Below are 491,420 nucleotides of genomic sequence, written 5' to 3'. Positions count from 1 at the left end.
GAATATCTGCCGAGACTAGGAATAGGGACCAGAGCATCCTCTGAAGTTGGGCATTCCTGTGACCCAGGGACCGCTGGGCAATAAACCCCTTATCTGTAACTTTCACATCTCCCTGTTTGCACTAGGACAGGAGAAATAAAACTAAGAGGTAGGAAGCAAATTGCTTAGGTGCTTGGGTTGCAAGTGAAAGAACGAAGGGTGAGATCTCAGTTTCTTTGCATCCAAGACCAAGCTGAGAATTCAAATGATCTTGAAGCCTACTTGTGTCTGCTTTAATAAAAAGTCATTATTTCAAGCCCTTAATGAGTCTGGAATGTGTGGGTGGGAGTGGAGGTTATCTAGGAAAGGAAGAAGTAAAGTCTAGAGCCTGCCCACAGGGAGATCTGAGACACGCTGCCTGCAGACTGGGTGAGACCAACTCAAAAATCTGAAATGCGGGGAACCAGGATGTCAGGCAGGAGGTGCCCCATCCTGAGGGTCATGAGGCCGTGGGAAGGTTCGCAGAGAAGACTGGCTGTGAGTTGGATGGGGTCAAAGAGTCCTGAGGAGCAGGGACAGTGCAGGTCTTGAGTAAAAGCGCAGAGCAAAGTCCGTTGGGCTCAGTGAGCGGCTCTAAGGGTCATTGACCACTGAGTCCCGAGTGCCCCTTCCAGGCTAGCTCAGTGCTTTTGGTGGTGCTTAATAAATGCTTGTCAGATGAATGGCCAGGGTGGGAGAGTGACTGGGAGTTTAGAGAAGGTCTTCAGTGCTGTTTAACAAAGAAGAGAAAAACTTACATTAGGAAAACCTACTTTAAAAAAAAAAGAAAGAAAACCTACTTTGGACCCACCAAGGTTACATGACTTTTCTGCACTGTTAAACTTCACTGTAATAGAATGAGAAGGAAAAAACTGCTTTGTGTCAGGCGGTGTCTGTGTTCTGCTGTGCTAAGATGCTTCAGTTGTGTCCAACTCTGTGCGACTGTAGCCCCCCAGGCTGCTCTGTCCATGGGATTCTCCAGGCAAGAACACTGCCTTCTCCAGGGAATCTTCCCCACCCAGGGATCAAACCTGCGTCTTCTGCAGCTCCTGCATTGCAGGTGGATCCTTCACTGCTTGACCCACCAGGGGAGCTTCCCATTTCTATAGTATTCCATTTAATTCTCACTGTCCTCCTATGAGGGAATAATTATTCTGGCAATTATTTTTTTTGTCTTTCCTATGGCTTTTTTACATCCACATGAATCCGCCATGGGTGCACATGTGCCTGCCACCCTGAACCCCCTCCCACCTCCCTCCCCATCCCATCCCTCAGGGTAACCCCAGTGCACCAGCCCCGAGCACCCTGTCTCATGCATCGAACCTGGACTGACGATCTATTTCACATATGGTAATATACATGTTTCAATGCTGTTCTCTCAAATCATCCCACCCTCGCCTCCTCCCACAGAGTGCAAAAGTCTGTGCTTTACATCTGTGTCTCTTTTGCTACCTTGAATATACGGTCATCATTACCATCTTTCTAAATTCCATATATATGCGTTAATGTACTATATTGGTGCTTTTCTTTCTGACTTACTTCACTCTGTATAATAGGCTCCAGTTTCATCCACCTCTTTAGAACTGATTGAAATGCATTCTTTTTAATAGCTGAGTAATATTCCGTGGTGTATATGTACCACAGCTTCCTTATCCATTCGTCTGGCGGTGGGCATCTAGGCTGCTTCCATGTCCTGGCTATTATAAACAGTGCTGTGATGAACACTGGGCTGCACGTGTCTCTTTCAGTTCTGGTTTCCTCGGTGTGTATGTCTGGCCATTTTTTAAGAGAGGAAATGGAGAATCAAAGACGGAAACGACTAAGGACATGGAGCTCCTAACTGGCCTGGCGTATGTTCAACCCCTCCTGCCGACTCGTAACCTATGTCTCTCCAAGCACCAGGCTGCCTCTTGGCGCCTTTTTCTGGGAGTGGGGAAGAGCCACTGCAGTTTCCACCATCACGTGTGCATCACACATTCATATGCCATTCACACGCACAAGGAAGTAGGGGTGGAAATGAGGGAAAGGGTTACTGAACTCATGTTCTCAGTAGGATCCCAGTTCTGAGCCCTTCCCCAGGCCCCAGGCTGAAAGATGGGCAGGCCACTGGAGAACCCTTCACACCCCAGGAGGGAGGTGGGGGACCCTCCTGGTTCATCACTGCCCTCAGTGATGCTGGTCGTCTTGACCCACTCGGTGCTCAGCTGGCTCACAGGCAAGTGACTAAGTCTCAAATGACTGGTCGGCAAGCAGGACAGAGCCACCATCTGATGCGTGACAAAAGCCAGGAGTGAGGCCGCGATCAGGGCTGATGCCCCCAGGAAATGAGAGAGCTTGGGAACCAGCCCCCGGCAGGGCCTTTCTCAGCCCTGCCCTTCTCTTCCTCTTTCCATCACCGCTCAATCCCTCTTCTTTTGAGAATAGGACATGGGCCAATTGAAAATTATGTATTTTTTTCTGATTAAAGTCCTCTCTATTTTTTTTTTCTGAATAAGTTATCCATTGCTCATTACAGTAAATTTGGAAAATACCAAAATGAGCAAGGAAGAGAATGAAAACCACCAGTAAATTCTACCCAAAAGAGAACCACTAGCAACATTTCGATGCAGTTACTTGAACCTGTCTGTGGCTCTGAGCTCAGCTCCAGCCTTGGCCATGCCAGCCCTGGGTGGGTGGAATGGACTCGAAAGTGACAGGAAGTAGTGAAATTAGTGGGGGAGGGACAGGAGCTTTGCAGGCTGTGGAGAGGGGGAAAGGAGTAAAGTAAAAAGAAAGTGATGGCAGATTACTCCCTCCCTTTAGACACCTCACAGAGGAAAAAAAAGTGGGAGTTGGGGAAGAATGTTTAAGAGTGTCTGTTACCGTGTTCGTGAGAGAGAGAGTTGTTGATGACGCTGTTTAGTAATAAAGTCATGTCCGACTCTTCTGCGATGCTAAGGGTCATAGCCCGCCAGGTCCTCTGTCCGTGGGATTTCCCAGGCAGGAATACTGGAGTGAGTTGCCATTTCCTTCTCCAGAGAATCTTCCCAATTCAGGAATCGAACCCCTATCTCCTGCGTCTCCTGCACTGGCAGGCGGATTCTTTACCACTGAGCCATTCAGGGATGCCCAGGAGATATGGTGGTTATTATACAAGGTACAGTGTGGACATTCACTCTGGCCCTGGAAGTCCATGGGGGGTGGAGTCACATTCTAGACACTAAGGAGCCAGAGAGAGAACAGAGAGGGAAACTGTAAAAGCTGCCAAATAGTTTATTTCATTTAAATCTTGACAGCATCCCTGTGGGCTGGCATTATCACTTTCCACAGAAAAGGGAGGCTTCCACATGGCTCAGGTGCAAGAATTGACTGCAAGAATCTTCTTGCAGGGCAACAGATACAGGAAGTGCGCGTTTGCACCCTGGGTCAGGAAGGTCCCCTGGAGGAGGAAACGGCAACCCACTCCGGTGTTCTTGCCTGGAGAATCCCACGGACAGGGGAGCCTGGTGGGCTGCCGTCCACGAGGTGGCAAAGAGTCGGACATGGCTGAGCACAAGAGATCACAGAAAAGGGAACTGAGTCTCCAACGGGTCATTTCAGGTCACACAGCTTGGAAGCAACAGAACCTCAGGCGCAAGCCATGATCTTTGCAGTCTCTCAAGAGTTTCCACGGGCACCCAAACAAACCCCCCAAAGGCAGGAGCTGCAGACTGGATGTGTACGCAGGGCTGCATGAGTAACTGTTCCCATAATGGCATCGAGACCGCCAGTCCCCGCCTCTAAGCCGTGCTGACTCAGCTCTTTTTCCCTCCTAATTTGTCATCACTCACTGGGGGACATGTGGGAATGTGTGTGATGGGTTAGGACATGCGATCTGCCTGACCCAGAAAGAAAACTTGAGTCTGAAAGAACTCCTGGTTCTTTGGCTGGCTTGCTCCCATCCTGCAAACTGCTTTCCCTCTCTGCTGAAGGACTGTAGAGTTTGTATGGAAATATTGTTTAAGTTAAAATATTTTAAACAGTAGGAGCAGGAAGTAGGTTAAGACTCTGAGAGTATTCTCTAATGTTCAGGGTCTAGGGGGCTGTGGGTGGAAGACAAGCGTTGTTAGAGGTCTCTAAGCCCAGAAGAAGCCAGTCTAAAACATCCCCACCCCTCTTTGACAATATCCTTCCCTGAAGGGGGTGACTTGGAAGGCTGGACATCCTAGTATATAAAGGGCAAGTCCAGAGTCTGAAACTGGAGGTGAGAAAAACAGAGGGTGTAACCAAGTTAGGACTGGCCTAGACACTGCTCTTGATCTAGAGAAATGTGGGGAAGATAGTGTTAGCCTCTGGCCTGTTTTCTCCTTGGAGACCTGAGGGAGTCAGGAGAGAGGGAAGTTTCCCTGGCTAAATGGGCTGGATTTCTCGCCAAGCCGTTACCTTGGAAACCTCTGTTTTTAAGAGGACGCCCCCTCCCCTTCCACACACACACTCCTGTAGTTAGTCATGAATTCCTAGAAGCCAGATGGGGAACGATTTGCCAGGATGGTGCACAGCTGGATCTGGTTAGTAACTGGGAAGTGGGAGGGGCCTGGGGATGGCTCAGGCCTGGCGGTGTGTTCTGTTCCCAGGATGCCCCCAATTCCTCAACCTCCATCACAAACACTTTTTGGCATTCCCTCCTGCTGCTTCTTGAACAGCCCCATAGACACTAGCTTGAACTGCTTCATTTGATAGGATGTCAGACCCAGTTCTTCAGTTCCTGTCAAACATTGGGGAGATCAAGATCTTCTCCCCTTCTCCAATTCACAGACAGGTATTATCCCATGGGGCTCCCCTGGAGATGCTGGAGGCTTCTGCTGGCCCGGCTGGTGGTTCCACTACCCAGCACAAAGCTGAAGGGATGCATGAAGGCATAAATTCTAGCATCTGGAATAGGAGGGGAGGAGAAGAATGAGTTTAAGTGTTCTTTCAGCATCGGGAATGACAGAAACTATTTTTGCTCCTCCTGGGAACATCAGCCTTTTTCTTAATAAACAGCAGCCTTTTTAACAAAACTCAATTTTTTTTTTTTGAGTTTTGAGTTTTTCCAAATGAAGCGGGATGTCGGGGAGCACTTTAACCTCCTGTTCTCACTCCATGACCCCAGGAAACAGATCTGTCTTCTTGTCTGGGGACGGTCATGGGCCTAGAAATTCCCTGTTTGGCCCCGTTTGGTGTTGGCAAAGTGTTCGAAAGGGGGTTAGCCGTGGAAGGAGATCAGCTTCCCCTTTTGAAGAGGGTAGTAACTAGATGAGCGAGGGAGAGCTTGGAAAAGACCCAAGTTTCTGTTTTCCGCCAGGTCAGCAACTCTGAGGAGAGGGCTATTGCAGTGGGAAGGCTGTGCTTGACCTCAGGGTGGGGCTGTGTAGGAAGCGCCTTCTCCTCTGCATCCCCTTTTCTGCCCCTTGCTTATGGATAGTGGGTGTTCACCACCGTAGTTTTATGCATTTTTATTTATTAGCTGAGGCATGTGGGATCTAGTTCCCTGACTAGGAACCGAACCTCGGGCCCCTGCACCAGAGTCTCAGCCACTGGACCGCCAGGGCGCCTTTTAGCGCATTCAGTAATCTGACAACGGCCCCCACGCGACACTGTGCAAGCGTATCCTGCGCAGAGAGAGGAAGAAAGAGCTAGAGGGTTTTAAAGTGACAGAGACACAATTCCCATCTGAGTTGGAGCTGCCAGCCGCTTTGGCATAGTGAGCACTGCCCCTCAGCTGTGGAAGGAGTTTTGGAAAAGGGAAATAGGGGGGGAGAAATAGCAGAGGAAGAAGACCACTGACCCTAAGGAAGACTGTATTCTCCGATTTTTTTTATCTGGAAGCGGTTACTAAGTATGTGTGCTGGCTGGTTGCCCATTCTTCTAAGACCTTAGTGTGTGTGGATGTGTTACTAGAAGAGCGTACTGTAAAAGAAAACTGAAATGTGACCTAATTATCTGCCTGCTTGCAAGAAGGAAGCCAGATATTGATGGGATAGAAGCACGCCGAGAGGAAAGAGTAGAGAGAGCTTTGAGAACCAGAAAGAGCACAGGCCGCAAAGCGTGGCTGGAAGCGGCCCAGCGTGGCCGTGGTGATCGGTTAGGGTGAGTGATCGGTTAGGGTGATCGGGTGATCGGTGAGCTCAGCAGGACCTGGCTGGCAGGTGTGACCCCTCTGCTGCGAGGCTGCAGAGCAGCGGCCAGAGGAGTGGGCGAGAGAAGCAGGGGAAGAGGGCAGTGGGGTCAGGGAGCGAGAGCGCAAAGCCAGACCCAGCGCGATGACGTTTATGTTATTGACAGCAAATGGAAAGCGGCTTCTCTGACTGGACAAATGCAGCAAATGACATTCACCTCTCATACATTACTTTGCTTACCGACTCTATCAGTGCTTTTCAAACTTTTCTGCCAAAATTCCCTAGCTAGAGCGTGAAAGTAAATGTGCAGAGGATAGAAGTGTATGTAGGTAACTGGTGTTTCCCTCCTCAGGGCGTTTGTCCGTCTCACAACGATTTCTCCTTCTCTGTCCCCCTTCCACGGGGTCAGATGGGTGGCTTCCAGCAGCTGTGTTTATGCTAGGTAAAACTAAATATAGAATTATACGTTGATAGTTTTTTTTTTGGGGGGGGGTAACTTAAAACTGTCTTCTAATCTCCAAAGTTTCTCGTGAGAAATCCATGGTAATTCAAATCACTGATCCCTGTATGGTAACATGTCATTCTTCTCAAACCACTTTCAAGATTGGCTCAGTTTTTTGGTTTTTAACAGTGTGACTGTGATGTGCTTAAATGTGGTGTGTTGAGCTTTGTTAATTAATTAACTTTCTTAATTTTTACTTAATTTTATCTATTTTTATTGAGGTATAGATGATTTATAGTGTCATATATTTCATGTGTATAACATAATGATTCACAATTTTTAAAGCTTAAACTCTTTATAGTTATTATTAGATATTGGTTATATCTCTGTGCTATGCTATATATCCTTATAACTTCTTTATTTATTTTTTTTATAACTTCTTTATTTTATATAAGGTAATTTGTGCCTCTTAATCCCCATCCCTATCTTGTCCCCTTCTTCCCTCTCTCCTCTTGTAACCACTCGTTTGTTCGCTATATCTGTGAGTCTGTTTCTTCTTTGCTATATTCATTGGTTTTGCTTTTTTTAGATTCCATATGTAAGCGATATCATACAGTATTTCTTTCTTGGTCTGGTTTATTTCACTTAGTATAATACCCTCCAAGTCCACCTACATTGTTGCGAATGGCAAATTTTTTTTTTTAAGGCTGAGTAGTATTCAATTGTGTGTGTATCTCATATCTTCTTTATCTGTTCATCTGTTAGTCAACCCTTAAGTTGCTTCCACATCTTGTATATTTACCATAGTACTGCTATGAACGTTGGGGTGCATATATTTTTTTGGATATTATACTCAAGAGTGAAATTGCTGGCTCATATGATAGTTTTATTTTTAGTTTTTGTGGAATCTCCATGATGTTTTTCCACATTGGCTGTACCAGTTTACATTTCCTATAACAGTTGTGGAGCACCTTTGATCTGAAAATTTATGACTTTCACCAAATTTGGAAAGTGTTCAAACATTATTTCTCCACAGAGTTTTTTATCCCATTCTCTCCTCTCCTTCTGTGACTCCAATTACATATATGTATATTAGATTTCTGATATTATAAGTTTCCGAAGTTCTGTTCACATTTTTTAACCTTTTCTTTTTCTCTATAGTCTTCAGACTGAATCATTTCTACTAATTTATCTTCAAGTTCACCAACTTTTTCCTATCTCTAAATTGCCGTTAAGTTCATTCAATACTTTTAAATTTTCAGATACTCTATTTTTCAGTTCTAGAACTTTCATTTGGCTCTTTTTTATAGTTTCTAGCCTTTTAAAAAAAAAAAAGAATTAAGCTACAGTGGTGATCATTTTGTAACATATAGAACCATGGAATAACTATTTTGTGCAACTGGAACTAACATAGTGCTGTAGGTCAATTATACTTCCACTTAAAAAAAAAGAAGTAGGGGATTTCCCTGGTGGTCTAATGGTTAGAATTCCAGGTTTTCACTGCCACAGCCTGGGTTCAGTCTCTGGTCTGGGAACTAACATCCTGTAAGCTGCATAGTGTGGGGGGGAAAGAATTAAGCTAAAAACATTAACAGGCAGTGGATCGTAATAGAGTTGGCGAAGGCATCCATTTAAGAAATAACATAGTTCCAAGTCTAGACAAAAGAAGGAAGGAAAATGCAGAAGGAAAGAAAGGAAGGAAGGAGCAAGAGAAAAGAAAAATCGGGCCAATTAAGAGGAGTTCTGTTAGTCATGCAGGCATCAAAAAGCAGTCCCAGAAGCAAGCTTTGGCAATGGCCGTCCAAGCACTGTGTTGAGAAAGTGAATCTTGGCAGTGGATTTGAGCATTCAGGCTGTCTGCGAGGCTCTTCCTGCTGTGACAGTGAGTGTATCACACGGTGCAGTCTGCCTTCAGTGTTTCTACTAGTATAATTTATTTTCAGATCTCAATTTCCAGCCTGAATCCCTGGAACCTAGGAGTATTACCTTACATGGCAAAAACAAAAAGTGAGGGAGGGCTTGGCAGATGTGCTTAAGGATTTTGAGATGAGGCTATTATTTTGGATCATCTGAGTGAGCACTAAATGTAACCAAAGGATCCCTCACAAAACAGAGAGAAAGGCAAGTTTCACATGCAAAGAGGAGAAGACAGTGTGAAGATGGAGACCGAGACTGGAGTGACGCTGTCACAAGCTAAGGAGTGCTGGCGCCCAGCAGCACCTGGAAAAGGCCGCAGCAGGTTCTCCCTCCCAGCCCTGGGGGGAGCACTGCTTTGGCGCGCCTTGATTTTGATCCAGCGATGCTGATCTTGGACTTCAGGGATCCAGAACTGTGACAGAATAAGTTGCTGCTGTTTTTAGTCACCACGTCTGCGGTCATTTGTTGCAGCAGTCATGGGAAACATGCAGGTTCACCAAGTGACCTTCTGAATATGATTTGTTGGACCAAACTGGGAGCGATGTTGGTGGGACGGGCTGACTGTGCTGACTTAAACCTTCTGTTTCTCGTGGCAGATGGAATAGGTGTGAACTGGTGAATTGACACTGTAGTTTATATGTTCTGGATTTTGCATGTAAGCTTGACTAATATGAGTCTGACCCCAAGATTTCTTCTCTGCACTGACAAAACCAGATGTTTGAACTTGAAGGATATTTGTAAGATCCTGGCCAGGGGGAAACGTACCAAGAGAATTAACACCATCTTGTGGAGGCCTTTGGGAGTCATGTATCTGGTCTCTCCTGGTTATTCCATGATCTGACAGTCATTTCTCTACTTTAAGACTTCATTAATAACAAATTTAACATGGGACAGACAGTTTAGAAAGCCTTCATATTCATTCTCTCATTTAATTCTCATAACAATATTACAGTCTAGGCGCTGCCAACGGAAGGCAGGCGCCCTGTGCCGTGGAGGTGAAGGTCAAGTGCCGGAGCAGCGAGGTCCCTTGGCTCTGGGAGGCCAGCCACGAGAACTGCAGCATCTCCCTCGTGGCCTTCAGCGGCAGCTGCCTGGACTTGCTGAGTGATGCCTGCTGCTGCAGGGCCAGCGCGCCTACTGCGTCCGCGGGCATCGCACCCCCAAGACGCTCGAAGCACAGCAGATACAGCCGGGCCCTGCGCGCCTAGAGCAGGAAGCCCCCGGAATGAGGCTAGTGCTGCCCACAGCCCCTCTTCGCTCTGAAGCGGCGCCCCCCGCGGGCGCTCTGGGTGGCCCGGTCCCCGCTGGCCGGCACCCTTTGGGCTGTGACAGGGACCAGAGATGCGCTTGTTCTGGTGGTGTTTTATGATTGATTTTGGTTGCACTGGATCTTTGTTGCTGCGGCCAGCTTTCTCTACTTGCTGTGGTCTGGGGTGAGGGGGCCCTCCTCTCTAGTTGCGGTGCTCTGGCTACTCACTGAGGTGGCTTCTCTTGTAAAACACGGGCTCTAGAGTGCTTGGGCTTCAGTAGTTGCGGCTCCCAGACTCTAGAGGGAGGGCTCAATAGATGCGGCACACAGCCTAATTGCTTTGTGGCGTGTGGAAGCTTCTCAGACCAGGGATCAAACATGTGCCAGCTGATCACTAGCCAGGGTGCCACCAGGGAAGTCCGACATTTGTTTTTTTCCATTGCAGAACTGACACTTTTATCTAATAGGTAAAACTCATTAAACCACCTGAGGCTGGCCAAAAAAAAAAAGATCTGATTTTTATAGTGGAGGAAAGTAAAATTGAGATTAGCTAAGAGTTTTGCCCTTGGCAAGTGGAACTGAGATTTGAACCCAGGTCTTCTGACTCTGAATGCTAGCGGCTAGGGTTTTTAGTTCAACAGACATCTGTATTATGTTTCATTATATACTAGGTAACAAGATCCAGGAATTCAGATATGAATATGACTAACCTTATTTCTACTGCCATAAGGAGCTCCAAATCTAGTAGGAACAAATATGTACAAAATGCAAAAATGTTTATACCACAGGCAGAAATAAGTGGAGCGGAAAACTCTGTACCTTACATTGTGCATTAGGAACTATAATTCACTGAGTTTGTGTTTGTATTTGAGCGTTTTAGCATATTATTATCTGGGACATTATTGCTAGATAAAATATTGTTTTTTAACAATCCAGTTAAAACAAGCTTGCCATCCAAGAAGAGGAACTCTAAGCAGAGGATTGGCATTAAACAAAAACACACTTGTAATTAATCCTATGTCTGCCTATGTTAATTGCTTGATGGAGATATAAGTAGTTTACATAGTGCTGTTCTTCCCAACAATCTCCTTTGTTTATAAATCCTACCTTAAATAAGCCATTCAAATATCATTGACCTTAGAAATAACCTGAATTCAGGATGACCCAGTCCTTTCTCTAGATCAATTTTGGTGTCTAGGTCAGACTAGCTCCTGCTAAGGGGCTAATCCGAGTCACGCAGATTGTTAATCAAGGGACTTCCTGGTAGTCCTATGGCTGAGGCTCCACGTTCCCAATGCAGAGGGCCTAAGTTCAATCTCAGGCCAGGGAACTAGATCCCACATGCTGCAACTAAGAATTTGCATGCCACAACGAAAGATCTCACATGCCACAATGAAGATTGAAGGCCCTGTGTGCAACCACCAAGACCCGATGCATCCAAATAAATAAAAACATTTTTTTTAAGAAAAGATTGCTAATCAAGTAGTGTGGAAATAGTCAATATCCCTGATTTAGGTAGTGCCTGATAAGGTAGTCAGTCCCACATATGCTCAGCAGGAGAGGCAAATCAGATTCATATTAATGAATAACTTTAATACATGGCCTATGTGATAAGCACCAGGAGAGACATGTAAGGGGCTAAAGAATCTGGAGAAGGAAAGAGTCATATTCAGTTGGAAGATTCTCAGAACAGTTCACAGATGAATAGCTTTTCAGCTGATCTCTGAAGGATGGATAAAACATTTAAAAATAAACTTCATTTCTTTAGTATATTAAAATGCATATTTATTGTAATAAATTTAAAACAGAAAAAGTACATAAAAGAAAAATTTCCATTTATAATCCCAGTATCCAGAAATAACTACCACTAACATTTTACAGTATTTCCTCTTAGTCTTTCCATGTAATTCAGTATTCTTCTTAAAAAGAACTTACTTCTTTTTTTAAATGTCTCTATGGCACTTTATTGTCCATCATAGTATGTTTCATCAATGGCTTGCTTTAGGATATTAAAATTGTTTTCTTGGGAATTACCTGATGATCCAGTGGTTAGAACTTCATGCTCACTACTAGGGTCCAGGTTCAATCCCTGATCAAGGAACTAAGATCCTGCAACTCGGGTACCACTGCCAAAAAATAAATAAATAAATTGCATTTGCTTTTGTTTTATTTTGTCTCATTTTGTTTCTGTAAAAATACTCTTAACAAAACATTCTTGTGATTAAATCTTTACATACTTCCTTGTATTTTCCTTAGGATACTGTCTTGCAAGGATAATGGCTTTGTAAAAAAAAAAAAAATCACCTTTTGTAAGCCTCTCATTAACATTTTTTAAATTTGTGATAAAATATACATATTTTAAACATTTTTAAAGTAAAACTGCAGTGGCATTAAGTACATTCACAACATTGTGTAACTATCACCACTGTCTATTTCCAGAACTATATTATCTCAAGTAAAAACTCTCTACCCACTGAAGCAATAATTCCCCATTCCACTTCTCCCAGCCCTTATTAACCTCTACTCTACCTATCATCTCTATGAACTTGCCTATTCTAGGTGCCTCATTTAAGTGGAATTATACAATGTTTGTCCTTTTCGTGTCTGACTTCTTTCACTTGCATGTTTCCAAGGTTCAATCATCTGTAGCATGTAGCAGAATTTTACTCATTTTATGGCTAACATTGTATTATATGTATATACCACATTTTCTTTATTCATTCATCTGCTGATGGAAACTTGGGTTTTTCCTGATGTGGGGCTAAAGGCCTCTAATCTTTTTGATAAATTGTCCCTACAAGAAGGCTTTGACAATGTACACTACCAGAAGTATATATGCACCCATTTCTCTGATACTTATGAACACTATACTCTGTTTTATTAGCAAAATAGTAGTAAAATACATCCTATTGTTGTCTTACTTTTCATCCTGATAAAGACACATTACATTTGGAAAAACAAAGATAGCAGTGCAAGACAGAAAACAATGTCTTTAACAAATGACATCTTTGAAGTAAAAAAAAAATGCAAACTATAATTCTATAATGAGGGAAAATTTAATTTTTTATTTCTGACATGGAAAAGTAATCTGACAGATTAGCTCTCTCACCATTCAATTAAAAGAACTAGAAAACTACAGAATAGATGAAATGACTGTTTTCAGATATTGGACAAAGGCAACACAAGATCACAGTCCCTGAGAGAAGAGGAAAGAAAACAAATTATGTTAACCTTCAATTCGCCCAACTATCTGACGAGAGACATTCTCCAAACAACATTACAGGGACAGCAAACCCAAGCAGAGTGCAGCGGTTTTGCTCAGATGAAGGGACAGAGATTAGATTTCGGTAAGACTGAGGAGTATGATCTTGTGGAAGAGCATGCTAGAGAGAAGTTCAGTTCAGTCGCTCAGTCGTGTCCGACCCTATGACCCCATGAATCGCAGCACACCAGGCCTCCCTGTCCATCACCAACTCCTGGAGTTTACCCAAACCTAGGCCCATCGAGCTGGTGATGCCATCCAGCCATCTCATCCTCTGTCATCCCCTTCTCCTCCTGCCCCCAATCCCTCCCAGCATCAGGGTCTTTTCCAATGAGTCAGCTCTTCGCATGAGGTGGCCAAAGTATTGGAGTTTCAGCTTCAGCATCAGTCCTTCCAATGAGCACCCAGGACTGATCTCCTTTAGGGTGGACTGGTTGGATCTCCTTGCTGTCCAAGGGACTCTCAAGAGTCTTCTCCAACACCACAGTTCAAAAGCATCAATTCTTCTGCGCTCAGCTTTCTTCACAGTCCAACTCTCACATCCGTACATGACCACTGCAAAAACCATAGCCTTGACCAGATGGCAAAGGCTTTGTTGGCAAAGTAATGTCTCTGCTTTTTAATATGCTGTCTAGGTTGGTCATAACTTTCCTTCCAAGGAGTAAGCATCTTTTAATTTCATGGCTGCAATTGCCATCTGCAGTGATTTTGGAGCCACCAAAAATAAAGTCTGACAGTTTCCACTGTTTCCCCATCTATTTGCCATGAAGTGATGGGACCAGATGCCATGATCTAGAAGAGAGCTATGCAAAAAAGGAGCTCCAGGAATTTTCATAGTGGTACTGCGAGTCTTTGACTAATAAATAGACTGCCCATCCATGAAAGTGCAAGGGAAGATCACATGAAACTGGCCAAAAGTCAATTACCAGGTAAAAAACAACTGCTGAAAAATTACAAAGTGAAAAATTACTGACACCTACATAGGGATGGGAAAATTTGGGTTCCAGCCAGTCAGACTGAACAGATCTTGTTGAATACTCAGAGCATTCAGTAGAGATATCAAAAAAGCTATGCCTTAGAAGTAGGACTCTATAAACCTAAAACTACTCTAGACCTATCCTAACATAGATTAAATACACGCCTCAAAAGTATCAAGCTGATAATCAGGTAAATTGGCTGCCTGCCAAAACAAAGTCCAATATTCTTTAAAAGAGAGAAATAAAATCCAGAAACTCAACAGTGTAACATTTACAATGTCTAGCATCTGAAAAAATTACTAGACTTGCTTCTTCTAGCCACCAAATAAATTAATTAAATTAAAAAAGAAAGTGTGATCTATAGTCAACAGAAAAATCAGACAATAAAAACAGAGTATTGTTTGGCTAAGTCCCTTTGCTGTTCCCCTGAAACTATCACAACATTGCTTGCTAATTAGCTATACCACATACAAAACTAAAAGTTTTTAAATAAAGAAAGAAAAATAGACCCCAAAATGACAGCATTTATGAAATTAATGGGTAAGAATTTTTCACTATCTATTATAAGTTCAAGAAAAAAGAAAACCAAAAATAAAGTGAGGAAAGAAATAGAGATGACAAAAAAAAAAAAAAGAAATAGAGACTACAAAAAAGAAATGGAAAAAATACTGTTATGGCTAAGAGCAAATTAAACAATGCAATTAAAAATCAGTGATCTTGAAGGCAAAGAAAAAACTGTCTAAAGTTAAGCAGAGAAAGAAAACAAAGCTGGCAGGGGGATAAATAGAGCCTCAGTTACCCATTGGACAATATCAAGTATTCTACCATATATATGATTTGGAGAAACATAAAAGAATATTTGAAGAAATAATGGCAAAAAAAAAATTCACCACATTTATTGAAGAAAATATCAACACACCCAGATCCAAAAAGTTTGATGAACTACAAGCAGTATAAACACAAAGAAAATGATACCAACGCATAGTATTGACAAAATTGCTGAAAACCAATGATGAACCAGAGATCAAATTGCCAACATCTACTGGATCATAGAAAAAACAAGAGAATTCCAGAAAATATCAACTTCTGTTTTATTGATCACACCAAAGCCTTTGACTATGTAGATCACCACAAACTGGAAAATTCTTCAAGAGATGGAAATACCAGACCACCTGACTTACCTCCTGAGAAATCTGTATGCAGGTCAAGAAGCAACAGTTAAAACTGGCCAGGGAACAACAGATTTGTTCCAAATTGGGAAAGGAATGCATCAAGGCTGTATATTGTCACCCTGCTTATTTAACTTATATGCAGAGTACATCATGCAAAATGCCAGGCTAGATGAAGCACAAGCTGGAATCAAGATTGCCAGGAGAAATATCAATAATCTCAGATATGCAAATGATACCACTCTTATGGCAAAAAGTGAAGAAGGACTAAAGAGCCTCTTGATGAAAGTGAAAGAGGAGAGTGAAAAAACTGGCTTAAAACTCAGCATTCAAAAAGCAAAGATCATGGCATCTGGTCCCATCACTCCATGGCAAATAGATGGGGAAACAATGGAAACAGCGACAGACTTTATTTTTGGGGGGGCTCCAAAATCACCACAGATGGTGAGTGCAGCCATGAAATTAAAAGACGCTTACTCCTTGGAAGAAAAGTTATGACTAACCTAGACAGCATATTAAAATGCAGAGACAGTACTTTGCCAACAAAGGTCCATCTCGTCAAGGCTATGGTTTTTTCAGTAGTCATGTATGGATGTGAGAGTTGGACTATAAAGAAAGCTGAGCACTGAAGAATAGATGCTTTTGAACTGTGGTGTTGGAGAAGACTCTTGTGAGTCCCTTGGATCCAAGGAGATCCAACCAGTCCATCCAGAGGAGATCAGCTCTGAGTGTTCATTGGAAGGACTGATGCTGAAGCTGAAATTCCAATACTTTGGCCACCTGATGCAAAGAACTGAGTCATTGGAAAAGACCCTGATCCTGGGAAAGATTGAAGGCAGGAGAAGAGGACGACAGAGGATGAGATGGCTGGATGGCATCACCGACTCGATGGACATGAGTTTGAGTAAACTCCGGAAGTTGGTGATGGACAGGGAAATCTGGCACGCTTCAGTCTGTGGGGTCTCAAAGAGTCGGACATGACTGAGTGACTGAACTGAACTGAACTGAATGATAAAAATGACATCTGAACAAAAGCCAGAGGAAAAGATCATTATATATATGGAAGCAAATATAAGAATATCCATTAACTCTGAATCGAAACAATGCAAGACAGAAAACAGTGGAACAATGCCTTTAAAGTACTAAGTGAAAAAGGTGTCAATCTAGAATTCTATACCCAGTGGAAATATCCACCAAAAAATAAAGACAAAAGATAATTTTAACACAAATGCAAGTTGGAAAAAAAAAGTATCACTTACATACAAGAAACGTTAAAGGAAGTTCTTAAAGTTGAAGAAAGAAGACACCAAGTGGAAACAGATCTATACAACAGAATTAAAGGCATGGAAATAGCAAACATATGGACAGATCCAAAAGGCATTTTAAAAATTGTTTAGAGTTCCCTGGAGGACTACAGTTTATGACTCAATGCTTTCATTGCTGTGGCCCACGTTTAGTCCTTGGTTGAGGAAATAAGATCCTGCAAGCCACACAGCATGCCAAAAAAAGAACTGTTTAAAAATAAACTCTTTAAGACAAAAATAGTAATAATGTACAATGGGCTATAATATATGTAGAAGTAAAATATATGACAACAATAGTAAAAAGAATGGGAGAAGGAAAAATGGAAATACACTTTTGTAAATTTTTCCATTACATGTGAACTCATATAATATTATTTGAACATAGACTACAATAAGTTAAAGATATATATGGTAAACTCTAGAGTAACTACTGAAAAAATTTTAAATATTTAATTAATAATAGATAAAATGAAATACTAAAAATACTCAATCTAAGGTCAGCAGGAAAATAAAGGTGCAAAAATAGATACAACAAGTACCGTGGTTGGGAAACTTAAACCTAGCCATATCAACTGGAATTGTCTGTTTATGGACTTTGCCCATTTTTCTACTGGAGAGGTTGTCTTTTTGCATTGATCTGCAAGAGCTTTTTGTGTAACAAAATATAAATCCTTTGTTATATATGTTTTCTGCCTTTAATGTTATGCTCACAAAATCTTTCCCTGCCCAAAATAGATAACATTTTGACAAGGCAGATGAGAATAGTATAAACTTAAATAAATGTGGACTCAGAAAACTAAAAATAGACTTATAATATGATCCAGCAATCCCACTCCTGGACATATAATTCAAAAAGACACGTGCAACCTTATGTTCATAGAGACATCATTCACAATAACCAGAATATGGACGGAACCTACGTCTATCACCATCTGAATGGATGAAGAATATGTGGTACTGGAGGATTTCCTTGATGGTCAGTGGTTAAAAATTCACCTGCCAATGCCGGGACACAGGTTCAACCCCAGGACTAGGAAGATCCCACGTACCTCGGGGCAATGAAACCCAGGCATCACAGCTACTGCAGCCAAAACGCCCCAGAGCCCACGCTCCAGAGCAGGGGAAGCCAGGGCACAGCAGCCAGAGAAACCCGCCTACAGCAGTGAACACCCAGCATGGCAGGAAAAAGGTACAAACTACAAGAATATATTGTGAAGCACAGGGGATATAGCCCGTAATTTATTATAACTACAAATGGAGCATGACATTTTAAAATTGTGAAGCACTATGTTGTACACCTGGAACTAATATAATGTTATAAATCAACTATGCCTTGATAAAATGAAAAAAGTTTAAAAAATTATAATAAATAAATAAAATGAAAAAAGTTATTGCTCACAATTCTAGAAGCTGGAAATCTGAGATCAGGAAGCCAGCATGATCAAGTAAGTTTCCTTTCCCAAGTCTCAGATTTCTTGTTTCCTCACATAGTGAAAAGGGCTTGGGAGTTTTGTGGAGTCTCTTATATAAGAACGTTAGTCCCGTTCGTGATTGTCTGGGTCATGAAGATCTTTTTTCGTATAGTTCTTCTGTGTAGCCTTGCCACCTCTTCTTAATATCTTCTGCTTCTGTTAGGTTCATACCATTTCTGTCCTTTATTGTGCCCATCTTTGCATGATATGCCCCCTTGGTATCTCTAATTTTCTTGAAGAGATCTCTAGTCTTTCCCATTCTATCGTTTTCCTCTATTTCTTTGCACTGATCACTGAGGAAGGCTTTCTTATCTCTCCTTGCTATTCTTTGCAACTCTGCATTCAAATGGGTATACCTTTCTTTCCTTTTCTCCTTTGCTTTTCACTTCTCTTCTTTTCACAGCTATTTGTAAGACCTCTTCAGACAGCTATTTTGCTTTTTTACATTTCTATTTTTGGGGATGGCCTTGATCCCTGCCTCCTATACAATCTCATGAACCTCCTATATTTCTACATAATTCTTCAGGCACTCTGTCTATCAGATCTAATCCCTTGAATCGATTTCTCACTTCCACTGTAAGGGATTTGATTTAGGTCGTACCGGAATGGTCTAGTGGTTTTCCCCACTTTCTTCAATTTCAGTCTGAATTTGAAAATAAGGAATTCATGATCTGAGCCACAGTCAGCTCCCTATCTTGTTTTTACTGGGTGTAAGAGCTTCTCCATCTTTGGCTGCAAAGAATATAATCAATCTGATTTCGGTGTTGACCATCTGATGATGCCCATGTGTGGAGTCTTCTCTTGTGTTTGTTGGAAGAGGGTGTTTGCTATGACCAGTGAGTTCTCTTGGCAAAACTCTATTAGCCTTTGCCCTGCTTCATTCCCTCCTCCAAGGCCAAGTCTGCCTGTTACTCCAGGTGTTTCCTGACTTCCTACCTTTGCATTCCAGTCCCCTAGAATGAAAAGGACATCTTTTTTGGGTGTTACTTCTAGAAGGTCTTATAGGTCTTCATAAAACAGTTCAACTTCAGCTTCCTCAGCATTACTGGTCGGGGCACAGACTTGGATTACTGTGTTATTGAATGGTTTGCCTTGGAAATGAACAGAGACCATTCTGTTGTTTTTGAAATTGCATCCAAGTACTGCATTTCAGACTCTTTTGTTGACTATGACGGCTACTCCATTTCTTCTAAGGGATTCCTGCCCATAGTAGTAGATATAATGGTCATCTGAGTTAAATTCACCCATTCCAGTGCATTTTAGTTCACTGATTCCTAAAATGTCGGCGTTCACTCTTGCCATCTCCTGTTTGACCACGTCCAATTTGCCTTGATTCATGGACCTAACGTTCCAGGTTCCTATGCGATATTGCTCTTTACAGCATCAGACTTTACTTCTATCACAGTCACATCCACAACTGGGTGTTGTTTTTGCTTTGGCTCCATCTCTTCATTCTTTCTGGAGTTATTTCTCCACTGATCTCCGGTAGCACATTGAGCATCTACCAACCTGGGAACTTCATCTTTCAGTGTCCTTTTTGCTTTAGGAAAAAAAATAGGCCTTAAAAAAAGTTAGTGGATGTGATGGAATTCCAGTTGAGCTATTTCAAACCCTAAAAGATGATGCTGTGAAAGTGCTGTACTCAATATGCCAGCAAATCTGGAAATCTCAGCAGTGGCCACAGGACTGGAAAAGGTCAGTTTTCATTCCAATCCCAAAGAAAGGCAATGCCAGAGAATGCTCAAACTACCGCACAGTTACACCCGTCTCACACGCTAGTAAAGTAATGCTCAAAATTCTGCAAGTGAGGCTTCAACAGTACATGAACCATGAACTTCCAGATATTCAAACTGGTTTTAGAAAAGGCAGAAGAACCAGAGATCAAATTGCCAACATCCACTGGATCATCAAAAAAGCAAGACAGTTCCAGAAAAACATCTACTTCTGCTTTATTGACTATGCCAAAGCCTTTGACTGTGTGAATCACAACAAACTGTGGAAAATTCTTAAAGAGATGGTAATACCAGACCACCTGACCTGCCTCTTGAGAAATCTGTATGCAGGTCAGGAAGCAACAGTTAGAACTGGACATGGAACAACAGACTGGTTCCAAATTGGGAAAGACGTGTGTCAAGGCTGTATATTGTCACCTTGTTTATTTAACTTATATGCAGAGTACATCATGAGAAACGCTGGGCTGGAAGAAGCACAAGCTGGAATCAAGATTGCCGGGAGAAATACCAATAACCTCAGATATGCAGATGACACCACCTTTATGGCAGAAAGTGAAGAAGGACTAAAGAGCCTCTTAATGAAAGTGAAAGAGGAGAGTAAAAAATTTGGCTAAAAACTTAACATTCAGAAAACTAAGATCATGGCATATGGTTCCATCACTTCATGGCAAATAGATGGAGAAACAGTGGAAACAGTGACAGACTTTATTTTGGGGGGCTCCATAATCACTGCAGATGGTAACTGTAGCCATGAAATTAAAAGATGCTTGCTCCTTGGAAGAAAAGTTATGACCAACCTAGATAGCATATTAAAAAGCAGAGACATTACTTTGCTAACAAAGGTCCGTCTAGTCAAGGCTATGGTTTTTCCAGTAGTCATGTATAGATGTAAGAGTTGGACTATAAAGAAAGCTGAGTGCTGAAAAATCGATGCTTTTGAACTGTGGTGTTGGAGAAGACTCTTGAGAGTCCCTTGGACTGCAAAGAGATCCAACCAGTCCATCCTAAAGGAAATCAGTCCTGAATATTCATTGGAAAGGCTGATGCTGAAGCTGAAACCCCAATACTTTGGCCACCTCATGGGAAGAGCTGACTCATTTGAACAGACTCTGATGTTGGGAAAGATTGAGGGCAGGAGGAGAAGGGGACGACAGAGGATGAGATGGCTGGATGGCATCACTGACTCAATGTACATGAGTTTGAGTAAACTCTAGGAGTTGGTGATGGACAGGGAGGCCTGGTGTGCTGCAGTCCATGCGGTCGCAAAGAGTTGGACACAACTGAGCTACTGAACTGAACTGAACTAGCCCCATTCATGAGAACTCCACCCTCATAACCTAATCACCTCCCAAAGGTCTCACCTCCTAATACCCTTTGGGGGTTAGGATTTCAACATATGAATTTGGGGTGATATGAACATTCGGACCATAGCCACTGTTTTGATTATTTGATGAAGGAGCTTGGTCTCCATTAGGTAGATAAACGGGAAATGACCAAAGATTGTTGTCTGATGAAATGATACCATCAGTGTTAGGCTTAGGGGAAGTAAATCTTTTTGAAGAACAAAGTGTGTGGAACTGATTGGGGAAGTGGGTGGTAGAGAGATCTAAGTTGGAGATTAGTTAGTGTGTTTTTGCAGTAGCTCAGACAAGTAGTGACTAAGATACCTAGATAAGGATAAAAATTATATGACTGTTGTAAAAACCAATAGCCTCAGGCTACTTTCAGTGTTTGGAGATACTGGACAGGCCTATCTTATAGATGGTTTGGTTAGAGAAAGAGTAGGAATTATTAACACAGAGGTAATTATTGAAATCACAGGAGTAAATTAAGTCACCAGTACAGCAGAACTTTGTGGATTTCTAGAATGTTGGAGGGCTCCTATTCATCCTTCCAGACTTAGCCTAAGTATCTTCTCTGAGGAACCTTCCCTAATTACCACCGTCCTGTCTTCACCCGTACAGTTGACTTAGGAATACCTTCTTGGCTTCCACAGCAATCTGTGTGTGACCCTAACATAGTATAGTTCGAACTTTGTTATTGTTGAGTGTCTGCCTGTTTTTCTTGAGGTTCTAGAAAGGAGGTACCAAAACTTATCCAGCTTTGGATTCTCCTCTCCTACAGAAGTCTTTTCGAAAATGTCTGCTGAGTGTAACCAAATACCATGTCTTGCTGCTTTCCCAAGGAAGCAACATCTCTCTCCCCACCTCTCAGTCAATTCTTTTATTAATACCCCCCACCCAGCCAATTATCTGTTTGGGGGTATAATCTCCATCCCTTCCACTGCAGTTCAGCATCTTCTTTCAACTCCAGGGGAGACTGAAAAGCTTTACTGTTTCTTTTGAGAGAAGGCATTGCTGCTGCTACTAAGTCGCTTCAGTCGTGTCCGACTCTGTGCAACCCCATAGATGGCAGCCCACCAGGCTCCTCCATCCATGGGATTCTCCAGGCAAGGATACTGGAGTAGGTTCCCATTGCCTTCTCCTGAGAGAGGGCATTACTGATCGAAAAAATCTATCCTCCCCATCCCAGCTTCTCTATCTTCCTCAATTTGTAGCACGAAGTGAGAGTTGGGGAGGGAAGGGAGATCTATATACCCCCATCCTGGAGTGCATGGAGCCCAAAGAGAAAAGACTTTCTAGCTGAGTAAAGGTATCTGTTAACTTCAAAACAAGCTGGAGTCTAGGGACATGATAACTTGCAAACACTGGCTCCCCACAATACCACCTAGTGGACAGTAAGAAACTAAGACATGGATTCTGAGCCTGTGAGGATACAAGACCAACCCTAAAATAATTCACTTCTGGATCCCGAGAAGAGAATCTTTGTTATTCACATATTAGGACAGAGGATTCATCTGCAAGGAGGGAAAAAAGTGCTAAACAAATAGTAATATAGTTTCAGCATTAAAAAGAAAGCCAGGAGGCTTCCCGGGTGGCCCAGTGGTAAAGAATCCGCCTGCTAATGCAGGGGACATAGGTTTGATCCCTGGTGTGGGAAGGTCCTACATGCCTCAGAGCAGCTAAGCCCTTGAGCGTGTGCCCTGAGCCAGGAGCTGCAACTAATGCGTCCAAGCGCCTCGGTCACGGAAGCCCAAGCGCCTAGAGCCCTTGCTCTTTCACACGAAAAACCAGAAGGAAAGTGTGTGATGCCTGAGCCCCTCAGCATTAATTTTATTAGTGATTTTAAAATTTATTTCCTTGCAAACCAATGTAAGGAAAGTATCTTACATTCTAACCCAATGCTCAGATGAAACAAAATTATCATGAGATATATTTACTCTTGTTAGGCGTCAGTCTCTGCTCTTTTCTATTATGTTCTATTTAAGAAAAAATACTGGCCACAAGTTTCTAAATTGATTTCATAACCCACTTACTTATGTACAAATTTAGAAAAACACAAACTTATGTACAAATTTTCATCCTATATCAAGTGATTAACACTGATTTTATATAAGGAAATGTGCTCTGGCAAAGCTGAAAGCAAATTTACCACATACTTTTCATGCTGCCAAGCGTTTGTACTTACTTGCTCTCCCCTACCTTTCTTGAGATGCTAGTCATGATCTTCTTTAAGATCTAACTCCACCATTTAGCCTCCCCATCCTCCACAGTCAGAATAGCTTCTTTCTTAGCTCTCCCTCAACTCGTTACTGATACCTCTACCACTGCACATTAGATTTGACTAGTACTTAGTGATTTACATGACTGGTGCAAAAGTAGTTGCAGTTTCAGGCCATGAGTTTTAAATCATTATAGCTAGGCTCAAACACATCTTTATTAATCAAAATAGGAATCATTACAATCAACACATTTTTGTCAATGAAAAATAAGTTTTTTATTCCTGTACTGTCAAAATCTACGCTTTGAGATTCGATGAACTCTTGAAAAGCATTTTCTGCATGTTGCTGGTTGTGGAAACAATTTCCCTGCAAAAAATTATGGAGATGCGTGAAGAAATGGTAGTTGGTTGGTGAGAGGTCAGATGAATATAATGGATGAGGTGAATCTTCATAACCCAATTTGTTCAAATTTTGAAGCACTGGTTGTGTGACGTGCAGTCGGGCATTGTTTTGGAGAAGAACTGGGCCTTTTCTGTTGACTGGTGCCAGCTGTAGACTCGTAGTTACCAGTGCATTTCACCAATTTGCTAAGCATGCTTCTCAGGTATAATGGTTTCACCAGGATTCAGAAAGCTGTAGTGGATCAGACCAGCCGCAGACCACCAAAGAGTGACCATGACCTTTTTTTGGTGCAAGTTGAGCTTTGAGAAGTGCTCTGGAGCTTCTTCTCAATCCAACCACCGAGCTAGTTGTCCCCGGTTGTTGTATAAAATCCTCTTTTTGCTGCATGTCATAATCCAACTGCGAAATGCTTAGCTGCTGTTATGTAGAATAAGAGAAGACAACACTTACTTGTGGTCACTCATGGGGCACCCACTTATCGAGCTTTTCCGACTTGCTCTCCAACTTGCTTCAAATGCCAGATGACCTCAGAATGGTCCACGTTGCATTCTTTGGCAACTTCTCATGTAGTTGTAAGAAGATCACCTTCGATGATCCTTTCATTTGGTCGTTGTCAACTTCTGATGGCCAGCCACTGCACTCCTCATCTTTGAGGCTCTCGTCTCCTTTGCAAAACTTGTTGAACCACCACTGCGCTATACGTTCGTTAGCAGTTCCTGGGTCAAACGTGTTGTTGGTGTTGTGAGTTATCTTGCTTCTTTATAACCCATTTTGAACTAGAAAATTGCTCGAATTTGCTTTTTGTCTAATATCATTTCTATAGTCTAAAATATATATAAAATAAACAAGTAATAAGTCATTAGCAAAAAAAACATAAAGTGAGAAATGCACATTAGCATGATTATAACATAACCACATTTATTTAAGAATGTATTCCAATATCAAACAGTAAAGTTCAACAATGCAAAAACCACAATTACATTTGCACCAACGTTAATACACTGTGCTCATAACTGCCTCTCTCTAAACTAGCCCAATGATTAAGATCCAACAAATAATCAAAATAAACTTTAACCAAACCAAAGATCCAGGATATTTAAAGGTTTACTGTGAGAAATCCTGTTGCAAAGCAAATAGCCTCTCCCTATAATAGTTTTGAGAACATAGGGACTTTCCGGGTTGCCGAGTGGTTAGGAGTCCAGGCCCTCACTGTCACGGCCTGGGTTCAACCCCTGCTCAGGCAACTGAGATTTCACAAGCCACGTGGCATGGCCAAAATAAAATTCTTAAAGTATAGATTCCTCTATAACCTATGAATTTACAAATCATCAAACACCTACTTATAAGTTAATTAAATCTTATTTAAAATCTTCATAATTGTGGGGGCCTTGGCTCAGAGGTTAAAGTGTCTGCTTGCAATGCGGGAGACCCGGGTTTGATCCCTGGGTCGGAAAGATCCGCTGGAGAAAGAAATGGCAACCCACTCCAGTATTGTTGCCTGGGAAATCCCACAGATGGAGGAGCCTGGTGGCCTACAGTCCACAGGGTCGCAAAGGGTCGGACACGACTGAGCGACTTCACTTTCACTTTACAAGGGGACTTGGGCTTTGGTCTCACACTGAGGTGGCCAGTCAAGTTCTCATTAACCTCTCAGATGTGCAAGGCACAAATTTTCCCTCATCTTCTGTTTCTCCACAAGGCTTGTGGCTTCATTCGTTCAGCCAAATATTTGAGAATTCACTACATTAGGCATTGGGATGCAATGATAATAAACACAAGCCTAATGCTCCAGGAGCGCATGATCTAATGAGGAGGAGGACAGCTAACAAGAAAATAAGTGTGACAGCACAATGTAATAAATGGCATTATAAACGCTAAGGGTGGAGTGTTAAGGAAGGGAATTAAGACACCTAGAGGGCTTCCCTGGTGGTCCGGTGATTAAGACTCTGGGTTTCCACTGCATGGGGTATGGGCTTGGTTCCTGGTCAGGGAACTAAGATCCTGGATGCAAAAAAAAAAAAAAAGATCCCTAAATTAATATTTGAGGGTAACGGAAGTCTTGCCAGGCAAGATAACATTTAGGCAGAGATCCAGAGGTTAAGAAAGAATTGATTAAAGAGAAGGGATCAGCGAGAGTATTCTTGGCAGAGGAGCTACCAGGGACAAAGGACTACGCTCAGAGAGAATACGGCTCATCCGATGGACTGAAAGCAGTTCAGCGAATTGAAGCCGTTTGACCGGGGTTAAGGAATGGCAAGAAATAAGGCCGGATTGAGTGGGACCTTAACAGTTAAGCTAAGAACTTTTGAACTCTTCAGATAGTTCATTAAGGCTGACTTCCCTTCTATTCTGGTAGTTGGCTAGAAAGATTGGGCTAAGTGAATGTATGGAAATCAGAGGATATGTGAAAATTAAGTGACAGCTTAATTTCGGCTGTAAATTCCTCTTCTTATTTGCCCCACAATGCCATCTTGGGGTGGCATCTAACAAGGTAAAATTTCAAAAGAGCTGTCCTGGGACTTCCCTGGTGTTCCAGCAGTTAGGACTTGCTGCTTTCACTGCCGCAGCCCAGGCTCAATCCCTGATTGACGATTTTCAGAAATAAACAGTAAGGGAGATACTGGGGCCCCACTGCTAGGCAGCACAATGATGGTAATATATGCAAATTAATATCAAATAAATTTGTTCTAAGTTCCATTTTATTATAACACTAATTTCTGTCCACTGAAGTCTGACAAGCATGTACCTAAGTCAGTGTTGCTAATTCGGTGATACATGAAATTTTGCCACCGCTCCGTGGTGGCGGCCGAGTCGGGCTGGTCTGAGGCGGCCGTGGGCGCTGCCCGGGAGGCCTGTTTGGTGATACATGTAATTTTTACAAAGCAAAAGAGAACACCGCTCTGAACACTTAGCTTCCTGTGCCCAAATGCAGAGGATAAAACAACTCCTCGAAGCTGAAAAGAAAAGAGACAAAGCAAGAGATGTTGGCTACTTGAGTTTATTCTGCTCTTTTTAAAAAAAGGAAAAAAAAAAAAGGGGTGAGGGATGGAAGGGGAGATAACCCATAAACACTGTGAACAGGAACCAAGACTCCAAGACTTGGGCGTGCTCCCCCAGTCCTCAACCTCAGTTCTCCAACAGACTCCCACCCACCCAATTTTCTTTTAAACAAGACACCCAAATCAGCAGCAAAGGTACCTGGGATAGTCACTGAGATCGTGAACACTGGGGATAGGGGAGAGAGAGAGAGAAGTCCAAAAAAACAGGAGTTAGGGACAAAAGGGAAGGAATGAGGGAGAGGCTAGGCTCTGGAGGACGGAGTCGGGCCATGAGAAGTGGAAGTGAGCCAGTCCGGGGACACCCCTGCCGGCTGCTGCTGCCCACGCTCCCCAGGACCCCAGAGAGCCCCATGGTTTATTCTGCGGTCCATCCCCTAACCCCGAGGGCCTCACAGGCCCAGCTCCAAGTCCTCGAGCTCCTCCTCCAACGCCCTCCTCCTCGCTAGCTTCTCCAGCTGCTCTTTGCTGGGCTGGCTGATCTCTCCAGCCTGGATCCGCTGCTGCAGCTCTTCTACCTGCCGAAGCTTCTTCTTTAGGTTCTTTATCTTCTTGGCCTTCTCAGTGGTGGCAGCTGAGTCGGGCGGGTCTGCGGCGGCCGTGGGCGCTGCCCGGGAGGCCTGTGGGGCACTGGGGACCTGGGCTGTCTCTCCCAGGGACACCTTCTCGAGAGTCCGGCTCAAGGCCTCCGCCTCCCCTTTCTCTTGCTGCTGCCGCCTCTTCTCCTTCCGCTTCAGGTTGCGTTTGGCGGCCTTGGAGAGGGCGGGCTCACCGCCCTCAGGCCTGGATGCGGTGACTTGGGCAGTGGCCTCTGGGCTCAGGCCGGGGGGCAATTCTGGTTTACTCTTGAAAAACTTCACGTACTTGTTCTCATACCTGCGGGGAACAGAGTCAAAGAATCACTGGCTTTTCGGGGCCTTCCCCAACCTCACAATTTGCATCACCTTTTCATTTTCCTGCTGCCTTCCTCTCCCTCCAGGCCCTCCCCGACTTTCCTCAGCTCTGCAGATTGGAGGGTCCCTAGGTTTTGGGGGCTCCTGCAATGCAGGAGACTCAGGATGATCCCTTGGAGAAGGGAATGGCAATCCACTCCAGTCTTCTTGCCTGGGAAATCCTATGGACAGAGGAGCCTGGCGGGCTACAGTCCATGGGGTCACAAAGAGTCAGACCAAGTGACTAACACACATGTAGGTCCTAAAGCTCTGGGTCTCTGAATGCTATTTACAGATTCTGCTGATCAGAGGCCCTAGAAACTGGACTAGTCAGTCACTTGGTTACTCATCCCTCACTCACCCCTGAATCCCAGCCCCCTCCTTCCACTTCTTAGGATCTTGGGGCCAGGAAATTCACATGTTCTCTCTTGCTGTATGGGGCCCATTAAATACCCCTGCCTCATGCCTAGCCACTCACACTGGGACCTCCTCCTGGGGCACATAGCCTTCTTTCACCCTCCGCTGCTTTCGCCAGGTCCCGTCAGGTCGCTGTGTTGAAGCGATGTACTTGCCTGAAATGGGAGAATTAAGTTGGACAGTTACTCTTAATTTTCAAATAGCTCCCAAGATGAAAGAATGCATGAGTGCACAGTTTTCCCCAGTCCCTTCCCCCTAATGCACCCATTAAGGCCTTCTTTTCTCATATCAACCTTTACTCTCTATTTACTGAGTGCCTATACCCTGTATAACACACCATTCCTGCCCTCAGGGAGTTTCTATCTTTATAATCTAGTTGGCAAGACAGGGCAGACACAGAGGAAGTTTAAAAAAACACAAGCAACAGGAGGACATCAAAAGACAGTACATGAATAAGAAGCCACAAGAGGCAAAAACAAGAATCCTAAGAGGGAGAAATAACCAGAGATGTTATAGAAAAGAAGTTTTACTATGGTGGATGGTTAAAAACATTGGTCAACTTTCAGGAATCCATACTGTAGATATAAAAGGACCAGCACACAAGGCTATATGCAAAGGATGCTCACATTATAATAATCTTGCTATATTATTTAAATTAGCAAAAAGCTGAAAGCAACTTGAATGGCCATCAACAGATGAGTGGCCAAATAGATGTAGGTCATTGCAGGATATAACACCATGCTATTAAAAAAAAAAAGTTAGATACAAATGAACTGACCTTGAATGGTATCTATGATATACTAAGTGAAAATGCAAGCTGCAGGCTAATATGTAGAGATCCTCAAACTTTTTTGTTTCAGAATCTCCCATACACTCTTATTTTGTAATACTATACATTTCATGATGACTTTTTTTTTAAATCATAGCCATTAATGTTATCAGAAAACTCTTTACTGTGAAGCTGTTTTGCTCACAGTGGCAGATACAAGTTTTCCAAAATTCTAATTTCCACTTGATGGCTTGAATTTTATCACTGGCAATAAGCACTGTCAGTTGATTTCCATGAAACGACAGGCTCACTTCTTTCATTTACAGGAAAATGCCGATCAGATGCTCAGGTCTGAACTATAGTCTGTCAGTCTTTCTTTCAAGCAGAACAGAGTTCCATGAAAAGGCGGCTGGTTTAGCTCGCAAGCCGGACCGATGCGCCAGTGCTGTTCCCTGAGACATCATGTCCCTTCAGTGGGCAGCAGGGCTTCGAGTCTCCTCCCCGTTCAGCTCAGAGAACAGCAACGAGAGGGGTAATTTTCAGTTACGGGTGAATAAGTTCTGGGGCTATCAGGTACAGCATGGTGACTACAGACAGCGAAACTGAGTTACATACTGGAAAGTGGCTGTGAAGAGTTTCCATGCTCTCGCCATAAATCAGTGAAATGGTAATTACGAGAGGTAATGGTAATGACGTGTCCCACTGTTAGCTGACCTTATTGTGGCAAACCTTTCACAACGTATGTAGTGAATCAAATCACGGCACTGCACACCTGTAACACTGTACATAATGTTTTATGTCATACCTCAGTCATGCTGGAAAAATAATAAACAAAAAGATGTGCACTTAAGGGCCAGCCAGGGTTTAATCAAATTAATAATTTTAAACTTTTGAAATAAAAAAAGACTTCTGGCCATGCCTCTGGGCATGCGGGACCTTAGTTTCCTGACCAGTGAGCAAACCCGTGCCCGCTACAGTGGGAGCGTGGAGCTTTGACCACTGCACCGCCAGGCAAGCCCAAAATTAACAATTTTTATTGCATCAGAAGGACATTCTTAAGTGAAACTGGCGTTATCTATTACGAGCATGTGGCGGTGAAGGACACAGTGACCAGCGCAGTGTTGGTCCCGCCACCTTGATCAGTGCTAGGGGTCACAGCTTTGCCCACCATGCCTTCTGTGCCCCCAACCCAGTCAAAGAGGCAAATAGCATCTTAGTATATTATCAAAATAGCTGTGCTTGTAGACCAGTGGGAAGGGTCTTAGGGAATCTCCAAGGCTGCTGGACAACATTTTGAGAAGTGCTGGTGTAGAGGAGGCTCCCACTCCTGCTGGGGCAAGGACAGGCACTCAGAGGCCCGGAGGGTCTGTGCATAGGGACAGGGGGAGGTGTGCAGGACACACGCCAAGGCTGCCAAGACTTCAATGCCGGTGACCGCAGGAGGGATAACCGGGGACAAGAGGTGGTAGAAACCATTAACCTTTAACAACCTAAGTTTTAAAAGCACGTATTTATATCTTGTGTTACACGTGGTTTTTTTTTTAACTATAACTTCTGTTTTAAAAAGGGGAAGCAAGAAAGTAAAAATGATTAAAAAAATAAAAAGTCAAGTCTAGAGCCTCCCACATGGATTACACGTTATCTGTGTTCATAATGCAAATATCATTAATAAACTAAAACCAAAAAATGTGAAAGAAAAATGGGTAAGACTTCACAGGTAGGGGGGATGGAGAAAGAACAAACATGAGCCAAGAAAGGCTTGGACTGTGGGGATGCAAAGAACAGAAAACAGAGGCATACAGGAGAACTAGACAGTTCCTGCTGGGGAATACAAAACTACATTGAAAATTAAAAATAGGGCCATATCTCAGAAAGTCTTAAAAACAAGGTCAAGGGATTTGGAGTTTATCGGTGAATAAAAGAGGGACACTGAGCACATTGCTTGCGTAGCTCCAATAGTTCAGAGACAAAAATAAAAACTCCATAATGAGAAAACAGAGGGTCCACAGAGAGAGGATAGAGATTAGAGCTGGGCTTTGGAGAAAGAACCAAACTAAAGCAAATGAAAATGGAATGAGAATGGATTCTAAACAGAATTCTATTCTAAACCAAATTTCCAACATGGCAGTGTACAGGGCCTGGGCAGGAGATGGTGACTAGACCAGCCTGGCTGAATCAGGCCTGATGTAAAGTAAATGAGAGAATGTTCAGACTTCAAAGTGCTAGTTAAGGAGTTTAATATCTGGCACATGGCATGCATTCACTAAATAGCTGTCAAATGAAAGAATCTTTTATCCAATGCAGAGTTTTAGGGCAATTAATCTGGCATGATGAAAAGATGAATTGTTAAGGGAAAACATTGGAAACTGGGGAAATCAGTTAGGAAAAAAAGACCGCAGTAATCCTGGCATGAGAAGAACTGGCTGAAAAAGGAAAGGAAGAGAACGATGCCAGATGTATTATCAAAGACACACCAGCACTCGGCAATTCACTGACGGGGGAGGGGCAAAGAGCTCTAAAGTCAAAGACACACTCTGCTTCATAATCCCAGTCCTGGAAATTTAGCATGAGGAAACAGTTCCAACTGGAGAAAACAAAGGAAAAAGACAGCAATCATGAAGTCATGGCAGTGTTTATAAATAGCAAAAAGTTAAAAACAAACCACATCCAGTTATGTACGAATGGTTTACAATACAGCCAGTAAAAAATGGTAATTTTAATCATTAATATGATGTAATGGAATGTAAAACATATATATACTGTGATTTCTAATATTAAATGTTAGATGCATAAATTACAAAAAGAATGTGCAATATGAAAAGCTATGTTTGGTGACTGGATCATGAATAACTTTTCCTTTGAAAAATTCCCATTAATGTTGTTATATTGTGGGTTTTTAAAAATCTCATTTTGGGTTTCAGATCTAAATGGCTTAAAGAATGAGTACACAAAGGAGGGTGAAATTATTTTTGACAGGTGACTTACAAAGATTTTATGTAGGACAAAGCAACTCTGTGATCTTGGGAAGACAAGCAGGATTTAGACAGGTAGGGGTAGGGGTGTGGTTATGAGGAAAGAGAAGAAAGGGAGGTATTTCAGGCTTATAGGACAACATAAACAAAGGGACAAGTTATTCTAGTCGTCCACCTACCTAAGTTTCTCCCTGGATTCCTGTTTCCCTCAGGGTATTTGGATGGACATGAGACCACACACAAAAGCCTTGATCCTGGTCGAGCCAGTCTCCAGCCTCTAAGCCACTCCCTGCTCTGGCCACTGAAATAGCCACAAATCTCCCCCGTGCCTTTATTCTCTATGCTCTTCCTTTGGCTTGGAACAGACTTTTCTTTATTCTTAATGACTACTGGTCTTTAAATTTTTCTGGGCTCCAAAATCACTGCAGATGGTGACTGCAGCCATGAAATTAGGAGATGCTTACTCCTTGGAAGGAAAGTTATGACCAACCTAGACAGAGTATTAAAAAGCAGAGACATCACTTTGTCAACAAAGGTCCATCTAGTCAAAGCTATGGTTTTTACAGTGGTCATGTATGGATGTAAGAGTTGGACTATAAAGAAAGCTGAGTGCCAAAAAACTGATGCTTTTGAACTGTGGTGTTGGAGAAGACTCTTGAGAGTCCCTTGGACTGCAAGGAGATTCAACCAGTCCATCGTAAAGGAGATTAGTCCTGGGTGTTCATTGGAAGGACTGATGCTGAAGCTGAAACTCCAATACTTTGGCCGCCTCATGCGAAGAGTTGACTCATTGGAAAAGACCCTGATGCTGGGAGGGATTGGGGGCAGGAGAAGGGGACAACAGAGGATGAGATGGCTGGATGGTATCACCAACTCGATGGGCATGGGTTTGGGTAAACTCCGGGAGTTGGTGATGGACAGGGAGGCCTTGGTGTGTTGCGGTTCATGGGGTCGCGAAGAGTCTGACAGGACTGAGCACTGAACTGAACTGGTCTTTAAAGGTCAAGTTCAAGTATAAACTCCTCAGTGAAGTCTTTCCTGACCTTTCCATCCCAAACCCATTTAGAAGTTGCCCTTTGTGCACCCACAGCACCTGTTTTGGCCTTTTATCAGGATCTAATGTTTAACATGATTGTTTGCTTGCTTGAGAGCAGAAACTTTGACTTTGATCTTTGAAGCACAGGGCCTGAACCATGGAAGACTGTAATCAGTTCAAATTTAAATCAATTCAAATGAATAAATAAATCTAAATATCATATTAGGGAACAGTAAGAATCCAGCATATTTTGGGCAAAAAACACATGTAATGGGAAGAGACTAGAAGTCAGTCAGTCAGAATATGAAAGATATCCACCTCCTCTTGAGCTTGAACTCCAGCTTCCTAATGTGAGAGAACAATGCAGGCCATTACGGGAGTGGAGATGATCTGCTCAAAGCAGTGCTTTAAGAAGATTACCCTGAAAATGTGTAACATAAACTAAAGGCAGAGGGGGAAAAAAACAACAGTTGCAATGTGAGAAGACTTGATTTCAATGGTCTGTATGGATGTTGAAAAGAAAATGAAAGAGAAATTTATTATAAAGAGTAAGACAGGATCTGAAGACTGCCAACCTTTGAATGAGAGGAAATCATTTCACTACAGTGGATTTAATCTGGTGCTTTTCACGTTTTCTCATATTTTTCACAACATATCTGTGGGTACACAGGCACACAGTAATAACATTCTTCACACGTGGATTTTAAATGTTTATTGGGTACCTGCTGTTGTGGCAGGCACTGTAACAGGAGCTAGGGATACAACAATGAATAAAAAAAGCAAGCAAGGGTCTTGCCTTCTTGGAGCATTCATTCTAATGAAAAAGAAAGGTAAGAACACAAACTAACTGCAATATCACTCTTGAATGTGGGCAATTTGGAGGAGAATATAAACTACTGATATACAGAAAATCCAAAGGTGAAGAGTTTTGTGAATGACTAATTTGACTCTAGAAAGACAGTGTTTTTACATGGAATTAAGGAGAGACAGCTAGAAACATACATTTAAGTAAACTGCATAGAGATTACAGTTGAAGGCTTAAGACTAGTAGAGATGGGAAAAAAAAAAAGACTAGTAGAGATGGAATGTGAGAAAAGATAAGAGACAGAAACTTCTTGAACAGCCGCCCTAACTGGAAACCCTTGGAGATACAAACAGCCCATTATCACAACGGAGCACCTATTTTATGTTATCTTTGGTTTCACTCTCTGGCCTTGATGGTATCCAAGTGAAGTGAAGTGTCCAACTCTTTGCGACTCCATGGACTACACAGCCATGGAATTCTTTAGCCCAGAATACTGGAGTGGGTAGTCTTCCCCTTCTCCAGGGGATCTTTCAAAGGTAAAGTCAAAAAGGAACGAGAGATTTACAGATTCCTAAACCTAAAAATAAAAACCATGGGCAGAATTATCAAGATTCTTAGGTAGCATCTTTTCTTTTTTTTTAAGTATTTATTTACTTTTATTTATTTAATTTGGCTTCGTGGGTCTTGGTTGTGGTATGTGGACCTAGTTCCCTTAGGAGGGATCACACTCAGACCCCCTGCAGCGGAAGTGCAGCGTCTTGACCACTGGACTGCAACAGGGCCCCCAGGAGGCATCTGAGAACCAAAAACAGAGGGTAGAGACTGCTTCCCTCAGAACCCTGTACACTTTATCTCCTCACATCTCCTATTTTGTAATCCTCAGTCTGTTTCCTTAAATTGAAAAGGGCCTAGTTTTCGGGGTGGCAGGAAGACAGTGAAGATACGACACAGGCTTCAAAGAACTCCAAGGGGTGACATGGAAGTGACCGTTAAAGGTGAAGCCCTGGTGCCTGCTTCAAAGTTAAGATCAGGGTTACAGATCTGAGCCTGAGGATGACCTGGGGGCCACCAGTTTTAAGATTCAGGTGTGGTTCCTAACACAGAATATTAAAAGAGAAGACCTAGTTTGGAGGAGTGACTCCAGAAAAACAGCCCTGATTATTTCCCTCAAGAAAGAAAAGGTGTCGGCGGCACCAGGAAGTAATCCCAGGAAAGAAAGACTGGGACAGGACTCTTGCATGCAGACCGAGGGTCTGAGGTCAGGCCAGGTGGTTAACAGTATTAAATACTGCAAAGGGATTAAGGAAAAGCAGAACTGAGAAGAAAAAGGTTATTGATTCTGGCAATTTGGAAATCCCTAATTATGTTAAAGAATACAACTTCAGAAAAGCAAAGTGGTCAGAAGTCAGACTACAAATTAATTAAATGCAGTAAACAGTTATTGAAAGCCTCCTATGAGAAAAATCCTCTACTAAATGCTATGGAAATTATCAAGATCAGTAAATTGGCCCCTGCTTTCAAGAAATTTACAGTTTATGTTAAGGAGAAGGGTGGACAAGTTAGGTAACAAAGAATAAGATAAAAATATAAATGTCTTGGGACTTCCCTGGAGGTCTGGTGGTTAAGACTCCACTCTCCCAAGCAGGGGTCATGGATCTGATCTCTGGTTGGGGAACTAAGATCCCATATGCTGCATGGTTCTGCCAAAAATATATAGATATAGATACATGTGAATGTTTTAGGCATCCCTGAGAGACACTGATACATACTAATAGGAGACTTCAAGGGAATAAATAAGTACACCCTATTTGATGGGGGAAGGTGACACAAAATTAGGAAAAACTCAGGGACTTGACCTCAAAGACTATGTAATAGCAGTTAATAGTAACAACAGTAAATCAGTGGCTGATATTTGTGTAGGCAGAGAAAGAAAGGGCATTCTCAGAACAACAAGCGAAACTGTGGCAGTGTAGGAACTTCTCCGGCGGTCCAGGGGCCGATCCTCTGCACTCCCGGCGCAGAGGACAGTCTGGTCCCTGCTCAGGGAAACAGATCCCACATGCCACACCTAAGCGTTTGAAAGCCGCAACCAAGACCCAGTGCAGTCAAATAAACAAACGTGAGTAAATAAATAAGAGAACCTTTCAAAAGCAACACAATTTTTTCAAGTATTTTTTATTTATCTGACAGAGCTGGATCTCAGCTGTGGCATGTGGGATCCAGTTCACTAACCAGGGATCAAACACAGGGCCCCTCCATTGGGAACTTGGACTCTTAGCCATTGGACAGCCAAGGAAGACCCAAAAGCAACATAATTTAAAAAAAAAAAAAAATGATGGCAGTGTAAAACTCACAGTATGTTGAGAGCAATTAGGAAAGAACATTAGTAAGTGGCCACAATACACCAGGAATTGTACATATACTACTGCACTGATTCTACACACTAAGTAGATTATCATCATCTACAGCTGAGGAAACAAAGTCTTCAAGAGATCCAAGATATGATTAAGATCACAAAGGCAGCATGTATTAACATGTGCAATCTGAACTCAGTTCTGAACTCAGCTTACTGATCTGCAGCTTACCTACCAGCACACCTGCTATTTCCCCTGCTTTAGACTATACTGCTCAGTTTCACTGGAGGATTTAAGCAGAGAGATAGTATGTGATGGGCTTTCCTTGTGGCTCAGCTGGTAAAGAATCCACCTGCAATGCGGGAGACCTGGGTTCGATCCCTGGGTTGGGAAGATCCCCTGGAGAAGGGAAAGGCTACCCACTCCAGTATTCGGGTGTGGAGAATTCCATGGATAGTCCATGGGGTCACAAACAGTCAGACACAACTGAGTGACTTTCACAAGAATAGTATGTGATGATACTGTATTGAAAAGTGGTTTGTGCTCATACTAGAGGAGTATCTTTAATGTAAGAGCAAATAGGCTGTATGTTAATTTGATAGCCAATTCCAAAAAGATAATAGCAGCTACCCTTTATTGAGTGTTTGCTTCATGCCCATTAATATAAACATTCAGTATTTATATTAATTTGCCCAAAGTTACAATGTCAGGAAACTGCAGAATTCGAATCCAAGCTGTGGGTTCTGAAGGCTGTGCTTTTTACACTACTATTGTGTTGTAAGTGAAAAAGAATACCAGAAAGTTCAACCTCACTAGTAATCAAAGGAAATAAAAATTAAAACAATAAAATATTATTTTAACCTATCAAAGCAGTAGAATTTTTTTTTAGCAGTAGAATTTTTAAAGATGAGAATTCCAATGTAGTCAAAGAAGTTCTGAAACCAGTATTTTCACATATTGTCAATGGTAAAATCCTTTAGAAAGCAATCTAAGCAAGAGAATAAAGTAGTCCTAACATTTAGCAGCATTTCCATAAAATATCGTTATATATAACACTACTTTTCTAAGATATTAACAAGGGTTACCTCCCAAAATTTGTTAAGTTTGAGAAATTATGGGTTAAACACAGGGAAAAAATTTTTTTTGTTCTTATCAACAAAGACTTAAACACACTATGTTCTTATTCATGTGAATATTCTGATGGGAATATGGTTTACAGTGTTTCCCAAATTTATTTGACCACAGGAACCTTATTTTTATTTTAGCCTTTTATTTTATGGCACATCTCATAGGACTACTAAGTGTTCTGAGAGTTACATCCTGGAAAGCATAGCCATTCAGTATGATCCAAATTATGTTAAACAGAGAATGCTTTAAATGTGCATAGAAAGAAAAACTAAAAGGAAACATTAATTGTAGTCATCTTGGAATTGCCAAACATGCATGTGACTTATACTTAACACTAGTTATGAAAATATTTTCCAAGTTTTCTATAATCAATATGAATTCTATAATTAATTAAAAATAAATAAAAGTTTGTACCCTCTAATCCAGTAAGTCTATCTCTGAGAAATCTATCCTAAGAAAAAATCCTAAACGCAGACAAAAACATTCATCGACTTATTGTAAGAAAAATTCTATAAACAATCTGCAAGTCCAGTAACAGAAAAAAGGTTAAGAGAAGGTGCATGCTCAAACAATAAAACACTCTGCCAGTATTTTGAAAGATGTTTACAAATGTTTTAATAGCAAGATGTTTTTAAACATGTTTTAATAGCAAGGAAAAATATTTCTGTCATGAGGTTAAATGAAAAGGTAACACATAAAAACATAAATACCGTATGATTAAAAAATGTTCTTAAAGTGCACAGAAAAATAAAGATCAGAAGGGTATATGCAAATTTAACAGTTGACAAATTATACTGAACAAACATTACATAATTAAACTGCACTTGAGCAGTAATCTGGTAACCGTGTGTCAAATGGGGGGAGAGAGAGAGAGAGAGAGAGAGAGAGAGAGAGGCAGAACAACTACTTAGGAGGTCATGGCAATATCTGCAGGATAAAGAAAACTAGAATTCTATCAGGCAGTTAGATTGACCCAAGTACTCTGCTTGACACTTTGCACATGTAATTTCTTCTAAACCAGATCTTCACATAACTAACAATTACAGAACCGCTCCTCAGGTCTGTCCGCGTGCTTCCTTAGGACCTAAGTGCTTTCTTAGGAATTCCCTGGTGGCTCAGACGGTATAAAGCATCTGCTTACAATGTGGGAGACCCGGGTTTGATCCCTGAGTCAGGAAGATCCCCCGGAGAAGGAAATGGCAACCTGCTCCAGTACTCTTGCCTGGAAAATCCCGTGGACAGAAGAGCCTGGTAGGCTACAGTCCATAGGGTCACAAAGAGTCAGACTTGACTGAGCGACTTCACTTTCTTTCTTTCTTTTCTATGTGCTAGACATGTACGTTATTTCATTTAAATGTTAATTAATTCTCACAATAATCCTATAATGTAGGAGTTACTATTCCTATTTCACTGATAAGAAAACTAAGTCTTGGATTCCCTAGGTTTAAAATTCCCAGGCCATATAGTTAACAAATATTGAAGATGGAATAATGGTAATGGCAGCAGGAGGAGAAAAATGATACTTTGATTGGGGGATGGGATTGAAAGACAATGTGAAAATAACACCCCAGTTACATTTGTTGATAATAACAAAAACATCTAGTGCTCTGATCTTGGTTTCCTACATCATTCTTTAAAAAGAACAAGGGTTCCTTGAAGAAATAGATGATTTTAGGTCTGGGACAGGAAATATACAAGATGAGCCTGGAGCACCTTCTAGTGCCAAAAAAGAAGCACTAAAAAAACAAACAAACAAACCCAAAACAACAAAAACCTACACTGATGAGGGTATGTCAAAGGGACACAGGGCCAACTAAAAGAGCTCTCAATGTTCAAAGCTGGAACATCTGAACAGTAAAATAAGTAAAATAACCCAAAGTCCATATTGATAACAAATAAATTCAGTTCAGTTCAGTCACTCAGTTGTGTCTGACTCTTTGCAACCCCATGGACTGCAACACGCCAGGCTTTCCTGTCCATCAATAAATTACTGAATAAATATATGGTGAAGAAAAGAAAAATCTCCTGTGCAGATGAATTCCAAACAACGTGTATAAGTATTACATCCTTAAGGAAGGGAGTGTAACTCTTTAGGTGTGGGCTGTGGATAGTGACTTTCTTCTGAAGAGTACAGAACAGAAAGGAGAAGGGACAAAAGTGATTTCACAGCAGAGAAATCTTACAAGTACCACCTCAGCGGGAGACCACAGTAACTATCAAGAGTAAAAAGAATCTATGTGATACTATGTAACTTCAATATGATATGATGAAAATGTCACTTTACTTCTATGGTCCTTCCCTAAAAAGCACTTAATCCCGGTCTAATCATGAGAAAAACATCAAATTCCTACAGAGGGAATCCTACAAAAATACCTGATCAATATGCCTCAAAATTGTCAAGGTCATCAAAAACAAGGAAAGTCTGAGAATTTCTCAGAGCTGAAGGTGACATGAGAACTAAATCTAATAAGGGATCCTGGAACAGATTTTAAAAAAAAGGCAAAAACTGAGAAAATCTTAGTAATGTATGGGCCTTAGTTTATAATGTTTCCCTGGTAGCTCAGATGGTAAAGAATCTGCCTGCAATGCAGGAGACCCCAGTTTGATTGCTGGGTTGGGAAGATCCCCTGGAGAAGGGATAGGCTCCCCACTCCAGTATTCTTGGGCTTCCCTGGTGGCTCAGCTGATGGAAGAATCCGCCTGCAATGAAGGAAACCTGGGTTCGATCCGTGGGTTGGAATACTGGTTCATTAACTGCAATAATGATCTCATACTAATGTATGATGTTAATAACGGGAAACTGAGTTTAAGGTATATAGGAATTGTATCATTTTCTCAATTTTTCTATAAATCTAAACCTGCTCTAAAAATAGTCTATTTAAAATTTAAAAAGGGAGAAAGAAAGAGAGAAATGATGTAATGAGTACATCTTAGGTCGCCTAGAACAATGGTGCCTTTAGCAGAAATAAGAAAGGAAAAGCTGATAATGATTGGTCAGACTGGATTTAAGGTGTGACAGTATATCCAGGAATAAAAGCTACTCACCGAACAATTAGAAAAGGGAACTGACAACCCAGGAGAGAAGCTGGTGCTAGAAAGAAGCCACTGCAAAGACTTAAGGAACAGGGTATGTCCTGGCAGGCCAGTGGTTAGGAGATTCATTCGGCACTTTCACTGCTGTGACCTGGGTTCAATCCCTGGTCAGGGAACTAAGGTTCTGAAAGCCATGAGGCCAAAAAAGAAAAAAAAGTTAAGGAACAAGTAAGCAGTAAGGAAATGGAAATAGTATGTGTGAACCTGATATTCAAATCAGGCTATGAACAGGAAGGAAACAGAAATAACAGACCTTAACTTCTCAATGAGATAGAAAGTGAGGCCATTTGCCACAAGGAGAAGGGAAAGTCACAGAGAGCTGAGAAAGGTAGGGGAAAAAGCCACGTTAGGATGTAAGCATATGGAGAAAGAAGAACTGGATGCAACTTCCCTGGTGATTCAGCCGCTAAGACTCTGTGTTCCTAAGGCAGAAGAAGGCCCAGGTTTGATCCCTGGTCAGGAAACTAGAACCCACATGCTGACACTAAGAGTCTGCATGCCACAACTAAAGACTCGGAGCAGCCAAATAAATTAAAAAAAAATTTTTTTAATAAAAGAATTGGAGAAAATCCATGACCTTGGCAGAAGTTAACTTTTTATATTATACCGAATGTGCTACAGTCCATGCCTTTTCTCTAGCCATGCGCTGTGGCCTAGAAGCAGAAGCCAAGAAAAAATTTGATGGGTATGATTCAAGAGAACAGAAGTGCTTGCTTAGTACAGAAGATCAAAATGAATGAAGAAAGCAATGAGGACAGTGACTGGTCACAGAGGCCCAGCAGGGCAGCATCACAAGTAGTCACAACGGAGACTTCCCCGGTGGCGCAGTGGATAGAGTCCATCTGCCAGTGCGAGGGACAGCAGTTGGATCCCCGGTCCAGGAAAACCGCACGTGATGGCCAGCAACCAAGCGCACGCGCCCCGACTACGGAGCCCAGCGCTGCCAGCTGGGGCGCCTGTGCGCAGAGCCTGTGGTCCACCACAAAGAGAAGCCCGAGCACCGAAGAGGAGCCCCTGCTCCCAGCGAGAGAAGGCCATGCGCAGCAAGAGACCCAGCTCAACCAAAAGTCAGTTAACTTTTCAAAAACTAAAAAAAAAAAAAAAGAAACAGTAGTCATAAAGGTGCTGGTAGACTCAATGAAATGAAATGGAAAAGAGGTCAAGGACCAGAGGAACTAAAGAGCGAAAAAAGCTGACTCTATGGGTTTGTGGAAGTGAAAAAGGTGACTGGGTAAGGAAGCTAAAACAAGCGATGGGGAGCTCTGTCGCCGGTGGTGGTCTGTGAGGAAGGACATGTAGTAGGTCCAGACTGCAGTGGTTCTGAGCCGTAGCTGGCTTGAAAATTCAAAGGAAAACCAATCATCTCACGTTGAGGAATTATAAAAGTATTGCAGGGACTTCCATGTTGGTCTAGGGGTTAAAAGCCCGCATTGCAATGCAGAGGACACAGGTTCAATCCCTGGTAGGAGAACTAAGTCTGCGTGACCCAACGGAAGATTTCACATGACACAACAAAAACCCCCCTGTGTGGATACAGCCAAATAAATAATAAATGTGTATCCTTAAGTGTCCCACAGATGCTGAGTGGAGACACTGAGAAACAGAATTAAACGATATGATACGTCTCGTCCTTGTGGGCAGCGGACATTGGCCCTGAAGTTTTAGAGAAAATGCCGCAATTACATGGCAACATCTTCCAGAATCACAGGGACAGTGGGAGATCATGACCTGGAAACAGCAAGGGAAAGCAGAAAAGCAGTGTGACTCCTTCTCTTCTACACAGTCCCATGAGGACAGAAGACACCTCTTGGGAGGGTAAGGTGAGATGTCATATCTGAATTTTCATTAAATCAGTTTAAAGAAAAGTTAATAAGTAGAAATGTACTGCACAATGAGTAATATTTTCAAAGCACACATCAAAAGAGGCAAATTGAAGAAGTACCTACTATGTAGAGAGCAAGAGAAGTTGTACCACTTTGAAAGGTGATGTTGCAGAGAAGTAGCAGAGACTTGGGTTGTCACTAGATACCATATTAGAGGTGGGTTGAGAAGTAACATGGAAAACAAGAAAAGCAAGAGGCATAAAAGGTATATTTTAAAACAGACTGCATGTACCAAAGTACACACACACACTCACTTCTATAGAACACAAATACACAGTGAGGACTACAAAAAGCAGTAACTCCTTGCCTTGCACAGCGTTTTATAAATCGCTTTCACATATACTATCTTATTCGACTGTCATTGAATAGAGGCGCACATTTTTCATGAAGATGAGGAGATGAGGACGGGGCACAGAAAAAAATGAAACTCTTGATTCCCAGTTTTCAACGTATCAACCTCACATACATAGCAGACACTTCAGCATCTCAATCAGCCAGGTTGGAACATCTCTGACCAGAAGAAACAGTGGGTTCTATAAACTTGTCAGAGGACTTCAGAGGCCACAAGACACCTTCTGGTTTACCTTCTACCACCTCAGATCCCTCAACTCTTATCACCATCACCAGAGAAGGTACCGAAGGGTGACGGGTGGTGTCATCAAGGAGAGAACTCCAGCTGAAAGTTGTATTAGGTTCCTCTTCCCCTCACACCTCTGGACCTCAGTGACCCAACAATTAAGACGAGGAAGATTGGAAAAAGAACTATGTAGCAATGAGGAGGTCTCCAACAGATACATCTTCGATAAACAGGATTTAAACGGGGCTCCGGCAGGGGAGAAAGCAGGTACAGCGAGAGATGGGGGAGGGGAGGGGGGATCAGGAATTGGAGGGAGTTGAGAGTGCAGGCGCCCCCAAGGCTGAGAACCCAAAAGAGATATGGGAGCTCCAACTGCTGGAGAAGAGCTAAGGGCCCGTCAGGGTCCTGGATCAAGGGCCAGCGCTGAAGGACCCCAGGGCTTGGGCGACCGGAAGCGGAGACCCCCAAACAAGAGACCAGAAGGGGGCGCAGGTGACAGCCCGCAGGAGAGAATGAATGGGGAAGGCGGTCCGGAGGGCGGGGCAAAGGAGGGGCCCCGGGATGGGCGGGGCACAGACCCCTTTCTAAGTCCGAACCCCTGCCCCGAGAGCCCGGGGAGAAGCGGCTCCGCGACTCCCGCACTCACCGCCGGTCTCGTCAGTTACATAGGGAGTCGCCATCTTGAAAACGCAAACCACTTCCGGCGTGAGCGGGCTGGGGTCCCGCCCCCCTCCCCACCGGAAGTGGAGTCCAGATCGTAACAAGCCACCATTTTAGTCTTAAAGGGAGAGTACACCATTTGGTGGACAGAAGTGAAGGAGGCGGAAAGAAGCTGAAGACTAAAATAAAATAAGAGCCGTAGCCTCTTTTACTGCCGTTGATGCCAGTATTGAGCGCCTGCTGCGTATATAGCAGTTCTCTGAGCGCCGAGAGGAGTTCCGAGGCACAGCCCCTACCCTTGCAGGCAGTCTTCGTCTGTGTAGGACCTGCGGGAGGAAAGGGGGCAAGGCCCACCTGCCTCCAGAAGGCGGGGGAGGGGGAAGGCTAGTAAACGAGGAAAAGGCGGATATTCAGGGCCTGGCCTGCGCCCAGGTTCCAGAGCCGCCTGGGGATACGGGGCGGGGAGGCCAGCTCCGGGAACGCACCGGGGCGCACCAGTGTTGGGGGCGAACGCAAGAGCCCAGCTGACCCTCTCTTAGAAGGTGGGGAGGTAGAAATCGCGCGCCGATTGCCCTTGGCCGCTCAGCTCAACCCTCCCGAGAGAGACGCGCGAGAGGGACGTGCAAGGCCGAGGGCGCTGCCTGTCGGTCATTTGTCCCCGCAGCTGCAGGGCTGCCGGCGACTTCTACGGCTGAGAAGGCGGGGCGGGCGGCCCGGACCTGGCCCTGCCCCTGGGGCGGCCCCAGGGGCTCGGGCGGCGAAGTGACGACGGTCCAACTTCGCTCAGGCCTTCGACCCGGGAGCCGCCTCGGGCTCGCCCCGGGGTCAGAGGGTGAGGTGAAGGCTGCTGGGCGGACCCAATTAGTAGTCTAATTAACCTCGGCCACGTCTCAGTGCTCTGGGGATCCAACTCCGGGCAAAACGCCAATAATCTGAGCCGTTCGGTCGCTGCCTTTGCAGCCCTGCCCGGCCCCGAGTCTGCCTTTTCTTTAGGAACCCAAATGTTCTCCCGCCCCCGCTGTTCTCGGCAGCTCGTGTTGCTTCTGGGCTAAGTCCTGCTAAACTCGTTTCCCCCGCAGCTTGGGAGGGGCCGGCTACAGGCTCCCCTCCTCTGCTCAGGTGTCTGCCCTGCCCTCCCCCACCCGCCGTGTTGTTTTTTCCTCATCAACAGTTTTATCTTCCTCCAGATACCCACCTGGGCCTAGGTTAATGTCCAACAGAAAAAGTGACCACCTCCAACACTAGGCTGCATGTCCCACTTGGAAAAACAAAAAACCCAGCTGAGAGCAATGGATGACTAGGAATTTACTAAAGCTTTGAAGTGAAGCTTCAGAACTTTTATGGGGTCACATCTTGCCTTCTCTCCCATACTCCACCTTCCTGACTTCCACCAGAGGCCCAGCCCAGAAAATCTCAAAAAGACTCGTGTAAAAACTGATATGCATTCAACACATAGTCATTGCAAGTGTTCCAACACTGCCGTCCTTAACCCTTGCTCTTCTTTCACCGACCGTGCTTCAGCCCTGCGGGATCTCCTTTCCATAACCCTGTTACTAATGATTAAAGGTAAGAGTGAGATGAAGTCTCTTAAAAACTAGAGGAATGCATTGTTCCTGCAAAACTAGAGGAATGCATTGTTCCTGCCTGTACTGTCTGAGGAGTCCTTTCTGCAAGAATCAGTCCTAAGGTGGCTCCAGTTGACCACCCAACCCTAGGCCCCCCACTGTGCCCTCAGACATCCTGTCTCAGCTCTGGGACTGACAGGAAGTGAAACTCAATTGTCTGCGTAGCAGACCTGCCTGGGACCCAGCCCTGAACCCCGGATGTGCCACCTCCCCCGCCCCCCAGGAGGAAGAAGAGAACGGAGAGGCTGGGGAGAACTCGGCTGTTGTTTTTTCCTTTCCCTTTGTTCGTTGCGGTTTCTTTCTTTCTGATTTTTATGATGTGGTTGATTAAAGAAATGAGCACCTGGAGCTGTAGGCATCAGAAGCCTCCTCCTTAGATCTTTCTTGGCCTTTCTTCCTCTCACCCCCACCAGTAAGTTACTGGGGTATGATGGAGCACAGATCTTGAAGACAACTCAAGCCCAGAGTATAAGTGATTCCGTCTTGTTCCTTATTAGAGGCGTCATCTCAAGTCCCACTTTGAAGTCTCCAAAAAATGTCTTAAAAGGAGGATCTTTAACTTCGTGTAGGAACGTAGCTGAGCATGACTGAAAAACAGACGTGCATAGGGTGCTAGCACTACCAATGTTAACTGCCAGGAAGGCTGGGCTCCTTGAGGATTAGCATCATGCCAGGATTCCTAGGTGCGGGGCACAGGGGCATAGAACTGATTGGAAGAGGGGCTGGGGGGCTGTTCTTACATCACTCAGGATGGCTAACCCATGCTCTTTGGGGCAGTCCCTAAGCTGGGCTATCGATGTCTTTGGCTGTCCTGCAAAACAAAGTACCGGACCTGATGTATAATAATCCTTCAAAGTGCTTACGATTCCATGACTAAGGAGATCATGTAGGAAGGAGAGACGAAGGATAGGGAGTGGCAGGGTTCTTGTCTTTTTAAGGTTAGAGGGGAGACAGGAGCAGAGAGACAGGCCGTCTCCACTCCCTACCTCAGATCTCCAGTTCAGATGCAACAATAATACTCCAAACCCTATTACTCAGCAGCTATATTTCTGACAAAAATGGAGGGTTCTCTTCCAAGTCTCAAAAGTCAAGAGCTGCTTAGATCCCTGTTTCCACTAGAGGGCCTCATGTATTCATTCCTTCTCCTCTCCAACCCCCACCAAAAATATGTGTATATTACACGTGTGTATATGTGTACTTACACGCGCAACACACACACAACACCCAAATACACCCTTCCAATCAGAGCTCCCCCCTCCCCACTCTCTACTACCAGGTGTAAAAGTGAAGATTCCAGGAACTCAAGCCTTTGTCACTGTGTCCTACTTCAATGAAGGGTAGGAGGGGGTTAGACGGGGGTTGGGGCGGGGCCAGGGAGCTGGATGCCTGGGTCCTCAGTTCCTACCAGAGAGTCCCTAGGCCTCTGTCGTTCTCCCCTGCTCTACCAGCCTCACCACCATCCATGCTGCCCCAAGAGCCTTAACTCGGAGCAGATTCCAGACAGGAGAAGCTGAAAAGATCTTTCACCCCGACTTTTGACCAGGGCCTCCACACCACCTGCCAAGGCCAGCAGGTAAAGTGAGGGGGTTAGGGCACCAAGAAAGGGTGGACACAGGGAAATGCTCTTTGCACCTGAACCTTGACCCCAGAATGAAGGGAGGAATGTGGTCTTGAGAGGAGTTGTTCTCAGCCTGGGGAAAACAAATCTGAGACAGCTGGGGTTTGGGTTTAACAGAGGCGAGAAAACTGGAGGCCAAGGTGGGCAGGTTATCTCAAACGGGGTCGGGCAGCGTGGAGCCCGCGGTGGCAGGGAAGAGTGGGCAGAGGGTGTGCAGTTTGGCACTCTGGCCTTGCTGCTGGGCATCTCCCGAGTATAAATTCAACCCATGGTGGACGGAAAGGACTTGGGAAGGGAGGCCCCCTGCGGCAGCATTTAGGAGAGGTGGCTGGGTGGGCAACTGCCAGCCTGCCTTATCCGCGGGCTCCCCTCCCCTTCCTCTGCCTTCGCCTCCCCGGGTTGGGGCTCGGGGAGAGGGTGTAAGTCACTGCACAGACAGAACTGCTGCCGGGGCGGGAAGACGAGCAGCGCTGGAATGTGGAGAAAGTGGCACAGACCAGAGCCCTGGGGATCGGGGGGTCGGGGGAGGAGGAAGGCGGGTCTGGTGAACTACAAGTTCCCCGAGCTGGGGGCGCCGGGCGCCGGCTGGCGGGCGGGCGGGCCGGCCGGGCTGGGGGGCGGGCAGCTGTGTCGTCAGGAGCGGGGCGGCCCCGCGGCGGCCGCGCCTGCCTGGCCCGTCCCCTCCAGCCCCGCTCGGGCTCCTGCTCCCGCGCCGGCGCTCCAGCTCCGACCGCGCGCCCTCCGCATGCAAGGTAGAGACCCCGCGAGCCCCGCGCCGCCTCCCACCCTCCCGCACTCGAGCGGCTCGGGGCGGAGGCCGCGGGAGGGGACGCCCCACGGGCTGGGGTAGGGCTGCTGGGCCGAGAAGGAGGAAGCGTGACAGCTGGAGTGGGTAGCTAGAAAGCTTTGCGCCAGGAGCCGGGGCAGCATGAGGGTTGGCCCAGAACCCCATAGGCAGCATTTTCCCCATGCCTTCCCCTCCATCTCTCCGGTCCCTGATCACTCGGACGGATGCTGAAGCTGGCTCCTAGGGACCCGAGTCGGAGGAAAGTCCGCTTTGGAACCTCCGCAGCGCTGCACGGGTGGAGAAGGGTACTTGGCCTCCTGGTGCCCAGCTCCCCACCTCTCTCCTTTCTACACCTGTCAGCGGGAAGTTTCTGAAACTACCCGGGTCTGAATCCCACTTTTCACCTTTAAATTGGGAAAATGAGGTTTACGGAGGAAGGCATGCAAATATTACCGGGCATCTTCCCAACCTCCTAACCACATGAACCCACATCCCCCAACCATGCCAACATTGTAACTTCCTCCTGTACTACACAGCGACACTCCCCCCGCCCCACAGAAATAGCACCCCATTAATCAGACAACACTACCGTCTGCGATGTTTGTGGAAGCTTAACAAATTTTAAGGCTTCAAGCCAAATGATTCCCTCTCAGGGGCCACTGATAGCAAGGATGGGCAGGAAAGAAGCGACCCTCCCTTAATCCTCACTAAGAGGAGGAGGATGCAAGCTCTGGAATGGCTAAGGGATTCAGAAGTTCAGGTCATCTGTTCTGGGCAGTCAAAGAGGGGTGCCTGCCCCTTGGGGTTTCTTCCTGAGTATTCTGGGGACATAGCTGCTTCTTGGGTAGTGGTAAACCTACATGACTTGGAATGTGAGCCGTGAGTGTTGAAGTGAAAAAGAAACTTTAAATGTTAGCACAGGCTTTGGAAATCATATTTATCTCTCGGTTACCAGCAATTTTGATACTTAATGTTTAAAATAAGATCTAGAAGAAGACCAGAGACACTAAGATTTAATGGAATGGACTAAGGACGGAATGTCAAGAGTCTGGGTGTGACCTTGAGAGAGTGTTCTCTCTCTGGGCCGCAGTTTTCTCCTCTGTAAGATAAGAGAGTTGGTGCCTCCCCGCTCAGAGGATGTTCTAGGATTCTCTGCCTCCATGTCAACTTCTTACTTTCTCACCCCAAGTTAGTAGGGGCAGGCAGGGAAACCAGAGAAGGGAAGGGAAGGGTGAGTCACAAATAGCTGGCAGGCGGGCAGCAGACCCCACCCTCCCAGCGCTAGCATTCGCCTGGACTAGCCCAGGTTATAGCTTCAGGGTTGGGATGGAGCAGGACAAAACTGGACTTGTTTCAGATTTTTAAGGCCCTGGACACCTGAAAAAAATCCCAGGAGGCTTTATGTCCAAGGTCTCAGCCCAGAGGTGTCGTTGGACCCTGATCATCTAGCTTCTATAGCCACCTCCTCACCCTCCCAGAGCAAAGTGCAGGATCTTGATATTACACGTCTGTGCCTGAGACACAGACAAGTGGGAAGCGGTACACCCAGGCTTCACTGCCGCCGGGGGTCCCTTGGAATTTATGCCATCCTGGGTCCAAGGCATCATTTTTCCTAATCTTCAAATATGTTTCTCTAGGTAATACCCTTGTATAATAACAACAAACTAGTGTTTATTGAGTTCTTTCTCTGTGCCATGCAGTTTGCTAAGTATATTGCATGTTTTACCTTATTTAATCTCCACGTGGTGACTGATTTCTCCAGGTAACCATTTTACGGATAAGAAAACAGGTTCAGGGAGATGAAATAACTCATTCAAGAGCCAGAATTCTAATCCATGTCTATCTAATTAAAAAATCCATTCTCTTAACTTCTACTATATACTACATTTAAGACCTGGAGGGTTTGAAAAGACAGGCAAGAGAGGAGTATTGTGCCTTTCCTGTTGGCCCCTTGCTTGCTCACTCAGTCATTTTCTCTCTCAGATTCCATTTCCTAGAACCTTGGAGCCATCTAAGAATCCCCAGGGGTAATCAGAGGCTAATTAAGCCATACAGGCCCCATTAACCATAAGACAATTATGTATTCATTAGATCTGTTGGCAGGAGAAGTTAGATGATAGTCATTGAAAGGACCAGATGGGTGGAGTGCTTTCTTCAGAATATTAGTGCCTCAGTACCTGCTTCTAAGTGTTCCCAGAGAGTGTCCAGAATAGGAATGCTATATGTGGAGATATGTGGCAGAGATGTCCCAGAGGCAGAGGCTGCAGAGAAGGTTCTTCCATCATCAGAAAAGAAATTTTAGTGGGCCCTAACCGCCTCCTTAAGCCTGCCCCAACAACCCTAAATAAGTGGGCAGAAGTGAGACAGAAGGTTAGGGCCTTGGGTTGAGTACCACAGTAAGTGGCTTTTAAGCATCATTCACCATTTAACAAATAATTATTTAGCACCTACTATATGTGCTCCAGGCTTCCCAGTGGCTCAGTGGTAAAGAATCCGCTTGCAATGCAGGAGACCTGGGTTTGATCCCTGGATTGGGAAGATCCCCTGGAGGAGGAAATGGCAACCCACTCCAGTATTTTTGCCTGGGAGATCCATGGACAGGGGAGCCTGGAGGGCTACAGTTCATAGGGTTGCAGTCAGACACGACCACCACCACCATATGTGCTCCACGTTTTCTCATATCCCCTCACTGTCCAGATGGATACTCTAGCATCCCATTCATCATCTTTGGATTAATAGTCCCCAAATATGACTCCCCAACTCGATACAACCATCTGTACAACTGTCACGGAACACCTAAAACACGATGGGCATTAGGTACTGAGGACAGACTGGTGAACCAGTCTGATACGCTCCTGCCCTGTGAAACTTGCATTCTGGTAGGAGAGGACAAACAGTAAGCAAAGAAGCAAATACATTGGCAAGATAATGTCCAGTCGCGGTAAGTTCTGTGAAGGGAACAAGGGGAAGGTGCTGTGTAAAGGAGGGGGCCTACCTTAGGACAGAATGATCTGGAAAGGCCTCTTGGAGGAGCTGACATTTCAGCTTAGGCAAGAAGTCATCTCTGCCAAGAGCAGGGAAGGGTGTTCCAGGCAGACAGAACAGTAAGTCTCATGGCCCTGAGCAGGGAAGAACTTCAAGTGCTTGAGGAACAGAAAGGAGGGCAGTGAGACCAGAGAGCAGTGAGTGAGGCGGGGGTGTGTGTGGGGAGAAGTGGGGGGCAAGGGGGGACGCACGCACACAGTTCTTGGGTTGGAGCCTTGAGGCCTCCACTTGTCACCTGCCATGGGAAGTCCCAACCTCTTTGAGCTCCAGTTTTTTTCATCTATAGAATGGCTATACCAATGATTTCTTATAGAGTTTGATTTTACTTCTTAATACAGTAGTAACTACCATTCCTTGTAGACCTTCTATATATGCCAGGTTATACTAGGTACTTTTCATACATTCTTTTTTTCTTTTCTTTTCTCATACATTGTTTGACTTAATCCTCGCAACTATGAAAGTAGACATCATTCTCCCCATTTTATAGATATAACTTGCCCAAGTCACACGATGGTATCAGAGCTGAGAATGGAATCCCCATATGACTAACCCCAGTTCTGTCTGACTCCAAAGAGGTGTGTACTATGCTAATGTAATTTATTATTGTAACTACTGTTACTGAATGCTCAAGGCAAGTTGCCCCCTGCAGCTTGGCCCCTGGGCCAGCAGTGGTCACCATGATCCACGTGTTGATGGCTCCTCCTTGGTTCCTGAGGCCCACAGCTGAATGCTGGGGCTCCCCAAACACTGCCTACCTAGCAGGGTGGAAACAAAGCTCCCTCACTCCGCACAACCGTCCTGGAGCTGATGCTCAGCGCCTTCTTCCCCTCCCTCCTCCCGCTTGTCTCCTGCCTGGGGCCCGCCCTTCCCCAGTGGAGCTCCGCAGGACGCAGGCAGACAGGCGGGGCTGGGGCTGGGGGCCCGGCGAGAGCTGGTTCTGTGTCGCGCGCGTCCGAAGCGCTAGAGGTCGTTGCGGGGCGTGGGTGGCTCCGGGAGTGGTGGCCGAGCGGGGCCGGGGACCAGGGCTGGAGGCGGAGCGAGATGGGGTCGTGGCCCGGGAGGCGTGCGGCCATCTCGGTGAGAACGACCGCAGGGCCGGGGCTGCGGGATCCACCCTGAGCTCAGGGCCGGGGAACTGAGATTGCGGAGACTGGGGGTGGAGGGAGAAAAGGTAGAAAAGCGGCTGAAGGCCACCCCCACCGGGACACCAGCCTGGGCGAGCGGGGCGGGGGCGGGGGAGTGAGGGTGGTCAAGAGGTGAATCTAGACAGACTAGGGGAGAAATCAGAGAGCTGGAGGAGCCAGAAACGCTGGCGACGGAGGCAAGGATGAGTCAGAGAAACACACAGAACAGTGTCCGGGAGTGGAGGCAGGAGGGGAGCGGAGGGCAAGGAAGGCCCTGGAGAGGCTCTCAGCAGGAACAGGAGCGGAGGCAGGAGTGGAGCATGAGTGCACCAGACGGAAGCGGGGAGGCGCGGAGAGTTGGTCAGTCCTGCCGCATGCTCTTGTCCTCTTCTTCCAGAACTACCCTTGGAAGCAAAGTTCCAAGCCCCGCAAGTACCACAACCAAGCTGCCTTTGTGTTCATCCTTAAAAAAAGAAAGATGGCCAAGGAGAGGGGCCTCATAAGCCCCAGTGATTTTGCCCAGCTGCAGAAATACATGGAGTGTGAGTCTTTCCTCTCATCACTCAGTCCTGGAGCCCTTACCCTTAGACAGTCCCTCCTCCTCGCTCCCCCCAGCTCCCCCCCTTTTCCCTAGTGGCCTTGAGAGTGGATGCTCTTGAGATACGCCTGACTGGGAGAAGGCGGGGAGGCAAATGGGGAGACACCTGGGGTCTTAGCCTTCTACCCACCTTCTCTGAATCTTAACTGCCTGCTTCAGATCTCAGAGAAGAGAAGTAACGAGGGCAACCACTCTGGAGGATCTGAAAGGTTTTTCTCTCTGTATTTCTCTTTTGTTCTTGAAATTTCTTTTTCGTCTCACTGGAGTCTCCTTTCCTGTTGGAGGTCTGGAGGGTGACTGGCAGAGGGCAGGGAAATCTGAACCAGAATCTTCCCTCTCTTCACTCCCTAGACTCCACCAAAAAGGTCAGTGATGTCCTGAAGCTCTTTGAGGATGGTGAAATGGCTGAATATCTCCAAGGAGATGTAAGTGGCCATTGGGAAATCGTCTCCTTCACCAACTCCTCCCACCTTGTTTTTGCTACTCGATTGGGATGCCCAACTTCCAAGGATGATTCTGGCCGAACCCTTGCTATCCCCTCTCCAGATTCTGCCAGCACCCATGGTTACTGCAGCTGCTGCTTTAGGACAAAACAAGAGATTCTGTGAACTCAAGATTTAGCCCAATACAGCACACGCCTGCCTTGGATGCTTCTCAACTCTGCATTTATTGTCATGTCCCCCCCACTCCCAAAGCAGTCCCCAGCTCCCATCCCGAAGATCTCCCTGGGGTAATGCTTGCTCTCATCATAGGCCATTGGATACGAGGGGTTCCAGCAATTCCTGAAAATCTACCTGGAAGTGGATAATGTCCCAGATCACCTAAGCCAGGCACTGTTTCAGTCCTTCCAGACTGGCCACTACATAGAAGACACTGTAAGAGAAGGTATGGTCCCATGTAGGTAGGACTGGGCTGAAGAAAAGTCAAATTATGTGGGAGTTTTGGGAGTGAGAGTTGAATTGAGTCACATCTTGGGGGCAAGGTGGTGGGAGGAGGAGGTAGGGGGTAGCCAGGCTGGTCTAGGAGCCAGAGGGAGAAAGGTGAAAGGTGAAAGCAGAGTTGGAACAAACAAAGGAAGGGAGAAGAGCCAGATGGAGGGAGCCCCAGCCTCAGATCTGCTGCATTTTTTGTGACCAGATGTGGTGTGTCTCAGTGATGTCTCCTGCTACTTTTCTCTTCTGGAGGGTGGCCGGCCGGAAGACAAGCTAGAGTGTGAGTTGCCATTCTGGACTGGGAGAGGGGGGGAAAGGTGAAGGGAAAGAGGGTATTCCCTAGCCAGACAAAGGTGGGGTCAGAGAATGGGCCCCATTTCCTTTGTTTCCCCAGACTCCTCACACTTAATGCCATCCACCAGAGTCACCCTAGTTCCCACGTCTTGTATATTTTCATGCGGGTGACTTAGGATGTTCTTGGGATTTGGGAGGTGTGTACTGTTTCCCCTCGCTTTTTGTCCCCGTCTTAGTCCCAGTCCCAAGTCCTGGGTTCTTCATCCAGTCTCTCCTATCTCTTTGTTTCCCCTGTGTTCGGTTATGAATTCTTTGGATCTCCCTCACAAACTGACCCCGGCCCCTAAAACCCCCCACAGTCACCTTCAAGCTATATGACACGGACCGAAACGGGATCCTGGACAGCTCAGTGAGTTGGGGGCCTGTGTGCTGGGCAGGGGAGTGTGTGTCCGTCTGTCTGCGCCCTCCCGCCCCAGCTCTTCCAGGACCTCGAGAAGAAGAGGAAGCTAGAGGGAGGAAATGAGTCTTCCAGGACTAAATCTGGGAGTAGATCCCAAGCTCGTGGGGCTTCCCTGATGGCTCAGCGGTAAAGAATCTGCCTGCCAGTCCAGGAGACTCAAGTCCGATCCCTGGGTCACAAAGATCTCCTGGAGAAGGAAATGGCAACCCACTCCAGTATTCTTACGTAGAGAATTCCATGGATGGAGAAGCCTTGTGGGCTCCAGTCCATGGGGTCGCAAAGAGTCGGGCATGACTTAGCAACTAAACAACCACAACCCACGCTCTTGACCCCTAAAAGCGGATGCTGGAGACATGATCTGGGGACTCCCTTGCAAACATAAACACATGGGCACTCATTTACTTGACAGAGGCACTTGAGGATGCGGGGGTCTGCGGGTGGAGCCTCGGTCTCTAGAGGAGAGTTTGGACAGTGGTAGTGAGGCGGGATATGGCTGTGGCTCTTACCCTCTTGGCCCCCAGGAAGTGGACAGAATCATCATACAGATGATGCGAATGGCGGAATACCTGGATTGGGATGTGTCTGAGCTGAGGCCGGTAAGGCAGCTCTTCCCGCATGTCCCTTCTTACACCTCCTCCTTCGTCAGTCCTTGACTTGTCCTCCCGCATTTCTGACAAGGCAGCTTGGCTGCCCTCGACTAGGATGGCTAGGCTGAGCATGCTAGGGGGCGGCAGAAGTGGGGGGCTGCTCACCCCACAAGCCTGCCTCCCTGCCTTCTCTGCTCAGATTCTTCAGCAGATGATGAAAGAGATTGACTATGACGGCAGCGGCGCTGTCTCCCTGGCTGAGTGGCTGCGGGCCGGGGCCACCACCGTGCCGCTGCTCGTGCTGCTGGGCCTGGAGATGGTGAGCAGGGGAGGCCTGTGAGGCTGGGAGACAGTCGGCTCGGGCTGTGCTGCCGGAGTCGGCTCTCAGGGCTCGGCCGCCCCGCGCCTGCTCTTCCCTCCCAGACCCTGAAGGACGACGGGCAGCACATGTGGAGGCCCAAGCGGTTCCCGCGGCCGGTCTACTGCAACCTCTGCGAGTCGAGCATCGGCCTAGGCAAACAGGGGCTGAGCTGCAACCGTGAGTGAGCGGCGCGGAGCGCGGGCGCAGGGGGCAGCCGGCTCCGGGGACCTGGGTCTGAGTCCCGGGCTCTGCCAGTGCCTGGGTGTGTGGCCCTGGGAAAGCCACATGGCATGTGTTTTTGCCAGCTTTTGATTTAGTATTGGGATCCAGCCGATTAACCATGCTCTGGTAGATTCAGGTGGACAGCGGAGGGACTCAGCGAGACAGACGTGTATCCATGCTTCCCCCAAGCCCGTCCCATGCGGGCTGCCACATGACCCTGAGCAGAGCTCCCTGAGCCATAGTGGGCCCTTGCTGGTTATCCACTTTGAACATAGCCGTGTATACATGACCTTCCCACACTCTCCAACTCTCCCTTCCCCCCAGCAACCGCAAGTTCGTTTTCAGCCTGTGAGTTTCTTTCTGCTTTGTAAGTTCATTTGTATCATTTCTTTTTAGATTCCACACATAAGGAATGTCATGCAGTATTTCTCCTCTGTCTGACTTATTTCACTCAGTGTGATGCTCTCTACATCCATGGTGCTGCAAATGGCGTTATTTCATTGTTTTTAATGACTGAGTGATATTCCATTGTATATACGTACCACATCTTTATAGATGGACATTTAAGTTGCGTCCAGGTCTAGCCCATAACATCTTTAAGTCTTAGTTTCTTCGACTGAAAGTGAGGTAATATGAGCATTAAATAAGTTGATGCCAGAAAAGAACCTCATTCAGTTCATGTACCTCCTATTAAGTCTGCAATAAAAAGTAGCTGTTATTTTTGGTGGTGTTTTATCTGGGCGTCCTTTTCCATCATCCAGCTCAGTTTCTGACACGTGAGTGGAGTGGGGGTGAGCGTTTGGTACAGTTGCTCTTTTAGGGGGAAGAGTGAGCGAAAGGCCCAGGTCTTGGGGGCGAGTCCCCGTCCCAGTCCGCCCCGAAGTTTAACTCTGCGCCGCACGCTGACGGCAGGGGCGAGGCGGCGGCCGCGGTGGGCGCCCGGGCGAGGGCAGGCCGGGCCGCCGCTGGGGCTGAGCTCTCCCCTCCGGCGCAGTCTGCAGGTACGTGGTTCACGACCGCTGCGCCATGAAGGCCCTGCCCTGCGAGGTCAGCACGTACGCCAAGTCCCGGAGGGACATTGGGGTGAGTGGCCCCGCGCGCCCGGTCCTGGCCCGGCGCCGCCCGGACCTTCCCGAGGCCCCTCCCGAGGACCTCCCCGAGGCCCTGCCGCGGACCCTCCCGGACACGAGGCTGCCTTTCTCCCCCAGGTGCAGTCACACGTGTGGGTGCGCGGCGGCTGCGAGTCCGGCCGCTGCGACCGCTGCCAGAAGAAGATCCGGATCTACCACAGCCTGGCGGGCCTGCACTGCGTGTGGTGCCACCTAGAGGTCAGCCCTCCGCCCCGCCGCCCGCCGCCCGCCCGCGGCCCTCCGCCCCGCCGCCCCGCCGCCCCGCCGCCCGCCCGCGGCCCTCCGCCCCGCCGCCCGCCGCCTCCACGTCCCGCAGCCGCGGCGGTGACAGGCGGTGGGGTCCCTTCACCGCTCCGTGCCTGCCTGCTCTTTCAGATCCACGATGACTGCCTGCCAGCCTTGGGCCAGGAGTGTGACTGTGGGCTGCTCCGGGACCACATCCTGCCTCCGTCTTCCATCTACCCCAGCGTCCTGGTGAGGCTCTTGGGCCGCGCTTGGGAGGGGAGCAGGAGCGCCTCCCCACGCTAAACACGCACACACACAGTGTCGCTTAGAGCAGAGAGCCTGTATCTCTAGGATTCAAGTCAGACTCTCATCTGTTTATGCAGTCGCACAATCCAGTATTCCTTCCCTCTGCCTCCTTCCCTTCCTAGGCCTCTGGACAGGAGCGTAAAACTAGCAAAATAAGCCAGAAGACTGTGGATGATTTAAGTTTGAGCACTTCTGAGGCTCTGCGGGTACAGGGCCGAGAGGGCTTCGTGGTGGGGACTTCATGGGAGGAAACCTGGGTGTTGGAGCCTGCTGCCTGGGAGTGGAGGGGAAAGCCTCCTGGGGGAAGTCAGCCCGCTGCCCCTGTCTCCAGGGTCCATCTTCACTGACAAAATCCTGCTTTCCTTATCCTTGTTTTCTTCCCTCAATGCAGATTGATCCCGTTTCTAACACCCACCCACTTCTGGTCTTTGTGAACCCCAAGAGTGGCGGGAAGCAAGGCGAGAGGTGAGAAGAGACAGAATAGCCTTTGTGAAATCGGGGGGAAGACCAGCAGAGGTTGGGAATCTGTGTGTATGGAGGGGACATGCCTCAAGGACATTCAGAGTGGGGAGTGTAGGGACCTCCTTGGAGGCCCAGTGCTTAAGACTCTGAGCGTCCACTGCGGGGGCAGGGATCCCATCAATTGTTGGGGAACTAAGGTTCTGCACGCCACGCCAAAAAAGAGTGGCGTACAGAATGCCCATCCCCTCCACGAGTTTTCCTCTTTCCCCACACAGGGTGCTTTGGAAATTCCAGTATCTGCTGAACCCTCGACAGGTGTTCAACCTCCTAAAGGATGGTCCTGAGCCAGGGTAAGGATAGATTGGGGGCTGTATCACAGGCTTGTGTGTGTCTGCCTGTCTGTGGACGTTGGAAGAGAGCAGGAGAGAGTGCATGTTGGGAGGGAAGGGCCAGGGGAGCCCAGAAAACCAGACTGCACAACGCTGCTTGTGCTGGGCGTCCCCGACCCTGAATTCCCTGGCTCACCTTGGTCTGCATCTCAACGGAAGGAGATGTCTGTTTCTCTTCACTGAGGAGTGGCTACAAGCTTGTACTTTTTCTCTGGCCTTAATAGACACAAGTCCCTTGACAAAGGAAAGGGCCTTGTAAGGAATGAAGACAATGAGTGTTTACTTGCCTGTCCCAAGAGTTGGGTAGCCTGGGTCCTGGTGTCCTTCCTCATTTTCCCTTTCACCTTCTGTCTCAGACTCAGATTCTTCAGAGACGTTCCTGATTACAGGATTTTGGTGTGCGGCGGAGATGGCACAGTAGGCTGGATTCTAGAGTCCATTGGTCAGTGAAGGGAGAGGCTGCAGGCGGGGCTCAGGGGCAGCAGCCCTCCAGAGCTAACTCTCCATCCGTCTCCCACCTGCCTCCCCAGACAAAGCCAACTTGCCTTTTGTGCCTCCTGTTGCTGTGTTGCCCCTGGGCACTGGAAATGATCTGGCTCGTTGCCTAAGGTGGGGAGGAGGTAAGTGGTTAGAAACTGTCTGGTAGCTCAGCTAGTAAAGCGTCTGCCTGCAACGCAGGAGACCCCGGTTCCGTTCCTGGGAAGATCCCCTGGAGAAGGGATAGGCTGCCCCCTGCAGTAATCGTTGGCTTCCCTCGTGTCTCAGACAGTAAAGAATCCACCTGCCATGCGGGAGACTTGGGTTCCATCCCTGGGTTGGGAAGATCCCCTGGAGGAGGGTCTGGCAACCCGCTCCGGTATTCTTGCCTGGGGAATCCCCATGGACAGAGGAGCCTGGCGGGCTACAGACCACGGGGTCACAGAGTCGGACATGCCTGAGCAGCTAAGCACAGGGGTGAGGGAGCTGGGTAGGAAGGGGAAGGCACATAGAGAAGGCATTTGGGGGCCTTCCCCGCTGGCCCAGTGGTTCAGACTCCAGGTTCCCACCGCACAGGGTGCAGGCTCAATCCCTGGGTAGAAAGCTAAGACCCCGCATGCCGTGCGGAGCAGCCAAGACTTTTATCTTTTTTTTAATTTAAAATAAGCATTTAGGCATCTGGTGAAGAAAAAGTGTTGGTGGAGAAGAGAGGCACAGGTAGATGGGTCCTAAAGTAGATCGTCTCAAAGGAAGAGGGCTCTGGAAGAAGCCAAGGGCCTGAAGGGCCAAGGGTGACAGTCTGAACTTAGAAGAGTCAAGGGTGACCGTCCTCTTCCCTATCACCTTGAAAATACTCTTTTGTTTCTCCCAGGTCTTAGAGCTCCGAATCAAAGGAAATGTGAGGATAAGAAAGAGCTATGTGTAAGGGCTGTGTATAAGAGCTCAGCCAGATTCTGAGTGATGGAGCTAGTGGGGAACTTGGCTGTGGCGCATTGGTTTATTCAGCCAATTACAATTGGCCCTTGAACAGCATGATCTTGAGCTGTGCTGATCCACTTACTGAGGATATTTTCTGGTAGTAGGTGTTACAGGATTGCACAGTCCATGGTTGGTTGTATCCACAGATGCAGAGGAACAGTGGATTTGGAGGGCTGACTATGTTATACTCGGATTAACCCCTATGGTATTCAAAGGTCAACTATAATCAGAAATCATTCATTCAATACCCTAATTATCTGTGTAACCAAATAGAATCTTAAATTCTATTATGCTTACTGGGGTATGACCACAGGCTTACTGATAATTGTCCACTGTTAACTATGTAGGCCTAAGGCATATGAATCATGGGTTCAAGACATACGAATCATGGGTTAACTTTGATTGTATCTTTCTTTTCCTTTGTTCTGACTAGTTTAAAAGAATTTGGGGAGGTGGGTTTGAGCATGTACACTTAGGGTATGTAAGGTTTTCACAAAAACTGGTCGGGGTCCTTGGCTAAGAGGAGACTCTGCCTTGGGCCCGTCGGTGTAATAAACTACATTCCATTCTCAAAAAAAGAAAAAAAAAAGAAATCATTCATTCATTCATCATAGTTTTTTCCCCAAGTCTATTGCAACATTCCCTTAAAGGCTCTCCCATTTCTACTGTTTTCCTATCCCTTCAAAGAGAAGGTTTGAGGGGTGGTATTGATAGATAAAGAGGTCAGTGTGGGGAAAGGTTGAAACTGTCTTGGAATGAGGAAGTTGTCTTGGAGTTGAGGCCTTTGGATTGAGAGTCCAGCTTTGAGATCTCACAGGAGATTATGGAATGGGAGCTTGCTCAGGAGAGAGAAAGGTATTCCAGGTGAAACAAGTTGTGTAAGACCAGCAGAGCTGCCAGACAAGGTGGTGGTGCACTTTGGAAAGTGTGAGTCGTCCATTGTGACTGGCGCGCAGCGGGCTGTGGGAAGAGGAGGCCTGACCCAAGCAGGGTCAGGTAACGGAGGATCATGAGTGCTGGGGACTGTCTGACTTCATCCTGCCATGACTGAAGGCTGGCAGCCCAGACATGGTTCGTCCGTTTCACACTAGCATGTTTGCCTTGCAAAGTTGTACATTTTTTTGACCTTGGCTGTATCCAAAAGTGGGTCACGTAGTCTTCAATTCACCATAATCCTCTCAGCTCCCTGCCACTCATACACTCTACCTTTCTAGCCTCTGAGGCATTAGATCGTGCCATCCCGGAACCACGGGGAGCTCTGGAACTCAGGAACTCATGAAAGATATATATATATAGGTATATAGAGATATATATATTACTTTCTATCAGTTCAGTTCAGCCGCTCAGTCGTGTCTGACTCTTTGGGACCCCATGGACTGCAGCACACCAGGCTTTGCTGTCCACCACCAACTTCCGAAGTTTGCTCAGACTCATGTCCATCGAGTCGGTGATGCCATCCAACCATCTCATCCTCTGTCGTCCCCTTCTCCTCACAGTAGTATGTAATATTACTTCGTATATAATAGAATTTTTTTTGGCTGCATGGTTTTCGTTGCTTTTGCTAGGGCTTTCTCTAGTCTCAGCGAGCAGGGCCACTCTTCATCGTGGTTGCAGAGCCCAGGCCCTGGGCGCACCGGCTTCAGCGCTTGTGGCTCACAGACCCAGTGGTTGGAGCACACGGCTCAGTAGTTGTGGCACGTGGGCTTAGCTGCTCTGCGGCATGGGGCATCTTTCTGGACCAGGGTTCAAACCCGTGTCTCCTGAATTGGCAGGAGAATTCTTATCCGCTGTGCCACCAGGGAAGTCCAAAATTACTCTTCATATAAAATATTATTCCAGAAAGTAGAAATATCTCTGTATATAGTAATTTGAACCTTGTATGTAAACATATGACCATTTTTGGAGGGGTATTCTTAAATTCTCAACATCTGACTTTGTTTCTTTTTTCATTACAGTGACTGTTTTTCCAAACATTTATTTATTTTACTTGGCTGCATTGAGTCCTTTTTCCTTTTTCTGGCTGCTGTGGGTCTTCGTTGCTGCTTGGGCTTTTCTTTAGTTGCAGCAAAAGCAGGGGTCACTCTCTAGTTGTGTAAGTGCACAGGCTTCTCATTGCAGGGCTTCTCTTGTGGAGCAGGGGCTCTAGGTGCCGGCTCAGTAGTTGCGGCATGGCACACAGGCTTACCTGCCCTGAGGTGTAAGAATCTTCCCAAACCCGTGTTCCCTGCATTGGAACGCAGATTCTTAACCATCGAACCACCAGGGAAATTCCTGACTTTGGTTTCATTGCAATATTAGACTCTTTGAAATCATGAACTTTGAATCTTCACTCTTTTTTTCCTAAAGAACCATACAATTATTTTATTTATTAGTTATTTATTTGGCTGCACCCAATCTTAGTTGTGGCATGCAGGATCTTTAGTTGCAGCATGCGAACCCTTCGCTGTGGCGCGGGATCTAGTTGCCTGACCAGGGATTGAACCCGGGCCTCTGGCATTGAGAGCTCAGAGTCTTAGCCCTGGGACCACCAGGGATGTCCTCTCACTTTGTGCTTTACAAATGAGATTCTCATAGCAGTTTCTGCTAATTCCATCTGAACCGTGAAAATAGTTATTTGAATACAGCACTGATGAAAATTTGTGTTGATATTGAAAAAAATCCTAAGATTCGAAGAGGGATTGATGAAAGGAATACTGCGATGGGAGCTCTATGGAGGATGGATTGGAGGCAGGAAGCAATACCTCAATTGCAGTAGTCTAGTTGATTCCTCAGTGGGTAAAGAATGTGCCTGCAATGCAGGAGACACAGGAGATGCAGGTTGGGTCCTTGGGTTGGGGAGAGCCCCTGGAGGAGGAAGTAACAACCCACTCCAAAGTTCTTGCCTGAAAAATGACATGGACAGAGGAGCCTGGGGAGCTGCAGTGCTTGGGGCCGCGCAGAGTCGGGCCCTGAGCACAACACACAGGCAGGAGGAGAGAACACAGAAGCAAAGGCAGCGTGACCGGTGGGGTCATGAGGCAGAAGCCACGGGCCTTGGGAGCTAACAGGCGGTGGAGGATGAGGTGAAGACACGTCTAAGACATTCTCTAGGTTTGTGAACTGAGCAGATGGGGGTACTATTTATTAAGACAGGGAATTTAGAAGGAGACCAGTTTAAGGAAGAAAGATAGATTCTGTTTTGGGTATATTGAATTTAGCTATCAGTGGAGCCCCCAGATGGAGATGTGTGGTGGGTAGTTAGAACTTGACTTTAGGAATTTGGGAGAGAGGTCAGGGCTAAAGATATGTGTTTGAGAGACATCTGCTCCAAAGAGATAATTGATGTCCTCCGAGGAGATGAGTTACCCAGGGAGAGAGATAAGAAGAGACGGTAGATAAGGACAGCCAGGTCCTGGTAAACATTCTATTTAAAGGTTGAGCAGAAGAAGATGAATTATTAAAGGAGTCTGTATTAGTGCCCTGTTGCTGCCGTAAAAATCACCATGGTGCCTTAAATCAACACAGATTTATTGTCTTAACAGTTCTGGAGGCCACAAATCCAAAATCATTTCCACTGAGCTAAAATCTTGGCAGGGGTGAAAACATGCTCAGAGACTTAAGAACAAATTTACGGCAATCGGGGGGAAGAGTTGGGGGAAGGGATAGACAGGGAGTTTAAAATCAACATGTACACACTGCTGTGTCTAAAATGGATAACCAGCAGTGACCTTCCGAATAGCACAGGGAACTGACTGCTCACTGTTACGTGGTAGCCTGGATGGAAGGAGAGTGGGGGAGAATGGATACATGTATGTATATGGCTGAATCTATCACAGCATTCTTAATTTGCTATACTCCAATATAATACAGGGCTGTATTTTTTTCTAGAGGCTCTAGGGGAGAATCCCTTGCCTTGCCTTTTCCAGTTACTAGAGGCTGCCTGCATTCTCTGGCTCATGGCCCACCTTCCATCCAGCAGTGTTATCATTCCAAGCTCTGCTTCTTGTCCTATCTCCTTCCATGACTTCTCTCTTGTAGCCATCTTTCACTTACAATGAGCCCTGTGATTACACAGGGCCCAGCCAGATAATCCAGGATGATCTCCTCACCTTAGAGTCCTTAGTTTAATCTTGTCTGCAAAGTCTCTCTTGCCATTTACTCACCAATTTTGTAGATTAGGTTGTGGACGTCCCTGAAGGGCCACTGTTTTGCTTACCACAGAGACTAAGAAAAAACAGAACAGGTCCTCTGTAATTTGGTGGTATTTTAGAGGCTAAGTGAGGAGTTTCATGAATTAAAATGAGAACTGAAGATATACTGTGGGTTTTGGCAGGAATCACTGGCAGTCTTTGCCAGAAGAGTTTCACAGGGTGGTATTGAGAAAGGCAAATTATAGTGGGTTGAACCATTGATGAAATGTGAGGAAGTGAAGATATTTTTTTAATCGTCTCTTTTCCTGATTACAAAAATAATACATGCACGTGGTAAAAAAAAAAATAATAATAATGATAATTCAGGACTTACCTAGTCTTCCACTGCAAGAGGCACAGGTTCAATCCCTCATTAGGGAAGTTCCATGTCCTGGCACAGAGTGGCCAAAAAAAAAAAATCAAACATCTCAGATACACTTGCCAAGAAAATGAAGTTCCCTGGAATCTACTCCCTGAAGTTTTGGAGTCTGTTCTTCCATGTTTTTCTTTCTAGACACATACTAATATGTATTTAGGCAATAAGATCATTGTATTGATGTTTTTCTTTTATATTTTAAATAAATGGTTCATCTTAGTTATCACATTTCAATATGGTCAGGTTTGCCTCACTTTTTTTTTTTACTACTGAGCAGCATTCCATTGTGTGAATATGCCATAATTTATTTAAGTAGCCTCCCCCTTTCTTTTTGGCCGTACCATGAGGCTTGCAGGATTATAGTTCCCCAACCAGAGACTGAACTTGAGCCTTGGCAGTAAAAGTATCGAGTTCTAACCACTGAACCGCCAGGGAGCTTCGTAACTAGTCTCATGTTGATAGACATCTGGGTAGCATTCAATTTTTTAATCACATACCATGCTACAATCTATCTCTGTACACAGCTGTGAGAATTTCTCTAGGAGAGATTTCTAAAAGTGGAATTGCTGGCTCAAAGAATATAAACATTTTACTCGTTATTTTATCTTTTAAAAATTACACAAATATTGCATCAGTACATTTTCACTGTGAAAGGTTTTACAAAATAAAATATGTGAGTCTTCACATAAAAGTTTCCACTTCCCTACCCGCTCACCAAATCCCACGTTCCTCCCCAGGGATAACCACTCTTCCCTATTTGCACTGTGTGTGTGTGTGTTTACACACACTCTGTGTGTTACACAAACACGCAGAGCTTTAAACAAAGAGGTGGGATCGCACACTGCCCTGGTGCTTCTTTTTTCTTTGAATATGTCTTGGAGAACTTTCCAAGTTATTTCTTAGAGATTTGATTCAGATTATAATAGCTGCACATTATTTCATGGCATGGATTTGGCATAATTTATATAGCTTTCCCCTCATAATGGATATTTAGATTGTTTTTTGTTTTTCTTTTTTTTGCTGTTTTAGAGAGTGAGGACCTCAGCAAAAATCCTTGTGCCTCCATCTCTGTATATTTGTGTTTCTGGAGGAAAATTCCTAAACATGGAATTGCTGTGTCAGAGAATATGTTTTGATAACATTTCGATAAAAGTTGCCAAATGGTTTTCCAAAAATGAAATACCAATTTATGCTCCAACTAACAGCAGAGGAGAGTGCCAGTTTATTCATAATCCCATTAACACTTGGTTTTCTCATCCTCTTTATAATTTGTCAATCTGATAGGCAACAAAAAGTTAACTACTTTACAGTTTTAATTTACAATTCTTTTAGTTATTAGTAATACTAAGCATCTGTAATAGGCATACTGGCCGTGCATGTTTTTTCTTCTGTGATTGGCTTGAGTTGTTTGCCCATTTTTCTATTGACTTTTTGAATATAGTGTTTTATGAGTACTTTTCAAATGTTGGATAAGTTAGTCTGTTATATGTGCTACAGGTACTTTTTCCCAGGTTGTCTTTTTTTAAAGCTGTGTGTTTATTTAATGATACAGAAGCTGTATGTTTGGGCCTTTTTTTCTTTTGGTCAGGACTATTTCTGTTTATTTTATGGCAATTTTGAAAATTCCAAATATATTTGCTTTACTTTTGTTTGATTTCAGAAATTTTAAATTTAATTTTAATGTGATTGTATTTATTGGTCTTCTTATTTGGCTCTAAGTTTTGTACTATGTTTTTTAAATTTTTTATTTTATAAAATAAAAGTTATATTTTTATAAAAATATGTATGAAATAAAAACTTTTATGTATTTTATGGCCTACAACTGATTAAGAATGTTGTGATAGTTTCATATGGACAGCAAGGGGACTCAGCCACACATACACACGTAGCCATTCTCCCCCGCCCATCTAGGCTGCACTATGCTTTAGAAAGGCTTTTTCCACTCAAAGATGATAAAACATTCACTCATGTTTTCTGCTAGCACAAATTTTGCTTACATTTAAATTGTTTGACCCATGTTGAATTTATTTAAGTATCAGGTCTTGTTACTTCTACATCCAGCACCATTTACTGAATAATCTTTCTTTTCCCATTTCTTTGAAATGTCATCATACACTGAATTCCCACATGTACTCGAGTCTATTTCTGGGGCGCTCTGTTCTTTACTATTGAGCTTTTTATTCTATTCACTGTGCCAGTATCAGCCTGTTCTGATACTGTTGCTTTATGCTGTGTTCTGTCTGGGAGAAGAGAAGGCATCAGAGAAAGATCATTCCCACCCATCACTCATCTTCTCAGCACTTTTCTCTTTCCTGGCGATTGTCTTTACTCGTCCAGATGAACTCTGGCGTTGTTGTTAGGTGTGCACACGCAGTGACACTGTCGCCCTCCACGGCAGTGACCGTGTGCAGAAAAGGGTCAGCACGTGTCTGGCCTTGAGACTGGGTCACGGAAGCCGTGGCTGAGCTCCCTGCCCTTGTCTGCTGCGGGCCGGCAGGGTCTGCAGCACAGGAGCACAGTATCCCTGGGAATTTGTGGAGCTGGGAGCTTAGAGGAGGTCCCTCCTCTGGGACCCAGGGCTTAGTGCTAACCTGTTTTCTCCCCCATCCTTAGGGTATGAGGGACAGAATCTGGGGAAGATCCTCAAGGATTTAGAGACGAGTAAGGTGGTACATATGGATCGATGGTCTGTGGAGGTGATACCCCAACAAACTGAAGAGAAGAGTGACCCAGTCCCCTTTCAAATCATCAATAACTACTTCTCCATCGGTGTGGTCAGTGGAGTGGGGCATGGGCAGGGGAGGGAGCGGGGGGAGTGGGGGTCAAGCTGGGAAAAGCTCGCAGAGGGCAGAAAAGGGACGTGGAGGGGAAGGGAGCCACGGCACGGAGATGAGGAGCTGGGGGCTCGTGGTGTGAACTGCAAGAAGAGAAGGCGGGGCGTATCACTCCCAAACTGGGGAGTGAGAGAGAGAGGGCTCTGTGCTGAGGAAGGAGGCAGCCTCTGATCTCACTTGCCCTGGACCCCCAGGATGCCTCTATTGCTCACCGATTCCACCTCATGCGGGAGAAGTATCCTGAGAAGTTCAACAGCAGGTGAGGGAAGGGAGAGTGCGGGCACGCGCAGTGCCAGGGACCAGCTTGGCCACGCGTGACTCCGTGCCTCGATGGGCGGTGACGCCCCTAGGAAGCCCCTTGACCGAGCTTCCCTGCTCCCACTGGGACCGCGGCTGGGGGGTTGATGGCCTTCCCTGTCACTGAATCACCTCTGCCAGCACTGTAACTTGTCCTGTCCCTCCTGGGCCTGGCGTTGGGGCCAACACAGAATGAAGAACAAGCTGTGGTACTTCGAGTTTGCCACTTCTGAATCCATCTTCTCAACGTGCAAGAAGCTGGAGGAATCTCTGACCGTTGAGGTGGGTGTGTTGAGAGCTCACCCCACATCCCTTTCGGCTTCTTGTGTCTCTTTAATAATCTCGCCCTCCACAGGAGCCGCCAGGAACTCCCATATTTGAACCTGTACTCTGACCTCTCAGTTCTCTAACCCTGATTTCCCAAGTTCTCAGGAAACACCAGTCCCTCACTGTCTGCACCCCTCGCGGACCTCCACCTCCTAGCCTTCCCTGTGTGTTACCCGGTGGAGGGAGCGGGCACGGCCGTGGTGATGCCGTGAGGCAAGGCTGTGTGCTCTCCCCGGCTCAGATCTGCGGGAAACCCCTGGACCTGAGCAGCCTGTCCCTAGAAGGCATCGCAGTGCTGAACATCCCAAGCACGCACGGTGGTTCCAACCTCTGGGGCGACACCAAGAGGCCGCACGGCGACGTCCACGGGATCAACCAGGCCTTGGGTGCTGCCGCCAAAGTCATCACCGACCCCGACATCCTGAAGACCTGCGTGCCGGGTAAGGGGAGCCGCCTTGGGAGCTGAGTCGGGGGTGGCTGGGGGTACTAAGGGCAAGGTGTGGCTCTGGTGGCACACTGCTTCCACAAAACCTGTCTCCCTACTTCCCGCCCCGCAGACCTAAGTGACAAGCGGCTGGAAGTAGTGGGGCTGGAGGGTGCAATTGAGATAGGCCAGATCTATACCAAGCTCAAGAATGCTGGACATCGGCTGGCCAAGTGCTCTGAGATCACCTTCCAGTAAGAAAAACTCCAGCTGGGGGCTCTGAGGGAAGGAGTGGGGCCAGGAAGGCAGCCAGGTTATGGGAACGCTAGGGAGGGCCTGTCCCAGATCTTCCTTGCTGACAGAGGGGCCCAGAGCCAACCAGGGAACAGAGTTGTGGTACTCAGCTGGCAAAGAAGTCGCCACCAATTTGTCTTGACCTTACACAGCACCACAAAAACCCTCCCCATGCAAATTGACGGAGAACCCTGGATGCAGACACCTTGTACAGTGAGTATTGCCTACGCCTGCCAGAAACTGAAGCCCCGGGCTCTGTGGGTCCTCAATCTCCCTTCCATGGATTCTTCACTTCCTTCTGAGGCCTCAAGTTCTCCATGCGCCTTCCTCCTAAATCCTGATTTCTCAGTCCCTGGCCTTCCAACTGTGGCCCCTCTAGGACCCTGGACAGATTTCCCCCCAAGTCTCTGCTGCTCTAGCCCCCAGGCACCAGGTCCTGCCTCTGAATGCCGCTCCTTCCCTTCCAGATCAAGATCACTCACAGGAACCAGATGCCCATGCTCGTGGGCCCACCGCCTCGCTCCTCCAATTTCTTTGGGTTCTTGTGCTGATGGGGACATCTCAGCCTCCAGCCAGCTGTGCAGCTCCTTGTCCCCGGACTGTCCCACCCAGGCTCTGTGAATTGCTGCCACACCCTCCTGCCAGCTCAGGGGGCGCTCCTCCACCCTCACAGTATTTATTATCCCGCACCTCGCCCCCTACCCCCCATACACACACGCACACACACACGCACACACGCGCACACGCACACAGACACACACACAAATAATACATTGAAAGTGCCTCATCTGAATAAAATGAACTTTTTTCCTCACTGGGATATCTGTTAAGTAAGTGGTACACCTCCTTCCTTTATCCCTCCCCTCCTTAAGTGACAAAGATTCTTCCAGAAACAAGGAAATAACAGCATCAGGTTCTGAGTCTTTATTTCAGGCAGTGGTAGTCTCTGAGGAAGACCAGAGAAAAGACAGGCCTCGCTCTCCACCTGGGTAAATGATGTCACGTAAGAGCTCTCAGACCTGCTGCCGGCTGAGGAGGGGTCTGCTCTCACCAACGGGGCAGGAGCGGAAGACCCAGGGCAGACGCAGCCACGGGGTTCCACCGTGCGGCAGCTGGGGAAGGGGGACTGCTGAGCCTTGCTTCGTAAGTCTGCGCCTGATACGGGGAGAAAGCAGGGATAGTGGTCAGCGGTGGTCGATGGCAGCCTCTTTGTGCTTCTCCAAGAGAAAGGCTAAACCATAACCCAGGTTGACTTGGCCTTGATCCTGGCTGCCTCCTCTTCTCACCAACAGGGTTTATCCTCTCTTATGTTTCTGGTAAGCTCTGACCGTTTCCCTCTCACCTACACGCTTCTCTGCTTTGAGGGCCTCAGGGGATTTGCCTTTCTGGCAGGTGGAGAACGCAGTGCACCAGCCTCCTCCACTGTTGATGTTGTCGTAACAACAGCCATTAAGGTCGTCGTTTATTGCACTTTTGTTTCAGAACCAGGTGATTTACTCACATTGTCTGGAGCCCTGACAGCCCCACAGGACGGGTATTAGGTTCCCTACTTTGCAGAGGCTCAGAAGGGTTAACCGACTTCCCCAGGATCCCACCAGCAAGACTGCAGCCTAGACCTGTTGAACTTCCAAGTCTGGGCTCTTTCCCGGACTCTACACTTTCCCAAAGGGGTTGGTGGTCTCTTCCCTGAGGAAGAGTGGCGGTGGTGGTAAGGGGTGAGGGAGCGGGAGCGGGATGGCGGGGATCTCACCTGTATATCAGAGATGCGAGCAGCAAAGCCGTCAGCACCAGCAAGACGCCCACGAACAGAGGAGCCTGCCTGAGGCCTGCTTCTTGACCTACGGGTGGAATCCCGGATACGGCTACATTCAGTGTCTGCTTCCTCTAGTAGTGACCCCTACCATCTCCCCGTGTCTTCATCCTACCTCTTGTCCAACTACCTACCAGGCATGACAAGCTGGGTGCTGACCATCGCCAGGCTGTTGGCGTCAGCCAGAGACACATTGAGGCAGTAGGTCCCTGAGCCGCCCTCCAGCACCTGGTGCAGAACCAGCTGGCAGGCTGGGCTGGGGGCCACGGGCTGGCACAGCCGCTGGGCCGGCGGCTGACACCCTGGCGACGAGATGTCCATGCAGGCTTCCTTGGGCAGCCTGGAAGAGATGCCAGCTTACGTCCGGGGATCTGGGAAGGGGCATAGACCCCAGAGAACAGGGCAGCAGTCACCCCAGGAGTTCTCAGGGCAACCGTGGGACACTCACCCGCCTTGGCAAGACACAGTCAGCTCAAATGCGTCTCCGCTGGATGACACAGCCTGTAGGATCTCAGCACTCTCAATACCCTCTGCAAAGTTGCAAGATTTTAAGTCAGACTCCGGTACTTATCCTCCTCCCCCAAGGCCCATGGACAGGAAGGTCCCATTCTCCTGCCTTCATATGAAACCCCTGGGGTTTGGGTATTCTCCTTGTCCAGGTGAGTAACTCCTTCCCAGGTGTGCTCCCACCGGGCAACCCTAAGCAGCGCACGCCCCCTCCACCAGCTCGCGGACAATGTAGGCTAGACTCACGGACAATATCCAGGGTGAGGGAAGAGGAGCCATAGCGATACAGAACACAGTCCAGCGGGGCCTGGCGCCTCGCCAGCACTAAGGTGGCGGTGTCATCCGGCAGGGGGCGCAGGGGGCCTGGCACGAGAGGATTACAGAGGCAAAGTCAAGAAACAGACGACTAACCTGAAAACAGGCCCAACAGGCACTTTCCCAGGTAGAGTCAGAGCTACTGGATCCAGGCTTAGAATCAGACAAGAGCTGGGAACTCTCCTTTTTTTAGATAAAGAAACAGGCCCAAGAGAAGTGACTGCCCCAGAGTCACAGTTAGGGTTAGAGTTGGCGTTTTAGAAATCCCAGATGTTAATCACAGCCTGCACTGTGCCAGGTCCTGGGTCAGACATCTGACACGTGCTAGTCATTAGAGGGTCGCTGTCTCCCCCCCTTTTAGTGTTCCTACCACAATTCCAGGTAAACCTACTTTGGGCTGGGAATCCAGGGCTGGGAAATGGTGTCAGAAATGAGAAAGATCTCTGTGCATTTACACTTAACCAGAAAATGAGGTATAAGTACTATCTAATGATCACATGTTGGACTTCCCTGGTGGCTCAGACGGTAAAGCGTCTGTCTACAATGCGGGAGACCCAGGTTTGATCCCTGGGTCGGGAAGATCCTCTGGAGAAGGAAATGGCAACCCACTCCAGTACTCTTGCCTGGAAAATCCCACGGACGGAGGAGCCTGGTGGGCTGCAGTCCATGGGGCCGCTACAAGTCGGACACAACTGAGCAACTTCACTTTCAATGATCACATGGGGCTTTCTAGGTGGCTCAGGGGTAAAGAATCCACCTGCCAATGCGGGTTTGATCCCTGGGCAGGGAAAATCCCCTGGAGAAGGGAATGGCCTGGAGAATTCCATGGACAGAGGAGCCTGGTGGCCATAGTCCATGAGGTCGCAAAGAGTCAGAGATGACAGCACCACCGTCACAGACGGCTCCCTGAACTTCTCTTCAGGGAACAACTCTTCTCAGGGATGGAGAGGCAATAAGCTCTCTCCCCATGGGCTAGGAGGAGACCCTGGTTTCCTGAACTCTGGATCTGTTCTGTGCCATTAAGAGGGACTTAGGGGGTTTTAAAACCAGGGAAGACCCTGAGGGGACTCCACTGCTGAGCTAAGGATTGGGTAACATCTGGGTCCTGAGTAATTCTTTCAGGTCTTCAGAGCAGTGCCAAATGCCCCACCTCCATGAACTCATTCATGGTGGCCCCCTTACCTGCAATTCCTTCTCTAGGCATGAATGGGCTGGTATTTGAACCCGTAGGCTCAGGAGTGGACACCTCTCCAGCTGTGGTCTCCGCCAGCTCTGGGGCTGTTCCCTGTGTAACCCTGGCTCCAGAGGGCTCTGTAGTTGACACTTCAGGTGCCGTAACTGAAGCCTCTCCAGTTGGCATCTCTGCTGGTGTGGTACCTAAGACTTGGGAGGTTGCCACCTGCTCAGGTGTGGTACCTACACTCTCTGTGGTTGGTACCTGCCCAGCTGTGGTGCCAGGGGCCTCTGCAGTTGGCACCTGCCCAGCTGTGGTGCCAGGGGCCTCTGCAGTAGGCACCTGCCCAGCTGTGGTGCCAGGGGCCTCTGCAGTTGGCACCTGCCCATCTGTGGTGCCCGGGACTGGAGAGGAGCCACAGGCGAGAGGAACGGCAGCCTGGAGCACCACCTGCGCAGTGACTGGGCCAGACTCTAGGTAGGTGTGAGTGACCACGAGTGCCCGAGAGATCAGGGTCCCTGTGCTGTCACCAAAGTCCCAGGTGTAGGAAAGGTCAGCCCCAGCCAGATAGCCACTGGGATCATGGAGCTGGAGGGCAAAGGTCAGAGGCTGCTTTCTCAGGAAGCGCTTGTTCCTTCCATCCAAGGCCTGCAGCTGAGACACACTCACGGAGAAGGGCACCTGGTCTGGGATTGGAGTCAGAGAAAGTGAGAACCCTAAGTTCTTCATTCTTTCAGCTGCTTCTTTCACAGCCATAGTTTTCAACCAACCCAAGCTGCCTGGCCCTTCATGGGCTCCAAGCCCCACATCCCTCTGCCCACACCTTCCTGGTTCTGCCCCTGCAAGGTTACACACCATTTCCTCTTTCCCCTTTCCTGTCCAGCCCAGCCTCCCCACCTTCTCCTGCCCTGCAGCTGGCCTTGTCCCCTCCTCAGCCCTTACCAGTGACGGTGAAGGCTGAGCTGGAGCGAGCGAGGGGCACGTAGCTCTGGGGCCCCCGGCGGTGGTAGACGGTCACTTCCATGTCATGTGTGCCCGGCACTGCCTTGTCCGTCCCGATGCTCAGTCCAGACACTGGGCCCCCCAGAACTTGCCAGTATTGGTCTGAGGTTTTGGGAAAGAAGAGTAGGGAAGTGAGTTACTGGTCAAAGGGGACTGGGGCAGGGTTAGAGACAGGGAACCAGAGAAGGAAGGTCAGGAGATGTATCAAGGATGGTTATTTCAGAGAGTGTTTGTAAGCCTGCATATGTTGGGCAGGAAAGGAGTCCTTATGAGAGGGTCCATGGGATGGGACTATAATTGGAGCAGGGCTCCCAGAAAGAAGTATAATAGAATTGACTAGGTGCTGTGGAAGAGGAAGGACTTCTTGGGGTCCTTCACTCCATGGGGGAAGTGAAGATTAGGGAAACTCACAGAATTAGGGATGGGACCAAAAGAAAGGGGATTAGGTAGGAAGAACTGAATTCAAGTGTGAATGACAGGCCAGAGAAGGGAGACTCTTACCCCAGGTCTTCCAGACATAAACAAAGCATCTTTTCTGAGATAGAGGGCCAGAAGGGCAGGCATCCCCATCGGGGAAGATGCAGGTATCATCAGGTTCTTGGGGATATACCAGCTGTCCTCCCCACACCTGGCTCCCTGAAAAGAAGATACCAAGTCTCCCTCAATCCCTGGCCTTCCTTACTGTACACCAAAACCTTTAACATGACTCCCAGAGAGGGGCTCCGGGAATACTGCCTAGCTACCAGTATACATTCTCCTCGGTATAACCTATTTGGAGTGGTAGAGGGGACAATGGGAACTATACTGAAAGATCCCTATGTGTATACCTAAGGGGCTTCCCAGGGGCCTCAGTGGTAAAGAACACACCTGCCGCTGCGGGAGACACAGGATTCAATCCCCGTGTTGAAAGATGCCCTGGAGGAAGAAACGGCAACCTGCTCCAGTATTCTTGTCTGGGCAATCCCATGGGCAGAGGAGCTTTCGCAGGCTACAGTCCATGGGGTCGCAAAGAGTCAGATACGGCTGAGCCACTGAGCACACACATGCATGTTCTTACCTGGACACAGATTGCTAGGCCATGTAGCAACATGTCTAGGATGATGTGCTCTAACTAGTGGACTAAAAGTAAAACTAACGGCATCAACTAATACTGAGTTGGGAAGATCCCCTGGAGGAGGGCATGGCAACCCACTCCAGTATTCTTGCCTGGAGAGTCCACATGGACGGAGGAGGCTGTGGGCTGCAGTCCATGGGGTCGCAGAGCGTCTAAACTAAGCAACTGAGCACGGCACAGGGCAGGCATTCTGCTAAATTCTTTACATATTATCACACTGGCATCCTTACAGCAACCTTTTAAAGTGCTATCACCCCCATTCTATAGATAAGGGAATGGAAGCACAAATCAATTCAGTGACTTGCCCAGGGTCACATACTGATAACCAGTTTAAATCCAAGTCTATCCAACTTCTGTGTCCACTGCGTCTTCTGTGCCCCATTTGGGGAACTATAATTTTTTTTCTTTTTGCTTTATCTGTGTTTTCTAAGTTTTCTGCGGTGAATATGTGTTACATATATAATTTGTAAAAAAAAAAAAAAAAAAGAAGAAGAAGAAGAGGACGGGGAGGCAGATTTGTTGAGCTCTTTCGGGATACCAGGGATTCTGGACCTTGGGAAGGAGGCCTGGAGCTCAGAGGCACTCACCATTGACGACGGTGTTGTTGGCCCAGATGACCCGCCCATCCGGCAGCACCTTTTGGCTTTTAGGAAAGAGCAGGGCAATAGAGAAGGAGGCATTTGCCCCAATCAACGTAGGCCCATCATTGCTGACCTTCAGGGATACACGGCCACCTAGAAAGGGCACCTGCGTTAGCTGGAACTCCTTGGCTTCTCCTCCCTGTATGCCTTTTCCTTTCCTATCTTCCCAACTACATTCGACCCCGTTCCCCTCCCCTCCCCATTTCCATCACGTCCTCCCTGGAGACTGCCAAGTTCCTACCTCGCCAGCAGTCAGGCCCCGGACTTTCTGTCCACTCCGGGTACAGCTGTCTGTTCCATGCTTTCACTCTGAGCTGCCTTGAGACACCGGGCCAGTCCCTGTCTCTGGGTCCTAAAAAGGAAGATACACTGTGAGGGCCCTCAAATCATTACTCACTCCCTTCTCAGAGGACAACACTGTCTGTGACACATCATTCACTCTCACATTTAAAGTGCATTTAAAACCATATTTATTTAGCTGTGCTAGGACTTAGTGGCAGCACGAGGGAGCTTCGATCAGCTGTGGCGTGTGGACTCAGGTAGTTGTGCCGTGCACACTCCGAGTTGTGACCTGTGGGATCTAGTTCCCTGAGCTGAGCGTGAACCCTGGTCCCCTGCACTGGGAGCACAGAGCCTTCGCTACTTGAATGACAACAAGGGGAGGCCCTTAAAGTGCATTTTAATCTACTGAATACCCACCACGTACCAGGCACTGGGTTAGGTGCAAAGAACTTAAGAAATGAAAAAGAAATGGTTCTGAAGGGGTTCAGGTTAAAGTATATGAAATAGACATATACATAAATTGCTATAATTCAAGGCATTGCTTAAGATGAACCATAATAGACATGCACAGTGTATAACAAAATGAGATTTAAACAGGTAAATTGCACTCTGGTGGACTGGAGAAGGCTCAGTAAATAGTTGGCCTGGGGCATAAAGCATTCTAGGCAGAAGGCCCAGCATGAGCAGATACAGGGAATTATAGAAGCACGTGGCATGACAGGAGACCACTAGCAACGTGGCCGATGTGCATCGTGAGAGATGAGGCCGGGAAAATGGAGTGGGAGCTTTAAGTGCCAGGCAAAGGAGTTTGGACTTGATCCTGCAGGCGAGGGCACCTCAGATGATTTTGTTTGTTGTATTGAGATATGTCATGTGCCATAAAATTTACCCTTCAAAAGCTTTTTGAATATGATCAGATTGGTGTTTTAGAAGGATCACTTTGGCAAGCAGTGAGGAGGATGGACTAGAGGCAGGTAGAAATTGGGAGCGAGGACAAACAAAATTATTATAACTGACTAAGAAAGAGGTCTGAAAAAAAGTGATGTGATGGCTCTGCATGTGCCTCCCCCAGGTCCAACAACTATCAACATTTTGTCACATTTGCTTTATCTATCCTTTATTTTTATTGTTTGTTTGTTGGCTGAAGCATTCAAAAGCAAATCCCAGACATCATGCTATTTTAAAAACCTACAAATTCAGTAGGTTTCTGAAAAAAAAAAAAAAAAGAATATTTTCTTAAATAAACACAGTGTTAGTTCACACTAGACAAAATTACCAAATTCAGTCCATGCAAAATTTCATGAAATATATAAAAATATCTTCTTGGGAGGAGGGATCGGGATGGGGAACACATGTAAATCCATGGCTGATTCATGTCAATGTATGGCAAAAACCACTACAATATTGTAAAGTAATTAGCCTCCAATGAATAAAAATAAATGGGAAAAAAATGTCTTCTTATGATTTAAAAAATCCGGATCCAGAAAGTAAGCACAATATTTTAAGAGCCTTGGGTGGACACATATGAACAGAATATTTCCAGAATACAATAACGAACATAGTGAAAGAAAAAGACTTGAAACGACACCATGAATGAGGGAAGTCAGATCAAGGAGAAGTTCCAAGAAGTCTGTGAGACGAGGCATCTAGAGAAAGAGGGCACTGGGGCACAGTGTAGATACTTCTGCACATCACAGTCTATCCTCACTCTGCCTCTAAAATGTACCAGAAACCGGGCTGATGCTCCTGGGGCAGGATCTGAAGATCTCACCACAAGAACAAGAGAATCATAAGATGCCCCATTCTTTCTCCACTCCCAATGCTCCCTCAGAGCAGCACGGGACATTCCAGACCCTCTCACCACCCCCACCCCCACCCCTTGGTCCTGTCACGAGGCCCCAATCCCCCAGAGCCCTTTCATGTGATGCTCAGCTGAGACCCCTCTGCCTGTCTCTTCCAGCCCCAGAACAAAAGCCTGGGTTGTGTTCACCCATGCCCATCCCAAAGAGGGGATGAGGTGCCTTCTATCCAGTGCCACATTCTCTTTCTCCTCACCTTAAATACCCTATCCCAAGTGCCTGGGACAATGCCTAAATGAGTTTCCACTCATTTTACTAACTAGGCACCCACGTTCCAGCTCACTATTCAGAGCATCTCAAAATTAGGGCCACAGGGACATACTGTTCTCTCACCCTTCCAGGTAGATGGGATTGTTTTCAGGTTCAGTCCCAAGTGCCTGAACACACATGCACCCAAATCTTCATGTGGGGAGGGAGCTCAGTTGCCCATGTCCTCACCAAATCAAATGGTTGGGAGACACCTGAAGCGCTGCTGATATCTTCCGTCTTAGGGAGAGAAAAACCAGAGCAGGCGTGCAAATCCAAATTCACACTTGTTCATGTCCACACATCCCACACTCACCTTCTGTGGCCCCTACAGCCAGGAGAACACCCATCAGAGCCACATGGAGAAGATATTTTCTCAGCACCAGATCCATCCTGTTCTTCCTTCCAGCAACCAAAGACTCTGGGGTGTTGGACAAACCCCTGTATAAGAAGAGGGTGCTCATTTGCATAGCCCTTCCTCCCCTCCCTCCAGGCAAATCCTGGGAGGAGCAGAATGACCTGAGAAAGGCAGAACCGAGGAGGGATCCTGGTCCCCGGACATCCTGCTGCTCATTGACAGTTTCTGGCTTTCCAGGGTGTCTCATGTTAAAGCACTCCATCTCCCCTCGGGGGAAAAAATGACTGAAGGGCAGCTACAAAACGTAACACGTACCGGACACGCACAGTTCATCATTGGAGAGTGGATCAATCTATTGTGAGTCAAACCAGGAACCTCTCAAAATAACTGTAGAAGCAGTGACCCTGGATCCGAAAACAGACAGTATTGGGGTAGGCTGAGAGAAGCGGGACAACGACTCTTTGGAGCCCCAGGAAACGCTTACAGTGAGATTTCCAGTTGCCTGCTTTCAGAGGAGGTTCCAGGGCGAGGTGGAATTTAATCTTAGGTCAATACATATTTTCCTAGGGGTAGTGAAAACGGCGAATTAGAGATCAGGAAATCCCTATAGACTCAGGACACAAGGAGGAAACGCGACCCCAAATCAGATACTTGGGAAAAGGTGTTGAGCCTCCCCACCCAGAAAAAATTTATCATTAACACTCCTCGGAACCAAAGTTGCTCGGGGTGGGGTCGTTCGCGCGAGGGACGCAGGGCTGGCACCGCCCCCTCTGACGTGGACCAATAGGAAGGCCTGAGGGAGGAGCCAGGGAAACGCGGGAAGGAGAGGCGGGGCTTCTGGTGGCGGCAGGGAACTGGAGGGGGGAGGCGGCAATATTGTTTCAAGTTGGACAAATTGACAAGAGCGAGGGATACTCTGCGTTCCATCCCGACCTCGGGTCGCGGTGCCGGGCCGTGTTTCCCTCCTCGGCCCCCGGGAGCTGGGTGCCGTTTTCTGCAGGGTTCCCAGGCCCCCGCTCCAGGGCCGGGCTGACCCGGCTCGCTAGCGCTTCATGGAGAACTTCCAAAAAGTGGAAAAGATCGGAGAGGGAACGTACGGAGTTGTGTACAAAGCCAAAAACAAGTTGACGGGAGAAGTGGTGGCGCTTAAAAAAATCCGCCTGGACACGTGAGTGGCCTCTGTACCCGGGACTCCCGACTCGGGAACTCCCTGAGTGCCCCCCGCCCCCACCGCCACAGGCGGGTAGCCTCCCCGGGACCGGAAGGTGGCTGGGAGGGAAGCCTTTTGAAGAGGAGAGGTGGGTTGAAGGACGAGTAGAGGGTTTCCCGGCGGAGACTACAGGGTAGTGTCGAATCCGTGGGAAATTTCCTCCCCAAAGGCGGGCGATGTCCCCAAATGTACAGTCAGAAAGAGTCAGGAAGAGGAAGGAGCCTTTTGAGATGGGATCCAGGACTCCCGGACGAGGAGATGGGTTTTGTGATAAGCGGTAAAGAGTACCCTTATACACGACTAGACGAGCCCTCAGTGCCCCAACCCCACCCGCATCTTAGAATGCTCTTTTTCAAAAGAACGGCAGTTGAACCTCACTGGCACCTCTAGAGAGGCTGGGTGCTGTTACTCCCCTCCGACACACACTTTTATCCCCCTTTTAACTTCACCTTCACCAAGAGGCTTTGCTAACCTAACCATGGGCAAAGAAGAAATGATGATCCTAATGTGTCTAAAAGGCCACTCCTGTCCATCCATGAATTAACCCCTGAAGCACCCTTTCTCTCATTTTCTTAGGGGATGCTGGGATGGTGGGGGCCGGGGACGGGGTGGGGGGGATGACTGTACTGAGGGAAGAGGAATATTTGTAACCACATTCCCACCTCTGATTTCCCAACTTCTGCAAGTGAGACAGAGGGTGTACCCAGTACTGCCATACGAGAGATCTCTCTGCTTAAGGAGCTTAATCACCCTAATATTGTCAAGTAAGTATGTATCTGGGAGGTGGGAGGTGCTCTGACAGTAAAGGAGGATGTCTTCTGTTTGTGTTGTCTCGGCCTTTCTCTCCCTCACGTGTATTCCTGGACCTCCCCCTTCTCTAGGCTGCTGGATGTCATTCACACAGAAAACAAACTCTACCTGGTTTTTGAGTTTCTGCACCAGGATCTCAAGAAATTCATGGATGCCTCCACGCTCACTGGCATCCCTCTTCCGCTCATAAAGGTACGCCTTCTCATCAACTCCTCCCCAACATGGGCATGTCTTGGGGGGAATGAAGGCAGGCCTGGCTTCCTTCCCAGCCCTCACCCCCCTACACACACACACACACACACACACACACACACACACACACACAACCTTTTCTTGTGGCTCTTTCACCCCCCTACACACACACACACACACACACACACACACACACACACACACACACACAACCTTTTCTTGTGGCTCTTTCACTGCTCATTATGCTTTTAACCCTAGGGCTGGGCAGGGGAATCAAAGAAGTTGAAACTCTAGTGAGTCAACTGAGCAGCTCAGGTGGAAGGTTCTTGAGATGAAACTCAGATAAGTGGGACTGGAGGGACTTGGTAGACGCCTCCAGAAAACCCTTCCACCTGTTTGGTGGGAGAAATAGCCAGTGAGTCTCCGTCATCCGTTTTTCCTGGTTCCTTACTCCAGAAGCTACTTTCGATCAACCAACAAACATTTATCCAACACACATTTATTAAACACCTTCAATGTGTAGGACCCACAATATGGAACATAAATGCAAAACTGAATGAGACCTGATCTTATCCTCACTGGTTGACAGTCCAATTGGAGAAATAGCTTGTAAACATATAATTACAATTTAACTAGTAAAGGCTTTAGTAGGACTTTGGAGTTACAGAGGAGACCCTAATCTGCTCACAGTGGTAGAAAAACACAGTTTTTCTCTCCCCTTGTCAGAGCTACTTGTTTCAGCTGCTCCAGGGCCTAGCTTTCTGCCACTCTCATCGGGTCCTGCACCGAGACCTTAAACCTCAGAATCTGCTTATCAACGCCGATGGGTCCATCAAGCTAGCAGACTTTGGACTCGCCAGAGCTTTTGGAGTCCCTGTTCGTACTTACACCCACGAGGTGAGTCCTCCTCTGCGTGTCTTCTCTGAACTTCCTGGGAGGTGTTAACAAGGACATTCACAGAGTTTTTAGTAACGGTCTGGCCAGCAGTTTCTCACTAGATGGAAAGTATCTCTGACACCCCAAGAGGTCTTAGAGTATGCACAGAATTCATATATTGATACATACCGAGCCAGGGGACAGGTGGATGGCATGAAATGTAAAATTATGACCGCTTGCCTCAAGTCTTCCAAGAAGGTTGCAAATTGGGGGTTCAGAATATATGTTCCCCAGAACCATGGATTAGGCTAACTCTGGCCTAACAAGTTGTACCCAGTTATTTTACTTAGGGGCAATGAGAGGGGAGGGGAGGATGGCGGGATAGAAGCTGCTTGTTAAGAAACTGAGTTAGCAGAATAGTGTTTAGGAACCGACGTGTGGGTATCTTCATGTCCTATATGCTCTTGTCCTCAGGTGGTGACTCTGTGGTACCGAGCACCGGAAATCCTTCTGGGCTGCAAATACTACTCCACAGCAGTGGACATATGGAGCCTCGGGTGCATCTTTGCTGAGATGGTATGGAGGCATGCCCATGGTCTACCCAGCCCACTCCTTCCCACATTTAAGAACAACAGAACTGTTTCTTGGCCCAGACCCATGGTCCTTCTCTTATCACAGGGCTCTTCCTCTAGAGTAGCACAAAGGGGGTGGTAGAGAAAGGAGACGGCTGTCATCCCTGTTGTCAACCACAATGTTAGGACAGCCTCAGACAGCCTAGCATCCAGTATACAAATCTTATCTCCAAACTGAGCTAAATCATTTCTGCAACTGCGCTAGCTTTAGCCTACATATATTTGGGAAAATAATTTCCATTTAACATCTCCTTCATTTGCCTGTAGACCTTATTTTAGGGCATCAGGAAGTGGTGAGGCCAGCTGTATTCACCTTATCCACATCTTTTATTTAAACTGCAGACATGTCCTCCCTCAACCTCTGGCTTTTCAGATTGAAGGATCCCTGAGGCCCAGCCTTATAAGGGAGCTCTCATTCCCTTTAATACAACAGTGGAGTGAGCTGAGTTTTCAAATCAAATCAGCAGTATGTTTTACGGTCCCTTATCTGGGTTGTAACGGGGGCATGGAGACCATTAGCCCACATATATAACATGCATTTATCCCCCAGTGCAATACTTTACAATTGCCCATATACGTCTCTCAAGCACCTAGTGTGTACCCAGCACCATGCTAGGTGCTGTGGGGAACACAGAAGAAATGGAAGACACAGTCCCTGCCCGCTGTGCTCCTATCTAGAAGTGGCCGCATCACAAGGAGGGGGTGGCCGCAGTGTCTACCCCATACCCCGTGAGTGGCTTGACATCCCTTTGCTACATGTCAGTGGCACCCCAGACATTCACCCGCTCCCAGCCCCACCCAGCCTTGGGGATCTGCAAAACCATGGTTGGGGGAAGGAAGGAGGGGGCGAGGAGGCAGATGAAGGGACTTCATTGTCTCAGGCTCTGTGTGACTGAGCCCACGAAAGAGCTGGGGAGGGAGTCATGGGGCCCTGCTGACCTTCCACTGCCCGTGGGAAGCGCCGTTATCCATCGGGCAGCTCTGATTGACGCCAGTGTCGGTCCTGGCCTTTCCCCTTTCCCCATCTTCAGGTGACCCGCCGGGCCCTATTCCCCGGAGATTCTGAGATCGACCAACTCTTCCGGATCTTTCGGACCCTGGGAACCCCAGATGAGGTGGTTTGGCCAGGAGTTACTTCTATGCCGGATTATAAGCCGAGTTTCCCCAAGTGGGCCAGGCAGGATTTTAGCAAAGTGGTGCCTCCCCTGGATGAAGATGGACGGAGCTTGTTATCGGTGAGGCTCGGGAGTGGGCATCCATTTCCTCTTGTTCCCTCCCCCGGGGCAGTGTTTTTCTAGCTTGAAGGAAGAATGAGGCCCTGGACTCCTGGTCTCAGCATTTCCCTTGTCTCTGCTTCCCTCTTGTTGGTTCACCCATTAGATGTAGGGAGGAGGAAAGGGGAACTGGGGGTGAAAGGAATCTGTTTCCCAGTTTCTCGACACCTGCTGCCCATCTAGTCCGTTACCACATTACTGAAGTCAGCATGCATCTCTCCCTCCAGCAAATGCTGCACTACGACCCTAACAAGCGGATTTCAGCCAAGGCAGCTCTGGCTCATCCTTTCTTCCAAGATGTGACCAAGCCAGTACCTCACCTTCGACTCTGATCGCCTTCTCAAGCCCCTACCCCCAGTATCACCCTCTTCTCCAGTGCGAGTGTAATCTGGCTTGGCCCAGGCTCTTAGCTCACTGATCTTGTCTGGTTGCCTTAGCACTCACCTGCGCCTCTTAGCCAGTCCACTCTGGAATGATGGGGTGGAGGGAAGAAATAGGTGGAATTGAAAGGACTCTTCAGTATTAGATGCACTTAAGTCAGCCTCCACTCCCCTCTCTCCCTCCTCTTAGTCGTTGCTTAAGAGGGCTGATATTTTTTTAAAAGACAAAAAAAAAAAAAAAGACTTTCTCCTCCGTCCACATAGGTTTGCCATCCCAGTCTCTGAAAGCCCCACTATTATTATTTTCTGTATCTGGGATGATTAAAGACCCCAAGCCTCCAGAGCCACTGTGTAAGGCCAACTGATAGCATTGGGGGCTAAGTTGGAACCTTTGAAAACCAAGCAAAACAAAAACATGGAGGGGCCTGTTTTAAAGAATTAGGTTTAAAAAAAATAGATCCGACTGGTTTCTACCCTAGTTTTAGTGTTTCATCTCACCTAACATCTGGGAGACTCAGGACTCCCAGTCTCAGCCTCCTAGTCTCTGCGGTCCCAGTGGGGCTGCAGCAGAAACCATGGCTCCTAGGCTTCTTGCCTGTCCCTCCTATGGGCAAGGTGTGTCTAGGAGGCTCTGGGACAGGGACTGTGCTTCACCTTGGCCTTATGAGGCAAGTGAAAGGTGTTTGAATTTTTCTCTTCTTTTTAAGATTCTTAAGGTGCTAGGTCCCATCTTCCTCTGAAGGCCACCCCGTAAGAGTAAAAGAGACATCATTTTGAGAATTCTGACACTTAGGGCTGTGACTGAGTGGGGATATTGGGGAAAAAATATTTCTTTAAAAGAAGGATGAACAATTATATTTATATTTCAGGTTATAGTAGTTTTTTAAGTGGGAATGGGTGGGGATTGTTGCCATGTGCACCTTGGGGTTTGTAATGCAAATATGTTGTGTGTTTTTTTTAAAGCTTTTTTTTCATGATTTTGTCTCTCTTCTCCCCCTCTTGTCCTTGAGTGTTCTTGCTGTTAACATTATTTGTAATTTAGTTTGTAACTGATTAAAAAGTTCCTAGTTTTACAGTTCATCTCTTTCCCCTTTTGTGTATTTACTGAAAGAATGGTGTGAGAGAATATGGATGTGTGTATGTGATAATAGATTTCAGACCCCTCTTAATCTGTTTGACCATGGCTAACCACCCCACTCCATTTCGACCTCTGATGCAATGTGATACTGTGCGGGTGGGCGAAGCGGGAATTAATGCCCCCTTTTTACGGCTGGGGAAAGTGAAGCTTACGTATTTCCTACTTCACTTTCCCCTAAACCTGCGCGTCTCACCACCCTACCCACCACCCATATCACACACACATACATGCAAGGTCCAGTTCGAGATCTGCAATGTCTGTCAGCGCTCAGGAGCAGGACGACGTTGGAAGTGGGCTCCAAGGGGATTCGCACTGACGCTGCGTTTCCCAATAATGCATATCACAAACAGAGTGTTTCAAATATACTTACTCACATTTACATATGATTCTGAATATATCAACCGTCTGTATGAAAATTATTGTAAAGGAGCTAAAGCCTCCCCAAACCACCAGTTCTTGGACCTGCCACTGTCTCAGCTCACCAGAAAACATCTCAGACTGCCCGAGGGCCAGCCCCGAAATTCCTGTGCTCCGGGGCCCCAGCTAAAAGGAGGAAGCACCGACGTGAAGGCTACTTAAATTCCCAGGCTCCGGGTCCTTAGGAGAGGTATTTCCCTTCACGCCCGCGAGTTTGTCATCGAAGGCGGGGCGCTGGAGGCAGCCCCAGTCAAACCCCGGGGAGGGGCGAAGGTCAGTAGCGGCGTTCCTGAGGCCTCTTTCAACCCCGCCTTGCCTGCCATTCAAGTCCCAACTTTTCGCAGTACTGGTTGAAGTTTCACTTTGACCCGCCTCCGTCGCTCACCTGATTAGATGTTTATGAGTTAAAAGGCGGGGTCATGAGGGCATCGCAACTTTATTGGTTAAAATATACGCCTATCAACGGGGTACCGCCCCCTATCTTTAGGAGCTCGCCCTTTAGTGGCTCCTCACCTCGTCCATCTTCAAGGTTTCCCTCACCGTATTGGTCTGGGGTCTCGCCCATCCAGCCCTTGGCCCGTACTCGTTGGGGACAGCGTCGAAAGAGACCCGCCTTTCTCCAGAGGATTGGCGCATTAGCACGCAGAGAGCCCACCCTCGATGGTAGGCGGGTAGTCGTGCGATTGGCTGGGGCCCCGCCCCAGGGCGAGGAGGAGGAGGAGGAGGGGCAGGAGGGTTTGGTTGAGCTGCAGCTGTTTGTCTGTTCGACACAGGCTTGGGCCCGACGGGGGAGACGGAGCCCCAGGTACCGGGCTGATGGAGCCCGCAAGGGCAGGGGCGGAGGCGCCCCGGATAGGAACGCGGCCCGGCCTGCGTGCAGAGGCGGGTCTGGGCCTCCGCGAGGGGTTAGAATGGCGCACCGGAGAGGGGAGAAGGGGACCAGGCCCCGGCAGGCCTAATGGGGGCGCTGAGGAGGGGGCCGGGCGGGCTGGGAGCCCGAAGTTGGTGAGTCGGGGAGGCGGCCGGGAGGCGTTGGCGGCTGGGCTGGGGGCCGGCGCGGGAGGCCCGGGGCTCGCGTGCGGGCAGGGGCAGGCCTCATTGAGCGGCGCCGGAGAGGGAGGAGCTGGGGGAAAGGGCCTGGGCGGCGGGTGAGGTAAGTCCATTCGCCGGGAGGTGGGGAGGGGTCAGACCCGACGCCCAGGCCCCGAGGGGAACCGGGGCGGGACTCTCGAGAGGTCTCTTTGGAGAAGGGTGAGGGAAGGGCCTTAACTGGGTAGGAGGCACTCTCTTCAGGCAAAGTGACTGTTATAAAATAACTAGGCTGCCCCAGAGTTGAGCCGAGAGGCATTTGGGCCCAGTGTGGGAGATCTGACACAAGCGAAGAAAGCTCTCCTCACCGGGAAGACTCAGGTAGCCGGACTAGTGGAAGCAGGGCCACGAGTCAGTGGTGGGAGCTTCTGGGGATGCTGGGGGGTGGGCTGGGGGCCTTGTGGAAGCAGGGCCACGAGTCAGTGGTGGGAGCTTCTGGGAATGCTGGGGGGTGGGCTGGGGGCCTTGTGGAAGCAGGGCCACGAGTCAGTGGTGGGAGCTTCTGGGAATGCTGGGGGGTGGGCTGGGGGCCTTGTGGAAGCAGGGCCACGAGTCAGTGGTGGGAGCTTCTGGGAATGCTGGGGGGTGGCTGGGGGCCTTGGGCTTCGCCACTACTCGCGCTTTTGCTCTCATCGGTGTGGCGATGTGGCAAGTTGAAGTTTTCTGGCACTCTCTGGGTAGACAATGAAGACAAATTGGTTTTCGTTTTTGTTTTTTTTCTGTGACTGTGGGCAGTTCCCAACTCAGCCCCTTCTCTCTCCCTTGCCCTCAAGCTGTTTAGGCTGCAGTCTCGGTGTTTCTTCTTACCTCCTGTTTCATGTCCTGTGAAAAAGCTAAGAAGTTGGATTTGGGGGATGTTTGTTCGTTACTTTCCTGCTTAATAATGTGGTCTATATTGGAGACCATATCTCTCACCTGGAAGTGGGGAATCAGTGATTCATTTTCTGCCCTATAAATGGGCTTAGGTATCCCCAGCCATCCAAGATCTTCTGACCATAGTTGGTGAAACTTTTGTGGTACTCAGACTTGGGTATTTCCCAGGCAGGTAGTGATTATGTGGAATCAAGACTGGAAATATGAGGTGATATCACAGAGGAAGGGATTTGGGGAAGAGAGGAATTCCATTCCAGAAGGTTGGCATCACCCGTTCTTTATCTACTTCTTCAGGAGCTGGGGTTTCTGAGCTATTAGAAAGCTGGGTCAAACAGAGGCACTCGGGGAAGGAGGTGACTAGAGAAAAGGAAGATGGATTTCTAAGACCCAGAGGTCCCTTTCTCCCATATATTTTTAACAGTCTACTGACCTCCTTAGTTCCCCCCATAGATTGGAGCTTATTGGATTTTCCCTTATTATACTTCCTCCTTTTCCCGTTTTATACCACTGTATTTTATAACTATTTTCTTTTTAATTAGAAAAGTGGTATGTACATGTTAAAATATTCAGGTTTTACACAACTGTAAAAAGTGTAAAACCTCCCACATACACCCCTCTCATTTCATCCAGGAAGGTCAGAGATAAGAGACAGCAGATCAAACTAATCTTACTTCACTCTGGGGGATGTGCCACCAAAGGCAATTCTGTTTTCATGTTCCCACCATGGTCTGGCTTCTCCTTCTTTACAGTTTTCCCTTCTGGGATGATACTCTGTTATTTATTGTGCTCCTTTCACAGTTCATTCTGTCTTGCTTTTTATGAAATTTAGACAAGCAGAGAGCTATACTCTGGGTTATCCCTTCACATCCTTACACAAACATACACACCCCACTTGTGCACTGCTGGGTATCCTAAGGAAATGCCCAAATAGATGGCCAAAACATCTTTCTCTTTTATGGGCAGGAAAGAAACGTTAAAGTGAATCATTTTGTTTGGAAAAATTATTGGCATCTTTGCTAAAGTGAGGAATTTGAGATTTCTGTCTTGTGGTTCATGGTCTCTGCATGTTCAAATTATGTGACTCTCCCTTCATTATCCCCAAAGAAGATGGTGGTTCTTCTTAAAGGGCCTTTGTGTCTGTCTTTCTATAGTGATATGAGAAGCTTCCAAATTTTCTGGCTTTGAAATTGGTTTTCCTCTAAACCTCAACACAGCTGGGACATTTTTTTACACCACCTTACGAATTGAATTTGTCCTTGCTGGCTTTAGAAGCCTGTGATGTGCCCAGCCTTTGTGCAGTGCCCTTGGAAACCTTGATTGTTGTCCCTCCAGAAGCTTTTGTCTTCTCTTCTACAAAGCCAGTCCTAGAGAAGATTGTGTAGATGTGTATGTGTTTTAAATCCTCAGTAGGCTTTGTCATTTCCTGCATCCTGATGGTATCCTGTCCCTTCCTTTTTTTTTTTTTTGTCCTTTTCTTCTATACATCTCTTCTTATCTTATCTGCCTTCCCCTTAATCAATGCCTATTTTCAAGAAAAATGATCTAAAATTGCTCCATATTAAGGTGTAAATAACGAATAATCACTTAAAGTATTAATCCTTCCGAGAGTTTTTGCTGTTAAAGAGGGAGTTAAAGAATGGAAATTGTCAGTATAGAATTTCAAACATAGATCTGGAGTTACAAAAATATATTTGGAGAAGAGGAGTTTCCCATTGCCCTTGAAGTCATACCTCATCCCTTCTAACTCTTTTTGCCCAGGAGCAAGGATTGCTCTTTTACAGTTTGCTTATTTGTGCTCACTGATATGAATTTGACTTATGAGGGGACATAGGTATGAGAAGCAAGTGCCTGCTCCCTAATCCTTCAGCATTTCAGATTGGTAACCTGAGTGTGAGACAGTGCATTTAAATTAAGGAAATGCAACAGCCTGGTTGGAGGAGGGATACCTTAGAATCCTGCACCATACACTCCCGCTTCCCTTAGCCACTGACTGAGCAGTCCCTGAGCTGGGTGAGGAGCCTCCCAGGTGAGCAGTGTGCGCGGAGTCTAGGTCGGGTTGTAGTTTCTCTTGAGGGGCAGTGGGTACCTTTTCAGAGGTGTGATTTTTTTTTCCTTTTTTAAACTTGTGTTTCTTAAGTTTAGGGATTAATGGAGATATTGAACCAAAGTTTTTTTTTTTTAACACTTAACATTAACTGAAGATTCAGAAAACTTTTTTTTTTAACCACAGTTGCCTCAGTGTTACCGTGGGAGGGCTGCATGTTTGGTGTGATTAGGCCATCTGAGGCATAGTAACGGGCGACAGGAAAAGCAGTTAGCCCATGTGAGTTGCAACAGTACCTTGTGGGCTGGGTGCCAAGAGGGCCTTCTATCCAGGGGAGATGACAAGCAGGCGAGAGAGCGATTTGGCCTATTAAAAACATTCCCAAATGGAAGTAAGATTCTATCCAGATGGTACAGAAGGGGAGGACTAGATAGAGGAAGCAAGCAGGATTGCTTTGACATTAATGAACACCTACTAGGGACCCCAACATTGTGCTTTGCTCTGGAGATTGAAAATGACATAAAAAATAGTCACACTTTTTGAGAAGTTCTTAGTTTAGCAGAGCAGACAGACATAATTAAATAATGTAGTAAATGTTGTGATAAGAATGCAGTCATCTTTATTTTTTGACCATGCCACATGGCTTGTGGGATCTTAGTTCCCCGACCAGAGATTGAACCTGGGCCCAGGCAGTGAATGCCCTGAATCCTAACCACAGGACCACCAGGGAATTCCCAAGAATGTAGTCTTAATACTGTGGGACTCCAGAGGAAGCAATGGTGAATTCTCTTGGGTTGAGAGGGTAATTACGCAATTTCACAGAGAATGTGACATTTGAGTTTGTCCTTAAAAGATACAATAGGAGTTTGCTAGGCAGACAAAGTGGAGAAAGGCATTCCAGTCTTTCCTAGGTCAATATGAGGGACTTTGCAGTACCATGCTGATAAGAGATTAAGTGTGCTTTTTGGCTTTTGGGGGAATATAAGGGAGAAGATTGGAGAAGGAACTGGCAACGCGCTGCAGTATTTTTGCCTGGTAAATCCCATGAACAGAGAAACCTGGTAGGCTACACAAAGTCAGACACAACTGGAGCAACTGAACAGCAAGGGAGAGGGTAAGGGGAAGTGGAAAACTCTCTTTTAAGCCCGTGACTCATTGGTTAACACTGGATCAGCACAGTGAGCCAAGCAGTGTAATTCAGTTTAAGATTTTGGTAACTTGGGGTCTAAACAAAGTTGGAGAGTTGAAGACACTTACTAGCTTCTGTGCTGTCTTCCCTGTTCATTAAACCTCACATTAATCCCCGGGCCCATTGATTATGCAGAAATCACCACCCTAGTGCCCGCCACTGACTTGCTCCTGTCTCAGCTGTCCTGGCAGGGATCAGTCAAGACCTTTTAGAGAAGCATGGTAATAAGTGATTCCTTCTATCAGAAGGATATGGGACTAGATTCTAGTTCCCAGGGAAGGCCTGGGGCTTCCTAACCTGTTTTCAGTCCCAAAGGAAGTACTTATCCAAACTGTATAGAGGCAGAAACTATCCAGTCTAAGCTCTTGTTCCTGTCCTGGTACTTTCTTTGAATTTCAGTTCAGAGTTCAGCATCTCCTGCTTCCGTAAGTGTATAGTGATATTATAGGAGCAAGAGTGCCTACTAGGAGTACATGCCAGAAGGGTATTTGCTACTAATCTGTTCTGTGATAGCTGGCTGTATGGGCAGGTTGGTTGATTTTATTTGCCTCACTTTCCTCGCTGTAAAGTACAGACTGGACTAGATGACCTCTAAACTGCCTCTAATCTGCAAAACTGAATTTATAGGGCTAACATGAGGGGAGCTCGACTCCAGTGGCTCTTTACCTGAAACTCAGTCTCTGTTGATAGATGACAGACGTCTGGAGGCATCCATTACATGTAGTTGGGTTTCCCTGGCGGCTCAAACAGTAAAGAATCTACCTACAATACGGGAGACCCAGGTTCAATCACTGGGTTGGGAAGATCCCCTGGAAAAGGAAATGGCAACCTACTCCAGTATTCTTGCCTGGAGAATTCCATGCACACGGACAAAGGAGCCTGGCAGGCTACAGTCCATGGGGTCACAAAGAGTCAGACACTACTGAGTGACTAACACACACATCATACGTAGTTGACATAGGAACTCAAAGCCACCAAGTGGGAAAGGATCTGAGGAATGGAGTCCTGCCCTACCAGGGATCAGCAGGCTAAGCAACCTTTCCCTTTGTGTTTGATTTTTTTTTTTTTTTGCCACCCTGTTTGTGGGATCTTGGTTCCCCAACCAGGGATCGAACTCTTGCCCCCCTGCAGTGAAAGCTCTGAGTGTTAACCACTAGACCACCAGGGAAGTCCCTTAGAAAGCTTTCCTATTCATATTTTCCTCTGCTGCTGGGAGAGCTACCTACACTAAAGAACTTGCCCCTGATTCTCCACCTCCCCCTTCCCAAGTGGACTCTGATGACAGAGTCAAGCCTTAATCCTCCTTAGTCATTTGATAAGCCATTCTTGTGGAGCTGGAATTCTGAGGAAAGTTAAGTCATTCTCATCTGAACTGAAAGGGCTGAAGGGAAGGAAAATCTCCTCCTCCCTTTCTTGCCTCAGGTTTGAAGGTAATCATCATCACACCACCTGACTGGTTGGCTGTGGTTTGTTTTTTGCCTTCAGATGGATCGTTTGCACACTGTCGATTGTCAGCCAAAAAAATCATCACCCGAATAGGGGAGAAATCAATTGAATCTTACGTGTATTATTCCATTTCTGTACCCCTGATCTTTCGAGAGTCTAGCTGTTGCATAGGAAACATGATACTCTTACTAACAAGCTAGGAGTAAAGATGAAGGCCCAAAGATGGGCAGCCGGTCAGTTACGGTGAACAGAGAAGATAGGACATAGTCTTGAGCTGAAACACTGGAGTGGGAGATAGTCTTTCCCAAGCTAGTAGTTACTAATCTCTGACAGTTGAAGTAAGTTTGCTCATTGACACTGGCTTGACTTACCATCTGTCGGGGTTAGTGACCAAGGGCTTTTCAACCGAGTGTCTGTGACTCTTTCCTACCTTTTTTTTCCTGGCCACGCCATGCAACTTCCAGGTCCCTGACCAGGGATTGAACCCAGGCCACGGCAGTGAAATCATGGAGTCCTAGCCACTGGACCGCCAGGGAATTCCCAACTGTTTCCTATCTTCAGTTCAGCTCAGTTCAGTCGCTCAGTCGTGTCCGACTCTTTGCGACCTCATGAATCGAAGCACACCAGACCTCCCTGTCCATCACAAACTCCCGAAATTCACTCAGACTCATGCTCATCGAGTCGGTGATGCTATTCAGCCATCTCATCCTCTGTCATCCCCTTCTCCGCCTGCCCCCAGTCCCTCCCAGCGTCAGGGTCTTTTCCAATGAGTCAACTCTTCCATCAGGGGGCCAAAGTATTGGAGTTTCAGCTTCAGCATCAGTCCTTCCAGTGAACACCCAGGACTGATCTCCTTTAGGATGGACTGGTTGGATCTTCTTGCAGTCCAAGGGACTCTCAAGAGTCTTCTCCAACACCACAATTCAAAAGCATCAATTTTTCGGCGCTCAGCTTTCTTCACCGTCCAACTCTCACATCCATACATGACCACTGCAAAAACCATAGCCTTGACCAGACGGACATTTGTTGGCAAAGTAATGTCTCTGCTTTTTAATATGTTATCTAGGTTGGTCATAACTTTCCTTCCAAGGAGTAAGCGTCTTTTAATTTCATGGCTGCAGTCACCATCTGGAGTGATTTTGGAGCCTCAGAAAATAAAATCTGACACTGTTTCCACTGTCTCCCCATCTATTTCCCATGAGGTGATGGGACCAGATGCCATGATCTTAGTTTTCTGAATGTTGAGCTTTAAGCTAACTTTTTCATTCTCCTCTTTCACTTTCATCACACTTCTCCAACTCCTGCTGTTTTCCCAGGCCCAGAAAGATGTGTCTGCTATTGAGAATTCAGTTCACTCTAATTTAGTGTTCTGCCCCTTGCATCACATGCTTTAAAATGTGAGGGAGTAAGTCAAATAATCTAGTCACTTTTCCTGTTGTTTCTTAAGAGTATAGTATATGTGTATCAACCTAAAGGAAACTTGATCAGCTTATCATCTGTAGGTTTTTTTTTTCTCCCTGTCATGTCATCTGTTTTCAAGTGTAGAGTTATAATGGCCTATCCTCTTAACTTATGGAACAATGTATATGAAGTATTACATAAATATATTTTTAAAAATAATCCTCACAGATGCTGAGAAACTGTATAAGAGAAACATATTTCTTAAATGTACCCAGTACTTTGAATTCAAATTCTGCCTTTTACTATTTTCCCCTATTATCCTTCCTACTCCACCCCCAGATCCTCATAGATAAGGAAGCTGAAGCTCAGAAAGGTAAAAGGAGTGAGTGGCCTAGGATCACAGTGGGTTAACTGACAAAGCAGAGGATAAGGCTTTATTCTAAGGCTTGCCTGATTGCAGAGCCCTTAGCACTGTGCAGGACTGCCTCTGTCGACTCTAGCATTCCATTTTCATAGTTGTTCCATAACTTTCGTAGCAGAACTGGAAAACCTCTAACCCCTGGAGAGCTATATATTTGGCCCTCATCTTAATTTCACCTGGAAGTGCTTTTGTAGGCCAGCCAGAGACTAGACTTCCTACTAACCCATCTTTCAGTGGCAGGCCTCTCCAAAGCAGTGTTTGTTAAAAACTTTTAATCATGGCTCAAAAAAAAAAGTTCTTTTACATCAAAATTCAGTGTGTGTACATACAACCACAAATGAAGCATTTTCACAAAATGATTCTCATGCTTATTATTTGCATGCCACATGGTAATTTTTTTCTTCTTTTTTTAATATACTGATCATGATCCACCAAGCGATTTCAAGATCACTACTGCCTCACAGCATAAAAACACTGCTCTAAAGGTTTGAGGATGAAAAGAGTTAAAAGAACTGTGACTAGTAGTTAAGAAACTAATTAATACTGATTCTTGCAGTACTGGTTCCCAGAATTTTGGATTTAACAGACAAATGAAATTTAAGGGTTTCTATTTTTCTACATAAGTATATTTAGAAAGTTTACTACTGACTAGCAACACCATTATTTATTTTTTAAAGAAAGCATTTTTTTAAAAAGTTATGTAGGAAACTTTAAATATATATATATATATATATATTTCCTGTTAATAAAAGAAAGATTTATGTAGAATGAAATCTGAGTTCTTTACATACCATTTTCCTTAGTCTCATTCTCCCTAGAGGGAAGTAACCACTGTTAACAGATGAGCATGTATCTTTCCATACCTTTTTCTTTGTAGAATTTTGCTTTGTTTATAGAAATAGAATCAGCCGGGTGTTTTGCTTTTTTTAAAATTGAACTATAGGTCTTAGAGGCTTATCCATGCAATAAATACATATTTACGTTTGAGAGAAAATTGATACTAAGAAGTTAGAAATTGTGTTATAAAGGATACTCAAATTGAATAAATTTAGCTTTGTGAAAAACTTGCTCTGTCATTTTTATTGTAATCATTTCATCATAAAGCAGTGAAAAGTTCATCACAGAGCGGCACATGTATATCTGAATTCTTAGGGCTCATTGACGTAGGGGCTGCAAAATACCCAGTAGGATCGGAGTGATTTTATACAGTCCTCTGTCTTAATCTAGCCTATGCTGAGACTTTTCTGGGCTTTCTTGTTTCTGTCTCATTTCTCTGTACTTCCTCTTACACTTTTTTTTTTCTTTGTTTTCCTCTACCTCCTTCATATAATGGCTGCTCTTTAGGATTATATTGATAACAACTAATATTGAGATGTCCTTTAATATATTAAATTTATTATTTCTGTGAATCAGGGCCAGTAAATAATACCTGTCTTACTATTTATTAGCTCTGTATTAAACACATCTTTCACTTAATCCTTAGGGCTATTCTATGAGATAGGTATTTTTTCCATTTTATAATGGTAGAAGGCTCAGAAAGAAATTTTCTTGATGTCATGAAATTAATAATGATTAGTAGCTTAATAATGATTAGTAGCTTAATATTGATAATAGTACCTTTTGTCAAATGTTTGTGTTCTTTATATGTATTATTGCATTTAGTCCTCACAACACCTTTTGAAGTAGGTGCTCATAGATTGTTACCCCATTTTACAGATGAGGAAACAAATGCACAGGTAGATTTAGTAACTTGTCCAAAAGTTCATAGCTTGTAAGCAGAACTAGAATGAATCCAATGAATTGGACTCCACAGCTTTTGTTACTCTATGCTTCTTTCTGTATGGCTTTTCTGTCCTTTCCATCTTTACTAATATTGCAGATATTTTTAACCCTGATTTGATCCCAAAGCAATTATTTTTTCACTATATATGTCACAGAATATGATCTTTATGGAGTCACTAGTGTCAGTCTTGGAGAAGGGAAACATCAATTTGAACCAGCAAAGTACAATCCAAGCAGTGCTTAATTTTGGGGTGAGGTGGTTTTGCATGTTCTGATCACGCTAATGCTTTTTTGAGTCTCATAGTTCTTTTCCCCTCAGAGTCAGGATGATGAAATATATTCAGTTTTGGATGATTGGACAAAGTCCCAGCCTCTGTCTGTATCCTCTTCCACCAGCTTTCCTAGCCACTTAGAAGGTAGAGAAGGTGGTTCAGTTATATTCTTTCATCAAGTATTTATTGCTTGAAGACTTACCCCTGCGCCACCTTCTGGAGATTGCTGCCTGTGTTTAGAAGGTGCACCTTCTTCCTCTGGGCCTGACTTGGAGGCCTACAGCTGTTAGGCCTTTTTCATGTGGAGCGTAGTCTTATCCCTAGGCACCAAGAAGAGAGCCGCACGTTGAGAGTAAATCAAGCCTACTGACTCAGACTTGATAGATTTTCAGACTCAGAGGGGTGGTAGAAGCAAAGGGAAAAAGTTAACACTGAAGGTAGTCTGTTTCTCTGTTACCTCTGAGCAGAAATGAGAAAGGATAGATTTTGGTAATTGGATCCTGGTTTGATTTTCAGAGATGTCAGTTTCAGAAGTGGTGATGCATGAAGGACACAGAACCAGAGGCTGTCCCGTAGCTCCTCAGAGGGATGACTGCTAGCTATACCCCTAGAGTGAATTTCTCATTTTGAAGGCTAGAAAGAAGAGGGGGTAATGAAAGGACAGCACCTGGACGCCACGGAGATGGTGGGGGTCTGGGGTGCTTTCGGGGGGACCTGGGTGTTCTTTAGGCCAGCTAAAAGTTGGTCGATTTGCTGTTCTTTGAAGAGCTGGTGGGGAATGACTGGGAGATTAAAGACGACTCTCACATGGTTTTCACTCTCTCCATTGCAGCGCACTCTACTCTAAATGCTGTTCTTGTTTTCTTGATCCCCACTCTTAACCACTGAGTGCCAGGTGCCTGGGACCCTCTCAGTGGTGTGAGCTTTTAATGGTGGGTGATTATAAGACTGAAGTCCTTATGGGAGCAAAGAAATGAAGAGATTCTGTCCTTTCTCTTAAAGATGATTGCCGTTGCCTTGGCCCTGTGTTTAATTTCACCTGCCTCTTCTCTTGCAGAACTGCTGAAGCCTGGACGCCCCCTCCCCTCCCCCTCCCCCCTCTGCCGCCTTGTGGCATCCCCCTCCCTCCACCCTTTCCCGCTCTGATAACCTAGCCATGACTAGCAGAAGCACAGCCAGGCCCAACGGGCAGCCCCAGGCCAGCAAAATATGCCAGTTCAAACTGGTGCTGCTGGGCGAGTCTGCGGTGGGGAAGTCCAGCCTGGTGCTGCGCTTTGTCAAAGGGCAGTTCCACGAGTACCAGGAGAGTACCATTGGAGGTGAGCGCTTCAGGGAGAGGGAGAGGTCCTGCTGGGAAGGGCCCCTGGAGGGAGGGGGGCCCGAGCCTGCTGCCGGCCTCTTAGCCCCCAGAAAGGGACATCTCTTACGAAACATGCCCCAAAACAGGTGTCTGTTCATCCTCTTCCTAGAAGAAAGTTAGGAAGGCTGGCCTTTGAGCACCAAAAAAAACACTTTTTAAAAAAAAAAAAATCTCAGACTGTTTTCCTCTTCCTGCTCTCATCTTAATGCCGATGAAGTTCAGTTGAGGGTCGTCTTAAGCATGGTTGATTTGGGGCAGTGGCTTATAATCAAAGGTGTACATCTGAAACTCCTGGGGAGCATGCTGGGCCGTTCCTCAGGTTGGCTGATTAGTTTTGGAAGGAGGGTGAGATTGGTGGCAGTGTAGACGTGTATGTTTGGAAAAGCTCCTTAGATGACCTCTGATGCACACATCTGATAAAGCAGAGGTTAGAGCTAAATACAAAAGGTAGAGAGATACGCCTTTCCTACCTTGGCTATCTTCGCTCTGCCACTATCCCGAAATAGGGTGCTAATTCAATATGAGAACTCCCCATATTTCTCCTGCCCCACTTTTATTACTTACCTTGGAAATACATTCTTAGACCAGCAGAAGTGATACAAAAAAGTAACAGCCAAATAATATAGTGGTGGGACCTCACATCAGGCTTTAAAATCTTCTAATCAGTTCTTGATGTGACTTTTATCTGAAGCTTATTGTCTCTCATTATCTCAATCTATTTTGGTTAGAAGAGTGTTGACTCTGGTATTAAAGCTGGTTCTTTCTAGCCCTTAGAGTTTACTATGGCACCCCCATTCCTTAGCTGGAAAGACTTCTGGCAGGAAGGATTTAGCCAAGAGCAGGCTTAATTCTGGGGCCAGGACCTGAGGACAATGCTAGACCTTTTCAGGGTGTAAGAAGGAGGATGCTGAACCTTTCCTGTAGCTGAACGGCCTGGGTAGTGATTGGTCTCAGACTGACGTGGAGATATTTTGAAGGAGGTTCGGATGTTCCAGTGCATTCTCCCACTTACACCAGCTTCTCCTCTGTTCTCTCATTCATAGCGGCCTTCCTCACCCAGTCTGTTTGTCTAGATGACACGACAGTCAAGTTTGAGATCTGGGACACAGCTGGGCAGGAGCGATACCATAGCTTGGCCCCCATGTACTACAGAGGTGCCCAAGCTGCTATTGTGGTTTATGACATTACTAATCAGGTAAGTGGGCTGAGGAGATTGTCTTGCTTTTATTTATAGGAATTAAATTAGGTGGGGGAGAGAATACCGGTTCTTGAAATAGCAAAATAAGAATACAAATTATGCTTCCAAGTATTAAGAAGACAGAGGTAATGACTTGCCAGAAACAGATGGTTTCGGTGAGTAACGGCTGCTTAGAAGAGGTGAGTTTTGAGATTGGACTTTGAAGGTGATAGCCCTAGATTGGCAGTCATTCCAGCCTACCCATTCTCATCCTTGTGTTTTCCCAGGAAACCTTCGCCCGAGCGAAGACATGGGTAAAAGAACTACAGCGACAGGCCAGCCCTAGCATCGTTATTGCCCTGGCAGGGAACAAAGCTGACCTGGCCAACAAGCGCATGGTGGAGTATGAAGTAAGATGGCCACCAAGTCCTTCTCTGACACACTGCCTCTATGCTTAGGACCTCTTTTTCCCAAACCTGCCCTCTCTGAAAACCTCATCTGAGGACATTCATCATCTCATTTCCCAGTTCTGCACCAAGTTAAATACAGCAGCACTGTGACCCTAATGCCAGCCAGGAGATTTTAGAGGAGTCAGAAGAGAAGTCCAGAGCAGAGGGGTAGGGGAGTGCCAGTACCAGCTGTGGGGTGCCAGTGTGAGAGGAGGAGGAGGGAGCGATTGAACGTGAGGTAAGGGACTCAAGTGTCAGAACCCAGAAGCCCGTAACCAACTTACCTTCTCCCCTGTAATTAAGTTTCCTGACATCTGTTTGTTGGATTAAGTGGTGGAGACCATGGGTTACCCCTTGAGGGAGTCATCACCAAATTATGGGTCCAGGGCCAGCTGGCTCAGAGGGGAGGGGACCTAGGGTGGTGCCTAGCTCCAGTGCTACGTGGGAGTGGAAAGGCAGTACTTGTCCCTGCCCTGCAGTCTGAGCACCAGTACACCTCACCCCTTGCAGGAGGCCCAGGCGTATGCAGATGACAACAGCTTATTGTTCATGGAGACTTCAGCCAAGACAGCTATGAACGTGAACGATCTCTTCCTGGCAATAGGTAAGGCCAGAGCAGCCCGAGGTCTTCCTGTCGTTTTCCCCTTGCCTCTAGGCAAGATCACTAACCCAGGTCATAAGGATAAATGGGAGAGTGTCCCTTTATGAAAACTTGGGGTGTGGAAACACCGTAACTCTCCATCGTGACCTCCATCCTTTGGTTGCAGCTCCAGCCCCCTCGTCTTCAGTCTTGTTTGCAATGAACCCTCCCCTCGTCAGAGCATTCCTTTAGTCTCTCACGTTTCCCCTTTCCCCTGTCTTTTCTGGGGAGATGAGTAAAATCCACCATACTCTGTTCCCTTCTGTTTTTATCTCTAGCTAAGAAGTTGCCAAAGAGTGAACCCCAGAATCTGGGGGGCGCGGCAGGCCGGAGCCGGGGTGTGGATCTTCACGAGCAGTCCCAGCAGAACAGGAGCCAGTGTTGTAGCAACTGAGGGGTGGCAGCAAGCACGGAGCTAGCAGGCGAGCTAAGAGATAACCTCCATCCCCTCCGCACACGGCCCCTCGGTAGCAGCGCAGCCAGCCCTGGTCCCCAGGGCTGCCTCCTGACGGCTCCGTCACGGCACTTTTTAACGCTTCAGCAGCAGCTCCAGGCCGCTGTTGCCACTGGCCTCCTGCCCCTACTCTGGGGCTTGGGGGTCAGATCCCCCAGGACTTACCTTCCAAAACAAACTTTCTTCACTTTGTATTATAGGTGCAAGACAGTGACCTACTCATCTTTCCTCCTCCTGCCCATTTTTTTAGAAAACTTGGTTTTTTTTTTTTGTCTCCTGCCCCTTCCTCTTCTGCTTTTGGTCAGTCTCTGTTCTTGATCTCCTTTTCCTCCTCTCCCCAGGATGGAGAAGGTGGTGAACCCAGGAACTGAGGAAGGTTTCCAGTTCAGTCACATTAAGGGCCTTGGGGGAAAGTAAGGCTCAGAGCAGGGGGTGGTAAGGAAACATTGCCTTTTTGTTTTTGTTTGGTTGGAGTTCCTCATATCTGAAAGCACTGCCGTCCATGAGTTGGCCTTGTGGACGGTTTTTCTAGGTAGAGGTGGGAATGGGACGGCCCGCTCCCGGGCACCAGGTTGGAGTCTTGCTATTGGCTGACTGCAGAAGTGGAAGGGGTGGAGAGGCAGTGTCACCTGTGGCTCGTGAACTCTTCCAAGGCCTATTTTCCCCTCACCCAGCTTCTTAGGTAGCTTCTCCCCCATAATGGGGGAGATTCTGGACCCCCGAGTCCTCCAAAGAATCTTCACTGGTTGCCTGCCTCTTTGGCTCTGCTGTGATCTAAATGGAGGAGGGACCAGTTTCTGATACCCATCCTCTGACTTAGGCATTTTTTCCTCTCTGGCCTTCAGATGGCCCCAGCCCCAGCCACCATATCCCCCTGCAGTTTGCACTTTAATTGATGGTAGTTCAGTTGTGATACTTGTTTAGTGGGCGGTTTGGTTGACATACTTGCCCTCTTTTTAGTTAAGTGGAATCCAGTGTGTATGTGAGACTTGAGGCGGGGCTGCAGAGAACAGTACCGGTGGCAGCGAGTCAAGCCCAGTCTCCACTGCTTGCTGCCTCTAGCTCTCATTCTCACTGCACCTGTATTCTTGCCAGCCTGACTCTTTGGTAGAGGTTTACCTTTCCTGGGAAATTAACTGAGCCACTGCAGAGCAGTCTCAGGATAGCATAGGCCACTCGCTGTAGGAGAGCAAAGGAGAGTCCGGCCAGAGGGAGGAGTTTTCTGCTTTCCCAGGGTTCCCATTCAATTTGATCTACCCATTACTATGTCTTTTCTACTTCCCTGTAAATAGGTATGATCTTTATTCCCACTGTGCAGTCTGTTCTGCCCCCCTACCTCCCATCAGGCCTGATTTCTTTTCTCCTTTGTTAGCATCTTCAGTTGGCCATGCTGACCGCCCCAAACCCATCCCCCATGCAACCAGTGGTTTGCTCCACACACCACTAGGGCGTTGTGCCACAGAGGCCTGCCTGTGGCCGCTCATATCACAGCGCCTGTCCCTGTGGACAGGGAATGGCTGGCACTCAAGGTCCCTCATGACTGTCTCACCACCAGAGGACATTGGTCCTTTCTAAATCTCCAGCCTCTCTCCACGCCCCTCATCAGGTATTTTAAGATGTCTTTGGGAAGCCATCAAGGCAAGAGAGAACTCTAAATTCCTTCTTGTTCTAGCTCAGAATTTTGGGGAAATTGGGGGAAATGAGATAGGAGAGGCCATAGTGAGCTAGGATTGGAACCGTTCTGCCTTTTGGGCTTATAGACTGCTTTCTGTTCCAGAGCAGCTGAGAAATCCATGACGCTGAGATTCTGAAGGACTGAGCTTAGGTTCTTCCACTTATGCCTCAATTCCCTTCCTTTCCCAGGGGCAGCCTTAGTTCCCACGGCCCTGAAACTCATATTCTCCGCCTCTTTTCCCAGCACCCAATAGCCCCCTAAAGCACCCAGTGCATTCTTACAAGTGGAAGAACTAGGATGGCTCTCATAAGTTTCTTAGAAATGAAGTTCTTTGTGCAGTTTTCCCCATGGAGCAGGAGTGAAGATGTTTCATTGCCTTGGGGCTGGGAAACCATTTCTCCAGGCTGCTTCTCCCCTCCACTGTCCCACTTAGGAACAGGATTGGCCTTAACTTATGGGCCTGTCTGCTGCCTTCCTTCTACTTTCTAGCAGCTCTTCTGTTTTTCTTTGAGCTCTGGTGGGCTTGGGGAATCTTAGTTTTTATTTCCCAGCTCTTCATTTTTTTCTTCTGATCAGTTTTTTTTTTAAGGCGGGGTATCTTTTCTTTTTTTTTTTTTTTTTGCCTCTAAGAAAGCATTTGCCTTTTTTCCCTTTTCTTCCTCTCCCAACATAACAATCGTGGTAACAGAATGCGACTGCTGATTTACCGATGTATTTAATGTAAGTAAAAAAGGAGAAAAAAAGGTGTATTGGAGTGTTGCTTCTTCTCTTCTCTTTTTTTTTTTTTTTGCTATTTCTGTGATACAAGAAATTTGCAGGGGCAACCCAATAATGTTTTACTGAACCAGAAACACACCTTCCTTTGCATCTTGGTGCGTGCATGTGTGCGTGCGTACGTACAGGCTAAGTTGCTTGGTCGTGTCCAACTCTCTGTGACCCTGTGGACTGTAGCCCACCAGGCTCCTCTGTTCATGGGATTCTGCAGGCAAGAATACTGGAGTGGGTTGCTATGCCCTCCTCCAGGGGATCTTTACCACCCAGGGACTGAACCCATGTCTGTTATGTCTCCTGCATTGCAGGCAGTTCTTTACTGCTAAGCCACCAGGGAAGCCCTGCATCTTGGTTAACTCCTTATTACTCATCTTTCCTTGATTGGTGAGATAATTCAATTTGTAAAATAGCCCCTTTACTGCTGTTTAATCACTTCTGTTCCCAAGCCACTAGAGCCTCATCAGATCTGTCCCTAGCTTAGCACAGACTGTATATGTGGAAGGGGGTGGGCATCTGTGGACCTGTGGGCAGACAGCTGAGGCTGAAGGGAGAGGTGGTGGTTGTGAGTGCTTCTGAGTGTTGTGCAAAAATTTTTGTGCGCCTCTCAAAGGGGTCTGTGACCTGAGACCATGACCTAAAGAAAGTTTTATAAATCACTGAATTAACATTGTTGATTTATCATGTGATTTCTACCCCAATAGGAAAACTTCAACAGGAAATTCTTCTCCTTTTCTACTGTATTCTTGAAGCTCTGACCCTCACAGTCTAAGTGGAAGTGGTCGGGGAGAATGATAGAAAAGATTAGGTGTGGTTGCAGGAGGAATTTTAAATTCCAAAGAATCTGAAGGACAGGAAAGACACCCTGGAATTCAGTCCCACCTCTGACAGTTTATTAGCTATGGCCTTAGTCAAGTTACTTAGCTGTTCTCTGCCTCAGTTTCCTCTGTAAAATGAAAGTTTTTGAGATTTAAAGGGTCAATTCTATAAAGCCTGTGTGTGGCTCTATGTAGGGTGACAGTTACAAGGCAGAAATCTCATCCCATGGCTTCAGATAATCCTTAACTGATACCTCTGTATCCTTGGACTGAGCTTGTTTTTTAAGACTGGCAGGATAGGTTGGGCATCAGACCTGTCTGATGATTAAATTGTACAGTAAAATTGGGAATCTTTTTTCCAAAAACCTTAGAGCCAAAATTACCTTTTCACTGTCAGTTCCCCTTTCTTTATATTGCTTAGTATTCCACACTACCCCTGCACCCCCACACGACTTATTCATTTCTAGTAAAAGCTCTTCTAAGTTCAATTTTGGAAAGAAGAAAGGGAGGGAGGGGAAATGATCTTCCAAAGTTAAAAGTGAAAGCGTTGGCCTCTCAGTCGACTTTTAAACTCAGCCTTCTCACCTCTAGAGGGCAGTGTTGGGTACGTTTGCCCAGGTCCACAGCTCGCCAAAGACGAGCTTTCCCTAGCCAAATGATGAAAGGGTGATAGCAAACAATTTAATTCGTGTCCTTTATTCTGATATTATGAGCAACTATAATCTTCCAACTTTTGGGTGTTAAAATGTCATTAAATAACGACCTTTTAAAATAAATTGACAACTAAGCAAAATATAAAAGATGGTTGGTTATTCAGTGTTATTTCTACAATTTGAGGAGAAATTGTTAGACCAAGGAATCTCGAAGTCTTTGAGCCACTCTTTAGACTCCATTTCTGCTCTCATTCCTGAAAATAAAAGACTTGCGCTTTTGATCTTGTTTTCTCTCAACGACAAGCAGGGCCGTGGTAGTTGCGACAGAGGAGGAGGCGGAGCTCACCTCCGGGAGAAAGCCGGCTGGAGGCCGAGGCCTCTGGTGGTCGCTCCTCGGCGGGGCGGGCGGGCGGGAGCGCCTCCCAGCCAACCCGTGGGAGTCCGCATCGCCTCACGCTGCTCCGAACATCCTGAGGGTCCCACTCCTCGTCAGGCGCGGGCGGACGGAGAAACGGCGCGTCCTCTCCGCAAGCCGGGGTGGCGCCCGGCCTGCCTCGGCCGCCGGGAGGCGGGCACAGCCGCCCGCCAATGGCCGGGGGCGAGCCGAGGGGCGAGGGTGGTCCCGCACTCTGCCCGCGTCACGGCGCAGGCCCCGCCCCGCCGCCGACAGCCGCCGGGCACGGAGGAGGTAAAGCGGCCCCCAGCGCACGTCGAGCCGGGTAAGGAGGCTGCGGCCAGGCAAGGGGAGAGGAGGGGGCAAGGCCAATAACCTGAGCGGGGGCGGGGCGGGCGCCTGGCGCCCGGGGTGCTCCGAGTCCCAGGCTCAGCAAAACTGCTGGTACCCGCCTCCACCTCCGCAGCCGGGTGCTCCTGGGGCCGTGGGCTATTGCTGCAAAACACTCGGGCCAGCTGTTAGGCAGTGACGTGGAGCCAGCTGCTTGTGCCCCGGTGAAATACCCATATTCTGCCCAAAGTGACCCTGGGGAGTGACTGGTCACCACCCGCACTTCTGTTCCATACCAGAAGACTGCTTCTCCCAAGGCTGGAACCTTGGGCTGATCGAGTTCCAGTATAAGGCAGCTCGACCTCGTCGCTCCAGCAGGGTGGGCTGCTGGCACCGACGGGGAGTGAGAGGGAGCGTGAGGGTCCCAAGGCCCGGGAATACAATGCAGCCTCTCTGCTCCTACTCCTAGCTTTCTTGCATCTCAGGCAATTCTGACTCTTCTCGCCCCACCCCACTCGCCACGTTGGCCCTCCCGAGATCAGTGATCTGCTCAGTGCTGTAAAGAAGGAAAGTGCTGCTAGCCAGAGCAGAAAAATCACCTTCCTTCTCTAGCCGGTTCCCTGACGCCCAGGCCATTAACTACTCGGTCTGCTGAGCTCACTGAAATGGCATAGACAAGGTAGGGGTGTGGACCCCAGGTTGGGATCCAGTTCCCAGCTGGGTTCAATTTTTATTGTTTTAGGGTGGGCGGAGGGAGAGGAGGGAAAGTCCTTCAATGGCAATGTTATTACTTGTTTGCGCATCACAGCAACTCTGCTAGGTAGATCTCATTTCATGGATGAGGACACAAGTTCAGAGAGGCCTGGTATCTTGCCCAGGAACAGGGCTGCTTAATGGCGGGACTGGTTTTTATAAACGCAAAGCAGTTTGACGCCACAGTCTGAGCTTCCTTTACCTCATTAGGTGGCCACTGTATTTTTACTTTTTTGTCTCCTTTTGGGTGAGCACACCCCTCGGTTGTGCTCTGCTAGCTTCAGAAAGAATAAACTGGCAAGCTGCTGGACAGTAAACTTTGGGCTCCCATTGCTCTCTGCAGTGCAGGGTCCAGGGTGGAGGGTGTAGCACCGGTGATTCTCGGGGGACTCCCTCCCACCCCCTGTTCCTTTCCATCCTGTCAGCATATTCTGTCTCTGAACTCCTCCAGGTTTTCTCTAAGGTCCCGCTGGGATCCCTACTCCCATTCTATGGCCTCGTTACCCCAGAAAAATTGTCCCCATCTGCCCAGAGAGCTCCTAGCTGGTCTCCTCTGTGTCATCCGCCTACCCACTGCCTCGAGCTGCCCTAATCTCATCACCTCCCAGCACTCCTATCTTGATCCTGGGATCTGCCTCCTCTCCTAGGTCTCCATAATGCTGCTGCTGAGCAGAGCTGTGGCCCCAGGGCTCCGACAGGCCTGCAGGTAGGCCATCCAGTTCCTCGCCCATGTCTCCTTCCCCCTGTGCTTTTAGGGCACTTAGCTTAACTGCCAGGTGAGATGGCTGAGACTGGGCCTGGGAGGAGAGGGAAGGCCACATCCCCCTTGTCCCACCCATCCCTGAGAAACCCAAGTCCCAGCTGAACGAACCGATGGCTAACCTGGGAGAGGTACACCCCAGGCCTTCCCCCGCCCTTTCTTAGGATCAGAAGTGTGCTACTAAGGAGACTTCTCTCTCTTCCAGACTCAAGTCAACCCCGGCAAGGCTCTGCATTCGGGCCTGCTGTACAGATGATTCATTTCAGCCCCAGCGCTCCAGCTTCACCTTCTCTGGTGGTAACTCCAGCCCCAGGCGATGGAGAGTCGCAGGGACGCTGCTAGGCCTCGGGGCAGTGTTGGCCTGTCATGACCGGCAGTGCAGGGTAAGTAGGGAAGAACGGGGCTTCACTGTCAGAACCAAGGGGCCCGAGTGAGTTTCCCAGGCAACCCAGGCTTTACCATAGAGCCCATGATTACACAGTCTTCATGGTCTTCATGCCAGCACAGATGGAATCTTCTACCTTCCCAGCGGCCATAACTTTGTGGGTTGGATCAGAGTGTTAGTCAGTCAGTCATGTCTGACTCTTCTCGACCCCATGGACCTCATCAGGCTCGTCTGTCCATGGAATTCCCCAGGACAGAAAACTGGAGTGGGTTGCCATGCCTTTTTCCAGGGGATATTCCTGACCTGTTGATCAAACCCTGGTCTCTCGAATTGTGGGCAGGTTGTTAACCGTCTAAGCCACCAGGGAAGCAGAGGGTCAGAGTGAGGTGGAGTGATTTCTTCCTAACATTCTGCTCCCTTTTGCCTCAGGCTTCTCAAGAGTCACCACGCAGATATACGAGGGAGGAAGTGAAATCCCACAGCAGCCTTGAGACTGGGGTCTGGGTGACTTTAGGCTGTGAGGTCTTTGATATCACAGAATTTGTGGACATACATCCAGGGGGGGCGTCAAAGCTGATGCTAGCAGCCGGGGGTCCTTTAGAGCCCTTCTGGGCCCTCTATGCTGTTCACAACCAGCCCCACGTGCGAGAGATACTAGCTGAGTACAAGATTGGGGAGCTGAGCCCTGATGACAAAGCACCCTCCGTCCTGAAGACCTCTGATCCTTATGCGGACGATCCCACACGTCACTCAGCTCTGAAGGTCAACACCCAGCGCCCCTTTAATGCGGAGCCGCCCCCCGAGCTGCTGACAGAAAACTACATCACACCCAACCCTATCTTCTTCACCCGGAATCATTTGCCTGTACCTAACGTGGACCCAGACACCTATCGCCTGAATGTAGCAGGGCCACCAGGGGGTCAGTCGCTGTGCCTGTCCCTGGATGACTTGTACCAGTTCCCTAAGCACGAGGTCACCGTCACTCTGCAGTGTGCTGGCAACCGGCGCTCCGAGATGACTCAGTTCAAAGAAGTAAGAGGTCTGGAGTGGAGTTTAGGGGCCATTAGCACTGCGCGCTGGGCTGGGGCACGGCTTTGTGATGTGTTAGCCCAGGCTGGTCACCAGCTCTGTGAAACTGAGGCCCATGTCTGCTTTGAGGGCCTGGATTCAGACCCCACAGGGACTCCCTATGGAGCATCCATTCCTCTGGCTCGGGCCATGGACCCTGAAGCTGAGGTCCTGCTGGCATATGAGATGAATGGGCAGCCTCTGCCTCGTGACCACGGCTTTCCTGTGCGAGTGGTGGTTCCCGGTGTGGTGGGTGCCCGCCATGTCAAATGGCTGGGCAGAGTGAGTGTGGAGCCAGAAGAGAGTTTCAGCCACTGGCAGCGGCGGGATTACAAAGGCTTTTCTCCGTCTGTGGACTGGGACACTGTAGACTTTGACTCGGCTCCATCGATCCAAGAACTTCCAGTCCAGTCAGCCATCACACAGCCCAAAGAAGGGGAGACGATAGAGGCAGGGGAGGTGACTGTCAGAGGCTACGCATGGAGTGGAGGAGGGAGAGCTGTGGTCAGGGTGGATGTGTCTCTGGATGGGGGCCTAACCTGGCAAGTGGCTGAGCTGGAAGGAGAGGAGCAGCGTGCCCGAAAGGCCTGGGCCTGGCGGCTATGGCACCTGCAAGCCCCTCTGCCAGCTGGGAAAAAGGAACTGAACATTGTTTGTAAGGCTGTAGATGACAGCTACAATGTGCAGCCAGACACGGTGGCCCCAATCTGGAACCTGCGAGGGGTGCTCAACAACGCCTGGCACCGCGTCCATGTCCATGTCGCCCCATGAGAAGGTGAAACAGAGCCACATTCTGAGCCCCTTTCCATACCCATTCTTTGGCCTCGCTACCGCAAAAAATCTTTTCCCTCCACCTCCTTTCCATGTCTTGGATCACAGCCCTGACTATGCATTCTGAAGCCACACACAAATACATTCCTCACACATATCCACCCAGGCACTCACCCCTCCGTGGATACTATGTTATAGTCACAGGCCACTGACCCTGTGCCAGAAGGTAAGAGCTATTGGAGCAAAGGGCTGGAAGCAGGAAAAGTAATTCTGGAAATAAGCACTATTTTCTCTATCTACCCTATCTCCATTTCTAATGACTGTCACCACTGAATCCTTACTTTGCCTTTGCCCTTGAGATTCTTCAAAGAATGTGCGTATATGTAACTTTTCACCGCCTCTAGGTTGCCAAGGGCTGTGAAGAGCGCAACACAACCCTCTCCCTTTATAGTTCCACTTTTCTAAATACATCAATAAAATATCTGTTTAAGACTACCACTCTGAAAAATTTTAAAAAGATGATTTGGGGAACTTCTTGAGGCTGGGGAGTGAGCAAATTGCAGGGAGGGAAATGCACTGGTACTGGGATATCTCTTGAGAACCCAAAACGAAAGGTGAAAGGAAGTCAAGAAGTGGGGTTTCCTTCTCTTAAGGCTGTCGGTATCTGCAGGGCTACTTAGGTGAATGACCTCAAGATACCCCTCTAAGGGGAAATTTTTTTAAATTTGGCATCCTTAAGTCCCTCTCCTACACAGTTCCAACACCCTTGCAGGAAAGGCAAAGAATGCTAAGGAGGTTGACGTCAATATTGTCGTAGAAGGGGCAGAGGCAAAACTTGGCACTAGAGGCAGGCGTGCCAGGGCAACTAGAGCGCCCGACGTGGGCTTATTTGCAAAGTATGCAGATGAAGGGTCAGTCCTTGAGTTTTCCTTTGCCTGAGACCGCGCCTTTAGGACTTGAATCTTTTCGGCGCTCGGCTACTCTCCCCTAGCTCTCCTTCCCTTGTCTCCCCAGCTTGGAGGCGCTCGGTGTTCGGCCACACCGCCTGTCGCCTGGTAGTGGGACCGGAAGTTGTTCGGGGGAGGGGGACAGTCGTACTGGGGGGGTCTATGGGGGGGGGCCTGTCCCTCCTCAGGTGAAGCCGCCGATGGAGATGGAGCCGCCGCCGCCGCTGAGCGCCCGGGTCCCGCCTCCGGCCCGGTTGTGGCCTGCTCAGTGACCCCACTCCCCCCGCACTGGGCCGTCTGGGCCAGAGTGGGGGAGCCCCGCTGCCCCGCCTCCCTCTCTCCCAATTCCGTCCCCTCTCCCTCACCCCCCCAGCCTGCGCGCGCGCGGAGCTGCCTCAGGTGAGTGAGGGGCGGGGTTTGGGCGAAGCGCGAGAGGCGGGGCCTCGGCCGCCGGGGGCGGGGCCTGAGGGGCCTGGGCGTGAAGGGAGGGGGACACGTGGGAGGGGGCCTGGCGGGGAGAGGGTCGCTGGGTGGGCTGAGGCCCAGGGGAGGAAGCTGGCGGTGGGGGGGCAGGGGTTGGCGCGAGGCCATAAGATTGACAGGGACGTAGCGGGGACCTAGGCGGCCTAAAAGGCGGGAGATGGGTCACGGCAGAGAACCGAAGACAGGCAAGAGCTGGCGTGCGCGAGGCTCCTTCGTTGGGTACGACTGGGGTAGAAGGGAAGGATAGGGTGCAGAAAGAATTAGACCGGGTACTTGGGCAAAGAAGCAAGAGACTGCGGGTGGCGAGGGGGAGACGTCGGTCAGGAAGGTTAGCGAGAGAGACATAGGCCTAAGGGGGAAGACTGGGAGGCAACGAGCAGAGTGGGAGAAACAAGTGTTGAAGAAGCTTAGGGTGGAGCAAGAAGCGCTGTGTGCGGCACTGTGCAGGCTGAGAAGTCCAGGGAACCTGAGAAGCAAGGCTGCGAAGGTAGAGATTCATTGCACAGGAGCCTTAAGACAGAGATGTAACAGGCAGAAGTCCTGGGGCAGACAACCGGCGGGAAAAACAGACTTGGGAAGCAAGTCTAAACTAAAACAGCTTTCCCTGTACCTCCTCACACAGCCCCATCCCAGTTATTTTCTCCCCCCAGTTTGCTAGAGTTGTAGAATCTCATTGTTTGATTTCTGTGCTTTTTTTAAAAAAAAAAAAACTATGAGTGGCCCTGTCTAGTGTCAATGTTTAATGGGAACATGGGACTTTAGATAGGAGATATTTAGGAAATATGGTACCCCATTTCCCCCTCCAAGATCATGAATTTACTGACTCTTCTTCCAGGAAGATTTGATATGTCACCACCCACAGTGTGTCAATGCTGAACAACTTATTTCACCTCAGTCCCTTCTCTTATAAAGCAAAATTGTCTACTGTCGTGACTTAAACACCTCCATTTACATGTTTGAGAGCTCCAGCTATGCCCCAGTCTCCCCAGTATGACCCCTCAAAGCATCAGTGGTGAGCTTGGTATGGTTGTGACTTACGGGTCAACTCTAGGCCTTCCAATATCATGACCAAACAGAAGACTGTTGAGGTCTGGCTATTTCCCCTTACTGCTACTTGTTCACTTTGCGTGTGTGAAGGTACATGTTCATATCCTTGGGGGGAAAGAAAGTGAAAGTCCCTCAGTTTTGTCTGACTCTTTGCTACCCCATGGATTGTAGCCTGCCAGATTCTTCTGTCCATGGGATTTTCCAGGCAGTAATACTGCAGTGGGTTGCCCTTTCCCTCTCCAAAACTGTCTACTGTCGTGACTTAAACACCCCCACTTACATGTTTGAGAGCTCCAACTTACCCCAGCCTCTCCAGTCTGAGCCCTCAGAGCATCAGTGGTGAGCTTGGTGTGGTTGTGACTTGCTCACAGGTCAAGTCTAGGCCTTCCAATATCATGACCAAACAGAAAACTATTGAGGCCTGACTGTTTCCCCTTACTGCTACTTTTCCTGGGGGGAAAAAAAGTCCCTCAGTCTTGTCTAGCTCTGTGGCTACATGGACTGCAGCCTGCCAGGCTTCTCTGTCCCTGGGATTCTCCAGGCAGGAATACTGGAGTGTGGAGCCATTCCCTTCTCCAGGGGATCTTCCTGACCCAGGGATTGAACCTGGGTCTCCTGCATTGCAGGCAGATTCTTTACTGTCTGAGCCACTTTAGGAAGCATTAAAAACAGGTGTCTGACTACCTAGAATATTTCCACTTAAGATCACTCAAATTCTGAGGACAAGACCAGATAAAAGTCCAAATCAGACACTCTGGGTGTGGCATCTTATTTGATAGGGTATGTGAAATGCCCAGCCAGGAATTCCTCATCTCCTCATGGGTCTGCCAGTAGGTCAGTGAATCTTTCTTTGCGGTATGCGGTATGCGGTATTCAGCCTTCCCCACTTACAGCCTAATTCAGAGAATCCAGACAGCTCCCCGGATCACAAGAACAGTCAAATGAATGGCCCCTGAGATAAAAATAAAGTCTTTATAAAAGAAGATAGCCTTACCATTGGGAATCAGGAGAGGTCTCACTGGAACTTCTGGGGTGGGCCCCAGGATGGTGGGAGAGGCCCTCAATTTGGCAGCTTCAGAATTATATCTAGTTCTACTCAACAAATGTTGATTTCTCAAGCACAAAACATAATGACTTTGTTGCCCACTGAGTGGATATATGTGTAAGAGATTCACTTTGCTGTATACCCAAAACTAACGCAACGTTGTAAATCAACTAAATCTCCATGAAAATTAAAATCATCATCATCATCATCATCATCACTGGGGAGGGACCTCCCGGGTGGTCCAGTGGCTATGACTCAATGCTCCCAAGGGGGCCTGGGTTTGACCCCTGGTCAGAGAACTATATCCCACATTCTGCAAGGAAGATCAAAGATCCCACATACTACAACTAAGACCTGGTGCAGCCAAAGAAATAAGTATTTTAAAAATAATAATGATCCCTGGGCTCCACTTCAGATCCTAAGTGAGACCAAATAAAAAAATTCCCCTTCTCCCTACTACAACCAAAAGGATGGCATGGAGACAGCCCTCTCTCCACTTCCACCTGCTTTTCCCAGCAACATCCTCTCACTACCTTTCTACCCATGAAGCCACATGTAATGTGGTTTAAATTCCAATTTTGGAGTATCACTGGGTCAAACAGGATTCTTTGGAGGATTTGAATTTACTTGTGATGTCCACCTTATTTCAGACTTCCAGAGCCAGTACGGAGAGAAAACTTGACTTTCTGATATTTTCGTCACCAGTAGAGCTGTGGGTATGTTTTTGTGGAGATGGGGATAGTAGTTGAAGCCTGACCTTGAAAGTCAGACCTTGGACTGGCCTCACTTGCTGTTTGTCAGGAAGTGTGGTGGGAAATCTTCTGTCTAGAGGGGAATACCTGTTCCTGCCCATCCTGTTCAAATGCAACGTTACGTTGCTAAGAGAAAGCCAGGGCCATGGAGGGCTCTTTTTAGGGTGCCAGTTACATTCGAAAGAACAAGGAAGAAAATCTTTGTCTCAGGTTACAATGACCAACCTTTCCTCCCTCCTCATAGAGATATTTCCTTTTGAATTGGGAGACTGGCTGTTTCTAGGTGCTTTGTATTCAGCTCACTGAACTGAATTTACAGTACATATATGCCTACCTCCATCACTGAATGATGTCTGTGTTGCTATAAAGTCAGTTTCCTTTTGAGATCTTTGAACTAAGCCTATCTTGTGTCGCCAATTTCTCTCACCTTATACCTCCTCCCCCTCTGGTGTGTCTCCAATCTGCACTGCCTAATTTGACCCATTTCCTCTAAGGAGAGGCCTGGCAGGCCAGGCAGGGGAGGAGGTTCTTGGGGGACCGGGAATGGGAAGGTGGAGACAGATATGCTGCCTGGAGATTTGAGCAAACAGTGAAGTACATCTGATGTGCTCCCGGCTCTCAGAATACCAGAATCAGGAGCAGCAGAATCTCAATTCCATCTCACCCCCAGGGCTCCCAACTTGGCATTTAGACCAGTTGGAGGCAGCTAAAGACTGATTTTGCCCAAGATGTGTCATAGAGCACCTGTTGAGAACAATTAAGAAGCATAAGAGCTCAGTTTACTTCCAGGAACCAAGTTCAACTCAGAAAACAACTCCTTCAGACCCTTCTGGAAATTGTTTTAAGACCATTTGGACAGGTGTCCAAAAATGAGATGCACTTCCTGAGCCAGTACTCACTGAGCCAGTACTATGCTTCCACTGCTCTGCCCGCCTAGTGCCTTTCTAGCTCGGGGTTCATACAAACACACAATCCCATGAGGGTGTTTCTCCCAGTAGAGCCTGCTCAACTGGCTTTTCCATTTAAGTAACAGACCCCACTCCCATGGGGATCACAGAAAAGGAAACGATGTAAGAACCAGGGAAATTGATACTAGAACCAGGGAAAAGCAAGAAAATCCAAGGGCATTGAGTACCCTGACTGAAGAAAGGAAGTAAGGTGGTTTAATGGAAAGAGCACACCTCAGAGAGACAGGAAAAGGGTTCCTTTCCTTGTTCCAGCTTCACTGCGAGCAGAGACAAGTCACTTAGCTGCTCTGAGCCTCAGTTTCTCCAAGCAGAAAATGAGGGAAAATCTGCTCACTCTCGCTTCTCCTGCATTGGGTGTGTGTGTGTGTGTGTGAAATAACCTGTGGCATCTTGAGCTTTACAAAATCCCAAAGGGCAATTATGTAGCTAATGATTTGGAAATGAAAGGGATCCCACAAGTACCAGTACGGGAGGGCCCTCCCTCATATTTGTACCTCTAACCACCGAAGTTCTAGGCTAATTCCAGAGAGTTCACTAACCACTGTGGACCTGGGCTCTTCTCATCATTGCCCCTAAGGGACCCTTCAAGGAACCATTTATTATTGGCATGGTCTAACGGTCTCTTCCCAAAGTTCAGTCCATACCAGGGAGGATGTCAAGAAAAGAGGAGTTGGAAATAAACCTAGAGAATTTTTTTTTCCCCACATTCAGGCTTCCTAGGTGAGATTAGAAATCTTCTAATGAAATCTAGGGAGAACTGCTTTGTGAAGTGAAGCAAAGCCCCATGTCTCAGGCTTTCTCATGAGACTTTTCAGAGCATGATATCTCTCAGCACTAGACAAGAACGACGAGGGGTGTGGTGGTAGTGAGACAAGATAATAGATACTTTCCTGATGTGTGCACTCCAGAACCCCCACCCTCACCTCAATCAATATAGTAGTACACTCAAACGATATTTTCACCCGTTTGCTTCAGTGCGATCCTTCCAAGAGACCCAAGAATCCTGACAGCAGCTCAGGCTGTTCTGTCGCCCCACTCTGTTGTTGTTCGGTCGCTAAGTTGTGTGTGACTCTTTGCAGCCCCATGGACTCTAGCATGCCCTCTGTCTTCCGCTGTCTCCCAGAGTTTGTTCAATTCATGTCCATTGAGTCAGTGATGGTATCTGACTGTCTCATCCTCTGATGCCCCCTTCTCCTTTTGCCCTCAGTCTTTCCCAGCATCAGGGTCTTTTCCAGTGAGTTGGTTCTTTGCATCAAGTGGCCAAGGTATTAGAGCTTCAGCATCAGTCCTTTCAATGAATATTCAGGGTTGATTTCCTTTAGGATTGACTGGTTTGACCTCTTTGCAGTCCAGGGAACTCTTTTAAGAGTCTTCACCAGCACCACAATACAAAAGCATCAACTCTTTGGTGCTCAGCCTTATTTATGGTTCAAGTCTCAAATCCGTACATGACTCCTAAAAAAAAACGATAACTTTGACTATATAGACCTTTGTCGGCAAAATGATATCACATTTAATACCCTGTCCAGGTTGGTCACAGCTTTCCTTCCAAGGAGCAAGTGTCTTTTAATTTCATGGCTGCAGTCACTGTCCACAGTGATTTTAGAGCCCAAGAAAATAAAATCTGTCACTGCTTCCACTGTTTCTCTTTCTATTTGCCATGAAGTCTGGGACCGGATGCCATGATCTTAGTTTTGTGAATGTTGAGTTTTAAGCCAGTTTTTTCACTCTCCTCTTTCACCTTCACCAAGAGGCTCTTTAGTTCCTCTTCACTTTGTGCCATTAGAGTGATATATCTGCATATCTGATATCCAGATATGATATTTCTCCCGGCAATCTTGATTCCAGCTTCTGAGTCATCCAGCCTGGCATTTTGCATGATGTACTCTGCATAGAAGTTAAATAAACAGGGTGACAATATACAGCCTTGATGTACTCCTTCCCCAATTTTGAACTAGTCAGTTGTTCCATGTAAGGTTCTAACTTTTGCTTCTTGACTCACTTACAGGTTTCTCAGGAGATAGTAAGGTGGTCTGGTACTCCTGTCTCTTTAAGAATTTTCCACAGTCTGCTGTGATCCACACAGTCAAAGGCTTTAGGGTAGTCAGTGAAGCAGAAGTAGATGTTTTTCTGGAATTCCCTTGCTTTCTCCATGATCCAACAAATGTTGGCAACTTGATCTCTGATTCCTCTGCCTTTTCTAAACCCAGGTTGTTCACTTGGATGTTCTTGGTTCATGTACTGCTGAAGCCCAGCTTGAAGGATTTTGAGCATAACCTTGCTAGCATGTGAAAAGAGCACAATTGTGCGGTAGTTTGAACATTCTTTGGCATTGTCCTTCTTTGGGATTAGAATGAAAACTGGCCTTTTGCAGTCCTGTTGCCCCTACTGAGTTTTCCAAATTTGCTGAGTGCAGCACTTTGACAGCATCATCTTTAGGATTTTAAATGGCTCAGCTGGAATGCTGTCACCTCCACTAGCACTTTGTTCATAGTAATGCTTTCTAAGGCCCACTTGACTTCATACTCCAGGATGTTTGCCTTTAGGTGAGTTACCACACCACCGTGGTTATCCAGTTCATTAAGACCTTTTTTTGGTACAGTTTTGTGTATTCTTCCCACCTCTTCTTAATCTCTTCTTCTGTTAGGTCCTTCCCGTTTCTGTCCTTTATCATGCCTGTCCTTGCATGAAATATTCCCTTGATATCTCACATTTTCTTGGAGAGATCTCTAGTCTTTCCCATTCTATTGTTTTCCTCTATTTCTTTTCATTTCATTTAGAAAGGCCTTCTAACTTCTCTTTGCCCCACTCTCACTCGCCAGAATCTGCCCCTGGGGTATTTATTTTTCATTAGATGACTGGTGAAAGCAATTTTAAATGTAAGTCATGAAAGTCACTCAGTCGTGTCCAACTCTTTATGACCCCATGGACTGTATGGTCCATGGAATTCTCAAGGCCAGAATACTGGAGTGGGTAGCCTTTCTCTTCTCCAGGGGATCTTCCCAACCCAGGGATCAAACCCAGGTCTCCAGCATTGCAGGCAGATTCTTTACCAGCTGAACCACCAGGGAAGCCCTATTCAGCCAATGCTACTACTATATTTACTTATTTAATAAACTTTAAGTTCCATTCTTCTAGACTGTTGCTAGTATTCTCAAAGACTTTTCTCAAAATTTTGCATTTTTGGTTTTCACTTTTTGGGAAATATAAGGATGAATTCCACTGCTCTGAACATCTTCTATTGTTCTAGATAGGAGATGGATGTATGCAAATTTCTACCAAATAGGGATTTTTTTTTTTTTCTCCTCCCACAGGCTCCTAAGGAGATAATTCATTGCAACAAATTATCACTTTTAATTGTCCTCGCTTCTGGATTGTTTAATACTCTACTGCCAATTACTGTTTGCCTTCCCTCAAATAGACTAACCTGCATTTTAAATTCAGGTCCCCCCTCAACTCCCCTCAAAAAAAAAATAAAGGTAGCAAAGTAATTAACAAAAAGTAAGAAGAAACGACTCAAGGATTTAATGTGACTCTTACAGCTTCTGTACGGGACTCCTCCCTGAACCTGAGGTGGGCCCCTCTCCTCCATCTTCTACTTTCCTGTCCCCCTCCCTCCCCCCACCCAAACATGTTTCCCCTGAAGGATTGAATCTAAACTTCTTAGATTACTACTCCTCTCTTAACAAGGTGTAGCGACTCCGTGGGTTTGTTTCTTTGCCTGGTGAGCACTGAGCTGTCCTACACCATCAGCGTCACTCAACAAGAGAGGGTCTGCTCTCCAAACAACACAATCAGGGACCAGTTTGGAATGAGGCAGCATTTCCACCTGAAAGACTGGGGAAGCCTGCAGAAGTTGGGGATTGGAGGAGACCCTGGGGTTTGGAAGTCTGGGTACATCGTCTTTGTCATCAGGACTAAGTCTGAGGTTTTGCTGTGTTAGAATAGGGTCAGAGCACACTTAAGTGACCCTTTAGGGTTCTTGCTGACGCCAGGATGTTAGAGAGAAAAACTGCTCCCTTTCCAGATCTGGCTTCTAATAGCGGTTTTCTCTTCCAGCAGAGTCTAAGATGGACATAGAAGACTGCAATGGCCGCTCCTATATGTCTGGTAGGTCCTCTCGCGCTTTCTCGTTGTCAGGGGCTGGGAGCGCGCCCTCCTGTGGAGCAGAGTGGAGAGCCTTCGATGACCTCCCAGTGCGCCGCGGTCTTGGAACTCTCACTTTTGGTAGCACTAGATAGAGTGCCCTTATTTTGGTAATTTTACATTCCCTAAGAAGTGATCCTCTTCCCAGACTTCTTGGAGGATAGGAGCAGGGGGAGGAAATAAGAGGGGTACTGTGAGTGGAGGCTACTAGAGAGAAGAGATTTGGAACAAAGCAGTGGAAGCAAGATCTGGTTCCTTCTGTGCCAAGGTCACCAACCAAACATGACACCCAGGGTTTCAAAGGCCTGCAGGGGCCAGGTAGGATGTAACAGAGTGAACTGGGCTCAGATAATCGGCAGAAGAGCGTGATGGGGACAGTCACGGACTGGAGAGCACATGTCCTTCCTCAAGGAGCAGCGGCTCTGCAGGGTCCACCGAATGTGTATCCAGTGTGGCCAAAGCTTCCAGTTTTTCAAAAGAAATCAGGATTTTATATGAAATGTCTCCTTTTAAAATAATAACTTTGTATTTTAAGAAATGTTCCATGGGGCAAGCCAAATTTGTCTACAGTCTGAATTCAGCCAGTGGGCCAAGAGCTTACACATTTGAAGTAGAGAGAGAGGGAGGCCAATTCTCCCCCTATCTTTTCCATGATCATAAAGCTTTTTATACCTGCCACATCTTCTTATGAGGCAGAAGAGATCCTGGCTTGTAGTATGGATGGCTTTTAGGGATATGAAAGTAATCATGATCCTCTTAGTTTCACAAGATGAAAAGCAATGAGGAACCTCAGTTGGCTCTCTCTCCATGGGTGTAGAAAATGGCCTAAGCCAGAATCTGTCTCTGGGATGGGAAGGAACCATTTTTTGAACCATTAAAATTTTAGGGCACGAAATGATTGTAAGAAATAACAGAAGCCAGAATTGGGTTTTGACACAACACGTATCCCCATCAGTAATCCAAGCAGCGTTGTAGTAATGACCTATAGTTTATTTTTTTACCTTAAAATGGGACCAATGGAGGAATTATGGGCATGCAGTAAGGGAGATAGCAAGATGGGCCAGACACACATATGAGAGTTACTGGCAGCACCCACGTAATGTCAAGGTAGGAAGTTGACTCTGACCCTTTTCTCGTTTAAGGAGGGAAGGAGTTGGAATTGGTACAGGCATTTGATACCTGCTACGTGCTGGACAGAGTAACAGGGATCAAGTGGACTGATTCAGTTGAAAGAAACTTTATTGGGACTGAAATCATGTCTCTTCTGAGGAGCCAACCAATCCTCCTGTGTTGTGCTCAGTTGGGTCTATTCAGAAAACCACGACTGAGCAACGCCCGTTCTCAGGACCCTGCCTTGGAGCTGAGGACTCTCAGAGAAAAACTAGTCCCTCCCCTGAGGCAGGCAAGTGAGAAACTGGGAAGCTGGCTGAGGAAATAGCCCATGGAGCACTTTTCAGCCTAGCTCTGGAGAACGTTGGCTACTAGAGGAAAACTGAATGTATTGGCATCACTGTGCTATGAAGCCAAGTTTCCTGGCTTTCAGCAGGTTGGCAGTTCCTAGATGAGAAGAGTCCTCAGCAAAGGATTGTTTTTGAATGAAAGTGGAGGCCAGGAACCACTCACCTGTGTTTTGAGAATTCTAGATGTCAGCAGCTACCATAGAGAGGGACGGGACTGGGGGAGGGGGGCCGGGAGTCAAGGAAGGGCTAACATGAGCTCTGAAAAGCAGGCATGGCTGAGACGGTCCATGTGAGGGTCTCCTGAGAGCTGCCCCCGCACCCCTGCCCCGCGCTGAGCCACCTCTCCTGGACTGATGGGGAGGCAGAGGGCAAGGCCGCAGTGTGCACCCCTCCTAAAGCACGTGGTGGAGGGTCTCCGCCACTCTTCCGCCTCTACACCTGGGGACTTTCCCTTGCCTGGCCAACTGATGAAGGGGGAATCTCTCCTGTTCTTCAAAACGGTTCCCCCCCCCCCCACCCCCGCACAGAACCGATTACAGAAAGCCCAGCTCTTCCTTCCCTATCTCTTTCTTTGGAAAGATCATTACCTGGGGTGGGGGGGGGGGATGGGGGGGGGAGGGAAGAAAGGAGGAGTCCATTCCTTTACCACACAGATGCTCTCCCCGCCCCCACTCTCTATCTTTCTAGGGAAACTGAGTTGCTCAAACCCAGCTCATGCAATTAATTGACTGAGCAGGGCTTGTTCGAAGTTTTCTGGGACTGTGAAATGTTTAAGGGAACCTTGGCAGAAAGGGGTCCAGAGATAGGCAGCCCAAAGTTTCCCAGCCCCTCCCACCCCCTAATTCTTGGAATCAGAAAATCTAGTCTTCCAAAGTAGGTCAGCACGGCCGTGAGCAGCTCCTCTGGAAGGGAAGGGAGCGGAGGCCTTGTCTTGATGGAGGGCGGATTCATCCAGGGCTGTCGGCAGCGGCTGGGGCCCCAGGGGCACAGGAGGGGAGGGGAGGTGGGATGACCGGACCAGCACTTTGCCTGGGATCTGAAAGGGCTCCGGGCCACAGAGCTACACTAGCCCCGAGATCAGACTTTGCAGGGCCCTCTGGCTGCTGGGAAGGGGGAGGCTGTCAGTCCCGCCCCCCGCCCCCCAATCTGGAGAGCGACCTCCCTCCTGGAGGAGGAAGAAAAGGAGGGAAGACAAGGGCCTGAGTTCGGTGGGGGAGGGGCTTTCTGCCGATCTGGAGCCTTGAAGCTGCCCCTTGTCCCGGGCCCCATGACCTCTGAGGCCTTGGCTTCCCCAGCTGGCAAAGGATTGGGCCTTCCCTGGGGCCCCCCCTCCCCCCCCACCCCGCGGGCCCATCCATCTCCCTCTCTCTCTGGCGCACACTCTTGTGTCTCTCAGGCGTCTGTCGTGCAGTTCCTCTTTGTCTGCTGGGCACAGGGCAAAGGCATCTGCCCCCCTGGCTGTGCGCCCCCCACCCCAGGCCCTCACCGTCTAGAGAAAGGGATGCTGTAGCCTAGCGACCCCCACCAGAGGCGCAGAGACAGTCTCTGCAGCCCCCTCCCCAGGCGCATCCAAGCCTGTGCTGCTTGCGCGCTCCCTCCCTCTCTCTCCCCCCACCTCTCGCTCCCCCTCTCTCCCCCTCTCTCTCTCACACACACTCACACACACACACTCACACTCACACACTCACTCACACACACACACACACACACACACACACACACACACCCTGGGCTGAGTTCTTCTCGCTGGCTGCAGCCGTGGGCCTCTGCTCACCGAGCCGCTGCCGCTGCCTGCGAAATGACGGCGGTTCCCCTCACTTCCAGGAATCCACGCTTCCTGGAAGGTGAGTGGCTGGGCTCACCCCTGCCTGCCACCGAGACGCAGACATGCACACACCACCCGCACTCGCTCGCCGTTTCCAAGGCGGCGGCCGCGCTCGCACCCCGGGGTCTCACCGGCAAGGGAAGGATAATGTAAGTTCAGGCAGAAGGCGGCTAGTGGAGGGGGGCGGGGAGGGGGGGCTGCTGCTGGGGCTGAGGAGCCAGTTCAGTACCAACTCCCCGAGCCCGCGGAGCGGGAGCGGGCTGGGGGCTGTGCGTGGAGCGGGGGAGGGGGCGTTCCTCCTCACACTTGCGGAGGATGGGGAAGGGTGTTTGGTGTTGCTAAGCAAAGGCTGCGACTTGGTCAGTGCGAGCTCGTGGTGACATCTTGATTAGGCCTTGGGGACAGATGTAGAGCTGCCTGGGGTGAAATGCCGAGACAGGCTGGGGTGGGAATGGGTCATAAAAGAACCGAGGTAAAGAGGGGTCCCCTGGCAGCAGATGCCTCCGCTTGGAACTGAGATGCAAGGGGCCTCAGCCTCCTCCCCACAATAGAGCTGGGGATGGGCGTCTTTCTCTGCTCCTGTCCCCACTCTTCCCTGCCAGCAGGCTAGCATCCCGCCCCCTGGAGCCCGTGGTCAAGAAGGCAAAGCAGTTAAGACGAGGTCCCTTCAGAGAAGCGTGGAGGCTCCGGGACCCCACAGCTGGCTCCTCCCTCGAGGGGGCCACTGTTTGGAGGGATGGAGAAAGGGCAGGAGGACCCGAGGGCTGGGCCCCCTTCACTGGGAAACACATCTAGCTGGTGGGACCCCGCTCCAGCTCCTTCCTCGCCTTCCTGCTTTTATGCCCTTTACCGGCCTCCTGCTTCCTCTGATGTGAACCTCATGATTTGGCTTTGCCCGCCGGGGGGTTTGGATTCAGCCAACGTAGGATGACTTGGACCAAGAAAATTTCTCTGAGACCTAAGGGCAACCCTAATTCTTGGCTTTGATAGTCTGGGATTTCTCGGGAGTCCCAGGCGTTTGAAATTCCCTCACTGGGTTTTCTGGGGCCGAGAGAGGAACTGCTGAACTTCCTAAATCGGACTCTTGTTCTCTTCGCCATCCAGCTGAAACTTAAAATCCCTGGAGCCCCCGAAGACTTTCTAACCCCTGAAATGGATTTATTTTAGGTATTAGTCCCATAAAAGTCAACCTGAGCCTGCTTTGCCTCTTACCTTTATCCCAGGGAGGGCAATGGCATCAAAGAGCCTCTTGAACCATAGGTGCGACCCTGGAAGTACCTGTTCCTGCTGCACTCAGGCCTTAAGAGGGAGAGTCAGAGAGAATGTTGTCCCCTTTCTGTCCCTAAGTATCCCTGTAAGGATGTTTTCCCCATGTATCAAGCCCCAGGCCCCAAGACGCAGCCTCAGCCCAGTAGGCTGGGACCAGCGATGGATTTCCAGCAACCTCACTCATCCTTTTAGGGTTGAGGACTTAGTGCCAGCCCCAGAGCCTGTTCTCCCCCAGGACCGACATCCAGTGATTGGGGACGAGCCAGCGCTTTTACCCCTTGCAACCTGAGCAAGCCCTACTCAGTTAAGAGGACATATTTTAAAACTGGGTCTGAGTCTACAGGTCTCAACCCACAGCTCTGAGATGCTCACTTGGTGATATGTGTGTGGTGTTGATAGGGGGCAATATTATTTTTTTTTAGATAACCACGGCTCACCTAAAGAGCCGCAGCCGGGGAACCTCGGTGTCAAGCCCTAAGGCTTCTTCGATAGGTGGTGAATAAATGTCCTCAGGCTTTGATGGGCTAGAGTGGGGGAAATGGGGCTTTTAGTAGAGGCGGTGAATGGGAAATGGCCCCAAAGTCCTGAGTGGTTGTTTTCTTCCCACTGACCGAAGCTGGAGAGGGATCCCTCAGGAGGGTGTGCTCCGGATTTCTTGCCTCAGGCCCAGGACTCCAACCATTTTATAATGGAATCTTTATTTTGTGAAAGTAAGTATGTGCATAGCTGGGAAACTGGGTAAAGTGCTAACAGGTGGACTTTAGGGGTGAATTTTAGGCTCGCTCTCTCTCTCTCTCTCTCTCTCTGTCTTCCATATTTAGACCTGTGTGCACACATCTATGCATGTTCATGTTAGCAGATAATGTAGACGGCTAGCCCAGTGTGTATCCCCGTAGGTATGTTCTCTTTATGTGTATCTACCTATGTGATATATGTCCGTGTCTGTGTTTATCTACATGTGTTTTATTTCACATGTATATTTGTGCAGAAGATTGTGGGAGGAGGGGTTTTTTTAAAGACTTGATTCATGTCTTCAGGTATGTTATCTGATTTTTGAAAACATACGTGACACTCTTAGAAAGCATTTTTACAAAAACTATTTGTCAACAAGTTAAAATGCATATATATTGAGAATACACTGATTATTTCACTGTCAAGGGAATGTCAAGTAGTAACTATGTGATTGGAATACTATCAGATGGAGGGTTTCTGGAATAGCTACATGTTGCTGATTTTAGAGTGAAATGGACCCAGCTCTCCGCTTCTGAAACAGTGACTCCAGTTAGCTCTACACAGGTGAGGGTTAAGGACGCCAGTAATTCCTACTTGTGATCTGACCCAGGTCCCATCGCTGCCAGCTCTGTGAACTTGGGCAAGAAACAGAGCTGTTTCTGTGCCTCAGTTTCCTCATATGTACGATTAAGATCATACCGGCCCTTCCTTTGCAGGGTTGTTGTGAAGATTCAATGAGATAATTCTTTTAAAGTGCATAGAATGATGCCTGGCATGTAGTAAGCACTCAATTAATGTTAGCTGCTATCATTATGATTACTATTATTATCATTAGATTCAGGGGCAATTCCAGCCACCCTTCCTGCAGATCCTGAATCCGGTGTTGGGGGCTCCAGAGAGTAACAGTAGGGAAGAACGTCTGTCCTGAACCGCCTCCCTCGCAAGGCCCCCATTTTCCTCTCCACCCCGGCCCGCCCAGCCCCAGCCCTGCTTCCTGTGGACGTCAGGCAGTGAAGCTCTTCCCCTCAGGCCTAGATGAAGGTAGGGTGGGCAAGGAGCAGCCACGGAGCTCACGGAAGTCAGCGCCGGGCACCCAGGCTGGCGAGGGCACGAGGTATGGTGCCCCACACACAACGGGGCCTCGTACGTGGCTGCGAGATAAATGTTTGTGAAATGTCACTGAACTTTGAAGAGATCAGGCGTAGACGGAAAATGGCTCGAACTGTAGCTTCACCTTCCTTCTTGTTCTCTCCTCCAAGGTAGCGGGGACTCATCTCTGGAGAAGGAATTCCTCGGGGCCCCAGTGGGGCCCTCGGTGAGCACCCCCAACAGCCAGCACTCCTCTCCCAGCCGCTCACTCAGTGGTAAGTGCAGCCTCCAGCCTCCCAGGCCCTGGGTGCCCAGTGTGTCTGGCCCTCAATTCACCTTCCATGGCAGCCATTTCCCGCTCGCTGCCTCCCTCTGATTTCCGCCCAGAGGACCTAGCAGCACTCAGGAGCTCCATGTCTCGGGTTTCCGTGACTTCTGAGAGGAGGGTGAACCATCACTGCCTAGTGACTAGGGTGGAACTGAAAGAGGCATGGGTGGGATTAAGGTGAGGGCTCCAAAGAGAAACTCTGGAACTGAGCAGATGGAAGTGGCCATGGGCTGGAGTTAGATAGGAAATAGAGATGAGAAGGATCCCCTCCTCACCCCCGCCGGTCTCCTGCCAGACAGGGTCCCCATGACTGCCCCTCCTCGCTGGCCCTGGATCTGTGACATTCTCTAAATGGTTGGAATAGCCAGGAATGTAGGTCAGAGCCAGAGCCAAAGCTTTCTCCTCAATGGCTCCTCCCTCCTGCAGTCCCCTCTCCAGATTTTCACGAAGGGGAGTAGAGGTGTCCGGCCCTCTGGGGTGGGGGGATAACGTGAGCTGTGTCTGTCTTCCAGTTTTGCTCCTTTCAGCCCGCCGTCTCCGTCTTCCTAGGACCGTTTTACCACCACTGTGACTCCCTGGCTTCCTGCCCGGGGCCAAGCCAGACATCTTCCTTAATGACAAGAGAGGGAGGAAAAGGCTCCCCTTAGTCCCCCACTCTCCCCAGGAACTGAAGACACCCCATGTACCCCAACTTTTTCCTCTGGACACCTGTGTGCCTTGTGGGTGGGAGAGGAGGACAGAGGTGTCTCAGGTCCCGGCCGGACCCCCTAGCACCACCCAGGATACTTAGGAGATTGGCTTCTCCTAAGCCTGAATGTCTCAGGGCTTGGAGACAGCCTTTGGGGCTTAAGGAGGTGTCGCTGGCCCACGGGCAGGCTGCCTCCGTGGTCTGTCTCTGTCCTAAACACGCGCCCACCCTCCAGCCAACTCCATCAAGGTGGAGATGTACAGCGATGAGGAGTCGAGCAGGCTGCTGGGGCCGGACGAGCGTCTCCTGGAGAAGGATGACAGTGTGATCGTGGAGGACTCCTTGTCGGAGCCACTGGGCTACTGCGATGGAAGCGGGCCGGAGCCCCACTCCCCCGGCGGCATCCGCCTGCCCAACGGCAAGCTCAAGTGTGACGTCTGCGGCATGGTCTGCATTGGACCCAACGTGCTCATGGTGCACAAGCGCAGCCACACGGGTGAGTCCGCGGGCGGCCGGGCCCAGGCCACGCGGGGTCGTCTCGGGAAGGGGAGGTCTCTCCCAGCACTGCTTCTAGCTGCTCAAAAAAGGTGGGGCGTGCAATCCGGACTCCATCAACACCTGTACTTCCTGGCACTTTCCTCAACTGTAGTTATAAGGCAAGCTGGTATTTGTCTCAGGAGGTGATGGAGGAGAAGAAGTGTTGCCTCAAGAAGTGTCCGATAGGGGACTTCTGTGCTAGGGAGTCTAGCAGTTAAGTCTCCAGACTTCCACTTCAGGGGGCCACAGGTTCGATCCCTAATCAGGGAACTAGATCCCACATGCCATAACTCAGAGATGCCACAACTCAAGCTCCTACACATTATGACGAAGAGCGAAGATCCGAGTGCTGAAAGTAAGACTGGGCACAGCCAGATAAATTCCTTTTTTTTTTTTACAGAAAGAAGAAGGATCCTATAGTCCAATAGGGTATTGTTTGGGCTCTTGTGTCTTACGGGTTTTTTGACTGTGCCAGTTGGCATGTGGGGACTCCGCGCACAGCCAGATCCCCACATGCCCAGCAGGGATCAAGCCTGTGCCCCCTACTGTGGAGGCGCTGAGCCTTAACCACCGGGCTGCCAGGGGAAGTCCCTGTCTCATGAGTCTTTAAATAAAGGAAAATAGAAGCCTCGTTACAGCCATCTTGGGCTCCAGGCTCCTGGGGCAGAGCAGGCCCTGCGGCGCTCAGTTCTTGCAACAGTCTTGGGCCCGGCGTTCTAGGCCCGGGGCCCTGGCCCTGCCTCACACCTCTAGTCCCAGCCTCGGGTGAGCCTGTGCCCGAGGAGCCCTTTGCGTGTGTGCCGCGGCCCGGCCTCGCACACGTGTTCTCAGCACCTTCCTTCCCCGGGTGAGGTGGAGTGGAGCGCGGGGCGCGGGGCTCAGCCTTCACAGCTCCTCACCCTCTCTGCTGTGACCTCCTCTCCCCTCCAGGGGAGAGGGTAGAGTGGAGCGTGGGGCGCGGGGCTCAGCCTTCGCAGCTCCTCACCCTCGCTCGGCTGTGGCCTCTTCTTCCCCCAGGGGAGAGGCCCTTCCACTGCAACCAGTGCGGCGCCTCCTTCACCCAGAAGGGCAACCTGCTCCGCCACATCAAGCTGCACTCCGGGGAGAAGCCCTTCAAGTGCCCCTTCTGCAACTACGCCTGCCGCCGGCGCGACGCGCTCACTGGCCACCTCCGCACACACTCGGGTAGGGGATGTCCAGAACACCCAGTAAATGAGCTCAGCCTCTTCTCTAGTCTTGGAGGGTTACAGTGTCTGCCACTGAGGGGGGCAGAGCACTCCCAGAGCAGAGCTGCAGGCCCCAGGGCACGTGGGGCTCTTCAATGGGATATTGTGCATCTGCCATGCCCTGCGACCTGGAACAAGAGGAGCAGGGGTGGTGTTCCTGGCCGTCAATAGCCACCCTCCCTAACTTGGCTTTTACATGCATGCTGATGCCACAACCATCCGGGGCCCGTCACTCTCCCTTCTGAGCACCAGGGACACCCCTCCTTCCACTCTCATGCGCCTCAGCCCCACACCTGTCCCCATCTTTACTAGCCCGCACAAACACCAGAGGTCTCTGGCAACCTCTGTCTGTCCTCCTCTGGACTTCCAGCTGGTTCCTGTAAATTTCCACAGGCCTCTCAAACTGGAAGAAAGGAAGCCTAGGAAAAGAGTATCCCATTTCTGTTTCCCATCTCACAAGGTCATCACCTTCCTAGAGGCAAGAGCAAATCCAGAGGGTGCCTGGAGGCCAGTGTTGGGAACACTGCCAGGGACCCGGACTAAGCAGGTTTCCTAGCCTCAGCCGAGACGGGTTGAGTCAACACCTTTCTGGATCAACTGGACAGGCAGCACTGTTGCAGCCTCTCACTAAGTCTTAAGCGTTCGCCTCGGACTTGGGAAAGGCCAGGAGCGGAGCTGGCAGGGGGCAGGGAGCTCAAGGTTGGGAAAGGAAAGGAAGAAGGGCAGAGGGGAGACAGTAGGGTCTGTCCTTGGAAACGTTCCTTCTTCTTTCTCTTTTCTTGAACTCTCCTGGGCCAGGATTTAAAGGGCCAGAGCAGTCACCTCACCACCCTCTCGTTCCACATTTCCCCAGCCACCTACCTTGTTCTAGATTCTCTCACTTTGGAACTGGGACCTCTTTCTATGTATGTGGAGAACCAGGGAGAAAGATCACTACTGATTCAGGGATTATAATCTACAAATATTTTACATGTGTCTCCTCCCTCATGTGATCCTCATAACAATTCCAAGGTAGATATTTTCACAGAGCTATTCTACAGCCTTGCTGGAATCCAATTAATGGCAGGTGTGAGTGGCAGGTGCGAACAAGTCAGACTCCTTTTCTGAGGAAAAGGGTGGCTCCCCCTGCTGGTTTGGAACAAGGATGGCTTGGCCCCTAGAATTCTTACCAACCACAGCGAGGCCAGCTGGGAGGACACTGGATGTTGTTGTGTAGGACATTTTAGGGACACAGGTGGACAGAGATACACTGTTGGGTCTCATCTCTGTGAGATGTTTTCTATCACAGCCCACACTCTAGGAGAGAAGAGGGAGTTCCCCTCCCAGAGGTTAGACCATGTCCCCAAGAGTCCTGGGTGGCCGAGGACCACGGCATTCATCTTACCCCCCAACCGCTCGGGTTTACAGAGCAAGAGCAGAAAGGCAGTAGGTGACTTAGTCCAGGCCCAAGTTAGGCGTGTATGAGTAGGGGCAGGGGCCGGTGGTGATTACTAGCCTCCTGAAGCTGCCTTCTCCCGTCTCCCTGCTCAGTACTGGCCACATACTTTCACAAATATCCTCTCTCAAGTTGTTTTCAGAGGAAGTGTTGATCTCAGTTTTCCTAACCTTTTTTTCATCTCTGGAAACAAAATCTTTATAACCTCTTCTTTGTTTAAAAAAAAAAAAAAACGAAGACCCCCATAATTGGTGTTCGCTCCCTTTGCTTTCCTCTAGTTATTTTATTTATTTTTCTCTTCTCAGAATTTCTCTATCAGTGATGGTTTTTCTGGGGTTCTCTTGGTATATCTCAGTGTAGCGAAAAAGAAAACTGAGCAATTAAAACCAGGCCGGGGATGGAGGTAAAAGTACAAGCAAAGGTCAGTGAACATGCCCCTCCCCACCCTGGCAGAGCTGAGGGCTCTCATTTCTGCCACCCCAGCCCACCAGTTTCCCCCAAACTGAAGCAGATAGTTCGTAAGCAAAAAAATCCCCTTGTCTGATAAACAGCCCTTACACCCGCCTGCCACATGGAAAGGTTAAACCACAGTCTGGGCCCCAGACTCTGAGATCCTGGGGTGGGGCCAGCCTGCCTGCCAGGGATGATCCCCTGCGAAGTCCCCGGGTCCTTCCTTCCTTTGAACAGCAACATGGCCATCTTGAGTCACGAAGCCGCGTGCCCTCTCTCCTCCCACCCCGGTGCGTCGTCTCTTCTTCAGGGTTCCACCGTCTGTCCTCGCTGGCCACTGAAGCTGGGGAAAGAGAGATGAGCCAGAGAACTCAGCTGAGCCACGTCCCTTCCTCCTCCCTCCCGGGCGTGCCCGCTCCCTGGGTGGCCCTCTGACGCCCCCTCTCCCCTCTCCTCTGCAGTCTCCTCCCCCACGGTGGGCAAGCCCTACAAGTGCAACTACTGCGGCCGGAGCTACAAACAGCAGAGCACCCTGGAGGAGCACAAGGAGCGGTGTCACAACTACCTGCAGAGTCTCAGCACTGAAGCCCAAGCTCTGGCTGGCCAGTCAGGTGAGGCCGCAGGCGGGGCCGTCAGGGCGCAGGGCGGGGCCACTCCAGCCCCTGCCAGTCAGGTGAGGGAGCAGGGCGGGGCCACCCCAGCGCCCGCCAGTCAGGTGAGGCCGCAGGCGGGGCCGTCAGGGCGCAGGGCGGGGCCACCCCAGCCCCTGCCAGTCAGGTGAGGGAGCAGGGCGGGGCCACGCCAGGCCCTGCCAGTCAGGTGAGGCCGCAGGCGGGGCCGTCAGGGCGCAGGGCGGGGCCACTCCAGCCCCTGCCAGTCAGGTGAGGGAGCAGGGCGGGGCCACCCCAGCGCCCGCCAGTCAGGTGAGGCCGCAGGCGGGGCCGTCAGGGCGCAGGGCGGGGCCACCCCAGCCCCTGCCAGTCAGGTGAGGGAGCAGGGCGGGGCCACCCCAGCGCCCGCCAGTCAGGTGAGGGAGCAGGGCGGGGCCACGCCAGGCCCTGCCAGTCAGGTGAGGCCGCAGGCGGGGCCGTCAGGGCGCAGGGCGGGGCCACCCCAGCCCCTGCCAGTCAGGTGAGGGAGCAGGGCGGGGCCACCCCAGCCCCTGCCAGTCAGGTGAGGGAGCAGGGCGGGGCCACCCCAGCCCCTGCCAGTCAGGTGAGGCCGCAGGCGGGGCCGTCAGGGCGCAGGGCGGGGCCACCCCAGCCCCTGCCAGTCAGGTGAGGGAGCAGGGCGGGGCCACGCCAGGCCCTGCCAGTCAGGTGAGGCCGCAGGCGGGGCCGTCAGGGGGCAGGGCGGGGCCACGCCAGTCCCTGCCAGTCAGGTGAGGGAGCAGGGCGGGGCCACCCCAGCGCCCGCCAGTCAGGTGAGGCCGCAGGCAGGGCCGTCAGGGCGCAGGGCGGGGCCACCCCAGCCCCTGCCAGTCAGGTGAGGGAGCAGGGCGGGGCCACGCCAGGCCCTGCCAGTCAGGTGAGGCCGCAGGCGGGGCCGTCAGGGGGCAGGGCGGGGCCACGCCAGGCCCTGCCAGTCAGGTGAGGCCGCAGGCGGGGCCGTCAGGGGGCAGGGCGGGGCCACGCCAGGCCCTGCCAGTCAGGTGAGGCCGCAGGCGGGGCCGTCAGGGGGCAGGGCGGGGCCACGCCAGGCCCTGCCAGTCAGGTGAGGCCGCAGGCGGGACCGTCAGGGGGCAGGGCGGGGCCACGCCAGGCCCTGCCAGTCAGGTGAAGGAGCAGGGCGGGGCCGTCAGGGGGCGGGACAGGGCCACCCTAGCCCCTGCCCTCACAAAGGGGTGGATCTGGAACAGATGAATGTGCCGGGCCCCGTGGTGGGTGCTGCAGGCAGATCCAGAGGTAGGGAGGATTTCGTCTGTGTTGTCAGAGAGAGATAGGGCACACAAGCAGATACGCAGTCAAGGGTCAGAAGCATGTAACTGTTCGCACATCACCGGAAATGTGCCGTAGTGAGCTCTAGATGGGGTGCAGTAAGCAGAGTGCCATTTCCCAGGCATCCGCTCTGACCTTCCTCAGCTACCGACCTGCTGCTTTTCTCCAGGCAGGGGCAGCTGGGCCCCGGCTTCCCCCGCTCAGCTGCTCCTGCCTGTCGCGCCCACCCCACCCCACCCCTGCCCCCTCCCACCAGGCGACGAGATACGGGACCTGGAGATGGTGCCAGACTCCATGCTGCACTCATCCTCTGAGAGGCCAACTTTCATTGACCGTTTGGCCAACAGCCTCACCAAACGCAAGCGTTCCACCCCCCAGAAGTTTGTAGGTAAGAGTCCAGTTGGAGAGGAGCCATCAGCTGGAAGCCCCCACTTGTCTAAATCTGAGCACTGGTGGCTGTCAGACCAGCTGGGTCTGGAGATTCGCTTGGGGTGGAAGAGAGCAGCCTGGTGGGCTCTTAGTGTTCAGAATGGATCCCCAGAATGGGCGGGGGGCAGTGAAGAGGGAGAACATCCCTCACGAGGAGGAAGAGGAGGCAGAGTTGAGGGCTCTCAGGTTGGTTGCAAGAGGAGAGGGTTGGGGGTTAGGCTTTTCCAGTTTCTGAAAATAGTAAGGGCTTCTGTTTATGGGGGCTGAGAGAAGGGCCCTTTGAGTCAGAGAGAAAAGGGCCATTGGCTCTCTTTATGGAGAGCAATGAAGGAAGTAAGTTTTCAAGACCAGTGGGCTGGGACCAAGTCCTTCCCTAAGATTATAGCCCAGGGTTGGGGAGCAGCCCCACAGAGGACCTGACCTTGTGGGAGGTAAATAAGGGGTGGTGGGTAATGTTACACCCATCCCCAGGGAAAGAAAACAAAAAAGGAATCCTAGGGGAGCTTGGACTTATCCCGAGTCAGCCGTCCTGAGACCCTTGTCTCCATAGGTGAGAAGCAGATGCGCTTCAGCCTCTCCGACCTGCCCTACGATGTGAACGCGGGCGGCTATGAGAAGGACGTGGAGCTGGCGGCGCACCACGGCCTGGAGCCTGGCTTCGGGGGGCCTCTGGCCTTCGTGGGGGCCGAACATCTGCGTCCCCTCCGCCTGCCGCCCACCAACTGCATCTCAGAACTCACGCCTGTCATCAGCTCTGTCTACACTCAGATGCAGCCCCTCCCTGGTCGACTGGAGCTTCCGGGGTCCCGGGAAGCAGGTGAGGGGCCCGAGGATCTAGCTGACGGAGGTCCCCTCCTCTACCGGGCCCGAGGCCCCCTGACTGACCCCGGGGCCTCCCCCAGCAACGGCTGCCAGGACTCCACAGACACAGAGAGCAACCACGAGGACCGGGTGGGGGGGGTGGTGTCACTGCCTCAGGGCCCCCCACCCCAGCCTCCCCCCAGCATGGTGGCGGGCCGGCCCAGCCCCGCCTACGCCAAAGAGGACCCCAAGCCACAGGAGGCGCTGCTGCGGGGCCCCGCAGGCCCCGCCAAGGAGGTGCTCCGCGTGGTGGGTGAGAGCGGCGAGCCGGTGAGGGCCTTCAAGTGCGAGCACTGCCGCGTGCTCTTCCTGGACCACGTCATGTTCACCATCCACATGGGCTGCCACGGCTTCCGAGACCCCTTCGAGTGCAACATCTGCGGCCACCACAGCCAGGACCGGTACGAGTTCTCCTCCCACATCGTCCGGGGGGAGCACAAGGTGGGCTAGCGGCCTCCCCGCCTCGGCGCCCCCGCGCCCTGCCTGCAGGAGGCCTGCCCGTCCCCACCCCGGCCTAGGAGCTGGGCGCTGTGGCCCCCACACCGGCTCCCTGGCTGCACCCCCGACCCTGACCCGTCCCCGCCTGTGCTCCTCCTCCCCCGACTGACCTCAGCGTTGTGATGAAACAGGTCTTTTGCGTACCTTTCTCCTTTTTCTCTTCTCCTTTCATCCCACCATACTCACTGAGTTATTTATTAATATAATTTGTTGAGTTTTCTTTTGCTTCTTTTTTTTTAACTTATATCACTTGCCACACCCCCACCCTCCTCCCCACAGCCCCCTCCACGTCAGGCCTGATTTTCCTCTTTGCGCTTTCTCCAGCAGCCCCAGGAGTGAGAAGCTCCCCTTAGTGCTGAGAGGCCTCGGGCTTCCTGATTTAGGTCCTCACCTTTTACCGTACCCCATGCTTCCGTTTCAATGCCAACCGCGCTCTATACCCACCTTAGCTCTGTGGCATTACCTCTGCCCTCCGGGACCCTGCAGCCTGGGACTCGTGGCCTCTCGTGGCCTCTGACCTTAGGCAGCTTGCACAGCTCCTGATCAAATGAAGAAACCCCTCCTTGGGAAGTAGGAGAGGCTGAAGGAGTCCTCCCCAGGCACCCTGGGACTGAGGGTCCTCTTGACATCCCACTAGAAATTGGAGTTCCCCAAAGCCCACATCCGGGATCTGCCTCTCCAGTGTGATCCACCTCTCCTCAAACAGCCCCCAGCACTGCTCTACTCTCTTCACACTGCCCGTCCACTCAGTGGTGGTTTTTCTCTCCTTGGAATGCCCCAGCTTTATACTCTCAGGGGCCAAGGCTAGGTCAGCAATCCTCTGTCTCTGACACGTGTGGAGCCACAGGTGCCTAACTGGGAACCAGGGAAGGGAATGGGTCAAAATTCCTCTCTTTCTCTCCCACCTCTCAAACTTCCTCACTCTAGCGACCTACTTGGGCTCTCAGGGGCATCTCTGGCCCCTGTCCTATGAGAAACTGGTGGGTTGCTGCCTGATAACAAGGGGGCATCCTCAGCCCCCCAGTCATGCTGCCTTCTCCCCCCTAGCAGGATTCACCCTCTCATCCCCAGACTCCTGGGCCCTGTTCTTAGGATCAGTGGCAGGGAGAAAAGGATGTCTTTTCTCTCTCCTAACTCTCAGTATAACCAAAAATTCTCCCCAGGATGAGCAAGGGCAGACGCCCCTCTCCCCATCCCAGTCTTGTGCCAGCGAGAATGGGATGGACACAGCTGAATGGGAGAGCCATCCTTTACTACCCCCCTACACTCAGCTCCCAGATGTAGGGCAGGAGGGGGCATGCTCCTGGCTGCTGCAGAGACTCCTGGCTGTTTGGGTAACCTAGACAGTGAGACGGGGGCAGGAGGGGATCGCTCCACCGCCGAGTGGGGGTCTCTTTCCACAAGAGCTCCCTGCCCAAGGCCACAGCCATCCCATTCTCTGCTTCCCTGAGATTCAAACCAAAGCCTGTTTTTCTATATTTAAAAGTTAAAAAGTAAAAACCAAACAGAACACCTCACAAGTTGTAACACTTGGTCCTTCTCTCTCTCTCTCTCCCCCCCATTTTCTCTTCCTTCCATTTTTCTTTCCACAAGTCCTCTCCTTATTGGCTCTTTTGCCTCCTACTTTTCTCACTCCCTATCAGGGATAATTCAGGGGGCTGGTAAAGGGTTGGTTAAGGAACAGACCCTGGGATTGGGGCTCGTAAGGGCTCTCAGAGAGTCTGCCTTATCCTGTTACGGGAAGGGAGACCCTGAACAGTCTGTGGTCTCCCCAAGAGAACCAGATTGTCAGGGAGGGACACTGTGGGTAGACTGTGTCTCCTTGACAATGTAGCAATAAACAGATGCTGCCAAGGGCAGGGGGGCGGGGGGCCACGTGGGAGGAGCGTGGTCTCTGGAGAAGGGGAGAGTCTTCTTGAGAGCACCCCCAGGGAACTAGCTCCTTGTTTCAGAAGGTCAGCAGACTTGAGATTCTTCTCTGGGGTTCTCCTCAACCCTCCTGGTTATCGAGCCCCTTCCCATGAGCCCTGCCTTCACCGCCTCTTCTGCGTCTGCTGTGTGTTTGGTGACACCTCACAAGACTAGTCCCTTCTGGGGTATCGGAGCCTCAGGGTGCCCCGTCCCCTCCCCGTCAGTTCTGGCACCTGTAACCTCCTGGAACATGAAGGACTGTGCTCTGAGGCCATGCTCTGAGCCCGTGAGAGCAGAGACTGGAAGGGCGAGCCCAGGTGCTACGGAGGGGAGAGAAGGGCGCTCTGTCTCTCCAGACCATCACTGCACTTTAACCAGGGTCTTAGGTACAAAATCCTGCTTTCCAGAGCCTGCCAGCTCTGGAACCTCAAACATCCTCATGCTCTCTCCTAGCTCCTTTTGCATAAAAAAAGAAGAAAAAAAAGTAAGAAAAAGAAAAAACACACATTGAAACCCACATGGAGAAAAGAGGTGTTTTCCTTTTATATTGATATTTAAAATCAACACCACACAAAAACATTTCTAAATAGACACTTTTCCAGACCTTTGTTTTTTCGTGTCAGTGTCCAAGCTGCAGATGTGATTTTGTAATACTTCTGGCAGCTTCTTTCCTTGTGTACATAATATATATATATAATATATATTTTTGATCAGATGTTATGAGAACAAAAAGAAAAAATAAAACACAGCAGTAAGTGCAATACCGCCTCCCCTCCCTCTGCCAGGGTTTCATTTGTGGCCTCTCCTGGGTGTCTCCTTGGGTCTTACCCCTTCACCACCTCCTCTTCCTCTGGGCCCCCTCCTTGCCTTTTTTTTTTTTTTTTAAAGAGTTTTTCTCCTTTCTCAAGAGGAGTTAAACTAGCTTTTGAGACTTATTGCAAAGCATTTTCTATATGTAATATATTGTAAGTAAATATTTGTGTAACGGAGATATACTACTGTAAGTTTTGTACTGTACTGGCTGAAGGTCTGTTATAAATAAACATGAGTAATTTAACACCCCTGGTTGTTTTTGCAGACTTCCTTTGCCTTACTTTTCTGCTGGGAGGGAGGGGGACATCCTTGCAGCATATTATACTGACTACTAAATGTTTTGAGGCTCAGAATCTGCCTGCAATGTGGGAGACCTGGGTTGGGAAGATCTCCTGGAGAAGGGAAACGCTACACACTCCAGTATTCTGGCCTGGAGAATTCCATGGGCTGTAGAGTCCATGGGGTCACAAAGAGTCGGACACAACTGAGCGTTCACTTTCACTTTGAAACGTTTTTGAAGATGAACAAGTCTTAAGACTGAGACAAAACCAAACAAGAATGCTCAAGATGTTACTACAGAACAGAAGAATTTTCAAACTAGAATGGGAAGTGGAGGAGATTTTCCCACCAGGAGTGCCTTCAGGATAGGAGAGAAAGCCCAACCTGCCTATGCATACAAGGCAGAGATTCATCAAACATTTGTTGAGTACCTACTACATGTAAGACATACTATACACCGAGGGAGATACAAGACACATAACATGAATAGTTATGTAGGATACTGATATGATGATAGTAAGTCTACCAGTTCTTGAGCGTTCCATAAATGCCAAGCACTGTGCCAAGTATTCATTTAACTTAGGGAAATGAGTAGGTAGAGACAACCTATAAAATCATTACTAGTGAAGAATTAAAAACCAAGAGAGAATAAATAACTTGTCTAAGACTTATCAGTAAGTGACAGAACCCGTATTTGAACCCAAGGACATGGTGTCTTATTCCAAAATCTGTGTTTTTCCCTTAATGCCCAGAAAACCAGCCAGTAAAACTTAGGCTATGAAAATCCAAAGAAAAACCAACATATGAACATTAACTTTACTCTTAAATATTAACTATTTTCTGTCCCCATCACTGAAGGTTTTTTCAGTCCTATCTACCTCATTCCATACAATATTTTCTGCTTTCTGTTTTCCATGAGACTATGTTGAAGTGAAAACTGGAGACGCTTCCATCTAGAGTCTATCATTTTCTATATCCCATTGAAACTAGCAAATTGAAACTAGAAAAAGACCACAAACATATTTGTTTTGAAGCCAAAACAAAAGTTGGGAAATAAATTTTAACTAATTACATGGCTTACAAATTAGCAGAAACCATGATGGGCTGTTAGTTAGATGGACAGTGAATCTGGTGTGTTTAGACTCCTGAATGACAAAGGAAGGGTCCATCTCCATCTGTACTATCTTGGATCTGAATGCTGGGAGGTCACATTGACATCAACGTTTATCCAATTTTGGAGACAACTGTGTGGTTCTAGAAGATCTTGCAGGTCTTCAAAGAACTGTTCAACTTCAGCTTCTTCAGCATTACTGGTTGGGGCATAGAATTGGATTACTCTAATATTGAATGGTTTGCCTTGGAAATGAACAGAGATAATTCTATCATATTTGAGACTGCATCCAAGTACTGCATTTTGGACTCCTGTTGACTATGATGGCTACTCCATTTCTTTTAAGGGATTCTTGTCCACACTAGTAGATATAATGGTCATCTGAGTTAAATTCACCCATTCCAGTACATGTTAGTTCACTGATTCCTCAAATGTTGATGTTCAATCTTGCCATCTCCTGTTTGGCCACTTCCAATTTGCCTTGATTCATGGTCCTAACATTCCAGTTTCCTATGCAATATTGCTCTTTACAGCATCGGACTTTACTTCCATCACCAGTCACATCCACAACTGGTTATTGTTTTTGCTTTGGCTCCATCTCTTCATTCTTTCTGGAGTTATTTCTCCACTGATCTCCAGTAGCATATTGGGCACCTACCAACCTGGGGAGTTCATCTTTCAGTGTCCTATCTTTTTATCTGTTCATACTGTTCATGGGGTTTTCAAGGCAAGAATACTGAAGTGGTTTGCCATTCCCTTTTCCAGTGGACCACATTTTGTCAGACCTACAAGACCTTCTAGAACTAACACCCAAAAAGATGTCCATTTCATTATAGGGGACTGGAATGCAAAAGTAGGAAGTCAAGAAATACCTGGAGTAACAGGCAAATTTGGCCTTGGAGTACAGAATGAAGCAGGGCAAAGGCTAATAGGGTTTTGCCAAGACAACGCACTGGTCATAGCAAACACCCTCTTCCAACAACACAAGAGAAGATTCTACACATGGACATCACCAGATAGTCAATACCAAAATCAGATTGATTATATTCTTTGCAGCCAAAGATGGAGAAGCTCTATACAGTCAGCAAAAACAAGAGCTGACTGTGGCTCAGATCATGAACTCCTTATTGCCAAACTCAGACTGAAATTGAAGAAAGTAGGGAAAACCACTAGACCATTCAGGTATGACCTAAATCAAATCCATTACAATTATACAGTGGAAGTGAGAAATAGATTCAGGGGATTAGATCAGATAGACAGAGTGCCTGAAGAACTACGGACAGAGGTTCGTGACATTGTACCCCAAGAAAAAGAAATGCAAAAAGGCAAAATGGCTGTCTGAGGAGGCTTTACAAATAGCTGTGAGAAGAAGAGAAGTGAAAAGCAAAGGAGAAAAGGAAAGATATATTCATGTGAATGCAGAGTCCCAAAGAATAGCAAGGAGACATAAGAAAGCCTTCCTCAGTGATCAATGCAAAGAAATAGAGGAAAATAATAGAATGGGAAAGACTAGAGATCTCTCCAAGAAAACTAGAGATACCAAAGGAACATTTCATGCAAACATGGGCACAATAATGGACAGAAATGGTATGGACCTAACAGAAGCAGAAGATATTAAGAAGAGGTGGCAAGAATACACAGAAGAACTGTACAGTAAAGATCTTCATGACCCAGACAATGACGATGGTGTGATCACTCACCTAGAGCCAGACATCCTGGAATGAGAAGTCAAGTGGGCCTTAGAAAGTATCACTATGAACAAAGCTAATGGAGGTGATGGAATTCCAGTTGAGCTATTTCAGTCCTAAAAGATGATGCTGTGAAAGTGCTGTACTCAATATGCCAGCAAATTTGGAAAACTCAGCAGTGGCCACAGGACTGGAAAAGGTCAGTTTTCATTCCAATCCAAACTACTGCACAATTGCACTCATCTCACACACTAGTAAAGTAATGCTCAAAATTCTCCAATCAAGGCTTCAATAGTACGTGAGCTGTGAACTTCCAGATGTTCAAGCTGGATTTAGAAAAGGCAGAGGAACCAGAGATCAAATTGCCAACACCTGCTGGATCATTGAAAAAGCAAGAGAGTTTCAGAAAAACATCTACTTCTACTTTGTTGACTATGCCAAAGCCTTTGACTGTGTGGATCACCACATACTGTGGGAAATTCTTAAAGAGAGGAGAATACCAGACCACCTTCCCTGCCTCCTGAGAAATCTGTATGCAGGTCAGGAAGCAACATGGACTGGACATGGAACAGACTGGTTCCAAATTGGGAAAGGAGTGTGTCAAGGCTATATATTGTCACCCTGCTTATTTAACTTATATGCAGAGTACATCATGTGAAATTCTGGGCTGGAAGAAGCACAAGCTGGAATCAAGACTGCAGGGAGAAATATCAATAACCTCAGATATGCAGATGACACTGCCCTAATAGCAGAAAGCAAAGAAAAACTAAAGAGCCTCCTGATGAAAGTGAAAGAGGAGAGTGAAAAAGTTGACTTAAAGCTCAACATTCAGAAAACTAAGATCATGGCGTCTGGTCCCATCACTTCATGGCAAATAGATGGGGAAACAATGGAAACAGTGACAGACTTTTATTTTGGGGGGCTCCAAAATCACTGCAGATGGTGATTGCAGCCATGAAATTAAAAGATGCCTGCCTCTTGGAAGAAGAGCTATGACCTACCTAGACAGCTTATTAAAAAGCAGAGACATTACTTTGCCAACAAAGGTCCGTCTAGTCAAAGCTATGGTTTTTCCAGTAGTCATGTATACATGTGAGAGTTGGACTATAAAGAAAGCTGAGAGCACTGATGAATTGATGCTTTTGAACTGTGGTGTTGGAGAAGACTCTTGAGTGTCCCTTGGACTACAAGGAGATCCAACCAGTCCATCCTAAAGGAAATCAGTCTTGAATATACATTGCAAGGACTGATAGTGAAGCTGAAATTCCAATACTTTGGCCACCTGATGCAAAGAACCGACTCATTGGAAAACACCCTGATGCTGGTTGAGGGCGGGAGGAGAAGGGGACGACAGAGGATGAGATGGTTGGATAGCATCAATGACTCAATGAACATGAGTTTGAGTAAACTCTGGGAGTCGGTGATGGACAGGGAGGCCTGGCATGGTGCAGTCCATGGGGTCACAATGAGTCAGACATGACTGAGCAACTGAACTGAACTGAAATGTGTGGTTGGCTACCCATGTATAGCCACTCTTGCTCAAGAACTTGGAAAAAACAAAGTATTTTTGGTAGGGGGTCAGATTCATCAGAGAGTGGTGCAATCACCTTGGTGTAGATTGATCAACACTTATTAAAAGAAAATAAAACATAACAGTGCACCGTATGTTGTAAGGGCATGGTTTCATGAAGTTTGTGTTTCACTTTTGTGTGTGTGTGTATGTGTGTGTGTGTGTGTGTGTATTTGTATATGTACTGAGTTGGGAATATCCCCTGGAGAAGGAAATGGCAACCCACTCCAGTACTCTTGCCTAGAAAACTCCATGGATGGAGGAGCCTGGTGGGCTACAGTCCATGGGGTCGCAAAGACTCGGACACGACTGAGCGACTTCACTTTCTTTCACTTTCTTGAGTACTAATGTAAAATATATTTCTACTATGATTCTGAGTCAAATCGTCTTAAGTTACTAGTCCAGGCTCTTCCCCACCCATTTGTTTGTTAGGTAAGAGGCAGCATAGTACAGTGAAGCCAGAATACCTCTTATTAACACGATGTGACTTTAGCCAACCTCAATTTCAACCTCTCTACACGGTTCTTCAATCTGTAAATTAAGGATAGTACTATAACCTACTTTATAGGTTTATAGGCTTGTTGAAGTTTAAATGAGTTAATATTTACACAATGCTTACTGCAGCGCCTAGCATTGTGCTAGCAGGATCCAGATGATTTTTTAAAAAGTGAATGAGAAAGAGCCCTAGCACCAAAGCACTCGTCCAGGGCTCCTCACTGGGGGATTTTTCCTCCATATTCATTGGAGGGTGGTGGTTCAATAGCTCAGCTGTGTCTGACTCTTCGCGACCCCACGGACCGCACCACGCCAGGCTCCCCTGCCCTTCACTATCTCCCCGAGTTTGTTCAGACTCACTTCCCTTGAGTGGATGGTGCATTGGAGTGAAGCCGCTCAGTCGTGTCCGACTCCCTTCGACCCCATTGACTGTAGCCTACCACGCTCCTCCATCCGTGAGACTTTCCAGGCAAGAGTACTGGAGTAGGCTGCCATGAATTACAATGTTTTATCCCCTCCCACCAGGCCCGCCTTGGGTTTCTCAATCTTGCACCAAAAGGAATGTCAGAGAAACAGCGTCTCCCAGTGGCGCAGACTTCGCTCTAAGTGCTCGGGGCCCATGGCCTGCCAACCTCACACTACAACTCCCACCATGCATCTCTTCCCCTCCGCCCTCTTAATAGGTATTGTAACTTGCCGCGCCTCGCACCACAAAAACGGATGGTTATGGTGGCCAGAATTACTTCCGGAGCAGGTCGTCGCAAGGGTTCCTGGGAGACATATAACTCTAATTTTCTTCCGCCAGTTGATTAAATAGTCCCATAGTCACCTTGCGCAACGAAAAATAAACTCGAAGAGCACCTTCCTACCATAGATTTAAGCGGGAACACTGAATAATAAAGAAAACTTGAGTAAAGTGGATTCCTGTTTTGGCGTGCGGCCTGGAGACGTCTACGGGGCGTGAGCGGAGGGATCTCACTCTATATAAGAGAGCCGGTTCCGTCACCGGATCCTCTCTCGCCTCCGCGCTTCCAAGATGGTGAGTGCTAACGCGTGGGGACTAGTACGGGGCCGGGTGGAGACTGAGAGGAGCCGATTCTGAGATTGCGGGGAGGGTTGAAAGCCTGGGCCGCGGTGGAAGAATGGAGAGAGGGTATGTTTCTTCCCGGCTTGGAGGGATTTCCGGAGAGACTGGAGATCTGAGTGGCGCTTTCTTGGGGTGGCCGGCAAGGAATGTGGCCGGAAGGGGGCTAAGGCCGGGTAAGTTGCTCCTTCTTAATGGGATCTTCATCCTGACGCAGACCAAGAAAAGAAGGAACAACGGTCGTGCCAAAAAGGGCCGCGGCCACGTGCAGCCTATTCGCTGCACCAACTGTGCCCGATGCGTGCCCAAGGATAAGGCCATTAAGAAGTTCGTCATTCGGAACATCGTAGAGGCCGCAGCCGTCAGGGACATTTCTGAAGCGAGTGTTTTCGACGGTGAGTCCGCGGCGCGAAATGTGCGAGTATCCTGATATAAAGCCACCTCCCGCCGCCGCCCACCATCCGTGGGCTCTGTTCTTTGGACCATCCCCAGCACTTTTCTTGCACTGTTAGTTGTTGTCAGTAGAGGAGAATGGTGTTTTTGCTGCGTTGTGTGCCGTTTTGAGCCCTGTCTGGACAAGGTATTCTTTTTGTGGTCTTGTACAGTCTTTCAGTCTTATTTTGTGACGGCCTCTGTAGGGGATGAGGTTCCAGAAGCGTTCAGTGCTTATCTTGTATCAAAACTTGGGGAGCGCTGGCTGTAAACGTGGTAAATATAAAAACCGTTTTGAATTGTTGCCAAACGTTTGAGTTGGCAAACTTGTGGAAAGGAGTTTTTTAAGAGTGGAAGGAGTCTAGTTGGGTTGACACGGGTAAGTTTTAGAGCAATATGGTATCCTCTTATCGTTTCCTTTTTTTAAGACTTTTAAGATTTCTTAGGTAATTGGCAATGGGGCCAGAAGTAGGCATTAGGGCTGGCGCAATTACTGAAGGAACTGCATTCCATCGTATTGCATCTGTGGTGTGGATTTAGTCCCTGTGGTGACAGGATGGGTTGGTAGGGGAACATTGATTTGTGAACTGTGTATGTATGTTTAGGTATAAACTGAACAGTTGGCTTTGGGAGTGAAATCTTGTAGGTATGCCTGACTTCTAAGTGAGTTTATTTTTGAGGGTTAGAAGGAACAGGAAGAACAGGGCAAGGTGGGTACTGTATCTAATATCACAGCTCTAATTATTTTTTTTCTCAGCCTATGTGCTTCCCAAGCTGTACGTGAAACTGCATTACTGCGTGAGTTGTGCCATTCACAGCAAGGTAGTCAGGAATCGCTCTCGGGAAGCCCGGAAGGACCGAACACCTCCACCCCGATTTAGACCTGCGGTGAGTACCTTAAAAGAGGTATGGAGCCCAGAGGGGTAGTTCAGTTTAGTCGCTCAGTCGTGTCTGACTCTTTGCATCCCCATGGACTGCAGCATGCTAGGCCTCCCTGTCCATCACCAACTCCCAAAGCCTACTCAAAACTCACGTCCGTGGAGTCGGTGATGCCATCCAACCATCTCATCCTCTGTCGTCCCCTTCTCCCGCCTTCAGTCTTTCCCAAAATCAGCGTCTTTCAAATGAGTCAGTTCTTTGCATCAGGTGGCCAAAATATTGGAGTTTCAACTTCACCATCAGTCCTTGCATTTCAAAAACATGTAGAAAGTCCTTTTGTTAGTTTTTTCTGGCAGTCCAAAGTCAGAGATTATCTTCTAGTAGGTAGACAGCAATTCTTAGCCTTCAGGCTCTTGAATCCTTAGAGATAGGGTTGTACTTTGCACATTAATTCATTTTTAAACCCATGGGAGAGCCAAAGATAGGCTGTGCCTACTTATAAACATCTCAAGTGACAGCAGTTACATGGTCCGAATTTACTACTTGAATCTGGTTTTATTGAGCAAAACCAGATCTGGGATTTAGTATCTGGGTCATGAAGATCTTTTTTTGTAGGGATAATAGAGGAACAATAAATGAGGACAAGGAATATCAAATTAAGATCTCTGCCTATGGGTGGGGTCAGCTAAGTCTGGTAAGACCCACACCTGAAACATTTGCTTTCAAGTTAGTCTGTTTCAGATTGGGTAGTGTAATCACCTTGCACATCTGTCCGTGCCTTTATGGACCAAATAATACACTGTTAGTGATGGGAGGGTAGTGGTCAGGTTCTTTGAGAGGGGACGCTTCCATGGATGGTTGTTTAATTCTTTCACTTTGCCTTTCAGGGTGCTGCCCCACGTCCTCCACCAAAGCCCATGTAAGGATCCAAGTCCTTAAAGACTGAAGAAATATTGGTTTCTCTGAAAAGACAATAAAATGGAAATTATACTTCATGTAGCATGTTGAAAATAAGTTGCCAGATGGAATGGGGGTTGTGCGCATCTTGTTTGTGTCTTTGGTCTCCCCAGTTTGCATAGCTTAGGGGTGGGGGTGAGGAATTAGGGCATCTGTGTTTGATTAATTCAGCCTGGCAAATGGCTTAAGTTGGTGTCTTTAGAATGGGGAGGAAACTGGCAGAGTGAGGAGTGCATCTGAAGTCACTCAGACTAAGGTGTGCATTCCTCTTGTGGCAACACGAAGACTTTAATGAGAGTCCACAACTTGAATGGCACAAGGGGATGTGTATTCAGGTCCTTAACCTCGTCCAGTTTACCTGCCTACTTTGATCTGCTGCTAAGCTAATCACCCAGCCTTCATCTTTCTGTGGTACGTTGCTCTATGGGGTGACAGTGCCCTGAATGCCAGGCGTTCATAGAAATTTGTGGAAGTCCCATAAGAGGGGAGTTTGCAAAAAGTCTGAGAAAGGGCTGTAGTCTGTGTGACAACGGCTCATTTGTTGAAGAATTCAGAAATTGGAGGTTCCCAGCTAGGAGTACACAGCTGACCCTTTAACAACGTGGGTTTAACTGCAGGGGGCAGGGGTGGTTTTCAGTAAATACATACTACACGTGAAAGTACAGATGATACAAAAGGCTAACTCTAAAATTAATTATATCAGGATTTTTGAAGAGATGGTGCCCCTGACCAATGCTTTATTCAAGGGTCAAATGTACACATATATTTGAAAAATTAATATGTAAATAGTTTGCTAAGGACTTTGCTGGTTAGGTTATATGATTTTTTTTTCCTTAAGCTAAACTAGTAGCTTGGAAGTTTGGATTAAAGTACATATTGTTCTGGGAAACACATTTTTGCAAATGTCTATATTCAAAGGATATGATAGCAAAGAAGGAGTGGACTGTTTCGGAGCATAATGGTGGTCTTATTAATGGGAGAACCCTTAACTAAAGCAACCCAGTTGGAAATGGTTGGTCCTATCTTGTTTATGGTCCACATACTCATGCGTGTGCTGAAACAGGTGCAGCAAGTCCTGGATTTGCCAGAACACTGAGTGTGGGTTTACATCCTTGCGGAGACCCCCCACCCCCCAAATATCTGTGCTCCCTCATTTCTCTGCTTATGACCCCTTCACACCAAGGATAAAACATAGGATAGAAGAACGTCCTGTTCATGGTGAAAACATGGTAAACCTGGTGGTCCCAAATCCCAGTTTGCTCAGTAAAACCAGATTCAAGTAGTAAATCTGGAACATAGAACTGCTGTGAGATATCTCTTGAGATGTTCATAGGTAGGCACAGCCTATCCTTGGCTCTCCCATGGGTTTAAAAATGGATTAATGTGCAAAGTATAATCCTGTCTCCAAGGATTCAAGACCCTGAAGGCTAAGAATGGGTGTAGCTGTCTACTAGAAGATAATCTTGATTTTGACTGCCGCCAAAAAAGCTCAGAGGACTCCACATGCTTCAGGCTCTAAAATAGCCCCACCCCACCTCCCAGTCTACCATTAGTAGAAGTTGTGTCTAATGGGCAACCAGGATATCTAATGGTTCCACCTGTGGTAAAGTTAAGCCCTATATAGGCATCCATAATTTATCCTAGAAAAGAAAGCCACTGAAATGAGAAGTGACCCGCAGGTCATTTTCAGATGTTTGCACTGCAAGGTCAGTGGCCTGTTCTGATGCTCTTGTCGGCTGGTTCTTTTAGGAGTTAGTCACAAAGGAGATGATACAGATCTTTGAGCCCTTGCCGCTTACCTCTGCCGCCAGCCTGTTTTAATGGCCTATTAGGGGGAGGATTGCAGTCTCACCACCTCACCTCTAACATTTCTGGTGAAGAGTATTCAAGCCAAAAAAAAAAAAGCATTCAAGCCAGGTAGAAGCTTCTGGGCTCTTCAGTCATTGGTCCAATGTCCACCTGTGAGGTTACTGGATTTCAGGTTAATTCCCTGTGGTAACCAGGTTTCACTGAGGTCCTGGACCATCCCTTCCTTCAACCTCAATTCCTGGCTTTTCATTTTTGTTTGCCTCTCTCTCTGTAACTTAGCATGTATGGGTGTGTTGTTTCTGAGTCCGAGTTCTCTATTAAAACAACATCTGACTGCCTCGTGATCAGTGGCTAAGACTGCTCCCAATGCAGGGGCCCTGGGTTCAATCCCTGGTCAGGGAACTAGATCCCACATGCTGCAGCTAAGAGTTTGAAAGTTGCAACTAGAAAGATCCTGTGTGCTGCAATTAAGACCTGGCACAGCTAAATAAATACACAAAAAAAGTGTCTAGTTGATTTAAGAGAGCTGACTTCTAAATGTAAATCTCACCTCTCATACTTGGAACTATGCGACCTTGGGTGAGTTACCTAACCTCTGTCTTCAATTTTCTAATCTTTAGGACAGCCATTCCTGTATCAGTATTTTGATGTGGCATAAGTGATAAAAAACGATCTTTTATTCAAGAAACACTGAGAACCTTCTATGTGCCAACATTTCTAAGTGCTAAAGACATAAGTGGTGACCAAGAGCCTGGTCTCAGAGCTTTACATTTTAGTTGGGGAGGAGTGAGAGGGTCGCTAGGCCTGAGGAAGGGCTACAGTTTTATATGGATGGCCTAGTCAGATTGATAGATGACAATTAGAAAAAGTGAAAGAGCAGCCATTTACATAAATGGAGAAATAGCTCTTTAGCAGAGATAATAACAACTACAAATGCCCTGAGGCAGGAGTATGCCTCCGTTCAGTTCAGTCGCTCAGTCGTGTCCGACCCTTTGCGACCCATGGACTGCAGTGCACCAGGCTTCCCTGTCCGCCACCAGCTCCCAGAGCTTGCTCAAACTCATGTCCATCGAGTCAGTGGTGCCGTCCAACCATCTCATCCTCTGCTGTACCCTTCTCCCACCTTCAGTCTTTCCCAGCATCAGGGTCTTTTCCAATGAGTCAGCTCTTCACATCAGGTGGCCAAAGTATTAGAACTTCAGCTTCAGCATCAGTGTTTCCAATGAATATTCAGGACTGATCTCCTTGCAGTCCAAGGGACTCTCAAGAGTCTTCTCCAACACCACAGTTCAAAAGCATCAATTCTTCGGCGCTCATCTTTCTTTATAGTCCAACTCACATCCATACATGACTACTGGGAAAACTATAGCTTTGACTAGACGGACCTTTATTAGCACCTAGCATGTCACAATGGAGAAGGAAATGGCAACCCACTCCAGTGTTCTTGCCTGGAGAACCCCAGGGATGGGGGAGCCTAGTGGGCTGCCGTCTATGGGGTTGCACAGAGTTGGACACGACTGAAACGACTTAGCAGCAGCAGCAGCGTGTCACAAAAAGCAAAGCAGTCAGTGGCTGAATTCCAGTGGACTGGGGGAAAGTGGTTCAGGTCTAAAATCCTTTATTTGAAATCCTTGAAAACTTATTTGCGTTGGAATTACTTTTTGATTTTAGAACGGTGATACAGACCATATGCTATTTAATAGATAACATTCTCAAAGTGATGTGAAAGTGTTAGTCGCTCAGTCGTGTCCGACTCTGCAGCCACATGGACTGTAGCCCCCAGGCTCCTCTGTCCATGGCATTCTCCAGGCAAGAAGACTGCAGTGGGATCCTTTAAGGGATCTTCCGGACCCAGGGGTCGAACCTGGGTCTTCTCCGTAGCAGACTGATTCTTTACTGTCTGAGCCACCATGGAAACCCAAAGTGATCTGGGACAGCAGCAAACAGTAGGGTTTCTGCAGTAAAATACAAAACTGGTCATGTTAAGTAGAAAGAAGGAAGACTATATTTCACATCAGGTTTTGCTGCCATGAGTTCAAACAGTCGAGTTTTAGAGCTGTTTCGGTTTTTCAGTTGCAAACAAAGGATGTGTAACTGGTACACAAAGAGAAGACAGGTCCAGGGACCTCCCTGGGGGTCCCGTGGTTAAGAATCCACCTTCCTCTGCAGGGGACACAAGTTCAATTTCTGATCCAGGAACTCAGATCCCACGGGCGGTGCCGAGGGGCAGCTAAAGTCGAAAGCCACAGCCTCTGAGCCCAAGTGCCCTGGAGTCCACACGCCACAGTGACGATGTTGCGTGCTGCAGCAAAGACCCAACGCCGCCAGCAGGCAGACAGACACTAAAAATATGTTAAAAGACAGGCCCAGGCCACACGGGGCCTCTTAGGCCCTGGCAGACGCTGGACTCTACTCAAAGTCTGATAGTGAGCAGTGAGATACCGCTTCACACCACTAGGACAGCCGTAACGATAATCAAAGTGCTGGTGGTCGTGTGGTGAAACTGGGGCCTTTACACACTTCTGATGAAAATGGAAAGTGGTGTAACCACTTTGGAAAACAATCTGGCAGTTCCCTCAAAAAATTCAATGGGGAGTTACCATATCACCCAGCATTCCATGTATCCAAAAGAACATGAAACTTACACACATCCACGCAAAGACGTGTACATGAGTGTTCAGAACACCATGATAGCCGAAAAATAGGAAAAATGTCCACAACTGCTGACTGCATAAATAAATCTATAAAGACAGAAAATAGATTAGGGATAGGAAGGTGGGGCAGGGGACCAGTTGTTAAATGGTATGGGGTTTCTTTTAGAGGTAATGAAAATATTCTGAAATTGTGGTACAGTTGCACAGTTCTCTGAACCTATTAAAAATGACTGAGTTTGCACTTTGTATGTGGTGATGTGAATTAGTGTGGTATGTGAATCACGGCTCAATAAAGCTATTACAAAAATATACCAAACAAAAAGTGTGATAGTAATCGATTGGAGAATTTTGAGCAGAGCAGTGACATGGTCTGACTGATCTAGTCAGTTCATAAAAAATACTAGCTATTCTTCTTCTTTTTTTTCTTCCAGTTTTATTGAGATAGAATTAACATACAACACTGTATAAGTTTAAGGTGTATAGCGTAACGATTTGACTTAACATAAATCAGAAATGACTACCACAATAGTGAACACTGTCTCATTTAAATACAAAATTAAAGAAATATTTTTCCCTTGTCATGAGAACTCTTATGATTTACTCTCTTAACATCGTTCATATATAACATACAGCAATATTAATTATATTTATCACGTACATTACATCCCTAGTACTTATCTATCGTATAACTGGAAATTTGTGCCTTTGACCACCTTCATCCAGTCCTCCCTCCCCTCTTGCCCAGCTATCCTTTTTCTGATTATTTTGTTTGGTTGGTTTTGGGCCACACGGCACAGCATGTGGGATCTTATTGATGGTTCCCCCACAAGGGATCATACCTGTCTGCGCCCTGCAGTGGAAGCACGGAGCTTTAACCACTGGACCACCAGGGAAGTCCCTCTGAGTCGTCTTCTCATACCATAGGTGCCTCTGGAGGCCAGATGAGTGTCTCCCAACGTCAGGCATTTTTGTACCTCTCGCTATTCCTGCTGTACATATGCAGTCATTTTCTTTAAATTGACTCACTTTTCACATATGTTTGTTATTGTTATTATTTGCTGCAAAAAGCTTTATTGTTTCCATTATTATTAAAGAAAAAAATTGTATCAGTATTCCTCCTGAAAAACTAACAACTCTTAGAAGGTAATTTTTAAACTCTACAGTGTTTAAATTTGGGGTCCACCGGGGACTTCCCTGGTGGTCCAGTGGTCAAGAATCTGACTGCCAACGCAAAACATGGGCTCTCTCTGTGGTCCGGGAAACAGGATCCCACATGCCACCAGGCAACTAAGCCTCAGCATTGCATCCTGAGGCTGAGAGCCCTCGAGCCTGTGCTCCACACCCAGAGCGCCCACTGCCACTCACAGCAACAAAGAGCCTGTGCAAAGCGCAGCGCAGTCAAGACTAAAGAGTTTTGAAAGGGTTCATCGCTACTTTTTATCACCAAAATGGCACAAAGAACTGGTAGCATCCCAAGAATGCCCTGGGAACTGCCTCACAAGGTCAGGGGCAGTGTCTAGATGGTCAGCTATATTGCCTGACCTACAGCAGGAGCGCAGCATTGGTGGATGAATAAATGTGCTTGACCAATGGAAAAGTCAGGGGTTAATGAAGTAATTTCCGTAATAGAATCACTCCTACCATTTAAATACAATGCACAGCATGATTCAAAGTGCCTGGGATTAGGTCTGGAAATCTGCAGTTTAACAGCATCCCCCCAAAATTCTGACACAATTGGTCTGCAGACCACACTTTGAAAAATATTAAAGAATTGTTCTAGAGAAAGAAGAAGACTATACATGATTAGTTTGCTCTAGTTTGAGAAATATAAACATGGAAATCATGGTGCGCTTTCAGTCATGGCTGATTGGTGGATGGAGGAGTCCCAGATCAACTGAGAGAAAAGGAAAGCCAAAAAGGAACTGATTGGGAAAAATAAGAGTGACTGAGGGACTCAGAGTCTTGAGCAAAAGGTCTAATTCAGAAGGTATCATATGGGGGAAGTGGCTGTCCTCCTTCACAACTAGTTATAATACAAAAAGTAAGGAATTCAAAAAGTGCAAAAGCGGCCAGGAGGGGGGAGGCAAAAAAAAAAAAAAAAAACGTGCAAAAGCATACAGGGTGAAAATAACTTAAATCCCCCCAGCTATACAGGAGATAAACTTTTATAACTAATTTCCTGAATAAATATATATACTACAAGCAAATACGGGGCTTCCCAGGTGGCACCAGGGGTAAAGAACCCGCCTGCCAAAGCAGGAGATGCAGAGATGCAGGTTTGATCCCTGGATTGGGAAGATCCCCTGAAGGAAGACCTGGCAACCCACTCCAGGATTCTTGCCTGGAGAATCCCATGGACGGAGGAACCTGGCGGGCTACAGTCCATAGGATCACGAAGAGTCAGGTGTGACTAAGCACGCAAGCAAATACATATATATTTTACACATTGTGTGAGTGTGCTCAATTGCTCAGTCATGTCAGACTCTTTTTGGCCCTATGAACTGTAGCCCTCCAGGCTCCTCTGTTCATGGGATTCTCCAGGCAAGAAAGAATACTAGAGTGGGTTGCCATTTCCTCCTCCAGGGGATCTGCCTGACCGAGGGATCAAACTCACGTCTGCGTCTCCTTCATTGGCAGGTGGATCCTTTACCAAGAAGCCACCTGGGAAGCCCGAGCACATGGTGGCCCACTATATACATTCTGCAAGAGAAGAAAATTGGGGCTTCCCTGGTGGTCCAGTGGCTGGGGCTCTGTACTTTCACTGCAGGGAATGGGTTCCCGCCCCTGTCAGGGAATTAAGATCCTGCAAGCTGTGCAGCACAGCAGTAAATAAAAATATTGAAAATATTGATCTTTTATGTCACTGACTAGGCATTGAACCCTCAGCAATGAAAGTGCTGAATCCTAACCACTAGAATGCCACATCCCACTCTCTGAAATGATGCTTTTGAACTGTGATGTTGGAGAAGATTCTTGAGAGTCCATTGGACTGCAAGGAGATCAAACTTACTGAGGGAATTAAGATCGTGCAAGCTGGGACTTCCCTGGTTGTCCACCGGCTAAGACTCCCTGCTCCCAACGCAGGAGGCTGGATCGTGGCTCAGCAGTAAAGAATCCGCCTGTCAAACAGGAGACTCGGGTTTGATGCCCGTCAGGAAGGTCCCCTGGAGGAGGGAGTGGTAACCCACTCCAGTATTCTTGCCTGGAGAATTCCATGGGCAGGGAAGCCTGGCGGGTCACAGCCCATGGGGTCTCAGCAGAGGTGCAGAGGACATAGGGAGGAAACAGCAGCAGCAGGTAACTAGACCCCACGTGCAGAAACTGACACTCTCTCAGCTGCGACAGAGATCGAAGATCCCTCATGCCACAGCTGAGACCTGGCTCAGCTGAATAAATAAATATGTTAAAAGATCCTGCACTTGGGGCTGTGGGGGCAGGAAGTTTCCATTACTGGTCAAGGGTCCTCCGCGGAGAACCAGGTCTCCTTTAGAGCAGATAGATGGTGAAGGGGGGTTTACTGATAATGAACCCTGGAGTCTAGAGGGCCATGAAAATGTTTCAGGAGACGGAGAAAAAAAAATGGGATCAGAAACGACTGCACGGGCATTTGAACCTGGGAGATGCCCGGAGGGTGACCCGGAGTCCTCGGCTCCTTACGGGGACCTCGCTGCCCACGAACAAGGCTGCAGGCGGACATTGCGGCTCGCAAGCCCACCTGCAGGGGGCGCTGAGCCCCCGCCCGCCCGCCTGCAGGGCCCCGACGGACGCTTTGGTCTCCCGGTCGCAGGCGGACTCCTTCCCACTGAGCCACCAGGGAAGCCCCTGGTCCCCCCCACACCCCTGCGCAGTGCTCTGTGGGACCCTGATGGACGGCAATCCAGAAAGAGGGATGCGTGTGTCTGTGCAGCGGACTCACTCTGCCGGGCAGCAGAAGCTCTGGAGGAGGGCGTGGCAACCCACTCCGGTGTTCTTGCTTGGAAAATCCCGTGGACAGGAGACCCTGGCTGGCTATCGTCCTTGCGGTTGGAAAAGAGCCGGACACACTGAGTGTATGCACGGGAGAAACTGGCTCAACACTGTAGAGCAACTATAGTCCAGTAACATTTTCAAAAATAAATAGAAAATAAAAGTGGTAGTAGTAGCTATTCCACGGGGCTCTTTTGAGAATAAAATAATATATGCAAGGGACTTTGCATAAAACCTGCTGGTGATATAGCATTACAACCGGTGGTACTTATTATTCCTGGCCCAGTCTTCAGCTTTGCAAGTCTTAAAAACGCAGATTTTATTTTATTTTTTCAGATTTTATTTACTTATTTTCTGAGTCAACTTTTAAAAAAATAACTTTATGTATTTATTTATGTGTTTTTGGCTGTGCTGGTTCTTCATTGCTCCGCAGGCTTTTCTCTAGTTTTGGAGATCGGGGGCTACCCTCTAGTTGTGGTGTGGGGCTCCTCGTTGCCATGGTTTCTCCTGTTGCAGCTTCCAGGCTCTAGAGCACAGGCTGAATAATTGTGGTGCAAGGGCCTAGCTGTTCTGAGGCACGTGGAGTCTTCCCAGAACCAGGGACTGAACCTGTATGCCTGGCATTGGCAGGCGGATTCTTCACCGCTGACCCGCCAAGGAAGCCCAAAAAACTCAATTTTAAGAATAGCTTTATTGGGAACTTCCCTGGCAGTCCAGGGGTTCCCCCCAACAGGGGCCACAAGTTCAATCCCTGGTCTGGGAACTAAAATCCTCCAAGGCAGGAGGCGTGGCCAAAAAAAAAAGATTTATTGAAGGTAATTGATATACAATAAATTGTAGATATTTAAAGTGTACTATTTGAAAAATTTTGAGATATGTTATTATGATGAAACCATCATAATACTCAGGATAATGAACATACAGGTCACCCCAAAAGTTTCTTCGTCCTTTGTAATCTCACTATCCTGTAACTCCCAGTCCCACACCCAGGCAATCATTAATCTACTTTTTGTCACTATATGTTGGTTTGCATTTTTTAGAATTTTATATCAATGAAATCCTACAGTAGATGCTTCTTTGCCTTGGCTTTTTTTTTCACTCAGTTATTTTGAGATTCTTCACTAGTGCATATATCAGTAGTTGTTTCATTTTTATTCCTGAGTAGGATTTCATTTTATAAATATCCCAGTTTGTTTATCCATTCACCTGCTGATGGGCATTTGTGTGTGTTTCTAATTCTTGGCTATGATAAATAAACTGTTAAAAACATTTATGTAAAGCTGTTACAAACATTTATGTACAGTTTGTGTGGACATATGTTTTTATTTCTTGGTATGAATACCTAGGAATGGAAGCACTGAATGAGTCGCACTGTAGGTAGGTATATACTTAAAAAAACTTTTTAAAAAACTGCCAAATTGTTTTCCAAAAGTGATTGTATCATTTTACATTCCTACCGACAGTGTTTGAGAGTCCCCGTTCCTTGACATTCTCTTCAACACTTCGCTGTCTTTTTAATTTTAGAAATTCTAACAGATGTTTAATGATGTCTCATTGTAGTTTTAATCTGTTTTTCCATAAAGACTTTTGTGTTTTTCCATAATAACTAATGATCTTGAGCACCTTTTCATGTACTTATCTGCCAGATATATATCTTTTTTTTTTTCTCTGCCACACAGCATTCAGGATCTTAGTTCCCTGACCAGGGATCAAAATGTGCTGCTTGTAGTGGAAGTTGAGAGTTATTCCTGGACTGCCAGGGAAGTCCACAGATATAAAGCTTCCTTAGTGAAATGTCTTTTCGAATCTTTGGCTGCTTGTTTTTTTCCAGTTTTATTGAAATATAATTGGCATATAGCACTGTATAAGTTAAAAGTGTCCAACATAAAGATTCGACTTACATGTGTCAGTTTAGTGACCATGCATCATCTCACATAGACACAAAATAAAAGAAAAAGAAAGTTTTTTCCTTGTGATGAGAACTCTTAGGATTTACTATTAACAGTTTTTTTTCTCTGTAATAAAGGAAATGTATTGGTTCACTCAATTAAAAACTCTAGATGGGACTTGCCTGATGGTCAGCAGTTAAGAATTGGCCTGCCAAGGGAGGGGAGGACATTCCATCCCTGGTCCAGGAAATAAGATCCCCTGTGCCCCAGAGTAACCAAGTCGGAGAGCCACAGCTGCTGAGCCCTCAGGCCTGAAAGCTGTGCTGGGCAGCAAGGGAAACCGCGGAAGTGAGAAGCCCGAAGTGAGAAGCCCGCGCACCTTAGCTGGAGAAAGCCCTCGGGCAGCCTTGACGAGCCTGAGCCCACAGTGAAGACCCAGGGCAGCCAAGAATAAATAGATGAATTCACGAATTAATTAAAAAACTATAGAGGTACATATTGTATACTACATTTCTAGTGCTTATTTATCTTATAACTTGAGGTTTGTAACTTTTTACCCCCTTTCTCCAATTTCTCCCACCCCCCATGATGATAACACAAATCTAATCTTTTTCTGAGTTTTTTTCTTTGTTTTTAAAGTATAATTGACCTACAACACTACATTAGTTCTTGATGCATAATGTAATAATTTGATATTTTATACCACAGATTTTTTTTTATTACTGAGTTTTTCAAGTCCCTTATTCTGACGAGATCGGGCGCGTTCAGGGTGGTATGGCCGTAGACAAGTCCCTTATTCTGAATGCAAATCATTTATCAAATATACAATGTGCGCATTTTTTCTTCCACTTACCCTTTCATTGTTTGAACGGTGTCTTCTAAAAGCAGAGGTCACTAATTTTGTTAATCAGTTTTGTTTTCTTTTATGGATCCCGCTTTTGGTGTTGAATCTAAGACATTTTCCTTGCTCAGTGTCACAAAGCTTTTCTCCTGGAAGCTTTGTACATATAGGTTTTACATCAGGTCTGTGATACATTTAATTAAGTATTCAAAAATTTTTGGCTGTACCCTGCGGCCTGTGGGATGCAGGGTCTTTAGTTCCCTGCCCAGGGATTGAACCCATGCCCCCAACAGTGGAAGCACTGGGTCGAGTCTTAACCACTGGACCACCAGGGAAGTCCATGCAATGCATTTAAATTAACTTTTGTGTCCAGTATGAGGTAAATATTGAATTTTTTTTTTTTTTTTGCTTAATGATATTCCATTGTTCCAGCACTTTGTTTTTATTTATTTAGTTAATACTTTTATTTATTTATTTTTGGCTTTGATGGGTCTTCGTTGCGATGCTCAGGCTTCTCACTGCAGTGACTTCTCTCGTGGAGCGCCAGCTCTAGGGTGTGGCTTCAGAAGTTGCGGCAATGTGCGCTAAGTAACTGCAGCTCCCGGGCTCTGGAGCGCAGGTTCAGTCGTTGTGGCAGACAGGCCTCGCTGCTCCAAGACAGGTGGGATCTTCCTGGAGCAGGGATTGAGCCTGTGTCTTCTGCATCGGCAGGCAGATTCTTTGCCACTGAGCCACCAGGGTCGTCTCCCAGCGCTATTTGCTGAAAAGACTACTTTCTTGAATTCCCTTTGCACCTTTCTCAAAAATCACTTGACTGTATATTTGGAGGACTATTTCTGGACTCTTCTGTTCCATTGATCTATTTGTCTTTATTCCAATACCACATTATCTGATCGCCGAGGCTTCATAGTAAGTGGTCCCTAGGTTGCACTCCTGGTTAATGCCGTCTCACCCTTGACCCTCAGCCAAGACCACATACTCTCAGAAGCGTCTCTGCAACAAGAGAGGCCCTCCCTCCCCCACGATGAGACGCACCTCGACTGCGGAGTGACACCCACTCGCTGCAACTAGAGAGAGCGCTCTCGCAGCAACGGAGACCCGGTGCAGCCAAAAAATCAACAAAAACAAACTTGCAAAAAAAATGTTTAAATACATTTGCGATGTTTGTACATGGAACAGTTCTTGAAGGATTTTCAAGAAACTGCTGTGGTTGCCTCCAGGCTGTGGACCCTGGTCTCACCATTACCGCTTCTCACCTCCACTACGGAGGTATAATGTTTGAAGCCACATAGGAAGGCTTCAGGTTGTCGACTGTTGTGTTAGTTCCCATGGTTGTTGTAACTAATCCCCACAGAGTCAATGGCTTAAAACTGCATAGATTTAAAAAAAAAAAAAAAAAAAAAAAAAAAAAAACTGCATAGATTTATTATCTTATAGTTCTAAATGTCAGAAGTCTGAAATGAGTCATACAGAGCTAAAATCAAGATAGCAGCAGAATAATATTGCTCACATGTGGAATCTAAAGAAGAGATACAAACGAACCTATTAACAAAGTAGAAATGCAGTCACAGATGTAAAACACAAGCTCACGGTTAGCGGGGAGAGTGGAGGAAGAGGGATAAATTGGGAGCCTGGGATTGACACATACACACTGTTATATGTAAAACATAACTAGTAAGATAACAGATAACTGGTAACTAGTAAGAACCTACTGATTAGCACAGGGAATTCTACTCAATACTGTGTAATGGTCTAATGGAAAAAGACGCTAAAGAGGAGGGATGTATGTATTACAGATTCACAGCAAAAACTAGTGCAATATTGTAAATCAATTATACTCTAATAAAAGATTGATTACAAGGATTTAAAAGTGGAATTCCATGGCGGTCCAGTGGTTAGGATTCCAGACTCTGACTGTCAGGAGCCCAGGTTTGACTCCTGGTCAGAGATCTAAGATCCCACCAGCTTCATGGTGCGGCCATGAAAAAGGAAGAAAAAAAAAAAGAGCAGTAGAGCTGAGTTCCTTCTCGAGGCTCACGGAGAATCCACTTTTTTCCCTTTCCCGGTTTCCACAGGCTGTCTGCATTCCTTGGCTGCATGGCCTCTTCTGTCCTCTTCAGGGTCAGCACCGTAGCATCTTCAGATTTCCCTGACAGTCATACCTCCCTCTTGTAAAGATCCTTGTGGTCTCACTGGGCCAACCCAGATAAAGCAGGATAATTTTCCAGTCTGAAGATTCTTAGCTTCATCACATCTTCAAAGTCTCTTTTACCATGTAAGGTAGCATATTCACAGCCTTCATAGATTAGGGTCTGGACATCTTCGGGGGTCATTAATCAGACGACAACAACCAAAAGCATCTACCCTAGTTTAGTCACCTTAACTCAAGCATTGCTTCCACCCTGAAACCTTCTCAGACCCTGTCCCCTGCAGAAACAGGTCAGTCAGTCAGTTCAGTTGCTCAGTGGGGTCCAACTCTTTGCCACTCCATGGACTGCAGCACACCAGGCTTCTCTGTCCATCACCAACTCCTGGAGCTTGCTCAAACTCATGTCCATCATGTTGGTTTTGTCATCCAACCATCTTATCCTCTGTCATCCCCTTCTCCTGCCTTCAATTTTTCCCAGCATCAGGGTCTTTTCCAATGAGTCAGTTCTTCCCATCAGGTGGTCAAAGTATTGGTGTTTCAGCTTCAGCATCAGTCCTTCTAATGAATATTCAGGACTGATTTCCTTTAGGATTGACTGGTTGGATCTCCTTGCAGTTCAAGGGACTCTCAAGAGTCTTCTCCAACACCACAGTTCAAAAGCATCAATTCTTCGGTGCTCAGCTTTCTTTATAGTCCAACTCTCATATTCACACATAACTACTGGAAAAACCATAGCTTTGACTAAGATGGACCTTTGTCGGCAAATTAATATGCTGTTTAGGTTGGTCATAGCTTTTCTTCCAAGGAGCAAGCATCTTTTAACTTCATGACTGCAGCCACCATCTGCAGTGATTTTGGAGCCCCCCAAAATAAAGTCTGTCACTGTTTCCACTGTCTCCCCATCTATTTGCCATGAAGTGATGGGACCAGATTCCATGATCTTAGTTTTTTGAATGTTGAATTTTTTTTTTCTTTTTGAATGTTGAGTTTTAAGCCAACTTTTTCACTCTCCTCTTTCACTTTTATCAGGAGGCTCTTTAGTTCTTTGCTTTCTGCCATAAGAGTGGTGTCATCTGCATATCTGAGGTTATTACATTTGTCCCAGCAATCTTGATTCCAGGTTGTGCTTCATCCAGCCCAAAATTTCACATGATGTATTCCTCTTATAAGTTAAATAAACAAGGTGACAATATACAACCTTGACGTACTCCTTTTCCAATTTGGAACCAGTCTGTTGTTCCATGTCAATTCTAACTGTTGCTTCTTGACCTAAATACAGATTTCTCAGGAGGCAGGTCAGGTGGTCTGGTATTCTCATCTTTAATAATTTTCCACAGTTTGTTGTTATCTACACACTCAAAGGCTTTGGCATAGTCAATAAAGCAGAAGTAGATGTTTTTCTGGAACGCTCTTGCTTTTTTGATGATCCAGCAGATGTTGGCAATTTGATCTCTGGTTCCTCTGCCTTTTCTAAATCCAGCTTGAACATCTGGAAGTTCTCGGTTCATGTACTGTTGAAACCTCGATTGGAGAATTTTGAGCATTACTTTACTAGCGTGTGAGATGAGTGCAACTGTGTGGTAGTTTGAGCATTCTTTGGGATTGCCTCTCTTTGGGATTGGAATGAAAACGGACCTTTTCCAGTTCTGTGGCCACTGCTGAGTTTTCCAAATTTGCTGGCATATTGAGTGCAGCACTTTCACAGCATCATCTTTTAGGATTTGAAATAGCTCAACTGGAATTCTATCACCTCCACTAGCTTTGTTCGTGGTGATGCTTCTTAAGGCCCACTTGACTTCACATTCCAGGATGTCTGGCTCTAGGTGAGTGATCACACCATTGTCATTATCTGGGTCATGAAGATCTTTTTTGTACAATTCTTCTGTGAATTCTTGCCACCTCTTCTTAATATCTTCTGCTTCTGTTAATGAAAAGAAGAGAAGTTGCTCAGTCATGCCCGACTCTTTTCGACCCCATGGACTGTAGCCCAACAGGCTCCTCAGTCCATGGGATTTTCCAGGCATGAACACTGGAGTGGATTGCTATTTCCTTCTCCAGGGGATCTTCCCCACCCAGGGATCGAACCCAGGTCTCCCACATTGCAGGCAGACGCGTTACCGTCCGAGCTACCAGGGAAGCCTCTGCCTCTGTCAGGTCCACACCATTTCTGTCCTTTATTGTGCCCATCTTTGCATGAAATGTTCCCTTGGTATCTCTATTTTCTTGAAGAGATCTCTAGTCTTTCCTATTCTGTTGTTTTCCTCTATTCCTTTTCATTGATTGCTGAGGAAGGCTTTCTTATCTCTCCTTGCTATTCTTTGGAACTCTGCATTCAAATGGGAATATCTTTCCTTTTCTCCTTTGCTTTTCGTTTCTCTTCTTCTCACAGCTATTTGTAAGGCTTCCTCAGACAATCATTTTGCCTTTTTGCATTTCTTTTTTGGGGGGATGGTCTTGATCCCTGCCTCCTGTACGATATCACGAACCTCCGTCCATAGTTCTTCAGGCACTCTATCAGATCTAATCCCTTGAATCTATTTGTCACTTCCACTGTAAAATCGTAAGGGATTTGATTTAGGTCATACCTGAATGGTCTAATGGTATTTCCTACTTTCTTCGATTTTAGTCTGAATTTGGCAATAAGGAGTTCATGATCTGAGCCACAGTCAGCTCCTGGTCTTGTTTTTGCTGATTGTACAAAACTTCTCCATCTTTGGCTGCAAAGAATATATATATACTTTAAAAAGAATATTATCAATCTGATTTCAGTACTGACCGTCTGGTGATGTCCATGTGTAGAGTCATCTCTTGTGTTGTTGGAGGGGGGTGTTTGCTGTGACTGGTGTGTTCCGCTGGCAAAACTCTGCCAGCCTTTGCCCTGCTTCATTTTGTACTGCAAGGCCAAATTTGCCTGTTACTCCAGGGATCTCTTGACTTCCTACATTTGCATTCCAGTTCCTTATGGTGAAAGGGACATCTTTTTTGGGTGTTAGCTCTAGAAGGTCTTGTATGTCTTCATAGAACCGTTCAACTTCAGCTTCTTCAGCATTACTGGTTGGGGCATAGACTTGGATTAATGTGATACTGAATGGTTTGCCTTGAAAATGAACAGATCATTCTGTCATTTTTGAGACTGCACCCAGGTACTGCATTTTGGATTCTTGTTGACTGTGAGGGTTACTCCATTTCTTCTAAGGGATTCTTGCCCACAGTAGTAGATAAAATGGTCATCTGAGTTAATTCACCCATTCCAGTCCATTTTAGTTCATTGATTCCTAAAATGTCAATGTTCACTCTTGCCATCTCCTGTTGATCACTTCCAATTTGCCTTGATTCATGGACCTAACATTCCAGGTTCCTATGCGATATTGCTCTTTACAGCATCGGACCTTGCTTCCATTACCAGTCACATCCACAACTGGGTGTTGTTTTCACTTTGGCTCCATCCCTTCTTTCTTTCTGGAGTTATTTCTCCAGTCTTCTTCAGTAGCATATTGGGCACCTACAGACCTGGGGAGTTCATCTTTCAGGGTCATATCTTTTTGCCTCTTCATGCTGTTCATGGGGTTCCATCCTGAAACCTTCTCAGGTCCTGTCCCCGGCAGAAACAGATAACCAGTCCTCTTACTTGCATGATTCTGTACCCGTAACAGCACAGACAGCACTTAGTAGAAAGTAAGGGCTCTACTAGGCTTCCCTGACAGCTCAGTTGGTAAAGAATCTGCCTGCAATGCAGGAGACCCTGGTTCAATTCCTGGGTCAGGAAGATCCCCTGCAGGAGGGATAGGCTACCCACTCCAGTATTCTTGGGTTTCTCTTGTGGCTCAGCTGGTAAAGAATCCGCCTGCAATGTGGGAGATCTGGGTTCAACCCCTGGGTTGGGAAGATCCCCTGGAGAAGGGAAAGGCTACCCACTCCAGTGTTCTGGCCTGGAGAATTCCATGGGCTGTATAGTCCGTGGAGTCTCAAAGAGTCAGACACGAAGGAGAGACTTTCACTTTCACTGGATCTGTTTACCTGTATGTTCCTCCATTAGGTTATGTGGGAGGGGGCAGGATCCAATGTTTATTCATTCGACACTTAAAATGCTGAGTGATCATGCATTGATTCAAAAATGTTTCTTGAAGGCCTGCTATGCTTAAGGTACTGGAGATATAGTGCTGCCAACACAGAGATGGTCTGTGCCCTCAGAAAGCTTATGATCTGTTTGGAAAAGAAGTCAATGAAACCATCGGTAACTGTGAAAGGAGCCCAGTCGTGGGGCAGGCGCCCTGGGAGAGCAGAGCAGCAGCGGCCGCTCGTTCAGCGGTGTCGGAGAGGCCTTCTAAGAGCGGCCTGATGCTGGCTGAGGGCCAGGGGTGAGGAGGAATTAACCAGGAGTGCTGCCTGAGGGAGCAGCCCCCAGCCGCCACTGAGGCACGTCACTGCCCCCAGGGCAAGCCCCACGCCACTGAGTCCCCACACGGACGGCACGTGGCCCCCACCCCCAAGTGGTGCATTAGGAATAAGTGCTCCCGAGGAGGCTGTGGGAGTCTGGACACGTTCATGATCTTGACTGTGATTCTGCCCTCATAGACATTTGTCAAAGCTTATCAACTTATACGGGCTTCCCTGGGGGCTCAGCTGGTAAAGAATCCGCCTGCAGTGCAGGAGACTGGAGTTCGATCCCTGGGTCGGGAAGATCCCCTGGAGAAGGGAAAGGCTGCCCGCTCCGGTATCCTTGCCTGGAGAATTCCATGGACCGAGGAGCCTGGCGGGCTACAGTCCATGGGGCTGCATAACGTCAGACAATACTGAAGCAACTGAGCACGCGGCATCAACTTACACACTTGCAGTTCACTGTCAATTATACGTCAATAAAGTTGTTTAAAAATAGCAGTGAGTGGAACCAAATGAAATCAAATGTTTATTTAAAAGTAAATTATTATCAGGACTTCCCTGGTGATCCAGTGGTTGAGATTCTGTGCTCCCAATGCAAGGAGCCAGGGCTCAATCCCTGCTCAAGGAACTAGATTCCACATGCTGCATCTGAAGATTCTGTGTGCCGAAACTAAGACCTGGTGAAGCCAAATAAAATTAATTAAATAAATATTAAAAAAAAAAAAAGGCTCTGTACTCCCAATGCAGGGGACACGGGTTTTATCCCTAGTCAGGGAACTAGGTTCCCACAAGCCACGTGTTATGGCCAAAGAAAGAAAAAACATGAGCCAAGGATTTTATATCTTCCTTATTTGTTTTAATATTTTTCATTTTCTCTTGAATTCTTTTACTTCACTTTTTTTACTTTAAGAATTTACCTCTTCTTCTTCTTTCTAAAACACATTATTTGTGTGTTTATTTGCTTGACTTCCTTCCCCATACTTTTTCTTTGGCCACACTGTGCGGCTTGCAGGATCCTAGTTCCCTGACCAGGACTGAATCTGAGCTCTCTACGTTGGAAGGCAGATTCTTAACCACTGGACCACCAGGGAAGTCCCTGACTCTTTTTATTCTTTTAGTAATTTTGTATAGGAGTTAAGCTGATACTTTCTGTTGCTCATTTTAACCAGAACTTAATTTTCTGAAGGATTTGTTTGAATAGCTTTCCGATCTAGACAATGCTCTCTCGCTTGTTGCTTTGAGGAGTATTCAAATATACAGTCGGAGAAGGCAGTGGCAGCCCACTCCAGCACTCTTGCCTGGAAAATCCCATGGACGGAGGAGCCTGGTGGGCTGCAGTCCATGGGGTCGTGAAGAATCCGACATGACTGAGCGACTTCACTTTCCCTTTTCACTTTCATGCATTGGAGAAGGAAATGGCAGCCCACTCCAGTGTTCTTGCCTGGAGAATCCCAGGGACGGGGGAGCCTGGGGGGCTGCTGTCTAAGGAGTCTCACAGAGTCGGACACGACTGAAGCGACCTAGCTGCTGCAGCAGCAAATATACAGTGGCTTGCTCTCAGATTTTCCAGCTTCGTACCCCCACCCCACTTTTCTCCAGACCTTCTCTTCCGTTGTCTCTGTTGACCCTGTCCTTCTCAATTTTGATTCCTGTCTCAGCAGTCTTTCTTCAGTATAGGACCTACCCTAAAAGGAAGCCCTGACGGTCAGTCTGGAGAGTTCAAAGGGGTGCTGATGCTAAGTCACTTCAGTCGTATCCGACTCTGTGCGACCCTATGGACTACAGCCTAGCAGGCTCCTCTGTCCATGGGATTCTCCAGGCAAGAACACTGGGGTGGGTCGCCATGCCCTCCTCCAGGGCATCTTCCCAACTAGGGATCCAACATGTATCTCTTAGTCTCCTGCATTGGGGTGGTTCTTTACCACTAGGCCACCTGAGCAGCCCATGAATAACAACACTTAAAGTGAGAATTACCCCCAACTCCAGATTCCTGGGTCGCGGAGATCCACTGGAGAAGGGATAGGCCACTCACTCCAGCATTCTTGGGCTTCCTTTGCGGCTCAGCTGGTAAAGAAGCCGCATGCAGTGCAGGAGACCTGGGTTTGATCCCTGGGTTGGGAAGATCCCCTGGAGGACGGAAAGGCTGCCCACGCCAGTATTCTGCCTGGAGCGTTCGCCGACTGTGCGGTCCATGGGGTCGCAGAGCCGGACACGACCGAGCGCCTTTCCGCTCACTCCGGCTCTCGCTCGATGTGCGGGCCCTTGCCTCGGTCCGCCGCCGGGCGCAGAGCTCCTGCAGTGGCAGCCGGCTGGCCGGCCCGGCTCTCCGCAGCGCGCCGCTTTCCTCCGCTCCGCAGGCCCGGCGGCGTCCGGGGGTCCTTCTCGCGGCTCGTATCTGGGGCGCGCGGGGTCACCTTGCCGTCGATGCTGCCCGAGATCCGTCGGTTTGCCTGCTAGCTGCCGCGGGGGCTCCTTTCTGCCCCGGCGCCGCGTCACACCCCCGCACGCGCTCGGCCCCGCTCGGGCTCTGCGTTCGCGGCCTTCTCCCCGGGCCCGGGGACAGGTGTGCGCGCCTGTTACCCCCGCACCCGCGGGCTCTCAGTGCCGCTGCGGGCTCCTTTCTGCCCCGGGGCCGCGTCACACCCCGCCGCACGCGCTCGGCCCCGCTCGGGCTCTGCGTTCGCGGCCTTCTCCCCCGGCCCGGGGACAGGTGTGCGCGCCTGGCATCCCCGCACCCGCGGGCTCTGAGTGCCGCCGCGGGGGCTCCTTTCTGCCCGGCGCCGCGTCACACCCCCGCACGCGCTCGGCCCCGCTCGGGCTCTGCGTTCGCGGCCTTCTCCCCGGGCCCGGGGACAGGTGTGCGCGCCTGGTACCCCCGCACCCGCGGGCTCTCAGTGCCGCGGGGGCTCCTTTCTGCCCGGGGCCGCGTCACACCCCGCCGCACGCGCTCGGCCCCGCTCGGGCTCTGCGTTCGCGGCCCTCTCCCCGGGCCCGGGGACAGGTGTGCGCGCCTGGCATCCCCGCACCCGCGGGCTCTGAGTGCCGCGGGGGCTCAGGGGCAGCGCCTGCCGATGGGGTGGGGCGCGGAGACTCGCTGGTGAAAGAAAAAACGCTCCTTCTTTGGAGGTCGGGAGCAAAGAGTCGGTCTGTGGCAGAGAGAGAGAGGACAGAAGCGGCGAGGAGTCAGGCTGGAGGACGGGGCCAGGTCAGTGTAGGTCTTGTGAGCCCGTTAAGTTTGTCCTTTATGCTGAAGGCAACGAAAATCCTTTACAAGATTGAAACAAGGGAGTGATCTCATGGTCTATTTTTCGTTTGTTTTTTAAACTTTATTTTTTGGCCACAAGGCATATGGGGTCTTCCCTGACCAGGGATGGAACTCATGTCCCGGTGTTGGAAGCACAGCCTTAGCCACTGGCTCCAGGGGGGTCCCTGTTTCGTTTGGTTTTGTTTAACTTCACGAACTGCAGGAAACAGAATGGACTGTGGGAGGCAAAACTGGAGATTAGACTCTATCGCAATAATCCAGTATTTGGGTACAAATAATGAATAAAAAAACTGAACTGAAGTGACCCGATTTTCAGATAGCTTGCACAGTGGAAAACATAATTAGAATCCAAAGGGCAATAGAATGACCAGGAGAAGGATGACTCTCAAAAAGATGATAGTTAGCCTAGATAAATGAAAGCTCACTCATTCAGGCCTCTAATTCATAACTGATGAACAAGTAAGGCTGGTTTAATTACAGCCTGTGGAAGATAAATATTATGTGATTTCACATATGTGGAATCTGAAAACTAGTACAAATGAACATATTTACAGAACAGAAACAGACTCCCTGACTTAGAAAACAAACATTTCTAAAGGGGTGGAGGGATAAACTAGGAACATGGGATTAACAGGTACACAGCGCTATACATAGACTAGATAAGCAACAAGGATTCACCGATACCACAGGAAACCACGCGGCTTCCCAGGTGGCTGCTGCTGAGTCGCTTCAGTCGTGTCCAACTCTGTGCGACCCCGTAGATGGCAGCCCACCAGGCTCCCCCGTCCCTGGGATTCTCCAGGCAAGAACACTGGAGTGGGCTGCCATTTCCTTCTCCAGTGCATGAAAGTGAAAGTGAAGTCGCTCAGTTGTGTCCGACTGCTAGCGATCCCATGGACTCCAGGCTCCTCCGTCCATGGGATTTTCCAGGCAAGAGTACTGTCCCAGGTGGCGCTAGTGGTGAAGAATCCGCCTGCCAACGCAGGAGATGCAAGAGATGTGAGTTCAATCCCTGGGAAGGGGGAGGTCCCTCGGAGTAGGAAATGGCACCCCACTCCAGTATTCTTGCCTGGGAAGCCCCATTAGAGGGGCCTGGTGGGCTACAGTCCATGGAGCCACGAAGAGTCAGACACGGTCGAGCGGCAGGCACAGAGAACTATATTCATTGTAATAACCTACAATGGAGAAGAATCTCAGAGAGAATATATGTAACTGAAATACACGGCTGGACACCTGAAATTTATATGTTGTTGATTCACTTTCACTCTTGGCTGTGCTGCTCTTCGCTGCTGTCTGTGGACTTCCCACTGCAGTGGCTTCTCTCGTCGGGAAGCGCGGGCCCTCCGGAGTTGGGGCTCTCAGGTTTACTTGCCCCGTGACATGCAGGCCCCTAGTTCCCAGACCAGGGATCGACCTGAGTCCCCTGCATTGGCAGGCAGATTCTCAACCACTGGGCCACCATGAAGGCCCTGTGCATCTGTAATTAACACAATATTATAAATCAACCACAGTTCAAATAAGAAAAGTAATAGCTTGTGTAACAACAACATACGAAGTGACACTATGACGAAGTTGAACAAAAAATGTTAACTTGCTTTTTTCAAAAACAAAAATAGCTTGTTTTAAAAATTCACACTGAGGGCTTCCCTGGTGTCACATGGTGAAGAATCTGCCTGTCAATCCAGGGGACACAGGTTTGACCCGGGTCTGCGAATACCCCACATGCCATGGGGCAACAAGCCCATTCACCACAGCTGCCGAGCCTGTGCTCCAGGGCCCAGGAGCCGCAGCCGCTGAGGCCCGTGTGTGTGTGTGTGTGTGTGTGTGTGTGTGTGTGTGTGTGTGTGCGCCCCACTGCAGGGAGAAGCCTGTGCACCACAGCCAGACAGCAGCCCCTGCTCCCTGCACTAGAGAAAGTCTGAGCAGCCGTGAAGACCCAGCGCCGCCAAAAAAAATCACATTGAGATATGATTCCTGTATGACATAATTAATCCAGTAAAATATATGATTCAGCATTTTTAGTATATTCACAGATAATGTGCAACCGTTACTATAATCAATTTTAGAACATTTCCATTGCCTCAAAAAGAAACCTCATACCCACTCAATATCATCCTCCTACCCCTAATCACCCTTCTCCCCACGTTAAGCAACCACTAACCTACTTTTTGTCTCTATAGGTTATCCATTTCAGGACCTCCATAAAAATGGGATTATATATTATGTGGCCTTTTCTGACTGGCTTCTTTCATTTAGCATAATGCTTTCAATATACATTAAATTGAAATTTATTGAAATTGAAAATTATCAGTGCTTCATTCTTTTTATGGCTTCCCAGGTGGCTCAGTGGTAAAGAATCCACCTGCCAAACAGGAGATGCAGGTTTGATCCCTGGGTCAGGAAGATCCCCTGGAGAAGGGAATGGCAACCCACTCCAGTAATCTTGTCTGGAGAATCCCATGGACAGAGGAGCCTGGTGGGCTGCAGTCCATGGGGCACAAAGAGTCAGATGCGACTTAGCAACTAAACAGCAGCATTCTTTTTATGGGCAGATAATATTCCATTGTATGTGTATACCTCGTTTGGTTTATCATTTTCTCTTTATAGACATCGGGTTGTTTCCATTGTAGGGCAGGCAGAACTTTACTTCTGCCCATCTCAGGTCCTCAGTTGGAGCTCTGTAACAAAAAGATTAACAGGAGAAAAATAAGTTTATTAACACATGCAATGCACATCACACATGAGAAACTTCAGCAAAGAGTAGCTGGAAGCAGTGACTTCGAACTCTGGCTAACATGGCATCTTCAAGAAAAAGACAATAAATCTGTGGAGAAATGCTAGGACAGACGAAGAGGGTTTTAGGCCCCGAAGGGTGGCCAGCTATGGGGAGATAAATGAATGGGAGGAAACCAATGCAGTAAGGTTTGTCTGCCGATTTTTCTGGTGCCATCTCTGGGCTGATAAGAGTCTAGACTGTGGAGTGTCTCTAGTAAAGGAGAATTTATATTCTGCCTTTAGGCAGAAAAGGAGGAGGGTAGAGAGAGAGCTTTTTCTCTGTTTGCTGTTTTTAATTGCCTTAGGCTCAAATATTTTTTTTTTGTCAAAGAGACATGTTTTGAGATGGCATTCTGGCTTCCTTCAGCATCTTTGGGCTATTAGGAATACTGCTGTGATGAGCACTCATGTACAAGTTTTGGGGAGGACACGTGTTTTCATTTCTCTTGAGTGCGTGCTAAGTCGCTTCAGTCGTGTCCGACTCTGTGACCCTGTGGACTGTAGCCCGAGGCTCCTCTGTCCATGAGGTTCTCCAGGCAAGAATACTGGAGTGGGTGGCATGCCTTTCTCCATTCTTTTGGGTATATAACCAGAAATGGAATTGCTGGGTCATTTAATTTGGTCTTTGGCTCCATTAATAGACAGTGTTCAGGATGTGCTAAGTGATAGCTCCATCTGCCATCTGATTCATCGTCTTGGGCTCACATTTTGACAAACTGGACCATGTACAATCAGAAGAAACAGCGCAACAGGGAAGAGATTGTTAAGCGAGTCACTTGAAGAACAGCGGGAGGATCTAGAGGCATTGATGGAGAAAAGAAAACTAAAGAGGAAACAAGAGACATCCTCAAACATCTGACGGGTTGTAACATAAAAGAGGGATTAACCACAGGAGAGAATGAGGCCTACTTGGTAGAAGTCACAGAAAAACATAATTGGTCTGAAGATTTCCCTCCTTTCCTTTCTTCTTTCCTTACCCCCTCCTTCTTTCCTTTCCAGTTATTTTATTTTTAAAAATTAAGTAATTAACATTTTAAACGTTTTTATTTATTTCTTAAAAGTTAACATGTACATAATAGGAAACTAACCAGTACAAGGAAAAAAAAAATAAAGTTCATTATCACAGGCAGTTTATCACCTGATGTGCCCTTCTAGGTATAATTTGACTATAAATTTATTAATTTATTTATTCATCTTGGGCTGCGCTGGATCTTCAGTTAGTGTGAGCTTTCTCTTGCTGCGGCGAGCGGTGGCCACTCTCCAGTGGCAATCATCGGGCTTCTCATCGCGGCGGCTTTCGTTGCAGAGCACGGGCCACAGGGCATCCGGGCTGCAGCAGCCGTGTTGCGTGGGTTTAGTTGTACCGAACAGGTTTGGTTGCCGTGGGGCACACGGGATCGCCCCGACCAGGGTCTGAAGCTGTGCCCCCTGCCCTGCACGTGGATCTGTAACCACTGGGCCCGGGAGGTCCTCCTGGGTTCTTCTGACACAGCCTCAGTCGTCTGGGGTGGTTCTCCCGTTCTCTCTTCAATCCAGTCTGAATCAGGTCTGCTGCTGCCGCCGAGTTGCTTCAGTCGTGTCTGAGTTTTCGCGGCTCCATGGACTGTGATCTTGCTAAGCGCTCTGTACCAAGTTTTAGGAGTTCCTACCTCCGCTGGCTTGTCAGCACGCCTGTGTATTTCCCGGCTGCAACTTGTGGCTGGAGGCCACTCTAGCTGCAGCGTGAGCGCGTCTCACCGCAGTGGCTCCTTTTATCATGGAGCTCTGGCCCTAGGTATCGGGCTTCAGCAGCTGTGGCCCACGGGCTGAGCTGCTCCAAGACATGTGAATCTGCCCACACCAGGGATCGAACCCACGTCCCCTGCGTTGGCGGGAGGATTCCTAACTGCTGGACCACCAAGAAAGCCCAATATGTATCTTTTTTTATTTTTTACATTTATCTTTTATTTTTCGGCCATGCCACATGCAGGATCTTAGTTCCCCAACCAGAGATCGAACCCAGGCCTTGGCAGTGGAAGCACTGAGTCCTAACCACTGAACTGCCGGGGAAATTCCCATGTTTTTTAAAAAAATCATCAATGGGTGTTGAATTTTATCAAATAGTTTTCCTACATTCATTGAGAGGTTTATATGATTTTTCTCCTTTATACTGTTAATGTAGTAAATCGTATTACTTGGTTTTCCAGTGTTCACTGGAATTCCTGAAATAAATCCTACCTGACTACAATGTTGTATAATTTTAGCATATCAATGGATTTTGTTTGCTAATATTTTGTGTAGCTAATATTTTGTGTAATGAGAGATGGGCCTATAATTTTCCTATTTCTTAATAAATTTGTTCAAGTTACACTGTCTCATAAAATGAATAAGAAATTGTTTCTTTTTAAAACGTTTATTTATTCATGGCTGCTACCTGGTCTTCACCGCTACGTGTAGGTATTCTCTCGCTGCTGCGAGCAGGGGCTACTCTCTCACTGCAGGGGCTTCTCTTGCTACAGAGCACGGGCTCCAGGGTGCTCAGGCTTCAGTAGTTGCGGCTTGCGGGAAATTGTTTCTTTTTTTCTATTACCTAGAAAAATTTTTGTAAGACCTTCCTTAAATGGAATAGTTGACCAGTACATCTACTGGGGGTCTAGAATTTTCTTGTGGGAAAGTTTTTATATTATGTATTCAGTTTATTTAAGTGATATGAAACCATTCAGGGTTTTCTCTTTTTCTTTTTTTTTTAAATTTATTTGGCTGCGGCAGGTCTTAATTGTGTTATGTGGGATCTTTCAGTTGCAGCATGCACGATTTTTCAGCTGGGGCATGCAAGCTCTTAATTATAGCATGTGGGATCTAGTTCCCTGACCACAGAAAGAACCCAGGCCCCTTGCTTTGGAAACTCCAACTTTTAGCCACTGGACCACCAGGGACGTCCCCAGAATTTTCTGTTACTTCTTTGATCAGCTTAGGTAAGTTTGTTTTCCTAAGAATATTTCTCTTTCAACCAAATCTTAAAAGTTATTTTAATAAAGTTACTCATAACATCCTCCTGTTATCTATAGAATCTATAGGAAGTCTCCTTTTTTATTCCTGATACAGGAACAAACTTAGTTTTCTTGATCTTCAATACTGCATAATTATTTTGCATTTCATGTATTTCAGTTCTTACCTTTATTATTTACTTTCTTCTACTTTCTTTGAGTTTAATTTGTTCTCTTTTTCTGATTTCTCGAAATGGATGCTTATGGCTAGGGCTACCATGTTGGACAACAGAGACCTAAAGGATGCAAAGGTAATGATCCCACTTGTTCATTTAATTTACCAATCTGATCCCTGCAGAAAACAAATAGATCCTGGAGGATTGCAGTGAACTACTGCAAAGTAAACCAACTAGTAGCCATAGCTGCAGATGCTTTTCCATATGTGGTATCACTGCAGAGCAGAAAAATAAATAGGCCTTAAGTATATGGTATGGGCTTCCCAGGTGGCTCAGAGATAAAGAATCCACCTGCCAAGCAGGAGATGCAGGTTCAATCCCTGGGTTGGGACGATCCCCTGGAGAAAGCAATGGCGACCCACTCCAGTATTCTTGCCTGGGAAACTCCATGGACAGAGGAGCCTGGCGGGCTCCAATCCGTGGGGTCATAAAGAGTTGGATATGACTTAGTGACTAAACCAGCACCACTCGGCACATGGTATGCAACCACAGCTCCGGAAAACATTCTTCTCCATCCCTATCAGAAAGCAGAACAGACACAGTCCACATTCTATTGGAAAAGGCAACAATATACATTTTCAGTCTGGCCCCAAGGCTATGTTAAATCTCCTACCCTTTGTCAGAAAATAGTCTAGGGGCTTCCCTGGTGGTCCAGTAGTTAAGAATCCACCGCCAGTGCAGGGGATGCTGGTTTGATCTCTGGTCAGGAAGATCCCGCCCGCTGCAGGGGCACTAGGCCAGGCGCCAAGCTACTGAATCCCAGGCACCTGGAGCCCACGCTCCACAACAAGAGAAACCCTCGCACTGCAACTAGAGAAAGCCCCCGAGCAGCAGCAAACCCCCGGCACATCCAAAAGAATGAAAAAATTTAAAAAAGAGAAAAGAGGTCTAAAGGGACCTGACCAGCTGCAGCTGTACATCTCTCAGGACATCACTATATTGATCTGCTGTATTAATAACATCATGTAAATTGGACTGGTTGAGCAGAAAGTGGCAAGTATGTCAGATGCCTTTTGGTAAGACACTTGTTTTCCAGAGGGGAGTAGTTACCAAGTCTAAGCTTGCTCCTGCTCGCTGCATGACAGGCCAAGGTCAATGAATCAGAGATGAGATATTGAGGCAAGGAATATGATTTTGGCAGACTGATGTCTCAAAATAACCACTTTATCAGGGTCTAGAGGCCAGGTTCTGTTATAGATCAGAGATGGGGGAGGTGAAGAAACAAAGTTAAAAAGGCCACTAATCTTGCAAATATCTTCTAGAATGACAGGCCTCAGGCAGGGGATGTGTTAATTTCTTCCTTCTTGCCATCCACAGGTAGACAGGGTTCTGAACAAAGGTACTTTAGTTTAACAGAAGAGGGTCAGGGTCCTCTGAGGCAGGCCATTATCTATGATTATAATAACAAATAAGCCTGTGATTGTGCTCATTTCACATGCTAGTAAAGGTATTCTCAAAATCCTTTAAGCTAGGCTTCAGCAGTACTTGAAACAAGAACTTCCAGATGTGCAAGCTGAGTTTAGAAGAGGCAGAGGAACCAGAGATCAAATCACCAACCTTCGTTGGATCAGAGAGAAAGCAAGGGAATTACAGAAAAACATCTACCGCAGCTTCACTGACTATGCTAAAGCCTTTGATTGTGTGCATCGCTGTAGAAAATTCTTAAAAAGAAGGGAATACCTACCAGAACCACCTTGCCTGTCTCCTGAGAAACCTGTATGTGGTTCAAGAAGCAACACGAACAACTGACTGGCTGTCAGAACCAGGCATGGAACAAGAGACTGGTTCAAAACTGCGAAAGGAGTGCAGCGCTGTATGTGGTCACCGTGCTTATTTAACTTATATGCAGAGAACATCATCCCAAAGGCTGGGCTGAATGAATCACAAACTGAAATCAAGGTTGCTGGGAGAAATATCAACAACCTCAGATATGTGGATGATACCACTCTAATGGCAGAAAGTGAAGAGGAACTAAAAGAGGTGAAAGAAAAAGTGAGTGAAAAAACTGGCTTAAACCTCAACATTAAAGAGCTAAGATCATGGCATCGGTCCCATCACTTCAAAGCAAACAGAAGGGGAAACAGTGGAAGCAGTAATATATTGTATTTTCTTGGGCTCCAAAATCACTGTGGATGGTGACTGCAGCCATGAAATTAGAAGACTCTTGCTAGGACTTCCCTGGTGGTTCAGTGGTAAAGAATCTGCCTGCCAATGCAAGACACACAGGTTCGATCCCTGGTCCAAGAAGATCCCACATGCTGCTGAGCAACTAAACCCATGCACCACAAGTATTGAGCTTGGGCCCTAGAGCCCAGGAATTGCAACAAGAGAAGCAGCCACAATGAGAAGCCCCAACTCCACAACTAGAGAAAAGCCTGCAGAGCAACAAAGACCCAGCACAGCTAAAAATAAACAAACAGAAAAAGATGCTCGACAAAAAAAGCTCTCACAAACATAGACAGCATATTAAAAAGCAGAGGCACCATTTTGTTTACAAAGGTCCCTATAATCAAAGCTACGGTTTTTTCAGCAGTCAGGTACAGATGTGAGAGCTGCACCATAAAGAAGGCTGAGCACTGAAGGAGTGATGCTTTCAAACTGTGGTGCCGGAGAAGACTCCTGAGCGGGCTGTGGACTACAAGGAGATCAAACCAGTCCATCCTAAAGGAGAACAACCCTGAATATGCATTGGAAGGACTGATGCTTAAACTGAAGCTCCAATATTTGGCCACCTGATTCAAACAGCCGACTCACTGGAAAAGACCCTGATGCTGGGAAAGATTGAAGACAAAAGGAGAAGGGGGTGGCAGAGGATGGGATGGTTAGATAGCATCACTGATTCAATGGACACGAATCTGAGCAAACTCCGGGAGACAGTGAAACACGGGGGAGCCTGGTGTGCTGCCGTCTATGGGGTCATAAAGGGTCCAACACACTCAGCGACTGAACAACAATAACGACATAACCAAAGCAATGAAAAGCAAGTCAAAGAAACAGTTCCAACATGGAGTCAGAATTGGCGTTTCCCTGCAACAGAGGCATTAACCTTTCTTCAGAGTTCCTTTCAGAATGAGCTATTACACTGTGGCTGCTCAGCAGTCCAACTTCTCCTGTCCAGCCCTGCTTCCCTCCTTTCTTGCAAATGTTGATCCCAAGAGCACTCATTAATAAACTGGCTGCACTCTAATCTCCACTTTAGAATTGGCCTCCCTGGAAACTCAACCTGTGACCAAGGGAAAGGTTTTACCAGGCAAAGATAAACCGAAAGCAAATTGGGATTTTAATGTGATTTAATTCAAGGCAAAAAATTATGGGACAAAGGAAAGAGCGTTACATAACAGTAAAATAAAAAAAAGAACAAGAAAATATAACCATAATAGATATGTTTAGCAATGTAGGCTCAAAATATGTAAATTTTAATAGTTAACTGTACTGAGAACCTTCTTTCTGTTGAGCATGCTCTATAGGCTTTACATGCATTAACTCGTACTTTTCATTACAATCCCACAAGAAAGTACTGAGAATTCCCTGGCGGTCCGGTGGCTAAGACTCTGTGCTTCCACTGCGGGGGGCACAGGTTTGACCCCTGGTTGGGAACTAAGATCCTGCACACTGTGCAGCCAAAGAAAGGACAGTGATTCTCCCTGCTTTGCAGCTACAGAGCAACAACTTACAGATTCAGGAAAGAAAAATAAGTCAACCGTCAGAGCTGGAAATCTTTACATAGGTCTCTTAGAAACAGATGGATCTAGAAGACAAACAGGGGCTTCTCAGGTGGTCCAGTGGTCCAGAATCCACCTTGCAATGCATGGGAAGAGGGTTCGATACCAGGTCGAGGAAGTAACATCCCACAAGCCTCACAGCAATTAAGGTGTGAAGCAGCCAAAAAAACAAAAATAATAAATAAATAAGGAAAGACAATAAGCAGAGATATAAAAGATCTGAATAATACAATTAATAAGCTCAACATATTATAGATGAAGAATTCTACTTCTAACAGATAACACACTTTTTTTTAGCTTGTGTAAAACATTTACAAAAAAATGACCATGTACCAAATTACAAAGGAAGCCTTAATATTACATTTTAAAGAATCAGTGTTACACAGTCATGTTCTATGACTGTAATACAATAACAGAAATTACTAAGCAAAGGATAACTATTTAAAGTTGAGAAATGTCTGGAAACTAAAAACACATTACTAATAGTAAAATTTGGGTTAAAAAAAGTCAGAAATGATGAAATACTTTAAATAAAAGTTTATCTGACTTTCTAGGCTACAACTAAGGCTTTAATTAGAGATGTAGAATGTTAAATATATTTAAAAGACACCAAAAAAGTTTGGAACCTAATGAACAGAGCATTCAACTCAAGAATGAATCAACTATTAGAACTGTAGTTTTTTTGTTTTGTTTTGTTTTTAGAACTGTAGTTTTTAACATACCCTCTCAGGCAAACAACAGGGTGCGGTACAGAAGATCTGAAGGATAGCATTAACAAGCTAAATTTGTGAAACATCGCGTCATGTGCATGACTCTTTGTGACCACATGGACTGTAGCCCACCAGGCTCCTCTGTCCACGGGATTCTCCAGGCAAGAATACTGGAGTGGGTTGCCATTTCCTCCTCCAGGGGATCTTGCCGATCCAGGGACTGAACTCCTGTCTCCTGGGATTCCTGCATTGGCAGGTGATTTTTTTATCACTGCTCCACTTGGGAAGTCCAATGTCAAATATATGATGAGGAAATAAGAATAACTATAACCTGTGAACAAGAGAGGAAACAAGAGAACAGTATTTAGAATAATAAAGAAGACAAAAGAGCAGCAGGAGCTAGCAAATGAGCAAAATACAGAATGAAAACGGGACCGACTCTGCAGACACAATGCAAACACAACAGACTTTTTCCTGTTAATTTAAACGTAGTTTCCATTGCGGCCCATCACAGGGTATGGAATATAGTGCTCTGCGCTGTACGTGGGACCTCGTAGTTTATCCTTTCTATACATAATAGTTTCCATCTGCTAGTCCCACACTCCCGATCCTCCCTCCCCAATACCCCTTCGACTTGGCAACCACAACCCTGCTTTCCGTAATTGTGAGTCTGTTTCTGTTTCACAGACATGTTCATTTGTTATATTTTAGATTCCACAGGTAAGTAATATCATACGGTATTTGTCTTTCTCCGACTTACATTGCTTAGTGTGGTAACCTCTACATTCGTCCATGCAGCTGCAGATGGCATTATTTCATTCTTTTTAACGGCCTATATTCCAGTGTGTGTGTGTGTGTGTGTGTGTATGAAGGAAACGGCAACCCACTCCAGTATTCTTGATGGGAAAGCCCATGGACAGAGAAGCCTCGTGGGTTACGATCCATGGGGTCGATACACATATATAGACCACATTTTCTTTATCCGTTCATCTGTCGATGGACATTTTTGTTTCCGCGTCTCGACTAGTGTAAATAGTGTTGCTCTGAACATGGGGTGCACCCACCTTTCTGAATTATAGTTTTTGTGCAGGTAAATGCGCAGAGCAGTGGGATTGCTGGGTCACATGGCAAGTCTAGTTTTCTGAGGAACCTTCATACTGTTTACCATAGTGGCTGCATCATCTTACATTCCCACCAACAGTGTGGGAGGGTTCCATCTTCTCCACACCCTTTCCAGCATAGATTATTTGTAGACGTTTTTTAAAAAAAAAGGTCATTCTGTCTGGTGGAAAATGGCACCTCATTGTTTTGATTTGCATTTCTCTAATAATTAGCAGTGATGAGCATTTTTTCATGTGCCTGTTGGCCATCTACATGTTTTCTTTGGAGAAATGTCTATTTGGGTCTTCTGGGGAATTCCCTGGCAGTCCAATGTTTAGGACTACAAACCATGTGGTTTGGCCAAAAAAAATTAGATCTTCTGCCCATTTTCTGATGGGGTTGTTTGTTATTGAATTATAAGAGCTGTTGGTACATTTTGGAAATTAAGCCCATGTCGGTAGCATCATTTGCAAGTGTTTCTCTCAGTCTGTAGGTTGTCTTTTTGTTTTGTTTATGGTTTCCTTTGCTGTGCAAAAGCTTATACGTTTGATTAGGTACCATTTGTTTATTTTTGGCTTTATTTCTATTCCCTTGGGAGACCAAGCTAAGAAAACATTGGTAAATTTACGTCAGAGAACGCTTTGCCTGTGCTTTCCTCTAGGAGTTTTATAGTGTTATATCTTATGCTAAGTCTTTAAGCCATTAGGAACTTATTTTGACACAACAGGTTTTTAAAATTTTACTCACTAGCTTATTATAAAAGGATACAACTCAGGGAACAGCCTAGTGGAAGAGATGTAAAGAACGAAGTATGTGGGAGTTTCCATCCCCTTTCCAAGTACCATTGTCCCTGCGTTTCCACATGTCCCCCAACTCAGAAGCTCCCTCAACAGATTTTTTTTAAAAAATAAAAATGTTGGACTTCCCTGGCGGTCCAGTGCTGAAAACTCTGTGCTTCCACCGCAGGGGGCAATAGTTCCATCCCTGGTTGGGGTCAAGTTTCATGTGCCGTGTGGCCAAAAGCGAAATAAAACAGCGCAATAGTATTAACAATCATACACTAATGAACTTATAAGCCTAGACGAAATGTATACATTTCTGGGAAAATACAAATAGCAAAATGGACTTCCCTGGCCATCCAGTGGTTAGGACTCCATGCTTTCACTGCGGAGGGCCCAGAGCGGCCATAAACAAACAAACAAAGTTTAAAAATAAATAAATAAATAAATAAATAAAATGTTAATCAAAGACTTTCACTGGGACTTCCCCAGTGGTGCCTTGGCTAAGACTTTGTGCTCCCAATACAGGGGACCCAGGTTCGATCCCTGGTTTAGGGAACTAGATCCCACATGTTGCTACTAAGAGTTTGCAAGCCACAACAAATATCTTGCCTGATGTACAAAGATTGAGGATCCTGCCTTGCGGCAACTAAGACCCATCAAAGCCAGATAACGAAATATTTTTTTAAAAATTTTAAAAGACTTTCCTACCAAAACTTTTGACCCAGGTGATTTTACAGATATGTTCTACTGACCTTCAAAAACAGTTTCCTGCTGCTTTTATGCAAGCTTTTCAGAAACTAGAAAAAGAATTGTGCAGGTTTTTTTGTTTGTTTGTTTTGGTTGTACTGGGTCTCTGTTGCAGCGCCTGGGCTTCTCTAGTTCTGCCATGTGAGCTTAGCTGCCCCACATCCAATGGGGTCTCAGTTCCTCAATCAGGGATTTAACTCATGTTCCTTGCATTGGAAAGTGGATTCTTAACCACTGGACCCCCAGGGAAGCCCCCAGAAATCTTTTTAATGTTCTTATTAGTTATAATTGTGTATGTGGGGTTTTATTTGTTTCTTTCCGCATTAATTACTCTTGCCAAGGCTTTATGTTAAGTGAAATGTACTTGGCATATAGCTTTTACCTCTACTAAGTACTTTTTGACAAGGTTCAGCTCAAAGGATTCTGTATGTAAAATACCTCCTCTGAAGTTTTCTCTCCTAAAAAATAACTTTTAAAAAATGCCCATTTTGGACTTCTCTGGTGGTCCAGCGGTTAAGAATCCTCCTTGCAATGCAGGGGACACAGGCTGGACCCCTGGCTGGGGAACTAAGATTCCAGGGCGGGACAACTCAGACCGAGTGCCTCCGGCCCGAGCATGTTGCAACTAAGACAGGAGGTAGCCAAATTGAAGAAATAAAAAATTATCCAGTAGAGAGAAATGTCGGTAATACAGGAGAAAGACAAGAAGACAGAACAAGAACAGGAGGGGGGGTGAGGGACAGGAACGGGAGGGTGACAGCTGGCTTGAGCTGTGCGCTTAGTGGTGTCTGACTCTCTGTGACCCCACGCACTGTGGCCCCCCAGGCTCCTCTGTCCATGGGATTCTCCAGGCAAGAATACTAGAGTGGGGAGCCATTCCCTTCTCTGGGGGAATCTTCCCGCCTCAGGGATCAAACCCCAGTCTCCTGCATTGCAGGTGAATTCTTCACCGTCTGAGCCGCCACGGAAGCCTGACGGCTGGCTTAGCTAACAACAAAGACAATTCCTTTAATACGACGAAAGTCAGAGTACCTCAGTGAGGATGAAGGTAAATTGGCCAGGCTGCTGGTAGATAAGGATGTTTTCCTTTTTCTTCCCCTTCTAAAATTTTATTTACTTATTTTTGTCGGTGCTGGGTCTTGTTGCTTCACGCAGGCTATCTCGAGCTGTGGTGAGCTGGGCTCCTCGAGTGGCAGCGCACTGGTTTCTCATTGCAGTGGCTTCTTCTTTTGAGCACAGGCTCTAGAACATGAGGACTCAGCAGCCGTGGTGCAAGGGCTCAGTTGCCTGAGTCATGTGGACTCTTCCCGGGCCAGGGATCCAACCTGTGTTCCCTGCGCTGGCAAGCAGACTCTTGACCACTGGACCACCAGGAAGTCCTTTATCATTATTACTATTTTTTAAAATATTGTGGCATGTGGGATCTTAGTTCCCTGACCAGGCAATTGAACCTGCGTTCCCCTGTATTGGAAGGTGGATTCTTCCTTGGACCACCGGGAAGTCCTAAGGATGTTTTCTTTTGATTACTTTCACAGTAAAATAAGAACCAAAGTTATCAGCTAAGAGTAAAGAAAAATAAAGGGATGCTGGATAACTGCCCACTGCAGAGAGTGTTGGTAAATAAAGTCTCCATTTATTCATTTATTGGGTCAGCATAGCACGCAACAGAGATGGCCCCTTACTTGTCAGATATTTCCAGTGCTTACATCCCTGATATTTAGCACAACGTATTGAAGAATGAATACCAGCAAGCACACCTGGATATCTAGTTGGGGAGGGAAGGGTTAGGGTTGGTGATAATAATAAGAAATACAGCTAGCATTCAGTAATGAAGATCTCCCTGCCTTTTCTTAGTAAATACAGACAACAACCTTTAATAAATATGACTGCTCTACAAACAAAGAAACTAGGGAGGGGTTCCTCCTTTGAAATGAGAGCCTTGAACACTAGGTCGAAATGCATGAGTGATAAAGTGAAAGGCCCCTTAAGTGGTAATAGCTCAATTATCTTATAGGAGTTTGATTCTGAGCAGATGAAGCTCCAGTCTAGAGCGGGTAACCCAAGAGGTCCTAGGCAAAAACCTGAGCCCCTGCTTCTGACCACCTGATAATCTGAGCAGTGTCACTGGGTGGATGATCTTGGAGTAGTCCCACATTTCCAGTTCTGTAAACCTGAGTGATGTCACCTAATTCACATAATTTTTATATTAAGTGAAACGTTCTGCAAGTTTGAGAAAGTGCTTGCAAACGATCTTGTACACGAATGTATATGTTAATGTTGCTATTACTACCATGGCTGTTAATTAAGTGGTCAGGGCAAGGGCAACACTCAGGGGGCAAAGGTAGCCTCCAACCACAGAACGGGCCCTCCAGGATGCAAAGTAAGCTGAAAGAATTTTCAACTTTCAACAGGAGCCAGTACTCTTGGCTCAGAGTGAGAGGTGGAATTTTTCTTATTCAAAGCTCAACTGTTCTTGAAGTCTTCAGGCTTGAAACTCTGGGCAAAATAATTAGGCTCTGGGGGCAAGATCCGGAAAGCCACGTCGCGTGAGGCCTCGCTGCCGCCGGCTGGGCACCATGAAGTGCCCGTCCGGTCCACCTGGAGCCGGCCTGGGTTTGGGGCATCCCCTCGTGGCGGCCGGCAGCGCCTCCGGCTAGGATCCGGGAGCTGGCGCCCTGGCTCCACGCCTTGCGGGACGCAGGCTCTAGGGCCCTCTCCGCGTCCCCCCTCCGCCGTTCCAGGAAGGCCTGGGAAAGCGAGCGCCGGCGGTGGGAACGGCGGCCGCCCCGACGGCGCGGTCCGGCTGCGGCGAGCGAGGGGGCAGCTGTTCTCCCAGGCGGCCGTGGGGGGCAGCAGAGGGGACGCGACAGGTGCGGGAGCGCCGCCCGGGAGTGAAGCGGCGGGCTCGGGGTCTGTTCCCAGGCTGGAAGCCGCCCCCGCCCCCCGCCAAATCCCGGGGGAGGCCGCGCCGGCGCCGGGGCTGGAGGAGGACGCGGCCGGAGACAGTGCGATTTCACGCGGCCTCCGGGGCTCGGGTTCCTCGGCAGGCGGATGAGTTATGGGGTCTGCAGGGGGTTTCCGGGGACACTGAGGTGGCCCGAGTGGCCGACAGAACACCCTCCCCCTCAAAAACACACACAGAGGCGAACGCACTGAGACAGAAACTCCCCCAAGTGACCCAACCGGCTGGGGGAGTTGGGCGACCTGGTTAGTGGGCGAGGCCGACGCGCAGGGGGTCGGGCTTCGGAGCGTGCTCTCTCCACCCCCATTACCCTTCTCCTCTGGAAGTATTTGGGGGCGTTCGGGATCTGGGACTCCGGGAGGATACCTAGGGCCCCGTGTGGGATCTGCGCGGCCAGGCTGCCGGGCCCGGGGCGTGGGGCGCGCCGGCTCGGGGCGGGCCGCCGAAGCTCCGGCAATCCGGCTCCAGCCTCGCGCCCGAGGGGGCGCGGCCGAGGCTCGCCCCCGCCCCCTGCGCTGCGCTCCCTCGCAGCCTCCACTCCGCCCCTGCCATCCCGCCCCGGGCTCCGGCTCCGGTTGCACCTCGCAGCCTCCTCTGCCGCCGCTACCGGGTCGCGGGCGGCTCAGGTGGCTCCGCTTCGATGCCCTAGTCCAGCGCCCTTCCCGGCCGGCCTGGGCTGGGCGCCCCTCACCCTCCGCTGGAGTCATGAGGGTGAGCCGGGCTCTGCAGGTGCTGGGCTTCCTCCTCAGCCTGGCCCGGGGCTCCGAGGTGGGCAACTCGCAGGCAGGTAAGCGGCGCGGGAGCCCGCGCGGGCTCGGAACCCGGCATTCCGACCCGGATTCGTGGGGTGCCGGCGGCCGGCGGCGGGGGCTTGGGCTGCGCGGGGCTGGGGTGCGAAGCCACGGCCGGCTGGGACCCCCTGGGCCCGGGACCGTCTGGATCGGGTCCTCGGCGTGGTCCGGGCGGGGACGCGATTCCGGGACCCGCCGCCCGGCCACCGCCTCCTGGGCGCATCGCAGACCCTCGGATTTGACTCTCCGGCGGATGCTGAAACCATTCACGCTTCTGAGGGGCCCTGCAGGGACGGGGGCGAGGACCTCCGTCCTGTAACGCGAGGGGGTGATTGGAGGTGCAGATCTTGGAGGAAGCGGGACACGGAGGTGGGGGTCTTGATTTGCTCCATACCTCCTTGCCCCTGGGGCTCAGCAAGCTCCAGTTTCGTTGTTTTGCCGACAGGGCGGAGCTGTGGAAGGGGGGAGGTTGTTGTTGTCTAGTGTTGGAAAACAAGAGTGGCACCTCCTCTTCCGTGAGTGGGCCTGCCCCGGGGACAGTGGAGATTAACCAGGGGGCTAAGTCCAGGTGACCAGGGGGAGAGGCCACGCCGAGGCTGACTGCCCTGGTTCTCTCCAAATAATAAAGTTTGCTGGTCCCCCACTGGACCAAACTTTTTTTGTTAAACCTCAGATCAATTTAACCAAGGTTTACTGAGCATCTACTATGTACAGAGCCCAGGACCACCAGCTATGGTGTTAAGGACTTCCAGCCGCTGTATCTCTGTCTTTTCTCTCCCCAACTTGAAGGCTGACAGGGCACCTGTCCTGGCTTCTGAGCCCCCTATCCTTGGCGGGGCGGGGGCGGGGTCCTTCTCAGACCCAGCTTCACCCCCACTCCCATTCTGTTTATTGTCTGGCGGTCTCCAGCCGTCTAGACCAGTCAGATCACCGCTCTGTTCCTCCTCCCACTCCTATGCCAGCCAAGCCCACCTCTTTGGGGTGTCTCTGGGACCGTGGACACCTGAGGGGCGCCGGGGCTGCTGGCTCTGGAGGAGTTGTGTTGATTTCCTCCCCTCCCCCCAGATCTCAGCTTGGGGTTTGGCACCGTCAGGGCCCCTTCCCCAGGGTGGGAGTGGGAGAAACACCTGTGCTTCCCTCGCAGTTGCTGGGCCTAAATTTAGACCCTGGGATCTTGGGATGTGAACACTCCCAGCTGGTGGAGGGTGGGGGTCTGGGGATTGGAGTGGGAGAGATGCAGTAGAGTGACCGTCTCACTGTCCGGCTCACACCCCTGGAATCTCCAGCCGGGAACCCAGGAGTCCCGGATCCTGGCCGCCTTCCCTGAGGGAGACAGGAGGCAGGCTTGGTTGGGTCTCTTTACCCTTTATCTGGCTCCTGCAGCCTCTGGGCATCCGGCCCCGTCTCAGTCCTTCTATAGCCCCTTTGTCCTGGCGGTGATGGGGGCGGGGGACTTGGGGAGAAGGCCTCTGGTTGAGGAGGGGCTGGAGATTCCTGTTCCGACCCACCCCAGCGCTCTCTCCCAAAGGGGAGCCTGCGGCACTGGCCCTCGCGTGCCCTGGGCGCTGGTGGTGCGGGGACTTCTGAATTCCCCTCCCCCGCCCCTCCTCCCCAGAAGCCTGTTCCTCCTCCGAGGTGTTGTTCACAGTTTCCCGCCCAGCCCTTTGCTCCTGTTTGTGTAATGTGGACTTTCCCCTCAGGCTGGCAGGGAACCGGGACCTCTCACACTGTAGTCTCCCCAGCTCGACCCGAAGTCTGCACGGACACCTGCGGGCAGGTGGGCGGGCTGGGGCCGGGGAGGGCTCCTTCCTCTGGGAGCCCGAGGACGCAGCCCTGGGGACTTCTGGGCCAGCAGGGGGCCGTGGACGTGTCTGCGTGCGGGTGTGTGTGCGTGGGTACACACACCCCGCCTCCCTGCGCAGAAATCTTGGTTCCTCCTTTATCTGGGGAGAAAGGTTGGCGCCCTGACTTGGAAGAGGGGGTGTCCTGCCAAGAAGGGCGTTGGGGTGGGGCTGTTGCAGAAACAACCAGCCTTCTAGTGGTTTGCTTTTCGACCCGGGCACCTCTGGGAGCTCGCGCCTGTTTACTCCTCGGCCGGGCCTAGCTCACCCTTTTGCCTTCACGGGATGTGACAGGGAATGGGAGCCCCTCACAGGTCAGACGAGGGGTGCATCCAGGAGGAGGCGCTGGGGCCTCACCCACCCCCCGGCCTCCCACTTGGCTGCCCGCGCCTCAGGGAAGGGTGGCGGGAACAGGTGGCATCTGCCCGATCCCTCGCAGCCCTTCACGAGCCAGAGGGACAGGGTAGGGCTCCAGGGTCCCAGATTGCCCGAAAGCCCCCGTGTCCTCCTCCACACTCGCAAAGTGAAGCGAACCTCCAAGACTGACAGCGAGTGAGGACTGAGTGAGTGAGCGATGTTGGAAGACTTCTTAATGAATCTCCTTGACAATGAAGTCGGGCAGAAGGCTGGGACTGCTGTTTTCATCCAACTTCTCTGTATTTGCTGAAAAGTACTCTAGGGCTGGAAAGTGTGATGTGGAGGGAGCTGGCATGTGTGGGGATGAGGAAAGGAGTGAGAGGGAAGCCAGAGTTCAGGGAGGGGGTGCGGGCTAGGCAACCCGTTCCCTGTCTTCCAGCTTGAAAGACAAAGCTTACATTGACCCCCACTACCACCATCACCACTGGAGGCCCCCCACCAGTGAGGTCACTGGTCTGAACCCGAGGCTTGAGGGTGGAGGGGGGTTGCTGCTGGGGACAGGGTGGAGCGGCCCCCTCCTCTGAGATAGAATTGCCTCATTGTGGGCCGGACTGTGGCCCCAGGCACTGCCCCCACCCTCTGCCCCATCCCACCCTCCCTAGACACAATAGGGGCTGTGTGCTGCCCCAAAGAGATATTTATTCCAGGACCTAGCGAGGCAGGATGGGGGTAGAGAAGTGCCCGGTTGGAGTGGGGGCGGGGAAGAGGAGGGTAACCAAGTTGTGGTCCATTTCTAACTTCTTCTTAGGGAGGGGGAAACAACCCCACATCCTCCTTGATTAACTCCTCAGCACCCGAAGTAGTACCCAAAAGAGGCCAGAGGAGGCCCAGGTGGGAGGAGGAAGTCTCGCCTTGCTGTTCAGCAGGATAGTGAAGGGATCTGGGGGAAAGAGGAAGCTAAAACTCTCCGTGCAGCCTTGGTATCTGCCTCTAGGGTTGAGGGTGGGGGGCAGCGGCCTTCCAGTCACCAGAGGAGGGCAACCAAGGGGGTGGTCTTGGGGGGGATGGGGCTGAAAACGCATGTCCAGCCCCCTGCCACGCTCCCCTCCACTTGGAACAGTGTGCCCTGGGACTCTGAACGGGCTGAGCGTGACTGGCGATGCTGAGAACCAATACCAGACGCTGCACAAGCTCTATGAGAAGTGTGAGGTAGTGATGGGGAACCTGGAGATCGTGCTCACGGGACACAACGCTGACCTCTCCTTTCTGCAGGTTAGAGCGCTGACCTTCTGTCTCAGCGTTTCCCCCCTTGTCCTCACTATTGAAGCCTGTTTCCTGTCCTCAGGGTTACCCTGTGCTGGAGCTGGCGTTCAGCATTCCTAAAACTCAATGGTTTCTAAGATCCAAGCCTGTGTAAACAGGGCAGTGATTGGAATCCAGGCCCTGTGGACTGGTGGCTCTAGCTGGGGATACAGAAGGGGCATACAGAAGGGCCACGGGAAGGGGCAGGCGTGGGGTAGATTCTACACCAGGCACTGGGAGGCACCTGGGGAGGTGAGGCAGGGAGAAGCAACGACCGTCCTGGCAGGAGGAGCCCTTGGAAGGAAAGGCCTGGAGCCCAGAATTTCTCAATCATTTCTTCAGCCCATCTTCGCTTGTAGAAGTCATGTGGCACCTGCTATTCCCTACTCCAAAGCAGGACTTGGAAAGAATTAGAGGAGTTAGAGGTTTCTCGGTGCCTTAGGGGGGAGGGAAAGGAGACTGAGGCTTCTGGCCCCATTTCTTGTCCCTCCCACTGACGCAATCTGCTCCGTCACAGTGGATCCGAGAAGTGACCGGCTATGTCCTCGTGGCCATGAACGAGTTCTCTACGCTGCCGCTGCCCAACCTCCGAGTGGTGCGGGGGACCCAGGTCTACGATGGGAAGTTTGCCATCTTTGTCATGTTAAACTACAACACCAACTCTAGCCACGCTCTGCGCCAGCTCCGCCTGACTCAGCTCACCGGTCAGTTCCCGGCGATTCCTTCCGGGCCTGCTGACAGGTGCCTCCTGACCGTGACCCCAGACCGCTCCCTCTCAGCGCCCCCCTGACCACTAGGTGTCAAGGTCCACTCCTCCCTGAACAACAGAGAGACAGCCCTCACTGCCCGCTGGGGCAGGGTCTTCATGTCTTGGTGGGCTGGAGCTGGAGCCAGGGCTGTTACCCAGGCCTCTGACTTCAGGACCACACCTTGATGTCCCTGCTTCTCTGGGCATGGGAACCCCCCACCCCCAAGAGCCAGCCCCCCAAGCCCGAGGGCTCAGCTGGGTGCTGAAATTCTCCCTGTCCCAGTCAGCTGAAAAACAGGCCAGGCGGCCCGTGGGAGTGTGGGTGCGGGCTTGAGTCAGGCTCCTCTCTCCTTCCCCGCCCCTCCCCCCTGGCCCAACCGGATCTGGACAGGTGTCTGAGGAGGCAGGGCTTTCTCTCAGCCCGGCTCCCCCTCCTGCCCGCGTCTGCAGTTTGGACGTAATTGGATGGATCTGTCTGCCCCACCTCTCCCGCTCCTGACTGGGGCGGCCTCTCAGGCTGGTGGGGAGGGGGGGGGGGACTCCCCTGACCAGCCCTTGACCCTGGCACTGGTCTTCCCTACCTCAGAGATCCTGTCAGGGGGTGTTTACATTGAGAAGAACGAGAAACTCTGTCACATGGACACAATTGACTGGAGGGACATCGTGCGGGACCGGGACGCCGAGATAGTGGTGAAGAACAACGGCAAGACCTGTGAGTGGCCGGGATCGAGCCTGCCCCCCGGCCAGCCGGGGCGACTCCCTCCTGCTCTTCAGCATGTCCCTAATCCGAACCCAGCCTCCCTTGAACAAACCGCAGGCTCTCGCCCAAGGAGCTTGCCAGGTGGAGGCAGGTCGGTCGCCTGGAGCCGGAACTGCAGGGGCAGGGTGCCAGGGGCAGGGGCTGGGGAGCTCCGCGCCGCGCGAGAGGCCGGGTCTGGCTCCAGCTCCAGCAGCCCCCTTCCTGGAGCCCACCTGCCCCTGGCTGCAGACTGCCACTCCCCGCCCGCTCACTTGCACGTATTCCTGCTGAGTTCAGTGAGCCGAGGCTGGACGGCCCCAGGCCCTGCCCTCAGCTGCCCTGTGGGTGGTGTGGGGGCGCGGCTCCGCCCCGGCTGACAGGTTCACTGGAGCCCAGCCCTGCTCTGCGCGGGCACGGAGGGGCGCCGCCCTGGCTCCTCGCTGCCGGGACGGGTGCCTGTGTGCTGACATCATCCCCTGTTGATGTGAGCAAGCCTTTTTGACGGCCTCCTTCCCTCCCAACCAGGTCCCCCCTGTCATGAGGCCTGCCAGGGGCGATGCTGGGGTCCTGGACCAGAAGACTGCCAGACACGTGGGTCTAAGTTCATTTTAAAAACTAAAGACTCGTCTACACTTTCCTATCCTTTTCCACCCAACTGTGGCGGGGGCGGGGGTGGGGACGATGAGCCTGGAGGGCGAGAGGGTGAGGGAGAGCCGCAGAGCCACCGCGGAGGCGCTGACAGCTGTGCCTCCTCTCGCCCGCAGTGACCAAGACCATCTGTGCCCCGCAGTGTAACGGCCACTGCTTCGGGCCCAACCCCAACCAGTGCTGCCACGACGAGTGTGCGGGCGGCTGCTCGGGCCCCCGGGACACCGACTGCTTCGTACGTGCCGCGCGCCCTGGCTTCTCAAGGGGGACGTGGGCGGGGGGCGGCGGGCGCACGTGTGACGCCAGTCCCCCGCGCCTCTGTCCCCAGGCCTGCCGGCTCTTCAACGACAGCGGGGCCTGCGTGCGCCAGTGCCCGCAGCCTCTGGTCTACAACAAGCTCACCTTCCAGCTGGAGCCCAACCCCCACACCAAGTACCAGTACGGAGGCGTGTGTGTGGCCAGCTGTCCCCGTAAGTGTCTGAAGGGAGGGATGGTGGTAGCGGAAGCAGGACGTTAGTCTTCCAGCCATGTGTGTGGTAGCGCTGGGTCTTCCTTGCTTTGCGCGGGCTTCCTCTGTTTACGGTGAACCGGGGTCTTCTCTTAGCTGCGATGTGTGGGCCTCTCGTGGTGGCAGCTCCTCTTGCCGAGAAGCCCGGGCTGTGGGCATGAAGGCTTCAGCAGCCGCGGCTCGTGGGCTCTAGAGCCCAGGCTCAGGAGCTGTGGCAATGGACTTTTGCTTCACTGCATGTGGGATCTTCCCAGACCAGGAATTGAACCTGTGTCTCCTGGACTGGCAGGCAGGTTCCCTTCCACTGTGCCACCAGGGAAGTCTTATCCATTTTATTTTATTTTTTTTAATATTGTTTTTGCCACACTGCACAGCATGTGGGATCTTCATTCCCCGAACAGGGATTGAACCCATGCCCCTCAGACGGGAAGCACGGATTCTTAACCATTGGACCACCAAGGAAGCCCCTGACAGGATTTTATTTATCTTATCTTATTTGTGTGTGTGTGACCAAAGACCTGCTGTTTTTAAAATATAACATTTATTGCATAGATGGTATGATACAGAACAGCTTTTCTTCTCATATTGAATTTGGAGGTACTATATGACTGAAAAGAAAGAGGAAGGAAAAGTACCAAAACTGAACTTGGGATTCTCTGTTCGTGTGCTGTAAACCAATTTTGTATATAACATGTAGCAGCAGTTTTTAAGTTCCCTTTAAAAAAATATGAATTCCACACATTTGTTACTTTGTCCTGTTTAATGCATGGGCTGAAATCACTAGGATCAGCTTCTTTCTAGAGGAAAGAGGAACAGAGAATGGAAGGAACAGTGAATCCTTCTGAAACCAGCATCTGACTGACACATCGCTTCCCCGGAGCTGGTGGAAAAAACAGTCCTTTGGGTTTTTTGTTTTGTTTTCACAGCCAGGAGTTTTATGTAGTGATTGAATCTCAGCATCATATACATAAATCACAGAGAAAAACAAAACAGAGAAACTTGCACCTCAAAAAACTTTTAAGAAGATCAATCTATATATTTATGTATCTATACACACACACACACACACACACACACACACACATACACACACATCTATATTGAATAAAAACCCTGAGAGAAGGAGAAAGACAATCAAAGAAAATGTATAGAAGCAAATTAGCCGGACATGCAAAGTAAGCTATGGTTCATACAGAGTTTAAACAAATCAAATTTCATGTTTAATATTGGGGGAGGGGACAGAACAACAAACAAATGATACATCTTCCAACTTCACTAATAAAATGCAAGACTTTATCGACTTCAAGGGTATGAATGAAGGCTAAATAAAACTTTAAGCCAGTGGTGATATTTTGAGTGGCAGTCCTGGCCATGTTGCCAGGCTGGTTCCTGCCACACATTTTACCCCTTAATTTGTGCTGCTTCCCACAATATGAACCAGGGTTTTAGACGGATTTTTTTTTTTTTTTGACCATGTCCCTGACTAGGGATCGAACTCAAGCCTTCAGCGGTCAAAGCACCGAGTCCTAATCACTATACTGCCAGGAAATTCCCTAGATGCAATTTTAGGCGGTGAAATGGATCAAGCTGGGAGGTTAATTGAGAGTGTAAAGGGCAATGGGGTGTGATCGGCACCCTTAACAAATGGCCCCTATGTCCTACTCCCCCATCTCTTTCTCCATGACTTCCACCAGTTGCTCCCAGTTCTGCTTTTTGGATCCAAAGAGCAGAGGGCCTTTCTAATCCATGAGACAGCACTTAAGGAACCTCGGGTGGTCAGCTGGAGCAAACCCTTGCAGGTGAGGAGGGAGGAGGTTCAGCTGGTCATTGGCGGTGTCCCTCCCTCATCTCTTTCCTCTTTCCTAGATAACTTTGTGGTGGATCAGACATCTTGTGTCAGGGCCTGTCCTCCTGACAAGATGGAAGTAGAAAAAAATGGACTCAAGATGTGTGAACCTTGTGGGGGTCTGTGCCCGAAAGGTGAGTACGAGGTGGAAAGGAGTTGGTGAAGAGAGGCCCTTTCCCCTGAGACTACGCAGCCCCGACCCCTCATCCCCACACTGAGCCTCTGGTGTTTTGCAGCCTGTGAGGGGACAGGCTCCGGGAGCCGCTTCCAGACTGTGGACTCGAGCAACATTGATGGATTCGTGAACTGCACCAAGATCCTGGGCAACCTGGACTTTCTTATCACTGGCCTCAATGGGTGAGAGATTCCTCCGATCCCCCACCCCATCAGCCCCCTCACTGTTCATTGCACTGGGTCAAGCCTTCGTACGTGGAGCTGATCAGGAAGTTAGATCATAAAATCTTAGCAGTCACAAAGGACCGGACAGTGCTTAATTCCCCAGGGCTTGAATCCCGTCAGACACCCCTGAGCAGCCCAGCCACCTGAATGGCAAGGGACGGGGACGGAGTGGCCTCCTCCTTAAAGGTTTCTGAGTGTTCTTAAATTGGATAAAGATCTGTCTCCCCATGACTTCCAGCTGTCTCACCTAGTTCTGCTCCTTCTATGGAGCCACAAAGAGCACGTTTCAGTCCACAGGACAGCATTTACAGTGAGTGTGTGAGAGAGAGAGAGAGGCATTAGGGCCAGCTGTCTTTGGACAGTATCACATCTAAAGTTGCAAAAAATGGTACAAAGATTTTCCACAAGGTCTTTATTCAGATCCCCCAGTGTTAACAGTGTACCATAAAAAAAGGAAAGGAAGGTGAAGTCGCTCAGTCGTGTCCGACTCTTTGCGACCCCGTGGACTGCAGCCCACCAGGCTTCTCTGTCCATGGACTTTCCAGGCAAGGGTGCTGGAGTGGGTGCCACTGCCTCCTCCAAACTGTGTGCCATATGCTTCGTCGTCTCTCTCCACTGTCACACACGCTCACTATATGCGCTCTCGTTTCTCTGAACCACTTGAAGGTAAATTTCCAGACATGGTGTCCTCTCACCCCAGTGACATTTCAGTCTGTGTTCCTTGAAAACAAGAACATTTTCTTACTTAACCACCGTACATTTGTTTAAATCAAGAAATTAGCACTGATAGAAAATGTTATCTAATCTACAGATGTTAATCAGATTTCTCTTAATTGTCTTACTAATGTCCCAGATCATACATGTGCATCCATCATCTCCTTTAATCTGTAACATTTCGTGTCCTTGACATTGTTGATGAGTACAGGTCACGTTACTGGTAGAATGTTCTTCAGTTTGGGTTTGTCTAATGTTTTCCTCACACTTAGATTCAAGTTAGGCATTTTTTTTTACATAATTCTTTTTTATTGAAATATAGTTGATATACATTACATTAATTTCACAGGTACAGTCTAGTGATTTGACATTTAAATGCACTATAATATCAGCACAAGTCTAGTAACCATCCGTCCCCAAACAAAATCATTACATTAACCATATTCCTTATGCTGTATATTACCTCCCTGTGACTTATTTTGTAATTGTAAATCTGTACCTCTTTTTAAAATTTATTTATTTTTAATTGAAGGATAATTGCTTTATAGAATTATGTTGGTTTCTACCGAACATTAGCATGAATCAGCCACAGGTTTAGCTGTGCCCCCTCCCTCTCAAGTTAGGCATTTCTGATAACACTACAGACGTGGTCTCAGTGCATCCTATCAAGAAGGCGCGTGTGGTCATCTGTCCCACTACTGGTGATGATGCCTCTGGTCATTTGGTTAAGGTGGTGTCTGCCAGCTTTTCTAAAGTTATTTTCCCTTTTCTTTTTTTTTTTTTTGTTTTTTGTTTATTTATTTATTTATTTATTTTTTTATTTATTTATTTTTTTTATTTTCCCTTTTCAATTAAGTATTTTCGGGGGAGATACTTGCTTGAAGCAGTTTTTTGTGTTTTAAATATTTATTGGGCTATGCCAGGTCTTAGCTGTGGCATGTGGAATCTAGTTCCCTGATCAGGGATCACACCCAGGCCCCCTGCACGGAAAGTGTGGAGTCTTAGCCAGTGGACCACTAGGGAAGTCCCCGGAACCAGCTTTTATGAGAATTGCCAGATGACGCTTTTCTAACTCCGTTGTTGTTGTGTGGATCACTTGCTAAGTCGTGTCCAGCTCTCTGTGAGCCCATGGACCGCAGCACACCAGGCCTCGCTGTGCCTCACAAATAGATGCCAGTTTGTCGGCATTCTGGTGTTAGGCAGAGCCCTTCCTTCCTGTTTATTTGCGTGCTGGTGTGTTTGATCTGTGTGGATACTGGTTTGAGTCACTGTTTCGTAGTCTGTTAACCAGTTATTATTATTATTCCAGTTAACCAGTTCAGTTGTTCTTGATCCGCTCAAGCTGGCTCTAGTGAAGAATGGTGTTTGGAAACTAGGCCTGCCTACTGCTACTAGGTTATGCTTCTACTTCGTTGACTGGTCTTCACTGTTCTCTCCAGAGACCCCTGGCACAAGATCCCTGCTCTGGACCCTGAGAAGCTCAATGTCTTTCGGACAGTGCGGGAGATCACGGGTGAGTGGGAGGGGAAGAGGCTGCCCTCTCTGAGAGCGCTAGATGAGCCACGGGCACAAACTGCAGTGTCATCACTGAGAAGACCATGTCCCAAGCAGCTGAGAAGGGGACGGGGAGGCTCCCCATCACACGCCTTCCTCCGTCCCTGCAGGTTACCTGAACATCCAGTCCTGGCCTCCCCACATGCACAACTTCAGTGTCTTTTCAAACCTGACGACCATTGGGGGCCGAAGCCTCTACAAGTGAGTACGGGGTGTGGGGGCAAAGAATTCCGTTTCTTAGGCATCTTGAGTGAAACATAAGGTCTGGTCTCACACCTGCTTCCCAGGTGGCGCTAGTGGTAAAGAACTCGCCTGCCAATGCAGGAGACAGAGATGTCATGTGGGTTCGATCCCTGGGTTGGGAAGGTCCCGTCAGGGCATGGCAAACTACTCCAGCTTTCTTGCCTGGAGAATCCCATGGACAGAGGAGCCTGGTGGGCTGCAGTCCATGCGGTCACAAAGAGTCGGACATGACCCAGCGACTTAGCAGGCATACTTATACAGTGGGAGTTTGATGGGGCAAAGGCTACAGGAGGGGAAGTCCCTCTCAGTGACTAGTTCAGAGCAAATCTGTTGAAGGAAGATGAATCCAAAGCCTGGTCAGTTTTTCCTCTGTGGTCTCCCCTCTCACCTGGTATCCTTGCTCACAGTCGGGGCTTCTCACTGTTGATCATGAAGAACTTGAATGTAACGTCTCTGGGCTTCCGATCCCTGAAAGAAATCAGTGCTGGGCGTGTCTACATCAGCGCCAACAGGCAGCTGTGCTACCACCATGCCCTGAACTGGACCAGGCTGCTTCGGGGGCCTTCAGAAGAGAGGCTGGACATCAAGCATAATCGGCCCCGCAGAGACTGCGGTGAGGGAAGGGGCCCAGGACAGGTGGGTGGGGGAGTCAGGTGGGAGAGGGGTTTAAGGACTGCTCTGCCCTGCAAGTCGGAGAACGGATGAGGGATGGAGCCAAGGAGGGGGGACATTAGGCTGGAAACAGTAATGAGCAAGTGTTCCTGCCTGGAGGATCCCAGGGATGGGGAGCCTGGTGAGCTACCATCTGTGGGGTCGCACAGAGTCGGACACGACTGAAACGACTTAGCAGCAGCAGCAGTGATGAGCAAGAGTAAGGAAAAGGCTTGTTAGGAGACCTCAGGCTCCTCCTAACGCAGCCCTTCCTTTCCAGTGGCTGAGGGCAAAGTGTGTGACCCACTGTGCTCTGGAGGATGCTGGGGCCCAGGCCCCGGCCAGTGCCTGTCCTGCCAGAACTACAGCCGAGGAGGCGTCTGTGTCACCCACTGCAACTTCTTGAACGGGTACAGTGAGGGAAGAGAGCCAAGAAGGGGTAGGAGGACTGGGCCGTGGGAGGAAGATGTTCGGGTGGCACCTGAAAGCCTTCAGCTAGCTTTCTGCACGTGCCTCGGCAGGAATTAGGTAGGAGGCCGTGTGGCTGGGGGATCAGGGCAGGTCAGGCCTTGGATCTGACTCCCCTCTCTTTACCCCCGCCCCCCACCCAGGGAGCCTCGTGAGTTTGCCCGTGAAGCTGAATGTTTCTCTTGCCACCCGGAATGCCAGCCCATGGAGGGCAGTGCCACGTGCAACGGCTCGGTACAGTAGCAGCGCCGGGATCTTCATGGGAGAGAGGGACCGCTGTGGCCGAATTCCAAGGCCTTAGAGAGACCCGAGCAGGCGGCAGGACGCCCGGTGGCCGGTGCGCGCTCGCTGGGCGTGTGGCGCTGACCCTGCCCCGCTCTCTCCTGCCCAGGGCTCCGACGCCTGTGCCCGGTGCGCCAGCTTTCGAGACGGGCCCCACTGTGTGAGCAGCTGCCCCTTTGGGGTCCTCGGTGCCAAGGGCCCCATCTACAAGTACCCAGATGCCCAGAATGAATGCCGGCCCTGTCACGAGAACTGCACCCAGGGGTCAGTGGTGGGGTGATGAAAGGGTATTGGAAGAGGGGAGGAGCACAGAACTAGGGGGAAAGGAGCGCTTTCCAGAGAGGACTGTGATGGAAGAACCACTCCCAGCTGTGCTGTAAAGCCCTGGAGAAAGGGAAACTCAGTAACTGCTCAAAATGACAACACAATTTGAGATGCCTGGTATAGCCTTAACTCGGGGGTGTCATTCAAGAGAGGGACTCGGGGAGGGTGCTGAGCCAGAGATGGGGGCCATGTCTTGGGATATGCTTTGGGCTCCAGGACTGGATGCCATGGAAGGGTCTGAAACAATGTTATATGTTGAGGTTGTTGGAATTGAGCCTCCCTTGGGAGTCTCCCAAGCTTGCATTTAAGGAGCTGACTTTCTTCTCCAGGTGTAAGGGACCAGAGCTACAAGACTGTTTAGGCCAACTGCTGCCACTGATCAGGTATGGTGGGCTTAGAGGTATAGGGAGCTGGGGATATCTGGAGAAGGGCAGTTACTTCCTGCAAAGAGTTGAGTCTGTTCATTCTGGCCTTCTATGTATAGGCTACAATCATGGGACTCAGGGACACAGGAATCCAGGTTTCTGGCCTTCCTTCCTAAAGTCACCTTGCAGTAGTCTTGGGGTGGAGATTTAGGTTAGCCCCTTTATTGCTCAAGGATATACGCAGATGTGCATGTTAACTTCTTGCCCAAGATCTGTTCTATACGTTTAGTACAGGTATAAATGACATTTGTATGGGAAGCGTAGACCCAGGATAATGCTGGGCTTCTCTGTCCTACAGCAAAACCCATCTGGCAATGGCCTTAACGGTGGTAGTAGGGTTGGCAGTGATTCTCCTGATCCTGGGCAGCACTTTTCTCTATTGGCGTGGACGCCAGATTCAGAATAAGAGGGCTATGAGGCGCTACCTGGAACGGGGTGAGGTGAGTGCCTATCTTACCCTGGAAGTGTGCCCTATACCATCACCCTTGGAGAGCCTCTTCCTTCCCCAGGGCCTTGGTCCCTTTCCTCAAGGAGGTGGTATGGTCCACCAGAAAGGACTCTGCCCAGAGAAATGGGGGACTCCTGATTCTGCCAGTAATTTGCCACGTGACTTTGAAGAAGTTACCTTCCTTCTCTGCCAGTTTATGCACATATACAGAGGAAACAATAACATCCTTACAAGACAGCTGTAAGGGTGAAAGAGGATGATGTATGTAAAAATGCTTTGAAAAACAGAAAATGTATAAAAGTACTCAAGGCATGGCCGAGTTCCTTCGCTGTTCACTTGAAACTATCACAACATTGTTGATTGGCTATACTCCAATATAAAATTAAAAATTCAAAGTTTGAAAAGTTAATCAAGGTGATAGTATTACCAACCCTCTCCCCTATCCCTCCATCAAAGGGAAAATCCAGCCCTCTTGATTCCTAATCTCATGAACACAACTTCCTCAGTCCTTAAGGTCTGTTATTCCCCAATAGGCCTGAAACGTTTGCTAAGACTAGAGACATGTCTCCTCCTGTTCCCACCCCTTCAGGCTTTGCTGCTCTTGGCAGGCACCTCTGGTGAGGGGGCTGGAGATGGACATGGGAGTGGGCTTTCCTGAGTACCTCCTTCCCATCTGTTCTGCAGAGTGTAGAGCCTCTGGATCCCAGTGAGAAGGCTAACAAAGTCTTGGCCCGAGTCTTCAAAGAAACGGAGCTGAGGAAGCTTAAAGTGCTGGGCTCCGGCATCTTTGGAAGCGTGCACAAAGTGAGTGACCCACGGGAAGTTTGGGGAGGTGAGGGGAGGATCTAGAGCAAGGAGGGGAGAGATCGGGGAGAGAGCTTTTCATCACATACCTTTTAACAGTGTTCTAGGTCAGACTTCAAAAACTAGCAAACTCAGAAAAAAAGAGGTCAGACTGGAGAGACTAGAGGTTACCAGAAGTAGAGATGGGGTAGAAAAGAAAGAAACTGAAGTGGCTCAGTCGTGCCCGACTCTTTGCTGCCCTGTGGAGTGTAGCCCACATAGGCTCCTCTGTGCATGGGATTTTCCAGGCAAGAATACTGGAGTGGGTTGCCATTTCCTTCTCCAGGGGATCTTTCCAACCCAGGGATTGAACCCAGGTCTCCCGCATTGCAGGTAGATGCTTTAACCTCTGAGCCACTAGGGAAGCCCAGGTTCTCCATTGGGGTAGAAGGAGGAGGAATTGGATGAAGGCAGTCAAAATGTATAAACGTACAGTTATAAGATAAATATGTTCTAAGTGATGTGCATGGATGCTAAGTTGCTTCAGCTGTGTCTGACTCTTTGCGACCACGTGGACTGTAGCCTGCCAGGCTCCTCTGTCCATGGCATTTTCCAGGCAAGAATACTGGAGTGGGTTGCCATGCCCTTCTCCAGGGGATCTCCCTACCCAGGGGCTGAAACTGCATCTCCTGCAGCTCCTATATTACAGACAAATTTTTTACCGCTGAGCCACCGGGAAAGCCCACTAAGTGATGTAAAATGTGATAAATGTAATTAACACTGCTGTATGCTACATATGAAAGTAGTTAAGAAAGTAAATCTTCTTAAAAGTTAAGATTTCCCATCATAAGAAAGAAACTTCTATTTAAGTTTGTTTCTCTCCCAAATGATGGATATTCACTAAACTTATTGTGGTAATCTTTTCATGAAACACGTAAGTCAAGTCATTATGCTGTACATCTTAAACATATACAGTAGTATATGTCAATTATACCTCAATGAAACTGGAAGAAGGAAAAAAAGATCCAGGGAAAGGAGTAGCCTGGGGAGAATGACCTTAGGCTGACTCCTGCCCAAAACTTCCCAGGGTGTGTGGATTCCTGAGGGTGAATCAATCAAGATTCCAGTCTGCATTAAAGTCATTGAGGATAAGAGCGGACGGCAAAGTTTTCAAGCTGTGACGGACGTAAGTGAAGGCAGGGTGTTCGGCGTGTCACTAGGAGAGGATAGCTATCAGCTACAATTATGTAGAAACACGGTCTTGTGTTAGCAGGTACTGTATTAGCCACAGAGACGTCCCTGAATGTTGGGGGAGCCCTGGTCTGGTTTTATGTGGACGCGTCCGTTCCCAGGATGACCTTTCTTGTTGCGTCTTCTAGCACATGCTGGCCATCGGCAGCCTCGACCATGCCCACATTGTACGGCTGCTGGGGCTGTGTCCAGGGCCGTCTCTGCAGCTCGTCACGCAGTACTTGCCTCTGGGCTCCCTGCTGGACCACGTGAGGCAACACCGGGCGGCGCTGGGGCCGCAGCTGCTGCTCAACTGGGGAGTGCAGATTGCCAAAGTGAGCGCGGGGGGCTGCAGGGAGGGGTCCCGGGGCTGGAAGTGCCGAGAGGTGCCCGAGGGCTTGAGGCGATTCTGGGGCTCAATTGAGAACCCACTTCTCCAAGCTTGAGAAAACTTCCTTCCCTACAGGGAATGTACTACCTTGAGGAACATGGCATGGTGCACAGGAACCTGGCTGCCCGAAATGTGCTACTGAAATCACCCAGCCAGGTTCAGGTGGCAGATTTTGGGGTTGCGGACTTGCTGCCCCCTGAGGATAAGCAGCTACTGTACAGTGAATCCAAGGTAAGGTGGTGCGGAGGCTGGGTAAGGAGCGGGCGTGGGCTGAGGCACGGGGACAGGGAGCGAGTGCTCTGCGGTCTCCTTGAGAGGCCATCAGACCCGACCAACTGATGCTCTCCATCAGTTCAAGGAGAGGAACCTGGAGACGCCATAAATAAAAGTTTAGGGAGCAAAAAAGGAAAGAACAATGGAGAACCTGGGTTTAGAAATGCTAAGACAATGTGTAGAAATCAGCTGGTAATGCTTTTGTCTTTAATCCCTTAGACTCCAATTAAGTGGATGGCCCTGGAGAGTATCCATTTTGGGAAATACACACACCAGAGTGACGTCTGGAGCTATGGTCAGTCCATCTGGATGCCCACCATAATATTAATAGCCCAAATTCCAAAGTTGCCTTTTGAGACCCTTTCTTAGAATCTCTAAGCCCTTCAGATCCTGGGTCAGATCAAGTTCTGCCTTCCCTTCATCTGCATGCCCATGTCTACTATTTTGCCATCAACTAGTCATGTCTTCCTATACCAGGAGTGACAGTGTGGGAGCTGATGACCTTTGGGGCAGAGCCCTACGCAGGGCTGCGGCTGGCTGAAATACCGGACCTGCTGGAGAAGGGGGAGCGGTTGGCACAGCCCCAGATCTGTACCATTGATGTCTACATGGTCATGGTCAAGTGTGAGTTACCTGCTGATCTCAGCTTTTTTTTTTTTTTACTTCATTATTGCTTCATTGAACTGAAGAAAAAAGAAAAATAAGGGCACAGATAAACAATGCTCAGTGATGAAAAGTGAATACCTAGAACAGCGGTGCGTGCCCCAGATGGTCTCTGCCCAATAAACATTAAGCACTCTCCACAGTATTGTGATGCTGTTGGACGTCAGGCTCTCCACACAAAGATGAGGGGAGGGAACAAAGCATCAGCTATTTTCTAAGTGACTTCCCTCCCTACTCCCTACTCCACTCCCCTCTTATGGCTCTGCTTCCTACATCTTATCCCCAGGCTGGATGATTGATGAGAACATTCGACCAACCTTTAAAGAGCTAGCCAATGAGTTCACCAGGATGGCCCGAGACCCACCACGGTATCTGGTCATAAAGGTGAGCAGGGACCTGGAGGTACCAAGGAGATCTAGAGAAAGGGGAACTTGGCTGAAGCCAGGATCTACCCTAACAATCACCTGCTCTCATAGAGAGAGAGTGGGCCTGGAATTTCCCCTGGGGCAGAGCCCCCACCTCTGACAAACAAGGAACTGGAGGAAGTAGAGCTGGAGCCAGAACTAGACCTGGACCTGGAGCTGGAGGCAGAGGAGGAGAATCTGGCAACCACACTAGGCTCTGCCCTTAGCCTGCCAGTTGGAACACTTAATCGACCACGTGGGGTAAGACACTTTCCAGTTTCCTAAGACTTTATAAGCCACCTGCACACCTGCACCCTCATGAACCCCACAGATGTCCATATTAATTACTCAAAGGCCTCTGCAGTGAGCAGATTTCTCTCGTAATCTAACCTTTTCCTCACTTTTTTCATCCTAGAGCCAGAGCCTTGTAAGTCCATCATCTGGATATATGCCTATGAACCAGGGAAATCTTGGGGAGGTTGGCCAGGTAAGGTCTGTTTAAGAGGAGGCCAAGATGCTCTATTTAAAATGGATAACCAACAAGTACCTACTCTATAGGGCAGAGAACTCTGCTTCAAGATTCTGTAACAACCTAGTTGGGAAAAGAATTTGAAAAAGAATAGATGAACATGTAACTTTGTTGTACACCTGAAACTAACATAACATTGTTAATCAACTAGGCTCCAGTATAAAATAAAACATTTTTTTAGAAAATTTAAAAAAAAGGATACCAAGAGGTTGGGTGGCAATGCCCTAGGATTGGTAGAGTAGCAGGGGAGACTTTGGAAACCTGGTTTGATCAGGGTTCTACAGAACAGAAGGTGCAGAAACAGCCCAATCTCTTCCTAGACAGATTTCTCTTCTTCCCTCGTTTCTGTGTAAATCACCATGTATCATTCTCCTTAGGAGTCTGCAGTTTTTGGAGGCAATGAGCGGTACCCCCGGCCAGCCTCTCTGCACCCAGTGCCACGGGGACGCCTGGCATCAGAATCATCGGAGGGCCACGTGACAGGCTCCGAGGCTGAACTCCAGGAGAAGGTGTCTATGTGCAGAAGCCGGAGTCGGAGCCCGCGGCCAAGAGGAGACAGTGCCTATCATTCCCAACGCCACAGCCTGCTTACTCCTGTCACCCCACAGTCCCCACCAGGCTTAGAGGAAGAGGATGTCAATGGTTATGTCATGCCAGATGCACACATCAAAGGTGCCTGATTCTGCGGTGCTTTCCTCAAATCTTTCTCTAATCCTCCCTCTGCAGGCTCCTCTTAATCCTTTTGTCTTCTCTGAGCATATCCTTCCCTATTCATTTTTTCCTAACACCCTTCTACTCCCCACTGCCTATTACCATGAAGGAATACCACATACCTAGCCTCTCTTCTCTACCCCTAGGTACCTCCTCCCGGGAAGGCACTCTTTCTTCAGTGGGTCTCAGTTCTGTTCTGGGAACAGAAGACGACGACGATGAGGAATATGAATACATGAACCGGAGGAGACGGTGCAGCCCATCTCGTCCCCCTAGACCCAGTTCCCTCGAGGAGCTGGGTTACGAGTACATGGATGTGGGGTCAGACCTCAGTGCCTCCCTGGGCAGCACACAGAGTTGCCCGCTCAACCCTGTACCCAACATGCCCAATGCCAGCACAACTCCAGATGAGGACTATGAATACATGAATCGGCGACGCGGTGGAGGAGGTCCTGGGGGGGACTATGCAGCCATGGACGCCTGCCCAGCCTCTGAGCAAGGGTATGAAGAAATGAGAGCTTTCCAGGGGCCTGTATTCCATGGTCCCCAGGTCCACTATGCCCGCCTCAAAACTTTACGTAGCTTAGAAGCCACTGACTCTGCCTTTGACAACCCTGATTACTGGCATAGCAGGCTCTTCCCCAAAGCTAATGCCCAGAGAATATAGCCCCTGCTCGCTGAGGTGCTCAGGGAGCATTCGATGGCAGCTAGTGCCTCTGGAGAGGAACTCTCTTCTTGGTCTCTCTCCCTCACAGGTCTCAGCCCCATTTCCTAGTCCTAGACAATTCCATTCAAAGTTTGGAGGCCTTAAACACTTTGACACAAATTTCTTTGGTTATGTAGCCAGCTGTGCACTTTTTCTCTTTCCTGATCCCAGGAAAGGAGATGGTTTTCCCTATTTTGTGTGCTTTCCCAATCCCATTCCTCAGCTTCCTCAGGGGAACTCCCTGGAGATATGAAGGATTACTCCTGTCCCTTTTTCTTAGAATCTGACTTGTTGACACTAGGCTTTAAAGTATGCCTTTATTTCCCTTTAGACTTCAAAGGAAGAGGAAAGGGGGGAACCTGGCAGGGGAAAGGAAAATTTTGGCTTACGATCCTTAACCCCGCAGAAAGAATGAGAAGTGAAATCTTGTGGAGTGAAGAAAGAGGTTGGGAGTAGATATTAATGATTACTATTAATTGAGCATTTACTATGTGCCAAGCATCCTGCTAAACTTTACCTATATCTCACTTCATCCTTTACACCAACTCTGTGACCTAGGTACAAATAAGGAAACTGAGCCTTAAAGAGGGACTTCCCTGATGGCTCAGTGGGTAAAGAATCCACCTGCAATTCAGGAGACACAGGAGACACGGGTTCAATCCCTGGGTCGGGTAGATCCCCTGGAGGAGGGAATGGCAACCCACTCCAGTATTCTTGCCTGGAGAATCCCATGGACAGAGGAGCCTTAGAGAGATTAAGTAAATCAAGTAGCAGGTCCATGATTAAAAATCTTCCAATGCACGTGCTCTTACTGTAAGGTATCAAGGAAAACTGATGTAAGCCAGAGCCCTGGTAAGGAGCATTGTCTTCTTGTTTTTGCACTGAATCAAGTCTAACTCCAACAACTACTGTAGCCTCCTCCTTCACCCTGACTTCTTATCCTAGGAAGTGGAAGGGGGTGGTCAGAAGGAAAAATAACTGGATATCTCTGTGTAAACCGTAGCCTACATGTGCTGTATATGAGCTCCACCCAAGGGACAGATTCACAGGGGTCCCAAGAGCCACTTTCAGGAGCTATTCTCATCCAGTTGTGGGAAGCTTCCAGTAGGAATAGAAAGAGAACCCAGCTTCAGACCTCTGTCCCTTTGGATGGGAAACTGGGGTATCTGTTTTTATCTCTGAAATTTTTTGTTTTGTTTTTATACATCTGAATAAAAATGCCAAAGTTTTGCAGCTTTCTGTCTGTCAAATGAAAACCTGTCAAAGTGTATGAAATAGAACACTTTTTCCCTGTCCCTCAGCAGTGGATGCTTCTTTCTGTCTCTTGACAATCCTACTGGGCCCCATGTCGCTGTCTCCATCCCTACTTTTCCTTATTCCCTTAAGACAAGCATAGAGCACAGTCCTTTTCATTTAAGGGTTTTACTGTGAAATCTCTATAGGGCAACCAACTGGGAATAACAAAGCAAATAACACGTTCGGGGTAGTTAGAAAAAGTCCCAAGAGGTAGAATACTGAAATTCATGTTTTAAAACTCATTCTCTTTTTAAAAAAAGTTTGTGTGAACACCTCCCCTAGATGCCATCAAAGCCTGTCGTTAGAACAACAGTGCCACCTTCAGTGGGAGTCCGGTTTCTAGATCGGGATAATCCCTCAGAAGGCTGGCTGCCCAAGCAGACCCTGATTCCCCGACGCCCGACCTCTTTCCACACCGCTCCGCCCCTCCCGGTTCTCCCAGCACCTGAGGACTTGAGGACTGGCCCGGCCGGTCTCGCCAGTAGCTCCGAGGACTCACGGAAGGGCGTATCCCACCTCCCCACCCTTGTTAACGATCCTCCCAACTCGCCGCGGCTCCACCCCGCCCCTCAGCCTCCAAGCCTATTTCCCTGCCGTAGCCCCGCCCCTCCTCCCTCACCCCGCCCCGCTCTATTACGGGTTACCGCTCGGCGTTCCTGGTGGATATGGTTTTTCCGGGAGAAACCACGCTTCCCCTCGTGCTTTCCAACGGCTCCGCCTTCCCGCCGGAGCCTGACCCTTCCCAGCGTGCTCGGCGATTCCAGCGTGCGAGGCCCTCGGAGGGCAAGGCCCCAGGGCCTGGCTTAGGGGCGCGAAAAGCATGCTGGGGATTGTAGTTCGGTAGTCCGCGAGGGCGGCTAGGGGCTGGCAGTAGGAGGGACTCGTTGTCCCAGCGTGCCCTGCGCCTCAGCCCGCGCGTTCGCAGTTTCTCGCTCTCGCCCGCCCTCCCGTTCCCTAGCTTGCTCGCGCTTTTGCTCGCGGTCTCCTCGCGGATCGAAGGGGTTCTGACCACAGCTTGTGGCTGAGAAGGGCGACAGAGGCGGCGGCTCAAGAGAAACGAGGCTGCAGCGGTGGTGGCGGCGGTGGGAAGATGTCGGGCGAGGACGAGCAACAGGAGCAAACTATCGCCGAGGACCTGGTCGTGACCAAGTATAAGATGGGGGGCGACATCGCTAACCGTGAGTGCGGCCTCAGGGGTCCGGATATCGAGGCTGGGAGGGAGAGTCAAGGGAGACGGTGACGGGTTGGCTCCTGAGGGCTGGAGCGGTGGGGTCACGCAGTGTGGGTTAGTGAGGGCCCAGCTCAGGTCTGCTGGAGGTGGCGTGGTGGGGAGACTCCGTGTCGCGCCTGGGACCCGAGAGGCTGGGCCTGGGCTGGAGTCTCTGGAGATGCTGGCGGACGGTCGGCAGGGCGGCTGGGAGAAGAGCAGAGCTGGGCCCCTGGCCAGCTCCGACCCTAGGCCGTCGGTAAGAAGGCGAGGTGTACCTTCTGCCACTCACGCTTCAGTTCACATTTCTGTCTCTGATTTTGGTGGCAGCGAGACCACTTCGAAAAGGAAGCGCTTCTATTTTGTCGCGGCTCCCCGCCGTCAGGAGCCTGGCCGGCACGTGTTGCCAGGTCCCCTGCGACTGGCCGGCTACCCTCCTCCGCTAAGTGCCTGACACCAGCTTGCCTACCACGTGCTTTGCTGTAGTCTTTCGTTCTTTACTTAAACTCCTTCCCTGATGGGGGCCGCCTTCTACTCTAGGGTCAGCTCATGGACCGTTAGAGAGTACCGCATAACTCTTGTTTGACTGTTCTTGAAGTTGTTCATTGTACCTTCAATCTGCGGAGCTGGTTTTAGTTAGTCGTCTAATTTGATCTTAGGTGTTTCACAACTTTAGGAGCGTTTTGAGGTCCTCCTCACCCCGCCAGTCAAACCTGTGAATAGTGCTGTTAAAGGGGGTCTGAAGTTAGAATCTCAGAAGTCATCCTTAATAAGATTGTGCTCTTGACTTTCTCAGCAGCTGCCTGCCACTCTCGCAGATGTCTCGCTTGCTATTTTCTCTTTTTCCAATTTAAAACCCAGTTAGGGGGACACAAAATGCTTGTCTTTGGGCTTTTAAATGGTTTTGACAGTAAAGATAGGCATTTAGGATGCTTTTGATCCTGTGACTGAAAATCTGAGTTTTTCAGACTTTAAAAAAATCACCAAAACTTGGATCACAAAAGTAAAATCTGAAGTCCAGGATGGACCATGGAGAGGGTATCGGTGAACAGAATAAATGCTTTGTAACACAATGGATATGTGGTGGTTTAAATCAGAAAAAAAATTTTCCCTCTTGCAGTTTATGACTTCTGAGGCACCTCTGATTCCCAGTACCAGCTTGAAACTCTTTTGGGTCACATACTTCTTTGAGCTCTGCTATAAGCAGAGTTTGCTGAAGCCCAGGGACCTAGGTTAAGTCTTCTTGACTTGTTGTTTGAAGAAATAAGTCTACATAAATTGAGATTACTAACACCCCCTAATTGGGGTGTCTGGGAAGGGAAGAAGGTAGCATTTAACAACACATCAGCTTAGAGTCAGCAATTGTATGTCTGCCTTCTTGTTGTCCCTGATGCCTATAAATTTCTTCCAGTCTGCTTTGCATGTGTTGGATATCTTGGTGAGAATGCCCTTGAAGTTCATAAATCTGTCCTACCATACCACAGGTATCATCTTTGGAAAGCCTCTCTTGCCTAGGAGACAGGTGGTGCATACCTAGCTGTCACACTATATAAAGGAGGAGAGGGAGTGTTGGCTTTTTTAAGTTCTGGAAAGAAAGGTAGAGATTTATAGAGATGACAGGTAGGTACATTCTAAGAGGCAAAACATATTCCTCTTTTTATCCTTAGAGCAGTGGTACTTCTAAGTTGGACTCAGAAACTCTTAAGTCCAACTTCTAGGTGTTTCTTGAACGTTAACTTAGACAACACATTCAGGACTGATATATGGGATTCTGTTCCCAGGGGTACTTCGGTCTTTGGTGGAAGCATCCTGTTCAGGTGTGTCGGTACTGAGCCTGTGTGAGAAAGGTGATGCCATGATAATGGAAGAAACGGGGAAGATTTTCAAAAAAGAAAAAGAAATGAAGAAAGGTAAAAAACCAATCCCCTACTAATTAACTATGTTTGACCTTTATTGAGTTCTGTTTGTTTTATTGTAATAATGCAACCTTTACCCCAGCACTGGTTGAGATATTTGGAAATGTGGAATGGCAAGGGGACTGATCAGACTTAAACAAGACCCTGGAGAAAACGCATGCACTTTTCGGAGGGGCTGGAGGGCTCCGGGCACGAGCGGGCGGTCAGGCTGTGTCTCCCCGCAGGCGTCGCCTTCCCCACCAGCATCTCGGTGAACAACTGTGTCTGTCACTTCTCCCCGCTGAAGAGCGACCAGGACTACGCGCTGAAGGAGGGCGACTTGGTCAAAATGTAAGCCTGGCCCATCTCGGAGCGCGCGTCCTTCCGCAGCGTGCACAGCGGCGCCAGTCGCTGACGCTGGGCTCTGCTCTGCCTTTCAGCGACCTTGGGGTCCACGTGGACGGCTTCATCGCTAACGTGGCTCACACTTTTGTGGTCGGTGTAGCTCAGGTCGGTGGACTGCTTTGAATTCTGTTCAGCCAGTGGGGGGCTGGGGAGGACCCACTGCTGCTGTTCCCCGCCCCCCCACTGCCTCTTACCCTCACCTGCTACCACCACATTAAGTTTTGAGAGTCTCTAGAGAAATAAAATGGAGAAGGAAATGGCAGCCCACTCCGGTGTTCTTGCCTGGACGATCCCAGGGACGGGGGAGCCTGGTGGTCTGCCGTCTATGGGGTCGCACAGAGTCAGACCCGACTGACGCGACTTAGCAGCAGCAGCAGAGAAATCAAAGGGGAAAGGGTGTTTTCTCTGCTGACCACTGGATATATAATGGACACACAGATATTAACTGATCAGCTTTTTGGGAAGGCACTGACTACATTTCCTCCTCTACAGGGGACCCAAGTAACAGGGCGGAAAGCAGATGTCATTAAGGCAGCTCACCTTTGTGCTGAAGCTGCCCTACGCCTGGTCAAACCTGGAAATCAGGTGAGCTGTTTAGTCCAACTCCAAAGCTTCATAGAGCCAAAGATGCATTCAGGATGTACTGCTATTCTGTACTGAAAGAGAAGAGGCAGGAATTAAGAGTTTAAACCAAAGAGCTGTTAAATCTTAGTGCCTACCGTAGGTGGTATGATGCTCTCTGTAAGGGGATGTGTGATCCTTTTCTCATGGAGCCTATAGAGATCCTTCCTTTTTCATGTTTTGGATGTGTATTGTTCCCGGAAATAATTTGAGATACATAGCTCACAATAAAACACAGATATTAAAACTAAGTTTTAAAAGCTTATAACACAAAAATAATAATAGTAACAGTAAATTGGTGACAAGGAAAGGCCAAAGACCCTTGCAAGATATTAGGAAGCCCAGGGATCATAAATGTCTCATGAATTCACACAATAACATGTTAGACTATCAGTGGAGACTTTGTCTAACTCTTAGATTTCAGAACCTGTTCAATACGTGAAGCATCCTCTCTTTCTGTGCTCTCTTCACCCTTTTCATCCGTTTTTCCCCTTATCACTTAATTGCATCGTTTTTACTTCAGCCTCTGTTGTATTTTTCTTGCAGTGCTATCTATCAAATAACTATTATAAAGCACTTTGAATAGTACCTGGCACATAGTTAACCCTTTTGTTAGCTATTATTATTTTACACATTGATTATTTTTATTATTTATACACTTACTATTGTTGGAAAATACTATTAATGTAGTGGCTGTTGTCTAGCTATGACATGAGACTTTCTGGATTCTCATCCCATTACCACCCACTACTGATTTAAAATGAAATAACTTCAAAATTTCCTCATCTATAAAGTGGGAAAAATTAAATTGTGCGTCATTCTCACAGGGTTGTGAAGATTGAGATAATCCATTTAAAGTGATTATCACAGTACCTGACATACAATTTAATAATACCTATGATTGGGAATTCACTTTCCTTTTTTTCTTAACTATAATTTAGGTGAGGATCAGATCATGATTGAAAGAGGTAAAGAGGGGGAAATAAAACTTTCTGTATCCTTTCAACAGGTTAGAATGCCAGGTATCATGGACTGAACACTGTGATCGGAAAACCTGGCTTTATACCAGGTTCTTTTGGTTAACTGGTTTAACCTTGAGCAAATTATGTAACCCTTCTGAGCCTCGTTTTCCTCCTCCAGATTAGGATGTAGATTACCATACAGAATTGTTGGGACTAGTCACCTTACAGAATTGTTGAATAAGTAGACCATCTTTGTGAAAGCGCTTTGTAAAATGGTATGCAGATTTGATTTTTAGGTTGTAGGATGCTAGGGCTATGAAATGAAGAATTACTGAGAATCATTGCATTTGCTGGAGGATGTTAGAACTCAGTTCTTTTGTGCTGCTGCTTCTCATAGTAGACAACATCCTAGTTCCTGGTATTTTACATTTTATTTGATCTTGTACTTCTAGAACACACAAGTGACAGAAGCCTGGAACAAAGTTGCCCACTCATTTAATTGCACACCAATAGAAGGTGAGACTTCAGATAGTGGGGTTGAGGGTCTCAGTATGAGTGGTTTAGCAGAAATAAGACTTTTGTTCCATTGAGTATCCATCCTGGCTCTGGCATAATCCAAGCCCCAAACCTCAGTGCCCCGAGTTTCCATAGCTTTGCTCTCATTGCCTGCTCTGTGGTTCTACTTGGGTATGTGGGTTGGAAACCTCTGGATTCTAAATGAGTGGTACCACAGGCTTTGTCCTCTCTACAGGTATGCTGTCACACCAATTGAAGCAGCATGTCATCGATGGAGAGAAAACCATTATCCAGAATCCCACAGACCAGCAGAAGTAGGTGCTCTGTATCCCATCCTCTACCTTCTGTCATATAAGTCTAGTTATGAACTTCTCCTTCCATACTCCAGATAATCTGACCACCGTCTCCTCTAACCTGGACTAATCTTACCCACCTTCTCTTCTAAGCTCCAGGAACCACTTATTGCTCCTTACTGTTCCCTTTCCGTTCCTTTTAGGAAGGACCATGAAAAAGCTGAATTTGAGGTACATGAAGTATATGCTGTGGATGTTCTTGTCAGCTCAGGAGAGGGCAAGGTGATGAACGTTTACCAGAGCCAGCAGAGAGGGGAGGCTGCGGGTGGGTTCCAAGAGCACCAGATCAAATGTGATCTTTTATAGGCCAAGGATGCAGGACAGAGAACCACCATTTACAAGAGAGACCCCTCTAAGCAGTATGGCCTGAAAATGAAAACTTCCCGTGCCTTCTTCAGTGAGGTCGAAAGGCGTTTTGATGCCATGCCCTTCACTTTAAGGTACTACTGCGCTTGGCGCAGTCTGACCCGTAGACCATACAGCCAGATCTCTTCCCTTCCCCCCACCCCGCTTGCCCTCCTTCCCTCCTCTTCTACCTAGACTTGTAGCTCCAGCCAGCATGCATGCCTTCTCTCCTTCTCCCTCTCCTAGGAAGTAGTGTAAAAAAAAGCACTCCTACGCATGACTTCTGCCTGAGAGTAGGCATTATTTAAAAACAGGAACAAAGTGGTAAGACATGACAGGGAGTTAAGGCTACCTGAATTTGTCTTTCCCTCCCCAGAGCATTTGAAGATGAGAAGAAGGCCCGCATGGGTGTGGTGGAGTGCGCCAAACATGAGCTGCTACAACCATTTAATGTTCTCTATGAGAAGGAGGGTGAGTTCTGAGAAGAGAGTTGTAGTTTGAAGCCCCCGATTATGGTCCCCTCCTCCTTGAAGGCAAGGGGACATTCTATCAAAACACTTTGTTTCTCTCATAGGTGAATTTGTTGCCCAGTTTAAATTTACAGTTCTGCTTATGCCCAATGGCCCCATGCGGATAACCAGTGGTCCTTTTGAGCCTGACCTTTACAAGTCTGAGATGGAGGTCCAGGATGCAGAGCTCAAGGTTAGTGTGTGATGGAAAGGAGTGGGGACCTGGCAGTTTTTTTGGGAGTGAGGACTGAGTGACAGGAAGTCCTGAGAAGAGCTACAGGGCCAAGAGTAGCACTTGGCATTTGCTCCATGTTCCTCAAAATTTGTTTTCCTTCTTCTGTTTTGCAGGCCCTCCTCCAGAGTTCTGCAAGTCGGAAAACCCAGAAAAAGAAAAAAAAGAAGGTTTGTTATGATCATCCCTCCCTTGTGGGGTGAACCTGATCCATCTTTATTCACCTTCCTGGGTCGTGGTGGGGATACAGGTGTCAAAATGTCCTTAGTTCTCCCCATCTCAGTACTGACCTAGAGAATTAGGAATATTCTTGTCCTTGGTCCCCCAGACAGTACCCTAAGTTGTTGGAAACTGACACATCTTCTCCCTCTCCTTTCCATGAATGTAGGCCTCTAAGACCGCAGAGAATGCTACCAGTGGGGAAACTTTAGAAGAGAATGAAGCTGGGGACTGAGGTGGGTCCCCTCCCCCAGCTTGCCGCTCCTGTCTCATCCCCTCCCACCACACCCCAGGCTCTGAAGTGCAGTTCGACTTCTCCACCCAGGACCGCGAGCAGAGCGGGGTCTCCCTGTCCCCCTCCCAGCCCCCCGTCCCAGCCCCCGTCCAACAACAGCCAGCTCCAACTGACTCTGGTCTTGGGAGGCCAGGCTTCCCAGTCACCGAAGACTACTTTAAATAGAAAAGAGAAATTGAATAATAAAATCAGGAGTCAAAATCCATCGTCTTCAAGCCCCTCTTTCTAGCCTTTTTCTACTATTCTCTGCTTGGTCCAGGTTTATGGCCCTACAACAGAACGGGAGGAGGCTCAGAGCTGCCACCACTGAAAGCTCAGATGAAACTTTTTATACCACTCCAGTGTCAGCATTCTCCCTCTGTTGGGGCTTGTTCCTCTCTCTCTTCCCACTTTCCCCAAGTCTTTTATCAGGCCTCAAAATAGAGAGGAGCTATTCTTCAGACTATTTTTCTTCACCTGTGGCAGATTCCTTTTATGATCCAGGCTGTCTAGCCAGGCCCCTCCCATTTTTAGGAGCTGGAGCCTGCATTTACCAATGGATTCTCATCTGTCAATTGGATCCTCATTTGTAAATCTTTGTAGTCAGTTTTGTTCTACAGGACAGTTTTTCCTCCCTCCACAAGGCTGTAAAGAAGTAATCCATCTCAACCTTGTCCATTTCTTTGAAGTCAGTGGGGTTCCTCCCTTGCTCCATCTTCTTAGAAACCTGAGCTGGAGGCTCCACTGTGGTTTTGTTCCCTCTTTGAAATATTTTGATCTCCCTTCCTTGAAAGAAAGATGTGTAACCAGAGGAGCAGACTGAAGAACCAGAACTCCTGGCTTTCTGAAGCTGTGGACTTGGGGTTAATTGCTAGGGGTTTGGAGAGAAAGGTGTTTCAGTACCTCTGGCATGCTGTCCCAGGGAACTAGGGCTCCCACTAACTTATGAGGTTTTTTAAACACATTGAAAATGACATGGCATTAAAATAAATTTGGATTTGCTCATACGTGTCTGTATGCTGCTCTTATTTGATGGTGGTGGGAGAGTGAGCTGAAGTGATGATCATTTGGAACCAGTTTTTTGGGGTTTTTTTGACCTTGCCTCATGTCATGCATGGAGAAGGCAATGGCAGCCCACTCCAGGACTCTTGCCTGGAAAATCCCATGGACGGAGGAGCCTGGTGGGCTGCAGTCCATGGGGGTTAACAGTCGGACACGACTGAGAGACCTCACTTCACTTTTCACCTTCATGCATTGGAGAAGGAAATGGCAACCCACTCCAGTGTTCTTGCCTGGAGAATCCCAGGGATGGGGGAGCCTGGTGGGCTGCCGTCTATGGGGCCGCACAGAGTCGGACACGACTGAAGCGACTCAGCAGCAGCAGTATCATGTCATGTAGGATCTTGGTTCTCTAACCAAGGATCAAACCTGTACCCCCTGCAGTGGAAGCACGGAATCTTAAACCGCTGGTCTGCCAGAGAAATCCCTGGAACCAGTTTTCTTTAGCCATATTCTACTTTTCTAAAACACTGAATACCTTGGGTTGGGGGAAGACAAAAATCCTGGGTTCTGTGAATTAAGAGTACATTTTCTATGGGAGTTTGGTCTAGTTTTCTGAAGTAAAAACACCCCTTACTGCTGACACTATTCAGAACAATGTTTATTGCACAAAAGTTAAAAAAACTGCAAAGTGATTATCTTGGTTTAGGAAGGAAGCCAGGAAGAATACCTTTAGGGTTAATGCATTTTTCAAGCCAGTCTGAAATTTGATGGGTAATGCATATATTAGAGCATTTTTTATATGAGTTACTGCTGACCTGAAGATAAATAATTATGAATTAAACTGAACATAGATCTCTTCATAAGAGTTTATAGCAATCAACAGGTGAAGTCCCAGTGGGTTTGATATCTTGCAGGGGGTTTTATTTTTGTTTTCAAACACATTACAGTCCGTTGGTGACAATACTAGAACCTCGTAAGCAGTTGAAACAAGGGTCCGAAATTTAGAAACCTGATTTTCCAGAACTAAAAAGGTGAAATGTTTTAAAGGAAACGCTAAAAAAGGAATCAACAAGCCTCACTCCATCTTATAGTGAATAAGGTGAAGTCTGTATGATGAAGGATTTCATCCTTCATAATACACATTTTCTGTAGCCAAATCTTAGGGTGTCTTTTTTTGGGTGCTTCTGACCTAACCATATCTTGATACTGGGAAGTTGTCTTATCACCAAATACTATTCGTGCCTAAATATACATGTAGCTGATCGGGCTTTCCTTCTGTCCATTAACTAGATCTGTCGTTAATTTGACACGACTGAAGCGACTTACTACATACACTATGCAGAGGGAGAATCACTGAAGTATTTTCTCAATAAGATGCATTTTGGCCAGGAATGTTATGACATTCTGCCCCAGGCATTGTAGGGAAAGACCACAGGTGACTAGGAAAAAGTTTATCTTCAACAATAACAAAGGTCTCTTTTTGTAGTACAACAGCTTTCTCGATTCCCCGCTTTATATCTTTATATCAATCTTAGAACCTTTGGAAGTTCCAAAATCGAACCTGCAGATATTTAGTTTGATAAATAAGGTAAACCAGTAAACGGGGAAGGCAATGGCACCCCACTCCAGTACTCTTGCCTGGGAAATCCCGTGGACGGAGGAGCCTGGTGGGCTGCCGTCTGTGGGGTCGCTAAGAGTCGGACACGACTGAGCGGCTTCACTTTCACTTTTCCCTTTCATGCGCTGGAGAAGGAAACGGCACCCCACTCCAGCGTTCTTGCCTGGAGCATCCCAGGGACGGGAGCCTGGTGGGCTGCCGTCTGTGGGGTCGCACAGAGTCGGACACGACTGACGCGTTTAGCAGCCCCAGCAGCAGCAAACCAGTAAAACAAACCAGGACTTTTTGTACAGTCCGCCTGGATCCACAGCAAAATGGAGGATGTCTCCAGGAAACTGCAACTCCCATGAAGCAACGAGAGGGAAGGCGGAAGTAGCTACCCTCTGCTCGTTTGCACCTCTAGGTCTCTTATTGGAAGTATGTGCTCATATCTAAAAATATTATATCCTCATAATAAAACAGGTGAGAGGGATCTTGTACATCAAAATATTGATTTCCAACAGAATTTTTCCAGCTTAATCACTCCTCACACACCAGCGAACTGCCAAAAGCAATTGTTACGCCCCTTGAGAAGCCGCGCCCTCCTAGGGGGCAGGGCGATAAAGCGGAAGTGACGACACTGAGTATTCTATTAAATATCCGTAGGCGGGCCCCTAGCGCTCTCTCGGCCTTAGCGCCATCTTTTGAGGTGAGTGTTTGATGGCTGTGTTCGTGTTCCGACTGCAATCCATAAACATCTGATCTCTGCACTTACCATCATTACAGCAAACTAACCGCAGACTTTTTTTCTTTACCCGTAGAAACCTCTGCGCCATGAGAGCGAAGGTAAGCAGTCCCTGCCAGGGAGCTAAAGCTGTACGAATTGGCTGTTGGTAGGGGAGACCTTGGCAAGGGAAATCTGCCATCGTTCCGGGGTCGCCGGGTCCTCAGGTTGTGATCACGAGCTAATGGGAGAGGAAGGATAGTCTGGGGAGAAGCAGAATAGGTGGTGCGTAAGGTCTGTGGGGAGAAGCAGAATAGGCAGTAGTTAAGTTCTGTGGCGAGAGAGGCTGGAAGTGGGAGAGAGCTCATGCAGGCAGGATTCGGCGTTTTACGTCTGGGATTCGGGTGGCAATACAGATTGTTGATGTGGTTTGCTGCGACTAAGTCCTCTACTTGGTCAAGAATCTACCCGGTTCTAAATAGTGCTCTTCATGAAAGTTGCAAAAGTGTTAGTCGCTCAGTCGTGTCCGACTTGCGATCCCGCGTACTGTGTTAGCCCGCCAGGCTCCTCTGCCCATGGACTTTTCCAGGCAAGAATGTTGAAGTGGGTTGCTATTCCCTTCTCCAAGTAATCTCCCTTACCCAGGGATTGAACCTGAGTCTCCTGCATTGCTGGCAGATTCTTTACCGTCTAAGCCACCGGGGAAGCCTCCCCTAGTGTTCTTAATGTCTCTATCTAAACTTGTTACTGAAACTAATGATATCTTGTTTTACTCTCTGTCCTTGGTTATAATCGGTTGCCAGTGGAGGAAGAAGCGAATGCGCAGGTATGCTGGGACGTAGTTAGTACTGTGGGGTCGGGGGGGAGTGGAGCAAAGTGGACAAAACTTGGGACGAACATTTGGTTTAGAAATCCAACAACTTATAAGCATTGACTGGCCAATGCCATGAATTGGGCAGAAGGCGACAGAATCGTAATGTTGATTTTACCTGTCCCTTGTATTGGGTGCACCTTTAAGACTGGAGGGAAAGACTGAACTCGGGTTTGTGGGGCCCGAGGTGTATTCTTATGTCTGGTTTTCAGGCTGAAGCGCAAAAGAAGAAAGATGAGGCAGAGGTCCAAGTAAACTTGTACACCCATGGAAGCCACAGAAGCAGAAACAAGGGAAGCCAGAGGCCAGGGGCGCTGGTACAAATTGTGGACTGCATGCCTACTCTCTAGAACTTCTCAGTGGACCTGGAACATCTGTGGCCATTCCGATCGCCTCGACCACCTTTGAGAGACCGACCTTGCTCGGATCCAAGCCGCCCCTTTTGGTCCTTTGCCCTGGGCCTGTGATAACTGTGGACTAGTTCTCTTCTCAGTTGTGGCTGAATGTAACGTGTACAATAAATCCTCTCTTTTGCTGTCTTAGCTGAAGAAAAAATTTGTGTTATGTGGTTTTTTCTGGTTACACTGGCTGGGGATTCTCTTAGTGCGGTCTGTCTGCTCCTTATCTACAGGTGGGGGGCGGGAGGTGTGGGCTCCGGTCTTAGGAGCTCCTAGAGTATTGGGCGGCCTTTACTTCCTGGAAAGGGCGTGGACTCCGGGGACGGTTTTCAAGTTGATTTCGCGGGCCTAGGAGCCATCAGTTCCGCTCTTATCTAGGTCCACGTTACAGAGTTCCACTTTGAGGCGTTTTGCCGTTGGGTCGCGTTGCCATGGTGACGCGCAAAGCTTGCTGGGAGCTTCCTGCTGCTAATCGCGCTAGTACTTCGCACACCACAGAGTGTGGTTCCGGGTCTGGGAGCTAGAGCGTCATTTCTTCCGCAGGAAGCGGAAGGGCGATAGGGTAGGCGGCTCTTTGTCGAAGCTAGAGGACCGGCAGGCGGCAGCAGCAACTACGGCGGCGGCGGCAGGTGAGGGAGGCGGGAGACTTAGGTGGAGGCCGCGCCCGGAGGGGAGGAGTCGGGGCCGGCCCAGCGGCTGGGCTCGGCCGGGCTACACAAGGCCCCCCAGGACCGAGTTGGCTGTTCCTCACGTCGTAGGGCCGAACCCCCTTTCTGACTGACCCCGCTTCGCGAGCAAACGCCAGCTCCGTGACGTCACACCCTTGCCCATCCCCTCTGCTTGATGTCACCTGGAGTTCCCTTTCCCGCTTCACTTCGTGCTCCCTTAGTGTCCTATTCATATGGTCCCCGGCGGAGCTCCGGCGGCACTGCACAGAACCTGCCAGGCGAAGCACTTACTCCGGGAAACTCCTAGGACTTTCCCCCCCGAAACTCTGGGGTGTTGAGAAGCGTCATAATCACCGCCCCCAAGTCTAACCCGCCGTCCCACTGCACTGACAGTCGCAGCCCTTGCACGGCTCCCTGTTCGGAGTTCCTAACCCCAACCCGACTCTGGGCTTTGATCCCTACATTCTCCTTCATCTCGAGAAGCGTCCCTTACTCTTTGTTCACTCAGAGCTGGTTTTCCACCTCTTTCTCCTAGGCTCTCCAAATTAGTTCTGTCCCATACTATTACTGGCAGCTTCTCCCCTTGACAGGGGAAGTTCAATTTGAATCCGAAGGAAATCTTGGAGCGCCTAGAGCTCTTTCCATTTTGTCAGACTTCATTCTTAGAGCAGCAACCACTCTGTAGTTCTCCATTCTTACCCCTTCTTACACCCAAGTCTCTGTTTTTCTCCTGCTCAGAACCCAGCAGTGATGTGGAGGTGGAGACCCACAGGAGCCCCGGACTTCACCTGAGCTACCTCAGGTATCACGCAATCCTGGGAAAGTTGGGTGGGGAAGAGTATCACATATGATTATCTGCTCCTGGTGGGACTTGTAACATGGGTCAGGCTTGGATAGATGCCATTTATTATTCAGCAGGTCAGTTCCCTTTAAGTAAAAGTTTTTATCTTTTCTTTTCCCACTCTTTTCCTTGATTGCTTTTACTGTTCTGGGACTACCTCCCTTTGGAGGAAGAGGACCTCTCTTTTACAGATTCTCTTGCAACTCTGGCCTGTGATCCAGTCGGTATATTTTTGGGATCATTTTGCCTTGAAAGCAAAGTCAAGGCAACAGACTGGGTGGTTGGGGGCCGTGAAGGCCAAAGAAGTTGTCAAGATTCCCTTATACTAAAGGGGAAACAATATGAAGTTTTCCTATTTGAACAGCAGGGGGAGCCTGAACACTGCTTAGGAAAGGCTTAGGTCAGACACGTGGTAGCAGGGACTCCTAGTCTTGTTGGGGGTGGGGAAAGGAGAGGGCTAGAACCAGGGCAGTGGACTGACATTCCTGAGATCGCTTGGGCAAGAGGAGACTTAAAAAGCTTTTATAGAGTCTATAAATAAAGAGGATCTTCTTGGGGTGAGGAATGGTGTGGTTTGATGTCAGTGAGATCTTCCCATGGAGGGTAGGAGGGGTATAGAATGAAGAAAGACAGGTTACTTGTTCCTGTGAAATTATCACCTTTCTATTGCCTTGATCTTGCCACAAATGGTTTTGTCCTTTGGGGGGGGGGTCTATAAGTGGAGATTCTGGCTGTCGAACTCTTCCCCTGAAATGGAGGGGAGGGGGCTGACCATCCTAGAGTTGAGGATAGTGGTAATCTGGGAGAGAACTCCAAAAAATGACAAGTTTAGATATTGCCCTCAAGGTGGTGATACCAGTCTCTTTACTCAGGACTTCCTGGGGTCAGGATATCTGTTTCTTCACAAAGTCCTCTCCTGACATCCCTTGGAAGAGGGGGTCAGGGAAGCAATGTCACCAGTGTCCCATTATCCATTGCCCTTAGTAGCTCACCAGTTTATCTTAGCCACAGTTCCTAGTCTCCTCATAGCCTGATCAGACACTGACAGCAGTTTTAATTTTGCTTCCACAAATTTAATAAGGTCAGTACAGGAGGGGAAATAAAACCCAACACTAATCTCTCACTCTGCCTCTTTGGCATGTCATCATTATATGAGGTGGCTTCACCCCAACTCTCTTCCTGCTCCATCAGCCAGGCAAGTGTGAATCATTCTGCCACAGACCAGGAGCACCAGGGCCTGGGCAGGACTTCTGATCAGCCAGCCAGTCCAGGCAGGGTGCTCAGCCGTTAGCTGCTCCACCTCCAGTACCATTGTCCCTGTGGCCTGCCTCTTGCTGGATTGCCTGCCTGATAGTCAGGAAGAGTTTGGCCTCTCTGGAGGACTGCAGTTTGACACAGTTCTTCTCTTTCCTAGCGGTCACCAAGAGTGGCAAGAAAAGGAAGAAAGCCCTGAGTTGGGAGGGACCAGGATGCCTGACCGGGACAGCTATGCCAACGGCGCTGGCAGCAGCAGTGGAGGCCCTGGAGGCGGTGGCGGCGAGGAGACCAGTGGGACAGGGGCAGGTGGTGGCGGGGCCAGCTCAGATGCCATCTGTAGAGACTTCCTGAGGAATGTGTGCAAGCGAGGGAAGCGCTGCCGCTATCGCCACCCAGACATGAGTGAGGTGTCCAACTTGGGGGTAAGCAAAAACGAGTTCATCTTCTGCCATGACTTCCAGAACAAGGAGTGTAGCCGTCCTAACTGCCGATTCATCCATGGCTCCAAGGAGGACGAGGATGGCTATAAAAAGACAGGAGAGCTGCCCCCCAGGCTGAGGCAGAAAGTGGCAGCCGGCCTAGGCCTGTCACCAGCTGACCTCCCAAATGGGAAGGAGGAGGTCCCCATCTGCCGTGACTTTCTCAAGGGTGACTGCCAGAGAGGAGCCAAGTGCAAGTTCCGTCACCTGCAACGGGATTTTGAGTTTGACGCTCGGGGTGGAGGCGGCACTGGTGGTGGGGGTTCCACAGGCCCCGTTCCCCCAGGACGACGTCATGATCTCTATGATATTTACGACCTCCCGGACAGGGGCTTTGAGGACCATGAACCAGGCCCCAAGCGCCGGCGAGGCGGATGCTGCCCCCCAGATGGTCCCCATTTTGAATCCTATGACTACAGCCTGGCTCCACCCCGAGGGGTGGAGTGCAGACTGCTAGAGGAGGAGAATGCCATGCTCAGGAAGCGGGTAGAGGAGCTCAAGAAGCAGGTCAGCAACCTGCTGGCTACCAATGAGGTACTGCTGGAACAAAATGCTCAGTTCCGCAATCAGGCCAAGGTCATGACTCTGAGCTCCACTGCACCAGCAACTGAACAAACTCTGGCCCCCACCGTGGGCACTGTCGCCACTTTTAACCATGGCATTGCCCAGACTCACACTACCCTCAGCAGCCAGGCCCTGCAGCCTCGCCCCGTGTCCCAGCAAGAACTGGTGGCCCCTGCTGGAGCTCCGGCTGCGCCCCCAACTAATGCTGCACCTCCTGCTGCTCCACCACCCCCACCCCCACACTTGAACCCAGAGATCACGCCACTGTCAGCTGCTCTGGCTCAAACAATTGCCCAGGGAATGGCACCCCCGCCCGTCTCCATGGCTCCTGTGGCTGTATCCGTGGCTCCTGTGGCTCCCGTGGCCGTATCGATGGCCCAGCCCTTGGCAGGAATCACAATGAGCCACACCACCACCCCCATGGTGACTTACCCCATCGCTTCCCAGAGCATGCGCATCACAGCCATGCCACACTGATGGGGCGGACGCACCCTCCCCTGGTGTAGTCTCCCGGGCCGGAGTCGAGGGGCCTTCACCCGCTCGCCTGGCCCTTCAAGGCCCTGTCCTAGGGGCGGGCTCACGAACTAGGATGCGAGACTGCGAGGAGTTTGCTTCTGAGAAAGGGTTGGGTTGGTGTGTTTGCTCCCACCTACCTTTTATGAGGGTCTTCTTGTCCGTCTTCTTCAAGCCTCAGAGGGCTTGCATAGGAGTACAGACCGAGGGCAACAGGTGAAGGACTGACTGAGGGGCTGTGTGTCCTCTGATGGGAATCTGGGGGACATCCTTGGTCTTGTCCTCTTTTCTGCACAGCACAGGTTCCAGCACTGGCTTTGGAAGAAAAAACCCTGCCCAGAGGGGAAGCCAGGAAAGAATAGGAAGTGGGTGGCCAGGAGAGAAGGCCTGATAGGAGCCTTCAGACAGTCTGGGGCCTAGTTGAGTTGAATAATACAGGAGCTGCTCCTGGGCCCGTGGGAAGATGGGACCATAGTACTCCAGCCCAGAGACAGGGGAGCATTCATTACCTTGGCTTGACCTGGACATCCAGAGGGCAGGGCCAGCCACGTTCCAAAGAAATAAAAAAGTTATTTTTGACGAGGCAGTGAAAACTCGCTTAGATATTCTGTGTGGAAGATGGGAGCAGTAAATAGATGTCATGCCAAAATGGAATAAAGACCCCACTCTCACAGAGCTTGGGTGAGGATAGATGAAGGCCAGTGAAGAAGGGTAGGGGCCCAGAGCAAGATCAGATGGGGCTTCAGGGAAGGTACTTCATGGGGTAAAACCATTGGAGCCACCTCACCTAGTTTAAAAACAGTCCCATCCATTCTGGTTCCTATCTGCATGTACTATTCCCAGCTTGCCTTAGATACCAGGGCTCCCAGGGTCATTTGGGGGGCAGGTACTAAGGGTGGATGTGCTGGGATATGTGTCAACAGGGCAGGGCAGGTGGCAGTTCCTCTCTGAGTCGTTGACAGCAGCGTCCCTCCTACCGCATCCTTTTCTCAGTTCCCAGCGCCTTAAGCCTTCAAGGCTTAAGAGGTGTTGGGGAAAGGAGAGTTCTTCTGGGGACATAAGCCTCAGGGTTCATTCCTTACTTCCCTCTGCTTCCACATAGCACCACAGAGGTTTTAAATCCAGTTAAGAGTCAGTAAGGCCAAGGGTCCCAGTAGCCAAACCTCAGTTCCTCCTCAGCTCATGGCTGGTGTAGGGGAAAGAACTCAGGGGAATAGTCTAATGGGACAGTGGATTTGGGGGTAAAGAAAGTGATCCTGGCTTATTCTTCCCCCATCACATCTCGTGCTACCTCTTGCTCTTGTTTGGTGGGTCATTCACTATATCCTGGGATTGGAGATGGGGGCCTAAGTCAAGGCCAGTCATTTTAAAAAGGGGAGGGGGGCGCAAAAGACTGAAGTGGGCAAATACTGAAATACTGTTTGTGGGTTCTAGAAGCCACACATTGATAAGCTTAATGTTGACTTTCTGATATAATTCTGGATTATTAAAGAGATGGTTTATGAGCCTTTAGACAAATGTGATCATAGATACCAACATGAATTCGTCCTAGCCAAACTCTGACGAGCTAACTTTATTATTATTATTTTTTTGCCAAGTATCTCTAAGGTAGATTTGGGAAACTAGATGTTGTATGTATTTTTTAATGTGCTCCAGCTAAAGACCACCAAGAATATACCTACAGTTGAGTAAGTTGGGTGGATTTAACACTCTTTGTGATGATGGAGAGAGGATACCATGTGGAACCATGTGTGTCTTGTAAGAGGATGTTAGAAAGGACCTATAGGACTTGGACTGTCATTGAGTTTGGAGAAGGTTCAAGGAAGTAGAGCTTCACTCTAAACTGGGTGCTGTTAGGTAAGCAGGGAAAATTCTATGATTGGGTATCTTAGCTAGAAAAAGGACAGACTAAAGTGGAGCTGAAACTGCACTAAGTAATGAAGCAGTAGTCATTAGCTGGGAGAGGGGGATGTTTGCAGTTTAAGGTTTGCACACTGACCTTGTTTAGCGCTTAAACAAAATTGTGATCTTGGTTGTTTTTTTTTTTTGCCTCACTTCATCACAGTCACTGAGTGCCCTTGTTTGATGTTGGTGTTTTGTGAGATTGCGTCCAACAGTACCTACCTGTGAACCCTGGTCAGCCCCCTAATAATTCAAAGGCCAGCTGTGTCAGGCCATTTCCCAGATGTCAGAAACTGCTTTCCTCTTTCTCACCTAAGTCATTGCAGATAAGAGAATGATTATGGGTCAGTTAATAGTAGAATTTGATGGAATCGGAACTGAACATTTGTGCCTAGTAAATGTTGATGGGCACATTGATGTTAGAGATATACCCAAGGGCTATATTTTTTTCATTGTATAAAAATATGAAAAGCCTACTCACTAACATAACACAAAGAAATTCTAAGTAATACTGGAAATATCGGTAACTTGGATTGACTAATCTGAAGTGTCAATTTCGATTGACTCTGCCCCCAAAAATTACTTGAACCTGCCTGAGAAACAAATGTAGAGCTCTATATTAGCAATAATTCACATGAGAACAACATGGGACTTCCAACTGGCTGCAGAAAAATTAAAATATTATTCTTCATAATATGTCAGTTAATATTACAAGCCTGTTGTGTAGGCACCTTTCTAGAAGCTCCATAGGATTAAAAAAACCATAGTTGTGCATTATAAACATAGTAGTTGTACCATGTCTGTCTGACAGGAGTCAGTTGTAAGGTATTGTGTGTTCTTCTAAATAGTTTTTATAGAGGGCCATTGGCAAACCAGTGGGGTATCTGGGAAAAAAAATTCATAAGACTGTGGATAGACCCCATAGATGTCTTCAGATATTTGAAGGGCTACCTAATAAAGTTCCTGTCTTGCTGCACAAGCGGAGAGTTCTAGAAAACAGCTAACATGTGAGTACTTAATATAAACCAAAGCACTGTGCTTGTCAGTTTACATGCTGTATTTCATTGACACAATGGGCATTATTATTGTACTTGTTTCCCAGAGGAGAAAGACTTAAAAGAAGGTAATCAACCCAAGGTTCCACAACTAGTAAAGAATGGATCCACGAATCTCTTCAGGCGGTCTGGCTCCAGCTTGGCATGAGATAAGTGCTAATAATAGAGCCATCCAACAACGGGACCACTACCTTCCAGTAACTTGTAAGGAATAATACAGAGGAAGTTTCCTCAGATTTTGTTGCCACTGCCATCTTGAAGAGTTGTCTGGGACCAGATTACCACTTCCAACCCTGGGTGGCAATTGTAATTTACATATAAAGGCAGAATGCAGAACCAGGAAGTCTCAATGCTCTCCTCCCTTAGACACTTCCTCTAACAAATGGCCATCCTTTTTCCTGTTGCCCGCTTACTGCATATCACCACCAGGTGGCACCTAGGCAGCAGAATTGTCAATGGGTGGGGACCCACCCTGTTTACTCGTTCTGGTTCCTGCATTGCAGCTGCTGATTCTGTGGTTCCTGGCCGCCAGTTGCAAAGAGACCTTCCTGAGGATGAGCTTTTGTCTTTCACATACCGTCTTCAGTAGGAGGGTCTGATCTGGATAGGATGAGAAAGGGGAAAAGTTTGGAACGGAACTTCCATAAGTCACCCTCTTCATCCCCCAGCCTAAGGGACTCCTTCCCTCTACTCCAGTATTTGGCAAATTTTAGTTTTATTAGGTTTTCCTCTAAGGATGTTCATCCATTTTCCTGCTATGGTTCTGTTTCATCAGCTGGTGGGCAGACAAATCATTCTTACCTCCTCCAAGGAATCAGAAATAATAACCCCTTGAACTCCTTTTATACCTGCTCATCTCAGGATATGGAGAACATAGATGGAAAATTGTCCTTTATACAGTTCTGCAAACTGAAAGAAGCAGTTTAGTTACTGTTTCAGAGAAAGAGGGAAGTGAGAAAATTTAAGGGAGGAAGGTGGGCAGGGATAAGTTTTAAACAGCTTTGATGAAACATAGCCTGATGAAATCTATGCCCTGCAGAGCTAAATAAAATTTAACAGCTGCAAATCAAGCAGTAACACAGCCCCACATATATTTACATTGAAAAGTAATCATGGCCAATCCGTCTCTCCTGGGCTTCCAATCAGCCCAGTTTCTAAGTCCCTAGACAACACTCTAAGTCCAGTTAACTGGTAACAAGAGTCCTCATCAGTGTACCCTGAATTTTTTCATTCCTAAACCTACACAGTGCAATGTAGCACTGAGTTCCAAACACCTTCCGTGTAACACAGGCAAATGAGAAACAGAATTGTCTCATTACTCTTGATTACCTATTTTAGTGTCCTAGCGGTTCCTCAAATTCAGGAATTCTTGGAAAAAATAATTACTTCTGCTACAGCTGAGCCCCCACCTCCCTTTGGATCCAGTTTAGTTTTAATCTCTTTAAAATAGAGATGACTAATTCTTGGAGGTAGAGTGGACGTACTTGGAGATTTCTAAAGATAAAACCTCACTTCCTATTCACCCTGCTTCCCCCCCCAACCCCTTGCCAGAAGTCTGAATTATCTAAACTCTAATTTTCAGACTTTCCAGTTTTCTGTTTTCCAGAGGCTGTCATTACACTGCATAGACGAGGCAGAAGACTGGGAACAAGATAGGGTAGGTCACTGAACACTTTCATTCCAAATAGGGTAATTTCCTTTTCCTTTTGTAAGGACAGCCAGAAAAAAAGTGGAAGGATAAGGCATGCTTAAAGAATGAAAACAAGGGAAAGGAGACAAATTTAACACGTAGGAACCCCAGACCAAGTTCGCCAAATTGTCTGAATAGAGTGGAAGGAAATCCCCACCCTCCACAACCCCTCAACTTCGCTACTCAATCTACCTCTAAAGCCGAGTAATTAGCGGAGCGCTCCGCATGACGTCATACCACAGGCACGCCAATCCCACGTGGGGGACTCCTGGTCCCGCCTCTCCTCTTTAAATGGTAGCCACGCCTCCCCCTGTTTCTAACCAATCACATGCTAGTCTTTAGCCTTTGCCTCCTTTTCCCGCCATCCCGGGCCGCCCATCTTGGCACTCAGGTCCAATCAGCAAGGTCCTGCTTCTCCCGAGCCCCGTCCCCCGCTCGCGGGAGGGGGCGGGGTTCCGAGCTTGTGACTCCACCTCCGCCTCTGCGGCGCGGACCAACCCAAGCAGTCAGAGCGGAGGGGCGTGGCCTGAAGTCCCCTCCCCCATCCTGGGGTTCACGGTTTGTGAGAGGGGGAGCCAGTCGCAAAGCTAGGCAACCTCTAGCTGATCTCTGGGTTGGGCGGGTCCTCCCTGAGGTGGCAGCATGGAGCCCTCTCCTGGACGCGGCTCCAGCCCCGGCCCCAGCCGGGTGGACCAGCCCTACCCTCCCTCCGAGCCCCCTGACCAGCCCCCTGCTGCTCGCGCAAAGCCAGAGCAGAGTTCTGGGGACCAACCTGCCGGCCCAGGAGCGGCGGGCGAGGCCTTGGCGGTGCTGACCTCGTTCGGGCGGCGGTTGCTGGTGCTAGTGCCGGTGTACCTGGCCGGGGCAATGGGGCTCAGCGTGGGTTTTGTGCTCTTCGGCCTCGCCCTCTATCTGGGCTGGCGCCGGGTTCGCGAGGAGAAGGAACGGAGCCTTCGAGTCGCGCGGCAGCTGCTGGACGATGAAGAGCGGCTCACGGCGAAAACTCTTTACATGAGCCATCGAGAGCTACCTGCCTGGGTGAGCGACCACTTTCAGTCCTCAATGCAGAATAGCCCCTTTAGCGCCTCAGTTCGAGGGCGCTCCCTATCCTTAAAGCTCCTCACCTTGGGACGATGAGCCCCAGACTTACGCTAGCCGCCTGCATGCTGGGACGCGCCACTCTTGGGAGCGACTATCCACCCCCTTCCGCACGCCCGGATCCCGATTCTTCCACAAAATCAGGACCTCTTCCTCCACGCTTAGGCAAGAACAGCAATAACATCTGGGAAGCCCGTCTCAGGCGTGGCTCTTCTCCAAACGACCATTCCAATGCCCCTCCTTGTTTCTGGTGCCACTCACGCTGCTGCTGGGCATCCCCGCTCCGGTGGCCGCTCAGAGGGGTTCCTCCTCTTTCCTGTCCTCCCCAAGGCTTTTTTTTTTTTTTTTTTAATACCCATTTAAGGCCATAAGGTTTTTCTCCCTTTTCCCGCTCTTATCCTCGAGTACCCCGAGACCCGCCCTGGGAGCGCTGCCCAGTCGAGGCCCCGCACCTGGACGGACCCTCCGACCCTCTTCTTTTCAGCGTGGGGTGGCTGGGCCACCGAGCAGTGGAGGCGGCTGCCGGACAAAAGGCGGGGGTGCTGCAGGGGGGGGCGCATGCGACTTCTGCAGTGCCCGCTGCCCACACTCCACCGCCCCTGGCCGGCCCCACCCTTTTCCGGACTGCGGGCTGCGCTTGCTGGGTTGGAGCCAGGACCCGTTTTCTTCGCCCCCTCTGCTGTGGTGAGGGGCCCGATGGCTTCTCTCGGGTCTTGCAGGTGCCCAGCCCGTTACCCAGGCCCTCCCTTCCCGCTCCTCCCAGCAGAGGTGCCCGTCTAGGGGAAATTAAAAGTTGACACTTGCAGACATAGCCATGCTTCCCAGACTCTGAACTGGGGAGGAAAAGGGGGAGCAATGGTTCCACAGGCCTTGGAGCCCAGGCAGCAACTGTTTCTGTTCCTCCTCCTCATCAGAGGAATTAATCTTCTTCCTAAAGCGGCTCCCCCCCCTCCTCCCCCAGTACAAAGCACAGGTGTACCTCCTTCCCAGGAAAGGAATCACACTGATTATAAAGAAAGAAGACACCAGCCTGGGCCCAAACAGCTCTCCCGGCCCCTCCCTAACTCAGGAGCCGCTTCCTACTTCACCTCTTGGTGTAGAAGCAGTGGTTCCCAGGGCTGAAGGAAGGCTGGTAAAAGGAGCCGGATCCCAGGATTTCCTCCTCAGACTCTGATTGGTCAGGACCTTCCCCTCCAGAAAGAATGTGCTCTTCTCTCCCCGCCTCCGCAGCTGTCATCATTTCGTACCCTGGAGCTATCTGCAGAGCAACTTTGTGTGGCCCAGTGGAGGACTAGATCCCCAGGACACACAGCTCCGCCCCCAGCCCCTGGGTGTGCGGAGGCCCTGTCCACTTCAGTTTCCTCAGTGGGCATCTTAGCAGGAAGCCACAAGCAAAGGATCGTGCTCACCAGTATCTCCATTTTCTTCCACCTCCAGGTCAGCTTCCCAGATGTGGAAAAGGCTGAGTGGCTCAATAAGGTGAGGGTTGATTGTCCTGGTTTGGTTTTTCATGAGGGGGAGAATAGCGTTCGTTTGTCTTGCCAGACCCTGCCACACTTCAGTTCTGGCCTCCCCGCGGGGAGGATGCTGGAGGAACTTGCCTGCAGAGGGAAAGTGGGCTCTTCTGTGACCAGCCCCCTTTCTCCCAGATGGTGGCCCAGGTCTGGCCCTTTCTGGGCCAGTATATGGAGAAGCTTCTCGCCGAAACTGTGGCCCCAGCTGTTCGAGGATCTAACCCCCACCTGCAGACATTTACCTTTACACGCGTGGAGCTGGGTGAAAAGGTACTTACTGTACAGGAGGCGAAGGAATGGAAGGGAAGAGACGGGGACAGGGGAGGCAGGTGGCCTAAGGGGCTCTCTCCCTCCCCTCTCGAGCATTCTTCTCTCCACAGCCACTGCGCATCCTTGGAGTCAAGGTTCACACCGGTCAGAGCAAAAAACAGATCCTGCTGGACTTGAACATCAGGTGCTGCCCCTTGCCACTTCTCCCGATCCCCTTCCCGGGCACTCTGACCTCTCTACTCCCCTCACCCCACTTCAGCCTAGGACTCACCCCCTGTTCTCTTTCTCCCCAACACCCAGCTACGTAGGTGACGTTCAGATTGATGTGGAAGTGAAGAAATACTTCTGCAAAGCAGGAGTCAAGGGCATGCAGGTGAGGCAGACGCCTGGGGCCTCCACAGGAAGCCTTTGCCTGGAGTTTCCGTAGATGTCTGAAGTGGGAGGCTGGGAAACCAAGGCTGGGGAGGCCTGGGAGGGAAAAAAGACCTTTTCTGAGGAAAGGCTTTATTCATTTCTTTCTTCTCCAGCTACATGGCATCTTACGGGTGATTCTCGAACCACTCATGGGGGACCTTCCTATCGTGGGGGCTGTGTCGATGTTCTTCATCCGACGCCCGGTAAGAGAAGACATCCAGGAGCGGTAGAGAAATGGGGGAAGCAGAGAGGACCGGGAGGCGGAGGATGGCCACCTCGATCTCCCCAGTGGGGAATGGGGCAGGGAACTGACAAGCAGGCTGAGGACCGGCAGGACGCTGGCAGCAGTTCTGTGGGCATGACCCCCGTGTGCCGTGCCCTGACCCCTCTGCTCTCTGCTTCCAGACCCTAGATATCAACTGGACGGGCATGACCAACCTGCTGGATATCCCAGGACTCAGGTATCGAGGACTTACTGAGCACCTGCTAAGTGTTCCAACTCTAATTTGAAGATTTAAGGGGTACAGAGCAGCGAGAGATGCAGCCGGGAGACTTCCCTGGTGGTCCAGTGGCTAAGAGTCCGACCTCCCAACACAGGGGGCCTGGCTTCTCTCCCTGGTCAGGGAGCTAGATCCCCCATACCACAACTAAAGATCCTTTGTGCCGCAACTAAGACCCAGTACAGCTACATAAATATTAAAAAAAAATGCAGCGGGTTTCCTCCAGGAGCCTTGACCCTAGCTGGGGAGCTGAGACAAATACTCCTGAGAAGTTTCGTAGTGTGGTTTTTCTCCTGTGGAGCCTGCATTTTGGTAGAGATTGAAGAGGGCTACGGGATCCTCAGCCAGGGACAAAGGGAGAAAAAAGAGCTGGATGGCAGCGAGGAAGGGGCTGATCAGGAGGTGGGAAATGAGGGGCAAGGGTAGCGAAAGGTATTTTCAAGAAAGACCTTCCTCCAGCTGTAGGTCTCTCTTGGGGATGGGGAAACAGGGACCCTCACACTCACCTCCGTTTCCGCTCCCCCGTTCAGCTCCCTCTCTGACACCATGATCATGGACTCCATCGCTGCCTTCCTTGTGTTGCCCAACCGATTACTGGTGCCCCTCGTGCCTGACCTTCAAGATGTGGCCCAGCTGCGTTCCCCTCTTCCCAGGGTACGGCCTCTCCCCCTAGATAGAGCCTTCACTCAGGAACCCTGTGGTGGGTCTTTAATTTCTCACAATCTGATTCCTCCCCTTCAGGGCATAGTTCGGATTCACTTGCTGGCTGCTCGAGGGCTGAGCTCCAAGGATAAATACGTGAAGGGCCTGATTGAGGGCAAGTCAGACCCCTATGCGCTTGTGCGAGTGGGCACCCAGGCATTCTGCAGCCGTGTCATCAATGAGGAACTCAACCCCCAGTGGGGGGAGACTTACGAGGTGGGAGAGCCGAGGAGTGGGGGGCATGGTTGGGTGGGGAAGTTCCAGGAGGTTGTTGAGAGAAGATGCTGATTGGATGCTGCTCACCTGCAGACCCTTGTCCCTCTGTATCCTTCAGGTGATGGTGCATGAGGTCCCAGGACAGGAAATTGAGGTGGAGGTGTTTGACAAGGATCCAGACAAAGATGACTTTTTGGGCAGGTGAGACTCTGCCTACGTTAGGAGTCTAAATCCCCAGGGCCACTGACATCCCAGAGGTAATTATAATCCTTTTCCAGGCCAGGGGAATAGTAATCATTTTCTTTCCCAACTTCCCACCCTTCATCCCCACCATGCACACATACTTAAATACCTCCTGAGTATAAGAAGGGAGTCTGAGATCTGCCAGTTATCTCTGGGTGAGAAGCGGGCCAATGGATGACATTCTGCTAATTGTAACACTGTCTTCTCTTTCCCCGTTCACTGCCATCATTGCCGCCACCATCCCCTCCCCGCCCAGAACGAAGCTGGATGTAGGGAAAGTATTGCAGGCCAGAGTAATGGATGAAGTAAGCTGGGAGCAGGGCGGTGGAGGGTGGGGTCCCCTTGTGTAGACAGCGGCGGGGAGGAGGTTGGGGGGTACCCGATCTCTGCTCACTCTCTCCCACCTCTCCCTCCAGTGGTTCCCTCTTCAAGGCGGGCAAGGCCAAGTTCACTTGAGGCTAGAATGGCTTTCCCTTCTGCCAGATGCCGAAAAACTGGAGCAGGTAACTAATGTGCAGAACGGTGGGCTAGCAGGGCAGAAATAGGTGACTGGCAGTCCGGGGGCCTGAGTGGTGAGGCCTGACCCCTGCCACCCCGGCCAGATTCTGCAGTGGAACAGCGGCGTGTCTTCCCGCCCGGAGCCCCCGTCGGCTGCCATCTTGGTCGTCTATCTGGAGCGGGCCCAGGATCTTCCCGTGAGTGTGGCCCCGAGGGTGGGTGAGCAGGAGGCCCTGGGGCCAGCACGCCACTCCCTCCCTGGCCCCTGCCCGCTCTGCTCCACGGCAGCAGCGTGTGGACATGGGGCCTCCGCAGAAGGGACCGAGGCACCTCAGGGGAGAGACCCTGATGCGAGCCCGCCTTCCTTCACTGAAACACAAAACCGCCGAGATGCTGACTTCTGGATTCTGCCCCCCGCAGCTGAAGGGGAACAAGGAGCCCAGCCCCATGGTGCAGCTGTCGACCCAGGACGTGACGCAGGAGAGCAAGGTGACGGCCGGGCCGAGGGCGCCACTGTGGAGGCCTCGGGTGCGGGGACGGGGGGACCATTCCTGGGATGAAGCGTTCCCTGTAGGCCGCCGTGAGGGCAGGGGTTTTCTGGAGAAACAGAACCGCTGCTGGGCCATGCACCCTTGACCGGGTCCTGCGTTCCTCTAGGCTGTCTACAGCAGCAACTGCCCAGTGTGGGAGCAGGCCTTCCGGTTCTTCCTGCAAGACCCTCGGAGCCAGGATCTCGACGTGCAGGTCAGTCGCCTCAGTTCCCGCTGGACGCCCTTCTGTTTCCTCGGGGCCGCGCCATTTCTTCTCTGCATCTCCTCCTCTGATCTCTCTTTCTCTTGGGTTGGTTTGTTTGTTTCACTGTGTGGCTTTCCAGGTCACAGTTCCCTGACTAGGGACCGAACCTGGGCCCTCTGCAATGAGGGCATGGAGCCCTAAAGCACTGGACTGCAGGGAATTCCACGGTCTCTCTTTTCAGTCCATGTACCGAGACTTTCCACCTCTTACACTCTCCCGTTTCCCCACCCACCTCTCTAGGCTCATTCTTATAATTGAGAACTGTGTACTTTCAAATGAGTGACTTTTGTGGTTTGTAAATTATGCCTCAAAAAAAATATTTTTTAAAAGGGAAGAACATATTGAGCACTAGTTAGACACCTAGCATTTTTTCCTTTTTAAAAGTTTTTTGTTTTATATTGGAGTATAGAGTTAGAACAACATTGTGTTTCAGATGTACATCAAAGTAATTCAGTTATACATATTCATATATTTATTTTTCAGGTTTTATTCCCATATAATTTACTGCAGAGTATTGAGTATGGGTCCCTGTGCTATAGAGTAGGTGCTTGTTGATTATCTCTATCACAATATGGTACTGTGCATATGCCAATCCCAACCTCCCAGACATCTAGCACTTTTAAGGTCATAGAAAAAGCATGGAACACAGTATCTGCTGTCATGAAACTTACTGGCTAGTTTCATAGAGGAGACAAACATATGTAAGGAAAGATGATTCAACATTAACCAGTGGGAGTCAAATACCCAAAGTATGGTGCTTAGGATGGCTGGAGTAACAGAGAGATTTTGTGACAGAAGTAGGATTTTCAGAGGGACTGCAACATCAGGATTCAGATAGGCAGGGAAGAGCAGAATGAGAACGTGCCAGGTAAGACCAGAAAGAGCGAGGAGGCAGGGGTCATGGAGTGGACAGAGGACATAAAGGATGGCCCGGAGTGGAGCAGGTTTGTGACTGGCTCAGAGTGAAGCTGCGGCCGCGTCGTCATTTCCATCGTGTACCCCTTCCCCCTAATCTCTCTCCCCATCCCCTCTTCCTGCGCCTACAGGTGAAGGATGACTCCAGGGCCCTGACTTTGGGGGCACTGACCCTGCCTCTGGCCCGCCTGCTGACTGCCCCGGAACTCACCCTGGACCAGTGGTTCCAGCTCAGCAGCTCCGGCCCAAACTCCCGTCTCTACATGAAACTCGTCATGAGGGTATGGAGGGGAGACAGTGCTATGGGCGGAGAAGGGCCTTGTGGATTCCTTGCAGCATTAGAGTAAGGAAGGGTGGCTCGCTCCTGGGTTTCAGCACACGCACACCCAAGAAAGAGAGGGAACTTCCTGGCTCCAGTCGCTGAGACCCTGCGCTGCCCCTGCAGGGCTGCAGCTTCCTCCCTGGTCTGGGAACACGCAGCCAAAAACAAGGAAGGGAATCCTCTGCGATGAGATGAGCTAGTGTATGTGGGAGTGTTTAGCAGACACACACACAGTCTGTTGCTCTGACTGGGGGAAGAGGTGGTGTCAGAGTAGGGTGAGTGTGGAGGGAACCCTCCAGAGATGAGCCCAGCCAAGGCAGGGCCCCAGTTCCCGGGTCAGAGCCCCTGCTCCGCCTGCCGGGCCCCACATGCCTTGCCCTCGCAGCTCTTGTACTTGGACACGTCGGAAGTGCGCTTCCCGGCCGTGCCTGGCACTCCTGGGGCCTGGGACCTGGACGAGAGCCCGCAGGCAGGCAGCAGCGTGGATGTTCCACCTCGGCCCTGTCACACCACTCCTGACAGCAGCTTTGGGACGGAGGTGAGTCTGTGCCGGACAGGACTAGGGTCTGTTTGCCCACTGTGGTCCTCTGCACGTGCAAAACCTGTTTCAAGACTGGGTCTGACTGGTGTCTCTCTTTGACTGCCATCTGGTGTCCCCATCTGTCCCTTTTCTAGAATGTGCTTCGGATCCACGTATTAGAGGCCCAGGACCTGATTGCCAAAGACCGCTTCTTGGGGGGATTAGTGAAGGGCAAGTCAGACCCCTACGTCAAACTAAAGCTCGCAGGACGAAGCTTCCGCAGCCGTGTTGTTCGGGAAGATCTCAATCCTCGCTGGAACGAGGTCTTTGAGGTCAGAATTGAAGGCTAGAACTCTTCCCAGTCCTGCCCCATCTTTCCGCCACCTCTGAAACTGGTCCAGAAAACTTCTGGGATTCAGCTGACTGGAGGGGGAATCCAGTCATTCAGAGAAGAAAAGGAAATGATTCCATTGTTCTCTTCCACTAGGTGATCGTCACATCAATCCCAGGTCAAGAGCTAGAGGTTGAGGTTTTTGACAAAGACCTGGACAAGGACGACTTTCTGGGCAGGTGAGAGGGTGAGGTCCGACGAGGAAGACAAGCTGGGTCTTACAGGCCTGGACCCTGGCCTTGTGGGGACGAGAGACTTGGCTCCTGACCGCAGACCTTAATTTTAATCTTTCTACCCTGCAGGTGTAAAGTGAGCCTCACCACAGTCTTAAACAGTGGCTTCCTTGATGAGGTGAGCCTGAAACGACCATCAGCAATCCCATGGGACTTCCCTGGCCGTCCAGTGGTCGACCTCACCTTCCGTGTGCTGGGGCGTGGCCTTGACTGTTGGTGGGAGCTAAGATCCCATCGGCCTTGCAGCCAAAAAACCAAAAAAATTAAAAAAACCCAAAAAACATTTAAAGAAAAACAATATTGTAACAAATTCAATAAAGGCTTCAGATAGGGTCCACAGATGGTATTAAAAACAAAGACTCGACAGCCCCTCCTGACCCAGCTGCACGTCCCATTCTCGTGGTGCCTGGCCCCACACTCCAGTCTTCACCCTGCCTGCTTCCACAGTGGCTGACCCTGCAGGACGTCCCTTCCGGCCGCCTACACGTGCGTCTGGAGCGCCTGACCCCCCGCCCCACTGCTGCCGAGTTAGAAGAGGTAAGGAAAGATGCTGGAAGGAGGAAAGGACCCAGGGTGGGCCAAAGGAAGCTCTTCTGCCCGCTCTCAAGGCGTATGCCCGCCCTCCGGGGCGTCCCTTACCCCTGTCCCCGTGTCCTCCCCGAGGTGCTGCAGGTGAATAGCCTGATCCAGACCCAGAAGAGTGCGGACCTCGCGGCAGCCCTGCTGTCTGTCTACCTGGAGCGGGCCGAGGACCTGCCGGTGAGACCTGCTCCCCACGCCCCACAGCTCCCTGGCCCTCCTACACCCCTCAGGCTTGGGTGCTTCTGGGGTACTTGGAGTAGTAAACTCCAGATTCCTCTCTCCCAGGGTGGTACTGGGATGGGAAGAATTGTCTGCCCAAGGCCAGGACGGTGGTGGCTGTCAAGCGGCAACAGGGACACGGGCTGCTGGCTGTGGGGCAGGGGATCTGCCTTAATTGGGGCACATTTAAGACCAGTATTTTCTTTCCAGCTCCGAAAGGGTACCAAGCCTCCCAGCCCTTACGCTACTCTTGCTGTGGGAGATACGTCTCATAAAACGAAGGTACTGTATTGGGAAAGGCCGCGGGACTGAGAATGGGGGTGCTGAGAGGAACAGAGGAGAGAATGTCAATCACTGAGGATCCCCCTCCTCTCCACCAGACTCTTCCCCAAACGGCCACTCCCGTCTGGAATGAGAGCACCTCCTTTCTCATCAGGAAACCAAACACTGAGATTCTGGAGTTGCAGGTACTACAAACTCATCCTCCACATTTACCAGATTGCTGTCACAGCCCGGGCGCTGAAGCAGGCACCGCGCATGCAGAGACGAAAGAGGTGGTTCTGAGCTGTTTGGAGCTCATACTCCCTTCAGGAGAAAAATAACCAGAGAATAGCTGCCGAGGTAGAAGGCAGCGAGGGGAGAAGAGGAGGGAAAGGTGAGGGTGGGTAGTAAGAAAGGCATCCTTAGCTTAAGGGTAGACAGGCCCTGACCAAGAAAAGAAAAGGAGGACCCTTCAGGCTAAGAAGGGAATGGAAGCAAATAATATATTAAGGATACAGGTAGGAGCAAGATCACAAGAGTTCTTAAAAATTATGTTGAGAATTTAGATTTTATCCTAAAGGCATAGGGAAACAGCTGAAAGAATGAGAGATGACATCCAGAGTCATACGGTAGGAAGACTTGCTGCCAGGGTAAAACATGAGCTGGAGGAAGGCAACACCGGAGGCCGGTGGGTCAGTTAAGAGACTGTTAGGAGTAATTGAAGCAAGAACTGACAAAGGCCAGATGATGCTCGGCTGTTACTTGGAGGGGAGGGGGTGGGGGGAAGCGAAGAGCAGTCCGTGCATTAGCTCCTGGGTTCTCAGCGCGGACGGGTGCACAGGGCAGGGCTTCCTGAAGCCGAGATCTCTGAGGGCCATCTGAGGGGGGCCGGCCATTCGGAAGGCACGTCTCTGCCCGTCGTGGGGTTCCTTCCTCTCCCTCTTGCTTGAGCGTCGTGAGCAAGCCACAGGCAGCAGCTGCAGGCACGAGCATGCGCACACTCTCTCGGGGCGTGTGTAGAGTCAGAAGGAGACAGAGGTGGGATGCGGCGCTGCGGCAAGCGAAGGGCAGATGGAGCCGTCAGAGCCTGCAGTCCAGGGCGACGCTCGCCGGGAAGGGCCGGGTTACAGGAGTCACAGGAAGTGACCAGACGGTATGGAGAGGTAAACTCAGATGACTGAAAACTATTCACTGACTTTGAAAACCAGGAGGCACCGATGACTGGAACAACTTCAGGAGCTGGAATGGAGTGAAACTAGATTTCAGTGGGTTCAGTGGGTTGGAGGGTGACCAAAAAGTCATGAGGTTTGGGAGGTGAAGAGGACGAGGGAAGTTAATATAGGAGTGCCGGGCTCTTTCTGGAGTAAGGAGTCAAGAAATACCTTCCAAAGTTGATAGAACAGTAAGTAGAGAACTACCTGAGTAGGAACCAATAGACTTAAATTAATGCAGCTATTAACAACACTGACAGAGGTAGAGGAGAGATGCAAATGAGCTCAGTTAATCATCGTGCGCAGCAGAGAATCAGTAGATAATGAAGCTGGCAAATTATGAAATAGAGACATAGGCATGTTAGTTTAGTTAGAATCATGCCAGTATAAAGAAATAGGAAGAGCTCTGGGGTAGAGTGTGGACATGAGGGTAGGATGGGCAGGAAACAATTTCATTTTTACTGTTCTTTTCCCCACCCTGTGCAGTTATTACTGGGATAATTTATCAAAGCTGAGAAAGTAAAGATCATACAGTCTATTCTGGTTGAAGAAGGGAAATGGGGCCAGCAGCGACTATTACCACAGCTTCCCTGCCCTTCACGAAGGCGAGTCTGTCACCAAAACCACCCGAATGTCCAAGCATTTGGACCCGGGATGCCCGGATTAAATCACCTCTCTCCCTTTATTGACCAGGCTGCAAGGCTTGCGCCGGGATCGAACCTGGGCCCAGCAGTGAAAGCGCCCAGGCCTAACCACTGGACTGCCAAGGAGCTCTCCTCTCTGATGACAGTCCTGTTGCTCCGCAGGTTCGGGGGGAAGGGACTGGCACGCTGGGCTCGATGTCCCTGCCCCTCTCCGAGCTCCTTGCGGCTGACCGGCTCTGCCTGGACCGCTGGTTTACACTCGGCAACGGTCAAGGGCAGGTGCTGCTGAGAGCGCAGCTCGGGGTGAGTGCCGGGGGCGCGGGCGCGGGCGGGGGCGCGGGCTGCGCGGCTCAGCGGTCGGCTCACCGGTCGTGCCCGCTAGGTCCTGGCGTCCCAGCACTCCGGGGTGGAGGCTCACAGCCACAGCCACAGCTCCTCCTCCGTGAGCGAACTGGAGCTCTGGAGCGGACTCCCTCAGGGCACGTCTTCAGCCCCAGAGCTCAGGCAGCGCCTGACGCACAGCGACGGGTAAAGGGCTGGGGCCGGGAGGCGGGCTCCGCGGAGGACGCAAAGGGTCCGCTGCGACTCCTGAGGCACTGCCTGCCCCCATCCCCGCAGCTCCCCTGAGGCTCCGGCCGGGCCGCTGGGCCAGCTGAAACTGACCGTTTGGTACCACAGTGAAGAACGAAAGCTGGTTGCCCTCATTCACGGCTGCCGGTGAGGCCCCACCTGTCCCCCTCAGGTTCTCCCTGTCCCCGCGCGGGTGGCCTTCTCACCTCCTCCCTCCCGTCACAGCGCCCTTCGACAAAATGGACGGGATCCCCCCGATCCCTACGTGTCACTGTTGCTGCTGCCAGATAAGAACCGGGGCACCAAGAGGAAGACCTCCCAGAAGAGGAGGACCCTCAATCCCGAGTTCAACGAGCGGTCAGTCCGTGGGCTTTCCAGGGCAGAGGCGGCAGGCTTGGGAAGGGCCCTGCCCCTGACGCCCCGTCCTCCCTCAGCTTTGAGTGGGAGCTGCCGCTGGACGAGGCGCTGCGGCGAAGGCTGGATGTGTCTGTCAAGTCTAGCTCCTCCTTCATGTCGAGAGAGCGCGACCTGCTGGGGAAGGTGAGAGGGCGTGCTGCCGGTGAGGAGAGCGGGGGGACAGGCTCGTGGCCCCGCTGGGAGGCGGCGCCCTGGGGACACCGCAGCACAGATGCACTTGACGTCGCTGCCCAGTTTGGAGAAGGAGGTGGCAGCCCCCTCCGGACCCTCGCCTCGGGGATCCCACGGGCAGAGGAGCCTGGCAGGCCGCGGCCCGGGGGTCAGAGCCGGACAGCGCTTAGTAGCTCGCCAGCAGCCACACTGCCCAGCGGCCCCTGCACTGCTTTGGGGCCAGGAGCCTGACAGGCTGGGGCGTGGTGTTTGGAGACGTGAGAAGTACCGTGTAACCCCGACTCCTCTCCAACACAGGTGCAATTGGACCTCGCTGAGATAGACCTTTCCCGGGGTGCGGCCCAGTGGTGAGTACCCGATGCGCTGGCAGTGGCCCAGGCTGTGTGGGTAGGAAGGAGAAGGGATGTGAGCCAAGCTGAGAACCGCTGATCTGGACTATGAGAGCCCTGAGACCTTGTCTCAGGCACACGCGAACACGAAGGTCGTCTTCTCACCTGAGCCTTCTCTGCTCGTTCCCACAGGTATGACCTCATGGAGGACAAGGGCAGCCCCTAGGAGCCCGGGGTGTCTGCCTGACTGCCTCGCCTCTTGCTGCGTCACCGTCTCCGTGCGATGAGCCTAAAGCATGGGGCCCGAGGGCAGAGCCTGCACCGCTCAGCCCTCTCCCTTCCCAGGCCTGTGCCAGGGCCTCTGCGTGACCAAAGAGGAGGACCGTACGCTGCCCTCCACTGCTCGGCCTTTACCCTGCTGGGCTCCTGGGGCAGGCCGGGAGCCGGCTGTTTCCCGCTCCGCCCACACTCTCCTTCCTGCCCAGCCCCTCAGGGCCTTCTGTCTGTGCCTGGCCACTGGCGGCACTAGCAGTGGCATTAGCTTACGCCAAATATAGCTTTTGGAAAGACCTTTCTTCTTTGATTGGATGGTCTCCTTCTTCCCAAACATGAGCAGTCAGGGAGAGAGGAAAGGCTAAGCATGCACGCTGAGCGCCTCCTGGACCCCTGCATGCGGCAAGTGTACTGGCCCAACCCCACGCCCTCTGCCGTGCCCACTTCCTCAAGCCTGTCCCGAAGATGACACCTGCTGTGTTGACTCGGGCCAGCCAGTCTCTTGATGGCTCTGGGAAGAGATTCGTCAGAGCCTTCAGGTGGCCAGGGCCGGTCACGGTGCGAGCCTCTAGCCGGGGCATGCAGAGCGCCCTGGAGGACTCGGGACAGCACGGTCAGAATTTGTCCAAGCACCTCGGCTATTCAGTCACTGTCTAGAACTGCATCTCCTAGTTTTGTCCCCACTCTGCCAATCCAGCGTCTCTTACATTAAACCTTATACTCACACTAACTGGGGCTCTTTTCCTTAAGGGCAGAGAATCCAGCCTACCCAATCAGGTGTTTATTCCAAGTGTCAAAAGTCTTTGTTCAGTTCACAAATCAGGTCTGTTTATATTTTTAACTGATTATCAGTTATTAAAAAAGCTGATTTAAGCATCTGCAGTGGTGACATCAACCTCAGACTCCTGCCTCAATACTGATGGCTCTCTCTTATTAACACTCTCAGGAAGGACTGTGCACGTCCATGAGTTGCTTGTGGATCCTCATCAGAAAGACGATTCCAAGTCTTAGAACCTTGTAGTTATTTTCCTTGTTATATTCCCAGTGTTTTGGGGGGCCTCCAAACTGGCTTTGAGAGGCTTTCCCTCTGCGTCTCTGATCAAGTCAGCATGTATCTTCTCCAAAGACGTTACGCTGCAGCTGCTTAGAATCAGAGTTAGATTCTTAGAACCTCTGGTTCCTAGAGTCTCTCTAAGATCCAGGCCGTGGGGCAGCTTCTGACCGACATGTTCCTCCATGAGGGTGGGGAGTGGGGAGGTAGGCACAGGTGGACCGGAGCTCCCTGCAGCTGAGACTTGCTCCGAGATAAAGTCAGGTTCCTTAACGTTCAGAACCTACTGGGGCTGCAGCCAAGATTGCTGGTAGTGCTGAGGGTGGTCCTGTGTGAATTCACTGCGTTTCTGGTGGGATTCATTCCCAGCCGGTGATGACGTCAGTTACACACTCTCATCTTCTGAGCTTTCCAGTGGAAGGGTTCCTACAGCTGGTGAACCTGGGAGCTCTACCACGGCACAGAGGCAGAGATGTCCTGCCACATCCAAAAGGGCGCAAGGCCCACCTGGTGGGCGGCTCCACGAGAGATATTTTATACACATTCAGAGCTGCTCACCCTTGGGGCCCTTCCTGGAATGCAAGCTACAGAAGCTGTGCCCTATTCCCTCTAACTACCATGTGGAGGGAAAGTGAGGTGGAGGAAGAAGGAATTACTGAAAACTGGGTCACTGGAATAGGAACTTGGAGATTCCTAACTGCCTCCGGGGGGCTTTATCATCCTTCTCTGAAACCTTAGGATGCTGTCCACTGGGAGGAGAGGAAAGGCTCCGGGAAAGAACTCAGCTGGGAGTTGCCCAAACCCACCTTCCCAGCAAAAGCTAAATTTAAACTCTCTATGCCATCAACTCACTCAGCTCCAAATTTTTTTTTTTCAATAAATCCCTGGTATTCACTGATTGTTCTGCCATCTCTACTTCCTTGCCATCAACATTAAGAGCCTTGGCCATGAGCAAAAAGTCTCTGTTGCCCTTCCCTAAACCCACAAACTTAACGGGTGAAAACCCCAAAACACAGGGCAGAGGAACTTATATTTCTAAGGTCTCTCTTATTATTCGATACTGGGCATGCAACCCAAGGCCTGCTGTTATAGCTGGCTTCCGGGATCCTGAAACGTGTGATTTTAAGAAGCACTCTTTACCGAGTTCCATCTCTTCCAAGTAATTACCTTTCCAGAAAACTAAAGGACATGGCGCAGATTCTCCCGTCCCAGAAGGGTCTCTACTCTTCCCCAACCTTTCCAAGTTCAGCATACGTAAGAGAAGGGTTATTGATCTATATATACATCTTTTGATCTACGTATTATTGATAAACGCGAGATAAGACAGTTTGGTACACTGTTGCGCTTGTATAAACTGCACTGAGGGTGGTTAACACAGCAGTTACACAGATGCCGATTTGGTATTTCTTAAAACAGCTGGCCAGGGACGGACGCACGTGACCCGATGCCTCTTCCGGAGAAAAGGCAGAGGTGACAGCACGCGGGTGCGCTGCCGCCGATGTTCACGGACGCTGCCCTCCTGGACGGCGGCTTCACTGGCCCAAACATGCTGTGGTTAACTGGGTGGGCCACGCATCTGCCTGCCCAACGGCCATCTGCTCCTCTTCCCTACACGCAGGGCCCCCGGGCATTCTTGGTGGCAGCGTGCCAGCCCCAAGGGATTAATCCGAAGCCTCTTTGCTGGATACTCACTTTCCCAGACTCCACTGCAACTTAAAGAGTGGCTGTGTGACCAGGCTGTGGTCAGTGACATGCAAGAGGAAGTCACCCGGGGATGGAGTGTCGGCAGAAGAAACCTTGCTGCTCCCTCCCTTTCGCTGGGTTCTTGGTGGGAAGGTGTGCTCTCTGGGGCTGCAGTGGATTTAAGGCCTGAGGTCACTAGCACGAGGACGAAAAGCTAACATCACTACAGGAGTAAACAGTTCTTAAAGTAGGATTATAACCTGCTTTTTTTCCACTTAACACATAATAAGCATTTTTACACTTCATTAAATATTCTTTGAAAGTGTAATTTGTAACTGTTACAACATGTACAGTTCTATAGAACGATTGCCCTGTAGTTAAACTGATTCTGTGCTGTCAGAAATAAAGGTAGTTCTGTTTTGCTGTTCGCTGTGGGAACACACACACAGTTTATTTTTGCCCAGTTGGTGTGGCCTGTGGGACCTCAGGCCCCTCCAGGGACTGAACCCACGCCACAGCAGTGAGAGTGCACCAGGGAATCCCCGAATGACAATATATTCTTCCAAGCTGCATTCTAAAGGAAATTATATGACTTTTCTACTCTTACCAGCAATACACATATTTTCCTATATCCTTTTTAGATATTACAACTTAAAAAAATCTTTGCCAACTGATGAGCAAAATTTTGCCTGCTTTTACAGATTTTCCTGCCTCTTCCCTCACTGTCAAATTACCAATTGTCATTTCTTGGTGAAATCAGTAGGCATTCTCTCCTCTCCAGCAGCAATTCCCCTACCTGTCAATTTTCCACTCCTGGGTTGGGAATCAGATAACATTTGTGAAGCACTGCTTTAGGAAGGCTACTGAAATGCAAAGGTAAGACTATCCTAAAGAACCAAAAACCAACGTGATGCCAGAAGAAAAGGCAAGAAAAGCAAAAATAAACAAGTGGGAATGCATAAAACTGAAAAACTTCTGTAGAGCAAAAGAAACAATCAGCCTATTGAGTGGGAGAAAATATTTAAAAATCAGTTATCTGACAAGGGATTGATATCCAAAATATCAGACAACTCAACACAAAAACCCATAAATAATCTTTTTTTTTAAATGGGCATAAGATCTAAATAGACATTTTTCCAAAGAAGATACACCAACAGGTGTTTTCCAAGGAAGGTGGCCAACAGGTAAGTGAAAAGGTGCTCAACATCACTAATCACTGGGGAAATGCAAATCAAAGCCACAATAAGATACTATCTCATACCTGTCAGAATGGCTATTATCAAAGACGAGAAATAAGAGTTGGTGAGGGTGTGTAGAAAAGGGAACACTTGTGCACCGTTGGTGAGAATGTAAATTGGTACAAACACTATGGAGAACAGTATGGAGGTTTCCTAAGAAATTAAAAATAGAACTATGACCCAGCAATTCCACTTCTGGGTATTTTTCTGAAAAAACAAACAAACAAAAAAAAAAAACCAGAAACATTGGTTAGAGGCCCATTGCAGGACACACCCTCTTTCCCCAGGGGGTTTCTGTAGCAAGTTTTCGTATTCTTTTCAAACAAAGGTTTCTCTGTGTTAATGGGTGAAAAAAAAAGAAAAAAAAAAAAGAGGCAGAGTAGGCAAGTCACTTCTGCAGGATGTAGAGGGCTGTTGATTTGTTTTTTGAAAGGAAAACAATTTGTAAGCTGTTGCACTAAAATGTTTTATATATACTGCAGAGACCTGTAGTAAATTATGTTTAAAAAAATGACTAGAAAAGATAGATGCACTCCTATCTCACTGCAGCGTTACTGACAGTAGCCGAGGTATGGAAACAACCGAAGTGGCCATCGGTGGGTGAGCAGATAAAGAAGATGTGCTGTATCAACATCATGAAATATTATTCAGTGGTAAAAAGGAAGGAAATCCTGCCATTCCATTCCACGGGTGGGAGCTGAGGGCATTACGGCAAATGAAATAAATCAGACAGAGAAAAACAAACGCTGAGTCCACTTGTAGGTGGAACCTCAGGGACACTGAGGACAGCAACAAGGCCAAGCTCAGAGGCCAGGCCGGTGCGGCCGGGGAGGGAGGGGGAAGCGGGCGAGGGGAGTCAGAAGCTAAAGCTGCAGCTACACGCCCCGGGGATGTGGTGTGACTACAGCATGTGACTGGACTTAATACTGCATTTCATGTTTGTAAGTTGCTAAGAATAAATCTTTAAAACGTTCTCATAACACACACACCAATTTTTTATATGGTAACATGTTAACTAGACTTGTTGTGATGATCATTTCACAGCGTATACAAATATCAAATCATTATGTTGTACACCTGAGACTAAAATAATGTTAAATGTCAATTTTTTTAAAGAGAATTAAAAACCTAGGAACAAGCAGGGTGATCAGGCAAGTAGAGTAATTATAATACCACTGCACATAAGAAAGGTATAAAGAAAAAAAAAGGTATAAAGAGTAAGCGTAAGTGGGCAGCTGAAGGGCCTTCTCAAACCTTTCCACTGCGCTCTCTGCAAACCTAGTTCCATATAGCACTTCCCACTCACTCTACTCCTTACAATTCGTATTTACACAAAGTTCACTCTGGCCTTCCCTGAAACCTGGCCCATCTCGCAAGAGAACTCATTCACCAGAAGCACCCTCCAGAGGAGACCGCTCTTTCTCCTTAACTCCACGTGCTTGCACTGGGAGATGGGCTCCACCTTCTCTTTGCACCCCAGAGCCGCATCCCCATCATTATTCTCAGGGCGGTGAAGAAAATCTCAGCCCCTTTGGCGATGATGCCAATCTGACACACTGTCTCTGCCTTCCCCATTGCTGTCACTCCCCAAGTACACACACGCAGTATTTACAGAAGGGTGTGGTGCCCTGAATACTGCTGTCACCTGGAGTCTTCACTGTACACTGCAAGTTATTCAATAACTAGAATCATAGTTCCTCATTTGGTGGACACTCTTGGTTTCCTCCCCAACGCCCTTTCCTCCCCATCTGGATGAGCTCCAATCCACCTCCAGTGGCAGGTGGATCCACCACCCTGGGTGGCTTAAGAGAGTCAAAGTAACACCATCCTCCTCACCACAGGGTAAGGCAATAACCCAGACTGAACCTATCAGGGCATATTTATTTCCCTGACCATAGTGATTAGCTCAAGGGTGAAGTGAGGGAAGCAGCCCGCCAGGCTCCTCTGTCCGTGGGATTCTCTAGGCAAGAATACTGCAGTGGGTTGCCATTTCCTTCTCCGGGGAGCTTCCCGACCCAGGGATTGAACCCAGATATCGAACCCAGGTCTCCTGCATTGCAGGCAGACGCTTTAACCTCTGAGTCACCAGGGAAGCCCAGTTCAAGGGTGGATGTGCATTTTTCTAAGTAGGTCTAGTCAGGAACTGATTGCAATGGTCAAGAGAGGCTCTCTCCCTTCCTTCTGTGGTATAAGGATGTGCAGCTAAGCCGCATCTAGCTCCAGGAAAGGATCCAAGGAAGAAGCTAACACAGGGACGGTGGCAAGAGAATTAATTCCCTTGGTGATGTCATGAATTTCTGGATCAATCTGAACTGAAAACCCACCCTACCTCTTTCCAATTACTGAAGCCAATTAATCTTGTTGAGCCAGTTTCAGTCAGATTTTTTTGCTATTTGCAATTGAACGAACGTTAAGGATCACTCTCCTTAAACCCAGTGACCTTCACCTCATTACCCTTTCAACCATTCACCCCATGGCCAACTCGCCTACTTCCTGCCTTCTCCTATATTCTTTGAAATTTTAATCTCCAGCGTGCTATTTTCTCCAACTACAACTCTGAGGTCTCCAAACATCTCACTTATTCATCCTCTTTGAGACACCAGCTTTATGACCTCCCACATTCTCTCAGTTTAATCAGTCACTTTCATACTCACTCCTCTATTTGGCCTGGACTACAAACCTTCTTTTTTTTTTTTTTTTTTATACAAACCTTCTTTTAGTTAGACTCTCAACTTCCTGGCTCCCAAAGTCACCCATTATCCCTAATCCATAAAATTTAAGCCACTAGCACTCCAGCTGCCTGGGTTCTCTAGCTTGATCATCCACGTGGCTGGGTACCACTGGAAGAGGAAAATCACCTCCCGTGGGTCAGCGCCATCACAGACTTCTGATCTCCTTTGACAACCGTCCTGCACGCTCTTCAGCAAGCTCACGGGCGGAGCAGAGTAGCCACTCAATAAATGTCAAACGAGTGTTTGTCAGTGGGTCCCCAGTAAGCTGTCACCCTCCTTCCAAAGCACCTATTTCAAACCTTCACCACTTTCTCAAGCCAACGGCTTCTACTTCCTGTTTTTGCAAACTGATCACCTCACTTTAAAAAAATGTTCACCGGAGGAGCTGAACAACGCTCTGCGCTTCCGCTGTAGAGCCAAGCGAACCGGCCACACGTGTGCACACACTCCCTCTTCTTCGGACTTCTTTCCCGTTGAGGTCACCACAGAGCACTGAGAAGAGTCCCCGGTGCTATATGAGTGGTAGTCACCTCACTCTCTACTTCAAGATAAAAGAGCTCAGAACGTGGGAACGCTCTCAGTCTCCTGAATCCCCAACCTATCTCCCTGTTGACTTACTAGTATCAGCGTCCATTCCTAACTCTCCCCTTTCACCCAGATTGCCATTCATTCTACAGATATTTGAGTGCCCAGCATATGCCAGGCGCTATGCTCTGCTTGGCCCTGGAAATAGTGTGTGTTGGTGGGGAGAGGGGGCAGGAATATAAAGAGGTAACATCCTAAGCCAAGGAGAATAGCGTTCTTTTGAAGATCTAGAAGCTAGTAGGTATGGTTGGTTCAGGCAGGAGTGTTGTGAAACTATGCTGGCTTTTGTGGCCTAATGTGAGGATTCTTTTTTATCAAAGCATGTGAAAGGATTTTAAACAGGAAGATGACATGATCAAATGCACATTTTTAAAAGATCACTTTTATTACCTATGTCTGTTAGTTTATTCTCTGTGCTTTCCAGTAGGCTAAAAATATTTCAAATAGATTTCCAGGCCCTAACACAGACCTAGAATCAGAATCTTTGGGAGCAGAATCTGGAAGTTTGTCTGCTTACAGGAAATTTTAAAGAACAGCTAAATCTGAGTATCACCGTTTTAGAATATTACAAAAATGAAATTAGCATTTCTTACCAGAAAACCAATCTTTCTGTTTATATGTGTCAAATGGGTCTTGGAAAGGACTTCATAAATGACCTGTGTATCATAAAACATCCTCATCATCCTCTCTCTTCTATCATGCATCACCACCAGTACCACTTTCTGATCAAAATGCCAGAGGACTGAAGACATATTTCCTACTTACTGAGGAAACTGGGGTCTCTCTACCTAAACTATTATCCATCTTAACACATTAGTCACTGGTGAAAGAGCTAGGTAAGGTGTATAGGGTGAAACCACAGTTATTCAAGTTACTAAAGATCTACACAGTGCCTCGTAACACCAGAAACTGTCCCATCGGGTTTTAATGTACATTAAAAGGGAGACCTTTCATAAGCTGTGCCCATCCTCACCTCACACTGTCTGAATGGCTAACATCAACAAGAACACAAATAAGAACGCTGACGAGGATGTGAGGAAAAGAGCCCTTGCACACCATGGCAGGAGTGTAAACTGATGCAGCCACATGAAAGGCAGCACAGAAGTTCCTCAAAGGCTAAAAACAGCTACCATATGACCGAGCAATTCCACTCTTGGGTATATATTAAAAAAAAACAACCCAAAAACCAATACCCCAGTGTTCACAACAGCATTATTTAAAATTGTCAAGAATACAGCAGCAACTCAAGTGTCCATTAACAGACGAGTGGAACAAGATGTGGTGTGTACACAGACACACAGGAATACTACTCAGCCACAAAAAGAATGAAATGTTGCCACCTGTCGCAACATGGATGGACTTGGAAGGCATTACATTAAGTGAAGCATCTCAGAGAAAGAAAGGCTGTATGACATCACTTATATGTGGAACCTAAAAAAAAAACAAATCAGTGAACATAACAAAAAAGAAACAGACTCACAGAGAACAAACCAGTGGTCACCAGTGGGGAGGGAGAGGGCAGCGGGAGGTGCAAACAACGGGTGTAAGACAGGCTCAAGCATACGCCTTAGAACATGGGGAGTACAGCCAATGCTTTGCAATGACTGTAATTGGAAAGGAACCTTTAAAATTGTATTTTAAAAAGCTCTGCTCTTCCTAATTATTTTAGTTTGACTAACATTAGAATATGCAATCCTTAAGGACACACAAGTCACACCCTAGGTGGCGCAGGAGGAGAGAAGAGCTGGGCATTTGTCACCGAAAGCCCAGATGCATGATGCATAAATCACCTATGCCCAGCTAAGACCACGTTCAGCCTGGTTTGTGTTATTTATGATTAAAAGACAGAGATATTACAGAAAATGAAGGATAGTTCTCCAACTTGATTTGCCAAAGGACTTCATCTTTTCTTCTTGCACCGCTTATCTATAAATCAGACAAAACGCTAGAGAGTCAGATGATGCCATAAGCACTTCTCCTTGGCAGACTGCCAAAGGGCAATTATAAAGGGGAAGGAGAAAAAAATCAGATAAACCACCTTCAAAATCAACTTCTGTGGAAGTGATGAAAGACACAAAAAGTCATCTTTGATGTGGCCCTCCCCCAAACAGTCTTGTAACCAAACACTTAAGACAAATGTATTCTTTCTTGCTTTCCATCTGTTCATGCCTAGTCATCTTTTATGGATGAAAAATGAGGAAATACCAACTACTTCATATGTTGGGAAGGGTAAAGAAGTTTAGCTAACAAATCATTTACTCTGTGCCTGGTCCATTCTGTCTTACAAAAATTAACACACTGAATCCTCCCAACAGAACTACAAGGTTAGGTATTATTGATCACTGAACTTGCTTGTTCGTGGCAGAACCTAGTTTCAAATTTAAACAGAAACCCCTCCCCCACCCCCAAATCTAGGCAGGCTGGTCTCAGTCCACATTCTTTAGCGCCCCCTATGGTTCACATCAGTACCTGCTCTACTGAGACCTCCAGAATAGCTGCTAACACCCTGCTCATCGTTGTTTCTACTACACAACCCACTCCTGGTCTTCCAAGAAGCTTTCCCCAACCAGCAAGTGTCACTTCTGCGCTGCCCATAAGCTCACTTGTGCCTCACACCACTGAGCTCCGGTGGTGAGTGTTCTTCTCCGACCCACTGCTTGCCCATCCAGGCAAGCCCCGAAGTCCAGCACCGTGCGAGCAACCAGGGCATTTACTGGTCCAGCCAGTGACGTCAGGCCTGCCTGGACTGGCTCCCTCCAAGCACACACAGGAACTCTGACATTCATCTGGGGGAAGTACAACACAGGGAATACAGGCAAAAATTATAATAGCTATAAACAGAGTGTAACCTTTAAAAACTGTGAATCACTACGTAGTACACCTCAGACTTATATTTGTACACCTATACCTCAATTAAAAAAAAAATCTAAAACCAACAACCATCTGCGGGAAAGAGATGGCCAATGCTGGGCAGAGACTTGTAGTCTAAGGCTGGAGAAGCCAGCCCTGCATTCCAAGACCTGCGAAGAGGCAGGGAAGCCGGTACACACGCTGCCGCTGAAGGGGGAAATCTCAACCTAGAGCGACTAGCGCAGGGGACCCGGCTTCACTCCAGCGTTTACCACTTCAACTGCCAGTTCATTTTTTAAAAAACGAGAAGCTTCAGTTAACTGTTCCAAGTGACAAGGCAACTCAACGGCTTCTGTTCTCTTTCTTTTTTTTTTTATTTTTATTTTTTATTTTTATTATTTTTTTAAATATTATTTTATTAGTTGGAGGCCAATCACTTCACAATTCTGTTCTCTTTCTACCAAACAGTGAGAGGACGCTAAAAAGGCCGAAGCATTCTGCCCGAGGGAGTAAGCGCTTCCTACTATCTGACCTCCATCCGGCCTGCCGCAGCTGCAGACTTTCCCCCTCGTTCTGCGTTCTTGCCAGTGGATTCGGGAATAAATCCCCGCCCACACTAAACGGGGAACTCAGAGCCAAGCAAGGAGCTATCCTGAGGGACCGCGCACAGTTTCACGGCCAGGGATAGGGGCTGTAAAGTGCTCACTGCCTTTGGGTTCTGGGACAGAAACAGCACCCCCAAAACCTGCGTCACCAGCCGCCGCCGCGGGCCGGAAGTCACTGCGCCAGCATCCTCCCTGAGCCTGACCGCGGTGTTTCCCGTGAGCCCGCGGGCGCGCGAGGACTACACCTCCCGGCATGCTCCGAGGCCGCGGAAATTAACCCTTCAGGGCCCGCGGCTGCCCTGCGCCCCGCCTCCGCCCCTTACCTGGACCGCGCAGGGTGAGTTTTGGGGCGCTGGGGAGGGGCTCTTTCCTTTATTTAAGGCTTAGGGGTGTGTGTGTAGGGGTATGTGTGTGTGTGTGTGTGAGATGTACTCCTGGCTAGAGGAAAGATTCTGATTTTCCTAAAATGAGGCGATTTGCAGCAATGAGGTTCAGATGGTTTTTTTTGCGAGTGGGAGACCCAGCATCAACTCTCTAAACCCCTAAGTGGAATCACTACTGTCTTTCTCAGAATGCTGTCTAAATCATCGCCTTCTTTACCCCGTACAAAAATAACCAGCAAACCCTCCCCTCTTTCAGAGGCCCCTGACTTCCACCTTTCCCCAGTGCCCCCAAGGTTTGCAACCTGACTGCCAAGTCAGGGTTTTATTATCCTTCTGCTTGAGGGTTGAATACTCATGGAGCCCAGAGGACCTCGCACATCTTTATGGATTAGAGATTTTATTTTATTTTATTTTTTGGATTAGAGATTTTAGAAATTAGGCCTTTTGTCTCTCAGAGCTGCCTTTCGCCTCAGGTGCCACCATGGAGTCCCTGCAGGTTCAGCAGGCACCCCGTCTTTGTCTGACTTGAATGACCATAGGCTTGTGGACAAGGGCTCCTTTCTTCGGGGTATGGGTGATGGGTATTAACCTCAATCCTTCCCTCCATCCCCACTCCTAAAACAACACTGGGGATGGGAGACAGTGGGTGGGAGTCACGCCCTTCTGTTACTCTCTGCGTATGGGGCAGTGCACAGTTCCAGTTCTGGGCTGGGAGGGAGGGACTTGAGGTACCGGGTATTGTAAGCTGTGGGGTGAACCACCCCGCTCCTCATCCATAGGCAGAGGGAAGTGGAAGGGCTGCTTGTCTTTTTCTCCTTTCACTACTCCCAGACCCCACTTTAATAAGGTCCCCATCCTTGCCTCCATCTTCAAGAATCTAAAGCTGCTAGGAGAAAGGTCTATTCCAAGTCAGGGGGTCAGAATTTTCTTGGTCCCCTTCTTTTCCTCACCCCCGTTTCAGTTTGTCCCTGGCAACCCTCCTATCTGCACCCTGAAAGTTAACTCCCCCATTCTGGGCTGTCTCTGCCTTCCTCCCCCTGCCCCCAAAGGGCCATTGTTCTGGTCAGCATGTGGGGCGGGGTGGACAGAAGGGAGAAGACCTTGGGGCAGGGATCCTGAACCACACGAGGCCAGAGGAGTGAGGGCAGCCGGCATCTCTCTCCTCTATCTCACCCTCCCCCCGGCCAACCGGCTCCCTGCCACTGCCCCCGCCCCTTGACATCCCAGACTCCCTGACTATTTAAACAGAGATGGGTGCCCCCGTCGGCACACTGTCCTTTGGCCACCCGACATCATGCCTCCCAAGAAGGATGTTCCCGTGAAGAAACCAGTGGGGCCCCCTCCTGCCTCCAAGCCTGCTGCTAAGCCCGCAGTAGGGCCCCCTCCATCCAAGGTTGAGCTACCACCAGCTGTCCCTCTAATCCTTGAGAAACCTGCGAAACCCCAGGAGCCCCCCATCGATCTCTCCAAAGTGGTGGTAAGTCCCTGAAAAGTGAGAAAAGAATGGAGGGGTTGGTACACCAGTGGGATACAGCCTAGGGGACTACGGGTATCTAGAAGGTAGGGAATCAGTAAGCACTGGATGATGGTGGGGGTTTTTCTTAGTACCCCCCGCTTGGAAGCATCTAAACTTAACGAGTATTGTCTTTGTTGCCCTCTGCCTCTAACCGATAACACGTGTGTATGTACATCACTTTGTCACTGACTGTCCTGCTGGAGGCAGAGCCTGTAAGATGGGGAACATCTGGGTTCTCAGGACAGTTTCAAGGTGAAAGGGGGGAGCTGCCGCCTGTGCCTGTCTGACTATTCAATATGAAAAGCCACAGCTCTGAACCCCAGGAGGGAAGGCTGAAGAGGACAGACTTGTTAGACAATCACAGCTGGGGGCCAGGGGTAAATTTAGCCTTTGTTCAGCCCCCAGTTATGTGAGGGATGCAGGGCTCAGGGCAGGAGAGGGAGGGGAACAGGTGGCATGGGATTAACCCTGTTCCCAGGAAACCCTCCCCCCAATAATTCCTCCTCTTGGGATTCTCCCAAGTTCTGGAGCTGGGAATGGGACTGTGGTGGCTGGGTTCCCAGCCTGGTCCCTACGGGCCCCTCCCCAGCAGTGGCTGCCAGTTGGTCGGGAGGAGTGCTGGAGAGGGATTGCGTGAGTCCTGTCATCTCTCCTCACCTGCTCTTCTCTTCCACAGATCGAGTTTAACAAGGACCAGCTGGAGGGTGAGGAGACGCCCCTGAGCCCACTGGCCATCCCCAGTCCCTAGTCAGATCCTCTTTCTAATTCCCTACCTCCATTCCCGACCTTGAAACCTCCCACACTCATGCTCCTTGCGTTCTCTGCTCTGCCCAGCTCAAGCACATTGTTTCTGAATTTCCTCTCTCCTGGTGGTGATGAGAACCCCTTGTCAACACTGACCTCTCGTTACACTCCAGAGTTCAAGGAGGCCTTCGAGCTGTATGACCGAGTCGGGGATGGCAAGATCCAGTTCAGCCAGTGTGGGGACGTGATGAGGGCTCTGGGCCAGAACCCCACCAACGCCGAGGTGCTCAGGGTCATGGGATACCCCAAGAGTGATGGTGAGGGCACCTCTGGGAAAATGAGGGTTTTCAGTTTGGTGGTGGAATGTTGGTAAGGTGATAAAGGATGCTGAGGTGGGTGCCAGGACTTTAAAAACTGTCAAACATAAGGGCAGAAAAATATCTGAATGTTGGTGGTGGGGATGGGAGCTGGGTCCTAGGTGACACCGTGGTAACCTCTCCTTCACCTCTGTCTCAGAGCTGAAGTCCCGGCGTGTGGACTTTGAGACCTTCCTGCCCATGCTCCAGGCAGTCGCCAAGATGCCGGACCGAGGCTCATACCAGGACTACCTGGAGGGCCTCCGGGTGTTTGACAAAGAGCAGAACGGCAAAGTCATGGGGGCCGAGCTCAGACATGTCCTCACCACCCTGGGTGAGGCGGGCACCAGAACTCCTGGGGGTGTTGAGAGGAGGGGATGAACTAAGAAGGGTAGCCAAGTAGGCAGAGCGGGTGAGGGATTACTGTCCTGCGGGTCACGGGCAGGAGCCTGAGAAGGTCAGAGCCTTAGGGACAGCATCTGAAGGTCTTCCTCCAGTCTAAAGGGAGTGGGCTGCAGCTGCCTCCCCAAGGGCGGAAGAAAGGGAAAGAGGCGGGAAATCTGAGTTTCAGTCTTGAGAAGAGATGACTGTACTCTATGATACGGTCTGTTTCTTAATCCTCTAGAATTCAGTTTCCTTGTCTGTCAAAGCTTTCACCACCTATAATTGAGGTGAAATGGAAAGCAAGATTCAGAGACACATTCAAGGCATGCCCACTACAAAGAGGGAATTCTCTTGGGGGACTGTTGCTCTGGGCAAGTCTCCAGGGTGGTAGAAGAGGAGGTAACACCAGAAGAAAGAGGCGCGGGTTGATGAGGGAGGGAAGGCAGGGGCTAAAGCGTTGTGTGTGTCTGGACCCAGGAGAGAGGATGACTGAAGAGGAGGTGGAGTCTGTTTTGGCAGGGCATGAGGACAGCAGTGGCTGCATCAACTACGAAGGTGAGGGGCCAGAGGGGCAGAAAGGACTGGGGAGGAGGGGGGCGGAGGCCCGGGGTATGTGGGTGGAGGCCTCCTGGAGCCCGAATTATCTAAAGTCAGATGGCTTAGCATCAGGCCAGCTTCTGAAGCCCCTCTTGCCTCTTCTCTCTGCAGCCTTCCTGAAGCACATCCTAAGCGTCTGAGCAATGCAGGTAGGGCGCTCTCACTGCGCCTTGAGAGGCCAGCCTCCTTCCTGACCTGCCTGCGTACAAAAGCAGGGGAGTGCGTTTCCGTGTCTTGCTGCGCGAGAGCGGCAGGATTCGGCAACGTTCATCTTTTTCCACAGGTGCAGTGGGGTCGGACGCTGGGCCCCCACCAGGCAAAAGCACGTTCCTGTCGCTAGGAGGCTATTGTTTCAAAATAAAGAGACGTTTCCTCCCTTAGCTTCCGACTCTTGCTTTCCTTAGAGGTGGGGGAGGGAAAGAGCAGGCTCTCCTGTGCCCACCCGCACCCACCAATGCGACCTCCTCTGACCTTCTCGCTGCTCGCAGGAGCAGATTCCTCGCGCCCCACTCCACCTAGTTCTGCAGTTTCTACGCCCCAGGTGGGGCTGTTCCGGGGACTAGGACACCGGCTGGCCCCGCCCACCTCATTACTAATATAGTAACGTCATCTGCATAAACCCGGGCCAGGATCCCTATTGGCTGGGTCCGCTGGGCGACGTCATCGGGACGTACTAAGACTAGGGCTGGGCCGGGAGCCGGAGCCATTACTGCGGGAAAAGGCCCCGAGAGCCGAGCGCCAAGATGGTGGGGCCCGGGGCCGCGGGGATGAGCGGGGCTGGGGGCGCGCGGCGGGGAGCCGGGGAGGGGGCGGGCGGGGAGCAGCGGGTGGATGAGCCTGAGGCCCTCGGGGGCTGGCGCTGGGGCTGGCGGGTCTGGATCCTGCGCTGCTGGGACGCGAGCCCCTCGCGTGGAGCAGGAGTGTGCGGCTCTGAGTTCTTGGGGCCGGGGCGGAGCTGGGGGACTGGAGTTAAGGTGCTGACCACCTCGTCTTCTCCGAGCAGTGCGACTTCACCGAGGACCAGACCGCAGGTAGGCCGTCTCTGACCCCGCCGAGGCCGTGTTAGGGAGGGGGACACGCCCTCGAGCTCCTTCGCCCCCACCGCCTGCTCTTCGGCACCCCCAGGGGAGCACCTCTTGGGCTCCCTTCTCCTTCCTTCTGGATCTTGCATTTTCTTTTCTCACTCTTTCTTCCTCCCTCCCTTCTACTCTAGATCTGAGCCCCAAGCACTGGGTGAGTTGTAGGTGCTGTGGGTGTGTGAAACGACTTGGTCACTAATGCCTGCTGTGTGGGGGGCTTGGGGACGGTGCATTAAGCTGTTTGTGCTCCTCTGTTCCTTAATCCGCCACTTCTGCCTCTTCCTCCTGTGATAACCACCCCCACCCTCAGCTTGGAATTGTGAAGGCTGTAAACAGCAGGGACCTGTTTACTGTGAAAGTGCAACAGGGCAGTTTGCTGAGGATACTTCTTTGTCGCAGTGCCCTCTGAAAGGGCCCTGTACTACAGGGGGGAGAAGCGGCAGGCTGGGGTGACCCCAGTCCCAGGCCGCGGCTCCCACTTCCTTATAAGGACAGGGCCCAGACTGGGCGGTGGCAAATTCCTGCCCTGAGTTGTGTAATGAGGAGGCTGGGCAGGCCTGCTGCAGGCGGAGAGGGTATGTAAGTGGCCGTCACCACTCTGCTAAGGGTTGAGGAAGGCCAGGTCTTCATGTGGGACACCTGAGTTGCGAGGGGCAGACACTGGATACCTCTCGGAGGGCTTGGGTGTACAGTGTTATAAATATTTGATTTCCTCAGCATGATCAGAGTCGAATGGGCAGTGGGGACTGTGGAAGAGGGTTGGGGTTAACACCCATGGGTCCCGTACTGATGTTTATCTGAATCCTCAGAGTTCAAGGAGGCCTTCCAGCTGTTTGACCGAACGGGGGATGGCAAGATCCTGTACAGTCAGTGTGGGGACGTGATGAGGGCCCTGGGCCAGAATCCCACCAACGCCGAGGTGCTCAAAGTCCTGGGGAACCCCAAGAGTGATGGTGAGCGTCCTTAAGAACAACTCCGCAGTGTGGTGGAGGGCCTGCAGTCTTCGGCTAATAGCTTCCTTTTATCTTCCTAGACCCCAAACAAGAGCGGGTCTTGCCTAGCAAATCCCACAGATTGCTGCTGCCTGGAGCGGGAGCCCCTTAACCCCCAGTCCTGAGAACACGTGACCTAGCTTCCCCTCCCTTTCGGCAGAGATGAACGTGAAGGTCCTGGACTTCGAGCACTTCCTGCCCATGCTGCAGACTGTGGCCAAGAACAAGGACCAGGGCACCTACGAGGACTATGTGGAAGGCCTTCGGGTGTTTGACAAGGAAGGGAACGGCACCGTCATGGGTGCTGAGATCCGGCACGTTCTCGTCACACTGGGTGAGGCTCTGCCCTTCTTGAGGTGCCACCTGCTAGACATCCCGATGTCACCCGACTCCAGAACGTTCGCGTCCCTTCCCCTCTGCAGGTGAGAAGATGACAGAGGAAGAAGTAGAGATGCTGGTGGCCGGGCATGAGGACAGCAACGGCTGTATCAACTACGAAGGTGAGGGACGAGCCGGGGTCTCACGGGGCAGGTCAGGCACAGCACCGGGGGCTTTCCCGTCCCTGGATTCAGGCTCCTAAACAAGTGCCAGGGGGCACGGGCAGGGCCCGGCCCAGCCAGGAGCGGGAGCCAGGGGGGTGTGAGGCAGGGAAGAGCTCCCGGGGCCTGCAGGGTGGGGAAGGGGTGGGAGGTGAAAACTACGGGATGTCGGGCCCCGGGCCGCCCGACCCCTTCACCCCGCGCCTGCGTCTTGTCTTCACCGTGTCTCTTCCTTCCTGCAGCGTTTGTGAGGCATATCCTGTCGGGGTGACCGGCCCGTGGGGCGGGTACGGCTCCTCCCAGCCCCTCCCCTAGCTGCCCTCCCCGTGGGTTCCTCCCCAGCCCCTGCCCTCCCCCGCCATCTGCCTTCCTCCTCCCGGCATGTCTGCATGGAGCTGACTGGGGAGGGGCGAGGACAGCCTGGGCGCTGGTACCTCCTGCTCTCCTGGGACGGGCTCTGAGGTCTGGTTGGCTTCTAGGGCGCTGGTGTCTGGGAACTCACACCAGCCTACCTAGCCCTGTCTGGCTTCGTGGTGGTCCTGTAGCCCGGGATCACGTGGAGGGCGGGGGGCGTGGGTTGCCTGCCCCATCGTGCTGCTGTAGGTCTTTCCCCTTCTTTCCGCTGGGCAGCTTGGAGGTACCCTAACCCACAACTCTGTCTCCTCCTCCCGGCAGTGGCTGGCAGTAGCCCTAGGTGTAGTTGGGAACTCTTCCGCCTCTGCTGTCTTCTTGCCGCTCGGGGTGGGGCGGGGGACTAACAGCCGCTGGGAGGGGAGCTGGGGGCCGAGAGTACTGGGCAGACGCAAGGCGGCCCCTCTGCAAGCTGACCCCAAGGTTGGCCGCGGCGGGCACGTTCCTCACGCTGCCTCTGTGGTCTTGTGGTCTCCTGGCGGACCCCTCCCCTCCGCCCTGCTCCCTGGCTCACCCCCTCTCCTTTCCACAGAGCTTGTCCGCATGGTGTTGAATGGCTGAGGATGTCCCCCATGTGCGTGGACGCTGCACCGTCCTTGTGGGAGACTGTGTGTGTAGCCTGGAGGCTTCCTAGGTTCTCCTGTCACAGTATTTTCCCCAGATTCTCTCTCTTGGATATGTCTGCCATCAGCATTCACCAAATAAACTTGTTCTCTGCTCTATGTGCAGTTCTGCTCTTCTTCCTGAGCAGGGTGAAAGGGAACACAGTCCCGGGTCAGTGGACCAGAGGTTGGGGAAAGCCAGCCTCGGGCCTGTAGGAGCCGCCTTTGCTCAGTTAAGAAATGCTGGCTTCACTCACGGTGCTACAGAGGCTACACTGGGGGATTGGGAAAGCCATAAATGCCCGCAGGACTAAGGCTGGCCACCCTCATTCCACCCCTTGTGGGGCCGAGTCCTCTCCGAGCCCTCCCTGCCGTGGAAGGCCTTTTGTCAGGGAGCCCGGGAGGTGTTTACCGGAGCGAGAGTCAGGCCATATTAGTACTGCCTGAGCTGTCACTGCAGCGAGATGCCTGCCTTCTCCCGCCTAATAAGGGAAGACATGAAGCCACCGCTTCTGAGAGGATAAATAGACAAAATTTCCAGGTTGTGAGATGTCCTTCCAAATCTTAAGTGGCTATTTTTAGAGCAGGTGAGAGCCTCTCCCCAGCTCCTGCAGTTGTTCAGCCCCGACAGCTGGGCTGCCTTTGGCCCGGTGTTGGCCGGGCGCCTCTGCAGCCCCGCCCAACGCTGCTGGAAGGACTCCCGGGTGCTGCCTCCCGCCGATCCCCCTGCCTCACTGCCACGGGTAAGGCAACACAGAAGGCATCCACAAGATGGAACGGAAAGCAAATTAATTTATAAAAAAAAAAAAGGGAAAAGAAAAAATTTACAGAAAACTTTCGAACAGAAAAAAGGTGCCAAGACACAGAGGAGGAGAAACGGGGGCACGAGGGACAAAGGGCCTGGCGGGAGGGGCCGGGAAGCGGAGAGCCTTGGATCACTGCTGTCTTCACGTTGGGGATGAGGAGGGGACGGCTGGTGCTCGGGGCACTGCAATCTGGGAGCAGAGCTGAGCACGAGCTGCCTTCGGGGGTCGGCACGCCCCCAGGTCAGGCCCCGCACCCAGCTGCCATCCCAAATCCCAGGGAATTCCCCACCACCAGCCACGTCGGTCACGGTGGGAGGGAAGAGGCGACAGAGGGACCCACCACGTCCCTCTGTAAGAAGGAGGTGCTTAAGTGCTTTTTTGACAATCCCACGTTTTAAAAACTTCCCATTCTTTTGGTGCTCCCCTCTCTGCATCTTCCGGGAGTCAGGCCCGGGAGGAGGCCACACAGCTCCACGTGCCCTTTCTTCTTCCTCCACCACCTACCACGGGGATCCCCGAGACGTTTCCCCACCAAATAGACATACGCTGACATCTACTACGCAGGAGACTTTAAAAACACAAAACTGACATTCAGAGGGAACGGGGTCACTGGCTGAGCCGGGGGGCCTAAACAGGAACAGAGGAAGCAGGAGGCAGGAGTGGGAATAAACGCGGCCAAGCGGGTGGGGGCTGACTCGCTAAGGAGGGCTGGAGGAGACAGACCCTGCCACTATTCTATCAGAGCTCTCCCCAGAACCTAAACACCCCCTTCCTAAAACTCACCTCCCTCCTCCAAAAAATGCAAAAGTTGGATTTTTCTCACTGGTTGGAGGGCTTTTTTAAATCTCTACTTCCTTTTAAAGGGCTTTCCCCCCCAATCCATAAAAAATGCAGTAGTTTTGTGGGGATGTGCCCTTAAGAGTGGTTAATAGGACCTTTGCCAGCCCTTCCTTTGAGGGCAGCGTCCCCATCCTATCTTCTCTCCCAGACATTAGAAACATCTTTTCCACAGAAGTCCTTGGATCATCCAATATAAAAACGCATGCCCCTGACAGGCACGGTGGGGGCTCTGGAGGGGCAGGAGGACTTTCTTACGTAGTGACGAACTCTCCAGGCTGGGGAAGGGTCCCAGTGGTGGGGACGGGGCTGTTCTGGAACCGTGATCTCCGTGGGGGGTGAGGAGGGAGAGAGGTGTCGGGCGGCTCCTCACTGGGGGGGTGGCACGGGGGTGACTGTGCCTGTGCTCGGGGCCGTGGGGTCTGGAGGCAGGGGGGTGCCTGGGTCTGTGGAGAGAAGAAAGTTGCATCAGCTGAGGGGAGCAGGCCACCAGACACAGCCGGGCGTGGCATGCGATGGACGGAGATGAGTGCCCCCGACGGACAGCCTCCTTTTCCCAGCGCCCTCTCCCGCCACACGCCGGGAGAACTGCTGCGCCCCTAACTGTCCTCCTGCCCCCCCCAGGGAGCTCTCTACACGGGGCACCTGAGCGTGATGGGGACAAGCAAACGTCATGCAAACGAGGAGCTGATTTTCCAGTTTACAACTGAGATGCTCTGTCAGAGGACTCCTCCGGGACCCACCAGTGGAAGGCCCCAGCGTCATCCCAGGGGGCAGCTGCCAGGCTGGGGAATGGCGGGGGACAGCCAGAGAGGCCCTTCCCTCCTGTGTTCTAATTTTACCACAGCGTTCAAAAACAGGGTCCTGGAAGCCCTGGTCCCCGAGCCCCCCCCCGGACCCCGCCCTCCCCCGTGACCCTGCAGGACCCTTCTCACCTGGCAGCGGGCTGGCAGTGGGCAGCAGGTTGCCCTGAACAGCCGCCACAATGGCAGGGCTCTGGGCTGCGGCGGATCCGAGCCCCGGCCCGAGAGGCAAAGATGGCATGGTGGTGGTCGCCGGCAGGTTAGGGTGTGGAGGGTTCGCCATGGACACAGGCAGGTTAGGTGGGGGGAGCGTGGCCGGGGCGAACGGGAGATGGTGGTGATGCCCATGCAGGTTAGGAGGGGGGAGGTTAATACTGATGGAGTCGGCTAGGCTACCAAATGGGATGATGGATGGCGCGGGAGGAGGAGGCGGCATGCCAAAAGGCAAACCCAAAGGAGCATTACCCGCCACGCCTGGGTGCCCGCTGCCTGGCACTGCCCCTGGCATCATTGAGGGAGTTTGTTGGTTGGGGAACGGTGAGGGGCCTGGGAATGAAGAGGGAGATGGAGAAAATTGGAGGCATACAATCTTACTCACCAACTCACTCTCACAGTGAGGATAACCCACTCACTCCGAGGCACCATCTTCCCTTTTCCTGATACTAGAACTGAGTGATAAATCCTTGGAACAAAATTCCAAAAATCTGGCTCGGGGGAGGGAGCCCTGTTGACTTAGGGAATAGCCACGGTGAAGGAGGATCTGTGGAAACTGAGGTCAATCCTCATCTCCAGCCCTATCACACTCTGCCTCTGAGAACTGGAACACTCCCCCGGACCCCGGCACTCAGCCAGCGTCAGGAGCCATCACTCACCATGGGGTCCAGGGGGCGGTACCCCTGGTGGGACGGCCCCAGGCTGGGGGGCTCCAGCTGGTGGCTGCTGCTGCGGCCCCACAGTTGGCCCTGCCTGCCCGAGCTGTTCCGAGGGCCCCAGGCTTCCAGGAGGGGCCCCACTGCCCGCGGGAGCCGGGGCCACAGAGGCTGGAGCCATGGCCAAGCCATGGACAGCGGGTGGCCCAGCGGCGCCGGGAGGCGGGACCGGCTGGGAGCCTGGGGGCAGGGCCGGCGGCGGCGGCGGCGGCTGCTGGTGCATCTGCTGGAAGTGCTGCTGCCGGGCCCGCATCTCCGCGTACTTCAGCTGCTCCATGTGGAAGGCTTGTCTGTCGGCCAGCAGCTGCTGCCTCTGGTACTCCAGCTGCCGGACGATGGGGAGCTGTCAGCCGGCGGCAGGAAGCCCCAGGCGCACACCTTGCCCCCCTCTGTCTTCTGACAAGCCCAGCCTCCCACTCCCGCGATCCCCACAGCAAACCGCAGCCTTGCGCCTGGCTTCCGTTGTTCTCGCCTCCCCTCCCCTCTCCAGATCCCCCCACCAGGTCCTCTGGCTGCCCGCATGGCTTCTCACTGCAGTGGACAAGTGGACTTAATCTGATGGTAGCCCTTGTTCATTTTCAGCTCCAAAGCTTTGAATCTGTCATTACTTTCATTTGGAAACCGACTCCACCCCAACCAAGTTCCTCTAGTCAAATCATGTTCTTTCCCTCCTTCAAAACCAAAGAAAAACACAATTCTTAGGAAGCCCTCCCAGATCACCTCACTGGCCTCTGAGCTTTGGCTTTATTCTGCTCTCACTCAGGACTTTCATACTTGATTGGAAATCTCTTAATTTCCATTTGTCAGATACTTGAAGCATTAACCAACTTTGACGTCTGCATATGGGATAACTGATATCTTCAATTGAGGAGTTCAGGATCAGGGTCCTTGTCTTCTTTCTACTTCTTTTATGTCTTCCAAGAATCAAAATGATTCGACACCATGTCCACCCTATTCCCTGACTTCAACCCCTGAACCTGAAGCCCTTCCCCTCTCATCATGCCTTAAACCTGTCCAATCACTCAACAGTCACTCCGTAGCAAGTCTACCGTGGACTAAGCAGCCTTCAAGGACCTGGAGATGCAGCAAAGAACCAACAAGAACTTGGCCCTGGGGCTGACACTCTGCGGGACCTCAGTCTCCAGGCTGTCCCTGTGGGGCCACGTGTCCCTAGCCGCCGGGCCGGCTCCTCCTGCCCTGTTCTGCTCCGCTGGGATGCCCTGCCGGCTGCAGGCTCCCTGTACTGCTGCTCCCCTCGCCCCAAACTGAGGCCCAGCCCAGCGCCAACGTGGGGCCCCGCCACCCCCCGGGGACTTGACTCACCGCTTCCCGCTCCCGGTCCATGATCGTCTCTAGCTCCTCAAAGTGCCGGAGTTTGATTTCCAGCTTTTTCATCTGGGTCTCCACCAGCAGGGCCACCAGAGATTTGATCTTCCTCTCCTCAACGGCAGCCAAGTGCTAAGGAGGAGGGGCGGGGTGGCCATCAGCGGAAGGGCCCAGCTGAAGACGCTGGGCGACAGAGAAGGGTGGGGTGGGGGCTGACAGGCTTTAAGACAGAGCTTGCTGTGCTCACAACCCAGAGAGCAGCACAGGCTTGAGTGGTATTTTTAAAAGAACGTGAAAAAAAGAGAGAATATCAAAGGATAAGACGTGGTCAAATCATCGAGAGGGTGAAGACAGGCCCACTCAGGACTTCCCCGGTGGTCTGGTGGCTAAGAATCCACCTTCCAACGCAGAGCATGTGGGTTCGATCGCTGGCCGGGGAATTAACATCCCGTAGGCCGTGGGGCAAGTCCGCCCGCGGCCCCAAGTGCCGCAACCGGCGCCCGGGAGCTGCTGCTTCTGCAGCCTTCTCGCTCCAGAGCCTGTGCTCCGCAACATGCCACGCCAAGACCCAGTGCGGCCAAATAAGTAAAAGGTTTTACAATAAAAAGTTACAAACAAGAAACAAAACAGGCCTAATGATAAAGGCTTAAAGAAGATGAGCGAGGGGATGACCAAGGGGCCCCCTCAGGATCCGACGGGGACAGGGGACAGGCCGGCACCGGGTGAGGATGACACGGCAGGCGCTCCGCCAGGGGACCCGCGATGAGCAGCGGCGCCCCCTTCCCCGGGCCCGGGCCTCACCTTGGCCTTCACGGCGGCGGCGGCCAGGGCTGCGGCGGCGGCGGTGGAGAGGTTGCCCTCGCCGATGTCGCGCTCCACCTTCGTCTTCCGCTCCCCCTCCGGCTCCACGGCTTCTTTCAGCACCTCCTCCTGCCCCTCCTTGGGCTCCTTCTCCTTCTCAGGGTCCGCTGGGCCGGGAAGAGGGCCGTGAGCCCGGGGCCCGGCTTCCTCTCTGAAGCCCGACCGCCACGCGCAGCTCACCTGTCGGGTCTCCATCGCCCTTCTCGGACTCCTTCTCGCTGTCGCCGTCCTTCCCCTTCTCCTCGTCCTTCTTGGGCGGCTCGCTGGTCTTCTCCTTCGCTTCCTCCTCTGCAATCCCACCTCCTTCTCGAGGTTCCTGGAGTCCCAGGGAAAGGACAAAGGGGAGAGTCAGGGTGTGGTTCGCACACAGAGCCCAGACAGGAGCCGAGTTTACACCTCTCACTGGGGCGGGGACCTGCATCCAGGACGCAGCCCCATCAGAGCCCAGCCCTTGCCTGCCCGAGCTAAGTGGAGCCGGCTCCCCTTCCCTGGTCCACGCCGGACCCCTCGGCCTTCCCAGCCCGTGTCAATCCCGCTGTACCTTGGGTTCCTTCTTATCCTCTGTGGCCTGGCCCTCCGCCCGCGCCTCGTCAGTCCCGCTCTCCTCTGGGTCCAGGGGAAGAGGAAACAGGAAATGTCTGACAGCTGGTCTACCACACTCTTCCAACTGCCCCTTCTAGCCAAGATCTTACTGGGAGAGCCAGTGGGAAGCCACGGTACCTAAAGTAAAGCCCCACCAACTCACCCCATCCGTCTCACGCTCTGAGGTCGGGTGGAGGCAGGGATGGTGAGGGGAGGCCAGGCGCCTGAGGCTGCTGGTACAAAGGGAGGAATTGGGGAACACGGCAGGCCTTACCGATCCTCTCTGGCTCATCGGAGGTGGTCCCTGCGATGCCACTGCTTTCCAGACCAAAGGCTGGGTCCGCCTTGCCTGTCACTTTGGCGGCTTCTTCCACTTTCCTAACGTGGGCCTCCACCAAAGCTGTGGGGACCTCTTCCTTCATTTTGGAGAACTCTTCTGTAAGACCCAGACAGGGGGAGGCTGGGAGCAGGCAGGCAGGCAGTTATGGCACTCTCTGTGAGAGCTCCCTCACAAGCCCAGCTCTTCATCTCCACCTGCGTGGAGCTGGACCGTTGCCTGGGCTTGCCAGCCACAGACAAGGCCAGTAGGGGAGTGAACTTGAGGGGGTTCCCCGGTCAGAGTACCCAGCCTTTCCAATGCAAACCAAGAGGGCTGGCAGCCCTGCGCGTTACCTAGGGCTGACTTCGCAGCAGCTGAGGCCACTCGAGGATCGACGACAGAGGCCAGGAAGGCAACGGTGCTCATCACAGGGTTGCCGGACTGGCTGAAGGGGATGGGCTGGTAGGCCAGGGGGCCCAGGGAGGCCTGTGAGTCCTCCAGGTACGGGTCTTCGATGGGAAGCCGGAGGAAATGCAAGATGCACTCGTCCTGCGTGCGGCTGCCCACGTGCTCCGACACCTTGTTCCAGTCGTCCTTGTACATCTCCAGCGCCTGCGGTGGCGACAGCCACACTCGCTCCAGCGGCCGCCGCCCCCGGGCCGCGCCCCCGCCCCACCGGGCAGGGCCGCCTCGGGCTCTCTGGCTTGTGACACGCAGGTGCCCTGCCGGGCCCAGGCGGAGTCTCCAAGGAGCACTTGGAGAGGACAGGGGCTGACAAAACGGCCGCAGCCCCTGCCCGGCGCTGGCCCCGCGCTGGGAGCAGAGAGACGGGCAGGATCACGCCCTCGCCGCTCCCTGGCCACCCCCCTCCCGCAGGACACTCCCCCTCCCGCCCCGCTACCTCCAGGAGCAGCAGGGTCTCCTGCTCCGTCCACTCGCGAGTGGCGCTGGCTGCAGCTTTGCTCTGCACGGAAACGCGGGTGGGTCAGCGGGGAGAGCTGCGGCCTCGAGGGCCCAGGGGGCACCGACCCCGCCGCCCCGCACCTTGGAGGGCACGTTCTTCTTCGTGTACATGTCCGTGCGCAGCCCGAAGTTCTGCATGTCCGCCGGTTTCTCCTTGCCTTTGTCAGGGAAGCTGAGCATTTGCTGGGAAGCGGAGTTCTGCTATTTGTGGAAGGGAAAGAAAGAGGTGAATCCGAGTGACTGCCGGGACCAGGGGCAGACAGAGAGAGAGGACAGACAGAAGGCGCTCCCTCCCCACAGCCAGGGACGCCCCTGGGGACTTCCTCCCTCACTGCAGCGCCTGTGCTCTCGAGGCGCTTCTTCCCGGGCAGGGGCCCCTAGTAAAGGGGCGAAGAAGCGGCCCAGCGGGGTCTACACCCCACCTACCAGCTCTGGCTTGCCCTTAGCCGTCTCTGGCACCAGGTCATCCAGCTCTTTGCCCTTTCGCCCAGCCTTGGTATCAGCATCAACCTGGCGGCCCTGGGGGACAGAGCTTGGCGTCATGGAGGCTGGGCACAAAATGACCAGGCTGAGGCCCTGGAGGCCTCCAGACCAGACGCTGGGCAGCCCGAAGCTCGGGGGGCACTCATGCCACAGTTCCGTGTTCCCTTAATGATTAATTAGATCCGGAATTGGCACGATATCCATTTGTATTCGCATGTGTCTTTACAGGTTCTCTTAGGAGCTGGACAAGTAGGTTCTAATCCTACATGTCTGACCCTGGGCAAGCCACATAACAATTTTTGTAATGTATGAAATGGAAATGGAAAAAAATGGAAGTGAAAAAAATTATGGAGCAAAAATGAAAAAAATGTTGGAAACGTGACAAGGTTAAAAAATTTCATGCAACTGAACTGTAAGCCATTTTTCTCTATCTGCGCCATCCCCTACATTAGCCTATCTGCTCCCCAAGGACAAGCATCTTTTCTCCCTCAGCAAGTCCTTGCAGTCTTAGGTACAAAGGCTGAGAGAGGGTGCTAAATACATGGGACTGACTCCTGTGGCCCTTTGCATCCCATGGAAAAGGAAGAAGCCTCAAAACACTCCTGAAACATTACCCTAAAAAACCAGAAAAAGAAAAGTCCAAAGAAGCCCGTCTGCCCCGGTCCCCCGGCCCGAAGCCCTTCTCTACCTGCGGGGTCTTGGGCTGCAGCGGCACCAGCCCAGACGGTGTGTCCGCCAAGACGTGGAAGTGAGAGGTGGGCGGAGGCCCCATAGGAGTTGGTCGACTCTCGGCATCCACCTGGTAGTTGATGAGACCCCACTGTTCTAGGAAGGCATGGACCCTGTGAGGAGAGGCGGAGACTGGGTCACACACGAGGAGACGGCCGGGGGCAGGCTCTTCTCTGCTCCTTCTCCTCCCCGGGAAATACGGCCTCCTCCCGGCCCCCACAGAGCAGACAGCCCAGTCTCCATCTGCGCCAGGGCCTCGCTCCATGGCCGCCCAGCCGCTAAACATCGCTTCCTGCACCTCTCACTGGATACGCTCCTTCACTACAGACGGGCTCCTTCTCCCTCCCGCCACACTGCAGGGCGCGCCCTGCCATCCCCTAAGCCACCCTGACCCCAGCCTGAACGTGGCCTTTCTCTAGAGGTGTCTTTCCTGCTCATCCCCGACGCGCCGTGCCAGCGGCCTCTCTGCTTCAGCCAAGAGGCATCTGTGCGCATCGCCCTTGAGCCACCCCCCAGCTGCCACCCCCCAGCTGCAGACCCACCTCATGATGGCACAGACATCCCCTGCCAGGTTCCTGCGACAGGCGGTGGACGTGAGATACTCTTGGGGGTTCAGCCGGTAAGTGTCAATCATGAAGTTCCGATAGGCCAGGTAGCTTAGAGGAGAGAGAGAGGGACGCTGAGAGGGCTGAGGGGTGGGAAGAATTGGTAAGAGGAGAACGACCTTCACGTGTGGCAAAGAATGCCTCATCTGACTCAACATGCACTGCGGGTCTCCGGTGTGCTAGACGTGAGGGGTTCAGACCCTTGATGGGATTTCTCGTTAAACGAGTTATCTCCTTGGCTGTGTGTGCTTGGGGATTTTTCATCCAGCTTCTTCTCTTGGCCATTCCACGTGGCTTGCCGGATCTCAGCTCCCTTCCCGGGAAATGAACCTGGATCCTGGCAGTGAAAGTCCAGAATCCTAACCACTAGGCTAACAGAATCCTAACCATGACGCTAACAAATGCCTCATCCAACCAACATTTGGGAAAGAAAACAAAGAGAAAGTGCCCTGAATTCCAAAGGCAGATGTTAAAGGGAAGTCCCAGAGGTGCCTCCACCTAGGGGGCAGGGCACAGCCTTTTTTTTTCTTTCTTTTTATTTATTTATTAATTTTTTTTTTAGGGCACAGTCTAAAGAAGACATGTTTAGAAGGTGGGAAGGTCTGAGTTCAAATCCTAGTTCTACTATGATGGCCTTAAATTTCTGAACCTCAGTCACCTTAACAGTAAAATGAAGTGTCTGCTGAGAACAGAAAGGTCTGTAGAGATAGACGGTAGTGCTGGGCACGCTCTAGCAGCTCCAACGGTGGCAGCTACTGGGTGATGCAGCGGAAAGTCTGAGAGCATGAGCCAGACCACAGCACTCAGAGCCCAGCTTCATTGCTCACCAGCTGCGAACTGTAAGCAAGTGACTGAAGCCCTCCTTGTCAGTAAACTGAAGACAGTAAGACTACCGCTAAAGTGATGTGAAGACTGAATTAGTCAAGGTACATAGGACACTTAGGATAATAAGTAATTAGAGATAGAGGGCTCTCAATACATATAGGCAATTATCGTCACTTGGTATTTTACACCCAGAGTGCAAAGTGTGAAGAGTTCTAGTTCCAACCCTCCCTGCAGATCAAGTTGAACTCATGTCATCTGTCACTACTGCCTCTGGAGAGAGCAAGGCTTCTTCATACACTGCTTTCCCAGCAAGAGGAGGAGCAGAGAGCGATACCAGGCTGTGGGGAAAGAAATGGTGGAAGGGACGGGGACCCTGGAGCAGCGGGACGGGGAGCTGAGGAGCCGCTGGGAAGCCGGGGACCCCGGAGCAGGGGGACGGGGAGCTGAGGACCGCTGGGAAGCCGGGGACCCCGGAGCAGGGGGACGGGGAGCTGAGGAGCCGCTGGGAAGCTGGGGACCCCGGAGCAGGGGGACGGGGAGCTGAGGAGCCGCTGGGAAGCCAGTGCGCTCAGCCCTCAGGGGGCCCGGGCTCAGCACCAGCTCCCACCTGCCCGACCATGTCTATCCTGGAACACTCCTAATCACAGAAAAATCACCAAACGAAAGTCAGGCAGGTTTGCTCTGAGGAGGAGCCTCGAAGGACATGAAGATGTCTGAGCCCCAGGCCCAGACGTTACAAAACACATCTCTCTATCCTTTAATTCACAGAGATCACTTATGCTGGAGATATTTACGTTTTAGAGAGCACAGGTAATTGTGGATGGAGAGCTCTAAACCCCGTTAAAAGAAACAGAAGGAGGAAACAGCTGAGCCCGGGGGGAGCAGACGCTTGTTCTGAACGGAAGAGCAAGCCTCACACGGCCCCCGGCAGATCCCAGAGGGCAGGCCCAGCGCCGGGCCAGGGCTGCCTGTGAGCCTAGCGCAGGGCCTGTCTCATGTAAGGAGCCAAGAAGTGTTTGCCCAACTGGATCAGGAGGAAGAGAACCACGAGCAGGAGGGCCTTACATTTCCGGAGTCTTGGACTTGTTCTTGCCATTGAAGAACTCAGGGAGAGCCCTCCGTTCGATGGCGTGAACACTGCAAGAGAAGCCAGGGAGCAATGAGGAGGCTCGAGTGGAGGGAGGGGACCCCAAAGACGTGAGGGGGACCCCAAAGGAGGAAGCGTCTGGGACAAGGGGCAGCAAGCAGGAACAGGAGGCCTGGATCTGAACTAGACCAGGAGCCCCCCTACAGCTGAACGGTACCGCAGCCTTGCTGGCTGAGGCGGCGGGAGGCGGAACGCGCTGACCCGTGGGCACGGGAGAGTGAGGCGCTGGTGAGGGGCTGGAGCAGCGGTACCTGTTGTAGTCAAACCAGGCCGCGTAGCTGGGGATGATGATGTGGTGGGTCTGCTCGGTCACGTTGTCCTCGTGCAGCTCCGGGTTCTTGGTCTGCTCCCCCTTGGTGCCCGGGCTGCTCTCGTCCTCGTCCTGCAGGCACGCAGGCCGCTGGACCCTCGGCCCTCTCGTTCAGCCCGCAGCAGCCCCCCGCTTCTCCCCAACCCTGGGAACGTGGGCACGAAAGGTGGGATGGGACGCAACAGTCACGGGCCGTGGGACTCGGAAGGCTCTGAGGTTTGAGCAACAGTGAGAATGAGTTCTAGGCTGGGAAGAGTCTGGGCAGTGGCAAGTCTGGGTGAAAGGAACTTTGTAATCAGGGGCCGAATCCCAGCGAGAGCTGGGGCTCTGCAAGCCGGCTCTACCTTGCCCATGGTCTCCATGCTCTCATCCTCTTGTTCATCTGGAAGAGACAGCAAGACAGAGGTTGCTGCTGCCTGAGGGTCCGGAGAACGAGTGCGCTTCTGGAAAGGCCCCAGCAGGCCAGGGGCAGGGGCCGGCCTCCCGCCCCCGCCTCTGGGCGCTGACTGCCTTGCCCTGGGTGCCCCATCTTACCCAGGTCGGTCATGGTGCCTCCTTTGACTGGGGCTGACTCCGAGTCCTTCTTAGTGTTGACTGCCAGGGGAGAGAGTCCTTTTAACAGACAGGTTCTGTCTGAATCAAGCCCTCACCTCTCCACTGTGAGCAGCTCCAGAGCGCTCAGCTTCTCCCAAAGCTTGCTCCATCCGTCACAAAATGACCAATCACAACCATTCCAGAGCTTGAGACTTCTCCCTTTGCGTCAAAGATTCACCTCACTCGACCTTTTTCTTACAAAGCGTCTTCTACCCTATGAACATTCACCAGTCACTCTTGTCTCTGGGCCCCTGAGCTCCATACAGAAGTCTGCAAGTTCCTTCTGGACTGACACCGAGTCTGACCAAATCATTCTGGAGAGGACTGGCTGGATCTCAAACATTTTTGAAAGCAGAGGACATTTTCCTCCACTGAATTCATACATGGAAGCTCACAGAAAACAGAGAGAGGAGAGCTGCTCTGATGGAAGAAGGGGTGAAAGCTGGGACTCCTCTCTCAGGGGCCTTCCCCGCCCTCCTCCTGAAACCCAGCCTGGCTGGCTGTGGAATACTGACAGAGGGCAGCGCCGCAGGGCAGCGGCCTCCAAAGTGGGGACGCGACAGAGGCCCACTGGGATACAGGCTGAGGATACCAGAACCTCTTCCTGTAACCTGACCCTCTACGTCTTCCTAATCTTACATAAGGCATGTCTTTCATAACGTTCCTAACGGTGGCGGTGAACACTGCATGTGTCTAATTGGTGCGCAAGTGTATCTTACGGACGCGGAAAGTGAAAGCCGCTCAGCCTGTCTGACTCTGCGACCCCACGGGCTGTAGGCATGGGATTCCCCAGGCCAGAACACGGAGTGGGCAGCCGTTCCCTTCTCCAGGGGCATCTTCCCAACCCAGGGACTGAACCCAGGTCTCTCGCATTGCAGACGGATTCTTTACCAGCTGAGCCACAGGGAAGACCAAGAACACTGGAGTGGGTAGCCTATCCCTTCTCCAGCGGATCTTCCCGACCCAGGAATCGAACCAGGGTCTCCTGCGTTGCAGGCGGATTCTTTACCAACTGAGCTATCAAGTGCGTAATAAAAAGTTTGGGGACAGCACGGTCCATGACTCAAGACATGGAAATGAAGTTAGAGGATTGTCTGTGCTGATGACAGTGGTTTCAATAACCAGCTAATTAAGGGAAAGAGTCTCTATACCTGGGAAGGCATCCCGCCCAGCAGTGTTGAACACAGGCCGGGCAGGGGCGGCCCGGGAGCCTGGCCTGGCCCGTACCTGTCTTGGGCAGCGTCACCTCCTCCACGTTGGGGACGGGCGAGGGCTCGTCCATGTCCTTCGTCAGGTCCTCCTGCTCCTCCTCTCTGTGGCCCCGCTTTGACTTGGTGTAAGGCGTTGAGGGGCTGCGGAGGAGAGAGAGTGCCCGTGAATCCAGGCATCCTCGGACAAGGGATCCCTGGAAGGTGAGTTCAATGGAAAGGAAGCAAGAAAAACTCCCAAAGGAACTGTGAGGTACAACGTGATAAACGTAAATAACACTGCTCTACGGTGCACACGGAAGCTTCAGGAGAGTAAATCCTGGCCTTCCCTGCCGGTCCAGTGGTTAAGAACGCAGGAGACACAGGTTTTATCCTCGGGCCGGGAAGATCCCATGTGACACGGAGCGCCCGAACTCCCGCCCAGCTCCCAAGTCTGTGCTCTAGTGCCCGGGAGCCGCAACCAGGGAAGCCGCTGAGCTCTGCGCCCTGCAGCGGGAGAAGCCAACTCAGCGAGCGGCCTGCTCATCACCACTGAGAGGAGCTCCCGCTTGTCGCAACTAGAGAAAAGCCCAGCAGCAGTGAAGACCCAACACAGCCAGAAAACAAAACAAAAAAAAAAGAGAGTAAATCCTCAGAGTTCTCAGAACAAGGAAAAAAATTTTTTTACTTATTTTTCTATTTCTTTAATTTACTATCTACACGAGACAAAAGATGCTTACCAAATGTACTCTGATAATCACTTCACAATGCATGTAAACCAAATCATGATGTATTCCTTAAACTTCTACAAGGCTGTATGTGAGTTACATCGCAATAAAACTGCAAGGAAGGGACCTCCCTGCTGGTCCAGTGGTTGAAAATCCACCTTCCAATGCAGGGAAGTGGGCTCGATCCCTGCTCCAGGGAGTAAGATCCCACATGCGGCAGGGCAACTAAGCCCCCGCCACAGCTACGAAGCCTGAATGTCCTAGCGCTCGTGTGCCATACTAGAGCACCCACGGGCTGCAGGGAAGATCTTGAGCAACCTCGAGCACTGCAATCAAGACCAGACGCAGCCAAAAATAAACTAATTAAAAAAACAACTGCAAGGAAGAAAATTGGGAGAGAAGATCCTGACGGCAGAGCAGAGCAAAGAAGAAACTGACCACTACAAAGTGGGAGAGGCGAAGACCTTTCACCCGCAGATTGAGCTCTGCGCTTCCTCCAGGCCAGGACCGCAAGCAGACACTGGAGAGCTACAGACCTCTTCCCTCGCAGGCCAGCGCCTGGCAGTTACAGGAGGGGGTCTGTCCTTCCTTCCTTAACCAGCATGTGGGCAGGGGCCGGTTGGGGCTGGCCTACCCCTTCTTAGCGTTCTTCTTCTTGGCTTCTGGGGTCGGTGACGGTGAGGGGGAGCGCTTCCTCTTCTTATAGTTGCCCCCCTTCTTGTCCCGTCGGTCCGAGTCTGGGCTGTTCACCTATAGGTTGAAGAATTGGGGCAGATGTCGGCCAACAATCTCCAGCGAAGACTGTTCTGAGACTTGGGCTAAGGGCTCAGGAGAAAAGAAAAAGAGTTTTCACCTCATCTGTCAGCGTCTTGGCTGAAATCTTCTTTCGTCGGGAGACAGGGTTTTTGTCATCATTTACTTCGTAGTCTTCCTCATTCATCCATTCATTGAAGGTGTCTGTGTCCAGGATCCATTTTGCATGAACCTGAAGCACAAAGGCAGATGGTTCCTGGGAGAGGCCTGGAAGCCCTAGCTCTGTCTGGGGACCCTTAACAGAGGAGCCCAAGGGCCCAGGAGCCTCTCTGTCCACCTCCAAGAGCAGTCCGGCCCCGGATTCTTCTCGGGGGAGGGAGGACGGACAAGGAGAGCTCACCTTCCGAGGCTTCTCAGGAGTTGGAGCATCTTCCACAGATGCTTCAATTTCACTGGCTGGGATCCATGTGTCATAACTGCCATGGGAAATTGAGCGTGAAGCACAATCAATGGGATAGAGTTGTGGAAAAATAAAGGGCAAACCTTTTACCTTTCCCATTTACAAAAAAAGCGGGCTGTTGGGTTACTTTTTGTACGGTTTGTTGGGTATGATTATTTTTTTCCAATTAATATTGGGATTCTTTTCACTATACAGTAATAAAAATGATTAAAAAACATTTCAAAAATAGAAGAAAGGAATCATCCTAACACAAGCATTTGTGACATTCAGTATATATGTTTTCCCCAGTAACTTTTTTCTACAATTTTTCCCCCTATTATTTTGTTTTTACATAAGGGCAAGGATACTACTTGTCATTTTACATTCTACTTTTTCCCAATACTTACCTATAAATTATGTACAGTATCTCTATCACTTTAATACTGTAAAATAGCCCACTCACTAGGTATATAAATTTGCTGAAACATTTCCCCACTGTTAAGATATTGAGATTATTTCTAATGTTTACTTACCAAAACTCACACTAGGATAACCATCTCACACACAAAGCCCCAATCCTTTCAGCCTAAGCTTTGTCCAGTAAGCCCAAACTTCCCACAGAGCAGGCAGAGGGTTCGCATAATAGGCGGGAGAACAAATTAACAGAGCAAAAAGCAGCTCTCAAAGAGCGCCCTCTGGCTTTCCTAGATGCTCCAGGGCTTTTCAGCCTGGCTCTTGTGCTTACACCTGTCCCAGATCCCATCCTCACCTGTCAGGATAGTAGCCCCAGTGCAGGAGAACCTGCTTATCTCTCTTCATGACCGGCCGGACCCATTCCTCTGGGGACAGAGACACAGCAGGATGAGACATGAGCTGAAAGGGCACAGATACCACAGAACTCCGCACACACCACCTGCCGGAGCAGGGCCGCGGGCTGCGGACGAGGGCGGCGCGAAGAGTCAGGGTTCTAAGGAGGGACGAGCCCCGGCGCTGCACAGCTCCTGAGTGGTCCTCCACCTCCCAGCCCAGGCCATCCACTGCGGTGAGCAAGAAAACCCAGGTCTCACCTTCCTCCAGGTTCCCTGGAACGGGATACACAACGTGGGAAGCGCTGTTCTTATCCTCAGTGACCGTTCCCTGGACAACATACAGAGAGGCAGGTAAGTGTGGTCCCCTTTGAATCAGTCATGAATGTAAATAAACCAAAGTAAGATTGAACCGCAGATCTGCCTTCATGATCATATGGTAACAGAATGGTATGAAGGTTGGTTTGCATTCTCTAAATACACATCAGCTGAGTGGCAGAGAGAAACAGCTGGGACTTTGCTAATAATGGAGAAAAATCAAAGAATTTTAAATTGCTACAGATAAACCTCTGAACAGATACTCTGTTACACATGTGAAATGAACAGTCAAGTTTATGTCCCTGTATGTCCCAATGACATCTGCTTGTAATTACAGAGTTCCAGAGAGCAAAGATCTCACTGATCTGAAATCAGGCAATCTCTAGCTCAGTGGAAATAGATGCTTTTCCCCTCAGGCCTGTGCAGACTCTAGGGACAGTGCGCTACACCTGCCAAGAACCGGAATGGGAGAAACGGAAACAGAGGCTTCAAGCTTTAATTCTAATATTCTTCTAAACAGGCGGGGCTACCCTGGGGCTGCTACTTGTATGCAAAACATCAGAGAAAGAGTTACGGAATTTCTAAAACCTCTCCTGACCCACCCACTCACCTGATGTCTCTTGATAATGTCTTTTAATTTCCCTAGCAGTTTGGGTTCAATTTCTGGGCACAGAAAAATGTTAGGTCGAGACAGGCAATTATTCTGTGGGGAGAAGAAATAAGTGGGATGAGAACATAGGGAAGGGGTGTTTTGGATTCTCATGCAGGGAAGGGAGATAAGTGGGGGAGTTCTTGACTATTACCTGCACCAAGGACTTCTCAATGGTCATGAACATTTCCACATTGCGGTCCATGCGTGATGGATTCTGGAAATCGTAACGCCGCCTTGTAAAGAAGCAATAATCTAGTGAGTGGTATAGCTCAAGTCTGGGGACGAGGTTAGCATGTGTGATTATTTTAACATGGGAGATCAGGAGGCAATTTTGCCCTCAGCTGTGCCAAAATCACCTGGGATCTGGGGTTCACTGATCTCAACTACACAAATCACTTTGTAGTTAGTCCGAAAGGACAAAGAAAGGCTTGAGATGGCAACCTAAGAATCCCTTTTTCTCTACAATACACACACCGGCACGCACATACACATTCACGCATTCTGAGACTCCTGGCTCTGACTCCCAGCCACTTTTCTGACCTAGCAGGTCAGGTCTGCTGATCTAGCAAAGTAAAAGACTTGTAAGAATGTCTACCCTCTCCCACCCTACAAAGACCCCAGGGAATCATAAAGGGGGATTCCCTTTAAACTAAATGTAAGAAGTACAGAGAGAAGAGAAGGCCTCTCACCATCCCTGGTCACTCTTGAACTTGTAGGCAGCTGCAAGTATGTGGCATAGCGAGCCTCCTGCTTTGAAATCTAGGAAACATTTGATCTACAAAATTGAGACAGGGAAGAAGTATGTAAGAGTTACATCCTAAATTATCTTATGATTTAACAATTCTTTCACAAAATTTTATGCTGCACTGATCTCCCTCTCAAAGCTGGAATTCCTTAACCCCTGTGCCATTCTATCTTGCAGCCTAGAAGAGGGGAGAGAAACCACCGTTCACAAAGCCGCACCACGTCCCCTGCCGGATTCCCTTTGCTGGGTTACCTCGTTAATCATTACAGGTTATACCTACAAGGGAGGTATATTAATCAAGAGATAAAGGAACCAAGACTCAACGGCATAAATGGCTTGTCCAAGACGACAGAGACACCAAGTGTACAAATCCAAACCTCACACGCTTTCCACCATGCCCTGAGTTTCATGACTGAGTTGAGACACTCTGAGATAACCTGTTGCATGAACTATTACTAGGACAAAAGGGATGGCAAACTGGGGGCTCTGCCAAGCCAGTAACACCCCAACCAGGGAAAGGGATGGTAGGAAGTCACCCAAACCTCAGAAACTAGAAGATTTACAAAAACAAAAAAGACAGCTCCTCCTCGGATTTGCCCCCTCGCTTTTTGCACTCACCGGCAGTTTAGTGAGCGGTGCATTGCTGACATGTTTGCCAAAAACTTCCTCCTGAAATTGTAGCAACTGTACAACCAGGCTAGACAGGGACTTGTTGGTGGGCGGTTCGGCTTGTATATACTGGGGAAACAGGGAGAAGGGAAGAAAGACAGACCCCAAGTCAATTTCCCACCGTATCCCTTATTTCTCCCCCAGGAGCTCTGGAAGCATCTGGGATAGAAATCGTGTCCTCTCCCCCTACACACCTAATCTCTTAGAAAGAAACTGGCAGAAGGCAGGCCTGAGGTGCCCCTCACCAAGAAGATGGATTTCAACTGCCTACTACCAGTCTTGGGTGCTGAGGGTATAGGCAGCTTCCTACTCTCCCCCAAATACACCCTAAAAATGGAGCTGCAGGGTCCTGATCTTTGGCCGTTGGCACCAAGAGTTGTAAAATTCTGAAGATTCATAGGGATCAGGCCACAGAAGCACCATCTGGAATGCTCTAAGGGGGACAGCAGTCTACTTCTTCGAGTAATGGTGTGGAAGGCCAAGATTCCCCCTATAATACAGCCTGATAAGAAAGGTGCAAAGAGGCAACACAGGGCACATGTCTTCACATGCCCTCCTAGAAGGGAAAAGCCAGGTGGGCAATAGCAAGCCAGGTGGGCAATAGCAAGCCAGTATGTACGCTTTCTGAGGAAACTGTATTGGACACAGGCGACCCTGGGCCTTCTTAAATATTTCCATATAATGCGACCTAGCATCCTGGCCTTCAGTTCTCATGTAAAACTGTGCAAAGAGGCTAACCTTACCTTTTGATCCCCTTTTCCTCAACCCCGACCTTAGAAAAAAGTGCACCTTTTGGTGGGAGGTGTAAAGAGATCCTTGAAAGAAAAGGTAGATGACAAAGAGCTAAGAGCTTGACAGCTGAACTAGGTCACAGGCTGTCAATCCCCCCAGGGCCAGACACTAAGCCCCTAGACTGATCTCCTGTCCAAAAGGTCAGAGGTAGAAGCCTGGGAGCCAGAGCCTCACACTGGGATAGAGACGAGCCACAGACCCAGCAGCTGTTGGTCAAGCTCTGACACCCAGAGAGACCCCTGAGAACAGGGCCAGACTCATCACCGGGATCAGAGAGGCGTTCTCCTCCACGGGCCCATCGCACTTCTGACAGGTTGCAGAGATGAGCAGGAAGAACTGGGAGCTGAAGGAAAGTCCGAGAACCTCTTATTGGGGGTAGTGAGAAGGAAGAGACGCAGACCCTCTCCAGAGAAAAGCCCTAGGCAGAGATGTCCCTTTCAACCAGGCCTAAAGACAAAGGCAGCACCAGGAAGAGGTCTGGTATAAAAGACAGGTAAGGCTTGAACCCTTTGTTCACGACCTCAGTATCTCCTGCGAGGGGATGGGGGGCTCCGGACACAAACTGCATCCTAGGCTCTGAACCCCAAACCCAAGGCAATGCAAGGCCAGGTGGCGGGGTGATTTCGTTGTGAAGTTGAGCAATGCTTTTAGAAGGGGCAGCTGCCCAGGAACTCCTATACCCGGACTCCCAAAGACGTTCTGTTCCCCCTTGGACGGAGATGGGGGTCGGGCGGTAGCCAGGTGATCCCGGCCTGGGGGCCTTTTTCCGGCCGGTGAGCAGCGGAGGGCCTGCTCTGGGGCTGTTTACCCTCCGGCTTCCATCATCTTGCTCTGAACGTACACAAAGCGGCGGCGAGGCCTCAGCCCTGCTGGTACCTGGCTTCGCGGGGGCCCCGGCGGGCACGCTCGGGCGGCCGGGCGGGGGTGGGGGGACCCTCGGCACCCGGCCACCCGCCGCCGTCCCTCCCGGAAAGGCCCGGAGGGCGCTGGCTTCTGCAGGGTGGGCAGCCGGCGCCGCGACCCGCCGCGCGGCGGGGAGAGCCGGGGGCAGCGCGCGCAGCCGCGGGGGCGGCGGCCGGAGCCGGGCGCCGGGGGAGGGGCGCGGGCGGCGGCGGGCCGCGGGGAGGGCGCGGCCGCGGGGGCGGGCGGCCGGGCTGGGGGCGCGCGGGCCGCGGCCCCTGCGTCCCGCCGCCGCCCCGCGCGGCCTGCCCGCCTACCTTCTTGTAGTTCTTGCCGAGCCACAGCCGCACGTTGTCGAACTGGGTCACGGTGTCCGCGGCCTCGTAGTACTTCACGTTGGGGCCGCCGTCCTTCTTCCGCACCGCCATCTTCTCGGGCTCGGGCCCGCCGCCGCCCGCCCCGCTCCGCTCAGCGCCCGCCTCCTCCGCCTCCTCCTCCGCCCGCCTCCCGCCGCCTCCCGCCGCCGCGGCCGCCGCCTCCCGCCGCCTGGGCCGGCCCCGGCCCGCGCAGCGCCCCCTGCCGGCCGGCCGGACGCCGCGGCGGCGGAGCGCCCGATCGGCGCGGACCCTGGCGGCCTCCCTGGCGGCGGCGGAGCGCCCGATCGGCGCGGACCCCGGCGGTCTCCCTGGAGGCGGCGGAGCGCCCGATCGGCGCGGACCCCGGCGGTCTCCCTGGAGGCGGAGGAGCGCCCGATCGGCTCGGACCCCGGCGGCCTCCCTGGCGGCGGCGGAGCGCCCGATCGGCGCGGACCCCGGCGGTCTCCCTGGAGGCGGCGGAGCGCCCGATCGGCGCGGACCCCGGCGGTCTCCCTGGAGGCGGCGGAGCGCCCGATCGGCGCGGACCCCGGCGGCCTCCCTGGAGGCGGCGGAGCGCCCGATCGGCGCGGACCCTGGCGGCCTCCCTGGCGGCGGCGGCCCGCGCTCCGGGAGGAAGCGGCTTCCTGGAGGGGCGCACGCCCTCCTGAGGCCGCGCTGGACCTGGCCTGACGTCTTTTCTTGCCTCTCAGCCGCGGGAGGCGGGCACCTCTCTATCCTACCCCGAGGGGTGCCGGCCGCTCGAGGACCCCCAGCGCAGACCTCAGCGGTCCGCACCTTGCACACTTCTAACCCCACAAAGCCCCTAATCCCGGGGGGCCCTGGACCCGTCTCCGCAAGAAGTTCCTTCCTCTCATCCGTTCCCAGGAGCTCCCCGCTGAAACTCCGTCTGAGCCTGCCTGGCCCCTAACGCCGCGTCCCAGGTCTCACCCCGCCACCCGGAGTCCGCTAGCCGCCGCCCCGGGGACCCCCTCCGCTCCAGCTGCCTCCTCTGCCGGCCTCGCCAGCGCTTCCTAAACGGCTTCGCGCCCCTTGAGACCCGCATCTTCGCGGGCCGGGAGACCCTTCCTGCGTGGGTCACCGATCCGCGCGACTCTCCCGCGGAGCGGCGAGGAGGCAGAGGTGAGGAGCGGCGTGTGAGGAGGCCACGGGCTGTGCGTTTGGCCCGGCCCCGCTCCCCGTTCTCAGCGCCCGCTCGGGTCGCCCTGCGGACCCTTTCTCTAAGTGCTCGGGCCAGGGCGGTCTTGGAAGTCACGGTGGCCGAGTGGTTAAGGCGTTGGACTCGAAATCCAATGGGGTTTCCCCGCACAGGTTCGAATCCTGTTCGTGACGGCCGCTTTTTTCCCCCCTGCAGGGTGTGTGTGAAGGAAACCTCTTGCCTCCCACGTGTCCCTTCCCTTTCTGTATCGGACTCGGAAGCCAGAAGGTCGCACCCCTGATCTGGGGGAAGCAGGGGGCCGAGGGTGACCCCGAGAAGCGTTTATGGTGCACAGCCAGCTGCGTTGGCTGCGAGGATGCGGCGCGCTTAGAGAACTCTGCAGGTTTGCAAGCCGGGCTGCGGCACGCCTTGGCTCCTTCTTTCGGGAGGCCGTGGCAAAGGGTTTGGTTCAGGAAGGGTTAAGGTTTGTTCGGGAATGTGAACGCCAGCTGCGCATTTAATAGTCAGAACTGGAGTTTCCGGATACAGAGGGCAGCTCGGAATCTAACGCCCGGACCTCACAGCTTGTGGGCCTCTGAACCGGGCAGATGCTGGAGGCGAGGCGTCCTCGGGGGTTCCCCGAGGTGCCCTCTCGGGGATCTCGGGGCTCGTGGGGAGTAATCTGCTGAAACATCAACGCTGCCCATCTGGCTGGAGCCAGCGTGTGCGGATAACTCACTCTTCACCGAGTGCTTCTTCTGTGCCCGGCAGCGTTCTAAATGCTCCGCGTTCCGAGTTCCTGCTGGGGCGGTGATGCTTCTCCGGCCCTCCTGCGCTCCCCTCAGCCGGTCCTTCCTCTTCGCAGTTTCTCGCTGGGGGGAATGTCTAGGATTCTTCTGGAGGATGTTCTCTTTGTATTTGATTTCCTGCACAGCCACATCTCCAAGAAGATTCCCCAGAGGGCAGGGATTCAAAGGTGATTCCTGGAGTTTTCACACGTCTGTATTTTGGACTTTCCCACCTTCCTGTCATTCTCATGCCGCTTTTTCCGTTTATGCTGTTTTTCCTGGCCACTGCCTCCCCCCACCCACCACTGTCCCCCATACTTTCCATCCTGCATGCCTCTACCTGCTCTTTGAGGTTCTTGATTACAACAGCTAGAACCTCGCAGCCCACCACTACCATCCACTAGGTTGTATGCAAGGCCGTTCCTTTTACGTGCTTCTGCAAAATTTAACTAAAATAAAATGAGTTATATTTATTCTGCCTCCTAAATAGTCTCAACTGTGTCTACTTTTCTCCGGACTGAGTGCAGGCTGGAGCCTGCATGGTTGACATCTGTAACGCATCTACATTGTGCATCTGTCCAAACTGATGCTTAAAGCACCCACACTGTAGCCAGGGACCTCAACCCTGTCAGGGCCCCTTTTTCCTTCCCCCTTCTCTTTCGTCTTCACTACGTTTCATCCACTGGCATTCTCTTAGTTCCTGGTAGGGTATTTGTGTTCATGCTCTCCTCTGCCTGAAGTCATCTCTCATCCTCACTTTCTGCTCAGTCTGCATTAAATATTGGCTCTTCTGGGAAGTCTTCTCTAACCACTCGTCACTCACATATCCTATTCCCTTATCTTACTATGTGAAATCTTTCTTCCCTTGTAGAATATACACTCTTGGCACATTTAAGCCACTCCAAAAAAATCTTTTTGAGTATGTGGATTTTTTTTTAACGTGTACATATTTTAATCTTCACTCAGACTGGACTGCATGAGAGTTTCTTGAGAGTTAAGACTGTGTATTTTATTCTTTTTTTTAAAATTTTTATTCTTTTTTGTACCTCCTCTATTAGGCCTTAGACATAGATGTGATTTAAAAAACAAAAATGTACTGACTGAATATCATCTAATAGGTTCTATACTGGACTTGCTACCAAATCCTGCTTTTGCGCCTACTCTGATTCAATTATCTGAAGACCTGAGACCAAAATTGACCAGTAGAGGGCAGCAGACAACTGTGTTGTGAGGAGAAGGCGGCCTCATGGTTTACAAAATGGAGGATCTGGATCCAGAATAAGCTGTTTGAGATTGTTTGGTACTTGAGATACTACTTTTCATTCTCAAATGCTTCCCTTGTAGTGTTGGAGGTGAGAGGCCAAGACTTTTGAACTGTTATGCACAAGAGAGAATTTCAAAATTTTACCATCCCCATTGCCCATCACAATTTCTTCACCCTTCCATCCCAGCAAATCTTACCTTTCTATCCTTCCGTTTTTCTTTGTGTTTCATAATCAAGCCCCCTTTCTCACTATTCTTACATATTTATTATATTCTACCCACTGGCATTCTTTAGTTTCTGATTCAATATTTGGCCTTGCTTTTCTGCTCTGAAGTTACCTTCTGCACCTAGGCTTGCAAGCCCCACTCATTTCAACCTCCTTGAGAACCTTCCATGAATAGCCTTTCATAACAAATTAAAATTCTCCTACTCTGCTCATTCAGTCCCTCGTTAATCCAGGACAAACAAAACAATACCTTCACTTGACACTTCCAAATCACCATGTTGTTTTCTACTTTTTTTCTGTTTTTAAATATATACCCTCTGCCTCTAGCTCCATGCTATCTTTAATACCTTGTGGTAGAAAACTTCGCTATGTTTGAAGCCGTTGATTTCTTACTGGGCTTGAGAGACATTGTACATTCTTGCTTTTCTCTTAGACACTATTTCTCCATCTCATTTTCTCCCTTCTTCTGTGAAGTTCTACGAAAGCTTTGCTCTTCTCCTCCTCCCAAGCCAGGGAGTATGAATTTTAGCCACACCACGGTCCTATAGCTCAAGCTGCCTTGTTGTTTACTCGCTGAGTTATGTCTGACTCTTTTGCGACCCCAAGGACTGTAGCCCGCCAGGCTCCTCTGTCCATGGGATTTCCCAGGCAAGAAGACTGGCGTGGTTGCCATTTCCTTCTCTAGGGGTCTTCCCAACCTGGGAATTGAACCTGCATCTCCTGCTACACAGGCAGATTCTTTACTGCTGAGCAACCAGGGAAGCCCCATATCTCTAGCTGCCTATATGTCTGCATGGCTGACCTAATGTCACCTAAAACAAAACTTTTCCCTTCCCTGAATCACGTTTTCAGCTTTTTTCATTTGTTAATACTATTCTCTCAGTCCTATCTAGTTTCCAACCTTAAGAATTATCAGACATTTTCTTTTCTGCCATACCCATCATTCCATCGTATCATGTTTCACGCTTTGTCACAGTGGCTTCTAGGTGCCCCACTTTCACCACGTTTAAAAATCTCTGAAACACTGCTTTCATCTTATTAATCTCATCTAGGAATTTCAGTGCCCCATCTGTTCAAACACATTCTCCTGTTATCAACATGCCCTGCCTAAATCACCCGTTTTTTCAGTCCTTGTGTCCTTCCAGTAAGATAGCCCCAATCTAAATGGGCTGATGTCTCTTAAGTCACAGCCTCATTCCTTCTTTCTCTCGTGAAGTTCCATCTGGCTTCTCACCTTAAAACCAATGACTAGTTAATTCTGCCCTATACTGATTTTTTTTTTAAGCTGCAGATTCTTAGATCTTAATCAAATTTGCTTTTATGTGACTAAAAAGCTAATGTGGGGAAATCAAACATGCAGGAACTTATCTCCTTCCAATTTGTCAACTTGTTCCAGATGTTACGAGGCTTGGATCTCTGTAGTTTATCCAGTAAAGCAAATCATTAGAGGACCCGAGCAGAAATGATCTCAACCTGTACTTATTTCAGGAATGCTATCATTGCACAAAACATTTCTGGAGCTCCTTCATGGCTAGTTTACGAGCCACATTTAAATGACTGATTACTTCAAAATTACTTAAAAAAAAAAGCTGAAGCATCAGCCACCTTTATCATGCATCTTGTTTTCCAGATTTTGTTCCAGATTACTTCTGGAATTCCCTAAGGTCAAATTCTTAGCCTTCTGTTCTCTCCTTTAGTGGCTGCTATCATTCCTGGAATTTCTTGATAATTCCCAAATCCACATCTTTAACCCTAACTTCTTGCTCTTAAGCTGTAGACCCACATTTCTATTTTCTAGCCAACCCCCTTCTATGGGGAAGCACTTCCAACCCATTTTTCCCCAAATGAGCTCATTACTTCATCCTTGAAACCTGCTCAAAAAAAGAAAAAGAAAGAAACCTGCTCATCCTCTTCTCCTCGCTGTTCAGGTTAATGACATGTCCTCTCACTCACAGACTAGAAACCTCAGTCTTTATCTGTGACTCATCTTTAGTTAAGTGCCCCTTTTTATGTGCACTGGTTAACAACTCAGGCTCTGGAATGAATTCTGGGTTCAAATCCAAGTTCTGATTATTATTATTTTAAAAAAGAAATTTGGCCACAACCCACAGCATGTGGGCTTTTAGTTCCCTGACCAGGGATTGAACCCATGCCCCCTGCATTGGAAGGCCAATTCTTAACCACTGGACTGCCAGGGAAGTCCCCCAGTTCTGATTATTAGCTACATGAACTTTGTCTGTTTCCCCACATAGAAAGTGATGATGATAATAATGTCTTTTTATAAAACTGCTGGGATGACTAGAGGCTTAACATTTAGCTCATGACTCACAATACATGCTCAATCTGGCTGTTAGTCCCTTTCGTCACTGCCAATATCTGACCCTATTTGGAACTCAGGTCCAGTGATTCTTGGGAAGCCTTCCCTCCTGCATCCCACCAGGATAGGGTAGGGAGTTGACCCTTTTCCTCCTCGTTGTCCCATTGCATTAAACTTACATATTAGCAGTATGCTATTCTGTATTTCCCATTGTTTGTTCAAGTGTATGTCACCCAAGCTTGAAATTCCTTTCAACGAATATACAATTATTTGTATATCTCAAATGCCCAGAACCCCGTCTGGCACTTGACACTTATGCTATAAATTTTGGCTGAGTGAATCCAGTCAGTTACCAAGGTCAGTTACCTGTTGATTTTTCTCCCCTCCTCTGTCCTCTTTCTTGGTCTATTTTCAAGCTCTAATCCTCTCATGTGAATTACTGCAAAGCTTACTAATGTTGTCATCCAATTTTCATTGTTTTTCTATCATCACTAGAACCATGAATTGCAAGGCACTTCTCAAGAACTTATCTGTAAAACTAACGTCCAAATTCCCTACCATATCAAAGCTTTCCAGAAATCAGCCCCAAATTATTTTGTCTTCCATTACTTCTTTCAACAAACTTTATGCTTCAGATCACATTCTTCCTTCTTCAACATATCCTTCACTTCCAATTATTTTTATTCATGCTATTATTTCAGCCTAAAACAGAGGTTGCAAACTCTGGTGAACCATGTTTTTTTTTGGCCTACATGAAAAAAAATTGAGCCAACATTTAAAAGTTGTGACATTTAGCATAAACATTAGGATGTCCACAAGTTTTTTAAAAAATCATAGGAGCAGTGTTGGATGCCTATTCTTGTATAGCAGTAACTACAAGTTGTAGTTTGCCAACCTCTGATCTAGAACAAGATACCACGTCCCAACCTCTGATGTAGAATGAGATACCACGTCTCCCGGAAAAGTCTTTCCTGGAACCCATGGCTTTATCTTCACTCTACTTACATACTGCGTGTGGCAAGATCCACTTCCCACATTTATGATGTCTTATATACTTGGATATTGGAGAAGGAAATGGCAACCCACTCCAGTGTTCTTGCCTGGAGAATCCCAGGGACAGGGGAGCCTGGCGGGCTGCCGTCTGTGGGGTCGCACAGAGTCAGACACGACTGAAGTGATTTAGCAGCAGCAGCATGTACTCTGATGCTGGGAAAGATTGAAAGCAGAAGGAGAAGGGGACAACAGAGGATGAGATGGTTGGATGGCATCACCAACTCGATGGACATGAATTTGAGCAAGCTCCAGGAGTTGGTGATGGAGCTGGGGGAAGCCTGGCATGCTGCAGTCCATGGGGTTGCAGAGTTGGACATGACTGAGCAACTGAACTGAACTGATTATAAACATTTATCTCCACTGGGGAGTAGCTTCTGTGAAGGTAGGTGCCACTTTGCTATATGAACCACCAGCCCCAGCCTAGCTTTCTTGCAGAATAGACACTCAGTGAGCATTGATTCCAAAAGCCAGGCCTACCCTAAAAGATCTGGCAGCATTCATGACATTCAAAAGAACGGGCAGCAGGTTCTAAACGTAACTTTAAGGAAGCTTAAAAAGCCCAGCGGCCTCACTAGAGCACGTGTGTTGCCACCTGTGGCCTCTACCGCGATGTGGCGTCGGCGTCTCCGACTCAGATCCTGTGCCTAAGAGTGCAGCCCAGTCAGGGGGCACAGGCTTGTCCTTAGGCTGGCGTTTTGCCCCTCGAAAGCGTCTGGAGTGCCCTTAGATTCATATTAGGTGCACAGTAACTGCTCAACGACTTTAAAAGACACTACTATGGTAACAGATATTTTTTCTCATGACAGGGAGAAAGTGGCAGCAAATGCCTATGGAAGGGCTTGTCGGGTTTGACAACCACAGCAGGTACAGCTGTTCCAGGCTCCCTTCCTCATGTTTACTTTGTTTGGTTAGGTGGAGGTTTCTCTGCCTGCCATGGAATCCCAGATTCCAAAGCAAAGGTGTTTGTGGGACAAGGGGAAAGGTACTTGCGTATCGTCTACAGAAAGTGTCCCCAAATCCCAGAGCACCTTGGGAAGACATGGATTTGGAGCAAAGGAAAACTCTGAAAATTACACAGTTCAGACACTAGCGAGTGCTTCAGCGCCACAGAACAGGAGGCGGGAGGGGAGGGCCAGGAGGGTGCACCCCTTCCAGACAGAGGTCAGCTCAGAGACAAGAGTCGGCTACAGCGCAGGGAAAGTCAGGGAATTACGGTAGAGAAAGGCCAAAGCGGAGGAGAACCTCCAGGAGGGGAGTGATGTGAACTACGAATGGAGAGAGCTGAGTAAAAGATTTATTATTAGTGCAGTCGACACCATGAAACAGCACATGGGAAACACAACCAGCAGCCTGCGGAGACACTAGTGCAAAGGGCAGGGAAGCCGAACCGAGCTTCCTGGCTCCATCGAAGGTGACGGCAGGAGGGTGTGGGCCTGGGTGAGGCAGGCGGGGCAGACGGAGCGGAAGAAATGTCGTAACCAGACTAAGTATAGCAGCGTTTTCAAATTCCTGAGCACAACGTCCCGGAGCTGGAACACACGACTGTCCCTCACCCCCTTCAAGCTGCGTCCCTCTCCTCCCCCAGCCCCAGTGGAGCCATGACCCAACCACCCAGGCCTACAGCAGGCGGGCCTGGGATAGAGCTTCCTCTAGCCCCGCTCTCACCCGCATATTAAGATAATCACACCCACGGTCCCTCCCCTTCTCTTAGCGGGTCACCGGGCAGCTTGAAATGCAGCTGAAGCCGCAGGGGCGTGGGTCAGGCAGCACTGCCTGTACTCAGTGAGGGTGCCGCCATCCCATCTTGCCTGGTGAAGCTTAGAACCCAGCTGTGTATCTCCAAGGAAACTGGGTGTTGGGGTAGGGCTGGTGGCAGGTAGGATTCCTTCAAAATTAAATCCAGAGTTTAATTAAACCCACGAGACCCTGGAGAGGCTGGGAGCACAGCTCTCCAGGGCACAGTCAGTGATGCTGGACGGTCACATCCATCACTGGAATAGAGGAAGCGCCTCATCCTAGACGGGTTATGGAGGCTTGGGGCAGGCTTCAGTTCAGCCAGGGGCTCCCATGGCCCTTCCTATATTAAAGCCAAAGGTTGTGCTGAAAATGAAAAATATAAAAGACCCCAGCCCTGTCCCACCCTATCCAAAAATCCCCACAACAGGAACAGCAAAAGAAAAGTTTTCTGTTTTGTTAATTTTTTTTTCTTTTTCCTTTCTTTAAAAAAAAAAAAAAAAAAAAAAGTAAATAAATTAAATTGCCAACAATGTGGCTGGGCTAGAAAAGTGGGGTGGCCATAATCAGGCCTTTCTTAAAAAAAAAAAGTGGGAGGGAAAGAGTGAAATATAAACAAACAACAATGGCCAAAGAAGGTTATCAAAATAACTAGTTACAATCGCAGGGCTGGTGAGGGGTCTAGGGGGCGAGTGTGGCCCGTGCCACAGAGGCAGCACCCACCCGCCTGCAGCAGAAGCCAGCAACCCACTTCTTGCTGAGCACATTCTCCCCAGGAGACTAACCCCTCACCCCCAGCCCTGTCGTGCCTAACCGTGAGAAAGTGTAGGAAAGAAGAGCTCATCTGAAAATATTCGGCATCCCCCACTCTACGCCACAGGCCCGGCAGGAGCCCACACCTTGAAGTGGCCTGGGGGTATTGCTTGGCGCCGAGGTCCAGCCTTCCCTCAAGGGCCACCAGCGATGGCCTGCTGGCCTCATTGTTTACGTCTAGGCTTCGGGTTCCTGTCTGCCATTTCTTCAGGATGTCTGCTCCCCACAGCTGCCCTCTAAACACTGTTCAGAGTCAACAGACCTGTCTCATCTGGATCCCCAGGTTTTGGAGGAGGGGAGCAGTTAGCGATCCCTTGTTCCATCCTGACCCTCTATCGAAAATGAGTATCTTTGTGCTTTCTGAAAGTATCTGGAACCAGGGACCCTAGGCAGAAAACAGAAATAGAGATGGGGACTTTCCCAACCAGGTGGAAGATTTACAGACATCTTGGGGGAAGAAATTAGACAAAAGGAGGGAATCTGGGTTTCCCACCTGAAAGGCTGAGCAGAGCGCCCTGCGGGCCCCTTCAGTGGTGGCAGAGCTGGGACACGTGTGGCTCCAGCGTAAGCCACGCCATGAAGGAAAGGGGGGAGGACTTGGGGCCCTGCTGCTGGAGGGACAGGATCTCCAGTCTCCATCTCTTGCAGGGAGCCGTCACGATCTAGATCTCCTCCACGCCGTGCGCAAAGATCATGACAAGCCCTGGCTCCTGCACCATGTCGTCGCCCATGTGCTGGTTCTCACAGGCCATCACGACAACGGCCTGCTTGCCGGGGATGCGCTTCGCCACGTAGTTCTCATAGTAACGCCGGTTCATCTGTCTCGTCTCTAGCGTGGCCAGACCCTGCGGCCAGCTCCGCTCGTGGGCGTTTTCGATCAGCTCGTTGACGATGGAGGCAGGACAGCCACTCTCCACCAGGGAGCGCTTGATGACAGCCTGGAGCACAGCGTCCGGGGTGGAGATCATGCCGCCCCAGCGGGTCACTCGTGCAGGCTGCAGGGAGTTCACCCACCTGTGTGGGGGGGAGTGGGAGGTGGTCAGTGAGGGTCAGCCCCTTGCTCTGCACTGGGCTTTTCTCCTAATAGGAACGACTGCCTGCTCTGCGCTCAGCCTAACTCGATTCCTCCTTCCTTCCATCATTGGTTCAGAAACCCCAGGTTTTCCCTAGTTGGTCCCATCTGAGTGTTACCACGTGTTTCTCACCAGATTAAAGCCCACAAGTGTAGGCTTCCTGTTGTTTCTCCTGAAAATTCCAATACCTAGCACATGGTGCCTGGCAGGTAGTAAGTACTCGACAAAAGTGAATACCGAACGAAGCGATCATTCGTCTGTTCTGTGTGCCGTGCGGCGCGGTACAGGCTGACTCCGCTTGGTCTGCGAACCATGCAGAACTCCAGAACGGAACGGGATCTTAGACTTCACTTGTTTTTGCCACATTTTAGATTACTTTCCTGGATTTTTTCACTCTTCTCTGAACTGTAAACTCCCCGAAGACAGGGACAATATTTTCTCTTTTAACACAGGATTTTGTGCATGTGGGTCCCCACCGAACTCTTGGGTAAGCTTACCCTTCCATCCACCCCCCAAAAATATGAGATTCTCTGCTGGGGCTGAAGGTGAGCCCCTCTCCTCCACCTCGTGCTCCTCATCCCAGCATCTGAGGAGCGGCGGCCCCAGCGCAGCCCTCTCCTGCCCCTCCGCCGCGCCCCGCTCTCCTCTCGGCAGGGCTCACGGCCAGGACAGGAACGCGTGACTCCACATCCCGAACGACACTCACTCTAGAATCTCGTTGTACTCAATGGTCTCTTCCAGGTTCTGAAGGTTGGGATTGACACTGCGAATTGCACGCATGTATGCCTTGAGCAGCTGAATGTCTCGCTTCTGTTGGAGGGAAGGGGAAGAAGGGAAAATGGTTAAGACAGACAACAGATGAAAGACAAGACGAAGGAAACCCAGAGGTGTGAGGCACAACCAGACGGGAAGCTTCATGAGGACAGGGGTTCGACTGCATCAGCCCCAGCTGCACCCCCAGGGCTTAGCGGAGTGTCTTCAAGGGAAAGCGTTTGATAAACAGTGAATAAATGAATGTCACTGATGGGATAGTGAGGAGCGAGGAGAGCTCCCGTCTGATTCGCTGTTGTGCACGGGTAGGGTGCCCGCTGACCAGGCGCCCAGGCCTGCGGCTCACACCCGGCCCGTCACCCGTGGGCACACGCTGCTCCCCGCACTCACACCCCGCCCGTCACCCGTGGGCACACGCCCCGTGCCCCCCGCACTCACACCCCGCCCGTCACCCGCGGGCACACACTGCTCCCCGCACTCACACCCGCCCGTCACCCGCGGGCACACGCCCCGTGCCCCCCGCACTCACACCCCGCCCGTCACCCGCGGGCACACACTGCTCCCCGCACTCACACCCCGCCCGTCACCCGCGGGCACACCCTGCTCCCCGCACTCACACCCGCCCGTCACCCGCGGGCACACGCCCCGCGCTCCCCGCACTCACACCCCGCCCGTCACCCGCGGGCACACACTGCTCCCCGCACTCACACCCCGCCCGTCACCCGCGGGCACACACTGCTCCCCGCACTCACACCCGCCCGTCACCCGCGGGCACACGCCCCGCGCTCCCCGCACTCACACCCGCCCGTCACCCGCGGGCACACGCTGCTCCCCGCACTCACACCCCGCCCGTCACCCGCGGGCACACGCTCCCTGCTCCCCGCACTCACACCCCGCCCGTCACCCGCGGGCACACGCTGTTCCCCGCACTCACACCCGCCCGTCACCCGCAGGCACACGCTGTTCCCCGCGCTCACACCCCGCCCGTCACCCGCGGGCACACACTGCTCCCCGCACTCACACCCCGCCCGTCACCCGCGGGCACACGCTGCTCCCCGCACTCACACCCGCCCGTCACCCGCGGGCACACGCCCCGCGCTCCCCGCACTCACACCCCGCCCGTCACCCGCGGGCACACACTGCTCCCCGCACTCACACCCCGCCCGTCACCCGCGGGCACACACTGCTCCCCGCACTCACACCCGCCCGTCACCCGCGGGCACACGCCCCGCGCTCCCCGCACTCACACCCGCCCGTCACCCGCGGGCACACGCTGCTCCCCGCACTCACACCCCGCCCGTCACCCGCGGGCACACGCTCCCTGCTCCCCGCACTCACACCCCGCCCGTCACCCGCGGGCACACGCTGTTCCCCGCACTCACACCCGCCCGTCACCCGCAGGCACACGCTGCTCCCCGCACTCACACCCCGCCCGTCACCCGCGGGCACACGCTGCTCCCCGCACTCACACCCGCCCGTCACCCGCAGGCACACGCTGTTCCCCGCGCTCACACCCCGCCCGTCACCCGCGGGCACACACTGCTCCCCGCACTCACACCCGCCCGTCACCCGCGGGCACACGCTGCTCCCCGCACTCACACCCGCCCGTCACCCGCAGGCACACGCTGTTCCCCGCGCTCACACCCCGCCCGTCACCCGCGGGCACACACTGCTCCCCGCACTCACACCCCGCCCGTCACCCGCGGGCACACGCTGCTCCCCGCACTCACACCCGCCCGTCACCCGCGGGCACACGCTGCTCCCCGCACTCACACCCGCCCGTCACCCGCGGGCACACGCTGCTCCCTGCACTCACACCCGCCCGTCACCCGCGGGCACACGCTGCTCCCCGCACTCACACCCGCCCGTCACCCGCGGGCACACGCTGTTCCCCGCGCTCACACCCCGCCCGTCACCCGCGGGCACACGCTGCTCCCCGCACTCACACCCCGCCCGTCACCCGCGGGCACACGCTGCTCCCCGCACTCACACCCGCCCGTCACCCGCGGGCACACGCTGCTCCCTGCACTCACACCCGCCCGTCACCCGCGGGCACACGCTGCTCCCCGCACTCACACCCGCCCGTCACCCGCGGGCACACGCTGTTCCCCGCGCTCACACCCCGCCCGTCACCCGCGGGCACACACTGCTCCCCGCACTCACACCCCGCCCGTCACCCGCGGGCACACGCTGCTCCCCGCACTCACACCCGCCCGTCACCCGCGGGCACACGCTGCTCCCTGCACTCACACCCGCCCGTCACCCGCGGGCACACGCTGCTCCCCGCACTCACACCCGCCCGTCACCCGCGGGCACACGCTGTTCCCCGCGCTCACACCCCGCCCGTCACCCGCGGGCACACGCTGCTCCCCGCACTCACACCCGCCCGTCCCCCGCGGGCACACCCTGCTCCCCGCGGCTCACACCCGCCCGTCACCCGCGGGCACACGCTGCTCCCCGCACTCACACCCCGCCCGTCACCCGCGGGCACACGCTGTTCCCCGCGCTCACACCCCGCCCGTCACCCGCGGGCACACGCTCCGTGCTCCCAGCAGCTCACACCCCGCCCGTCACCCGCGGGCACACGCTCCCCGCACTCACACGCCGCCCGTCACCCGCGGGCACACACTCCTTGCTCCCCGCACTCACACCCCGCCCGTCACCCGCGGGCACACGCTGTTCCCCGCGCTCACACCCCGCCCGTCACCCGCGGGCACACGCTGTTCCCCGCGCTCACACCCCGCCCGTCACCCGCGGGCACACGCTGCTCCCCGCACTCACACCCGCCCGTCACCCGCGGGCACACGCTGCTCCCCGCACTCACACCCGCCCGTCCCCCGCGGGCACACCCTGCTCCCCGCGGCTCACACCCGCCCGTCACCCGCGGGCACACGCTGCTCCCCGCACTCACACCCGCCCGTCACCCGCGGGCACACGCTGCTCCCCGCACTCACACCCGCCCGTCACCCGCGGGCACACCCTGCTCCCCGCGCTCACACCCCGCCCGTCACCCGCGGGCACACGCTGCTCCCCGCACTCACACGCCGCCCATCACCCGCGGGCACACCCTGCTCCCCGCGCTCACACCCCGCCCGTCCCCCGCGGGCACACCGCGGCCCCGGCCCCACCTGCTCCGCCAGCTGGTGCCTGTGCTCCGCCGAGGCCTTCTCCAGCTCCGCGATCCGCGTCTGCTGCTGCTGCACCACTGAGCGCAGGTGCTTGATGCAGTTGTGGTTGGGCAGCTCATCTTTGGGCATCTCCAGGCTGCCAGCCAGGGCGGGAAAAGCACACACAGGAGCGTTCGGTGAGACACGTGGGCGCAGGCAGGTGAGGGCTGAGAGGGCCTTTTCTACCGGGAATTACTAACATTCACTCGCCTCTAACATCCTCTTGTTTCTCGCCTTCACTTCCTTCTCCCCAGCGCCCCCACCCCACACCCCTTTTGTCTCCTTCCTCCTCCGGGACAGTGTTTTATCTCCCACATGGCTCTGCGTTCCTCCTACAGACTCTGCCTGTGGACTCATTCCTTCTGAGAAGCCCTAGATTCAAAGCGCCAGCTATCAGTATTTAATCATATATTTCATACCCCAAAGAAAGACAAAATCGGACCAGAGGTAACATGAGAGGCCTGGAAATTAGAGCAGTGAATCTGACAGAAGTCATCCTGGACAGAGGAGGAGGGACGTAAACCAGTCTTTAGTGGTCTCGCAGAGACCGCTGAACCGCCGGCTCCCTTCTCTTATTAAAGCAAGAGCACCAAGACCGCAGCTCGGAAAGCAGCCCGAAACGGACCCTGGAGCAGGGAGCCAGGGACGCCAGGCCTGTGCACACAGGAGCCCTCCGGCAGGGAGCGGGAGGCCCACAGACCTCTGCGGGCGGCAGAAAGGCGGGACCCTTACCCGCAGCCCTGCTCGCAGGTCACAGGCCGTTTGGGGTTGTGCTCACAGTCACTGAGGTGAGACATGAGGTTGTCAAGCCGGACAATAGCACTGCAGCCGAACACAGCGTTGTCGCAGGCGATCTGCAGCTTGGACAGCATGTTCCGCATGATCCGGGGCACGGGGCGCAGGTGGGCGACCGTCACCACGCTCCGGTCCACCGGACACGTCTGCTGCTGAGAGAACCACTGGGTGATGCAGGCGTTGCAGAAGGCATGCTCGCAGTGAGGCGCCTGGGAGGCCGCAGGGCGAAAAGGACACAGAATTAGCCGGAGCTAGGAGCCGGGGGCGGAAACTCTGCAGAGCCCATCGAGCCGCCGCGGCTCCCGGGGCCAGAGGTCCCTGGGGTCACGGCAGCGGTGAGATCTGCGACGGGCAGGGCTTCAGACATGCTTCCTGGGCTCAAGATTCCAAGTGGATTGTGACGTAAGACAAGTAAAAAGTTACATAACAAGAAGAACTATAAATAACATTCCAGGACAGTGAGAGAGAGGCGTGCGGTGGTCAATTATTAAATGCCAACTGGATTACAGACACAGTAATTGCCAAAGAAATCCAGGAGGGTGAGATCTTTCCAGTCTAGGTCAATCAGGACAGGTATTTATAGACAGGACAGAATTTGGTATCTCCTGAGAGATGAGTTGGGGGGAGGGGGGCAGACACTAACTGGCAGAAGTTCATTATTTTCGGCTGCGAGACCTCAGTTCCCCAGTCAAGGACTGAAATCGTGCCACAACGGTCAAAGTGCCGAATGCCTAACCAGTAGACCACCATGGAGCTCCCCCAAGCTCTTATAAGGCCCAGCCTGAGGTGCTGCCCTGAGTCCCAAGGAACAATGCCTACACTCCAAAACAGGTCGAGACTTTGTAGAATCGCATTCTCTTCAGTTTCATAAAGATCACAGTTCAGCCGACTTCCTGCTTTGGCAAAGTGAGAGGATTCTCTGGCCTCCATCATGGGACAGGCAGAGCGGGCACCTACTAGATGTTGATGAATGGATGAATGATTCAGGTGCTTTTTATGAGCCAAACATTTTGCCACGTGGTTAAGTTAAAAAAAGGTAAGGCAGTTTCTGCCTTCAAAATGCTCACAGATTGTAACATACAAAGGCTTCATAAGAAAAGAAGTCATTATCAATATCATTAATCCAACTGTCAGTACATTTTTATTTTTCACTGAAAGACATAATGTTTTGATTCTTTTCAAAATCTTAGACCCTATCTCCAGAAAAATCCTAAGTGTGTCCACTTTTCTCCATCTGTACTACCACTAACCCAGTTCCAGCGGTCACCTCTCATCTAAGTTATCACGTCTTCCAACTGGTCTTCCCACTTCTACCTTGCCCCTTTAGAGTCCATCCTACATTCGGCACCTGGAGTGATCGTTTAGAAATGCAAACTGAATCATATTCCTCACCTGCTTAAAATTTTACAGTGGTTTCCATTACACCTACAATAAGTCCAAACTCCTGCCCAGGACTTAAAAGTTCTGTTCGATCTGGCCCTGTGCCTCTCCTCACACCGTGCTCCCAGCACGGACTTCAGGCCTGTCTGGCTTTCTCGCTGTTCCTCGTCCCGCCCTGCTCATTCCTGTCTCTTGCTTTTGCTGCTGCCCTTTACTGGCCCCTTATCATTCAGATCTCGGCTCAGCTGAACTTCTTTCATGACCTATCTAAACTTGCCACCCCTGCACAGATATACAGAAGGTGCTAGCTTTGTATAAGAAAGGTAGGCAAACATATGTGTACATTCAGACGTGCTTGTATCTGCCCACACACACACTGGAAGGATGGCAAATTAATAGAAACGGCTGTCGATGAGAGGATTAGGTGGACTGGGACAAAGATGAATTAAGACTTTTCACCATACATCTTTTTCTACTGTTTTGATTTCTAAACCATATGAATTTATTATCTATTATCTATTTTTTAAAAAATGATGTAGGGAAATCAGCATCCCTAGCAGAAGCTTTCTGTCCTTGGAAATGCGTCTATTAACCAGGCTTGCTCCTCAGAATGTGAAGCCTGAGTGGGTGGGGAAGGATGTTCTGCCTCAGACAGTCACTAACTGCCACTGATTTCTCCACGTGTGACTCACGTCAAAGGACGGAGCCAGAAAACAGACAGGGCGCTGCCAGGCTGGAGGGGAAGCTGGCACACCCTGTGACCTTGTGACATCACAATGGAGGCTGCTCCACACCCAGCCAGTCTGCTTCCGAAGGCATGCATGCGTGCGAAGTCGCTTCAGTCATGTCTGAGTCTTTGCAGCCCTATGGACTGCAGCCCACCAGGCTCCTCTGCGTCCACGGGATTTCCCAGGACGGGAACACTGGGGTGGGCTACCATTTGCCTCTCCAGGGGATCTTCCCGGCCCAGGGATCGAACCTGCACCTCTTACGTCTCCCGCCCCGGCAGCGGAGTTCTCCACCCCGGGTGCCACCTGGCAGCAGGCTGCAGGGGCAGGGCCAGGGCCCTGGGGTGCATTCGGAGTTTCATCCAGTTCCGTCATCTGTGTCCCTTTGGGTAGCTGACAGCTGGAGAGCAAGAATAAACCCCGAGAATCAGGGGAGCCTCAGGGAGAGGCGGAAGCAGTGGGTGGGGGAAGGGCCACCAGCCCCCCGTGACTGGTGTCTGGGTCTGGAACACGGAATTGTCTCCACCCAGCCAGAGGAGCGGCAGAGGATTAACTGGTATCTACAGAGCATAGGCAATAAGGACCGCGCAGAATGATGTCCATGAACACAGCTGTTGAGAATTCACCTCGTTCACTGTACTTGCCTGGTAACCAGTCACGAGCTCCACACTTGCCCCAGGGAGACACAATTATCTTTGGTCTCTCAAAGCTGGTAAAGAAATGACCTAGTAAAGGTTGCAGCTTTCACATCACAATGCCGAGTACATGGCTGCATTAAAAACTGTTTTCCCCAAAAAATCCCAGGAAGAAACTAGGTCAGTTCACACAGTTCCCCACTTCCCATGTTAAACAGGAGGCAGGCCCTCAGGCTGATAGGAGAAGGCGATGGCAGCCCACTCCAGTGTTCTTGCCTGGAGAACCCCAGGGACGGGGGAGCCTGGTGGGCTGCCGTCTATGGGGTCGCACAGCGTCGGACACGACTGAGGCGACTTAGCAGCAGCAGCAGGCTGATAACCTGAAACACTGCATCAAGAAAATTTAGAGAGAACTTACTAGGAGAATCCAGAAGTTCAGTCATGGAAAGGAAGGTGGAACCTAGTTAGAGCCCCTGAAGAGAAAAAGCAGCTGCCAGGCTACCGTCAAGAGGACAAACAGCTGGCCATCCGACGCATGAAAAGCTCACCTCGGAAGAAAACCGGAACCGACTGCACTTCCGCGGCGTCCGCTCTGGGCGGCCCCTGGACGGCCCCATTCCCGGCGTCGCCGCCTGGCTCCTGGGCCCCCAGCCTCCGGTCTGCGTGTGTCAGGAGTGCGGGGAGCGGCAGCCTGAGCAGGGACTTCCCCGTTGGCCCCATTTCTGTGAATGTTTTCTGCTGTCTCACCAAACCTGCCGTCAACCCAACTCACCTGAACTGGCTCCTCCAAGACTCCACTGCAGATAGGACAGATAAGGTCTTCGTCAACATCCCCCTGGAAACGGGTTACATCATACCCCATGTCTCATCACTGAAACCCAGGTCCTGGAAGGAACAACAGAGGGAAAAGAGGCCAGTTCAGAAGAATACAGATATGTGCCAACTTCACCGCATTGCCAAGACCCACTCATTTGTCCAATAAATATTTATTGAGAGCTTACTACACACCAGTCATTTGTGGGGCAGCAGGGGAAGCTGACTCAAGAAATTTAACTCTAATGGGAGAATTAAAGGATTTTATATAAACATATGCTTAAAATATGAAATGATCAATGCTCTCAGGGTAAGCACAGGGCATTATGATGGCAAGAAATTTGGATACCTAACCCAGGCTGAAAGGAGAGGGAGGCTGAGTTTTCCAGGACACTAGCAGGACAAACAAGTAGTTGGCTAGGTTGCGGGCGTGGGGGTGGGGAGGGAGTGGGGCAGCCTGAGCAGGGTGGGACATTAGGGCTTCAGGCATATGAGATAGTGTATTTAAAGGCCCAGAAGTAAGAGGAGATATATGATGAGTTCAGGGAGCCATAGTGATTCAGAAAAAGGCTGATCTGAAGGCTGCAAGAGAGAGAGTGTCAAAATACAAGGCTGGAAAAGCAAGCCAGGGCCAGGCCATGGGAAGTCTGGCCTGAGGAATTTGGACTTCACCCTGAAGGCCACAGGGAACCACTGAAAGACTTTAAAAGGAACGATGGTAAAAGTTCTCTTTTGGAATCACTCTGTAATGGGGCTGAGATTAGAGACAGGAAGAACATCTAGGCAGGAGAGGAAGGTGAGAGCGTGCATTCTGGCGATGGTGATGGCAGGGAAGCTCAAGAGAGCGCACACTCACAGAGCAGCGGCCGCCACACGCCTTCCCTGGGCTCCTGAAGATCGAACCCAGATAAGGCTGTGTGCATGCCCAGTCGCCGGGTCACGGACTGTCGCCCACGAGGCTCCTCTGTTCATGGCATTCTTTTTCCCAGGCAAGAATGCTGGAGTGGGTTGCCATTTCCTCCTAGGGGATCTTCCTGACCCAGGGATAAAAACTGCGTCTCCTGCATTACAGGCAGACTCCTTACCTCGGCCACCTGGGAGGCCCCAGATCAGACGCCGCCGAACAGGGACTGAAACTCGCCCGTGGACACCCAGCCAGTGGGCTACTTGGAGCAAGCATGGGCACCTGACACAAGCGTGGACAGTCCACAGACCAGTCGTCAGACCGTGACGTCCTGAGAAAGATGCGCTACGTGAGTCAGGAAGTCCTCAGAAACTGGGAATTATGCTGTTCAATTCACAAGAGGGGGGATGGGGGATTTCCCTGGCAGTCCAGAGGGAGGACTTGGTGTTTTCACTGTGGTGGCCTGGGTCTGATCCCAGGTCGTGGATCCAAGAGCTCTGAAGCTGCGTGGCTCAAAGGTAAACAAACAAACAAACAAACAAAAATAGAAAATAAAAGGGCAGGGAATGGAATGGACGCAGAGAGGCCGTGCTAGGTCAAGTACAAACTAAAGTACAGCAGTGGATTGACTTAAGACTGACTGCGTTTACATCCCTAGTTCTACTACTCATCAGCTGTGTGACCTCGGGCAGGCCATGTACACGTCCTAAACCTCAATGGCTTTTTAAACAGATGAAGTGGGTGGGTAAGAAAACGCATGAGAAACATTGAGCACGGTGTTCGCTGGCACACACCAGGCACTCGATACAGAGTGACCATCATTCGTGTGCACGGCTTTCTTCATTTGACTGTGCCACGCGGCATCTTAGTTCCTCCAGGGGCCCTGACCACTGGATGGCCAGGGAGTTCAGTTCAGTCGCTCAGTCTTGTCTGACTCTTCCCGACACCATGGACTGCAGCACGCCAGGCCTCCCTGTCCATCACCAACTCCCGCAGTTTACCCACACCCATGTCCATCGAGTCGGTGATGCCATCCAGCCATCTCATCCTCTGTATCCCCTTCTCTTCCCACCTTCAATCTTTCCCAGCACCAGGGTCTTTTCAAATGAGTTAGCTCTTCACAGCAGGTGGCCAAAGTATTGGAGCTTCAGCTTCAGCATCAGTCCTTCCAATGAACGCCCAGGACTGATCTCCTTCAGGATGGACTGGTTGGACCTCCTTGCAGTCCAAGGGACTCTCAAGAGTCTTCTCCAACACCACAGTTCAAAAGCATCAATTCTTCGGCACTCGGCTTTCTTCACTGTCCAACTCTCACATCCATACATGACTCCTGGAAAAACCATAGCCTTGACTAGACGGACCTCTGTTGCCAAAGTAATGTCTCTGCTTTTTAATATGCTGTCTAGGTTGGTCATAACTTTCCTTCCAAGGAGCAAGCGTCTTTTAATTTCATGGCTGCAGTCACCATCTGCAGTGATTTTGGAGCCCCCCAAAATAAAGTCTGACACTGTTTCCACTGTTTCCCCATCTATTTCCCATGAGGTGATGGGACCAGATGCCATGATCTTAGTTTTCTGAATGTTGAGTTTTAAGCCAACTTTTCACTCTCCTCTTTCACTTTCATCAGGAGGCTCTTTAGTTTTTCTTCACTTTCTGCCATAAGGGTGGTGTCATCTGCATATCTGAGGTTATCAATATTTCTCCTGGCAATCTTGATTCCAGCCTGTGCTTCTTCCAGTCCAGCATTTCTCATGATGTTCTCTGCATAAAAGCTAAATATGCAGGGTGACAATATACAGCTTTGATGTACTCCTTTCCCGATTTGTAACTAGTATTTTGTTCCATGTCCAGTTCTAACTATTGCTTCTTGACCTGCATACAGATTTCTTAGGAGGCAGGTCAGGTGGTCTGGTATTCCTATCTCTTTCAGAATTTTCCACAGTTTGCTGTGATTCACACAGTCAAAGGCTTTGGTGTAGTCAATAAAGCAGAAGGAGATGTTTTTCTGGAACTCCCTTGCTTTTTCCATGATCCAATGGGTGTTGGCAACTTGATCTCTGGTTCCTCTGCCTTTTCTAAATCCAGCCTGAACATTTGGAAGTTCACGGTTCACATACTGTTGAAGCCTGGCTTGGAGAATTTTGAGCATTACTTTGCTAGTGCGTGAGATGAGTGCAATTGTGCGGTACTTTAATTCCCTATTTATGTAACATCTAATTTCTACTACTTGATTAAAAATTCCTTAAGAGTAGGAACTCACAAGTTACATCCAATTTAACACCAAGCTACAGTTCTTAACAAAACATACGATATTGGTGTGACTAAATGTTGCTTTAACTAGGAGCTTCCAGGCAAACAGTGTATAGTGGACATGTATTTCTGCCTATCTACCATCCCATCTTCTGTGAACAGCATCAAGTTTTCCTTTAGGAATCACATCCTGGTTCCTAATGGACATGTGACCCAACCCAGGACAAGAAGAGAGATGTCTGGGACTCTCAAGGAGTTTGTATAGCTGGGAGGATGCACAACTCAGCGTGGTCAGTGACCAGCCCTGCCATTAATGAGGAGCGCCGACTTACGGAATGACACCATGATTGGGAATTCCCTGGTGGTCCAGTGGTCAGGGCTGTCCCACTGCTGGGGGCACAGGTTCAATCCCTGGCTGGGAAACTAAAATCGCACATGCCACAAAGCTCGGCCAAAACTTAAAAAATGACGCCACAATAAAGGAAGCAGAGCTGAGAAACAAAATTTAGATGGGATCATTTGAGGGTCTGGATTCAGTCATGTCTGAAGCCACAATCACTTTCTGAACATAAGTTACGTAAGTCAGTAAATTCCCTATTATGTTTAGGCTGGTTTGAGCTGGGTTTCTGTAACTTTAAACAGACAAGATCCTGACTAACATGCTGGCTAATGGAGATAAGAAATCACAAGGCTCACTCTGAAACCACTCAGCTTTCTTCACCCATTTTATGCAGGGACAACGATACCCCATGAGACCGCTACAGTCACACTGGCCTCCATCACCGCCATTTCTCTGCATTCCTGTCCCTCCACTTCTAGGATCTACATTCAGGGCCTTGGGTTTACTAACAGTGCCTCTGAAACTGTCACTCTAAACTACCTTGGTCTGGCTATCTTCCTCTAAGATGGGGCTATCCATGGAGAGAAGGGAACCCTCCCACACTGTTGGTGGGAATGTAAACTGGTACAGCCACTGTGGAGAAGAGTATATAAAGGCTCCTTAAAAAACTAAAAAAGTTAAAATAAAACCTAAAAATAGGGCTTCCCTGGTGGCTCAGCGGTAAAGAATACACCTGCCTCGCCTATGCAGGAGACACGGAGACATGGATCTTCCTGACCCAGGAAGAGACCACATGCCTGAGAACAAGCAAGCCCACGTGCCTCCACCACTGAGCCTGTGCCCTAAAGCCTGTGAGCTGCAACTGCTGAGCCACAGGCTAAAACCACGAGGCCTGTGCTCCGAGAGCCCATGCTCTGCAAGAGAGAAACCGCTGCCGCGAGAAGCATGAGCATCTCACCGAGAGAGCAGCCCCTGCTCAGGCGACGAGAGAAAAGCTCTCACGGCAACAGAGACCTAGCACAGCCAGAAATAAATAAATGAATAAAATTTGTAAAGAAGAGTATTAAAAAAATTCTACTAAAAAGAGAGCTACTGTATGACCCTGCAATCCCAGTGCTGGGCATATACCCAGAGGAAAACATGGTCTGAGAGGATACACGCACCTCAAAGTTCACTGCAGCGCTGTTTACAACAGCCAGCCCATGGGAGGAACCTAAATATCCACCGGCAGAGGAGTAGATAAAGAAGATGTGATACACAGATTCAGTGGAATATTACTCAGCCCTAAAAAGGGAAACCAAGGCCATCTGCAGCAACATGATGAACTAGAGACTGTCACACTGAATGAAGTCAGAGAAGGAGAAGTGTCGCATGACGTTCCTATATGTGGAATCTAAAAAGAAATAATACACATGAGCTTATTTACAAAACAGAAATACACTCACAGACTTAGCGAATGAACTTATGGTTGTCGGGGGAAGGATGGAAGGAAGGGAAAGCTAGGGAGTTTGGAATCCACATGTACACGCTGCTATATTTAAGAAGGACGACCAACAAGGACCTAGGGAACAGCACAGGAAACTCTGCTCAACGTTATACGGCAGCCTCGGTGGGAGGGGAGTTTTGGGGAGAACGGATGCATGTATACATATGACTGAGTACCTTTGCTGAAACTATCACAGCATCATTAATCAACTATACTCTAATATAAATTAAAAGTTAAAAAAGAAGTGGGGATCTCCATATATTTGTCTCACCTCAGACCTCTGACCTTCTCTTCCTATGTCAACATTCTTTTGAATAATCCATCACCAGCAATGGATCAGAGTGAGTACATGAAGGGTGTTATTAAAGACATCATAAACTGAAACGTAAAACCCAGAACAAAGGTCCCCTGTGATTCTCCTTGTTGCGACTCACTGAACAAGGAGGATGGCGGTGAGAGAGCCAGGAGAGAGCAGCCAGGGTCGCTGTTCTGTGGCCCTCCTCACTGACCGCCGCAGCGCACACCACGGCATTGCTCCCTCCAGGAATTCTCCCCTCTCTCTCGTCCACAAGGCTCCCAGAGAAGCTGCCCCACTCGGACAGAGGCTTACCCTAGGCAGCAGCCGACTGGGCCAAGGGTGAGCACGCAACCCAGCCAGGGCCAACATCTCTGTTGGATCTGAACTTGACATCAAGCAAGAAGAGCTGCTCTTTCTCTGTGTGCCATGTTCACTGAGGAAGACGGTTTACAGAGGGAGAGAAAAGACAGATGGACACAGTGAGAAAGGCCTGGATGACAGCAGCAAAGTCCTGAGACCAGAGCGCAGGAGTGTTGCCGAGATCCAGCTGCCTTCCTGACTTTGGTCTGTGAGACCCCCTGGGTACCCTCTTTTCATTTAAGTTACTTTGAGTTGGGCTTCTGTATCTTCCAACCAAAAGAATCCTGGCTCAAACAACAGCAAAGAGACAGCATATAGCATTAGAAGCTTGAAGAGGGATGGTTTAAATTAAGAGTAATGAAGACTCTAGGATACTACAGTGGGGTTAGAGTAAACCTGGAAGTTATGGGAGTGCCTGAAGGATTTTTGTTGACATAAATTTACAGGTTTTTTTATTTTGACAATTTCAGACTTCCAAAGATCCCATATATCCTTCATCCAGACTCCTTAAATGCTTATATTTAGCCACATTTATAACTAACATATATATATATATATCAAATTTTTTTGAACTTTTAAGAGTAAACTGCAGACTTGATGCTTTTAACCCTAAATAAATACTGTGTACTGTATTTCCTAAAAAGAACATTTTCTATATTGATAGTAAAATTATAAAAATCAGGAAATTAACACGGAAGTAATACTATATTTACAAACCATGTTCCAGTTGCCAGTTGTCTAAATAATCTCCTTGAGCAAAAGAACATTCAAGATTATGTTGAATTATATTATGCACTGAGTTGTCAAACTTCTTTAATCCTATGACTGAAAAAGTTACTAAATCCTTTTTGTTTTTTATAAATTTGACATTCTTTTAAGAAGACACACAGGACTTCCCTGGGGGTACAGTGGATAAGAACCCATCTGCCAATGCAGCGGACACAGGTCCGATCCCTGGTCCAGAAAGATCCCACAGGCCACAGAGCAACTAGGCCCATACACCTGCATGCTGCAGCTCCTGAAGCCCATATGCCAGGAGCCTAATGCTCCATAGAGAAGCCGCCACCACGAGGAAGCCCACGCGCCGCAGCTGGAGAGCAGCCCCCATCACTGCAGCTAGCGAACGCCCAGCACGGCCAACACCAAACAAGAATGCACGCCAGTTATATGAGTATGTCTCCCATTTGTCTGATGTTTCCTCAGGATTAAATTCAGCTTTTGGGACTTCCTTGGCAGTCCAGTGGCTAAGATTCCAAGCTCCCAATGCAGGGGGCCCAGGTTTGATACCTGATCAGGGAACTAGATCCCAGATGCAGCAACTAAGATTCTGAATGCCACAACTAAAGATTCTGCATACTGCAGCTAAGACCTGGCGCAGCCAAATAAATAGATAAATATTTAAAATAAATAAGTAAATTCAGGTTTCATTTTAGGCAAAAATACCACGAAGTAGCATTGTGTTCTCAATGCATCGTGTCAGGAGCACATAATGTTGATCTGTGCTGTTCCTGGTGGTACCAGCTTTGACCCTTTGGTTAACTGCTATCTGTCAAGGTTTCTCTACTCTAAGAGTTATTATTTTTTCCTATGTAATCAGTAAGAATGCTGTGAGGGAGATTCTTTAAGTGTGTGTACACCTGAAGGTGTTTAAGAAACTGACATGATCAGCTTTCTATTTTAGACTGGCAGATTCTGGCAGCTGTGCAAAAAATATACGGGGTAGGGAATATTAGAGAAAGTAAGATCTTTGTAGGAGTTTATTGTAAAAATTAAGATTAAAAAAAGTATAAAGGTTCAAACCAAGGCATTTAAGAGAAGGAATCAGGAATCAAGCAGGCCAGTGGCTGTTGGGACTCCCACGCTTCCACTTCGGAGAACTAGGATCCTGCAAACTGCATGGTGTGGCCAAAAATAACAATAATAAAATGAATAAACACAAAAAAATTTTTTTTAATGCATAAACAAAAACTTTTAAAGAGGGAATTTATATTAGTTCCAGAAGTAATAAAAAGATTACTCTTTCGTTTCTGCCTTAGATAATTAGTGGTGAATTCTTATTTACCAAAATAAGAAACTGAAAAAGATCAGGATGGGGTAAAAAGTAATGATCCTGGACTTGGACATGTAGAGTTTCAGATTCCAAGCAGAAATCCTGAAGGTAATAGCTGGTGGGGTTTGAAAGGCCACAGGGGAAAGTACACAGAATGAAAACACAATGAGGGTGGTTCTGAAGTCTATAGAACACTAGGGAGCACTGATTCTTTGCTTTATTTTTTAGTTTTCCTTTCTTCACAAGTAGTATGTATGACTTTATGCTCATTTTAAAAGAATAAAGCCAAAATAAATAAATAAATAAAAGAATAAAGCCACCCTTCCCACCTTCCTCTCCCCATCCACTGCTTGGTGAGCACCCCTTCTCTCAGTCGCCCTGTCCTCCTTTGCTATACATAGATATTTTTTTTTTGCCCACGCTGTACGCATGCAGAATCTTAATTTCGCCAAAACCAGGGATCGACCCGTGCCCCCTGCAGTGGAAGCTCAGAGTCTTAACCACTGGGCCGCCAGAGAAGTCCCAGAGAATCATGTATGAAGGAAGCCCTGCTCCCGTGTAGTTTGTATTCTAGTGGCTAAGAATTTTCAAGCCACCATTCTAAGCCTTGATTACAATGTGTTTTGCCATTCCCTTCAGGACTGAAGTTTGCCTGATTGCCAGTTTCTCCCCTGAAACAAATCATGTTGCAATTAACACCCCTGTAACATGGTTTTTTTGGAGCATGAGAACAAATCTCTCTCCTAGGACAGATATCGAGAGCTGGAATTGCTGGGCTGAATGGTGGGCTTGCTATTTGTTTTCTAGACACTTCCCTATACTCCAGAAAGGCCCTTTCAATTTACAACACCAACAGTGTGTGAAAATACTTTAATAATGACACTTAAAAGGGGGGCAGGGAAGGAGCCTGAAAAAAAAAAAGAGACTGAAAAAGATTGGCCCCTGATAAGAGAAAACCCTGGAGAGAAGAGAGTCACAGAAGGTAAGGGAGGTGGGGGTGTGGCGAGGAGGAAGGAAAGAGGAATTCCTGTGTCATGAGTAGAGCTTCCGTTTTGCAAGATGAGAATGTTCCAGAGGTCTGTTTCACAACAATGTGAATATACTTAACATTATTGAACTGTATGCTCAAAAATGGTTAAGATGGGAATTTTGTGTTATGTGTTTTTACCACACACACACAAGTTGAGGAAGTGGAATGTTTGGAGGGAAAAGAAGTGTCAAAAACTGTGAACACAAGTTAAACTAAAGAGAGCAGAAACTGCCAAGACATGGGGCCGTGGACGCCCGCAGCAGAGGGGGCTTCAGGGCGCTGGAAGCGGGGCCAGGCTGCAGGGAATCCCGGTGAGCGGGTGAGGCAGAGACGGGGCCTGAAGAAAACCGTCAAAAGCTGGGTTTCCAGGGAAGAAAGGGGGAGAACCAGCTAGAGGAGCCCAGGAGGCTGAGCATGGGGCTGGGTAGGGGTTTCCTCCTTAAGCTAAGGAAGGTTTGAGGATGTGTATGTACCGAAAGGAAAGCTCCAGTGAAGAAGGAAAAGTACAGATGAGAATCTGGTCACTGAGGGGAAGGCAGGATGGAAACCAGGGAGCATGTTAAACAGGGAGAGGGCCACCTTCAAAGCAGGAAGGCAGACAGACTTCCCTGGCGGTCCAGTGGTTAGGAATGCGCCTGACAGTGCAGGGGGCGCGGTCCGATCCCTGCGCAAAGACCCCGCACGCCGAGAGGCAGCCGAGCCAGCGCCCTGTAGCCCCGAAAGCCCAGACGCCCGGAGCCCGTGTCCTGAGACAGGAGAAGCCACTGCAGTCAGAGGGCCCGTGACGCGGTCAACAGGTGTCTTCACTGGCGGCGATCAGAGAAAGCCTGCGTCAGCAGCGAGGACCAAGAGCAGCCAAAATAAACAAAATCCTTTTTAAAAAATTAAGGCTTAAAAAAAAGCAGGAAAGAAGAATGGGACTGAAAGAGGTCCAGACAAGTTTTCAAAAATCACACTAATGAACTTTTAAAAATCAGATAATCACACTCATTTAAATGAACAGTAAAGTACAGCTACACCTAATTACGGTGATATAAGCCCACCTGATGGAAGAGCGTATCTAGCGTATCTGCTTTATTTTTTTAAACACCTATTTGTTTATTTTGTTTTCGGCTGCACTGGCTCTTGGGTGCTGGGCACAGCCGTCTCGAGCTGCAGAGCCCGGCCTCTCGCCGTGGCGGCCTCTCTCGCTGCCAGGCACAGTCTGGGGGCGCCAGGACTTCAGGGGCTGCACCTCGTGGGCTCTGGAGCACCGGCTGCTGCAGCCGCGGGCTATTTGGGATCTTCCCAGCTGCTGCTCAGCCGCTCAGTCGTGTCTGACTCTGCGACCCACGCCAGGCTTCCCTGTCCTTCACGATCTCCTGGAGCTTGCTCAAACTCATGTCCGTGGAATTGGTGATACCATGCAACCATCACGTCCTCGGTCATCTCTTTCTCCTCCTCCCTTCAATCTTTCCAGCATCAGGGTCTTTTCCAGTGAGTCAGCTCTTTGCATCAGGTGGCCAAAGTAGCAGAGCTTCAGGTTCAGCAGATCAAACGCACGTCCCCTGCCTTGGCAGGCAGATTCTTAACCACTGGACCACCAGGGAAGCCTGAGCATACGTATTTTACATGATGCTTATGAGGAATATACGATAACATGGTGTATTGGGTTGACCAAAAAGTTTGTTCAGGTTTTTTGTAATATCTTATGGAAAAACTCAAACTTTTTGGCCAACCCAATAATAGATTTTAAAAAGTAGGACACAAAATTGAATATAGATCTGTTTAAATACAGTTTTCCCCACTGACCTGGTTAAGACAGTCTCATTTTTGCCTTCAGAGCTGGACTGGGCCACAAGAGACCATCTGGTCTAACACATCGGGACGGGAATCCTCTCCATGGCATGCAACAGTCAGGCACCCTGAGCCTAGCCAGTCCTGGGAGAGGTCGCGACGCAGAGCAGCAGGAACACGGGCGGGGAGCACCTCCAGCCGAGACCGCGCTCTCCGCCAGCGCCTGGAGCGCCTGCGTCCTCCCGCAGCAGGCACTGGGGGCTCTGCCTGTGGGCCGACCTCCAAGGACACAGTGGAGCTCACCGCCTCTCCTATGCAGTTAAGCGGCCTGACACCGGGGGTGCTCTCCTGAAGAGTGGCTAGGTGCGACCTGAGGCAGCCTCTACACGACGACAGAAGCATCACCCGACACCCATAACTCACCCGTTCAGCCCCTGACTTTACAATATTTGAAAATGAAGTCAAAGCGTCAGTCGCTCAGTCGTGTCCATCTCTTTGCAACCCCACGGACTACAGCCCACCAAGCTCCTCTGTCCATGGATCTCCAGGCAAGAATACCGGAGTGGATGGCCATTTCCTTCTCCAGGGGACCTATCTTCCTGACCCAGGGATCGAACCCAGGTCTCCTGCCCTGCAGGCAGATTCTTTACCATCTGAGGCACCAGAGAAGCTTCTAACAATATTTACCTCAATTAAATAAACAAAGTGTAAGCTGGTTTCTCTATAATAGCTATTATATTAATCAGAGGAAAAAAAATTATTACTGCCCTAAAATGTACCAGGTATGAAGTCTTCCAAGATATACTGCTAAGAGAAAAAAACTAAGGTATATAATAGTACATGGAAAAGTGCCAAAATAAGCACAAAATATAATACATATGCGTATTAAGAATGCACATGAATATGCTTTCATATACACGGAACTCTCCAGAAATGGCCGATAGTGGCTGCTGCTGAAGAAGGGTCATTAAGGAACAGGAATGGGGAAATTTTTAATTTCCTCAGTTATCCCTTTGTATCTTTGAAAAAGATTTTCTTTGTGTAAGTGTACTCAATAGTCACATAAAGAAATACTTTTATTAATTATCCTAAACTGTGAAAGTATTAAGGTTAAATGAAAAAACATGTCCAAAACACTCAATGTCACATATACTATATGCGTCATTTATATCATGTAACATATACAACACACATACATAACACGCTATATACTAGAGCAAGGTCTGAAAAAAATTTATCCAGAAATCCTAATTTCAGTAACTTAGCCTAAGGAAATAATTACACAAGTGAGCAAAACAATATATCAGGCTGTTTATCTAAGTATTGTTTATAATAGTACAAAAAAATCAGAAGTGACACAAACATACAGTAGAATTCCTTACATCCTTAAAATGGGATACAATGTAGCATTAATATGACTTAGATATTTTTATTAATATTTACTTATTTGGGCTATTCAAATTTATTCATTATTTATATAAGTAAAATGACATTTATTCATAGTATATATTCTACACTGCCATTTTCATTAAAAAAATTTTATGTGTGTACATACTTATGCTGGAAGCATAAGAGAAGCTGAGTACAGACATTTAGCACGTTTACTTTTTTTCTCCATACTTTTTTTAAAATTGAAGTATAGCTGATATTCAGTATGAATGACAGGTGTACAATACAGTGATTCACAATTTCTGAAGGTTCTACTCCATTTAGAGTTATTATTATAAGATATTGATGCAGCCGGTGCAGCCAAATAAATATTTAAAATAAAATGCTATCTTAAGGAAGACTACGAATTCTGAATTCCCCATATTAATAGTACTTTTAATTACCTCAGAGTTTTGCTTTATTAGTTTTTTTCCTCCTTTTTTTTTTTACAATGATGTTTTACTTATGCAACCAAATAATAATTAAATCATTATTTATTGAATATTTCTACATCCTAGGCACAATTCTAAGCATTTCTGGCATATTAACTCAACTGATTTTTACAATAACTATGAGTTACTCTGTGAGATCAGCGTGACCATGATCTACCTTTTACAGATGGGAAAGAGATGCACAAAGGTTAAGAAGCTTCTCTAGCGACTTCTCTGGTGATCTAGTGGCTAAGACCCCCTGCTCCCAATGCAGTGGGCTGGGTTCGATCCCTGGTCGGGAAACTAGATCTCCACGGTAAAACTAAGAGTTTGCATGCCGCAGCTATTAATAAACGATCCTGTGTGCCACAACTACGACACAGCACAGCCAAATAATTACATAAACGTTAAAAAAAAAAAAAAGCTTTCCCAAAATCACACAGCTAACAGGTGGTGGAGCCAGATCCCAACCCAGGCAGACCGGCCCCAGAGCTAAGCCTTTAACTGCTATGCTAAACTGCCTCTCAAACTGAAACATGCAAGCTGCCAAAACAGTAGATATAGTGTGGTCCCATCTATATAAAAACTTCTTTTTTAAACTGGAATATATTGTGTCCATGTTTTAAAAATCTACTGAGATTATAATTTTGATCTACAGAACATATTTCTGCAAGACAATTTAAAAAAACTCAGTTACCTTAGAGCAAGGGGCAAAAATTAAAACAATACCCTTCTCTCTCTTGTCGCTATGGGCAATGCAGAAGGCAGGCTGAGTCTGCAGCGCGCTTCACTTGTGTCTTAATCTCAAAAGCGGTCCTGGGGCTTCCCGGGTGGCCCGGTGGCTCCCAGTGCGGGGCGCGTGTGTTTGATTCCTGGTCGGGGAACTAGGTCTCACAGGCCACAACCGAGACCCGGCGCAGCCAAATAAACATTTAAAATAAAATGCCATCTTAAGGAAGACTATGAATTCTGAAAACTGATCTTAGTGCGGTCTCACGGGATCCCACATCCCCAAAAGAAACAGCAGAGAAGGTGCCTCAGCCGGTCCAGAGATGGTCAGAGGCTGTAAGAAGCCAGCAGCCAGGCTGAGGAGTCACCAGGCTCCCACCATAAAGGCAGGCTCACAGAACTCTGCGAAGACGCTGGGCTTGCTCTCTCCGAATTGGAACCTCCGCTTTGTCTGCCTGGAGATGCTCCCGCTTTGTCCACCCTCCTCTGACTATTCTTTCAGAGGTGCGACCTCAAGCATTAAGGGGAAATTTAGATTTCGTTCTGACTAGGGTATTTGTCGTCTATGGGAAACCTGCTGAAGGAAGTGGTTATACACAGCCTCGGAAGCCAGCTCCTGGCCCATCTCGCCTGCCCCTGGGTGGACAGTCGAGCTGACAGGCCAGGCTCTGTGACTGTTCCTTCTCTCTCTCGGGCTCTCAACATTACTGAGGGACTACCACGGGGGCGTTCTCATTTCACGCGGGGTGCCTCGCAAGAACTCAGCTGCTTACTGCCCTAGCGACAGAAGCCTTAATAAACCTGAAACCACGGAGACCACAAGAATCACAGCCGGTGACCACAGCCACTGCAAGCACGGCTTCCTCGATCTCCTCCTTGAGCTGCAGGGGAGGAAAAGGCCTTGGAAGGCTTCACGTCAGTTGGGGAGCTGAACGAAATTAGCACTGAAGTGTTCCTTCAGGCCTATAGGAGTCCTGCCAACTCACCCAATTTGAACATCCTGAACCCCAACTGAAAACTGCATTCCCAGCAGGCCGGAGCCAAAGCAGGTAATCAGGAGGATGCGCTTCCTCACTGCTACGCCGGGATGGCTCTACGCTGCTGCTCAGCATTAATTATAAAAATGTGAGGGCCTCGCTGGTGGTCCCATGGTCGAGAACCCTCCTTGTGATGCAGGGGACACAGGTTTGATGATGCCCGGTCCGGGAAAATTCCACAGACCTCAGAGCAACTGAGCTTCTGTGCCACGACCACGGAGCCCACGGGCCGGAGCCCGCGTCTGCAGCGAGAGACGCCAGCGCAGTGGGAGCCCGTGCACCGCAAGGGGAGGGCAGCCCCACTTCCCACAACTGGGGAAGCCCACGGACAGCAACACAGCGCGGCTGAAAATAGTAAGTCAACGAATTCATTAATTTCAAATAAACAAACACACACTTGAGAACGTTACTAGACCGCTCCCTACACCCCTGTAACTTACTGTTGCCGTTGTTTTCACTGGTCTACTCCCAGATAGAGCTAGGAATTCAAAACAGATTGTTTCTAAAGGAGCCTGAACATTTACCCTCCCTTATTCAGGGTTTCTTGAACCCATGTACCGATATGCAAACCACGCACATTCACACACACACACATTAGTGCAACCGCTCCCATTTTAGGGTGACTGGGTATGCTGTCACCAAAGCTTGGCAAAAACATACTGGTAAAATCCAAGCCTAAGTGCTGTCATCTCCTCCTCCTCCTCTCTCCTCCATGCCCTGAATACAACACAGGTGCGGAGGGCTGAGAATTCTCCAGCGCCGTTTACTACAAATCACCAGACATTAAGGCAAAGAGCCCCATAACCTGCTCCACTGTAATGAAACAGGCGGCTCCTAGGAATTTCAACCCAGTGAAGAAAGTAGCTGGTGAAGGGTGCCTCACGGGCGCCCCTAAAACATTTCATCTTACTCCCTGTCTCCCAATAAAGAAACAGATGTGGAAAAAGAACGCCGAGTTGAGAATCTAGAAGCCACTCGAGCTCTATCACCAAGCAGTGCGTGACCCTGGGCAACTGACGGCACGTCTCCGGGCCTCAGCTCCCTTTACTCCACATGAAATGAAGCATCCGAGACAATACTAGTCTAGTAAGTACAGAAACAGGCTAAATTAGGGGTAATTACATTATAACAGGCGCCCTGGCTTTATGAGAGTCAACTTTGACCTTGCTCTCTTTAGGCAACCCTCCTGACTTTCTACATGAAAGAAAGTGGTCTTTCGCATCTAAGCAATAGAATCCTTAGAGTGAAGTCACTCCCTCTCTTAGAGAACTGAGCTCTTAGAACTTGGTTTCCTCATTGCCTCTAAGGTTCCATTTAATTCCAGAATTCTGTGATCCAGACTAGATTTAGCACAGGAGATTTTTAAAGTCAGGCTTCTTCAGCACACTTTAATTGGTTAAATTTGAAAGAGAATCCAGAGGGGGACTTCTTGGTGGTCCAGTGGCTAAGACTCCAAGCTCCCAATGCAGGGGCCCTGAGTTCAGTACCTGGTCTGGGAACTCGATCCCACACACAGCGACTAAGATTCGGCACACGCAAATAAAACAAATATTTTTTAAAAATAAATAAATAAACAAGCATCCAGAGGTCACACAATCCTTCAGAAACTCCCAACTAACAACTCTAACACCTAGGGTGAGGCTGACCAGGCCTCAAAGACCAGCAAGGACCGCCCCCAACCTCATCTTCACGTAAAAGACACAGCAAGCACAATCCTCGTCCTCAAACACATGTGCAGGCTTGAGTTCAGTGAGTGAGTACGCAGGATATAAAACACACAAAAAGAGTAAAACTTAACAATCTATCAGCAAGTAAAAGTTAACAGTTCATGTAAGACATAAGCATGCCATCAAGAACAGACTGACGTGGGTTAATCACAGAAAAGTTTATGCATAAAAGAGTTTTGAAAATCAGGTTTTCAAGAGCAGAAGGAATCCAGAGTAGCAGAGAAGAGGGTTGAAGCCCAGAAGGGGGTTCTGAACCAACGCTTTTTACCTTCCAAGTGTTGGGGGGCAGGTTCCCTGTTTACAAGGCTCCGACCCCCTGATGCCTCCGCTCACTGCCGCTCAGGAGACGCTCCCAGCAACCCATCTTGTTGGCTATTCTCCGACCGAGTCTTCCTTCCTAGTAACAAGCTTCATCGCCAAGGGGATGGGTGTGATGTCACAGTCGGGGAGCGCACTATTAATAGGAACAAGGAAGAAGGAGGTGAGTCAGGAGCAGTACCTGCACTAGGCAATGAAACTAGACAGACTCGGGTCTGACGGTCGGTTGAGGAGGACAAGACAACTCCCCTGAGAGCCGCAGGTTTCAGGGTTCGCAGGCTCCTCCGCAAGGAGTGAGGTCATCTGCTGAGGAGCCACACGCCCAGGCCAAGTGATTCAAACACAGCCGAGGTGGGGAGAGAAAGCGACAAGAAGCCAGGCAGGGGAGAGCAGCTGTCTGAGGCAGAGAAGATGCTTTAATTCAGCGCCTACGACTGCAAGGAACGCCAGCGAACCCAAATCCGTGGCTACGTATCACCGAGAGCCGTGACACCTCACGTGCGCAGCATGAGGCTTTAATGTTCCCAAAGTGCTTTCACATACATTATTTCACAGAAAAAGAATCTGTCCTACTCTCCACTCGAAAAGTACTGTTTCACAAGGAGAAGATACTCAAGAATATTGGCATAGGTGTAATTCTACTTTCAAGTCTGGAAATATACCTCAAGGGATCAGGCTTTTTTTTTTAAAAAATGAAGAGGCAGTCAATCAGGAAATTACTAGACAACTGGGAAGACCAAACTCTCGTTACGAAAAGGATGAAACCAAGCAGAGGGAGACAAGGCTTCAGATGCAGAACAGAAACTACTCAAATCCCTTTCCTCACCTTCACATCGATCAATATTAAGGGCTGTGTTAGGAAGGATGACAATTTTTATCCACAAAACAGAGACCACCTCTCCCTGAGTCTGGTACATGGGCTCATTAGTTTACTATGCTCAGCAGCCATAACATGTTAGTGCAGTATTTAAAAACTAATCGGAGGGTAAAGGTGCCAGGCCGGGTCCACTTTCTCTTCCCTGTAGTTGGGGGCAGTGAGGGGGGAGTTGATAGGTCTCTCCCATCCATCATACATCCATACATACAGAGGCATGTACAATGCTTCTTCCACTTTGACAAGAGTATTTCCCAACAGCCTGGCATCTGCCCCTGCACCTCAAGAAAAGCTTCCAGGAATCAGTGCTATGTTCAGTCTCCTAGAGACAAGCTCCAGACTAACAGTTGTCCATCCTGGGAAAAGCTGTACCCCCTCACAGCTCTCCTGACCAGAACAAAACAGGATTTTTCAACACAGAGGGTCACGTGGGGTCAGGAGACCTGGACTCTGGTCCCTGCTCTGCCAGCTGCTCGACTTCTAACAAGCCGTGTATCCCTTCTGCAGTTTTCAATTTCTTCACCTGTCAAGCAGGCACAATGATAACTTGACTTATCTATCTTACATATTGTCCAGGAAAATCAAATGACATAAGAAATATGAAAGCATACTGAATACTGCTATTCATACCACTATTTGTACAAACACCATGAGGTATTTGTAGTAATAGAATGCAAAATAAATTTAGAGTACTGAGGGTCCATGAGAAAATACTTGAAAGAAGCTTGTTTCTTGTTTTCCATCCAGGTGCAGCCACAAAGTGGGCTGGACACCCAGGGCAGTAACATCATTGCATCACTCGGGTTCCCTACCATCCCTATCTGGGGAAAAGTAGCAGCCTGCAACAATATCAGCTTCTTGCTCTACTGTCAGACTAAAACCACCTGTGCAGAAAGGGATTAGACTTTATCACAGCCCAGTCCCCAAGAACAGTGGTTCAGCGGTCTCATTAAACGCTGCATCTGCTACCAGGTGGAACGAAGTCAGCTTCTGAATGCAGGTGCCTGTCAGTGCCTCAAGCGAAACACTCTCAGCCCTCTCAGCTTTCTGCTCCTTCTCCAGCTCCCTCCTTCCCAGTCCCCAATTTCCTCTGCGTTCCGGCTTGGAGAAGGCTTTCCGGTGTGCGCAGCCCGCGAAGAGGGCCTGGCTGCAAACCCAGGGCAGGGATGTGAGGAATGTGAGATTCCTACATAGAGGGGTGGGAGGGAGAGAGGGAAGGAACGGAGGAGGAAGACAAGGCTGCCAAAGACCAGGCGTGGGAGAGGAGCCAGGCTGCGGCGCCTGGAGGGCGGGGGCTCAGGTCCCGCGGCCCCTGCCCAGGCTGGCCTCAGACGGCTCCCCGCCTCCGCTCCCGGCCTGTCAATCACTGCCGATTTAAACACCGCGCTGTTCCCTCAAGTCGCCTCCTCCCCGTCCTCCGGCCGGCCCAGGCCCCTCCTGCACTTTTTAAGGGGCCCCCATTCCAATGCATCACCCCAGCAACCCACCCCCCGGCGCCCCTTTATCACCTCCGGACTCCTCCCTATCGCTGCTCCCTTCCTCCATTTTTCATCTCTACTCTCACCCCTTCTCCTGACCTCCAACGCCGCGAACCCCCGCCTCAATCCCCCGGGACATCGCCCCCGCCTTCCCACACCCTCCTTGAAGTGGGAGCGCGCGCAGGCGCCGTACGCACCGCCCTGGAAGCGGTCTGGACTCTCCGTACCCGCTGCGGTCGAGAGACAGCCCGGGTGCCGGGTCCCAGCCTTTCCCGGGAGGGGACGGGGAAGGGGAAGAAGACGCGAGAGGGCTCCGACCACTCTCGGCCGTGTGGGACGGAGCCTTTGCCCCGCCCACCGCTGCTACGCAACCCGGCGGAAGCTCGTCACCAAGCCCCGCCTCTTTGTTTAACTCGTCCCGGACTGGACACCACGGCAGCCAACGAGGAGAGTGAGGGCTAGCCAGGCCTCCGCTCTAGACCGGAAGTCCTTGTGGTCCCCGGGAGGACTAGATAGCCGTTTGGGAGGGACGACTCTATGTTCTTCCCGGCGTGAGCATCAGGGGCCGAGCCGGAGGCCGACTCTCCAGGAGAGCGTGACTTCGCTTCGGAGGGGTGCACGTGTTCGTGCTCTAAAGCCGATGCGACTTGGTGCGAGATCGTCGCTAGTAGGCTGGCCTGCACTGACCCGCCGTCTGCCCGGCCCCTCTCCCGCTTCCAGAGCCGTGGTCAGCATCCCGGAGCCTCCTGATCTTATGGCTCATAGTCATGGGAGTGAATATGTAGTCATCAAGGCGACCACTGGGTGGGGAGTGGGGGAGTGTGTGGCCGGGAAACTTTGATCTAAGCTTGCCCGCTTCCTCCGTCTCACTCCCGCCGTATTTACGTCGGCCTTCGGAGCACTTGTATAGTTGCCCGAAACACCTCAGGGGACAGAAGGGAGATAAAAATGTCCCTCTTTCCGGGCTGTGGTTTGCTTTCCTTAAGGTACAACACCGTGGCTGGGGTTGTGGGCGGGAGAGAACCGAGCTCCGAGGAAAGTCAAGGTGGAGCCTAAAGCCCTCTAGAAGAAGGTAAGGGACTGATTAAGCAAACCAAGGCAGTACAACTGCATGGCCTCATAGGCTAATCTGATAGTAAGCAGTATTTTTCACCGATGCTCGCTAGGCAAATGGTAACGCACGTGTATGTCATTGTTTATATATGTAATTGGTTGATATGCAATGCTACAGAGTTAGCTACATTTTGTTGACTATGTATCAAGTGTCAAAGGGAACTAACGGTTCAGGCCTCTTCTTTTTAGTCCTCTGAGGATCCTGAGGTCTAGGGGGTGAGAACTTCAGGAACAGTTGCCTTTCGGAGTGTGAGAGGAAGTAATGCAAATGTTGCTCTCTGAGCCCCAGAGTCCGTCATTTCCAAGGGGAAAGAGTGAGGCCGCCATTTGTCTGTCTCTGGTGTGAATGCTACTTTTCCCAGAGACCTTCACCAACCTGGTTACTGCCCCAAATCAGAAATAAAGATGAGGGTTAGAGCAGTTGGAGAAGAGGAGGAAACTGCCTGTTGTGTGCTAGACACTGCTTTCTACATGTGCTAGACACTGCTTTTTCTCGTCTGCAAAATGGAATCACATATTTAAGAACTGTCGAGTACCAAAGTGAAGTGATGAGCTTGTTTTTATGCTTTTGTCCGCTGGATTCCAAAAAAAACCTTTGCTCCTATTTCCACCGTGTCACGACTAGGAGAAAATCTTGGAGGCTTCTCCTAGTGCTTGCGCCTCGTCAAGTGGAGGGAAATTGGGACCTGAGGCGCCCCCTGGCGGTCTTTGCTGTTCTTTGCTCAGTCTACCCTCTCTGAGGCTCCTTTAATACCTAAAATCCCACCCCTTTCGCGGCGCGTGAATCTCGAATCCCGATTGGTCGGGTGGGGAGCCGGGGCGAGCCGGGGCAGTGCTGATTGGCTGGAGGAGGCCGGCCGGGGCAAACTTCCGGGAATGTTCTGACTCCTGCGTTCCATTGGTCCGCAGCCGGCGGCCTGGGGACCTTTGGCTCCCCCTGCGGGCGACGCGGCGGCGTGCACAGTCCGGCGGGCTGGCTGGGTGGGTGGTGGGCTGTGGGTTGGGGGAGAGGATGGACTGAGTCCCGGATTGTCCAGATGAGGGTTCGGGAAGGTGGGCGAGTGAGATTCCATTCCTTGGCTCTGCATCAGGTTCTCTGCCCCGGTTTCCGTCGGCTTCCCCGCTTCGGGACTTGAGACTGAAAGCCTCCGGGGAGGGGGGACTTCCAGCCCCGAAGCAGCCAATCCAGAGGCCCCTTAAATTCTGATCTTGAAGTTGGAGGGCCACGGGGAAGTTCGTTTCTACCCTTTTAGTTAGGTGGTTTAGGACTGCCTGACCAGCCTAGTGTGGTAGGTAGGCCTTGCGAAGTGGACACGGGAAGGTCCATGCGTTGAACCTTCATCCCTTTCCCCCCTTCTAGTGGGGGTGCTGAGGCTCGGGCAGCATGACGACGGAGACCTTCGTGAAGGACATCAAGCCCGGGCTCAAGAATCTGAACCTCATCTTCATTGTGCTGGAGACAGGTGGCTCAGCTGGGGCGGCGGGCCCCCTGCGTAGGGTCTCGGGGTTGGGCAGAACCATTCTTAACTTGCACCCAGAATGGCAGGGCGCATCCCAAGACACTGCCCACGTCCAGTCTCTCGTAGCCCCCGCCCGGAGAGTTATGGTCGAGTGTAGGGTAGATGGACGGAACTCTTGCCAGATCCGTGCCTCCAGCGCCTCCGGGCCTTCCCCGCCACCGCCCCCCCACCCCCACCCCCCAGGGCCCTCTCCATGGTGCTGGCTCCTCCCTGCCCCAGGGATTTGGCCTGTTTGTACACCTCACTCCACCAGTATCTAGACTTCATCCCTCTGATCATCACCACCGCTGTTTATCTGACCACCGCCACCGCATTGGTCTGTTCCCTCCAGGCCGAGTGACCAAGACAAAGGACGGACACGAGGTTCGGACCTGCAAAGTAGCCGACAAAACCGGCAGCATCAATATCTCCGTCTGGGACGACGTGGGCAACCTGATCCAGCCCGGGGACATTATCCGGCTCACCAAAGGGTAATCCATCAGGCGACCTCTGGTTATTCCAGGGCCTTTTCTGTGACTCTGAATCCTGCTTTCTGTACCCCCACAGGTACGCGTCAGTGTTCAAAGGTTGTCTGACGTTGTACACTGGCCGTGGGGGTGATCTCCAGAAGATTGGAGAGTAAGTGCTATCTTGGGACGGTAGAAGCACAGGTGGAGGAAAGAAGCTTGTGTTTTGCAGAAGGCAGCATGAGGGTGTGCATTCCATGTTCTGAACCTGGGCCTTCCTGAGGTTTCCTGGGGATGGGCCTGAGGCTTTGCCACTTTCTCCCCTTGCAGATTCTGTATGGTTTATTCTGAGGTTCCTAACTTCAGTGAGCCCAACCCAGAATACAGCGCCCAGCAGGCACCCAACAAGACGGTGGGTCCCATGACTGTGATATGGGAAGGAGGGCAGGTCAGGCCAAGCAGCCTGGCAGAGAGTAAGGTCTGAATATGTCGTCTGTGCCTTCAGGTGCAGAACGACAGTGGCCCTGCGGCTCCCCAGCCTACCACTGGGCCCCCTGCTGCTTCTCCAGGTAAGTGGGTTCTCTTCCATTCACTAGTTCTCGTAGTTTCCCTACTCTACCCAGCCTAGAGAGATGCATCGCCTTCATCCCTTTTCTAACTCTTTTCTCTGATTATAGCCTTTTCCACCCCGGTTCTTTTTTTTTTTTAATAAACGTTTGTATATTTATTTACTCAGTTGTACCAGGTCTTAGTTGCATCACACGGGATCTTCCTTGTGGTGAGTGGGCTCAGTTGCCCCCATGGCACGTAAGATGTTAGTACCCTGACCAGGGATCAAACCTATGCCCCCTGCATTGGCAGGCGATTTCTTAACCACTGGACCACCAGGGAAGTCCCTCTCCCAGTTCTTTTCCAACTCCCTCGGGTGAAAACATTTGGGGATATGTTTCTATCACTGATAGAGCTCCCTTTTGCCACTAACACTCAGAGCCAAAAATGAGAGCAGTTTCTCTGCAGACTGCCCTTTTTCATTCTAGCTCCTTCCTCTCTTCTTTGACTTCTTCTTTGGCAGAAACTTGGCGTTTTCCACCCTTGCCTATTTTGATTCAGTATCAGTTCTGATACACTGTTACTTACATGACTCAACATGTCCATACTGCACCACTTTAGCACGAAGTCGTTTCTGTTTAGGGTTGCCACTCTTGAAATTTAAGTCCCTGCTCCTAGGCCTTGACCCTCGGGATTATGGTTCTTCCAACTCAGAAGCCCTTGCTTTTGGTCTGTTGAGAATTTGCCTTCCTGTAGATCATCAACTTTTAATTAGAATCATTCACCAACATCACCCCCTTCTTCCCTTGGCTTTTCCTTAGAAACCTGTTTTTTTACTGTTCTTTTCTCCTGGGTCATCTCCCAGCTGACCCCACTACTCCTGGGTGTTTGGCATTCTTGCCTGTGATCCACGCCTTATGTTTCTCCCATGACATTAGGCTTCGGGCTGCCTCTATCGTTCCTGTCTGTGTCTGCATCCTCAGTTACCGTGGTTTCCTAACCTTCATTAGAACCACTCAAGGTCATGGTGTTCTTTGGAAACACCATGAAATAACAACATTTAATTCCACCATAAAAAGTAGCATCCATATTTTCAACTGAAAATATGACAGTTACATATTCTCCAGTCTCTATAACTCTATTATTTACAAAAATATTTTAAATAAGATACATTTAAGCCTGTTTGCCCCCTCATATTCATTTGCTACATGTTTATTTGCTTTGTCCTCTGCTAATAGGTACAGAAGGTTTTAAAGAAAAAAAATGTATGGCATAAAAACAATCACTTTCTACATACTCTCCTAATTATTTCTCTGAATTAAGGAAAGGGCTTTATTCTTCAGTTTTGGCTGCCGATATCTTTGTCTGATGGACCAGCAGGGGTACGGTTAGGGTTCATGGTGCCTTGTGTATGTGAGAGGCAGACACCTATCTTCATTTAACAAGCATTTATAGGTGAGGAATACAAGGGGAAAAACACAGCACTTGTCTTTAGGAGCTCGAAGTCCATGCAGGAGATAGCCCCACAGATGATGGTTATGTTAATAATACACCGGGGTAAGTGTGGTGATAGTGGTTTTCACAGCTAAGGTAGTTCAAAGATTGAACACTGAAAACGTACACAAAAGTGTTGTCTATTATTTTGGGGGTGTGAGTATGTATAATAGTCTTTTTTTTGCTTATTCTTGTTTATATTTTCTCAAGTGAATGTGATTCATTGTGACACACACCACACTTTTTTCTTCCTTTCTAGATCCTTCTTACATTTTAGCACAAATTTCAGACCCTTCCCTTCCCAGTGAGCCTCTAGTTTTATAGTCAGTTTTGGTCAAGAGCTATTTTGTTGGTGATCCTTGAGCCTAGCACTAAACAGCTAGGTGTGACTCCTAATGATAGAGATGAATGAAAAAGAAAAATAGGAATTCCCTGGCAGTCCAGCAGCTAGGACTTATTGCTGTCACTACTGAGGGCCCAGGTTCAATCCCTGGCCAGGGAACTAAGTAAGATGCCACAAGCTGTGAGGTGCAGCCAATTTTTTTTTTTTTTTTTAAAGAAAATATACAATGGTTCATGTAGCAACTGTCAGAATGATTGCCGTCTCCTCTGGGGCCCCTTCCTGCAGCTCACATTTTTCGCACGTGGTCACACAGCCTTAAATGCGCAGCTGCACTTGGTGGAGACTTCTGCCCGCCGGGGCTGCAGGGAGGTCTTGGGGGTGGACGCCTGCCTGCCTTAGTTCTCTGATTCCTGTGTTTCTCCTCTTTCTCCCACACCTAGCCTCTGAGAGCCAGAACGGGAATGGACTGAGCACCCCACCAGGTCCTGGCGGTGGCCCGCACCCGCCTCACACTCCCTCCCACCCCCCCAGCACCCGGATTACCCGAAGCCAGCCCAACCACACACCTGCCGGCGCCCCCGGCCCTTCCAGCAACGCCGTCAGTAACGGCAAAGAAACCCGGAGGAGCAGCAAGAGATAGCGGTACTCGCCTGCTTCCCGCCACCAGCCATAAGCCAGGCGTCTGCTCGAGAGCACAGCTTTCTCCCGGGCTGCCGTCTCTGGGGGGCCGGGGGGTAGGAGTGTTTTAGCCACTAAACTTCACTGAGGGTGGGCGGGCCGTGGCCTTTACCCCCCCTCAGCCCACTCTCCCCTCCTTGTCCAGCTGAAGCTGCCTGTCTCCTGGGGTTCGGGGCCATCTGCCTCCCCTCCTTCCTGCTTAGAAACGACGGTTAGCCTGTTTCTTGAGTGTGTGATGTGGAAGTCTAATTGAATCTCTCCTTCCTAATAAATGTTACTTTACCACTCTGTACTGGACTCCTTTGCTTTCCACGGGAACATGAAGAGATCGGCAGCTGGGGTGTCCCTAGGGGGTGGAGGGGAGGAGCAGGGCCTGCCCCTTTAAGGGCGTGTCCTCCTCTGCCGCCTCCCTGCCGTGACCCTTGTCCACCTGCCTGCCTGCCCCCCTGCAGCTGGAACCGAAGACGCTGTCCCCCTTCCTCCAGGTGTCCCTGCTTCCTGCTGTCAGGTAATGCCAGCCTCGACCCCCTGGACCGATCACCCCGATCAGACTGTGCTCCCCAACCTAAAGCCAGGTCAGACATCTTCAGAGGGCCCGGGCACTCCTTTCCTCCTCCCACCAGAGCGGCCCCTGTCTTGGTCATGATTCCCTGAGTTCTGGCTCTTTCTCTCCTGGGATGAGGAATTGCTAAAAACAATTTCTTCCCCCTGCGTCTGGGGTTGCCCCTCATCTGCCTTTTTACCCTCCTCTCCAGCTTAGGGACATCTGGGGCCAACTCTCCAGGGAATGTGGGCATGGGGCGTGGGGTTGGAGCTGAATGAAGCCCATGCCGTATGTAAGGTAGGTGGCGTGGCAGTTTAGGCAGCGAGAGGCTAAGATGGTACCGACTGGCTTGGGGGGTGTGTGTAAATTATTTAGAAGAAATGGCCAGGCCCAGGCTCTCCTTGGCCATGTGGCTTTTCCAGGGGCAGAGGGTGGCCCCGCCCTACTCGGGGGCCCAGCCAAGACTGACCTTTGACCCCCACCCCAGAGACCAGTGAACCATTAACTCCTCTGATGTGACTCTTCCCACTCTGGCACCTCCCCTGGCCCCACCCCCAGGCAGCTGGGCTAGGGGCGAGGGCTTGGCCATCCTGGCTATCTGACGTGGCCTCCAACTTACCCGGGCAGCTGGAGACCGAGCCCGGCTCCCCTCCATAACTCAGGAACCTCTCAGTGCCCACAGCCAGGCCTCGTGGGAGCCTGCGGTGACGGCTCTCACACTGCCGTGGGGCTGAGGCCCTGGGGGTTGCAGGGTATGAGAGAGGTGGGCTGAGGCTGAGGGGTGGGCTCTGGGGGACAGGGAGGGACAGTCTGGGCGGCTCTGGATCTGGGGAAGGCAGTGTTCTGGGTCAGGAAAAGCGCTTGCTCTAGGAACCGGTAAACAAGAGGCTGCTCAGAAGAAGGCGATGGGGAGGAAGGGTGAGCGAGTAGGGCTGCCGCTGTACTGGGTTGTGGTGGGGTGTGAGGAGTGTGGGCTCACGGCAGGAGCCCCAGCCCCTTCCTCCTCGTTCTTCCAGGGCAGTCCTCAGGATGTTCCACCAGGGGGAATAGAAGCCGGAACCAGAGCCTCTGAGCCTGTCCCCCCAGGAATGGGGCCCCCAATGAGTCATCTGCTGGCTGGCCTGTGTGTGTGGGTGGCCTTGGGCTGGGTGGAGGGCTCAGGCCCCTACCTGGGCCCTGCTGAGCAGGAACAGAACCATTACCTGGCCCAGCTGTTTGGTCTCTATGGGGAGAATGGGACGCTGACCGCAGGGGGCCTAGCCAGGCTCCTCCACAGCCTGGGACTAGGCCGAGTTCAGGCCCTTCGCCTGGGACACCATGGGCCTCCTGCTGGTCGGGGTGCACCCCCAGCTGGAGACAATTCCACACACAGGTACTAACCCATCTCCCCCCACCCAAAGTGTCATAGCCAAGCTCTTCCCTACTGACAAGAGTCTCCTCCGGCTGCCTAGCTCTGCCTTCCTAACATCAGACTCCTGGAATCACACGTTTTTCAGACCCTGACTTGCCGTCCCATCCATTCTAGGACGCAGGACCCCGAGCTGAGTGTGAATGTCTGGGCAGGGCTGCCTCTGGACCCCTCGGGGTGGGGTGACCTGGCGGGGACAGAGGCCCCAGGACCACCCCATGGGCCAGGCCCCTCGGGCCTGGGCCTCTTTCACAGGCTTCTGCTGCTGGACCATTCCCTGGCTGACCATCTGAATGAGGATGTGAGTCTTATGATCTCCCGAGGGGATAGGAGCCACGGGATTTAGATGGCCTGAAATGTTTGAAGACTCAGTAATTTAAAATGGCTACTTAAATCCAGGTGTGATCTTAGGGTACGTTATTCCAGTAAAGGAATATGTTCCCCTGTGCTCACAGTAGGTAGACCCATGCCTCGAGCTCTAAGACTGGGTTTAGGGGCCACTCTTGGCAAAGCAGAGAATCCAGAGAAGCAGCCCAGGGTGAAACCTGGGGCTGGTTACCTGGAGAGGAGGCCTGAAGTGGGTAGATGGCTATCATCACCCAGAAAGTCAGTGAATGTGTTCCATGTACACCGGAGGGCAGCCAAACCCAGCCCTGAAACAGACCTGGTGAGGGTGAGCACCCCGTCACAGGAAGCACTCGATCCAAGGCTGGTGGAATGTGTCAGGGCTCTTGAGAGGAGGTTTGCATGGCATTTTAGGTTCTTCTCCCTTCTAAGATTCTGGAAGGGAGGGCTCTAGTTGTCTGACCATCATCACTAAATTAATGAGACACCAGAGCTACGGAGGGAGGGAGATGGTGGCAGTGCTCACTAGCACCCAGTTTGCACTGAATTATTTGCTCTGGTTTGCATATTCACTGATAATGAACACGTGCTGATCATCAGTAACTGTCCTGAGTCCCTGACGTACCCGCCAGTGTGAGTGAAGGGGACCCTGGAAGAGACCCAGGAGTTCATGCAGTGGAAGGGCAGACACCCAAGATCTGAGTCCCAGGTCCCAGCAGTTCCCCGGTGCCTAACCTCCACCTCTACCTGCCCAGTGTCTGAACGGCTCCCAGCTGCTGGTCAATTTTGGCTTGAGCCCTGCTGCCGCTCTCACGCCTCGTCAGTTCGCTCTGCTGTGTCCAGCCCTGCTTTATCAGATCGACAGCCGTGTCTGCATCCGGGCCCCAGCTCCGAGCCCCCCAGGGGACCTACTATCTGGTCAGTGGGTTAGAGAGCTCCGAGCTCCCCAGGGGACCTCCTGTCTGCTCCGTGGGTGAGAGCGGGAGTGGGGGGCGGGGCACGCGAGTCCTGGGCTCAGGCCAAGGAAGGGGGTTCACCGGGGCTTGCCTCCCCTGGCAGCACCTCTCAGCCCCAGCCCACCTCTAAGGTGTCCCTGCAGCTCCGCCTGACCCCAGCCCCTGACTTTGCGCAGCCCTGGCTCAGAGTGCCCTGGCCGTCCTGCTGCTCAGCCTGCCCGCGCCGCTCTCGCTGCTGCTGCTGCGGCTCCTGGGGCCTCGTCTGCTGCGGCCACTGCTGGGCTTCCTGGGGGCCGTGGCCGTGGGCACCCTCTGTGGGGATGCGCTGCTGCACCTGCTGCCGCACGTACGTGCAGCCCCTTCCCCGCCCCCTGCCCCAGGGCCCCCCGTCACAGGACATCCTCTCTCCCACTCCAGCCGCAGCCCGCAGTTGCCTTCTGGTGGGGAGTGTGGGTGAAGTCCACCCCGGGAGAGGGGTGTTGTCGGGCGCGGGGGGCTTCTGGAGTCTGCCGTTGACCGCCTCTCCGTCAGGCCCAAGGAGGGCAGCACGCTGCAGCCGGCGGGCGGCCGGAGGAGGACCTGGGCCCCGGGCTGTCGGTGCTCGGCGGTCTCTTCCTGCTCTTCATCCTGGAGAACGTGCTGGGGCTCTTGCGGCGTCGAGGGCGCAAGCCAGTGAGTGACACCCTATTGTCCTCTTCCTGCCGAGACCAGAGTCCTAGCCGAGAACTGGCCGCTCAAGCCGGGAGGTGAGGGGCCGAGTGCTCCTGGCTCTGACGTCTGCCTGACTGTGTGTGCGGGGCCTCATGGCCAGCAGGGAGTGGGTTCGGGCTCCTCAGCACAGACCCAGGGCTTCCGACCAAACGGGCTCCTCTCCTGAGCTCGGGGCAAGGAGAAACGGAGGGGTGCCGACCTGGGGAAACAGCAGAGGCCAGGGAGCACCCCCAAGTCAATGTCACTCTCGCAGCGGGCAGCCCGGCTCTCCTTGCCCCCGGCTCTGCTGCCTCCTCCACCAGGAAGGATGCCCTCCCGTTTCAGAGATGCTGCAGGCAGAAAAGAAAGGACCTCAGAACTCCAAGCCTGGACCTGGAGGAGGGCAGAGGGATGGCCCTTCAGCCCCTGCAGGCAGCTCCAGGTGACCGGAGCACGTGAGGGCTGGGCCGTGGCTCCCAGCTCACCTGCAGCCGCCAACACGCTCTTGTCCTCCTTCGTGCAGAGCCAGGGGCTCAGGGCCCGAGGGAGCAGGCCAGCCAGCCCCCAGCAGTCCCAGCCCCTCCTGGGCACGAAGGCCACAGTCACGGGTGCCCGGGGGGTGGTGGCGCCAGCCTCACGTGGATGGTCCTCCTGGGAGACGGTCTGCACAACCTCACAGACGGGCTGGCCATCGGTGCGGGGACGGGATGGAGGGCGGGGGTCGGGGGAGGGCGGGCCTCCAGCTACCGGTGCGGCTGGCAGGGCTACCGGCAAGTGGCGGGAGGGCGGAGCTCGCGGCCCCTGCCCCCTGCCTCGGCGAAGACGCCTCTTCCAGACTGCCCACCTCCCGTCCGGCCCACCCAGGGGCTGCCTTCTCTGACGGCTTCTCCAGCGGTCTCAGCACCACCGTCGCGGTCTTCTGCCACGAGCTGCCGCACGAACTGGGTAGGAACGGCCGGCGTGGAGCGGGGCTGGCTCCTGGAGGCCGGGGGCGGCCCGGGCTCACTGCGCGCCGCCCTGCGCTCTCTCCGCCCAGGTGACTTCGCCATGCTGCTCCAGGCCGGCCTGCCCTTCCGGCAGCTGCTCCTGCTAAGCCTGGTGTCCGGAGTCCTGGGGCTGGGGGGCGCGGCCCTGGGCGTGGGGCTCAGCCTGGGCCCTGTGCCGCTCACTCCCTGGGTGTTCGGGGTCACGGCCGGGGTCTTCCTCTACGTGGCCCTCGTGGACATGGTGAGGGGCGGCGGGGAGCAGAGAAACCGGGGAGGCGGGTGGCGGGGCGGCGGCGGGGCCTGGCTCACCAGCGCCTGAGCGGCGAGCGCGGAAGCGGGGCGCGGGGGCTTTCTGGCCCCCGACGGCCTTCTCTCCTTCCAGCTCCCAGCCCTGCTCCGTCCGCCCGAGCCCCCGCCCCGGCTGCACGTGCTGCTGCAGGCGCTGGGGCTGCTGCTGGGCGGCGCGCTCATGCTCGCCATAGCGCTGCTGGAGGAGCAGCTGTGGCCCCTAGTCTCCGACGACTGAGGGGGCGCGGTGGAAAGGCGTCCAGGCCTCCCGGCCGCCCCCCGGCCAGAGGAACGGAGGCAGGACGCAGCGCCAGTAGGATCAACAGGATTTTAATAAACAGAACCCATCCCCAAGCCACGACGGCGACGGCTGTGCTTGCACCAGAACAGCCCAGAGACCCGGGGATGTGGCCGGGGGAGGGCCCAGCGCCGGCGGGCGGAGGGCGGGCCTGGAGGGCGCGGGACGCTGGGTCTGGTCTGCGGGGACAGCGCTGTGCTTCACCCGGAGAGGAAGGGGCGGGCTGGGTCGGGACGCTGCACCGAGGTCCCCCTTCTCCCTGCTGCCCTCAGCACCCTGGGGGTGCAGGCATCCCCGCAGGCTGCCCTTTATTGCTGCCCGCCGGCATCAAACACCCGCCCCCAGCACCGCAGGTGAATCCAGGGCAGGGAGGAGGGCGGGCGGGCAACATTGCTCAGACAAAGATTCCACTAGGATCCAGTGAATTGTGCTCAGTTCTCTTTACTTCCTACAACCGAGTACATGGGTCACAGGGCGGCGGGAGCGGCAGGACACGGGGGCCCGCGCGCCCAGCGCACGCCTGCACACAGGATGGCGGGTCTGCAGCATCACAGGTCATGCAGGGCGCGGGGGAGGGGGTTCACACACAGAGACGCCCGCGCGGTACCGGACGGAGAACACCCCGGAATATACACAGCTGTACACGGGGACCCCGGCCCCGACCCAACCCTCTCCCCTGTCTTGCCGTCCCCCAGGCCGGGGGACTGTATTGCTTTGAGAGAGCCACCCTGGGGGCTGCTCTGCCAGGCGCCCTCCCCCCACCCCCATTTTGGCACATCTGCAAGACACGCGCGGCGCGAGGGTAGGCACCCTCCCTCCCAGGCTTAAGTGGCCGGGAGCTGAGGAAGGGGGCAGGAGACTTCATCCGCCTTCTTTCCCCGAGCCCTTCCCAAACCCCTAGCAAGCCCACTCCAGCCAGAACCCACCCACCCCCCAAAACACACACACACACACAAAGCTGAGCTACCCGGGAATACAGAGGAACAAGGAGATTGTCCGGGACGGGGCAGAGGCGGTGGGCAGGAGGGACTGGAAGCAGAGACCCCTGGGTGGGGTAAGACTGGCACACCGCTACTTTAGTGCAATTGGAGAGGTGCCCAGGGTGAGGGGCACAGGTGGGAGGCGAAGCCAGGCTGCCCAGGGAACGCGCCTGGCGGGAGGGAGCGAGGGCCCAGGGCAGGCCCTCTCAACCCTGCCCCCTCGGCCCTCCCAAACGCAGTGCTGTCCCCTCACACCCAAGTGGGCATCAGCAGCCTCAGTCAGTACCTTCAAGTAATTCATAGAGCAGACCCTCCCCACCCCGGCTTCCTCCCGGCTCTGGGATTTGGTCGCGTCTCTAGGGGTTGGGTCGGGAGGAGGGGGTCCCCAAGTCAGACCCTTCCCTCTCTACCTCCCTCTTCCCAGACCACTGGGCTTGGTCCTCAAAGATCCTCCCCTCGGCTCTTGCCCAGTCTGGGTCAAGGCTGAGGGCCGGGGCCACCACAATTAGATGGAAGGGGCTGCTTTTTACTCCTTATCCCTCCTTCAAAGGTAGGGTTCAAACGAGGTGGGCTGGGGCCCCGCACTGGTTTGCCCCAAGAGGAGGGGTTCCGGGCTAGGGTCTGTAAGGCTATTTTCCTTTGCGGCAGGAAGGGGAGGTGGGGGAATGAACACTGGGTGTGGGGAGAGGGTGAGAAATGGCGGGGGGGAGGAGGAAGGGGCCGCCCTCGGAGCAGTCCTGGAGCCACTCAGACCAAGGACGCTCACCTACACAAGATCCTGAGCAAGCCTGCTCCCAGTGCCTCCAGCCTGGCCCAACGCCCCTCCCAAGACCCCGAGGGAGGTCTGGGGGGTGCACAGCTGCAGAACCGTTCACTCTGGCCCCACGCCCCCCGCCCCACCCCGCCCCTTCTCCCCTCCTAGGTCCAGGGAGTAAGGAGGTGCTCGGGTGGGCAGACAGCGGTGTTAACAGTATTGAGTTTTCCTTTGGTTACACATTGAAGGCAAAGGTGAGCTGGACTTACAGTCAAAACGGATAGGGGTGAGGAAGGAAGGGGGGCCATGGCTGGGGCTGGAGGGGGAGGCGGGCCCTCCTCAGCCCCCCACCCCAAGGAACGCGTCTGAGTGGGGTGGCAGTCCCTCCGCCTCATCTCTCCCGCCCCCCACAGCACCAACGAAAGGAGAAGCCCCCGCCCCAGAGGCCGCTCCCACCCCAGCCTGGGCCGTACATTCAGTGGTTTTCAGCAGTCCGGGGCTCAGGGGGCCACGGGGCGGGCGAGGGGCCGTCCGTCTCCGCGGGACAGCGGCAGTGACCCGGGTCTGTTGGTCCGTTGGGGACCCACAGTTTGTGCCGTTTGTTTTTCTGAAGGATAGTACACACCCTACCAAAGCCACCGCCAAATCAGAAACATCTCCCCAAAAGTCAGAAACTAAAAACTGGCTCTTTCCATCTCGCCCCCTGACTCACACATCCGTTTCCCTGTCTCCTGCGTAGCCCTCGCTCTGTCCCCTTCGCTGGGACCTGGGGCGGCTCCCAGGGTCCTCACTTAAAGTAGGCCTTTTCTCAAAAGTGCTTATTACTTGAAGCAAGTGCTTTAGAGCTGCGGCGGGGAGAAGGGGACAGGGAGCGGGAGGGCGAAGGGAAGGAGATGATTCCTCCCCGCCCTGCCTCCTTAAGATTGGGGGGGGCACTCTGCCTGGCTGACTTCTCCACACCCGTTTAAGTCAAAGAGGTTTAAAACAAAAACCAAAACACTTAACATTAAAATAAATATGCAGTGGCCATGAGAATGGTCAAAATGCTTCAAAAGACACTAGGGGTTGGGGAGCCCGGGGCGGGGTGTGGGGCTTCCTTTGGCATTAGGAGGAGGCTGCCCGGCCTCCTGGCCTCCTCACGCCTGCCCTGGCACTGATGGTGTGCCGGAAGCGCGCGGGGGCCGGGCAGCCTCCAGAAATCTCATCCAGCAAAACCACGGGGCCCCCGCCAAACACTCGAGCCTTCCTGTCGTCACCAGACACTGATGAAGGAGAACACGACTGCAGCCTCGAGAGTCCAATCCCGAGGACCGTCTCCCTGCGCCCCCACCCCCGCCACCTAATTCCCAGCACCAAAACGAGGGGGGGCAGAACAGGAAGGAGAGAGAAGTGAAGCCAGGGGCGAGCTCTGCAGAACCAGCAGGACGGGGGAAGGGCGGGGGCTGCAGCCCTTAAGAGAGGTCACGTTGATTGTCGTCTAGGGGAGGACAGGGTGCGCGGGGAGGTGGGCAAGAGGGGCATTGCAAGGCCCTTTGGCTTTGAAAATAAAGATTAAAACTAAAAGCTGCATACTCCTTCTTACCAATAATGGTCATTCGGAAGCTTTGAAATGGTTTAGGAACTGAAGGTTGGGGGACGCAAGACACGGGTGGGGTGGGGGGAGGAGGCGGGAGCAAGACAGCAAGAGGAAGGGCTGGGACGAAGACCCCAGGCTCCGGGAAACCAGCGTGAGGTATGGTGGAGGGGGTCTGCGAGGCAGCGGGCAGTCCCTGGGATGCCCCCCGCTCCCCGCAGCCCACCCCAGGCAAGGGCGGCCAGACGCGCGGGGGACGCGGCTGCAAAGGGCGTACAGGGTGGTGGATACAGCACGCAGGGGCGGGGAAGGGGCCTGAGGGGACCCCACCCGGGGGGCCTGCAGTGTAAACGGGGCCTGTCCAGTCCCCGGGGGCGATACTGATGGCAGCCAGACTGGGCGCGGACGCGCGCGCTGGGGAGGCAGGACCTCTATTCAAGTTCTGTGTCTTGGCCCCTGGCTGAGGTATTGAGTGTGAGGAAGGGAACGCTGGGCTAAGGAAGCGGGTCCCCCTCTCCAGGAGGCAGAGCTAGGAGATGGATGGACAGGGCGTCTGAAGGGACCAGGGCCAAATTCAATGCTACATTTAGAGAGAAAACTGCCCCCTCCTCACTCCAGCCCAGCTTGGCTTGTCGGGCGCAACGCCGGGAAATCTCAGCGCATCCCTTAGCTGGATCCCTTCTCTCCCAGCTGCTGGGGAGGCAGGGACCCAGCCCCAGTGGACGCAGACCTTCCGCCTCTCGGCGGAGGAGACGCCTGGGCCCCCGAGCAGCCACGGTCCCTAGTCTGCCCTGCCCCTCCATCTTTGGCTTCAGATCAGGAGTGACTGGGGGCAGTGGGTACTCTTGGGCATCACAGAAGGCGGCAGCAGATGGGCTGGGGTGGGTGCAGAGAGCAACTGTGGGACGGGGACACGGGAGGAAGAACAGGCTCTCCCTCGGCACACATGCAAACACATGCCTGAAACACAGAGGACAGACTAGGGCTGTGGTTTTGAAATGGACAGGAAATTAATTTGTCTCTTCCCCTAAAGGATAAAATGCTTACTTAAAAATTCATGACAAGCCTCAAAGTCAAGGGAGGGGAGAGCCAGAGGGGGAATGGCCACAGGCTCCGCCCTCCCAAAAGAAGTTAAAAGAAAGAAGCGGGTGGGGGGTTAAAGTGCGCGGTTAGGAGGCCAGGCCAGCAGGGGCGGGGCGGGGCGGGGCAGGCCGTGGGGGCAGTGCCAGCCCTTGGTTTGCATACGAGGAGCCGGGAGAGTGCAGGTCGGGCCGGGTACAGTAGTTGCTGCTTCAAGTGTTTTGCATTTGAACTTTAGGGGCGATGGGATACGGAAGGAGGGGGAAGCCCCAGGCCCCAGTGCTAAATACCCTCCCCCCTCGTCCGCTAGCTGCCCCTGAAGGGGGAGGGGGACACCCCCAGAGTGCTCACACAGTACCAGAGATTAAGGCTTCTCACTGCTGCGGGGATGGAGGGGCCGGCCGAGCAGGGAGGCAGTGATGGGCATGGAAGAGGCGGCGGGGATCTGCCTGGCAGGCGCGGGGGGAAGGGGCCTGAGGCGAGTCAGAAGGAAGAGTCAGGAGCAGCTGGCAGCAGAAGGGGGAACTGAGAGAGGGGACAGAAGAGGCGGGCGCCAGGCAGCGAGCAGTCGTGTCGGGACACTCGGCAGAAGGGGGTGCCCTGGGGGTACCAAGGGCCGGGGATGCTCCCTGTTGGTCCCAGAGCCCCGCCAGGCCAGGCCGTGTGGCCAAGGGCCGAGCAGCCACCCCCCAGCGCTTTCCCCTCCACCCCCAGCCCAGTCGCGTTCTCCTTTAAAGTGCCCTAAATGTATAGACTTTTCCTAAATAAATAGAACAAGGAATCAAGCCACCGGCGGGGGAGGGACACTGCAGGGGGCTACTCGGAGTAGCAGCCGTCTAAGCCAATGGCGCTGTGCCGCTCCTGGCTGTAGGGGCACGAGGCCCCGTGGGGCAGGGCCCCGCAGCCACCCACCGTCTTGGCTGCCGCGATGCCGCAGTTCTTGAGCAGGCTGAAGCTGAAAGGACTGACAGCGTCCTTGGGTGGGAAAGGCTTCATGGTGGAGAGGATCAAGGCCAGACAGTCTGCCACATCTTTGTTGGGGGCGCAGGCCAAGGCCGGGGTGTGACCTGTGGGGCAAAGGCGAGAACTGAGCCCAGAGTCCTGGACCCCTGGGCCCCCTCCACCCGCCCCAGGCCCTGAGCGCTCTTCTCTGCAGAGGGGAGCTGAGGCAGGCCAGCACCCCACAGGGTCACAATCGGGGGCCATGCGGGCCCTGGGGGGCTGACAAGCAGGCTGTCCGAGTGAGGGCAAAGAGCAGGGCCCGGGGACGGGAGGCTGAGGTGTGCGGGAGGTCGTCCTGAGGACCCTGCAGGCTCCACCTAGTTCCGTCAGACTCCCCTCAGAGACTCTAGCGTATCGGTGTTGGGTCCCTGCTCTGAAGAGTTCCCTTGGGAAGAAAATCCAGTTTATTAAGCAGCCAGGCTAAGAAGTCACCTCCTGAAGAGCGTCCCTGACCCCAGGCCCCACGCACCTTCTTCATCCACAGCCAGCACGGTGGCCCCGCGGCTCAGCAGGGCCTGCACCACGGAGGCCAGGCCGCTCCGGGCAGCGATGTGCAGCGGCCTGGGAAGAGAGGAGCAAGGGCGGGGTGAAGTCAAGGGGCGGCCGGCTGCCCCTCCACCCTCGGCCGGAGCAGGCACGCTGCCGGGCGAACGCCGTGAGCTCCAGAGAGCCGGGGCCCCGGGAACGGGCAGCAGCCTCCTTGCCACCTCGCCTGGCCCCCACCCCTCAGCCAAGAGCCCCCCACCCCAGGCACTCACATCTGCAGCGCGCTGTTGGTAGCATTGATAAGGCCAAGGTCTTGGGTTTCTGCCAGGATCATGAGGGCACACTTCTCATGGCCCTGAGGGAGGGGGGCAGAGAGTGAGGGCTGGAGATGTGGGAGCCGACCACGGGAGCTGAGGAGGGGCGGGGTGCACAGGGCTGCCCCACCGCAGACAGCGGCGGGCCCGGGTCCCTCCTCAGGCCCTGCCGCATTCAGAGCCCCACCAGCAGCGCGACGGTACCTTGCTACAGGCCAAGTGGAGGGCGGTGTTCTTGTTCTCATCCATCACAGTAAGGTCTGCCTTCCCTCGATAGAGCAGAAATTCTACAAGAGAAGGGAGGCAGAGAGGGGTGGCGCTCCCTTCCAGAGCCGGGCCAGACAGGCTCTTCCCGCTCTAGTCCGCGCATGTTTTGCATCCCCTCTGCAGAGGTTGAAACATTCAAAGACATGCCTCCTGCCTCCTAAGCCCCGCTGGCAGGGCTGACTCATCTCGTGAAAGCCCAGGGGGAGCACCTCCCATCCACACGGGGCCCCTACACACCCACGGCTGCAGCCTGCCCGTTCTCAGCCGCTGTCATGAGCGCGGTGCGGCCAGTGTGGTCCGTGGCGTTCACCTCGGCCTGGTGCTGCAGCAGCATCCGGAGCCCAGAGACGTTGTCTGCGAAGGCAGCGGCGTGAAGAGGGGTCCTGTGGGGAGGGGTCGGGGCAGAGTGAACCGGGAGGCCCTTTCTCCTGAGCAGAGAGAGGAAGCCAGGGGCAGCGGAGGCGTCTCCCAAGCCTCCTGCCACTCACCGTCCTTTGGCATCTCGGCTGTTCACAATCTTGGCACCCAGAGCTCCCAGCAGCATCTCTGTGGTGCTGTCCTGGCTATTAATACTGGGGGAAGAGGAAGGGTCAGCAGGAGGGGCATGGGGAAACAGACGGTCTGTCCGATGCCCACATCACAGACCCTTGGGGGGGCTGGGGCGGAGGGAGCGCCTTACACTGCACAGTGCAAAGGAGTGAAGGGGTTTCCTTCCAGATATGAAAACGGGCTGTGTTCAAGTAACAACTCCAGACAATCTTCGTGTCCTGGGGACGAGGAGGGAAGAGTGGCGATGGAGAGGATGACACCATGGCCCCTTTCACTGATCCTGTCCCATCTCTCGACACCCCATGCTACTTCCAGATCCGGAGCGACCCACGAGTCCTTGTCTGCACTCCCCACACCCCTCCGCCCCCATCTCAGCTGTCCCCGCAAAGGCCCAGAGCCACACCAGTGTAGGAGGCCCAGTGCATGGGCGAGTATCCGCTGTAATCCACCCCGGTGTCCAGGGGGTCCGTGGACAGGGCGGCCTGCAGCAGGGTCCGCAGCACCGCGGTGTGGCCGCAGGCTGAGGCCAGGTGAATGGGCGTGCGGCCCTTGAAGTCTCGGCACAGCACAAATGCGTCGTGGTCCAGCAGGGCGGCCAGGCAGTCCTCACAGCCGGTCACGGCCTGCGGGTGGCGTGGGGGTGTCGGTCCTGAGGCTGGCCCAGGAGGAGGAGCCGCTTCCCGGGCTCCAACCCCTGTCTTTGCAACAAAGATTCTAAGGACTGTTTAGTCGCTAAGTCGTGTCCCACTCTCTGCGACCCCATGGACTGCAGCACGCCAGGCTTCCCTGGTCTTCACTGTCTCAACTATCTTCAGACTCAGGTCCGTTGAGTTGGTGACGCCATCCAATCACCTCATCCTCTGTTGCCCACTTCTCCTCCTGCCCTCAATCTTTCCCAGCATCAGGGTCTCTTCTAATAGGTCTAAGTATTAAGGATCGGCATCTCCTTCCCTGACTCTATGCCACCAGACAAGCAGGATGGTGAGAGTTAACGCTGGCCCTCTGCAGTGGGAGACGAAGGAGTCAAACAACCCCACGGGATGAGGAGGTGACAGCTTTAGGGCAGGTGACGGTGGAGAAGGACCGGGCTAGTGGTATCATTATCAAACATGAGAGGGCCAGCTGGGGACCCTGGGCGGTGAGAGGGTCACTACACGCGCTCACAGAGCAAGGTGATCAGGGAGATGAGCTGCGGGCATCAGATCCTCATCCTGGAGCAGGCATGCTAACGCCCTCTAAGACTCCAGCCCCCCTACTAGACAATCTGAGATCCTACTGTGCGCTCCTGTGTCCAAGCCCGTCGGTGAGCAGCCCCACCCGAAGCCCACTCACCCCACGGTGGAGGGCGGTGCGGCCCCGGAGGTCAGCAGCGTCAGCCGTGGATCCTTTCTCTAGCAGCAGATGTACACAGTCCACGTGGCCATTCATGATGGCCAGCATCAGTGGGGTTCTACGGAGGGCGCGGGGAAAGGGTGAGGGCCTGGCAGGGCCGGGAACCCTGCACCCCGCCCCGAGCGCACACTCACTGTCCATAGGCATCCATGACATCCGTGATGTCGGCGCGTTCCCCACTGTCGATCAGCAAGTGCAGGGAGTCAGTGTGGCCAGAGGCAGCTGGGTGAGGAGGGGGCCTCAGTGTCAGGCATGGTCGGGGAAGCCCGGGCGGAGGGTGGGGGTCGTGGGAGGACCCGGGGTGGGGAGGAGTCTTGGGGGAGAGTCAGGACTTGAGGTTTCCATCCTCCTTGCCCTGGCCTGTCGCAACCCCAGTCCCTTCAGGGTTCTGCAGGGAGCTGGGGACCAGCCCCAGAGGAGGCCTGGGGTGGCAGGGGAGGGAGCAGCCCAAGGGGCTGCTTACCAGCAGCATGCAGGGGTGTCCACTTGCGTTTGCGCTCCTTGATGAGGGCAGAGGCGCCGTGGGCGGTTAGCACCTCCACACACTCAGTAGAGCCTCGCTCAGTGGCCAGGAAGAGCGCGGTCCGGCCCTTGTGGTCCCTCACATCCAGGTTCACCAGCGTCTCAGCCAGTGTCTTCAGGGCTTCACAGTGACCGTTGTAGGCCTGGAGGGGGTGGGACATCCGTGGATAAAGCTCCAGACGTGGCCCCACTCTGCTCTTGGGGCCCACGGGGAGACTCTGGGCAGCAGGCCTCCCCACGAGCTCCTTGGGCCCCTCTCAGACCACTGCCTGCTTGCCACATCCCCGCGAGAAGGCAGAAGCAAGGACGGATTCACACGTGCTGGTCCCTGTGAGCCGGCCTGGGGCGGGAGGGGACGGGGAAGGCAAGAGGAAAAGACCTGGGACTCACAGCTAAGTGCAAAGGGCTGACTGGAATGGTGCTCTCTACATCCTCCAGGCAGTTAAAGGACATTTCTAAGAGCTGCAATGGACAGAACAGGAGGTGCTGAGGTTCTGGTATTCCCAAGAAATCGCCCTTGACTCCACCCACAGCCATCCCCGAAGCCCCTGGATCGAGAGACCACAGTGGATTCAGCCACCCCTCGGCCTGAGAGTGCAGACGCAGACGCAGACCGCGTGCTGGGCCCTGGCCTGCCCCCTCCGCACGCCGGGCCCCGCGCGTACCAGCTCGAGGTTCTGTCTGTTGCCATAGGCGGCAGCATAGTGCACGGCTGTGTAGCCCTGCCTGTCCCGCAGGGAGGGGTCTGCACCGTTGTCCAGTAAGAATTCCAAACAGCTGGGGGACAGGAGCAGACGGTGAGGAAGGGACAGGCCCAGCCAGGGAGGGTGCAGTTTGGGAGGAGCAGAGGAGAGGGCAAAGGAGGCCCCCCAGGCCGAGCCGGCCCACGCCCACCCCCCACTCGTACTGGGCTAACTCCGGCCCGTCTGACCCCAGCCAGGCCCAGACCCACCGCCTCCAGGTCTGCCCTGAACCACTCTAGCGTCAGGGCCCCCTCGCCCTTCGAATGTGCTCCTAGAGACCCCGGAGCACATCCGTGAGTTACCGACCTGCTGACCGACATACTCTTCCCCACCTGCAGGCACGCTGACCCCTGCCTTCTCCTCCTGGCCCATCGGGAGCAGGCCTGCTCTCTCCCACGCGCTCCCAGCACCCTCCTCTGTGGGAGGCCCTCCCCAGCTTTCCCGACAGGTGCCTCCTCCCCAGACCCCACTCTTGCAGACCAGCGGGAACTCTACTAGCAGTAATACTAATATTGCATTCAACATTTACAACGTGTCAAACACCGCTTTAATCACTTAATCCTGACAATGATCCTTTGAGGTAGATACTGTTCTTATCCCTCCTGTGTCTGAGGAAACCGAGGCAGAGAGATTAAGTTACTTGCCAGAAGTCACACAGTTACAAGTTAGGCCTCCTGGATTTTAAATATCTTTTTGTTGTTGTTGTTAAATAAATAAACCCTTTATAACAGTCTTAAAGAAAAATTAACAGGATAATAGAGAGGTCCCATATATTCGTCACCCAATTTCCTCTATTATTAACATCTCACACTAGAAGGTATAAAATGCAGAAACTCGGGGTCATTCATCTTTCATCCTTACCACCTAGAACAGTACTTGGTGCACCTCTTAAGTAAGGACTCATTTAACGCTTGAGGAAGAAATGAATTTGTGTTTAGCTTTTCTGATCCTCTCAAGAAGACCATCCCTTTCTGGAATGAAGGAAGGATCTCTCCCACTTCTGTCTGACCCACGGTGCTTGGGTCAGGATTAAACTGCTGCTGCAGTCGGCGGCGGGGGAATAACAGGACGGGAGTCTGCGGGGCCGGGCTGGGCAGCCCGGGGGTCTTCTCTGCTACTCACAAGAAGGCCTCCTTCCTGCGGGACTCCTTCAGGGGCTCATCCTCTTCAGCATCGTGGCTGGAGGATGAGTGGGGCTCCGCCCTGGTGGAGGAGAGGGAGGAGTCTGGCGGGGTGCTCGGGCAGGACCGTGGGGCTGGGAAGGGCCGACAGGGCGCCTCACCTCCTGTAGGTGTCGGAGGCGGCGGCGTAGTGGAGGGGAGCGCAGCCTTTACAGTCGGCCTCGTTGACGCCGGCCCCGGCGGTCACCAGCGTGACAGCGCACTGGTAGCTGCCGTTGGCGGCTGCATAGTGCAGTGGGGTCCTGGGGAGAAGCGCAGGAGCGGGGAGAAAAGAATCGGGGGCAGGTCCACACGCAGCCAGAGGCGCAGCCAGAAGCTGCCCCATGATGCTCTCCCCGCTTGGTCCCCAGCTCCCCACCCTGGCCTCCATCACTTCCCCCATCACTGGTGTCTCCGATCGGGCGCCTTCTCTGCACACACACACTCCCGCACATTAACACACCTTCCAAACTTGTCTCTCCGCCTCAAGTCGGCTCCACTGCTCAACAGCAAGTTAAGACATTCAACATTCCTGAAAGGAAGGTGCGGGTGAACGAGAGAAGGCGCTTCCGGGAGGAGCCCCGGGGTTCTCCCCAGGGAGGGCGGACCTGGACAGCCCTTTCTGCCGCCTCCTTCTCACCCGCGAGAGGCGGCCGCTCTGGGCAGGAGAGGAGGAGGGGTCCAGACTGCGCCTTCGCGAGGCCTGGGCGAGAGAGGGAGGGACGAGAGCTCACCCTCCGGAAGCAGCAGCATGAAGACAGGTACGGCCAAGGTTGTCCGGCGTGTTGATGTCGAACCCAGCTGAAAGCACGTGCTCGTTGCTGAGCGAGGACACGATGCTGTAGAGCTGACCTGTGGGGCCGGAAGAGCCGCGGGTCCCCCTGAGGGCCTGGCCGGCGGGACAGGGTCCCCGCCCTCCCGCACGCCCCCGGCCAGCGCGCTCATACCCGAGGAAAGGAGCTTGCGGCAACAGTCAGAGAATCCAAAGAGGACCGCCAAGTGCAGGGGAAACATGTCGTGGATGCCGCGCCTGGGAGAAGCGGAGGGGCTCAGTCCTCGGGCGCGCCAGCTGCAGCCCCACCGCGGCCGGGCGCGGCCCCGCACTCACCGGGCGGTATCCGCGCCGTTGGTCATGAGGGTGCTGATGAGCAGCTCGTGTCCGTAGCGAGCGGCCACGTGCAGTGGCGTGTTCCCAAATTTGTCGGCGCAGTCGATCTCGCTGCCTGAAAGGGGGCAGCGCGCGCACAGCTGAACTCACCCCTGGGCTCCAGGCCGCGCCCGCGCGCTGGGGAGCCACCGTCCAGGGCGCTGGGCAGGCGGAGCAGGGCCACGTCCACAGGCGCCTGGCTCCAGGGCTCCCGGGGCCGTCCTGACTGGGGATGGCTGGGAGGTGGGCGGAGGAAGAGGGGCTCTAGAGGCGCGCTCTCTGAGGGGGGAGAAGAGGTCACAAAGTCTCCCAAGGCCATACCGTTCTGGATGAGGATCTGGGAGCGGGTGAAACGGCCGTGAATGGCAGCCATGTGCAGAGGACTCTTCCCTTCTTTGCTCTGTGGAAACACAGCATTTTTTCCCCTGGTGGAAAAGCATGGAGCGTGCCCTATTCCCCTTCCCAAAGGACACATCTTTGAAGACAGGGTGACCTCATAGGGAAATCTTCTCAACCCGCTTGCTCCTGGGAAGCCCTGGTCAACCCAGGACACAACCCAGGACTCCCCAGAGAATTATCCGGAGGGGCAGATACAGTCAGCACCCCCGAGCCAGGGTCCTCTCCCCCGAGTCCCAGACGCCTCCCTTCAGGCACCTGGTAGTTGACGTCCGCCCCGTTATTGACCAGCAGCTCCAAGCACAGCGCGCCATTGGTGGAGACTGCAGCCACATGCAGCGGCGTGAAGCCCTTGTCGTTCGGCTGGTTGACATTGGCTCCTGCATTCACCAACTCGATAGCCACAGCATCCTGGCCCAGGTAGCAGGCAATGTGCAAAGCTGTGTTTCCAAAAGCGTTGGGCTCATCAATCTGGATTTCCAGGGGTGAGGGTCAGGGGATAAGGGAGGTATCAGTTTAAACAAAGTGGAAGCCAGCACAGATAGAGTCTCAGAAATCCAACAGTGGCCTCAGACCCCTCAGGTTCCCAACCCAGACACTGAAATCAGTTTCTGCTTAAGACAAGCATTATTCAGATCCTCTCACCACATCCCCCCAACTTCCCAAACCACACCAGGAACCCCAGGACCCTCCCATTTCCCGAAGAGATTCCGAACTCCAGCTCCCTGGCCTCACCCCGAGCCCCCCGCCACGCTCTGCACTGACCTCAGCCCCCATCCGGAGCAGGTACTTCACCACTTCAATCTGGCCACTGGCAGCAGCTGTATGGAGCAGCCCATAGCCCTTGCGGTCCTTGCAGCCGAGGTCTGCGCCCCGTGCCACCAGCAGTTTCAGGACCTCCAAATGCCCTGGGAAGGGAGCGCATGCTCTCAAGGACGTGGAGGGTGAGCACCTCCAAAGGCTGCAACCCCCCATCCCCGCCCGAGGAGCCCCAAATCCTGCTCACCCCAGATCCTCCTCTCACCTAGAAAAGCCGCCCAGTGCAGAGGCTGCCGCTCCTTTTTGTCACAAACGTTCAGGCTGGCTCCCTTGTTGAGGAGCAGGTTCACCGTCTGTAGCAGGACAGCAAAGATACTTGTTCAGAGCCAGCCTCCTGCCTTCAGCGAACCTGAGAGCGCCTGAAACGGCTGAGGCAGCCCAAAGGCTCTGCTCTTGGGCAGAACAGTCTGGAGAACTGGGGGGAATGGGAAAGCAGGCGCTGAGGAGAACCGGACAGAGGTGGAAATCTGAGGCAAACTCAAGAGAGTCTTCAGGTGATCTGGCGGTTTCTGAACTCTTTCAAAGTCTTCTAAACGTGCTGAAGGACACGGACCCTCCCTTCAGGAAAAAAGCATGGAGGCAAACATCTTCCGTGCAGCTTCAGAGGTTTTATCACCCTCTTGAGGTCCAAGTCGAGGACTCCCCGCTAACCCAACCATTCATTCGGTGCTTGAGCCCGGGTATTCACATACTCATCTGGGCTGCGCCCCCCAGGCCCCGTGGCCCGCAGGCGGGGGAAGGGGAGCGGGACGGCAGGCAGGCAGGAAGCGGGCGCGGCCCTCACCTCCAGATGCCCACTGTGCACCGCGTGGTGCAGGGCGCTGCGCCCGCTCCTGTCGGCCACGTTGAGGCTGCTCAGCAGGGGGGCCAGAGCCTCGGCACACTTGGTGGCCCGGTTGGCAGCTGCCACGTGCAGCGGTGTCTGCCACAGCTTGTCCCGGGCATTCACGTCTGCCGAGTGCGCCAGCAGCAGTCCCAGCACCTTCTGCGGAGGGGCGGAGGATGAAAGAGAGGACGGGCGGAGCGGGCCGTAAACCAGCAGGAGAGGAGGCGCCAACCGGCCAGCACAGCGCGTCCGCCTCTCCCGCTACCCCAGCACAGAGTTACTCCGCGCTTTTCCAACACAGTGAGCGCTTCAATTACCCGCTTTCCATCTTCTGGATCTTCTTTGAGCTTAAAATCTTCCCTAACTTGCTGAGGAAAACATACATCTCTTCCTCAAGTCACCCGCTATCGTTTCCCAACCCATACCCTGAGAATCTTCACCCACACATACAGCCACTACGGAGCAGATCCCCACACAGAGGCTCCTGACCTCCCACCACTTTTAGGAAAGATGCAAGCTCCCACTACATTAACGCCCTGAATAGCCCCTTCTATCCTTCCATAGGCATCAAAATCATCTCCATTACCTAGGTGAGCAGATACTGGCTCCTCTCGAGGAGGAGAGGAGCTGAAATGCCCCTCCTGTTCACCACCCACCCCAATCCCATTCCCTAGTGGCTGGAGCCAGGGGAAGTGACTGCCAAGCCAAGAGGAAGGTCATCTTTTCCCGCTCTTCAGGGTTGAGGGGCCCAACTGATGAGGTATGTTTGATCCTTGCGCTGTCAACTTCCAGGCTGCCTAAGGGGCAGGGATGTCACAAACCACTCCTCCCCACCCCACCCCTCGAGCACAAGGAAAGAAATCTCAGTGCCCACAGGGGGGTCAGACTCCAAGGTGGCCCCCCTGGGAGGGATGAGTCACTAAGGCCTGGCAGCGGGGCCCCCTGCAGTCTGCCAGCCCAGTGTTAAGCTCTCCCCTGACGTCACATCAGCTGGCAACACTCAGCCCCCACCCCCCTCACCAGCCAGTTCCAGGGGTAGGAGGGAGGGGCCAAGGTCTGCTCTCCTCCCAACCTGTGGGGCAGCGCCTAAGGCGCTCCATCCCGGGTCATCCACCTTTAAGCAACTCGCCCCCTTCGGAAGGGAGCCAGGGGCGGGGAGGCCATACCTCATTTCGGGAGGCAGCAGCACGATGAAGAGGGGTCAGCCACAGTGTGTCCTTAGCGTTGACATTAGCACCTGTGGGGACACAATACGCTCTTCTGGTGGGAGTTGGAGGGCAGGTGGGGAAGAAGAGCCAGAATCAGGCCAGGAAATCTAGATGGAGACGGAACCTCGCCTGGACCCAGCTGGACCATCTTTGGATACAACAAAAAGGCTCCTCCCCCAGGCCCCTCCCTGGGGCCACACCTTCCAGCTCCCCACTTTCACCTGACATCAGTAGCAACTGGAGGATGGGGACGTCGCCTACGTAGGCAGCAGCATGCAGCGGGGTTCGCCTCTCTTGGTCCTGGTAAGGCAGAGGAGAGGAGCGGCTATGGGGTGAACTACCCCGGACCCCAAGTCTCAGCGCTCCCGGCCTTTCCCCTCAGCCTCTTCTCTGGCCTCCTAAACCCCAACCCCAGGTCAGAGCCAGGACCTAGGAGGGTGGAGTCAGGGGGTCGGGGCCACCGGCGGCGAAGCAGCCTCCCTCCAGGAGGGTGGGGGCGCTGCAGACTCGGGTGGTTCAGAAGAGAACGCCGTTCCTGGGCATCCTCAGCCCTCCCGTCTGGGCTGCGAGCCGGCCCTGCTCTGCATCCCGTGTGCAGCAGTCGCCCATCCCAGGGTGGAAGGGCTGCGGCCTCCCCCGAGCCGCGCAGACACGGAGCCGCCCCGCGCGCGGGGAGGGGTCCTGAACGCCAGGGCGGGTTACCGCTTCGCCATCCGCCCCGACCTCGGCTCACCAGCACGTTGATGTTCTCCTTCTGCGAGAGGAGCGAGCGCACTTCCTCCACATCTCGGCTGAAGATGGCCTGGACCAGGGGCGGCTGCAGGGAGAGCCGGCGCTCAGCGAGCGGGCCGGAGCGGGGCCGGGGAGGGGCGGGGGCCCCGGGGTGAGGTGGGGGGCGACGCCGCAGGGGCTCGGCTCTGGGGGCTTCCACGGCGGCTCCGCCGGCCGCCAGGCCCCCAAGGACACCGGCTCGGTTGAGGGGAGCGTGGCGTGGGGCGGGGCGGGAGCCCCGGGCTCGGGCCCAGCCTAGGCCGCACATCCCCGGGCTCGCGTGGCGGCGGCGGCGGGCCCCGGAAGGAGGAAGCGGGCGAGGGCGGGAGGGCTGACCTGGTCCGTGATGCTGAGGATCCCCATGGCCCGGCCCGGGCTCCGTCCGCATCGAGCTCCCGGCGGCGGCGGCGGCGGCTCCACCGGGGACACGGGGCGGCCCAGGCGGCGGCTGCGGCGGCGGCTGCGGGGAGAGCGCAGCCCCGCCTACCGGGGGGCGGGCGAGCGGGAGCCCGCAGCGCTCCCTGGCGGCCGTCGGGGGCCCGGCCGCAGGGCGCTTGCCGCGCAGGCCGCCCCGGGCCGCGGCGCCCTCCGCCCTCGCCGGCGGCCCCGCGGCCTGGGACCCCCACCTCGCGCCCCGGTTCCCCAGCTCCGCAGGCCGGCCGCGCCGGGCTCTTCGCGCCAGTCTGAAGCGCCCGGGGGATGCTCCACAAAGTCCTCGCGGCTACTCGGGCCTCGGCCGTCCTGCGTGCCTTCCAAACTGAGGACCAAACGGCGGGCCAGATCTCACTCAGCCCACAACGCCTCCGCCGAGCGAACGCCTCCGGTCCGCGATCGCACAGCTCGACGTTCCGCACTGACTCGGGGAAGCGGGGCGTGGAGATCTGGGGGTTGTATACGGCACCAGTCCCGGAGGCAGGGAAGGCGCGTGTCTCCGCTGGCGGTGACAAGGCTTGGGTAGAAAGGAAACAGCAAAAGTGCCCGAGCTGCAGAGGAGGGGGGAAAAAAAACCCCTCAAGGATTCTTAGCTGCAGAAAACCCCACAGAGAGGACAGGAGAGCCAGCTGGCTAGCTGGCAACGGAAGTACTCCAAGCACCAGAAGGGGGCTTTTCCATTCGCTAGTCACCCCGTCGCCGGGTTAAGGCGGCAGGGTGGCTGCATGTTAAGACTCGTCAGTTTCTCCCCAGAAAAGGGTCCAAGTACTTCTCCACTGGAGGGACCAGCGAGCAGCTAATCAGGCAAGATCTAGATGGAGGTCAACCTTCTCAAAAAGGCAAAAAGGGAGAAGAAAAGTAGATATTGAAGAATTTATATACAATTTATAAAAGATGATTCGATGTCCTGTGCAGAGCTCAGCAACTCAATGTATGCATTCTAAGGAACACATTTAGGAAAAAGAAGCATAGCACGTTGCCCACCCTGTCAAGGCAGAGGTATAAAAGCCCTCCTTTGCCTTCTGACAATCTGTGACCCTCCTCACTTTCATTGTCCTGATCCCTTGAAAAATACACAAAGGCCAGGGGTTTTTCTTGGAGAGAAAAACGGGGGAACAGGGAATAAGGAATGAGAGAGCAATTTACCTATCAGTATATACCTTTAAATTTTTAAAATTTTTACCATTTTGAGAATAAAATTCACAGTTTTACTGAAAACTTACCTCTTCCAGGAAGTCTTCCCTGGTTAACAGTTTCTTCTCGTTTTGACGGGTCTCCTTAACACTTCTATACTTAGTTTACACTGTCACCATCAGGTTGTTGTTTCAAATGTTTTTTTTTCCCCACTTTTAAAAATTGTGATATAGTTGATGCATAATATTATATGTTGCAGATGTACAACACAGTGATTCACATTTTTAAGGTTATACTTCATTTATAATTATTGTAAAATACTGGCTATATTCTCTATATTGCAGTCACAATCAAGTTTAAATTGCAGATCTTTATTGTTTTTTTCACCTTACATCTTTCACATACAGGAATCCAGTGTTTCAGAAGGGATTTTAAGCTCCTTGTTAGCCAGAGTCTTCCAACATTGGACTGTATGTTGGTTTTCTTTTCTATGAAAAAAGGACGCTCAAGGAGAGAGGTATATAGGAACAGACACTTCGTGCTTGATGATGATCATGAAGATGAGGCTGAAGAAGTGGGAACTGAAGGTAGCTTGGAATCTGATGGATACGGGTTGGGATTGGCTTTGACAGACCTTCCAGGAAGGGCTAAGCTAGGATATGGCCCAGAGGAAGAGGAGGAGGGACTACATGGCCTCCATTGCCCAAAATAGCTTTCGGTAACCTGAGGAATTGGAGTCAGAGGTTGAGCTGGGGTCACGTGCCTGGTTCTGGCTCCTGAGTGGAAGTGAACAAGGGAATTTGCCAGCAGGTCCTCTGGGCAGCTGGAAGGAGGAGGAAGGGCTAGAAGAGTTATTTTTAATATTATTCAGAGCACAGAAAGAGGATTTCCCAATAGGGAAAAAAGGGATATGATGTAGGTAACACAGTTACTTCCAGGGCTCAAGGAGATGCAAGGCGTGGGGATAAGCAGGCCTGACGTGGTCCTGAAGTCCTCTTACTCAAACTGTCCTTCTGGAGTGCACTATGTTTGGATAACTAAGCAGGTGCATGCCTGTCTTTAAGCCTCCATTTTCATTCTTCTAACAAACGACTGCTGAGGCTTCACCATTGAACTCAGCCCTATCCTAACTGCTTTGGAGGTAGAAACTTAGAAGTAATGGCTTCAGGACTTCCTTGGTGGGCAAATCCTGGTTGGGACTTGGTGGGGACTCCATGGGTGGTTGGGACTCCAAGCTTTTACTACCAAGGGCGAGAACTAAGATTCCACAAGCCTTGAGGTGCTGCCCAAAAAAAGAAAAATATATGTAATAGTAGGTGTTTTTTTCTTTACAGTAACACTGTCTATTTTTGTGTTTATAAGGTAGAAAAACATATACATGAACCTGAAACAATTACAGAATATAGAATTCAAGCTACTTTATGTGGCATTATGTGTTCACTCTAATGTGGATAGATGGATTCAGTCAAGAGGGTCTTCCTGGAGGAGGTGTGTTTTGTCAGTACTTGAAGGAAGTTATTGATGTAGAATGACAGGGAAATGGAAGTAACTTGGTTATTTCAAGTACAAGGGGTGAACTAGGAAGAGTTTAAATGGCAATAATTACCCAGTGTAATTAGTGGGGGGAGAACCAGCAAATTGACTTGGCAGGCCTGTTATACCTCCTTCGGGATTCTGCAGCAGTTAACTCGGTTAAGGCAGAGTGTTAATGAGGTCACAGTTTAGTTACGTATCCCAGTTAATTTGTCTTTTATCTGACCAGATCCTTACCCCCCACTCTACACAGCTGTCTCACATGTGAAGCCCTTAGTCAGAGGGGGTGGACGAGAAAGTGGGGTTGGAAAGAGTAAATTTGTCCCTCGAGATCATATGCCCTTTTGAGAGTGGCTCCCCATGACCATCTTCAAACTGGAAGAAGATATTGTGTTTTGTTGGCAGGGAGGGTTCTGAGGGGAAAAGAAGAAATGTTAAAAAAGAAAAAGAAATGAAATCATTCCACAATTGGGACTTCATGTGTATATAATACAAAGTTAGGATTGAAATGCCTTCCTTGCAAAATGGCAAATGTAAGCCACAGTTCAAGGGAGGATCCCTCTTCTTGAAATCCAGACAAAAGAGCCCAAACTTTACAAAATCAATCCATATCCACTGAAATCCCTCAAATAAATGTCAATCTCAAAGGGTGGGGAAGTTGGAAGGTTTATATCTGTTTTCAGGGCCTTATTTCTGGACAAGCTGTCTCTCTTCCCTTCCAGTTACAGCAAGTCCTGTATATAAAAATGAGTTCCATTTTGAGAGCGTGTTTATAAGTCCAATTTGTTTGTAAGTCCAACAAAGTTAGTCTAGGTACTCAATTAACACAACCAGCTATATAGTACTGTATGGAAACAGGTTTATAATACTTTTCACACAAATAAAACAAAAACAAAAAATAAAAGATTTTTAATCTTACAGTACAATATCTTGAAAAGTAAAGTAGTACAATACGACAGCTGGCATACCGGGGCTGGCATCATCGAGTGAAAAGCAAGAGTTACTGGCTGAAGGAGGCGGAGGAGGTGAGGGATGGTAGAGCTGAATGATCATCAGCAACTGGGGGTGAGGGCAAGCTGCAGTTTCACTCCTGCCTGACGTTGATGGCACAAGTTCTGGTTCCTTGCCGAAGTCAATTCTATCTACCTTCTTGAAAAAATGATTCAGTGATGACCAAATAGTAGCTCTTTTTTTTTTTTTTTTTTTCTCATCCTACATGACTCGGTAGCACTGGATTGCATTCTAAACGGCTGCTGCAACCTTCGTGTACCATTCTACATTCAGGTCCGGCACCTCAAAACTAACAGTGCCTCCTCAGATAAAGAAAATCCCCTTGCTGTTTCCTGCATCGTGGGTCTCTTTGCTTCTTCAGTTGCTTCTTCCCCTCGTCACTCCATTCTCTCAATTACTTTCACTTTTGTTTCCATCGCAATCCCTTGGTGCTTCTTAGCAGTACCAGCTACATCACCACCACTTGCACGCTTGGTTATGGACATCCTGGACTTGAAATAAAGATACTCTATGTGGAGAAGGAAATGGCAACCCACGCCAGTATTCTTGCCTGGAAAAGTCCATGGACAGAGGAGCCTGGCGGGCTGCAGTCCATGGGGTTACATGACTGAGCATGTGTGCACGAGGATGGAGGGAGATGGGTTGGTAGCAATAAAGTGGCAGAACAAAAAAGAAAAAAAAGATACTCTATGGTTGTCCTCTAAGCAGTACCGTACAGTACACGGAAGCACAACCACTTATAGCCACATGATCTGCCTTATGTGCCCGGGGGTGTGTGTGCACATGTGCATCTTTGAAAGTTCACAGCCTGAAGGTTTGTATGTCGTGGACTTCTGCAGATCCTAAGGGCAACACCATCATTAACCATCTCATTCTTCCACCCGCAACCCCAGGACAGTCTGGTATGTGCTCGGCCGCTCAGTCGTGACTCTTTGTGACCCCACGTATTGTAGCCCACCAGGCTCCTCTGTCCATGGAATTTTCCAAGCAAGAATTCTAGAGTGGGTTGCCATTTCCCTCCTCCAGGCGATCTGCCCGACCCAGGGATCAAACCCAGGTCTCTTCCGTCGCCTGCAATGGCAGGTGAATTCTTTACTGCTGCGCCATCTGGGAAGCAGCAGCCACACCACACTACTCAGATAAAGATTTCCTGGATGTGGGGAACATGACTAGATTTACGCTCTCAAGACTAAAGCGGGGAAGGGGGTTGCAGGGTAATAGTGTAAACATCTTTAAATGCAACAGCAAACACCACTGTTCTTAAAGTGCCCTCCACCGTGGGAGAATTGCAAGGGCTCTTGTACCCACCTAGATCTAGCCTCTAATTGTTGATTTCTCTCTCTTTTTCATCTGTTCGCCCCACTTTTATCAAGGACACTTTTTCTACCCTTGTATCACGACTGAAAGCAGTGTTGTGACATTTCCTGGCCCATGAGGTCTCACCTCTATCAAGTGCACACTTCTCCAGGCAAAGATGGTTCTCTATCTATCATAAAAGTAAGTCTGGTTCTTCTCACTTCCACTGCTTTCTATAATTATTAAGAGAAAATGATGCAAAGTCTTAGCCCAGATCCTGGAACATTAATTTTCCGTCTCAAAGCACTGCACTAGGCGCTATGCTGGCCCTAAAGATGAATGGAACTTCTAACTATAAACAAGGCAAAATATAGTACAGGCTCTAGGAGACGTGCAGAAGACCGAGGGTGTCTGCTGTTGACGCGGCCACTAAGCCGCCTCTGCGCTTGGGTATCAGGCCCGTGATCAGACCCCGCGAGCAGCTGGCCTGTTGACCTCGCTCCAGCGGCCAGTCTGCAGCTTCTCAAACACCCGCTCCAGCGCCCTCGCCCTCGCTCGCCGGAGGTGTGAAACTACATCTCCCGACAGGCCGCGTGGTCCCTTCCTTCCCCCTCTCCCGGTCCGGAGCCATGGCAACGGCGTGACGTGGGGGGTACGGGGAGCGGCGGGAGCGGCGGGAGCCGCTTCAGTTCTAGGCTGCCCGGCCGCCCGGGCGGGAGCTGGGGGAGAGCAGCCGCCGCCCCGCGCCGCCCCTGCGCCCGCCCGCCCGCGGCTCACCTCCCGCCCGCCCTCTGCCGCGAGGAGGGCGCGGCCGCTGTCAGAGCAGAGAGGGCGAGGGAGGCTCGCGCGCATGGCCTCGGCGGGCGCGCGGCGACTCCCTGCCGGGACGCGCGCCGCGGCCCGGGGCTGCTGCGGCCTCTCGACGCGCCGGGCTCCGCCCCCGGGCCCTCCGCGACCGCTGGGACCAATGAGGTGAGGGGGGGTGCGGGCGTCCGCCGGAGCCGAGGGGTCTCCCGGGACCCCGAAGTTCCGCGGCGGAGAGTTGCAGCTCTGGCTGCAAGCGCGGCGGGAGGGCGGCGGTGCCCTTCCCCTGAGGTCTAACGTGTTGCTTTGGGGAAATGCTTCTGCGAGTTACTCGCGAGGCAGTCCGCGAGGTGAGTCCACCACAGCCTGCCGGTCGCGGGTGCCCGGCATCCGCCGGCTGGCGAGGCCCCGGGGGCGGTGCGGCATCCCGAGAGTCCTCGCTCTCAGCAGGAGCGGAGCCTCCGGTCAAAGGCAGCTGGCGCTTCGCTCGCACCCCTCTTTCCCGTCTCCTCCCTCGGCACTGTCCTCAGCCGCCCTCGACCTTTCGCACTCGTGACTGCCTGGCCGGGGCGCCTGGCGGGCTGCAGCAGGTGCTAGGGGGAAAGCTGGTTAGGACGACCTTCCTCTGGGATGCGCCCCTCTTCCTCTGCGCCGGAGAACGGGTGAGGACCGCAGGGAAAGATCGTGACTGTCTCTCCTTTCCTTTTGGCCTTAGATTTCCGATTTCCTGCAGCTTCTTCTTGCCCCGGGCTGCCCGGGTCTTGGCGACTGAGCCTGGCTTGCCTCCCAGCCGCTCCTTCATGGGCTTTGCGGCCCCCTTCACCAACAAGCGAAAGGCTTACTCTGAGCGTCGGATCATGGGGTGAGCATCCTCTCCTGTCCAATATCCCTCCACATTCCTTTTCCCGACCAACAAACACCATGTCTGGGGTAGAATGTAAGGGTAGCCACAGCGGGCCACCCCACTCTCCCCAGTGGCACTGCTGACCCTTCGCCCGCCTCTGGCAGCCCTCCAACCGTAATTCCCCTCTTGGTTGCCGCGCAGGTGCTTTGTGAAACGTGCCTAGAGTTGGACAATAACATAAGACAACAGGGTACTATTTCCTTACTGACCTGACTTTAGGTATTCTGAGCAAATATGAGTTAACACTTATTGAACACAACTGCTGCCTAGCAGTTAGGCTGTTTAGGTGTTTTATCACACGTTTTCTCATTTGACCCTCTCAACAAACTTATGAATCAACTACTGTTATTACTTATGATTCACAGAGGAGATAAATGGAGACAATAATTTTCCTAGGGCCGCTTTGTCAAAAAGTTATAGAGCTGGGATCTGTGTCCCTGTGTGAATGAATCACCAGTCATCCCTGTTCTCCAGACATGGCCTTCTTAAGGATCAAAATAGATAGTAAATGCAAAAACACTCTCTAAATGGCAAGACTTGAGATGCATTAACATCATGGAAATCTGGACATTTGCTTTTGCAAAGTCATTCATGGGGGCTTATTTGGGAGCTCTAGTTCGTGAAGGCACATGATCGGTGGGCAAAGGTGTGAGGGGAGGGCGCCTGTGGCGAGGAGGAGCCTGAGCCCGCTGGCAGCTTCCTGGCCTCTGCGACCCCTTCCGCAGGTACTCAATGCAGGAGATGTACGAGGTGGTAGCCAACGTTCAGGAGTACCGTGAGTTTGTGCCCTGGTGCAAGAAGTCTCTGGTGGTATCCAGCCGCAAAGGTCACTTGAAGGCCCAGCTGGAGGTTGGCTTTCCACCTGTGGTGGAGCGTTACACTTCTGCTGTTTCCATGGTCAAACCTCACATGGTCAAGGTGAGGCTGATTGGGAGTGATTGGTCAGGGAGTTTTCTCTGTGTTCTGTGGAGTTTTTACATCCAAGGGCTATTTTGGCTTTCCTTATGATGATTTTTCTATCTCCATGTGTCAGATATTTCCCTAATATTTGAAGGAAAGGAAAACGGCTTCCAGTTCCTCCGTATAGCTTCCTACACCTGGTCTAGGTCTCATTCCGTTGTGATATTCTTTAACCACCCATCCTGTTCCAGGCTGTTTGCACTGACGGCAAGCTCTTCAACCACCTAGAGACCGTCTGGCGGTTCAGCCCTGGGATTCCTGCCTATCCCCGGACTTGCACTGTGGACTTTTCGGTGAGTCGGGAGGCCACACGGGGCCACGGCTGCGTGGTGGGGGCCGAGCCGAGGCGCTGTGACAGTTACACTCTCCGCAGGGGTGAGCCTGCATCACACTCGTAGTCTGTGCTCGGTCCTAGGGCCTCTGAGGAGATGGAAGGAACAGGAGTGGGGGGAGGAAAAGGCAATGCATAGTACCCGTGCATCGGTCAGGGGCTACCCAACATGGTTTTGAAGTTTCTGACTGTCTCTTACCCATTCCCAGATTTCCTTTGAATTTCGCTCTCTGCTGCACTCCCAGCTGGCCACCATCTTTTTTGATGAGGTTGTCAAAAAGAATGTCGCTGCCTTCGAGCGCCGGGCAGCAACCAAGTTTGGTCCAGAAACAGCTGTCCCCCGTGAACTGATGTTTCATGAGGTGCACCAGGCTTGAGGCGCAGGACTATTCCCTAGCCTCGCCTCTCCTCCCCCTCCTCCCCCAATTTTCTTATTTATTTGACTCCTGGTCCAATCTGAGAGAAGAGTCCATGTTCGTATTACTGTTCTCCCTCTCAACCCCCCCCGAAATCGGGCTCTGAGCTGGCTAGAAATGCTGGGGGAAAGAGAAGGCAAGGAGGCACGGAAAGGAGATATGCCTAGGCAAGGGTCAGGGCTATCCTGAGAGCACCACACGCCTGAAGCCTGCCACCGTCTCACACTGAATTATAGTCGCGGCTGCGCGGTCGCCTCTGAGCTCTTGTCAAGGTGCCTTAGTGTCTGACCGGGGGAAGAAAGCAGCTTTTCTTAGGACTGAAGAAATTGAACTCTTTCTTCTGACACAGAGCTGCTGGGTGGTCAATAACCTTGCCTGCCTGAAATGCCTCAGGAGGTGCCTGAGATCTGGCCGCAGCTTGAAACCCCCATGAGCTCACTCCCAGGCTGCCTGGCGAGTGGAGCAAGGGACTGTCTCAGCCATCAGGGCCCCGGAGCAAGGAGCAAGAGCACCAGCTGTGCCCCTGGGCTGTCTTCTGCTTGGCCTGAGTTTTTATAAAATGTCAATAAATTAATTGTGACAGTGTGAATCTGGCTCTTTTATATTGCTTCTTGGGGGAATAATGTAGATATAGCAGAGCAGAAGAAAGTCATGGCTTCCTTCCCTAGCGGAGTGAAGGTGCAAGAAGGCCTCCTGGACATAGCGTCCCTGCTAACTATAGTAGCACATTCTACAAGCCAGGACCTAGTACCCACTCCCTTGCCTATTTATAGACTTTTTCAGAAGGTCAGTTGCAGCAGGAGTCTCAGGACAGAGTAATCTGGTCTCAGACCTCCCACATAACTGATGCCCTCCAGACCACCTTGTAATCTGGGGGATCTGTAAGGGAGGCAGCAAAGAAGGATCGGCATTCCGCAAAGCCCCAGAGCCCTCTGGAGGGCCGGACCCTGAGCCAGCTGTCCTACCCTCACTGCCCTTGGCGTAGTTTCCTTTCACCCACTGGGCTGGACCAGCTTCCTTGGATCAGTCACCTAAGCAGTTGTGAGGTCTCGGCTCTAGTCCTTGAATGCTCTACTTTACAACAAATTTAGGAAGGATGGGGGCTAAAGGTCAAGGACTTCTAACCATTAAGACAGCAGCAATCTCCTTTGGAAATCTCACAGGGAAGCTGTCTTCTGATTAGGGTAAGTGAAGGCCAAACACGCCTGAAGATAGAGAGAGGCACAGGATAACTTAAACCTACTGCGTCTAGGACCGTGCTAGCCAGACTCCTTCCCTCAGAATGGAGACTCTTCCAGGCCTCATTTAATAGGCTCAAGCGTTGTTAATAAAAACATTTATTTTGCATTTTATACAGAACAACCTGAAGTCTGCATCGTGACAGTTACCCAAGGGTTTACAGACAGCATTATCCATCTCAACAGCATGGTTCCAGGGACTGGGGGTCCACACAAACAGGCAGGAGTTGCAAGGGAGCAAGGGGGCACAGCAGGAGTGTATTTTTAATCCTTTCTTAAAAAGGCAGTAGAACCTTCTGAGTCACTTGAAACCTGTGCATGTGGGGCTTCTAAAACAGTGTACTGTGAGCTCTTGGGGAAGGGACAGGATAAGGACCTTGATAAATAAAGGGATAGTGGCTTGCGGCAGGGGATGAGGAGGGAGTTTTACTATTTTTAATGTCCTCAGCCCCAGCACCTGGTAGTCAAAGGAGACCATGTCCGATCTTAAAACCATCTCCCTGTTCAGAGAGAGGTGCTAGTACTCCTGGCATCAGGCCATGAAAGGAACATGCTGGTCATTCCTAAGTCCCTGTTCCATAGCCCACAGCATGTTAAAGGGGGGAAAAAAGGTCAGAGGGTAGTGGTCTGTGTTCCAAGGAAGTAAAAACTTAGTTCACATTAAGCACTGATAAAGCCAAATAACTAGGAAAGACCACACATTAGACAGTGCTGTATATACCTGCTGAAGAGAGGTCTCTAGGAAGGACCGAGACGGGAAGGTCCACAGCAACCTTGGCTTGAGGTGCAGCAGGTATAGAAAATCTGGAAAGAGGTGAGTATTCAAGTAACGGGGAATATAACACTCCCAGATCTTAATTTTCATAGGATAATTAAAAAAATAAAAATAAAAACCAAATATTGGTTGCCAGCCACAACAAATACCATGGCCTTTATAATCATCTGGTAGCTTAAAAAAAAAAAAGCCACAGCATCACCAATAGATCTTGCTAGGAAGTGTCTGTGTGCATGGGAGAGGTTAATGGGGCTTAGTGCAGCCGACAATCCAACATGATTCCTATGGAAACAGACGGGGCAGGGGCCTGGTTTGCTGGCCTATTAAAGGGTGGACACAGTAGAACAAAAAGCTCTGAAGTGACGGCAGATTCTCTGCAACCAGCTTTGACCTGGGGAAAGAGGAGCCAGATTCTCACTCTGAAGGTGGGGCTGAGGGCAAACCTGACCCACACTACGTGCATTAGTCTTGGTCATCCTACAGTTGATGGGCAACTCATACCAGGCCGGGTAAAGGAGCTGGTTGGGGAAGAAGGGGTTACTTTTCTTCTTTAAAAAAATCTTAATTTATATTTTAACCTCAAACTTATCATCAGTGCCTCAGATACAATTTAAAGTCTTTAAAAGCCCCGAAACAAAAGTATACTTTTTTTTTTTTAAAGATCCCTCACTCTCTGGTGGATAGTTTCCTCCCCGCCTTCAGTTTCACCCTGACTTAGAGTCCACAAACTTCATCAGACCGTCTGTGCTCATGGACTTGGGTCTCTCTAGAGGGAAGCCTAGGGCTCGGCTCCAGATGAGCTGTGCTAACACGCCCAGTGCCCGTGAGACCCCAAACAGGACTGTGTAGTAATTCATCTCCGTCATGCCGTAGTACTGTAAGATGAAAGAGAAAAAAGTGGTGTTACAGGCCCACAGGTAGTTGCAGGTCCAGGTCCAGAGTGATTAAAAGCCTTAACCCAGTTAGCCTTAAACAGAAATGACTGGGAGAAATACAGCAACTGGATTCTGAAAGGAAATCCTCATCCCTTCCCCCCAGCCCACACTTTCTACACCACAGGCAACTTTATCAACAGGGCCAAGGAAGGAGGTGAGAGTCCTGGCCCGACTAGCAGCTGACTGTGCGCCTGGCGGAGCACAGGAGGGTGCGGCGCGAGGCAGGGGCGGGGAGGGGGGCGCACCTGCAGCAGCACCCCGCTGTGGGCGTCCACGTTGGGCCAGGGGTTCTTCGCCTTGCCCTGCTCCAGGAGGATGTTGGGCACGATCTTGTACAGCTGCGCGACCAGCTTGAACATGGGGTCCTGAGGCAGGTGCTTCAGCGCGAACTCCCGCTGGCAGGTGTACCGAGGGTCAGTCTTCCTCAGCACCGCGTGGCCGTAGCCGGGGACGACCTGCAGAGGATGGGGTCGGGGGAAAACCAGTCGTATTCTCAGGCAGAAATCTTTGCCTTTTCTAAATTCTTCAGGGCAGACAAATGGAAAAGAAATCTCCTCTAACTTAGGGAGTTATCTCACTGTTTTCGCCTTCATTCTTTTCGATTTATTGAGCCTTACCCTTGGCCTCTTTCTTAGCTGCTAAGTGTCTCTGCTCACCCGTCCTGAGTTGAGTGTGTTCCAGATGTACTCTCGTAGCTTCTCATCTGACACGTCTTTGCCAACCTCCTTCTGAAGTTGTGTCAGCCAAACAAGCACTTCCTACGGGGAAGGAAGGGTTAGAGGATAAGAGTGTCAGTGCATATGCCAGGAGAGAATGCCAGGATCAGAAACAAAGCATGCCAGTGAGAAAGGCATGGAGCAGCAGAAGAGTCTTGCCTGGTTTGCCAGTCCATGCAGGGGCCCCGCCAGCCCGTTCATGGCCGCCGCGAAGGACAGGTAGGGGTCCGAAAGGGCGCTGCCCACCAGGTGGCTGGTGTGGGCGCTCACGTTGCCGCCTTCATGGTCGCTGTGGGGAGGGAGAAGGCGTCAAGGCCCAGAGCCAGGAGGGAGAAGGGCAGGCGACGCCAACGGGGCCCTGCTGTCGTCGCTCACGGACTTGCCTGGCGACGGGGTCACACCGGCCCAGGGCCAGGCATCTATACATAAGCTCTTGGAAGAGGCGCCCCGATGTTCTTGCCGCCTTTGCTCACTAACCCACGGAGCTGAGGGGTTACTGGCTGACGCCCGGCCGTGGGCCATGCTCCGCTTCCCCTCGCGCTGTAACAGCATGGCCAGCAGAGGGCGCTCCGGGGGAGCCAGAGGCCTCCTCTAGGGGAGCAGCTAGCACCCTTTCCTGGCGAGAAGCGCTAGCTTATTCCTGGTGCGGTTACAGTGATTTCACTAGACCTCCTCTGCCTTTGCCAACCCCTTTCACGCCTGGTATCAGTCCATATTCTGTGCTTCCGTCTCCTTGCTGCCTACCACCTGCTCCCAAAAGATGAGAATGTTAAGGAGCTTTTTCTTTTTTTTCTCTTGGTGCACCGTGTGGCATGCAGGATCTCAATTCCCTGACCCGGGATTGAACCCACACCCTCTGCAGTGGACCTGCAGACTCTTAACGACTGGACTTGCAGGGAAGTCCCAAGGAGTTTCTCTTCATATTCACCACCGATCCCGCAACCTGCTGGCTGGTCCCCCTCACCTGTGGATGGTGAGGTACAAGCGCATGAGCTCCGTGAACTGAGCGTCGGTGTAGCCTAGCATGTTGGTGAAATTGTGGGACCAGTCCAGCTTGGGGTCTATGGCCCCGATACTGCTGCCCTCTCGGTACAGGTTCCGGTAGATCTTTGCTGCCACACAAGGAAGCTTTGCGATCAGATCCATGCAGTCTTCGTAAATCAACTGATGGGGAGAAAAGGAAAATGGAGAAAAAAGAAGAGGAATTATCAACCAAGAACAGTCAGGCAGGGATGGTGTCTCTTCTCCATGGACTGGGCTTTCCGGATTGATATAGATATTTGGATTATATGCTGAGTGGGTATAGATGGAGTAAATAACAACAATAACCATGTACCTGAGTAACTGTTATGACCCAGGTACTGCGTCAAGGGGGTTACACATGGTATCCCACGTATATTAACATATTAGTCCCAATTTTTCTCCATTCTACAGAATATATAATGACCTTCATTTTACAGAAAAGGGAACTAACCCTCAGAGCATTCAGTCAATGCCAAGGTCAAATTTCAAACCCTTACATGTTTCATCATGATCTTTTCCACCATACGACTTTGCACTCAAAGAAAATGCTAAGACACTAGGTCTTAATAATTCTATGCTCCATCTTTCAAAGAAAATTCACCATATATGCAAAGGGTCAAACAGTGACATTCAGTCATTAGTTATTAACAAAGGCTTCCATTTTTAAAGCACTTACTATGTAAAAAGTACTGTGCTAGATAGATTATTTTCAGTTTTTGCTTTTCTTACAATAGTCCTGTAAGGTAACATGTCCCTCATTTGTAAAACTTGGGACACAAAATTACCCACTCAGCTAATAAGCATCGTCTACTTAAATTATTAACTCATGGCCATGCTTGTTTCATCTGTACCCTTACTTTCCCCTCTCATCTCCCCAATTATTGAGTGAATCCCAAATATCATATATAACATGTAAATATTTAAGCATGTATCTCTAAAAGAGAATCCAAATCAAAAAACCATTATCCCACTGAAAAAAAAATTTTAACAAATCTTCAGTATTATTAACTAATCAGTACTGAAATCCCCCCACACCTCATTCATTGATTAAAGTTCCCCCCATTTGTTTGTTTTACTGAAAAATAGCCCACATTACAATTGTCTGATGTCTCTGAAGTAGTTTTTAATCAATTTAAGTTCCCTCTTATGCTGTCCTTTTTTACTTTGCAATGTACTTGAGGAAAATCAGCCTCATTTGTTCTGTAGAATTTCCCTTAGTTTAGATTTTGTTGGTTATATATTTGTGATGTCATTTAACATGTCCCTCTGTCCATTTTACTTCTAACAAACTGATAAGAGCTGGGAGGCTTGAGCAGATTCAGGTTCAATTTTTTTTTTTTTTAGCAAGACTTTTTGATAAATAGCACTATGTTCATTTACTAAGAGAAACATATAACATCTGGTTGTCTTTTTGTGATGTTAATGGTTTGCTCAACTTTTATGTCTCAATTTTATCTTCTCACAGGGACTTTAAGTTCCCCTGGGGAGAGGGAGAGGGTTTTTAGTAGTTTTTTTTGGCCATGCTGCACAGCTTATGGGATCTTAGTTGACTGACCAAGGATGGAACCTGCGTCCTCTGCAGTGGAGGCAGAGCCCTAACCACTGGATTGCTCCGGAATTCCTATTTCTTCTGTTAGTAACAAAAAAATTCGGGAATTCCTTGGCTAGGACTTGGGGTTTTCACTGCCAAGGCCTGGGTTCAGTTCCTGCAAGCCGTGAGGTGCAGCCAAAGAAAAAACAAAGAAATTTCTACTTTCAGTCACAGTACATAGGAACCATGGAGAAAATACTTGCTGAATGATATTATACAGTGCTGTCCCATCAAGCTATCTGGCTAAATGTTCCTGTAAGAAGTAATGAGGTTTTAGTAGTTCTGCTGGAACAAAGAACAAAATCTATAATAAGTATCTTAAATGAGATAATCTATGTGAAGTCATCTATTACTTAAGTACTCAGCATTGAATTTTGTCAATGCCACCAAGATTCAATGAGAATACTCCCAAAACAAAAAAGCTACTTGAAGCAAGAAGTACTTAGCTAACAAGTTCTCAGGAGACTGCTTACATGATAATCATACTATTAACCACACCTCCTTGCAGATTTACATCCCCCAAGGAAGTAGATGTTTTCCGGAAGTACGCATCAAGGATATGCAGCTCTAGGGGACCTGCATTGATTAGCAGAATGCCAAGAACAACAAGATCCTGGGCTAGGCCAACCAGCATCTGTGGGCTACGTACTCATTTTCACAATTATTTGTGAAGTATGAAAGACCGATTCATAAAGAAACTACAAAAAGAAGATTGTTTCAACTTCTACCACTGAGGATGAAGTTTATGAAGCAGCAAGTATCAGACCAGGTCTGACAGTGTGGGATCTTTACCCTGCTTTTTGTAGTGGAAAAGCTGTACTGTCAAGAGATTCAATAAATAAACACTCTGACAGAGTACTCCTATTTCTTCTTTAATAAGCTAATAAGACTGAGGTGCTACTTAGCTACTGGTACTAACTCATTCTTCATCTTTAAACCCTCAGAGGGAAAAAAAAAAAAAAAAAGACAAAACACGCCACCACCGCAACTGCCTGGAATAAAGGTAACAAAACGCCATAATCATCACTGTGATCCAGCATCTCTAGGGCCAGAGAAATTCTGGCCAGGCACTTAGCAAGCAATCATTTAAAAAATTTTTTATTGGAGTATAGTTGATTTACAATGTTGTATTACTAATAGCTATCAATCATTATTAAGAAGACACAGAAAACGAAGAGTCAGTATTAATGGTGAAGAGACCCTAGAGTGAAGCAAACTCAAGTCTCAACCTGGTCTCCACCAGCTACTAGCTGCATGACCCTGGGCATCCTACCTTATTTCTCTCATCTTCAACTCTGCCATTCAGTACAATGAGAATAAACAGTAAGGTCTACCTCGTGGGGTTGTTCTGACGATCAAACCAGATGAGTGTAAGCATTGAAGCCGGTACTTGGCATGCTTTCAAGAGCTGCCTGTTAGGTGTTGGGATGATGATTTACTATGCAGTAAATAGCTTCAAACCCTACACACACCGTCATAGGCCTTACTAGAGAAACCTGATCTGTCAGCTACTTTGCAAATTTTACCCAATCCAGCAGTATCTTAAGGCTACCTCACAGTTAAACAGCTTGTGCATCAGAGTAATCTAGTCATAAGTGAAGTTAAGTCAATTACAAAAAGACCCAACTCTTTCACCTCAAGAGATCACACTAGCTATCTAAAGTCATGTAAACTGCCACGGAAGGAAAGCTGGAGGCAGGTCATCCTTTTGCAATGTATGTAAAACAGCATGGACTGATGATTCTAGAAGAGACTTAGATCACATGTTCTCTGTAACATAAAGTTTTAAACAGAAATAACCAGTTGAATGCTGTCAGGCAATTCCACTTAACCAGAATGGTTAAATTAAGCAAGAGAGAGAACTAAATTGAAATAGTGCTTCAATGACCTTTGAGAGAGATACAACATGTAGCAGCAAAATACCACTAAGTTCCACCAGAGCAATTACTGGTGCTAACTTTTGTTCAGTATGAATTTTATTAGACACACATCCTGAGGCTGACAGATATATCAGTCATGCTTATAAATACTCTCCAGGTTGGTAAAGTCCTGAGATACGATCTTTACCTCACTCAAGACAGCCACCCTCAAATGACATCACCCAAGAGGTGGCAGAACAACCAACCAACAGCTGCACACTGAATCAGAGGCGAGAGCAAGCAGAGGCAAGATTCATCTTCCTGAGTCAATAAAGGACAGTGTGAAGCAATGCAGCCTGCTTGGATACCTGGGAAATATCTTATAGGTATTTACTGCAAAGTATGAAGAACTCGACAACAGTCAACACAACAGCGTCATAAGTAGCAACAGGCACTCCTGAGTGGTCAATTTCTAACAAACAAGTTTTAAAAGAAATGTTGGGCTTGATTTAACCTTTTCTGCTATGGTAACCCACACAGATAACAATGACTTGAAACAGCATTTTAAAAAGAAAATGAAAAGCAATATATTCAGGTTATACAACCTTCTGAATCTGCTGACTTGTGACTTCATAAATGCTGTGGATATGTTCAGTTTGCATCATTCCTACACCTTTCTCCTCAAAGCCAACCGGACTGGTATCAATTGCACACTTTCTCTCCCTCTTTCCCTCAAGAGCACTCAATTCTGTATACACAGCTGGCACTGAATAAATACTGACCAATCAACTGGAGTGGGATTTGCCAAAACCCATGGAGATTTCATCAGACAAGTGGGCCATACTAGTCTATGAATAGTATGAACTCACGGTGAGCTCTTTAGGGGCTTTCTGGTCAAAAATCATTTAGTGCATCTGCTTTGCCAAAAGGGACTTTTCCATTCCTATACTACCTGTCTCTAAATAAGAAACAAACAAACAAAAACAGATGTCCTTCTGTAGACCTAGCAGATAAACGGCACTTCACCCAGTGTTCGTGTGGAGAGAGCAGGGAAGGACAAGTGTTTGGCGTGCGAGGACAAGGCCCCGCAATCTCCTCACTCTCACAACGATGACGGAGTTCACACTAGGAAACTCACACTGTGTTTTCAGAAAAGAAAGCTCATTTGCTTTCTGCATCCTAATTCCAGGATACTAGCTACCCTTCCACTCCTGACAGGTATCTGGGGTGGGTTAGCCCAAACTGGCTGACTGCAATTGGTCCTTCCTAGACTCTAGAATTGCCTTAGGTGCCATTCTTCCAACTTAAAAAGGTTCTCATTTGAAGAAGAGGAGAAAGGACATTTTGGGGCCAGGGTGTGTCTACTCTGTGAAACCTTCCTCAGGGACCCTGCAATTAAGTCACACCTTTTTCAGTGTTCCAACAGTGCTGTGTACATACCTCTATCATAGCAAGATTACTGAACTGTAATTTCTTTTTTACATGTATATCACCTTCACTAAAATCAATAGCCTTGGTGATAGAAAGCATGTTTCATTCATCTTTGTAATTCCAACGACCCACAAAAAGCAAGCCTACAATAAAATTTTGTTAAACGGATCTCTGGCGTAACTCAGGGCAGTAATTTTCCTGAGGATTCGTCATTCTTTTTTCTTTCTTCGCACCCATGTCCTCTGAATCTCTGTCGAACCTCAATCGTCACAGCAAATTCCTACCTCCCAGTACTTGGCTCGGTTGATGCCCTCTGCGTACGCTCGAGCAAAGTTACTCTCGCTGTTGAGAGCTGTGACCGCTGCACTCAGCTGAGACATGGGGTGCAGGTTCGTGGGAAAGTTGTCCAGCATGGTGACCACGTGGGAAGGCAGGGCTGCCCTCTTTGCCCACTCCTGGGAGAGCCAAGATACCTGCGAAAAGGAGACGTCGCTCATCACACCGGACAAGGAAAAAGAAGACAGCTAAAGACAGCAGGGCACGTCCCTGGTGGCCCAGTGGTTAAGAACCTGCCTTCCAATGCAGGGGACATGGGAGGGAGTTAGGATCCCACACGTTACTGGGCAACAGCGCCCACCCGCCGCACGTGGGGAGCAGAGAAGCGCATGTGCTCCAGAGCCCGCACGCCGCAGCTAGAGAAAGCCTGCGCGCCGCACAGCACGGCACAGCCAAGATTAAGGAGGAAACAGACAGTGAGAATCCCCTGGTGGCCCAGTGGTTAGGACTCGGCGCTTTCACCGCTGCGAGCCTGGGTTGAATCTCTGGCTCTTGAGTAACTTGCAAAATGGTAACTAAGATCTTGCAAGCTGCCTGGTGTGTCCAAAATAAAAAATTAAAAATAAAATGAAAAGACTGACCTCAAGTAAATAAAATCCAAGAGATTTCAATCCAGTCCACTTATAAAGCAGAACTCTGCTCTGATTTCCCTCCCCCTCTATAAACCACCACCCATAACCATAACAAGATTAAGTGCTTGAGATTAGAAAAAGGCAAAGAAGGGGAATGAGAAGGGCTAACCGTCCTTCTGCTTACCTGTTCCTCTGCTGGGATCTGTCCAGTTACCAGCAGCCAAAACAAGCCCTCTGGCAAGGGTTCTTCCCCACCCTTAGCCTTTGGTAGCAGCTTCTGGCATTCAGGGATGCTGTAGCCTCTGAAACGGATGCCCTTGAGGGAGAGGAGTAAGGATTACAACACAAAAATCACGTAAGTTGACTGACCTCACTTTCTTCAGACCTGTCAACAAATGTAAATCTTCAGGTAACTCACTCTTGCTTTGTACTTTCACTAGCTGATATATTTAAGAGGTAAAGTCATTCTGCAGCTACTCCATATGTACCTGTTTTCACCTTCCAAAATGCACAGGTATGTGCCCCACTTTGTTCTCCTCACCCTCAGAGATTTAATCCACGGTGTGCCGACTCAGTAAAGTCAGTGATCACCAGTGATCGACAGGAGGCCTCTTACCTCATCAGGATCCAGAACTGATGTTTCATATACCAATCCCTTCATGCCTCGCATGCCACCATACATCTAGAGAAAAGAAGAGGATGTAACAAGTTGTCCAAATAATTCAGGCAAGAGCTTGTTAGAACTTCATGGGATCTGTGGGAGGAAATTTAGTCTCTAACTTGCAAAACTTTGGGAGATTTCTGCGTTAACTTTCTATAGCATGTAATTTTGAAAGGAAGACTGCTCATGCTGGAAATGAATTTTGTAAGCTGAGAAATCACTGTCTTTAGTTCATGTTTTGCCTGTGCTCCCTTTTGTCATTTTTTCCTCCTGCCTGCTCTTCTCCCCCCTCATTCCCACCAACCAAAGTAAACAGAATGGGACTGACTATAGGCAAAGAAGATGGAGGCCAACGGCTAAACAGTGCTATGAAATTATCATCTGAGCTGCTGAGATTCTCAGAACTGAAGAAAAAACCACCCTAAAGCTGTTCTATAAGGCCAGCTAGAGCTACAGTCTAACTGGATGATCAACACAGCATCAACTCAGAGACAGAGAACCTTGGGCCCAAAAGCTGAGGGGTTGGGAAAAGGAACAGAAACTTCTTTCATCTTTTCCCACACCTAAATTAGGTTAGCCTCAACTATCAAATCTGTAGAAAAGAACAGTCTAGTTTCTAACAAACAGCACTGGCTTCAGCATTTCCCTATGTGGGACGGACTGCTCTGAACGGTCGGTAAAGAGGGTGGTGCTTCTGTCAAAGCGCGTCACCGAGCCCCTTTCCAGGCAAAAGCCCCCCCTTACCATGTCCACCGTGATCTGGCCCACCACTGTCTTGCCGTGTTGCTGCCTGAAGGTCTTAACTCTGCTCTGCTCCTTGGGTATCAGATCAGCCAATATGTCTTTCAAATTCTAAAAAGAGGAGTAGAAAGGCTAAATGATGATCGAAATATTGATTATATTTCTGCAAAGTTTTTGGCTTTCTCTGTCAGGGAAGCCTGGTCAACTACTCTGTACAGATGAGGGTAAAAGAATTAGGCAGAGGAAGAAGGGAATGGGGAGTTGTTTAATGGGTACAATTTCAATTTGGGAAGACAAAAGTTTTGGAGATGAATAGTGATGATGTTTGCACAATAATGTGAATTACTTAACTACCCCTAAACTATAAACTTGAGAATAGTCTACTTTCTAATGAATACCATAAGCTCCAGCATTTCCTTTTATGGGACAGAACGTTTTGAATAGTCGGTGAAGAGAATGGTACTTTCGTTGAAGTGCATCATAGAGCTACTTTTTTCCAGCCAAAATCCCACAGTCCTTATCATGTCCACAGTGATTTAGCTATCTTAAAATAGCAGTAGTAATAATGGCCATAACAAGAGTCCTGGTCACCTCCATGAGACACCCGGGATGATGATAAGAGCCTGGATGGCAGCCCACCCCAGGGTCCGGCTGCCTCACTGATCCTCAGTCCTCTTTTCCAAACCTTACCGTGGAAGAAGCACTCGCATGCCGGGCAGCAAGAACAAGACAGGATGCATTCTGCAAAAAAAAAAGAAAAAACACAAACCTTATGCCATCATCCTCCTTCCTAAGTGTTAACAAGGAATTGCAATGACTCAACTTCTCTCTTTATTTTAGCCTCTATGGACAGTTTGACATATGAAAGCTGTATAAGGCCTTGAGCGACCTGGAAAAAATTTCCAGTCTGGAGGCAGCAGCTTCATCAGCACTCCCGGAAGAGCCTCTCCCATCACCTGGGTTCTAAGGGCTGGGCTTTGTGAGGCATGAAGCAAACGGCAGAGAGGCAGTTGTTAAAGTACCCAGCCCTTCAAAAATCCAGCTTCCGTAGCTCTGAGGAGTGCTGAGAAGAGCAACGGGGACACGGATCGACCCCTTGACCAGGCTGGTCATCTCTCCTCAGCGCCGAGCCCTCTGGCAGCACTTCAGCCTCTCCGGTCTAGGAGAGTCCAGAGGGGAAAGCAGCCTTTACAGCACCACCGAAACGCTCCTGGAAAAAGCACGCAGAAGACAGAACATCCACAAAGCAACAAGCGGACGGCTGGACAGCAGCAGTGGAAACTAGAAAACTGGTGAATCGGCTTTAACACACTGAGGGAAATCACTAGACTCGTGTACCCAGGTGAGGAAGCAAAAACTCTGAAAGGAGGTGGAATAAAGACACTTCAGGTAAACAAACGCTGAGAGTTACCACTGACACACCTTACCAAACACATTTTTTTTACACTGAAGTACAGCTGATGCACAGTAGTCTGTGAGTCTCAGGTACACAGTGTGACCCACACTGTTTGAAGGCCACATTCCATTCACAGTCACGGCCCCGCTCTCCTCTCCCCACCGGCACCGTGAGTTTATTCTCTTATCTGTATTTTTCTTGTTTGTTATATTCACTAGTTTTCTTTTTTAAATTCCATGTAAGTGATTCACAGCATCTGTCTTTCTGACTTATTTCACTTCACATGGTACACTCCAGGTCCATCCATGTTGCTGAAAATGTTAAAATTTCATTCTTTTTATGGCTTAGTAGTATTCCATTGTGTATCTAACACACACATCTTTATCCATTCATCTCTTGATGGACACTTAGATTGCTTCCATATTTTGTAGCTAGGCTATATTTTCTATATTTAGAGATAGTTTTTCCCCCCCAAGAAACACAACTTCCTATGAAGATTGCTGAGTTGCAACAGAAAGTTCAACACTGCCTTTGAAAAAGACAGCCAGTTGTACTACTACCAAGTTGTAAGGACTTAGGCAAGGAGGCTGACTTTTCTTCACAAGATTATTTTGAAGATAAAAAGGAATAGTAAAAATAAGCCCCAGGGTCCTCATCTATAAAATGGTGCTGATACCCACTATATCCCACAGGGCTGTCTTGTGATGATTAAATTACAATGGATGTGGAAGCACTTTGCAAACTAAAGATCACACACACACACACACACACTAACCATGCAGCAAGTCTATACGTCTCCTTTTGCCAAAAGGTCAGACACACTTTTTAAAGTAACTACGGTCATCCCTCGGTATTCAAGGGGGAATTGGTTCCAGGACCTCCCCACCCTCAACAGATACCAAAATCTGATGAAGATCAAGTTTCTTAAATAAACTGGTGTAGTATCTGTATATAACCTATGCATATTTTCCCATATACTTTAAGTTATCTCTAAATTACCTATAACACCTAAAGCAATGTAAATGTAAATGTAAAGCAAATGTAAATTTGGAAATACAAAGTAAATGCTATGCCAATAGTCAGCACATGGCAAGTGCAAGTTTTGCTTTTTGGAATTAAAAAAATATGTTTGATCTGCAGTTGGTTGTACCCACAGGTGCAAAACCCACGGATACAAAGGGCCGACTGTATTGCATTGCTGTCTGATTGTGCTGGAAAGCATCTGAGCTAGTGGTAATGTATAAATTCCAAAACACCGCATGCTTAAGGTGAGGCTGAGTAGTGCCTGAGGCTGTTAGAATTTCATGCCCCTCTTTCTATTGGGGCAGGAGGAAGAAATGAAAAGGGAAGCGATCCTTCAGAAAACTTTATTTTAAAAAGAATCAAAAGAAAGAAAGAGAAGTCACTCAGTCGTGTCTGACTCTTTGCGACCCCATGGACTGTGGCCTGCCAGGCTCCTCATCCACGGGATTTCCCAGGCAAGAATATCCAAAGCTAAATCCAGAGAGCAGGAGGCCAGCTAATGTGGCCCTAAAACAAGGGGGAGGCCTCCAGTCGCTCATGAGGGCGGCCTGAGACTCCTCTCATTAACTTTCTAAAGAACCTCCTCTAGCTCACTGAGGACCATTTGGGCAGAAAGTACACAGCACAATAGCTATTCAGCCTGTTCATCCCACACGGGGTGAATGGGAGCAGACCCAGCACTCAAGAAATAACTATTTCCTTTATCTTACTAGTCATCAAAAAGTGAACAAGGGGAAACCCTGAGTGGGTTCAAACTGCTCTTCCACAGCACCTTCCATGTTCAAGCTACGCCATGCGCCACGGTCCCACAGAACCCCTGTTCCAGAAGCCCCATCTCCTGGAGACCACATCCGCGGTCAGCAGGCCCTTTAACTGTGGGCAGTTGGTTATCTGGGTTTGCTCTGAAAGAGGCTATAGGGGAACATACCATCTGAGAGAAAAAAGAAGTTGAAATCTCTCCACAATGATAATTTTTTCACTTCTCAAACATCTTTAAGTTTCTATGATGGCTGGCTGCTTCACTGGCAAGAGGGAGACATTATAAGAAAAATCTAAGGTTAAATCTTAGGCAAAAGAAAAAAAATCTATCCAAGCTAAGCTGACAGAATGAAAGCCTGATCTTAAGATGAAAATGAAATTCTCTCAGAATGGAGGTCTCTATTCCACCAATATGCCTGTATAACAAACAGTTTTTCCCCCTTAGGAGAGAGAACTACTAGAATCAATGAGCTTCCCTCTCTTTTTACTTCACTTAAGGTTAAAAGAAAAAAAGAAAATCAGAAAGACAAGGGTGGAAAGCCAACTAAGAAGGCTGTAAGAATGCAACACCATTTGAAGGCATCAGATGGAAATATCGCCATGCTTCCACCACCAGCAAAGTCCTAACTTCCTCTGTAGAGAGTGTCTTTGCCATTTAATGAGGCACCGCAAAGTAACTTGAGGAGAGCTGATCTCAACTGTCCCTAATCTCCATCTGCAACACTTCTTAGCCGGATCTCCAACTGGCAAAAATAATGCTAGTGTGTGAGCAGCGTGGCTATGTAGCTCCAAAGTGAAGGTAGTATATTCTGCTCCTACTATACTTCTGGTTGTGTGACCCTAGCCAAGTCATTTAATCCTTCTGTGCTTTAATTTCTTTATCTCTAAAATGTAAACAATCCACCTGAAGAAGAATTCAGAGTAAAGATAGTAAAGATGATCCAAGGTCTTGGAAAAAGAATAGAGGCACTGACCAACACACTATAAACGTTTAACAACAAACTAAAGAAATATAAAGTTTAAGTTTAGTCGTGTCCAACTCTGTGAGACCCCGTGGACTGTAGCCCACCAGGCTCCTCTGTCCATGGGAATTCCCAGGCAAGAATACTGGAGTGGGCTGCCATTTCCTTCTCCAGGGGATCTTCACTACCCAGGGATCGAACCCGGGTCTCCCACATTGTAGGCAGACGCTTTACCATCTGAGCCACCAAGAAAATTAAACAGATAAACAATACAATAACTTAAATAAAAAATACACTAGAAGGACTCAATAGCAGAATAAGTGACACAGAAGAAACACATAAGTGAGCTTGAAGGCATGAATGAAAAAAGTAAAGAGAAATGAGGACAGTCTGAGACCTCTGAGACAGTATTAAATGCACCAACATTCGCATTACACAGGTCCCAGAAGGAGAGAGAAAGGACCTGAGAAAATATTTGTAAAATGGAAATAATTGAACCTACCTCAAAGCACTGCTAGGAGGATGAATTAAGTCAATATTTATGAAGCAGTTATGATCACGCCTGGCACACAGCACCAAGTGCTCTGTATTTGTTATTTAATAAATACAGAAAAGTAAATAGTATGGCTACTTTCCAGCACTCTTCAATGTCAAGTTTAGTCATATCTTAGCTCACTGTGCAGCCTAGAGGGGAAAGAAAACTAAAAAAATATGAAGGATTTTAAAAACAATCCATATGGATAGAATATTGGAAAGAATTCAGGTTAGGATAACTTTACCTGACGATGTAGAAGACAGAGCACACGACCTGGAACCAGGAAAGGAAATCTGGCTCCAGTCCCAGCTGCGTCACTAAATAACGGGGACATCTAAAGCAAAGCTACTCCTGCTTCCCTTTCCCTCTCCACAGCTAGGATAACACTCAAGCTGCTTGGCTCCGAAGTCTGACCCTAAGGCTCCAACAAGGACATATATATAAAGGTACATAAAAACCTTGCTGTTTAAAATATATGACTGCCTGGCCAGCAACATTACCATTACCTGGAGCTTGTCAGAAATGCAGACTCTTGGGTTTCCTCAGACCTACTGAATCCAAATCTGTAGTTTAACAAACTCACTAGTTTGATTCCTATGAACAGTAAAGTTTGAGAAACATTCATGGTTTAGAGTGTTAAGCAAGGAAGCAGAGGGGAGAACACTGAGTCTAGGACGTGGTGTTATCAAGAGTCAAGTCCTAAATGCAGGTCCTCTAGGACCTAACTTCTAGTTTCAATTCTGATATCTCAAAATGGGTAATAAAGCCAATTTCAGGGTAGACAAGTGGACTATATGAAATAATTTGCATGAAAGCCTCTAGAACAGTGCCTTCTGCATAGCTGAGATGAGTAAACACGTTTCTTAGTTATGTGTTGGCTTATTACCTACCAACTTGTGTCGCAACTCTCTCATGGAGCTGGATCCCGGGAAAGAGACAGTCAAGTCTGAGGAAGGGGTGAGTGAATAATTCCCTCCAGCTGAAGAACAGGAAATAAAGCCCCAACTTTCTGAAGGGCCTCCTGACCAAGAAGAGTCTCAGGGAGAGGAAACAAATTTAACTAACTATAATCTAACACCAGCAGGAGGTGTTAGAGGGCTGTCACACCTTAGGCTACATCCTCATCTCATCTACCTCCTGGCTGCCAGTGGAAGCTGCTAAACGACTTTTGTACAGTGCATTCAGGCTATCCTCACAGACAGAACAGGCAGCGTACAAATCTCTGAGTCATCCCTGAACTTTCAACTCCTAGCTCCTCCCCCCAATTCTGGAGGTGCGGCAACTGAGCTTTGGCTTCGGGTTACACGCCACGTGTGGAGTCATCCTACCGGAAAGGCAGCTGTCAGGTGAATCAGGGCATCATCTCACTCAGTAGGTCAGCTGCTTCATGGGGAGAGATGGCAAGGGCTACTTCCAAAAACAAGGGCCAGGTTCACAGCTTCTGTCTGCAGAATTCTCCACAGGGTGGTGGGAATTACCGTCACTAAAAGGCTTTTTTGCAAACCCCACATGCTGCCATCCCATGCCAGTAACTTTTAGTGAGCTGGCTATTACTGATAGAAGTGGGCTGCAGCTGTCAAATATGCTATGCTAGGATGCAAAAATACAATTAAGGGAACTTCTATCTTAAAAGGCCAAGGGAGGAAAGGGACAAATAAAACAAGCAGGAAATTCTGCCAAAGACTTGCTTATAATACTTCAGGGTATTGGCCAAATCCCTTAAGAAAAATCAATTAAAACTACTCCTTTCTCCCCCAAATTCTGCAAACAGTAGAATCCCATTTGGATAAGCACTTACTTAATAATGTAGTTACTTCTCTCTTACTCCTCTTAGCCTATTATCATCATTGATCCACATCTAGGACCCTTACTCTACAAGGGAAAAGCCAAATTTCCTTCAATACTCCATCAAAGACACATTCAGAACATGTCCTGGCACATATCCAGGAGCGCCAACATCAAATCTGTGAGCTTACAAACTAGTGTGTATAAAATAAACAGGCTACAAGGACATGCTGTACAGTATAGGGAACATAGCCAATACATAATAACACTTATAAATGGAATATGATCTACAAAATTGTGAATCACCACGTTGTACACCTGAAGTACTATAAATCATGTACACCTCAATTTAAAAATTAATTTTAAAAAGACTTGTGAGAGATGCTCCTGATTTTATTAGAGCCCTTGTCCATTAACAAAAGATGAGAGCTTGCCAAGCCAGCAGAACTGGCTTAGTTGATGAAACAAACACAATTCTCTAATAACTGCAAGAAAAATCTTGTGCTATGAAGGCTTCCTTCCAGTGCAGAAGAAACAACTTGCATTAAGTAAAAATGAACACACACAGGACAAAGACTCCTCTCTCCCCAGAACCAGGTCAGAGAACTAAAGCCATTTAACATCTGTCTTTCACAAGACTAATACTGGAAGTCCACCCCACCACTTGGTCAGGCCATTTAATAGCCTGAGCAGGGAGATCTTTAGATTTCGTACTCTGATGCCCTTCATGCTCCCAAGAATTCCCTTAATAATTCTGCCCAACTCCCATTTGTCTAACAGACCCTTCTCTAAAGGTTCGCTGATTATTCAATGAAGAAGACTGAAAAGGACACCAATTCAGGCTTAGGAAAGAACTGAGTCCTAATTTTTCTTTCAGAGAAATTCTTATTGTTCTTTAATAGTTGCTAAACACCTATTTATTATGTGCATACGAAGTCTATACTACTGAGTAAAATATATAGGATCTGTCACTATACTACTTTCTCAGGAACTAGAAACTGTTTCCTCACTTCTACTAGGAGTTCTTACAATGCTTTGTTTCAGGGATTTACAAAAATCTTTTCCTAAGTCATTTGAAAAAAGGACACAGGACGATAAACCTAGAGAAAATAGTCTAAAACAGACTATAGCTACTTTTGAAGTCACTTAAAAATAATCACTAGTTAGGGACTTTCTTGGTGGTCCAGCGATTAAGAATCTGCCTTGCAATACAGAGGACACAAGTTCAATCCCTTGTCGAGGAACTAAGATCCCACTTGTCAAGGAGCAACGAAGCTCACGTGACACGGCTAGAGAATCCGTGCTAGATCCCGTGGACTGCAACTAAGACCGATGCAAGCAAAGAAATACACATACACATATATATTATAGTTACAAACAAAAAGGACTGCACATGGCTTTACTGGCCCAACAGGAGGGGATCACCAAGCAGTCAACTGAGACACTTTGTTAAAAGAAATTATAGGAATTCAGGCAAGTTCATCGAATAACTGGAAAACAGATCCTAAGATCTGCTGCTAAAGTTGTCTCTCTACTGTTTTTAATTTCACTCAAATCCTATTCAACTCTATTACATCAGGCACCAAAAACAGGGCAGAAGGAATTACTCTGTGGCTTTAGGGAGCTCCACCAAGTCTGGTTTCCTGCCTTCTGCCCACCTGGAATGTCAGCCTTCCCTTTGGATTACCTGCTTATCTCAATGCCTCCCCACACCCACGCATTCAATGGCTACCAGTCTAAAGAGGACCAGAAAGAACAGTACAATCACTCCACCACTAGCACCGGTGAGGCATCGCTCTCCACTGTTCATCTCTGATTCATCCAGTAAGCCAGCAGGGAGTTGCCATTACTTTGGGTAGCAAAGAATCAAAGAAGTTCGAGAGTTTGCCCTTAACAAGTTTTGGTCTTTAAGCTTAACTAATACTTCAAAGGACAAAACTGACTCAGTTGTGCAGAACCCAGTTTCAGGCTTAACTTTACAGAAGAGATGTGTAGTGGTGTGGGCTTGCTGTAAAGTGTCTTGAAAAAATCTAGAAATAATCTAGAAACACTTCTGGATTGACTTACCTAAAGTTATCAAACAGCTTAGAGGAATAATTCTCAAAGATACAAGAAGTAGGGCTGTCCGTCACTTTGGTATTAAGAATGCAGAAGTTAATTGGTGGATCTACTCTAATTCCCAACTCAGATCACCTATGAAAACATAGTATTTACAGCACAAAGCGAAGGCACCCATAGCTAATACTAAAGCCATTGCTTACTAGAAATTCATTCAGATAAACAAGAAGTCAAATAACCTTAAGGCTCTGAATGAGGTGGTCTCTCCAACTCAGGTGCTCATTAAATTACCTGACAGTAAGCAGGGTACAACAGAACAATGATTAGCTAGTCTCCGAGCAAGGTTAAAAAGTTTTCTCAGAAAAGCGAATTACACCCGACTTTGAGAATCAAAGTGGTAGGCTAGAAGACTATTTTTGCCTTCTAAAGCCTACCTTAATAGAAAAAGACAAAACTGAGCACCATTATTAAGCTGTAGGCTAATCTGGAAAGTTCAGGCAGGTGCTAGCAATGCTGTCAGATTGAAAGACTTCTTGGTATTCTGGCTATACTGCTTAAATCTCAGGAAGTTTCCACTCCTCGGTCTGTTGAGCTTTGTTATAAGGGTCGAAAGCCTTAGAAGCGCCTCCAATATACAGGTTTCAAGGATCCTCAGGTCCAGCAGGAAAGTAAACAAAACAATAATGATCACTGCAATTAGGTTGCCTTGTCAATTCAAAAACTTTCTGAGTTTCTTTCCCCAGAGGTTTAAGAGAAAAACTAAATTCAAATGTAAATTCCAAAGGCTGTTTCAAACTGTAGAGTTAGCAGCTCTGGAATGAGCTAATTATAGTATCTCCTATTCAGCCAAAACACTATCCAGAACTTGCTTCTTTTCCCAAGAGGCTTCCCTTCCCTGTTCCCTAGTAGTGGAAGGAACTGCCATCAAGTAAGACACTTGTCTCCTAAGTGGTCAGCCTCCACCATGCTGCTGAGTACCTGGAAAAACCTGTAAATGCTACAGGTTTTACCTTATCTGCCAACCATTCAAGATAACACACTGTAAGACAAAACCTTTCTAGTTTTTTCCTTTCCTCCCCTTAGGTGCTGGCAGCTTTAATTTGTCTGCAGAAGAAAAAAGTGTAAGTTCTTTGCAAGAGTCAAGGTCACTTGTGGGACTGTCCCTGCTTGGATTAGAAGGCTGGGACCCCTCAGCACACCAGTCTTTCTGTTTAAAGTACCCAGTTACCCAGAGACAAAAGTAATTTTGGCAATATGAAATGGAAAACACTGTGTAAGCAACAACATTCCTTACGATCCCAACAACAGCAAAAGTCAAATAAAGGGCCCCCCATGGGACTTCCCTGGTGGCTCAGACTCCAGGCTCCCAAAGTGGAGGGCCTGGATTCCATCCCTGTTCAGGGAACTAGATTCCGTGTGCTGCAGCCTAATAAATTTTTAAAAAGTAAAGGGGTCCCCCCCCAAAGAGGAACCTTTCTTGGGTAGAGCAGATTTAAAAGCAACAGTAAAACTTAAGTGAGCAAAAAAAAAAAAAAAAAAAAAAAAAACTTAAGTGAGCAAGTAGTAGGGCCGGTCATGTAACCTTGGAATTACTATCTCCCGCCCAGTTATCTTCCCTTATCAGCCTGCAGTTTACAGGGACAAGTTTTCTCCAATCACACGCGATAATCATGCAGAAGGTTCTACACAAGCCGTCCACCCCACCCGAGCTCCTCCTATACAGAGTAAGTGCAAAAGTCCCAAGGACAGAGAGGACCCGAGTCGCATTCCTCCAGAAGGAACTACTATGCTTGGTCACCAAAGGTTTAAGTATCTGGGCTGGAGAAATGGAAGCCGGCAGTTCTGAGACTGACAAGGACCTCTCTACCTAGCCGAAGCTGAAACCAGCCACGGCTGCGGCTCCGGCCCAGGACAGAGTGAGCACATCTGCTCGCCCTTGCCGCTTGTTAGCCAGCCCCTCCTTCCAAACAAGCGCTTTCCCTAATCCCAGTGGCACCCATCTACGTTCTTCACTCCTTTTTCCAAGGCCAGGCACCCCAGCCTCTTCCACCCTTGGCACGCGGGGTGACAGCTCGGTCCGGCCTTCCCACCGGCCCAAGACCTCAGGCCAGGGCGGGCAGCACTCACTTCACCCCCAGTGGGCCGGAAAGCGCAGAGCCCCGGGAGCGCCAAGCAGGGCGGGCGGCCAGCCAGGCGCAGGCCCCTTTAAGACGCGCGGGGGTGCGCCTGGGTAGGGGAGGGAGACCCCGGGCTTGAGGGCCTGCGGTCGCCTCAGCCCCACCCTGGGGCCGCGCGGTCCCTCCCGGTTGCTCACCTTAGCCCCGAAGAGCCGGGCGGCCGCAGTGAGTAGAGCCATGGCGGGCGAACTCGGGGATCTGCCAGGGAGGGAAGAAGGGAAGAGAGCTGCGGCAGGAACGGAGGCGGCGCCGCTGCACCGGAGGCCGCGCGGACGCGGGGAGCAAGGTTGAAAGGAGGAGGCTGAGGGAAGCAGTAGACGAGCCGGCGGCGGCGCCCAGCCCGGGGTCCTCGGCGAGGCCCCGCCCCCCGCCCGGAGCCCGCCCCGCCCCTCCCGCGGGGACACGCCTCGCGCGCGGCCATTGGCCCAGGGCGCGCGGGGGGCGGGCCCTGAGCCGCCGACGGCGGCTGTGGCGGGGAGGATTGGACCGTCCGGGGTCGGCTAACTGAGGGCGGATGGGCGGGGGGAAGCGTGTAGGTGGTTAAGTCTGCGCCTGAGAACTCGTTAACTTCCTCCTTCGGCTTCCCCCTTGCCCTTAGCGCGTTTAGGGCTCACTGTAAGGCGGCTGTGAGAGAAAAGCTCCAAGCACGCTGACCTTTGAGAGGCCCTCGGAAGCCAGCCCCTTAGTACTCCCGCGGCCACTGGTCCCACGCCGTCGGCGCTTTCCTGATCAATGTCAGCGGTTAGTGACTGAGTGGCCTTAGAGGTGACATCACGGGGACACAGGCTCTGCCGCCAGAATTAGCTACTTGGAAGCAGCACCGTGGTGTTACAGAAACCAACGGATCCCAAAATGCGGAGAAGGAAAGCAAACGCGGGAGCCCGAGTACCCCGTGCTCGTTGCCGGCAGGCAGGTCTGTGATTACTGCCAGGAAACCCAAGTCTTGGGAAGTGATATCTGCTCACTCGTGTTCCGCTCTTGGTGACTATGCACTGTAGCCCGCCAGGCTCCTCTGTCCATGGAATTCTCCAGGCGAGATACTAGCGTGGGTTGCCATTCCCTCCAGGGGATCTTCCTGACCCAGGGGTCAGAACCCAGGTCTCCTGCATCGCAGGCCGATTCTTTACCATCTGTCAGACAAAGCAACTCTTACAAAGGCCCCCTTAGTGTGAGAGCTTCCAGAGCAGTCCAGAGCCTCTGGGTTCTGGGCGTTAGCCTCGTTGCCACTCCAGTCACATAACCCCACACAACCAGTCCACACCACATATAACCAAAAGATCAGGAGCTGCAGAATAACCCTTCACCCCCAATCATCTCCTTTTTGTTACAGCACTCCTGTTACTCTCATAGGGCCTTTGGGCCTTTACACGTACTTGGCTGTCTTCTATATACTCTTATCCTGTGCTCCCCAGAGACCGTTAAATGAACCATGGCACTGAAGTGGTCTTCTATATCATTCTTGACTAATTCTGGGTAGACAAGAACTTAGAACCTTTCAACCTCTATAGGCTATCACTGTCATTGACCCGAGGGCAGAGAAGAACTGACCCACACCCCAGACGAACAGTCCTTTTATCTCCTTACATAGAAGTAACAAAGTTCAGAGGTCTCAGTACCATCTAAGCCAGGTTTAGCTAGATCCCATTTATAAAGAACCTAGTTTATAGCTTGAACTTGGAAAGAGAGAAAAGAAAAGTCATTTTCTCTTGCCAGGTTTCTTTATACTTAGCTTTACACCGACCAAGCAATGCTTTTTTGGCTTGGGGATCAGATCCTAGGAAAGAACTTCGTAAATGGTGCCCCAGAGGAGCACTGAACTTAGCTATCTCCTCGGTGACTTCAAAGCTCCACCGATCAATACTTGGTCCCAATTTAGCATCTCACAGAGGATTTCCTCCTAACCCTAGAATAGTTCGGCCTGGTTTCTTCTCTCTGGTTAATCATCCACAGGGACTAGCCTGCAGGCCAGAGGACTGAACTCCAGCGCCCCAACAGACAGGAGGCATTCTTAGGGTGAGGCTACCCAAGGGATAATTGCTGAGTGGCCATGAGCGTAACCTATTCTGGAGCTCTAATGATGAGAGGAAGAGTGGGGAACAATAATGCGTATAGTGTCCTGGAGCCTCGCGTCATGAGGCCTTTATGGACTTGTTAGGGGAAACACACTGACTGAAACCGCCCACCCTGGCCAGGCACCACAGTAACTAGTTGCCTGAGTTATTTTGTGATAGGCGGTCCTACTAAGGAACACGGAACTAATAAGCCACCACCAACCAGAAGAGTTCAGGAAAGGTTAAAAGGAGACACCACATGTCCTACCACCTCCCAGAAAACTCGCTGGCATTCATCTTTGCTGAGCAATGTATGTGCCACCAAGGTGAACCCTGAGTCAGAATGATTGTCCATGGACAAGCCAGAAACTAACCCCATCACCATAAACCCGAGACGTGGAGCCACGTGGCAGAGCAGCCCCCTGGGTCTCTTACCCTACGGCCTCCCCCTGGCTGCCCGGCCCAATTCAAATCTCTTGCTTCGTCAGCATGTGTGTCTCCTCAGACAATTCATTTCTGAATATTAGGCAGGAGACACACTTCAGGCCCTGGAAATGGTCCGCCTGCCTGCAGCAGACTTATTTTGAGGTTGTTCAGTCCTGACATCCATTGCTATAAGATCAATGGGAAAATCCAGGGATCAAAGGAACTGAATGGTATTTTCCAGGAACTGACTTAGAGTCTTTTCTCTGAAGCTATTTGGGATCTGGGGAGGTAGGAGAAAAAGTTAAAGGAGAAGGATTAGCATGAATAAAGCAGCCAAGTAAATTATAGGTCCAAATACAGCTAAGTGTCTGAAAAAGCTGGAGGGGACAAGGGAGAGAAGACTGAGAATTGAGGTCATCTTGACCTTGGGAATGACCTCTTTAAAATGGACAAGGGCAACAGTGCCCTCTGGTGGCCAAGGATAAGTAGACGCATGCACCCTAAAAATTCATCAGTAAACCAAACTGCAGAAAAACATCTGCTTAACTGACTATGCTAAAGCCTTTGACTGTGTGGATCCCAACAAACTGTGGAAAATTCTTAAAGATATGGGAATCCCAGAACACCTTACCTGCCTCCTGAGAAATCTGTATGCAGGTTAAGAAACAACAGTTAGGACCAGACATAGAACAACAGACTGGTTCCGAATCGGGAAAGGACTACGTCAAGGTTGTATATTGTCACCCTGCTTATTTAACCTATATGCAGAGTACATCATGAGAAATGCTGGGCTGGATAAAGCACAAGCTGGAATCAAGATTGCAGGGAGGAATATCAACCTCAGAGATACAGATGACACCACCCTTATGGCAAAAAGCAAAGAGGATCTAAACAGCCTCTTGATGAAAGGGAAAGAGGGGATTTAAAAAGTTGGTTTAAAACTCAACATTCAAAAAACTAAGATCATGGCATCCAGTCCGATCACTTTATGGAAAATAGAAGAGAAACAATGGAAACAGTGACAGACTTTATTTTCTTGGGCTCCAAAAATCACTGCAGATGGTAATTGCAGCCATGGAATTAAAAGATGTTTGCTCCTTGGAAGAAAAGCTGTGACAAACCTAGACAGCATATTAAAAAGCAGGGACATTACTTTACTGACAAAGGTCTGTATAGTCAAAGCTACGATTTTTCCAGTAGTCACTTATGGATGCGAGAGTTGCACCATAAAGAAATCTGAGCGCCGAAGAATTGATGCTTTTGTACTGTGGTGTTGGAGAAGACTCTTGAAAGTCCCTCAAGAGTCTGCAAGGAGATCAACCAGTCCATCCTAAAGGAAATCAGGCCTGAATATTCACTGGAAGGACTGATGCTGAAGCTGAAACTCCAATACTTTGGCCACCTGATGGGAAGAACTGACTCATTTGCAAAGACCCTGATGCTGGGAAAGATTGAAGGCAGGAGAAGGGACAACAGACGATGAGATGGTCGGATGGCATCACTGACTCAATGAACAAGTTTGAGCAAGCTCCAGGAATTGATGATGGACAGGGAAGCCTGGTGTGTTACAGTGCATGGGGTCTGGGTCGCAAAGAATTGGACACGACTGAGCAACTGAACTGAACTGAAACCAAACTCCTTTATTTAATAGGTAATAACTAAAATTTGTTGAGTACTTACTATTTCCAGATACTGTGTAAATGTGGTACATGCATTACCTTAACTGATCCTCACAACTCTAAGAGATGTAGGTAATAGTAGTATCTTTACATAGGAGGAACGCAAGGTTTAGATGAAGTATCCCACTCAGGTTCATAGCTCATAATCGGCATTGCTGGAATTCAGACCTAGGTTGGCCTCACTCCAGAAGCTGTGTTGTTTATATGATGATGACTGTATGTTGTCAGCTGCAACTGAGGAAGGGGACTTTGAGTCCTTGTTAACTGCCTCTTGGGCACAGTGGTATGTGTTAGCCCAGCGGTACGTTTAAAGATATTTTAAAAGATAAGGAACTACAGGGGATTCTCTGGGGTTCAGTAATTAGGACTCCACTCTTCCAGTGCAGGGGGCAGGGGTTTGATCCCTGGTTGGGAAACTAAACAAACAAAAAGACAAAGAACTATAGTCTCATTCATCCTGTAAAACCTTCGTACACTCATACCCGAAATACATGATAAATGATGCCCTTCCCAGAATACAGGTAATAAAGGTGGAAGGGGCAAACATTTAGCACCTAAAGAGACCAGGGGGATAGAATTGGCTTCTTACAAGGAATAATCAGGCTGGAAAAAGGCTGAGAAGGGGATGTAGTGCTTTTCCACTGTACATTGTTAGATTCAGAGGGCATGTGTTCAAACTCGAAGGTGGTTTTCAAACAAATAAAAGAAGTACCACTTTACAGACCCACTAGGGACTATCTGGAGACCCCACTGGCCTAGGCATAAGCTGATCACTGGGGAGGAAGCCTTGGCTACCCCGCCCCTCTTTGAGCTTGTTTTCTGCATCTGCAAAATGGGAGTAATATCTAGTATTTTTTAGAGTTATAAATATTAAATAAGTGTGTTATGTGAGTAAGATATTTCTTTTTCCCTTATTATTTATTTTTGTCTTATATTTAAAGGATTTTTGTTCCTGCTCAGAATCCTTTTACAGCAAAAACAAAATCCTCTAAAACATAGACTAGATTTTCACATAATACATTTTCCTAGTCACCCTAGATCTCATTTAACACTGTCTTTGGGAATGCCCTGGCAGTCCAGTCACTGCCAAGTGCCTGGGTTTGGTTGGGGAACTAAAACTTTATTAGTTCAGTTCAGTTCAGTTCAGTCGCTCAGTCGTGTCCAACTCTTTGCGACCCCATGGACTGCAGTATGCCAGGCTTCCCTGTCCATCACCAACTCCCAGAGCTTACTCAAACTCATGTCCATTGAGTCAATGATGCCATCCAACCAGCTCATCCTCTATCATCCCCTTCTCCTCCCTCCTCCTTCTATCTTTCCCAGCATCAGGGTCTTTGCAAATGAGTCAGTTCTTCCCATCAGGTGGCCAAAGTATTGGAGTTTCAGCTTCAGCATCAGTCCTTCCAATGAATATTCAGGACCGATTTCCTTTAGGATGGACTGTTTAGATCTCTTTGCTGTCCAAGGGACTCTGGAGAGTCTTCTTAAAATCCCATAAGCTTCACCAAACCAAAAACAAAAGAAACAAGGCTATCACACTGTCTTTGGGAATGTTTCATTAAAAGCTGACATTTTTCTGATAAACTCATTTAGAAGGCATGTAAAATGTAGGGTGTAACCATATATAGGAGGTTTAGTATGAAAGTGAAAAGTGAAAGTGTTAGTCACTCAATCGTGTCCAGTCTTTTTGCGACCCCCTGGACTGTAGCCCACCAGGCTCCTCCGTCCATGGGATTCTGCAGGCGAGAATGCTGGAGTGGTCGCCATTTCCTTCTCCAGGGGATCTTCCTGACCCGGGATCAAAGCCCCGTCCTCTACGCTGCAGGCAGATTGTTTACTGTCTGAGCCACCAGGGGAGGCCAGGGTTGAGTATATGGTCTACCAAACACTAGGCTAGAGTAATTTTAGTAGCCTCCAGAAAGGTTCAGAAAAATTCATGGATTCCTTGTGCTAACTGTGGTATGAATTGAGAGATAAGCAAAGTATGTCCTCCTGACCTTCTGAGGCTCAAGTCAAGGGTAAGGTCCACTCTTTCCCATATAAGACACACGCCTGTGTCCCAGGGGCAAAAACTCTTGGTCTGGAACATTCTTAACAGCTGTCCCTTGGCAAACTAATGAGGCACATCACAAGTAACTTGTTACTGATTAACATTAAATTTGTTTTATTTATTTAAATTTGTAAATATCTTTCTTTTGTGTAAATTAGAAGAGTTTTGAGTTCCCCATAAGAGTGCTCTGACTTATGTTTCCGAGAAACTTTCTGGCAGAAGAGTAAGAACTTTTAGACTGTAAGCAGACGATGGACATGCTCATGAGGACTCTGGGAATACTCATCGGGGAATGGAGCCTGTGAACACTATTCACCTGCATCACAGACGACATAACGCTTAGTAGTAACAGCTGGAAAAGTGATTTGACAGGGTACATTTCTTATGACTGATGGGAGGAAGAATTAGCACTTGACCCTGAATTTAGTTGTCAACTAGCATCAGGGTGCTTGCTCTGAACTAGTTAGATTTCACAGGGATTCCTGGTACAAGAAAGCTTTGCTGAACATATTCGTTCCAGCCAGGCTTAGTGCAAGGTGTGAAGAGGGGAAAAAAAGACTTCATACAGAAGCTACTTCACAGCTATCTTAGATCAGTTGACACTTGGGAACATTAGCTTATAGATTCGGTTTTGCCACTAAATACAGAACTTGAGGACCTGTGAATTCTGTGGGCCTCAGTTTCTCTATCTGTAAAATCAGTTACTTCATCTGCAGAAGTGAACCTGCAAGATGACCTTGGGGGTATCTATGACCTCCAAGGGCACTGAGATTCTAAAGTGCTTAGTTTAAAAAGTCTGAAATGGGGCCTTCCCTGGGGGTCCAGTGGCTAAGACTCTGCGATCACAGTGCTAGGTACCCAGTTTCAATCCCTGGTCAGGGAACTAGATCCCACATGCTGCAAGGAAAAGTTCCCACAACTAAGATCCTGCACAGCCAAATAAATAAATAATTTTTTAAAAGTCTTTGAAATGTAATAAACCTTAGTAACAGGTGTTTCTCCCTGGGACAGGTGTTCCATTCCAAACCCTGAGACAGCCACACTTCAGGATCAGGGTGTTTTAGAAGCTCCTCAAAGAAGTATCCTTTACATTTTCATCCTGTGTCCGAGGCCAGGATCTCCACACACAGAGAGTGTGTGTCGTCCACACCGTAGTGTGGCCATAGCTAGGGGTGGAGACGACATGTTGCTGTTGGCATGGACTCTGAAGGCAAGACCTTTCCTTCAAAAACATTCCTTACCTCCTCTCTCCCTATCTGACAAAGCCCTCACTTGTCAGCTGAGATGACCACATCCATTTGCCGTTTCCTGTCTGCTCTTGCTGACCCCTCCCCCTGGAAGGGTAGATGGTAAAATAATCCATTTCCTTCAGGACTGCGCTCTATCTTATGTTTCATCAGTATGAATACACTGATTTCTAGAATCCTAGACTACCATGAATGCGTGCATGCATGCTAGGTCCCTTCAGTCATGTCCAACTCTTTGCGACCCCATGGACTGTGGCCCACCGGGCTCCTCTGTCCATGGGATTCTCCAGGCAAGAATACTGGAGTGGGTTGCCATTCCCTTCTCCAGGCGATCTTCCCGACCCAGGGTGAACCCGCGTCTCCTGCAGCTCCTGCACCGTAGGTGGGAAGCCCTGTACTACTATACACTTATTCACGTTCCCTAGCTTATGCAGAGGTTGATCTTCTCATAATAATTAGACTCTAAACACATCATATTGAGTAAGCACTGAATAAATGCTTATCTAGTTTGTTAGTCCATGAGGAATTTCAGATGACAAAAGAATTATGGTTCAGGCTCCTTCTACCTTCAGTTCAGTTCAGTCGCTCAGTCGTGTCCAACTCTTTTCAACCCCATAAACCGCAGCACGTGAGGCCTCCCTGTCCATCACCAACTCCCGGAGTCCACCCAAACCCATGTCCATCGAGTCGGTGATGCCATCCAGCCGTCTCACCCTCTGTCGTCCCCTGCTCCTCCCGCCCTTCTGCCTTAGCACCATACAATTCCCAAAGCTTCTCCTTTCCTTCGCTTTTTTTCTTCCTGTCTGAAATCTCCCACTTTCAAGCCTAATGTAAGGGCCAATTCTGGGCATGAAAGACAACACAGTTCATACTTTTGGTTTCATATTTTTTCAGTTCATTTCAGTAAAAACATAATATAAAAGGCATTGCCACCCTCTTCCCCTCCTGGGGGTAATCCATCAAGCTTGTCAGTCTGAGCCGCTCCAGTGGTTCATAGCTCATCATGGGATATGTGCAGGGCATGGTCACATAGATCTGCAAATAGCACAGGACAGTTTCAAAGAAAACGCCACTGACACTGATATACGCCACTATCAAGGACATACCCCAAAACAAATCAACACACACCGACCACCATTTTTCAGATCAAATGCTTTTTTTTTTTTGTCATACCTCGAGGCATGTGGGGTCTTAATTCCTGACCAGGGATCCAGCCCATGCCCCCGGCAGTGGACATGCAGAGTCCTAACCACTGGACCACCAGGAACTCCCCCCAGCCCCCAGCATAGACTTTAAAATGACAAAGCTTCCCCATCATCCTCTCACCCGTATGGATCTCGGGTGAGGGAGCCACAAATTCTGAAAGCTGGCAGGAAGAGAATGGAGAGGATGAACCCAGGTCCCTAAGTTAGCTTAAGAGCTAACTCATGCATTAGGCTGGAGGAGGAGGTGTGAGGGGGCGCCGGAGGACAGGGCGTGGGACAGACAACAGAGAACGTGCCAGGTCCCAGAGATGTGAGGACAGGAGGGAAAGCGACAGAAGCTTACCTGTCCGCTTACTACAAAGTTTGTCTTTAACATTGTCAGCCTCTCGGGAAAAGAATTCAATGAGTTCATCCTCGTACTCCTCCACAATGCTCTCACACTGTCAACCCAAGGGAGAAAGCAGTGAGCGAAGCCAGCAAGGGGACGCCTCTGGTCTCCACCTCCAGAGAGGAGGACAAGGACGTGAACCCAAGTTTCCACTTGGGCTCTCCAATAACCCCCCTACTTTTCAAGAACCAGCTGCCCATTCCCATAGCTCACCGCGAACTTGAGGGTGCCACTGATGTCTGAATCAATTCGAATGCCCTGTAGGTCCAGTTCACTGGATTCTCCATTCCGGCCCACGACACGCACATAGTTCTTGCGGTGCGTGGAAGGGTCGATCTGTTCCCCGTACTCCTTCATCCGGTCGCACACCTCCTCTAGCAGCTCTGTGAGGTGGGCCTCTGAGCGAGCGTAAGGCACCTAGAAATGTCCTCAGCCTCGGGTCATATTCTTCTACCTCTGGACATTAATAATTTATACCCTTACTTTTCCTTCCAAATCTAGCTTGATCAGCCTATTCTAACAAGCCTTCTCCAATTTAAAACCATTATGATTTGTGTAATTACGAAGTCCTAGTGGCTCAGCGGTAAAGAATCTGCCTGCCAATGCAGGAGACCTGGGTTCGATCCCTGGGTCGAGAAGATCCCCTGGAGAAGGAAATGGCAACCCACCCCAGTATTCTTGCCTGGGAACTCCCACGGACAGAGGAGCCTGGAGGGCTACAGTCCACGGGGTCGCAAAGATACGATACAACTGAGCAACTAACAACAGCAAAGTCCATTCAAATATGTGACCTTATCTCACCTCATCATACCAGCCAAGAAAGAAAACAGGCGTCTTTCCAAATTATAGATAAATGACCTCTTTGACTAACCCTGGTCACTGTGTGTTCTCTTCCTTTGAATGTCTTTAACTCTTATGGCTGTAAGGTAATTTTTTTTTTTTTTTTGGTATTAAAATGAGGCTAATACCTGCCCTTAAAAGGAGAGCATCAGACAGTTGCATGCGTGCTAAGTTGCTTCAGTCAGATAGTGTAGGCTTTGAAGATAACTATTAAAGCATTTCACAAGCATCATAACATTTCCCAAATACTCACTAGGTACAGCTTTCTGTCTGCGTGTATTATGTTTCCTACTAAAACAAATTTCCAAGATATATAGATAAGACCTATATATATATGTATTTTTTTTTTAATGAATGTATGTATACCATACTGTCATAGTGAAAACACAAGTCACACGGATTAACGATATGGAAAAGGGGGCTGATCAAGGTTGTCTGCTAACAACTTCTACAAAGTATTAGGATTTCTGCTGTATTAGGGAGCCAGGGAAGCAAATGTATGGTACAAGCCTCCAGCCTCTTCCAAATGAAACAGCCCAATCTTTTAGATATCTCATTAGTTGAGTTCTCATTCAAAGTTAGAGTGAGCTATTTGGGGGAACAGTCAAATTACCTCCACCACTGACTGGCTGCCATCTGGGTTGATTCGGAAAGAGCCCATCTGAATGGTCTTCTTGGGATCCACCTGGGAAATTTCCCACTCAAGTTCATCCACCAGAGCCCTGCAAGCTGATGCAAGCGGGGAGGGGAGAAAGGAATCAACCTATGGGCTTCCACTCATCCTTCTCCCAGGCCTTGGATCCCATCTTCTCCAAGACTCTATCTTCCCCATCCCACCCTGCTTCCTCCCACTTCTTCTTCTGTGCCTTTACCTCCACAGTGTAGATCCTGGCTCCTCCGGGCCCAGGCAGTTCCCAACAGGGCCCCCAGAAGCAGGGCCAGCCAACCCCAGCCTTTCATCTTCCACGCGATGGGGTTGCTCCACCTGCGTTTAAAGCGTAGGTGTGAGAAGCCTACTCCATTCCCCCGCCCGCCCGGCCCGCCACCACCCGCCCTCCCCAGCCCTCATCCCAAGCCTACAAAGGCCTCAGTGTGATCTGGCTCTACTTTCCAGGAAATGGCCTGGGCACAAAGGGGCTCCTCTGTTCCGGCGCTCGATGTCCCGGAGGCGCGGGGGCAGCGGGCGAGAGAGCGAGCTTGGGACTTGGGTCTTAGTCCCAGATACTACGTCGACAGGTGAGCCCTCAGATGTTGGTACTAGAGCGGCGGCTGCCTCGGATCACAGGGCTATGTGGCAGCCATGGGTTGGTGGCTGGGATTAAGCAAGGCGACAGGCTTGGAGCTGCTGCTGGCAAGGAGAGTAGCTGATTGGGGCTAAGAGGTAGCGAGGGGGCTGGCTGGCGAGAAGGGCGCTCAATAACCAGGGCCTATTTGCACCCAGCGCCGAGGACTGCTGCATCCCCACCTCCAGCCATAAGCTATTCCTCCGTGCGGACCAGCCCCCTTTGTCAAGGCCCCAGCACTGCCTTCGCTCCCGTCCAACCCCGACCCTCAGTGCCGCTCGCGTCCATCCCACCTCTGCTCCCAGGGCCGCCGCCGTGGCCCAGGCACTGGAAGACAGCCGAAGTCTCACTTGAGCGCCCGGCCCGAGCGCCCGGCTGCGGGGAGCGGGGCTGTCCAGGCGCCTCCAGAGCGCTCCTGCGCGCTCCAGCCACGGGGTGCCCGCGCGACTGCCCGAGCCAGCTCCTCGGGTCCGAAGTGGACTCCCAAGCGGGGCTCAGGGGCGCTGGGCACGCGTCCACCCCGGGGGCCGACCCCACGCCCGCCCCTCCACACTCTCGCGCGAACAGGCAGCTTAGGAGCGGCTCCCGGGCAGCAAGGACCCCGGGGGATGGCAGGACCCAGACTTGCGTGGCGAGGAGCTCCACGTGACCAGCAGGGGTCAGCCGAAGAACGGGAGTGGCTCGAAGCAGGGTCAGAGCCCGACGTCGAGCGCGGGGGCGGCCAGGCTCACACACGCCCGTCTAGGTGGGCTCGGCCCTGCGAAAAGAAAGGTGTGCGGCCAGGCAGCGAGGAGCCGGGAAACTACATCTCCCAGGGAGCACCGCGCCACCACGCGGATGCTCTTACAGGTTTCAAGGTTCCTGGGACCTGTAGTTTGTCAGGTTCTCCAACGCACATCTTACACAAACCGGGGAAACCATGCTGTACCTCCTGCAAGAATCCGACCCTAGGGTTCTAGGCAGCCACACCAGAGGCCTAACTGCCCGGGAGTGACACACTTCTCCAGTATCCTGAATTTTGGACTTGAGAATTGTATCTTCATTTCTGGGTGAGACTTTGGCTTAGTTTTTTCCAGTTGTGATACTAGGTTTACAAGAGTTCCTTTGGCTTTGTTCATGTAAGATGTCTGTACTAGCGCTTAGCTGTCTTTAACTTCCTTCGAAGCGATTTTGTTAGATTGCAGTGTGACAGTTGTCATATCAGCACGCACTAAAAATACTTAGAAAGTTGGTTAATTATTGTGTACCCATTTTACTATTTAAGATGAAAGAAAACAACATTTTTGGCATATTGCTTTATTATTTCAAGAAAGAAAAGAATGCAACTGAAACGCAAGAAGATCTGTGTTGTGTGTGGAGAAGGCGCTGTGATTGATGAAATGTGTCAAAAGTGGTTTGCAGAGATCCCGGCTGGAGACTTGTTGTTGGAGGATGCTTCAGGGTTGGGTAGGCCAGTTGAGGTTGATAGCAATCAATCAAGACATTGAGAACAATCAGTGTTACACTGTGAGGGAAGACAGCTGACATACTCAAAATATCCAAATCAGTGAAGAGATTTTTTAAAAGAATCCAAACCAGACATTGAAAATAATTTGCAGCAGCTTGGTTAGGTTTTGTTGTTTGAGTTTCACGTGTGTTAAGCGGAAAGAAAAAAAAAAACCCAAACACCACCTTCTTGGCTGTATTTCCACATGCGACTCTCTACTAGCCCTAACGAAAACGAAAACGAAAACGTTCCCTATTCTTTTTTTAAATTATTTTGGCCACACTTGGAGGCATGCAGAACTTCCCTGGCCAGGGATCGAAACTGCGCCCCTTGCAGTGGAAGCGGTCTTACCCACTGGACCACCAGAGAAGTTCCAAAACACTGTTTTTAAAACAAAGTGTGATGAGCAATGAAAAGTGAATACAAAAAGGATCCCAGCACAGGCAAAATGAATCACCACCAGCTACGCCAGACGCTGGTCCTTACACAAAGAAGGTGAAGTTGTGTGGGATGGGGAGTTCTCTATTATGAGCTCCTTCCAGAAAATCGAACGATTAAGTCCAACAAGTACTGTTCCCAGTTAGATCAACTGGCAGCAGCTCTCAATGGGAAGTGTCCCGAATTAACAGAAAAACACAATCTTCCATTGGGATAACGCAAGACTTTGATGACCAGGCGAAAACTGTTCCAGCTTGGCTGGGAAGTTCCAACGCAGCTGTTGCTTTCACTGGACATCGCACCTTCGGATTTCAATTCATTTTGGTCTTTACAAAATTCACTTAGTGAAAAAAATTTCAATCCTCTGGAAGACTGTACAAGGCACCTAGAACAGTTCTTTGCTCAAAAAGATGGAAAGTTTTGGGAAAATGGAATTATGAAGTTGCTTGAAACATGGCAGAAGGTAGTGAAACAAAATGGTGGATACACTGTTCAACCAAGTTCTTGGTGAAAATGAAAAACGTGTCCTTTATTTTTACTCAAAAGCTGAAGGAATTTCTCGGCCAACCCAATAAAAAGCCAACACAAAGAAGAGGAGGCTGAAGTCAGAGAACCCCATGTGCAGATATTTCTAATGAAATAGATGACACTTAATAATATTTTTGTGTTTATTTTACAAAACATGCAGTTTAAAACACTTTTAAAAAAATAGCAAGAAAACAAAACTTGGGACAGGAGAGTGGATGGAAGACAGATGCTTCTCAGCTGTCAGCAGGAGTGAAGCCAGCAGCCAAGCTTTGTCTAGGACCCAAAGGCCCTTTTGGCAATGATGATGTTGGCAACACTGGTTTGCTGGGACACCAGACTCTACATGCTGGCCCCTCTGGGCAATCCTCAAGCAGCCCAGCGTGGGCTCGGTCTTGAGTTACCGCTGTGTCCTATCAGTGTCTGGGACTTCAGTAGGAACTGAGCGTTTTGGTTCCAGGAGCTTCTTTACCTGTGTATTAATTACCCCCAGGATAATTATTAAGAACACGCATTACTTTCCATCTGGGTCAGTTCTAGGCGGTTTCTGGCCCACTGTTTTGCAAAGGATGAAGAAGGAGTCTGGCTCCTAGACTTTCTGCAACAGTTCTGCTGCATTCCAGTTCTGTTAATAGCACCATCTGTAGACCCTGAGCAAGTCCAATCTGGAAGTAGACAGGGCATAGCCAACTTGGGAACTCATCTCCCAGTTCTGGGGCCACAGAACGCTAAAGGGAGAGGGAGCTGTTCGCTGGGAGAGCATGAGGTCAGAGTGCCAGCACTGAAGAGAAGACAGCTGCATCTGTCAGGGACAAAACCAAGAGCATTGACCCCTAAGGTGAGTCGGGAGAAAAAGCACCTGGGACCCCTCTCATGAGGGAAAAATGCAGGAGAAAAGAAGGCACGGACCTCCCCCAAACTTTTTAGAATTGGGAAAGAGAAGGTTAGGAACCATAGAGAGCTTCAATAATAAAACTGATTTCTGATTTCACTGAATATTGGCAGGAGTAAGCGCTTTGTAAACCGTTAAGTGCTTTCTAGTACAAACAGAAGGCTGGGGCGGTACTGCTTTAACATCACCATTGTTCTTATTTGGAAAAGGAAAAAAATGGCAACCCACTCTAGTATTCTCGCCTGAGAATCCCATGGACAGAGGAGCCTGGCGGGCTACAGTCCACAGGGTTGAGAAGAGTCGGACAGGACTGAGCGACCTCACTTTCACTCTCATAGTTACTATGGTGGCTGTAATCTTCACGACCCAGACCAGCTTCCCCGCCCCGCCCCAGGCCTTACTCTTGGGACTGGTCTGGCCCTCAGGCTCGGGCACCTTCCAGTCCATCTTTCGGCCTTTCTCGTAAAGGCCCTTGAGAACTTTGTGGAAGGACTCAGGCTCGGTGCCATTTTTGCTTAGTTCCAGATACTTTCGGTAAAGCTGAAGGGCCGTGCGGGCATCCTCAATGCTGTCATGGGTCTCCCCTTGAATCTTCAGGTCTAGGGGAAGCAGAGGTGGACAGTTTGGGACCCAGGAAAGGAAGGTAAGACCATGTCCGCTACTCACATCCCCGCTCTCCATCAGCAACAAAAGATCCCTGACTGCCCTTAAGGGGAAGGGCCGAACACCAACTCCAGTGCACACGAGGGATACTGAAGCCAGCTAAATGCACCTGGGACGCTCACCAGTGGTTCAGGGTTCCCCCTGCTGAGGACCCATCCCTCCCTCCTGAATCTGCCGTGCACCGGAGCCGCTCGCACGTTTCCACGCCCTTGCTGCACACAGGATGGGCAAGGCAGGGGGACTCACCCAGAAAGTACCAAGCGAGGAACCGCAGGGAAATCATCCGCTTCCGGGGCATGTGGAACAGGTACACAGTGTCCAGGACTTGGTCCTTGGGCACCTGCCAGGGTAAAGAGTGGGGGACTGAACGCAGGGGAGCCGTAAGTTCCCATTTTCCCAAAACACAGTGTCTACCCGGGGGGCCCACACAAAGACAGACTCTTAAAAGAGCCCTGCCCGAACCATGAGGTTGATGACCCGGAAGTCCTTTTGCAGACCGTGACCCACAAACTTGACTCCAATGTCTATGAGAAAACGAAGCTTTAAGTAGGTAGACTTTAGCGTTGTGAGGTGCTTAGAGGAAATCTTGGCATCAAGGTCTCCTGGCTTTATCCCTGAGTACTGAGTCAAGTAATCCACCACCTAGCGATGCAGAAAAGGTCAAGTCACACAAGAAGCGAAATGCACAATCCCCCTGCCGTCCGTCCCCAGGTTCGAGGCCTTCTGTAAAGGCACAGAGTCTGTCACATTTGCACACCGCCCCCATACCTGCTCCTGGGTGGAGATGTAGTCATCTATGAAGGGGATGCCCTCGTTGGGCCCCTGGCCCCTGACGCAAGTGATCCTCGCCACTGACATCTGGCTCGGCTTGATGGTGGATTTGGTGCCGTCGCTGCGGAGCTCTGCTTCCTCCTGTGTCAGAGTCCACAGGGAAACCAGAGAAGTGCCCACGACCCCTGACACCCCGAGTTCTGTCCTAACACCCCGCCCTTCTGGCCTTGGTTACCTCGTTGAGGGTGACAAACTCCGCGTCCAGGCCCACCAAGTCCCCAACCTGTGGCATCTCATTCAGCATCAGGGGAATAAAAGTAGTATGTGTTTTCCGCTGCTTCCGTGCTAATGAGGCTTCAGCCAGCAGAACGCTTGCCTCAATAGGATTCTTAACTGGAGGGGACAATCCAGAAGACAGATGGCTGGGGAGAGGGAAGGGACCAGGGGACGGAAACCAGAGTGGCTGACTACAGACTGGGTCTACACCGTGATCCCAACAATCGAAGCCTGTGACTAAAAAGATCATGTCTGATGAACAGAACAGGCCGACGAACAGGTCAAATCAGAAAATTATCAAGAAATATGCTAAGAAAAAAAAACACAAAGGAGTGAGAGTTTCACTTTGGACTTTACCGCAGAAAATCCAGAATTAAAAAAAAAGAAAAAAGAAAGCCCAGGATAACATAGTTTATTACCACACACACAAAAAAGAAGAGATCCTTACTTGGAGAAAAGCTCACAATTATAACCTTAGTCATTTTCAGATATCCCCCCCTCATGACCTCTTCTAACCTCGCTCTCAGGATCCCCAGCTTCTGAATTTAAGGCCTGATGAGCAGAATCACTCTACTGTCCCTGGAAATATTACCACTGGTTGCCAATCCTAATAAGCTGTTTTCCAGATCTCTTCCTAAAGATGAATCTTATTGCTCACACCCTTGGATCTACACTGTACCACTTACTGTTCAGGTTGTATTTGGAATTAAGGTTCCTTTTGATGTAATAAAGGATAGCAGGCACTTTCCAATTCATGTCAAACTGCACAGCTTCATGCTATAAGAGAAAAAGCACCGAATGGCCGACATATACGCCTTTCTTCCCCTTTATCCCAAGTCAGAGAGAAGACAGGACTCCGGTGCTATATTTAGCTCTGCTGATGCTGTTTACTGCTGAGGACCCATCCCTCCCTCCTGAATCTGCCTGGCACCCTCCTGGGTCCTGAGGATGAGGATGCCAGGGGAAGGGGGGATGCGAGGGGAAATGGAATGCGTTACAACTCACCTTATCGATAGGTTCAATGAGAAAGTCGTTGAAGAGATACCACTGCTGGTGGGTAACTCCCTGTGGAGACACAGAGGATGCCCAAGTGATGGCTGGAGCCATCAGACTCAGGGTAAGGACGGGACTGGGCTGCGCTGTGGCTGCCCCAGGCCACCCTGCCCTGGGCTCCCCGCTCACCTCCTTGCGCTGGTGGTAGGTCTCCCCGACTTTGATGTGAGCCACCAGGCTGCCCCCCGCGCGCGAGTCCAGGACGTGCACCACAGTGGCCATCAGGTCATACACGTGGACGCCGCGCGCCTCCTCTGCCCCGGCGGGGCCCCACTGCGAGGGCGCACGCAGGCTGCTAAGTTTCAGGGCGGGGAGGGAAGCGGGTGGGGAGAGAGGACAGGGGGCCTGGGGCCGGGGACGGGACCAGGGTGGGCGCCTTCCATCCTAGCCCAACTGTGACTCCCAGCCCTGAACTGAGTCGCTCTCGAGAAGCCCGGGCTGGTGACACGAGGCCTTACTCTTTCTCCTGCACCGACTCCCACCGGCCCCCGTCCTGCTTCTGCCCCATCTCTCCCTTCTGTTCTTCGGTCGTGCCGCGAGGCTTACGGGATTTCAGTTCCCTGGCCAGGGAACTGGACCCAGGGCCCCGGTAGTGAGAGTGCCGAGTCCTAACTACTGGACCACCAGGGAATTTCCCAACCTTCTTCCCCTTATTCCCCCTCCTCTTCCCAGTTTTTCAACAACCTGCATCTCATCCCCATCAGTCCAATTGCAAACATCGAGCCCTTTGTTCTTGGTCATCTTCATTTGAATGGAGAAAGGAAGCCAGACATTCTTCAGCTCCTCAATGGAGGGACACAGCAGCATGCCCTCGGGACGGCCTAGTTCCTTCCTATCAGGACAGGGGAATCGGAAATTTGTTGTGAGGAGATCTGATCAGTGACAAGAGGGGCCGCTGGGTAGCTCAATCCTTTGGCCCCTCTACAGACACCACCTACCAATCAGCCAAAGCAAACTCCTTATTCTTGGAGATTTCTCCACTATGCTTCTTGATTGCCATCTTGAAGGCAACCTGCACACAAGGGGAAAACATCCAGTTCCTCGGAGAACATGAGTCATATATGGAGGTTAAAACTCAAAGTGCTCCTAGGGCCCTACTTGCAACCGAAGTCCTGACCTCAGCCTGCATCCTCCAGAAGTCAGCTTCTTTCAAACTGTTCACCTCACAGTTGATGACAAGAATATCTGGCAGGTGGCGGATGTTGCGGGTCTGGATCTGAGAGGATGAAACAACAAGGAATGGTAGGCGGCCCACAGGGAAAGAAACCTGGAGGGGAACAGCTTAAGCCTGGGGCTGCCTCCTGCAGCGGGTGTTCTTCCCGCCCACTAGACATCTCTGGGCGGTGGTGCTGACCGCGTCTGTCCCGGTGAGACCACAGCCCAGCCTCCCTCGTGGCAGGACTCTGGCCCAGGGCAAGCGCCCGCTCACCGTGGGCTGGTACTTCTCACAGTTGTCACACCAGGCCTGCGTATTCTGCTCCAGGCAGATGCTTCGCTTCAGCACCTGAGCAAAGTCACAGTTCTTCCCGGTCTTATCTGAGGGGAAACTGGATGCTTCACTCCAGGTCCTCCCTGTCCCCACCGTGAGCCCCCCAGCACCCTGCCCCGTGCTGTCTGAGGACGCCGGGCGGAGCACCCCACCCCAGCTGCAGGGTATACCGCCGTCGCTACCCTCAGGGTAAGAGAGCGTGAAGAGCAGGGTGGACGAGGCGCGCACGGTCTCACTGCCGCAGCGGCAGAGGCTGCAGTTTTCCATCTCACAGCTGAACAGCTGCCCAATGACAGAGTCCCCCGATGAGCAAAAGCTGCTAAGAGTGGACAGGGCGAGACATGCACACTGAGGGAGTCGGGACCCCTTAAGTCACAGGGGGGCCTGTCGTGGTGGCTTTAACTGTTCCATACCTGCCTCCAGCGCCTCGGTAAGCCTGCGGTACTTCCAGCTCCTGCAAATCTTGATGAAGTTGCGTGAGGATGAAGCGGTTCCACCTCTGAATGAGCCTGGCCAGGTTGCCCTTGCCCGAAGCCTCATCTGAGTCAGCCAAAATCAAACCGAGGGCTGAGGCCTCAGGAATGGTGCGGAATGCTCGAAGAAAATTACTGCCCTGGAATCCAGGAAGTGTGTCGGTGGAAAAGGGTTATTTCCTCTTCTGTGATTACTGGCGAGAGTGAGGACCCTGCCTGCTATCGCCCTCCTCTCCCCTTTATTGCCCCAGGCCTCCAGGCACTGACCTGACAGGGGTCGCCTCGGGAGAGGTCCAACATGTGGAAGAGGAAGCCCAGTTCGCAGGCCAGGCAGAACTCCTTCTGGCAAAGGTGGTTCTGGATTAGACAGCGCACAGGCTCCAGGAAATAGAGCACCTGGAGGGAAGAGCAGGAGATCTGATGCAGACAACTGTACATGGAGAAAGAGCGATGGGGAGGCGGAGAGACGGAGGAGAACATAAAGCACAAGTCCACCGAAGAAGCGGCGCTCGGGGGGAGACGTGGAGGCTGTGGGGCCAGAGAACGGGAGAGGAGACTCAAGTGGACTTGGCCACGTGGTGAGGCAGACCTGGAGAAAGAGGGTCTGGGGGCCCAGGGAGGAGGAGCAGAGCAGCAGCCATCTTCCAGTCGCGGGCACACCCAGCCTCACCTGGATCATGCAGTTACAGTAGGCATTGGGGATGTGGGGCTCCAGTCCAGCAAACAGGGTCTTATTGTAATGCTTGAAGTCGAAGTCCTCCAGCCCGAGCTTGGAGTATTTGATGGTCACCTGAGGGAGGAACAGTCTGAGCAAGATGCTGTCCCCAGAGCCTCCTAAATCTCTGCAGTGACCATAACCTTCCCCCAGGCCCTCCCCAAGTCCAGAATGATAGGCAGAGGCTTCTTGAAGGAGCCCTCCAATCCTTCCTGCGATGACGCCCTTTCCCAGACACCTGTCCCCACATCCCAGAGGGCCCCCTCCTCGGCATCCCCGGCACCTTGCGGTACTTCTTAGAGACCATGTGGAGATGTGGCTCCTCTTCCCGCCCTACTGGTGACTCAGTGACCTGGCTGAAGCTGTCAAATTCACTGTCAGACTCCTTGAGTCGGTAAGGAATCTAGGGTTTTTAAAAAGAGAGAGCCCTTGTTGGATGGATAATGATCTTTGGTCCCGCCTACCTTTTATTCCAACACTGAAGCAATCACCAAGTCCCGAACCCAATAATTTCATGGTTTTCAGTCTCCACTGCTGCCTTTTCATTCCCACTGACATCACCCCACCTCATCACAGCTGGGCAATGCCGAGGCTGACACAGTGGGTCCCGCACTGCCACCCACTCCATCCAGCGCACCGCCCCCGAGCTAAGCCCCCAGTACGGCCTTTTTGGTGCGTCACTTCCACTGTACCCTGGTACGCACAAAGCTTCCCAACTGGACCCCTTCCAAACTTCATTTCACATTGATTCCCAATACTAACAGCCGGTCCAACATGGTCCCTGTCAGTTAGGCCTCCTGAGACCTCTACTAACACTGTTCTCTCATCTTGAAAGGCTCCCGTTACGATCTACTTACCCATCTTTCATCCCTCCAGCTCAACACCCACCGCGTGGAGTATGCCCTTCCTGACCAGTCTGGTCCAGAGCACCCTTTTCTCTCTAAACAGCTCCTAACATTCCTTTAGCATTTAACGATAGAACATAAATAATTTCTGCCATGGATAGGTCTTATCTCCAACAACCAAACACTAAACTTCTAAAGAGCAAGGACCCTATCTCCTATGAATTCAAACCCTAACACCTAGTATAATACCTTCAATTCAGTAGGCTTCAAAAACCTTTGTTGACTGACTAAAAACAAAAACTAGGGAGAATTACTAAAGACAAAGGAGAAACACCAATGGGCTGGGGCTGGGGGCACCCTCTCCCCTCTGAACAAACCTGATTTCGCAGCCTGGTGCGGGGATTCGGTGCATAGCCAATGAAGCCCACCTTCTTCATGGTGCGCAGAATCTCTGCATCCACAGGGGGTGCTCGCCTGTAATGTAGTATAGTTCTAGGGCTTGAAGGCTGCGATGTCTGCCCATCCAATCCCCAATCCCCAAGGGTCCAGAAAAGAAAAGAAAATACTAGGAGTAGACAAAAATCAGGAAAGACGCAGAATACTAGCAGGGCTTGCCGAGAACCCTGGTCTCTTGGCCCTCCCCGCCCCCCCCTTGGCCCGGATGTGAGGTTCCACCTGGGAGCCGGAGCGGAGTTGGCAGCAGGCCAGTCCGAGAGGAGCGTGTCGGTGGTGAGCGGGACGGGGATGAGGGAGAGAGGCAGCAGGTCCTGGCTCCAGTCCAGAGGCGGCAGTGAGTCCACGACGCAGGGCAGAGCAAACTCGGTCTCACGGGAGTAGGGGTTGAAGGAAGGCTCAGGGGAGTCAGTCCAGAGGTGCACACAGCCCTCGGAATCCCCGAAAGCGAGGGCCTGCTTGCTGGCTGACACATCAAACGTCATGAGCAGAGGTCCCACAGGATTCACATGGAAGATGTCTGCGGGGTTGGCCAGGCCTGTGGGCTCACAAAACTGGCACTGTCCTAGGAGGGAGGAGAAGGCCACTGAGCCCTGGACGGTGCCAGGCAGCCATCCTGTGACGCCCTTCCTACCCTCGTCCCCTGGTGTCAAGGAAAGACGGGCCCCAAATCCATGCCTAGAGGTAAGAGGAAATACCATCTGCTGCCTCCCATAAATCACAAGGAGGTTTGCTACCCGCCGGAGGCCACTTCTCTAGCTGTCTGCTTGCGCTACTTGTATTCTGTGCATATGTGTTCTTCACATCCAGGGAGAAAATAAAAGCTCTAATCTCTTACCAAACCTAAGTGAGATCCTGAGACCCCTTAGAATGGTTACTTTTTCCCCAGCAAAGAAATTTCAGGGAGTACACTCCTTCTCGCTCCTAGACCCCCTCTTTCACTCATCAGCTCTTATCCCATCCTGTATCCCCTTCATACCTGACTGGGAGATGATAGCGAGACGGGAAGTATATGTAGGGATGAAGCGCAAGAAGGCAGGATCCACGTGAACTTGAAGTGGTGTGATGGCACGCATCATGCGCAGATCATAAACTTTGAGGAAACGGTCACAGGCCAGACCGGTAAGGCGGCTGGAGAAGCCACAGGTGGCCAGCAGGTTGCCATGCACATCGAAATCCGACAGGCTCCCTGAGAAGGCATCGAACTCATGTTCCACCTTAAAAGTACGGAGATCTCGCAGAGAAACCTGAAGAAGAGACATCTTCGTTATCTGCCAACACTGTTATCAGGAATAGGACCCACCGCCTACCTAACCCTGTGAGGTCCCTGCCAAAACAACTAAGGCTCTACAATGTGTGTGTGCTAAGTTGCCACAGTCATGCCTGAGTCTTTGTGACTCTGTGGACTGCAGCCTGCTAGGCTCCTCTATCCATGGGATTCTCCAGGCAAGAATACTGGAGTGGGCTGCCATGCCCTCCTCCAGGGGATCTTCCTGACCCAGGGATCGAACCCACGTCTCTTATGTCTCCGGCACTGGCAGGCAGATTCTATACCACTAGAACCACAATACACACAATTAAAGCACAAAAAAGCAAAAAGAGAAGCCAAGAGCTGGAAGGGACCCCAAAGAGAACTCCTTTACCCCTTTGCCTCTAAGATACTCCATTTACCCCAGAAAATATCAGGCTCAAAGATAATCTCATAGTATAACATGGCTGAGCAGGAACTCAATTCACTCCTCCCAGCTCTCCAACTACAGCCCCAGAATTGAGTAAAAGACAGAGCCCAATCACCTATCTGGTGAAACAGAGCCCCAAGGTGGGAGGAACAATGGAACTTGGTCATTTACCTTGCCAGATGTGTGGCCACAGAAGAAGAAGCGATTCGTCTGTCTCATGATAGTGACTCCAGGTGTCTCAACTGCGTACTGTGAGGGAAGCGGGAGAAACCCGTGAGAATGATTCTTCCCACAGACCAAAGGAACAGAAAGGTCACACGCGCATCACAGGCATTTCCAGCTCACGCTGCCCCCGGCGACCTCAGGCCCCGCCTGCGGCCCGCCTGCACCTTCTGGGTCTCCTGGACGGTGTTGAGGTCAATCTCCAGCACGTGGTTCTGCAGCCCCCCAACGAGCAGCGTGCTGCTCTCGGTGAGCAGCAGGCTGTGCATGTCTTCACTCTCATCCAGCCTGCGGGGGAGGCAAAGCTCAGGGCCAGGGTGTCCCACGCTTCCGGTCCTTCACCCTTCCCACTCTGTGAGGGATCCCCTTCCCCAGTCCAGAGGTAAGAAGCCACCTACAGGTAATCAAATATAATGAGGCCCCCTCGGGCCATATACTTGAGGTTGTTCTTAGTAAGAAAAAGGATGCCATTCTCCAGGCTCTGGATCTGGCGGATGTCATCACTGCCATTGACCTGAAATGATGAGTACCGCTCCAAAGTTGGGCCGAAAAATGATGTGGCGTGGCCCTGTGGTGGACAAAAAGATGAGAGACAACCTGAGTGGAGGGGCAAGGCCATCCCAGATACAAATCAAGAGAACCAGACATCGCTCAGTTTTTCCTTTCTGGCTAGTAGTGACTGAGGCCTAAGGCTGGGCACCAATCCTATGTGCTATGATATGATATAGCATCTTATGACAAAAACACTGAGAACACTATCTTACATTCATAAAATGCTTTACAAAGTACTTTGATAAACTCCACCTCATTTTATCCTCACAATGACCCTGCTGAATAGGTAATGGCTCAGTTGGTTAGAACAGTGCTCAGAAGGTTAGGGACATAGGTCCAATCCTCCACTGGCTAGGTGGCAGTCTTGTGTCCTACAGTCAAGTCCTCATCTCTACAAGCCATCTGGGAAATGTGTACTGTGGGTCACAGGCTGGAACAGAGAGACTGAAACTCACGCCACCCTTGGCTCCTATGACATCATCCACTCCTGGTTTCTCTCCTGACTCTTAGCTCATATCTTCTCCTTATGTGCAACCCTTATAACCACTCTTGAAACATGGCTATTCCAAGCCCACCATCTTCTCACTCTACTTTTCTTCCTAGATAAGTTTACCCACTCTTAAGGCTTAAACATTCAGCTTAAACAAGATGAATCCTAATTTTTTCCCCTAGCCCAGACTGTTGCCTCAAGCCTCAGACTTGTACATCCAAATACCCACCACATGCCTCTCTTTAGCTATTCCATAAGAACGCAAACTCATTACATCCTAAATCAAACTCACCATTTCCCCTCATTTCAATTCTTCTTAACTGTATTCCCTATGGTACCATGATCTACCCAGTGGAATAAGTCACTGGTAGTCAATTTAAATTTCATTTAACTTCCTAAATACTTCCCAAATCTGTTCTGAGGTATAAATCTACAGTGCTTCATTCAGGCCTTCATCACATTTTAGGTGAACTACTAGAAAATCCTGTGCACTGACCTCACGGAGTCCTGTCCCATCCCCCTTAAATCAAACTCTATACTACTACCTCAGCACTCCACCTGAGATGCAAACTGGACCTCGTCATTCTGGATAAAAACCTTTAGTGGACTAAAGAATCAAGTCCAAGCTCTTTTAAAAGAGCTTATAAGGCTTTCTAGAATGTCCTCCCACAGATAACTGCATGGTTCCTTCCCTTCCTTCTGGGGAGATTAGAATGGACATCCTGGCCTGCATCCAGGTCTCCACTCAAGCGTGACTTTATCGGAAAGCCCTTCCCTTGACTATATATCTAAAACAGCAACACCTCACACCCTTCAATACCTCAACCCCCTAACTCCACGGTACTTTTCTTGGGGATTCTATTTTTCTTAAGGATATGTCATAAATATGTTTCTGTTGTCTTTTAAAATGCTTATTCAAAATCTAGACTCCAGAACAAGGTCTAGCACCTAAAAGGTGCTCAAAAACACTGGCTGAAGAAAAGTCTAACTCTTCAGCTTCGTCTTCTATTCCAGTAAACCCTACTTGCTTGTAGTTCCTGCACTGTGCAATCACCAAGCTGTGTACTATCTTGGGAATCACTGTTTATTCCATTGCTTTTGCCAAAATGGAATTTCCCCCTCTTCACCTGGCTCCTGCGCATCTCTCAAGACGAGCTCAGGTGTCACTTCCTTCTGGAGATCCTCTGATTCTCTTCTATGCTCACCAACATCCAGTTGACATTTATTATCCAGCTGGCATTTATTAAGTTCATATCCCAAATTCATAATTATTAAGTTAAACACTTTAGTTTATTTTAAAATGCCATAAAATTATGTTCATATACTTGGGTTTTTTCCCTTTGTCCTGTGACCTCCTTGAGGGCAAAGAGTATGTTTTATTAAGCTTTATTCCCTGAGCCTAGTCTAGTAGTAGACACTGCCTACTGAAATGAATGTATTACCAAAAAACTCACTCTTTCCAACAGAAAAACATTTCACACCCTATGGAAGGTAAATTAATAAACCATGGACACCATGTTATTTCTTACAAAATCTTTGGGCTCCCAAGCATATTGGCAATATGGATACATTTTAAAAAATTAACAATGATAACTGCTCCCAGAGAAATTAAAGTCAGCCAAAGACAAAATGATTCCATGTAATATATGCAGAAACAGGAATCAAACATTCTGTAATTAGGGAATTCCCTGCCTGTCCAGTGGTTAGGACTCCATGCTTTCACTGCCCCAGGCCTGGGTTTGATCTCTGGTCAGGGGTACTAAGATCCCACAGAGCGGCTGGCATGGTCAAAAAGAAAACATCCTATAATTATAAAAATGGAAAACAGGAAGAGCATTAGAGACTGTATTCAGATGGCTATAGACTAACTGAATGGCTACAGTTATCAAGATCAATCAGGGCATGGAATGGGCAAATGGTGGAAGAAGTGGGATACCTTCTGAATAAAAGCACCTATGTAATCCATCTCTGCATTCTATGACTCCCTCCTTCTCCCTCCCCTCCCCTCTTCTTGGCTTGATTTAGAGACCCAGCTAACTACATCACCTCAACTCAGTTCTGGCTCCCTGCAAAGCAGCGTGTTCTTGGGCTAAAACCAGGTAAGAGGCCCCCGATCTGTCCTTTCAGCCCTTACGAAGGGGTACAGTTCTTACCCCATGGCTTCCCACCCACAGCAACTCCTCGTGCAAGTCAAAGTGGGAGCCGGAGACAGGCGCACCCACGTCAGCCACCACACTGTGCAGCTCAGAGTAGACGCCTTCCATTATGTGCACTGACTCCTGGGCTGGGAGCGCCTCAAGGGCCACTCCCTCCGGGTCCAGCTCCACGTTCTGTAGCAGACTCGGGTTCAGGTGGGCATCCAGGACAGGGTCCAGGGCAGAATGCATGGCCGGCGCATACTCTGCCAGTCCAGGGTCCAGACCCTCGAAGTTCATGGTGATGGTGATGACGACGACAGCAGCGGACTGACCCGCGTCACACACCCTCCCTTGCCACAGCCCCTTTGGATGCCTGACCCAGCCTTCAGCAGGACACCAGTGGGTCTAGAACGGACATCCTGACCTGCAAAGGGAAAGAGCGAGCTGAGTCACGGGTAGGCCCAGGAGCTCGTACTGAGTGTGTTCTAGGTTTTTTACTGGCAGGACGGACGGAGGTGAGGCGGGCAGAAGATTTAAGAATACAAGGCAGGGGGTGAAACAGGCAGGAAGGGAATGGGCAGCGGGGCGGAGGTGGGGAAAGGTGCGGTCCCTTGCTCTTCTCTGCTAAGGTACTCTGAACTCCCAGCGTCCCACCAGCTAACTGAGTCCCTGGCTTGCTTTCCACCCTCCTTCAGGCCTGGTTCACCCCTGAACCACCAACGGCAGGAGCAGCAACTGCGGAGGCAGGGGTTAGGCAGAGCGGGGCACAGTGCTTGTTTCCTAGAATTAGGGGCGGGCTGGACGGTTGAAAGGGCAGAACAAGACAAGTCAGTTTCCCAGAATCCTCTGCAACGCTACCCAGGATGCGCTAGGGCAAAGTAAGAATGGCCAGTTACCCACAGTTGGGGCGGGGGGTAAGGGGGCCGTGAAGGAAACAACTATTACCCAGAATTCTCTGGGGGAGCCAGAAAAATCAATTACCCACAATTCTCCCCCGGCGGCGGGGAGGGGAGGGATTAGGGCAGGGGTCAGATGTGTTCCTGGGATGCTTACGGGGATTAGGTCATCACCAAGATTTCTCCATGGCGGATATTTTGGAGCGCGTGGAATTAAAACGAGTAGGGGGAGAGCAAGCGCCGTCAGCTCCGCGGGAAATTCCAGTTTCCCCACTTCTCCCCCGCGCCTCAGGTTCAACCAAACTCGAGGACGGAAAGGGCGGCGCACTCCCAGTCGCAGCGTCCAATGAGGAAGGGCGAGAGGCTGACCTCAGCCAATCGGGAGCAGCCAGGTACAGCCGGACCCGCGAGAAGACGGTGACGCGCGCGCGGAGGGAAACAAGACCTACGGGGCGCGGATAGGGACAAACGGGTCGGAACCTTGTCCCTGTTCGGTGGGGGTAGAGTAACCTTTGTCTTAGTTAAGCCTTCTTTGAAAGAAATTAGGCTTGGACCCCGAACTTCCAAGCCCCATGCTTGGAGCCCGAACTTTCAAGCTCCGCTTAGCTCCAGACTAAAGTAAGGGGAGCCCAAAGCAAAGCAGCGGGAATCGATTGCTGGATATTCCCAGGACGACCCAGGCCACCCCCTCTCCCCGTGATACTCTTGTGAGCACTTCGCCACCTCCGACCCTGTTACTCCTGAAACCTGCCGGCATTTCCTATCATTTTCAGGCATGGGAGAGAAAAAAGGAAGCGGGAGGCAAGTCTCCTAACACGGCCCAAGTAGCTGCATCTTCTACGATTCTAAAGGCAACCGTCTGAAACTTCCATCTGTGATTATTCCCTCCCCAGACTCGCCGGTAATATTTCCAGGGAGCAGGAACTCTCAGCTATAAAATCCCCTAGCTCGTGGAGCTGAACATCATTCCTCAGGGGGCAAGACACAGCAGACTGAGACGTTTCCCTCCCCCAGAATTAACAGATTTAGTGTCAACACCTACTCAAGGATTCTTGGGGTATAACTCTGAGCTTGAACTGCTTTGGAATAGATCCAGAATGTTAGATGTCTGTAGGGTATTTTAGTTCAGTTTCTAAAGGCTACATAGAGGGCCACGTTGATGGGATTCCTCATAGAGAATACAGTTTTAAAGCATCTCAGTGTGGTGGTGGTGGTTTAGTCGCTAAGTCCTGTCTGACTTTTGTGACCTCATTGACTATAGCCCTCCAGGTTTCTCTGTCCATGGGATTCTCCAGGCAAGAGTACTGGAGTGGGTTGCCATTTCCTTCTCCAGGGGATATTCCCAGCCCAGGAATTGAACCCAGTCTCCTGTGTTGCAGGCAGATTCTTTACCAACTGAGCTACAAGGGAAGTTACCATCTAGGGACCTCTGAAGTCAGATCAGTTTGAGAGACCCTCTGAGTTAAACGTGGTTTTCTCTTGGTCTATGACCTTTAAGTCTAAAACCCCTCTGATTCAGGATTCTCTGAGTCAGGATTCTAGGCTTAGAGGTCATAGACCGAGAGAAAAACACATTTAACTCAGAGGGTTTCTCAAACTGATCTGACTTCAGAGGTCCCTAGATTTAAAATCTTGTTAAAAATATGGGTGCTGAGTAATAGGGACAGTTCCTACACTTTGAGAAATTTCCATATTTAGGTCTCAAATTAAGAAAGACTTAATAGGGATTTCCCTGGTGATCCAGTGGCCAAGACTCTGCACTCCCAATGCAGGGGCCTGGGTTTGTTCCCTGGTCAGGGAATCCCAAGATCCCTCATGCCACAACCTAAGAGTTCTCATGCCTCAAGGATCAAAGGTCCTTGCCAGAACTAAGACCCAGTGTAGCTAATTGTTTTTTTTTAAGACTTAACAGTGAGAATTACAAGGCCCGAGATACCAGCCACTTCAGGCTAAAAGAGCTACTTTATTAAGATGCATAGTGTCCCCTCACAGCATCCAATGTAATAGAATGAGAATGCAGAATCTGAAGTCTGTGTGGTAATCTGGCCACTTAATAATGATTTTAGGTAAGTTACTTATCTTTGCACCTCACTTTCCTCATTTGTACCCATCGCATTGGGCTGTTGTGAAAATTAAATGGGTTAATACATGAAAAGTGCTTAAACCAAGTATTTGGTGTAAAGTGAGAGTTGGATAGAAGCCATCATTACTAACCACCTGGGGAAACTTCAGCTGGATTTGGTGTCCAGGCATCCAACTGGAAAGGCCTGCTTGGGAGTGTCTTGTCAATATAATTTGCATAACGGTTGAGGTCTTGCTGACGTCAAGGTCTCCTTGCAGCTCCAGGTCAGATATAGTCCTGGAAGTAGTTCCTGTCACACAACAGTCCCACAGTCACCCCACCAACCTTGCTTCCTACCCAACTCCCAAAGCACCAGGAAGTGAAACAAAGCCCCGTGCTTCCGACTCACCCTTGTCCCTCTCTTCCCATCCCCCAGGGTTCCACTTCCTCCTCCTCCTTTTCACCTTCCATCTCCTATCCTAAATGGCTCCCAGAATGGGAACTAGAGGCGGGAAAAGCCTGGGAGACATGACACAAAAGTGAGGTGCGCTCCCCTGCCCCACCCCCAATTCCCTTATTTCATGCATATCCACCTTTCTCAGAAGGCAAGCCATTTCTCACTCAAACTGAGATAACATCTCTGAGGCTGGAAATGTTTTATCCCAAGGGTGGATTTACCACAGAGTCACATTTGAATCAGAAATTTCACTGGGCAGTTTTGAAGAGTCCTAAGGGAATGGAGACCTCTGCCAAGAGTAAGTTTCTCAGAGAAAAAGGGTCAACCTCTTGGAAAGGCTTTGGGAGCCAACTGTGTGGTCATCCATGGCCTCATTCTGACGTCCGGATTGTCCTGGGACCCTGCACTGGGGTGGGGACAGTCCCAGATTTGGGCCACCCTCCACTCCCACGCCCAACCTCACAGTCTCAGCTGTTTCACTGAATGTTGCATCAGGGATGGTGATGAAATCAGTATCAGCGGATTTTACCCATGGATGCAACAGGCTGAAGGACCAGCCAGGGTCGCTGACACACTGCACCTTCAACTAGCCAGAACCCTGGACTTTCTAGCCACGGCGAAGGGCTTGGTGATAGGATATCTCCAGTTGGATTTCTAGACCTCACTTACACACTGATATCCCCTACCCCCAAATCACCCGAACCCCACAGAGCCCAAGAAACTTGGGCCACTAAGGTTGAGGAATCAGATGGTTCTTAGCAACAGCTCTCTCCTCCCAACAGGCCCCCCCAGCCTCCAGAGTGAGGCCTGAAGGGAGGGAGCAGTAGTACCTTTTACTGAACAGATGTGGCTTCCCAGTTCACAAAATGCTTTCATGTCCATTCTCTCCTAGTGAAAACACTTCTCAACAGAGAAAAAGAAGCCCTCTTATTCTTGGATTGAGGGCATCAGGTGGGAACCCAGCTTCATTCCAAACTGAGCTTGCCATCCTATTGGGAGATAAGTGAGTGCCTCTGTTTTGGTTTTTACTCAGGCAGGAGGTGAGGAAATTAGGTTTGAAGGGAGGGCTAATATAGCTTAGGGACACAAAAAGATGAGAAGGTTAAACAGGAAGGAAGTTGAGACTAGATTCATTTAAATATTTGCTGTTCCCACCCCTCCCCCCGTCCTCGGCCACTTTGATTCCTGGAGAGCATTACACAGAAGTCTCATCCCAGGCCTCCAGCCACAGCCACCACACGACTCATCTCCCCTGGAACTGAGGCTACTTACCTGGGCTCCCCACGGAGGGGGATGATGCAGGAGGGGAATCCCACCTGCTGTGAGTCACCTGCTAGTTTAAAGGGCGGGTCTCACAATGCAGGGACCTTAAAAAGAGACTCAGAGAACAAGGGGAGAAAATCCACAGGAAGCAGCTCAGAAGCACGGTGAGCACAGAACAGACAGAATCGGATTCAGAGCAAGGGGAAGTGGACAGAGGTCCCACAGGACTGCACGGCACGCAGCCAGCCGGACTGGAGAGGCAGGCCACGAGATGCTGGGGGACGGAGCCGTGCTGCTGCTGCTGCTGCTGCTGCCCTGGACAGCTCAGGGCCGGGCTGTGTCAGAGGCCGGCGGCCCCGCTTGGGCTCGGGGCCAACAGCTCTCACGGCAACTCTGCATGCTAGCCTGGAGCGCACACCTACCAATGGGACATGTGGTGAGTGGCAGCCCCTAGAGCCTATCTGAGCTCTCCAAGGCTATGGTGGAAGATGCTGTGGCCTGGGGTGGAAGCTGGAGGGTTGAAAGCCATCAGCGGTAAGAGAGAACAGTGGTTGAGAGAACCCCTGGAGAAGGGATCCAGGGAGAGTAAGGACCCAAAGGTCCAGGTGGGATTTGAGAGTACTTATTTCTCTACTCTTCCCACCCCTCCCCCATTTCAGGATCTACCAAGAGAAGAAGGAGGTGATGAGACTACAGATGATGTCCCCCGTATCCAGTGTGAGGATGGCTGTGATCCACAAGGACTCAGGGACAACAGCCAGGTACAAGGACGAGGTTGGGCCCCCCGGAAAAGGGGACTGGAGACAGAGCCGGACACCATGGAGAATGAGTGAAGTTGTATCTGTCCTTGTCCATTCAGCCTGCTGTGGCAATAAACCGCAGACTCAGGAGTTTATAAACAACAGACATTTATTTCTCACAGCTCCAGAGGCTGGAAGTCTGAGGTCAAGGTGCCGGTGTGGTTAAGTGAGGGCCCTCTTCCGACCAGACTTCTTGTCTCCTCACATCGTGGGAAGGAGCAGGGAGTTCTGTGGGTCTCTTTTATGAGAGCAATAATTCCACTCATGAGGGCTGCATCCTCATGACCTAGTAACTTCCCAAAAGTACCACTTCCTACCACCACCACACTGGGGGGCAGGATTTCAACACATGAATTTCACAGGGACGCAAACATTCAGATCACAGCCGTGTCTTAATGGTAAATATCAGCTGAGTCTTTGGCGGAGGAATCAGAAGGGGTCTGTTTTGTTTGATTTTGGCTGACCTGTGCTGTGCCCAGCCAGGCATCAAACCCATGGCCCCCGCAGCGGAAGCGTGGCGTCTTAACCACTGGACCGCCTGGGAAGTCCCCGTATCAGTTTTCTTTCACGGCTTTCTTTCCCCCCCAGTCCTGCTTGCAAAGGATTCATCAAGGCCTGGTTTTTTACGAGAAGCTGCTGGGTTCAGATATTTTCACAGGAGAGCCTTCTCTACTCCCAGATGGCCCTGTGGACCAGCTTCATGCCTCCGTACTCGGCCTCAGGGAACTCTTGCAGGTATGAACTAGGGGCCTGGAGGAGAGGGGCTTGCAGGTGTCAGAGACGGGGCCTGGGGTAGGGGTGGGGTGACGACATATAGAGTCCTCTCTGATGGTGTCCTGTGTCCTTTCAGCCCGAGGGTCACCACTGGGAAACTGAGCAGGCGCCAGGCCCTACTCCCAGCCAGCCATGGCAGCGCCTCCTTCTCCGTCTCAAGATCCTTCGAAGCCTCCAGGCCTTTGTGGCTGTAGCTGCCCGGGTCTTTGCCCATGGAGCAACAACTCTGAGTCCCTAAAGCCAGAAGCTCAAGGATGACACCCAGACCTCCATGGCTCAGTAATGCTAAGATCAATCTATCAACCTAGACACCTGTGAGCGAACAAGTTCATCAGTCCATTAATTTTAATGAGACTTATTCTGTTGAAAAATTACCAAAACTGACTGACTTATGATGTTGACCTAGGAGAGGCTGAATATTTATTACATGGGAAGGGAATTTGGGGATTATTTATAGTGGCAGGAGCTTGGGGATGAGGATTATTTATCATATTTATACTGAATTATGTACTTTTTTCAATAAAGACTTATTTATGTGGATCTCTAAGTCTAGGCTTGTCAGTAAAAAGAAACAGAATGGAAAAATAGGGGCAAAGCACTACAAAATGCATCCTTCTGCTCTGCAGGGCTGCGGTGGAAAGGGGTCTTACCTCATGACCCCTTGGTATGTAGAGTAACTGGGGTCTTTTTGGCCATAGTCCCTGCTAAGGCTGAGCAAGCTGAATGAGGTTACAAGGGACTGCAATTGGGAAGTATGGCTCCTAAGCTTGGCCCTCTCTTGCTCCTTGGCCCAGGGCTTCCTTCCCTGCTTTCTTGGCCAAGAGTGTATTTGGCCAGTGACAGGAGTCCCCAGGCACTGCAGGATCGGAAGTCAGAGCTGCTTTAAGCAGAAAGGGCATCCCAGAAAGATGAGTGAGTCTTATCAGTCACTAAGATGTTGAAAGCCTTCTATCCTGGAAAGAAGCCACTGCCCTGAGCCTTGCAGGTGCCTCCTAACTGTCCTGGCCTGCCCTTGAATGCCTGTACCTCCCAGCACAGAGGCAGCCTGCAGGCTCCTAGTCGGAGCCATGGGTAACATCTCTTCTGATGCATTGCTGCCTCTGCCTTACCCATATCATGCTTCTCCCTCACATCCCCCAGGGTTAACCCAGTTTAGAAGGGGCACATGCCTCATGTCCCATCCTTGGAGAGCAACATCCTGGTGTGAGGAGTCGGAGGGGCAAACGCACAGAAAGATCTGAGGAAATGTAGCTCCTAGTAGTCAGAAGGGCTCAAGGGCCCATCTGCATAGAAGTGGCTGAGGCTGAAGACGTCAGCTTCATCCGTGGTGTTCTGGCAAGGCAACAGCGGGTCGCCGTTGGGCATGATTTCCTCGATCCTCATGCTGTTCCTAAAGACTGGATCGTCCAGAGAAAGAGGTCAGGCCCTGATCGCAGACCAGGAGTTCCCGGACCAGCAGGGAAAGTGAGGGAAGATGGCAGCAGCGGCCCAGAGAGGGCCTGGGGGGCCTTAGGTGGGGTGGGGGAGGTATGTGTATCTCCTAATGAAATGAATCGCAGGGAAATCGGCCTTTCTCCAACGAGGAGCTTAGAACACAGGCTTTTTCTGTGGTGAGGGAGGGAGGGGAGCTGGGAAAGGCAACATGTCCTCTCTTCCCTGCTTGCAGACCATCACTTACTTTCCATGTCCTCGGTGTTCAGCTGTCTCAGATCATAAGGCAAATCCGGTTCTGGCATGGTCTGTAGATGGATCTCTGGAATAGGCTCCAGCTGCAGTTCTGGCCCCAGGTGTGGTTCTAGGACTTCCTGTGACATCTGGCCTAGTATGGGCTCAAGTGTGGGCTCCAGCACGGGCTCCATGCTCAGATCCAATCCTGCCTCCAGCAGAGGCTCTAGGTCCAGGCCTGGCCCGTGCTCAGGCTCCGATACAAGCCCCAGTTCCAGCTCTAATGACTCCAGGTCTGGGTCCAGCTTGAGCTCCGGCAGTTGCTGCAGTTCATCCACCTGTCTGGATACCCGATACAGACGAAAGAGCAGGGCTCAGTTGTTTAGGTGAAGTGGGGAATGGCAGAGAAGGCAGAGGCTATCTTTCTACTCTAAAAAGGCATCAGAGCAGAGGGCTTAAGACCACAGGCGCTGGGATTAGGCTTCCAGAGTTTAAATCTTACCATTTACTAGTTGGGGGACCTCAGGCAAAGTGACCCAACCTCTCTGAGCCTAAACAACCATACTTTGGAATACTTGAGAGGCAGTAGGATGGTTCAAATCAGGGCTCTGGAATTTGAGAGACTTGGACTACTGATCAGCCATATACCCGAGGCGTGACACATTAAACCTCAGGTTCCTCAGTTGGAAACGGTAATAACAGTATTTTCTGCCTCACAGGACTGTTATGAAGTTAGTAAATGAGAAAATGAACACAAAGCTTTTAGCCGAGTGCCTGACACATAATGAACTTTCATTAACTGTGGCTATTACCATTTCTGGCTTGGCTGGGTTCTCATAAGGATTAAAAGAAAAAGAATGTTCTAAAAGAATCTAGTACTATGCTTTGCATCAAGTGGATGTCCATTAACGTTAGTGATGATGACGATTATTATCAGGGAACCCTGATGGAGGCAAGCTAAGGATGGCAGCAGGAACAGAGAGAGAGGCCCAAAGAGCAGGAAAAAGCCCCAGAGGGCTGGGGAGCCCGGGCCGGTAGGAGAGAAGGCTGAGGAGACCCAAACTGGGACGATCTGGGTCACTGCATTAGCCAAGAAGGGGTAAGGAAGGTGGGCAGAGTTCATATCTCACCTGTTAGAGACAAAAATGAGCTTGTGTTTCAGGTATTTCTTCCGTTCCTCGGGATTAACTATGGGGGACAGACAGGAGGCAGGGGAGGTCAGTGGATTGGACACAGCGCCCCGGGGCCCCCTGTGCAGGTGGTCCTGCCTGCCGCGTCTGCCTGCTGACTAGCGTCCCACAGACAGACCCCTTCCCTCCTCTGGATGCTGGCTTTCCCACGACGCACCGGGAGAGCTGTGCTAATGGATGCCTGCGGACCCCTGCACTCCGCAAGGGAAAGGCATCAGTGGTTCTCACTTTTCTCCTGGGAGTAGCACCCAAAAGCCTCATCCCGGGGGATCCGCGGGTAGAGGAAGCGCAGTGGGTTCTCAGGTATGTTCTCCTCCGTCAGCATCTGGTACTGGCTGATGATCTTGGTCAGCGGCAGTGACTGCAGCACCTCCTTGGTGAAGGGCTGCACGGAGTTGATGAGCACCTCGTCTGGAGAGTGGATGGAGGGATAGGCAGGCCTGAGAGGAGAGGCTGGGCCACCCCAAACCTGCCAAGGGATCTGGGACAGAGCCGGGGAGCCAAGGGCAGGAGAGGGGAGGAAAGGAGGCTGAGGGGGCGGCGGGGCTGCTGACCGTCATCTTGGTGTTCCACCCAGGAGCAGGTAATGCCCCCCTCCAACGTCTCGCTGAAGCGCAGCAGGAAGGTGCCCGAGACAGTCTTCTTCAGCAGCCGGCGCACCTGGTTCCGGCTCACGAAGCCCATGATGCGTCTGCAGCGCGGAGAGCAGCTGTGAGGCCCTGCTGCTTCCGGCTCCCCGTGCAGACGGACAGAGTGCCAGGGCTGGGCCCCAGCTCGGCCAGCCTGTTACAGACGGCTCTGTGCTGGCCAGGTCATTTCACTAGACTGACAGTCTCCACCCCCCAGGGCTGCAGGAGGTGTGACGTTTCAGTGAGAGCAGGCGGGTGAACAGCCCCCTGTGAAAGGCACAGCGCTGCCCGAGCGGCGGCAGTGTGGCGGGCGGTGCTCAGGGGTGGGGTCAGACCGCCCCCCGGGCTCACTCCCTTAACCTCACGCCCTCGCTTGAGGGTGGCGACACCCGCCACGCAGCAGGGCTGGAAGGGTGACAGGAGCGAACTCATCAAGGGCACCTAGCGGGCTCTGGACCGCTGCGGACGCCTGCAAATGCAGGCCGGGAGACTGCCGCTGCGCACGTGCGGGGTGTGACCCTGCAGCGGGTTCGCACGCTCCCTCTCCCTGCCACACGGGGGCGCAGAGTCCCCGCTCCAGCCCGGGAAGGCCGCGGGGCCTGAGGGAGACGGACCAAGGCCTTACCCATCCTTCCAGAGATCCTTCAGGTGGTCATGTATCAGGTCCAGAATCTTGTCGAGCCACGTCCAGAACGGTAGCTTGCCAGGGGGACTCTCTCGCTGGAGGAGGGACAGCAAGGCACGAAGGGGTGCAGAGCTGCCCCGGGGGTGGAGGGGGAGGGCCGGGACCCAGCTGCAAGGGATGCGGGGGATTACCTTAATGAAGTCGACCCAGGGCAACGACGCACCCTCGGTCCTGGAGTTCTGCCCTGTGGAAGGACAGTTCAAGATGATGGAAGGAGGCAGGGCCAAAGGTCCTGGGGCAGGAAGGATGGAGGGCGGGCAGACAGAGGCGGGGAGGCTGAGAGAAAAGAGGTGTCCGCACCGAACAGCTTGTCCCTCAGCATGCACAGCTGGTCTGGGTCCAGGCCTCGCTTAACGTAGGAGGAGAACTGCCAGCTGAGAGCAGGGCCCAGCAGGCTCCACGGGGCCTTCGGGGGGTTGGAGAAGAACTGCTGGTCCTGCGGAGGCGGGAGGGGACAGGGTGGCTCAGAAGCAGGGCCCTCACACCAAGCTCCACGCCCCACCCGGCATCCCTTCCCCGGCGGGCCCCACCTCCTACCTCGGGGTTTGGGCTGAGCAGATTGAACCACAGAACCGAAGCCCAGGCAATTGAGAGCTGGTTCATGTTAGAAATAATCACCACAGGGAGGGTGTCCGTCTGAGGAGGGGACAGAAATCACCAACGAGGGATGTGAGGTTTCCAACTGCAGACGTTTGCTAAGGGCCTGACCACAGCCTACCCTGAAGGGTTTCTGCTTAGCCCCTCCTTCTGTCTCCCCACAAAGGCACTTCATTTTCACTCACTGTCAGCTCCTGCTTCAGACCCTGGTAGGTGTATCTGACTGTGAAGCTAATGATGTGCAATTCCTCTGTAACGGACAGCGGCCCCTGGGACAACACAAGGCTCGGTGATCAGAGTGCCCCTAGCAACTTCCTCCTGCCCCCAACCCTCTGTCCAGGCCTCACCTTATTGTTGCCTTTTCCTGAACCCCCTGAACGCTGCTCCACCAGAGTCTGTGAACGGAAGAGAGGGAGAAAGAATGCCAGAGAAGAGACCCCAGGGCCCCTGGAACCCCGGTTTTGCCCTCAGGACTTCCCAGGGCCTGGGAACGTCCCCCAGCCTGTTCCACGGCACTGCAAGCTTATTAAAACAGCATCCCTCTGGGACTTCCCTGATGGTCCAGTGGTTGAAAATCTGCCTTCTGATCGACACGGGCTCGATACCTGGTCTGGGAACTAAGATCCCACATGCCACAGGGCATCTACGCCCACATACCACAACTAGAGATCCTGTGTCACAACAAAGGTGCCATGTGCTGCAACTAAGATCCAATCCAACCAAATAAACAAAAATAAATATTAAAACAAACAAAAAAAGCATTCCTTCTTAACCACCTTACCAGGTAGCCGAAGTCCCAAATTAAGCCCTGAGTCTGGCCTTTCTCAGGGGTCAAAGTTTTCTGGTTTGAGGTCAGAAGGTTGAACTTCCGGAAGCTGTTCCAAGGAGAAAGAAGATACATGGAGGTCAGGAGCAGAGTCCGGCAGGGAAATAACAAAAGTTCCACTTCACTTCAGACCTCCCCCCTCCTTTCTCTGTGTATGCACTACACAGATCAACCTCCTCCTGGTCTGCGTCCCCAGCAGGCCCACAGTCACACGTGACTGTCTAGCTGGTGCAGTGCACAGAGTCTGCAGCATCCTTGTTAGGTACCTACCCTTGTGATTTGGGAGGATTCCTAAAAAGAAAAAAAAAATCATTAGGAAACAAAATAATGTAGCAGTAAGGGATTCAGTCTTTGGGGTCAGACAGACCTAAGTTCAAATAGCTCACCAGTTATGTGGCTTGCACTAGAGACATAAATTCTCTGAAGTTACTTCTTCATTTGAATAGTGCATTGATAATATATAACTCCTGGGGTTCCTGTGACAATTTTAAATTGAGTACTTGACAAGCTACATGTCACACAGTAAGGACTCAAAAGGGATGAACTATTTCTATGAGGTGGCAACGGAAGGGGAAAGAACACAGCCCAAGGGCCTGGTTGTGAATGGTAGCTGTCTCCTCCACTCCATCACCCCATGTCCTGGGCGCCTCCTGGTCCCACCCTTCACCTGCCCCAACTAACCTGTCAACGGAGACTTCCACAGTCAGTGATTCATTGCCTTCCTGGAGTCTCACTAGCAGCCTGGAGGAGAGGGAGGTAGATGGGGGGAAGTGGTCAACCTCAATCTCCTGGATAGAACAGATGTTTAAAAAAGATAAGGGAAGAGATGAGAAGAGGTAAGTGGACCGAGGGGAAATGAGAGAAGAAACAGCTCAGAGTGAGAAGATCTGAGAAGCCAAACAGCACACAGTGTCAGGGCTGGAAAAAGGAAGGAGGAATGAGTTCTGAGATGCCAACCTTGTTCGGACGGTGAACTTGCTCCCTGTCTTGAGGATGAGGGGTCGATGAAGAGTTTGGGGCATGCAGGGCTGATTTTCTACTACAAAGGCTCTGGAGAGATGTGGAGAGAATACAAGAGGTCAGTATCTGTGAGAACGGCCCCCTGAGGGTCCCGGTCCCGGCCTCCAGACCTGTGGAGCAGGCGCTGCAGCAGCTCTGTGACCTGGGCCTCCCGCAGGTCCACGCCTTTGCTCAGAGGGTCCCCCTCGTAGGAGACCATGTGACTCAACTCCCTCAGCTCCTTCAGCAGCTGCCGCAGGTGGAACAACAGCTTTGCTCCATCTGTGAACCTGGGTGATGACACAACCCAAGGAAGAAAGAATCGTGAGTTTCCTGGAACCCCCAGACAGGCTCCAAAAGCTCCTTTTTAACTATGTGGAAAGTCATAAACTGATTGGGACAAAAAAAGAATCCAGGAAGTGTATGAAAGATTATTCAACATTGTCCATAATGCAGGGAATGAAAATGAAAGCCACTTTCACATATAAAACCAGTAAAAGATTCATTAACATAATAAAGCTAACACATGATGCTTGATCTCTACTTCTTTTTTTAAAGTGCTTTACACATCTTCATGCATTTAATTCTTAAAACAATCCTGTGAGGTAGGTACCATTTTATCTCTATTTTATGGAGGATAAAGCTGAGGCACAGAGAGAGAGTGAAGTGACTTGCTCAAGGTCATAAAACTAATAAGGAGTGAAGTTGTATGTGGCCCCAGGCAGTCTGGCTGTACAATTCATACTTTTTTTTTTTTAACTCATACTTTTAACTTCTATATTTTACTTTTTTTATAATAAGAAATAATAGCAATAGACAATGTGGTAACAGGAAAACAATCGTCCACTACATAAAAGCAAACAGATTGGGATAACAGTTTGGAACTATTTTTTAAAAAGCCTTAAGAATGTACATATGTTTTACAGTATTCCATCTCTAACATACATCCTAAGGAAATAATCAAACAAACGGACAGACAGATGGTCACAGTTCATGGCTTTGTTGTCTGTAATAGAAAAATTAGAAACAATTGGTATTGGGTATATGTGGTGTTAATTTAGTCGCTAAGTCATGTTCAACTCTTTGAGATCCCCAGGTATAAATTATGTTATAGTTACATTGTGGAATACTATGCAACCATTAAAAATAATGATAGAATAGCTGGAAAATTTTAATATGGAAAATATCCAAAAATATTAAATTAAAAAATATAAGATAGCATACATATATGGTATAATCTGACTTTTGTTTAAAACAGATGTATATTTGTGTATATGCATAGGGAAAATCTGGAGAAATGTATTCAAAAGCATTAACAGTGGGTACCTCTGCATGATCACATTATGCAGATGGATAATTTTTACTTCTTTTCCTCTTTTCGGTAGTCTGAAATTTTTTCAATTGGCATATATTTACAATCAGAAAAAGCAATAAAGCTCTTTGTAAATAAAAACAATGAAATAAAAGAACTACACAATAACAGCAGCACCACCAAGAAGATATCCTCCAACCCGGGAATATCGCTTCCAGTAACTTACAGAAATAATTAGGGCTGTAAATAAAGATGTCACTATGAGGGTATTTCTGGAGGAGGAAAAGGCAATGCACTCCAGTATCCTTGCCTGGAAAGTTCCACGAACAGAGGAGCCTGACAGGCTACTGTCGACGGGGCCACAAAGAGTTGGACACAACTCAGCACACACGCAAACGCACAAGAGGTTCTTCACTGCGGCACAACAGCGGGAAATGGAGAATCCCCGGCAGCCCAGTGGTTAGCACTTCCACTGTAAAGGAGCCGGGTTCGTCCTCGGTCACGGAACTAAGATCCCTCAAGCCAGCACAGCATGGCCACAAATAAAAAAGGTAAGACACCACTCCCAGGCCATGGTCTGCCAATCCTGCAGCTGTAATTTAAACACTTATCCTGCACCCTAACCCTATACACCTGTTTTCAATTCACCTAACAGTTGTGATGCATTTTTACTTATTTACTTGTTAACTGTCAGCTGCACCTCACGGCAGGCGGGGCCTTAGGTCCCTGACCAGTGATCGAACCCAGGCCCTCTGCAGTGGAAGGGCGCAGTCTTGCCACTGGGCCGCCAGGCAAGTTGCCTGCCGTATATTTTTAATAAATTGCTGCTGCTGCTGCTAAGTCGCTTCAGTCGTGTCCGACTCTGTGCGACCCCACGGATGGCGGCCCACCAGGATCCCCGTCCCTGAGATTCTCCAGGCAAGAACACTGGAGTGGGCTGCCATTTCCTTCTCCAATGCGTGAAAGTGAAAAGTTAAAGTGAAGCCGCTCAGTCATGTCCGACTCTTCTCGACCCCATGGACTGCAGCCCACCAGGCTCCTCCATCCATGGGATTTTCCAGGCAAGAGTACTGGAGTGGGGTGCCATTGCCTTCTCCGTTTAAGAGAGTAAATTGTAATAAAATTTTCTCATGAGAAAATATTAAATAATAGGTATCTTTCAAATCAAATATATTGAAGGACACATTATTTTTTTTTACGTCACAATAGATAATATAAAATAGTTTACTAGAAAACAATAGCAAGAAATTAAAAGCAACCTGAATATCCAAATATAGGTGTTTATTAATTAAATTATATTACCCCCATAAAGGGAACTATGACACATGTATTAAAAGTATCATGGGTAGGGACTTCCCTGCTGGTTAAGACTCCAGGCTTCCACTGCAAGGGGCATGGGTTTGGTCCCTGCTTGGGGAATGAGGATCCCACATGTCATGTGGTATGGCCAAAAAAACCATATCACAAGTAAATATTATATACTGCTAAGTTAAAAAAACAAACTCACAGGTCTCAAAGTAGTTTGAACAATACATTTCAATTTTTGTTTAATAATATTATAGTAGCTACAACTGGATATTAAGGTAACAGGTAATTTTCTTTTCCTTTTTTCGCGGCATTATATTCATTGCACTAAAAAAAGGTAAAAAGATATTTCTCTGGTGATTAAAGAGGCAGGAAAAATTGGACTGTGGATCAATTCATTATCTTCCCCAAAGCAAAGACTGGGCTCTGGGCTTGCTGGGTGGTAAGAATGAAGAGCAGCGTGAAGCCGCAGTCAGACAAGGGAGCTGAGGCCATTCTGGGGAGTAGAGATTAAGGAGGGCGGTGTCTCTCGTCATAAAGAGGCCATTGTGTGTGTGCTCAGTCACTCGATCGTGTCTGACTGTGACCCCACGGGCTGTAGCCTGCCAGGCTCCTGTGTCCATGGGATTTCTCAGGCAAGAAAACTGGGGTGGATCGCCATGTCCTCCTCCAGGGGATCTTCCCGACCCAGGGACTGAATGCGGGTCTCCTGCATTGCAGGTGAATTCCTTACCACTGAGCCACCGGAGAAGCTCATTCGGGGCATTATAATCTACAAAGCACAGGCGGTAGTTAGGAGTAGGGACAGTTGAGCGAGCGTGAGGTGGGGGAGCTGCCTCTCACCACTTTTCCAGCTGTTCTAACCCTCCAACAGGGGGCGCTCCAATGCAGGCTTTCTGCTGCTGGACTTTCCACTCCTCCAACTTGGGCAGCAGTAGCTCAATTAAGGTAGTTAACTGGCCTAGCAGGGCTTTGGAGACATCCAGCACCTCCTACAGTAGACATAAAGTAAGCACTGAGAGCCTCTCACCATTACCCTCCACCATCCAACGAGGCGTGAAGAGACAAAGGAACCAAGGCCAGGAAGCCAGGGCTCCTGATGCCTCATTTCCCCCAGTTCCCTGCTGCCCACTCCTTCTGTCCTCTGACTCCCACCTTTCTCTGTCTGTCCAGTTCATTGAGTGTTTCCTGAAGAATGTCCATCCGTCTGGTCTGACGGGGGTCCAAAGAAGGTGTCTTCACTGGATGGCAGCAGAGGGCGGGAGACAAGTGCTCAGACCTAGGGCTCCTCCCCCTCTCCTCCCTGACCCAGACCTCAACTAGAGGCAGGAGAGGGGAGTTTCAAAGGGAGAAGAAGGGGAACCAGGAGAAGCACAGGCCCTGTGGCAAACTCTGGGCCACAGTGAGAGATCTTGCCTCTGGGCCCTCAGGCAAACTCTGCATCACCTTGCTAGAACCAGAAGCCCACTCCATCGGCCAAGGCAGTTTCCCAAACACCTCCTCCAACCTTCACCAGCTATCCCTCGGTTTACATCACTGCCCTGACCTCTATGACATACCCTGTCACCTCCAGCGTTGCAGGGCAGCAGGACTAAAACCAGCAAGATGCAGCCACAAGTGGTCACCACTTGCTGGGACTTTTCCCTTCTGCTCTACCCTACCCCCCGCCTCCCGGTAGGCACCCCACCCCGCTAAGTGCCGTCTACCTGATTTCTCGATGTTGTATCGGAAACAGAAGACATCCTGCTGATCTTTCAGTTGGCTGATGGATTTCACCAGCTTCTGCAGAAGAGGTGAGACCCCAGTGAGGCTGCCTCCGTGAGAGGAGGCAGGTTGAATCCTGCCCACCCTGGCTCTCGCCGCATCTACCAACCTCCTTCATAGCTTGTAATTTCAGGATCCGGGAATCCAGTTCATGCTGCTGGCTCTCCCCAGGTGCTTCAGGGGCTGGCTCTCGTTGCTCCTGAAATAAAAGGCTATGAGCCCTTTTCAACTCTGACCTGTCACCCCTAAAATCCGGACCGGAAATTAAATCACAGGATGTGGAGAGATCTTGTTCTGAGGCAAATTTCCTGAGTCTTTTGCATGGTCCCTTTCTACTCCAGGAGCTTTTCAACACACCACCAAATTGTTCTCACCAGCTGAGCCCTCTGAGCCCAGGTCAGAATTCTTTTTTCTTCCAGAAGGAGGTTAAAGATCATCTCAGCCAACTGGGTAGAGCCAGTGGGAAGGGCCTGCAGTAGGAAAAGAAGAAGAAGTGATAGAACTCAACTGCCATCAATGAACTACCACCTCAGACCCTCCCTACTGGTGACCTCGGTACTCTCCCCTTCTTTAGGATCCCAAGCCCTACCCCTTTTCACCACTGGTTCCTCAAACCCTAGCCTCTTTAATAGGATCACCTAGACTCTGCCCTTCTCTCTTCCAGGGATCCCCTAAATCCAGACTCTGTCCTTTTCCCCCAAAATCTTCTCCTGTTCATTTGAATCTCCAGGTCTTGTTCCACGTTCCATATCCAGAAAGTCCTCCTCTTCACTCAGCTCCCATTCCTACTCTGTTATCCCCCGCTCCTCCGAGTACCTGAATGTCCCGATAGAATTTTCGCAAGTTGTGCTGTAGCAAAAAATACTCAGGGTCTTGGCTGCATCGGCCACACTCAGAGTTGAGTTGGTCCAAGAAGTGGAAGAATAGCATATTAGCCATGGCAGCATCGTTTCCCAGTGCGGCTTCCTGCCTGGGGACCAGGAAGAACAAGGATGAGTGTGTCAGAAGGACTGGTACTATTGTGAGGCCTTTAACCCCTTCCAGGTGTCTCCAGGATCCTGGGGGCTCAGGAGAAAGAAATCACTCTCTTCATTCCCCCGATTCCCAGAAGGCCTCACCAGTTCTGATCTTCAATCCAGACAGCCAAGTGCTGTCGAACGTCCATCGGCAGGAGGCTGTTTGAGTAGAGCTCATGCAGCTGGTCCTGAAACGGGCTGTCAAGGTTCTGCAGCATCTCCCACTGCGCCATCTGGGGTCTGAGCCTGAAGGATGCAGATTCCCAATTAGAAACTTTGCTAGACTAAATCATCCACAGTCTCATGATTATTTATTATTACAAATTTAAAAATTAAATCATATCAGCAACAAAAAAATTAAAGTCTAGATTGATCCCACTTCCAATCTTGGTCCCTTTTCCTTCTCTCCAGAAGTAACCAGTATTACCAGTTTGGTGCATATTTTTCCATGGAGTATTATTTAAGAGCTCCAATGTGTAGACCTTTTTTGTTTCAGTGGTAATTTTCAAATACACAACAAAGGTGAGTGAGTAGTACAAGGATCATCCATGTACCCGTCACCCAACTTCAACAATCAGTAATGGTATTTCCACAATCGTTATTTCATTTATCTCCCCAGTGAACTTATACATGCATTTGCTTGGTTTTGTACACACTTATGCTAGACCATTTAAAAGTCAGTCTTGAGTTTTTATTTCAGCATTATCCCTGCTGGCCCCAAACCTTTTATCAGAGGCTGAAACCTCCGTGGAGATAAACTGCTCTCCCAGTTGGAAGGAGGAGCTCCACTCTTTACCAGATGCTTAAGATGCCTAAACACTGTGGAAGGGGTCACTCAATCCCTAGGACTATGACACTTTTATGACCTCTGTCAATTTCTAATTCTTCATGTGGATTATCAACTTTGTGAGATAATCAACACACAAATTTCAATTGAGTGAAACCAATTTCACTCAAAACTGGTTTTTGCCGGTCACCAAACAGGCTGGGTGAAGAACTGTTCTCCTTACCTCTCCCTGCCCACTGCCATCTGTCTGTTTAGAAAATCTAAACTTCTTGCAGCCTAAGCCTAACAGAAAAGAATAAACACCCCCTTCTGTGGGCTAAGAAAAGGTCACATGATTTAATTACAATCAAATGCTTAGGGTGGGAAAGATTCTTTTCCACCAGTAATCATTTCTTCCTCTGGGAAGTAGGAACAGGGGAAGAAAAGAATTGGGCAGGGACTCGGCCGTTTTAACCCTTTTAATAGAGCTTGACTTTTTAAACTCTGTATTTGTATTGCTTAAAAAAAAAAAAAACAAATGACCAGGCCTCAGTTCCTAAGGAACTAATCAGCTTGTATTAATAAAGCAAAGCAGCAAGTAAACCCTGAGGTTTAAATATGAAAAATAAAAACAAAAAACCTGGCCTTCTTAAATAGATTGCAAACACGGAGGTTAAGGGCTAAAAACTCTTCTTTCTCCAGTTACCTATTACTCGTTCAGGTGCACATTTTGTTCTCCACAAGCTTTTCTGAATTGAACTGTAATTTTTTTCTTTTGCTGAGGATCAGAAATAACACAGACCAACCTCAAGAGTGGGATGGGGTGGGAGGAGGTTCGCGAGGGAGGGCACACACATATACCCATGGCTGATTCACGCAGATACATGGCAGAAGCCAACACAGTACTGTGAAGCAATTACCCTCCAATAAACCACACACACACAGACCAAAAGGCAAAAGTGTTGGCCGAGACGCTGAACCGATGCAACAACGCCAGATTTCGGGTCTCGGAAGTAGGGGTGTTTCTGGAGTGGGGCGTTACGACTGGACCCCTAGGTTGGCAGGAGGGGCACCAAGCGACAGCTCCTATTTCTACCTGGAAACAGAGTCTGACCCCTCCGGGGTGTACCCGCCAGGGCCCACCTTCCATCTGAGGAGAAAACTCGCGGCTCCACCTACACCCCCGCGCGCCCCCTCAAGGCCAGTACCTGGTCAGGGTCTCAGGCCCAGGTCCCTGCAGCAGCTCCGGCCCAGGCTTCCGGTCGCCAGAAAGCGTTCCGGCTCCAGGGCCTCCAGACACGCCCTCGGCTTCTGCCGGCGTCTCGGGCCCGCCCCCTTCCCGCCGGCTGAGAAAGAGGCAGAATCTCAGAGCGCGTCACGTCCAGACGGGCACCTCGGCGGCGGCTGCCAATCAGCCAAACGCTTCCCCAGGCCGCGAGCTCATTGGCGCCGCCACAGCGCCACCTCCCCGAGGGGCGGGGCAGGGGGAGCCTAAGCCACACCCCCAGCGGCCGCAAACGGTGGGCGGGCGCAGGCAAGCCCCGCCCCGTGCGTGCGGGGGGAGGAGCCCGGTCAGCAGAGTCGCTCAGGGCTGAAACAGCTGATTTCCGAGAATCGGAACCCACTCGGCGGAACCGAGACTAGTTCAAGATCTTGGAGGCGTGGATCTGAGAAGCGGGCGGAACTGCGACACTTTGGGACGGGAAGGGGAGGGCTGAAGTAGCAACAGCAATACCAATGGCAAAAGCTGCTTTATTGTCGGTACGGTGCTAAGCATGAGCACAGCGTATCGTTTCTAATTTCCACGAAACCTATTGAGATGCAAATCGTTACCCTCACTTTAGAAATTTTAAAAAACTGAGTTTGAAGAAATAAGTTACTAGTCAGCGGTCACTGAAGCTCTGACAAGTGGAGCCTGGATTCAAAGCCAAATCCTCTGATTCCAAACCACAAACTTTAAAATTCTTACGCGTTCCAGTACTGCTTTTCTCCTTGATAAGAAATCAGAGATTTGGATTCTGAACACACACATTACAACTTACAGGATACTAGGTCTAGTCGTCAGTGTTTACCACCTTCTTTTATTATTTACTTATTCATTTTTGGCCACATCGCCAATAGGTGAGCAGAAAAACGTTAGCTCTTCTCATTCCCCTCTTTCTTTGCCTTTTTGTAATCTCAGAACACTTAATTCTGATCTGGTTATGGATTGTAGTTTATAGAAGGGAATGATTCAGAGTAGAGTTCTGCTGGATTAAGTGGACTGGACTGAATTCTCTTTCGTCAGAGGTCACTATCTTTTTATTTTATTATTTTTTATTTTGGCTCTGCTGCATGGCTTGCATGATCTTAGTTCCCTGACCGGGGATTGAACCTAGGCCCTCTGTCAGTGAAAGGGTGGAGGCCTAACGGTTGGCTCCTACCAACTTCTTTTATATCCTAATATTCCAATACCTAGGATCTAAGCCACAGTTGTTGAATAAGGTCCACCCCCAGCATGGATTTGAACTTACTACTTCTGACACGAAAGGGGCCATAATAGTTGTTTCTTCCACTTCACTCATATCTGAGGTGCTCCCCAAGACCTCCTCGCTGGGCTCTGGTGGAGGGGTGTTTGCCTCTCTCTCATAGTAATACTGGATCAACCGCTGAACCCCAGCCTTCAGCGCAGGTTTAAGTGCAATGCCGATCTTTAGCCCTGTAGGTCCCTGTGACGCTCCAGCCATGGCCATCAGAAGGTCATAACCCAGATCTATGACCCCGTCTCGGCCTCGTTCCTTGGCCACGTCCGGGCAGTTCCGAACGGCGTAATACACTGCTGTGCCCAGGTTGTAGAAGGTTCCCACTCCCGGCAACAGCTGGGCTATGCCGTGCACACTCTGCTCCTGCTCCTGCTCACAGTCTTTGACGGAGGGCGACCGCCGGGCTCTCCGTGGGCCTGGGTTCTCTCCAGCCCACAGCTGCAGAGCAGAGGCCAGAGCATCTACGGACACTCCCCTCCCTCTGCTTCTGCTTCTCTTCAGATCTTGCAGATGTCTGATGAGGGTCTGTGTAGCGTTTACCCCCCCTTGGCGGTACAGCTGAAGCTGCAGGACCTGTACATCAGCTTGACAACCAGCTCTCTCCAGGGCGATCGTCAGTGGCAGGCTCACCAGGAACCTGGGGAGAGGGGCCATCTGAGTGAAGCCAGGGAGGGATTTGGGGAGAAGGGTCTGGCAAGACAAGGGGTATGAGGAAGTTAGCGAGGATTCCAAGGGTGAAGGAAGATGCAGTAAGACATCCGTCTGGTTTCCAGATGAAATGGCGTCTGCAGTGTGCAGCAGGAAGCAGCAAAGAAGTAGCTCAACTGGTAACATGATGAGTCTGAAACCATGCAGGTTCGCAGCAGGGTGCACTGGAGAGAGGAGAAACCAGAGGCACACAAACCATTTTCTTAAGGGCTGTGGTCCAAAAGGAGCCCAGCGCTCAGGGCGAACCTCATCTGTTACCTCCAAACTTCTGATCTTTTTTAGCTAAAGGACTAAAAAACAGGAAACTCAACCCAATTGTTCCCACTTGACCTTCTCCATCTTCAGGTCTTCCTCAGCATGATTCCCACCCATTTATAAGGAGCTCCAAATTACCACACAGTCCAGTGATTCAAAAGTGAGACCGCCTTGATGGATTTGGTAGCTCCTCGATCCTGTTCTGCCGACTCCTCTGCAGCACGAAGAGAGCAGATGTACTGGCTTTCCTCTAGTATCAGTAAGAGATGTAATCTCTGCAAATATTTGTTCCTCTGTTCTGGCTTCTCAGACTTTGTGCACTTGTCCCACACTTGGCCTCAGTATCTAAAAACTTCGACATTTGGCATTTCCAACCAGTCCCTGCCACGTTCCCACTTTAGCTCATGATAGAAGCTGGGAGACCCAGAATCAGAAGAGATTAGATGTCTATGATTCCCTTTTATTTCTCTTTTCAGTTTAAAAATTAAATTAGCAAGCTACAGTGTCTCTTTGGGGATTTAGTACAGGGGGATGGATTAGGAAAAAAGTTCAAATGCTTCTCATGCTGAGATGTATTACAGGCACAGTATATGCTAACTGAAAGAAAAAATGAAAAATAGAATGTGAAATAAGAAAAAAAAAAAAAAAAAGAATGTGAAATAAGGACTGAGAGCTACCAAGTGGAGAAGGGCAAGGTTAAAGCCAGCACTGGGATGAAATAGAGTATATCTGTTCTAAGCAGTGTCCAACATTTCTGCCTACTTACTGTGTCCCATCTTATTTATTTATTTGTCTATGTTTGGTGTTTGTTCCAGCACCAGGGTCTTCGTTACATTGTGTGGGCTTCTCTCTAGTTGTGGTCCATAGTTGGGGGTGTATGGGCTTAGTTAACCTGTGGGATGCGGGATCTTAGTGCCCAGACCAGGGATCAAACCTGAATCCCCTGCAGATTCTTAACCACTGAACCATCAGGGAAGTCCCTGTCCCATCTTTGAACACCGTCCTGGGAGAGCAGACCTGTTTACAGTGTGGCATTGAATATCTGCAGTAAAGAATCTGGACAAGTTCCTGAATCAGTTTCTCCATAAAGCACTTCAGAATAGCTGTAGAACATTTTATAAATCATGTTGTCATCATCCATAGACATTGAGAGGCTCTTATCTTGGGGATGTTTTAAGCTTTTTACCTAATTCTCCAACTAGTTCCCAAGACTCATACTGGCAGTTCTAGAAGAGGTAGATACTAAAAGCTCTGAATTGTGTTACACAACATGGGAGATGGCTTCTCAGCGAGTTCAATCGCCATCCAGGTTAACCGGCAGACCAGCCCGCCCAGAGGGTTGTATTCATCATCATTAATAAATCTCTCAAGGTAAGTAGCTGAGTTTTTGATTCATCCAGTCCTCCCTGGGGGTCCCCCAGGATTCCTCAGAATGACTTTAGCATTGCCAGTGCCTTTTTGCTCTCACGGATGAGGGGTTCGGTCCTTTTCTCCTGTCTTAACAAGCTGAATCTGCAGAATGTGAGCCTCAGGTTGTGCAACCAGCCTCTTCCAGGACCACCTCCAAAGCTAAGTTGGATAGATGCTCAAGCAGAGGGGCTAAGGAGGGAGGAGGGGACCACATACAAGAGATGCTGGCAGGTTTTAGGATCTGGGAAAGGGATCTGGTTGGAGAGCAGGTTCAGAGGATGCCCAATTTCTGAGATAGGCTGCTGGAAGGTCGGGGCCCCTCCCTGGGCATTTTTTGGGAAGGCAGTCACTGGGGACAGCAAGACACAGCAAAGGAGCAGTGCAGCCTGGATCACGGTGGGTCTCAGAACAGCCCTGCTGGAGAGAAGCAGTGCTCAGAGTGGGAAGTGGGGAGAGGCTTGGGAGGAAGAGACTCCAGGACTGCTCAGAGCTTGGAAGTGCCTCAGCCCTTAGAAACTTCAGTTACCCTGAACATACCTCACACCCATAAGGGCTATGGGAGGTCCTCACTGTTTTGAGGAAGAAACAAACCAGAGGAACAAGAAAGTCCAAACATCTTTGCTTTGATATCTTCATGGCTGAAATGACAGTTTTGATTTTTTGGTTGTATCCCACTTTCCTCTTTACCCTAGCCAAAATCACAAGGACCAGAATGCTGATAGCATCCAAAACAGTGAAGGACATAGCACGCGCAAATATTTATTTATGTCTTTCCAGCCCAGACTTTGTGCTTCTCACCTTTGTCCTATGCTGACAAATACAGGGCCTTGTCCGTTTTTTGGCCCTGCTAGTCCTGCCCCGGGAGAAGGCAATGGCACCCCGCTCCAGTACTCTTGCCTGGGAAATCCCATGGACGGCGGAGCCTGGCGGGCTGCAGTCCATGGGGTCTCGAAGTGTCGGACACGACTGAGCGACTTCACTTTCACTTTTCACTTTCATGCGCTCGAGAAGGAAATGGCGGCCCACTCCAGTGATCTTGCCTGGAGAATCCCAGGGACGGGAGCCTGGTGGGCTGATGGGGTCGCACAGAGTCGGACACGATTGGCGTGACTTGGCAGCAGCAGCAGCAGTCCTGCCCCATATCCCTAAGTTCTAAGGTTTTACCCTGGACCTATACATGAGATGAGGGAAATTTCCTCTGTAGATTCTGAAAGGGAGAAGAGGTAAGATTAAAAGACTGATGATCTCTGGCAAGAGACTCCCCAAAACGTTTAATAAGTTCTCATTAAAAGGATACACTGGGTGAAGGTCTGGGGAAACTGAAAATATTGGTAAGTTGAATGAAATCAGTACATCTTTCACTTCTCACTTTTCTAATTCTAATGGAAAACATAAAAAAAAAATCTATTCATCATCTGGGTAGTAACTCTTTCCATATCTAACCAATACTCCAAAAGTTGGGAGTTTAGGGTTAAGCAGTTTCATCTAGGGTTTAGCAGTAAAGATAGTATCTGATGCCTTCTGAAACTAGTACAGGTTCCTACATGTGGTTGTGGTAAAAGCATCCTTGGTGTTGTCACTCCCTTCTGATAAATAACCAAAAGGAGCAGGCCAGAGGGAGGGGCTCAGGGTCCTTCCCTCTATTTATTTTATTTCTCTTAGTTCCCAGAGAGCAGATAGAAGAAAGAAGAGGGGTTGGTTTGTACAGACACACTACCAAACTGCTGGAAGCAAGAACCAGGAGTAAAGGGAGGGATCCTTTCTGCCGGAAGTTGTTGTCATTTACTCACTAAGTTGTGTCTGACCCTTTGCGACCCCATGGACTGTAGCCCGCCAGGCTCCTTCTGTCAATGGGATTTCCCAGGCAAGAACACTGGAGTTGGTTGCCGTTTCCTTCTCCAGGGGATCTTCCCGACCTGGGGATCATTGATGCCGCATCTGCTGCATTGGTAGGTGGATTCTTTATCGCTGCGCCACCAGGGAAGTCCAGTTACCTGAATTCGCATGTGAGCATTTCAGTCAACTCAGTCGTGTCCAACTCTTTGCGACCCTGAGGACCATAGCCTGTCATGCTCCTTTGTCCCTGGAATTCTCCAGCCAAGAATACTGGAGTGGGTTGCCATTCCATCTCCCATCTTCCCAACCCAGGGATTGAACCTGCGTTTCTTACATCTCCTGCATTGGCATGCGGATTCTTTACCACTAGATAGACCTTGAGGGCAATTTGCTAAATGAAATGTCAGACTCAGAAAGACATATACCTCCTGATGTCACTTATGTGTGGAATCTTTTAAGAAAAATTGAACTCATAGATACAGAGAACAGATTGGTAGTTGCCAGGAGGTGGGGACTGAGCAAAATGGATAGAGGAAGTCAAAAGGCACAAACTTCCAGTTAGAAAACTGAAAAGTCCTGGGGATGTGATGTACAACATGGTGACTATAGTTAATAATACCGTGTTGTATATTTGAAAGTTGCTAAAAGAATAGATCTTAAAGATTCTCATCGCAAGAAAAAAGTCCTAACTATATGTGGTGATGGATGTTAAATAGACTTATTGTGATGATTGCTTTGCAATATATACAAATATCATATCATTATGTTGCACATCTGCAACTAATATGTCAATTATATCTCAATAAAAAGAAGAAACAAAAATAGGGATATTAATACTTGTTTTACAGAAGCAAAAAGGACTTTAAGAGAGTGTCATGAATAGGTGTGGGCTTCCCAGATAGCGCTAGTGGTAAAGAACCCAGCTGCCAATGCAGGAGATGCAGGAGACTCGGGTTTGATCCCTGGGTCAGGACGATCCCCTGGAGGAAGGCATGGCAACCCACTCCAGTATTCTTGCCTGGAGAATCCCATAGACAGGAGCCTGGAGGGCCATGGTCCATAGTGTTGCAAAGAGTCACACTTAGCGTACATGGATGCATGAGTAAGTATATGCTAATACATTTTATAATCTAGAGGAAATAGACAAATCACTAGAAACACACAACCTACCACGACTGAATCATGCAGTAATAGAAAATTTGAATATACCTTTAATTAATAGCAAGATTGAATCAGTAACCAAAATTTTCCTAATATGGAAAAGCCCTGGACAAAACGGCTTAATTGGTGAATTCTACCAAACAGTTGCGGGTTTTCTTTTTCATTCCGTTTTTCCTGCCAAACATTTGAAGAAGAATTAACACCACCCCTTCTCAGACTCTTCCAGTATATCAAGGAGGAGGAGACATTTCAAACTAATTCTAGGACACCAGTATTACCCTGATATCCATGCTAGACAAAGACCCTACAAGGAGTGAAAACTACAGAAAACGTATTTCATGAGACTATGAATGCAAAATACTAGCGTGTTGAATTTGGCAGCATATTAAGAGTGTTATACAACATGACCAGGCAGGATTTATTTCTAGAATGTAAGAGTGGGTCAATATGTGAAAATCAATCAGTATAATTCACTAGATTAACAGAATGAAGGAGAAAAATTACATGATCATATCAATTGATGTAGAGAGGCATCTTACATCTATAAAATATACATAGGAAAAAGCTTGCTGAATAACAAAGGCCATATATGAAAAACCCACAGCTAACATCATATTCAATGGTAACAAGATTGAAAGTTTTTCCTCTAAGATCAGGAACAAAGATGTTTGTTTACATCATTTTTACTCAACATAGTGTCAGATGTTCTACCCAGTGCAATTACTCAAGAAAAAGAAAACAAGACATCCAAATTGGAAAGAAAAAAGCAAAATTATCTCTGTTTGCAGAAGACATGATAATATATGTAGAAAACCCTAAACAGTTGCAACACACACACACACACACACATACAAACGTATTAGAAGTAATAAGCAAATTAAGCAAAATTACAGGATACAAAATCAACACCTCAAATTAGTTGCATTACTATACACTAGCAACAAAAAACACGGGGAAATGAAATTAAGAGAGAAAACAATTTTTTTACAACAAACTTTTTTACAACATCATCAAAAAGAATGAAATAATTAGGAGTAAACAAAGGAGGCAAAAAAAAACCCTATACACTGAAAACTACAAAACATCGCTGACAGAAATTACATAGGTATAAATACACAGAAAGATATCACACCCCAGGGCTGGAAGACTTAATACTGTTAAGATACCAATACTACCCGTAGAGACTGACAAATCTGACGCAGTCTCTACCAAGATCCTAGTGATGTTTTTTGCAAAGTAGAGAAACCATCCTAAAATTCACATGGAACTCCAAGAGACATTGAATAGCCAGAGCAATCTTGAAAAAGAAAATAAACTTGGGGAACTTGTTTCCTGATTTCAAAATGTATTACAAAGTTACATCACTCCAAAGAAGAAAGCAAATTTGGTGATCAGAAAGAAGTCAGTAAAATAAAAATGAAGTGGTTCCTGAAAATTTTAAAAAACCTGTAGTAATCAAAACAGTGTGATACTATGTAATGACAGGTACTGCAAAGGAGCTATTCTTCCAGGCCAGTCAAAGCCACCTTTGTGTGCTTCCATAAGCAGCTGAGCTGCAGGTAGAGAATAATCCTCTTCTTAAAAATGAAGATACCAACTAGGATACACGACTCAACAAGGCTTGCCTCCCAAGAGAATATGCTTGGGCAAGGGAAAGCATTTCTTGAAAATAATTCTAGGTTAGCCCTAACAGAAAACTGGATGACAGACTCCATTAACATACTGGGAACTTATAAGAATCAATGAGAAAAGCAAAAGCTTCAATTTAAAAAATAAACTAAGAACAAAGTTTGCAAAAACACACAAAAACCAGTATGGTATAAGCATAGAAATAGAGATATAGGCTAACGGAATAAAACAGAGAACCCAGAAGTAAATCTTTGCTCATGTAGTTAAATAATTGTTTACAAATGTGTTGAAACCATTCAATGAGATACATGGTGCTGAGGCAACTGGATATTCACATGCAAAAGAATGAAGTTTGACCCTTCCCTTATATTATATACAAAAATGAGCTGAGAATGGTTTAAAGGAACTTCCCTGGTGGTCCAGAGGCTAAGACTCTGCACTCCAATAAAGGGTGTCTGGGTTCGATTCCTGGTCCCACATGCTGTAACTAAAGCTTTTAGTTACAAGGAAGATTGAAGATCCAGTGTGCTGCAACTAAAATCTGGCCCAGGCTGAAGAAATAAAAATATTTTTAAAAAGAATGGATTAAAGACTTGAACATAAGAACTAAAACCGCACAATTCTTAGAAGAAAACATTGGAAAAAAATCTTCATGACAACATATTTGGCAATGATTTCTTGGATGTGACAGTAAAAGCACAGGTAAAAAAAGAAAAATAGATAAATTAGAGTTCATAGCAACTTAAAAATAATAAACTTTTAAAACTTTTGTGCATCAAAGGACACTAACAACAGAGTAAAAATTAACCCACAGGATGGGAGAAAATATTTGCATATCATATAGCTGATGAGGGATTAATATTCAGAATATATAAATATCTCCTACAATTTAACAACGAATAATTCAATTAAAAAATGTGCAAAGCGAGGCTTCCCAAGTGGTTTGGTGGTAAAGAATCTGCTTGCCAATACAGGAGAGAGAGGAGATATAGTTTCGATCCCTGTGTCAGGAAGATCCCCTGGATTAGAAATGGCAACCCACTCTAATATTCTTGCCTGAAAAATCCCATGGATGGAGGAGTCTGGCAGGCTGCAGGACATGGGATCACAGAGTCGGACATGACTGAGCACGCACATATCACACCATAAGATTGCTTCCAGCATTAAAAAAAAAAACAAATGTGCAAAGGGGAATTCTTTGGAGGTCCAGTGGTTGGATCCCGGGTGGGGGAACTAAGGTCCTGCAAGATGAGTGGTACAGCCAAAAAAAGGGGATGTGGGAAAGGGACTTGAATAGACATTTTTCCAGAAAAGACATACAAATGGCCAGTAAGCACATTAAATATGTTCAACATTATTAGTCATTAGGAAAATGCTAATCACAACCACAATGAAACACTATTTCACTCAAGCTAAAAGTCTGTCACAAACGGGTGAAGAAAATGTGGTCTATATGTGCAGTGGGATAAAAAGGAAGGAAATGTGTGACGTTGATGAACCTTGAGGTCTGTGTTCTCAGCTGCTTCCAACTCTTTGTGACCCCATTGACTGTAGGGGTCCAGGACCCCATGGACCCCAGGCTGCTCTGTCCGTGGGATTTTCCAGGCAAAAATACTGGAGTGGGTTGTCAGTTCCCACTCCAGGGGATCTTTCCAACTGAGGGATCGAACCCACATCTCTTGAGTCTCCTGCACTGGCAGGTGAATTCCTTCCCACTGAGCCAGCAGGGAAGCCCCTGAGCTGAGGCTTGAAGGCAGAAGTTTAATCTGGAGGGCAGGTAGAGGACACGGCAAAGCATTGAGAGAAAAAGCCTACTTTTGAAGAATGGGAAGTAGTCCAAGATGAAGGTAACTCCAATATAAAGCAGGTGTGTGGGTGGCATGGTCCTGAGGCTGTCAAGGTTAGTCAGAGACAGACACACTCAGAGGCTCTGGACTCTGTCTTAGAAGCAGTGGGGGAACTATCACGCGCTCTGGACAGGGAAGTGAAAGGGTCAAACCTGTGTTTTAGAAAGACAACTCAAGTGTGCGTGGGTGCTCAGTCATGTCCGACTCTCTGCCCCCCCTGGACTGTGACCCACCGGCTCCTCTGTCCACGGGGTTTCCTAGGCAGGGATACTGGAGTGGGCTGCCATTCCCTTCTCCAGGTGTATTCTCAACCCGGGGATTGAACCCTAGGGCTCCTGCATTGCAGGCAGATTCTTTACCACTGAGCCACTTGGGGAGCCCAGATCACTCAAGAGGGAATGTGAAAGGCGGACCTGGGAGAAGGGGAGATGGAGAGAGGAAAGCAGGCAGGCAGCTGCCACAGGGATCTCCATCAGCGATGGCGAGCAGCAGCGAGCAGGAAGATGCTAGAGGAGTCAAGGGCATAGAAACTTGGGTGGTTTCTACATAAGGGTGGTGGTTGGGGGCTGAGGGCGGAGGAGACGGGGAGTTAATGTTTAATGGGTAGATTTTCAGCTTAGCAAGATGAGAGAGTTCTGGAGATGGACCGCACAGCAACATGGACACAGTTCATAGTTACAGGCCAGCTACTGAACTGTCCACTTAGAAATGGTGAAGACGGCAAAGTTTATGATATGTAGTTTGTTTTTTTTTTTTTTTTTTTTTACCACAATTAAAAAAAAACAAACAAACTAAACTGGGAATTTCTTGGTAGTCCAATGGGTAAGACTGGGTACTTTCACTGCCATGGGCTCAGTTTCAATTCCTGGTCAGGGAATTAGAATTCCACAACCTGCGTAGCATGGCTTTAAAAAAAAAAAGTAAACTAAAAAAGGAAGCAAGAAAATTATTTTCTTTAGTTTTAAGTTCCTTTTTTATAATGAAGAAGGCAATTTTTTTTCAAATTGAGTAGACTCACAGGATACCAGAAAACAGGTGAAAAAAGACCCATATTTAATATATTAGTGTGCCAGGCCCACCATAACAAAATACCATAGATGGGATGATTTAAACAAAAGGAGTTTATTTCTCACGATCTGGAGGCTAAAAGTCCAAGGTCAGGATGCTGGCAGGTTTGGTTAATTCTGAAACCTCTGTCCTTAGCTTGCAGATGGCTGCTGCCTTGCTGCTCCCACACACGGCCTTTCCTCTATGTATACGCATTTCTGGTGTCTCTTCCACTTCTTATGAGACCAGTCCCATTGGATTACAGTCCCACTTTCATAATCTCACTGAACCTTAATGGTTAATGGCCCTCTGCCCTCTCCTTAAATGCCGTCTGAACAAATACCGTCACATTGTGGGTTAGGGCTTCAATCTACGAATTTTGTTATAAACGGTTCAGTTTGTAACATTTAGAGACAGTGTCATGTAATACCAAGAATAAAACCTATGAATAAGAATTTAAAACGTGGAAAGAATATTCAGCTTCTCAGTTGTGCCACCCACATTTCAAGCGCCCAGTAGACACACGGGGCTGGCATCCACCGTATGGGACGCACAGATAGAGAATATTCACCGTATGGGACGCACAGATAGAGAATATTCACCGTATGGGACGCACAGATAGAGAATATTCACCGTATGGGACGCACAGATAGAGAATATTCACCGTATGGGACGCACAGATAGAGAATATTCACCGTATGGGACGCACAGATAGAGAATATTCACCGTATGGGACGCACAGATAGAGAATATTCACCGTATGGGACGCACAGATAGAGAATATTTCTGTCTTCCTGCAGATTTCTGTGGGATAGCAGTGGTCTGGAAATTGTGGAAGAAGTCATAAAACCCCTAAGACTGCATTTTAATACACCCCTCGGTTCCTCTTCCTTACCTTAATCAGACGGATTATCCTGATCCCAACTATCTGAAATTTCAACAAGGACCGGTAAGATTTATGTCACTTCTGATTTTCAATGTGTGGATTAGCAGATTGATGAAAGACTTGCTGGCCTGGCATTCTTGCTCCTGGGGCTATCTGATCACTGGGAAATCTCAATTTATTGCAGTCCCCAGAGTCTGAAAGAATAAAGCAAACATGTATATGTCTTAAGGAGTCATATGATTTTCTGGTGAAAGGAAAACCTTTTTGTTTGTTTGAGGTAAGAGGATTCTCTTTACTTAGCATGAATACTGATAGACTGACATAATCATAGTTGAATTATTCCATTCCATACCTGAGGATTAGGATAAGGGAGTCAGTGACAATTTTAAATTCAGTTTAATTCTTTCTGTGCATAACCTCTTTGTTTATGTAAAGCATAAAGTTTCTAGGAAAAGTATCTAAGTCATGGCCCTTGAATAAGGCCCCACGTGAGTAGGAGTTGAGGTCACTTCTTCAGAGTCTTGTCCTCTGAGGCTCTGATTGTCCTTTGTCACCTCTGGGTGATTCATGTCTGTGCTGCCTCCCAAGCCCTCCCCCTTAGTCTCCAGTAGAGGGGTATTTTTCTCTTTTTCATAGTGATACTAGATCAGCTACTGAATCCCAGCTTTCACTGCAGATTTGAGCACAGAGCTCACCAATAGCCCCTGGTCGCCCGACAACCTGGGCATGATGTATGGCCCCAGGTCTGTGGCCCCATCCCAGCCTCGCTCTTCGGGTCTGTTGTAGTTCTGGGCAGCAGAGTACAAAGCCATGTTTGACTTTGTAGATTCCCCCTCCTGGCGACAGCTGGGCCACATTGCACATATGCTCATACCAGCTTTCTAGAACAGAGAGGGCACATCTTTCTCTCCAGGATAAGGCTGAAGCCTGCCTGATCCCTGCGGCAGAGAGACCAGAGCACTCCCTGGGAGGCCCCGCCCTGAGCTACTGTCAGTCTGGCACCTTGTGTTTGCTTGAAAAAAGCTTACTTGGCTTTCATGTCGTCCAGGTCATGAAGATGAAGCTACAGGGGCTAGGGCTCAGCCTGGTGATCAGCTTGCTCCCGGGACATTCTTGGCAGAGGACAAAATGGGTAAGGTCAGGCAGGGGCTTTGGGAGCAGAGCCTGGCAGAACCAAGAGTCTCCAGAGGGTGGGTGGATCCCCAGAGAAGAGGAAAAAGATACCAGGGTCTTTCCTGGGCTCCACCTGAAGTGAGAACCGCAGGGAAGAGCCGGAGGCACTCGAGGAGCAGGTCAGGATGGGGCTCAGTGATGCTTAGGCAGGCCAGACCACACTAGAGTGGAAGACAACATTCACACTGCTCCCTTTGGGCTGTGGTCTGAAGGAGCCCAGGGTTCAGTTGGAAGACATCTTCCCCATCAACTCCCAGCCTCTCTTCCTTTTCAGTTTGGGGCCAGGGAGTAGAGAATGGGACTCAGTTGCTCTTCTTGGTCTCCTCATCCGGATTACCAGGGGCTTTTTCTGCTTCACGTGGGCCCATTCCATGTAGGCATAGGGCCCCAAACTACCGCACAATCCAGCCACCGAGAAGTGAAGCCGCTCTGGTAGATCGAAACTCACTCTGACCAGTTCTCCATCCCATGTGGAGGAAAGTTGGTTGCTTTCCCCAACAATCAGCAAGGGACATGCCCTCTACAAATATTTGCCCATTTGTATCGACTGCTCAAACCTTGTCCCGCTGTTACAAACTCCAATCTCAAAATGCATCGGCACTTCCATGGGTCCCTGCCACCTTCTACCTGCAGCTCACAAAAGAAGCTATGGAGGGAACCCCCTGGTGGTCGGTCCAGTGGTGAAGTCAGGAAAACAAGATCCCATGTGATGCAACACCAAGACAAAACAACAACAACAAAAAGCTCTGGAGACTCAGAGTTAAAAGAGATCAAATAACTGTGATTCTGATCTAGAAGCAACGTTTAATTTCTCTTTTCAGTTTAAAAATGAACACAAACAAGTTACAGCATCCAGTTGGGAATTAGAAAGTAAAAGGTAGATAGATGGGGAAAGATTGCAATATCCTTCATGTCTAGTACGTAATACATCCCCAGTATCCGACAAACAGAAATTGGGGAAAAATAGAGACTAGGACTTATTAAGAGAGGGGGCAGAGCTGACTCTGGTCACATGGCTTTTAGCATTGGGATCAAATGAACAGATGCTTCTGCCCTAGGCTTCTCAACATTGCTAACTACCTGTTCTGCCCAGTCCTTGTACATGATCTTATCAGAGACGTTTGAGAAAGGAAATAGGGTGCCTTGGAGGCCTTCCCTATCCAAAAATATTCTGGACTTGCGTCTTTATGAACTCCACTGCAATGTGCATCAGAATGGTTGAGAAGCGCTTGATAAAGTACAGCTGATCTTGTATAGGCATTGTGAGGTCTTTCATCTCAGGGCTGTCCACCAGCTGGTTGCTTACTGCTTGCAAATGCTCCCAGGACTCGTCTGTGCACTTCTGGGTGACATCAACGGCAGCAGCTTTAAGCTCTTTCACCAACTCAGTGCTAGGGAGCTTCTCAGCAAATTCGGCGATCATCTTCGCTGTCTCATAGAGCACCCACCTATCCTGCTGCCTACATGCCTCCGCAAGGGTGACTGAGCGCCTCACTCGTCCAAGCTCCCGTGGGGATCCTCCCAGGTCCTTCAGCATGACCTTAACTTTGCCAATCCCTTCTCCTTCATTGTGCTTTTTGCTCTCACGGATGAGGGTTTCAGTGGTGTCCTTTCCTCCTGTCTTAACAAGCTGGAGCTGCAGAATGTGAGCCTCAGTTGTGCAACCAATCTCTTCCAAGATCACCTCCAAAGCTAAGTTGGATAGGTACTCAGGCAGAGGGGCTAAGGAGGGGGCCATATGCAAGAGATCTTGGCAAGTTTTAGGGTCTGGTACAAGGATCTGGTTGGAGAGCAGGTTCAAAGGATGCCCAGTTTCTGATATAGACGGCGGGAAGGTCAGGACCCCTTCCTGGGCATTTTTTGGGAAGGTAGCCACTGGGGACAGCAAGACACAGCAAAGAAGCAGCGCAGCCTTCATCACGGTGGGTCCCGGAGCAGCCCTGCTGGGAAGAAGCAGCGCTCAGACTGGGCAGTGGGGAGAGGCTCGGGAGGAAGAGACTCCAGGACTGCTCAGAGATCGAAGTGACTCCGCCCTTGGAAACCTCAGTTGCCCTGAACGTCGGAACTTATGGGCTGTGGGAGATATTTACCTGCTCCTGGAAAAAAAAGAAGCCAGAGGAATGAGATGATCTGAGCACGTCCTTTGCCTTCGTGCCGCTCTTGATCTGAATGACCGCTTTCTAGATCTAACCTTCTCTTTATCTCAGTCAAAACAGTTGACCCCTCTGACAACCTCAGTTGACCTCACTGAAAACAGTGAAGGACGCAACCTTCACAAATATTTATCTGCCTCTTCTTAGTTCAGGCTTTGCCCTTACCTTTGCCCCGAAGCTGAAATCAGGTTTCTCCCTCTGTGGATACTGCCCCATATCCCTCTCATCTTAGGATTTCTCCAGACCTAAACTTAGATCAGGAAAATTTCCTCTGTGTCTTCTGGGGAAGAGGGAGGTGAAAGGCAGTGATGCCAGTGATTTCTGGATAGGAGACACCAAAATAGTTCTTTTAAATTATTTTTTATTTTCTAATTGAAGTATAGTTGATTTACAATGTTGTGTTAGTTTCAGGTGTATAGCAAAGTGATTCAGATATATATATATATCTGAATTATACATACATTCTTCAGATTCCTTTCCACTATAGGTTATTACAAGATATTGAATACAGTTCTCTCTGCTATGCAGAGGTACTTGTTATCTATTTTACATACGGTAGTGTGTGTCTGTTAATCCTAAACTCCTCATTTATCCACTCCTGCCTCACAATTTCCCTTTTGGTAACTAAGTTTTCCCCAAAATACTTCTTATTCAATAGACTTAATAGGTAGAGAAATAGAACAATAGACTCCACCAGCAAGTCAGACCAAATAAGAGCAACTTGTTTTTACATTAATTCCAATGCAGTTCCTTAATTAAACGTGTCTATTACCTTACTACCCCCTTTCTAAGCTAATATCAAAATATAAGGAATTGGGCTTCATTTCTCAACTAGGGGTCTAGGAGAGAAACTGCAGTCTGAACAGTAAGGAACGATGGCATATGGTGCCTCCTAAAACTGGTACAAAGCCCACGTGTGATCATGCCATCAAGGTTTCTCTCTGGTTCCACAACCACCATGGCACACAGCGAAACGGAACAGATCAGTGAAGGGATCCCAGGTCCCTTATCTTATTTACTCCTCTCAGTCCCAGGAGGGCCCCCTAATAAGCGAGAAGAAATCAATCCCTAGAATAAGAGAAGTAAGTCTTCGGGGAGCTACAGGGACACATTCCTAAGACTGGGAGAACCAGATGTAGAGATATCCAACACCGTTGCCTGAAATTCTTGGACCCTAAATCCACAGGGAACCTCAAGACTCTGCTGCTTCTGTAAAGCTCAGTTAGGTCTTTGGATCCTGCCAAATACTCCCATTTCTGGCTTGAGTCCCCATCCATGACTGGACCCCCAGTTCTATGATCAGGTCATCCTCAATATGACAATTACTTTTCCTTGAAATTGCTTGCACTTCCAACTCTGGTTTCTTGGGAATGACAGGGGAGAGAGAATGTGTAAATGTGCAGGGGGTGGAGAGCCGTGGTTCATTCGTTTCCAGGACTGAGGAGGGGAACGATAGAGGGATGAAGACAAAGTCTGGTCCCTCCAGTCAGACTCCCACCTATGCTCCTGTCCTCATCTGCTACCTGTTCCTCATCAGTTCCCATCAGCTATCACTCCTTGAGTGATGGGGTTTTTTTTTTTGTTCTAATTAAGAGTTTATTTTTGGGAATTCTCTGGCTGACTAGTGGTTAGAACTCCAGACTTCCACTGAAGGGAGCATAGGTTCAATCCCTAGTCGGGAACCAAGATCCTGCAAGTCACACAACGTGGTCAGTAGAATAAAATAAAGTGGCTCAAGAAACTGAGTAAAAATAACTTTATTGTTTTAGTAGAAAAACTGAGCAAGAACCACGGAATTTCCAAATATTCCCTCTTCCCCAGTCCCTAAGTTTCCCTGTTGTTAACATCTTCTACTGGTGTGGTACCTTAGTCACATTTGACTGTTATGTTATTTAAAACGTTATATATTATTATTACCTAGGCCCACAGTTTACATTAGGGTTCAGTTCTTTGCATTTGCACAGTTTTTGTCAGTTTTACCAAATGTATGTCATCAAACTTTACAGTATCATACAGAATACTTCCACTGTCCTGACAATCTCGGGTGCTGTTTTCAGTTGCCGATCTCCATCAGCCTGGTCTCCCATCAAAGTACCTTCGCCCCTACACCAGCATGGCTGTGACGTAAGTAATCAGTAGCAGTCTTGCTATTATCCCTTTGGGACCCCAGACCTGCTCTCCTTTTGCTGGCTAACAGGAGGGCCTTCGGGCCTTGCCCTAAAGAGACTTGGGGTTCCACACTGGCTGAAGCTTTCTTCCTCCTCTGAGTGACTCAAAGAAGCATCTAAAATACGCAGGATTCAGCATATGCGGACTCCACAGGAAGTTCTCCTGTAGGGTCAGAGAAGTTGAAAATGCAGTAGAGTGAAAGACCCAGCCTGTTCTTTCTGGATCAGTAGATTGTTAGTATTAAGGACGGCTTTATGCTTAATTCTGCACGGGTGAAGATCAGTAAGCATGGTGACTCACACGTGAAGTGAAAGCCCCGCAGTCGTGTTCGACTCTTTGCCACCCCATGGACAACACAGTCCATGGAATTCTCCAGGCCAGAATACTGGAGCGGGTAGCCTTTCCCTTCTCCAGGGGATCTTCCCAACCCAGGCATCGAACCCGGGTCTCCCGCATTGCGGGCGGATTCTTTACCAGCTGAGCCACCGGGGAAGCCCATTGTTTACCGAGGCCTCTCCCTAACCCGGACAGTTGTTTCCTGGATCTCACCTCCACTCCACCTCAGCTGGAAACGGAAGAGGGCCAGAAAGCCAATGGCTTCCAAGAAAAGGGAGGCACACGACACTTGCAGTCCCCCGCCTTTCTTGCCCAGACTTCTCTCCGTGCCCCAGGCCGCAGACTGACTTCCTCCGTGTCTCCTGCTTCCTCCTGATGCATCGTCTTTTCAAGTCTGGCTGCGTAGGGTCTCAGTTGCAGCATGAGACCTTCTGTTGCGGTGCATGGATCCTCTAGTTGCAGTGCTCAGCCTTAGCTGCTCAGTGGTCTGAGGGATTTTAGTTCCCTGACCAGGGATTGAACCTGTGTTCCCCAAGTTTCAAGGTGGATTCTTAACCACTGGGCCACCAGGGAAGCCCTCTGATGCCTCTAAAAATAACTCGAGGTATAGTTGATGTACAATATAAAATATATGACATGGCAAGTCACAATTTTGAAGGTTATTGTCCATTTAGTTATTATAAAATTACTGCCTATATTCCCTATTCTATACAATATATCCTCGTGGCTTATTTTATGCATAGCAGTTTGTACCTCTTAACTCTCTACTTCTAAATTGCTCCTATTCCTTCTGTTTCCCAACCAGAAACTAGTGTTTTTTTTCAGATTCCATATACATGTGATACAGGTTTTGTCTGACTTATTTCACTAAGCATAATACCCTTCCAGTCCCTCCATGTTATTGCCAATGGCAGAATTTCATTACTTTTCATGGCTAAGTAATATTCCATTACATATTTGCCACATCTTTTTTTTTTTTTTTTTTGCCACATCTTCTTTATCATTTTTTCTGTTGATGGACACTTAGGTTACTTCTATATTTTGGCTATGGTAAATAATTATGAACACTTGAGTGCATATATCTTTGTGAATTAGCATTCTCATTTTTCAGATATATACCCAGGAGTGGAATTGCTTGGTCATATGGTAGTTCTATTTTTAGTGTTTATTTTTAGGACCCTCCATACCGTTTTCCACAGTGGCTACACCAATTTATGGGGTTGAGAGAAAAGTTCATTTGAGTCGTGCCAGCCCAGTATGTTCCTATCAACAGTGTAAAGGGTCCCCGTTCTCTACAGCCTAACATTTGTTATCCGTGTCTTTTTGATGACAGCCACTCTGATAGGTATCAGATGATATCTCACTGTGGTTTCAATTTGCACATCTCCGATGCTTAACAACAGTGAGCATCTGTTCATGTGTCTGCTCTGATGCGTATTCTTCTAACCCTAAAGATTTATCCTGGACAAAGGAGCTTGAGGTAAGAATGTTTTTGTGTCTTTTGTAGGGAAAGCAAGAGAAAAGGGAAGGCTGACGGTTTCTTTTAATCACAAAGATGCAGATGGAGGGTTGGGGTGTTTAGATTGGTAAGTCAGATCAACATTGGCAACTTTAAATTTTACATGTTTAATTCGATGCCAAACACCAAGCAAACATATTCATCATCTGAAGAATACTGCATCTCAGCCTTACTTCAGTGGCAGGAACTGGGCTCAATCTGGTGTTTTGAAGGTGATCACAGGAAAGAAAATGAGAAGGGGAGCCTTTTTAAAATGCTGCAATACCCACACTCATCACATCACGAGACTCCCCACCGAGTGCTGGGACCCACCTCCCGCAGAAAGCCAAGAGAACAGACCACTAAGAGGGGTCCAAGGTGCCTTCTACACACCTTGGACCACACCTCTCCTTTGCCAGGGAGTGCTACTAAAACCAAAGCAGAGGAATAAGTCTCCAGAGAGCGACTGAGACACACGGATAAAACTGGGAGGAGGAGGAAGAACAGGAGGCCGACACTGTGGCCTGGCCTTCCTGGACTCTAAACCCATGCGGAAGTCTGGGGCGCCACAGCTGCTGTCCAGTAAGAGGAGCTTCCAGGTCCTGTATGCCCCTCCAAACTCGGATTCAAATTCACCAACTAAAAATGGGATTTATCTCTGCCCTGGGCATCTGCACCTTCAGTCGCTTTCATCATCATCCTCAATCTGAAACCGTTTCTTCTTCCGGATTCCTGGAACTCCCAGCTCTGGTGCTATGGGAATGACAGGGATGAGACGAGAGAGGAGATCTAAGTATGTTATGGAGAAGGAGGGTGGTAGCATTTATCTTCTGGACTGGAGAGAAGAGTGCTAGAGGTTAGAAGAAAAAGCAGGTCCCGACCAGACTCCCCACTTCCGCCCCCACCTTTATCTTCCTCCTGCTCCTCATCACTGTCCAGCAGCTGTCGCTTCTTGGGTGCCATCGTCAGCTGCTCTTTCCCACCGCTGGTCCCTTCCTCTGAAACAACCACAAGAGGCATGAAATTAGGGAACTAGGTTCGTGTGGTCTCAGAAGTCTTGTAGACCCTCTTGATCGACATGGCCAGCACGCAGTAGGCATACAGTAGGGAAGCGGTCCTGGTATTACCCTCTGGCGACAGCTGGCCTGCTTTCTTTCCCCGAGCTAACAGGCGGGTCTTCAGGGCATGTGCTCGGTGCTCCTGCTGGTGCTCCCCCTCCTGCTGGTGCTCCTCCTCTAGGCCCGGCTCCCCAGGGACCTTAGATTCTAATCCTAAATGAAGCCTTTCCTCCCCTTCTGCTTGGCTCAAGGAAGCTGCCATCCTCCGGAGCTGGGTGGGACTCGGTTTGGCTGGAATTCGCCAGAAGATTTCCTACAGGGGCAAAGGAGTTGAAAGCAGGAGCAGTGGGAGAGGAGAAGCCTCTAGCTCACCCGATTTTGATATTACTCACCGAATACATACGAGCCTAATGGTGAAGCGCCACAAGGGTTGTGAACTCACTGCTTATTAATCCAGCTGTTAATCACTTAAGTAAATGAATGGATTCTAGGGCCCTAAAAGTGAGTCAGATACGATCCATGCTTTCAAGGATCTCACAATCAAACAGGAGAAAGAACCAATGTACTGTAACGATGCACCGTGACACCACAGGACTGGGGCTACACTAAGGGGACAAACAAATCTCAGCCACCAAAATGATTACACTTGGCTCTCTGCACCTGCGGGTTTCACATCCATGGAGTCAACCAACTACGGACCAAAAACACTGGGGAAAGAAATGAAAAATTCCAGGAAGTTCCAAAAGCAGAACTTGAGCGTGCTGCACACTGACCACGATGCACATGGCATTTACTTTGTATTAGTTATGACAGGTGATCTACAGAGGCTACACGCAAAGACTGCACCAATACGATGCCGTTTTATATTAGAGATGTGAGCCTCTGGTGAATTTTGGTAGGGAGTGTGGCTGAAGGGGTGAAAGAGACTGCTTTCTTGAGGAAGTGACAAAACTAAAACTCTTGAAGTCGGGTGGTCTCTTCATCAGGAAGATGGGTGATCGGCCACCCGTGTGTGTGGCTGGAACCTTCCAGCAAGGGGAAGGTTCTGGCATGACTGACTGTTTACAGGCATGAAAAGGTCTGTCTGGAGGATGGAAAGTAGCTCAGGATGACTACAGTGTGAGGCAGGTGTTGGGTGGCATGATCGGGAGGCTGCAAAGCTTGGCCAAGGCCAGATACATCACTCAGAGGCTGTGGACTTTGTCCTGCAAACAGTGGGATATAATCAAAACTATGTTTTAGAAAGATAATGTGAAAGCAGTGTGGAAGATGGACTTAGGAGAAGAGAAGACAGGTGAGGAAGAAGATTAGCAGGACAGCTGCTGCAGGAGTCATGGTCAGAGATGACAGGGAGTGAGAAGATGCATCTTAAAGAGGCAACAAGATGCTTGGCTGATGTCGTAACTGGTGCATTTACCTGTCCAGAGGCAGGAGGCCGAACCCCTAGCTTTCGCAACAGCTGTTGAAACTGTTCATTTTCCATCGCTTCTTCATTTTCTTCTGTCAGTGGCACCAATGGAACTGCCTGGGAGCAGCCTAGGACAACACCCGGTCACATGGTGAAGGACATGAAGAAGGAACTGGCTCTCCATCCCACGGCAGGTCCCCAGCAGCCTCCAGACCCCAGTCCTCCCAAATCCATCACTTATTCACTCACCAACCTCTTCCCGATCATCTGCTGCTCGTAGGAGGCAGTTCTGGAGCCAGAGGAGGGGAGCAGAAAAGCCTGAGGGAATGTGGGAAACTCACAGCTGGTCCATACAACCAACCTTGCCATCTGAGACATCTCTCCCAACCAAGCCCTCACCTTCCTGGTGCAGACTTTGCCCAAGGCATTCAGCTGAAAGGATGGAGCCAGCCTGGGCTTGCTCTGCTTCTAAGCCGCTTTCTTCCTCTTCATCCTCTTCATCCTCTTTCTCTGGCACGTTTTCCTCTTCGTCTAGATCTTCCTGGCAAAAATCGTGCAACGATTCCTCTTCATCAGGCTCCAATTCATTGGGGTGAGAGATGGACCAAAGGAGACAAGATAAGGAACTGCATGGAGTCCTCGGTTCCTGACTACCCCACTGGGGGGACCTATGCAGAAGAGCCTGAGGCAGGAAGAATCTGGGTGGGCTACTTCTAAGGAGCACTGCAGGGGGAGAGGGGTGGGAGGGGGGCACGCCCAGCTGGCAGAGCCAGGGCAAGACTGTTACCAAGCTCGGTGCCAGCTTCTTCCGGCGTTTCTTGTGCAGCTCCCGCCGCTCAGCCACCAGCCCCAGAGCCAGCAGTTTATCCACTATTCGGGCCCGTGAGCGTTTGGCTGTAATGTTCTTCATGATGTTACCCAGGACATCTACAGAGAGAGAAAGTGTGACTGGCCAAGAGCAGTAGGGGAGAGGGACTGGTACAGAAACCAGAGAGCGGGCTTTGGAAAGGGGATAACTCAGTTCACTCAAAAATGATGCCACAAAAAAGCAGCATGGAGGTCTTTCAAAAAACTACACATAGAATTACCATGTAACCCAGCAAGTCCACTCTTGAGTGTATATCCGAATAAAATAAAAACACTAATTCGAAAACACATGTACTCCGAAGTTCTTGGCAGAATTATTTACAATTGACAAGGTATAAAAGCAACCTAAGTGTCCATAAACAGACGAATGAATAAAGATGTAAAACACACACAGGGCTTCCCAGGAGGCTCAGACAGTAAAGAATCCATCTGCCACGCAGGAGACGCGAGTTCGCTCCCCAGGTCGGGAAGATGCCTGGAGCAGGAAATGGCAGCCCGCTCCAGTACTCCTGCCTGGGAAATCCCAGGGACGGAGGAGCTGGCAGGCTACAGTCCACAGGGTTGCGAGGAGTCGGGTACAAATTAGCAACTAGGCAACAACAATAACATCCACACACACAGGAATACCACTCAGCCATAAAAAAGAATGAATTCTCGCCATTTGTGGCAACACGGATGGACTTGGAGGGCATTATGCTAAGTGAAATAATTAAGACAGAGAAATATTATATGGCATCACTTATATGTGGGTTCTAAAAAAATAAAACGAATGAATGAATATAACAGAAAAGCAGCCTCACAGATAGAACAAATTAGTGGTTACCAGTGGTAAAGGGGGAGGGGCAGTGCGGGGCGGGGGTGGATTAAGACTTGCAAACTTAGGTATAAAATAAGCTACAAGGACATATTGTACAGCATGGGGTGTACAGCCAGTAATTTTTAACAATGATAAATGGGGCATAAAATTTAAGAATTAGGGATTATAAAAAAAATTAGTGACTATAGTGAATCATACTGCAGTGAAGTGTACACTTGTAACTTACATAATTAAAAAAAAAAAATCTTTAAAAACAAACAAGCGCAACACCCCAAATAGAGCAGGTGGACAGAAAGGAGACAATAAGCCTCCCTCGGGAAGAGGCAGCAGCAGGAGAAGAAACGGACCGCTTGCCTCTCCCCCCCGAGGCTCCCCGAGCCTGCCCCACGCTCACCGTCGGAGTCCTGGAACTCCTCGAAAAGCCGCTGCAGCTCGAGCTCCTGGTCCTCCGTCCACAGCACAACCTGGGTTCCTTTCCTGTTCGGGGAGGGTCCGTGGGAGGGCGCTCGGGGCTGCGCGCTGGGGCCCCGGCTCAGCCCCCGCCAGGGCGCGGCCGCTACCTGGGGAGGTCCTTGACGCTGTCGGCCAGCCCCAGCCGCACCAGGTGCTGGATGACCTGCCTGCGTGTCCGAGGAGCGGCTTTCAGGTGCGCCAAGATGGTGTCCACCACGTCCTGACCTGAGGTGCAGGAGGGTGACGCTGGGAGGGGGCCCGGGGCTCTGGCTGCCTTCCTCCCTCGAGCTCCGCGGACCTCAAGGCCTCATACCTTCCACATCCTTATGCGCGAGGTAGAGTTCCCGGAGCTGGGCCTCCTCCTCCGGGCTCCACCTGGGGAGTCTGTGGCCAGAAGATCTGAGTGGGGAAAGGAGGGGATCGTGGAGGCTGCTGGCTCCGAAAGAGGAGGCCAGGGGCCTTCCCTTCGGACAGGAGCAAGGGCGGCCCAGGCAACTCAAAGCAGCCAGCCAGCAGAGGCCTAAGGTGCGTCTCCTTCCTTTTAGTCTCCTTGTATTTAAGAATCCCAAAACCAAACCACGATCCTCCAGGCTGGGCCCCTGGAAGCTGATAGTGCAGGGGCTGAGGGTATTACGAGGAGAGAAGAGAAAAGGAGAGGAGCCGAGCTACGCAGAGAAAGAGGGCAGACGTTTCCGTGCGCCCTCACGGCTCCCCAGCACTTCCTGGTATAAGGCACAGAGAGGGTCTCTGTGGGGCCCCCGACTCTGACCGCACCCCCCGAACACTGGGGGAGGAGGAGGGAACGAGGGCAGACAGGACGCTTGGGCTCGATCCCCGGATCTCTCGTGGGTGAGATCAGGTAACACACTTCACCTTCGGGGCTTGTTTTCTCACCTACGAAAGGGGACACCGGCTGATCCGCCAGGTCCCCCAGCTCTGACCCGGCGCGCCGGGTCGCCCCCCACCACCGACCACCAGGCCTGCCCCGTCCTCAAGCTCACCCGCCGTCCTGGGAGCCGTAGCCCTCGGTCATCTCCCGAACCACAGCGGTGTTCTTCCAGAACAGCAGCTCCACGAAGGCTTTCTGGTTGACGGCAGCCAAAGCAAAGAACCTGCCCAGGATATACTTGGCAAAAGTCACCAGCTCCTGCGGGAGAGGGAGCTGCTGCCAGGCCCGTGGCCTACACAGGCAGGAACACGGGCCTCTGGGGATCGGCTGGCACCTGCTCCCAGCTGGCCCTCCTGCTCGGCCTCTTCTGTCCTTCCCCGCGCAGCCCCCCAACCTGCCCGCCGACGTCCTCAGCGTCCACGCGGCTCAGCCCTGACACCCCGCAGGGCCTTGCACCCCGGGCCCTCCCCAGGCCTCCGGACCCCGTTCTTCGCTACCGCCTCACTTGGTAGGCCCCGGCGGCAGGGTCGCTGAGCAGACGGTTGAAGAGGTAGAAGAGAGAAAGCTGGAAAAGCAGGGCTTCCATCTTGAGGTCGTGGGCCAGCCGGTGCAGCATCTTGACCACGCAGTGGTTGGTGTGGGCGCCGTTCTGCTTGTAGCTCCGCAGCAGCAGCAGGTAGGCTCGGAGCACGGTCGCGTTTGCAAAGCTGCGCCGAGACAGGGGCGAGACGAGGTGGGTGTGAGAAGGACACAGCGCGGCCGCCTGGCGCCCCGGTCTGCGCCCCGACACCAGCCGCGTCCGCTGGGCGCGCACCGTTTCAGGTAGTCCAGAAAGTTAAACTCTCTCTCCGACACCTGGACCACGTCCAGCGCCTCCTCCTCCTCCTCCTCCTCTTCGTCCTCTTGCTCCGCCCCTTGTTCCTCCAGCCCCCGCTGGCCTACAGAAAGAGCGAGGATTACCGGGTATCTGCGAGGCTGGCGCCAGAGAAAGGGGAGGTGAGCGATGAGAAGGAGTAGAGACTCACGGGGCAGCGGGGCCCAGAGGATTTGCTTCAGTAGCTGGATCTCCTCCTCTGGGGAGATGTCCTGAGCACCAAACACATCTCTTTCTGGCCACACCTCCCTGCAGCACAGAAAGAAAAGAAAAAAAAGGCTTTCTGCCAGAGAGAATTTGGGCTTCCCTGGTGGCTCAGATGGTAAAGAATCTGCCTGCAATGTGGGAGATCTCAGTTCAGTCCCTGGGTTGGGAAGACCCCCTGCAGAAGGGAATGGCTACCCACTCCAGTGTTCTTGCCTGGAAAATTCCATGGACAGAGGAGCCTGGTGGGCTACAGTCCATGGGGCTGCAAAGAGTCAGACATGACTGACTGACTAACACTCTCACCAGAGGGAATCTAAATTATAATTTGAGGTAGTAGATGGAATTTAGACTTATTTTCCAACTGGAAAGAGAACGCAAACTGTCATCTCAAAGATGAAACAAAGACTAGGGAAATTTTCCCTCGTAAGCCTCATTGCAATGAAAATCATAGAGGAACAAAATGCAAGTTATCTAAATGCATGACATTTAGTTGGACAAATATACACAGTGGGGTTTTAAAGCCATTAACAATTGCAGAAATATATCTGATGAGAAATGATGCTCACAATATACTGAGAATTAAAAAAAATACTATAAATCAGTATCATTATATTTTTATTTTGTAAAAGAAGGTGCATATGTCTATGTATAACACAGAAGGGAAAAATACTCTGGAATGTAATTCATCAAAATGTTAATGACGGCTATTTTTTTTTTTTAAATGTGGAACGCTTCACGAATTTGCGTGTCATCCTTGCGCAGAGGCCATGCTAACCTTCTCTGTATCGTTCCAATTTTAGTATATGTGCTGCCGACGCGAGCACTGACGGCTATCTTTGGCTCATAGAATTATCTCTGTTTTTTCCCCCAACTAACTGTGCTGATATTTTTCAAAAGTGAAACGAAACAAACAATAAACCTAATAAAGCAAAACCTAGACGCCCCGGACTCAGCCTCCCGCGCAGAGAGAGCTCCTGCGCTTCTGAGGGGACTGCTCTCTTTGGAAGACTGGGAACCCTGCGCCCCAGTGAAAGCCACTCTCCGCCCCCAGAAGCCCGGGGGCCGGATGCAGGAGGACGGCGGGCAGAGCTCTTACCGGGCAGACCTCAGGAGGCTCAGGGCCTGCGGGGCCTGGCCAGCCAGGAGGCAGTCCTGGATCCGCACCATGGCTTCTGCCCGCTGCTCTTCCACCGGCACCTCTGAGGCCGCGTCAAAGGGAACCGCAGAGTCCAAGCCGAGCTCAGAACCCTAGAGAGGGATGATCAAAGCCACGGAAACGTGGAGGGCTGAGGGGATGCCCAGACAGCCCGTCCAGGGCACTGGGCGCAAGAGAAGCTTTCTGCAGCGACTTGCCTGGGCATGGCTCTGCAGCTGCTCGGCCAGGGGGGGCCACACGGCCTCCAGCTCCTCTGGGCTGTAGGGGGCATCGCCAGGAGCAGCAGATGCCTTCTTCCTTTTCTTTCTTCTCTTTCGTTTGTTCTGCGGAGAAAGAATTGTGAGAGGACAGCAGGAGAGCCAGAGAGGACTTTCCCCTGAACTAATCAGTCAGGAGTCTGGATCAATCAGACATTCACGGAGTGACCACCACGAGCTACTTGAAGGCAGCGGGTAAGCGGCAGTGATCGGCGCGTGGCCTTCTCCTTGGGGCCCCGGTGGGGGAGCAGGTAAGTAGGTGAGCGACAGCACAGCGTGGATGAGACCTAGAATGTGGCTGAGCAGAAGGTGCCACGGCAGAACACAGGAACAGCACGTGACTCATTTCTCGGGGCGGTGACACCCTGAGCAGAAGTCTACAGGACAGACAGATTTGCTGTAAGGACAAAAACTGCTACATGAAAAGGGCTTTGTAAAAAGGAAAGCATTCTGCAAAAGTACACTACGGTTGTTTTCGTCCTGAAAAGCAGAGGAATGAAAGCCAACACCCTGACCCTGTCTCCCCAACTCATGGCTGCAAATCAGTCTTTGCTGTGGGTAAATAAAGATGGGTGATGAGGTCCTTAATGACATTCATGATATAGTCAAGGAACTTCAAACACACCAAAGGTCAGGAGCAGGAGCCTGGATTCTAGCAGGTCAGGATTAAGGATGGATGCTAGCCATTTACTCGCAAGACCTCGGACAACTTCCTTAACCAGTCTGTGGCTGCATCCTGGTGGTGGTGTAGGGATTATGGGAAAATCTTAGCACCACCTCTGAGACAGTAAACGCTAAACGCGCCATACAGTACTGAGGATCCAACAGAGTTCTGAGTGAAAAAAGACCTTTCAGAAAAGTCTCACTGGCACTACGGCTGTCCTAGGTGGCGCAGTGGTAAAGAATCCGCCTGCCAATGCAGGAGACGCAAGAGACCTGGGTTCGATCCTTGGAGCAGGAAATGGCATGTATTGTTGCCTGGGAAATGCCATGAACAGAGGAGCCTGGTGGGCGGCAGTCCATGGGGTTACAAAGAGTTGCAGTGGATACAGCTGAGTGACTGAATACATTGGTACCACAGCCCCTTTCAAGTTCACTTCTGACCAAGTTTTAAGCTGTAGCAAATAGAAGTACAGGAAAATTTTTACAAAGCAGAGCCCTTGCGTCTCCAGGATAGAAATTCCTTGACATTTTCTTCTTGTCCCAGATTTTTCATTTATTATTTCATTTCAGGCTCATAGGGGTAGATATTATAATCAACTCTAAAGACCTGGACACTCACACAAGCAGCTTGAGTTATTCTAACAGTAACTAATACAGGATGACAACCCAGGTCTCTGACTTTTTTTATTTTTGGCTTTGCTAGGCGGCATGCAGGGCCTTAATTCCCAGACCAGGGATCAAACCCTGGCCCCCTGCAGCGGGAGTGCAGGGTCTCAACCAATGAACCGCTGGGCAAGTCCCCAGACCTCTGACTTTTAATGTAGGGAAGGCCCTTTCTATCTCACGACAGTGAGCTCCTGAAGAACAGCCAGGAAATAGCACAGCATAATTACTAAATTCTAAAATTATGGACCCCCAGAGTCTATCTGCTTTTAGCACAGAGCAGGTGTTTAATAAACGGTTCCTGAATGAAGATATTTACGGTAGATCAGGAATTAACCGAATGAGGGGAAATTCACAAGGCCAACTCACAATGGCAACACCAACAAAACTCTTGGCCTCAGTCGAGAGTCCTTCTAACAGATCAGCTTTCCCCTTCCTCCTTTCCCCCCAGCTCTTTCTACACCCCTGGGCCGCCCCATACCTGCACCATCAGGTTCCTGCGGTTCCGACAGAACCGCTCCAACATCTTGAGGAAGAGGTGGGTGGTTTCCACCAGGTCACGAAGGAAAGAGCGGGGCTGGAATCTCTCATCAAACTTCCGAAAGAGAGCCAGGAAGAGCTCCCGGTACTCCATCACGTAGAAAATGTTGTCTGCAAACAGGGAAGAGAAGGGGATGGAAGGACTGGTCTGAAAAGCTTGGGGATGGGAGATACAGGTGGAGCTGGGATGGGAAGGGTGAGGTCTGGGTCGAGAGGCAGGGAAGGCAGGACCAGCGACCAGGCCAGGCCTCACTCTTGATGATGCGGCTGCTCTCCCTCACAGCCTCGTCTGGGCACACATCCATCTCATTCACCGTGGCCAGCAGCTCCTGATACGCCTTCAGAGCCAGGTGCATCCTGCAAGAAGAAAGGAGGTGAAAGGGAGGCCAGCTTAGCACCTTGGTTCATGGAAACAGTATCACCCCTTTGCACCCCCACCTCCCAAAATAGTTCCATCAATAACTGAATGACCCAGCCTGTCCTTGCTCCCCAGCCTGACCACCTGAAGCCTGAAATAGGGAAGAAAAGCACCATCCCGAATTCAGGCGTTCTGATTCCCAACCTGCCCAAGATGCCCACTCTGACCCCAGTTCTCCTCCCGCTCACCGGCGTGCCCAGGAGGCGGCTTCCTTGCGGTCGGTCAGCATCATCTCATAGTAGTTGGTGAGGTTCTGCTCGATGAAGTGGAAGGTGCGGACACTGAGGGTCTCAGAAACCAGGCCTGGCCGGAAGGAGGCAGCTCGGTTGAAGGCCATGAAGAAAGCCAGGGCCCACATGTAGTAGGTCTCGTCGTGCTGTTGAGCCTTCTCCCGAAGCAGGTGGTCCTACGTCCAGGAAAAACAGATCATTCCATGACTTCCTCCTGTCCTACCGTGACCAGGGGGACCCTGGACACCACTGTGACAATGTATCAGTCCCAGAACTTCCACCCTCCTCTTATGCTCTCCACGTTCCCTTCCCTTTCCTCTGGGGCAACTACTCCATAGTCTCTTTTGTCCCATCAGTAACCACTCCCTCCTGACATCATCACCGTGTCTCAGGCGCACCCGACACCCTTCCCGCCTGCTAGGCCATGCTCTTCGGCTAGCTTCCCGTGGGCTCCTCACCAGCCTGCCCGTCCCCCAACAGAGGCCCGAGTAACCTCTCTGCTCGACCCTTCCTAGGCTCTCACCTTCACCGAGCCCATGAGCCGGTTGTAACAGTTCTCCAGGAACTCCGAGCAGAAGTCCCGGAGGAAGAGTCTCACGTTGAGGGCGGAGCGGCGCTGGACGGACAGCTCCCGGGCTGCCTGGCGACGCTTAGGCACCCGTCGGGGCTGCTTCCCCAGGTCGGAAGTGTAGTTTTGGAGCTGGGGGTAGAGGTTGAGGGGATCAGAATTAGCCCTGAGCACCTCCCTCACTGGCAGCTCTTTCCACATCCTTGGTACTTCAGTTTTCTCAGAAGAAACTCGTAGAAGGTTCTCTCCCGCCAGTACTAAGTGAAGATGCAGGTAAAGACAACGCCAAAACTCTGTGCCTCCTACGCCTCCAACTTTCTAAGCCCAAGAACAGAGATGGCTTTACCTCCAGAGATGCTTGCCCTTGGTGGGCCCCCCACTCTACAATGTCCCCCCAGCCGCCCCGACAGGCCCATACTCACATTGTGGAGACCTTTATGAAAGACGAGGTCCCTCTCCCCAATGGATTTCAAGCCCTGGATGATGTAGGAACCCCCAAACCGAGAATGTCTGCAGAGGGGGAAAAAACACAAAAAAACTGCAGGGTGACCCCTGCATTCTGTGGAAGCTCCGTCCTCGCCCTCTTTCAGCAGTACAGCAGAGCACGCTGTGACCCGGCTTCGGCCCGGGCCCCGGCATCCCATGCTGCCGGGACGGGAACTCGGCTCGAGCGGCCGTCTGCCACTCACCTGTTGCCCCGCTGCAGGGCTCGGGTCTTCCTTTCCGCCATCTCTCGCTGGCGCAACACCTCCAGCTCCGCCACATCTGTCCTCCGCTCCTGAGCCAAGCGTCCCTGCCCTACTCCTGCCAGCTGCTCAGGGTTCTGGATTTAGAACAAGGAGGGACGAGTCAGAAGGGCAGTCATTCCCTATTCTGAGTTCACCTCCTAGGGGGGACAGAGAGAGTGACCGAAAATAGGACTGTTGGTGGGACCCCGTACTTAAGACATGGCTACTCCACAAGTCACCTGCCTTCCCCAGACATCTCGGTCATGACTCAAGAGCAATTCTGGCTGCACAGCAGAAAAGGACGCGAGGCGAGGGACGGCGGCAGCAGGCCGGGGTCTCACCTGCTCACGGAACATCAGGGAGATGACCTCCAGCACGTGGAGGCTCCACTGCTGCTCCGCAGGCGAGCTGGCCAGGAAGAGGAGCAGGTCGTCCAGCCCACTGAGGTGCAGCGCCCAGAGAAGCCGGTCGTGGGCGCTGGCGTCATCGTCGATCCGCTGGGCGGCGAGCAGAGAGGTGGAAAGGGGGCGCTCGGTCAGTCCTCCCGCCCAGGCTGGGGGTTCTTCAGCTCGCTCCTTGACCAAGGTGCCCCCCACCCAGACCAGGCAGAGGACAGAACAGCGGAAAAGGGGGCTGCTCTCCCTGACCGAGCATGGGAGCCCAGACCGCCCCGGATCACCTGCTCCCGCTCAAGGTCGGCGGGGACGTGGAGGACGTTTCTGACCAGGAGCAGGATGCGCTCGATCAGCAAGTTGTCTTCCTCCTGCCGTTCCTCCCAGCCCTGATCAGAAGGAGAGACAGAGGAAGAGACCCCCTGGGGAAGGCGGGAGGGGCCTACCCTGACGAAGGGGCAGGATTAAAAAGAAAGGAAGTGTTGTTCAGGCAGTCCCGAGGCAGCAGACTCAGGGCAGCGGACTGGATGGTACCCCAGGGACCGGTCGCCGTGACGATGCCCTGCCCGGGACTCCGCGGAGGAGGAGCAGGGCGCTAACTGCACCCCTGCGCCCTCAGCCCGCCTGGCATCTTGGGAGGCACAGACTCACCAGCTGCAGCAGCTCATACAAAGCTTCACTGAGGACCCCAAACGCCTTCTCACTGGCAAAGGCCTACGAAACAGGGGACGGACCTTAAGCAGGCTCCACGTTCTCCTTCCCCACCGCCCCTGACTCTGCCCCAGGGACTCTGGGGAGAAACCTCACCTCTTTGTAAGCCTGCAAGTAAGCCAGCACCTGCAGAAAGTGGCGCCGGAGGCTGGGCTCCTGCGGGACGCCGCCAAAGCAGAGCAGGGCTGGCTGTGTCAGGTTCACCGTCAGCCTGGGGAGGTCACGAGGGGAGGGGCACGCCGTTAGGGTTCCTCATCGGCACCAACACCAGAGGCTGGCCCACGGTAAACCTCAAAAAGCTGAGGAATCAGCAGCAAGATCCTGCGGCTTAGCACAGAAACTAGATTCAACAGCCTGTGATAAAAGCCCCAGTGAAAGGAAACATAAAAAACAATGTGTGTGCATACACACACACATATATACACGTGTGTGTAACTAGGTCACTCTGCTGTCAGCAGAAATTAGCACAGTGTTATAAACCAACCATACTTCAATTAAAAAGAAAAGAAGCTGGGTCATCACCTGATAACGGCATCAAAGAGAGGCTTGTCGCGGCGATGCTGCGTGAGGATGGGCAGGAGGTCGCTCTGCAGGATCTGAGCCGACCCCAGCTGCTGCCGCACGTCCCGCGTCTCATCCTCGTGCCTCAGGTAGCGGATCAAGTCCTTCACACTCTCTTCAGGGACAGAGCAAACACTTACATGGAACCGGGGAAGAAGCTCCACCCAGGTCCATGCGCCTTTCACACCCATGGCTTGAGAACTTCAAAAGATCGCAGTTCAAATACGTTTTTTTCCTTTTTTAATCGGTTTCCTCAAAAAGGGACTCACCTAAGCAGTCTGGCTCCTTGTGGTAAGTGTCTCCCTCCAAGTACCCGAGGGCACTGCATGTGGCAAGAAGCTCACAGTTCATCATGCTCAAGCCCACACATCAGTGGACGAGCCGAGGGACAGAGAAATGACGAGGCCTACAGAGACAAGGAGAGAAAACCAATGTGGGCTCCTCCCCACAAAAGGGGGGAGCGCACAGGGCCCGAGCGCTTCGGGTATTCTGAACAAAACCCTCAAATGCTTCACTTCCATCGGCACCAACAAGTGTTGCTCCCAGCCTCAGGGAAAGCTTTAAGTTAAGGCTTCAACCAACGAGGCTCCAAGCCTAAGAATTAAGTCATCCCATCCTTTAACCTGGGGCCTCCCAGATGGTGCTCATGGTAAAGAACCTGCCTAGCAATGGAGGAGAGGTAAGAGAGACAGGTTGGATCCCTGGGCCCCAGTATTCTTGCTTGGAGAATCCCAAAGGAGCCTGGTGGGCTGCGGTCCATGGGGTCGCAACCAGCTGGACACCACTGAGGCGACTTAGCATGCACGCATCCTCTAAATTGGGTCTGAAGCTGTATGTTTCAGAGTCTAGGTGATGTAGTAGAAAAAAAGGCTGGTTAGTGAAGGGCATCAGCACCAAGACTCACCCTGAGAAAGCTCTGCAGCTCTACGAGAGGAACGAGCTTTCCTCTCCCTTAAAATTGCCAGCCCCAGTCCCCGTCCACCTTCCACACACAGTTACGGCTCTTCCGTACAAGAACGGAGAAAACCCAGCTGTGACTGTGAGGTGATCCCACTGAGGATCTGATACATCCCAGGAGCCCCGAGGCTTCTAAGGCCCTAGGGCTGTGCAGAGAAAGTTCCTTCACTCTCCTCCCCAAAGTGACTCATAAGTTTTGGTGATCTCAGTGGAAGCCAGCACCTAACCCGGTGGACAAGGAAAGAAGTGACTAGGAGCTAGTTAAACTTCTTGTCCCTCTACGCAGAAGGACCATCTTCCTTTTCAGAAGCATGCCCCCCTTTATAAAGGTCCTTAAATCCGTATCAGATAATCAAGTAGGTACAGGTCCTGGATGTTTCAGAGCCCGCCACTAGTAACACACACACACACACACGGGACTGTCCATCAATCTTGTCCCCTTATCACATTCAGCCATACTCTCAGCTTCCTCTAAAAAGACCTTTCCCATATGTCCCCATAGAGGTTCCATATGTACCTCTAGCCCAGCTCCACCCCTGTCCCCCCACGGGAATGGGCATGTCCAGAGGACCAAGGTCTGAGGCCTGGTGCTGTATCCCCGCGTCTATGTAGCCGGGTTATCTCTCTAGGCTGCTGCTCCCCCTTCCCCGGTGTGTTATACCCTCAGCCGCGTCCAGTTCTTCTGCAACCCCGTGGACTGTAGCCTGCCAGGCTCCTCTGTCCATGGAATTCTCCAGGCAAGAATACTGGAGTGGGCAGTCACTCCCTTCTCCAGGGGATCTTCCCAACCCAGGGACTGAACTCAGGTCTCCTGCGTTGCAGGCAGATTCCTTCCTGTCCTAGAATCTGATTATCTGTCGTAAGTGATCTACTCACACACACCTGCCCAACACACCACTTCCTAGACCCATGCCTTAGCTGCCTCTCTGGCTCGCTAACCCTCCAGCTCAGGAACAGAAACATACACATTCTGAGACACAGAGCCCCGCCTTGCACTCTCCAAACCTTGCTCCCACCTTCTGGAAAGTCTATCTCCCTCAACTCCAAAAGTTCTAAGCCTATCTGACATTCACAATCCAGCTCAATACCACCCACCTCCTCATGAGGACTGGAGTCTCTAGCAGGGCAGGTTCTGACAGCACATGTCATTCTAAATGGACTGCCTCCTCCAGCACTGAACACTTCTTTATGTTATAATTCTCTAGAATAAGTCTTTTCTCCTCTATTAAATGTTTTTTTTTTTTTTTTTTTTAATTTTTATTTATTTGGCTGCAGCAGGTCTTAGTTGCAGGATCTTTTGTTGAGGTGCGCAGGCTTACTTGTTCTGAGCAGGTGGGATTTTAGTTCCCAGACCAGGGACCAAGTCCCAGATTCTTAACCAATGCACCACCAGGGATGTCCCCAACAAGCCTTTAATTTATCTTTGTTTCAATCAGAGCACTTTATTCTCCTTCGTGTTTTCTACTTTGAAAATAATTCTCCCATGCCCCCTCTTTGACCCACAACAAAGGCAAAACAGTAAAACCAGAATTCTGGATTGCTAAAGAACCAACAGAAAAGTAGAAAGGAAATTTTTTTTTTCCCTTGAAAAAGATATTAGAAATAACAAAACATGCAAGTATGCAAGTAAGAGCATTAACATTACACCCTCAATTGGTATTGTACCCAGTGAACACACACCCAGAATGCCTGCAGTCTTTTGAGCCAGGCTGCACTTCAAAACCAGCTTAGAGGGACCGCTCTGGTTGTCCAGCGGTTAGGACTCTGATCAAAGCAGGGGGTCTGAGCTTGATCCCTGGTCAGGGAACTAAGATCCCGCATGCCACCACATGCGGCACAAACACAAAAAACCATCTTAGAACGTCTGCTTAGGCCGGATCCAGATATTCAGAAACTCCAGGGGCTGAGGGAAACGCGCACAGGCACAGCATTCAGGAAATATTTGCCAAATGACCCTGTCGTTGCAAACTGCTTTAAGACACACAAGCCTGTTATGCTGGAGAAAAGCCAACATGCAAAGGCAGCTCTGCACCTGGATTCCGCAGTCAGCAGCGAGTTCCCACCACTTCCTTCTGTGCCGCGCTTTTCCGGTGGTTTTCTTTTGTTTGCTTTGTTTTTAAATACAGACTGGTATAATGCAGTAGTTCCCAAACTTTTGGATTTCACGGACGGGTCTTTTTTTTTTTTTTTTTGTAATTTAGGGAGACTAACCTAAGGTTGCAGTCTTTACATTTTGTAACTTAAGGACATTAAAAAAAAAAAAAAATACAGGCACACAAACCTCACTTTTGCTGGCAGAGGACTATAAAACAGTGCAGCTGCTGTGGAAATCGGTTTAGCAATTCCTCAGAATGTTAAACACGGAGCTAACATAGGGGCAGGAATTCCATTCGCAGGTAAACACCTGAGAGAAATGAAATGCATGTCCACCCCAAAAATGCACACAGCTGTAACAGCCAAGGTGTTAAAAACCCCAGTGTCCACCAACTGATGAATGAATAAACAAAAAGTGGTATGTCTATACAATGGAATACTATTTGACAATAAAAATGAATGAAGTATTGATACATACCATAATATGGATGAAATCTGAAAACATTATGTTCTGTGAAGAAGTCAGACACAAAAGGTCACATATTGTACAATTCCATCTACCTGCAATACTCAGAATAGGTAAATCCATAGAGACATAAAGTGTTACAGTTCAGTGGCTGCCAGGGACTGGGGGAGAGGGGGGAATGGGGCTGATTGCTAGTAGTCACGCTTATGTCACGCTTATGGTTTCTTTTTTGAGTGATGAAAATGTTCTAAACTTAGACAGCAGTAACTGTTGCATATCTCTGTGAATTGTACATTTTAAAAGGGTGAATTTTATGGTATGTGAATTGTATCTCAAAACAGCTATTATAAAAAACACTCACACAATAACTACACATTCTGTTTTCAGTATTTAAACACCAAAAAAACCCCATGAAAACCTAACAAGGACAAAAATCCCAGGATAAAATAGTTCTTTACATTTAATATATTTGATTTTATGAAAAAATTCATTATGCTGTATTTTCACATTTCATCATAGACAGATGAGAACTTTATCAAACACCTTAGACAAAGCAGACATGGACATTTAAAAGGAATATTATGGAGTAGGAAATGGCAACCCACTCCAGTATTTTGCCTGGGAAACCCCATGGACAGAGAAGCCTGGTGGGCTACAGTCCATGGAGTGGCAAAAGAGACATGACTTAGCAATTAAACAACAATAACTGATAGCTTGTCAGCATACATCCAGAAAAAGCAGTATTCACTGAAGACAGCCATTTTTCATTGTTTTTACAATTCAAATATACTGTTGTCCATTTTGTTTTATTCTCATTTTTAAAATATTTATTTATTTGGTTGTACTGGGTGGGTCTTAGCACATAGGATTTTTCATCTTTGTTACTAACACAACATTGTAAATCAACTATACTCCAATAAAATTAAAATACAAGAAGGAAAAAAAAAATAAATAAAAGGAATATTAGTTAAGTTTCCCACTCAGCAGAGTACTAAACAGTTGAGATGAGGCAATAATCATCCGAAATTAATACTTGCAGGCCTCAAAATGCCAAGACCCAAAGGAAAACAAAGCGTGAAATATTAAAAATGCTTGTAATTCAAAACAGAAAACAAACACACTTCTTGAAAACAAAACCAAACAAAAACTTTGGTCCCAAACCCACCCTGCTCCAACAAGCAGCTTTGAGTATCACTAGTATGAACAAAATGACACTTGGCATTGGAATTCCAGTTCGGTCCGGTACTAAGGTGGCGATCTTCAGCATGTGGCTTAACCTAAAGCTCAGCTCTCTTATCGGCACACTAAGAAAAATAAGTAGGGGGTGGTTCAAGTGAGGTCAGGGAACTCATGTCATCTGTGGAGCAGTGGCCCGTTGGTGTCTAAACAGTTAGTTGTCTGCATCCAGAAAACAAAGCATAAGCACCTAGGACATCTTACAGCAAGCTGACAGAGCCGATGTACGTTGAATCTAACAGTGAAAAGCATGAAAGTGCTAGTCATTCAATCGTGTCCGACTCTTTGTGATCCCATGGGCTAATAGTAAAAATGTCTCCATTCTGTATATCTTTTTTTAATGTTACTTCTCTAGTAATTTAATTTTTCTAATAATACTATTCAAGTTTTATTATTTTTAAAATTAATTAATTTTAAATTTACCTTTTTGTGTGTAGGGGGGTGGGGTGCAGCGCCATGCAGCATTTTAGTTACCTGAGCAGGGATCGAACCCATGTTCCCTGCATTGGAAGCACGTAGTGTTAACCACTGGACTGCCATAGAAGTTCCTAGGCCTACTATTTTAAAACAGTTCTTTATATGTCAATTATATCACAATAAAGTTGGTGGTGAGAGGGGGAGAAAGCATTGGTCTGCAATAGCTTGGGTGGGGAAAAACCCTGGTCCTTCGCCAAGAAAGTCTGAGAAGCACTGATATCAAACTGATATTTACTGAGTGCTGAGTACAAAGACTTCTCAAAATATGAATTTCCTCTCCAACTACGGGACTCTACAGTCAGTCATTAAGGGCTTACAAAGAGCTTTAGGCAAAAGTCAGGGCTCTGTGGGTACAGCGGCTAAAGGTGTTGAAGATATTTAAGGAATTTAGTTGCACAAATAAAACTCACCTAATATAGAGGAAACAATATAAAAGGCAAGTTAGTACAAGCTCTAAGTAAGTGATATTGAAAAAAGATTCTGAGAAACTAGGACTCTTTTCAGGCTGAAGTAGTCAAGGAGGTTTTGTCAGAGAAGTGTGATTAGAACTGGGCCTTTGAAGGCTGCCTTAGAATTTACGCAGCTAGGAGGAGGGGAATTTGAGCAGAGAATCTTCCAGAGCAAAAGCAGAGAGGGAACCACTATGAATAAAGGAGATTAACAGGAGAGCAATGAAAAAGATGGTTGGAACTGGCTTTATGGGAAAACTTATTGACAATCAGTTTAAGGATTTACAATATAAGCCTGGGACTAATTGAGGATTTCTAAGCTGAAAAACAAAATGATCAGACTGGGGTAGAGCAAGCAGGAGCACATATCCTACGACTGTGTCACTACACATCACTCTTGTAAGGTCTCAGTCTTTTTTCCTCTTACTGCATTCACGCCACAAAAGATCCCAGCCTCAGATCAATGCAACCACTTACTCTCCAGGCTCTTGGATTCAAATCTAGACTAGGATTTGCTGCGGGAAACCAAACAACCCTGCACAATGATACACAACAGATGTGATCTTCCATCCGAACAGGCCTTCAGCCTGGCCCAGCATCCTTGGTGTGCCGGGTCCTCTCCCTCTTCTGAAGGAACAGCTGTTTCTAACGTTCACGAATTACCCTTACGTCCTTTTACCCCACGGCTTCCCACACCTCTCAGCTGGCGTCTCTGGTCCCTTCCTCTCAGAACAGCAGAAACCAGAAATGACCTCCCTCAAAGTTCTCCACCCAAACTGAAAAACACACATGTTTCAAATGCCCACAGTGACCTTTTTGCTTCGAATCTAAGCTCTCCATCCGTAACAGCTCAACTGGAAGCTCAGTCTTAACCACTTCTTATCCCTCAGTTGGTTCTTCCTCATTTGTCTCCAACATTCTCTTTATACTGGCTCCTTTCCCGTATAAGTTGCTCAAAGCTCTTCCATCTTAGGAGGAGGGAAATCCAATAAAGCGAAAACCAAAAAACTAAAACTTTCCTCAAACCCATACTGGCTGTTCCTCCTCTCCTCAAGTGGGATGCTCCTTTTTATGTGCGTACGGCTGCAAGGCTTGCGGGATCTCAGTCACGGCCTGAACCCTGGACACGGCAGTGAAAGCCTGGAATCCTAACGACGAGGCCACGGGAGACTCCTAAGCCTACACCTTTAGTCCTCTTCCTGTCTCTCTACACAGCTCCTTGGGCAAACTAATCCACTCCCACATCTTCAACTCCCATTTCGGGGCCAACAGCCAGCACACCCGGTATCTCCTGCCACTTTGAGTTCCCTGGTGCCAGCCCCACACATGAATAGCCATCTCCACCTTCTTCTCAAATCCTCACACTTAATATGTCCAAATGCAACATCCTTTCCCTTGGTTGTCTTTACTTTTCTGTTGGATTTCTCAGGAATTGACACAATCTACTCAGCTATTCACATAAGAAACCTAGAAGTCATTCTAAATACCTTGAGTCAGTCACTCAAGCTAACTCTGCTTCCTTACGCTCTCCCATCTGGCCCTTGTCTGTCCCATTGCTCCTGCCTCGCTTCAGATCCCCAGTATCTCTTGCTACCTAGCCTCTTTCCCTGTGTCCAGTTCTCTTAAATCTATCCATAACACGGTTACCAGGGCTGGCCATTTAACCACACTGCTTAAAACCTTTCAATGACTACATAAGAAACTCATAGTAATTGTCTCTGGGGAGAACTGGGGGACCTAGGTCAGGAGAAATAGCTATCTTTCTCTTCAGTACTATTTGAATTGTTTTACCTTCAGCATGCGCTGATGCCTACAATACAAAGTCCTTTCCGATCTGTCTGCTAGTTAACCTTCTAAGCGTCTCCCAAGACACTCCTCTGTCAGGAACACCCTTCTCTCACCCACCTAGAGCCTATCCGCTCGCCTTTCAGAACTCTGCCCACGGCACATCCTCCTGGTTTCTCCATACAGAAAGCATCTCTCTGTTGTGTTTATTTTGTGCCATAAACAGACTTTCATCATGGCATCTGTAGTTCATGTTGTACATACTCCTTAAACAGACCGTTTAAAACATTTATCTCCCTGAATCATCCCTGAAGGCAGGAATTGTTTCATATTCACCTTTGAATTTCAGAGTCTAGTGAGTGAGTCAGAATCTCCCGGGAGTGGGGCTTGGACAAGAGTGTTCTGAAAACACTCTTTGGGTGACTCTAACTCAAGCTCCTGTTACCTGCACTAAAATATAAACTCTTTTGAGACTAGAAACCTTTGTGACCAGCACAACATAAGTGTCAATACATTCTTTCTAAGCTGAAGTAGACAAGTTTTGAAGCTGAGGGAGGAGAGGCTGGGCTGGAGATTTGGAGGCATCGGGTAGTTAGGTGGCCTGTCAAGCTGTGAAAGTAGAGAAGTTTGCTCAAGACAATTCCAAGTGAGCAGAGGAAGGAAGCCAGGGTGGAATTCCCTGGCGCCCTGTAACTGCAGAGGCCTCACATCTGTCCTTCCTTCCAGCTCCTTAAGGGTAGGAACTCTGTTCTATCCCTCTCCATCCATCTGGTACGGAACACAGTGCACTGTAGGAGCTGAGTACCTTTTACTCAATTGTGTAAGTGCCACAGAAAATGTTCAGTCGTGAAGTTGTGTCTGACTCTTTTGGACCCTGTGGACTGTAGCCTGCTAGGCTCCTCTGTCCATTGGATTTCCCAGGCAAGAATACTGGAGTGGGTTGCCACTTCCTCCTCCAGGGGATCTTCCTGACCCAGGGATGGAACCCGTGTCTCCTGCACTGGCAGACGGATTCTTTACCAATGAGTAACTGGGGAAGCCCGTCATATACAGAAGGAGGTAAAATACTCCAGGGACACAAAGGAAAAAGTGACTACTTTGGCCTAGGAGGGCTGAAAAGAGAGGTTTTCAAAGGGACAGCTGAGTTCGCTCCTGAAAGAGAAGCTCATTTATTTGGCAGACAAGTGGTAAGGACTTCAAGTTCGGGGAACAGCTGGAGCACAAGGCCCAAAGCATGACAGACGCCATACAAACACCGTTCCCACAGGGCTGCGATTCAGCGGCACGAGACGGAAAAAAAAATGACGAGACCCTTTGGAAAACAAGCTGAGTCGGAGTCAGACTGCCAAAGGCCTGGACACCCACCTAAGGACCTAACCTTGGCCGTGGGCAGCCAAAGAGGAGCTTTAAATGTAATCTGAAACGACCAGATTGCCTTTTATAAAGGTAATTATGCGTGGCAGCAGGAAGGGCCTAGAACTGAGACTCGAGGGAAGGAGCTTCATTAACGGCTGACGGTCCAGCTAACAGAGCCAAGCAGAGACGGCAAGCTCCGTGAGTGTTCCACCAAGGGGCAGGTCAGACGGGAATGAGAAACCCAGCTTATAAAAGCTCAAGCTGTGAGTCAAGCGACCCTGGACCCCGGCTCCTGCCGACCAAGTCGCACACCTGTTCTCTTTCGGGTCCGAACTGGATGGGCAGCTCAGACGCGGAAATTCCGGGGGCGCTTCCGCCGTGCAGTAGAGGTCGCAAGGCCCTTTCCATCACAGCCGCGCCCCCGAGGGCGGCCCAGCCGTGCGGAGCGACCTCGGGAGAACACGCGGGCGCCCCGGGCGAGCTGCCAGCGCCCGGGAGCTGCGCGCGCGCGGCCCGCCCCTGCCTCCAAACCCGGCGGCGGGAACGGGGCTCGCGCGCCCCCGGGAGCGCCCGTGGCCCCGAGGGCACGCAGCGCACCTCGAGCCTCCCTGCCCACGCACGCACTCACCCGCTGCCGCCGCTCCTCCGGCTCCCCGCGGGCCCGCAGCCCGGCAGCACGGCTCCGCCGCTGCTCCCGCCGCCGGCCGGGTCGGACCGCCCCTGCCTACGCGGGAGCGGGGCGGGGCGAGCCGGGCCGGCCCACGGGGCGCTCAGCGGCCGGGGCGGTTGGTGATGCAGCAAAAGAGCAAGGAAGCGAGTACCAGTGCGGTTTTATCTGAGTCGGTCCCTTGGATCGAGCCCGAGCTCTTGGCGCGATGGATTTCCTGCTGACTTATGATCATTGGGATCTAAGTCCGAATAGAGGTGAATTTACATTCTTCCCCTTCTCCTAGTCAAGTGGATTATTCCAAAGTCTTAACAAGCTTAGTTAGAAAAGTTTGGCTTTATTTGTGAGGAAATGGAGCGTGCAGCTATGCGCAATCGTGGTCTCATGTGGGGCCAGGGTGCCTGTCTTACTGTAGGTATAGGTTTAAAGCTTGTGAGGTGTGCAGTTGGCTCGTAAAAGGAAGGGGTCAAGGTAAGTATTCATCGTCAAGCCAGGGGCTCCTCTGGCTCCTGTTGAGATGAGTGTATTTTCCCAACAACGAAGGAAGATAGGGATCAAACAAATAATATCTCGTTAATTATTAAGATTTCAATAGAAGGAATCAATTTCTGGGACATGAGGCGCTAGAAGAAATTTGATGAAGATGAAAAGACAGATGAGCGGAAAGTGAAAAGACACACAAAAAAATGGAAAATAAAGACTATAGAACTAGTGATAAAGGCAGAAAGATGCCATTTGAAGATTATTTTGGGCTGCTCTAAATTAAAATTCTGAGTGTCAAATCCTCTTTATTCTATGCCCCCACCCTTACCTCTGCATTTGCCCTAGGCATCAGATTTCCTGTTTTGGCCTTAGGGAGCACTTCTGGGCTTAAACACCTTCTGTTTGGAGGTCACACTGGGGTTTGTCAGGCAGAACAGTTAAGCTGCTTAATTTTTCTAGGTTCTAGGCTCATCAATTGCTTGGGTTGGGAGCTCAGTCACCCAGGGCCTCCAAAGAGATCCATCATGCCAGGATAACCTCAGACCCAGCCAGTGGATGTAGAGAGGGTAATGTGGAATTACAGAACAGTCCCAACCCCAGTATTTACTTTTCTCAGAGCTATTTTGCCACCCAACTCCGTGGGGCAAGCATCCCTGAGATAAGTAGGCTACACTCTCCTGTTAACTTCTTCAAAATTCTTGGTACAACAATTCCTGCTCCCTCAAAAACCTGGAGCTGAAACTTGACTGGCAGCAGGGTAAAGGCCAGAAACTGAAGGTCTTCATGCCCTGTACTCACCGCGGTGGGTTGGGAGAGGAAGGTATAAGGTGACGGCTCTCTTCTGTTCCCTACCTCTCATGCCAAGCCCCCAAACTCAAGACACAGGCACATTCACTCACAGTCATACGCACAATCATGCACACGCAGCGGCGAAGAGAGGGGGCTGGGGAGGAAGGGAAGTGTGCACCAAACAGCTCATGAATGCAACTTGAAAGATTTCACACGGCAAAAGGCAAAAAAAAAACACACACATAAATTTAAAAATAAAGAAGTACATGCCCCTCCCCACAGTCTCTTTCTTCATCCGGGGGCTGGCTCAGCCCCTCCATGTAAACCCAGAAGCGTCCTGCTCCCTCTATCCAGCTGGAGCTTTTACAGGGCCTGGGTCTTCAGTTCAACAGGCTCCCCTGTGACCTCTGGTTGTCCATTGGACTCACTGGGCCTGGTACCCTTGAGAATAGACAGTCTCTCAGAAACACTCTTGAGCCGGGGGAAGAGGAGAAAGTCATAAAGGAGACTGCCCAGGCCTGCTCCAATGACCGGGCCCACCCAGTACACCTGTAGGAAGAGGAAAAAATAATCAGGTTTGGGCCGCGGACGAAGAGCAAGGTTGCTCTTTTTCCAATCCCATTGTTGTAAGACAGACACCCTGCACTTGGCACATACCCTTGGGCGCTGGTTAAGCAGAATTCGGTGTTCTAACCCTAACTCCTGGACTGCTCCACGGCCTACACTTTAGAATTCATTTCTTTTCTGACTTATTAAGTTATTCCTTTATCCTATACCTTCTTAACACGTGTATATTCTATTTTTTTTTGCTATCAATTTGTACTAGTTTCCATATTGCTTTTTGTCTTTTAATATTTATTTATTTGGCTGCCCAAGGTCTTTGTTGCAGCGTGGAGGATCTAGTTCCCTGACGTGGGATCAAACCTGGGCCCCCTGCATTGGGAGTTCAGAGTCTTAGCCAGTGGGCCACTAGGGAAGTCCCTCCATATTGCTTTGAAAATTTCTTTTTAATTGTAGTCAATTACACATAACATAAAATTTACCATCTTAACCGTTTCTAATTGTACAGTTCAGTAGTGTTCAGTATATTCATGTTGTTGTATAGCCCATCGCCAGAAATTTTTTTAATCTTACAAAACTGAAATGCAACACCCATTAAACCATTTCCCATATTCCCCACTCCCTAGCCCCTGTTACCTACCATTTTGCTTGTTTCAATGAATGTGACCATTCTAAATACCTCATATAGGTAGAATTATATGATATGAGTCTTTTTCTGATTGGTTTATTTCACTGAACATAATGTCCTGAAGGTTCCTCCATGTTTTATTTACCATGTATAGAATTTCCTTCTTTTTTAAGACTGAATACTGCTTCATTGTATGTATATACTACATTTCGTTTACCTTTTCATCTGTGTGGGGCGCTTGGATTGCTTCCACCTTTTGGCTATTGTGAATAATGCTACCATGAAAATGAGTGTGCAGCTTTGAAAAATTTTTGAATTATTTACATATGCTTGGCTGGCATAGGGCCAGACAATACAAGAATAGCCATTTTTTATTGAGGACTTACTCTGTATCATATTCTGTGCTAAATATTCCATACATATGATTTTCACATTTATTTCTCGTAGCATCCCGTTCTGTGGTTAAGGAGACCAAGGTGCAGAAGGGTTGAGTTATCTGTCATGGTCACGCACGAGGCTAGTGACGTGTTAGAACAGGGGCGAGGCCAAGGCCCATTTGCGCTTATACATATCCCAGCCCCTTGAGAGGAGAGCGTTTGTCTTCCTCTCCAGAAGTCTGTCCTCATAGCTCCTAGCTTTGGAATCCAGTGAATATTTAGTAAAAGAAAAAGAAGCCCTGACTAACTAGTGAAGGAACGACATGAGCAAGAGTTCATCTTTCTAGCAAAACAACGAACCCTGCTCACGCAGGCAGGCAGCCTCTGTGCCAGCCCCCTCAGCTGAGGGCTGGTAGAAGAGGCAGCACGTCCAGATAGCAAGCGGGAACCAAAGCTAGAACCTGCAGGCCACACCAGCCAGGAGGGCTTCGGGGTCTGGCCCTCCTCCTGTCACTCACCCAGTGGTTGGTGAAGTTTCTGGTAAGAATGGCAGGAGCGAAGGAGCGGGCAGGGTTCATGCCTGCGCCCGTATAATACATCTGCGAAGACAAGGTGGTCGCTGAGACACGTGCCCCCCGCTCCAGGCCAGCTCCTCTGCCCCCACCCACCGCCCTCCAAGGACTGGCACCTTGTCTGTAGCCAGCAGCGAGGAGGGATGACAGCGTGCGTGGGAGTCCCACAGTGGGGTCACTCATGCCCATCGGAGGACAGGCTGTGGGTTCCCTGGCAAAGCCCATGCCTTCCCGGGAGGCACGCTTTCTACAGTGGGGTCAAGAAGGACTAGCTACAGCTGTCGCTAGAGAGCGGCCACAGCAGGATTCACTCCTCTGTGCTGATACAGACGGAGGGGATCACGTTCATGTTTGACAGCGAAGTGAGCGAGAAGAATGCTCAGAGGTTGGCAAAGGTTTGGGGGCCCTGCAATTTTAAAACAAGAAGTTGCAATCCCTTCTCCTGCTTACCCCAAAGAGGTGCCCCAGGGTGAGGGAGAAGCCCACGGCCAGGGCCACGGAGCCCATTCGGCCATTCCGCCTCTCGTCGTACGTGGCAAAGATGCAGAGCACGAACTGGAGCATCAGGAAGATCTCCACGATGGTGGCCTGGCCCACGCTCACCCCAGGGTGCAGCTGGGCAGAGGAAGAAGAAGAGAGGCGGTGTCTCAGGGCCGCCACAGCCTTACCTCCTCACGGCTTCCCAGGCAGGAACCCCTTTATGGCATCCGTCCCCTGGAGAGGAACGCTATTAGCACCTCCTTCGCAGTAATTGTATTTGCTCCTTAATTTCTCCTACTAATATTCCTGCATAGTAGAAATAAATGTACCCATTTACATGGATGAGAAACTGAGGCCCTGTAAAGTAAAATAAGTTTCCTCGAGAACCTGCTAGGAGCTGGAAGAAAATCGGGGACCCGAATTCAGGCCCAGGGCTGGATGACTTCCACACCCCCCACGGTACGTGTTGATGCTCCCCACCCTAAACATCCACACACACACACACACACACACACACACACACACGATGCCCCAGACCCCTGAGGAACTGATTTACCTGCCCAAGAGGAAGCCAAGGCCCCAAGCCCCCGCCCCACTCGGCCCACCGTTACCGTGTTGAGCGCGAGGCTCCCTCGGACGGCCGCCGGGGTGACGCTGTACAGCACGGCGGCCCCGGCCACGGCCCCCAGGAGCTGGGCCACCATGTAGCAGAGGGCGCGGAGTAGGGACATCTGGGAGCCCACCAGGAAGGCGAAAGTGACCGCGGGGTTGACGTGGGCGCCGCTAATGTGGCCCACCGCCTGCACCAGGGTCGCCAGGGCCAGGCCGAAGGCCAGAGCCACCTGCAGGACGTGCAGGGGGCCTGGGGCCCAACGCAGCGAGGCCCCCAGCCCGAAGAAGACATAGAAGAGGGTGGCAAAGAACTCAGCAAATATGGCCCTCCAGAAGGAGGCTGACCGCAGCTCCCACATGGCAGGGGGGATGGGCACGACGCCTGGGTCCCTGACACCCCCCTGGCCTGATCTGGATGGACAGTCCCCTTTATAGAGGACTTCTAATCCCTGGGAGGGGCAGGCTGGGGTGACCGGCCCAGCCTCTTAACCCCTTCACGGCTGCGGCGGGCTGGCCTGCTCTGGTGCATCGGATAAAGCTGCAGCATTTCCCCCTCCCTCCTCAGTTGCGAGATGAGCGGAGCCACGGGCGTGAGGGTGGGGATGGGGTCAGGGCTGGTGTGAGGCTCCGAGAAGAAAGGACCGAGAACGGGGCGACTGGAGGAGTCTGCCTTTCTCTTCATGTCAAAGTTGGGGTTCATAGTCCTGACTGACATCTACATTAGAACGCTCCTCAGCTCTGCTGGGAAGGTTAGTGAAGCTGAGTTCATGTCACAGAGCATGAGGCTATGCTCCTGGGGGCCTCTAGGTTCCTCTGAACTGGCCAGGGGTAAGGGTGGGGGTGGGGGTCCGGAGTGGAGTCCGACAGGGAAGCTGGATAACTGAAGAGAATTCTTTAGTTCACTGGGATTAGGGGGCCTTCTCCCATTGGCTGGTTTGGGCTGGAATCTGTGGATCCTGCAGCCCTGGGACAGAATAGTTCTGCTGCGTATGGCTTTCTCTGAGCCCGGGCTCCCTACCCCTGACCCATGCCAACACCTCCCTTTCCAAGCCCTCAGCCTGGCCTTTTACTTTTATTATTTATTTATTTGCTATATCACATGGCTTGCGGGGTTTTAGTTCCCCGACCAGGGATCGAACCCATGCCCCCTACAGTGGCAGCACAGAGTCCTAACCACTGGGCCACCACGAAAGTCCCAGCCTGGCCTTTTAAACAACAGTGATGGCAGGAAAAAGCTATCTTCCATGGGTAGGTTGGGAGAGGTGTTGGGGAGCTGGGAGAGGAAATCAAAGTGTGAAAGTGTTGGTCACTCAGTCATGTCCGACTCTTTGCAACCCCATGGACTGTATCTGGCCAGGCTCCTCTGTCCATGGAATTTTCCAGGCCAGAACACTGGAATGGGTTGCCATTCCCTTCTCCAGGGGATGTTTCCTACCGAAGGACCAAACCCAGGTTTCCCACATTGCAGGCTAATTCTTTACCATCTGAGCCACCAGGGAGAGGAGAAGAGAGGTTATTAATTAAATCTCAGAATCAGCTTGTACTTCATGTTTCCTAATTCATAAGGTCCTAGCAGGAAGTACTGAAGGAAGGAACTGGAGTCTTGGCTATGAAGCAGCAGGAGGGTCTAATGCCCCCTACACTGGCTATGATCAGGACAGTAAAGTCTTAAACCTTGACCCGGAGAGAAAGGTCTGGGGATGTGGGTATCTGGGGCGGCAGGGTGGTCAAGGAGAGAGAAAAGGACAAGATGGGGAAGAAAAGCTTGGAGAAAGAAATTCAGCTGTGGTCAGGCTTAGTGAGGAAGTCGGGAATCTAATGATGGGCACTGTGTGGTGGTGGAGAAGGCAGAATGGAACACACTGTCAGGTTTCACCATGTCCACACAGTGGCTCGTCACAGAGGCCACAAGCTGTTCCCGTGAGAAGTACAGGAATCAGGAGAAGGGGATGTCATGAACATGACTATTCTGTGCACTTGAAATCCATAAAAAACAGCAGGAGCAACAAAAGTCCTGCCTTTACCACTTTCTAGGTGGGGAAGTTATCTCCACTAGATATCAGCTCCAGGAGGGCAGGGACTCGTCAATCTGTTCATCTCTGTAAACCGCATGCTTGACACACGCAGTAAATAACTATGCACTGAATAAATCAATATAAGCTCTCTGAGCCTTCTGGTTGGCTTCAGTCAACCAGGGGTGCTCAAGGGAGGGACTCATTGTTTCACTCCTATTCATCACTATGAACCTGGGTTCAGGAGTCAGAGAGCCAAAGAGGAAAGCTAGTGTGCAGATCTGGAAGACAATGAGAAGAATCCTAGGAAAGGCAAGGCAAAGACAGTCCATCCCTCACCATAGACAGTCAGGCCGTGAGCAGGTCCCAACCGTGAGCCAGCACTCGGGTCACTGGAATCGGCAAAGGAGAGCATCTTTGAGGAGTTGCATGGGACTGCAGGGGACTCCTAGGTCAACACTCCTGGGGTCACCCAGGACACAGTGTTCAACTGGCTCTTCTTTTCTGGCTAGTTTGTTCACTTTTTTGCTATCATTCTACTTCATTCTGTTTAAACAATATTTTCGGCCACGCCCAGCTCGGCATGTGGGATGTCAGCTCCCCAACCAGGGACCGAACCCGTGCCCCCCCGTTACTGGGCGTGTGGGGTCCAACCACTGGGTCGCCGGGGACTTCCCCACTACGCCATCCTTGTGTTGGTAGCTCTTTTCGGGGGTTGGCAACAAAGTTTACTCCTGGATTCTCCACATTTCTCTCTTCTGCTTTAATAAACCTACAAACATGTTTTAAAATAACCACTTCTGACTGGGTCTTCGTGGCCGTGCGCGGCTCCTTGCGGCGGCCCCGCCTGCGGCAGAGCGCGGGCCCCGGGCGCCCGGGAGGGACCAGCGGGTGCGGCACGTGCGCGCAGCGGCGGCCGCTCGGCCTCCAGGGCGCAGGCGCGGTAACGGCGGCGCAGGCGCAGTAACGGCGGCACGTGCGCGCAGCGGCGGCCACTCGGCCTCCAGGGCGCAGGCGCGATAACGGCGGCGCAGGCGCGGTAATGGCGGCACGTGCGCGCAGCGGCGGCCGCTCGGCCTCCAGGGCGCAGGCGCGATAACGGCGGCGCAGGCGCGGTAATGGCGGCACGTGCGCGCAGCGGCGGCCGCTCGGCCTCCAGGGCGCAGGCGCGGTAACGGCGGCGCAGGCGCGGTAACGGCGGCACGTGCGCGCAGCGGCGCCGCTCGGCCTCCAGGGCGCAGGCGCGGTAACGGCGGCGCAGGCGCGGCGCACGGGCCTGGTTGCTCCGGGGCGGCCCGGGGTGGGGGTCTTCCGGACCAGGCAAGTCTGTCTCCTGCGTTGGCAGGCGGATTCTTTACCACTGAGTCACCAGGGAAGCCTCTTGCAAACATTTTTGACGTTTTTTCCACTAGGAACTGTGGAAATGGAGAAAAGGAATTTGTAAGATAACACACCTGGGGTAGTTGCAAAGTTATTTCAAGTCTTAATGGCTTGTAATAGTAATCCATTCTAGAGCCTGCTCTGTCTCTACACTGAGATTCAGTTATTTTTGGTTACTAACCATCAGCCTTTCAACTTATTTCTGTTCCTGAGGCTCTGAGCCTATGTTTACTCCCCAGGTCGGAAGACCCCACTTCTGTCCCATGGAGGGGCCGTGGGAGCATAATCCACATGACCAAGGAGCAAGTCAGTCTGCAGCCGAGCAATCTGCCTTGCTCCATTCTGTACAGGGATCCTGTGTGATGACTACAGCTACCTCTGAGGTTGCCTAGGACCGACTCCCTACCTTTCTGAAGCTACTCCCTACCCACCCTGTATCCCCTGGACCCAAAGAACAACCCAAGTTTTAGTTCCATAAAAAATCTACTTTGCTGACAAATGGAGAGAGTTGTTCAATTGCTCAGTCGTATCTGACTCTCACGACCCTGTAGACTGCAGCACGCCTGGCCTTCCTGTCCCTCATTGTCTCCTGGAGGGAGCAGCATAGGAATATACACACTACCATATGTAAAACGGATAGACGGTGGGGATTTTGATGTATGACTCAGGGAGTCCAAGTCAGTGTTCTGTGAGGGCAGAGGGGTGGGATGAGGTGGGAGGTGGGAGGGAGATTCAAGAAGGAGGGTACATATGTATACCTATGGCTGATGCATGTTAATGTATGGCAGAAACCAGCACGATATTGTAAAACATTTATCCTTCAATTAGAAAGAAATAAAAAAAATAGAAACCCAAAAAATCCACTTTGTTGATCATACAGGATTGTATGAGGATAGGATGATATACACCTGAGCAATACATCCATGTTAAGTTGACTGCCTCGAAGTATAAATGAACTGATTCATGAATTAATCAGATATAAACACAATTTCATGGATATCAAGTATGAAGCATCCTCTCTAGCAATTACAGTGTGGGTAAATAGTGATGCAGTACTGAGGGGCTCGGTGACCATCTGTCTCTGCTCCCACCACGTGGAATCTCCATCCCAGCCCTGTACTTAGAATGCCAGGTCAGCATCTGACCCAGCTCCATTGTGTGGACAGTTTCAGTAGGACAAAGGCCCCAGCACAGCACAAGCCAGCCTAGCGGCCCCTTTGGCTAGCTCCTGAGGCCCCCCTTCTCTCTCTTTCTCTGGTAATGCTTTGCTGACTGCTGACTCCTGGCAAAGTCCAGAACAATCACCAAGCTCTGAGGGCATCATCCCTCTCCCACTCATAGTTAAGGGCTCCAGTTAGCACTTGGATGAGGTCAGGGCCCTTGTGTGTTAGGAAGGGGGTAATCCAAGAAATAAAGTAAATGGTCTAGTCTACCCTGTTCTTGGAAGGACTGATGCTGAAGCTGAAAGTCCAATACTTTGGCCACCTGATGTGAAGAACTGACTCATCGGAAAAGACCCTGATGCTGGGAAGGATTGAAGGCGGGAGGACAAGGGGATGACAGAGGATGAGAGAGTTGGATGGCATCACTGACTCAAAGGACATGAGTTTGAGCAAGCTCGGGGAGTTAGGATGGACAGGGAATCCTGGCGTGCTGCAGTCCATGGGGTCGCAGAGTTGGAAATGACTGAGCGACTGAACTGAACTGACCCTGTCCTTGCCGGCTTCTCTACTTTCTTTCCTATGGAGTCAGATACAACCCAAGTCAAGCAGACCAATGCTTGCTATGGGTCAGGTCCCGTTCTCAGTCCCAGGTCTAAGTTCTAAGCACTTTTGTATCTCAGATACTGGTACTCCCTAGGATCGCACCTTCAGCTTATTCCCTACTTACTCTAGTTTACATCCTCTCCTTGGATGACTTCATCTAAGTCATCCCCTCCCTTGAAATTTATTTCCATATACCTACAGAATGTCTTTACTTACTTGGGTGTCCCACAGACCACAAATTCAGCCTGTTCAAAACTGAATTAATTATCTTTCCCCACCCAAGCATGATTTTCCCTCTGTATCCCCTCATTAAAATTTTTTTTATTATAGTTGCTTTATAATGTTGTGCTAGTTTCTGCTATACAATGAAGTGAATCAGCTATATGTGCACATATATCCCCTCTCTCTTGGGTTTCCCTCACCCCCTTCCCTGACTGTATCCTCTCATTAAGTCAGAAACCTATGAATCAAGTTTCCTTCCCCTGCCTCTCAATCCCATCTAACAATAACCACAGTTCCATCAGTTCTACTTTCTGGACAGCTGAGCCCACACCAAAGACTCCCAGAGGCTTTGGACTCTGCTTAACTGTTTCTAGTCTTATCCCCTCCAATTCACTTTCCATGTTGCTGTCAGCTGTTTGAAAAAGGACCTGTAATTTGTTATTACACTGTGTTCCCTTGAACAGCTCTTGCATGCCTGAAAAACATTCTTATCAGGGCACACATGACTCTTCATCATTTGGCATCAACTTTTCTAACTCCTCTCCTTATCTCCCGAGCATGTGACTCTGGGAATACTGTGCTTCTGGTTGTTCCTCTAACACCCACTCTATTTCATAAGCCAGTGCTTTATCCTAAGCTGGTCCCTCTAGCTTAAATGTCTTTTCCTTCTTTCTCAAGTAAAATTCTATCTCTTCCTAATTATTTATTATGCATGGAAATGTTCAAGAGTTAATTAATTGTTCATTAGCAATGAGGCAGATAGATTAACAGAATGAAGGTGAGTTTATCAGATAGATAGTCTGTAAAAGTGAAATAATCCAAGAGATAACAGGTAAGAAACTATTCCCTGAGCAGGGAATAAAGTGATACAGTTGTGGTCTGACCGTTGAGGCACATAGAGTGATCACTTCAGCTCTCAGGACCAGGAGGAACAGGAGAAGTCCTACAGAAACACAACCCTGGAACTCTCCTCATTACTGTGTGCTGTGTTAAGTCGATTCAGTCCTGTCCGATTCTTGGTGAGTCTATAGATGGTAGCTGGCCAGGCTCCTAGCTTGATGGGATTCTCCAGGTAAAAATACTGCAGCGGGATGCGATGCCCTCTTCCAAGGGATCTTCCTGACCGGGGGATCAAACCCGTATCTCCTGTCTCCTGCATTGGCAGGTGAGTTCTTTACCACTAGCGCCACCTGGAAGAGGATGACTCTGCTGAAGGAAAAGTCACCTCCACACCTGTGCTTCTGGTCTTGAAAAGAATGGAAACCTCTCTTCTCACACCGTAATAGGGATGGAAAGGCTGAGCCAGGCTGACCCCTGGTGGAAGGAATGAGCTAGTGCATGCAAGAACGTGGGCACAAAACTCCCTTATGTATGCCTTCTTTCAAAAAGCGAACACTTACTCTGTACTGAGGAGATACTGAGGCCCAGGAGCACAGAGAACAGGGGGCTTACAGCCCCTCGTGGATTCACAGCCTAAGGAGGGGGCTTGTCTCTGTAAATGTTCCCTCAGCCTCACTGAGGAGAATGGAAGACCAGGTGCAAAGCCAATGCAGCAGACCAGGGGAGAAATGTGATAGGGATTTAATAACAATCGGATATGTGAGAAGCTGGAATCAAGATTTCTGGGAGAAATATCAACAATCTCAGATACGCAGATGACACCACCTTTATGGCAGAAAGCGAAGAACTAAAGAGCCTCTTGATGACAGTGAAAAAGTTGGCTTGAAACTCAACATTCATAAAACTAAGATCATGGCATCTGGTCCCATCACTTAATGCCAAATAGATGGGGAAACAACGGAAACAGTGACAGACTTTATTTTCTTGGGCTCCAAAATCACTGCAGATGGTGACTGCAGTCATGAAATTAAAAGACGCTTGCTCCTTGGAAGAAAAGGTACGACCAACCTAGACAGCATATTAAAAAGCAGAGACATTACTTTGCCAACAAAGATCCATCTGGTCAAAGCTATGGTTTTTCCAGTAGTCATGTATGGATGTAAGAATTGGGCTACAAAGCAAGCTGAGTGCTGAAGAATTGATGCTTTTGAACTGTGGTGTTGGAGAAGACTCTTGAGAGTCCCTTGGACTGCAAGGAGATCCAACCAGTCCATCCTAAAGGAGATCAGTCCTGAATATTCATTTCAAAGACTGATGTTGAAGCTGAAACTCCAATACTCTGGCCACCTGATGTGAAGAGCAGATTCATTGGAAAAGACCCTGATGCTGGGAAAGATTGAGGGCAGGAGAAGGGGACGACAGAGGATGAGATGGTTGGATGGCATCGCCGACTTGATGGCCATGAGTTTGAGCAAGCTCTGGGAGTTGGTGATGGACAGAGAAGCCCGGCGTGCTGCAGTCCGCGGGGTCACAAAGAGTCAGAGACGACAGAGCGACTGAACTGAACTATGAAGTGAGGGAGACAGAGAAGTCGAGGACTTCCAGGTTTGGGGCCTGGGCACCATTGTGGGTTGCAGTTCACAAACTCAAGGGATAGAGGAAAAGAAAGTTTGTTTAGGAAAGCAAAATTAGCTTAACCACCTTTGCTTTGCAAGCCATAGATATGGCTTCTGGGAAGGCCCTTGCCAACAGTCCCTCATGTACTACTCAACCAGAGGCTTCTCCTTGCTTCCTGAGCATCCTATAACCACTTCAGTCACAGCACATAGTCCATGACAACACAGCTGCCAATATTCTCATCAACCTTCCCGCTAGATTCACAGACTTTTGAAAGAAGAACAGTGCTTTGTGGGAAAAAGATGGTAGGCAGCAGTCATATCGTGTAAAACCTTGTCACAGTGCAAGGGAATTTGAGGCAGGCACAGTCAAACATTTAAGTAGAGAAAAACAAACAAAAATCAGAAGACAAAAGTAGCATGGCATGAACAGATCTGTGATTTTAAAATATCATCCTGAGGCTTCCCCGCTGGCTCAGTTATAAACAATCCACCTGCCAGTGCAGGAGACGCGGGTTTGCTCCCTGATCCGGGAAGGGCCACATGTCGAGGAGCAGTTAAGCCTGAGCACCACAGCTACTGACCTTGTGCTCTAGACGCCTTGAGTCGCAATAACTGAAGCCCCCTGTGCTCCACGAGAGAAGCCGCCGCAGTGAGGAACCCGGGCACGGGGACCACAGAGCAGCCCCTGCCCACAGCAACCAGAGAAAAGCGCATAGAGCAGTGCAAACCCGGCCCAGCCAAAACCAAGTAAACAGAACTTTAAAAAAATCACTCTGACTGTAGTGTGGACGCTGGAAGACAGTTGGGAGTCCCAGCTGGAAGTTGAGAGACCAACTTAGAGGCGGCCACCTTACATTTAAAACAAGAAAGTCCCCGTTCAGTTCAAGCATGACAGTGGCCTGAACTAGGGACATCGCCACAGGCCCAGTAGTTGGAACTCTGGAATAAGAGAATAATTTTTGGTAAATTAGACGCTGAAAGATCTGAAATCCCTTTTTCGGGGGAATAGGAGGAAGATGGTGATGCCAGAATCTTGGCAGTCTGTGTGCTAACGCCAAACAAAAACAGGGAGCTGGAGTTATGGAGAAGTGGTTTTATTTCTTTGCCAGGCAAAGGGGGACTGCAGTAGGCTAAGGCCTCAAGAACTGTCCCACTCCCCTTTCCCCCTAGCCCTCCAGTGTGTAGGAAGAGGTTATATAGTTAGGCAAGTGTATGTGATAAGAATCAAGGCAGTAAGTTGCACATGCTTCTGTCTTTGCAAAGTTTCAAAAGACTGGGGTCGTTGACAATAATAGGGTGTGTGCTGGTCTTAGCAACCAGTCTCTTAATCTTGATGAGCTTCTCCAGTCCCTTTAATCTTGCCTCAGGTGGTTTTGTGGCTGGTCTGCCCTTTGGAACTCAAGTCATGGAAGCTGGAGTCATGTTTACAAGAAATGGGGACAAAAAGGCCTCTGTGCCTGGGAACCCCACAGAACCCTGGTCAGCATCAATGGGATGTTATTTGGGTGACCAGTAGTGTTGAGAAGAGCCTTTATAATCCTAGAAAGCAGGGATATAGAGACTCAAGCAAATAAAAACGTTCAAAATGCAGGCCCTCCATAATCGCCCACTTAACTGATCCATTCTGAACCAAAATAGTGATATTTTGGGGTAAGCTGAGAAAACCAAATATGGAGTTAAAGCTTCCCTTGCCAGCCCTGAAAACACAAAACCAACATTTATTAGTATTTATTGTTAACAACCGCCACGTACACAGTGGTTGTTATTTGTCAAGATGTACTCTAGGGTATTCTCTCACTTAACTTTTACTATGGCTGACAGCTAGCCTTTTTTTTTTTTTTTCCAATGAGACTATTGTGGCACAGAAAAATTAAGTGGTTTTGAACTGTGGTGTTGAAGAAGACTTTTGAGGGTCCCGTGGACCGCGAGGAGATGCAACCAGTCAATCCTAAAGGAAATCAGTCCTGAATATTAATTGGAAGGACTGATGCTGAAGCTGAAGCTCCAATACTTCGGCCACGTGATGTGAAGAACTGACTCATTTGAAAAGACCCTGATGCTGGGAAAGATTGAAGGCAAGAGGAGAAGGGGACGACAGAGGATGAGAGGGTTGGATGGCATCACACATTCGATGGACATCAGTTTGAGCAAGCTGTCGGAGCTGGTGATGGGCAGGGAGGCCTGGCGTGCTGCGGTCCATGGGGGTCACAGAGTCGGACACGACGGCGCGACTTAACAACAACCACACAGGTGGCGGGCTCGAACCCAATCATTGTTTAATTCTAGAATCTGTACTTATAACCATCTTGTTACACTTTCTAAACGTCCTATTTATTTAAAATAAGAACAGCATTCCTCTCCGAAACCCGATGAGCCAACCCCCGAGGGAACAGAAACAGCGCTCACTAAGATGGCGGCCCCCTACGTCATCACACGGCGCGGCGCGCTCCCGGGCGCCACGTGCGAGGGGCGCCGGCGGGCAGGTGGAGCGGGATCTCAGCTGGGGGCGTGCCCTGTTCATCCGCGGCGCAAGATGGCGCTCCCCTTTGCACGTTCGTTGTGCCTCTGCCGCAGGGGAGCCAAGCGATTGGGGGTTGCCGCCGCGGAAGCCCGCAGAGGTAGGATTCTATCCTTTTACTCTCTTTTACGTCCAAAATAGTTTCCGTCTGATATTCCTGGAGCCCGCGGGAGAAGCAGCCCCAGCCCCTTCGACTTATTCCCGTCCTCCACCTGCGTTCCAAACGCGGGACACTCTCTGGTTTAAATTTCACGGCTTCTCCAGTCCGAGTTTTTCTGCTCCTCGGGCTGCCCGTACTAAAGCGCCCCCCGCTCTCTTGTCCGCTGGATATTCTGACTCTAACGTGTTTCCTCCTGGTTTGTCTGCCTGTTAAGACATCGGCTTGTATCCGTTCTGGAGTTCTAGCTCATGTCACCATCCAGTCTTTTTGCTCTGCCCGCAGGCATCAGTTTCAAATTGGAAGAAAAGACAGCCCACAGCACCCTGTTACTCTTCAAAGGTGACACAGGTGTCAAATACGGCATGGTGGGATTGGAGCCCACAAAATTAGCCCTTAACGTGGAGCGCTTCCGGGAGTGGGCAGTTGTGCTGGCAGACACAGCTGTCACCAGTGGCAGGCATTACTGGGAGGTGACAGTGAAGCGCTCCCAGCAGTTCCGGATAGGAGTTGCAGATGTGGACATGTCTCGCGATAGCTGCATCGGTGTTGACGATCGTTCCTGGGTGTTCACCTATGCTCAGCGCAAGTGGTACACCATGTTGGCCAACGAGAAAGCCCCAGTTGAGGGCATGGGGCAGCCAGAGAAGGTGGGGCTGCTGCTGGAGTATGAGGCCCAGAAGTTGAGCCTGGTGGATGTGAGCCGGATTGCTGTGGTCCACACACTGCAGACAGATTTCCGGGGTCCAGTGGTGCCTGCCTTTGCCCTTTGGGATGGAGAGCTGCTGACCCATTCAGGGCTTGAGGTGCCTGAAGGGCTCTAGAATGTCCATGACTGGAGTCCCTAATCACTCTCTTGGCCTGCCTCCTGCTCCAAGTGTCTGAAACCTTTTAACTGTGCCCGAAGAAACCGCTGGCTCCCAAAATTCAGTGATGGGTCCTCTGTGCAATATTTGTCATCTTCCTTTCTCCTACTTTGTGAAAGCTAGGCATATGGCCCCGCTCTCCCCTCCCCCAAACTACTGCCAATTTCCTAGGCTACTATGAATGTACTTTCTCTGACTTGCATCCTTCACTCTCTCTGCCTCCCTGTGTCCCGGTCTTTCTCAGACTGTATTCAGTCCGGGGGGGTCTTAGCCTTCAGCTTTGTTTGAATTTCGTCACTGCACTACCTCTTCCTCCCTCTGCCCACATGTAACTCGTTTGTTTTGGGGGCTCTACTTAAATCTTCCCAGAGTAAATCCTTTCTACCTCTGGCTGGAGGAGTGGCGCCATGAATGACTTGGCTCTTTCTGTATAGCACGTACAGAGTTTGGGCTCTGGCTCCCTCAGGAAGTGCTTTACCGACCATGTCAGAATGAGAACAGAGCCCTCCTTCCCTGATGCCTCAGTGTTAAGACTCAGCCCTACACAGCTGCATGGCTCCTCACCCTGAGTCCATCTGCCTAAATCGCACACCTCTGATAACCTGGTCATCTGCTGCAATCACTGGACCAGTTACAATCATGACCAAAGGGGAAGAGACACATGGGGGATAGTGAGGGAATTAGTGCTAGAAACTTTTTTCTCCAGGCGGTCCATCTTCATTTCAGCCACAGTTTTGACTTCCAGAGCAAGGAAGGAGGCTTGAGGTCTTAACACAATTCACTTGGGGGTTTGTTCAGACCCAAGCAGTTGCCCCCACTTGGCAGCGGAATACACTTAATCTAAAGCAGTATTTGGGATTGAGGAAAACCTAGTGGGGTGAGTATGTATGTGAAATATGTATTCTTTGGGCTCTGTCTGACCCTGTGGTTCCATCTTACTCTACAATACCTTTATGATGGTGATGCAGCTCTGGGTGGCCCTAGGTGAGAAAGAGAAGGACTGGGTCTGGCAAAAATAATTTGTGTGATTAAAGTTTATTTGAGCACAAAATACTTCCTCTGTCTATAAAATTGATATTAGCAGCAGCAGCACTTCTGGCCAAGGGGGAAGTCTCCAGACTACCAAAGCCCGGTACGTAGTCCCCTCTTCCTCTGTGTATATACACACGTGTAGGGTGTCTAGAGCCCCCCGCTGGACACTCTCTCAGAATGGCTTCTTCGGAGAGAAGAGGGGACCTGCGTGAAGACCTGGGATGATCTGCAGTGGGCTAAGCCATTAGTCTGTACTTAGAGGAAGCCCACAATCTTTGCAGGTAGCTCTACTGCAGGGGTCTACAAAGGCACTTCTCTATACTCTTTCTGCCAAGGGAATGGGGTATTTCAGCTCTTTCACAAAAAGCACTGGCCTTAGTCCTGGTCTCCACTGAAGCCGTGCGGCCCTCCGTAGCATGTTTGGTGGTTATATGTTAAGTGTGTGGCCAGCTTGTGCTTTTTCTTGGGCAGGGACCATGCATGCCCCATGCTCACACCATGCTCTCTAAGTTCTCTTTGGACAGGGCCTCCGCTGCAGCCTCGGCCCAGGTCTCAGACGGTGTGTAAGACTCCTGGTAGTCTTGCAGCAGTCTTGCCACCTCCAGGTGGTTGAACTGCACCGCATCGTCCAGGGGGGTGTTGCCCCACCTGAGAGGAACCGAGACCGCCCCGGTTACATGCCTGACCGGTGGCCGGAGCGCAGAGGTGGGGAGGTTGCTGCCCATTTTCTGTACCCCCCCCCAACTTTAGCTTAACCCTACTCACCTGTCCTTGACAAAAGGATTCACTTTGCAGGCCTCAATCAGGAATTTAACAACTTCAATGTGTCCTAGGAACATGGGCAGAAGGAACACGAGAGGGTACAGATCCTAATGCCGTGGTGTTAGCACGAGTGCAGACACTGCTGGAGTCTGAACTAAAAGGGGAGCGGGAAGCCTTCCCAGTTCTGCTCCCTGCAGCACCCAGTATCAGCCTGCACACTGGAGGCCACCCAGACAAAACTAGCTGTTGCCTCTGTAACCTTGAGGGCACACGTAATGGGGGGTACTCTTGGTAGAAAAGAAAGGTCTTGGGATCTGCTTCCCCTCTTATTTTTAACCTTCAGATACCTTCAGCAGCAGCAACGTGCAGGGCAGTGCGGGAGTCATAGTCTTTCTGCTCCATATCCATGGCCGACAAGGCAAACCTAAAGGGGAGTAGAAAGTAGCTGGCGTTGCCCAGATCAGCCCGGAGTCAGTGGTAGCCTTTCTCAAGTGGGGTCAGACTGGATGAGTTCCAGAAAAAGCAAGACAGAGCTTAGGACGAGATCTGCGGACTCTGCACAGTCTGTGTTGTCTATCTGATGAGACTGCCAGCTCCTGTCAGGTGGGCGTGTGATGGTTCCGGGAACATCACTGCCTACCGTAGGAGGTGCCCAGGACAGACTCATTGACGCTGGTAGTCCATTTGAGGCAAGGTCCTTACCGACCTCCTCGGACTCTGCTTTTATCACTCAGATTAATCACAACAGTGACTACCATTAATTAAGTTCTTATCACATGGCAGTCACTGTAGAGAGAAAACCTCCTTTAAATACAGTCTCTGACCATTCAGTCTGACTGTGAGGCTGAGGCACTTAACTATCTGGCTATGTTGACGGCTGATGAGATCTCTGACTAGGAGTACTTTTTTGTGTTTATTTGGTCAGAGTAGAAGTACCTTCGAAGAGCTGAGACATCTCCACTAGAGGCAGCAAATAACAGGTTGACCACAGTCTTGTTCTGGAAAACAAATCAGACCCACCTGAGATGAACTGTGACTTTGAACCCACCCATGCCCAGCTCTTCCCAGGCAGCCTCCCTCACGGGTTAGCCTTAGGGGTTAGCTTAGCCTCGGGTTTTACTGGAGTGTTACATAATGTTCTCTGAAACAATCTTATGCGGGCCCCCCCCCCCCCCAGGGTCTTCCTTACCCGGACCTCTCCCCCTTCGCGCCGTGGGTCTAATTTCCGAGCGCAGTGCCTCAGGTTATCGTAGTTGTGGAAGTTGAAGAGCGACACCAGCCTCTAGAATCGTGAGGCAAGGAGGCTGTTTACTCCCTCCCTGCACTGAGGAGGAGATCCAAACGGCTTTGTTTTCTCATTCAAAAACAGGCAGAACTATATGCAAAGTAACTTACTTGGCAGAAGTGGACCCCCCTGTAGCTGTTGCCCAGCTTGTCCAGTGGGGGCGACAGACACATCATGCCCATGACGCCGGGCACCACCAGGAGGATGGCTCCCGACACGGCTGATTTGGCCGGCAGGCCCACCTTGGGGACAGAGGTGGAACTGAGGATGAGCCCGGGATGCCCACTCGGGGTTAGCAAGTCAGCCAGTCCCCAGTGGCTGCAGGGGCCAGGCCGCGCCCATCTCAAACTGTTGGCTTGTTAACAGCTTTTCTCATGCCTGTCCTCCCCTGCCCTCTCTTAAATTTGTGGCTTCAGTAAGGACCTATCTACTCTGTGCCTGACGCTGTCTTAGAGCTAGGACAAGGCCTGTCAGTTAACTTACATTCCGGTGGTAGGAGGTGGACAATAAACAGGTAGACAAAGGCAAAAATAATGACAGCTTAGGATAACACTGGAAAAAGAGCAGGGTGCTGTGACTGAGGGTGCAGTCGGAGGGAGGGATGTATGCGGCGGAGAAGCGGGTGGGCAGAAAAGCCTGTATGGAAGTGGCCGCCTGCATGAGACCTGAAGTCTGCAGCCGTGTGAAGGGCGGCAGAGGAGTGCTGCTGAAATTGTACCCGCCTGCGTTCCTGTGTTTGAGGGGCCTGCCGTGTTGGCGAGGTCCCCTGGGGGTTCTCGGCCTGAACTGCCCGGCTGGAGGTCCGTGCGAGGCAGGAACGGTCCCCCTCTCCGCCTGCAGACTCGCGCCTCTCCGTGGGCTGCGCTCGTGACGGGCGGCAGGGCCAGGCGCACTCACGTGGAAGGCGAACTGGCCCGAGAAGTCGTACATGCCGCAGGAGTGCATGAGGCTGAGGGTGTTGCGCACGGCTTCGGCGCTCAGCACGCTCTCCCCGGTGATGGGGCAGATGCCGCCATTGGCCAGCGTGGCCGCCATGACGCTGCCCGAGTCGCAGGTCACCTCCACGGAGCACAGCTGCGGGGACGGGCCGGCGCTGCGGTGTGGCGCGGGGTCCCGACACCTGGCCCCTCCGCAGCCTGCCCTGGTGTCCCGAAGGGCCCCGGCGCCCTGGTGGCCATCCCGGGGGTCACGGGAAGGGAGGCGGTCTGCCGGTTTCCCTCGGCCCGGGGCGGGCCGGCGGCGGTTGCTCACCTGGAAGTAGAGGTCAAGGGCGGCCATCATGTCCACGCCTTTGGGGAAGCACTGCGCGGAAGGAGGAGGGAGCCGTCAGCAGTCGCCGCCCCGCCCCGTCCGCCGCCCCCCACGGCCGCAGCGTCCCAGGGGCCGGCCCCCGCCTCTCCCGTTACCTTCTTTTCCTTCAGATAATACCCGATGGCGTAGTTGCGGTCCCCCGTCTCCTTCTCTGACTGGAACCTGAGGCAGACAGCCCGTTTAGGAGTTGACATTTGAAAGATGGTGTGAGGGGCAGGGGGCGAAGGCCTTCCCTGAGCGAGAGGGCTAGATGGCGCACGTCGAGCCGAGGCAGCCCCTCCAGACCCTCCCGCGGCGGGAGGGCGCGTCGGAGCCGCGCCAGCCCGGGCCAGCGCCGCGGTGAAACGCACGCAAACCCCGCGGCGCGGCCCCGCGAAGCTGGGCACGAAGGGGCCCGGGTGCAGCCTCTCACGCCGCCTTTCACTTTGAGTACTGAACAGAAATGGAACAAATGCTCCTACAAAGCACGCAAACGTCGAGGGTGGGCAGGCGGGGAGCGGAGGTCAGAGTTCCCCGGGACCCCTTCCTCCTGACGTTCCCTCTGCCCTCCTCCTCGACTCACCACGTCCCCCCGCGCGCCCCCCGCAGCTGTGAACACACTCAGAACACCCCCCACATATGCCAGCCCTGGACGGGGCCTTACGTGGCATTGCTGAAACCCATGTATTCATGCCCGGCCATTTGGTTCAGATATTGCAAGACCTGGAAGAGAAGAGGGCGCGTGGGAGGCTCCCCATGCGTGAGGCCGCCAGTGAACACGCACAGGCTTCTGCCGCCTCCGGCCTTATCCCCGCAGGGAGCCTGCAGGGCTCCCTGCCCGACACCAGAGGCCCGCCTCCAGTACGGGCTGGTGCACCGTCAAGGTGGGGTTAAAGCCAGGCACCGGGGCAGCTGGACGGAGAAGAGCAGCCAGGGCTGAGCAGCGAGCGGACTTACAAAGTCAAACTTTTCTGCTATGTTACAGTCCATCTGCAAGGCAATGAAAAGAGCTGTCAGTCAGTGTTCCAAGCCCAGGAGGCTGACAGGGCGGCCCAGAAGGGCCTAGCGGAGACAAACTCTTAGACTGGTTTTGCTACTCAGCATGTGTTGCGTTGTACAATGGCTTTTTTTTTTTAAACTGAGAGTTTTTGTATCCATGTCTATGTAGTGATTTTATTTTTTTTAATTTTTTTTTTATGTAGTGATTTTAAAAACCATTTAGAGTTTATGATCAAGTAATGAGCCCAGATACTTTCACCCCATCTGTGAGCCTCACCCGTCCCTGAGTTTCATTCCCATCTCCATTCTCAACGCCAGTCCTCATCCCTCACTGCTCTCCATGTTCCTCCCGTCCGGTCCCCAAGCCCCGCCCCTGCTCCTGCGCCCCATCCTCATTGATTATGCCCCTGCTGGAGCCTTCCTCTCCTATCCCTGGCGCCCACAGCCATCTCCAAGGCTGGAGTGAGTGATGGGAAAGGGAGGAGGGTGTGTTCTGCAAACACTATAATTCTCAACTGTATAAACTCTATTGATAATTGAAGTAAAGTGAAAGATTTTAGCTGAGGGTCACGTCACTAGGGCCTGTTTAGATGGGAACGGGATGGGACAGGTCCCAGATACAGGGTTGTAGACAGAGTGATCCCAGAGCAAAGGGAGAGCCTGGACCCCGCCCCAAACCTCCAATTGCTTCCTGTCTGTGTCAACTACAGTGTCAACACAGCAGAACTCTGACACCCGGGTCCCTGGGGGAGGGCTCCTAACACCACCTTCCTCGGGAGGGGCTGTGATTGGCTCTGGATTGTTGCTGCCCACGCTGCTCTCAGGTTCTTGCTCAAGCCCTGGGAGGCCTACAGCTGACAGGCTGGCCTGACATCCTTGCTCAAGGCCAGCTCACAGCTCCAGGTGACGTGAATAGCTGCCCTGGTCTGGCCATTCACCCTTCTTTCCTTGTGTCCCTCACCCAGAAGTGGCCAATCAGTACCCAAAAGAGCTGTCCTCCCCTTGTGTCTGGCATTTGGCCCGTGGTCCTAGGCTGGGGTCAGGACCTGCTGTCTCCTCTCTGGGCCAGGAAGCTCTGGGCTCCAGACTCATGGGTGGGGGCAGGGATACAGTTCCTCTTACTAATGTCCTCACTATAATTTATGAGTCCCTGCTGTGTCTTCACTGCCTCTTGGGCCTCCTCAAAGGAAGCAAGGCCCCACCAGTCTCCCTGGAGAGACAGGCAGATATGAAGGAGAGAAGAACAAGGCGAGCTAGAGAGCAGTACCTTCCAGAAGCCCAGGCAGCACTGACCTTGATCAGGGAGCTCACGACAATGGCGCCAGCATTGACCATGGGGTTATGGGGGATTCCTGGGGAAGCACAAACCACCCAGAGTCTTATCAGCCCGAGTGAAACCTTTACAGCCTGCCCACTCTGCAGGGTAGATGGGAAAGGGTCTTTGCTGGGGAGGACGGCGTGACAGCGCTGGGCAGGGAGGGCAGAGGACATCCCTGGTGGCCCAGTGGCACAGAAGACCCCGCCAATGCAGGGGGCACGGGCTGGACCCCCGGCCCAGGAAGACTGCACATGTCACAAGGTAACTAAGGGCAGAGTGCCCCGGGGCCCGTGCTCCGCAAGGGAAGCCACCGCCCTGAGGACAGCGCGCCGCAGCTGGAGCAGCCCCACGCGCCACGCTGGGGAAAGCCCGCACAGCAGGGAGGACCTACTGCAGCCAAAGATAAAAAAGGAAGGGCAAAGCAACACAAGCCCTCGGGAGAGGCTGGGATAGGAAGGGGCAGCTGTGAGCCTGGTCTGGGCCCGGGGGCGCTCACCTTCCTCATTGAGGGAGAGCGTGTTGTAGCGCAGGCCGCTGGGCTCCTTGCCCACGAACCTGTGCACATAGTCCGTGCCCAGGGTGCTTATGGAGATGGCGTAGGTGAGGGGCTTCACGCAGGACTGCAGGCAGAAGGGGACCTTCGTGTGGCCCACGGAGTGCCTGGGGGCAGACGGGCCGTGACGGGGGGCTGGCCCCTGCCCTGCACCGGCGCCCGCGCCCGCCCTCGCCCGCGTCTCACCGCTGGCCATCCACGGTGCACAGCGAGACGCCCCACAGGCCCGGGTTTGACTTGGCCAGCTGAGGGATGTAGGCTGCCACCTGGGGAGGAGCGGGTAGGGAAAACAGACAGAATGGAGAGACGGACATGGAGGGGGAACAGAGCCGAGATTCAGATCAGGAGAATCTTTTAGATAAGAGCTAAAATGCCGACTTCTGCAGGGCAAGAGGGTTCCCTCCTTCCTGGTGTTCCTAGAGACACCAAAGCCTTAAGTCCTAGGCCTTACTCTTCTGCAGACCCACTCCTATAGAGATAGCAGCCAAGTGCATAAAAGGTATTAATACAAAGAGAATGCTGGGTGAGCTTTCCTTTCTCTTCCTAGGCTCAACAACCCTGTAGTCTCTTTCAAAGTTCTATTGAACCCTTATGTCAGCTGTCTCCATAAAAACATCAGATTCCCTCACTTGCTCTAGAAATCACAGGTAAAAATACATAAAGCCCTTGCCCCTTTTAGAGGTTCTGCTTCTCATCTCTTGTCAGTGGGGTTTCCAGTGCCAGGAAATCCCCGAGAAGTAAGGTATGCCTGGCCCAGCGCCCTGACCCTCACCTTGCCTCCAGTGAGCTCTTTGGCATCCTCAAAGATGCGGTCCACGTGACTCGTGAACTCCTTAAAATCAGGAATGACAAACTTCTTTCGGAAGGCCTGAGTCAGTAGCACAATGTTGCTGCTCACACACCTGGATCCCAGACATGATTGGGTTAGAGGGCTGGAGAGATGGCTGTGACTCACGTGGAGGCATGGGCTTGGGAGTAAAACGTGTGAGTGTGAGTGGCCGCCGGGTTTGGGACCAACAGCTGTGTCCCCTTTGGTCTATCACTGGATCTTTCTGGGTCTTGTTTCTGTGCCTCTAAAGTGAGGGGCTGTAATGACACGGAAAGATATTCCAAGACATAATGTCCTGGGATGGGAGGAAAAAAAACATGAATAATCTGTATAGTAGGTCAGTTTTATATTTTAAATCTTAAATGTTTACATGTGTATATGGATATGCATAGGACATTACCTAGAAGATACCTACTAATCTGTTTACTTCTGGAAAAAGGGACTGGGATCGGGGAGAGAGGGAAAAGAGAACATGTATTTCTCTGTTGTTTGAATTTTTTAATAAGTATAGGCATATTCACGTGTCGCTTGTGTAACCAGTAAATAATAACATTAAGTGAGGGGTTGACTTGAATCCCTAGGATCCCTCCCGGCTGTTAAAGTCTGTGTCCCCAGAACAGTTTTGGGAGGGGCTGCCCTTGTTTCCTGGGCCCTCACTTTCGGAAAAGATCTCGGTCCAAGAGGCCACCGCTGTTGGACTCTCGAACCATGCGGCGCATGAGGGTCATGCAGTCCCGGAGCCGGGGATCTGACGTCTGCAGTCCGGTGGCCTTCAGCGCCTTCCGGGGAAAGAAGTCTGGTAAGGTCAACTACAAGGACAACAGTCCAATCCTAATCATTTCCCCCAATAGATAACAATGGACTCAACCCAGCTACTGCAACAGGTGGAACAAATGGGTTTTCAGACTAAAAAGGATGGAGTATGACAATTTTGAAGGCTAACATGGGTTTCCTGCCCTTTTTCATCAAGGCAGCTGGTTTCTGAACCCCAGAAACCCCTGGTTTCTGTCCCCTAGCTGGGACAGCCTAGGCTATCTGCTACCATCAGCTGTTTTTCATCCTCATAATGAAGCCGCCTTGTACCTGTCCTACCTTCCTTTTCCCAGTTTCCAGAGATCCTAAGGGCTAGTATCCTGAGCAGGTGGAGAGGAACTTACAGTGGTGAACTTGTGGATAGGGATTCGTTCCTGTCCCTCAGCAACCGTGTAGAAGAGCAGGTCACCCAGACGGGACAGCATGCCACTCTCTGAAGAGTCACTGTTTGGAGGCAGAGATGGGGAGGGGGACAGGAGCCTGAGAACTGCCCCCTGCTCCTCCTGTTCGAACAAGGGCTGATCAGCAGGGAGGGGTCCCTGGTCTACACCTCCTCCCTGAACCATCTGATCTATCCCTATGATTCTAGCCTTCACCTTTGTCCTGTTCTCCAGCTTTCTTTTGTTCCTAAACTTCAGACATATGTTTCTAGTTGCCTCCTAAATAACTGCATTTCCGATGTACCATAGCACTGCAAACTCAGCATGTCCAAGCCTGAGGTCATCTTGCCTGTCTCCCTCCCTCTGCTCCTCCTCTTGTGCTTCCCATTTGGACTAACAGTGTTACCACTTACCCACGGGCCAAGCTGGAAACGTGGAATCCTTTGGACGATCCCCATACCTTACCCCATAACCAAACCTGAATGAATCTATCAAATCCACATGCTTTTCTTCTCTCCCCCTCTGCTGGAATAGGGTACAGAAAGTAGAAACTATTGCCCCGTAATAGCTGTGTGATCTTAATATGGATAGTAAGTCAGGTTGTTTAATACAGCTGAACCTGCTTCCTCATCTCTAAAATAAGGGTTTAATACCTGTTTCGCATGGGTAATGTGAGGTTTAATTTCAACAACATTCCATGAAAAACTGTCTTTCACAAAGTAGATGCTCAGTGGCTCCTTGTTTGGCCATTACGCATTCTCTTGCAACCCACTGTTCACAATGTGACAGTTATCTTCCTAACACTCAGATATTATTTCTTTAATCAGACCTTTGATAGCTCCCTGGTACCTGCAAAGTAAGTTCTACTTCTTGACAGTAAAGGTTCTTTAAAACCTGCCAACATTCCTTTCCTACTTTCTACCATGCCCCACACTCCAGTTATGCCAGGAGTAATGTTAAATAAAAGCAGCAAGCTGAAGAGCACTGTTCATACTACCTTTACACTATGGTACTGTAGTATGATGTTACTATATATAACGGTACAGGTAATGAACACGGGACTCCCAAAGGGGCCAAGGCACTGTCAGGATTCCTGGCCTTTGCTGTGTATACTGAAACTTCTGCATGGAAAGACCTTTTCCTCCTTCACCTGCTCATCCTGCTCATCCTACAAGGTCCATGTCAAATGTTATTAACTCTGTAAAGGCTTCCCCAGACCCCTAGATTTTGCTTATGCTGCTGGTATGACACAACGTCCATCTTGTTGACAGAAAACACTCGTCCCTGCCCTACTGTCTTGTCTTCTTGGTTTTTTTTGGAGGCAGGGCTGGGCCAGGCCGCATTCGGGATGTTAGTTCCCCTTCCAGAGATACCAACATATATTTGTTGATATTTGCATAGAATATCTCTAGAAGGTTGTACAAGATATCAATGACAGATGTCTCTGTGGAGCAAAATTTCCTAAGAATTTACTCTAAGACATAATTGAACAACTGCATAAGAATATGTAGTAACCAAACTGAAGATTGGTTAAATAAATTAGGATATCTCAATACAACGGAATCTTACAATGACAAAACAGCAGCCATTAAAAGGACAATATCATGCATGCACACATTAAACCATATTAAAAGCTGTTTATGAATGGAAAAGATGGGCTATCAAAGAATAGGAATACTATGATCCTACTTTTGTTAAACTTTTATATATCCATATATAGTATATAGTATATATGTGTATATAAATCATGGATTTATATTGAATACAGATACATGGTTACCTCTAATATTGGGACCTTAATTTTTTCCTTGATACTCTATTTACCTTATTTTTCTTTAATGATCAGAAATAAAGCTAAATATTAAAAAACAAAACAATAACCTAAATTACAGGGCTTTTCCTCTTGGCTGCCCTCCTTCTCCACCAAGAACATGTTCCCCTCATGGTGCCACCTTCCCGGAGCCCATCCCCCTCCATGCCCTCAACTCCTGCCCAAAGGAGGGTCGGTCCAAGGCCTTTACCAAGAAGTTTCTGGGCGCACAGGCAGCAATAGGTAGGAGAATCAAGTTTCCTAAGAACACTTCCAACTGTAAATCAAATACTCCAGTTCAACACACACACACCACTTCTATTACCTGAGCCACAGGATAAGGAAGGAAGTGTGTATGTGCAGGAACCAGGGATGTCTCTTGCTCCCCATCCCACAGAAAATGTGAGGGTGAGGGAGGTTAAACCTTTTCTCTATCCCACCACTATTTCTCTCAAGGTGATTATTTGGGAAAAGTTTGGATAGAGAGTAGACCGGGAGACAGAAGGTTTATTCTTTACAGTTTAAACATTCTGTGTCTCCTTGAAAAGAGGCTGATGTATATAGCATAGTAACAATTCTTAACAATAATAAATTGTTTAGTTGCTAATTCTTGTCTGACTCTTTTGCAACTCCATGAACTATAGCCCAGCAGGCTCCTCTGTCCATGGACTTTCCCAGGCAACAATACCGGAGTGGGTTGCATTTCCTTCTCCAGGGGATCTTCCCCACCCAGGGACAGAACCGGAGTCTCCTGCACTGGCAGGTGGATTCTTTACCACTGAGCCATCAAGGATAAATATATAAAGCTTATTGAATGTTACCTGTCCAAAACAGGGGGCTTCCTGGGTGGATCAGACGGTAAAGAATCTGCCTGCAATGTGGGAGACCTGAGTTCGATCCCTGGGTTGGGAAGACCCCCTGGAGAAGGGGATGGCTACCCACTCCAGTATTCTGGCCTGGAGAATTCAACTGACAGTCCAGGACAGGAAATCCAGTGGTGGTGAGGTAGAGGACAGAGTGGTCTGTCTGGTTCCTTTAATTATAGTGTGCATGTCTTGATGATTGCCATCAATAGATGTCAATGACAGGGAAGTTGGTTCATTTCTTATTCTTGCTATAAAAGAGCAGGGGCTACCTGCACAGTGTCTGTGTTGGCTTCTGGGGGCGACAAAATTTCCTGCTCAGTCTGTTTTTGCGTGTGGAAGACAAGAGGCTCATCCACCAAATGTTCCTGGGTTGTGGGGGAGCGAGGTTCAGCCTCTAGGGCTGAGTAAGAGACCAAAGGAAGGAAACACCTTAAATCAGGGAGCCGCCTGAGCAGCACGTTTAATGCTGCTGGTTCTGGTTTGGGAGATCTGCGTCTTAAGATCTTCCCCTCCATTATAGATTTTCCTCCTTCAAAAACCAATCGGAGAACCACCCTTATTCTAGATTAGGGAGTCCTGATTACGCACACAACACATACGCAGACGACATACGCACGTATCAGCGTACCAATAACACTTGAGCATCACACATTACATGCCGAAACACAGACAGGCCACACACAGATCCAAGTGCACCAGGACACGAGGCAGGCTGTTCCACACCCACGCATCCCCGAAAATACACACGAGGATCAGGGGGAAAGGAGGGTGAGGATGGGCAGTGCTCACACTGCACCCAGACACGTGCGCCAAGCAACACTCCGCGCCCACCAGCATTCCCAATTAAGTACGCACCTTGGATAGGCACCATCCCAGGCGCCGACCTGCCCAAAAGCCCTCCCGGGCGGACGGCGCGTTACCGCCCCAGCGTGGCGGACCCAAAGCCCCAAATCTAAAGGAAAAGGCATCGCAGGCCAGTAAGCGAGGAGAGGGGAAGAGAGATGGGAGTAGGACTCGGAAGCTAGCGGAGCCGCAGTGGGAGTGGGAGCGGGCCTGTCCCTTGCCCCTGCCCCGCGAGTCTTACTGGTCCTGGTGCTGCGCCTGGGGGCTGTGCGGCGTCTCCCTGCCCTGCGCCGCGGCCTCACTGAGGTGGCGCCGGGCGCCCCAGCCAAGGAGAGGGTTCAGGCTCGGGTGACCCCAGCCTCCCCGCGGGCAGTGACCGCCGGCCCGGCTCAGCGAATTCTGTAGGGCCTTGATGGAGCGCATCCCCCCAGCTCGCCGCCCGCTCGGCCAGAGCGCCCAGGGCGTCTGAGAGGTGGCTGGAGCGAGGGGCGGAAGAAGCGCGGACCAGGTGGAGAGCGCTCAGTGATGGAGCGCAGCGGAGCGGAGAGGCCCGGTGGGCGGGGTTGGCGCAGGAGGAGGGGCCGGTCTCCAAGGCTCGGGCCGGGCCGGGTGCACCCAGTCCCCCAACGCAGGCATCGCGGAGGCGCGCGCGCGGCGCAGGACACCTGGCGGGGGCGTCTACCCGCGAGCGAGAAGGGGGCGGCGCTCGAGAGTCGGGATGGGCAATGCCCAGGTCCAATCATTGAGAAAGTCAGAAAAAAAACCAACTTGGGGGCGGAGATAAGATGAGGCTACCCAATGAAAGCAAGGCGGGCGGCTTGCTCCGCGCCCCGGCCCGCTGCGGGTAGCGGTGCCTGCGGGCGCTGAGGGCGGGAACGCCGAAGCGGGGCAGGTGCGAGGGCCGAGGACGCGGGGGCGGCCAGGACGATGGGAGTCTCGGAGAGAGGGGAGAGCGGTACCCCTGTCCACTCGGATAAGAGTGGGCCCTGCTCAAGAGGCCTCTTAAGTGGCCTTCGACATAAGGCCAGAACCCGCCCTCGCAGTGCGGCGCCGAGGCGGGACGCGAGCCCCCAGCACGTGGTGTTGGTGAGTGAGGACTCAGGTGGCCGCAAATTACCCGGGCTGCAAACAGCCCGCAGCTCTTAAGTGAGATCAGAGGGCGGAGGAAAGATCGCCCTAGGTTGCTAGGGTGCCTGGGTTTTCGTTTTATCTCTACCACTTAGTGGCTGTTTAAGATTCAGGTGTCTTTAATTCCGAGCTCTTAAACATTTTATAAACCGTTAGGTGCTCGCGAAATTTTATTTTATTCAATTGCTTGCCTCTGTATGCCTCACGGCTAGGAAAGATGTACAAAAACAATTTTGAAAACCAAGCGCATTCAGAAATTTCATCATTTGCAACAAGGAGAGCATTCGCCTGTACCATGACAGCATTTAGTAGAAGCTCATGGAAATAATAACTCTTATGCTGTGTCAACCACTTTATATAGTCTCCCTCCTTACCAGAGACCTAAAGAATAGCTGCTACTAGTCCCATTTTGAAGATGAGGAAAGTAAGACTCAGACATTAAGATTTTCTTTGACTCAGATAACCCCTCTAATAGGTACCAGGATTGGGAATCAGACTCAAGTCTCCTACCTCAAGGCCCTCTCCACCGTGCAGCCCTTACCAAATTTAACCATTGAATCATCCCAGGAAATGACCTCTTTCCTGAAGGAAGATTTGACCAGTATGATACACTACTAAGAGTTGGTTAGAGGCTCACTGTATCACAGAATGTCACTAGCTTTCCTTTTTGTTTTTGGATTAAAATGAGCATCAAGGGTAACTGTGGGGAAAGAGATATCAAAACCATACCCTGGTATGTTCTGCGGAAAGGCAGCTCTCCTTTGGCGTGGTTACGGTTGGAATGTTTAGTTTGAAACCAAGCAGAGTGACCTTTCTTTTTTGTTTTTTCTCTGCTGTCGTCATTCCTTAACTGCCCCGTCCCTTCTCCTTTAGGTAGGACTCTAATTCAGGGACTCCAGCATACCCTGACTGCCTTACTAATGACTTTGCCCATTACTTCTTTTTTTATTATTATTTTTAATTGGAGGATAATTGCTTTACATTGTTGCCTGTTGATTCTTTAAGAAAGTTCTGGGTCTTAATACTTAGTGTAAACTTGAGCCAGCATTGATTTTTCCAAATGTAGTAGGCTAATTTTATCCTTATTTCACAGGAATGTTATTTCTCTGAAGCTTTTTGAGCTGTCAAGAAAAAGATGACATGTGTCAGGGCCTTTCTAAGCATTACCCAGAAGGTATTTGCTTCTTTTTATTTCCTAGCCCCGGCTCTTTTGAATTAGCTTTAATTATAATCAGTAATAAGTTCCTCACTCTCTTTCTCCTCGGTTCTCTCAGATAGTGGGAACTGGTTGGGCAGTGAAAAAAATCTACTGGTAGAAGGGGAGGTTCTTTTCACAGAGACTTTGGACTCTGCATAGAGTTCTTCGGCTTTTGGACTGATTCTTCCACTATAATGTAGTTACTTTTCCATGAGGATGACCGAAGACTTGAGAAGCCTACGGCATTTAAGAAGACACAAGTTTGTCATTCTAGGTGGTTAGAGTTTGGCAGTGTCGGGTTCTTTTTCTGTTTCTGATTGGAAAAGGTCCTATCTAGTTAAATCTTTGCAGAAGTATTCACCAACTGTGACATGGCCAGCTAGATCTGACTTTTCACAAGTGAAGGAAAACTTTCAGGTATCTCTAATAGTAGATTTTTAGGTTAGTGCCTGGTTGTGCTAAAGTCTTGTGGTATAAGGAGAAGGATTTCGAGTTTTTAAAATCAGAAAAGCTGTATCTTCCGTGGTACAAAATTACAAACTTGATGCTTATCTTTGGAGGATGTTTATTTGTTATGATTTAGAGACTCTCATTTGTTCTACTCTTAGACTGTAGTTAGAATCTCAGTCCAAGTGAAAGATTATTTCATATGTTATTTTTTCATTAGTGTTTGTTCTGCTAATGTTGCTTTCAGTTCAGTTCAGTCACTCAGTCGTGTCTGACTCTGCAACCCCATGAACTGCAGCACACCAGCCTTCCCTGTCCATCACCAACTCTCAGAGCTTACTTAAATTCTTGTCCATTGAGTCAGTGATGCCATCCAGTCATTTCATCCTCTATCGTCCCCTTCTCCTGCTTTCAGTCTTTCCCAGCATCAGGGTCTTTTCCAGTGAGTCCGTTCTTCCCATCAGGTGGCCAAAGTATTGGAGTTTCAGCTTCAGCATCAGTCCTTCTAATGAACACCCAGGACTGATCTCCTTTAGGATGGACTGGTTGGATCTCCTTGCAGTCCAAGGGACTCTCAAGAGTCTTCTCCAACCCCACAGTTCAAAAGCATCAATTCTTCAGCACTCGGCTTTCTTTAGTACAACTCTCACATCCACACATGATTACTGGAAAAACCATAGCTTTGACTGCATGGACCTTTGTTGGCAAAGTAATGTCTCTGCTTTTTAATATGCTGTCTAGGTTGGTCATAGCCTTTCTTCCAAGGAGCAAGCATCTTTTAATTTCATGGCTGCAGTCACCATCTGCAGTGATTTTGGAGCCCCAAAAAAATAAAGTCTGTCACTCTTTCCACTGTTGGCCCATCTATTTCCCATGAAGTGATGGGACCGGATGCCATGATCTTAGTTTTCTGAACATTGAGTTTTAAGCCAACTTTTTCACTCTCCTCTTTCACTTTCATCAAGAGGCTCTTTAGTTCTTCTTCGCTCTCTTCCATAAGGATGGTGTCATCTGCATATCTGAGGTTATTGATATTTCTCCTGGCAATCTTGATTCCAGCTTGTGCTTCATCCAGCCCAGCGTTTCTCATGATGTACTCTGCATCTAAGTTAAATAAGCAGGGTGACATTA

The 491,420-nt window shown here is 50.0% G+C and overlaps 31 protein-coding genes, 5 long non-coding RNA genes and 2 other non-coding genes across 83 annotated transcripts; 19 read left to right on the top strand and 19 right to left on the bottom strand.

The window, feature by feature from the left end:
* Positions 1-26,612: 26,612 nt before the first annotated feature.
* On the bottom strand, positions 26,613-43,359 carry PYM1 (PYM homolog 1, exon junction complex associated factor). The gene is made up of 3 exons (XM_065932209.1): positions 43,292-43,359; positions 28,090-28,183; positions 26,613-27,555 (listed from the first exon to the last, which is right to left on the bottom strand). Exons 1-3 carry the CDS (start codon positions 43,323-43,325, stop codon positions 27,072-27,074), a joined length of 612 nt encoding a protein of 203 aa, XP_065788281.1. The 5' UTR covers positions 43,326-43,359; the 3' UTR covers positions 26,613-27,071.
* A 2,826-nt stretch (positions 43,360-46,185) lies between these two features.
* DGKA (diacylglycerol kinase alpha) lies at positions 46,186-68,476 on the top strand. 5 transcript variants are annotated; one of them, XM_065934958.1, is made up of 25 exons: positions 46,186-46,267; positions 46,379-46,503; positions 51,902-52,046; positions 52,454-52,527; positions 52,855-52,987; positions 53,240-53,314; positions 53,688-53,737; positions 54,310-54,384; positions 54,575-54,694; positions 54,799-54,913; positions 55,953-56,041; positions 56,167-56,286; positions 56,464-56,562; positions 56,742-56,825; positions 57,011-57,084; positions 57,357-57,431; positions 57,827-57,912; positions 58,001-58,090; positions 66,084-66,244; positions 66,499-66,563; positions 66,793-66,883; positions 67,170-67,368; positions 67,486-67,606; positions 67,799-67,859; positions 68,114-68,476. In XM_065934958.1, the coding sequence occupies exons 3-25, from the start codon at positions 51,983-51,985 to the stop codon at positions 68,195-68,197; spliced, it is 2,205 nt and encodes a 734-aa protein (XP_065791030.1). In that variant the 5' UTR covers positions 46,186-46,267; positions 46,379-46,503; positions 51,902-51,982; the 3' UTR covers positions 68,198-68,476. The 5 variants fall into 5 exon arrangements, with proteins under 5 accessions (XP_065791030.1, XP_065791029.1, XP_065791031.1 ...); XM_065934957.1 differs by lacking the exons at positions 46,186-46,267; positions 46,379-46,503 and adding an exon at positions 47,199-47,300; XM_065934959.1 differs by lacking the exons at positions 46,186-46,267; positions 46,379-46,503 and adding an exon at positions 51,281-51,346.
* Positions 68,477-68,555: 79 nt separating this feature from the next.
* PMEL (premelanosome protein) lies at positions 68,556-77,714 on the bottom strand. Of its 2 annotated transcripts, XM_065934953.1 has the most exons (14): positions 77,439-77,714; positions 77,270-77,358; positions 76,913-77,037; positions 74,451-74,561; positions 74,156-74,302; positions 72,956-73,090; positions 72,395-72,556; positions 71,834-72,138; positions 71,461-71,755; positions 70,210-70,326; positions 69,905-69,986; positions 69,591-69,796; positions 69,397-69,484; positions 68,556-68,801 (listed from the first exon to the last, which is right to left on the bottom strand). In XM_065934953.1, the coding sequence occupies exons 3-14, from the start codon at positions 76,986-76,988 to the stop codon at positions 68,660-68,662; spliced, it is 1,866 nt and encodes a 621-aa protein (XP_065791025.1). In that variant the 5' UTR covers positions 76,989-77,037; positions 77,270-77,358; positions 77,439-77,714; the 3' UTR covers positions 68,556-68,659. The 2 variants fall into 2 exon arrangements, with proteins under 2 accessions (XP_065791025.1, XP_065791024.1); XM_065934952.1 differs by having other exon boundaries at positions 71,461-72,138; positions 77,439-77,713.
* A 68-nt stretch (positions 77,715-77,782) lies between these two features.
* On the top strand, positions 77,783-83,406 carry CDK2 (cyclin dependent kinase 2). The gene is given in 9 exon segments (XM_065934954.1): positions 77,783-78,122; positions 78,851-78,928; positions 79,046-79,166; positions 79,893-80,063; positions 80,517-80,618; positions 81,262-81,377; positions 81,379-81,403; positions 81,706-81,909; positions 82,176-83,406. Coding segments are annotated over 9 exon segments (1,038 nt in total). The 5' UTR covers positions 77,783-78,006; the 3' UTR covers positions 82,281-83,406.
* Positions 83,407-84,606: 1,200 nt separating this feature from the next.
* RAB5B (RAB5B, member RAS oncogene family) lies at positions 84,607-100,902 on the top strand. Its single transcript, XM_065934950.1, has 6 exons — positions 84,607-84,688; positions 95,458-95,719; positions 96,804-96,955; positions 97,225-97,347; positions 97,897-97,990; positions 98,305-100,902. Exons 2-6 carry the CDS (start codon positions 95,557-95,559, stop codon positions 98,418-98,420), a joined length of 648 nt encoding a protein of 215 aa, XP_065791022.1. The 5' UTR covers positions 84,607-84,688; positions 95,458-95,556; the 3' UTR covers positions 98,421-100,902.
* Positions 100,903-102,793: 1,891 nt separating this feature from the next.
* Positions 102,794-107,353, top strand: SUOX (sulfite oxidase). 2 transcript variants are annotated; one of them, XM_065934949.1, is made up of 5 exons: positions 102,794-103,113; positions 103,588-103,797; positions 104,519-104,577; positions 104,837-105,014; positions 105,446-107,353. In XM_065934949.1, exons 3-5 carry the CDS (start codon positions 104,528-104,530, stop codon positions 106,853-106,855), a joined length of 1,638 nt encoding a protein of 545 aa, XP_065791021.1. In that variant the 5' UTR covers positions 102,794-103,113; positions 103,588-103,797; positions 104,519-104,527; the 3' UTR covers positions 106,856-107,353. The 2 variants fall into 2 exon arrangements, with proteins under 2 accessions (XP_065791021.1, XP_065791020.1); XM_065934948.1 differs by lacking the exon at positions 103,588-103,797 and having other exon boundaries at positions 102,795-103,113.
* Positions 107,354-107,955: 602 nt separating this feature from the next.
* On the top strand, positions 107,956-133,961 carry IKZF4 (IKAROS family zinc finger 4). 11 transcript variants are annotated; one of them, XM_065934938.1, is made up of 10 exons: positions 107,956-108,205; positions 116,160-116,207; positions 119,528-119,677; positions 121,414-121,507; positions 122,789-122,893; positions 123,870-124,130; positions 125,189-125,356; positions 127,744-127,893; positions 129,476-129,607; positions 130,199-133,961. In XM_065934938.1, the coding sequence occupies exons 3-10, from the start codon at positions 119,591-119,593 to the stop codon at positions 130,957-130,959; spliced, it is 1,758 nt and encodes a 585-aa protein (XP_065791010.1). In that variant the 5' UTR covers positions 107,956-108,205; positions 116,160-116,207; positions 119,528-119,590; the 3' UTR covers positions 130,960-133,961. The 11 variants fall into 11 exon arrangements, with proteins under 11 accessions (XP_065791010.1, XP_065791008.1, XP_065791011.1 ...); XM_065934936.1 differs by having other exon boundaries at positions 116,157-116,207; XM_065934939.1 differs by lacking the exon at positions 119,528-119,677 and having other exon boundaries at positions 107,956-108,201; positions 116,157-116,207.
* A 5,798-nt stretch (positions 133,962-139,759) lies between these two features.
* Positions 139,760-142,264, top strand: RPS26 (ribosomal protein S26). The gene is made up of 4 exons (XM_065934935.1): positions 139,760-139,913; positions 140,176-140,353; positions 141,148-141,278; positions 142,157-142,264. Exons 1-4 carry the CDS (start codon positions 139,911-139,913, stop codon positions 142,190-142,192), a joined length of 348 nt encoding a protein of 115 aa, XP_065791007.1. The 5' UTR covers positions 139,760-139,910; the 3' UTR covers positions 142,193-142,264.
* Positions 142,265-163,309: 21,045 nt separating this feature from the next.
* LOC136167352 (uncharacterized) lies at positions 163,310-179,678 on the bottom strand. Its single transcript, XR_010663090.1, has 3 exons — positions 179,491-179,678; positions 165,757-165,857; positions 163,310-164,656 (listed from the first exon to the last, which is right to left on the bottom strand). It is a non-coding gene; the product is annotated as an uncharacterized lncRNA (long non-coding RNA).
* Positions 179,679-179,735: 57 nt separating this feature from the next.
* Positions 179,736-200,171, top strand: ERBB3 (erb-b2 receptor tyrosine kinase 3). Its single transcript, XM_065934932.1, has 28 exons — positions 179,736-179,967; positions 183,290-183,441; positions 183,989-184,175; positions 184,806-184,931; positions 185,484-185,549; positions 185,723-185,841; positions 185,935-186,076; positions 187,981-188,094; positions 188,197-188,317; positions 190,513-190,586; positions 190,738-190,828; positions 191,278-191,483; positions 191,802-191,931; positions 192,133-192,223; positions 192,381-192,535; positions 192,925-192,978; positions 193,319-193,460; positions 194,153-194,272; positions 195,339-195,437; positions 195,631-195,816; positions 195,948-196,103; positions 196,365-196,440; positions 196,623-196,769; positions 197,095-197,192; positions 197,285-197,473; positions 197,628-197,699; positions 198,119-198,413; positions 198,599-200,171. The coding sequence occupies exons 1-28, from the start codon at positions 179,886-179,888 to the stop codon at positions 199,117-199,119; spliced, it is 4,011 nt and encodes a 1,336-aa protein (XP_065791004.1). The 5' UTR covers positions 179,736-179,885; the 3' UTR covers positions 199,120-200,171.
* On the bottom strand, positions 188,757-192,386 carry LOC136167351 (uncharacterized). Its single transcript, XR_010663089.1, has 2 exons — positions 191,259-192,386; positions 188,757-189,079 (listed from the first exon to the last, which is right to left on the bottom strand). It is a non-coding gene; the product is annotated as an uncharacterized lncRNA (long non-coding RNA).
* A 1,187-nt stretch (positions 200,172-201,358) lies between the features above and the next one.
* Positions 201,359-208,999, top strand: PA2G4 (proliferation-associated 2G4). 2 transcript variants are annotated; one of them, XM_065934934.1, is made up of 14 exons: positions 201,359-201,632; positions 203,443-203,571; positions 203,802-203,907; positions 203,997-204,066; positions 204,454-204,546; positions 205,997-206,060; positions 206,296-206,374; positions 206,557-206,635; positions 206,720-206,853; positions 207,135-207,229; positions 207,333-207,460; positions 207,616-207,669; positions 207,888-207,954; positions 208,273-208,999. In XM_065934934.1, the coding sequence occupies exons 1-13, from the start codon at positions 201,545-201,547 to the stop codon at positions 207,951-207,953; spliced, it is 1,185 nt and encodes a 394-aa protein (XP_065791006.1). In that variant the 5' UTR covers positions 201,359-201,544; the 3' UTR covers position 207,954; positions 208,273-208,999. The 2 variants fall into 2 exon arrangements, with proteins under 2 accessions (XP_065791006.1, XP_065791005.1); XM_065934933.1 differs by having other exon boundaries at positions 207,888-208,999.
* Positions 209,000-211,291: 2,292 nt separating this feature from the next.
* LOC136167349 (uncharacterized) lies at positions 211,292-212,745 on the top strand. Its single transcript, XR_010663088.1, has 3 exons — positions 211,292-211,437; positions 212,119-212,141; positions 212,399-212,745. It is a non-coding gene; the product is annotated as an uncharacterized lncRNA (long non-coding RNA).
* Positions 212,746-213,143: 398 nt separating this feature from the next.
* On the top strand, positions 213,144-218,937 carry ZC3H10 (zinc finger CCCH-type containing 10). Of its 2 annotated transcripts, XM_065934930.1 has the most exons (3): positions 213,144-213,213; positions 213,991-214,054; positions 215,508-218,937. In XM_065934930.1, exon 3 carries the CDS (start codon positions 215,563-215,565, stop codon positions 216,868-216,870), a length of 1,308 nt encoding a protein of 435 aa, XP_065791002.1. In that variant the 5' UTR covers positions 213,144-213,213; positions 213,991-214,054; positions 215,508-215,562; the 3' UTR covers positions 216,871-218,937. The 2 variants fall into 2 exon arrangements, with proteins under 2 accessions (XP_065791002.1, XP_065791003.1); XM_065934931.1 differs by lacking the exon at positions 213,991-214,054 and having other exon boundaries at positions 213,177-213,213.
* Positions 215,906-222,472, bottom strand: LOC136167345 (uncharacterized). Its single transcript, XR_010663086.1, has 4 exons — positions 222,326-222,472; positions 219,031-220,463; positions 217,047-217,238; positions 215,906-216,036 (listed from the first exon to the last, which is right to left on the bottom strand). It is a non-coding gene; the product is annotated as an uncharacterized lncRNA (long non-coding RNA).
* On the top strand, positions 222,113-235,734 carry ESYT1 (extended synaptotagmin 1). Its single transcript, XM_065934929.1, has 31 exons — positions 222,113-222,591; positions 224,089-224,130; positions 224,301-224,435; positions 224,546-224,619; positions 224,736-224,808; positions 224,963-225,052; positions 225,255-225,310; positions 225,880-226,003; positions 226,091-226,267; positions 226,386-226,468; positions 226,767-226,815; positions 226,927-227,013; positions 227,113-227,205; positions 227,429-227,497; positions 227,666-227,752; positions 228,850-228,999; positions 229,426-229,578; positions 229,716-229,892; positions 230,048-230,130; positions 230,254-230,302; positions 230,632-230,721; positions 230,848-230,943; positions 231,196-231,267; positions 231,366-231,452; positions 233,264-233,404; positions 233,484-233,629; positions 233,720-233,818; positions 233,897-234,028; positions 234,106-234,211; positions 234,557-234,606; positions 234,781-235,734. Exons 1-31 carry the CDS (start codon positions 222,196-222,198, stop codon positions 234,812-234,814), a joined length of 3,300 nt encoding a protein of 1,099 aa, XP_065791001.1. The 5' UTR covers positions 222,113-222,195; the 3' UTR covers positions 234,815-235,734.
* On the bottom strand, positions 231,398-234,874 carry LOC136167346 (uncharacterized). Its single transcript, XR_010663087.1, has 3 exons — positions 234,754-234,874; positions 233,468-234,638; positions 231,398-232,485 (listed from the first exon to the last, which is right to left on the bottom strand). It is a non-coding gene; the product is annotated as an uncharacterized lncRNA (long non-coding RNA).
* Positions 235,735-247,236: 11,502 nt separating the features above from the next.
* On the top strand, positions 247,237-249,965 carry MYL6B (myosin light chain 6B). The gene is made up of 7 exons (XM_065934925.1): positions 247,237-247,465; positions 248,181-248,208; positions 248,422-248,565; positions 248,765-248,938; positions 249,466-249,543; positions 249,697-249,734; positions 249,869-249,965. Exons 1-6 carry the CDS (start codon positions 247,283-247,285, stop codon positions 249,723-249,725), a joined length of 636 nt encoding a protein of 211 aa, XP_065790997.1. The 5' UTR covers positions 247,237-247,282; the 3' UTR covers positions 249,726-249,734; positions 249,869-249,965.
* A 272-nt stretch (positions 249,966-250,237) lies between these two features.
* Positions 250,238-253,328, top strand: MYL6 (myosin light chain 6). 2 transcript variants are annotated; one of them, XM_065934927.1, is made up of 7 exons: positions 250,238-250,331; positions 250,589-250,616; positions 251,474-251,617; positions 251,817-251,990; positions 252,079-252,156; positions 252,438-252,482; positions 253,139-253,328. In XM_065934927.1, exons 1-6 carry the CDS (start codon positions 250,329-250,331, stop codon positions 252,464-252,466), a joined length of 456 nt encoding a protein of 151 aa, XP_065790999.1. In that variant the 5' UTR covers positions 250,238-250,328; the 3' UTR covers positions 252,467-252,482; positions 253,139-253,328. The 2 variants fall into 2 exon arrangements, with proteins under 2 accessions (XP_065790999.1, XP_065790998.1); XM_065934926.1 differs by lacking the exon at positions 252,438-252,482.
* Positions 253,329-253,980: 652 nt separating this feature from the next.
* On the bottom strand, positions 253,981-273,827 carry SMARCC2 (SWI/SNF related, matrix associated, actin dependent regulator of chromatin subfamily c member 2). 7 transcript variants are annotated; one of them, XM_065934924.1, is made up of 30 exons: positions 273,634-273,827; positions 271,574-271,693; positions 270,900-270,985; positions 270,362-270,443; positions 270,169-270,261; positions 269,502-269,571; positions 269,204-269,273; positions 268,396-268,471; positions 268,096-268,227; positions 267,877-267,992; positions 266,555-266,679; positions 265,268-265,327; positions 265,078-265,115; positions 264,675-264,805; positions 264,342-264,413; positions 262,389-262,502; positions 261,806-261,959; positions 261,061-261,153; positions 260,716-260,832; positions 260,573-260,635; positions 260,025-260,283; positions 259,627-259,788; positions 259,312-259,376; positions 258,951-259,086; positions 258,711-258,877; positions 257,907-258,041; positions 256,527-256,908; positions 256,120-256,200; positions 255,787-255,852; positions 253,981-255,297 (listed from the first exon to the last, which is right to left on the bottom strand). In XM_065934924.1, the coding sequence occupies exons 1-30, from the start codon at positions 273,742-273,744 to the stop codon at positions 255,221-255,223; spliced, it is 3,453 nt and encodes a 1,150-aa protein (XP_065790996.1). In that variant the 5' UTR covers positions 273,745-273,827; the 3' UTR covers positions 253,981-255,220. The 7 variants fall into 7 exon arrangements, with proteins under 7 accessions (XP_065790996.1, XP_065790994.1, XP_065790991.1 ...); XM_065934922.1 differs by having other exon boundaries at positions 260,716-260,835; positions 273,634-273,817; XM_065934919.1 differs by having other exon boundaries at positions 255,787-256,200; positions 273,634-273,819.
* Positions 273,828-274,940: 1,113 nt separating this feature from the next.
* On the top strand, positions 274,941-275,022 carry TRNAS-CGA (transfer RNA serine (anticodon CGA)). The gene has a single exon. It is a non-coding gene; the product is annotated as a tRNA-Ser (tRNA).
* A 7,681-nt stretch (positions 275,023-282,703) lies between these two features.
* On the bottom strand, positions 282,704-311,249 carry RNF41 (ring finger protein 41). Of its 5 annotated transcripts, XM_065934908.1 has the most exons (9): positions 311,099-311,248; positions 308,500-308,685; positions 293,471-293,620; positions 292,345-292,457; positions 292,121-292,231; positions 288,767-289,038; positions 287,996-288,131; positions 284,803-284,906; positions 282,704-284,037 (listed from the first exon to the last, which is right to left on the bottom strand). In XM_065934908.1, exons 4-9 carry the CDS (start codon positions 292,432-292,434, stop codon positions 283,686-283,688), a joined length of 1,065 nt encoding a protein of 354 aa, XP_065790980.1. In that variant the 5' UTR covers positions 292,435-292,457; positions 293,471-293,620; positions 308,500-308,685; positions 311,099-311,248; the 3' UTR covers positions 282,704-283,685. The 5 variants fall into 5 exon arrangements, with proteins under 5 accessions (XP_065790980.1, XP_065790981.1, XP_065790979.1 ...); XM_065934909.1 differs by lacking the exon at positions 293,471-293,620 and having other exon boundaries at positions 311,129-311,249; XM_065934907.1 differs by lacking the exon at positions 293,471-293,620.
* A 146-nt stretch (positions 311,250-311,395) lies between these two features.
* Positions 311,396-317,334, top strand: NABP2 (nucleic acid binding protein 2). 5 transcript variants are annotated; one of them, XM_065934912.1, is made up of 8 exons: positions 311,396-311,628; positions 311,888-311,973; positions 313,375-313,477; positions 313,866-314,004; positions 314,081-314,152; positions 314,311-314,392; positions 314,486-314,549; positions 316,807-317,334. In XM_065934912.1, exons 3-8 carry the CDS (start codon positions 313,399-313,401, stop codon positions 317,004-317,006), a joined length of 636 nt encoding a protein of 211 aa, XP_065790984.1. In that variant the 5' UTR covers positions 311,396-311,628; positions 311,888-311,973; positions 313,375-313,398; the 3' UTR covers positions 317,007-317,334. The 5 variants fall into 5 exon arrangements, with proteins under 5 accessions (XP_065790984.1, XP_065790985.1, XP_065790988.1 ...); XM_065934913.1 differs by lacking the exon at positions 311,888-311,973; XM_065934916.1 differs by lacking the exons at positions 311,396-311,628; positions 311,888-311,973 and adding an exon at positions 312,960-312,995.
* An 82-nt stretch (positions 317,335-317,416) lies between these two features.
* On the top strand, positions 317,417-322,640 carry SLC39A5 (solute carrier family 39 member 5). 4 transcript variants are annotated; one of them, XM_065934904.1, is made up of 12 exons: positions 317,534-317,552; positions 317,800-317,885; positions 318,605-318,960; positions 319,114-319,297; positions 320,097-320,259; positions 320,474-320,643; positions 320,829-320,969; positions 321,333-321,429; positions 321,511-321,681; positions 321,852-321,932; positions 322,024-322,214; positions 322,356-322,640. In XM_065934904.1, exons 2-12 carry the CDS (start codon positions 317,832-317,834, stop codon positions 322,497-322,499), a joined length of 1,752 nt encoding a protein of 583 aa, XP_065790976.1. In that variant the 5' UTR covers positions 317,534-317,552; positions 317,800-317,831; the 3' UTR covers positions 322,500-322,640. The 4 variants fall into 4 exon arrangements, 3 of the variants coding, with proteins under 3 accessions (XP_065790977.1, XP_065790978.1, XP_065790976.1); XM_065934905.1 differs by lacking the exon at positions 317,800-317,885 and having other exon boundaries at positions 317,417-317,552; XR_010663085.1 differs by lacking the exon at positions 322,356-322,640 and having other exon boundaries at positions 317,519-317,552; positions 320,829-321,043; positions 321,262-321,429; positions 322,024-322,164.
* A 4,214-nt stretch (positions 322,641-326,854) lies between these two features.
* On the bottom strand, positions 326,855-339,163 carry ANKRD52 (ankyrin repeat domain 52). Of its 4 annotated transcripts, none has more exons than XM_065934900.1 (29): positions 338,885-339,162; positions 338,511-338,594; positions 337,999-338,077; positions 337,736-337,806; positions 336,528-336,728; positions 335,949-336,036; positions 335,690-335,832; positions 335,183-335,395; positions 334,850-334,928; positions 334,490-334,604; positions 334,329-334,411; positions 334,116-334,233; positions 333,845-333,913; positions 333,504-333,644; positions 333,344-333,424; positions 332,144-332,255; positions 331,869-331,940; positions 331,420-331,621; positions 331,091-331,178; positions 330,897-331,014; positions 329,968-330,187; positions 329,695-329,782; positions 329,504-329,587; positions 329,253-329,398; positions 328,953-329,035; positions 328,707-328,789; positions 328,418-328,509; positions 327,859-328,013; positions 326,855-327,419 (listed from the first exon to the last, which is right to left on the bottom strand). In XM_065934900.1, exons 1-29 carry the CDS (start codon positions 338,909-338,911, stop codon positions 327,321-327,323), a joined length of 3,234 nt encoding a protein of 1,077 aa, XP_065790972.1. In that variant the 5' UTR covers positions 338,912-339,162; the 3' UTR covers positions 326,855-327,320. The 4 variants fall into 4 exon arrangements, with proteins under 4 accessions (XP_065790972.1, XP_065790974.1, XP_065790973.1 ...); XM_065934903.1 differs by lacking the exon at positions 326,855-327,419 and adding an exon at positions 328,266-328,333 and having other exon boundaries at positions 327,886-328,013; positions 338,885-339,163; XM_065934902.1 differs by lacking the exon at positions 338,511-338,594 and having other exon boundaries at positions 338,885-339,163.
* Positions 339,164-344,635: 5,472 nt separating this feature from the next.
* On the top strand, positions 344,636-347,958 carry COQ10A (coenzyme Q10A). The gene is made up of 5 exons (XM_065934899.1): positions 344,636-344,926; positions 345,474-345,620; positions 346,388-346,580; positions 346,814-346,915; positions 347,163-347,958. The coding sequence occupies exons 1-5, from the start codon at positions 344,805-344,807 to the stop codon at positions 347,328-347,330; spliced, it is 732 nt and encodes a 243-aa protein (XP_065790971.1). The 5' UTR covers positions 344,636-344,804; the 3' UTR covers positions 347,331-347,958.
* A 730-nt stretch (positions 347,959-348,688) lies between these two features.
* CS (citrate synthase) lies at positions 348,689-370,410 on the bottom strand. The gene is made up of 11 exons (XM_065934898.1): positions 370,080-370,410; positions 359,938-359,988; positions 359,251-359,358; positions 358,462-358,527; positions 358,030-358,161; positions 357,222-357,410; positions 351,998-352,197; positions 351,193-351,322; positions 350,974-351,075; positions 350,563-350,772; positions 348,689-350,257 (listed from the first exon to the last, which is right to left on the bottom strand). Exons 1-11 carry the CDS (start codon positions 370,119-370,121, stop codon positions 350,087-350,089), a joined length of 1,401 nt encoding a protein of 466 aa, XP_065790970.1. The 5' UTR covers positions 370,122-370,410; the 3' UTR covers positions 348,689-350,086.
* Positions 370,411-378,264: 7,854 nt separating this feature from the next.
* On the bottom strand, positions 378,265-381,890 carry CNPY2 (canopy FGF signaling regulator 2). Of its 2 annotated transcripts, XM_065934897.1 has the most exons (7): positions 381,405-381,890; positions 380,941-381,173; positions 380,701-380,814; positions 380,442-380,557; positions 379,202-379,405; positions 378,944-379,040; positions 378,265-378,430 (listed from the first exon to the last, which is right to left on the bottom strand). In XM_065934897.1, the coding sequence occupies exons 3-7, from the start codon at positions 380,786-380,788 to the stop codon at positions 378,387-378,389; spliced, it is 549 nt and encodes a 182-aa protein (XP_065790969.1). In that variant the 5' UTR covers positions 380,789-380,814; positions 380,941-381,173; positions 381,405-381,890; the 3' UTR covers positions 378,265-378,386. The 2 variants fall into 2 exon arrangements, with proteins under 2 accessions (XP_065790969.1, XP_065790968.1); XM_065934896.1 differs by lacking the exon at positions 380,941-381,173 and having other exon boundaries at positions 380,701-380,813; positions 381,405-381,889.
* Positions 381,891-383,692: 1,802 nt separating this feature from the next.
* Positions 383,693-397,469, bottom strand: PAN2 (poly(A) specific ribonuclease subunit PAN2). Of its 3 annotated transcripts, none has more exons than XM_065934893.1 (26): positions 397,325-397,469; positions 396,287-396,695; positions 393,490-393,659; positions 393,259-393,379; positions 393,041-393,118; positions 392,170-392,437; positions 391,413-391,755; positions 391,115-391,211; positions 390,176-390,295; positions 389,848-389,967; positions 389,445-389,573; positions 389,118-389,317; positions 388,887-389,023; positions 388,645-388,751; positions 388,333-388,431; positions 388,154-388,227; positions 387,900-388,047; positions 387,345-387,488; positions 387,168-387,227; positions 386,849-386,939; positions 386,122-386,279; positions 385,884-386,027; positions 385,578-385,757; positions 385,362-385,455; positions 384,854-385,051; positions 383,693-384,362 (listed from the first exon to the last, which is right to left on the bottom strand). In XM_065934893.1, exons 2-26 carry the CDS (start codon positions 396,566-396,568, stop codon positions 384,328-384,330), a joined length of 3,597 nt encoding a protein of 1,198 aa, XP_065790965.1. In that variant the 5' UTR covers positions 396,569-396,695; positions 397,325-397,469; the 3' UTR covers positions 383,693-384,327. The 3 variants fall into 3 exon arrangements, with proteins under 3 accessions (XP_065790965.1, XP_065790966.1, XP_065790967.1); XM_065934894.1 differs by having other exon boundaries at positions 388,887-389,020; XM_065934895.1 differs by lacking the exons at positions 383,693-384,362; positions 384,854-385,051 and adding an exon at positions 385,095-385,277 and having other exon boundaries at positions 385,313-385,455.
* Positions 397,470-398,772: 1,303 nt separating this feature from the next.
* On the top strand, positions 398,773-402,761 carry IL23A (interleukin 23 subunit alpha). The gene is made up of 5 exons (XM_065934892.1): positions 398,773-399,233; positions 400,878-401,385; positions 401,609-401,710; positions 402,338-402,484; positions 402,600-402,761. Exons 2-5 carry the CDS (start codon positions 401,221-401,223, stop codon positions 402,759-402,761), a joined length of 576 nt encoding a protein of 191 aa, XP_065790964.1. The 5' UTR covers positions 398,773-399,233; positions 400,878-401,220.
* STAT2 (signal transducer and activator of transcription 2) lies at positions 401,841-416,613 on the bottom strand. Its single transcript, XM_065934891.1, has 24 exons — positions 416,486-416,613; positions 414,614-414,757; positions 414,312-414,465; positions 413,870-413,965; positions 413,605-413,694; positions 413,438-413,513; positions 412,887-412,972; positions 412,575-412,723; positions 409,246-409,404; positions 409,073-409,165; positions 408,797-408,856; positions 408,386-408,406; positions 408,071-408,164; positions 407,637-407,684; positions 407,475-407,558; positions 407,230-407,328; positions 406,993-407,128; positions 406,824-406,876; positions 406,633-406,727; positions 405,933-406,069; positions 405,607-405,789; positions 405,319-405,376; positions 404,202-404,530; positions 401,841-403,920 (listed from the first exon to the last, which is right to left on the bottom strand). Exons 2-24 carry the CDS (start codon positions 414,742-414,744, stop codon positions 403,778-403,780), a joined length of 2,574 nt encoding a protein of 857 aa, XP_065790963.1. The 5' UTR covers positions 414,745-414,757; positions 416,486-416,613; the 3' UTR covers positions 401,841-403,777.
* Positions 416,614-417,709: 1,096 nt separating this feature from the next.
* APOF (apolipoprotein F) lies at positions 417,710-418,651 on the bottom strand. Its single transcript, XM_065932409.1, has one exon. It carries the CDS (start codon positions 418,631-418,633, stop codon positions 417,710-417,712), a length of 924 nt encoding a protein of 307 aa, XP_065788481.1. The 5' UTR covers positions 418,634-418,651.
* Positions 418,652-430,907: 12,256 nt separating this feature from the next.
* On the bottom strand, positions 430,908-431,669 carry LOC136166341 (apolipoprotein F-like). The gene has a single exon (XM_065932477.1). The coding sequence runs from the start codon at positions 431,667-431,669 to the stop codon at positions 430,908-430,910; it is 762 nt and encodes a 253-aa protein (XP_065788549.1).
* Positions 431,670-434,999: 3,330 nt separating this feature from the next.
* TIMELESS (timeless circadian regulator) lies at positions 435,000-458,898 on the bottom strand. Of its 4 annotated transcripts, none has more exons than XM_065934887.1 (31): positions 458,816-458,882; positions 452,606-452,728; positions 450,030-450,212; positions 449,637-449,773; positions 449,329-449,482; positions 448,903-449,017; positions 448,747-448,809; positions 448,383-448,484; positions 448,045-448,200; positions 447,665-447,798; positions 447,398-447,485; positions 446,931-447,107; positions 446,366-446,583; positions 446,013-446,116; positions 445,701-445,870; positions 443,834-443,959; positions 443,577-443,728; positions 442,425-442,522; positions 442,214-442,337; positions 441,905-442,106; positions 441,512-441,657; positions 440,824-440,909; positions 440,618-440,735; positions 440,452-440,534; positions 439,161-439,300; positions 438,773-438,950; positions 438,623-438,691; positions 438,383-438,501; positions 437,035-437,278; positions 436,813-436,905; positions 435,000-436,660 (listed from the first exon to the last, which is right to left on the bottom strand). In XM_065934887.1, the coding sequence occupies exons 4-31, from the start codon at positions 449,719-449,721 to the stop codon at positions 436,587-436,589; spliced, it is 3,618 nt and encodes a 1,205-aa protein (XP_065790959.1). In that variant the 5' UTR covers positions 449,722-449,773; positions 450,030-450,212; positions 452,606-452,728; positions 458,816-458,882; the 3' UTR covers positions 435,000-436,586. The 4 variants fall into 4 exon arrangements, with proteins under 4 accessions (XP_065790959.1, XP_065790962.1, XP_065790958.1 ...); XM_065934890.1 differs by lacking the exon at positions 450,030-450,212 and having other exon boundaries at positions 435,000-436,126; positions 436,585-436,660; XM_065934886.1 differs by lacking the exon at positions 450,030-450,212.
* Positions 443,198-443,304, bottom strand: LOC136168013 (U6 spliceosomal RNA). Its single transcript, XR_010663180.1, has one exon. It is a non-coding gene; the product is annotated as a U6 spliceosomal RNA (small nuclear RNA).
* Positions 458,899-460,489: 1,591 nt separating the features above from the next.
* MIP (major intrinsic protein of lens fiber) lies at positions 460,490-463,715 on the bottom strand. Its single transcript, XM_065932208.1, has 4 exons — positions 463,356-463,715; positions 462,715-462,879; positions 462,211-462,291; positions 460,490-460,675 (listed from the first exon to the last, which is right to left on the bottom strand). Exons 1-4 carry the CDS (start codon positions 463,713-463,715, stop codon positions 460,490-460,492), a joined length of 792 nt encoding a protein of 263 aa, XP_065788280.1.
* Positions 463,716-473,587: 9,872 nt separating this feature from the next.
* Positions 473,588-475,780, top strand: SPRYD4 (SPRY domain containing 4). Its single transcript, XM_065934884.1, has 2 exons — positions 473,588-473,813; positions 474,156-475,780. The coding sequence occupies exons 1-2, from the start codon at positions 473,606-473,608 to the stop codon at positions 474,692-474,694; spliced, it is 747 nt and encodes a 248-aa protein (XP_065790956.1). The 5' UTR covers positions 473,588-473,605; the 3' UTR covers positions 474,695-475,780.
* A 189-nt stretch (positions 475,781-475,969) lies between these two features.
* Positions 475,970-487,939, bottom strand: GLS2 (glutaminase 2). Its single transcript, XM_065934885.1, has 18 exons — positions 487,758-487,939; positions 483,962-484,061; positions 483,462-483,583; positions 482,748-482,877; positions 482,162-482,241; positions 481,919-482,082; positions 481,398-481,456; positions 480,063-480,095; positions 479,770-479,828; positions 479,222-479,288; positions 479,067-479,117; positions 478,713-478,889; positions 477,926-478,057; positions 477,720-477,812; positions 477,467-477,528; positions 476,878-476,954; positions 476,534-476,597; positions 475,970-476,416 (listed from the first exon to the last, which is right to left on the bottom strand). The coding sequence occupies exons 1-18, from the start codon at positions 487,937-487,939 to the stop codon at positions 476,260-476,262; spliced, it is 1,809 nt and encodes a 602-aa protein (XP_065790957.1). The 3' UTR covers positions 475,970-476,259.
* Positions 487,940-491,420: the final 3,481 nt, after the last annotated feature.

This window comes from Muntiacus reevesi, chromosome 4 (genome assembly GCF_963930625.1).
Source record: "Muntiacus reevesi chromosome 4, mMunRee1.1, whole genome shotgun sequence".
In the NCBI taxonomy this organism is placed as follows: domain Eukaryota; kingdom Metazoa; phylum Chordata; class Mammalia; order Artiodactyla; family Cervidae; genus Muntiacus; species Muntiacus reevesi.
The sequence above is the reverse complement of the archived record's forward strand: the minus strand, read 5'-3'. Positions and strand labels throughout refer to the sequence as shown.

Bases quoted from the DNA above. Each gene is read 5' to 3' on its own strand.
- PYM1 (XM_065932209.1), bottom strand. From the start codon at position 43,325: ATGGCGACTCCCTATGTAACTGACGAGACCGGCG. The intron at 28,184-43,291 runs GTGAGTGCGGGA...CTCCCATTTCAG, and splicing joins TGTAACTGACGAGACCGGCG to GCAAGTACATCGCTTCAACA. The intron at 27,556-28,089 runs GTGAGTGGCTAG...TGTTCCCCGCAG, and splicing joins CCCCAGGAGGAGGTCCCAGT to GTATGAGAACAAGTACGTGA.
- DGKA (XM_065934955.1), top strand. From the start codon at position 51,422: ATGGGGTCGTGGCCCGGGAGGCGTGCGGCCATCTCG. The intron at 54,914-55,952 runs GTGAGTGAGCGG...CCTCCGGCGCAG, and splicing joins ACAGGGGCTGAGCTGCAACC to TCTGCAGGTACGTGGTTCAC. The intron at 67,860-68,113 runs GTGAGTATTGCC...CTTCCCTTCCAG, and splicing joins GGATGCAGACACCTTGTACA to ATCAAGATCACTCACAGGAA.
- PMEL (XM_065934952.1), bottom strand. From the start codon at position 76,988: ATGGATCTGGTGCTGAGAAAATATCTTCTCCATGTGGCTCTGATGGGT. The intron at 73,091-74,155 runs GTGAGTGCCTCT...TCTTCTTTTCAG, and splicing joins CAACAACACCGTCGTCAATG to GGAGCCAGGTGTGGGGAGGA. The intron at 69,485-69,590 runs GTAGGTAGTTGG...TTCCACCCGTAG, and splicing joins CACCCAGCTTGTCATGCCTG to GTCAAGAAGCAGGCCTCAGG.
- RAB5B (XM_065934950.1), top strand. From the start codon at position 95,557: ATGACTAGCAGAAGCACAGCCAGGCCCAACGGGCAGCCCCAGGCCAGC. The intron at 96,956-97,224 runs GTAAGTGGGCTG...GTGTTTTCCCAG, and splicing joins TTTATGACATTACTAATCAG to GAAACCTTCGCCCGAGCGAA. The intron at 97,991-98,304 runs GTAAGGCCAGAG...TTTTATCTCTAG, and splicing joins CGATCTCTTCCTGGCAATAG to CTAAGAAGTTGCCAAAGAGT.
- SUOX (XM_065934949.1), top strand. From the start codon at position 104,528: ATGCTGCTGCTGAGCAGAGCTGTGGCCCCAGGGCTCCGACAGGCCTGC. The intron at 104,578-104,836 runs GTAGGCCATCCA...TCTCTCTTCCAG, and splicing joins GGGCTCCGACAGGCCTGCAG to ACTCAAGTCAACCCCGGCAA. The intron at 105,015-105,445 runs GTAAGTAGGGAA...CTTTTGCCTCAG, and splicing joins GTCATGACCGGCAGTGCAGG to GCTTCTCAAGAGTCACCACG.
- IKZF4 (XM_065934938.1), top strand. From the start codon at position 119,591: ATGCACACACCACCCGCACTCGCTCGCCGTTTCCAAGGCGGCGGCCGC. The intron at 119,678-121,413 runs GTAAGTTCAGGC...CACTGACCGAAG, and splicing joins ACCGGCAAGGGAAGGATAAT to CTGGAGAGGGATCCCTCAGG. The intron at 124,131-125,188 runs GTGAGTCCGCGG...TTCTTCCCCCAG, and splicing joins GCACAAGCGCAGCCACACGG to GGGAGAGGCCCTTCCACTGC.
- RPS26 (XM_065934935.1), top strand. The intron at 140,354-141,147 runs GTGAGTCCGCGG...TTTTTTTCTCAG, and splicing joins TGAAGCGAGTGTTTTCGACG to CCTATGTGCTTCCCAAGCTG. The intron at 141,279-142,156 runs GTGAGTACCTTA...TTTGCCTTTCAG, and splicing joins CACCCCGATTTAGACCTGCG to GGTGCTGCCCCACGTCCTCC.
- ERBB3 (XM_065934932.1), top strand. From the start codon at position 179,886: ATGAGGGTGAGCCGGGCTCTGCAGGTGCTGGGCTTCCTCCTCAGCCTG. The intron at 194,273-195,338 runs GTGAGTGACCCA...AAAACTTCCCAG, and splicing joins TCTTTGGAAGCGTGCACAAA to GGTGTGTGGATTCCTGAGGG. The intron at 197,700-198,118 runs GTAAGGTCTGTT...CATTCTCCTTAG, and splicing joins ATCTTGGGGAGGTTGGCCAG to GAGTCTGCAGTTTTTGGAGG.
- PA2G4 (XM_065934934.1), top strand. From the start codon at position 201,545: ATGTCGGGCGAGGACGAGCAACAGGAGCAAACTATCGCCGAGGACCTG. The intron at 207,230-207,332 runs GTGAGTTCTGAG...TTTCTCTCATAG, and splicing joins TGTTCTCTATGAGAAGGAGG to GTGAATTTGTTGCCCAGTTT. The intron at 207,461-207,615 runs GTTAGTGTGTGA...TCTGTTTTGCAG, and splicing joins TCCAGGATGCAGAGCTCAAG to GCCCTCCTCCAGAGTTCTGC.
- ZC3H10 (XM_065934930.1), top strand. From the start codon at position 215,563: ATGCCTGACCGGGACAGCTATGCCAACGGCGCTGGCAGCAGCAGTGGA.
- ESYT1 (XM_065934929.1), top strand. From the start codon at position 222,196: ATGGAGCCCTCTCCTGGACGCGGCTCCAGCCCCGGCCCCAGCCGGGTG. The intron at 229,000-229,425 runs GTATGGAGGGGA...TTGCCCTCGCAG, and splicing joins ACATGAAACTCGTCATGAGG to CTCTTGTACTTGGACACGTC. The intron at 231,453-233,263 runs GTACTACAAACT...GTTGCTCCGCAG, and splicing joins CTGAGATTCTGGAGTTGCAG to GTTCGGGGGGAAGGGACTGG.
- MYL6B (XM_065934925.1), top strand. From the start codon at position 247,283: ATGCCTCCCAAGAAGGATGTTCCCGTGAAGAAACCAGTGGGGCCCCCT. The intron at 247,466-248,180 runs GTAAGTCCCTGA...TCTCTTCCACAG, and splicing joins TCGATCTCTCCAAAGTGGTG to ATCGAGTTTAACAAGGACCA. The intron at 248,209-248,421 runs GTGAGGAGACGC...GTTACACTCCAG, and splicing joins TAACAAGGACCAGCTGGAGG to AGTTCAAGGAGGCCTTCGAG.
- MYL6 (XM_065934926.1), top strand. The intron at 250,617-251,473 runs GTAGGCCGTCTC...CTGAATCCTCAG, and splicing joins CACCGAGGACCAGACCGCAG to AGTTCAAGGAGGCCTTCCAG. The intron at 252,157-253,138 runs GTGAGGGACGAG...TCCTTTCCACAG, and splicing joins CGGCTGTATCAACTACGAAG to AGCTTGTCCGCATGGTGTTG.
- SMARCC2 (XM_065934918.1), bottom strand. From the start codon at position 273,744: ATGGCGGTGCGGAAGAAGGACGGCGGCCCCAACGTGAAGTACTACGAG. The intron at 260,284-260,572 runs GTAGCGGGGCGG...TCGCCACCGCAG, and splicing joins AGACCCTGCTGCTCCTGGAG to GCGCTGGAGATGTACAAGGA. The intron at 258,042-258,710 runs GTGAGGCCCGGG...CCTCCTCCTTAG, and splicing joins CCGCCGCCGTGAAGGCCAAG to CACTTGGCTGCCGTTGAGGA.
- RNF41 (XM_065934909.1), bottom strand. From the start codon at position 292,434: ATGGGGTATGATGTAACCCGTTTCCAGGGGGATGTTGACGAAGACCTT. The intron at 288,132-288,766 runs GTAAGGGTCCCG...CCTGGCTGGCAG, and splicing joins ACCTGCGAGCAGGGCTGCGG to CCTGGAGATGCCCAAAGATG. The intron at 284,038-284,802 runs GTGAGTGTCGTT...CCCCCCACACAG, and splicing joins GAGTACAACGAGATTCTAGA to GTGGGTGAACTCCCTGCAGC.
- NABP2 (XM_065934913.1), top strand. From the start codon at position 313,399: ATGACGACGGAGACCTTCGTGAAGGACATCAAGCCCGGGCTCAAGAAT. The intron at 313,478-313,865 runs GTGGCTCAGCTG...TGTTCCCTCCAG, and splicing joins CTTCATTGTGCTGGAGACAG to GCCGAGTGACCAAGACAAAG. The intron at 314,550-316,806 runs GTAAGTGGGTTC...TCCCACACCTAG, and splicing joins GCCCCCTGCTGCTTCTCCAG to CCTCTGAGAGCCAGAACGGG.
- SLC39A5 (XM_065934904.1), top strand. From the start codon at position 317,832: ATGTGGGCATGGGGCGTGGGGTTGGAGCTGAATGAAGCCCATGCCGTA. The intron at 320,970-321,332 runs GTGAGTGACACC...CTCCCGTTTCAG, and splicing joins GGCGTCGAGGGCGCAAGCCA to AGATGCTGCAGGCAGAAAAG. The intron at 321,430-321,510 runs GTGACCGGAGCA...TCCTTCGTGCAG, and splicing joins GCCCCTGCAGGCAGCTCCAG to AGCCAGGGGCTCAGGGCCCG.
- ANKRD52 (XM_065934900.1), bottom strand. From the start codon at position 338,911: ATGGGGATCCTCAGCATCACGGACCAG. The intron at 334,605-334,849 runs GTATGGCCTTGG...GCCCCCTTTCAG, and splicing joins CCAGATCCTCATCCAGAACG to GCAGCGAGATCGACTGCGCC. The intron at 334,234-334,328 runs GTATGAGCGCGC...CCGGCCCCACAG, and splicing joins CCGCAAGCTCCTTTCCTCGG to GTCAGCTCTACAGCATCGTG.
- COQ10A (XM_065934899.1), top strand. From the start codon at position 344,805: ATGGCCTCGGCGGGCGCGCGGCGACTCCCTGCCGGGACGCGCGCCGCG. The intron at 344,927-345,473 runs GTGAGGGGGGGT...TTTTGGCCTTAG, and splicing joins CGACCGCTGGGACCAATGAG to ATTTCCGATTTCCTGCAGCT. The intron at 345,621-346,387 runs GTGAGCATCCTC...CCCCTTCCGCAG, and splicing joins TCTGAGCGTCGGATCATGGG to GTACTCAATGCAGGAGATGT.
- CS (XM_065934898.1), bottom strand. From the start codon at position 370,121: ATGGCTCTACTCACTGCGGCCGCCCGGCTCTTCGGGGCTAAG. The intron at 352,198-357,221 runs GTAGGAATTTGC...TCTCCCCATCAG, and splicing joins ACCGAGCCAAGTACTGGGAG to TTGATTTACGAAGACTGCAT. The intron at 351,323-351,997 runs GTGAGGGGGACC...CCCTCCCCACAG, and splicing joins TTGTACCTCACCATCCACAG to CGACCATGAAGGCGGCAACG.
- CNPY2 (XM_065934897.1), bottom strand. From the start codon at position 380,788: ATGAAAGGCTGGGGTTGGCTGGCCCTGCTTCTGGGGGCCCTGTTGGGA. The intron at 380,558-380,700 runs GTAAAGGCACAG...CGCTTGCATCAG, and splicing joins CCAGGATCTACACTGTGGAG to CTTGCAGGGCTCTGGTGGAT. The intron at 379,041-379,201 runs GTGAGCTATGGG...TTGGGTTGACAG, and splicing joins GTGGCACCCTCAAGTTCGCG to TGTGAGAGCATTGTGGAGGA.
- PAN2 (XM_065934893.1), bottom strand. From the start codon at position 396,568: ATGAACTTCGAGGGTCTGGACCCTGGACTGGCAGAGTATGCGCCGGCC. The intron at 391,212-391,412 runs GTGGAACCTCAC...ACTACATTACAG, and splicing joins AACTCCGCTCCGGCTCCCAG to GCGAGCACCCCCTGTGGATG. The intron at 389,024-389,117 runs GTATGGAACAGT...GTCCACTCTTAG, and splicing joins TACCGAGGCGCTGGAGGCAG to CAGCTTTTGCTCATCGGGGG.
- IL23A (XM_065934892.1), top strand. From the start codon at position 401,221: ATGCTGGGGGACGGAGCCGTGCTGCTGCTGCTGCTGCTGCTGCCCTGG. The intron at 401,386-401,608 runs GTGAGTGGCAGC...CCCCCATTTCAG, and splicing joins ACCTACCAATGGGACATGTG to GATCTACCAAGAGAAGAAGG. The intron at 401,711-402,337 runs GTACAAGGACGA...TTTCCCCCCCAG, and splicing joins GACTCAGGGACAACAGCCAG to TCCTGCTTGCAAAGGATTCA.
- STAT2 (XM_065934891.1), bottom strand. From the start codon at position 414,744: ATGGCGCAGTGGGAGATGCTGCAGAACCTTGACAGCCCGTTTCAGGAC. The intron at 413,695-413,869 runs GTGAGAACAATT...CTTTTATTTCAG, and splicing joins GGGCTCAGAGGGCTCAGCTG to GAGCAACGAGAGCCAGCCCC. The intron at 406,070-406,632 runs GTAAGGCCTTGG...TCCGCGCTGCAG, and splicing joins AAGGATCTCTGGAAGGATGG to ACGCATCATGGGCTTCGTGA.
- APOF (XM_065932409.1), bottom strand. From the start codon at position 418,633: ATGTTACCAGTTGAGCTACTTCTTTGCTGCTTCCTGCTGCACACTGCA.
- LOC136166341 (XM_065932477.1), bottom strand. From the start codon at position 431,669: ATGAAGGCTGCGCTGCTTCTTTGCTGTGTCTTGCTGTCCCCAGTGGCT.
- TIMELESS (XM_065934888.1), bottom strand. From the start codon at position 449,721: ATGATGAACTGTGAGCTTCTTGCCACATGCAGTGCCCTCGGGTACTTG. The intron at 445,871-446,012 runs GTGAGGCCTGGC...CCCTGTTTGCAG, and splicing joins GAGCAGCCGCATCATCAAGA to ACAACATTTTCTACGTGATG. The intron at 436,906-437,034 runs GTAATACCAGGA...TGGTTGTTTCAG, and splicing joins AGGCCAGCTGTCGCCAGAGG to AGGAAGGGACCAGCGGTGGG.
- MIP (XM_065932208.1), bottom strand. From the start codon at position 463,715: ATGTGGGAGCTGCGGTCAGCCTCCTTCTGGAGGGCCATATTTGCTGAG. The intron at 462,880-463,355 runs GTAACGGTGGGC...TCCTCTGCCCAG, and splicing joins GGAGCCTCGCGCTCAACACG to CTGCACCCTGGGGTGAGCGT. The intron at 460,676-462,210 runs GTGAGTGACAGG...CTCTTCCTACAG, and splicing joins GAAACTTCACCAACCACTGG to GTGTACTGGGTGGGCCCGGT.
- SPRYD4 (XM_065934884.1), top strand. From the start codon at position 473,606: ATGGCGGCCCCCTACGTCATCACACGGCGCGGCGCGCTCCCGGGCGCC. The intron at 473,814-474,155 runs GTAGGATTCTAT...CTCTGCCCGCAG, and splicing joins CGCCGCGGAAGCCCGCAGAG to GCATCAGTTTCAAATTGGAA.
- GLS2 (XM_065934885.1), bottom strand. From the start codon at position 487,939: ATGCGCTCCATCAAGGCCCTACAGAATTCGCTGAGCCGGGCCGGCGGT. The intron at 484,062-487,757 runs GTAAGACTCGCG...GCCTCCAAACAG, and splicing joins CAGGCGCAGCACCAGGACCA to TGACTCTTCAGAGAGTGGCA. The intron at 481,457-481,918 runs GTGAGCGCCCCC...GTGCTTCCCCAG, and splicing joins GCTCTCCCTCAATGAGGAAG to GAATCCCCCATAACCCCATG.